The sequence below is a fragment of the Macaca nemestrina genome, chromosome 13 (genome assembly GCF_043159975.1).
Source record: "Macaca nemestrina isolate mMacNem1 chromosome 13, mMacNem.hap1, whole genome shotgun sequence".
Classification (NCBI taxonomy): domain Eukaryota; kingdom Metazoa; phylum Chordata; class Mammalia; order Primates; family Cercopithecidae; genus Macaca; species Macaca nemestrina.
The window spans coordinates 108340461-108860645 of record NC_092137.1 but is presented as its reverse complement, the minus strand read 5'-3'; the positions used below and the strand labels follow the sequence as shown (position 1 = coordinate 108860645).

The 520185-nt window shown below is 48.6% G+C and overlaps 2 protein-coding genes, 1 long non-coding RNA gene and 2 pseudogenes across 4 annotated transcripts; 2 read left to right on the top strand and 3 right to left on the bottom strand.

Moving 5' to 3' along the window:
- Window positions 1-115759: 115759 nt before the first annotated feature.
- LOC105472042 (uncharacterized) lies at window positions 115760-117999 on the bottom strand (annotated as a pseudogene).
- LOC105471836 (SH3 domain containing ring finger 3) lies at window positions 117571-491052 on the top strand. Its single transcript, XM_011724585.3, has 10 exons — window positions 117571-118570; window positions 331907-332182; window positions 356410-356505; window positions 383647-384000; window positions 404478-404581; window positions 417269-417439; window positions 421672-421925; window positions 433470-433789; window positions 475473-475804; window positions 487913-491052. Exons 1-10 carry the CDS (start codon window positions 117998-118000, stop codon window positions 488079-488081), a joined length of 2649 nt encoding a protein of 882 aa, XP_011722887.2. The 5' UTR covers window positions 117571-117997; the 3' UTR covers window positions 488082-491052.
- On the top strand, window positions 236445-245000 carry LOC139357940 (small nuclear ribonucleoprotein G pseudogene; annotated as a pseudogene).
- On the bottom strand, window positions 328070-329889 carry LOC105471835 (uncharacterized). The gene is given in 4 exon segments (XM_024789748.2): window positions 328070-328206; window positions 328209-328562; window positions 328565-328890; window positions 329864-329889. Coding segments are annotated over 4 exon segments (843 nt in total).
- Window positions 373745-379480, bottom strand: LOC139357941 (uncharacterized). Of its 2 annotated transcripts, none has more exons than XR_011612016.1 (3): window positions 379255-379480; window positions 374162-374356; window positions 373745-373894 (listed from the first exon to the last, which is right to left on the bottom strand). It is a non-coding gene; the product is annotated as an uncharacterized lncRNA (long non-coding RNA). The 2 variants fall into 2 exon arrangements; XR_011612015.1 differs by having other exon boundaries at window positions 374166-374356.
- Window positions 491053-520185: the final 29133 nt, after the last annotated feature.

The following is a 520185-nucleotide window of genomic DNA, read 5'->3' as shown; positions in this document are numbered from 1 at the left end:
TGTGTTTATATTGCAAAGTGCAGAGTAATCTCTTTCCAATCTTTTGTTTTTTTTGAGACGGAGTCTCAATCTGGGGTGCAGTGGCATGATCCTGGCTCACTGGAACCTCTGCCTCCTGGGTTCAATCAATTCTCCTGTCTCAACCTTCTAGTAGCTGGGATTACAGGCACGTACCACCATGCCTGGCTAATTTTTGTATTTGTAGTATAGACGGGATTTCACCATGTTAGCCAGGCTGGTCTGGAACTCTTGACCTCATGATCCGCCCACCTCGGCCTCCCAAAGTGCTGTGATTACAGGCATGAACCACCACGCCCGGCCCTTTCTAGTCATTCTTCATGGCTTTTGCCTATCACCATTTCTGGCTTGTTACTAAAGTTGGAGTTTTGAAAGTAAGTTACAGTTATTTTGCTCCTCATTCTTGAGCAACAATGGAGACATTCCAGTTCTGAGCTTGCTAGATAGTGCAATAAGCCAGCTGGAAGTTGAGTATCTTAAGGACAAAATTTGGTATGCACTGTTGTTTACTAACCAGCAAGCCTTTCAGCTGTACAATAAATTGATTTTTAATAAGTCATTGAAATCCATCAAATTCTCTCCTGCTAGACAGTAACAGTCTCTCCGATGTGAAAAGACAGGTTTTCTTTCAGCGGGGCTGCCCAACAGCCATTACTTTAGGAAAATGGAGTTGAGAGGCACAAGGATCCTGGATGGAGATGAGGCAAGACACCCACGCTGTGGTGAAGACCAGGTGGCCAAAACCCAATTTGAAAACCCTGATGTGGATGTGTCCTGGGCCTGTTCTCCTGGAGCAGGACCTCCCTGTAGTTTGGATTCTTCTCTCTCAGCTTGAACCTCTTTCCTCAGCACCTGTGGTTCATATCCATTGAGCAAGGGGGAAGACATTCGTTGTCTGGGTAGTGTTAAAAAACACGACCGTGTTCTTGAGCCAGTTTCTATGTTAAATACAACCAAGGTCTCACTGGTGACCTTGAACAAAACAGAAGTAACCTTTGTTCCTCTGGCCAGTTCCAAGTCCTCAGAACCTACAGTCACAAGTCACTCATTTCTGACCAGGTTTTCCCATGCCTGGAGCCTGTGTGGGCCTTCCCCAGCTTCCTGGCAGAGACCCTGCTGTGGTGTTGCAGGACGCACAGGTGAGAGGCAGGGCGCAGAGCCAGACATGGCTCCAGATCCCAGCCCCAGCATGGGTGTGGTGCAGGCAAGTGACTTAATGTCTTTCTTCCTCATTCTCCTCATTTACAAATAAAAGATAGTAATAGGCTGGGCGCAGTGGCTCACGCCTGTAATCCCAGCACTTTGGGAGGTCAAGGTGGGTAGATCACAAGGTCAGGAGATGGAGACCATCCTGGCAAATATGGTGAAAACCCGTTTCTACTAGAAATACAAAAATTAACCAGGCGTGGTGGTACATGCCTGTAATCCCAGCTACTTGGGAGGCTGAGGCAGGAGAATCATTTGAACCAGGAAGTCAGAGGTTGCAGTGAGCCAAGATCACACCACCGCACTCCAGCCTGGCGACGGAGTGAGACTCCGTCTCAAAAAAAAAAAAAAAAAAAAGATAGTAATAGAACTCAGAGAGTTGTGGTGGGAACAAATGTATTAATACAGTTGACCCTTGAACAACCCAGGTTTGAACTACTGGGTCCACTAACAAGTGGATTTTCTTCCTTCTCTGTGACACAAGACAGAGACAGCAAGACCAACCCCTCCTCCTCTTCCTCCTCAGCCCACTCAATGTGAAGATGGCGAGGATGAAGTCCTTTATGATGACCCACTTCTCCTTAATGAATAGTAATTATATTTTCTCTCCCTTATGCTTTTTCTCAGTAACATGTTCTTTTCTCTAGCTTGCTTTATTGTAAATACAGTATACAGGCTGGGCGCAGTGGCTCATTCCTGTAATCCCAGCACTTTTGGAGGCCAAGGTGGGTGGATCATTTAAGGCCAGGAGTCTGAGACCAGCCTGGCCAACATGGTGAAACCGCACCTTTACTAAAAATACAAAAATTAGCTGGGCGTGGTGGGGAGTGCTGTAGTCCCATCTACTTGGGAGGCTGAGGCAGGAGAATCGCTTAAACTCAGGAGGTGGAGGTTGTAGTGAGCCAAGATCGTGTCGCTTGGGTGACAAGGCAAGACTCTGTCTCCAAAAAAAAAAAAAAAAAAAAAAAAAGGGAATACAGTATATAATGCACGTAACATATAAAATATGTGCTAATCAACTGTTAATGTTATCCGTAAGGCTTCTGGTCAACAGCAGTTTATTAGTAGTTAAGTTTTCGAGGAGTCAAAAGTTATACCTGGATTTTCAGCTATACAGGGGTCGGTGCCCCCACATCATGCTGTTCCAGGGTCAATGGATACATGAAGTGTGTATAGCACACATGGGGCATCTTAAACAGCGTTAGCATTCATATCCCCATTATTTTCTTCGCAGGTGTGGTAGGTGGAATTATTGTTACCAGCCTTCCTCCTTTCCTTCCCATGAGACTTTGAAGTTCTTCCACCAGAGGCGGAATGTGCTTCCTCACCATTTGATTTGAGGTTTGACCATGTGACTTGCTTTGGCCAGTCGTGTGTGATTAAAGGACACATGCCAGTCCCGATCCTAGGCCTCCCGAGGTTAGCGTGTTTCCACATATGCTTGTGAGCTTCAAACCTCATCCACGAAAGCAAGCCCGGGACCTGGCTGGTGCAGGGAGCAGGAGAGACACTGAGGCAGGGAGGCAGGGTTGGCTCAACCTGCTGCCCAGAACCAAGCCCTGCTGGCCAGTGGGCTCAAGGCAAGTGCACGCATGTGAGTGAGAATAAATGATTATGTGAAGCAGTGAGTTTGGGGTGGCGTTTTATTTGGCATAATTGTGGCAGTCGCTGGCAGATACAATAGGAGAGTTAATGGGATGGAAGTTCATGAGCTATTATGGAGGGACACAGGAGGGGAAAGAACGGGATACAATTCCCACTGTCCCCCGTGGAAACTAGGGTGTGAAAGGGTAGGATGACCGGTTTGAGGTCTGTGATTTGGAGTCAGGAAGCCGACCCTGCCTCCCATGCAAAGCATGGCACCAGGGAATATCTAGTTGCTCTGAATGTGCCGAGCGTAGTTTCCTCAATGTTTCTCTATCTTGACTTATTCTCCCATCGTTTCTCTTAGCACAGAAAGGGCTCTCTCCCTTGAGTCACGCCCTGTAGAAACCTTGCCCTTCTCTGCTTGCCAAAGGCTCATACCACGAACGACTGATCAGAGTTCAGATCCTGGAAGTGGTGTGTTTCTTTGTTCATGCCATGAATGTGTCACAACTTTCCCAAAGCTCTGCGGGCAGCTGAATGATTGAACCTCTTTGATACGATCCTGAGGCTCCCTGGAGTCACGGGCTTGGCACGCAGGCAGCCCCTGTCCCTGCTGTCCATCAGCTTCTGAATGAGAGAGAGAGAGAGAAAGAGAGAGAGAGAGAGACAGAGAGAGAGAGAAAGAGAGAGAGAGAGACAGAGAGAGAGAGACAGAGAAAGCGGTGTAAGCAACAAGAGACCTTGGGAATCACAGGATAGCATGGGGTCGCTCCTGCTCTTGGCTGGCCTGGCCTCATCCACTTCTAGCCTCTTTCCTCAGCAGCTCTTGGGCAGACCTCAAGAAAGCCTTATTCGAAATGCAGGAAGACCTCGGAAGTGTTACCTTGTCAAGTTTGGTTAAAGCTTTTTTTTTTTTTTTAATTGCTCTTTTTTCCAATCTCTTTTTTGTAACAATCTATTTATTTTGATGGGCAGAGCTCATGTGTGAGGTCAGTGGATATTTTGGCATATTGTTGTATCACTGTGAGGACATGAGACCCTTGGAATCTTTTATTATTATTATTATTATACTTTATTTATTTATTTATTTTATTATTATTATACTTTAGACCCTTGGAATCTTAATAATAGCATATTAATGATGCATTCAGTCTCTGGGTACCCACACCTGCACTAACCGGTTCTTAGGAGCAGAGACCATGTAGGCTGGGAGGGGTGAAGGCACCTTCTAAATCCCCTGTTGTTAGGCTGAGCATGGCAGTCCTCACTGTTGTGTATCCTACTGTCTTTGCCTTTGAAATAATGCACTGGGTTTTTTTTTTTACCTTAGATGGTGGAAATGGTGGTGGAGATGGAGAGAATTCTAGTTAAATGACAGAGAGATGCAGCCTTGACTTTGCAGTCTCACAGATGTCTCATTAATCGGCACTAATGATGCTTGCACAGAAAAGGGCGTTTGCACTAGGAAGCATTTTCTTAAAATCAGACCATTACCTCAGAAATAGAATTAACAAGGACGGAGTCAGACAGATTAGGTCATCCTATCCATGACGACTTCTGTGAAATGGAGCCACATGTAAGCCTGGTGTAGGGGTTTCTATGACAAGACATGATAAGGAGAAGGTAACTTTCACTGGCAAACAGACCTAGCACTTAAGATCCTCAAAGCAGGATGGAAGAAGCAGGAGCAAAGCTGTCTGCAGAATCACAAAAATGAGGTCTCACTGCCTTGTCCAGTAGACTGTCGGCCACGGTCTGCTAACCAGGCTCCAGCGTGCACTGTGGCCCCCAACCCACACCCTATCCTGCAGCCAGGGGCTCTTTTCCCAGTACAAATAAGATCCTGTTATCCTCTGTCCCCCGCCACCCTCCTGATTAAACCCCTTCAGGGCTCCCTGTTGCCTAAACCAAAGTGTTCCCTCTGCCGGTAGCATGCAGTGTGTGCTGACCCCTGCTCTCCACTCCCCTTCGCTCTGCATGCTTCTGCTAACCTCTTGTTGAGCCATAAGCTCTAGCTATGCTCCCACAGCCACAGGCCCTTAGCACACCCTTTCCCTCTGTCTGGATTACATATCTCCATCCCCTTTCCACTGTAACTTATCCTTCAGGCACTGGCCTTACTTAGAGAAGCCACTCAGACCCTCAGGCCAGGTTCCCTGCTGACAGCACATACAGCACCACTTGTCCTACATGGATTACACATTTGCTGGCTGGATTACGTTTCTTTCCCAGTAAAGTTCTATGAGGAGAGTAAGTGTTTGCTCACCACTGATCGTGTCCCGAGCACCAAGACAGTGGTGACACGTAGCATGCCTTCAGTAAACATCTGCAGAATTAATGGAAAAGGGAGTATAGCCAAAAATGCATTTAGGACCTGTGATTGTAGTCACAGAGACGTATGTTCTAGCTCAGATCAGATCAGTCGCTAGTTATGGCAGCAAAGTGTTTAGTGTAATGGTTTATAGCCAGAGTGGAAGCCCTTGATCAAATTCCTTCTCAGTAAGGTCCTGGCTGCACGCCCTTGGGCAAACTGCACAACCGCCCTGTGCCTCAGTTTCCCCATTTGAAAATGGGAACAGTAGTGCCTGACTCAGGCTTGGTTTGCGTTAGATACTCACTCAGATGCTCAGCCCAGTGCTCATCTGTGTGTGGTGCTGGTGCTGTTGTGTGCCTCGGGTGTGGTGTGCTGAGCTCCAAGGACTCACCAATTTTGAATGAAATAGATCAACTTTGTTGTCACAGAGCAAAGAGGTGTGGGGAGCTGTTTTGGCCCAGAGCCTATGTCTAGACCCTTGAGATGAGTAAAGTGTCACTGAACATTCTGACATTGCTGGTCTTAGGAAGGTGATAAGGAGGGCTGCACCATCACCCCACAGTCTATGGGGTGGCTTCTCCACGATGCCTGACACTGCCAGTGTTTCGCTCCCCAAGGGAAGAACGCCCAACGCAGGTGATCTTAAGCGGGCATTCTCTGTGGTCAGACTCAAGCCACACACCCTTTGGTTTAGTTCAGTTTGGAGAGCAATTTGATGTGCTGGTTTGATTTTTGGCTCACTGAGTTTTGCAAATATGTAATTCCTACTCAGTTCATACTGACTTATAAAGAAAACCTATCATTCTGTCCATCTGTCTATCCGTCCATCTTCCTATCTGGAAAATAAACAAAATGCCTTTGGCTTCTCCTGTCCATAGTACAATAAAAGGACTTGCCCACTCTGGGGTCTGGGGATTTGTTACTGAGTTTTGTCTCCTGTTTCAAGGGGTTTTCTATAATGGAGATAGTTCTGAAATCACCTAAATCAGCACAGCCAGTGTCTGCTTTCCCAGGAACAGAGCTCTCTGTGAACAGAGTTACAGAGCCCAGGGAAAACAGGGGGTGAAAAAGTGGGGGTGAAGTTTCGGGGCAGTGTGTTGAAGGGAACAACTCTGTTTGAACAGGTAGCCATTTGGGACATGTTTTGCACTATTTTTCTTCTGATTGTTCGCTGTCTTTTATAACATCACTGTTAATACTGGAATAGGTGTTCTGATGGGAGGCATGACATGTTAGAAAGACGTGGAAACATATAAAACGCCATTTGCAAAAATAACAGAGAAGCCCTGGAGCAGCGCACACAGGCAGAGTAAACAGCAGAGACAGTTTCCAGCTCTGTTAAAAGACTGGCCATTAAAGGGAGCTCAAAGACAAGCCACCACAGGCACCTTACCATAACCCTTCCCCCCCCCCGTTTACAAAACAGAGATCAAACGAGGGAGGTCAGGGTTAGAATTACGTATAACAGCCTCTCCATTCAGGTTCCAGTAGAGGAAGTCAAGTGATGGTTAAAGGGATTAGAGCTATTTTTAGTGAAAGCAAAGAAGAAAGCCCTTTGGAGTCGCAGACTCCCACCTGAACAATGGTTACTTGGCAGGTGACCTCTGCCCCAGAGGGAAGAGAGAGAATACCACAGTCTGACAACTTTATTGGCTCCAGAGGGGAAGAAGAAACCCCACAATGATATGAACAGTAATCTAACAATGAGGGATTGGTAGATGGGGGCGTGACACCACCAGGCGGTCAGGAAGCCCGCCTGAGTGCAGGCCAAAGGCATGTGATTTTCCATGAGGCTGTGGTTAATAACAGCCACATCAGGGAGCATTTTTAGTTTTACCAGTCAAGGTAATAGTCCAAAACCCATTGCCAGTATAGCTTTGTGAAAAGCTATAGCATTTTACAAAGGAGAAGCTTGGACGTTCCAAGGGCAGATTGTGGGGGGCACCTGGTGGCAGAAATGCTCAGACCAAGGCTGAAGGACCACCATGACCCATCACAGGCAAGGAATCCAGACAGGGCGGGCACACCCAGGCGACTCCCCACCACAGGGGCTGCCTCTGAAGCAGAAACTGTTTCAAACTCATTTTCCAGCAAAAGGGGCAGAACTGGGGGCCGGTGAGAATGCTTCTTGGGCTGGAGCTTTGCAGAGGCTGAGAGTTCCTGGGGGACAGAATGAGGCAGCTGCCTGGGCTGTGGCACATTGGTTAGTGTTTACCAAGTGATAAGCAACGCGGATCAGCATGGGGTCTGTGTGAAAAGTGCTGGCAAAGCCGCCGGTGAAACCCTATCTTTACTAAAAATACAAAAAACTAGCCGGGCGAGGTGGCGGGCGCCTGTAGTCCCAGCTACTCGGGAGGCTGAGGCAGGAGAATGGCGGGAACCCGGGAGGCGGAGCTTGCAGTGAGCTGAGATCCGGCCACTGCCCTCCAGCCTGGGTGACAGAGCGAGACTCTGTCTCAAAAAAAAAAAAAAAAAAAAAAAAACAGGTGCTGGCAAAGAGGGACTTTCCCTGTGAATGAGTTCTGACATGTGCTAGTTCTCCTCCAGAGCTGAGGAGTCTGGGGAGAAGATGGCCGGCAGGTATGGGCAGCGGCAGACGTTGGAGGCGAGGTAAGAGAGCAGAGGAAAGATCACTGGCTTCGCAGGTAGTTTGTGTCCATTACCTGGTCCCCAGGGCCACAGGGTGTGGAGGAAGCTGTGAACTCACCTCGGCATCCCCCGAAGTCCTTGAAAATGAGACAGCAGAAGCAGACAGTTGTCTGGGTGTTAAGAAATCCAAACAAAATCACTTTCAGGATTGTCTTCTAAGAAGAGAATCTGGGAGGCATGAGTTTTCACCTCCCACCAGGAACTGAGAAGTGCCCGGCAGGGTTGAAAGGAACCCTGGAGCCAAGCAGGAGTGAAACTTTTACATGGGCCTTGGCATGTGACTCTTACACAAGAGGCCCTTTGGCCTGCACAGAGTTTACACAATTCGAAGGCTTCTGGAAAACGTGCCCCAGCCGTGTGCCCCGGCTTGCTTGTTATATCTGGCAGGCACCGGGTGCTGTGGGTTCCGCATCTAGGGTGCGCCACACCGTCCCCTACTGCCCTTTAGCCTGGATCCAGGGGCAGTGGCTGGAACTCAGGCAGAGGAGCGGAGGCCCAGGCATGCGAAGGGGGGTGCCTGCAGTTAGGGGTTGGGCTGGGAACGCCAACACGAAACGCCTCAATAACCAGCAACTGTGCTTCCCCCGCCCCACTCAACACATGTGCCACTGCCACAGCACTCCATCTACCTTCCCCAGGGAGAGCACTGTTACTGTCCTCAGGCATCGGGGCAATTATGTGGACAGCGTCGCCTCATTTTGTCCGGTGATCTTGGGGAGCCAGGTGTTCAGAAAGGTGGATTTTCCAGATCATGGACAGTTCCATTTTGCAGTGTAAAATCTTTAAAAATTACTGTTTTTCAGAAAGTCAAGTACTGCATTTCTCACTTATAAAAACAGTGTGTACACATGGACATGAAGAGTGGAATAATAGACATCAGATACTCCAAAAGGTGGGAGGGGGAGAGGGAAGAGGGATGAGAAATTACCTAACGGGTATCATATATGCTATTCGGGTGATGGTCACACTAAAAGCCTAGCCTTCGTCACTACACAATAGATCCAGGTAACAAAACTGCACTTGTACCCACTAAATCTATTTTTTAAAAAATAATTATGGGCTGGGCATGGTGGCTCACACCTGTAATGCCAGCACTTTGAGAGGCCGAGATGGGTGGATCACCTGAGGTCAGGAGTTCGAGACCAGACTGACCAATATGGTGAAACTCAGTCTCTACTAAAAATACAAAAATTAGTTGGGTGTGGTGGCAGGCACCTGTAATCCCAGCTACTCAGCAGGCTGAGGCAGGAGAATCGCTTGAACCTGGGAGGCGGAGGTTGCAGTGAGCCGAGATCATGCCACTGCACTCCAGCCTGGGTGACAGAGCGAGACTCCATCTCAAAAAAGAAAAAAAAAAATTACTCTAGGATTAAGATAATCACTGTTTTGATGAAAACCTTGATAATATGTACAGGATGCTTCTGCACTCTTAAGCAAAACACACATACCGTGGGTCACCTTGTGATGACTGAGCACTGTCATCATGAATGCCTGCAATGGCGCGGGCTGCGTTAACAGAGGTGCCCTGTGGACGCACAGGACATGCAGAACTGCTGTCCCCTGCAGTGAACGATCCCAAACTTCAGTGCCCAAAATACAAATATGACCTAGGAAACAAGAGAACTAGGCAGTTTTAAAAACTCCCCTTTTTCTAATTACAACAGTATTACATGTCCATTGTAGAAAATTTGTATGCACAAAATAATAAAAGAAAAATTAAAATCACTGAGATGAGATTTAAAATAGCCTTTTGCTGCCAGCCATAACTGTCATTACGTTGTTGGCAGCAGTAGGTACAACCATTCAAAGTCTCAGCCTGGGCACAATGGCTCATACTTGCAATCCCAGAGCTTCGGGAGGCGTAGGTGGGAGGATCGCTGGAGGCTAGGAATTTGAGACCAGCCTGGACAACAGAGTGAGACTTTGTCTCTACAAAAACATCAAATAAAAATCTCTAGCTGGGTGCAGTGTGTATACCTATAGCCCTAGCTACTCAGGAGGCTGAAGCAGGAGAATTGCTTGAGCCCAGGAGTTTGGGGCTGCAGTGAGCCTTGTTTGCACTACTGCTCTCCAGCTTGGGCAACGAAGTGAGACCCTATCTCAAAACAAACAAACAAACAAACAAACAAACAAATAATCTTAATTTCTACCTAATAGTCTCTTCTCTCCTTCAAGGTAATGTACCTGCATTTTGTGATCACTGCTTTTATTTTATTTATTTATTTATTTATTTATTTATTTATTTATTTATTTTGAGATGGAGTTTCGCTCTTGTTGCCCAGGCTGGGGTGCAATGGCACCATCTCAGCTCACCACAACCTCCGCCTCCCAGGTTGAAGCAATTCTCCTGCCTCAGCCTCCTGAGTAGCTGGGATTATAGGCACGCGCCACCACGCCCTGCTAATTTTGTATTTTTAGTAGAGATGGGGTTTCTTCATGTTGGTCAGGCTGGTGTCGAACTCCCAACCTCAGGTGATCCACCTACCTCGGCCTCCCAAAGTGCTGGGATTACAGGAGTGAGCCACGGCGTCCAGCCCCCCGCTTTTATTTCTGGGTAAAATGGTGTTGTTGGTTTCAAGAATATAAGCTAGATGTTATTGAGAATGTACAAAAACTTCCTTTATACCCTAATTCTATAAAAAGACAAAATATCAGTTTAAGTCTGTAAGAAGCTGGTGTAAGTTTGCAAAGAATTATCAGTCTCTTTGAATCTTTTCATGGCTACTCTCGAAAATTTCAAAACTTTGCAGGTAGATTCCCGAACAGAAGGTGTTGGGGTGGAAACCCCCTTTGCAAAAATTCTAACAGTGAGAAAATTACAGCAGTGAGGGGATTCTGGTCTAGCCAACTCCCTCTTGCCTTTAGCCTTCAAGCTTCACCTCTGACAACTGATGCCTGAACCTGGAGGTGATGTGGCTGGAGACAGGCATGTCTACCAGCAAAGAGGCACCTCAGGGTGTCCAGTTCATCCTACGTCCTTCCAGGTGACAGGCAGTGGGAGGCTTGGCCCGGCTGGTTAGGACCGTGGGCCCCAGTCTTGGGCATATGCACCCAGGGGCACACCTTCACTGGAAGAGGGGAAGAAAATATTGGAACTTCAACTTATATTCATTGTTTATCTAAAAGTATTTTAAATTGATATATATTTTTAACTTCTTTTATGATTGCTATATGTATATATATAATATAATATAATTGACCTTATTAGCCACTTTTACATATAGAATTCATTGGGATTAATTACATTCACCAGTTGTGCAGCCATTGCCACTCCTTCCAAAATATTTCATCACCCCAGATGGAACCTCTGCCCATTAAGCAAAGACTCCTTAACCGTTCCCTCTATGAATTGGTCTCTATGAATTTGACCATTCTAGATAATTTATAGACATAGAATCATACAATATTTGTATTTGTCCTTTTGTGACTGGCTTGTTTAACTTGGGTTTTCAAGGCTTGCCCATGTTGTATGTAGTGTTTATCAGAATTTCCGTCCTTTTTAAGGCTGAATAATATTCCATTGTGTGGACATACTGCACTTTGTTTAACTGTTAAACTTTTGATAGACTTTCAGTTGATTCTAGCTTTGTGAATAATGCTGTTCTAATCACTGGGGTATCTGTTTTGAGCGCTTGTTTTCAATTCTTTTGGGTATATATTAAGGAGTGGAGTTTCTATTTTTTATGTTTAAAAATATCTGTTTTTGTGTTTATATACAATAGGTTAGCAGAGTAGTAAAGATATGATTTATAACTTGACGTACGTATTTTGGGGAGCACAAAATATTTTCTGCAAAAAGTTCATTATAAAAAAAAAGGACCTAGGCCAGGGGTGGTGGCTCACACCCGTAATCCCAACACTTTGGGAGGCCGAGGCGGGTGGATCACGAGGTCAGGAGATTGAGACTATCCTGGCTAACACAGTGAAACCCTGCCTCTACTAAAAACACACACACACACAAAAACATTAGCCGGGCGTGGAGGTGGGCACCTTTAGTCCCAGCTACTTGGGAGGCTGAGGCAGGAGAATGGCGTGAACCTGGGAGGCAGAGCTTGCAGTGAGCCGAGATCACGCCACTGCACTCCAGCCTGGGCGACAGAGCGAGACTCTGTCTTAAAAAAAAAAAAAAAAAAAATTGCATCATTAGGTTAGAGCTTCAGGTAGATATTCTGGCAGCCATATGGTTAATTCCCAGATTTCTAGTTTTTCATAGAGATGGGGGACGACATGTCCCAGCTGGCCTGGGACAGTCCCAGCTGACGTCCTCATCCTGGTGTAATTGTTGGTTGTCCCCTTCACCCTCACCAAGGCCTGCCTTCCCTGGGGGAGCAGAAACGCTTGCAGTTCAGAGCAGGTGGGAAGAGAGAGCAAGGGGAGTTGGCTCAGCGCCACCACAGAAAAGCAGCTCAGAAAGATCCAGTGCGTGGAAGACAGCACATTTTATATTTAAACTTTTAATTTTGTTTATTCTAGAGAAAGAGTCTCACTCTGTCACCCAGGCTGGAGTGCAGTGGCATGACTGTAGCTCACCTGAGCTCCTGGGCTCAGCGTCTTCCTGCTTCAGCCTCCTGAGTAGCTGGGACTATAGGCACACACCACCATGCCTAGCTATTTTTTTTTTTAAAGAGATGGGGTCTTGCTATGTTGCTCAGACTGGTCCTGAACTCCTAGGCTCAAGCAATCTTCCTGCTTCTGCCTCCCAAAGTGCTGGGACAATAGGTAAGAGCCATCACACCTGGCCAGCGCATTATTTTAATGGCCACTGTTTTTGCTTTTAGAAGAGTATGTCTGAAGTATTGCCTGTCCCTTGGGCCCCTCTTCCCTCCGGAGCAAGGGGACTGAAGGCTGGCTGTGCAGTCATGAGCTCCTGGCTCTAAGGTGAGGAAGCACCCTTAGTGTAGGATACACTGGATATGTCATGTGTTCAAGTGGGGAAAGCAGCAGCTCAGACTGTCCCCCTCACATCCTGATTGATTAGCTCCCTCTAGGTGGGGAAAAAGGTCAAAATGATCTTCTAGAAATAGCTGCTCCTCTGTCATATTTCCACAGTTGCCAGTTCAGAGCTACCAAATACTTTTTAAAAATCATTAAAAGCGGCTGGGCTCGGTGGCTCACGCCTGTAATCCCAGCACTTTGGGAGGACAAGGTGGGTGGATCACGAGGTCAAGAGATCGAGACTGTCCTGGCTAACACAGTGAAACCCCATCTCTATTGAAAATACAAAAAATTAGCTGGGCGTGGTGGCGGGCGCCTATAGTCCCAGCTACTCAGGAGGCTGAGGCAGGAGAATGGCATGAACGCAGGAGACAGAGCTTGCAGTGAGCCGAGATCACACCACTGCACTCCAGCCTGGGCGACAGAGCGAGATCCATCTCAAAAAAAAAAAAAAATTATTAAAAGCAGTTGAACGTCAAGAAAAAAAATAATTACAGCCATAGCTTCATCACCCAATAATATCAAATCATATATATTTCTGTTTCTACATCCATTTTTATCTATATACATGCTTTCCATGGTGGTAATATTTTCACTGAAAATTACTTTTGAATAGTTTATAATGTGTCTGTGTATTTGTCAGCTTAAATGGCTGCGTAACTGTCCACTCAGTTAATATGCCATGCTTTATTTCATCACTGCAGGGTGTTGGATATGAAGAACCTCTGAAGAGGGTTGCAGTGAGCCGAGATCGTGCCACTGCACTGCACTCCAGCCTGGGCGACAGAGCGAGACTCCGTCTCAAAAAAAAGAACCTCTGAAGACATTGGCCGGGTGCAGTGGCTCACACCTGTAATTGCAGCCCTTTGGGAGGCCAAAGCAGGCAGATCACTTGAGGTCAGGAGTTCAAGACCAGCTTAGTGAACATGGTGAAATCCTGTCTCTACTAGAAATACAAAAATTAGTTGAGCATGGTGGTTCGCACCTGTAATAGCAGCTACTTGGGAGGCTGAGACAGGAGAATCACTAGAATCCTGGAGGCGGAGGTTGCAGTGACCCAAGATTTGCACCACTGCCCTCCAGCCTGGGCAACAGAGTGAGTGAGTGAGTCTCTGTCTCAGAATAGAATAGAATAGAATAGAATAGAATAGAATAGAATAGAATAGAATAGAATAGAACCTCTGAAGACATCTTGAAGGAGGGTGGGCTCCCCTGGGGGACTAGCCTCATCTTGGAGGCATTGCAGAGCTCTCCCAGGTCCAGCCAGACCCCAGACATCTTGTTCCTTTGTGGAGGCTTCAAGGGAAGAGCTTTTGAAGCCATAAGGAAAGACTGGATTTTGAAAACAAAAGTAACTTTCCTCTTTTGAAGGCAGCAAGGAGCCAAGGAAGCCTGTGGAGCCTGACATGAAGGCACAGGCTCTGAGCCTGGCACGTCCATCCACCCTCTGCTTATGATACCCCGGGCAGGGCCTAAGCCCTCCTGGGCCTCAGCTCCCCTCCTGTAAGTGGTGAAAAGCCTCACAGGGTTATTGGGCACTGACAATAACCCCGTGAAAAAGTATCTGGAAGGAGGCAGTGCTGTGTAAGCGTCGTTATGACTATGGGGACTCAGCAGGACCTAGGCCAGGAGCAAGACCTAGAGTTGACGAGGGCCTGGGCTCCAGGAGTGGGCGGGAGCTCGGTGGCCTGGCATGCTGGCCTCCCCACCATGCATCTTCCTTCTCCCTGCAGGCTCTGAGTCCCTGCCAGTCCCCTACTTCTGTCTCTCCCAGAGCTGCCACTCACAGACCCATCCTCAGAGGGAGACTGGGCTCTGCCAGTTAATGCATGTGTCCTGCTGAGGCGGGGAAGAGCTCGAGGCTTTCCTGGTACTGTTTAAAAGCATACTGGCAGGGTGCAGTGGCTCATGCCTGTAATTCCAGCACATTGGGAGGCCAAGACAGGCAGACATCTTGAGTCCAGGAGTTTGAGACCGGCCTGGGCAACGTGGTGAAACCCCGTCTCTACAAAAAATGCAAAAAATTAGCTGGGCCTGGTGGTGTACGCCTGTGGTCTCCGCTACTGAGGAGGCTGAGGTGGGTGGATCACCTGAACCCAGGAGGTTGAGGCTGCAGTGAGCCATGATCATGCCACTGCACTCCAGTCTGGGTGACAGAGTGAGACCCTGTCTCAAAAGAAAGAAATACAATAAAAACATATTGTTGGATTTTAAATGATAAATCATAATTGACGCCTGAGCCTCAGGGCTAATGGAAAGCACGAAGTGCATGCTGGGCCACAATAGACAGCATGGCGCTTAGCTCCACTGAAGGAAGAGCGTTGCATCTAGAAGGTGCGCCCTGCTGCTGCGCCCTGGCTTCCCCGTTGCTGGGAGGCCTGTCTCCACATGCCACTCTCAGGCTCTCCTGCAGAGTGGCTCACGGTGGCTGACACGCTGTATTTGAGGGTGACACTCCTTGCATCAACATCTGGACAGTGCCGAATCCCGTTTCAATCACCTCTGCTGCGGCCCAAGCATCTGATCCCAGCGGTCCTCACTTAGAGGATCGCTCTGGTCTATCCCATAGGCCCTCGGGAGGCTGGCAGACATGCACCCAAATGAGTAGCTTAAGTACGCACGCCCGGTTCTTGCCCTTCCCCCACACATATCTTGCCCCTCCAACACCTTGACCCTGGACCGAAAGCAGCAGAACAGACCTTAGAGGTCATCGGGTCTAGCCCCACTCCTGTCTTCCAGAGCAGCCTCACACTCTCAGCATCTGTGTGGCTGTCGGGGACTGTGAGGGCCAACTGAGAATGCATGTGTGAATTTGGCTGTCACGACTTTAGTTGTGATTATTTATTTATCTAGTAGAGACAGGATTTTGCCATATTGCCCAGGCTGGTCTCAAACTCCTGGGCTCAAGCAATCTTCCCACCTCAATCCTAAAGTGCTAGGATTATAGGCGTGAGGCACTGTGCCTGGCCTATGTGATTGTTTCTTTCTTTAGGCCTCACCTCATTCTAAACTACAAAAATAAATCAATAAATAAGGTTTAAGGCAAGATTATTGTTATTACTGTTAACAGGACACCTGGGCCCTTTCCTCCTTCATGTCGACACTGAGTCTATGGAGTCCCTCCTCATCCCGGCCCCCATTCACCCCCATGGCTGCAGCTGCTGGGCCCTGCCTTGGCCACTTCTCCAAGTTCCTTCCATAAAGCTAGCAAAGCATCCAGGAGAGGGATGATGAGGGATGACGTGTAAATGGGAGAAACCTCATCAGGGTAAGGAAGGCATGGGAATCCAGAGGTGGGAAACCATGACGTGGCTGACAGGACGCCTGAAGTTACTGAAGGATGCCTCAGCCCTCCTGGGAAGCAGCAGCTCAGTGTGTGTCTATCCATTTCCAAGGGAAAACCTGGTCCTCTCAACGAGGGGACAGAGGAGATTCTGCAGCATGTGTGTCCCTGCTGGGCTGCCTTTACAGCATCAGGCTCCAAAAGTAGAGCAGGGTGACCCTGGGGAGCCCTCCCTCCTTCCTCGGCCCAGGATGCCTGCCTGCCGCCTGTGCTGTCTCCTCTGTTCCCCTCTCCTTTCCTGGCTGGAACAGCTACAGGACAGGGCACCCCCCGCAGCCATCATCCAGCCTTTCATCTCTATCCTTGTCTCCAGCCTTGCCAGCAAGTTAAGCCTAATCATTGCACATTGAAAGGCTGCTTCTCTCAAATGGACATCCTTAGCCTTCAGGGGCAGCCTCTCATTTTGCTCACAGATAAGGCTGTTTCTTTTAAAGAAATACTAACAACCCTCTTGACTTGACAAGGATCCTGGTTGCTGTCTCTGTATTGATGGACTGATTGATTCATTAATTCAGTAAGAATTTACTGAGTGCCCGTTCGAGTGTGTGGGTGAGTCTTAAATTGGCTGCCTCCTTGACATCATTCTTTAGAAAGAACTTTTTGACTCTAACTTTTGTTTGCTACCTCAGAATGTTCTGCCTATGCAAAGTTTCAAATCAACCTGGATTCGAGGGCTCATGAAACTGATCCTTAGCCTTCATGTTCAGCCTTTTCCTCAATCCTCCCCTGCACAGCCAGCTGGCTCAGCACTCTCCCCAGCAGGCCATGTGCTCAAGTGCTTTACCTCTAACATTTTCCCACTGAAGACCCAGCCTTCTCCTCTAGCCAAATTATGGTATGCTACTGAAAATTCCTTAGATTTCTATTTTAAGTGAATTTCACATAAGTAAAGCCCATTTTTAATGTCATTGGAAAGGTTATTTTGAAATTAAGAGGTGTGCTATACCTTGCCAAATGTGATAATGTGTATAGTAGCACCCAGCACAGTGCCTGGTGCATTGTGGATAAGACAGTAAATATGACCTGAATGAATGAAAGAATGGGCCTCACGGTCTGATGGGATGAGGCTCCCTGAGAAGGAGTGGGGAGTGGTGGCCTCTTTGAGGATGACCAGGCAGGCTGTTGAGCAGATGGCTCCTTCTAGAATTGCACTTTCATGAGTATCTAGGACCAGCTTGGGGCCCCTCAGGCATCTGAAGTTTTGGACCACTCTGGTTTACATAACCCACTTCTTATCCAGGTTCTGCCTCTTGACAGTTTTTTTGTTGTTGTTTGTTTTCCAGGTCTCACTATGTTGCCCAGGCTGGTCTTGAACTCCTGGGCTCAAGGAGTCCTTCTGCCTCGGTCTCCAGAGTAGCTGGGACCACAGGTGCACCACACCCGACTTTGACAGGTTTTAAAACCTCCCAAGTCTGTATTTTCTTTCTAAAATGGTTTAATAATTAGTATATATACTCATAACTAGTACACAGACTAACACAGTGTGCATGTATACCACCATTAGTGACACCTGCACCTTTTGTCTCACTGACTCCTGGTAAGACAGGGAGATGCTGGAGTCTAAGGGTATTGTGACTGGGCAATGGTAAGAACTCGGTGTCCCTTGGTCCATTCCTGCTGCTGTTAACAAAACACCTCAGAGAGTAATTTATAAACTGACATTTCCTTCTCACTGTGCTGGAGGCTGGAAGTCCGCCATCAAGGCGTCATCATCAGCAGTGAGGGGGGGCCTGTTCCTCCCATATGGGGCTTCTTGCTGGGTGCTGACTTACCACAGATGGGGGCTCTGTCCTGGCAGGGGTGGGGTAGAGAGGGGAACGCTCTGCAGAAAGAGTGGAAGGGAGGAAACAGCTCCCTCCAACCCTCTCATAAGGTTATCAGCCCCGTTCCCCCTACTACGGAATCACTTCCCTGGAGGCCCCCTCTTACTACTGGGGACTGGGGACTGGGCTTCAATCAGTAGCAGCAGGGGACGCGCGCTCAGACCTCCAGCTGCACCGAGCCCTCGGGGCAGGCCCAGGCGGGTCTCTAGGGCATGGCCTGGCCCCACGCGCGGCGAGGAGGGCGCAGTAGAGCTCTGCTGTGTGCACCCCCTGCAGCTCGGCCGGGAGGCGCCCGCTGGAGGAACGGAGAGCGACGCTTCAGCGTCGGACACGTGGGCCGGGCTCAGCCGGTGGAAACCTGGACGCGCTGCGGGCGCGGGGAGACCTGCGCCAACGCCCACCTGCGGGCCACAGGCGGGATAAAGCCGCTTCTCTTTGTCCCCAGCAGACAACCCTCCTTCCTCTAAGTATTTTCTTCAGCAACTAAACTTGTATGTTTGTTAAACTTCTTGTACCATGAGCGCTAGCACCCACCCCACGCCACCCCCTTCCCCTCCCCCCACATCCGTTCACTCTCTTTGACCTTTTGCCAAAATTTCTGAACGCTCGCTGTTCTCCCTCCCATTTCCTCACCGCGTTTCAGGCACTGTAAGCTCTCGGTGTTCAAACCCCCTACGGTTACGTAAACAGAACTCTGCATTTATCTTCTTAATTCCCTTTCTTCGGAGCTTTGTTTTCAAGTTCATTAGAGACTTCCTGTGGGTGTAATTACCGCTCTGCAGTGTTGAGCGCTGCCCACCTTCCCCCCGTTTTGTTAAAAATGCCATAGATCTTCGGAGATGTCTTTCACTTTTAAAGTTATTACCTGTCTGCCTGCACATCAATCTTGTTGATTTTATTTCAAGGCATTTTCCGGAGTGAACTTCTGCATAGCGATTTTTTTTGTCCCTCCCCACCCGCCCCCCCTTTCTTTTGCAGGAAGGTGAACTAGGACAGAAGAAAAGGATTAGAACTTTAGAACTCCAGGACCCAACCTCAATCCCTTCAAGCACTGTCTGCAAACAGATGCTATGCTGGCCTCAGCACCCTGTCTGGTGAAACTGCTCCTTGGGGTGACATCAGTCGAGTGTGTGAGAGGCTTCCGCGGATGCCGACTTTTACACCATGGAAGGGCTTTCTCCTCACTCTCCCTTCTTCATCCCACTCCATCCATGCGCTTTCTCCCCTCCCCATGGGGTGGGGGTGGGGGCCTTTCCTCCAGCTGAGAGCAGAGGCCTTGGCCAACTAGATGTGTCTTCTGGGATGTCACAGTTGGGCCGGGCCACTGCTCACCTCTTGCACAGGCTGGTGGCTTAAATAAAACTCCTATAGCAACTCACAGAGTATTTGAACTCACAGGTCAGAATGGAACAATTATTTCCCTCCGGTTGCACTGCCACTACTGAGGAGCAATCGCCTAATTCCACACAGAGTTTGCTGATTCTGTGGGCCTAACGGAGAACTCCAGATGGGCAACTAGGGGCTAAGAAATGATCCTTTGTCACCAGGGGTTAATTTTCCCTGGATCCTCAAAGAGGCTTCCTATTTGACCCATGTCATGGCAAGGTGAAATATAAGTCCTTTCTGAACTCTTGGAAGCTGAACGTTGTGGACGTCAGCCATGGGAAATAAATTTCCTTTAAACTGATCACCAGGCCTCAGTATGATCCATTCCTTGAGTGGACAGAGACCTTCCATGCTTGTCATTACTCAGCCAGACACTTCCCTGAGAGGTGACAACTTTCCTAGGAAGGAATAACAAAGCCCTTTTCAGGCCGTGGATGGGCCCTGTCCACTTTAATTTTGCACTCAGCCTGGCTCATTTCTGTGAGCTGGGATTTTGATCATTCCGATTTCCACGACTCCTCTTGTGAAACAGAGACCCTGAGGTGAATGCACTGGCCCAGTCCCCTCCTTTTTGAGTGTGTCCTGGGAAGCAGAGGCAGATGGTGTTGCCCAAACACCCAGGTTCTGTCTAGGTCCTGCTGCTCCCTGCACAGAAAGCCAATCACAGAGATGACAAGTATTGCCAAGGAAGAAGGCTTTCATCAGGTGCTGCGGCTGAGAAGATGAGAAGATGGGAGCTCAGTCTCAAATCCATCTCCCTATCCACTTAAAACTAGGGGTTTATACACCAGGGAAGAAAGGTAACAATGTGTAAGAAAACAGGAACTAGGGAGGGGCAAGGAAGCAGTCACCATGAAGGACTGGGCAGGCATCTCATTGTCTGGATGTGTTGACCTGGGGAGTTTCTCTTCTTTGATACTTTTTTTTTTTTTTTTTTTTTGAGAGGACTGAGGGTGTTTCCTGAGGAAGGAACTCAGATTTTAAAAATGTCAGGTTCAGCCAGGTGTGTTGGCTCAGCCTGTAATCCCAGCACTTTTGGAGGCCAGGTGGATGCATCACGAGGTCAAGAGATGGAGACCATCTTGGCCAACATGGTGAAACCCTGTCTCTACTAAAAATACAAAAAAATTAGCTGGGTGTGGTGGCGGGCACCTATAGTTCCAGCTACTCGGGAGGCTGAGGCAGGAGAATATCACTTGAACCTGGGAGGCGGAGGTTGCAGTGAGCCGAGATCGTGTCACTGCACTCCAGCCTGGGCAACAAGAGTGAAACTCCGTCTCAAAAAACAAAACAAAACAAAACAACGAAGTAAGGTTCAGGCCAGGCGCAGTGGCTCATGCCTGTCATCCCTTTGGGAGGCCGAGGGGGCAGATCACAAGGTCAAGAGATCAAGAACATCCTGGCCAACATGGTAAAACCCCATCTCTACTAAAAGTACAAAAATCACCTGGGCATGGTGGTGCACACCTGTAGTCCCAGCTACTCAGGAGGCTGAGGCAGGAGAATCTCTTGAACCTGGGAGGCGGAGGTTGCAGTGAGCCAAGATTGCCCTGGCGACAGTGAGACTGAATCTCAAAAAAAAAAAAAAAAAAAAAAGTAAGGTTCAAACTTTAGGACCAGAAGGATTCATTTATATGTTTATCCAAAAACCTATCTATGGGACTGTTGTGTTGGGTTAGTTTCAGTGGGAGGCCCCAGGAATGCCCTAGAGGAGGAAGAGATTGGTGTTTAGGGAGTGAACTAAGCACAGGGAAGTGAGGAATGTGGAGTATTGCAGGGCCAAGGTGAGGGGCTGTGGCAAGAGAGGTGATGAAGAAAGACAAAGCAGCAAGCCAGCAGGCAGAAGGAGGCACAGTGAGGCAAAAGCAAGTTCTGGAGCCACTATGTAAGCAAATTCAGCTCCTTTTATACCTGGCTCAGGACACTTCATGGAGCTAAGGTGGGGCCAGATGCCCCATCTCCATCATCCTGCACTCCTAGATTCACTGCAAATAGTTTGCTCTGAGTTTTAGGGCCTTCTGGGATGAATGATGGGGTGGTACAGGAGCCCATTCTTTGCCCACCATAAGTAGCCGAGAAGGCCTCCTCAGAAACCATGGGGCGTTAGTTTGTAAAACCCCTCTCCTGTACAGAACACACTGTGAGTGGTCAATAACCAGTCATGGTTAGATTATCCAAAAGCCCAGGCAGGAGGAGCAGGTATGAAAAGGGCATGGGAAATATTACAGAGAAGTGAGGGGGCACATTTAAAGAAAAAAGAGAACGAGACAAGAATGAGGCCTAGGTAGGTCTGACACTTGGTGGGGGCTATCAGCCGGAGGACCCAGTGCTGGAGAGCTATCCCTGATTTGTGAGGAGTTATTTGTTAAATAACCTCCCTAGATTGGATTATCCAGAAGGATCAGCATGATACACATATGTTTTTTGTAAGATATTATAAGACATCATTTGTCATGTGTCAGATCAAAAAGTAGTTTGTACCAAGTCAGGGCTCCCAACCTTCTCAAGTGTGGTGGCCGTCTTATCTCTTGCCTGTTAACTCTTTTTAATAGTGAAATATGATAAACAGAGGAAAGTGCATTAAAACCTGAGTGTTGACTGCTGGTTCCCCAAAGATGGAGACTCCCATTCCTCCCATGCACTCCCTCTTACAGGTAAAATATCTGGACATAACACAACAGACAGCAGAAGAAGAGTCTGAAAGCTGGAGAAAGGAAGAAACAAAAGCCTACGGATCTCAGACCTTGAAGAATGACAGATGTGAGTCCTTGGATTTCCTTATCACTCCCCCATACCCTGATTGAGGCACTGCAGAAGCCTCCAACCACCAACAGGCACAGATGAGAAAGTTCTAAGAAAGGCCTGCCCCCCCACCCCCACCCCTGGTCAAAGCACAGGGAAAAGGCTTGCCTGACAACAGAAGGAAACCTTTTTGGCGATACCCACCCTATCCCAGTAAAACTCTAGTGGGCTGAACAGGACCTTCCAGCCTCACCTGAGCTTCTGCTCTGCAGAAGCTGGCTGAGTGCTTGAACTCTCTGGCCTAGTTGGGTGAGCACTCAAGCTGGGAGCTAATCCTCTGTCCCCTTGGCAGAGCAAACCCAAATGGGTAAACACAAAAAAAGCACAATTAAACTTCTTAACATCATAATTAAACACCCAAAACTACAAACAAAGGAGAAAATATTGAAAGAACCAGAGAGAAATGAAGCATTATTCACGGGGAATATTTGTTTGAATGACAGTGGATTTCTCATCTTGAAACCATGGAGGCCAAAAGGAAGAAGCACAACATTTTTCAAGTTGAAGACAGAACTTAGAATCACAAATCCAATAGCCACTGAAAATGCCCTTTGGGAATGAAGGAGAAATCAGACATTCTCAGATGAAAGAAAACTTAAGAGAATTTACTGCCAACCTAGAAGAAATGTGCTAATGCCAAGAAAACTACAAACTACCAAACTCAACTAGGATGATAGAGACAACCTGAATAGTTCCATAGCCACTACAGTAATTAAAGTTATAAGTAAAAGGCTCTCAAAAATTAATCTTCATATGAAAATACTTTAAGGAGTATTAATACCAATTTTACATACTGTATCTCAGAAAGTAAAAGAAAGAACATTTCCCAGCTCATTGTATAAGGCTAGTATTACCCTGATACCAAAATCAGGAAAATGCAGTACAAAAAAGAAAGTTATAGATCACTATCTCTATAAATTTAGACACAAAATTTCTCAACAAAATTTTGTAAATCTAATACAGCATTGTATATAAAAAATTATATACACCATGATGAAGAGGGATTTATTCCAGATATGCAAGGTTGGTTCGATATTCCAGAATCAATCAATGTAATTTACCATGTTAACCTGCTAAAGAATAAAAATGATTATATCATTTGATGCAGAAAAAAAGACCAGCACAATCCTATGCCCATTCACAGTAAAAAGTCTCAGCAGACTGGGAATGGCGGGGATTGGTGTGGAGAATCCTTAAGTTGAGAAAGAGCATCTATTTAAAAATCTAGGCTGGGCACAGTAGCTCATGCCTGTAGTCCCAACACTTTGAGACGCTGAGATGGGCAGATTGCTTGAGCCCAGAAGTTCAAAACTAGCCTGGGCAACATCGTAAAACCCTGTCTCTTCAAAAAATACAAAAATCAGGCTGGGCACGGTGGCTCATGCTTATAATCCCAACACTTTGGGAGGCCGAGGTGGGCAGATCATTTGAGGTCTGGAGTTTCAGACCAGTCTGGCCAACATGGTGAGACCTCACCTCTAACAAACAATACAAAAATTAGCCGGGCATGGTGGTGTGCACCTGTAGTCCCAGCTACTTGGAAGGCTGAGGTGGGTGGGAGAATTGCTTGAACCTGGGAGGTGGAGGTTGCAGTGAGCCGAGATCACGCCGCTGCTCTCCAGCCTGTGTGACAGAGTGAGACCCTGTCTCAAAACAAAACAAAACAAAACAAAATTAGTCAGACAGGGTGGTGTGCCTGTGGTCCCAGCTACTCGGGAGGCTGAGGCAGGAGGATCACCTGATCCTGGGAGTTCAGGGATGCAGTGAGCCATAATTGTGCCACTGCACTCCAGTCTGGGTGACAGAGCAAGAAAGACCACGCCTCCAAAAAAAAAAAAAAAAAAAAAAAGGAACCAAATAATTAATGGAAAAAGATGGAATGCTTTTTCCCTAAGATTGGGAAAGAGACAAGCAATCTGTTCTCACCACTCTAATTCAACATAGTGCTAGAAATTCTGACCACCAAAATAAGACAAGAAAGAGAAATAAAAAGCACAAAGATTGGAAGGAAAGAAAGAAAACTGCCTTTATTTGTCAAAGACCTGGTTGTCTACACAGAAAATACCAAGGAATTTACAAATAACTCCTAGAATTAACATAAAGTCAGCAAGGTAGCAGGATATAATAGCAATACAGAAAAATAAATGGCATTTCTATATATTAACAATGAACATTTCAAAACTAGCATTAATAATACAATACCATTTATGACAGTTCCAAAGAAAATGATATACTTGGGCATGAATATAACAAAATATGTACAACATTTGCACACTAAAATTATGTAATGATTTTGAAAGAAATAACAGAGGATTTAACTAAGTAAATCCAACCAACTTCATGAGTTGGATGACTCAACTTCACAAGGATGTCAATTCTCTCCAGACTGATTAATAAGTTTAATACAATTACTCTTAAAATCCCAGCAAGGTGCTTTGTAGACACAGACAATCTTATCCCAAATTTACATGGAAAGGCACATGTCCTGGAATAGCTTAACCAAACTGGATAAAGAATAAAGTAGGAGGAGCCAGTCTATCTCACTATGTGGCTACAGTAATCAAGGGAGTGTGGTATGGGCAGAGAGACAGACATGTAGACAAATGTGGCAGAACAGAAAACCCAGAAATAGACCCGCACAAACATGCTGGACTGATTTTTATCAAAGGTGAAAAGCAATTCAATAGAGGAATGATAGCCTTTTCAATAAATGGTTCTGGAGAAATTGACATTCATAGGCAAAAATGAACCTTGACCTGTCTCAAACCATATACAAAAATTAGCTCAAAATGGATCACAGACTTAAACGATATATGAATTGAACCTCAGCAAAATTAAAAACTTTTGCCCTGGCCAAGTGTGGTGGCTCACCCTATAATCCCAGTACTTTGGGAGGCTGAGGAGGGTAGATTGCTTAAGCCCAGGGATACAAGACCAAACTTGGCAATATGATAAAACCCCATCCTGTCAAAAATACAAAAACTAGCCAGTGTCATAACCCGGTCTCTAAATAAATAAATATATTAAAATTAAAAATAAATTAAAAACCCCAAAATTTTGCCCTGTGAAAGACCTTATGAAGAAGACCTGAAGGCAAGCTACAGACTGAGAGAAAATATTTGCAAACCATATAGCTGACAAAGGACTGGAATCTAGAATAAAGAACTTTCAAAATTCAAGAACATGTACATGTATTTCTTTTGGGTAAATATGAAGGGTTGGGATTACTGGGTCATAGCTTAAGATAATCCTTAACTGATTTCCAAAGTGGTTGCAGTAACTTTCATATTAACTAGCAGCATATGAAAGTTCCTGTTTCTCCACATTCTAGTAGTTTACATGATTTGTCTTTTTAATTTTAGACATTCTCATGTAAGTGTAGTGCTTTCTCTTTGTAGTTTTAATTTGCATTTTTCCCTTATTAAAGAGGTTGAATGTGATGGTAAACTATGTGTCCAACTGGCTAGGCTATGGTATCTAGTTGTTTGGTCAAACACTAGTCCAGATGTTGCTGTGAAGGTGTTTTTCAGAAGTGATTAACATCGAAATCAGTAGACTTTGAATAAAGTAACTTACCCTCCATTTGGCAAGCAGAATCCAATCCAATCAATGGAAGACTTTAAAAGCAAAGACTGAGATCACTGAAGGAGAAGTATTGTGGGAAGTCAGGGACCCCTAACGGAGGGACTGGCTGAAGTCGCGGCAGAAGAACATCAATTGTGAAGATTTTGTGGACATTTATTAGATCCCCAAATTAATACTTTTATAATTTCTTATGCCTGTCTTTACTGCAATCTCTGAACATAAATTGTGAAGATTTCATGGACACTTATCACTTCCCCAATCAATACCCTTGTGATTTCCTATGTCTATCTTTAATTTCTTAATCCTGTCATCTTCATAAGCTGAGGAGGATGTATGTTGCCTCAGGACCCTGTGATGATTGCATTAACTGCACAAATTGTTGGTAGGGCATGTGTGTTTGAACAATATGAAATCTGGGCACCTTGAAAAAAGAACAGGATAACAGAAATCTTCAGGGAAAAAGAGAGATAACCTTAAACTCTGACTGCTGGTGAGCCAGGTGGAACAGAGCCATATTTCTCTTCTTTCAAAAACAAATAGGAGAAGTATCGCTGAATTCTTTTTTTCAGCAAGGAACATCCCTGAGAAAGAGAATGCGCCCCTGAGGGTAAGCCTATGAATGGCCCCCTTGGGGGCAGCTGTCTTTTATGGTCGAAGCCAAAGGGATGAAATAAGCCCTGTCTCCTGTAGTGCTCCCAGGCTTATTAGGACAAGGAAATTCCCGCCTAATAAATTTTGGTCAGACAGGTTGTCTGCTCTCAAACCCTGTCTCCTGATAAGATGTTATCAATGACAATGTGTGCCCGAAACTTCATTAGCAATTTTAATTTCACCCCATCCTGTGGTCCTGTGATCTCGCCCTGCCTCCATTTGCTTTGTGATATTTTATTACCTTTTGAAGCATGTGATCTCTGTGACCCACACCCTATTTGTGCACTCCCTCCCCTTTTGAAAATCACTAATAAAAACTTGCTGGTTTTACGGCTTGGGGGCATCACGGAACCTGCTGACATCTGATGTCTCCCCCAGACACCCAGCTTTAAAATTTCTCTCTCTTGTACTCTTTCCCTTTATTTCTCAGACCAGCCGATGCTTCGGGAAATAGAAAAGGACCCACGTTGAATATCGGGGGTGGGGTTCCCCGATAGAGAAGGAATTCAGCCTCTGGACTGCCTTTGGACTCAGGCCTGAAACATCAACCCTCCTCTGGGTCTCCAGCGTGCTGGTCTTTCATGTGGATTTCAGACTTTTCAGTTTCCACAAACGTATGAGTCAATTCTAAAATAAATCTCTCTCTCTCACACACACATCCTATTGGTTCTGTTTCTCTAGCAAGCCCTAATACTTCAATGTCTTTTCAGATTTTTTTTTTTTTTTTGAGACAGAGTCTTGCTCTGTCGCCAAGCTGGAGTGCAGTGGCACAGTCTCAGCTCACTGCAACCTCCACCTCCCAGGTTCAAGCAATTCTCGTGCCTCGGCCTCCTGAGTAGCTAGGATTACAGGCACGTGCCACCACGCCCAGCTCATTTTTGTATTTTTAGTAGAAATGGGGTTTCACCATGTTGGCCAGGATGGTCTTGATCTCTTGACATCGTGATCTGCCCACCTTGGCCTCCCAAAGTGCTGGGATTACAGGCGTTAGCCACTGCACCTGGCCATCAGATGTTTTTTGGCCGTATGGATTTCCTCTTTTGTTAAGTACTTATTCCAGTCTTTTCCCTTTTTTCTTTTGAAATTTATTTTTTAATTAAATATTTTTTACTTCAAGCCACAATATGAGCTTTTTTTTCTATTTGTTATATGTATCTTTTTTGTATAACTTGTAGGCATTTAAAATAGTCTGTGTATGATCTTTATGCAGTGATACATTTTACAAATGTATTCCCTTGCAGCTTGCCTTTTCACTCTCCCAATGGTATCATTTAATAAATTAAAGTTCATAATTTTAATGTGGTCTAATTTGTCAATCTTTCCTTAAGTTAGTGCTTTTTGTATTCCTAACCCAGAAACATAAAGTTATTTTTCTATCTATATCACTTTCTAAAGGCTTTACTTTTTTTTTTTTCTATCACAGCTAGCTCTATAATGCATCTGGAATTAATTTTTCTATATGGCATGAAGTGGGAGTCACGTTTCACCTTTTTCCCCATATGGATGTCTAATTGTTCCAGTACAATTTATTGAAAAGAGCATTCTTGCCCCCCTTATTCTACATCTTTTTCATAAATCAAGTGTCTATATATTCACGATGTGTTTCTGGGGTCTCCATTCTGTTCCATTGGTTTTATTTTTCTGTTCTTGGACTAGTAACACACTGATTTCATTACTTTCAGCTTTATATGAAGCCTTGATATCCAATAGAATAAACTCTCCCACCTTGTTCATTTTTCTTTTTTGAAGAGTGCTTGACTCTGCTGGACAATTTGTACTTTTATATAAATTTTAGAATACTTTCGAAACGTATGCACACACAGAAAATCTATTGGAATTTTTTGTTGGAATTGCATTAAATCTAGATCGATTTAAGGAGAATTGACATCTGTGTAATATTAAATTTTCCAATCCACAGAGGTGATATCTCTTTGCTTTGTTTAGGTCTTTAATTTTCTCACTACTGACTTAACTTTCTGTCTGGAAGTCTCACACATTTCTTGTTAGATTCATTCCTATTTTCTTGATGCTATGTCAAAACCTTTCCTATTATACCTCTTAATCTCAAATTTTAATTAAATTTAATTCTTTTAAAAGATTAATGTACTTTTAATCTCAAATTTATTTTTTTGGTTGTTTACTGGTATATACAAATGCAATTGATTTTTAAAATATTGACTTCTGTATATCCAGCAACGTTGCTAAACATAGTTATTCATCTTAATCATTTATCTGTATATTCTTTTGTATTTTCTACTTATACGAGCACAGCATTCATAGATAATGGTCATTTCTTTCCCCTGCTCTCTTATTTATTGTTGCTTTACTGCACTGCCTAAGGCCTCCAGGACAATGTTGAATAGGGACACTGATAGACAACATCCTTGTCCTGATCCTTATTTCAAAAAGAAAACTTTCCACACATTTCACTCTTAAGTGTGATATTCACTAGAGATCTTCTTGTAGTTACCCTTTATTTGATTAGCATGTTCTATTTCTAGGTTGCTAAGAGTTTTAAAAATATATAATTAACAGATGTTAATTTCTTCTTTTTTTTTTGAGACAGAGTCTCACTTTGTCGCCCAGGCTGGAGTGTAGTGGCTCGATCTTGGCTCACTGCAACCTTTGCCTCTGGGTTCAACCAAGTCTCCTGCCTCAGCCTCCCGAGGAGCTGGGACTACAGATGCCCGCCACCACGCCTGGCTATTTTTTGTGTGTGTGTGTGTGGTATTTTTACTAGAGACAGGGTTTCACCATATTGGTCAGCTTGGTCTCGAACTCCAGACCTCAAATGATCTGCCTACCTCGGCCTCCCAAAGTGCTGGATTTACAGGTGTGAGCCACCCCACCTGGCCTGATGGCTGTTAAATTTTATCAAATGTTTTTTCTGCATGCATTGAGTCATTTATATTATATGTTCTCCTTTATTCTGTCAATGTGGTGAATTACAATGTTTGTTTTGTAATGTTAAATAAATTTTGCATTGTTAGACTAAACGTAAATTACTGATGATACATTTTTATCTATAGCTGGATTCAGTTTGATTATAGGTAGTTTGGAGTTTCCACATCTACATTCATGAGAGAAATTAGCTACTTATCTTACTTTCTTATAAGGTCCTTGTCTAGTTTTGGTATCAAGTTTAAGCTTTCTTCATTAAATAATTCACTTCTTTTCCTAGTCTCAGAGCGTTGCACTCACAAAGTCAGTCACTTTGTTCCAGCACACTGAAGATAGCATTTTCCTATATTCCAGATTTCATAATTCTGTTGAGTGGTCTTATTTTAAGTAACTGAATGCAATCTATGTTCTATCTCTGGCTATTTTAAGATATTTATGTTTGACTTTTTTTCCTGCAGTTTTATTACTGATGTATGTATTTGTATTTATCTTGTTTCGGATTTGAATGTGTGGATTGACATCTTTGATCAGTTCTCACTTATCACTAGGTCTCATTCCAAACTCAGGAGGTTTGCCAGGTCCAATCCTTGTAAGGTACTGAGTCCCGGTGCTTTTCTCTCTAACCCTGAGAGGCTGTCAAAAACACCATTAGCCTATCATCCATCCTTTTCATTTCAGCCAGAGCAAGAGCAGTTCTAAAGGCCGAACTCCCTGACTTTGGTATCCTCCTGGATCTTAGCCTTATAATTCTTGTCTAGGTTGTTAGCTCTCCAAGTCCCTCAAGCAGATTTAAAAAATAGTTTATTGAATTTTCTGGATGTCTCAGGAGGGAAGACTGGTTCTAATCATCTAGTCTACATCTAGTCCACATAAATGGAAATCCTAATAACCATTGTGATCATAAGTTTACATTGCCTTTAGAATTCATTGATTGTGAAACTATCCAATGATCATATTCTACTGAATTTTATGAATGTTAAAAATGAATTTCTAATGTATTATTTGTATGTAATAACTACACACGTATTTGAAAAATAGTAGTTTCTATGTAAGTGCTTGAGACACAAAGAGAATCAGGAACTACTCACAATAACTGTCCCGAATTCTGTGGTCCACGTAATAAGTAAATATTTCTTTTTTTTTTTTTTTTTTTTGAGACAGAGTCTCGCTTAGTCGCCCAGGCTGGAGTGCAGTGGCGCGATCTCGGCTCACTGCAAGCTCCACCTCCCGGGTTCACGCCATTCTCCTGCCTCAGCCTCCCGAGTAGCTGGGACTACAGGCGCCCGCCGCCTCGCCCGGCTAATTTTTTGCATTTTTAGTAGAGACGGGGTTTCACAGTGTTAGCCAGGATGGTCTCGATCTCCTGACCTTGTGATCCGCCCGTCTCGGCCTCCCAAAGTGCTGGGATTACAGGCGTGAGCCACCGCGCCCGGCCATAAGTAAATATTTCTGAGTAAAGAAATGAAAGGACCATCATTTTATTTCGATTCAACCAACATTTATGAAGCCCCAGCAAGAACAGCCACCACAAAAGTAAATAAGGTGGTTTTGGCCACAAGCATCTGCAGGAGGCCTGAAACAGGTTATGTTTCAGAAGGGGATAGGGTGAGAAGCCTTCTGAATTAAGGAATAGCCAAAAACGACTTATCATTAGTGTGTCATTTGAATGTAAATTTTGATTTCTTCATTACTTTATGCAATTACCTCTGACTTACAGTAAAATCCCATGTTTGCATAAGAGCTCTTTAGTAGGGTAGATGATTTTATAACATGAGTTTTTTTTTTTTTTTTTTTTGAGATGGAGTCTTGTTCTGTCCCCCAGGCTGGAGTGCAGTGACACCATCTCAGCTCACTGCAACCTCCGCCTCCCAGGATCAAGTGATTCTCCTGCCTCAGCCTCCCGAGTAGCTGGGACTACAGGTGGACGCCATCATGCCGGGCTGATTTTTGTATTTTTCAGGGTTTTACTATGTTGGCCAGGCTGGTCTCGAACTCCTGACCTCAAGTGATCTGCCTGTCTCAGCCTCCCAGAGTGCTGGGATTACAGGCATGAGCCACCGTGCCTGGCCTGAATGTATTTTTAAGCAATCACAAGCATAGTTACTTAAATGTTACCTGAAGCCTGGTAGGGAAGACAGACATCAGGAGACAAAAATGAATGGGTCCTTGATCCAGTTGGAAGACTGTCAAGAGATTGGAACATCACGCTGAATAAGTTGGATTTTATCTTCCAGTTAATATCTACCTGTGTATAAGCTAAGGAATGCTTTAGAAAGGTGGTTGGAAAGATGGAAATAATTTGGGGTAACAGCCTCAGGCTGGCCCCCTGGTTAGGAAGCTGCTCCAGTCGTGCGGTCCAGTGGTAGTGGAGACCTGGGAGGGTACGGCAGCAGGGATGGTGAGGCCAGGCTGGTGTGGATGATGGAGAGGTGTTGCCTGATTAATAAAAGGCATAATCAAAAGGAAGAAATCAAAAGTGGTTTTTAGCTGTAGTAAAGAAAATTCCAACTGTGCTTGGAAGAACTTTATATAATTAAAAACATAGAATTATTCTATCCCTAAAGAAATAATGAAGGGGAGAACCGCCATGACATTTTATCTCATTATTATTTAATTAGAATAGAAATTAAAAAAAAAAAAGTAATGGCCAGGCACGGTGGCTCATGCCTGCAATCCCAGCACTTTGGCAAGCCGAGGCGGGCACATCATGAGGTTAGGAGATCGAGACCATCCTGGCCAACATGGTGAAACCCCGTCTCTACTAAAAAAAAAAATACAAAAAATTAGCCAGGCGTGGTGGCAGCGCCTGTAGTCCCAGCTACTCGGGAGGCTGAGGCAGGAGAATGGCGTGAACCCAGGAGGCGGAGCTTGCAGTGAGCCGAGATCGCACCACTGCACTGCAGCCTGGGCGACAGAGGGAGATTCTGTTTCAAAAATAAATAAATAAATAAATAAATGTAATGAGATAAATACCAATTTCAATAAAAAATATTTGTGGAATTGTCTTTATCTGACTCATTCTGTTAAACTTTTACATCGCCACAAAGCTATAGAGTGGTAGAGTGTAAACTAATAGGGTTTACTGTGCTGTCTTTCTCCGTCCCCACTCCAGCTTTTGAGTATCTGTGTGGAGCTAGGGGAGGGAGACGGGCTGGAGAAAATAAGCATGTTTGACTCCAAGTCTGTTCAACTCATGTTGGGCATTTTTAGTGCAGTGAAGGCACACTCTTTTATCTGAAAAGCAGGCCTTTAATGTTTTAATGACGAGCATCCCCAGAATATTTTTGTCATGTAAAAGAGGTGATTTCTTATGTACAAGTAAGTGATTCTACTAAAGTCTTCATAAGGATTATTACAGGAAAAGGATTTACTGTAACAGGCCTGAGAAAACAATGGGAATAGTTCCAGCAGGAGTTTTTATTCCAAAAGTCTCTCTGTCCTGTGACCACCTTAATCCTCTCAGAAGACCTGAGGGCAGAGGGAGTTGGAGAAATCCTTTGCACGAACCTCTAATTTACAGTCTTGTTCTAAGTGCAGGGACATCTGAGGAGGCTGCAGGGAGGGCACATTGATACCTGCCTGGAAAGAGTTGAAGGTGTTGAAGAAGGACAAAGAGAGTATTCTAGAAGAGGAGGAGGGGGAGGCTGGAGGAGGCAGGTGGAGGGCTGCCTCTTGGTGATGTTCAACATATGCTGTTGAAATACAGATAGCTCACAAAACGCTATTTCATGTTTAACAGGGATTATATCTTGCAAATAATACATGAATTGTTTGTTCTATATTTCGCCGTAACCCTTTTCCCATAAGGGCTGGGCCCAGAGGACTGTCAGCCTGGGGAGGAAGGGCTTTAATGTCACAGAATCAAAGTTTGGTTTTCCACAAGTCACAGTGAAGAGACTGGAGGGTTAGGACAGGGATGGCTCCGTCATGGGGAAAGGGGCTAACAACAATCTGATATAAAGGAGGTGCAAACCAACAGAGACCCTGATAGAAACCCCAGGACCACAAGTAAGGGGACTCAAGACTCAACTCATCTGCCAGGCGTCCTTCCCGAACATAAGGGTGGCGCTTGGCCCGGGGACCCAGTGCTGCCACTTCCCGTGATTGGGGGTCCTGTGTGTATTTACTTTTAACTTTTTATTGCCTTGGCGGAAAGAGGGGAGGAGGAAGAAACACTCCTGAACACACAATTACCTCCGAAGAGAGTGCTCACCTGAAAGAGACTTTTCCACAACAACCATGTGCTGTCTCCGTCTCCAGTGGCAGCTTTGAAGCATCCTCCTCCTGTCTGTGACAGGGGTGTGGGGCTCGGGACAAGAAGAGCACGGTTCTAGGAAATAAAACATTCACGGCCGGGCGCGGTGGCTCAAGCCTGTAATCCCAGCACTCTGGGAGGCCGAGGCGGGCGGATCACGAGGTCAGGAGATCGAGACCATCCTGGCTAACACGGTGAAACCCCGTCTCTACTAAAAAAATACAAAAAAAAACTAGCCGGGCAAGGTGGCGGGCGCCTGTAGTCCCAGCTATTCGGGAGGCTGAGGCAGGAGAATGGCGTAAACCCGGGAGGCGGAGCTTGCAGTGAGCTGAGATCCGGCCACTGCACTCCAGCCTGGGCGACAGAGCGAGACTCCGTCTCAAAAAAAAAAAAAAAAAAAAAAAAAAAAAAAACATTCACACGTTTTGCAAGCCTCAGTCCTTAAATGTGTGTATATTAATTTATATTTTAAAAATCCAACGCCGAGTGCGGTGACTCATGCCTGTAATCCCAACACTTTGGGAGGCCGAGGTGGGTGGATCATGAGGTCAGGAGATCGAGATCATTCTGGTTAGCACGGTGAAACCCCGTCTCTACTAAAAATACAAAAAAATTAGCCGGGCGTGGTGGCGGGCGCTTGTAATCCCAACTACTCGGGAGGCTGAGGCAGGAGAATCGATTGAACCGGAGAGGCGGAGGTTGCCGCGAGCTGAGATTGTGCCACTGCACTCCAGCCTGGCCAACAGCGAGACTCTGTCTCAAAAAACAAAACAAAACAAAACAAAAAAACCCGAAAGGTTTTTGGTTTTGGTGGTGAGGTGAGATCTGGGTAATTGCTTTTTTTTTTTTTAACTTACTTTTTTTCTTTTCTTTTCTTTTTTTCTGAGACAGAGTTTCCCTCTTGTTGCCCAGGCTGGAGTGCAATGGCGCGGTCTCGGCTCACTGCAACCTCTACCTCCCAGGTGCAAGCTATTCTCTTGCCTCAGCCTCCCAAGTAGCTGGGATTAGAGGTGCCCGCCACCACACCCAGCTAATTTTTGTATTTTGGCCAGGCTGGTCTCAAACTCCTGACCTCAAGTGATCCGCCCGCTTTGGCCTCCCAAAGTGCTGGGACTACAGGTGTGAGCCACTTGCCCGGCTCTGTATTGCTTCTTATTGTTCAAAACAAAACTAACTATAAGGCTGTCCACTTGAACAGACTGGAGACAGACACAGCACCAAGTCCTTGGTCCCTTCCTGCCTTCTCTGGGCTCCTGTGGTTATGTCTGGACCATAGGACCTCTTAGGAGCCAAGGTCCTGAGCGGACTGAACAGCTGACAGTGGAGAGGAGAGCAGGAAAAGTAAGGCAGTGCCCCCAACCCCTGCTGGCTGGGGAGAAGGAAGCCTGCCCCACAGTCCTCACCAGTCCTCTTGGTTCTGTCAGCCACCCAGCTCATCCTCCCAGCTGCACCCAGCCTGCCCTGCCCTGCCCTGCAGTGCCAGAGACTGGACGTGGGCGGCAGCCTTATGCACTGCTAGTGGGAAGTCCTCCCACTGAGAACCCAGCTCCTCCTTCAGCTCTCCCTGGTGCTCCTCTGGCAGCAAAATCCTTGCTTCCTTCCCTGTGCCACTCGGCCCAGCCCTGCTACCCTGGGCCTCAACACAGCCCTGCTCCCATTGCTTCCCCCAATTCTTGGTAGAGGTCCTAGTCCCCCACTGCTGTGCAACAGCTAGTGATTAGTCAATGCACAGCCACTCTGTGACCTTCCTAGAGGCCACAGGGGACTTTTGTTTCATGTTAGCAGGGGACTCTTGATGACCCAGTGAGGTACAAGAAAATAACTAGCATGTCTTAAGCCTCTGTGCAGTCTGCATTCAGTTCCCACGCCTGGGGATCTGCCACCATCGCCTCATAGGAAGGGCTTATTGCCCCCGGATTACAAGCAGAGACACTGAGGGCTAAAAAAAAAAAAAAAAAAAAAAAAAAAAGGACCAGGCACAGTGGCTCATGCTTGTAATCCCAGCACTTTGGGAGGCCAAGGTGGGTGAATCACTTGAGGTCAGGAGTTTGAGACCAGCCTGGCCAACATGGTGAAACCCCATCTCTACTAAAAAATACAAAAATTAGCTGAGCCTGGTGGCACGCGCCTGTAATCCCAGCTACTCAGGAGGCTGAGGCACAAGAATTGCTTGAACCCAGGAGGCAGAGGTTATAGTGAGCTGAGATCGCGCCACTGCAAACTCCAGCCTGGGCAACAGAGCGTGACTCCATCTCAAAAACGAAAATACAAAAACCAAACTGAAAACAAAACCTTTACCTCAACTCACATAGTGAGGACGTGGCAGGGCTGGAACTGGATTCCAGTTTTTCTAGGTGCTTCTCCACAGCTGCTCCCTTGCAAGCAAACTAGGCTGTCCCATGGCCCCTCTGCCCACCTTGACTCTAGTGGGTGGGAGTGGAGACAAAGCTAAACGTACCTCTCCTCCTGTCATTACTTCTGAGGACACACATCATCCCAATCAGCTGTTAGTAGCCACTAAAGGGTGACAGAACTTTACAGCTTTCTAAACATTGGATAATTTGCATGGAGAGAAGCTAATTTGATAAGATACTTAGAAATTCTGTGTGATCTAATTTTTCTAAGCACTCAGGCCATTACTTTTGTCTGTAAATGTAATTGCTGCAGCTGAATATTTTTGCTCTTTCTTGCTACATGATTTATTTACTTACTTTTTAGGGTTTAATCATATCTTTGGCATTAAATATTAGGCTCAGAGTCTCTCCCAAACGACATAACTTATAGTACCATGGGGACATTAAAATTAATCATCTTTGGCAATTATTTGATGCTATCCTGGAAAATTAGTTTAGGGCAGCTGCAAACATGTGGAGTCTTGAGTCTTTATCTACGTTATATTGGTGATAAAATGGGAGCTGAGACCCCACCACGCAACCTATTGACCTTCCCTGGGGCACCGTAACAATTCCTCCTGTACTGAGTCTCCATCACAGTAATTGAATTGCAGGGAGCGCACGTGAAGCCTCCAAAATCTATGCTTCAGTATCTGCTCTTTTGAGACCATTCATATTTCTCTTTTAATTATTATAAAAAGTAAAATCAATCATTTTTTTTGGAGTGGGAACCTCTTGAGGCTGCTGTTCTATATTCCATAGACATCCCTACGGCTCCTGACAGCCTCCTCCTAAAAGCCCATACCTTCGCTTTTCATGGGGGTTGGAGATGGAATAAAGAAGTTGACATTTTTAGAGCAGGAGCAAGAGGTCCATCTCATAAATTATATACTTCTGTATCTAGACCAGAAAACACAGCTGAAGAGAGTTAATGAACCTGAAAACTGAGCATTGTATTTTCTCAGTCTTAGAAGAAATCCCATCGCTAGATTGATATGATGTTTCTCATTTCTGAACAGTTCACAATCTTCTCTCTGTCTCCTTTTTAAGGAGTCTTTATGTTTACAACTATTAAATGTGCTCTTTGTGAATAAGATGGGGAAGAAAGAAAACAGTTTTAAAGTATCCGGAAGGCAAGAATTTCAAACGATGATATTTTTCAGTAGAACTATCCTAGGAGACCATGGGGAGGAGGCGGCTGTATTTTCTTGCTGAGCTAATTACAGGAAGGTTCTGGAGTTGATGGAAGAGGGAGTTTACACTTCATCCTCTGCTGGGTCCTGCTGATGCAGGCTGCACAGAGGGCAGCACGTTGAATTAAGAGAAGGCCAAGGGAGATGCTTTCTTTCTCTGTCTTGTCTTCCTTCCCACACTCGCCTCTTCTCTCCCTAGCACTATTTTGCTAAACATGCCCCTGGGAGGCGTGTTAGGTGTATTTTTAGTGTATGTTTTCTTTATAGCAGCCAATTGTCTCAGCTCAGAGCCGTTTACGGCGAGCACTTCTCTGCTTGTCCTGTTCAGAGAAACCTTTCAAAGAGATGGCCCCTCGCCCCTCTGAAGAAGCTCCCCTTGGGGGTAACTGCGCCGAGGAGCAGGCATGGCCAAGCTTATTTCAGTGGATGCTTCTCTTGGTATCCAAGGACAGAGGTGGGCCTGAGGCCCTCTTTCTTCTGAGTTAATAAGCACTATGGGATCTGATTAAATTGCTTTTCACATTTATTTCTATCAATGTCGTTGGACTTTCATTATCCAGGCCCTCACTTTGAAAAATTGCCTCCCTTATCTGTCAAGCTTTTATGAAACATGGGGATTTATGGAGTGTTTCAATAAAACCTTTGGATCATACTAGTGCAAAAATGTTGCCAGAGAAACAGCATCAGAACTTCAGGTTTTCCCCTGTTTGGGGGGCTATTCTTCATTTGCTCAGAATAAACAACCAAACCAAGACCACAGGGCTGACCAACACATCTGGCCAGAGTACATGCTTGTCTCCCCTGGGTTCTGTCAGCTGCTGGCTATGTCCACATCACCGTGTGCGTGTATTTGTGTGTGGAAGTGTGTGTTACACGTTTGAGCAGTCCTATTGGTGGCCACTAGCTTGCCACGGTGTCTCTTGGGCTCTTAAGATACGGTAAGTCTAAATTGAGATGTGCTGTGAATATAAAATACACACTGGATTTCAAAAGATTAAGTATGAAAAAATTGTATAATATCTCAATTGTTTGTATAATTGATTGCATGTTGGAATAATGTCATTTTGGATATAACGGCCTAAATAAAACATATTCTTTGAATTAATTTTACCTGTTTCTTTTTACTTTTTAAAAAAAATTTTAAACAGGGTATTTCTCTGTCACCTGGGCTGGAGTGCAGTGGTGCAATCATAGTTCACTGCAGCCTCAAACTCCTGGGCTCAAGTAATCCTCCCACCTCAGCCTCCCAAATAGCTGGGATCACAGGTGCAAGCCACCACACCAGGAGAATTTTTTAATTTTTGTAGAGATGGGAGTCTCACAAGGTTGCCCAGGCTGGTTTTGAACTCCTGGCCTCAAGTAATCCACCTGTCTCGGCCTCCCATAGTGCTGGGATTACAGGTGTGACACCATGTCCAGTCTTTTTTACTTTTTAATGTGATTACTAGAAAGTTTAAAATTACACATGTGGCTCATATTTCTACTGGACAGCTGGCACACCCACTACCTAAAACCACAATTTTAAGAGTCTGTGCATCTGTACTTTCTCTCCAGGCACCTAACACTTAACTGTAAATATCATTTTGGGTCCAGATGAATCCAGTATGGCTTCTTACAATACTAGAAAATGTGATTTAGACGTTCTTAAATGTTTTTAAAGCGACAAGAAAAGGATTATTATATAATTATTAAATAATTGCACCCACACTACAAAAGGGGACCATGTATAGTGTACTGCATATTTAGGAGATGTGTAATATATCTAAACATATAATTACACAGGAGATGTGGCTTAGTTTTGGTATCAACTTCCCATCCCTCCTCACTAAACATCTGATGATTTAGCCAGGTGGGAGTCAACACAGCTTCCTCTGCCCCAGTTTTCCTGTTATTGGTCTCTCCAGTGCCCACACTGTTTTTACCCCAAACCATTCTGCTCTGAAATGCATGCCTCCTTATATCCGAATTTTGGACACCAATCGCAGAGAGAGCTGTCAGTCTATCTGTCTTACTCAGTTGAAGGATTCAAAATAGAACATCTTCGACAAATTTCTGTAACTATGCTTGCAACAGCATAGGCGCTAAGGAGGTTAACTCTGCCTACCCTGCTGTCTGCAGAAGGTTTTTGTACCTTTCTTGTCTGTTCTGAGTTGCTGTGTCACAAGAAGTCTCACATCTCATCCTGGCTTTTTTGTCTGTGTTTCACTGTGAAGCTTTCACCCCCTGCCCCATGGTCCCAAACACTTGATCAAAATGTTTAGCCAATAAAAACAGTTTTTTTTCCTGGAAGGGAATTTCTCCACTGCCTTATACCGATTTAAGGGGCATCAAACCCCATACTCACATGCAAGCTGCGTAGAGTCGTCCACAATGTGCAGAAGTATGCAAAATGTGTATTTTCAAAGTTTCTGGGGTCAAACCAATAGTTGGCATATCTAAGCCTTAGAAATAACAAACCAAGAGGGAGAGGGGTAGTTCTATTAAAGAGTCTTTTGTTTTTGTTTTTCAAATTTCAAAAGAAAGAAAAGAACGAAAAAGGGCATCTGGCTGGCTAAGACAGCAATGTCTCTCTGCTTTTGTAATAATTGCTCAAGAAACTGTTTAGATTTTTCTAAATTCTTTTTTTTTTTTTTTTTTTTTTTGAGACAGAGTCTCTCTCTGTCGCCCAGGCTGCAGTGCAGTGGCGCGATCTCGGCTCACTGCAATCTCCACCTCCCGGATTCATGCCATTCTCCTACCTCAGCCTCCCCAGTAGCTGGGACTACAGGTGCCCGCCACCATGCCTGGCTAATTTTTTGTATTTTTAGTAGAGACGGGGTTTCACCGTGTTAGCCACGATGGTCTCAATCTCCTGACCTCATGATCTCCCCGCCTCTGCCTCCCAAAGTGCTGGGATTACAGGTGTGAGCCACTGCACCCAGCCTAGCCCACACTACCTTCTAACAGATTATGCAGCCCCTTGCAAATAATTCGTGTTAACAAAAGTATCCAATAGGTAAACAACATAATGAAGGAAGGCATGTATATCCACTTCTTCACTGTTTCACTGTTCAACTGTATTCACTAACAGTAATCCCAGTTTTGAACAATCATCTAGCGTTGGTTTTCTGATGCTCCAAGAATTCTCCAGTCATCCTAAGAAATATGAGAAAGTCCTTCAAATTTAAGCTGCATTCATTTCAATAAAAATAAACGCAGATGGTATAATTTATAGAAAGGGGGGCATATTGCAACATTATGCCTATATATTAATAGTATAGGTGGCTATATCAGTTTCTTAAGCCTAGGCTCAGCATATTACATTTATACTTTTGGGAAATCACCATTTATATTTTTTTGGCGTAAGCTTTGCCTCAACATCGTCTGATTTTCGAAAGCAGCAAACCAATTCTTAATCCTAAATGTCTCCTGGGGCAAATATGGTAAAAGGCAAACATTCCAAAAATTTATTTTAGAGGCATTTCAAAATATGCAATGCCTAGCGTCCTCGTAGTTTCTGCTGCACACGAGCAACAAAGCTGAGGAAGCCCAGCGCTTCCACAGGAGCGACTGTGCTAGCAGGAGGCGGGTGGCAGGGAGTCCCTGGTTGCCAGCCCCACGCGTGAGGCTACCTGGAAAGACTCGCCGTTGTGCATTGTGCATTCGTTGTGCAGTCAGCTAGCGGCCCTGGAGATAAGTCCTGCCAGGTGTTTTCCTGGAGAAGAAGCAAATGGCTCTGGTGAAATGTTTGGTTTTCTGTTTGTTCTAAGTCCTGGAAAGGGAACAGAAACTCGTTTGAGTTTCTCAGTCAGAAGTGCTGATGGAGAGCATTCTGCGCTCCTCCTCTGCCGCCCGGGCCCCGCTGGCCCTGGGGCTCTGGGGACACGCCCTGGCCCTCTGGCACGTCCGGCTGCGCCTGGTTGCTCTGGGCTGGAGCCTGGGTGCCACCTCGCAGCGCTGAGCGCGTTCACGGGGCCCATCCCACGCAGACGCTCAGACGCTGCCATCCTCGCATTAGTGGCTGGATGGAGTGAGAGCGTCTGTGCGGAAGCGATGGGAGTTCCACGGCGCGTCCTCCTATGCAGCACGATCAGCACAGGCCTGCTCCGGCTTCCGAGGGGCGGGTCGGGACTCGGCCTGCGGCTGGGCTGTGAGGGCAGTCCCGGCCCCGCTCTTCTTCCTCCAGCGGTGGCTGCAGACCTGGGCTGGAGCGCAGGAGGGCGCAGGTGTCGGGGCCTCCTGGCAGGGAACGCAGGCGGGGCAGAGGCAGGGTGCGGTGCCCTCCTACAGTCGGCTCCGAACCGCAGGTCCATCCCGGCTTAGAACTCCCAGCTTGTCCAGCCTTGGCTCAGAGCCTTCCAGGGTTACCCATCGCATTCAGCATCCATCTTGGCCTACAGGCCCTAATAACCTGCCCCCTCCACAGACTTCCAGGCTGCATTTTCTCATCCTGTGCTTTCCGCCCCACACCCAGGCAGGGTGCGCTCTCCAGGCTGGTGCTCTCTGCAACCCTTGCCTGGGACGTTAATCCCCAGGGCACCAGGGGGTCTCCTCAGTGTCTGCACAAACATCATCTCAGGAGGATGTCCCTGGCCACCTCTGTAAAATAGACGGTCCCCACCAACCCTGAAACCCACCATTCTCCCTGCTTTTGCCTGGCTTTATTTTCTCCCGTGCCCCTTATCCTCACCTGGCAGTATCGGTGTCTGTTCATCTCTCATCTTCATGTGTAAGATCCAGGAGTGTGGGGATTTTGTCTGTCATGTGTTCTGCTGGATCCCAGCGCACTGTGCAGTGCCTGGCACGTAATAGAGGCTAAGTCTGTCTTAATTACATTTTTTAAAAAATTAATTTTTCGAGACAGAGTCTCGCTCTGTCACCCAGCTGCTCTTGGCTCACTGCAATCTTTGCCTCCCGGGTTCAAGTGATTCTCCTGCTTCAGCCTCCTGAGTAGCTGGGATTACAGGCGCCCGCCACCACGCCCGGCTAATTTTTGTATTTTTAGTAGAGACGGGGTTTCACCATGTAGGCCAGGCTAGTCTCGAACTCCTGACCTCAAGTGATCCTCCTGCCTTGGCCTCCCAAAGTGCTGGGATTACAGGTGTGAGCCACCCGGCCCAACCTGTCTTAATTAAATAACAACTGTGGAATGGGAGAATAAATCCTTGGGAAAGCAGGGCTGTATTGGTCAAGGCTATTACTAGAGGAAATTCTCACATTAACCCCTAGATTCCCTAAGACATTTCTCTGTGTTTGTCTTTAAACCAACCATCATTGCATGTCAGAGCTCACCTCAGATGGGCATGGGGCGTCCCTTCCCCTGCTGAGTCTCCTCACCCACCTCTTCTCCTGGTTCAAACCTCACTCCAGCAGAACCCCGCCAGGGTGAGGCCTTTCTCCAGAGGGTGAGGGTGTTGTGGTCCATCTTTGCTGTGAGGGGACCCAAATACCCTCCAGGTATTGGATCTCCAAGCCTCAGGCTGGTGCACCTCGTCCTTCCGCACAAATCCCCACCAGCAACATCTGCACTTCCAAGGTTTGTTATGTTCAGACTCCCCTGCCCAAGAGAGGGTGTGAGAGGCCGAAACACTGGGGCAAGAGAGACGAAAATGACATTTTGCCAAAGCAGGAGCATGCAGGACAGTTCTCCCTTTTTCTTGCTTGTAGTTCTCACAAATACCTGAAATGTGCCAGGCCTGCAGCATCCTGAGAGAAAGAGGAATGGCCTGGACAGCTGAGGTTCTGCTCCAGTGCCCCATAGAAACAGGATGTCCAGCATATCATGTTCCCCTGGGGTATAAAGGCAGAGCGGGCTGATTTTCAGGGATCCCCAGCTGGAGTGCAAGTGGAGCCCTTTCAGACCAGACTCTCTGCTCCAGCAGCTATCCCGAGCCTTGGGAGACTGGAGACTGGCTGGTGATGAGTCCTAGGCTTTGTTCTCCCTGACTGCTTATCTGTAAGTAATAAACCTGCTTCATGTCACTTCCTGCATGTGAGTGTGCTCTGTCTCACCGGAATCAGACAGGTTGGAAACCAGTGCTCAACGAACCTGCTTCCTAGGCTGCTGCTCTATAAACAGGGGTAAGGACTCCATTCGTCAGGGGCGTGAGCCATTTCTCCGGCTTGAAGTCTGAAAAGCATGTCCCTCTCCCATCTCCCCCATCAAGTCCCCTTTCTGAGCATCATCCATCTGCCTGGCACTGGCTCACAGGCCCCACCACCCCACTGCCAGCGCAGTCCAGAGGGCACCAGGGACATTGTCTGTCCAGGTTCTGGGGCCAGTTCAAGGGAATCCCATCATCATCAAGAGACCAGGTGCTGCATCTTTCAGGGTTATGGGGCCGAGGTGGAGGCCACTGTACTAGGCGTGTTCATGGTGTGGGGTCTCAGCATGCCCAGCCTGGCACATCCATCTGTGTGCCGTGCTCCAAGTCAGTCCCTGCTCCCATCACAGTCTGGGGCAAGAGGCAGGGTTGCCGGGGTAAAAACCCCTTCCCTCGTTAACAGACTTCCCTGGAGCCCCTGCTCTTCACAGAGACAATCTGGCATCAGACATGGTCTATGCAAGTGGAGCTTCAAAAGGAAAGAGGTGCCCATCCCTGCTCTCCCCAGGGCATCCTAGGCTCCTATACAGATTTGCCCACTCCTTGATAACATCTTTGTTTTTTTAAAATTGGATTATAATTTACATAAAACAAGACACACAGGTCTTAAAAGTTCAGTGAGTTGGCTGGGCGCGGTGGCTTACGCCTGTAATCCCAGCACTTTGGGAGGCCGAGGTGGGCAGATCACGAGGTCAAGAGATTGAGACCATCCTAGCCAACATGGTGAAGTCCACTCTAAAAATACAAATATTAGCTGGGCGTGGTGGCACGCACTTGTAGTCCCAGTTCTTTGGGAGGCTGAGGCAGGGGAATTGCTTGAATCAGGAAGGTGGAGGTTGCAGTGAGCCAAGATTGAGCCATTGCACTCCAGCCTGGAGACAGAGTGAGACTCCATCTCAGAAAAAAAAAAAAAAAAAAAGGAGTTTGGTGAGCCAAATTTGGACAAATACATACACCTGTGTCACCTCCACACCAGTCAAGACATAGAGTGTTCCCGTCGCCAGTATGTTCTCTTGTCCCTTCCCTGCCCTGGCCCCCTCTCCAGTTTCTATCACCATAGCTTAGTTTAGCCTATTGTAGAAGTCATGCACATGGGACAGGCGATAGGTTCTCTCAAGATTTCCATGTTGCTCTGTGTCTCAGAAGTCCTTTTTATTGCTAAGTAGGATTCACTGGCATGTACATATCCTGATTTTTTTTTTTCCATTCACCCGTTGATGAAGGTCTGGACTCTTTCCAGTTTTTTGCCCTTATGAATAAAGCTGCTATGAACATTCTTGTATTCTCCCCTGAGTAGGCATGTGGTAGCATTTCTTGAGAGTTTTAACTTGCATTTTCACGATGACTAATGATATTAGCACCTTTTCATGTGCTTATTAGCCATTCATATATATTCTTTTCTGAAGTGTCTGTTCAAATCTTGTGCCCCTTTTAAAGAATTGAGTTTCTTGTTTTACTATTGTTAAAATGAGGGCACTTCTTGGTCAGCTACATGTATCGTTAATAGTCTCTTCCAGTATATTCCAGTATATGTCTTGCCTTTTCTTTCTTTCCTTTTTTTTTTTTTTTTCTGAGATGGAGTCTCACTCTGTCACCTAGGCTGGAGTGCAGTAGTACAAATTCTGCTCACTGCAACTTCCGCCTCCCGGATTCAAGCGATTCTTCTGCCTCAGCCTCTCAAGTAGCGGGACTACAGGTGCGTACCGCTATGCCCGGCTAATTTTTTTGTGTGTGTGCTTTAGTAGAGATGGAGTTTTACCAGATTGGCCAGGCTGGTCTCGAACTCCTGACCTAGTGATCTGCCCACCTTGGCCACCCGAAGTGCTGGGATTACAGACGTGAGCCACCGTGTCCAGTTGCCTTTTCATTTTCTTACACGTCTTCCTGGTATCCGTCATAATGTCTTTTCAGGAACCCTTGTGACAGTTTTAGCATTTTTTTTTTTTTTTTTTGAGATGGAGTCTCACTCTGTCACCCAGGCTGGAGTTCAGTGGCACGATCTTGGCTCACTGCAACCTCTGCCTCCTGGGTTCAAGCAATTCTCTGCCTCAGCCTCCTGAGTAGCTGGGATTATAGGCACCCGCCACCACGCCTGGCTAATTTTCGTATTTTTAGTAGAGACAGGGTTTCACCATCTTGGCCAGGCTGGTCTTGAACTCCTGATCTCATGATCCACCCGCCTCAGCTTCCCAAAGTGCTGGGATTACAGGCGTGAGCCATTGAGCCCAGCCAACAGCTCTAGTATTATCTGTTATGATTATTTTGATGTTGCTCAGAATTTACTCAATGGCCGTTCCTTAAAACAGGGGCTTTGGGTTCTATCCTTTTTTTAGGGGGTGGGGGCAGACAGGATCTTGCCCTGGGTCTTGTTCTCTTCACCTAGGCTGGAATGCAGTGATGCAATGTCATAGCTGACTGTGATCTTGAACTCCTGGGCCTAAGCAATCCTCCTGCCTCAGCCTGTGGAGTAACTAGGTCTAGAGATGCAGGCCACCATCCTTGGCTAACTTTTTTTTTTTTTTTTTGTAGAGATGGGAGTCTCATTATGCTACTTAAGCTAGATTCGAAATCATGGCGTTAAGTGATCCTCCCGTTTTGGCTTCCCAAAGTGCTGGGATTACAGGCGTGAACCACCGCACCTGGCCAGTTTATAGTCTTTAGATCTCTTCTTCCCACCCTACGGGCAGAACTCAAAGCATTCCCCTGATTGATAGCATTTGTTGATTGATGGATTGGCTCTTCTACTAACTCTGCAGCCAAATTAACAGATCTTTCCTCTGTTTCCTATTGGATTATAAGCTGGCTTTTCGAGGATTTAGGATTAAGTACAGTCTTCTAAAGATAATTGGTTCTCAGAAGTTGATGTAAGTTCTTTTGGTAAGTTCTTTGATGTAAGCCCCATAAGAGTGAAGGTGTGGTTCAACACTGGTCTCCTGCACTCTGGCTGTGCTGTGCGCAGTGCCTGACACACAGTAGGTACCTGTTAGATACCTTGGAGGCACTGAGTGAATATGCTGTAGAAGCAGTGGTACATGGTCCTCCCAAGACCAAAGTGAAGGCTCACAGTCAAGCTGTAACATGGTTAACAGAGTTCAATATTCTTGAAGTTACTGGTAGGAGGGAAGTGCCTGGGAGAGAGAGAAAATTGCTATGTTCCTGTTTTTCAGTCTCTTGGGTTTAATCTATCTCTCCTCTTTGATTAGAAATCAAGCATTTCCTCATGTGTCTTTGATATTACCCAGTTATCTTTTGAAATGAGTTTTTGAATACCTAGGGTTTCTGGGGTTTTAGGCAAGTAATTTGCAGATGTTCATTTCTGATCCTGCAGTACTCACTTGAGAATGTCATTATGCATAATAAGATCTAATTAGTCCTCTTAAATCAGTCTTCAATGTCCCCCATAAATCCACAGCTTTCATACTTTAAACTGAAGCCATTTATTTTTCAAGAAAGGGGTCAGAATGTTTATTAAGTTGATCTATGGTCTGTATGAATTATGTAAAGAGAAACTGGATTTTCATATTTCCAGTGATGTAAATGACAATGTGATATCTCAGATTATTTCCAATGGGTCTTAGTGACAGAAGACAGTTCTGTCCTTGACTCTGACATTTACGGCAGGTAGGATAATTGCCATCTAATAAATATGATGTACCTGAGAGCAGTGAGCAGACTGCAGAGTTGAAGGGCAAAGCCATCTTCAGATTTCTATGGTGTCTCTCTGTCTCTCTCAGGGAACTCTGTGGAGAGTCACTTCCAGTGGTGGAGCTCGGGCCATTCGTGGCCAGTAAACTGTGGAAGGAGTAGAGATAACATCACACCTTGGTCTTTCTGAGCTTCCGGTTAGCTGTGTTCCCTTTCTAAGTAGAATGCATCTGACGGTGGGCAGAGGTGCAGGCTGAGGGGCCTGGCTCTGCAGGATGAGCAAAACACTTCACCTCCTTTGCTCCGCCCCGGGCCAAAGAAGAGACACCTGCCTCACGGAGTGCCAGCCTGCGGTGGTTACTCATCTCTGTGTGTTCTGTCCTGCCTGGGTCTGCCTGGCTGGCTCCTGGTTTGGCCCCAGCATGGTTCCACTTTTAACCAGGAGGGAGATGATAACGATCAGCTCAGTAGTTGCTCATTATGCTGATTAAGCGCTTCTGTGGCAAGGAGGGGCCTTTGCAGCTGTGAGAGGGGCAGGAGAAGAATCTATCCCGCCCACCTTTACAGTTTTCAGGTCCCACAGGAGCAGGGGTCATTGGGGGTTGCCACAGCTCGCCTGTGTGCTGGCGGTGGAGGCCACGAGGTCCATCCTGCCGGTGATGCCCGTAGGCTGGCACTGTCCCTGGCAGGTGGGGGCAGTCACAGAAAACCCATCTGCATGCCGGTGGAGCAGCTTTTCTGCTCCAGCCCCTTTTCTTTCTGTGTGACAAATGACCCCAATTATCCTCAGGTCGATCATTTAGCTGCAGTGTGGAGAGGGTTCTGACTTCCCGGCCAGCTACGGCCGGACTGGAGGCATCCAATGGGACTAGGGTTTTAAAAGCCCCACATTCTTATTATAGCTTCTGCCAAGATCCCTGACTGCCAGGCCCTGTCGCAGCGCCGTGAGCTTACCCCTAAAACGATGCGGGCAGCCCTTAGGAAGAGGCTCTCAGCTCTCCTTGCTGAGATATTTATAGGCTCCTTGACTGCAAAGAGATTATGCAGCGGCCTGAGGGATTTGCATAAATGTGGCGCCTGCTTAAACATTTAGTCCCAAGCTCATCCAAGGCCTCACCTCCCCATTTTTGTGATGCAGTTCATTAAACAATGACAGTTCTGCTGCTACTGTGCAGCTGACTTGTCACAAAGGAAACGTCCTGTAAGGAGTTGGGAGCAACCATTTTTACAGACTGGGAATTATGATAAACAGGCCTCTGGAGTCAGAAGAGTGGAATTGATTGGGATGCTGAGAGGAGACGGGCAGAGAGTAGAGTTGGTCTCCAAGGCAGGGCTCTGGGAGGTAGAAGGGGAACCCCACAGGAGGCTAATGGGGGCAGTGAGTTGGGGAGGGAGCCTGGGAAAGCAGGATCTTGTGTGGGGTCCCTTTCGCCTCTGCCGATAGCACAGTTCACATGGACAGCGGGGAGGCAGAAGCCACTCACACAGGTGAAGGGGAGGGGAGACAGGACACAGTGGCCTGTGCACAGCCAGAGATATGGGGCATAGTGGCAGACTGAGAGGAGATGGACAGCTGGGATAGACCGACCTGCCACCTCTGGGCCTTATCGTTCCAAAGCGGGCGTGGGGAAGGGGAGTTAGAGGACCCTCCTCCACAGCTTGGACCTGCTGGCGGGTCCAGTCAGGGTGTAGTTCAGGAAACAGAGGCCCCTCTACTGTGCCAGGGAACCAGGAGCCCGTAACATCACGGGGTGGCCGAGAGAACAGCAACCTAGGCGTCCACCTAAACTCCCAGTGTCAGGGTCACACAGCATGGCCGTTGTCCAGGGCAGGGAGCAGCTGCACTCCTGCTAACTCCAGCCACCACCGCCTCTCCTCTGGCACTGCGGCACTGTGCCAGCCCCGGGACAGGGGCCTCTGCCCACGGAGCCACCGCTCCTGCAGAAGGTAGGCTGACCTCAGCTACACTTAGAGCACTAAACACGGTAGAGCCTGGGATGCAGTCAGGCCCCATGCCCTGCAGTGTAGGGAAGGGGTTTTGGTGGGTGGGGGGGATGTGGCAGACAAGAGCCACTGTGCCCGAGAGGGTAATGGGGTGGGTAGCATTCTGCTGCCTCACAGGCCTGAGAGTGGCTGTCGCATCCTAGCCCTGGCTGTTAGCACTGGCCAGGGCCCTCTGACTTCCCAGATTCTCCTTCCCAGACCTGCTCCTTGACCTCTAGAATACCCTCAGCTCACAAGAACCTGACTGGCAACCTGGACTCAGACATTTTGATAACGTGTCTTTTTGAGGCGTGTGGAGTAAATCCTTAGGATACTTTGCAGTTACAGCTGATTGAAAATGGAGAATTTTGCGGTGAGCCAAGATCGCGCCGCTGCACTCCAGCCTGGGCGACAGAGCAAGACTCTGTCTCAAAAATAAATAAATAAATAAATAAATAAATAATAAAATGGAGAATTTAATAATACACATACTTAGAAACTGAAAGTGCAGAAACATAAAGAACTGAGCTGTTGGTAACTGAATACATGTGTCTCCTGGACTCGATCTCCTGGAGTCCTTTGTCTGCTCCCTGTTGGGCTGGTTACATGTTGCATGAATGCGCCTTTGGAACAAGCAAAACACAGAGCTGAATGTTGATAGAACTTCCATGGCCACACCCAGGTCCCTCGTTTTACTAAACCGGGGAGGGGAGAGAATCGGGACCATCATACTTACCTTTTCTCTCCACTTCCCACCCTTGCTTTTGTCTCTCTATAGCCTTTTAAGAACCTTGTGAATAGATAATACTCAATTTTCTAAATTATGAAGATCTAGTAAAGTTAGCTTTGGTGCTGAAAACCACTGCAGTTAAACTCCTCTCTTGAGTCAAGATGGCTCTCCTGAGGCAGCTCCACTGAGTAGGTGTGTGGAGGCCGAGGGCCGGACACCAGCCCCAGGATGATCCCTTTGCCACCCTAGGCCTCAGTTTCCCATGTGTCTGTAAATGATGGTGTTCCTGTCGGGTCTTTAACCAGCTTCTCACATTTTGTGATTTTCTCTGAGATTATAATTTATTTATAAATGTTATATATGTCATATATATGTGTATGACATATATAACATATATATGTCTTCATGGTTAATTTACATGCTCATTATAGAAAATTTAGAAAAAGTTAAAAAAATTAGGAGATTACTCATAGTCCAGCACCCTAAGGAAGCAGGTATTAATATTTTTAGATTAGAGGACATCCTTCTAGTAAGCTCTTCAAACTTGCTCCATTTCTATGAAGAACTAGGTATGAAGAAACCTATTTGTCCTCTGCTTGAATAATAGTGGTTTCATATATATACAAATGTACACACACATACATATATATATACACACACGCACTTTATTTCAGGGCAGACTTTGTGGCAGTCGTTTCTAACCATCAAGCCCTCGCAGACATCCTGAAGCCTGCTCACCCCCGTGGTCTCCTGGGGTGCTGTTGTTGTTTTGCTGTCTTTGCAGAGATGGAAGACTCAGCAGCCCTCTAAGCTGTTGCCTTGGAACCAAAATCCAAGGGAAGGAGGAGGAAAAGCAGAGCACTGTCAGTTACCATCACATGCTGTGCCTGATCGGGGTCTTACTATTTCTTCCGTGTTTCTCAAATTTCCTTGGAGCTCTAGGTTGGTGCTGAGATTCTATTTGCTTTAAGACAGTGAAAGCAGAGAACCAGAGCTAGTGATCTTAGAGACCGCCATCTGGATGAGGACGCTGAGCCTACCGCGTGGGGGCCCAGGTCCAGGTCTTAGGAATCCAGCCTAGACTCCCCGACAGCAGTCAGCCCTCTGAAGTGTGCACAGCACTGCCTTGCCACCGGGCTGACAGTGAGGCCAGCCTTGAGTTAGGCTTTCCAGGATGCTGGTATTTCCCCTAAAGGACCAGCGGATACCCTTGGTGTCCTCTATTAATAGAAGGTGTATAGGATGTAAAGTTTGTAGGTCAGAGAAGGCTGTCCTTCCCAGCCACTTGCTGTTGTCCAAGGAAAACCCTGGGAGCTGTGCAGTGTTAGCTGATTCTTGGTGAGAGTGTGTGTACTTATGCACACAAACACCTATGCACACAGATTCCCAAGCTGAGGCTGAATGCCCTCTTGAAGCAACATTTCTGGGAAATTGTAGGTAAGTTTGTAAAAATATATGCTAAGGGAAAGCCAAGAGGCTCATTCAGTACAGGGATGGTTTCCTTGACATCATTTGTCATCGCTGATTTTCCTTCCTTTGGGGTCATCTTGCTCATCTCTATTGGGTCTGTGTGTGCTTGTTTGGTGGGTTTGCAAGCAGCCTGTGTGCATGGTAAGCCCTCAGGGCCCCTGGACTTGGAAGGCTTCAGGGAAATAACAGGGAGGCACTGAGGTTTCCTACTGGTCTACCCATTGAAACCATTCATCATGCACACTCACTGTATTTCAAACACTAGTTGATATTGTCATGGGTAATAAATGCAATAATATGTGCAATAATTGAAAAATATTCCTCAGTTCATAGTAGCTTTGGATGTTGTGGATTTTCTACAAAATATTATGGGAGAGTGTACAATTCTGGACATTAAAAAGTAGTCAATCCATATTATCAAAATGTGGGGCACTGACCTCACTTTCAAGCCTTGCATTTAAGGTCTGGTGGGCCCATGGACTTGTTTCCCTTTGGTTGATTCGAACAGAAGTGATGGCCCTCCGGTGTGGGATCAGACTGGAGCCATGCACGCATTCCCAACAGTGGGGGTCAGCTGACCGTGGGGCTGTCAGGGTGGATGTCTTGTCCCTGAGACTACCCCTCCCTCATTAGGGTCCTAAATGTCCAGTCCTCCTGTCATCCTCACAGACCCTCCAGCCCCGAGAGTCTGGTTTTCTGGCTTGTAGGGGAGGGAGGCAGAATGGCTGGGCAGGGCCGGGCAGCCATCTTGTCCCTTCTCAATCCGTTTATCTCCCTCTCCCAGAGGCACAAGCACAGCCTTTCACTCACAGAGCTTGCTTTGGACAAAAGTTATCAGGCAAGGAAAACATATTTTCAGATCTCGTTTTCCACCCCTGACTTCCCTCCTCTGAGACTCCAAGGTGCAGGCGAGATAAGGAAACATGTTACTCTTCCTACCAGTCAGAGACACAGACACAGCCTTAAGCCAAGGGCAGTCATTTGTAATAGTTGAATTTCCTGCATCAGCGACAGAGGGAGTAAGGCTGGAATGGATGTGTCTGAGAAAGAGACATACCCTGGGCCCCTACAACCAGACCGCATTGTAGGGGTCTCTTCCACCTAGTAAAGTGCATGATCTTGTGTGTATAGCCCGGTGGATTTTTCCGTGTGCGTGCACCTGAGTCATCACCACTCAGATCAAGACAGATTTCCACACCCAGGAAAGTCCCCTGGTGCCACCTCCTGTCCCCAAAGCCCCTATTCAGGTGGATGCATTTTTCCCATTTACAGATGAGGGGGCCAAAGCTTGGAGAAGGCAGGACAGCAGGCCTCACACCTCCTCCCCAGCAGCGAATCCTCATGGACAGTGCCCTCTCCCGTGAGACAGAGCATAGTGCAAGCCTGCTCTGGAGTCCTGGGGAAGAAAAATCCATTTGCTTTTGATCCCAGGGATACTAGGATGGGGTGGGGGTGCTGGGATGGTGAGGGGGTGGAGGGATGTGTTGGGGGCCCTGGGAGGGGGTGGAGGTGAAGGGGCTGGCAGGCTGTTGCCTCTGCCTGCCTCAGGGCGACCACCTGTGCAGACAGAACTGGTGCCAACTGCAGGCAGCCCACCCACCCATGCTGCCCCTGTGCCAGAAGAGCCAGGGCCCATGGCCTCAGGACAGGAGGCACCTCCTTGATGTCCCCTTTCTCCTTTCTTGGCAGCACCTTCCTCCCCTTGTCCACCTGCTGGAGTGTGCGCCCCCCACCCCCATGCCAACCTAAGACCCTCTCATGCCGTTCCCCTAGGGCTGTGCAGCCACATCCTTCCCCTCTGGCTTGTGCCTGTTGGGTCCCTGGGCTCTGAGTGAGACCTGGAGGTCTTCCAACTATGCTTGTATATCCCCGGGGGCTGGGAAGACGCTGGAGAGACACCCACTCCTGGGGCTTTTGATCTTGCTTCAAATTACGGTGGAACCTTTGAGCATTTCCTGCTCCCTCCCTCACAGAATGCCCTGTGCCTGGGTTTTCTTTTCTTTCCTTCAGGAGCCCTGGGAGAACTCGACACAGTGGGGTCCACACCAGCAGCACCCGGCTTTGCTGTGGCCTTTCTTTCAGCAGGTATGCAGCTTCAGAAATGAGAGCATGGAGGATGAATGTAGCAGAGGCCCCCACGTGGCAGCAAGTCTGCCAGAAACACCTGCCGTCTGCTGCCCCGCATGCGCGAGAGGGAACAGTCCCGGGGTTTCTTGCTCAATGGCTATAGAACTGGCATTAGAACAAACAGCTTGAACTTCCCTGCAGGCACCTGGGTACACACACACAGGCACATACAAGAGATACAGATACCCATGCATGTGCACTACAAATTCCCAACGGATTTTCTTCCTTAAATGGAGGTGTAATTTCTGACAAATCGTTATCTAGTTAGTGGCTTGAGTTAGGGCAGCCTGGCCAAAAAGGGTAACTGCGAGTAATAGAAAAAAAAAAAAAAAGCAACGTAGTGTCTTTTACAAGGAGATATTTTTCCCCTTCCCACAATACTAAGTTGTGACTTTGGTTTAGGGATTCGGCAATAATTGGTAAGTGTAATTCTTTTGGGCTTATTCTCATGATTGTTGCTTCATGGCTATAAAATGGCTGCCACAGTTCCAGCCATCGTGTCCGTTTCATGTGAGTGGGTTGGATTCTAGGCGTGCTGCACTGAGCTTATACGAGAAGAGAGACTTTGAGTTCTAAAGTGTCAAGCACTGTGTTTATTGGCTGTATCTTTTTTAATCCTATGATAACTCTGTAAGGTATATACTAATGTTATTCCCATTTTAGACATGAGGAGACTGAGTCTTAGAACTGGTAAATGGCAGAGCTTGGATTTGTACCCAGTTCTCTCAATGCAAAGTCTTTACCTTTAGATGTGACCTGAACCTTCACACAGTAGGGTGTGAAATGTGCTGTAAGGGAAAGGCAGAGAAAATGCTATGGAAATTCTTTAAAAAGTGAAAGATTTCTTCCGTTTAAAAAGTGGATTTTTAAACAGATACATCGAGCCAAATGAAACTAATATTCTTTTCTGAGTACAACCTTCTGGTGTGTTAGACATCCCTGTGGGTTGTATTTGATGGGTAAATGCACCCACAGAACTAAGGTTATTGAAACGGGGGCCTCTGTTGATGTGCCTGGGGCTCCGTATTGATCCAGTCCTGTTTGACACTTTTTAATCAATAATTTTAAGAAAGACATAGACAAAATGCTTTAGAAATTATGGAAAGCACAAATCTGGGAGGGATAGCCCATGAGCTGGATATTGAAATAAAAATTTCACAAGATTTTGGCAGGCAGGAGCCTTGGGGTTTAAATAAATAAAATGGAATATCGTAGGGATTCATTTAACGTGTAACACTTAGACTTGAAAAATGAACTTGAGACTTGGGTTCAGGAGTCCTGGCGTCTCATTAAGCCACATGGAAAGGCATAGCTGAGCACAAAGCAAACTAGCAAATACTGTTGGCCCAGCTTCCAACAAAACCAACACTAGGAGGCATTCTAGTTGAAGATTATATTCTTTGTCATGTGTGTTCTCTGAAGTCCCTGGTCCTGTAGCTCGTGGTCAGCTAGATGTTTGACTGAGATTTCCACAAATGCTGTATTTAAGTCATCAGTGCTTTTTTTTTTTTCTTTTCTTGCTCGCTGTAAATCTTTGACTATTTCCCAGAGTTCCACAAAGTTGGTTCTGACGGCTTTTGCTCATCTTTGTGTGCGTGAAGGACAGGTCCTTGGGGCTGCAGCATGCTGTGTAGAATGGAGGAATCAGCCCTCATTCAGCCCAGCCAGGACATTTCTGCTGGATCACATGCAGCCCCAAATGCCTGGGACTGACTGGAGGACAGCAAACTGGCAACTGTGGCACTCAGCCTGGAAAGGAGGAGGTCCAGTGGAGAGAGGTAGCGTAGTGGCTGTTTAAAGATGGTGATGCTCTGACACCTGAGAGCTCCAAAGAGAAAAGTTAAGGACGCACGTGGGAAGTCTCAGAGATTCTAATTTGGGGTCAATGTTAGGAAATCTTGTGCAAAGAGGGAAGAGACTATCAGTGGAGTGCTGGCCTCTGCATCTTACGAGCTGCTTGAGCTTCCTGTCATCTGCCTCCGATGCTGCCCAGCAATTCCTGCAGGCGGAGGCAGCAAAGTGAGGTGATGTAGGCCCTTTCCATCCTAAGACACTATCATTTTTTTCCACTCTAGTCTTCAGCTTCTTGTGGATTTTTTTTTTTTTTTTGACAGTTTCACTCTTGTTGCCCAGGCTGGAGTGCAGTGGCGTGATCTTAGCTCACTGCAACCTCTGTCTCCTGGGTTCAAGCGATTCTCCTGCCTCAACCTCCTAAGTAGCTAGGATTACAGGTGTTTGCCACCATACCTGGCTAATTTTTGTATTTTTAGTAGAGATGGGGTTTCACTATGTTGGCCAGGCTGGTCTTGAACTCCTGACCTTGTGATCTGCCTGCCTTGGCCTCCGAAAGTGCTAGGATTATAAGTGTGAGCCACTGTGCCAGCCGTGGATTCTTTTTTTATAAAGGCATGCCCTCTCCATCCACACCTCGCCACGCAAACAGTGCTAACTGTTCCCACACCAACTTGTCCCTCACCACACTCAGCAGTGTTGAGGGGGGTGCCCTCCAAACTCAAACAGGAGTGAGGGTCCCTCCTACCGAAAGAAAGACAGTTGGTTCCTGCTGCCCACAGGTCAATTCCGATTCCATTTGCAACTGGCCCCAGCTGCCTTTCTAGACCCAGGTCTCTTGTGTCTGTCCCCTCCCGCATTGTCATTCAGTCCCCTAGGGAAGTAATCATGTTGCATGTGACAGATGGCTTCATTGGGGAATGGTGGGGCAGGGGCGGTGGGAGGCTATGCCCAGGATTGCCTGAGTTACAGGAGGAGATTATGTCAGAGCTGAGCGGTAAAGGAAGGAGGGGCCCCAGGGACAAAGGGAGAAGAGCAGCCCCAAAGGTTCTGAGAACTCCCCATGAATAAGACTTCTCTGAGGCCGAGAGTGACCAGGGTGCTCTGACAACAATATTATTTCCTTTCAACACGTTGATACTCCATTTTCTCTAAAGCGCACAAGATGCAGACAGAAAACCTAATGTTTTATCCTATGGCATAGCCTTTGAATTTCTCAGCAGCACACAACATATAGCAGAGAGGTAAAATAAAAAGGAATACAGAAAGAAATTAAAAGAAACAACCTGATGTTGCAAAGAAAGGACATAAAGGTTGGGGGTGAGGCCAGCCTGGGTCGGCTTGTTCAGCGAAGGACGCACAGTGAGGACGCACAGTGAGGACGCAGGCCTCGTGAGGCCTGGTGACTTGAGGGCCCTGCTGTGCTTTCCTGGGGGAAGGCCACTGTGACAAGGATTACAAAAAGTCAGTCGATTTTGTCCTGCTGTGTATAATTACCTCTCCATCTATTTATAAAGCCTTGAGGAATTAAAGCAATTATTCATCCTAAAAACACCGTGGGCAGTGACGCCTCCAAAGATAGCTACTGCATAACCCCTCCGCCACTCTCCTGCAGCCCCGCCTGTGCTGCGCTTTCACCACAGGGGAGGCAGCGCAGGTGCAGGGGCCATGCGACCATCCCAGGGTCTCAAGAGGTCTCCCAGATCCAGGACTCGGGCAAGTCCCTCCACCACTCTGCGTCTTGAAGTCTTCATCTATAAGTGGGGATGTGACTCTGTCTATCTCTCTCGGGTGTTGGGAAGGTTACACACGTCTAGATCTATATGCAGTCACTAAGAATATTTAGTAGATGTTGCCAGTTGACTGAAATCAACCTGGACTCTGCCCCTGCTCCCCAAACCACCCTCTCCTGGCTGCGCAATCCTTCAGCTCCTCAGGCTGATTCCTGGAGTCATCTTGGATTTCTCTCTCCCTCTCACACCTCACATTTAATCCACTAGCTAATGCTGTGGGCTCCAGCTTCAAAACGCATGTGCACGCTGCCCTGCCCCCTCCTCCATCACGACCACCCTATTCTGACCCTGACAGTCCCAGCCCCTTCCTCCCTCAGCCACAGGGCTCCAGCTCCAGCTGCTGGGTGGAGGCTGGGCTCGCGGCTGCTTTGGAGACTCTGCTCTTTGCTGTTCCTTCTCCTGGAATTGCACGTCCCCACACACCTGCCTGCTCACATGCTCTCCCGTAAGCCTTGCTCCAAGGGCACCTCCTCAGTGAAGCTGCCCTGACTACTACCACCCACACCACCCTCTCACGGGCTACCCCGCTTCCCTGGATCATTTTTATCCATAGTGTGTATTCCCCTCTGGCACACCATGTCATTTACTTTTTCATCTTTTCGCTGAACTGTTCTTCTCTCTAGAATGGCGGTTCTCAACCATGGGCCATCTGTCAGTGTCTAGATACATTTGGAGTGATCATAACTAGGGGTGGGGTGTTCCAGGCACCCAGTGGGCACAGGCAGGAGTGCACAGGATTAAGAACACCCACCCAAAGAACCCCCATCCCACATGCCAACACAGAAGAGGTTGAGAAATCCTCATCCAGACTGTAAGCCCTGCGAGGGCAAGGGCCCCGTCCCCTGTTTTGATCACTGCAACATCTCCAGCACCCAGAACAGGGCTTGACATCACAGATGCCCAGTAAATGGGGAACAAACAGAGACTGGTACATACGCAGAACTGGGGAAATGTTGGTCATTATTATCATTATTTCTCATGGGTTTGTATTGTTTCTGTGCCTCAGGTTTTCAGGAAGGTCTCTGCTTTTCCCCTGGGCAGTGCAACAGAGGGAAAGAGTGTTGGACGTGGAATCAGAGACCCCTGTCTGAGCCCCAGCTTGGCCGTTATGAGCTGTGTCGCTCTGGGAAACTCACTTAACCTCTCTGAGGTTTTGTTTCCACATTTGTTGAGTTGGAATACAATTTGTTTTCCTCCTCATCGTGCAAGCTGGTGAGATGAGCAAATATGATGATATGTCAGAATGCTTGTAAGTACTAAATACCTTCCAGTTATTGTCATTATGTGGTCCCTCCTGCAAAATGGAAAAAGCAATTGATTTTACCGTGGCTGACAATCTTACATCGGTTGTGAGGAGCCGATTATTCATAATTTCAGTGTGTTTCCATTTCTTTCCATATGGCACTCCTCCCTTAGACAGGTATCTTGAGGCAAGAGAAGGAGCAGGTGGCCTTTAAAATACATTGCACATAACACATGCATTTCACTAAACAGCTTTTTGCATTTAAAATGCGGACAATATGCTCAAAATAGTACTAATAAATTTTCTATCTTGAGTAATGTATCTCAGACATATTCCAAGGGAAAATAATTAAAGAAAAACTCAATAAAATAGAGATCATAAAAAGGGGGGTTTATAAATCAAGAGAGTGGGCTTCTAGCCGTTCTCAGTATAGCCTTTGAGTGCAAGGATCCCAGATGTTTGATTTGGACACATGGAATCTTGCAATAGGATAGCGTACTTCTTACGAATGAAACATCAAAAGGCATACGGCAGTAGATGCAATCACATTGGCAAACGTGTGTCTTGGAGAGCAGAAATGGCCAGCTGAATGCTTCCTTGCTCACTCGTGAAGTCAGGAGTAAAGCTCCAGGGAGTGCCTTCCGCCCTGTTGGCAATGAATGGCCTCTCCTGACAGATGGCCCAAGGGCCTTTGGCTAAAGATTTGCAACATCAAAGAGTGAGTGGCATGGCCTGGCCAGCCACCTGAGACAACGTACTTTGTTCCAAAACGTGGTTCATAGTTTCACCTTTCTGGCTCAGTGGGGATTAAGATTGAAAGAGGCTTTGGAGACGTTGATAACAGATGAATATAAATATTATTTACCTAGCAACATAACACTTTTTTTTCTTCTTTTTTTGGCTCTTTCACGGAGTCATTACTCTTTCCCTTGAGTTGTCACTTCCTTCATTTAGTCTATTCCTTCAACAATTATTGATCAAATCATTATTTGTGCTGGGCAGTGTTCTAAGTCCCAAGAATTTTGTGTTAAACCAGTACTCTGCCCTCATAACGCTTATAATCTAGAGACATCAAACAGTGAGCACAGGAATAAGCAGTATACTTTCAGAATGTAGTCCGTGTTCTCAAGGGAGGAGATTGTGATGTAACAGAGCTTCTTTTCACCTCAAAGGAGGGCCATTAAGAAGGGCCAGTCAGGACAGGTGATGCTGGCAAGAAGGGAGCCAGCCTGCGACGTGCTGGGAAGACAGGCAGAGAGACTATACGTTCAAAGGGTGTGAGGCAGGCATGAGTTCACAGAAAGTGTGTCAAGGGCCTGGAGCACAGTGAGTGAGGGAGAACAAAGACAGGGAGGTGCTAAAGGGTCAGGAGGGGCCAGACCCTCTGGAGCATTGATGACTATGCTGTGGAATGAATTTGGATGTTGTTTAAGGGGAGTGGGAAGTTACTGAAATATTTTAAGTAGAGAAGTGGGATGCACTGATTTACCTTATGAAAAGCGTTCTCTAGCTGCTTTGAGAGAAAGGACTATAGTGGGATGATATAGTTTGGATGTTTGTCCTCTCCAAATCTTGTGTTGAAATGTGATGGTCAGTGTTGGAGGTGGGGTCTGGTGGGAGATGATTGGGTCATGGAGCAGGTCCTTCATGAATGGCTAGTGACATCCCCTTGGCAGTGAGTGAGTTCTCAGTCTGGTAGTTCACATGAGGTCTGCCTGTTTAAAAGAGTGTGGCGGTCAAGTGCAGTGGCTCATGCCTGTGATCCTAGCACTTTGGGAGGTAAAGGCAGGAGGATCCCTTGAGCTCAGGAGTTCAACACCAGCCTCGGCAACAGGGCGAAACCCATTTCTACTAAAAATAGAAATATTAGCCGGGTGTGATGGCGTGCCACCTATAGTCTCAGCTACCTGGGAGGCTGAGGTGGGAGGATCACTTGAGCCCAGGAGGCAGAGGTTGCAGTGAGCCAAGATTGTGCCAGTGCACTCCAGCCTGGGCAACAAAGCCAGGCCCTATCTCAAAAAAAAAAAAAAAAAATAGAGTGCAGCACCCCTTCCCTCCCACTCTTGCTCCTTCTCTCGCCATGTGAGGCACAGGCTGCTTCTTCGTCTTCCACCATGATTGTGAGCTTCCAGAGGCCTCACCAAGAGCAGATGTGAGCACATTAAACCTCTTTTCTTTATAAATTACCCATATTTAGGTATTTCTTTATAGCTACTACAACGGGGAAAGGGAAAGCAGGGAGATCAGCGGTGTTTTCACACTAGTACAGTAATAGAGCAGCAAGTTGGACCAGGGTGGTGGCTGAGGAGACAGGATCGTGGCTTTGAGATACACTCTGAAGAAGAAAAGTAGGCCTTGCTGATAGAATAGTCACAAACTGTAATGGAAAGGGTAAATTCAAGGATGTCTCCTGGGTTTTTGGCTTAAGCATCTGGATACAGAGATATGGAAGACTGGGAAGTATATGCATATATACTCCAAATGGGTTTGGAGTATATATACATGCAGTCAACAATTCTGTCTTGCATGTGTGAAATTTAGACACCCGTTAGACATCTGCATAGAGGGCCAGGCATAGTGGCTCATTCCTGTAATCCCAACACTTTGGGAGGCCAAGGTGGGTGGATCACTTGAGGTTAGGAGTTTGAGAGCCTGGCCAACATGGTGAAACTCTGTCTTTACTAAAAATACAAAAATTAGCTGGCTGTGGTGGTGTGCACCTGTAATCCCAGCTACTCAGGAGGCTGAGGCACGAGAATCACTTGAACCTGGGAGGTAGAGGTTGCAGCGAGCCAAGATCATACCACTGCACTCTAGCCAGGGTGACAAAGCAAGACTCCATCTCAAAAAAAAGAAAAGAAGACATTTGTGTAGAGATGTTAGGTTGGCAGTTGGATAACGGTCTTGAGTTTCAGGGCAAGGTCAGGACCAGAAATGAAAATTTGGGATTCATTAGCATGTAGATCATATTCAGAGCCACAATAGAAGATAAAATAACTGAGGAAGAGAGTTAGAGAAGAGGGACCAAGAGCAAACACGGGAACATGCCAGCATTTAGAGGACGATGGAGAAGGAGGAGATGGCAGAGATGTCAATAGAAGGAAAAGCAAAAGGGTGTTATCACAGAAGGTGACAACAGAATATGTCACAAAGAGGAGTACGTTTGAATGTGTCAAATGCTGTTATCACAGGCTATAGAAGTAAACACAAAGTTCTCTTGGAATACCGAGGATGAGCTGCCTCTAGTGTGTGTGAAACCCAAATATTTGTTGTGGAACCCCTGTCCATATATGCAATGTTATTTAAAAATATACTACATATTATTGGGCTTATGTGGGATATAGTGATTTATTGATGAAGATTTAGAATAATGGGTAGGAAGAGATGATTTTGGATTTGTTTATGTGCCAGTTAGTGCATCTGAAGCTTCTTTATCCTATGTCTAATGTAAGTGTGTTTTCCTAAATCAGTGCATCAGTGCCATTCTGGAGCCCAAATCACACATGATTCCGTGAAAGAAACTCTGTGCTGGCCAGAAGATGCACTCACTCGCCAGGCTTTCCTGCATGGGCCCTCACCATGGAGTCCTGGACACTTGGGGCATCTGGTTGACCACATGCTTGGGAGAGCACCAAAGAAGGTCCTGGTTCTCAAGCCTCCAGCTTCTCCTCAGAAAGAATTGACTACCTGTCTATCCTCCAACTTTCCTGGCTGCTACCAGAGGGTCTGGCCTATAACCATCTGTGTCAAAGAGCCGACAGGGCCTGACATTCACTTGGACTCTAGGGGTGACAGAGAGCAAAGCAAAAGTTTGAAAGAATATGCAGTCTGAATGAGCATGCAGGCCTTTGCCACAGCTTCCCTTCCCAGCTCAGTGCAGAGCAAGCAGGAGATAAGCTTCTGCTCTTAGCTTCTCTGTGAGGAGAGAAGAAATGGACCACACATCTAGCACCCCAACTTTTCTGACAACTAGTAGAAGGACGGACTCCTGACTCACCTGTCTCAGGGCACGATGGTACTTGGCACACACTAGTCTCCTGGGGCCACCAAGAACAAGAATAGCATTTTGGACGAACACACTGGTTTGAGAGGCATGCAGAATCTCTGACTGGGCTGTGAGGACGCTCATCTGTGAAGATTAAGGGAGGTGGCTATTTTATCAAATGTGCAGAAACCAACACAGTCAAAGACAATGAGCAAACAGGAAATATGTTATAAATAAAAGAACAAGATAAATCTTCAGCAACTGACTCAAACGGAATGGAGATCTGTGATTTACCACTGAGCAAAGATGCTCAGTGAGATCAGGAGAGTAATGCATGAATAAAGCAAGAACTTAAACCAAAAAGGTAGAAAATATTAAAAAGTGCCAAACAGAAATCATGGAGCTGAAGAATATAATAAAAGAACAGAAAAATTTAATAGAGGGGTTCTATAGCAGACTAGGTCAACTGAAAGAAAGGATTAGTGAACTCGACCCATCACTGGCAATCATTCAGTCACAGCATTAAAAAGAAAAAAGAATGAAGGGCTGGGTGCGGTGGCTCACGCCTGTAATCCCAACACTTTGGGAGGCTGAGGTGGGCGGATCACGAGATCAGGAGATCGAGACCATCCTGGCTAACATGGTGAAACCCCGTCTCTACTAAAAATACAAAAAAAATTAGCAGGGTGTGGTGGCACACGCCTATAATCCCAGCTACTCAGGAGGCTGAGGAAGGAAAATCGCTTGAACCGGGGAGGCTGAGATTACAGTGAGCTGAAATTGCACCACTGCACTGTAGCCTGGGCGACAGAGCAAGACTCTGTCTTAAAAAAAAAAAAAAAAAAATGATAGTGAAGATACCTTAAAAAACTTATGAACACCATCCAGCAGACTTATACATGCATTATGAGACACTCAGACCTTATGATATCAGTAACACAGAATGTGGGAGGAGGAGAGGCAAAATTGTAGAGCACTTCCATAGAAGTATTATCAGTTTAACCTGTTATAAATATGTGTTATGTAAGCCCCTGGTAACCACAAAGAAGCTACCCATAGAAATCACACAAAAGGAAGAGAAAAGTAACAAAGCCTATCAATGCAAAACAACAAAACGAAAACAAGCAAACAAAACCCAACAATGAAACATAAAGGAAGACAGCAAGAGAGAAAAAGAGGGACAAAAGAACTACAAGACAAACAGTAAACAATTTTTTTTAAAAAATGGCAATATGGTGGTTCACGCCTGTAATCCCAGCACTTAGGAAGGCCAAGACGGGCAGATCACTCGAGGTCAGGAGTTTGAGACCAACCTGGCCAACATGGTGAAACCTGGTCTCCACTAGAAATACACAAAATTTATCCAGGCGTGGCGGCAAGAGCCTGTAATCCAGCTACTCGGGAGGCTGAAGCACAAGAATCACTTGAACCTGGGAGGTAGAGGTTGCAGTGAGCTGAGATCCGGCCACTGCACTCCAGCCTGGACAACAGAGTGAGACTCTGTCTCAAAAAAAAAAAAAAAAAAAAAAAGGCAGGGCGCGGTGGCTCACGCCTGTAATCCCAGCATTTTGGGAGGCTGAAGCAGGCAGATCATGAGGTCAGGAGATCGAGACCATCCTGGCTAACATAGTGAAACCCTGTCTCTACTAAAAATACAAAAAATTAGCTGGGCATGGTGGCAGGCGCCTGTAGTCCCAGCTACTTGGGAGGCTGAGGCAGGAGAATGGCGTGAGCCTGGGAGGCAGAGCTTGCAGTGAGCCGAGATCGCGTCATTGCACTCCAGCCTGGGCGACAGAGCAAGACTCTGTCTTAAAAAAAAAAAAAAAAAAAAAAAGATAGTGAAGATACCTTAAAAAACTTATGAACACCATCCAGCAGACTTATACATGCATTATGAGACACTCAGACCTTATGATATCAGTAACACAGAATGTGGGAGGAGGAGAGGCAAAATTGTAGAGCACTTCCATAGAAGTATTATCAGTTTAACCTGTTATAAATATGTGTTATGTAAGCCCCTGGTAACCACAAAGAAGCTACCCATAGAAATCACACAAAAGGAAGAGAAAAGTAACAAAGCCTATCAATGCAAAACAACAAAACGAAAACAAGCAAACAAAACCCAACAATGAAACATAAAGGAAGACAGCAAGAGAGAAAAAGAGGGACAAAAGAACTACAAGACAAACAGTAAACAATTTTTTTTAAAAAATGGCAATATGGTGGTTCACGCCTGTAATCCCAGCACTTAGGAAGGCCAAGACGGGCAGATCACTCGAGGTCAGGAGTTTGAGACCAACCTGGCCAACATGGTGAAACCTGGTCTCCACTAGAAATACACAAAATTTATCCAGGCGTGGCGGCAAGAGCCTGTAATCCAGCTACTCGGGAGGCTGAAGCACAAGAATCACTTGAACCTGGGAGGTAGAGGTTGCAGTGAGCTGAGATCCGGCCACTGCACTCCAGCCTGGACAACAGAGTGAGACTCTGTCTCAAAAAAAAAAAAAAAAAAAAAAAAGGCAGGGCGCGGTGGCTCACGCCTGTAATCCCAGCATTTTGGGAGGCTGAAGCAGGCAGATCATGAGGTCAGGAGATCGAGACCATCCTGGCTAACATAGTGAAACCCTGTCTCTACTAAAAATACAAAAAATTAGCTGGGCATGGTGGCAGGCGCCTGTAGTCCCAGCTACTTGGGAGGCTGAGGCAGGAGAATGGCGTGAGCCTGGGAGGCAGAGCTTGCAGTGAGCCGAGATCGCGTCATTGCACTCCAGCCTGGGCGACAGAGCAAGACTCTGTCTTAAAAAAAAAAAAAAAAAAAAAAGATAGTGAAGATACCTTAAAAAACTTATGAACACCATCCAGCAGACTTATACATGCATTATGAGACACTCAGACCTTATGATATCAGTAACACAGAATGTGGGAGGAGGAGAGGCAAAATTGTAGAGCACTTCCATAGAAGTATTATCAGTTTAACCTGTTATAAATATGTGTTATGTAAGCCCCTGGTAACCACAAAGAAGCTACCCATAGAAATCACACAAAAGGAAGAGAAAAGTAACAAAGCCTATCAATGCAAAACAACAAAACGAAAACAAGCAAACAAAACCCAACAATGAAACATAAAGGAAGACAGCAAGAGAGAAAAAGAGGGACAAAAGAACTACAAGACAAACAGTAAACAATTTTTTTTAAAAAATGGCAATATGGTGGTTCACGCCTGTAATCCCAGCACTTAGGAAGGCCAAGACGGGCAGATCACTCGAGGTCAGGAGTTTGAGACCAACCTGGCCAACATGGTGAAACCTGGTCTCCACTAGAAATACACAAAATTTATCCAGGCGTGGCGGCAGGAGCCTGTAATCCAGCTACTCGGGAGGCTGAAGCACAAGAATCACTTGAACCTGGGAGGTAGAGGTTGCAGTGAGCTGAGATCCGGCCACTGCACTCCAGCCTGGACAACAGAGTGAGACTCTGTCTCAAAAAAAAAAAAAAAAAAAAAAAAAAGGCAGGGCGCGGTGGCTCACGCCTGTAATCCCAGCATTTTGGGAGGCTGAAGCAGGCAGATCATGAGGTCAGGAGATCGAGACCATCCTGGCTAACATAGTGAAACCCTGTCTCTACTAAAAATACAAAAAATTAGCTGGGCATGGTGGCAGGCGCCTGTAGTCCCAGCTACTTGGGAGGCTGAGGCAGGAGAATGGCGTGAGCCTGGGAGGCAGAGCTTGCAGTGAGCCGAGATCGCGTCATTGCACTCCAGCCTGGGCGACAGAGCAAGACTCTGTCTTAAAAAAAAAAAAAAAAAAAAAATGATAGTGAAGATACCTTAAAAAACTTATGAACACCATCCAGCAGACTTATACATGCATTATGAGACACTCAGACCTTATGATATCAGTAACACAGAATGTGGGAGGAGGAGAGGCAAAATTGTAGAGCACTTCCATAGAAGTATTATCAGTTTAACCTGTTATAAATATGTGTTATGTAAGCCCCTGGTAACCACAAAGAAGCTACCCATAGAAATCACACAAAAGGAAGAGAAAAGTAACAAAGCCTATCAATGCAAAACAACAAAACGAAAACAAGCAAACAAAACCCAACAATGAAACATAAAGGAAGACAGCAAGAGAGAAAAAGAGGGACAAAAGAACTACAAGACAAACAGTAAACAATTTTTTTTAAAAAATGGCAATATGGTGGTTCACGCCTGTAATCCCAGCACTTAGGAAGGCCAAGACGGGCAGATCACTCGAGGTCAGGAGTTTGAGACCAACCTGGCCAACATGGTGAAACCTGGTCTCCACTAGAAATACACAAAATTTATCCAGGCGTGGCGGCAGGAGCCTGTAATCCAGCTACTCGGGAGGCTGAAGCACAAGAATCACTTGAACCTGGGAGGTAGAGGTTGCAGTGAGCTGAGATCCGGCCACTGCACTCCAGCCTGGACAACAGAGTGAGACTCTGTCTCAAAAAAAAAAAAAAAAAAAAAAAAAGGCAGGGCGCGGTGGCTCACGCCTGTAATCCCAGCATTTTGGGAGGCTGAAGCAGGCAGATCATGAGGTCAGGAGATCGAGACCATCCTGGCTAACATAGTGAAACCCTGTCTCTACTAAAAATACAAAAAATTAGCTGGGCATGGTGGCAGGCGCCTGTAGTCCCAGCTACTTGGGAGGCTGAGGCAGGAGAATGGCGTGAGCCTGGGAGGCAGAGCTTGCAGTGAGCCGAGATCGCGTCATTGCACTCCAGCCTGGGCGACAGAGCAAGACTCTGTCTGAAAAAAAAAAGGCAATAGTAAATCTTGCCCTATCAATAATTACTTAAAATGGCTGAGTGCAGTGGCTTATGCCTATAATCCCAGCACTTTGGGAGGCCAAGGCAGGTAGATCACCAGAGGCCAGGAGTTCAAGACCAGTCTGGCCAACATGACGAAACCCCATCTCTACTAAAAATACAAAAATTAGCTGAGTGTGGTGGCATGTGCCTGTAATCCCAGCTACTCGGGAGGCTGAGGCAGAGAATAGCTTGAATCTGGGAAGCGGAGGCTTCATTGAGCTGAGATCATGCTGCTGCACTCCAGCCTGGGCAACAGAGCAAGACTTCATCTCAAATAATAATAATAATAATAATAATAATAATAATAGTAATAATTACTTAAAATGTAAATGGATTGGCCGGGCTCATGCTTGTAATCTCAGCACTTTGGGAGGCTGAGGCAGGAGGAATATGAGGTCAGGAGTTCAAGACCAGCCTGGTCAACATGGTGAAACCCCGTCTCTACTAAAAATACAAAAATTAGCTGGGCATGGTGACGGGCACCTATAGTCCCAGCAACTAGGGAGGCTGACGCAGGAGAATTGCTTAACCAGCATCTGGGAGGCAAAGGTTGCAGTGAGCCAAGATCACACCACTGCACTCCAGCCTGGGTGACAGAGCGATACTCTGTCTCAAAACAAACAAACAAAAACAACAAAAAACAAAGAAAAAAGAAAGATCTCAAGTAAATGAGATAATGTCACACCGTAAGGAACTAGAAAAAGAACAAACTAAGCCCAAAGTTAGCAGAAGAAAGGAAATTACAAAGATCAGAGCAGAAATAAGTAGGGAATCGAAAAGCAATAGAAAAACCCCAGCAAAATCAGAGGTTTTTCGTTTGTTTGTTTGTTTGTTTTGAGACAAAGTCTTGCTCTTGTCCCCCAGGCTGGAATGCAATGGTGGATCCCGGCTCACTGCACCCTCTGCCTCTCGGGTTCAAGCAATTCTCCTGCCTCAGCCTCCCGAGTAGCTCGGATTATAGGCACCTGCCACCACACCCGGCTAATTTTTGTATTTTTAAGTAGAGACCTGGTTTTGCCATGTTGGCTGGGCTGGTTTCGAACTCCTGATCTCAGGTGATCCGCCCGCCTGGGCCTCCCAAAGTGCTAGGATTACAGGCATGAGCCACCCGCCCTGTCCAGAGTTGTTTTTTAAAAAAAGGTAGATAAAATCAACATGCCCTTAGACCAAAAAAAAAAAAAAAAAAAAGAAGAATGGATTCAAATAAATGAAATAAAAAATGAGAGAAGACATTACAATGGATATCTGAGAAATAAAAAGGATCATAAAAGACCATTATAAACAAATTATATGCCAACATATTGGATAAAGTAAAAGAAATGGATAAATTCCTAGAAGCATGCAACCTACCAAGACTTAATCAAGAAGCAACAGAAAACCTTAACAGATGAGTTACAAATAAGGAGATTGAGGCATTAATCAAAGACCTCCCAAAAAAGAAAAATCGATGGCTTTGTGGTTGAATTCCACCACACATTCAAAGAATAATTAATACTTCTTAAACTCTTTTAAAAATAGAAAAAGAGGAAACACTTCCAAACTCATTTTATGAGGTCAGCATTACCCTGATACCAGAGCCAAAGAAACCACAAGAAAAGAAAACCACATGCCAATATCTCTGATGCACATAGATGCAAAAATCCTCAATAAAATATTAGCAAAATGAATTCAATAGCACACTAAAAATTTTATACATTGTGACTAAAGTGAGATTTATCCCTGGGATGCAGGTTTGGTTCAATATATGCAAATAAGTCAATGTAATATACCACATTAACAGAATGAAAGATAAAAAAAAGACCATCTCAGCCGGGCACGGTGGCTCACACCTGTAATCCTAGCACTTTGGGAGGCTGAGGCAGGTGGATCACAAGGTCAGGAGATCGAGACCATCCTGGCTAACATGGTGAAACCCTGTCTCTACTAAAAATACAAAAAATTAGCCGGATGTGGTGGCGGGCACCTGCAGTCCCAGCTGCTTGGGAGGCTGAGGCAGGAGAATGGTGTGAACCTGGGAGGCGGAGCTTGCAGTGAGCCCAGATCACACCACTGCACTGCAGCCTGGGCGATAGAGTGAGACTCTGTCTCAAAAAAAAAAAAAAAAAAAAAAAAAGACCATCTCAATAGATGCAGAAAGTATTTGAAAAAATTTAATATTCATTTATGACAAAAACTCTAAACAAAATATGTGTGGAAGGAACTTGCCTTAATCCAATAAAGACTAATTAGGAAAAGTCTGTAACTAACATCATAATAATTGAAGAAAGATTAAAAGCTTTTCCTTTTTTGGTCTCACCATGTCTATTCAACACAATACTAGAAGTCCTACACAGAGAAATTAGATAGGAAAAAGAAATAAAAAATATCTAACTTAAAAAGAAACAAGGAAAATTGTCTGTTTGTGGGTGACATGGCCCTACGTGTAGAAAATCCTAATAATTCCATTAAAAAGTCAGAACTGATAAGTATAGTAAATCTGTAGGATGCAAAATCAATATACAAAAATTAATAGCATTTCTTTATACCAACAATGAAATATCTAAAAAGGAAATCAAGGAACAATCTCATTTACAATAGCATAAAAAATATTTAGAAATAAATTTAACCAAGGAGGTGAAAAAAATCTGTACACTGAAACTTATGAAACACTAATGAAAGAAATTGAAGAAGACACAAATAAATGGAATGATATGTCATCTTAATTAATTGGAAGAATATTGTGTAAACACTTACACTGCCCAAAGTGATCTACATATTGAATGCAATCCCTATCAAAATTCTAATGGCATTTTTCTCAGAAATAGGAAAACAATTCTGAAATTTATATGGAACCACAAAAGACCCTGAATAGCTAAGGTAATCTGGAGAAAGAAGAACAAAGTTAGACACATCGCATTCCTTGATTTCAAATGATACTGCAAAACTATACTAATCAAAACTTGATGCTATTGGCATAAAAACAGACACATAAACCAATGGAACAAAATAGCCCCAAAATAAGCTCACAAAAATATGGCTAATTTTCAACAAGGACTCCAAGAATACACAATGGGGAAAGATAGTCTAAATAAATGGTTTTGGAAAAACTGGATATCCACATGCAAAAGAATAAAATTAGTCCTTTATCACACCATATACAAAAATCAACTCAAAATGGATTAAAGACTTAAATGTAAGACCTTAAACCCATAAAACTCCTACAAGGAAACATAGAGAAAAATCTCCTTGAAGATTCAAAGAGGAATGTTTTTTGATAAAGACTTTTATGATGATCTGCTTCCACTTAATGAATAAAGTCCACTTAATGTCTTGGCAATGATTTTTTTGGATGTAACACCAAATGCACAAGCAACATATGCAAAAATAAACAAGTGGGACTAGATTAAACTAGAAGCTTCTGTGCAGGAAAGGAATGAATCAATGAAATGAAAAATCAACTAACAGAATGGGAGAAAATACAACCCATATATCTGATAAGGGCGTTAGTATACAAAATACATAAGGAACACATATAACTCTATAGCAAAAGATGAAAAACCTGATTAAAAAGGGGCAAAGGACTTGAACAGACATTTTTCGAAAGAGGACATACATACAAATGGCCAATAGGTATATGAAAAGATACCCAATATCACTATCATCAGGGAAATGCAAATCAAAACTAGAATGAGATTTCATCTCACATCTGTTAGGATGGCTATTATCAAAAACATGAGTTAGGCCAGGCGCGGTGGCTCACACCTGTAATTCCAGCACTTTGGGAGGCTGAGGCAGGCAGATCACGAGTTCAGGAGATGGAGACCATCCTGGCTAACACGGTGAAACCGCATCTCTACTAAAAAAAAAAAAAAAAAAAAAAAAAAAAAAAAAAAAATTAGCCTGGTGTGGTGGCGGGCGCCTGTAGTCCCAGCTACTCGGGATACTGAGGCAGGAGAATGGCGTGAACCCGGGAGGCGGAGCTTGCAGTGAGTCCAGATGGCGCCATTGCACTCCAGCCTGGGCGACAGACGGAGACTCCGTCTGAAAAAACAAAATCGTTTTGATGGTAAACTTTGTTATGCATATTTTTCCACAATGCAAAACATGGATTAACTGATCACTGATGTGCCCCGTACTATGGAGTGGTGGAGCCCAAAGGCGGGCAGCGCAGCCTCTCAAACGGGAATAGGCTCAGTTCCTTCATAACCAGGCAGGAAACGCTCAAACCCGGTCCTCCTCGGCTTCGTGGAGTCTCTTATTCCTTTGGAGGTCTTACCTGGCCGCCGGGAGGTGGACCCGTGTTGTTCAGCAACAGGGGCGGATGATTCTGTGTCCTGGCAGTGAGAGCAACTGCTCTGTCATTGCCCAAGGTTCACCAGCTCAGGCTCAGGCGTTATCAACAGAGATTCACTCACAATGCTGGACTGTAATTTGCCAAGGCCTGCGGAGGTAAATTCCCTCTGCAGCTACCTTCCCTCCTGCAGGCATCAGTTTCCTCTTGACAGTGCCCTCCACCATTTGAAGTTCATGCTCCTTGATGGAGAAAACAAGCAAAATATGAGTGACGTCCGCAGTGTTCATGCTGTCGTTTCTGCTGACAAGTGGTGGGCCCTGCACGCCTCTCCTCCTGGTCCCCAGGATGAGGAACGCCCTTTGTGTTGTTCTGAACAGCTTCATAGGCCTCAGCTCCTTCCAACCTGGACCCCAGCTGGCACAACCTGGCAGTCTGAGTCACTCCACTCCCCTCACCTCTGAGGAGCAGGGACAAGAGGCTACGTTCTAGAATCCTACAGAGATGGCAGTGTCACTGCCAACGTCAACCTGGTCTTGGGCTAGCCCTGTTGTAGAGACTGCCGGGAATCTGAATGACTACAAGAGGGCTCCTCAGGCCTGTCATGTCACTCCAGTATCATCCAGTGCTTACAGCAACAGCCTGTGTCCTCAAAGAGTCACAGTCAATGCAGGTGCCTTTCTCACTTGAAAATCAGCCTTCTTGGTTCTCCGTCTTCAAATATCCAACACCCTTCTCACCACTGTGAAGATTTTCCTAGATGTCTTTCAGTCTCAACATCCCAGATTAGTTTGGTTGACATTAACTTGAAGTTGGAGAAATAGGCCATGCTGGTACCTAGTTAGTTCAATTTCCACTGGAGATCTTGAATTGTAGGTCTTTCTCCAGAAAAAGAGGGAGGAGCTCTGAAGGCAGCAGAAGGTGTCATGGATGGAGCTGCCTGGGGGGAGGTGAAGCTGTGCCAGGAACCTAACTCCTAAAGTTCCACACAAATTGGCTTTGCAATCAGTTGGTGATGGTTACAGGACATCTGTAGGGGAAGGGGAACACAAAGCATTAAGATCAGGGTAAAATCATGATCTCGCTGGAGACTACTCATGCTGGCAGGCCTCTTGCTACGCAGTTCATTGGCTACTGGACTGGGTGGGGTTTGGGGCGGGAGAGGGGAGAGTATGCAGATAAGAGAGAAGCCTAGGGAAATTGAAAAATGTTTTGGAAAAGCTGCCAAGGAAAATGAGAAAGGGAGGTGATGACACTGGGTAAAGCGGGGTGCCACGCTGTGCACTGCGAGTGGGAATGTAAGAGGGTGCAGCCACTGTGGAAAACAGGATGGCGCTTCTGCAAGAAATTAAATATAGAATCACCATATGATCCAGCAGTCCCACTTCTGAGTATATCCAGAAGAACTGAAAGCAGAGTCTCCGAGAGATATTTGCACATCCATGTTCACAGCAACATTATTCACGACAGAAAAGAGGCAGAAGCAAACCGAGTGTGCATCCCAAGTGTCCATCGGAGGATGAATGGATAAAGAAAGTGTGCTACATCCATACAATGGATATGATTCAGTCTTAAAAAGAAAGGAAATTCTGACATATGCTGCAGCGTGGATGAAGCTGGAGGCCGTGATGCTCTGTGAAATAAGCCAGTCACTAAACGACAAATACTGTGTGGTTTCATTAATATGAGGTACTCAGGGAAGTCAAGTTCACAGAGACAGAAAGTAGAATACCGGGTGCCAGGGACTGTGGTGGGTGGGGAGGATGAGGAGTTAGTGCTTGATGGGAACAGAGTTTCAGTCTGGGAAGGTACAACGAGTTATAGAGATGGATGGTGGTGATGACTGCACAACAATGTGAATGTACTTAATGCCACTGACCTGTATGCTTGAAAATGGTTTAAATGGTAGTTTTCTTTAAGAGATGGGGTCTTAGCTGGGCGTGGTAGTTCACGCCTGTAATCCCAGAACTTTGGGAAGCTGCGGCAGGTGGATCACAAGGTCAGGAGATCGAGACCATCCTGGCTAACACAGTGAAACACCGTCTCTACTGAAAATACAAAAAAATTAACTGGGTGTGGTGGTGGGCGCCTGTAGTCCCGGCTACTCGGGAGGCCGAGGCAGGAGAATAGCATGAACCCAGGAGGCGGAGCTTGCAGTGAGCCGAGATTGCGCCACTGCACTCCAGCCTAGGCGACAGAGCTAGACTCCGTCTCAAAAACAAAACAAAACAAAACAAAAAACAAAAAGAAAAGAGATGGGGTCTTGATATGTTGCCCAGGCTGGAGTGCAGAGATTATTTACAGTTGCCGTCATAGTGCACTGCAGCCTCCAACTTCTAACCTCACAGAATTTTCCTGCCTCAGCCTCTGAAGTACCTGGGACCATAGGCATAGGCCACTGTGCCAGCTCAAAATGGTAAATTTTATGTTGTGTATATTTTACTATGATAAAAACAGTTTAATTTGTTTTAAATAGGGGTGCTAGGCTGGGTGCGGTGGCTCACACCTGTAATCCCAGCACTTTGGGAGGCCTAGGCGGGCAGATCACAAGGTCAGGAGATCGAGACCAGCCTGGCCAACATGGTGAAATCCCATCTCTACTAAAAATACAAAAATTGGCCAGATGTGGTGGCATGTGCCTGTAGTCCCAGCTACTCGGGAGGCTGAGGCAGGAGAATGGTGTGAACGCGAGAGGTGGAGGTTGTAGTGAGCCGAGATAGTACCACTGTACTCTAGCCTGGGCCACAGAGAGAGACTGTCTCAAAAAAATAAATAAAATAAAATAAAATAAAATAAAATAAAATAAAATAAGGTGCTAAGGAATACCAGGAGCTGACTGTGTCCTGGAATCCTAACCTTGGGTCAGAGCTGCTACCTGAGGAGAGGTCTGAAGTCTGGAAGCAGAAGTCCTTACTATCCAAAGACAGAAATGCTAACTATTGATTAGCTGCACACATCTGGTGAGCCCATGTGGGAACGGATTCCGGAGGCAGCTGAAGCATGGGTAGAGCACTTCAGTGTGGTGGTTCCAGCAGCTGAGGTGGACTCCGCCTTTGCATTTGGGTTGACAGATGCTGGAGTCCACAGCAGCATGGCCCACACAAAGCCAGGATGCAGAAATGCAGTGAGTAGTGTGGACGACGAATATGGAGATGAAGAACCAGAGCAGACTTTTCCTATGATAACAGCTCGCCATCCCCCAATGATCTCCCCTACAAGGCCCCAGAAGATGCCTCGTTAGCAAGTGCAACTGAATAGCAAGGATGCTTTTCCGCAGGCCATGTCACTGCTGCCAGGCACTGTGGTTGCAGAGGGCTCCCTGGCAGCGGCAGGACGTGAAGTCCTGGGATGGCGGGGCAGAGAGGGTGCTCAAGTGCCAGAGCAGGGAATGGGGTACCACAGAAGGTGTCAGGATGGGTGAGGCTACCAGGATGCTCTGGCCCCTTGCAGGAGCGGTTCAGAGGTGGAGTTGACCATGGGGTTGGTTCTCCAGGACCACAAGCGACAGGCAGTCCCCAGAGGCCCTTGTGATCTGTCTCATAAACCCTGAGCACGATGGAGGCTTGACCTGATCTGTCATGCGAGAGTCACCCCCACCGCAAGCCCAGTGTTGAGTCAGCTACAGACGCAGAGCCCCATGTGAAAAAACAGGCCAGATGCACTGTTGTTGGGGACCGCAGATGTCTCCAAAAATAGCCTCGGGCAGCTCCCCATCCCTGCATGGGGGGGCTGCACCCATCTGGAGGTGATACATATTTCCTTTCCCCCAAATATCAGAAGTGGCCTTGAGACTCAATTCGATCAAAACAGAGGAAATGATGTGGAGCCAGTTTCCCACAGGTAATGTAAAATTTTCTAGTAACTGCATTTAAAAAGCAAAAAGAAACAGGTGAAATTAATTTCAATATATTTTACTTATACCCAGTGTGTGCAAATATCATTTTAACCTGTAAGTATGAGTGAGATTTTATGTCCTTTCTTCGCATTTAGTCTTCAAAGTCCAGTGAGTATTTTGCACCTGCAGGACATCTCAGTTGGGCCAGGCACATATGAAGTGCCGCATGGCCATGCATGGCTGGTAGCTAGCACAATGGATGGCAGCAGAAGAATCAGTGAGTTTTGAATGTTGTGTCAGTGGCACAGCATCCAGCCTGGCTCTCCAGCCCTCTTGGAGGTTTTGTGAACTATCCAATATCCTCTTAATACATTTCTGTTCCTTTTAAATCATCCAGAGTGAGTGTCTGTTGCTTGTAACAGAGAGCTCTGATGGATACAACCCCCTACTAGTTTAATGATTTCCCAGATGTAGAACAAGGTTACACAAATATATAATTTTACTTGCTAGAATACTGGTTTTTTAATATTAATTAAAATTAATAACACTGGTTTCTCCAGTGTTAACATGGCTTCTATAATGTTCCCTTCATAGATACTAAAAGAAAGAAATGATAAAATATATCCAAAAATAGTATTTGAAAGGTTAGTCACTATCTCCAGAGGAAAAAAAAATGCACCTTATAGCAAATACACATGCACATTTGTAGATGTCCTGTCCAATCCTGGGTGACAGTGAGACAGACGAGAGCTGTCAGAGAGTGCAGCATCTGGGTACCGACTGCATCCCGGTTCCCACTCTCGTTTCTTCAGTTGCTCCCCACTTCTTGGTCTAGGAACAGGCATCAATTTATTCCATCCTTCCGCCCCTCTCCCAAAACTCCACATCCCTTCCAGCACCTTCCAGTCCTTCTGCATCCCATGCTCACGGCGGGCTCCTGATGGAGCAGTCTCCCCTGCTGCCTCCACTTCCCAGCCTCAATCCGAGCCTCTGCTGCCACTCAAACTGCTGCCCTCTCAGCTACAACACGCTCTGGAAACCAGAATCGTGGGAGTGGTTGTCAGCTCCTCTTTCTCCCATTCACCTCTCATTTTTGATTAACAATTAAAATCTTACTGCGTTTCGCCAAGTTTCAAATATTGATGGGCCCCATCTCCTTTTCCCTCCTCCATCAGTGGTCTAGTCCGAAGCCTCCACATTTCCTGCATTGATTCCACAATCATTGGGAGGAGGTGCTTAGAGCCCTATTCCGGGTATCCCATAGTCTGAAGCCCTTTGCTGCCTTTCTGTTGTCCCAGAGATGCATCCTCATGCCTCAGCAGGCACAGGGCCCTTGGTAACTCACTCCCGTGGCCCCGTAGCCCCTTCCTGCCTCCCAGCAGTCTGGGGACAGGGTAGCCTGCAGTGTGTTTCAGGCCTCCCCTCTGCCTGGAGTTCCCACCTGCCTGTGTAGAGAATTCCTACCCCTCCTGGAAGGCTCACATCAGGAATCGCCTTCCCAAGGAGCCTCACTTTTTTTTTTTTTTTGAGATGGAGTTTTGCTCTTGTTGCCCAGGCTGGAGTGTAATGGCACAGTCTTGGCTCACTGCAACCTCCACCTCTCAGGTTCAAGCAATTCTCCTGCCTCAGCCTCCCAAGAAGCTGGGATTACAGGCACCTGCCACCATGCCCAGCTAATTTTTGTATTTTTTTTTTTAGTGGAGACAGGGTTTCACCATGTTGGCCAGGCTGGTCTCGAACTCCTGGCCTCAAGTGATCCACCCACCTCGGCCTCCCAAAGTGCTAGGATTACAGGTGTGAGCCACCGCACCTGACCCATCAGAACCATTTCTAAGTACACAGTTCCATGGCATTAAGTACATTCACGCCATGTACTGCCATCACCACCATCCATCTCTTGAAAGCTCTAGGGAGTTCACATTAGTGGAATCATACCATATTTGTCCTTTGGTGAAGGGTTTATTTCACAAAGCATAACGTCCTCAAGGTTCATCCACGTTGTAGCATGTATCAGAGTTTCCTTCCTTTTCATGGCTGAATAACATTCCATTGCACGGATGTAGCACGTTTTGCTCATCCAGTCATCCATCAGTGGACACTTGGGCTGCTTCCACCTCTGGCTGTTGTCGACAGTGCTGCTAAGCACGCAGGTGCAGGTACCTGTTAGCGTCTGCAGTTGTTGGGGGAGGGGGACGGTCATTGTAAAGGCACTCATTCATTCCTGCCATTGAAGGAGCTCCTGAAACTCCTGGGTGCAGGGCCCTAATATTTCTCTATTGCCATGCACCAAATGCTGTGTGAAGTCCTTGAAGTCCTTTTCTATATATGATCTCACATAATTCTCCAAACAACCCTGGGGGTTGGTAGGGGTCTTGTTTCACTTTACAGATAAGGCTCGGGTTGGAAACTTGCCAAGGCCCTGTGTGGGAAGGAACAGACCCTCATGCCAACCGAGCTGGGCTGAGCCAAGACCAGTCTTGGGTGTGTCAGACTTCCCTGCCCGTTGAGTGAGTCTTCTGCAACCTTTGTAAAGTGCAGGCTCTGTCTCAGCAGGTCCAGGGCCTGAGACTGCATTTCCTAAGTCCCCTGCCAGGTGACACTGACTCTGCTGTGGGACAACACCATGAGCAGCACTGCTCTTGGGACCGTCTTCCCTGTTCACTCAGACTGCAGACTTGCTGGTGTGCAGCCACAGCTTTCCAAGCAACAGAGACCCAGGAAAGGAGTCCTTTGTGTGGCTGAAAACAGTGCCTCCCCAAGCCCACATCGTCTTTACCTGCAACTGCCAAGGCCACATGGAGAGGCTTGCCCTTGGCCCTACAAATCAGCTGTTCACAAGGGGTGATGCTAAGCTCCTGGGCCCACAGCACAGTGATTCTATCAGATAAAGGATGAATTCACATGTGCTTGGTTGAAGGGTTGTTAAGAAGTCTTGAAAGCACCAGGATTTTTAGGTAGCAAGTTGGCACAGGGGACCCCCTGAAGACAAGGCGAATGAACTGAAAACCACAAATTGTCCCTGGGCCAGAAAGAGGCCTCTGTTCCCTTTGGGGTCCTTGGAGATGCTCAGAAGGCTCTGGTCAGGGCCATGGGAGCTGGATGTGGTCATGCAGGACACTCAACAGGATGACCAGGCTGCGCACTAGTCCTGCTGGCGGATGCTGCAGACACTTCGGATGACTCTTGGCAAGGGAGGTGGCCTCTCTCCGCTGTGTTTTCCCCTTCTTTTCCTTGTATTGCCTCACAGAATGCTACCGCAGGGGGTGTTTAGGGATCTCCTGGCCCCCTCCTCTCATTCTCACAGATGCAGCAACAGAGGCGCTGAGGGTGAGATCACCTCTCTGGCAAAACAGACCAGACTTGGATTTGTTCCTGACTCTGAGCTCAGTGCTCTCTCCACTCCATAACCAAGGTGCTTTGGAGGGTCAGCTCCGTTTAAACTGTCAGGCAGCACAGCGTAAGGTCAAGGCCGGGCGACTTGGAGTCAGACAGTTTCGGGTTCAAGTCCTCCCGCTAAAACTGTTACCTAAGGCAAGTTACTGAAACTCTCTGGGCCTTATTGATGCTTAAAATGGGAACGATGGCACCTGGCGTGGGAAACAGTGGGTGGAAGCTGTGAGCCGCAACGGGGAGCTTGGAAGGATGTGGTCAGGCAGTGGGAGGAAGCAGATGCTGCAGGTGCAGCTCTGGAGGGATGGGAGAGCAGGAAGAGGGCAGCCTCCATTAGGAGAGTGGGAGGTTGATTTCATGGCTCAGCTTCTTAAAAATCAGAGCATGGTGGTTCTAGCACCAGCTTGGTGCCAGGCAGACCAGGCTGTGAATTCTGGCTCCCCCATTGTGTGGCCTTGGGCAACTTGTCTAATGCTGTTAAAATTTAGTTCTCTCGGCTGGGCGCGGTGGCTCACACCTGTAATCCCAACACTGTGGGAGGCCGAGGCGGGCGGATCATGAGGTCAGGAGTTCGAGACTAGCCTGGTCAACATGGCGAAACCCCATCTCTACTAAAAATACAAAAATTAGGCCAGGTGCGGTGACTCATGCCTGTAATCCCAGCACTTTGGGAGGCTGAGGCAGGTGGATTACGAGGTCAGGAGATCGAGACCATCCTGGCTAACATGGTGAAACCCGTCTCTACTAAAAATACAAAAAAAAATTAGCAGGGCGTGGTGGTGGGCACCTGTAGTCCCAGCTACTTGGGAAGCTGAGGCAGGAGAATGGTGTGAACCTGGGAGGTAGACATTGCAATGAGCCGAGATTGCACCACTGCACTCCAGCCTGGGCGACAGAGCAAGATTTCATCTAAAATTAAAAAAAAAAAAAAAATTAGCCTGGTGTGGTGGCGGGCACCTGTAATCCCAGCTACTTGGGAGGCTGAGGCAGGAGAATCACTGAACTGGGGAGGCGAATATTGCAGTGAGCCAAGATTGCGCCATTGCACTCCAGCCTGGGCAACAAGAGTGAAAGTTCGTATCAAAAAAAAAAAAAAAAAATTAGTTTCCTCGTTGTTGAGGTGAGGGTACTTAAAATTAATCTTGTTTTTAGGGTTATTGAAGATAAATGGGCTGGATGTGGTGGATCACACCTGTAATCTCAGCACTTTCATATGTCAAAGATGGGAGAATCATTTGAGGCCGGGAGTTCGAGACCAACATGGGCAGCATAGTGAGACCCTATCTCTATAATAAAAAAATAAGGTCGGGCGCGGTGGCTCACGCCTGTAATCCCAGCAGTTTGGGAGGCCGAGGTGGGTGGATCACGAGGTCAGGAGTTTGAGACCATCCTGGCCAGGTCAGGAGTTTGAGACCATCCTGGCCAACATGATGAACACCCATGTCTACTAAAATACAAAAATTAGCCAGGTGCGGTAGCAGGCACCTGTAATCCCAGCTACTCGGGAGGCTGAGGCAGGAGAATCGCTTGAACCCAGGAGGCAGAGGTTGCAGTGGGCTGAGATCACGCCACTGCACCCTAGCCTGGGTGACAGAGCAAGACTCTGTCTCAATAAACAAATAAAAAAATAAATAAATAGTCAGGCGTCGTGGCATGCGCCTGTAGTCCTAGCTACTTGGGAGGCTGAGCCAGGAGGATTGCTTGTGTGCAGGGAGTGAGCTATAATTGTGCCACACTCCAGTCTGGGTGACAGTAAGACCCGATTTCAAAAAGAAAAGACAAAACAAGGCCGAGCACAGTGGCTCAAGCCTGTAATCCCAACACTTTAGGAGGCCAAGGCAGGTGGATCACCTGAGGTCAGGAGTTTAAGACCAGCCTGAACAATATGGTAAAAACCCGTCTCTACTAAAAATACAAAAAAGTTAGCTGCGTGTGATGGCGCGCGCCTGTAGTCCCGGCAACTCGGGAGGCTGAGGCAGGAGAATTGCTTGAACCCAGGAGGCAGAGGTTGCAGTGAGCTGAGATCGCACCACTGCATTCTAGCCTGGGCAACAGAGTGAGACTCCTTCTTGAAAAAAAAAAAAGTAAAGGAAAGAAAAAAGAAATGGAAATGGAATAATACACTTAAAGCAAATCACATGGCATGGTTAGTACTGAAGAAGCATTATTATTGCTGTTGTTATTATTAATGTAATTGTATTATCTTTTTTTGTTGTTGTTGTTTGAGACAGAGTCTCGCTCTGTCACTCAGGCTGGAGTGCAGTGGCACAATCTCAGCTCACTGCAAGCTCCACCTCCCTGGTTCATGCCATTCTCCTGCCTCAGCCCCCTGAGTAGCTGGGATTACAGGTGCCCGCCACCACGCCCCGCTAATTTTTGTGTTTTTAGTAGAGACGGGGTTTCACCGTGTTAGTCAGGATGGTCTCAATCTCCTGACCTCGTGATCTGCCAGCCTTGGCCTCCCAAAGTGCTGGGATTACAGGCGTGAGCCACCGCGCCCAGCCATATTGTCTTCTAAAGCGTCAAAGGTGGAAGCTTCTGGGGAAGGTGGAAACCTTGGTCACCTGCCTGGAGTGAAGGAGTCTGATATGGCTGTAAGAAGAACAGAGGAAGTGGATTCATTTTGGAGACTATATCGGGAAGAAAAGGATCAGGGATGTGAGAAATGCTCAGCAGATTGTTGAGCTTGGACTCCAACCTCAGAACTAGTTGAGATGTAGTCATAGAAGCAGGAAGACGGAGACAAGAGCATCCTCTGATAAAGTGCTGTTAGTGGCGTGGCCTGCCCCCCATCCCCAACCACCACCTTGCCACCTCCTCATGGTGCAGGGAGGAGGGATGGCCCTCTGATTGGGGCTGTTAACAGAGACAGAGAATCTGGACCAGCAGTGTGCCACCCCAACGCCAGGCCAGAGCACACACTTCTCTATTGGGAGTGATAAGGGACAGACAGGGCAAGAGACCGAAAGTGTTTAGGGAAAATTCCTCCCCAGGGACACACCTAGGAATAAATATCCTCACTCCAACACAGATCATGGCTCAAGCCTTATAAATCCTTTTCAAGTGTGCAATAGTGCAATTAGGAAATGATTTTGAAAAGACAGCAAGTAATTAAATTGAAGAAATCGGTTTAGGAGTATAGACTAAAGGATTAAAAAGATGGATTAGAACTATGTCATGAGAAGGGGAGAATTAACCAACTCTAAGTTAAAGTCCAAAAATGAGGCCGGGTAGGGTGACTCACGCCTGTAATCCCAGCACTTTGGGAGGCCGAGGTGGGCAGATCATGAGGTCAAGAGATCGAGACCATCCTGGCCAACATGGTGAAGCCTCATCTCTACTAAAAATACAAAAATTAGCCAGGCAGGGTGGTGCATGCCTATTGTCCCAGCTACTCAGGAGGCTGAGGCAGGAGAATCACTTGAACCCAGGAGGCAGAGGTTGCAGTGAGCCAAGATTACTCCACTGCGCTCCAGCCTGGGTGACAGAGTGAGACTCTATCTCAAAAAAACAAAAAACAAAAAACGAAAACATTAGCAGCGTAAGAGACAAAAACATGGTATAGAGGTAGTTACATTAATCACCTAGGATGTTTTAGGGTAGGGAGCCAGGAAACAATGCTGTCTTTATTATTATTATATGTTTTTTGAGACAAACCTTCATTTTGTCTCCCAGGCTGGAGTGCAGTGGTGTGATCTCGGCTCACTGCAACCTCCTGGGTTCAAGCAATTCTCATGCCTCAGCCTCCCAAGTAGCTGGGACAATAGGCGTGCACCACCATGCCTGGCTAATTTTTGTATTTTTAGAAGAGACGGGGTTTCACCATGTTGGTCAGGCTGGTCTCGAACTCCTGACCTCAGGTAGTCTGCCCACCTCGGCCTCCCAAAGTGCTGGGATTACAGGTGTGAGCCACCGTGCCCGACCAGTGCTGTCTTTAGTAAAAGAAAAAATAAAAGTAATTCTTGTGGTTAAAAAAATAGAAAACAGTGTATCTACGCCAGGTTCCAAGAGGATATTATAATAAAAGGGAGGGAGAGTTGAGCCCCAAACAAAAGATGAAAAGCCATCGCTGAATTGGCGGCATCTCCTTACATGCATGAAGCAGGTCTGCATAGGCAAGAGGGGCTTCGGGAGAAGGGTGGGGAGCAAACTCGAGTCCTGTCAGGGCACGGTGGGGGAAAGTGAAGGAGAACAGGGGAAGTAATGAAGGTGAACAGGAAGCCCCACAGGAGGAAAAGCGAGGAGAAGCAAGCAAGAACGCTTCCTTTGGGAGAGCCAGATGGGTGGGATGGGGAGGGAACCAGCAATTCTAGTGAGGGCAGGAGGAAATAAACCATGAGAAAAAGGTTCAAGGTAAAAGCAGCTGGGATTTTTTTCTGAGAGCAGGAGAGGATGGAATGCGTGAAAATATGTCTGTGTTAAAAACACAAGGGTTGGCTGGGTGCGGTGGCTCATGCCTGTAATCCCAGCACTTTGGGAGGCCGAAGTGGGAGGATAGTTTGAGCCCAGGAATTTCAGATCAGCCTAAGCAACACAGCGAGACCCCCGTCTCTATTTAAAAGAACAATAAAATTAGCCAGGTATGTTGGTACACAGTTGTGGTCTCAGCTACTTGGGAGACTGAGATGCGAGGATTGCTTGAGCCCAGGAGTTCAAGGCTTCAATGAGCTGTGATAGCACTACCGCACTCCAGCCTGGGCAACAGAGCGAGACCTTGTCTCTAAAAGAAAAACAGACCAAAAAACCCTGTGGGGACATGTTCCTTGGTTCAGAATACTTGGCTTTCACAGGCTTGTCCCAGTCAACAAAGAGGCAACTATGTGAAATGGCACTTCCTAATTACCAATAATGATGCTACCATTATTATTATAACATCCTCTTGGAACCTGGAGTAGATACACCGTTTTCTATTTTTTTTAACCATAAGAATAACTTTTATTTTTTCTTTTACTAAAGACAGCACTGGCCTGTGGGTGCCTGTAAGGAGAGATCCACCTTGGACATGTATTCACAAAATATCTTTTCAAACTAAATCAATTACTTAAATATACTTGAATAATCAGATAAAATTCTCTAGGTTGTAATGTCAAACATCTGTCACCTATTTGGAACTTACCAAGTATAACATGGTGCCTAAACACTATGTGTTTCTGAGTCTTTTATGTATTGGGCTGTTTAAAGGTTGAGAATTTTATGATGTATAGAAGTGGCTGACCTCAGAGGAGCCATGTGTACGTGGCAATGAACATCAGGGGCAATCAAATGGCCTTGGCAGCCAAGTGAACCTGCAGAGTGATACAGACAGAGAAACCTCAGCAAGCGTCATCAGCATGGAGGTGTTACTGAAACACCAGGGTTCGGTCTAGGCCCAGAAAGCCCGTCACCGAGATGACGTGTATTGCCAAGGAAGAAGGCTTTAACTGGGTGCTGCAGCCGAGGAGATGGGACCTCAGTCTCAAATCTATTCTCCTGACCGACTAAAATTGGGGTTTATACAGCAGGAAGGAAAAGTAACAATGTGTTGGAAAACAGGAACTCAGAAGGGATAAGAAAACAAAATGAGGGGTTGGGCATCTCATTGTCTGGATGTGATTTGGTTGAGTGTCAGTTCTTTGATATTTTTTGAGAGACCTCTGTGGGTCATTTCCTGAGGAAGGAACTCAGATAAAACAAATGTAAGTTTCAAGCTTCAAGACCAGAAGGGTCAACTTCTATGTTTATCCTAAAGAGCCATCTGTGGCACTACTGGGTCTGATTCAGAAGGGCATCATCACTTGGCAGGCACAGCATTCAATTCATGTCCTGCTGCTAGACCAAGGGCTCCTCCCAGCTGATGCAAATTGGCTGTTCATCCCCATGCTACTGACCATTGCTCCCTATGCCCTCTGTCTTTTAAATACCAGCCAGGCACAGGATTGGATGTCCTAGAGCATCTTTCCATGCCTTCTCCAAACTGTTGCTCTCTTATAACGAGAGAAAAAGGAGCAGCCCAAGCTACCTGGCAGGTGACTGATAGGTGTCCTGGAAAGCGACAACAGAGACCACACAGAAGAGGAAATGTGCAGAGGAGTGAAAGCTTAGAACTTTCAGACCTGGGTTTTGTCCTGAAAGACAACAAGGTGTCCAACTGCTGCCAAGGGTATGTCCTTATGCTCGTCTTGGTGCATGTGGGGGCAGGGAGTGTTCCAGGTTGGTTCCTAAAATCAGAATTATGGGGTTGTAGGACATCTCCATCACACACACACACCATGTCTATGGAATTTTCAGAATATTAAGTGCAAAGAGCCTATGAAAAGTCCCTAGCAAGATAAAAAGCAAAAGTCAGAAATTAAATGAAGTTGGAATAACAAAAATAAGTCCTTTACAAGGGAATGAGAATCAGGCTGGCATCCACCTCCTAATGACCAGCATCGAGACCCTGGGAGACTCTCCAGCTTCTGGAGCAAAATCACTGTTGTTTTCCTCACAGAATCTGATAGGCACGATGGTGGCCTCATTTTAATCCCAGCCTTGTCCAATCTTGGTTTCATTTATTTAATTAATTGCTTTAATTTTTAATATTTTGGGGCTTTATTTTTGTTTATTAGACTTGTTAAAATTGTTTTCTTCAGTGAATTTCTTCAGGGCCCTAATGCTTAGCTAAACATAGAACTATTAAAAATATTTTTCAAATAATTTTTTTAGATAACAGTAATAAGAGCTCACTTCTTAAATTTCCAGCCAAGCTTATATATATCATTGATTTCCATCCTCTACTCAATACAACACACTATTTTTTCATATAATTTTCCCACAACCTATCAGATGTTCCTTCCTCCATGCCACCTCACTCTGATTTTGAGAAAGCGGATCATTTTTATTTAAAGTTTTGATATTTTGTTCATCATGGACCTTTTGCATTAATTCTGAGCTTTAAAATAAATATTGTGAAACCCTGATCTCTACAAAAAATAAAAAAGTAAAATAGTCAGGCATGGTGGTACATGTCCAGTCCCTGCTATTCCAGAGATGAGGCGGGAGAATCGCTTGAGCCTGGGAGTTTGAGGCTACAGTGAGCTGTGATGGCACCACTGCACTCCAGCCTGGGCAACGGAGCAAGATCCCATCTCTTAATAAATAAAATAAAATTTAAAAATAAAAATCAATTAATCTTGTATTAAAATAGGAATCCTCTGAATATTTTTGGTGTCCTCTCCCTTTACATTTTGTGCCTCATCACGGCTCCCCCTGTTTTAGTCCTGCCCCTGATTAGAAGCTTCCAAATTTAATGGATTTTATGTATTTTTCTTACTTAGTTAGTTTTCCTATCATGTTAAAAACATCCTGGAGACTGATTTGAGTAATAATAAAAGTCCAGTCTTCTGCACAGCCACCTCAGTGTGAACTACTCTTTCTCTATTGCAATTCCCCTGTCTTGATAAAATCGACTCTGTCTAGGCAGTGGGCAAGGTGAACCCATTGGGCAGTTACAAATTTGGGGGCTTGTCCAGGATTGCCCCTGTGGCTACCTGCCCATGGTTTGGTAGCCCCCTCTGGCAAGGGATCCAGAGGCCAGCCCAAGTGGCCTCCTAGTTCTCTTGGACTAGGAGCTGGTTGTGGTACTGTTTACTGCTGGGGCACTGCTGACCCAATGTGCATGGATTTAACTGCAGTAGAGAACTAGTCCTGGGAAGATGTCCCTTAACTGTAGCCCTATCACAGGGTATCTGTCTGTAGCCTCATGTTGGGGTGTCTGTAGCCCCATTGTGGGTGTCTGTTTGTAGCTCCACCACAGAGTGTCATCTGTCTCAGTTCGGCTCCTGGGGAGGTCTCAGTTGGCTCTCCTTAACTAGTAGGAGAGTCTTGGTTCAGGAGACTTCTCCTTAATCACTTTGGGAGGCTGAGGTGGGCGGACCACAAGGTCAGGAGATCGAGACCATCCTGGCTAACATGGTGAAACCCTGTCTCTACTAAAAATACAAAAAAATTAGCCATGCTTGGTGGCGGGCGCCTGTAGTCCCAGCTACTTGGGAGGCTGAGGCAGGAGAATGGCGTGAACCTGGAAGGCAGAGCTTGTAGTGAGCTGAGATGGCATCACTGCACTCCAGCCTGGGCAACAGAGTGAAACTCCATATCAAATTTAAAAAAAAGAAAAGAAATAAACTGCTTACCATCACTTTGAGACAGCTTATGTGTCCATGGGTAAGTTATTATATACCTTCATTAAAACTTATTAATTTCGGCCGGGCGCGGTGGCTCAAGCCTGTAATCCCAGCACTTTGGGAGGCTGAGACGGGCGGATCACGAGGTCAGGAGATCGAGACCATCCTGGCTAACACGGTGAAACCCCGTCTCTACTAAAAAATACAAAAAACTAGCCGGGCGAGGTGGCTGGCGCCTGTAGTCCCAGCTACTTGGGAGGCTGAGGCAGGAGAATGGCGTGAACCCGGGAGGTGGAGCTTGCATTGAGCTGAGATCCGGCCACTGCACTCCAGCCTGGGCAACAGAGCGAGACTCCGTCTCAAAAAAAAAAAAAAAAAAAACAACTTATTAATTTCATGTGGGAAGTTACCTTATTACCAGACTCTAGCCAGGACAGCCAAGGTAACTAGAGTCTGGTAATAAGAGATGTAAAAGGATTTTTTTTTTTTTTTTTTAAGAAAAAAGAGCTCTATGCTTAAAATCAGTTTAATTAAAAGCTGATATACAAGCTATATGTATTTAAGAGGCCTTTATATTTTTCCTCTTCTTGAATTGAGTTTTTATGAAAATATTTTTTCTTCTCAGTACACTGAATTATTATTCTCCATTTTGTCTTCTTGCCACTCTTGATGCCCATATGAGAAAACTTAAGATAATTACTAACAGCCTGGGACTCCTGGGGAAAATCAGAGGAGGCACCACAGACCCCATTCTGGGAAAACCTCTGTTATTCTCACAGAAGCCCAGGAATTGAAAGAGAATAGATCTCTCTCAAAATCTAAGGCTCTATTCTGTTTTGCACGGTATTAGCTGACAGTTTTGACTTTTACAGGTATCAGAAATTACTCTGCATTATGAGAGAAACTTGGTGTGTAATAACTAGTTAGGAAATACACTTTTGGGGATGGTTAATGGCAGTTATGGGGGGTTACTCAGCTCTTTGATGTTTCAGTTAGAGAAGCAAGCTCTTGGCCACCTGGAAGAAAATGGAAATATCCACAACCCCCAATGAGAGATGAGACTATCGTGGGGGACAGGCTGATTACATAATGGGCTAATTGGCTTTGGTTTGCCTTGAAACAAAATGCATGATAGAAGCATTGCACTATCTTCTCCCGTGGTATTTCCCTCCTTTTGGGGGATCCGGTATTCAGTATAAAAGGACACCCTTAATTTTGGGGATCTTTCTTCCAGCTGTGCTTGCTTATTAGGCCTTAGAAACTGCATGCTTTCCTGGACCTGTTCCTCCAAGGGCTCCACCCTGAAACCAGTAATCCAATTAAGAAACTGGCAAATGAAAAATCTTACAACTACTGGATTTATATGTGTTGTGTGTGTGATGCTTATCTAAAAAAAGCTGGGCCAGGCGCAGTGGCTCGCACCTGTAATCCCAGAACTTTGGGAGGCTGAAGTGGGCAGATCACCTGAGGTCAGGAGTTCAAGACCAGCCTGCTAACATGACAAAACCCTGTCTCTACTAAAAGTACAAAAATTAGCCGGGCATATTGGCGGGTGCCTGTAATCCCAGCTACTCAGGAGGCTGAGGCAGGAGAATCACTTCAACTCAGGAGGCGGAGGTTGTGGTGAGCTGAGATCATGTCATTACACTCCAGCATGGGTGATAAGAGTGAGGCTCCATCTCAAAAAACAAAAAACAAAAAACAAAAACAACAAAAAACAAACAAACAAAAAAGCTCTGATTAATTGTCTTGGAAAAATAAGTGCTTAAATCAAATATTTTGTCAGAAAAATAGAAATTTAATGTATTTTGTTTATGTGACTTTAGTAATCTTTTGGAAATCCTGTTTTAAAGATTATGGCAAAACAAAATGTCTTCAAAATGTAGACATTTGTTCTCAATTAAGGTCAGATATCAGATTTGCTAAATGCTTTAAGGTCATAAACTACTTCCTTGACTTTTGAAAATTGTTCATTTTACCTACCTGGGAGCATTAGACTCTAGATATGGCCTGGGAACATGTGGAGTTAGCCATGCCCCCGCTAGTTATGCTGGAAACTGTCAGACCTTATCTTCACTTGTCTGATGTACTGGGCTCCACCCCTAGTACATAATTAAAAAGGCTTACTTACCAGGTTTTTCACCAAAAATAAAAGTTGCTAAGAGTTACATTGTAACATATAGTTGAGACTATTGGAGAAACAGTTTTACATACAACATGTAGGGAAAATAGAATGTGTTTTTGGTAAAAGATTACAAGAAGGCATGGGGATATGGCTTTTGTTAAAAGAAATGTAATTTTGTCTAATTCAAAGGGTTTTAAAAGTCATCTTAACCTAAAAGAGTAACGGGACAAAATTGAAGGTTTTTAAGCAAGGTGAAAATGGTTTGTGAAGGGTTGGTCTTGTAAAGAAAGTTCAAGACCAACTTGAGCAAGGGTTGAGCAAGTTGGCTAAGATTTGAAGGGAATTATTTAATTTTGAACATTAAAATGAAAGCACACTAACATGGGGGCCATAATTGGGGCCCATGTGTCCAAACAACAAAGGTTTCTCAGAAAATTAATCTGCTGTTTAACAGAAAATTGTAAAGGGTTCTAAAAGGTTTATGAAAATTTTACTTTATGGTCACACTAATTGAAACTGTATAGATTTATAAAATTTGATTTAAAAACTAGCCTTAGCATTAAAAAGGCACTAATGCAAAAATAAAATTTGGTTTTCTCTTTTGAAAAATATTTTCATGTAATATTAAAAGATAACGAAAGGTTTTATCTGCCCCTTTGGGTAAATGGCAAGGAAAAAAGGGGAGGTGAGAGAAGATACAGATTTGGTTGGCTTCATGCTGCCCTCATTGGGTCTTGTTGTTTGGAAAGCTGAGTCTCCTATCAGAGTAAAGGTTTTTCTTTTTTAAAAGTTTTGAGTTATCATTTTAACTAAATGAATGACTTATGGTGATGTGAGATTCTATTTTGTGATATCTAGTGTTTTACACCTCTGATATTTGATAAACCTTACAGGATCAAATTCTAAATTTAAAAAATAATTAGGTTCCCTAAAGTCCAAAAAGACATTAGGCTTATTTAATGTATTAAAACCACACAGGAAACATTGTCGAATATAAAATGGTGTTTAACTTTCTTTGGGTTATATTCATATAAATACGTTATTAGTATGTGTTACAAAATTGTATAAGATTCCTATAATTCTAATATGGCTTAGTATATATTATCAGTAATAATTATAATTTGTTAAATTATTGTGTGCCACAGAAGTAACAAATTTCCTTGTCAATTGTGTCTTTGACTGGGGCTGCCCTAAAATGTTTTTGTCATCCACAGACAATTGTTGTCTCATTTTGGTCCTTTTGAGAAGATGGTTTTATAATCAGCTATAAAACTTTTGAGAGGTGCTCTTGAATGCAAGTTTTCTGTTAACTCTAGAGATTATGACATCAGAATAAAGGAAAAATCTTTCAGGGCTCTCATGGAGAGCTGAAATGTTCATGAATATCAAGTAGAACAGGAGTTAAATGAATGGACTGAACTAATCGAAAACTGAGTAATGATTCTTGACTTTTTTTTGCTTAAAATATTGCTGATCCTTTTTTCTTTCCCAGAGCCAAGAAAACTTTTCTATTTACAGCTTTTAACAATTGAGTAAGGTATACTCCTATGAACAAAATTTGGAGCATATTTGTTTCTCTTTCTACCTGATTTCTTCGGAATTTGGAAACTATTTGTGAATATTCTCAACTTATGGTAGTATAGTTATTTGCATAAATGCAGTAAGAATCTGTTTTCTTTTTTAATAGGGCACAATTGGAAAAATGGGTCATTTTACCAAGGCTGGAATGGCATGCTTTCTTTTAAAGAATCAAACTTGACTTATAGAGTCAATAAAAACCCCTGGGGAAACCTGGCCTCATACCTTGTTTACACAGTCCCGTTACAAGGTTCTTGACCTGTGGTAAGTAAAGAATGTCACTTTCTAACAGGCCCCAGAGCCTCAAGTTTTCTACCTCAATAGGAGGAGAATTTACCCAACTCATAGGTATTTGAGTTACAAACTCATGGCTGGGCTCAGCTTTAAAAAAGTCTCATCTGAGATTCTTTATGAAACAGAGTTCCATCAAAGTCAATTTAAAAAGCCTATGTGAAAAATAGTTATTTCTGCTGCACTTTATGCAAATAATCAGGCCAAATACAATAAGACTAAAGTTTACTTTGTAAACAAATCAGTTCTATCATGATTTGTTTTTAATAAAAATAGGGACTGGAGAGAGAAAAATATGCTTCAAAAGAAAAACTATAGTACACCTATTGTTAGTTAATGCTTTCAAATGTTTACTTTTAAAACTGGGAATTGCACTCCTTATCCTAGTAGTCATTATTTACTTTATAGTATGCTGTCACTTAAATGAGGTACTAAAACTATGAAACTATAGATGACAATACTAATGCCTTTGCCATGCAAGCCTTGGAACCCCAGCTGGACCTGCATGAGTATATTCAGACAGTTGCAAAGCAGGTCCACTCGTCTTACCTTGGGGTCAACACCTACCCCCCCCATACCCCTGATCAGCAAGAAGAAGTTAGAGTGATCTTTGCCCTTTTTCCATCTTCATTAGCCAAAATCTTAAGGTTAAGATGTTATAAAACCCAAAGGGAGGGATTGGTACTGCCATTGTGAAATTGTAACTGAGACAGTGAAAGAGATTTGAGCTAACCAACTTTATCTTGTTTCTAACCTCCAAGCTGTCCTTGTTCATTCCTGGGCACAGACTGAATTAACTTTGGGAGGAATTTAGTTTATAGTTGAAAACAATGACAGTAACAGCCCTTTCCCAAAACAAACCTTCTTCTTGCCTGAGGACTACACTGCCTTTATGAGACTAAGAAATTAGCCATAATATTAGGAATTATGGTTTAGGAGTCATGCAACTGAAGGCTACAAGATTCTGACTCCCTCTGAACTGCTCCTAAGATATTTTGCAGACCCTACAGTTGATGGATCAGCTGGCACCACCCAGATTGATAAACTTGTTCATATGATCTTGTGGCCCCCATCCAGAAACTGACTCAGCACAAGAAGACAGCTTTGACTCCCTATGATTCTGTCTCAACCCAATCAGCACTCCCAGCTCACTGGCTTCCCCCCACCCACCAAATTGTACATAAAAACTCGGCTGGGCACGGTGGCTCATACCTGTAATCCTAGCACTTTGGGAGGCCAAGGTGGGTGGATCACGAGGTCAAGAGATTGAGACCATCCTGGCTAACATGGTGAAATCCTGTCTCTACTAAAAATACAAAAATTAGCCAGGCATGGTGGCTTGCGCCTGTAGTCCCAGCTACTTGGGAGGCTGAGGCAGGAGAATCGCTTGAACCTGGGAGGTGGAGGTTGCAGTGAGCTGAGATCACGCCACTGCACTCCAGCCTGGTGACAGAGTGAGACTCCATCTCAAAAACAAAACAAAACAAAATGAAACCTCTGATCCCTGAATGTTCAGGGAGACTAACTTGAGTAATAATAAAACTCCAGTCTCCTACAAACAAACAAACAAACAAGACAAAAAAAAAAATTCTGCTTATTCTAAGGTCAAGAAGATAGCAATAAGAAGAAGCCTTATTGCTTGCCTTTCATATTTAGAACTACAATCCATCTGAAATTTATTTTGTGTATAGTGTGACAGTTGAAAATATGTCATTGTGTTGTCTTTTGGCTACCATAGTTTCTTGACAAGAAGTCCATTATAATCTTTTTTTTTTTTCCTATGTGTAATGTGTTTTTTTACTTTGGTTACCTTGGAGGTTTTCTCTTTGTCTTTGATTTTAATATATGTTTAAATATGACATGCTTAGGGTGTGTGTGTGTGTGTATGTGTGTGTGTGTGTGTGCATGCAAACAGGTATTTATCCACTTGGTGTTTCTCAGCTTGTTGGATTTGCGGTTTGGTATCTGTCATTAATTTTGGAAGATGCTTAGCCTTTTCTTTTCTCCAAAATAATTCATCTCCATTCTCTCTCTCCTCTTTTTCTAGAATTTCAGCTATATGTCTATTAGACCATTTGATATTGTTCCACAGCTCTTACATGCTTAGTTTTTTCCCCCTACTTTTTTCACATTGTGCTTTATTTGGGGTAGTTTCTACTGGTCCATCTCCAGGCTCACCGATTCCCGTCTTGGCTGAGTTGAGTTGGTCGATGAACCTGTTGACAGTATTCTTCATATCTGTTACCAAGGCTTTTTGTTTCTATCATTTCCATTTGATTCTAATAGTTTCCAGCTCTCTGCTGAAATTACCCACCTGAGATTGCATATTCCAACTTTTCCACTAGATTTTTTAATATATTAATCATAGTTATTGTAATTATTTGTCTGTTAGTTCCAAAATCTGTGTCATATATGTTGATGGCTTTGTCTCTTGGCAATGTGGATCTTTTCTGTTGCTTTTCTGTATGTATGCCTTGGAGTATGCCCTTGAAAGCCTGACATCTTGTGTGAGCCAGAAGAGATGCAGGTAAATAGATTTTACGCCTGGAAATGGGCCCATCTTTCCTTCTGCTGAAGCTTTGTGTGGGAGTGGGAGTCAATCTAGGCAGGAACTGAGCTGGGCCTGGGGTTTCTTGTTCTGTGGTTACACTCAGTGCACTGAAGCTTTAAATTCCTCTAGGGTTACCTTATGTTCAGGGTAGGCCTGGTTCCTCAGAGGGTTTTTCTCGGTGTTGACCACTCCCTCAGCTTTAGGTCTTTCCTCAGCTGAGTCCCAGAGACAGTTTGTCTTCACACTCCCACCCTGTGCCTGCAGGCCTGCTTGCCTTGAGGTGGTCGGGGGATGGGCATGTTCCATTGTTCTGATTGAGATCTTGGGGATCCTGCCTGCTCCGGTTCTGAGTCCAGCATGTGTTCCTGTCCCACCACGGATGGAGGACTTTTTCCATTCCCTTGACCAGGCTGCAATAGGGCTTTGCCAGTACCATAAAGACACGGACTGTGTTGCCCTTCCCCTGGAAGCCAAAGCTTTTGCTCTGTGGCAGGAACAGGGTGAGGGAGTAGGGTAGGTTCTGTGCATTTCCCTTGGTGGCCGCATCACCAGGATCCCTTCCTCAGGACTCTCTCACAGTTGTGTGAGCACCCCAGTGGAAGGAGGTGGAGAGAGCTTGCAAGTAGGTCCAAATCCTTCCTAAATCTCTCTGCTCTGGCTACATTCAGCCTTGTTGGGTAAAAATTATAGAGGGCCATTGTTTTGAACTAAGCTCATGTACTAGGCCCCAGCAGTCCAGACTGAAAATCAACATGGAGTCACTCTTGCTAAAGCTCCATATCACCAAACCCAAACTAAGAAGAAATCAGGAGAGCGAGATAACAGCCTGTTTTCTGAGTAGGCCAGTCTCAATCTCCAGTGGGTGTGACAATGAGGTTTCCCTTGCATTAATCCTCACACAAAAGAAGCAGAACCTGATGGTCACTGATTAGTTATTTTCCTATTGTTCTGTCTCCCTGTTCTCCTCTTACAAGAAAAGTAGCTTTAAAATGACTGATATACTCTTTGTTCTTTGTTTCTGCTTTCTTCAACCCTTTGTCTGTTTATAAAACCAAACTCAGCTCATTGGAACACATCCTGTTTCATGGAATGGAGTGTTGCCCAATCTTATAGTCATAATAAAGCCAATTGAGACCTTGAAGTTAAATGTACTGTAATTTTTTTCCTTTGCCCACTGTTAGCAATGCATTATGTATGTTAGCAGAATCCTTACCAGTGTCCTGGGACCTCTGCTGCAGGTAAGCAAGTGCCTGTGTCTGTCTTTTCTGGGAGGTGTCTGTCTTTCCTGTGATACCAGGTTATTTAGCTGCTCTCCAATCTCAAATCTCGGATGGGTTCAGGAAAAGTTGTGAAGTTGTAAATTGCTCTGTGTTAGTTTTGTTGTCGTCAACTGAAGAATCATGAGGTTCATAAATCTGGAAAGGAGAGCTTTATTTCTCACGAAGGATTGCAGCCTGCAGACTGGCCGTGCAGTAGGTTTGGAAGCGTGGCCTCCAGCAGAGACCATAATAAGCAGGCACTTTGAGAAAGGAACGAGTGGAACAGCAATGTATACCCAGTGGGTTGGCTAAGTGTACTTATTTAACAGGTTACAACAGAAGCTATGAATAGTCACAAGGTGGGGTGTGTGCATAGTAAGCACACGTGCTTGTTACATACATCCCATGTTCACTTTGGGTGGAGACTTACCACTTCATGCAGTAAACATTAACTTAATGTTTAAATGCAGTAAAATTAGGCTCTATATGTCAACAGGTAAAACAGAGAGGACAGAGGCATCCTATGCTCAGTCTCTGTAAACCAGCCAAATCCAGTCCACTTCGGGTCGGTGGTCTCTTACCAGAGGGTTGTTGTGTAAATCAGCAGTGGAGCAAGTCTTTCCAAAGGGCTGGGTTTGGTTTAACCCTTAGGAAGGGAAGTCTGATCGTAGTTAGCAAGGTGGGGTATAGCGAAGTGTGCTGACCTTCCCTCCTGTCCTGGCTCAGAACTCAGTTTTTAAGATTTCTCTGAGGTCCCCTTGACAAGCGGGGGTCCATTCAGTTAGCTGAGAGGCTTAGGATTTTATTTTTATTTCTCACTGTTTCTGCTGGTGCTCTTATAAGGGGTGGAGGGGAGGGGATGGGGAGTGGGGAAACTGCTCTTTCCAGCCCTCTATATCCCTAGTGGAACCAGGAGTCCACATCCTTTTTGCATAGTTTTTCTTTTCTTTGAGTTTTAACTATCATTTGTGTTTTTAAAATCATATTTATTATTTTATATTCTTTTTCAGTTTGTCATCCTCTTATCTAAATTATTGGGGGTTCTAAACCTGCTGTCTCCACGTGATCACTAAAACACTTGGTGTTCCTGGCGGGTCATCTATAACCACTTTGGTTTTCAGTTTCCACTTTATTTTTCAAATCTGATAGCTTGTTATATTGTATCCAGATTTTCTAGAATTTATACTGAGACAGTATTTCAGTAAAATAGACTATTGTATTGCAGAACCCATAAGTCCCAGAAGATAGTGTTCAATCTGTCAAGTGTGAGGTGAGATTAATTACATTTTCCTGAGCTTAGTTTACATCTCATGCATTCTTTCTTAGGAATTCTTGAGGTTATTCTCTAACCCAGGGGTCCCCAACTCCCGAGGCATGGACAAGTACCAGTCCGTGGCCTGTTAGGAACTGGGCCACACAGCAGGAGGTAAATGGTGGGCAAGTGAGAATTACTGCCTGAGGTCTGCCTCCTGTTAGCTCAGCGGGGCATTAGATTCTCATAGGACTGTGTGAACCCTATTGTGAACTGCACATGCGAGGGATCTAGGTTGCGATCTCCTTATGAGAATCTAATGCCTGATGATCTGGGGTGGAACAGTTTCATCCTGAAACCACTCCTCAACCCCCATCTCAGTCTGTAGAAAAATTATCTTCCACAAAATCAGTCCCCGATGCCAGAAAGGTTAGGGGCCACTGCTCTAACCAGATGAGGGAATAAACCAAGACACAGGAAGGAAAGAGGGGCTCTACCCCAGAAGAGCATTAAGAGGTCCAAAGATGGCCGGGCATGGTGGCTCACGCCTGTAATCCCAGCACTTTGGGAGGCTGAGGCGGGTGGATCACGAGGTTAGGAGATCGAGACCATCCTGGATAACACGGTGAAACCCCATCTCTACTAAAAATACAAAAAATTAGCCAGGCGTGGTGGTGGGTGCCTGTAGTCCCAGCTACTCCGGAGGCTGAGGCAGGAGAATGGCTTGAACCCGGGTGGCGGAGCTTGCAGTGAGCCGAGATGGTGCCACTGCACTCCAGCCTGGGCGACAGAGCAAGACTCTGTCTCAGAAAAAAAAAAAAAAGAAGTCCAAAGATGACAGTAGCAGACCAGCCTGGAGAGAAAGTCGGGCAATCTGAAGTAGGAATGGATGGTCTCCCCAGGGAGGACTCTAGGGGAGAGGAAGGATGCCACAAATAAATTTTATGATATAGTGCTGAAAAAAGAATTAAAGTTATAATAAAGGCAAATAATGCAAGAAAAAGGGAGACAATAAGGACTTCCGGAAAAAAAAAAAAAAAAAAGCCCAGAAATTCATGGTTTAAAGAAAAGGTAAGAACAAAGTAAGGCTGCTAACATCCAGCTCACAAGCCCAAAACTTAACCGTGTTGCCAGGGTAGTTAGGAATGCAAGCAGAGATTTAAGTCAATTATGCAATGTTATCCAGCTAACCAATGGAAGAACTAAAATCCAATGGTGCAATATCACGATGGGAGAAGAGGAGGTAAGGAGTGGTGGGGAGGAGGGTGGGTACTAAATCCTTGTTATACTTTCAGATAACTGCCTGGGTTCAGAGTCAAGAACTAGAGGTGAGTAGAAAGGGAAACAGACACAGTGGGAGTGGCCTGGGGTGGGAGGCTACAGGGAAGCGCAGGCTGCCACTTCCATACTAGCTGCCCTCTTGTAGTTCATGCATTGCCTTGGACGTATATTACTTTCATAAAAATAAAAATGTAGAGAAACCCCATAATGTGCAATCCATCAAAAGTATTCACATAGTTACTGTGAGTAACACAACGATACAAAGATAAAAATAAAGATCCAGAGGCAGAAAGAGTGAAAACAAGAGAAGGAAGGAGAGATTTGTTGTGGAAGTAGGGTTGAGAAGATAAAAGGACAGAGTAACAGGAGGTAACACAAGCTCTACTGGAGACTGCCCGAGAGCACCAAGCAGGGGGTGATGCAGAGGATGGAGTTGCCTCTAATTCAGGGAAACGCTTGGTTGCTTGAGCGTTTTAGGTGCTGGTGAGCCCAGTTCTACATCTGAAAGTGGATTCGATAAGTGCTTTCAGACGCTGGAAGCCTGAGGAATCTGGACGCCCAACCATTCTCTGGCTGGATGCCTGACAGCTCTCAGGTGGATCAGGGTGAAATCTCCATCCTCAGTTTCTAAAGATCATAACAAAAATCCAGAAGGTGTATAAAGTAGCTTGCCCCCACTCCTGCAAAACATTAGGAGTGGCACAATGTATATTTTTAAAAGAATTCCGTGGCTGGGCGCGGTGGCTCACGCCTGTAATCCTGGCACTTTGGAAGGCTGAGGCGGGTGGATCACAAGGTCAGGAGATCGAGACCATCCTGGCTAACACGGTGAAACCCCACCTTTACTAAAAATACAAAAAATTAGCCGGGCGAGGTGGTGGGTGCCTATAGTCCCAGCTACTCGGGAGACTGAGGCAGGAGAATGGCGTGAACCCGGGGGCTTACAGTGAGCTGAGATCGCGCCAGTGCACTCCAGCCTAGGGAACAGAGTGAGACTCTGTTTCAAAAAAAATAAAAAATAAAAAAGGGAAGAAAGAAAAGAAAAAAACTAAAATAAAAGCATCACAAAATGTGTCTTAAAAGGAAAAATTCTGCCAAGTTCTCTTTAACCTTTAATCTCAAAATACTCAGATAATTTAATGAGGCGAGAATAGCACTTAGACATTTTTCTCCCTTGACGCAACTGTTTGGCGGTTAGGAATAATAATACCAACGATCTAGAGCTATTTTTCTCAAAAGCCCATCATCTGTCAAAACGCATCTGGCAGAGCCTTGCGGGAGAAGGAGGATGAGGAAGGGAGAGGAAGGAGAGCCCCAGCCCATCAGCAGCCTAAGTGCAGGGTGTTCTACTCTCTGCTGTAAGAACTTTAAATTTCAGAAGAGGTGGCAAGTAGCAGAGAATAATGGGAGCTACTAAGTACCTGCTGAGAGAACAAATGTATTGCTGTAAATTATTTAATGAATTGCTTTGTTCTAAGAAACTGCTTTGGGAAGTGGGGCGCTGCTGATGGGTGAGAGGAGCGGATTGCAAAGCAGCTGAGAGTCTCATAAAACCCTCAGGTCGCCTTAGTAAAGGGAGGGAGCAAGCAGGGGGCAGAAAACAGTAAGCTGCATGACTAAAGAATAAGGAAAGTAACATTTACTGAGCACCACCTGTGTGCAGCACTGTGCTTGACTTAGGCAAGTGGCTCTCAGCTGTCTGCTCCCTGGCTGACAAGTGCCCTGGTGGGAGAAAGCATTGAAGTGGAAGGAAAGGCAGGCAGCTTGAGTTCAGCCTCAGCTCTGCCCTAACATTATAAAACCATGATGGTGTTGACAAAAGCAGTCAAACTCTGTCAAATATTTATGGAGATTTATTCTGAGCCAAACATGAGGACCATGACTTCTGACACAGCCTAAGGAGGTCGTGAGAACATGTGCCCAACGTATACCTCACATGTATTGATTGATGCCTTATGTCTCCCTAAAATATATAAAGCCAAGCTATAACCCATGGAGACATAAGACTTCAGTCAATCCATGTGAGGTATACATTTGGTCCTGAAAGGTGGGACAACTGGAAGGCAGGTGGAGTTGGGGCTCACAGATGGATTCAAAGATTTTCTGATCAGCAGTTGGTTGAAAGAGTTAAGATATTGAGAGGTGACAATGTGCTGGCAACCCTCACTCTCAGTGCCTCCTCAGCCTCTGGCCTCGAAGTCCACTCTGGTGGTGCTTGAGGAGCCCTTCAGCCCACCATGGCACCGTGGGAGCCCCTCTCTGGGCTGGCTGAGGCTGGAGCCTCCTCCCTCTGCTTGTGGGGAGGTGTGGAGGGAGAGGCGCGGGTGGGAACCAGAGCTGCGCTCACAGACCAGTGTGACTTCTGGCTGGCGCCAGTGTGGGCTCAGCTGGCCCTGCACACGGAGCGGCCAGCCGGCGCTGCTGCCCAGAGCAGTGAGGGGCTTAGCACCCGGGCCAGCAGCTGCAGAGGTTGCGACGGGTCCCCCAGCAGTGCCGGCCCGCGAGTGAGGCACTCAAAATTCTCACCGGGCCTTAGCTGCTTCCTGGCGGGGCAGGCTTGGGACGTGCAGCCTGCGATGTCTGAGCTCCCGCCCTGCGATGGGCTCCCACACGGCCTGAGCCTCCAACCGCCCCTGCTCCATGGACCCCTGTCCCATCCACAGCCCAAGGGCTGAGGAGTGCAGGTGCAACTTGGGACTGGTGGGCAGCTCCGCCTGCAGCCCTGGTGCAGGATCCACTGGGTGAAGCCAGCTGGGCTTCTGAACTGGATGGGGACTTGGAGAACTTTTATACCTAGCTGGAGAATCCTATGTGCACCAATCAGCACTCTGTATCTAGCTAACCTAGTGGAGATGTGGAGGACTAGCACTCTGTGACTCTGTGTCTAGCTCAAGGATTGCAAATGCACCAGTGAGCACTCTGTGTCTTGCTCAAGGTTTGTGAATGCACCAGTTGGTACTCTGTATCTAGCTAACCTAGTGGAGACTTGGAGGACTAGCACTCTGTGACTCTGTGTCTAGCTCAAGGATTGTAAACGCATCAGTCAGCACTCTGTGTCTAGCTCAGGGTTTGTAAATACACCAATTGGTACTCTGTATCTAGCTAACTCGCACTCTGTGACTGTGTCTAGCTCAAGCATTGTAAATACACCAATCAGCACTCTGTCAAAGCAGACCAATCAGCTCTCTATAAAGTGGACCAATCAGCTCTCTATAAAATGGACCAATCAGCAGGATGTGGGTGGGGCCAGATAAGGGAATAAAAGCAGGTTGCCCCAGCCGGAACCCCTTGGCTTCCCTTCCACGGTGTGGAAGCTTTGTGATTTCGTTCTTTGCAATAAATCTTGCTGCTGCTCAGTCTTTGGGTTCACATTGCCTTTATGAGCTGTAACACTCACTGTGAAGGTCTGCAGCTTCACTCCTAAAGCCAGCGAGACCACAAACCCACCAGGAAGAAGGAACAATTCCAGACGTGCTGCCTTTGAGGGCTGTAAGACTTACCACGAAGGTCTGCAGCTTCACTCCTGACAGCGAGAGCACTAACCCACCCCACCAGAAGGAAGAAGCTCCAGACACATCTGAACGTCTGAAAACTCCGGGCACCCCATCTTTAAGAACTGTAACACTCACCGCGAGGGTCCGCGGCTTCATTGTTGAAGTCAGTGAGACCAAAAACCCACCAATTCCAGACACAATATTATCTAAAGAGTTGTAGTCAGCAGAAAGAAATGCTTGGGGTTAAGATAAGCGGGAGGTTATGGAAGCCAAGGTTCTTGTTGCATAGGTGAAATTTTTAGGTGAACTCTTAGAAGCAATAAATAGCAAATGTTTCCTGTTTAGACCTTTAAAAGGTGCTAGGCTCTCAGCTAATCTCTGTAGGATTGGGAGAATCTGGAAGGGAAAAGATCTAGTTACATGAATGCAGTTTTTATTTTTTTTTTTTTAAGTCTCAGTTTGTCACGTAGGCTGGAGTGCAGTGGTGCAATCTCGGCTCACTGCAAGCTCCGCCTCCCAGGTTCACGCCATTCTCCTGCCTCAGCCTCCAGAATAGCTGGGACTACAGGTGCCCGCCACCACGCCCGGCTAATTTTTTTTGTATGTTTTAGTAGAGACGGGGTTTCACCGTGTTAGCCAGGTTGGTCTCTATGATCTGAACTTCTGATCCGCCTGTCTGGGCCTCCCAAAGTGCTGGGATTACAGGCGTGAGCCACTGCACGCAGCCAAAATTAGCCACTTTTTAAGTAAAAAGTAATCCTGGCTGGGCTGGTGGCTCACACCTGTAATCCCAGCACTTTGGGAGGCCGAGGCGGGTGGATCATGAGATCAGGAGATCCAGACCATTCTGGCTAACATGGTGAAACCCTGTCTCTACCAAAAATACAAAAAATTAGCTGGGCGTGGTAGCGGGCACCTGTAGTCCCAGCTACTCGGGAGGATGAGGCAGGAAAATGGTGTGAACCCAGGAGGCGGAGCTTGCAGTGAATCGAGATCGTGCCACTGCACTCCAGCCTGGGCGACAGCGCAAGACACTGTCTCAGGAAAAAAAAAAAAGGGAAGAAAAAAAGAAAAAAGTAATCCTAATCCCTTAGTGTTTTCCCCTCCACTGTTCCTGCTTATAACTAAGGTTTTGCGGACCTTCTCCTTTTTTTTTTTTTTTTTTTAAGACAGAGCCTCTCTCTGTGGCCCAGCCTAGAGTGCAATGCCACAATCTTGGCTCACTGCAACCTCTGCTTCCTGGGTTCAAGTGCTTCTCCTTCCTCAGCCTCCCAAGTAGCTGGGATTACAGGCACCCGCCACCATACCCGGCTAGTTTTTGTAAGTTTTTAGTAGAGATGGGGTTTCACGACCAGCCAGGCTGGTCTTGAACTCCTGACCTCAAGTGATCCACCTGCCTCGGCCTCCAAAAGTGCTGGGATTACAGGTGTGAGCCAATGTGCCCAGCCCTCCCCTCCCCCCCACTTTTTTTTTCCAGCTGCAAAAGACTTCTGGAGTTTAAAAGGATGCTGGAGACCATCAAGGGATAAGCACACGTCCAGATCTAGAGTCTGAAACTGAGGAGAGTTGACAGAGTGGATGGAAAGAGAACAAAGTAGAGCCAGCGAAGTATGCTGACCGAGTATCCCCTGAGGGGTTTCCAAAAGGGTCCAGGAGCAGTACCCAGTCTCTGGTCTTGTTGCTTCCGGCATCTCTGGAAGTGATGACATGTCTCTGCCATATGGGTAGCTTCAGCTGGGATAAATCAAGTCTACTTTCCTCTCTACCTTCATTCAGATATTACTGGCCATGGTTCGTTCTTCTTCATAGGGTTTGCTTTTGAAGTCACGGTCCTCATGGCCCAGTTTCAGGGAGACTGGATCAAAGAAACTCGGCCTCAGTAACAGAAAAGAAATTTCAACATACATTATTGTGTTTTTAGCTTTGTAAACAGGATATTTAATCTGCAGCAACTTTCTTTTCTTCTTTTCTTTTCTTTTTTTTTTTGAGACAGAGTCTCTCTCTGTCACCAGGCTGGAGTACAGTGGCGCAATCTCAGCTCACTGCAACTTCCACCTGCTGGGTTCCAATGGTTCTCCTGCCCCAGCCTCCCCAGTAGCTGGGATTACAGGCGCCTGCCACCATACCTGGCTAATTTTTGTACTTTTAGTAGAGACGGGGTTTCACCATGTTGGCTAGGATGGTCTCTATCTCTTGACCTCGTGACCTGCCTGCCTCAGCCTCCCAAAGTGCTGGGATTACAGGAGTGAGCCACCACGCCCGGCCAGGAACCATTTTTAAAACTCTCCTTTTCTTGTCAATTTATATTTAGGTGAACACATAGTTTATCATTTAAACTAAGAGGAAGCACTAGTGATAATAATATCATTCAGGGCTCTACTGGAGAAGCAAGCCTACCAGGAATGATACAGAGGAAAGAATTTATTGTAGAGCCAACCTCTGCAGTTGTGGGAGCTGATGACCAAGTCCTCACAAGGTTGTTACACACATGGACCGGGGCATGCAGCTGACACACTTCTGCCTTCCAAAGTGTGCTCACGTTTCTCTTGTGCCCACCCTAACCTGGAAACGTACAGGAAAAAGAATTCTGGGAAATAAAGCTCCCACTTAGCAAAATCGACAGGATGCAAAGTCACCAGAACAGAGCACATAGGGCAAGAGTGCCCAGGCAAGCTGGATGGCTGCACCCACCGGTCCCCCAAAGCTCCTGGGGCGCCTTCCTAGGAATTCCTCTCTCAGTTTTTGCCACCTCCATGTCTGGGTTACAAAGCCCAAAGAACTGGTCCGAAAAACCTCGTCTGTGAGGGTGCTGAGGGGCAGACTTGGAACTCTGGGAGACTCAGACGTCAGCAAATTCAGTCCCTCTGTGTTGGGATATGATTGGACAATTCAGGCTGCTGCTGGGCATAAGTGCTGCCTAATTCTTACTGTATGCTTTCACTTTTCCAACTCCCCCTATATTACTTGGTCCATTTACCTAATACATATGCTCTGTGCTAGGCACTGTCTGCTTCCTGCACTAGACAGGAGGGATTCTGTCTCAGTGGAAGCTCTGTCTTCTACTGAGGAGACAATCACTTCTGACAGAGCCACATGGAACCTCTCCTCTCAGATCCTGGAGATCTGAGTCTTAGCACTGCGCTTGGCTGTGTTCAATATGTCTTCTGAATGAATCTGTGAGTGAATGAATGAACCAATAAACACAATTGAAGAGCAGGGCACCTTTCCAAGAAGGTTCATTGTTTTGTCAATGAAAAATGGGGAGAGGCCTGGCGCGGTGGCTCACACCTGTAATCCCAGCACTTTGGGAGACCGAGGCGGGCAGATCACGAGGTCAGGGGATCGAGACCATCCTGGCTAACATGGTGAGACGCTGTCTCTACTAAAAAATACAAAAAATTAGCCGGGCATGGTGGTGGGCGCCTGTAGTCCCAGCTACTCTGGAGGCTGAGGCGGCAGAATGGCGTGAACCAGGGAGGCGTAGCTTGCAGTGAGCCGAGATCGTGCCACTGCACTCCAGCCTGGATGACAGAGCAAGACTCCGTCTCAAAAAAAAAAAAAAAAAAAGTGGGGAGAACTGTTCCGAAACTCTTGCCCCAGGGCACACGATTCAGGCCTATGTCACTTGTGATCCAGGCACACATGGAATGCAGGGCACAGCCGACCTGGGGAGACTCGGACACAGTGAGAGTTCTAGCTACTAATTTCATTCAGGACCTTAATGGCATTTTAAAATGGCTTTTGTATTTAATTATAGATAACATAGGTAAGTATAGGCAAGTGATTACTTAAAGGCATGCAGACACAGGAAATCCAAGAACACTAATAGGTTTTTAATGACCAGTTATTTATTGTATTGCAAGTTTAATTAAATTGCTTCCTTCAAATGCAACACAGTGCTGATTAATAAAAATATGTTTTCTATTTATGTGATATGAATACTTATTATCCCATCATACTTTACAGACAAAATAAGACTTCATAAATGTGGATGCAAATTATATTTAACTTGTACCAATAGATTAGAGATTCAACTACACTAATCTTGATGCAATTAGGTGAATTTAAAAGGACTTTGAACCAATTTTATTTTCATGAAGATAGTAGTCTTGGAATGATTCTCACACTTTTCTATGGCCCTTATGTTCTCATCGTTATAAAAAGAATGCTTGATTTTAAATTCTGCCACCCCCAATATGGAAAATTGAGCATGCAACCCCCCACCCCACAACCCTCCTTTCCTTTGGTTCTGTGCTGAAAGTTGTTTAGAACAGACTCTGAAAATAAGAGACAATCTCAGGGAGTTGTTTAGAACAGACCCTGAAAATAGGAGACAATCACTTCTGACAAGCCACATGGAACCTCTCCTCTCAGATCCTGGAGATCTGAGACCCCTTCACCTCCTCACTTAATCTCCAGATCTTGCTTGAGACAAAATGCTGGAATATAGAGGAGGGAGGCTAGAGTCTAGTACACACAGGGATTTTTGTGCAATGGCATGTAGTAAATTGTAAATGAAATCCTAGTTGCCCAATAATGCCCTGGTGTCTATCCTGCTGGGGTCTTTAGTAAATAGGAGTCATTGTTCGCCTTCCTGGCAAGCAGCGCTTATGCTGTGAGTGGGTGAGACTGCTCTGGGGGCAGCAGAGTTAGGATGTTGGAAATTACAATGAGGCCTGATCGTCTCTGAACCACTAACCCAGGCAGATGGCATCTACCATCATTGGAACTTGGCTGATTTCCAACATATCCGTGTCCTTAATCTTGCGATCACTTAGGCATGGCATTTAGAAAGGGCTGGAAGATTTGCGAGCTCCCTTTCAAGCCATAAGGTAGATCAGTAGCATCACCCATAAAAATAACACCTGGAACTGAGGGAGACATCCTTCCCACCCACTGTCTTGGCAAGATTTAAAATTTAAATATACAGTTGCTATAAGTATAGAATCTTAGAGTTGTAGAAACCTTAAAGATAATTGGCCCAATCTCGCAGCCAATGCAAGAGTTTCATCTGCACTCTGTCTAGGACAGAGGTGGCAGGCCAGTCACATCATGTTTCTGTTCTCTGGTGTGGAGTTGTCTGGGAGACAACTGTCCATGCCTTCTTGGATGCAGGTGAGATCAGGTGGCTAGTTCACACTAGTGGGTGGAGTGGAAGTGACATGTGTCACTCAGGCCTGAGTTGTTGCTGTGCACAGTCCTCTGGCTGGAAGCAGAGGACTCTAAGACCCTACAGTGTGGCAGGGCAGCAGGATGGGGTGTGAGTTCTGCATCATCATTTGCAGGGTAGACATCTACTGACCATGATACTGATCATGTCCATGCTGGACATGATCGGAAACCAACTTTCATTGTGTTAAGGCATGGACATTTTGGGGTTGGGTGTATTACAGTTACTAGCATTACCCTAGCTAGTGCACAGATGATCGTCCAGTTACTTCTTGAATATCGCATGCTGAAAAACTTACTGCTTTACAAGGTAGCCCACTCTATTTCTGGATTAATGGAGCAGCATTCTTTATCATGAATCAAAATTCCCCTTCCCACTACCTACCATGCACTGGCCTCAACTCTGCCACAATTCAAATTCCATTTTTTAGAAGCAGATCTTGTATTTTCAAAGGTTTATATTTACTGATAGTTGAAATACAGCTTTATTGTGGGAATACTGAAGGACTAGGAATGGTGTTATACACCCATTGCACCACTAAGCATTTGAATATCAGGATGTGACTAGATCAAGCTTATGGGTGAAACTGTAAGGAATGAATCATAGCCCTTAAGGATGAAATGCACAGGCTTAGATCTGAACTCTACACCCTGCCACACACACTCTGAGTGTCCCTTCTCGCCTTCAGCATTTTAGCAGAAGCCCATCTCTACAATGGCGTTGCAAACCCACAGCATTTGGGAGCTGGCATTTTTCCAAAAGCAAAGCTACAGTAATATTTTCGATCCTGTGTATTCTTCTTTTTTTTTTTTTTTTTTTTGAGACGGAGTCTCGCTGTGTCTCCCAGGCTGGAGTGCAGTGGCGTGATCTCGGCTCACTGCAAGCTCTGCCTCCCGGGTTCACGCCATTCTCCCGCCTCAGCCTCCCAAGTAGCTGAGACTACAGGCGCCCGCCACCACGCCCGGCTAGTTTTTTGTATTTTTAGTAGAGACGGGGTTTCACCATGTTAGCCAGGATAGTCTCGATCTCCTGACCTCGTGATCCACCCGCCTCGGCCTCCCAAAGTGCTGGGATTACAGGCTTGAGCCACCGCGCCCGGCCAATCCTGTGTATTCTTCTAAAACCTTGTCCACTCTCATCAAAAAGTGGAGTCTATTTCTCTGATCCTTTCTCTGGGTGTGCTTTTGTAACCACCTTGAGGAACAGAATGCAGAGGAAGTGCCACTGCCTGCCCTCTGAGGCAAGATTGTAAAAATGAGACTTGGCTCACTTTCCAAGGTTGTGCCACCCTGGTGCTCAGTTAACATGGAAAGGCCACATAATGGTGTCTGGCGAAGATCAACCAGCACTGACTGCCAGGCACACAGGCCTTCTGTGGACCCCCATATCCAGCCTTTGAGCTGAGTGGGGGAGAGATAAGCTGTTCCTACTGAGTCCTGCCCAAATGGTAGATGCATGAGCAAAATAAATACCACCATCGTTTTCAACTACCATGTTTTTGGGGTAGTTTTTTACGCCACAAAAGACAACTGCAACATTTCACTCTGACATCCTGTGACAAAGCTATACAAATGCTGCTCCTGTTCTTCGGTGTGTGAGAGCAGGCACGACAACACAGCTATCCCAGGCCCACCAGATGATATTCTCGCAAACAGCAAACAAACAAAAAGTTGAGGTATTGCTCGTCACAAGAGGGCATTAGCTGTGGGAGTCTGCCCGCAGACCCTGACCCAAATGACAGATGAATGAAACGTACACTGACACACAGATACACTGTTTTGCCAGTCCTGCTGAGTGTCCAACCGCCTACACACCAAGAGAGGTTTGTCGCTGTGGCTGGCCACTCAACTGGACTGGCAAAACAGAATATCTGTGTGTCAGTGTATGTTTTATTCATCTGTCGTTTGAGTCAGGGTCTGCGGGCAGACCCCTGAAGCTAATGCCCTCTTGTGAGGAACAATACCTCAACTGGTGCCCTCTCTGAGGTGCACAATACCTCAATAAGTCATGATTTCAAATATTTGGAGGGCCATGTGGACAAGGGACCAGATTTCATTCCCAGTTGCTTATAGAAGGAAAAACAGATAAAAGTTCCTGAAAGATGGACACAGGCCTGGTATGTGGAAGGACTTTCTAAGTCGTGGGATCCCGTAATAAACCAGACCGTCATTTGAGGGGGTGAGGCTGGCAGTTCTCCATCACTGGCAATGTCTAGGCAGAGGGGGTGACCACCTGGCTGCAGGGGTGGTAGTGTGAAACCAGGATGGTTGAATGAGGAAGTTTTAAATTTGACTCTGTGATTCTATAACTGACTTGCCTTTGCAACGTCCACCAGGCTTTTCTTAGAAGGCATCATCCTAGGTGCCATGAGGCTCTGACCTGAAGAAATATCTGAGAGCTTGGTAGGAGCTCTGGGGAAATGCTAAGACACTTTCTCAGGTGTGGAGTTCCTGGATAGAATGGCCACTGAGGCACTTGCAAAGTTCAACATGCATTTTATTCTAGAAAGGTCTAGGTATTTAACTACAGAGCAGAATGGACACAACTCTTGGCACATTCGCAATCCATATCTCTCTCATAAGGAGGGGACCGCCATTATCTGGTCCGTGAAACGGTCCCATTGCTCTTCCCCCGAGGTTAGTTATTCCACTTTAGCCCTATATCTTTCATAAAGGATTTCACATTTTTCTAAAATACACATGAGTATTATTTATAATTGACAATCTCCCCTTGGATGATTTAGGATATACTTCTGCCAAGACGAGAATTCAGATGTTAAATATTATTCAATGTCAATTATGCTGTGATTATGCTGGAAGCTTTTTTTATATTCAATTTTCATTCATTCTGCTTATGACTGTAATTTAAATAAGGGATTTTCTTTATTGCATTAAATGTATTATCAATGCAGTGCTATAGCTTAATAACTGTACCATGCATACAAGTTTAAGTATTTTCTAAGATCTTGAGCCAAATTAAAATAAAGTATATTATGTCTCCAAATTGGAGAAGAAAATTTATTATAATTCTTTTGAAGACTGCAAAAGAAAACATAGACAACTGCAGGATTATTTTTAATACTGAAAAAGATTTTGAAATATTTTCGTCACAGTGCTATGGAAACTGCAGTTGGTAACAAGGAGATACCTCATCAGAGTAAAATGTACATTGCTTTAAAGTTGAAAAAATTGCCATTGTTTATTAAGATTTTTATGGACCAAAAGAAACGTAATTGAATGATGTATCCCATCAATTTAAACAATTTCATATTCAAAATGTTCTTAATGTTCCAAGTAATCATTCAGGCCTTCACCTGATCAGATTAAGAGAAGTTCAGATATTTGTCTTTGGTCCTCCCTCTGAATTGTCCAAGAACTATGCAGCCTGAAGGGGCTGGCTCCAAGGCTGTGCAGAGTGGGAACTTGAGGATGTCACCACCCACAGGGCTCCTCATGGCATCCCTGCTCACTGCAGGCTACTTGTAGGGTGGAGTCACCCTGCCCAACTCATTTGTAAGAGGAGGCACTCTGAGGTGTGCCTCACGCTTGATAAGAGACTTTAAGACTGTCGTATTAGGAATAGGCACTGAAACGACAGCCGATCATGTGTGCCAGGCACTGTACGTATGTCATCCTATTTATCCAAAGAAGCAGATAGGGCCAGGCGCGGTGGCTCACACCTGTAATCCCAGCACTTTGGGAGTCCGAGGCGGGTGGTTCATGAGGTCAGGAGATCGAGACCATCCTGGCTAAAATGGTGAAACTTCGTCTCTACTAAAAATACAAAAAATTAGCTGGACATGGTGGCAGGGTACCTGTAGTCCCAGCTACTTGGGAGGCTGAGGCAGGAGAACTGCATGAACTTAGGAGGCGGAGCTTGCGGTGAGCTGAGATCGCACCACTGCACTCCAGCCTGGGCAACAGAGTGAGACTCCGTCTCAAAAAAAAAAAAAAAAAAAAAAAAAAAAAAAAAAAGTGAAGTTCTACCTAACCAGGGACCCAGGTGTCTAAAAATTAAAAAACAAAGTCTTAATTTTTATTCCTTTCCAGGAATAAAAAAACCCGTCACTTGCACTGATGATATTTACATTGCAATTACCTAGAGCAACTGCTTTGAAAGCTTAAATAGGTGCACAGCATCTATTTCTCAAGCTTAAGAACTTTCCTCTGTCACCTTCTCTGTCATGGGAATGGCAACATTTGTGTAGCACTAAATCACATCTGTAAAGCATTTTGCAACCTGCAGATGGAGAGTGTTCTGAGCAGCTCAGTGACTGATGAGACCCCCTGCTGCAAGTTCCCCCTGATCCCCTGTCCTCTGCTTAGCTAGTGGGAAAGGCTCTCCTGCAGTTTCCGGAGTAAAAACCAGGGGTTACTCTTCCTCTTGGAGGCTTCATCTATCACCTCCAGGAAAATGACTCCCAGATTCACACCCCTAGCCCTGACCTCCCTCTGGAGCCCTGTTTGAATCATATCCCTAACTGCCAGATATCTGTACCTCCCTGCCTGCTAGCACCTCTAACTCATGTGTCTAAAATAAAACTTCTCCTCCTGCTACCTCTGGCATTTAATCAGTGGCCGAGGAGGCTATCTTTTTTCATGTGTGTATTCAGCAGGTGTCTACTGAGTACCTGCTGGTGTAAAGCACTGTGCTTGTTAGTGGGGAGGATACAAGCTTGAGTCTGCTACTCAAGGAGCTCAAGTTCAAGAAAGCAAGATAAGGCAACTGTGAGAGAGAGGGATCAAGTCAGGATGAGAAGAACAGATGTGGTTTCAGAAGGGATTCAGGAGGGAACACGCTTTTGTTGAAAGAAATTTATAGGTAGTGAGTGCCCATTGTTTGCTTAGTATTTTCCACACTGCTGTCGTTTCCCAGAAGCAGATCTTAAGAGAAGGATTTGTGGCCAAGTAGTTTATTTGGGAGGGGACCCCCAGGAAACATCAACAGGGATTGGAAAGGGACTTAGAGAGGAAGCACGAGCAAATCAGCAGGTTCACTGTGGGCAAGTTAGCTTGTGTGAGGCTTAACCCTGCTAGGGGACAGTGTAAAGCTATCCCTCCTGAAGGACAGGATAGCTGTCATCTGCCATTGCTGAGGACTGCCCCTGGTGTTTGCAGCCTGTGCATGTGGGCACAAGCCCAGAGATGTTGGGTAGCAGGGATAAGAGGATTCAAGTGTGATTTCACAGCCTCCACTGTATGAGTTTTGTCTTACTAAAGCCCCCATCAACACAGTAATTTAGGCCAGGTGTGGGGGCTCATGCCTGTAATCCTAGTACTTTGGGAGGCCAAGGTGGGAGGACCACTTGAACCCAGGAGTTTGAGACCAGCCTGGGCAACATAGGGAGACCTAGTCTCTACAAAAATTTAAAAAATTAGCCAGACATGGTGGCATGCGCCTGTGGTCCCAGCTACTCAATAGGCAAAGGTGGGAGGATCCCTTTAGCTCAGGAGTTCCAGGCTACAGTGAACCATGATTATGCTACTGCACTCCAACCTGGGTGAAAGAGGGAGACCCTATTTCTTTCACACACACACACACACACACACACACACACACACACACACACACAAAAACAAAACAAAACAAAACAAAACAAAACACCCAAGGCCAAAACCAAACAATAAACAAGGTAATTTAACACTGTGGTGTTTAATTCCTCTCACCTCAAGTTGTGTCTTAAGCAGCCTTGATAACTTGCACAGTGACAGTTAACAGGCTTGAACCCTAACAGGAGAAACAGGCTTGAACCCATGCCTGGTGGACTATGTAGCCCACAGTTGTGCCTGACATCACATAGCTGGGAGATCATGGAAGACTGCAGGGAGGAGGAGGCATCAGAGAAGAGTGGTGAATGCGTGTGGCCATTCTCAAGAGTGCAGGTATCAGCCATGGCTCAGAGTTAGTGACACCCTCATATCCATCTCCCTCTGGGTGTTAACTAGACAGGTGCCCTGAGCTCTCACCACCCTCTTTTGCTCTTTCTCAAGCCCTGTGTCATCCCAACTCAGGCTTCCTCACTGAGGCTTTCCCTCCCTCTCTCCTTCTCTCTCTCTCTCCCCCTCCCTCCCTCCTTCCCTCCCTCCCTCCTTCCTTCCTTCCCCTGAAGCACGGTGCTCTCTGGGGCTCTGCCCCAAGCATGCCTTTCTCTCTTCTCCATGGATGAAAGCATTTGCTCCCCTGGGTCTTCCTACTGCCTATATGCGGATGAATTCAAGTCTGTATTTTTAGCTCTGGTCTTATTCATGAGCTCCAGGGGCTGGGTGGATGTAAAATATAGACTCAAGTTCCCCACTTTGGATGCAAGTCTTGACTATTCCACTCAGCAGCAGTGTGACATTGGGTTGGTTACATAGTGTCTTTTTGCCTCAGTTTCCTCACCTGTGAAATGAAGGTACCACATTAATACTTGCCTCATAGGGCTGCGTGGAGGAAGAATGAGTTCACCAGGACAGAGAGCACGGTGCTGTGGCTGGCTGCCAGTTCTCACCCATGGCTGCACCTGTTTTTGACAGTTCCATCCTGCCCTTCTAGAATGCCAGTGTTTCAAGGGAAGGTCTAAGACCTTGCTGGTATACAGTTGGTGCTCAATTTATAGGTTGTTGAATAAACTCCCATGGACATAACTGAAACCAAGGTTCTTAGCACTGGACTCTTTACTCCTCTGTTATTTTATTTTCAGTTTTATTTATTTTTTATATATATATATCCACACACACACACACACACACACACACACACACATATATATATCTGTATTTTTTTTTTTTTGAGACAGAGTCTCACTCTCTCACCCAGGCTGGAGTGCAGTGGTGCGATCTCAGCTCACTGTAAGCTCCACTTCCCGGGTTCATGCCATTCTCCTGCCTCAGCCTCCCGAGCAGCTGGGACTACAGGCGCGCACCACCATGTCCAGCTAATTTTTGGTATTTTTTATTTTTAGTAGAGACGAGGTTTCACCGTGTTGGCCAGGATGGTCTCATTCTCCTGACCTTGTGATCCGCCCGCCTTGGCCTCCCAAAGTGGTGGGATTACAGGCGTGAGCCACCGCACCTGACCATTTATTTATTATATTTTTGAGACGGTCTAGCTGTGTCGCCCAGGTTAGAGTGTGGTGGTGCACTCTAAACATGCTGCAGCCTCCACCTCCCGGGTTCAAGTGAGTCTCATGCCTTAGTCACCTGGGATTACAGGTGCATGCCACCACATCTAGTTAATTTTTTTTTTTTTTGGAGACAGAGTCTCGCTCTTGTTGCCCAGGCTGGAGTGCAATGGCATGATCTCAGCTCATTGCAACCTCTACCTTCTGGGTTCAAGCGATTCTCCTGCCTCAACCTCCCAAATAGCTGAGGTTACAGGTGCCCACCACCACATCTGGCAAATTTTTGTATTTTAGTAGAGACAGGGTTTCACCATGTTAGTCAGGATGGTCTCGAACTCCTGACCTCATGTGATCTGCCCGCCTCGCCCTCCCAAAGTTCTGGGATTACAGGCGTGAGCCACTGTGCCCGGGCTAATTTTTTTTATTTTTATTTTTAGTAAAGACAGGGTTTCACTATGTTGGCCAGGTTGGTCTCGAACTCCTGACCTCAGGTGATCCGCCCGTCTCAGCTGCCCAAAATGCTGGGATTACAGGCATGAGCCACCTTGCCCGGCTGCAGTTTTATTTTTAAAATTGTGGGAAAATACATAACATAAAAGTGACCATTTTACCCATTTTAAAGTGTATAGTTCAGTGGCATTAAGTGAATTTGCTTTGTTGTCATCCTGTGTTAGTTTTTAACCAGTAACTTCCAATTTTGTGTCTCCCTGCATCAGATTTTTTCTTGCCCCAAATGAGCACATTTAGGGTTGCCTGACTAAACCTGCTTCAACCCCACACGGTGCAATGCCTGGTAGAGATCCTCCAGGGTTCTGCAAATGGAGCTGCTGCTCAGTGCAGTGACGCCTGTCTCATATAGAGGGGCTTTGTTGGTCGTAAATAATGTGTATGAATTTGGTTTCCCAGTTGAAAACAACAAAAATGGACTCTGGTTGATTTAACAAAAAAGAAACTAAGGAAATGAAATTGGGAAATCCATAGGATCAACAGCAAGACCAGGAAAGCAGTGAAGGCTACAGCCCAGGCTTACCAGGCGGTCACGTCCAGGGTTGGCCTGTTGCCAAGGCGTGCCCCCGCTCTGAGATGCTACAGGCCACTCTGCCCACCAGGCGGGCACCAGGTTGCAGGCACTGCTGCTGCTGGCCACCTGCCCCACAGTGGCTGAACTCTCGGTGCTTCCTCTGCTCAGGTCCCTCTACTTCTCAGAGTGTTGTTGGGGAGGGGAAGCTTTTGACTGGCTGAGCCTGTCACATTCCCACACCTTAGCAGAGTGGGGTGGGAGTTAGAATTATCTGACTATCACCACGTGGAGCATCTTCCAAATCTAAAAAGAAGTTCAAATTTTGGGCAGCCAAAAACCTGACATATAGCCGTCCAGTCCTGTTTCCTCTGAGCTTTTTCTCCTCTGGACAGACGCCCTGTGTTCCTTCAACTGAAACTCATGGATGAGGCCTCCGGATCCCTTACCACATTGTCATTAATTTTTGGTACCCAGAATTGGAAGTAATCTCACAAGTCTGAGGGACAATGGGATTATTTTTTTCCAAACCCTGACCACCCCTCACCTTAACTTTCATGAAGGCATCTGAAGATTTCATTACTTCTCTAGTCAGCCGCACTACATAGATGACTCATGTTGGCTCACGGGATGCTTGTGGTCAACTGAAATCCCCAGATCTTTTTAGGAATGGCTGTAAAGCCAGGTCTTCTCAATTATTTACTTATATAATTGGCTTATTGAACATGTGCAAATGTAACCGAGTAACATAAGACCGTATTTGTAATACTTCAACTATTTAGTTCACACCCTTAAATTCCCTCACACTGTAGCGTAGTGTACTTGGCGACTTCAACCAGAAATTGGAGACTGGCGGTCTATGGGCCAATCTGAGCACACATTTATTTTGTTTGGCTAACATGGTGGTTTTTGAGAACTGAATCGGTTGCCAACTGTTGAACATCAGGAGATGTCATGCAAAAAGCAGCACTTCCAACTTCTCTTGAAAGGTATGAAGATCTAGCAACATTTGGTCATCATTTCCCCAGGGCTGGAGCTGGGCAGCAGCTACTTCCTCTGAAAGGTGCAGACGAAGCTCACTGCAGTCCCCACCAGGCCCTACTGCCTGGGGTTCACCCTGCTTCATTAATTTCATGCCCTGCCCAGTCACTGTGGACATCTGGGTGCATAGTCTGTGTGTCCTGTGGGTGCTGGTTATGGCAGGGGCAAAAGGGGTAAAGTGGAGGCAGAAGAAAGCTGGGAAAGGTGGGCTTCAGTAGCCCTCTCTTGCTCTTGTCTTAGGTTGTGCAAGATAAAGATGTACTGAGGGCAGAGATGTGGCGGTGAGCTTCTGGCACGGGCATCTGTTGTTCTGACTGCCCAGCATAGCAATTCTTCTGGAAATTCTTGCTTCTCCTGTGTGACTACAGAGAGTGCTGCCAGGTTGCAGATGATCCTGCTCCTGTGGCCAAGGCACACGGGTCCAAAGAATGACCACTGGTCCATGCTAGTGATAAGAGTTTTAGAACTTCCAGGAGTGGCTCATGTGGTTGGAAGAAAGGCTTATGGAGCTTTGACCATGTTTTTTGTCACGTGGGTTGGGAAGCAGAGGCAGCTGGTGCAAGAAAGTGAAGGGTCGAGTCATCAACTAGAGACAGGGTCAGCAACACACAATGCAGGCTCTCTATCTGTGTTAATCTGGCCCAGCTCTTAGCCTGGGATCCTATGAGATGCCTCTTACTATTAGTGTATATTCTGCTTCCTTTAAAATCTACCTAGAGTTGGTTTCTGTTGCTTGCAACCAAAATCACCCGGGGATGTCATTACAGGCAGTCCTTGCTCTCTGTGAGCCCTCCCAGTGCCTGACGGGTCCCCTCTTTATGCTCCCCCTTGGATGCTGTGTCTACCATCTGCTCTTGGATCAAATATCCTGGGTCCTCTCAAAAATTCCCCTTATTCCTGAGCAAGGGTAAGCGTGAAAGGTGGTTCATGTGAATATGTTTCCATGCACTGCAAGGTGTGTGCCTTTCCTTCAGCCCTCAAGGGAAGCCAGGCAGCTCTGGGATGCCTTCCATCTCACCCTGTTGTTGGCGCTGATGTAAATCATACAGATGGAACTCCACACTGCTGAGAGACATCTGGGTTAGGAAAGCCACCTGCTGCTATCAGAAGCAAAGTTTCCGGGACTAGCATCCTGATATAAGCACAGGGTATGTGTAATTGAGATACTAAGATCTGCCTTCAAATCACGAGAAGGTGGAGAGAGAGAGAGAGAGAGAGAGAGAGAGAGGTGTCCTTTCATTCATTCTCCAAGTATTTGTTGAGCACCTACTATATGCTAGGCACTGCCCTAGGCACTAAGGGTATTATAGTGGAAACGATCTGTAGCTTACAGAGAGCTTACACTGTAATGGCATGTCAGCTTTATGTGTTAGTTCTGGGGATACAAAAATGAAAATTCAGCCCCAATGGCTTTACAAGTATGAATATCACTTTCTTCATCTGTAAAATGAGTTTAAAATAATTATCATAGGTTGGGCATGGTGGCTGGCCCCTGTACTCCCAGCACTTTGTGAGGACGAGGTTGGAGGATCTCTTGAGCCCAGGAGTTTGAGACTAGCCTAGGCAACAAAAGGAGACTCTGAAAATTTAAATTAAAAAAAAAATTAAATTTAAAATTCAGCCAGGCGTAGTGGCGCACCTGTAGTTTCAACTATTCAGGAGGCTGAGGTGAGAGGATGGCTTGAGCCCAAGAGTTCGAGGCTGCAGTGAGCCGTGATCGCACCCTGCGCTCTAGCCTGCCTGATAGAACGAGATCCTGTCTAAAGCTATGTAAGTAAATATAAATAAATAAAATAATTATCTCGCAGAGCTGTTTAGAGGATTAAATAATATATATAGCACACTTTTGGCCTTTCAGCCTCAATAAATACTACTTTTTTCCCGAATAACAGAAAGATCATACAACTTCACAAACCACAAGGACAGGCTGGCCGGTAGGCGGGCCCTCCGCGACTCTTCTGATGTTAGCCGTGGCTGAACCCGCTGTGGAGCGTCCAGCCAGTCCTGGTTTGTGCTGGGCCCCGGACGGGAACCCAGCCGTTCCCGACGGAAACGCAAAGCGGCCACGAGGGGGCAGCGCACGGCAGGGAATCTTCGCCGCCGACCCCAGCCCACCGCCAAACTTCCCTGCTGCTCTCGGTTCTCCTGTACGTACTTCCGTTGCTCTGACGCTCCCAGAAGCCGGGGCGTCGGGAAGGAGAGCGCGAATTTCCCCTCCTCTGCGCCTCCGTAGGAAAAAATTGGAGCGGGGTTCACGAGACTGCGCCACAGCGGGCGGTGGAGCCCCTCGTACAGCACCGCCAAGGGTGCGGCGCGAGGCCGGGCGCCTGGCGCCAGGGTGCTGGTCGGCGGGCAGTGGCGCCAACCTACGACCCGTGACTCCGGAGAGCCAAGGCTGCACCGGGAGGAGTCGGCGCGGGCCCCGGGGTACCCCCTTCAACCGGAGCGCCTTCCCCTCCTGCCTTGAGGGACATCCCCACACCTACACCCGAACGAAGCTTCGGGGCTGTCACTTCTGCACGCCGCTCGGAAAGGAGTCAGCACCGGGAGCGCTCCGGGGAGTCGTTGGGGAGGATGCCCGGGCGTCGGCCGTGTCCCCAAGCTGCTCGCCAGCGCTGGCGAGGAAGGCAGTCGGGATAACGCCGCCCAAACTTTCCTTCGCAGCAGCGTTGGCAGGAAACGTCCCTCTCTGAGGCTCACGAAAAGCCGAAAAAGACTCGGAAGCCTGGAGGAGGCAGGGCCAAGCCTGCGCAGGAGGGGTTCCCTAGAGCCCTGGCAATGTCCTAGGGGACGAGGCTAATCGCCTGCGTGCGCGGCGTGCGCCCAGGCGAAGGGAGGTCCTGCAGGCGCGGCGCCTCCTTCCCTGCGCCCCGCAGTGACCGTGACCTCCGCGCGCACCCCCGCGCACGTGCTCGCGGCCGAGGAAGAGGAACGGTCCGGCTAAACCCTCTGGAGAACAGCGACTTGCGAGCAGGCCAGGGGCGCATGGAGGTGCCGCGGGGGCGGTGCGGCTCGCCAGCTGCGCGGGGGAGCGCGCACGCCGCGCCCCGGCCTCCCCGGGGACCTGGCCGGCCGCTGCCCGCACTTCCTGCCGCTGGTCTCCCAGGCGCGAGCCACCGCTTACAGCACAGAACCCATTGAGCTTCGGGCCCAGCAGCACCCCCGGTCCCCGCGCGGGGCGGACGCGCGGCGGGACAGGTGTAGCCGGCAGCCGCTGGCGCTGCGCGCAGGACTGGGCGGGCTCGGCTGGCAGGGAGTTAGCTCGCTGCGCGCGGAACTCAGGTCCCCGCCACGCAGGCCGGTCGGCGAGCCACTTCACACCGCCACAGCCCTAGCCTCGGGCCACCAGCCGGGGTGAAGAAAGTCACGGCGGAGCCCGGCTCCCCGGTTCTGATGCCGGCTGCCGGTGGCGGGCTCCCCGCCGGCCCTGGGACCTAGGCAGCCGCGCGAGACCGCTGCGGGCGCCTCCCCCATGCTGCTCGGAGCGTCCTGGCTGTGCGCATCCAAGGCGGCCGCCGCTGCTGCGCAGAGCGAGGGCGACGAGGACAGGCCAGGCGAGCGGCGGCGGCGGCGGGCGGCGGCCACCGCCGCGGGGGCGGGCGAGGACATGGACGAGTCGTCGCTGCTGGACTTGCTGGAGTGCTCCGTGTGCCTGGAGCGCCTGGACACCACGGCCAAGGTGCTGCCATGCCAACACACTTTTTGCCGCCGCTGCCTGGAGAGCATCGTGTGCTCGCGCCACGAGCTGCGCTGCCCCGAGTGCCGCATCCTGGTGGGCTGCGGCGTGGACGAGCTCCCCGCCAACATCTTGCTGGTGCGCCTGCTGGACGGCATCCGTCAGCGGCCCCGCGCGGGCACCAGCCCCGGCGGCAGCCCGCCCGCGCGTCCCGTCCCCGGCCAGAGTGCGGCCCCCACGCTCGCGGGCGGCGGGGGCGGCGCGACAGGCAGCGCCCCGGGTTCCCCGATTTTCCTCTCCGCAGCCGCGGGCAGCGCCACCGGCAGTCTGCGGGAGCTGGCGACCAGCAGGAGCGCACCGGTGGCAAAGGTGGGTATCTGTCTCCGCGGAAGTGGCCACGGCACGTGGGAGTGTGTGGGTGCTTCAGCGTGGGGGCAATGATGAGGTGTGGAAGAGACCAAGCGTGGCCTGGTGTTGGCCCACTCCGCTGTTGCTCTTCCTCCAACTTCCCTTGCTCGGTGGCGGCATCCGGTCCCAGGGCACCTCGTCGCTTGTTCACGTGCGTCCCGTCCTCTGCGGTGTGGGCACGCCTTCCTGTCCCGCCGCTCACCCCCGATTCCTTGGCCGGACTTGTTACCCTGCGTCTTCAACTTAGCATCACCCTTGCATCTCTCTAGAAACGGGGACCTTCTTCCTCTGGATCCCCAGGCACTCCCTCTGCACACTCTGGGCCTGCCGGGAGAAAAGTTAGAGCTTAACGTTTGTGACCGGGCTCTGATGGCTGCATTGGGAAGCCGGCGGGCCTCCTGCCTGCGGTCTGGATAAGGAGGGGAGGGCAGAAGGCAGAGTAGGACTGGGGTTTGGAAGAACGCTGATCGCAAACTCCTTCTAGTCTAGAAGGAGTTGATCTGGAGGCTCCAGGAGCCTTTTGACCCAGCCCTTTTTGGACTTGGCAGTGTCTGACCAGAAGCCAAGGTTTTCTCCTGGGCTCCCAGGCAGGGTTGCATTCCCACGGGGGTTATTTATTTTTATTATTATTATTTTTGGTACAGCCGCATTTTAGGGCCTTCACTGCTTCTGTTTAGACGAAGGACCTTCTCTGGATGGCTTCAGTGATTTGGTTTTAAAAGCGTCTTACAGCTTGTCTTTACACACCCTTGCCACCTTGTGAACTGTCATCAGGGAAGAGGGCATGGGATGCTGATTTAAGTGGGAACAAAAGGACCCGGGTTTTGTTAATTTGTTTAAAAGGAGAAAAGCTCTTAAATGTTAAAAGAACAAAACAAAACAAAACAAAACGTCGTCTATTGGAATAATCATTTGCTTTAGAAACACAACTTTATTCCTCTACTTTTGACTATTTAAGGAGTTGGTGATGCCTAGTCCTTCCACCATGTGTAATCCTGAAATGCTGGGAAAATTCTAGCACCTGGTTTAGGCAGTACTGCCAATCTCTAAGGTTAAGGTGGGAATTGGACAATGAGATCACTTGGACACAGGAAGGGGAACATCACCCACCCGGGCCTATTCTGGGGAGAGGACGGGGCGAGGGATAGCATTAGGAGATATGCCTAATGTAAATGACGAGTTAATGGGTACAGCACACCAACATGGCACGTGTCTACGTATGTAACAAACCTGCACATTGTGCACGTGTATCCTAGAACTTAAAAGTATAATAATAAAAAAAAAGGTAAAAAAAAAAAACAAAAAACTTTTGGATGTTGACCTTGAGTTAAATGCCATTCTTTGCTGCAATGGGCTTTTTTTCCTATGGATCAGGAATAATGGCGACAGTCAGGGGTAGTCACTGGGGGTCACCTGGGGGCGCTGCCTGCCGAAGGGGAATTTTTTTTCTTTGGTTTTAATTGTGATTAAATCTAGCTAAATGCTTGCGTTAGAAATTTTCAAACTCTTCCTTCCTGGCCTTGTTGCTGTTTTTGTTCTAAGGTATTTATAATTAAATATCTTTATTTGCTGAATAGGCGGATTACCTTCTTCTGTTCTGATATATGGTATTTGGAGCCCTGCTTCTGGTAAAACGCTGGGACATTCTGATGACCATCTCTTTACAGATGTCCTCCTAGTTTATCTTGGGGGACTTGTGTTTGACCAGGAGGTTAGGAGGTAACCTCTGAAATGTAACAGGCTGAAGCTTTGATGCCACTCTGGGAATTCTGTGGCATTTGTAGTACCTTTTAGAACTTATCAAAGGGGTTGAAGATTGGAACTTTTTAGTAGTAACATTTAGTAGTAGCAGGAAATTGATGTTTTACTTACCATATTTTGAGACCCTTGGTTGACTTTCCTTATGGGTACATAGTCATGTTCATGACTTTTTGTGTTTGGGATGTTTCTGGATGTTGTTTAATAGATGAGCACTTATTTAACTAATAACCAGGAGTCCTGCATGCTGTATTCACACTACACTAGCACTGTACTACCATGTTGGGATAATAGCATTAGGTCCAGCACATGCTTCAGGGGTGGGAAGGATTGTAATACCGTATCGGGCATTGAGCAACCCTATACATTTGGTTGACAAAGATTTCAGCTGAAAATGACTTTAGATACTTTACTGTCCATTGGAATTGCTTGACTCCTCCCAGGAAAGTTGAATGCTGGGTGTTGTTGCATGTTGTTTAATAGGGGGACACTTACTTAACTAATGTGCCATGATAGGTAACCATAAATATGACAGTCCCATCATTTCCCAATTAGAAGCTCCTCACATCTTCTTTTAGATGTCAATTAGGATATGTATACTTTTTTAGGTAAGAAGGTAAGTATTTGTGTAGCTTATTTTATTAATTTTGTTACAGTTAGACCTTGTGACAACATTATTTTCAAAAAAGTTTTAGTTTCTATTTGCTTTTACTGGCAGGGCACGAAACTGTTTTCCTGAACTCTTTACCTGCGTCTTTTTCATTGGCTTTGGTGATCGCCAGAGTACTTGGAGTCCCCTGACGTGGTTAGCAGAACCTCTCAGCTGTGCTTTCACCTGAGCCGTTTGAGATAAAGCACGTTTTTGGAGTCAGTTAACGCTGCTGCCCCGGAAATCATATACCCAGTGACGAGTACCCATAGCCTTAGATCGGGACTTGTTGGTGTTTTTATATGCCTGTTGGCAAATACTGTATGTGTGTTGCTTCTTTGTTACTCCTTAAAATGACCTTTAAACAGTCCTGTTTTAATGGTACTATCCAACCCTTGCAGTTGCTAATGTATGCTAAATTTCTCAGGCCAACTTGTTTGTTTATTGTTTTGTTTTCACTATTTTGCAAGAAAATCCCTTTAACATCCCAAGCTAGCATCAATCAAATTGTTTCAGTGCAGTGAGAATCTTGCTAAAAGGGTTTTGTGGTTCCACATTGACTAATTCAAAGCATGCTTTTTAATGTAAGTGATTTAATAAGGACTGGAATATAAGACAATTCCTTTTTTTTTTTTGAATTTTTAAAAAAAATCCTTGACTTATATTTGAGCCTATACAGAACATCTTCTGCAGTTCACCTGGACTGTACTAGGCACTATTATAGGTGAACAAGACTGGCTTGGGCTTTCTTTTTTTTTTTTTTTTTTGAGATGGAGTCTCGCTCTGTCACCCAGGCTGGAGTGCAGTGGCGCGATCTCCACTCACTGCAAGCTCCGCCTCCCAGGTTCACGCCATTCTCCTGCCTCAGCCTCCCAAGTAGCTGGGACTACAGGCGCCCGCCACCGCGCCAGGCTAATTTTTGTATTTTTAGTAGAGACGGGGTTTCACCGTGTTAGCCAGGATGGTCTCATCTCCTGACCTCGTGATCCGCCCATCTTGGCCTCCCAAAGTGCTGGGATTACAGGAGTGGCTAGTGTCACTCCAGAATTCTGTGAGGGTTATAAGGAAGGACATTGTCACAAATTAAAGAACTCTAGAAAGCTTAAGCAGTGCCTTTGATGATACAAAGGTAGGCATTAGAGCCTAATTAGTTTATCTGCATTTTGTATCTTGAGGTACAGTGGTATATGTTCACATTGGGTCTGTTTGAAAGTCTCTTCCATGTCTCTTTGACAATGTGACTGGGACTTAATGGAAAAAATATTTTAAGTTGGAGAATCATAAAATTATATATGTTAAATATTTTATAAGCACACACATGTGTGATGCTTCCACCATTTTTTGAGTACAGGGCTGAGGACCTTTCTTTCAGTTCCAGATTGTCTTTTTAGCTGAAACCACAGTCACCTTTTATGATTTTCTATTTGTTTCTTTCAAATAGAGTGAAGACTAAGACTTTCAAAGGATTCTGTGTAGAGCAGCTTTTAGATTTTATATAGGTCCTCCCTGATAATGTTTGATGTTCTCATTTACACCTGATTTGACCATTTTATCAGTGTTTGAGTCTTTCCTACATGGTCATCTTGATTTCCCAAGGGGCTTTTTTTTTTTTGCGTTCAAACTTCTTCCCCTGTTACAAACTATTGAATTATGGTGCATATTTAGCATTATAAGTACAAGTTGCATTAGCATAGTTGGGAATAAGGACAACAGATCCCTGATAAGCACAGGCCTCCCCAGGCAGGAGTGGCTGGCCCAGCCTTGCCAGGCTGTAGTCTCCGGTGGGTGTGGGTGACTTTGGCTGTGTTACAGAGGACGTAGAAAGTTGATTAGTCCAGCTGGTCGGCTAGTGGAGGCCAGGATAGAGAGGGTGTCTATGGTATCTGGAAGCTAGTTACCATGTTCTTTGGCTCTCAACAGTTGAACTGCTTATGTACCCGAGATTTTGTGTTGAACGTTTACTAAGTACCTGCTGCATGCTGGGCACTTTGACTTATATCACCTTGTGGAAAGTTGACAATAATCCTGCCAAGTGGCTGGTCTAATTATTATTTTGAGGCCCAGAGAGATATTTGGGCAAGTCAGAGAGCTAGGAAGTGATTGAGTTAGGATTCCGTTCCTCTGCCCTTCTGTCCAGTTTGGCTGGATGGTTGGGGTGTTGTCGTGGTTTGGTCTTGGATGTCATAAGGACTCCAGAGGAAAAGACCAGCACTTGGGGGGCCTCACAGAAAACCAGACAGCTCACAAGAGAGTAGACAAGTGGTTGATATGACAGCTGAGTTACAGCAAAGTCCTTTTCAGAAGGCGCCTGAGCGTGGAAACAGCAGTTTGTAGCCAGCGAGTGGATAATCTAAATTATTATTCATTGAGCACCCACTGGGACCAGGCGTGGATGAAGCCTCTGCTGTGGGCTAAGGGTTGAGCGGTGTTGAAGTGTGGCTTATCTGGCCCTTACTACAACTTGGTGAGGTTGCTAGTTATATAGGTAGGGAAATTAAGGCTCCAGAATTTCATTGCTGAGCGGCACGCAGTTAATAGGGGTGTTTCTTGGAAGATTAACTTTGGCCTTGGTTAGAGGAGTCCTCTTACTCTACCACAGGCTCAGCTTGTTAGTGGCAAGATTCTAAACATAAGCAGTGGCCACCCCTTCCATTCACCACGCCTCAGGGCTGCAGATGCTCTTCTGTGCAAGGCTGCTGTCTTGTAAACCCACAGAGTGTGCAGAGCGGCGTGGCCCACAGGAAACAGCATCAAATCTGTTGTGGCTTTGGCCACAGGTGCCAGGCAGCTCTATTAATATGTAAGTGACATGAACAGGACATTAGCCTGAGTGGCCGAGCTGGCTAACGCAGCAGCTCTGCCCTCTCCCCACTGATCCATACTTGGTGTGTCCTTCTGCTCTGCTCTTGTGTTGGCTTCACTTTCATCCCTACCCTGTAGGTCTCAAAGAGAGGCCGTGGCTTCAGGTGTCACAGTCCCATGACAACACCCAGTAGTGGAGACAGTAGGGTTTCTTCCCCTTGTACTTGGTCTCCCAGTCGGTGAGCAAATGGTACCCAGCCCCAACCCCATGTTTCCTATCACACTCTTGGGGACAATGTTGCCTTCCAGGCTGGTATCTGAAGCCTGCACACAGGACTACCTTTTCTCTTGAGGCAATGTCCTGCCACCTCCCCCAGGACACGTGGAAGGAGGGGAAGGACTGGTGGGAATCCCACTGAAGGTGGTTTTAATCCTGGCTTCCACACTTTCTCACTATGTGCCCTGGGCTAGCTTTCCTGAGACTTCTTATCAGTGAATTAGGAATACTGTCTGCTTCGTATTTTTTTTTTTTTTTTTTGAGATGGAGTCTTGCTCTGTGGCCCAGGCTGGAGTGCAGTGGCGCGATCTTGGCTCACTGCAAGCTCCGCCTCCCGGGTTCACGCCATTCTCCTGCCTCAGCCTCCCAAGTAGCTGGGACTACAGGCATGCGCCACCACACTCGGCTAAATATTTTGTATTTTTAGTAGAGACGGGGTTTCACCGTGTTAGCCAGGATGGTCTCTATCTCCTGACCTCGTGATCCGCCTGCCTGGGCCTCCCAAAGTGCTGGGATTACAGGTGGGAGCCACTGCGCCTGGCCCTATCTGCTTCTTTGGATAAATAGGATGACGTACATACAGTGCCTGGCACACATGATTGGCTGTCGTTTCAGTGCCTATTCCTAATACGACAATCTTAAAGTCTCTTATCAAGCGTGAGGCACACCTCAGAGTGCCTGCCTGGCTGCTGGTGGATTTGTGGTATTTAGTATTCTAAGGATGTGTGTGTGTATATGTGTGGATGTGCATGGGTGTGTGTGTGTGTGTGTGTGTGTGTTGTGAGTCTGATACCACGCTTTGCCTCTAGATTCAGTCAGCCCATGTTGTGCAAACTGGATTGTCAAGCATTACTGGGCATCTATGCTGAGTAGTTGCTTGAATCTGTTGGTTTCCTTTTTTAATTTGCTCCAAGTTTATCTTTATTATCAGAGGCAGTGTTTCTGATTCTTACAAACTTCATTAAAAGGGAAGAAATGTCTAAGCCATAATCTGCTTTAAAAAAAACAGCAGGGGAAAATAATCCTGCTCAGTTGCTGATCCAGCCTGTTGGCAGGCTGTCCTGAAAACGAGCCCACCTCTGTCATCCGCAGGACACAATAGCTTGTCTACAGCTGCCTAGAATCAGGCTGCTTGCTGTGATTGAGCTGAGCAGAATTCTATCCAATTGTTTCTTCCTCCTGGCTTTTGAGAGCCTGCCTGCTTGCTGGAGCATGACAAATTCGGGGCTCAGTTTCGCAATTGTTTCTAGTGTGCATTTCAGTTCAATCTGTATTTAATCTCTATCTTTTACAGTTAACATGATCTTTCTTGAGGTGCATTAAAAAAAAACACACATCAGCAAGCATTTGCTGAGGAAAATGCTCTTGATAGCACCAGTTGAAGAGGCCAAGGTCAATTTTTATCAGATTTGCCTTGCTTGGGAGATCTTCAGATTTGATGAATGTGAAATGCATGCTTGATGGGTATCCTATGGGAATTTTAATTAACTTTGAAAGAACAGGGTGTCAAGCTAAAGGTATTGGCAACAGTGAATGGTTTACAGATCATGCAGGCACCCTGTAATGTGGGCCTCACTTTTCCCATTGAGTGAAATTGGGATGAAAAAGTGTATAAAGTTGCAGCACGATTTGGATTCTGCCTTCTTTAGGCTCCTCTGGCCCTTGATGGCTCTGCACATCCTTGGAGGGCATTTAGAGCTGCAGCTGTCCTTTGGGAGACCTGAAGGAGGCCTGAGAAGAGTCACCGCTCTCTTGGGTAGCACGTGTTTACATTTTTTAACTGATAACAAACATGAAGATAGGATGGTATTTGCATTTCCACTTAATGGAATGTGTGCATAAGGCTCACATGAATTTATGTGAGTTTAAATGAATTAGGATTGACCACAGGAATTCGGGTCAGGAGGAGGCGTGAGAGAATTTAGAAGCCTGCTTGCACCGAGCACCTGTAAATGTGCTGGGGCCGGGCTCACTGAGAGCAAGACCTCACCAGAGAATCGGGGAGTTCGCAGGGAACTGTGTTTACCCTGGTTCAAGGAATGGGACGCTGATGCTTTTCTCTCTGGCTTCACTGCACACATATTTAAGTACCTGCTGTGTACCAGGCACCACAGTGGGCACTGGGGGCTCCAGGGACAGCAGTTGCATTGGTCTCTATAACGAAATGTATTTTTTTTCCCATTTAGTTAGGTGATATGCTGCAGAGGAAAACATGTGTCTATATCTTTGTATTCTCTGTTTATCTGACAGGAATTTCTAATGAGGAAAGTGGCATCGGTGCGATTTGGGGCTTTGTGAGTTTGCAGTGGATTCTCACCTCTTTTCGTTTCTTCTTCCATAGTCTAGATTTGCCAAAGGAGGACTTTGCACTTCCGCTTTCTGAATCTTGCTGACTTTGTGGTGGGGAGTGACGATGGTGAGGTGGGTCCATCCCACAGCTGGAGGCTTTCTGAGAGCAGCTTGGTGTTGCGGGCAGCACCTTTCAGAGGTGTCTCCCGGTTGCTGGCTCTTGAGCAGATGCTCTGGAAGTGCCACATGCTCAGGAAACAAGAGAACTTGCTGCTGTGACTAGAACGATGAAGGTCAGGAGTGTCCAGCACGTTTTCTGAAGCTTCTTTTGATTTTTGTTGGCCATCAAAGCACACCACCTTAGGTGAGAATTATTTGGATTTATCATTTAGGATCTAAGACACATTCATGGGCGACTGCATGCCGTTTGTTGCTTCAGGATGGACCCAGAGATACTGGAGAGAAAGAAGAAAGATGAGGGAGGCTTAGGCACGTTTCAGTAAATAGTTGCAGGTTAACTAATCTCATCAGACACCACCCGTCCTGAGCAGCCGTTGTTTTTGCGTTCAAAGACTAATCGGTTAATCCTCCAAGCTTTGCCTGCCAGTGTTGCTGTTTGATTTGAAGGGTCAAGGAATCCTTCAGATGATTACTGAACACTTGGAGTGCTCACCCATGTGGGTTGAGGAAAGTACTGCTGGGGCTGGGCCAGCTGAATCTCGGGCCAGGCCGTCTTCTGGACGTCTTGCCTGTGTGGAGTGCCTTTGCCCATAAATGCAATGGCAGACACGTACGTTTATTTCTCAGATAGAAATTTCTTTTCTTTTTTTTTGAGATGGAGTCTCGCTCTGTTACCCTAGCTGGAGTGCAGTGGCACGATCTTGGCTCACTGCTACCTCTGCCTCCCGGGTTCAAGCGATTTTTCTGCCTCAGCCTCCCAAGTGGCTGGGACTACAGGCAAGTGCCACCACGCCCGGCTAATGCCCGGCTAATTTTTTTATGTTTTTAGTAGAGACAGGGTTTCACCATATTGGCCAGGCTGGTCTCGAACTCCTGACCTTGTGATCCGCCCACCTTGGCCTCCCAGAGTGCTGGGATTACAGGTATGAGCCACTGTGGCCAGCCTCTCAGATAGAAATTTCTAAAAAATATGTAGGGAGAAAGTAATGGGGCTTCAGTTTTGCTGTGAGAAAAAAAGGCTTGGGAGTTTAACTGTGAAAGAATGGACAGTTGCTGCTGTTGCTGGGACTTCGAGGCTGTTTTAAAAATTAGCTTGGTGCCGCATTTGCTGGCGAGGTGGCAAGCAAATTTTGAGTAATATTCTGGACTTCATGTATTGTATTGAACTGGGTCTTTCAGAGAGGGGTCAGGGCAGCCCCTGGGCAGCCCGCTGCTGGTGGTTCATTCTAGTCTTCCCCTTCATCTGCAGCGGGGAAGTGGGTCACTCTTCCTCTGGGTCTGCACACTCTTCCAGAAGGCTGCAGCTGTAGGGAACACACAGAATGAATGGTGGCCCAGGTGCTGGGGCTGTGGAGCTGTCACCATGGCCCTCTGTGAGTGCTGCTCTTGAAGTCTGGCCCATAATGAGTGATGTTAGGAATTAATTCAGTCCACACATATGTACTGACCATCCACCCTGTTGCAAACACTGTGTTAGGCACTGGGATATACATTGGTCACAAAACCAGAAGTGATCCAGCCTTTCTGCAACTGACCATTCAGAGGATACTGTAAACAAATAGCCAATAGGTATCTCTTGACATGTGGTAATAAGAGACGTGAAGGCAAGGGGTACAGCCTGGTGATGGCAGGGGACGTGGAGTCATGGGTGGTGTTTGTGGATTTAATTATGCAGCTTATTTTATTTATCAAAATGTATCCACGTATTTACTTTTTTATGGATAAGCCACTGAATTCCTTAACTCTTTATAATCATATCCCAAATCTGCATAACTTAAAAATTGCATCCTATTTTCTCTTCCCAAGCACAGCCAAAGGTAATTAAAACCAGATGTGTTTGCATGAGATAATGCGTGCAGAGCATCAAGAATGTAGATGGTGCTAAATTAATGTAACCTCAACAAAGATAGCCAATGAGACTAACCTTTTTTTTAATTAAGTACATGAAGCCGATGGGTTAATTTTGTCACTAACAGTCATTGTCCGGACCAAGTTTGTAGTCTAAACATGTGCAGTGTGAAAGGTGAATGCTCTCACACAGTCACACTCCTAATAGAAAGATAATACTCTTGTATCCTGAGCAGCAGCCCTCTTGTGCCTTCTGTGGCTGAATTTGTGTTGTGGACTACAGCAGGGGGGAGACTTCCAATGCTAGAAATCTGGGTTTTAAAAATTAATTTTAAAAATGTGATCTTTATGGAATTGGGAGTGTGTCTGCTGTCTCGGTTTGACAAACTAAGCTCTGACTTGTGCACAGTAGGAGTTTTCCTGGATTTAAAGTCGTCGTCCCCAGCATACCAAATGAGGTGACGTATGTCAGATTCTGTGGTTGGGCCTCACAGTGCAGAAGGGTGCCTGCTGTGGGTCAGCAGCCCATTGAACAATGGAGTTTAAAACTTGCAGTTTTTGAGCTTTTCAATCACCTGTTTGCCAAAGACCATTGTGTCCATTGCTTGGCAGTTTGACATCTGGAGTTGTGTGGACAGGGGTCTGCATCCGAAGGGCAGCGCCCCTGGGGCTTAATTTGTTCAAATTTGTGTTCCTAGGCAGATGGAGGCTGTTTGTCTCAAATATAGCTGCTTTAAAGAAACAGAATGGTTTATTGATCAGAGGTAGTGACTCATGACATATTGAAACTGTGCCTACATAACTCACATGACAAGGCTGGGGTGAAGAGGACAGGTCTGCAGAAGGCTTTCCGCTTAGTCCTGGGAGGCCCCTTTTTCCTCTATCCACCGTCCCCTCCAGCACCATCACTGTTGCTTCTTTTCTGAAGGCTGCATTGATGCACGTGGTTGGTGCATGTGGTCGATTGATGCGTGTGGTTGCGTGTGGTTGACGCACGTGTTTGGACTTCTCTCTCTCTGTTCCTGAGATCAGCTGCATCCAGCCATGGACCCTCTCTTTCGCTGGTTCTTTGCAAATCATAAATCTGCTTACAATGCCTTTACATACTGATGTTCTTTTTCTATTTTTCCCAGACTTCAGCAATTTCTTGCTTTTTAAATTTATAGGAAATAGAATTTTTTTTCCCCTTCTGCAAAAGGCCTGTGTGCTCTACACGCGGTTAATAGCCAGTCTGTGCAATGTGATTGATGTTAAAGGTAACATCTCCTCTGCGTTCCCAAACTAAATGCCCCATCTTTGAGTATCAACACCTACACAGTCTGGCCCCAGGGGTATCGATTTTCCACTCGGTGCTATCGTTGCCGTAAACATCTTCATGGGCTGAGAAGCCCTTGCTTTCATCACCCCCCACCTTCCGTCTGGGGCTGCTGTGAACTGGACATCCCTGAAGCACCCTGACAACCAGACCCCTGTTGGGTGGTCTCTGGCTGGTGTGAGCCATTTATATCAGCTGTATTGAAGGGATCAGTGCTATGCTGGGATCCACCCTTGGTGACCCCATTTTAGTCAACTTTATCCAGGTGGACAGATGTAACCACACCCCCAGAGCCCAGGTTTCTGCGGATTCCTCTCTTTTGTCTCCCTTCTGCGCAGTTTCTGTCTCTGTTTTTATTTCTTCAGGCTGTTTTCAGTGACTCTTCCTCACTCTTCCCTTCTGTGGACTGTGCGCATTCCTGGCAACCACTGCTCTGTCAGCCTTTGTTGTTGCCACCGGCTGGCTTTCCGGAGGCAGCCTCTCATCTCTGCCTGGGTCCCTCTTCCTCCAACTTGCTCAGTGATGAGTGGGGCTCAGATCCTCAATCACAGGCTGTCCTCGGCACCATGCCAAGCTCATGGGAGGGGCTTGAGACCTCTGCAGTCCCTGGGCACATGCCTGCCTTTCCCAGTGACCAGATCCAGCCCAGAGCTGAGCCCACAGCTGCAGAGATCACCAGTCCCCAGGCTGACCAGTTCTTTACAGGTTTAGGCTGAAGCTCCAACCCACTGCATCTTTCTCTATCATGAAATAGGATGTGAATTTAGGGTGCAGGTCCCAGGAAGAACGATGACGCCTGCGTCTTGACAGAAGAATTAGGACCCAAAGCCAGCATCTCCCAGGAGAAAGCAAAATACTCATTTTCTAGACCCCGGGGAACAAGTCTCCTGACAGTATCAACGGGAGGGGGTACTGGTTGGAGAAGGAGGTCAGGGTGATGGTCGTGTCCAGCTCAGCAAAGCCAGGTCCTCGCCTCCTTTCATGCATGGGACCCCCCCAGGTGTGCCCAGTCTGCTGTCAGCTGCCCACTTCTGCCACCCCCTGCAAGCTCCGCAGGCGGCAGGGCCCTTTCTATACTCACAGAAGTCTCAAGGAAACCTCCTCTGGTGTGTGGCCATCATTTCCCAACCTCCCCAGTCCTCTTCTGGGGTCCTTGAGTCTCTTGGGGGGGTGGGGGTCTCAGGTATGTGCCTAGAATTTTTGCCACAGCCCCTGGCTTGTCCCCTGGGCCCCACCCCAAGCCACCTGCCGGGAGGGGGTCCCTGAGCCCCTGGAAAGCAGCAAGGGAATGCTTCCCACGGTCCAGTCCCCCTGGGCAGACTCTCGTGCCTTTGTGACTGGGCGAGCTGTGCGCTCCCAGTTCTTTGCCAGCTGCCCCACCTCCCTACCCACATTCCTTCCACTGGTGTTCTTAGGAATAGGTGTTTATGGTCTTAATTTTTTCTTAAAAATTCCCGTGCATGTTATATTCTACTCCAAAATGTGCTTCCTCTGATTTTAATAGAACCTCTAAAGCACCCTATGGGGTTAGCTCCACAAACTTGGAATCAAAAATATGTCCCGTGACTTCTTCCCATTCCCTGGCCCCCAGCACCCACACAGACACCCAACTTGCAGGCACAGTGGCTGAGAGTGAGGGAGGGGCTGCCTCTCGGGCTCCCCAGGGACAGCGGGGCACTCTGCTCTTCCCAGTGGCTGAGGGAGGAGGATTCTAGTCTTGTCACCAGAAGCTTCTCTCGGTTCTCTGGGGGCCGAACACCTCTGCTGGGCTGCACCTCGGAGCCCTCCATCCTGGAGTCATCTGTGAGGTCGGCTGAGCGGAGCATGGGCTGTCGGGCCAGGGTTTATTTTCTGATCGTTGGTGTCCTCTGGTTTCACCTGCCAAGGCATGGAGGATTGTTGTTGAGTGACGGAACTGCTATAGGCTCGTCAGCAAATGTGGGGAAAGGTGACTGTCATTGCGGGACGCTTTCACTCTATAAACTTAAGTGGGAAATTTCTGCCAGGTTGAGGAATTGTCAAGGATGTCGACTTTCAAGGTGACAATTGTCCTGCTGACAGATACAGCATGCGGGTGGTAATGGAGTGCCGGGGGCTTGGGGCTGGCGTCCTGGCTGCTGGAGTGTGATTTGACACTAGAGATGAGGAAAGGGAAAGCGCCCCTGGGGTGCTGGCATTCCTGGTGGTGGCCCTGAGCCCAGGGAACCCAGTGTGGGGGACCTGCCATGGTGGCCACAAGGTGACCTCAGGAGGAACCTGGGAAACATGTTTTATATTAAAGTTTCTGTTTAATAGTCCTTTCTATTTATGTCAAGTGGTGCATATAGAAAAACTGTGGTAGTTGCGTGGAATTTCATTTGGAAACAAATTTAAATGAAAAAATGAGTCAATTTGAAGGGACTCATTAAGCTAGTCTTGTGAAAGTGAGGCTTGGAGGACAGTAGTTTGGATAAAAACTGCCTTGAGCTGAAGCGAAATCAGAACCTCAGCATGAGATGTGCACTCTCACGTTCATTGCAGCATTATTCACAGAGCCAGGATCTGAAAGCATCCCAGATGTCCATCAACAGATGAATGGATAAAGAAATTGCAGGCCGGGAGCGGTGGCTCACGCCTGTAATCCCAGCACTTTGGGAGGCCGAGGCTTGTGGATCACGAGGTCAGGAGATCGAGACCATCCTGGCTAACAAGGTGAAACCCCATCTCTACTAAAAAAAAATGTAAAAAATTAGCCAGGCATGGTGGCAGGTGCCTGTAGTCCCAGCTACTCAGGAGGTTGAGGCAGGAGAATGGCGTGAACCCGGGAGGCGGAACTTGCAGTGAGCCGAGATTGTGTCACTGCACTCCAGCCTGGGTGGCAGAGCGAGACTCTGTCTTAAAAAAAAAAAAAAAAAAAAGGAAATTGAGCTCGAGACCAGCCTGGGCAACATAGCAAGTCCCCGTCTCTACAAAGAATAAAAAAGAATTAGCTGGGCATGGTGGTGCACATGCCTGTAGTCCTAAATACTTAAGAGGCTGAGGTGGGAGGATTTCTCAAGCCCAGGAGGTTGAGACTGCAGTGAGCCATGACCGCACCACTGCACTCCAGCCTAGGCAACAGAATGACACCCTGTCTCAAAAAAAAAAAAAAAAAAAAAAAAAGCAGCCTGTGCTGTATACACACACACACACACACACACACACGTATATACACAAATAATGGAATATTATTCAATCTTAAAAAAGAAGGAACTCTTCCCATTTGTGACAACGTGGATGAGCCTAGAGGATATTATGCGAAGTGAAACAAGCCACAGACACAGAAAGGCAAATACTGTGTGATCTCATTCATATCTGGAATCTAAAAACATTGAATTCATAGAAGCAGAGAGTAGAAAGGTGGTTATGAGGCGTTGGAGGTGTAGGAAGAGGAGATACTGGTCAAAGGGTAACACTTTTGGGCCAGGCATGGTGGCTCACACTTGCAATCCCAGCACTTTGGGAGGCTGAGGCGGGCAGATCACGAGGTTGGGAGATCGAGACCATCCTGGCTAACGTGGTGAAACCCTGTCTCTACTGAAAACAAAACAAAACAAAACAAAAAACTACAAAAATTGGCCGGGCATGGTGGCAGGTGCCTGTAGTCCTAGCTACTCGGGAGGATGAGGCAGGAGAATGGCGTGAACCTGGGAGGCGGAGCTTGCAGTGAGCTGAGATTGCGCCACTGCACTCCAGCCTGGGCGACAAAGCGAGACTCTGTCTCAAAAAAAATAAAAATAAAAAAAAATAGGGTAACACTTTCAGTTATAAGATGAATGAATTCTGGAGTTCTACTGTGCAGCATGGTGACCATGGTTAACAATACTCGATTATATACTTGAAATTTGCTAGTAGATTTTAAGTATTTTCAGGACACCACAAAGGCAACTATGTGAGGTGATAGATACGTTAACTGGAATGTATACGTATATCAAATTATCATTTGTATACCTTAAATATATACCATTATTTGTCTATTATACCTCAGTAAAGCTAGGGAAATACAAATTTTACATGATAATGAAAGGTATTTAAAAAAATACATAAAACTGCCTCGAGTAATAGAACAAGCAGACCTAGCTTTCGCCACGGCGTCTCCAGGTTTGTCCTTTCAGCCCTGGTTTCCTGCGTGTCTGAAAGCTGGAGCCCAGCTATGGATGTGCTAAGGGTTTGTATGAGGGGAGAGGTTGAACGAGGTGAATATGAGGAACAGGGCAATTTTACGCTTACAAGCAGCATTGGGAAAATTGCTTTGTTTGATTTCTACTTTTTTTTTGAGATGGAGTCTCACTCTGTCGCCCAGGCTGGAGTGCAGTGGCACGATCTTGGCTCCCTGCAAGCTCTGCCTCCCGGGTTCATGCCATTCTCCTGCCTCAGCCTCCCAAGTAGCTGGGACTACAGGCGCCCGCCACCTCGCCTGGCTAATTTTTTGTATTTTTAGTAAAAATGGGGTTTCACCGTGTTATCCAGGATGGTCTCGATCTCCTGACTTCGTGATCCACCCGCCTTGGCCTCCCAAAGTGCTAGGATTACAGGCGTGAACCACTGCGCCCGGCTGCTTTGTTTGATTTTTAAACCTAAATAGCAAACCCAGCCTTTGGGATTTATTTTGGGCTGAAACTATCAGTGGGGCAAGAAGTGTGACATGCGTTCCCCAAATCCTTGTGCCACTGCACTGGGTCCAGGTTGGGCCCCTCCCAGGCCCACCTGCAGCCAGTGAAGCATGCCTGGCACGGAGCCGCCTCACACCTGTCTGCATCAGTCAGGCACCAGGCTGGAGCCTGAGCCACAGCAGAGCACTGACCCGGGGTTGAGAACCAAGAGATGGGCAGGGGGCAGAAGGCATGGTGGGAGTAGGCCTCGCTCAGCAAGCTTTGTTCCCAGAGCTGGGGTGCTGGGGCAGTGTGGACAGTGCACACTGTGAGGTGAGCATGTTCAGTGCCAATCTCAGGGCAGCAGGCTCACACCCGGCCCCTGGGCTCTAACAGATGTAGCATAAGAAACTCAGGGCTCCGTGTCAGGAAGGGCCCTTTGGAGAAGCTCATAAGCAGAATATTAAGGGCCCTCTTATAGGACCTAGAGTCATCTTTGAGTCTTCTTCCCTCACTGGCTCTGTCTGTGTCTCCAGGTTTGGTCATTTCTTTCTTTCTCTTGAAAAGGGCGGTTCACTCCTGCCTTTCTGCTGCTTCTGAGACAGAGCCGTGTCCTGGCTGGGTGCTTCCTGACCACGGTCTCCCTGGTCCATCTGTGCCCATGGCCCTGGTGATTGTCTTAAAATGCTGTTTGGTGGTTACAAGCCCACTCAGCCCCCTTTTGGCCTGACTTCATGCCAGGCTCGAGGTCCCACGGCCCTGCTCCCCGTGACCCTGGGAGCCCTGCCCCTCTCTTATTCCTGCACTGTGCGTGCATTCCTGCTGTTGGCTGTTTGCTTATGGAAGACCGGTCGCCTTCACCACTGGTCTGTCTGTCCGTGAGGGACTGCCGCCTCCTTTCTCATCTGTGGGAGGCTGCAGAGAAGCCCTCATGAAAGCGGCTGCTTCCTCACACATCCTCTACCCCTAGGCTGTCCTGGGGGCCTCACTGCTCCACGCATGGTCGAGTGACCCTTGGCACTGCTCTCGCCATGCGTTTCTAGATTCTCATGGACTTCTTGGAGCACTGTTCTAGAATTCGTCTTCTGGTTGTTTTACAGGTCTTGGGTGTTCTCACAGGTCAGGACCACACCATCCATTGAGCCTCCCCATCTGTGAAAGGGCGGGAACCCAAGAGCAATATTGGTTTGTTGATTGGCATGGGCTCAGGAGCATAGTGGCCAGTGGCAATGCTTCCACATCACTAGGCTGAAAGGCAGGACGGAGCAGCAGAGCTGGGGAGGCTGCGTAGGGCTGTGGGTGTGCGTGGAGCCCTGGAGCGCGAATGCCTGGGTTCACGTCCCCCTCCCCACACATGTTTGCTGTGTACGCCTGAGCAAGTCAAGGGCCTTGGCAGTGTGACCTCCAGGCTGCAGTGTCCTTGTCTGTGTGGGCTGAGGGAGTCCATGCAGGAAAAGCGCCAAGAGAAGTACCAGCTGAACCGTTAGCTTTGGTAAAGGTGAGGTGTCACCACCATTACTGTTCTTGAGTCTTAAATTTTCATTAGAATACATATTAGAATGCATGGTACAATAATAATGGCCATTATTATTGGAGCTCACACTTGTTGGTCACTTAGTGCTGGCTGCTCTTACAGCCAGATTAAGGGCCAGGCAAAGGGCATCAGTAAAGGTCACTGAAATGTCACTGGGACAAATTGCCAAAGGTGGCCAGGGCCTCAAGTGCAAAACAATAGTAGTGACTAATCCCTCCTCTGTATTGCTGGCCCGTTTCTGTGGAGTCTGTGGAGTCTTCTTGCATTAATTCCATGCCAAGAGGCCTCCAGTGTGGTGGAGAAGCTCATGGGTCCCGTGAACGCCCAATGGCAGGAGGATGGACACTTCCTAGCACTTTCTTGTTTCTGTTTAGGAGCCGAGAAGCCTACCTCTGAAGGCACACTTTCCCCACCGCCACCTTCAGGCCCAGTCCTTCCTCCACCTTGGGTCTGCACCGTGGGTGGCCAACTGACCATCTCCCTCTGCTTGAGGCTGCTTTGGTCCCCAAAGTCAGGCTGGGACCCTGAGAAAGGACCTGGATGGGGGGCCCCATAGAGTCTACATCTGAGTATCTTTTTTACAATCCTTCCTTCGAAAAATTGTGTCTCTCTCCTTTCTTTAGTGTCCCCTTTCCTTCTGTTTTTCCTCCGCCCTCCCCTTCCTTACCCTCCACTCCCCTCCCCTCCCTCTCTTCCCCTCTTCTCTTCTTTTTTCCCTCCCCGACACCCCCCCCCCCACCCCATATCCTATGAAATCCTCAAGATTCCTGATAGAAAACACTTCTGGCAGTAACTGTTCCCATCTTTCCTCCTGGGGCCTTCCCTGGGGCTCATCTCCCAACCTGATGACCTCTCAGGCTTTCTCCTAAGCAGAGGCTCTCCCCTCCCCAACAACTGTCCAAACAAGTTCTCTTCTTCCCTGTCTCGTGTGTATTCGTTTTCCCCCTCTTGGTGACCCTGGAGTGAGTCAGAGAATGGGTTTCTTTTTGTCCAAAATACAGAGGTGTTGACTGGCACTTCCTCAAGGTGCCTGGGAGAAAAGACCAGGATGCCTGGTCTTTCTTGGAATTACAGCTGTCCACTGCTACTGAGAGGTTTGCTCAAAAGACAGACGTAAATACGGGGGTGGGGGCAGGTGGTGCTCCTCTCTCCCTATCAGAGGCACATCGGGGAACCTCAAATGCTTTTGTGGACGAGACTGTCTCTGCGCTGACAAGCACCTTGCTGTTGCTGGGGCCAGAGGAAAGGTAGTTGTCGAGTTGCAGCTTCAGTGTGCTGTTTGTATGTTAGAGAAACATCGTATTTGTGCGTATTTATTATTTTCCATCTACCGCTTGGTCAACAGAGCTGATAAGAAGCCCACACTTGAGGGAATTAGTGCTAAATGGAATGCTAAACATAGTACTGTAAATGGTCCAAAAAGAGGCCTAGTCAATTATTCAAGAGGGGCATATCAAGGTCTCATAGTGCATTATTGATTCCCAGTTCTCTTGAAAATGATTTATTTGTCAATTGCCCATCAAGTGACCTTTCTAGTATATTTTCCTGCTTCTGGGTCTTAGGGCACTTTGGTTTTGTAATTTTAATTTCTCTTGTAAGTATTAAGAAGTTAACAAGCAGTTGCTTTAGCTAAAATGTCCCGAATTGGAGCCTAGCCCTTTCATCTTTCATTCAATAACTCATGCAGATGAGTATGCATATGTATTTCCATATATAATATATACAGTTAGACCTTTTATGAACTCTGCATTTGTAATTATTAATTGATTGGCTGTTCATCTCTTTGAATGAAGAGTTTTGGGGACTAGCTCATTTCTAGTCTGATCTTCACAGGTTTGCTCAAGATCTGTGGGCGCCTCAAAATCCATTGTATCATGGACAAGGTCAGTCGGGTGGTTTGCTGCATGGTGACTGTGGAATTCAAGTTCAGGGAAGGGCCCATCTGGCTGGGCTGCCAGCTGGGTCCTAGACAGCCCCCTTTATGTGGTCTTTTGGTCTCATGCAACCGGTATGCAGTGTGTTCTCACCGACAGTGGAAACCTGCTTCTCCCACCTGCCTGCCCTAGGACTTAGGCAAATTGGGTACCTTCTGCAATATCTGTTTCCTCTTGTGAGATGGGCCCTGATCATGCCACATGAGCAGACCATGGGAGGGGATCCACCGGGACGGTGTGCAGCAGCCAGCCCAGGCCAGAGCGCCATCCGTGGTTCTTCCTGTCACTGTGGCAGAGCTTGTGAGCCAGCCATCATAGGGAGGGCTTCTTAAAGGCGTTCTTTTTTTTCCTTTATGGACAAATTGGTAAGATGCTGTAGCTCAAACTGTGTACAAATTTTTGCACGTGTGGGCTGATACTTGGGAAGAATGAAAGAAGGGTTGAGTAATTGGCTCTGGGGAATATTACTGCTGACTGGTGCCATTTTGATGAGTAATAGACCCCATTAGATCACAGTGAAATACTCGATTATGTATAATTAAAGATGGCATTAGTCAGGCAGAAGCCACAGCGTTTAAAAATGTGAAAGGGATAATTTCTAATGCTGAAAAGTGCATTCATGGCTGAAGAAGCAGAGCATAATGTGTAGTGCATTGAGTTCTGAAGTTACTGGGGCTCGGTCATAGACAGATGCTTGTTTAGCAGGGCAGCTGGTGTTCTTTTATTTTTAGGTCTTAAAAATGTGTAGGGACAGCAATCATGGCAGTGTTTTTTTTTTTTTTTTTTTAAAGTATTTTAGGTGAATTCGTGGCTTGTGGAACAATTCTGATTGGTGGTTTTACCCAAAAAATCAAGTTCTAGACTTTATTCTTTGCGGAGCAGACAGAGCCCAGGCAAGCTTTGGGAATTTTTGTTTCCCTGTTTGTACTTCTGGCTTTCAACTGCAGATCCCTCTTCCTCTTCTCATGTATTCATTTGTTCTTTTCTGCCTTCAGAGGCTTCAATTGAGTGCTTCACGCAGGCCAGACACTGTTCTGGGCTCTAGGAAGGAGCAGGGGGCCAAGCTGAGACTGGCCGAGGGACCTCACATTGATGGAGCAGGCAGGTTCAGGGAAGGACCACATTGCTGTCCTTGGTCCACACCCACCACTCTTATTCGGACTTCTCTAGCAGACACTAAGAAGGTTCTATGGTCCCTCTGGGACCGGTTCTCTAGGAGATCCGTTGGCTTAGAGCTGAGAAGTCTCTGGCTTGACTTGAGCTCCTCCACTCCATTTAATCAAGAGTCAAGTGTCTGGCAGAGACTTCAATTGTTAATAACGTAGCTATTAATATTCACATTGACAGTCATTTGCACTTCTAAACCTCTTTCATCTCAGAGGTTACCACAGCATTTCATGGACCTCAGATGAATGGCTTCAAAGGAAGGCACAGGGCTCTCTATCATGAGGACCCGGGGGAATTTGCTTGTTTGACAGAGCAAGTGCATTAAGGCAGCCGTGCCTGGGTCTTGTAGGACGCGCTGCGCCTGTGACCTGGCATGCAGGGTCCAGCAGGAGGACAGCTGAGCATCTCCCTGCACCTGTCCATTCAGCACCCACATGTCCTTTGGCTCTCTGTGGCAGCAGCAACATTGCAGAGAGCAAGATACAGTCTGGCCTTGTGGTGCTTACATTCTAGTCGGTGCCATGGGGGCTCTGTCAAGATGTTGTGAGTAAAAGACAATTGGAAAACCTTAACTACCATGGAGATGCTTTGTAATGCAGGTATTTTTGTACTCCAGTTGGACTTAATTAAGATTAAAGTATCGGGGGTTCTTTTTCTACTCGTGGATATTTTTTGTCCCAGTGGAACGTTGAAATCACTTTTTAATTGCAGCTGTGTTCTGTTAACCACTATTAAACTAGTGGTTCTTGACTTGGACTGCATGTTGAAGTCCCCTGGGGAACCTCCCCAAACACAGAAGTCTATCTCAGTCCGGGGCCCTGTGATGGGTCTGGGTGCAGCCTGGCATCAGGTTCAAAGGTCCCCAGGTGATGCCAGCGCTGGGGTGAGCAGCACTGATCTAAACTGCGGAAGGCCAGCAAAAGGTGGTGTAGAGGAAGTGGTTGTGAGAGTCAACACCTGGAGAACTCTGCCAGATCTGCACCTGCAAGATGAGTTGGACATGGCCAGGTGAAGAGAGAGGAAGAGTGTTCAGTGGAGGGAATGGCAAGCATGGAAGCCTAGGGTCCTAAGGAGCTTGGAGCAAATGAAAGGAGAGGAAGGGTCAGGGGAGGGAGCATGAGGATAGAGAGGATGGCCGAGGCAGGTGGTGCAAGACCACACTACGGATTTTTGTCCATAACCTGATCGTAGTTGAAGCCATTTTATTTATGAGCCTGTCACTGCTCTGCTCATTATTTCACTTAAAAAACAATTTCTTAGAAAAATAGTTTTTTATGAAAACAAGGAATTCAACTTATTAATTCACTTAGTCTTTTAAACACAACACAGTGGGATAGGTACAGGTAGGTACTGTGATTACCCCCATTGTGCAGATGGGGAAAGTGAGGCCGAGAGAAGTTTAGTAGCTTATCACACAGCTGGTGAATCGTGGAGCTGGGATCTGAGCTCAGGCTGCCTCTGGCTCCAGTCTGGCTCTACGTTTCTGTGGGATTGGCGCGATGAGCCTCATTTCACAGAGCAGGAAGTGGAGGTGTGGGTTGGGGTTAGAATTCTGTTCTGACCTCCTCAAATCTCACACTATTACCTCCTTATCAGGCTGTTCAGACTTGGGGAGAGATTAAAAAAAATTTTGTGCTGTCTTTTACCATTCTATAAATGTGAAAAAAAAATATGGGCATGTAAGTCAGTGGGAGAGCTTCATGGCAGAACATAAGGAGCATACAGATAAAGAAGATAGTTATTTCAAGGTACCGATGGGGAAAGTCAGGTGGTACCTTGCCCATTGCTGAAACGCTGATGAAGGTCGACCCTGCTTATGGAGTGCCATGGAGAGGCTTTTATGGATAATATTGCATCATTGCACAAAAGCCAATAGCCGCACCAATGTATTTGCCCTGCATTTGGTGAGGGGCGGTGGTCCTTGGGCTCTTGCTTATGTTTGATGTGTTCTTGATTCCCACAGTGCAATGAATATATTGAAAATATGTGTCCAGTGGCCCAGGACACTGACGTATCCATGCTATCTTTTTGTCCGAGGCTTTTTCACATAGGTACTTCTCCTTGCCATCTGGGTCTGCTTTCCTCAGGAGCGAGTGTCAAAATCAGCCCCAGTGTTTGTGGGGCTCCATGTTTGTGGCCATGGAAACAGACTGAATACAGAATTTTTTCCTTCCTGGAAATCCGTGCCTACGCGTCTCAAAAACATTTATGAAAAGCTAATGGTTTAACAGGTGTTCAAATAAACCATCCTTTGATGGTTCAAATTCCTAATTTTATGCTCCAAAGCAGCACCGTCCAATACAAATAGAATTTGAGCCACATATGTAATTTAAAAATTTCTAGTAGCCACATCACACATGGTAAAAAGAAATTGGTGAAATTAATTTTAAGAATATATTTAACCCACTGTATCCAAAATATGTCAGCATGTAATTACTATGAAAACTTATTAATGAGCTACTTTGCATCCTTTCATCCATGCCGAGCCTGAAGCCCATGTGTTTTTCACCTCTGCAGCACCTCTGAGGTCACACTCCTTGGTTTCCAGGGCCCAGTAGGCACGTGGTGCCCTTGGGTGGCGGCTGTGTAGAAAGGCTCAGCTCTGACAGATCAGACCACTTCAGATATCATAATAAAGTTGTGGCGCCAATGCACTTTTTATGACTCTAATAGATTTGCACCTGCAAATTGTGGTGGTTTATAGGCAACAATATGACGTTTCCCATGATTTCCGAATTGTCATCATGATAGAATCTGCAGAGGACTGCAGGAATTTTCAGTTTGAAGTTAATATAATAACAGCCTGGAGGGCTTATAAAATACATGCTGAGAAATTGGTCTGAAATCCAGAATGAGCATATTTTTCATACCCAGCTGATTATTTAAATTTCCCAACGGGAAGTTATTACTTCTCTGACAAGTCTCATCAGCAGTCTATTTTCAGTGGTCTTGATGGACACGGAGTCTAATTTTGTTTTTCTCCTAGCGTCTTTTTGGTGGGGATGAAATTTGGTGTCTGGATTTACGTTTCTTCCTAGGAAAAGTGCTCAGCATCTTAAAAATAAATTATCGCGAAACTGTCACCTGTCAGGTGGTTCATTTTCCAAGGTGACAGGCAGTACCTATAATCACGGGTGTGGGCATGTTCCCCTTGTCGTTGTGGTGTGTCTTTATAGTTCTGGGTAATGTGGGTGGGTGGCCTGCACTTTCCCTGGTGCATTTGGCAAATCCCTCGTACGGTGCTTTTGTTAGCTCACGTGTACAGCAAATCAAATAAATAATTCTGGGCTTCGATCTCAAGTTGAGAACGAGAGCATGATAGCCTTGTTCCGGGTGCCTGATGGGCCTACAGTGGTATTACAGCATTCAGAGCGAAAGCTCATTTACTGGAAACAACGAGTGTTTGAAAGTTCACTGCATGGAAATTGGATTTTTGCCTTTTATTATTTACATTGTGTATTATCAGATTTATATTTAAAGCTGTGGGGATTATCATTCTCTTTAAACGGCATTATTTAATAAAGAGTAAGGATTTCATGGTTTCAAGACTGCTGAACCCAGCTCATCATTGGAAATTCAATTAACGGGTTCAGTAGGCATGGGCAGAGGGGCGGGGGGACCCAGTGTCCCCTCCCAGGACTGATGGCGGGGTGCCCATCATTGCCTCCCACATGGGCACTCTCACAGTGAATATCTCCTGTCTTTCAGACTCGAAGAGTAAATCTTAGTACTTGCTCCTCATTCTCGATGGAGTCACCCAGTTGAAAGCTTTAATCTCTGGGATGAACACTTCTGGGAAAGGCAGCACTTTAGCCTGAAGTCATCGCTGTTATAATGCAGCTGAGCTTGAGCCTGTCTTAGAAGCACGTTTTGATGGGCAGAAATGGACCCAATCTGCAGACAAGGGACCATCTGCAAAGACAAGACAGTCATTGTGAAGCTTTTGTCAGAAAACCCATTCCCAATGGGGAGGAAGGAAGCAGTGGGGCAAATATTTCAATGGAACAGAACTAGTGTCTAAACTTACACACTGCAGCGTTCCACTAAACCCTGCTGTGGGTGAGGCTGAATGAGTGCATTCATTTCTAATAAAAGAAATTACATTTATTCTTGAAGGGAATGTAGGTGTTTAAGCTGTCACTGGAAACCCATTTCTGAGAAGAAGCTAAAATTGTGTGTTTTTTTTTTTTTTGGTCTTGCTGCTTCTTAGTGATTTTTAAAAGTTTGTATTTTTGCTGAGGTTTGGAAAGGCAATTATGCTGCTTTTGCCCAAAATTTGGACAGATTAGTTCTGCCGAGAAAGAAGTAACGAAGGTATGAAAGGGCATAAAATAACTGAGACTTGCCAGGAGAAATATTAAGGTCCAAAGCAGAGGAAGCACGGGCTTGGCTGTGTGCAATGCCTGATCCCTGGGTCATCTGCCCCAGGAGGCGTGCGCGACAGATGCCCTCTGTGTGTGGAAGGTGCCGCTGTGGAAGAGTGTGGCATAGTAAAACATGAGATCACCCCAGGTATTTTATTTCTGACACATTGGGAATGAATCTGGATCCAGTCTGCAGGGTGTGTACTTCTCTGCTGTGCATTTTGTGCTGAGCTGGGTTCTTGTGCATTTTGGCTCAAGCCACATTAACCCCCCTCCCCGACGCCACCATCTTGATGGAGCTGGGATTTCCTGCAGACCTGCTTCCTCAGGGCTGGCTCCCGGTCTCCCACTGCTCTGGGACATTAGCAGTCGGAACTTGCTACACCAGTTGCAGGGCCGAGGACAAAATGAAGTGCAATTATAAAATTATGAAGAATTTCATTATGTGACCACAGAGCATTAAGCCAAATTTGGGCGGTAGCCAAGTGACCTGGTCAGTGATTCTGGTTGGTGGACATGGAACTGCAGACGAGAACCTTCTGTGTTGATGCTGTCAAAGTATAAACACTGTCAATATGCTGTGGTTACCAGACTTTTATCTCGTGTGTTTAAAACTGGTTTCCAGAGCTTCGTCTTGGTTAGGGTTGAAAATGTCATCCCTGCATGGGGCTCGGCCGGTGGGTCTAATCAGGCCTAGCATCCGTGTGGTGCTTTCTGTCATTTCTGGCCTCACTTGGGTGACCACATTGGATGGAAGCTGGGAAATGGAGGGACCAAGGAAGGGAGCCCCCGTTTCCCAGCTTGGGAAGATGATTGGGGTTATCGTGGAGTGGTTTTGGGGAAGCTTCTGGGTAGGGACTACAGATACACAGAAGGCCCCCAGCCCTGCTGCCATTGCCTGCCAGTGTTGAAACTGCGGCATCATGGGCATGGCTCCTGGGAAGGGACCACCAGCCTTTTTGAGGGTTTGGGCCTTGAGGCTTCCTTAACTTGCTTGAATTCTTCACTGGCCAAGAAACCAAGGCTCCCTAAATTGGAATTGGCCCTAGCTAATGGCCAGAAGCCCACTGAAGGTCGCCGTGCCCTGGGGTCTGTCTTTCTCTTTGTCCTGGCCCTCCAGGCCTCCAAACGAATACTTTTGGCCTTGCTGTAGTGCTGGCCAGGGTTTGGACAAGGTCAGGTGGTACCAGGGTTTGGACAAGGTCTGTGGGGAGTGGTGGTAGGGGCTTTGGGCCATCCCTTAGAAGTCTCAGAGCGTATGTGTTTTTGGAGACCTGTGGGGACGCCAACCTGCTGCATATAGCCTTCCGAAGCCCCACTTTCTGCTGTGGCCCTGGATTGCCCTAAGGAAATTCTTTGGGAGCAGAGTGAGCTCCAGCTTCCTCAGGTGGCCTTTGGAGAGCATTGGCTTTCCAAATCACGACTTGTCAAAAGAGGCTTTCCAGATATCAGGGCATGTTGGATTGATAACCAGCCTTCGTAGGAGTCGTTTTTCTGTTGGGTTCATAAAATAGAGTCGAGTGTGTTCTGGTGTGCTCATGGAAGCTGGGGCTCTGGCCTCCCTCCGGGCCAGGGCAAGGGTCCCATGAGCCATCTAAAGGCGTTTTGCAACCTGCAACTTGCTATGCTGATGGTCAGTGGTGTTCTCATTCGTGAGCACCTTGCATCTATGCCTATTTTATAGTATATGTGGAATAATTTTCCTATTTTAAGTGATTATAGAGTTTTGAAGTTGGATTTTTTTTTTTTTTTAAAGAGACGAAGTCTTGCTCTGTCACCCAGGCTGGAGTGCAGTGGCGCGATCTCGGCTCACTGCAAGCTCTGCCTCATGGGTTCACCCACCATACTCCTGCCTCAGCCTCTTGAGTAGCTGGGACTACAGGCGCCCACCACGATGCCTGGCTAAATTTTTGTATTTTTAGCAGAGATGGGGTTTCACCATGTTAGCCAGGATGGCCTTGATCTCCTGCCCTCGTGATCCGCCCGCCTGGGCCTCCCGAAGTGCTGGGATTACAGGCGTGAGCCACCGCACCCGGCTGGATCTTTGTTTTGATGACACAATTTTGGCTATTTATGATTTATTTCAAGCAGAGCCTGGCCTGTAACTCCATCCTGAATTATAACATTGTTCCCATGGGAACTTCGATAGGGTTTCTAGCAGTACTTGAGAACAAAAAGGGAGCCCCGCCAATGTGGATCATAGCACACGTGCTGGTGTGTGTGAATAACGTAGAAAGGAAGATATTCCAGAACTAGGTGGTCACCCTTCAAACTGCTGAAGCTTTGTTATGACTATTTTGGTAGCTGTCTTTCTAAGATGGTCATGCGTATTGTAACAAGTACTATATTGAATCGGGCTAACGTTTCCTTGGCAACTCAGGATCATTCTGCATGCTGTCACTGAGCTCTGCAGGGATTATGTGGGGCCCCAGAGCCCCACATTTCCATTGGGGTCATTTTGTCCCTGTCTGAAATCACCCTTACTTTGGGAAGCTGGGTCCTCTCCTCTTTGGCCTTTCAGGATGCTGCCTGCTTGCTAGTCATCCTCCCAGTTTCTGCACTGTCTGATTTGCAGTCCATCTTAGCAGTTTGGAGCTCAGCTTCTTAACTCAGTAAATTAGCGCTGGGGGTTGAGTTGTGGGTGGGGGTGTTGGCAGTGCTGCCTTGGCTCACATGCAGTCCGACCACCGGAGATGGAGTTCCTATCTCATCTTCAGTGTTTTCTCTGTCGCTTGCATCTTCCCCTGTTGGGACTGTGCTTTCTCTCCTAGATGTTGATCTTGCAGGAGAAGGAAGTATCCACTCGCGTGTTTGTTTCTGAACTTTTTTTTTTTTTGAGACGGAGTCTCGCTCTGTCGCCCAGGCTGGAGTGCAGTGGTGTGATCTCAGCTCACTGCAAGCTCCGCCTTCCACGTTCACGCCATTCTCCTGCCTCAGCCTCCCGAGTAGCTGGGACTACAGGTGCCTGCCACCACGCCCTGCTAATTTTTTGTTTTTAAATAGAGACAGGGTTTCACCGTGTTAGCCAGGATGGTCTCGATCTCCTGACCTGGTGATCCGCCCGCCTCGGCCTCCCAAAGTGCTGGGATTACAGGTGTGAGCCACTGCGCCTGGCCGTTTCTGAACTTTTGAGGGATTCAGGGGAGAGAATACACTAAGAGATGAATTTTAAGTGTTTTTTTTTTGAGATGGAGTTTTGCTCTTGTTGCCCAGGCTGGAGTGCAGTGGCTCAAATCTTGACTCACTGTAGCCTTCACCTCCTGAGTTCAAGCGATTCTTCTGCCTCAGTCTCCCGAGTAGCTTAGATTACAGGTGTCCACCACTATACCCGGCTAATTTTTGTATTTGTAGTAGGTATGGGGTTTTACCATGTTGGCCAGGCTGGTCATGAACACCTGACCTCAGGTGATCTGCTCGCCTTTGCCTCCCAAAGTGCTGGGATTACAGGCATAAGCCACTGTGCCCGGCCTGACTTTTAAGTTTTTAAAAAAGGGATGGGAAGTGTTGCTTTAGGAGATAGAAATGTAGGCTCTCTGCTGACCTGATTCCCTGTTTAAAACTAGACCTACTCACAGAGCTGAGGAGTAGAGGAGGCAGCTTGTGATTTATTGCTAATGGCTAATGGAGGCAGTTAATGCTCTTTTTCCAGTTCAAATACTATCTCTTATTTAAAGACTACCAATAAGTTAATAAAGGCTTTTATTTCCCTCTGAAATAACACATAGATTACATATTACTCCAGGTCGTTTTTCCATCAAAGGATTTGCATCATCTGACCCTGGGAAGGGCTCTCTTTGGTAAACACAGGTGGCTCCAGGCTCATAGCACCCCCAGGACCTTCTTAGGTTTTAGGATGAGAGCACTTGAATTTGATGTCCGAGAGTGTTAGAATGTTATCAGAGGGGATCATAGTATTGACTGGGGATATTCACTGTCTCTTCTACTCCTCGGCTCTGCCAGTAGGTCTAGTTTTAAACTTGCAATCAGGCCAGCAGAGAGCCCACATTCCTATCTCCTCCCACAATGACCCTTCACAGCACCTTTTTAAAAACTTAAAATTCAACACTGCATTACAAATATTGCGTTCACTCTATTTTATAGACTCTTACGTGCCATCCATAAAAATCATTTAAAAAGGTGAATATATATAATGTTGCCTTGAATATAAGTGATATTTTCGGTCTGTAAAAATAAAATATCTACATTTCCATACTGTCTGGATATCCTCTGGATCTGAAGCAGGCCTTACAGACAATCTCATTGGGTCTTTTTCCTTCAAGAGGAAAAAGACTTCCTTGGTCTCATCTGACTGTTAAAAGGAGATTGGAACTTGGGCTTCCTGAATCCCAGTCTAATGTGCTTCACAGCCACCTGAAAGGAATGTGAAGATGTGATTCAGTTGGTTACTGAGCTGCCTGTTTTATCACCTACAATTGAATTTAATAGCATGAATCATCCTAGGGTGACATACAAAGTTCTTGATGTCATCAACAGGGACTTTGCCCTCATCATCCGGAGTGTAAAAGGACGCCTTTATCATGACTGAGGATTGTACGGGAGGAGCACTGCAAAGCATGTCCAGGATCAAGGCCACGCAGCTCTCCTAGGAGACCCTCAGGATGGCTTTTCTCTGTGGCAGCTGCTGGTGTTTGATTTATAGGCTGCTAATACAAATCCACTGTTTAGTGACAAGGGAGTACTTGCCTTGCTAGTAAGTGAACCTCCTTGAGCCCGTGGTATGCTCCAGTTCTGGGCTGTGTGCTTCAATTGCATGGTGTCATCTGAGCCTCTTTGGCTCCCAAGCCTGGAACTGGACTCCCATTTTACAGACAAGCAAACAGAAGTGGCAAGAGGGTCCCATAGCTAGTGAGATGCCAAGACAGGACTGTGACCCAGGCGTGTCAGACTTCAGAACACACGACTGCACACTGTGCCGGAAAATGGTCGCTCTGGGGAGGACACTGTCCTCAGGCTCCTGTGGATGACTGACAGGAAGTCCAGGGCCACCTCCAGGCTCCCGGTTGCCACTTGGCTCTTTCTGGTACAGGTGAATCAAGGATGGCTTTGGGGACTCCCTCAACCCTTGGGCGTCCTCTCCTCTCATCCCGAGGAGAATCCACTGTGTATGTGCAGGAGTCTCCATGGCTTGCCTTCGTGGGTCATTGGGCACCAACCTTGGGGGCAGGTTCAGCTGGAGGCAGGTTCAATTCCCCAAGGCTCAGCCACTTCATCCTTCACACTGAAAGATGCCTCGGCTGGGGGACCTGAATGGTGTTATGTCCGGAGGCGCCCAGGGCTGTCTGACTTGCAGACAGAGGGTGTTCACCTCACCACCTGGAATGATGAGGCTTGTGGTTCAGGACTTTGAGGCTTGAGGGATCTTAGTCATGAGAACATCCTTGTTTCTTCTGATCAGAGGTTTGAGGACTTCTGAGAATCAGATGTAATTATTCCACATCGTGGATGAATGTTTTAACGCATATTCTGGAAGTTGCTAAGTGTTCCTTTCAAAGCAAGTAGCAATGGCTGATTCCCGAGTGTGCACTCTGGACCAGCCCTGCTCTACATGCTTTATGTGTGAAAAATTCCGTGTGTCCTTATGACAAGCCAGTCAGCTGTGAGGTCAAGGCGGGTGGATCACCTGAGGTCAGGAGTTCAAGATCAGCTTGGCAAACATGGTGAAACCCCGTTTCTACTAAAAATACTAAAAAATTAGCTGGGTGTGGTGGCATGTGCCTGTAATCCCAGCTACTTGGGAGGCTGAGGCAGGGGAATTGCTTGAACCCAGGAGGCAGAGGTTGCAGTGAACCGAGATCGCACCACTGCACTCCAGCCTGGGCGACAGAGCGAGACTTGGTTTCAAAACAAAGAAACAAACAAAAAGGTGCCCTTACACACTGTTCACCCATGAGAAGGGGACTCAGGTGCAGAGCAGGGTTTGAGCTGTGGTGCCAGACTCTGCTTTGAGCTTGCCTTCCCTGTGCTCTGCTGCTGGCCTTCCTGCATGAGCTGTATCCTGGCTCAGCTGCCAGTCCCTTAGGACCATTGCTGTACCTCGGTTTCCTCGTCCTGCCGAGAGGGTGCTGCCTGCCCTGCCCAGCCCCAGGGCGAGGGTGTATGCATGCAGAAGGGACTTGGGAACCAGGGCGGGCATGAGACGGTGGCATTTCTGTAACGGAGGCCGCCTGTGTTCCTGTGGATTTTAGTGGGGGAAGAATTGGCTTGTTTTACAAGTCAGCTTTCCTTGTTAACACAGGACTCCTGCTCACAGCTTACTGCCCGTGTACTGAGTACAATTGAGAAATCTGGCTGTTATTTATGACAGGGGTCATGATACCAGTCTGTGCCCTGTTAGGAACTGGGTTGCACAGCAGGAGGTGAGTGGTGGGAGAGCAAGGAAAGCTATATCTCTATTTACAGAAGCTCCCATCACTCACGTTACCGCTGATTTCCACATTTTGTCTGATCAGATTCTCACAGGAGCACGAACCCTATTGTGAACTGCACATGTGGGGGATCTAGGTTTCACGCTCCTTATGAGAATCTAATGCCTGATGATCTGTCACTGTCTCCCGTCACCTTCAAATGAGACTGTCTCCTTGCAGAAAAACAAACTAATGGCTCCAACTGATTCTACGTTATGGTGAGTTGTATAATTATTTCATTCTATATTACAATGTAATAGTAATAGAAATAAAATGCACAATAAATGTGATGTGCTTGAATCATCCCAAAACCATCCCCCCACCAGGTCCGTGGAAAAGTCATCTTCCATGAAACCAGTCCTTGGTGCCAAAAAGGTTGGAGACCATTGATTTATGACATTATCAGTCGATTTATGGACCCAGAGTGTCAGACATGGGACAGGATCTGCGTGGGTCAGGTGTCACCAGGAAGTCACATCTCTGCCCTCAGGAAGCTGAGGGTCTTGTGAGATGAACAGCCAGGTCAGTTGGTGGCTGCTGAGCAGGGTGACCCATGTGTGTGACATGGAGTGACACACAGGCATGAGGTTGCTGCCCAAGACAGAGGAGGCCAGAGAGGGCTTTCGTGGGGCGCAGCCCATACTTTGTTGGGTGAGAAGGCAAGAAACACATTTGTGTGCCCAAAGCAGGGCAGGGCTAAAGTTGGAAACGGAAGTAAAGGAGCAGGTAGTCATGCGGCCTTGTGCTTTCAAGCAACAGGGTGGACACTTGGTCCCAAGAGGACACAGCTGAAAGACCCTCTGACAGGGAGAACATCTGAGGACTCTGTGATGGGCTCTGGGCCGTGCCTCTCTGGCTTCATCTTGTCTGATTCTAGCAGTAACGCCAAGATGCAAGGATATTTGTGAGTCCTGTTTTCCAATGGAAAAGCTACATGAGGCCCACCAGGTCCCAGAACTCAACAACGGTGGGGCTAGGGTTCAAAGCCTCTCTGACTGCAGAGGCTATGCTCTCAGTCTGTATCTGCTCCTGCACTGGGAGCTGGTCTGGAAGGGTTTGAGGACTGGCTGAGAAATGTGAACATCCCCAGGGGTTGAGGTGTGATGCTAGAAGAGGTTCATTTGGGGACAGTCATAGCTGCAGGTGGGCCCCTGTGGCAGGAGTTGTTTGAGTGTCTGGAGATTACAGGATTAGAGCCTCAGCCAAGGTTGTGGCTGAGCGGGGGCGGGGCAGGGGCTCAGAGAGGTGGGGGATCGCTGGGAGAACTGAGCCTGGTGCTAGCTTGGATGTGAAGGCTGTGAACTTAGAGAGAAATGGATAGGCAGAAGTAGGCGAGGGTGCTTGTGATCACAAAGCAATCGACTGTTTATTTAGAAGAGAAGCGGTTTGAGGCTTCCTGATGTATCCTTGTTACTAGGCATAAAGCATGGGCAATGCCAGCGAGACTGGTTCTTCCGGAACAATAGTTAAATCCTGGGGGCAGGTGAGAGGTGGGGAATCCCCACCTTGTAAGTGAGGCACGAGTCTGCAGTGATGAGTTGAGTTTAGTTCAGGGTGCAGCAGAGTTAGGAGTGTGTAGGAAGACAAGGTGGGGCTAAGTGTGGTGTGCACAGGTTCCTCTCTCCCACCCACCAGGTGGGTGACTCCAGGAGGAGGGGAAGCCTCCTGAGCCTTCGTTTCCTTTCTGTCCAGTGAAAGTGTGATGCTTCTTGATGGTCTGTTCTTCCTCTGGACACCCTCCCTGGGGCATGGTTGGGTGCCATGCATTGCATATCAAAAGGCGATGTTTCCTGGGGAGGGGAAGGTGTCTTATAGTCCAGCACCTACCTAAATCTGGGGAAGTTATAAAGAAAAAAAGGTTTATTTGTGTCACAATTGTGCTGGCTGGAAGATTGGACAACTGGTGAGGGTCTCAGGCTATTTCCGCTTGTGGAAGGCGAAGGGGAGCTGGTGTGCAGGGATCATACAGTGAGAGAGGAAGTGGGTGGCAGGGCGTGCCAGGCTCTTTGTAATAACCAGCTCTCAGGGGAACTAGTAGAACAAGAGCTCATTCACCACCACCCCCTGGGAGGGCATTAGTCTATTCATAGGGGATGCAAATACCTCCCATCGGGCCCCCTCCAACACTGGAGATCACATTTTAATACAAGGTTTGGGGCACAAATATCCAAACTATAGCCTGTCACCACTCAGTGGTGCCTCCTGGGGAGGGTTGGCGGCTGTGTATCTCATATGTCGCAGGTGTCTAAAGTGTAGATGGTGTCAGAAAGCACCTCCCCTCCTCCAGCCCCCTCCTTGGGATGTGTCCTCAGGATCTAGAGGGAGTTTATGGATGCTGATTTGGGAATTCTGCTGGCTGGCAGAGACAGGAGCTAAGGATGGATACCTGCTTGCTTTCCTTTACAAATGCTTTGGCTCTAACATCGACCTGGAAAGATCGAAGGACGCCAGGACAGATACCATGGACCTCACTTTATGCGTGCCTAGACTTGATCTCCTTAGAAAGTCTTGCTGAAGACAAGTGATGGTGGAACATCTCAGTGGAGCTGTTAAAATTCTTGCTAGGCGCTGGCGTAAATACAGCTACTGCGAGAAGTTGCTCTGACACGTAAGCCGTCAGAGAGCCGGGCCTCTCTCATTTGTTCCCTCTTAGGACTCCTCAGCCTTTTAGCAATGAGAAGAATGTTTAGCCCCTTGACTGGGTCCTTTTCTCACCTTGATATCACAGGGTTAGAGGTACAGATGATTACTAGAAAAGCCACCTCTTCCTTAGCATGGCTTGGTGGTAAGAGTCTCTTGGCTGATGCCTTTCAAGATAGCTGAAATTGTCACCTCTCCAAGGGATTTGCACCCTCTTTGACTGAGGGACTCCTTTGATTTGGAGGGAAAAGTCCCCTAAAGTCTATATAGTGATGGCTAGGGCACGGATCCCGCCAAATAGGAGGCCGAAGTTGAGAATAATAGAGCCTTGTTGACCTTGGCAGCTTTTCCACAGTGGAATTGCAGGACCCAGCAAGGAGATCCCACAGAATCTGAGAACAGAGCTCACCTCCGAGGCAGGAATAGGAACTTGTGGGCAGCTTTGGCACAAGCCCAGAACTATTTTTGGTGTGTGGTGTGTTGACCGTAGGGCTCTGTCATTCATTTCCTCTCTAATGAAACAGGTGATTACCGTGTTGAAAGAAAGGAAATTGCAAGTGCAAGTTTAAGGGCCATCAAAGGGCAGACTGGAGTTCTCAGTAGATTCACCAAGAGAAATATTCTTACGCTTGGAGACTTTACGATTCCACAGTGAGTAACTGGAATCGCCATCCTGTGTGCAGTCGGCAGCTCAGGATAAGAATGAAACTTCTTAATAATGGCCCTGCTTTCTCTCCAAACAATGTGTTTTCCATGATCTCTCTGGTCTATTACCAACTATTTGTGGTTGGACCAAGTATGAATGAAAGAATGCACTTAGAGTTTGATAGATGGGCTAGGACTGATTTCAGTTTTGTGATCTGGATATGTTTTTGCTTCTTAACGTCCTTCCCTTCCCCCTACCTCCTCTCCAGGGCTTTAGTTTGTTTGGTACAATGAGATGCTACATGATTTTTGTATTTATAAATTTGCTTCTAAGGTGAACCCCACTGGCTGTGGGGGATGAGGGGGCCCTACTCTTCTCTTATGTCTGTTAAATCCTTAAGGAATTATTTTTGGTCCAGGAAAACTCTCATGCCTCTCTGTTTTTTTTTTCTTTTACTTTTTTTAAAAAGAGTTATGGCCTTGCTCTGTTGCCCAGGCTGAAGTACAGTAACACAATTGATCATAACTCACTGCTGCCTCGACCTCCTGGGCGCAAGTGATCCTCCCACCTCAGCCTCCTTGAGTAGCTAGGACTACAGCACAGGCTGCAACCCCTGGCTAATTTTTAAAAATTTTGTTAGAGATGGGGTCTTGCTGTGTTGCTCAGGCTGGTTCCAAACTCTTAGCCTCAAGCACTCCTCCTGCCTCAGCTTCCTGAGTAGCTGGGGCTGTAGCTGTGAGCCACAGTACTTGGCCCCTTTTTCTTTCTCCCTTCCTTCCGTCCGTCCTTCCCTCCCTCCCTCCCTCCCTCCCTCCCTCCCTCCCTCCCTCCCTCCCTCCCTCCCTCCTTCCTTCCTTCCTTCCTTCCTTCCTTCCTTCCTTCCTTCCTTCCTTCCTTCCTTTCTTCCTTCCTTTTTCTTTTTTTGAGGTGGAGTCTCGCCCTGTCGCCCAGGCTGGAGTGCAGTGGCACGATCTCTGCTCACTGCAAGCTCCGCCTCCTGGGTTCACGCCATTCTCCTGCCTCAGCCTCCTGAGTAGCTGGGACTACAGGTGCTCGCCACCAGGCCTGGCTAATTTTTTTGTATTTTTAGTAGAGACGGGGTTTCACCGTGTTAGCCAGGATGGTCTCGATCTCCTGACCTTGCGATCTGCCCGCCTCAGCCTCCCAAAGTGCTGGGATTACAGGTGTGAGCCACCGCGCTCAGCTGCCCTTTTTAATTTTATTTTTCTGTAGACTCTTTGGCCTAGCCTGGCTGTTTCCCAGTTTGCAGCTAGTATTTACTCTTCTACCCATTCAAACTTTCACCTTTTCTAGAACTCAGCCAGGCAGCAATGTGATGGTAAAGGTGTAAAAATTGGATCTTTGGGAGGAGGAAAAAAGAGCACTGACTTGTATTATCTGTCAATATCCGAGGTGTAAATACTCCTATCATGATCAATCAAGCTACCAATGTGATATCACCTGGCTTGCAGAACCTCTGCAATGTAATAGTCAGCCCTGGCAAGCTGGCAAAAACTGCCACTGGCACCCTATTGATCCAGGAAGTGAGTTTCTAACTTCCCCTTTTCTTCCTGTTTCTAATCAATGCTGCAGGTTCCTTTAGGGTTTCAAAGGCACCTATGGATGATGGTCACAACACTACAACTGGACCATTGCAAATAAAAATGACAATGGGGACCGGGTGCAGTGGCTCATGCCTATAATCCCAGCACTTTGGGAGGCCAAGGTTGGTGGATCACGAGGTCAGGAAATCGAGACCATCCTGGCTAACATGGTGAAACCCCATCTCTACTAAAAATACAAAACAACAACAACAAAAAACAAAATTAGCTGGATGTGGTGGTGGGTGCCTGTAGTCCCAGCTACTCAGGAGGCTGAGGCAGGAGAATGGCGTGAACCCAGGAGGTGGAGCTTGCAGTGAGCCGAGATCGTGCCACTGCACTCCAGCCTGGGCTACAGAGCAAGATTCTGTTCCCCCTACCAAAAAAAAAAAAAAAAAAAAAAAAAAAAAAAGACAGTGGGGAGGTTGTAATTGTTTTTCTTTTTAAAGCCTCTTCTTAGTCAGTCTTCCTTGGAATATGAATGAGGAAGGCCAGTTTCCTTCACGGAATCGTTTTCCATCTCTGTTAGCAGTGGGCCTGGACAGAATTCTGTGTTCTCATTCCCAGGGTTAGTTGTTCCAGGCTTTCCCCCTCCTTTGGTAAGGACAAATGAACTTAGGTCATCCACTTGCTCCCCAAGCCACATTAAATCATCACCCTCAAAAGCTGAGGGAAGACTGTGGTAATCCTGCAAAGAAGTCTTCACTAGGTGTATCAAGAAGGTTCAGAGTCATTTTGGAGGAAGGAGTAACTGCTGGTGCAACCAGCAGGGCCACTGCTTGTGTTTCCTCATTCCCTCCCTCCTCCTTCCTGCTGCAAACAGGAGATGTTGGCAGATGCTGTCCCTTGACACAGTGGCTGGAGAAATGAGGATGGCGTGCTCAGAGACCCCCACCACTCCTCCTAGAAGGAAAATTATGTTTGGATGGAAGGGGAATAGGGAAAAGCCTTAAGATAAGAGCTGGCAAACGATGACCAGCAGTAGTTGGGACCCAGCTACACATGCTCACAGATGCCTTGTCTGCAGGGGACTGTGTGGCCAGCAAAACCCAGAACATTTTGGCCCTTGACAGACATTGCTAACTCTGCCTTAGAGCAGCATGCCGCACTAACTATAGGAGTGAAAAGGCCATACTTGGAGCCCACATAGCGGGTCCCCCATGGCCTGGTGGTATGGACGGGTGGGGAGGCTTTCTGCTGCCCCTACCCTCCCCACTCAGATCGTTCTTTTTTAGTTACTTAAAAATCATCATATAGCATGAGTGAGTTAAATGAGTTTATTTTAGCACATCTCAGTGCATCTGTGACTCACCCTAGACATTCAGTGCTCTCATGTGTGCCCAGGCCGGGTGCCTGTGCAAGACCATGTTGTTTGTGACATGGATGGTCACTAGTTTTATGTTTTAGTATCTGACTTTAGCTCTGTCTTCCTTTCCTCTTTTTCCTGCTGCTCTTGCACTATTCATTCATTTTTTCCTTTTCCCCTAATTTGCTGCTCATTCTGTAGATACATACCTTGGTGAGCCTCACTGGAGAGCTGTGGCACCTTTCAGAGTGGAGACATGTAGCAGAGAAACATTTATTAAATGTTGAACATAGGATACAAGGTGATCACTCTAAATGTGGCATGGGAGGGAAGTCTGTTCTGTGCAAAGTCTCTGTGGGACTTTCATTTTCAAAAATGAAATCATCCTACAAACCCAATTAAGACAGGGCTTTTATGATGCGTTGAGTGCCTCCTTGTTAGGCTTAAATTATGCGCTTTCAGGGAGCCAAAACAGCAATGAAGACTGTGATTTGCAAACATTTCATCATTGGGTTACAAATTGAGAGCTTTTCTGGAGAGATCAAAACTATACATTTCACCACCTGATGGGGGTCTGGGTGTGACTGTTGGGAAATGACATTCCTGCTCTTGCATTAATTCTGGTCATTTGTTGAGTGATCTCAGAGTGCAGTGCTGCCTTCATTTGGAATCCGGCTATCAGGAGTGAGATGAATGGAAAAATATGATGACTTCAAAAGCCTTGCTAATACTAGCTAGATGCCTGTGCTTGCGAGATGGGCTCTTGGCAGGAGGGAGAGGGCGAGATGGGCTCTTGGCAGGAGGGAGAGGGCTTCCCTGTTCAGACGGGGACCTTTTGCAACAGATCCTTACACTTGACCTTAGTCTCCCCCTACTTCTAATCCTCAGACTGTGATGTTGCCCAGACTGACTGATCTGGCCATAGGTGGTAAGGATCTTACAAATCCATGCCATGAACTGGCAGCTGCTCAAACTGAAAATCTTTCAGTTCAGGAGTTCCCGTCTCTTAGGTCTGTTGTGATGCCTTCTGGCACTGGCTTGTGAGAGGCCATCAGCACTGTTGGCCCTTCTCATTGCCTTCTTCACAGTAGGAATTAGGCCTGAACGGTAGATCTCTGTCTTCCCAGTGGGCAACTGTGTTTTTTTAAGACCTCAGTGAGAGTTGTCTTTGGAAACGAATGGAACATTGCACGCTGGTCTGTTCTTTGCTGTATCTTCAGGACTCCTGAGCCAAACCTGATTTCATCGTCTTCTCGAGGGCTCGGTACGCATTGAGCTGTCACCTGTGGTGTGTGGCCTGGATGAAAGGCAGCTCATGAGTTTGCCTAACAGGACTCTCCATTGGTCACTGAGGGCTGAGAAGTGGCACTAGGAACCACCACCGAGGCAGACTGTGGAGGAGCCAGAATTCTCTGGAGCAGGATTGCTGGTCGATTTGTTAGTTGTAAAGCCCAGATCTCGGCACATGTACTATTTAATAATACTGAATTGTGACTTTATTTGTGGTTAGAAAACGAGCTGTGGGACGAACAGTGCTGGTTTGTCTCTAAGCATTTAAAATCATTTGGAATGTGTTCGTACTTGCTGAGAGGCGGGTATATTATTTTTCCCAAGTTCATAGTACCATCCATTGGTGGTATGAAATTAATTTCTGAGCCCACCGAAGTTTCAGGAAGGGTCCCTTGCTCCGTGCTATGATGGTGATGATGTGGATGATGATGCTGTACTGTTGAAGAACACAGCTCAGCTTCCTGTGGTGGAGGAGGGTGTTGAATTGTCAGGGAGGAAGCTGGAGGGAGTTTCTTATCTCTTGCTCTGTGCTCTCTTGTGCATGGGTCCATTTTCATTTCTGTAGCTTCTAAGGGGTCCAGGCTAAAGGCATAAAATAGCTTTATGCTGAACAAACTGACCTAGCTTTAGCAAGTAGGATAGCTCTCCATAAGTTTAATAGGGTTGGGCAATGTATATGAACATAGCATGTGTTTAATTCTTTTCATTGTTTCATTTTATATATCTATACACACATATATATAACCAAAATACATATGTATAAAAAAACCATATATATATATGACCTCCCAAGATCAAATAGGCTGTTAAATTTTGTAGATTACTCAGAAAAAGATAAGTCACATAGCAAGTGGGCTATATAAAACCAGAACTTCCATGAACGCAGATGCTCCCTCCCACTGGCACCTGGCATGCCTGGCAGGTGCTTTATATTTAAGAGCAAAAGTATATGAGTTTTAAATCTTCAAGAGACTTTAATGTTTTAATGGATAACAAAAGAAGCATCACATCCTATTTTCCTGAATAGTCTTTTATCTTCATATGGCCCATAACTGTTATAGTTTTGATAATCATGGCATTTTGGCTAAAACACTTTGCCAGAAACTATAATTCCCACATCTTTACAAGTTTCCTTAGGCTATGAAGGTGTTTCAGAGGATCATAATTTTACATACACCTAATACCATCATTGACTCTTGTTTCCTTATCTGCAGATGAACGGGATGTTTTCTTTCCCCCTCCCCTCCCCTCCCCTCCCCTCCCCTCCCCTCCCCTCCCCTCCCCTCCCTTCCCTCCCTTCCCCTCCCCTCCCCTCCCTTCCCCCCCTTCCCCTCCCCTCCCCTCCCCTCCCTTTCCCTCCCCTCCCATCTCTTCCCGTCTCCTCGCCCCTCTCCTCTCCTGTCCTCTCGCTCTGTCACCTAGGCTGGAGTGCAATGGCGCAATCTCGGCTCACCACAACCTCTGCCTCCTGGGTTCAAGTGATTCTCCTGCCTCAGCCTCCTGAGTAGCTGGGACTACAGGCACATGCCACCACGCCCGGCTAATTTTTGTATTTTTAGTAGAGACGGGGTTTCACCATGTTGGCCAGGATCATCTTGATCTCCTGACCTCGACCTCCTGATCCACCCGCCTCGGCCTCCCAAAGTACTGGGATCATAGGCGTGAGCCACTGCGCCTAGTCAAACAGGATATTTCCTAAGGGTTCATCCTGCTCCACAGTCTGAGTTTGTTATTTGTTAATTAAACAAATATTTGTTGGGCATCGACCATGTGCCAAGCACTGGGACTCAAGGGGTACGGATGACCCATCTGCTTGTCTCAGGAAGCTGACATCCGGGTGCACAGGGCATAGTTTACCTGTGAACAGAGAGGGTACTTTTCTCCCCTCAGTAAGCTACCTTGCGTCACCTTCCTCTGTTCAAAGAGGACTGATAAATCACCTCACTAAGCAGCTGTTGCCTGCAGGTGGCCCACACCAGGCTGGGTGCTGAGGCACACAGGCACACGGGGCGCTCCTCCCAGGAACCACGCCTGGGAGGCACACCTGCGTGCCAGGTGCTGTGGGCTGGGGGACTCTGTGTCCTGGTTTGGTTCATGGGCATCCTGGTTTTATGTAGCCTACTTGCTGTGTGACTTATCTCTTCCTCAGTAATCTACAGCACCTAGACCATTCAGGTTTTGTTTTGTTTTTTATATATGTGTACATTTTTGGTTTATTTATGTGTATAAAATAAATGCATCACCAAATATAACCATATTATGGCTGTATTTGCTTACATAGATTGTTTTTGGTTGTTTTGGTTATATACGTAGAGTTGAATGTCCTTTTATTTCCTCATATTTATTTCTTATCTATAGCCTGTTAAGAATTCAAAGTTTTTGTCATCTCCATACAAAATGATGGCAATTTGCTGTTAGTTACTATGAATATTCGGAGAAAATTATCTGCATATTGACTTGAAATACTCTTCCTACCAAAAATGCTTCCCTCCTCCTCCAGGCTTGTCCCCCTACCCCGACCCCTTGCTGCTGCTGGGCTCGCGGGCATGGTCAGCGCCCTGGCTTCGCCCGTGGTGGGCCAGAGAAGCACATTAGAACACGGAGCACACGGAGCTATTTCCTTCTCGCCACCCGCGGTCTGTGCAGAGCTGCCTCTGAGACACTTCCTGTGTGGGAATGAATCCAGGGCTCCAGGGCTGTTTAGTCTGGGCCTTTGGGAGTTCGGTGCAGCTAATGCCTTCCAGAGGCCCAGTCCCCGCGCCTGGCGCTGCCCTCCTGGTGCCCGCCCCGGCTGGCTCCCTGCGCGCGTCCGGGCCACGCTCGCTTGCAGCGGAGAGTGGCTGCCTGCCCCGAGCTGGCCTGTCATCCAGGAATGAAGACGTTCTAATTGTGTTTTATATGGATTCACTTTGAAATGATCATTCTGTGTTCCCATAAAGGGCATGCATGTGCCGAGCCCAGCCCCGACTCCCTCCTTTGGCTGCGGTGAGCTTGTTTATTTTCAGCGTGATTCTCAGCTGAGTCGCCCCTGTTTCCCAATAAAAGGCAGCGCCCAGCGCTGTGGGCTCCACGAGGGCCTGCTTGGTTGCTTGGTTTGGAGCACGAGGGAAAACTTGATATGCACGTCATTTCCCAGTTCCAGGCAATGACCCGAGGCAGAGCGGGTGGGGAGCGGGTCTCTCAGAGCCATCTGGAATATGCCGATGAGTGAGCTGTGCATTAGCTCTCAGACCAGGGTCCTCTAGCAGCCAAGCCTCTGAGCACAGCGTCTAGGCGTCAGCTGCCACAGGGATCTGCGGACAACAGCCGCATGTGGCCTGTGCCGTTTCTTTCCTGACAAGGACCTCGCAAATGGCGTGGAAACGAGCGAGCCAGCGGTCAAACCCCTCTTCACCATGCACGGAGCTCAGCCGCCCTCTCCCTGCTCCTGGAGGTCTTCCTTTTTCTGTGACTGTAACCTAAAAACATTAAAATACGTTTATTGAGATAGCAAACTTTTGTTCTCATGGTCTTTGGAGTGAAAATAGTCCTTAATGGTGTAATTTTCCCATCTTCCCTCCCTCCGCTTGTCCCATCCTAGCTCTGTTATTCCAAACAGTGTGGATTACTGGGCTGCACCTGGCCTCCCAGGCTGGTGTTTTTAATCAGCAGCGTCCCCTCTCCGGAGCCCATAGCAGGAAGCAATTGTATGGAATCTGCTACTGCTGGGCTCTCATTTTCCTTGTCTTGGAAATGGGGACACATGTCTGCCCATGTTGAGCTCTGGCAGGGATGCTGGACTTTTTGTCCTAGCTAAGAAACCAAACTGCATGTGGGTCACGGAAGTGGTCTAAGTTTCCCAGTTCCAGCACAAAGCCTCGACTGGTGAGTATTGTAGAAGAGCACTGCCTTAGCTGAGTCCAGTATTTCTCTTCCAAAATAAACGTGCATGATCAAAGCGATTACTTGTCTGTGGGTATAACTGTTGTGTGACTGGCAGCTGTGGGAACATAGCGAGTGTCATGTTTGACCTTGCGCTTGTCTTCACACAGATGCCAGCAAGACTTCCAAAGCCTGTGTTAGTCATCCCTGGGTGGTGGGATTTAAGGGAAAATTTTACTTTCTTCTTCATATTTTCTGGTCTATTTAAGTTTCAATAAATGAACATCTTGTTAACTCAAATTTTATAAATTTGTAACTTCTAGGGCTTTGAAATCTTTTTTTCTTCATGGAAATCGAACACAGACTGAGTCATGGTTCTTAGAATTCTGTAATTATCAAGTTGAAAAGAACCTTAAGAATTGTCTGGCTCACAACCTGTGATTGAGATGAGAGCCGCCTGAGCCTGCACTTGGATATTCTCCTCGGCTCCTTCCTGTGCTCTGTCCGTTATCAATCGAGTCGTCCCTGCCTGGGTTGTCTATCGTGTGACTGTTTCAGATAAAGGCGGGTTGTCTTGGTTTGGAAGACTTTGGATAAGTGACATAGTTCTTCATTGCCTCTCCAGTTAACTGTGCCTTACCCACAGGCAGATTTAAGACCAAGGTTGGCACACTGCCTGCAGGCTATGTATTGTCTGTGGCTGCCTAACAACAGAACTCTTAACAACAGAGCTGGTGGCTGCGGGGAAGACCACACAGACCCCGCGGCCTGCAGTGGTTCCCCTCTGGACCTTTCACGGACCCCTCCTGAGACTCATTAGACAGTGGGATGTGAGCAGGAGACCCACGGCAAAGATGGTGAAGTAAGATGGGAAATCCGCTGTCTGGAGGGGCAATGTCTAGGGGGAGCAGGGACTGCGGTAGCCTGCCTGTGGTGTGTGCCGTGAGCTCAGTGTCGGCCCCTGACCAAAGGCATGCAATGGGGCTGGAACACTGCCGTCGTTCTTGGAATTGGATGTTCAGACTCAGCTCTTTTGCTGTTGCTTCATCTGGAATGTTCTTGTTAGGAATGTGAAATCCGGTATGGGCCAGTTCTTATGCCCTTTAAAGCAGATGTCGGGTTCAGGCTGTGGGCACTGAGTCCTGAGACTGACATTGGTGGCGGAAAGCACTGGGCTCAAGTCCTTGATTCAGAGAACGCACGGCAGTGCGGTCTGGTGGCTGCTCCCACAGTGTCCCCACAGCCTTCCCTGCCTGTGCAGTGGCCTCAGGACAGCGGGGCTATGCCATAGAGCAGAGCCTCCCAGCCAGAGGCTCCAGGATGCTGTGGAGTTCACAAAGGTAGCCATGGATGTCCCTGGCCATTTTACTGTTTCAAAGAGTAAGGTGGACATCATAGTTATCTATGACTGGGAAACACAGGCAGAGAGAAGAACTAAGTTGCTTTAGTTTTGGAAAGAGGGGAGAGGGAACAGACGTGTGGGGATGCTTCCTGTGTGCCAGACTGGGTGCTGGGTTTTTGGCCTCCTTTCGTTTTTTTTTCTTTACCATACCTCATGCAGTTGGCAGCCAATACTCCACAGCTGAGGTGTGGGCGGGGCCAGAGTGGTGCCCTGATCAGAGTAGGCACCAGGCAACACTCACTCGGCTGCTGCCAGGCCCAGCCAGGGTAACAGGCAGTCCTGGAATCAAAGCCTGTGGTCTTTCTACAACAACCTGTGGTGTCTGGAATTCCCTCCATTGTGGCTATGGTGTTCATTTCTAGGTGGCTGAAGCCTTGCTATGTTTGATAAGGAATGGGAAGATAAGTGGTTAATAAATGTAATTTATTTGGAAGATAATCTTTTCAGGATAGGGCACATGCATTGAGGTGGGAGATTTTAACAGCGTCTTTGGAGGAAAAGTTGGAAATGATGCCTTGTGTGGCTCACTTGCTGGAGCCCTGTTGGCAAACCCATGAGGGCAGAGGCTTAGCACACACGTTTCAGAGATAGGATAGCAGGAGCACAGGCAGTTTCTTTCTGCCCTTCTGTCAACATATTTCAGATTCTCTTTTAGGCTTGTCCAGCACTGATGCCATCTAATGGGGAGAGTCTTTGCATTTCCCTTAAATAGGGCATATTTAAAGAGTGATTTATACCTTTTTCCAAAACAATATATTGCTCAGCTGTCTTTCAGCTTCCTTGAGTAGTCTTTATTTGAGTTGCACAGCAAAATCCCATATTTAAATGATTTTGAGATGCTGCTAAGAAGTGCATTCATGCCTGCTAGTAGTCCTCGTCATCATCAGTCTCACTAAAGCCTGGGGCCTAGTCCCGGTCCAGACTAGAAATCGGAGTCCATCATTTCAGAGTCAGTGGTGAGGTCAGTTTGGTACCATGGCCTGTGGTGCTTCCTGTTTTCTTTGCCTGACACTTGTACTTCATCCTTTCCCCTGTTGGCACACTAATCTTTGCATGGTTTTATCTTGATGAGATGTCTGAGGGGTTTGTATTTCATCCTGCAGCACAGAAACAAAGGTTAGCTCATTGAAAAGCAAACACTGGTGAATTCAGGCACGCTTGGAAATAAATGCAGACTGTTTGGCAGTCGTCTGTGTAACCAGGAAGCTTCATGAGTTGGCAGGTGGTTTTGCATCTGTTTGTTCCTTTACTCAACAAGTATTAACTGAGAGCAAACAAGGGTGAGCTTGTAGCTCCCCTGAATGAGACCAGCACTGTGGCTGCTCAGGTGCAGGAGCTGCAAATCTGAAATCTTAGGTTATTGCTTTGGCTTAAAAGTGCAGTCTCAGTGGAAACCTTATTTTTAAGGATCTCCAGAATCAGTAATAGGATACATTTTGGGTTGCCTCAACTAAAGGACTTTTCTAGGTAGAGTGTACATGAAAGTGAAGTGAGTAACTTTGAACAGTGTAATCTACTGGCTTCAAAGACAGTCTAGATAGAGTAAGGAGTAATTCATCTTTTAACAGCTATAAGCTGCCATGCCAGTAATAGATTTTTAAACATGTCTTTTAGTTTTGCATCTTAATTATTTATTGGGTAGGCACTAATTAATTTTTTTCCAGGGAGTTCTTTGAATATTTTATAGTAATACTTTATTTTTCTGGATCGCTTGTGTTGAAGCAAATCAGAGAGCAAGCAGAAAAGATCCACGTGGTCTAAGTGATATTCTGCATGTTATATCCTTGAGACTCTGTCTTCACTGGGGCCTAGCTCCTTTGGGTTTTGGTCAGCACCCTGGAAAGCCTCATTCCGTCCACCTGCCATTTCCTAGGTGTCTGCTCTTTACTTGGCACAGTGCTAAATCTTGAACATTCAAAGGGTGATAACCAACATACAACTCGTGGGGGAAAAGCAGACTTATGCAATGATTATTTTGTGATTCTTGAGTCAAGTAGCAATTGTGGAGTTTCATAAAATAGAAAAGGGTACAGAGGGGGAAGCCAATTAATTGAAAGGTTATTTCATTGAGGGCTGGAAGGAGGTGTTTTGAGAGAAGGCAGCTGAACAGCAATGAGATACTCTGAGAGATCACCATGTGCAAAGGAATGCTTTGTTTTTAGGAGCCCAGTAGTTGCTCACAATTTCTTGATCAAAGGCATAGGGGCCAGCCATGGTGGCTCATGCCTCTAATGCTAACACTTTGTGAGGCCAAGGCGGGAGGATCACTTGAGTCCAGGGGTTCGAGATCAGCCTTGGCAACATAATGAGATTCTATCTCTACAAAAAATTAAAATAAAAAAAATTAGCCAGGTATGGTAGCGCATGCGTGTAGTCCCAGCAACCCAGAAGGTTGAGGCAGGAGAATCACTTGAACCTGGGAGTTTCAGACTTCAGTGAGCTATGATGGCACCACCACACTCTAGCCTGGGTCACAGACCCTGTATAAAAAAAAAGGCATAAGGGCGTGGTCACAGGAATGGAGGCTGTTCCACTGGCAGAAGTTAGGCTCAGCCATGAACCTTATGTTACAGGTGACACAGCACTGTTGAACGTTTTTCAGCCCATGATGTGTATTTAGGGGAGAAAGATCAGTAGCTGAAGGATAAGGATGCATTTGTCAGGGTTAGACTGGTGGAAAAGAGATCGATCACTTAGGAGATTTGATATTTTAGGTGAGGTATGATGGCCTCAGGAGAGCCCTGCACTGGGGTGAGCAGGCTTCTCCCCAGCTTTGTCAGCCACTTGCTGTGTGACCTGGTGGGAGTTACATTTAAATGTTCCAGAATCTGAGACAATAAGCTCTGTTTACTGGAAAAGTCACTTGTGTGGTGCTAAGATTAGCCATCTGCCTTTATCTTTTCTTTACAGACACACTCAGCCCAGAGTCAGGATAAGGGGGACTGTGTTTTCAGATGCAAAACCAGGGACGATGATAGCTCCTGTGCAGGATCGTGAAGCAGGAATATTAAATGCCAAGCCTGGGGCTGGTGTAGAGAAGGAGCCCAATGCATGGTGATTTTCTTTTATATCTACTACGAAAGATACTTAGAGTGGTACAAGGGACTGTAACTAACCAGGCTTTGCCATCATAGCGTGAATAAGTTGGACATGAAGTAGTCTGGGGCAGAGATTTTTTAGATTTGGGGCCTGTGATCTACCAGAGCGTTCATGCATGGACTTGGCAGCTCCATGACTCCTTGGAACTGTATGTGAAGCCGCTGTTTAATCTCTCTGGGGAGTGTGACTGTCACCTGCCCTGGGGTGCACCATTCCCACAAAGTTAGCATCAGTGGTCCAGAGAAAGAACAAGGCCACACAGGGTGTTGAGGTGAGGGTGAGGGTGAGGGGAGAAATGATAGTGTCTGGACCACGCGGAGATCCTGCATGTGTAGTAATCTAAAAACTCTTTGAGTAACTTAGGACATGTAGACTCCCCAGGAAAATACTAAGAACTCCCTTCAACTTGATCATCTAGTAGATTTTCAGATGTAAGAAATATTAAAGCCTGTTAGACAGGGCAATTTGTTTAATTTATTCTGGCCAACTGCCAGATGGCTTGTAGGTCAAGAGCAAGTAAAGTTAGTTGTTTGTTTAATTCACCCTTCTCCTTTGAGGTAGGATTTCTCTATTAAATTGGAAGTTTTTAGCAGGAGTCTCATTTGATTTGCCAACACATCTCCCAAATCATCTAACATAATCAGAAAATTAGACCTAAACAAAAGGCCTAAATCTTTTCTCCCAATAGTTCAAGTATGTTTCTGTGCTAAGGTATAAGCAAACAAACAAGCCTACCCTAAAACTAAAAGTACTTTCTCTTTCTATATCCATATCAATCTGTGCTGCTATACAACAAACCTACCCCTTCTTTGAGTAAGGAAAAAATAAGAGGCACCAATGTACCCAGCAGAATATTTTCCTGTGTATTTCATGCATTGCAGACTCATCTTCTATACATTTTGGGAACATAGTTGTCACTTTTTTATCTGCCTCTTTGCTTTAATTTTTAGAGCTCTTTTTTGAATGTTCTCCATTGCAATTCATTGAGCCCCCATGAATAATACTGCTTCTGCTGGAAAAGATATATGCTCAGTGTGGTGGAGGAATATTGGTGGTCTGCTTTAATTTGCTTTTTTTTATTGTTTTGTGAGCTCTAGAGGGTCTCCTGTAGCAGGTCCTCCAGAGATGTTATACTTGGGTAGTTTATATTCTCTAACTGTATTTGTCAGAGATTATTCCCAACATTGCTATGTATTATTTATGTCAACTCTTTAACCCAAAGCCTTTGGACTCAAATGCGGTGTTTTTCAGAACCAAAAGAGTCTGTAGTGAGACAGCAAGGCAGGGCAGTTGGCTTATTTACGGATCATGCTCCTCTTCCTGTCCTCCCAGGAATTCACTTTGTTAAAGTTCTTGTGTTGTCCACTTAGATCTAATTAACATTTTTGATTGGTGTGTCATGTAGTTCTGGAAACTGCTTATTAAATTTCATAGGTGTCTCTGGCAGCACAAAATGTTTAATGCGCAAAATAATTGTGTTACAGTGAAATGAATATGGACATATTCACTGAATTAATAAATGAATTAAGTGATGACTTCATGGAAACCTCCTGAGAAAGTAGTTAGGGACAATCTTCCCCATGTAAGATATTCAAATTGACTTTTTGTGTTTGTGTGAAGGTGTTGGGGAAAATACTTTTTTTTGTTTTAAAGTATAATAATGTGTGTGTGTGTGTATTTTTAAACCAGAATGACAGTCTGTAAGTAAACTGAGATTCACATTCTTTAATGGAGCCTCATAAGAGTCTGTGAAATGTCATGGCAGCTGAAAGGAAGCGAGTAGGATGTGCAATGTCCCTGACCAGAGAAACACATATCTTGCAGCTGCGTGGAAATGGAGATAATCAAAATTAGGTTCTACTTCCTGTTCTGACATGTGGTCCTTTTTATCCTCTGATTCTGGAGGTGATGGCTAAGGAGTAAGAGGATAAGAGAATGATATAAAGAAAGGCAGTCTGTAGATTTTTGGAGCTGCTGACCGTGAGTCCAGACTCTTCTTGTGTTAGATGAAAAAGCAGAATGTGAGAGGACATGACTTGCTCACAGTTGTGGCTCGGAGCTGGGGGGTAACCCAGAGATCTCCTAACTGCTGCCCAGCCTGGTGTCCTTGTCTTAGTGTGTTTTCTGTTGCTCTAATGTAATACCAAAGACTGGGTAACTTATAAAGAAAACAAGTTTCATGAGCTCACAGTTCTGGAGACTGGGAAGTCCAAGAGCATGGTACTGGTGTCTGACGAGATCCTTTCTGCTGTGTTGTAATATCGTGGAGGGCATCACGTGGTGAGAGGGCAAGAATGTGCTAGCTAAGGTCTCTCTTCCTGTTCTTCTAAAGCCACAAGTCTCATCATGAGGGCTCTACCCTGATGACTTTGTGTAATCCTAATTACCTCCAAAGACCCTACCTCCAGATGCCATCAACATAGGAATTTGGAGATTGTGTTTTCAACACATGAGATCTGGGGGACACATTCAAACCATAGCCCTCTTGGCTAAACCACGCTGTCTGTTACGCCTCAAAGTGTTCCTTATCGCAGGAAAATACAGGGACCAGAAAAGTCACTGATGAAAGAACTAGAGCTATTAAACAAGACAGAGGCTGGATCATTTGGGCCCAAAGGTATTTGCAAGAATCAGACCCACTCAAATTACCTCAAGTAGTGGGATCTTCCTGTAAGGTTTCCCCTCTGTGGGGACCCGGGCACAGCTGAACAACTGGGCCTCAGTGGGGTTAGGAACCACAGGAGAAGTCATTTTTTTTCTAGTCTGCCAGCCACACAGCTGTGCCCTGTTCTCTGTCTGCTTCCCTCTCTACCTGCGCTGCTGCTGAACCACTGCCCTCCACCAGTGTTCCCCACCAGTCAGGGCTTCGGACTCCTTCCTTTGCCCACGATCTCTGCTTCTCTCTGACTCCAGCTCTGCTGCCTTTCTGATTTGGCAGATGCTATTGATGACTTCTTGTCTGTTTCCTGATTCCATTCCCCAAAAGGGACCATCTCATTGGCTCAGGGAATTATTTCACAGCAGGTCCACAGAGCCAATGATTTGGCTCCTCAGGAGTCAGGTGACTTCCCCTGGCTCAGTGATATGGTTTGTGTCCCCACCCAAATTTCATCTTGAATTGTACTCCCATTATTCCCACGTGTTGTGGGAGGGACATGGTGGGAGATAATTGAATCATGGGGGCGGTTTCTCCCATACTGTTCTTGTGGTAGTAAATAAGTCTCATGAGGTCTGATGGTTTTATAAGGGAGAAACCCTTTTTGCTTGGCTCTCTTTGCCTTCTGCCCTCTATGTAAGATGTGACTTGCTCCTCCTTGCTTTCTGCCATTATTGTGAGGCTTCCCCAGCCATGTGGAACTGTAAGTCCATTAAACCTCTTTATTTTGTAAATTGGCTAGTCTTGGGTATGTCTTTATCAGCAGTGTGGAAACAGACTAATATACCCAATCAGCTAAGAGTGTGGTCACAGGGGCTTCTGGGGCTGAGTCCAGGGCAAGCTTAGTTGGAAGGGACCACCTCATGTAGAGAGCTCTACAGTGGGATTTGTCAGCAGATTTCTCCATGCAATATGTTTACCCTGAGCAAGCTTCCTCAGATTGGTAACGTTCCAATCCTGCTTACCAATTTTCCCCTTCTTGACAAAGCCTTCTGAGGGGCCAGCCTGCTGTGCGCACACTGAACTCAGGGCCGCTTGTCAGCATGAGCATGTGGAGGTGGTGAGGAGAAGTGATGGTGCAGCCAGGCTCTTCCAGCTCGTCTGTGTTCAGCGTTGGACTTCTGTGTCACAGGTTTTCAAATAAACCTGTTATTTGGGAATGATTTTAGATTTATGGAAAAGTTGAAAAAACAGCACAAAGGATTCCTACATACCCTTTGCGCAGTCTCCACTAATGTTGACATCTTATGCTACAATGGTACATTTGTCAAAACTAAGAAATTAACGTGGGCACATTGCTGTTCACTAAATTACAGACTTCACAAGGGTTTCAGCAGTCTTGCTACTCATGTCCTTTTTCTGTTCCAGGATCCAGTAGAGAATGGCACATTTCATCTAGCTGTGTAAGGGTTTGTGTGAAGAAAGGATTCCACTGGTTAACACACATACATACACACACATACTAACAACCACAGCAGAAAAGTCCCTAAAAGTTTCTTTATCCTCCAGTCCATACCACACTACTACTTTCACCAGATTCCTCTCTATTAAAAGTTAGGTTTTTACCTTCCCCTCTGGCCTAAGGACCTACAGTAGATGTGTGTTGCTGAACACACCAAAATCCAAATTTCCCTCCCAGCCACAGGGCACTCCTATTCTCTGAGTCCGCTCTCCTGCCTCCTCTTTCTTCTCCAGCCATGGCAGTGGATGCTGGGTTCCATCTGTCTCTCTGACTTTTTGTTGACATCTCTAAGCATGCTTCATCCATGCCATTTTTCCATGACCTACACCTTTTTTTTCCATCCTGGCGGGAATTGGGTTTATGTTGTTAGTATATTCTCTGGTTTTCCTTTTAGGTTTTACTGTAATTATGTTGTCATGGCTGTAAGGACCTTGAATGAGCAACCAAAGGCCAGTTTAACGATGTTTGCCCATTGCTCAGGGGAGGAGGAGCCTGATTTTGAACTTTAAAAAAATTATGTGATAAACATGTATGTTGTAAACCTGAATAATTTTTTAAAAGTGGGTAATTGCTTCACCTGTTGAAGCATGAAGAGGTTTGTCTTAGTTTTCTGCTGCTATAAAAGAATAACACAAACTGGGTAACTTATAAACAATAGAAGTGTATTGGACTCATGATTTTGAAGGCTGGGAAGTCTGAGAGCATGGTGAGAGTCATGCATGGTGAGAGTCATCCCATGGTGAGAGTCATCCCATGGCAGAAGTCATCCCATTTGGTGAGAGTCATCCCACGGCAGAAGGCATCGCATGGCGAGAGAGTATGTGTGCACGTGAGAGAATGGGGCTTAACTCCCTGCTCTTGTAACTAGCCCACTCCCATGTCAACGGCATTAATCCATTTATGAGGGTGAAGCCCTCATGACCTGATCACCTCTTAAAGGTCCAAATCCTCTGCATCCGGGATCAAATTTCCAACACATAAACTTTGGGGTACACACTCAAGCCATAGTGTCCCAGAAAGGTGTCTGCATAGGATAATCTCGCATAGTCAGGTGTTTTTCTTCCTGGATGTGCTTGGGACATAGAAGCCATGTGGAACTTGCAGAAGAGATATTTTGCATTAATTGCAAGAATGAATTGATGTTGCGTGAATTGGTGACTAAAGGAATGAACGAGTGGATAAGTAATGGCTCCAGTTACATTGTAATGCTTTGAGGCTAGGCTGGTATTTCCTTGGTGTCAGCTGTCGCAGTGGTCTACATATAAAGTAATTCTCAATTTAAATGATTTCTTGTTTTTAATTTTCATTTTAAAATTAATGTGTCAGGCCAACTCGAATATTTGAATTTCTAGGAAATAGAATGCTTAACTGCCTGTTTCTAATATTTAGTTTATTTCCATATGCATATTTCCATATAAAATTATATTGGTTTTCACTCTCATATTTCATAAAGTAATTTAAAAATTTCCCACGAATGTTTGACATTGGTGTCTTCCTCATCACAGGACCCCATTTGGGGTCTCCTAACAGGCTTCAGAGCTCATCGTGCTTCCACATGACTGTGTTGTGAGATGTATTTTCTAGTCATTTTTATCCCAAGCCACAATGACTAATTTATTCAGCACTAAAAATTAACTTTTTAAAAGTAATCTTTAGAAGATTGTGTACAAAACTGTCCAGCACTGTCCAAAACTGACCCCGAATTGTGAGTCACTCCTTTTGGGTTAATTACGGAGTCTGTGTTAACTTGCCTTCTTGTATACTGATTCTCAAAAAGCACGTCCTGAGATGACTACCAGTTGAGTCAGTTTCAGGCTTGTGTATTTTCTCCGTATACTACTTTGGTGTTCTTAATAAAGTATCTGGTAGAGTGCTTTGCAAGGTGAGAGTCTACGCAGGGAACCAAAGAGATGGTGACCTCTCCCTTGCTGCTGGGGATTTTGGAAACAAAGCTCTACCTTATATCTAGATGCATATAGTAGTTCAACTCCCACACAGTAAAGATCTGGAAATTGAAGCCTGGAGAGGGAGAGGTTTCAGTGGCCTTTTGAAGGTAGTGCCTTTTGTGTATAAACCAGGACTGGAACATTTGAGTCTTACCCCAGCTCTTCACAATTCAGCCTTAACTTTTATTTTTTAAATCAAAAAATGAGAAATTAACTTCTTTTATCCTGCCTGTCCACTCACTCTTTGATTCTGAAAATGTACAGTTCGTTCCTGAAAGCAAAAACAAAACTAATGAGTCTCTCAGCACTTTCCTACTTGGAGCATTTGATCCTACCAGCAACTCGGTCGGGTCAGGAATTATTTATACTATTTACATATAAGGAGGTAAGGCCAAGAGGGTTAAGTTACCTGTCCAGGGGCCCATACCAGGCCACTGTGTTGTCCCTGGGCCATTCTCTCTAGGGCATTGTCCCAAGGAAAGTGGGCTCTGGAATCCCAGACACCGGTGCCCCTGCACCTACCAGTTGCTCCTCAAAGCCTCAGTTGTTCTCTTCTGTAGAGTGGAGCCCTGCGGTCCTCAGTGGGGTTGAGTGACATGGTGTGTGTTGAGTGCTGGGTGCTGTCCAGCGTATCACGATCTCTCTGTGGATGTGGGGTGTTGAGCCCACGCAATGGTTCCATGTGCTTGCAAGTCTCCTGCATGTGCTTCAAGGTGCTGTCCCAGTTGCCTTGGCTGGCCCTGTGATGTTTGGGTAGATCCATCTCTCCTTCCAGGTGGTCTGAATTTCTACACTCTCCCCTGGGAGTTCTGGGGGCTTGTATAGGTGACTGGTTAAAGCAGTGTTCAACTCTGTTCCTTCTGCCTTACTTCAAATGATCAAGTTCATATCCTCGTTCATAAAAATAAGATGTTTATCGCACAAAGGCCAGGAGTTTCCTAGCAGGATGAAATAAAGGCAGCTTTTCAGGTGATGAAAGCAGATATATCAGATGTGGTCTTTGCTACTGTTATGGCGGGGCCCTGGGAGAGCTCTGGTCCCCCTCCTGTCCTAGCCATGGGTCTGCTCAGAGTCCTGTGGGGATAGAGCTGCGCTTGGAGGCTGAACTGTTGCTCAGCTTTGAGTCCCTTTGATCCAGGTTGTTGGCTTCCCCCATCCAGTGCTAGGGTGCTCCTGTGCCTGTATGGGCTTCCCAGAGAGAGTGAGCTGATCCCCCCAGAGGCCCCACCCCACACTGGGCTGCCTGCTTCCCCTGCCACCAGGAAGCAGCCTCTCCAGGTTCCTCCTGTGAATGTGCAGCCTCCTGTTCTACCAGAACTTTCTGGTTGGGTTTGCAGAGTTCAGAGAGTTGTGCCACGTTCAAGAAAGTATTTGCCAAGCCCAATGAGGCAGTTACGTGGTTGTCCAGAAAACTGGGCAATGATGGTCATTGAAGCTGGTCCCTCAGCGACAAAGGCCTCTTCAAACAACAAAGAGTGTAAGAAAATACATACATTTTCCATTTATTTCCACCTGAAAAATAGGAAAAGAATTGTAGGTGTCTGTGAATGTGCCCATATTGTAGCACCACCCACCTGATTAAAATATGGAATCTGCTTATCTGTTTGTGTATTTCGATTTCTTTTGTTGGGGCTGTTATACCATGGAGATAGTAAAATGTGATTAGAGTGGGATATATTCATTCGTAGACAGTTCGAATTGCATCTGAGATATTTTCCTGATTGTTAGAATTTCTCTCCCATTGGGATTTAAAGGGTGGTTATTTTCTCATATATTGATCAGGTGGAAGAATAATTTGACAGGGACATATTATCAGATAAGGCATCTTTCCTAATTGTTGTGAATAAAATCCCATGTAAGAGAAGCTCAGTGTGTTTGCATATTTTTTTAAACAGTAAAAGATTGGATTGTTAGAACATCTGAGAAGAGTGAAGACAGCTGTGCTTTTTATTGCAGGAAGCCTAAAGAAAAATTCTTACTTTAAATCCCTGATCCAAAGAGGCGAATTAATTTAACAAAGTAAACTCCGGACACATCACATTTACTTGAGTCACAGAGCATGTTGAAAGGTGCAGACATCACAAGGCATCAAAGGATTTCACAGAATGCTGGGGGTGGAGTCTCTGTGTCTTTGGCCAGGCGTTGGTTTTCCTGCCCCTGAGGATGGCAGAGAAGCCGGAGCCAAGTCCCTGGACAGGACAGCCCTCAGACACCGCTGGTTCACCTTAGTTCACTAGGCACATGGCTCTTGGTGGAAAAGACGATTTCTGGAGAGGAAGTGGGAGACTTGAGACAGACAAAACTTATCCAGGAATTTATATTGTGATTTCAAATTAACTTGGCACACTAATACTTCAGTTATTAATCTTCTATAGCATGGTAGGAGAAGTGAGGCGACAGTGTCTTGTAATTAGGGACATTCTTGTGCCTGTCAAAGGGGCCAAGTCGGGTGGTGTGGATGCATCTTCCCCTGGCTCCTGAGACGGCTGGCCCTGTGGCCCGTGCCCCGTGCCCCATGCTTGGCCAGCACAGGCCTGGCTTTGGCTGTCACGAGCCCATTTCGTACTGTTCTCTGAACCGTTTTTATTCCCTTAGTCACTGGGATCCTGTTTTGTACCTAACCTAGTGTCTTCACTTGTGTTGTACATTCCCAGGGTGATTTTAACTTCAGGAGAGAGCAGGCCCTGTCTCTGCGTCCTTGAAATGCTTGTTTTATTAATTTTCCCAGCGTTTGAAAACGTCATTACTGAGACTTCTGTTTTTGCCTCACTGAAAAGAAGATGAAGAGAACTGAAGTGCTTCCCGTGTACGAGATGCTCGCCTTCGCATTTGCCCAGATGAATTCCTATAATGCTGGCTGCAGCCCTAGCGGCAGGTACTGCGATTATCCCCATCCTGCAGATGAGAATGCTGAGGCACAGAGAAGTTGAGTATCTTGTGTGAGATCACATAGCATTAAGAGGCAGAGCCTGGATATGAACCTGGGGAGTGAGGCTTTCGAGTGCAAACACTTCACCGCCGTGCTGGACCTCCCGTGGGAGTCCAGTAAGGTGTGTGTAAAATAAAAGCATGTAGGGCCAATTACCCAGACCTTGATTTAGAAAGTTACTTCTGTTTTTGACATTTCCAGCAACCAGTAAAGCAAACAAATACCCTCCTGCCCCCAGTTTATTAAAAGACAGATCCTATTGGAATGGGGTTTGAGGTTGGGATAGAGCATCCTAGGAAGACTCTGCCGGAAATGCGTCTTACTAGCTTTTCTCAAAGGAGCCACACACACAGCTTTGAGGTGACCATTTTTCTTGGGGTACTCTGAAGACTGGGCAGCATGTGGGAATGCAGAGGCTTCAGTGAATATCGCTGCCATAGGTTCCACCTACAGCGCCAGCACCGGTCTCACCTCCCCAGCTGTGGGGTCAGAGTTCAGTTTCATTTTCAGTAAATGTGTGATTCTGTGGGTCCACATATTCACCCAGTTTATAGCAAAAAAGCGTGGTGGAACTAACTGGAGACGTAGAAGCCACGATGCTGCCTCCCCAGCCTGTGCCCCTAGGAAGTTTGCTTGTCTCCCAGAGGCAGAGCTGGGCCCAGCCCTGGCACCTGACCCCGTAAGTGCTGGCCCCACCTGTCACGGATCATTTAAGCATATTTCTCTAGCATCATGGCCACACTCTGTGCTGCCTCCGGAGCCACAAGGTGAGGGACAAGGACTCTCTCCCCAAGGTGCCGACCACTTATTTGTCATTACAAGAAATTATTCCCAAAGGCATCAGTTTACTTGTTGTTATCTTAGGTTGAGTTTTCAAATCTACTTGAATTCCTGTAATTGTGCAATTTAAAAAACCTTTGATCTGACATGACCTGTTTAGTCTTTTCTGTTTAGTCTGAATTAGGAAAGCTGTTTTCTCCAGAGTACAAAAGACAACCAAAGACGACGACTTCTTCTTCTTCTTCTTTTTTTAAGGCATTGTTTAGAAAAAGCTAAGATGGTGCTTAAGGCCACACACACGTAAATACGGTCATGTACTGCATGAAGACGTTGCTGTTGTTGACAGCTGCATATATCGTGTGATAAGATTATATCTTTACTGTACCTTTCTTGTGTTTAGATACAAACATTTACCATTGTGTTCCAACGCCTGAGGTGTTCAGTACAGTCCATGTTGCACAGCCTTGTAGGCTAGGAGCATAGGCTGGGCCACATAGCCTAGGTATGTCTTAGGCTGTGCCATCTGGAGTTGTGTATGTACACTCTGATGTTCACACAATGATGTCACCTAAGGACTCACGTTTCAGAATGTATTCCCATTGTTAAGTGGTACATGACGGTGTATATACGTCTGTATGTCCACACATAGGCACACAGGTGGTCTTGCTTCAGACTTCCCTCTGACACCATCTTCTGCCATTGTGACCAGGACCCCATTCTCAGCTCATCAGCACGGACTGGGTGCTCTTTTCCTGCTGCCCTCACCGTGGGTGTTCAGCCTGCCTGTGTTGTGCCTGTCAGGACTCTCAGGACCCTCTCAGAGCAGCCTGTCTTTGGAGGGCAGTAGGGATTGTAAGGAAGGGGTGCACAGCAGGGGCTGCCTCTGCACCATCTCACCTGCTTGGGTGGAGTCTGCACCGGCTTGCGGCCCACCCCGTGAGTGCAGTGAGTGGTTCCCAACTGCAGATGTGTGCTCTGTGCGGTGCTCTCGGACATCTAATGAGCCTGGGAAACAGGACATGACTGACAGCGGTGTATTAACTTCCCGAGAACCAGACCTTGCTCCCTGGGCCCGAAGGGCTTCCCTGCTGCAGCTTTGCCATGTAGCAGGGGTGCCTCTGAACACCCCACTGCCACCCCAGCAGACAACTGTGCCAATCTTTCTGTGGGATCTGGGATACAGAAAATGGAAGCTGTCTGGCCTGGAGCCTGGTCTCTTGGTCCTGTCTTCCTCACAGTGATCACCACCTCCAGGGTTCCATGTGGGGGGTGCTGCTGCTCAGCGGGGGCTGGGACCCCGTGGGCCCAGCCATCCACACAGCAGGTGTGGATGAAGCATGCACATTGGTTCCCCCTGGGGTTTGTGCTGTCCCTGGGTTTGGCTCTTGGTCTGAATGAAAGAGACCACGTGCAGAGAAGCGACATCCCCAGTCAATGTGACTGCATCCCTATGGAGGGGCAGGGGTCCCGTCCCCTCTCTGGCAGCAGTTTGCCTATGGTGAGGGTGCAGTCATCCACCTGGGCCGGGTGCTGAGGTCTGGAATGCAAAGTGCTTGGGTTTGCTCCTGACTTTGCAAGACCACCTCCCACCTGATGGTGCTTGCTGTCAGTGTGTGCTTTGAGACTCTGAGAGACACCATTGCAGAAGGCAAGCATTACAGTTTGGTTATTGACATCCACGAACAGATTAAAAACTGTTCCTGCTTTCTAGGGTGCTTCTCTCTGTGCAGTTGCCAGGGGGAACGTGTTCACTTTGCTGGGGCATTGTGTAGCAGCTGGCATTTAGTCTCACACCTTTTTCTTTGTTTAATTAAAAAAAAAAACTGAAAATGTTTGTGAAGTGCTCTTTTCATCTTGTGAAATGGAAGCTGCTTCTGAGGGAAGCAGACAGCCTCTGTCTTCACCAGCCCCTTCCATCCTCCCATAGGAGTCCCTCCAGTGGAAACCAGCTCATCCCCCCTTGAAGCCACTCTCTGAGAGAGATGCCCCCACTGCCCTGCCAGCAGAGGCGTCCCCAGGCTGTGACCTCGCTGACAGTGTCGTGTTTCTTCGGGGATGGAAAATGCTGCTTCTGATACCCCCGAGATAGAGGAGGCTCTGGTGTGTTAAGAAGGAGGTGGCGTGAGGTCTGGCCAAGCTTGATCTGGAGTTACCCGGCCTTGGCATTCTGATCGTCAGGCTCCACCTGACACCCCTCCATCTACCAGGCAGACAGGAAGGGTATTTATGTGTTCAGTCCTTTGACTTTTTTTTTTTTTTTTTTTTTTTTTTTTTGAGACGGAGTCTCCCTCTGTCACCCAGGCTGGAGTGCAGTGGCGCTATCTCGGCTCGCTGCAACCTCTGCCTCCCGGGTTCAAGCAATTCTTCTGCCTCAGCCTCCCGAGTAGCTGAGACTACAGGCACACACCACCACACCCAGCTAATTTTTGTATTTTTAGTAGAGACAGGGTTTCACTGTGTTGGAAAGGCTGGTCTCGAACTCCTGACCTCATGATCTGCCCACCTTGGCCTCCCAAAGTGAGTCCATATTCTCTACTTTAAAAATTTACTCCCTATCAATTTAATCGATTGTGTAATAATCAAAGTTGAATGTAAAAGCCCAGTAAAGATAGCTTTTAGGTTTGCATCATTATCTGCACTGTCTGGAGCTTCAAGCAGATCTTTTAGAAATTCCCCAACAGTGAGACCCACTTCTCAACACTGGTCAGAGTTCTCAAGCTGACAGTGGCCAGAGATCATGGTCTTAGGCACATCTAGTGGTTGGCGTAAGGTTGGAGCGATGTTACTTTCTGCACTTGATTGCATAATGGATGCCTCCATGAGGTTGGATGCAAACTCTGTTTGTGTGGGATGTTCCCTTGGTGTTTCTCTAACAGATCTGTTCGTGGTTTATCATGGAAGAAGTCGACAGAACTAAAAAGAAGAGGAAACTTCCAGGTGCTCTTTGATGTTGTAATTGTCGTTGCTTTCAACTTTGCCTGTAATCGTGTGGGATGATTCTGTGTAGGTGAATTTTAATAAACACTGTGATAAGAATCTTTCCCTCTATTACAATCACCTTGACATCCTATTTTTTTTTTTTTTTGAGACGGAGTCTCGCTCTTGTTGCCCAGGCTGGAGTGCAGTGGCGTCATCTTGGCCCACTGCAACCTCCACCTCGTGGGTTCAAGCGATTCTCCTGCCTCAGCCTCCTGAGTAGCTGGGATTACAGGCACCCACTACCATGCCTGGCTAAGTTTTGTACTTGTAGTAGATGTGGAGTGTCGCCATGTTGGCCAGCCTGGTCTCGAACTCCTGACCTCTGGTGATCCACCCGCGTTGGCCTCCCAAAGTGCTGGGATTATAGGCGTGAGCCACCGCACCTGGTCGACATCCTATTTTTATAGATTGTTTCTGATGCGTTGTAATCTTCCAAAATGTTGATTGTGTTTCCTGTGGAATTGTGTAACACCTGAGTGAACAGATTGTTAATGGAGATGGGTAAATTACCAAACTCCCATTTCACCTAATTATGTTGCAGCGACTTGGTGAAAATCTTTCTTATTGTTTCATTTCTACGTCTATGTGCATTTAAAATCACCTGCAAATTGTCTTTAAAAAAATTCGCTAGGTGTTGGGTGTCTCCCTTCTTTTTCCAGTCATGTGACTCACACCCTTAGAATGGGATCACCCATAGGTGTTGCATAGACCTAGGCTCAAATTAATCATCTTAAGGGACTGTTCAATTCAGAAAACATCTGGTTAAGCACTTACTGTATGTAAAGCACTATGCTGTACCTAATCAGAAAATATGAAGAGTATTGTGATACTTTGCCCGCTAGATGCCAATATTTTTGTGGGGGAGATAATTCTTTTTTTTTTTTTTTGAGACGGAGTCTCGCTCTGTCGCCCAGGCTGGAGTGCAGTGGCCGGATCTCAGCTCACTGCAAGCTCCGCCTCCCGGGTTTACGCCATTCTCCTGCCTCAGCCTCCCGAGTAGCTGGGATTACAGGCGCCCGCCAACTCACCCGGCTAGTTTTTTGTATTTTTTAGTAGAGACGGGGTTTCACCGTGTTAGCCAGGATGGTCTCGATCTCCTGACCTCATGATCCACCCATCTTGGCCTCCCAAAGTGCTGGGATTACAGGCTTGAGCCACCGCGCCCGGCCGGGGGAGATAATTCTAATTCATTTTAATAATTGCGTCAGGCGAGGAGTTAGCACATCCTTTCTGTAAAGGGCCAGAGAGTAAATATTTCAGGCTTCTTGGGCCACATAGAGTCTAACCTCTTCAGTTGTATTGGGAGAGTAGCTGTAGACAACATATAAATGAATGGAGAGAGATCCAGAGGGAGAGATTGCCAGTGAGAGTAGAGGGTTCCCACGTGCTATCAACCGGGTAGGAGGAAGGATGCAGTGATGCCAATGGGATGGGTGTTGCGTAGGACACGTGCTTAAAAAAGTGGACAGGAAGGTTGTTTCTGACACCGAGAGGAAAGGGAGCTGTTGCAAATGGAAAGGAAGTGTGCAATGCCCTGGAGAATCACTGGGGTCTCCGTGAGGACGCTGGAGGGGCCTTGCAGTCCCAGCGGAAGTGCTGGTCAGCTTACTCTCTTGCATACCTATTATGAATGCTATTTAGCAGAAAGTGGGGTGAGTTACAAATCAATGTGTTTGGATGTGGCCAGGCCGTATTGTTGAGTGATTCATCTCCCATCCTCATTCTCACAGCCTGGGAGAGGGGTAGGGTGCCACTCCTGAGGGTCTGCTCAGGCTTGACGCTGCCTCCCGCATTATGTGACTTGGGCAGGCATTTCCCACCCTTTCACATGAAGAAAGTGGAGTTACGGCAAGGGCAGTCCCAATAATTGGAGCCACTTGCCTGTGGTCGTGTAGCTGGGTGGTGTGACAGTGAGGACCAGCGCGTTTCTCCTCGAGGTACTGATGCGAGGGGAAGCCCTGAGCCAGGCTCCAGCAGTCACAGGGATCGCAGTCACAGTCACCTGTTAGGCAAAGTCCCCAGGTTGGGACCGAGGATTCCTCTTCTCTGTGGTTATAAAAACAATAACCCGTTAAGGTCACTGAGACCAGCGTTTTTGAAACCTTTACTATTATTATTTTCAACAAAAGACCCTTCTGCTTAACAAAAACAGTTGAAAGTGGTACTTCTCGGATTGATAAAAAGGGCCTCATACTCCAGCCCCTACAAACCCTCCCCCTCCCCCTTAACCCCCACAGTCATTTTGGCAAACACAGTTTGAAAAGCATTGAGTTTGTCTACCTGCGCCTTCACTTTGCAAACCGAGCGACAGAAGTCAACACTGGTTAATTTTGGACTCAGAGTTCTTCACGGTGCCCAATATTGGTTCTTTGAGAGTGACTCGACACATGGCACTGACTCGTCCACTCCACAGGCTACTTCACCTCTTTATGATTCTGTCTGTATCTAAAGAGGGAGCCTGTCCCTGGCACTGCATCTCATGGGATGTTTGGAGAAATCATGGCTTATTGGAAAGTGATTTGAGATGCTTCGATACGAAAAGCAGAAAATGAGTTTTAAAAAATCTCTTCTTTGAGCAGGCCTCATTCTGAAAATGTAGAGTATTTATAGCATATGTTACTCATAGGAGACATTAACTTCCCAATTATTAAGAGGAAATGCACTTTTATTATTAGAAATTTAACTTGTATTAGCCTAGTATACATTTGTGTTGGATCAGAGTAAGCCTTTCATATAAAGATTTGGTAATTTATATGCCTGTGCCAGCATGGTCCTCGTGTGGAATTTCTGTCTTGAAACGGCATGGAATAGTCTGTGAGATGAAGACAGAAGCTGGAAGTAAATATACAGAAGGTAATGAAAATAGGCCTTCCACCTGCAGAGGAAGACTCTTATAGAGGACTGCGTTTTTCAAGGACTTTAATTTTAAAATCTGGAAACTTATTTCAGTCCCTGGAGCCTCCAGTGCAGCCACCCATGGAGGTCACAGCAATGACAGACAAGTTCAGACTTTGACAAATATGAATGGTCACTGGGATGGCTTTGATTCACCGTATAGTTCTCCAGCACCCGTTTCTGTGCCCTGATTTTATGAGTTTTCAATTTATGACATTCCAGTAAGATGCCAGTTGCTACCATCATAGCTGTGGTTAAATTAAGGGCGTTTTGCAAAAAGGAGAGGTATTGTGATGAACCTTTTGTGACTTGGAAACCTGCAGGTTGGAAAAGTTATAATACAGATCCATCAACAGATGTCAACGTGCAAAGAAATCACTTAGTGTGGTTCAAAGGTGAGTACATAGAAGTCAAAATTGTGAGGGAACATTCTTAACTCATAGCAGTTGGATTTTGGATCCCAGAGGAAATGCCAGAGGTCTCACATTTTAAGAGAACTGGAATCAGGGCAGATTGTCTGCCCTTCCTGGGAAGATGAGCTGAGTGAGTGAGAGAGAAATAGGTTCCTGTCATTTAGCCACTATTTACATTTTTTTCTTTTAAGGCTTTTTGAGACAGAATTCACATACTGTGAATTCATCCATTCAAAGTGTACAGTTCAGTGGTTGTTTTAGTACATTCAACAGATACGTGTAGCCATTGCCACAGTCAATCATAGAACATTTTTATCACCTCTAAAGAAACTGTTCTCCTTACTGTTACCTGAGCCCTGGGCAACTCTGTGGGTCTCCCTATTCTGGACTTTTCGTATGAATGGAATCATACAGTTTGTGGCCTTTTTATATCTGGCTTCTTTCATACGCCATGATGTTTCCGAAGCTCACCTGCGTAGTATGTGCCATTCGTTTTTTTAATGCTGCGTAATATTCTGTTGTATGGATGCACCACATTTCTTTCTCCATTCATCAGCTGATGGACATTTGAGTTGTTTCTACCTCTATGTTGAATGATGGTCTAGAAAGATCAGTATATAGTAAACATTCTGACCCAAAGCATTATTTTTCTTGCAATTAAAGGGAAAAGAACATTTGTGTAGCGCTTAGTGCCTTAGAAAGGTGTTTCCTACCCAGCACCTGATTTAAGTCTTCATCTAGCCCCGGGGATGGGTTTTCTGATAATCTCAGTTTACAGGGTTTGGCAGTCTGCGAACCTTGCCCCAGGTCTCCTGGCAGGGAAAGAGTGAGATCAGTTGGAGTCCAGCTGCCATGCTCCTTCTGGGGCACCAGAGTGAGCGACTGACTGCTGAAAATAAACTTTTGAAAGTTTTAGAACAGTCTGTTCTGCCTGTGTGTGTACACAGTGTGCCAAATCTCCAGGTCAGGATATTCTGATAAAAACTCCCCAAGACGCTGGATGCATGGGCAGTTGGCTGTTGATGGACTCACTGCCTCACATGTGTCCACACCCTTCCCAGCACTGGTAGGAATCCTTGAAACAGGCGCAGGCACTTCCCCTTCAGACCACGTTTCAGGAACTTAGCATCCGTCAGCCTCGTAACACAGGTGGATTCATAACACAGATGCCGGTCTTGTGTTTCTCACCTGCGGGAGACTTTCAGAAGCTTGTGCTGCGATGTCCCCAGCTGTGCCCTGTTTCCCTGATCTGTGTGTCTCTGCTACCACCGCTGCTTCCCAGTGGGCTGGGCCTCAACCCCTGCCGTCCACAGTCTTTAGCCACGCTCTCAGCTGCCTGATGGCAGCCGTGTTGGGGCTCTGTAGAGTGGAGAAGTCCTCTGACAGGTGGGTGGTGCACATCTGAGGAGGAGGGGCATTTGCTCCAGCAGCACTGAAGGGCGAGGAGCACCCCCACTTTCAGGGCCCGGCAGGTGGGCTGGGTAGGGAGGGCAGGCACACATGCACACACGAGCACTCTGTATCTTCTGCATATACAGGAAGAGACGGGTTTGGTGATCATCAGAACTTAGGTTTCATCAGGGCAGGTGCTGAGCTTCATTTCCTCCACCCTAAACACTGCCCTGCAGGCCGGGGATGCTTCCAATCCTGAATGCTCCAGCTCTGCCCAGAATGTGGTTGTCAGGGCAACCAAAATTCACAGGACGAAAAGATCCAGAAGCTTACAGTGCTTGACATGCCACATAGAGAACCCCTAGCTTGCTACAAACTCAGTTTTTTAAAAATGCTCCTTGAAAAAGAAAAAAGAAAAAGAAAAAATCCAAGGAAGGGAGAAAGTAGAAGAGCTGGGAAGGGAACCTCAACTCTAGGATCCTCGTTTGTGGATTTTGAGAACACACTCCTTTTTTGAAGCGAGGGAAACAAAAATGGAAAGGGAAGATGGTTTTTAAAAGGAATCCTAATACCTTGGTTCTTTGAAAAGAAGAGCATTTTGCAAATATATTTGTAGCTGGCAGATGGATAAAAACTAATAGGAAAAAAAAGGACAATTTGGTTCTCTCTGAAGTAATAAGCTCATGGGAGACGGGGCTAGGAGAGTGATAGGACTAGGACTAGGACTGCCCACACGAGGACTGCAGTCCATGGGAACAGGGAGGTGACAGGAGGGTCCCATAGCTGGGGTCATGTGGCAGGCAATTCCTGGGAGGAAGGAGGGGTTACGGCCAGGACAAGGGGCAAGTGAGGAGCTGCTGCCAAGCTTCCTTGCCCTCCGGGAGCAGGCAGGCCCTGGCCTGTGGACACCAGCACCTGCCACTCAGGCCTGAGTGTCAGCTGTCAAGTATCCCCACCCCTTCTTGGCTTTGCCACATAAAGAGCTGTGTGCTTTATTTTGGAAACCCACGTTCTTTAGAGGCCTGCTTAATTAAGTTTCCCATTTGCACCTAACCCTGGCATGCTTGATGGGCTTCCCTTGTTGGAGCTATTTTTGCATCGCTTTCTGGAAGGATGCCTCTTTCCCCGCAGGCAGCCTCTGACCGTGTGCCAGAGAGCTCCGCGTTTGCATCTTATTTTTCTGAGCACTTGCTATTTTTATTTTTTTGGTACTCATTTGACCTGGGCTTCTGATAAGGCGTTTAAAAATAGCCTTTGGACTTCCTGTGGGTAATTGGACTTCTGAAAATCTCCCCTCTACTTTTAAATACCTGCTGATTTGTGTCGCCTGATCCCGGCATGGAGTCTGGCTGTGCGTTTAGAAGGTCTCTCGAATTTCCCTTCCACCTCTCAGGGTTGCATTGCCTCATTACTGAGCGCCCCGCCCTGCGGTGAGAAGGGCCGGGTACCTTGTCCATCTTGCGGGCCTTCTGGAGACACCACCAGAAACTCCCATTTGCTGTAGCAAATCTGTACGCACACCTGTTTTTCCAAAGTGGGAACCCAGGTGATGTTGAAGGGCCCCAGAGGGAACGCAGACCACCTGGCTCTAAGCCGCCTTTGATGGGACGAGGGACAGAGGCCGACAGGCATACGTCCCACGCAGGGTCACATGGCTGGTTCGCCATGGCAGAGCTGCAGCCTGGAGGCCTTGTCCACCCTTGAGGCCATGTCGGGGGTGTTTGGGGTGGCAGAGACTTTGCACTCTCCTGTACCCGCTGCTCTCCTGGGTCCCTGGGCTGCTCGAGGCCAGTAGCCCTGGATCAGTGCAGCTCTCCTGGCCCCAAGGCCTGGCCTTAGGCTGTGGCTTTCAGGCCTGGCTCGGTCCTGCCACTGGTCCTTACTATCATTTAATCCCGTGGCGGGCAGCCTTCTGCTGTGACATGGCTCCCACAGCCCTTCCTCCATCCTGGGCAGCCCTGCAAGGGAGAAAGACACAGGTGACTCCCCTCCAGTCTGTTTGTAGAGTGTCTGGGACCAGCTACTTAGCACCTACGCTGAGAAGTCTGTGGTTTATCCTCCTGCAAGAGTGGCCCCACATCGTGTGGCTGGATGTGGAGTTGGCCTTGAAACTCCGAATGCTGCTGCGCTGTGGTTGCAGCTGTACCTGGCCTGGCTGGCTGAGGTCTGCTTGCAGTGAGGGGCTGGCCGTGTGAATCCTGGTATGAAGTGTGCCTCCTCCAGTAGGAGGGAGCTGCACCACCTGCCCTGCGGCTTTCTGGGTCTACTTGTGGCCAAATGAGATCAGGCGCCAACAGCATACAGTGTGACTGCTGATCTTTGGCGCACAACTCACGGGGAGATGCTGTCGAGAGGCAGAGGTGGGCCTCGATGGACTTCCTTTGAGGACCCCGGCACATCATAGAGGCTGGCACTACTTGCTGAGTAGTGCGAAGGCTCCCCCTACACAGTGCTCCCCTGTGCTGGGCACTGGGAACAGGTGCTTAGTTTGATTTCCCTTAGCCCTCACCATAGCCCTGTGAGTGGGTGCCACTGTTTTCCCTTTTCTGCACGAGAGTACACTGAGGCACAGAGAGGTGGAAGAACTGGCCCAAGGCCACACAGCTAGTAGAGGCAGAGGTTGGGTTTGAACCTATGCAGATGGCCCCTGAGCTCCTGCTGCAGCCCTGCGGCCCAGGAAGGCAGTAGTCTTGTTGCCCTTCCTGCCAGCCCACTGCAGAATCTCAGGGACCACCAGGTCGAGGGGCTGCCAGGGTAACTCATTGGTCGTTAGGGATGCCGGGATGCCCTTGGCCTCATTCCGGGAGGGCTGCTGTTCTGCCTGACACAGGAGGGGTTAAGAAGGGAAGGGAAGAGCCAGACCCACTTGGACTTCAGTCGTTCCTCTGCCACTTGTAAGCTGTTTGTCCTCGGACGGGTGGCTTGATTTCTCTCCTCTTGTTTCTTCATCAGTAAATGGGGATGAGGCTCTCCCCAGCCCCAGCAAACGAGACCCTGTTTGTGAAGGCTACTCAGGACTCGGATGCCCATATTCCCACAGGCATCCTTGATGCTGGTGGCCGGGGAGGGGTGGGAGGCCCTTTTAGGGGGACCTGTGCTTGGGGTTTAATGCTCTGCAGTTGCTATCTTGAGATTCTTGGTTATTTACCTTTGCGTTTGTGTTTTGTGAGGTGTGTTGGGACAGTAAGCCTGCCGGGGCCCAGTAGGGCTGGGTGTGTGCCCTGCTGGAGTAGAAGGGTGGCCCTGGCCCCTATGAGGCTGTGTGCTGGCCCTGCCTGAGGAAGCCTGGCATGAAATAGCAAATTAAAAAACGCTATGGTGGGTCGGGGAGGGACTCTAGGAGAAAGGAAACAGCCTTACTCTTACTTTTTGCACAGAAGACTTCCCACTTGCCTTTTGCATCAAATCCCACAGAGTATGTAGCCTGCCCCGTGGGCAGCCTTGGTTATTTGTCATCTGGGAGAGGCCCAAGAGGTCGGAGGGGTTGAGGTTTTTCACGGAGTTGGACCTGTAGTTAAGTAATGGGCAGGTTTCCAGCAGAGTTGTGGCTAAGCGCAGTCCCCATGCCGTGTGTCAGTCGGGGGTGCTTGGGAGTGTGGAGCCTGCTGTGATGCTCGAAGTCTCTCGGTGCCCTGTGCAGAACACATAGAAGTCCTAGTCCTGCCCAGTGCAGGGATGGCCACAGCAGGGACCTTCTGGACCCCGCAAGACATGGCCTGCGTAGGTTGTAAATGGAAGCAAACCAGCCAACCAGCCTGTGATCTAAGCCCTGTGAGATCGCAGCTGCAGTGTCGTCTCTAAATGGCAGAAATTTATGACCCTGAGGAATAAATTATCAACAGTGCAAGACAGGATCACTTCAGACACCCCTGTGGCAACTTAAACATAAAACTCAGTGACCAAGGGGTGTGTGCAAGAGGCGGAGGGGCACAGTGGGCTACCTCTCGGGTACCCTGCCCAGCGCAGACTGGAGGATGCCAGCTGTCTGAGTTTCTCAGGCTGCTATAACAAAATACCATACACTGCATGGCTTAAACAACAGACATCGATTTCTGTGAGATGTTTGTTTCTCACAGTCCTGGAGGTGGGAAGTTCAAGGTCAAGCTGCCAGCAGGCCTCATTCCCAGTGCAGGCTCTCACCCTGGTTTGTAGACAGCCAGTGTCTTGCTCCTCACATGGTGGAGACAGAAAATTTTTCGTGTCTCTTAAAAGGGGACTAATCCTATTCATGAAGGCTCCACCCTCATGACCTAATCGCCTTCCAGAGGCCTCGCCTCCTGACACCAAACCTAGGAAGTACAGCCTTTGACACTCCTAGGCTACCTGGCACAGCCTGTGTTCCCTGGCTACAGACCAGTGCAGTATGTGACTGTGCTGAACACCGTAGGCCGTTGAGACATAGTGGCAAATGTTTGTGTAGCTAAATGCAGAAAAGGTACAGTAAAAATACAATCTTATGGGGCCCCATGGTGTATGCAGTCATCATGGACCACAGGTCTTCACATGGTGCGTGACTGTATTTACATGGTGGCCTTAAGTACTGTCTTGAGTTTTTCTACACAGTGCCATTTAAAAAATTGTCTTGGGGGACCAGGCGTGGTGGTTGATACCTGTAATCTCGGCACTTTGGGAGGCTGAGGCGGGTGGATCACGAGGTCAGGAGATCGGGACCATCCTGGCTAACACGGTGAAACCCTGTCTCTACTAAAAATACAAAAAAAACCCCAGCTGGGCGCGGTGGCAGGAGTCTGTAGTCCCAGCTATGGGAGGCTGAGGCAGGAGAATGGCATGAACCCGGCAGACAGAGCTTGCAGTGAGCCGAGATGGCGCCACTGCACTCCAGCCTAGGTAACAGAGTGACACTCCATCTCAAAAAATAAAAATAAAAATAAAACAAAATTGTCTTGGGGATTGGGGCTTAGATGTAGAAAGCTGAAGCGTACAGAACCTTCAGTCCATAGCACCAGCTGTACAGCACGTGTCTCCAGGGACGTTTGCAGTGTCTGGGGACAGTTTTGGTTGTCACAACTAAGGTGGGGTGGATGCTGCTGAGCATGCCGTGATGCATGGGACAGCCTCCCACAGAGAAATGTCACCAGTGGCCAGGACAAGAAACCGACATTTTCCTTCCAAGCCCTCGTGATGTGGAGGAAATGTTGCAGATGTGCCCCACGTGCTCCTAGGGTGACTCTGTTGGTACGGAACATTTCTAGTTTACAAGAGAACATAGTAAGAAACTCCAGAACGCCCCATCCGCAGAGTTGCCAGAGGGACCCTATCCTGCACCTGTAGTTGGGGCTTTCAGCAAGGTGTTCTCAGTGGGTGTCTGTCTGCTCAGAGGCCTTCCCAGACCCAGACCCTTCCCAGACCCTGCCGCAGAACTCCCCAGCGTCCTCCTTTCCATAGGCTCCTTCGTGGGGTTGCCTGTAGTTTTCCCAACTTGCCTTTCTTTCTTCCCTCCATCTCTGATGTCTCCTGTGTCCTGCCTGGTCCCCGAGTGTGGCTGTGACCTTCATTTCCTTTGTAGTCCCCTGTGTCCTGCTCAGTTGGGGGATCCAAGCCTCCCACTCTGCCCTGTGTGCAGAGCCTCCAGGCTCCCAGCCTCCAGCCTTGCTCTTCTAGGCACCCCCGACCTTTTCCACCTGGAGCTGCCACAGCCTCTTCAAGGGAGCTTGTCCCAGGTGCCTGCCCTACCCCCACCTGGCCAAGCTGGAGGCCTCTTTTCTCCTGGTGTCCCCACACTCCGGTTGGTTCACCGGTTCACAGGTTCTATTTCTTGCTGCCCCTCCTCACCCCTCATGCCCACTCCATGACCAGGTCCTTTAGGGCCGGCCGAGCACAGAAGGAGAACACAGGGCCCTGAGTTCACAGGACAAGAGAAAAGCCTTTCCCCTAGGTGCGGCCTCTCAGCCTGTAATGGGGTTTCCTGTGCGCTGTTTCATGTCACTCCTCCTTGGGCTCTGGGTGCTGTTGGGAGAGTGCAGACCTCACAGTGGCCTCGGACCCACCCACACTGGCATCCGGGATGCTGCTGGGGACAGTGGGGCGACAGCAGCAGCTAAGTGGCTGTGGGGACCTGGGTGGGAACCTGTGAGCTGGAGCTCCAGACCGAAGCAGCCATGCTCAGGGACTCTCAGTTCTCTCCCCTGTCCCTCAGCGCAGCCCTTATTTTATACCAGATACGGCACTGGCTTCACACGTCTTCCTTCCAGCCCGTCCTCTGCATGGCTGCAAGATGCACGGTCCTGAAATGATGCTTTAGTTTTGCCTCTTCTGCATTTAAAAACTCATTTTGCAAAATGAAAATTTTGCTGGCCTTGGGTTTGAAGCCTTTCACAGGCAGACCCCAGCCCTGCTCTCCCACAGGCCTCTCTGATCTGCAACCTGGAACCCACAGGGACATGGCCTGGGCTTTGGGCCTCGACCCCTTGCCTGTGTACAAGCTGTTTCTCGGCTCTCTCTGTCTCCAGGCACGCATCCAGGTATCTCAACCGCCACAGGCCAGCAGTCCCACCTCTCTCTCTCTTATCTCTCTCTCCCCCTGGCCACCCCAGGCCACCCTTGCTGTCTCCTGCTAGAGTCTCCCCTCCCTGGTTTGGAAGTTGCTTTCCTCCTCTTTCAGTTTTGAGGTCTCCAGCCCATCCAGCAGCATGGGAAGCGCTGCACCTTGCACAGGGAGCCGTGCACAGCCCAGGGACACAGCCAAGCAGTGAAAGGAGCATTGGTAGGAACATGGGACATGGGAGTAAATACTGCTCAGCTGATCTCTTGGGTTCTTTAAGTGGGACATAGTGCCCTCCCTCCAGGGAGAATTACATCCTGTGTTGCTCAGCCTCCTACCAATGTGTCTGACACATCTGAAATCAATACAAGGACCCGTGGCAACATAAAAAAACTGGTTGAGAAGCAGATGTTTTAATTAAAGTGACCTATAATATGTTCAAAGGAAACGGGACACAGGTACAGAACGCAGGCCACATTGTATTTGCCTTGGAGCCTGGCTGGGTCTGGTGACAGCACAGCAGGGAGGAGGCACACAGCCTCCCCTCGAGGCGATCTCGGCCACTTTCTCACCTTGACAGATCAGCAAATGGACGCACTTAAACAGCTTGTAGATGAACACAGGGAAGAAAACAGCCCTCCTCCTCCCTCCCTTGTTTTCCGAGCCGCCTGCAGACTGCAGAGCGAGGACGTGGCCCCCACCTTGCCTCCGGTGCTGCCTCCCAGGTCCATCTCGGCAGCGTCCGGACCCCTTCGGAGGGAGCGATGGATGATGAAACTCCCTAGGAGTGTGTCTCAGCTGCTCTGGGCTTTCCACTCTCTGTTTGAGATTTTGTAAAGGGACATCTTAATTGCCTGAACTTAATTATACTTTGTAGCACAATTACTAAATGTAGTACAATTACAATTGCACGGTACTTTTTTTCTTTGTTCCTGGGGTGCATTCCTGTTCCTCACATGTCTGGGTAGCTGGTGGCTGGTCAGCATGGCTGCTTTCCCCTCCCCCTCCCAGCAGTCAGCAGTGATTCTTCTTTAAAAATGGAGAATTCCTTTTTCAGAGCATAGAGGGTGAAGCATCGGCCTGGCCCCAGGAACCTGGTTCCTGGGCAAACAGCCAGCGCACAGCCTTGGGTGAGCACCTTCTATCCCTGAGCCTCAGTTTCCCTATCTGGAAACGCCACGGCCCTTCCCCTGGGGCCGTCGACAGCCTTTCCCATACTATGGAGCTCTTGGGATCATACACACATTTAAGTGAAGGGGGTTGAGAGCACCATTCCCAGGAATGGGCCCAACTTTAAGTGTTGCAGAATTTATGGACTGAACAACTGCTTGGCTGATGAGCGCAGTTGTATCAGAGTGTAGGTGTCAAGGAAGGAATGCAAACACAATGGGAGCTGGTCTTGTGCTAACACTTGTCCCTGAGGATAGTGGCCTGGCCATGGTCCTGCAGTGATTGGAGGGGAAGAGGCTCCCAGGGCTGCAGAAGCTCTGTCGAGCCTGGGACACTGTGGTGGCCCTGCATGGTGCCCTGGGCCTATCCTCGTCCTCAGTAGTCAAGGAGCACTGCCCACTCATTGAGGATGCCTTGCCCACAAGAAGGACCCCGCAGAGAGCCGGGAGCCCCTTCAGAGAGCCCCAGGGCAGCAATGGGATGAGGCAGGCTGTGTGGCTGTCATTAAGAGGCTACAAGTGGCTCTGTCAGGTGGATGCAGCAGACAGTGGTGCAGATGCAGAGGAGCTTGCTAGTCCTTATACTGCCCTGTTGTGAGACGGATGGCCTTGGGAGGGTGTTTCCGCGTCCCTGCGAGCGCATCAGCTGTGGTCAGGTGATCTCTGTATCCCCGGCCATGACATGTTCTTTAAGTCGCATCTTGGTTCCGAAGTCCCACAGCTCCCCATTGCCTCCTGAATGCAGTTACTGTGGTCCCAGGGCCTACATCTGGAGCCCTCTGGGACTGCTCTGTGTGGTTCACCCAGCCCTCTGGAACACTGTTCTCCACTTTCCCTTTGCATGACAAGTATCCTGGCCCCGTGTCTCTGTGCACCCTGCACTTCCACCCCTGGGCCTGGAGCCCCATCTTCTCTCCATGGGTGTGCTCTGCCCAGCCCACAGAACCCACATACCCGCCACACCCTCGGTCCATCCATTCCTGCCCTTGGTCTCGTGCACGCCTCGACTCTGAAGCGTTCGCTCTCTTGTGTGGGTGCCTCGCTACCTACCCCGGGGCCCTTCTTGTTCCCTGTGCGTCCTGTCAGCGCTCGATGGCAGGGCTGGGGTGTGTGCTGTTGTGGCCCCAAGGCCTCCCAGCAGAGCTTCCGCACGGGGCTCCAGTGTGACGTGTTCGCGGGCTTGAAGGGGCTCTGAGTGCAAAAACCCGAGCAGTCTACACCTGTGAAACGTCAGGAGGCCATTCGAAAAGTGCCTGGATTTGCACCTCCTGCCCACTGGCCGTCATGAACAGTCTCAGACAAGACGAAGAGGGGAAGGAGGATCCAGCGAAGGCCTGTCTCTTCTCCATTTAGATTCAGCCAGTAACTCTGCCACATCTGGTCTTTCCTTTTATCTGTCTATATGTCTGTCTGTCTGTCTGGGGCGAACCATGAAACTTACTTTGCTTATGCCCTGTTGCTTCATTCCTAGATAATTTAGCAGACACCTCTGCAGAATAAGGGCACTCTTCTGTGATCCTGTTGACTCACCTAAGAGAGTTAGCAGGAATTTCCTTATCTTATCTCTTAAATCAATGTCAATACCAGTTCACATTCAGGTTTCCTGATTGTCCCTAAAAAATCTTCTGTCGTTTTTGTTAAAACTGGGTTCACTTGCGGCTTTTGTTATGCCCCTTCAGTCTCCCTTATTCTAGATCAGTTTCTCAACATTGTACATACATTTGTGTATAATGTACAATGTACACATAAATGTGTATGTTCAGCAGCGTCCCCGGCCTCCATCCTCCAGGTGCCAGCAGCACCACCTACCCCACCACCAGGTGTAACAACCCACACATTGCCAGGGCCCTGCTGGATGCCCCATTGGAGAACTGTTCTAGCAGTCTCCTACTTTGCTTTTCAAGGTATTGACCCTTTGAAGAGACCAAGCCGATTACTTTGTCAAATGTCCTGCATTGTGGATTTATTGGGTCATTCAATGGGTGGTGCCATTGAACTTGTTTTTATTGGGTCATTCAATGGGTGGTGCCATTGAACTTGTTGCTTGATTCCCTGTTATTTTCTGTAGCGTGGAAGTGGGGGCTAAACTAAAGGCTTTCTTATGTTCCAGGGAAATAATTTGAGAAGTCTGACTTTTAAAGTAGAGCAGCTGCGTGGGCAGGGTGGCTTACCCGTAATCCTTGTGCTCCAGGAGGCTGAGGCAGGAGGATCACTTGAGGCCACGAGGCTGAGCCCAGCCTGGTCAATATAGTGATACCCTGTCTCTACAAAACTAAAAATATTAACTGGGCGTAGAAGTACATGCCTGTAGTCTCAGCTACTTGGGAGGCCGAGGCAGGAGGATGGCTTGAGTACAAGAGATTGAGGCTGCAGTGAGCTGTGTTTATGCCACCGCACTCCAGCCTGGGCAACAGAATGAGACTTTGTCTCTAAAAATAAATAAATAATAAAATAAGATAAAAAAAATTACGGCTACTTATGTGACTTTTTTTTTTTTTTGAGTCTGAGTCTTGCTCTGTCGTCCAGGTTGGAGTGCAGTGGCTCAGTCTCAGCTCAAGTGATTCTCCTGCCTCAGCCTCCTGAGTAGCTGGGACTACAGGCATGCGCCACCATGCCCGGATAATTTTTTGTTTTTGTTTTTTGTATTTCTAGTAGAGACAGGGTTTCACCATGTTGGCCAGGCTGGTCTCGAACTCCTGACCTCAAGTGATCCACCTGCCTCTGCCTCCCAAAGTGCTGGGATTACAGGTGTGAGCCACTGTGCTCCACCTAACTTATGGGACTCTTTATGCTCACACAGAAAGTACATACTAGGGGTGGAGAAGGGTATATTCATCAGATGGGAGAAGGCCTCGGTGAGAATCACATGCCTCAGTCTGCTGGTGTCAGGCCCCTCCACCCTGTCTGCCCCAGAGCTCTGGGCGAAGGTATTGTTTCGGGGCAGTGCACCTCGCTCGCTAGCAGGAAGGCAGCCCCGCTCTGTGTAGCCTTCCTCAGCAGCCTCCCTGAAGCAGCGGGGGGATCAGAGACAGGGAAGCACGCTGTGTGTGTAAAATACTCCTGAGCCTAAAGTTGGAGTTTTCTCCTTTCTGCTTCCTGTTTTTTCATAGAAACCAACTGAAGGGTTATGAGTTATTTGTTGGCTGAAAAAAGTAGGTGTGTGTTTTTCTGAGCTCCGTGTCACATTGAGATGTACCATGTTTACTCCAAAAATGTTTCAAGGCCAAGTAGTAGTTGGAGACTAACTTGGTGAACTGTCACTTGTAGCCTGAGATGCCATTCCAGCCACTGTGCTGGGCATTGTATGACCTGAACGTGCATGGATGGGTGACCCAAGCCAGCCCTCTCTCCCTGGAGGTTTTGCTTGGTGTAGAATGTTATTCTGGGGACATGGCACCGTATGTTTAACTATGGTCAAGATTAAAGGAGGCTGGGCCAGGCATGGTGGCTCATGCCTGTAATCCCAGCACTTTGAGAGGCCGAAGTGGATGGAATATGGTCAGGAGACTGAGACCATCCTGGCTAACGCGGTGAAACCCCGTCTCTACTAAAAAATACCAAAAATTAGCCGGGCATGTTGGCGGGTGCCTGTAGTCCCAGCTACTCGGGAGGCTGAGGCAGAAGAATGGCGTGAACCTGGGAGGTGGAGCTTGCAGTGAACCACACTCCATCCTGGGCGACAGAGCAAGACTCCGTCTCAAAACAAACAAACAAAGAATTAGAGGAGGCTGGGTGTGGTAGCTCACACCTGTAATCCCAGCACTTTGGGAGGTCAAGGAGGGAGGATAGCTTGAGGCTGGAGTTCAAGACCAGCCTGGGAAATGTAAGCAAGACCCTGTCTCTACCAAAAAATAATTTCTAAAAATTAGCTGGGCATGTTAGCGTATGCTTATAATTCCAGCTACACAGGAGACTGAGGCCAAAGAATTGCTTAAGCCCAGGGGTTCAACGCTATGATTGTGCCACTGCACTCCAGCCTGGGTGACAGAGAGAGACACTATTAGTTACTCAACTCTGGCATTTGCTATTTCTGCACTAGTTGTCAAAGTTAACTCAGCATTCTCAGTGCCCCTTCTGCCCAGTCATGGGCCACAAGCTTGTGTTTGGGTTAGCATGTCCCTGTGTCATGTGTGGCTTGTTACGGTTGCCTGGAATGAACTTAGACGCACCTCTGTTTGGCTGAGCGCTGTGTTTGCCGGAGGTGAGAACTGTGAATGACCACTCAGGGCCTGAGGCAGAACCGGACTATGCTTATTTGGGGGAGAGGGCCTGGGGAACTGAGTGGACTCAAGAAGAAGGCAGATAGGGCCCTGTGTGCTATCGAGGATGATAAACTGGGGGTGAGTGTGCAATGACGACACAGTGCCACATTTTAGAACTGTGCTGTCATCGTGTGCAAACAGGTCTGTTTACAGCAGTTCATTTTTATGAGTTACAATGATTATTTCTGGATAATTTTGGTGTATGGTAATCATTAGAGTAAACCATGTGTCTGATTCAATAAAGAATTTGTCTCTAATTTATGCCAATTTAAAGATGTCTTCTGTATTCTGTTTGTCTCTGGGGGAGGGAAGCAGGTTGCTATGGAGACAACATAAGAAAAAGTGACAGGCAAGAAGGCTTAGCAGTTTCGATTTTGAAAATATTTTGTGATGTAGGTAATTATATATGTAATAATGTTATGCTGCAGAACCGTCTACCTTTGGAGAGATGTGTGTCCTGGAATTTCACGGTAAAATAGTGTTTCTCTTAGGAACAAAATGTTCTTTGTGTGCTATTAAGATATTTAAATTGTGGACAATAAAGATGCGATGGAGCCCTAAGATTGTTTCCAGGGGTGCAATTGCTGTATGATGTAATGCGCCACCTATAGAATTTGGAAAGCTATTTTCACATGGAAACAAAACATTTGTATAGGAAGACTTAGCTGAGACTGAATTATTTTATGTTGTAAATTGCTAAAATCAACTGCATTCAGGTTAATAACTGATTTTGATCAGTTTAAGTGGCACCGTTTTCTGTTTTTTAAAAAAATTAAACTATACCTCATATTGTTTGGGGACCAATTTAACAAATTGGCCTATGGCAGTTTCCCTGTATCATCATTTTCCCAGGGATCTTGGCTTAATTTTGCTCTAATCTGGAATTCTTTCTTTTACTGTTATGCAGTTGAGCATTCCCTCTCCCCCATTTTTAAATTCTGGTGAGATTTAAAAGAAGAAACTTTAGCATGCGACTTGTTAAATTTAACAATTCTGCAAATATTTATGGAATGCCTGTGCTGGGCAGTGCTGAGCCCTCAGACACACATGCTCCTGTCCCCATGGGCTCCGAGTCTGAGCTCGAGCTCTGTGGAGACAGCATGCAACTGCCCTGTGGCACCTACGTGGCTCTGCTGGCAGAGCAGAGCTGAGGTTTTAGTTCACATCTTCATGTGATGGATTTGATATGGTTGCAAAATTGCGGATCCACAGACACTCCTGCCACCTGCAGGTGGGGCATATCCCTTTCCTTAAACCTGGGCTCCATGGCTGCTTTGACCAATCAAATACAGCAGAAGTTTCCCACGCTGGGTCTTCAGGGATGGGCAGCTTATGCCTTCTGTATCTGGTAACACTCGCTCTCTAGGAGCCCAGCCATCATGCGAGGAAGCCCAAGCAGCCCTGTGGAGAAGGGCAAAGGCTCCCAGTAACATTTACAGCTAAGCTCTATGTGATTGAAATTTCTTGGAAGTAGAACCACCAGCACCAGCCGACCCACCTGCAGCAGAGATGAGCTGTTCCCACCAAGCTCTGTTCAGGTTGCATGTTTGTAAGCAGTCACTTGACTGTTACTGTTTTAATACACTAAGTTTGGAGCAAGTTTGTTATGTAGCAATAGATAACCAGAATACTCAGTTTTTTTTTCTGTAATCCTGTACTGTTGCAGCGGGAATATGCCAGTGTCTAATTTCCTTGTCAGAGGAAGTGAGGTCAAGGGAATCCTGCCCTAGAAATGCATATGTTGAGCAGGTATCTCAAGCATGAGATACATAAGCATCTCCAGGAAAAGGCAAATTCAGGATCGTTTTGTCTTACAGGCCTGCTAGAGAAGATCCTTAAAAAGGGACAGTGTGGGCGTCTGGAGAAGGGCTGTAGGATCCAGGCCATCAGACAGAGGTGCCTTTGACCATGGGCAGGCAGGGTTCATGTTCACACAGAAGCCCAACATAACAGGGACATACGGACCCAGAGTGAGCAGTCCTGGCCCCAGCACCTGTAGATCAACACCAGCTTTCCATGGCAGTCGGTACCTTCAATAAATCCCACAAATATCGCCCAACTTTTTCTACTGCTGCAGCTGGGGAGTGGGTCCAAACCCTCTGTGCTGTGGTCTGCCTGGGCATCATAGTTGTGTACCTGAGGCTGGTGGTCTCATATGCTGCAGCGTCATCACCTGTTTCTGGGCAGTAGGAAAACCGAGAGGTCATCAGATTCAGAGATCCCCCTGTGCCAGGTCCTGTGCGGGTGATTTTAGTGACCATGACTGAGTTTTCTTGGCTCCAGCGCTGTGCTGGCAAATGTTTAACAGTTGGATTTCTGGGAAGATGCTCCGAATGATAGTGTTCGTCCATTTCCAGGGTGTAAACACTCCCCCCTGGCCAATTCCAAGCTGCTTATGTGATGCCATGGGTTGGGAGAGCTGCAAACACTCCTGAGCTGGGAGAGCAGGCCCCGGATATAGCAAGGGAGGCGAGAACTGTGCAGTGTGTTATCTGAGGAAAGTTCCCAGCTCTCATGGGGAAGATTTTCCTTCCTTTTGAGTTTTCTGTCCACTTCCTGCTGTGTAGGTGGGGAGGAAAGGGAGAAACGCTGTGAATCAGTCGGCTGCTCCTCTGGCAAGCAGGACCCATTTCTAAAGCATGAGTCACTGCAAAATGTAGCTTTTTAAATGGAAAAATCTATTTACAAACCCTAGGTGAGAGTAGATGGTTTGTTCAGCTCCTGTGCTTACTTGGTAGAATGACAAATTGGACACTGCGGTATTCCAAGATTTATTATTGTGACAAAACATACATCACATAAATTTTACCATTTTTAAGTCTATAGTTCAGTGGCATTAAGTACGTCCACACTGTTTTGTACCCACTGTCACTATTTCCGAGCAACACCTTTCCAAACTGTGTCCCCATTAAACACGAACTTCTCCACCCTCAGCCCCCCAGTAACCTCTGTTCTATGTTCTGTCTCTGTGAATGACTGTTCTAGGGACCTTATATAAGTGGAGTCAAACAGTATTTGTCCTTTTGTGTCTGGCTTATTTCACTGAGCACAGGATCCTCAAGGTTCCTCCACATAGCTGCATGCGTCACAATCTTCTTCCTCTTTCATGCTGAATAATATTCCATTGTATGGATAGATCACATTTTGTGTATTCATTTATCTGTTCACAGACATTTGGGTGTTTCTGTCTTTTGACTATTGTGAATAACGTCACTATGCACGTAGGTGTACAAACATCTGTTTGAGTCCTTGCTTTGCGTTTTTTTGAGTATAGACCTAGCAGTGATATTTCAGGATTTTTAATGTAGACAGTCTGTGAAGTCCAAAGCAGGAAAAGCTGGTCTTTTCTGCACCCCCTCGTTTTGTCTGTAGGCATGGAGCACAGTGAGGCTATGTGGTGTGTTCAGAGTTGCCCAGCTAGTGGGTGGCTGGGGACTGCTGGAGCTGCATGCCAGGGAGACACCAACCAGACCATCAGATGGGACATCTGGGGCTTTAAAGAGTTCGGGGCAAATGGCCTAAGCAGGTGGCCCTGCAGGTGTGGGTTGTGTCCAGCTCAGGGAAGTGTCCGGGCCTGGCAGGGCCTGGAGAAAGGGGAGAGGTGGGGTCTGAGGAGCTTACTGCAGGTGGGAGGCCAAGGAAGGACGCTGGGTTTTCCTCCCGGGGTTCTCTCCGGGTGTAGGCAGGGAGGAAAGGGAGAAACACTGTGAATTAGTCAACTGCTTCTCTGGCAAGCACGACCTGTTTCTAAAGCATGAGTCACTACAAAATGTAGCTTTTTAAATTTAAAAATCTATTGACAACCTAGGTGAGAAATCTTTATTTTAATTGTGAAGGAAAACACAACCCCACTTGACACATGGTGGAATTGCTGCTGTCCTTTCCCGTCAGAGCCTCCCAGTGGGCTGGGTTTGGGAAGGAGTGGGGTGCGTGCCCGCGCTGCTCAGTTCCTCCTTCCTGCTGGCACACAGGGGTTGATGACAGCCCTTGAGTTGAGTCTGTTTTGCTCTGTCTGGTAGGGAGCACACCTATTTGGTTAATACACCCGTTTATGCATGTCTGTGGGGCCTCTGGAGAAAACGTTACTTGCAGAATAACCTCAATTAAAGGAGAGGCGAACCCTGCTGACCTGAAAGCAGGTGGGGGCTGCTCCTTGGCTGGGATAAAAGGCAAGGAGACGACCCTGATAAATGGCAGCTGGCTAGGTGGGGAGGTGATGTCCTGCCATTTGCAGCAAGGTATTGGTTACAAGCCTGGGTTCTGTTTAACATCTTTATTAATAATGCTGGAGGCAACAGTAAACAGCAATGTAATGAAATTCACAGAAGATGCTAAATCAGAAGGTGTTATAAACAGCAGGGAAGCCCTGGCGAGGTGGGAAGCATGGAGAGGAAGGAGCAGGGGCCTTGTCTGAGAAGAATGTAGATGGGCGCAGCTGTGGGTGGAGGGGGAGCCCAGTCCGCCAGGTATCTGGGAGGAGCGGATCAGCAAGCTCCAGGGCTGTCACAGAACAGGCGGCTACACGCTGAAAAGCACAGCACTGGGGAGTGTTAGACCAACTGATGCACATGAGCCCTTTGGCCCTTCCCGCATTTCTTTTCTTTTCTTTTTTTTTTTTTTTTTTTTTTGAGATGGAGTCTCGCTCTGTTGCCCAAGCTGGAGTGCAGTAACACGATCTTGGCTCACTTCAACCTCCGTCTCCTGGGTTTAAGCAGTTCTCCTGCCTCAGCCTCCTGAGTAGCTGGGATTACAGGCGTTCACCATGCCCAGCTAATTTTTGTCTTTTTAGGAGAGACGGGGTTTTGCCATGTTGGCCAGGCTGGTTTCAAACTCTGGACCGCTGGCGATCCGCCCTCCTCAGCCTCCCAAAGTGCTGGGATTACAGGTGTGAGTCACCGCGCCCGGCCCCTTCCCACATTTCTGTTACCTCTTTCTAGAAACCTGAATGTGAATGCCACTGAATTCAATCAATGACCGAGCACCTGCGTTGGTGCAGCGGGTGGGCTTTGCGGAATTCCAGGGAGATACTGAAACTTGGAGCAAGAGCTGGTGAATGGGTGGTTGGTGCGGCTTGCCAGGCAGTGGTCCGAATCGAGCCTCTGGGTGGCTGGCTGTGGTTTTGTTTGGCTTCTGGATGACTTGTCAGGGTACCAGCCACTGGTGTCTGGTCTGGGATTTTCTTCCTCTTCTTGTCGACTCCTCACTTCCCTCCAACTTCATGAAATGAGGCTGCCCAGACAAGGCTGAAGGAAGTCAGTTGGCTCGCTATGTAGGAGGGGCAGTTTTCAATTAGAGTCTGATCACGTTGTTGGAAAAGTAGGGGACTGCTTTGGCTGGTTATATGTGATGACAAATCCCAACTTGGACAGTATTTCATTTAGAATCCTGACAAGGAAAAACAATACAAAAGTCTCAAAATGAAATGGTTAGTAGCCATCCGGACTGCACTGTGAGGCTTCCCGACAGCTCCAGGGAGGTTGGCTTGAGGTAGCTTTGCCCAGGTGGCCGGAGAAATGAGATCAGGTGGAGTGGCTTGAGGAGAAGTCGGCTGACCGCACATTTTACAGATCTTTTGGGTTCATTGATCTTTGTCAATGTTTCTTCTCCAGATAGCAACCTCCCTTTTCTTGTCTTAAATCGACTCACCTGATTTTAATCACAAACCAATTGTTGTATATAATAAAGACCCATTCTCTCTTTGCCCGTGGCCCAAAGCGGCCTTCTCCCCCACCCGTCAGTTCCCTCTGCCCCTACTGTCTCCCCGCTGGAGGAGTTAGACCTGCTGGTGAGCTGGTGTGAGGTAGGTGCCATACCAGGCTGGGCACTGGAAGAACAAGGGTGGATCAGACACAGTCTTGGCCTTTAGGGAGCTTCTGTTGGGTCTAGGAGAAAGATGATTGGAATATAATGGATGATGAGAAGACAGACTCTGCCCACACATCGCGGGGAAGCCCCGTGCTGAGCGGTATGCAGGTGTCAGCAGCGGGGTAGGAGTGCACTCTGAGCAGGTGGAGGATGCAGTCCTGGGAAGGCTTGGAGGAATCTGAAAGCACTGTCAAGCAGATGTGTCACTTTGGGTGCTCTTGGCTGCAAGTCATGAACACCCAGCTGAAAGTGGTTTAAACCACACGGGCGCGGTTGCTCATTATCTTCCTTGGCAAGAACTCTGGGAGTAGGTGGTCTCAGGGCTGCTTCTGAGCTCAGTGATGTATTCAGGACACGGCTCTTCCTCTCTTTCTGCCCTTCCACACCCTGGTATGTTCATAGCATAGGGCTATGTGTATGCCACACGCAGCCCGGGCATCTTGTCCTTCAGTGATAACTGCTGGGTGACAGGAGGGACGGGCCAGGGCTCCTTATACCTCCCTCATTTTATTAGGGAAGAAAGTGTTCCCAAAAGCAGCCAGGACACTTCCCCTAATATCTCATTGGTGAGGACGTGGCCGCAGGATCTGCAGGGAGCCTGGAGAAGGGCGTATCTGCCATCTGCAGCCTCCATCACCTAACAGGGGGCTGGCCTCTTAGAGCAAGGAAGATGGGGGGCATTGCGTGGACATCAGCTGTGTCCAACACAGCAGGCACCTTTGAGCCATGTCAGGGTGGCAGACTGTGTGTCTACATAGGCATGCAAAGGTCAGGTCAAGGTGGCTTCATCTGTCACGTGTCAGAGCCTAGCCTTTATCCTTTACCTTGAGTGGGGAACATGGGGATGGTTTTAAATAGGAACGTGACATGGTCTGTCTGTGGTGTGGTGTAGTGGATGGGCTGGAAGGGCAGGGTATAGCCCGTGGGTTGTTCTGAGGTCACTGAAGTAACCCAGGCCCGTGAGGCAAAGCCTCCCAGGACCCTGGTGGCAGAGTGTGGAGGAAGCTGACTCAGTGACTGCCCTTAGAGGCCGGGAGCAGTCCCTGCAAAGGACCTGTGGACTGGGGCGCCATGGAGAGCAGGGGAGGGAGAAGCTCTGAGAGCAGCCCTGCAGTTCTGGTTGGAGGAAATGGAGGGCAGGCAGTGGTCATTGGACAGCGAGGAGGAAGAGTTCTGGTTGGAGGACGTGGAGGGCAGGCAGTGGTCATTGGACAGTGAGGAGGAAGAGTTCTGGTTGGAGGAAGTGGAGGGCAGGCAGTGGTCATTGGACAGCGAGGAGGAAGAGTTCTGGTTGGAGGACGTGGAGGGCAGGCAGTGGTCATTGGACAGTGAGGAGGAAGAGTTCTGGTTGGAGGAAGTGGAGGGCAGGCAGTGGTCATTGGACAGCGAGGAGGAAGAGTTCTGGTTGGAGGAAGTGGAGGGCAGGCAGTGGTCATTGGACAGTAAGGAGGAAGAGTTCTGGTTGAAGTGGAGGGCAGGCAGTGGTCATTGGACAGCGAGGAGGGGTATTTCTGCCAGTTGTCTTGGCTGTGCCAGGTGCCTCCATGCTGTGTCTATGTAGGGGCCTCAGCAGGCTGTTGGAGGTGAGGCTATGACGCAGACTGGAAATGACTGGAAATAAAGCTGTCAGCATGCGGTTTATGGGTAAAACCACAAGAGATAAGATCACCCAAAGGGAGTGGCTCCAGGAGCTGGGGCAGAAGGACTTGCCTCATTCTCCCAGGAGCATTGCTGCCCTGGCCGAGGAGGGGCCTTGGGGCTGTGGGGGCAGCAGTGGGCCAGGGCCACGTGTGCTGAGTAGAGACTCCTAGAAAGGAGTGAAGCCCAGGCCGGCCAGGCCCCGCAGAGAAGATCTGTGAGACAAGGACTAATAAATTTCATTGACATGAAACAAAACGGGGCTAATTGAAAGACAGCCAAACAGGAATCCTTTTTGAGGAGGACATCTGAACAGCCCTGGAAGAACGTCTCTGCCGGATACTCTTGCTGGCATCTGCGGTCTCTCTCCGTCCCATGGAGAGGACAGTCAGAAGACGGGCTCTGCTCCAGCTGCAGCTCTGGTGATGATTAGCTGTGTGGCCTTGAGCCCGTGGCTTCACCCCTCTGGGCTTGTGTCCTCACCCCTAAAAGGGAGCAAGATCTATGCACATCAGAGACTGAGCTCCAAGCACTGCTGGGGGTGACGCGGACAACAGTGTTTTGGGAGATCTGATACTTGGAGGGCGGTAGGCACTGACACCACTGCCCAGGAGCTCTGTACCAGATGCAGTGAGCTGAGGAGAGAAGGGGCACGTCACTGAGCTCGCACATCTTGGTGGAGGCAGAGTGAGATCTCAAATAATCTGGGAAAACAGCTTTTGTACTTCTAACCAGTAAAGCTGTCCTTGGAAAAAATGAGCAGTGTTAAACCTTCAGTGGGACAATTAACCTCCACACACATCACAATTGACCATGTTAAGCATCTATGTGTCTTTCTGTGTTTCTGTCTCTCTCTCTGAGCATTGCTCGATTCTAGAATAAGACGTCTGTAACCTTCCCTCATGGTCTCTGCCCCCTTGATAATGTCAGGAGCAGAGGAAGCTGGAGGGTAGGGGAGAAGGCCACGTTGGGCCATGGGCAAAGAGAGAATGAGTCTTCATTATACAATTGTTTTGTGATTAAAATTAGGAGAGTCGATTTAACACCCGAGAAGGGAGGTTGCAATCTGGAGAAGGTATGTAGATAAAGATCAGTGAACCCAGATGCTTTGTAAAATACTCAGCTGACCCCTCCTCAAGCCACTTTCCACGATCAGAACAGCGGTGGGAGGCAGCCGGGCCCCGATTTCAGCAGCGTGTACTCGGAGTGCACTCCTGCTTCTGTGTGGTTTCCTCTCGGGAGAGACCCTGTCTAATGTAGTTCTTTGCCTGTGATGTGCCTCTCTGGGTAGAATTCTTCCTCAGTGATTCCGGATGCCAGGAAGGGTGCTGGGCTCTCACCTATGATTTTACTGAGAAGCTGCTAGGACATCTAACAGGGGACATCGCTGCACAGTTGTGCATCTAAGGATGGAGGGGTGAGCTGGGATTTGCCCTGTGTTCAGGTTGCACGAGTTTGTTCCTTTTCTTTCTTCTGACATGGAAGCAGATGTTAGGAGTGCCGAGGAACCAGCGCACAGAGGGGTCCACACAGAGCTGCGAATGTGGAACTGGGCTTCTACCGTGCCAGCAGCCACGTGAGCTTGGTGCCCACGTCCCATGGCTTACTAACTTCCGAGTCTCGAATTTTCCCTTGGCCATGACTACACCCATTCGTGGGGGAGCTGGGGCAGGAACAGGTAAGAAACCAAGCAGTGAATCTGAAGAACGGAGTCTGTCAGCTGCTGGAGGAGGGAACCCGGGGGGCATCGTGGGGTCTGGTTCCCAGCTCAGCATCAGTGGGGAGTGAGTTGGGAGAGAGAGTGAACTGGGATTCACTAGGCACCTGCCCATCATTGCATCCACTGCTGGTTCCCTGCCTGCTTCCAGGTCCTGACTACTTTCTCTCTGACCAGCTCTAGCCCTGACTTAAAGGGAGGGGAATTTAAGGAAATAGCATTCCCAGCTTAGTGATCCCAACTTGAGGACGGTGTTTCCACACCTCACAGCGTATCATTTATTTAGCTCCAAAACCACCTTCTGTGTTAAAATGGTGAGTTCCACTTTGTAGAGGAGGAACCTGAGTCTGGGGGAGTTGGTCACTTGAGGGTGGTGCAGGGCTTGTCCGTGGAGAAGTGGCAGTGCACGCCCACCTGGATGCAAAGCTTAAGTGCCTCGCTTCTGTGATACAGAAAGTCATCAGAGAACACACAGCCTGAAGCTGGAGGTAGGGCAGAGCGTTTCCTGAAGGAGAGATGGCCAGCCGTGCTCTATAGGCTGATGGGTGCCCTGGGGCTGGCACCATGCCACCAAAACCCACCCTGCATGCTCGCTGGGACCTCCTGCCCGCTCTAGCCAGTGCCCAAGGCAGGGTGAAACTGTGGGGTCACATGCTTGTCTGATCATCTGCTAGGACCTGATTTAAATTGGCATACAAATATATTTTTTAAATTGTGGAAAAATATACATAACATTAAAATTTACCATTTTAGCCATTTGTAAGCGAACAGTTCAGTGGCGTTAAGCACATTCTCATTGTTGTGAAACCATCACCACCATCCATCTTCAGAACTCTTTCCGCCGTCCCAAACTGAAACTCTGTCCCCATAAACACTAACTCCCCATTCCTCCACCCTCCAGACCCTGGCACCCACTCTTCTACTTTGTTGCTATGAATTTGGCTGGATTTAAGTGGAGTCACACAGTATTTATCTTTCTATGTTGGCTTCTTTCACTCAGCACAGTGTCCTCCAGGCTCATCCATGCTGCAGTGTGTGTCAGAATCTCGTTCCTCTTTAAGGTTGAATCCTTTTCCATCGAACGGTCATCCACATCTTGTTTGTCCATTCATCTGCTCATGGACACTTGGGGTTGTTTTCTGTAGACAATATTTGGGAACAATCACTCTTTTAATACAATTCTGTCTTCCATTGAACCTTTCGGGTATCTTTTATTACGGTTTTTGAAATACAGAGTCCTTGGAGAACCTTGGTGGTTCTCTTTGCAGATACATAGTTGGAACTGCAGTTACCATATCGTGAATGAGGCTACAGGTCAAATTCCCACCTGAACATTACCTGTTGATGTCTCTTAGTTTCCTCTTCTGGGGTCCCCCACGTCCCCTGGGCCTAGTTGCAGCCGTCACCCCGGTCTTGACCTTAGTCTGCTCACCAGATTGTTTCTCCCAGCTCCAGGTTTATGGCCACAATTGGTAAATAGACTCACCCCACATCTTAGTAATAGGAAGAAGTCATCCCGGGCTTCCCCAGACCTCAAGTATCTTTAGAATGTTGAGCGTCCGGCAGATTTTTCTCTACCAGGACCTACCACATCCTGCATGTGTTATAAACAAAATCAGTCCACCAGAATGAGAACAACCTGCCAGTGATGGGAATGAGGTGAGGAAGCTGTCTTACTGACTAGGAGACCAGATGTCCCAAGACCTTTTTGGGGGAAGTGGCGTGTTGCCTAACACCAAATAACTATGGTCACTCAACTAACAGATCATTCTTCTCCCGCCTGCGTCTGATTGCTGGCCTGGCTGTGGTGCTGGGCAGGCTGCACACCACCAGCTTCCCCCAGGCAAGGGACCCCCTGTCTCCCCCATACAGGGGGATCTCTGTTGTGGCCTGGCACAAGGGAGCCGGCCTGGCTGTGGGATGCCTTGCAAGACACCTCAGCCAGGACCTTTCCCTCGAGGGCTCTGCCTTGCTGCTTCTGGTTGCCTTCCCACAGTTGTGCAGACTCTTGAGCGTGCTTGGATGGAACCAGGTGCCACAAGTGAAGCGGGCTGCAGACAGCTGCGGGGAGGGTTGCTGTGTGGTGGTGAGAGTAGTCAATAGAGGTTTTTGGAAACTGAGTAGAGACAGAAAACCATTTTCCTCTCCTTTTCTGTTCTATTAAAAACAAATCCTGGCTGGCCTCACCAGTTTCTGAGGCATGTGACAAAGTTTAGTTTTCATCAGGGTCCTTCATGTGGCATGGCACAAAAAAGGACATTTCAGTATTTATTTGAAACTTTCTTGGCTCTCTTGCCCTTGTTTTTGTGGCTTACAGGAAGGTGTGGATTTCTTCTCCTTCACCAGAATTGTCCTTTTAATTCAAAATATGGGCTTCTGAGTTGCTGGATGAAATGTTCTAGAAACAGTCTTTGAGTGAAAATGTTATGCTTAACGAAACGAGCTTCAGTTTCCACTTCCTTTCTGCTCTACAAACCTATGTGGTGCTGCTTATTAGGCAGAAATAGAAGAGCAGATGGAAGGGTGTGTGGTACGGACGCCTTCTGACCACAAAATCAAACAATAGACCTTTTCATCTCTCGGTCAAAATACAGCCTCATCACCGCTCCTCTCAGCCAAAAAGCAACACAGAAATGCACAGTTTGGGCATAGGAGCAGGTCCTGCCGGCCAGCGGGAGTGAGGGGGCTGGTGTTTTCTTGCCCTTTCATCATGGCTGGACTTTGGCACTTTGTTCTCTAAGTGAAAACAAAAATAGCCGCTGACTTGGGCTCTGGCTATATTTGCTATTTATTTACTGCTTCTCTTCCTTGATAAAAATAAATTCGAGGTGATAAATCAGGCACACACACAAACACACAATCAATGCAATTAAAAATATATAGGTGGAGAAAAACAAGAACCAAGTGAGAGCCCTGCCTTCCCTGCAGGGACCAGGCTTGTAGAGTGGTGTGTGTCTCTTCCTCACTGTTTCTGTTCTGGGATAATGCCTGTTTTGGGCACTGACCTCTCTTTCTTGGCTGCAGTGCCGTTTGGGGCTCCGTCCTCATTTAGCTGACCTTAATTTGGATTGTTCCCAACTTTCCCTCAACTGGCATTGCACATGACTGACTTCGTGGAGTTCCACCTCTCTCGCTCACACCCCATTCACAATGGGGATAGAGGGGCCACCGCCTGGAGCATGAGAGGATCCTGAACTTGGGAGCTTCCATGAGGGCATGTATTTGAGTTGTTCTCAGACTGCTGTTTTTGCTCAACACTTTTTTGGGGGGCTTAGTATTGTTTCCAAAACATTTTGTGTAACTACATAAGGTTTTTACTTCTTTAATTTGCCAAGTAAAACGTTACAGTTTTTTCACCATCAGTTAATAAAATAAGGAACATTTTAGTATTGCAGAAGTAGGAAGGACAGCTATTTTTATCCAACATAGAATTGGAAGCTCTGGACAGAGAAATTAGGCAAGGAAAAGAAATTATTGGCTGACACGATCTTATGCATAGAAAACTCTAAGGAGTTCTCAAAGTTTTCAGAGCTAACAAATGAATTAGGCAAAGTTGCAAAATATAAAATTAAAGCTCACAGTTCAGTTGTATTTCTATAGACTCGAAATGAACAATCTGAAAAGGAAATAAAAAATTCAATTTACATTCTCATCAAAAAGAATAAAAGACTTGGGAATAAACTTAACCAAAGAGGCGAAAGATCAGTACACTGAAAACTACAAAGTGTTTTTGATACGAATAAATGGAAGTGCATCTTTTGTTCATGGATTGGAAGACTTAATATTGTTGAGATGACACTGCTACTCGAAGTGATCTACAGATTCGGATTGGAAGACTTAATATTGTTGAGATGACACTGCTACTCGAAGTGATCTACAGATTCAGCGCAGTCTCCATCAGAACCCCAGTGGCGTTTTTTAGAGAAATAGAAAAAAAGCACTCTAAAATTTACATGGAATCTCAAGGGACCCCAAATAACCAAAACAATCTTGAAAAGGAGGAGCAAAATTGGAAGACTCACACTTCCTGATTTCAAAATGTACTGTAAGCAATATTAAATCAAAACAGTATGTTATTAGCGTAAGGGGGAGATCTATAAACCAATGGAATAGAACAGAGATCCCGTAAACGAACTGTCACATGTATGGTCCACTGATTTTTCAACAAAGAAGCCAAGATCAGTCAATGAGGAATGGGCAGCCTTTTTAACAAATGGTGCTGGGAAAACTGGATATTCCTATGCAAAACAATGAAGTCAAACCTTTAACACGGCCTGGAAAATTAACTCAAAATGAGTTAAAGATCCCAACATAAGAGCTAAAATTATAAAACTATTATAACAATACACAGGTAAAAACCTTCATGGCCTGGAATTAGGCAGTGATTTCTTGAGTGTGACACCAAAAGCACAGGCAATACAAGAAAAAAATAGATAATTTGGATTTCATCAGAATTCAGAAGTTTTGTGCTTCAAAGGATACTATCAAGAGAGTGAAAAGATAACCTAAAGAATGGGAGAAAATATTTGCAAATCATTGTTTGGTAAATGATCAATATCTGGAATGTATAAAGAATTTCTATAACTCAATAATAAAAAAAACCCAATTCAAAAATGGGTCAAGGTTTTGAGTAAACACTTTCCCAAAGATATGCAAGTGGCCAGTAAGCACATGGAAAGATGCTCCACGTCATTAGTTACTAGAGGAATGCAAATCAGAACCACAATGAGAAACCATTCCCACCTGTTAGAAGGGGCATTTTCCAAAAAGTAGAAAATAACAAGGGTTAGGATGTGGAGAAATTGTAATCCTAGTGCATTACCAGTGGGCATATAAAATGGTGCAGCTGCGGTGCAAAACAGTGTGAAAGGAATTTGAACATACAATTACTGTATAATTTGAACACAGAATTACTATATAATCCAGCAGTTCTATTCCTAGGCTTACACCCAGATGAATTGTAAACCGGGACTGAAACAGACATGTGTACACCAATGTTCATAATTGCGTTATTCATAATAGCCAAATGTCCACTGACAGATGATGGGATGAACAAAATGTGGTATGTACACACAGTGGAGGAGTATTCAGCCGTAGAAAGAAATGAAGTTCTGGCACATGCTGCATAGATGAACTTTGAAGTCATTATGCTAAGTGAAATAAGTGAGGTGCACACAAGTCAGGCACAGAGGAACCATGGACCTGGAATAAAAAGTCAGTCTTCCACATCCTAGTCAGCCTCTCTTAATTTTTTTCTTTTCAACAACAGCCATTCTAACTGGGTGGAGGTGATATTTTATTGTGGTTTTAATGTGCATCTTCCTGGCTGAGTGAGGTGACTCACGGCTGTAATCCCAGCAGTTTGGGAGGCTGAGACAGGCAGATCACTTGAGCTCGGGAGTTCGAGACCAGCCTAGCCAACATGGCAAAACCCTGTCTCTACTACAAATACAAAAATTAGCCAAGTGTGGTGGTGCACGCCTGTAATCCCAGCTACTCGGGAGGCTGAGGCAGAGAATTGCTTAAACCTGGGAAGCAGAGACTGCAGTGAGCTGCAATCGTGCCAGTGCACTCCAGCCTGGGTGACAGGGTGAGACTTGATCTCAAAAAAAAAAAAAAAAAAAAAAGTATACATCTTCCTGATGGTTAGTAATGTTGAGCATTTTTTCATAAATCTGTTGGCCATTCCTGTGTCTTTTGAGAAATGTCTCTTCTTGTCCTTCCCCATTATTTAATGGGATTAAGGACGTGGAGAAAAGGAAACTCGCGTATAGACTATTGGTGGGAACATAAGTAAGGCAGCCACTATGGAAACCGGTAGGAAGGTTTCTCAGAAAACTAAAACTAGAACTACCATATGATCCAATAGTCCCACTGCTGGGTATTTATCCAAAGGAAAAGAAATCACTATATCAAAGGGATATCTGCACCCCTGCATTTATTGCAGCACTGGTCACAATAGCAAAGATGTGAATCAGCCAATGTGTCCATCAACTGATGAGTGTATTAAAAAAAAACAGGGGATACTATTCAGCCTTTCAAAAGAATGAAATCATGTCATTTGCAGCAACATGGATGAAACTGCAGGTTGTTATGGTAAGTGAAACAAGCCAGGCACAGAAAGGCAAATATTGCACAATCTAACTCATATGTGGAGTCTGAAAAAGGTGCTCGCATGAAGGTAGAGAGTAGAGTGCCAGATCCCACTGTCTGGGAAGGATGCGTTGGAGGTAGGGAGATGAAAAAAGGTTGGTTAAGGGTATAAACATACAGTCAGAAGGAATGAATTCTCATGTTCCATAGTACAGCAGGGTGACTAGTTAACAATAATTTATTGTATATTTTAGAATAACTAAAAGAGATTTGAATATGTTCCCAACACAAATTATAAAGATTTGAGGTGATGGATATGCTAATTATCCTGATTTGATCATTACTCATTGTATCAAAATATTATATGTACCCCATACATATGTACAATTATTATCTATCAATAAAAGTTCCTCCAAAAAAAAAAAAAAAAAGAGTCCAACAAGAGGGAGTGCATTGTTGGAAAGGCAAGGGTGAGAGTCGGGAGAGCAGGCCCTGGGCTTGGCCTCCAGCATCCACAGCACACATGTGCCCTGGACTGGGCCTGGGAAGGGGGGTGCCCTGGTGGCCTATGCTAGCCCTGCGGAACCTGGCCAGGGCCTCCCTGCACCTCCTCCCTAAAACCCTGAGATGGCGTGGGTTCCTTTCTTCTACCACTGACATCCAGTGTTTCTGTTAAATTAGGTGGTCTGCCTAAGGACTTTTTGGTTTGCTAAAAGACAAAACAAAACACAGGAAATAAAGCACATTTTCTAGTTGTCAGCCAGCAGCTCAGGTCCTCTGTGACCACATGGCATCCCCACAGGCATCTGTGTGTATCCCACATGGGGACTTGGCCAGCTGTGAGAGGGATGGACCTGCCCTTGCCTGGGGCTGGGGTCCCCATGCTCTTCTGTCAACAGGTCTGCGCTCACTGCACCCCTCAGTGTGAAGAGGGCGGGCACTGTCCTCCCCTGTGGCCATCAGATGGCATGATCCCACCTCTTGGCAGAGGCTGGCACCACACCCTGATGCTTCTCCATCCCAGACGGGGAAGCAGGTGGTTGGAGAGAGGTGGGAAGATGAGGTTGCCACCTTCTCCTAAAACCAGTGTGGGTGCTGCTGCCACAGATCATGAACGCTTTGTCCCCCTTTGCTGCCATCCCATGCAGTCAAGTGCCCTTATAACCAGGACCTGCCTGTCTCCAGATCCAGATCCCTCAAGGGCCGCGTGATCAGCCTACCTGGTGTGTTTCCCAGAGCTGACAGAGCTGAGAGGGACGCTCTGAAGCCTGGAGAAGCAAGAGTGGCCACTGGAGCTGCCGTGGACTCGCTGTGATAGAGTTGCTGAATTGCTTTAATTCCTCAGTTGTTTCAGGCGTTGTCTCCCTTTGGGAGTAGGCATGACCTGCCCATGTCAGTCCTAGGTCAGTGGCTGGAAATGAGCAGAATGGAGCCGCAGGAAGGGCTGAGGGGTGTGAGCACGTGCTTCAGCTGCGGGCTCCATTCAAGTGTCAGTGGCGGGCAGTAGCATCATGCAGACACCTGGAGCTCCTCAGTGCCCCCTGGGCGGCCCCATACCTTTCCATGGCTCTGCCCTGAACTCTGCCCCCCGCGTGATGCTGCCCTGACGTGGAGATCCGGGATGTGTCATTGTCTTTCCTGGCAGAGCCCTGGAGGACAGCGTCTGAGCCGCCCCTGCTAGTCTCTGCTCCTGGCACATGAAAGTGTTCAATACATGTTTGTGCAGAAAGTGAAATGAAAATCTGTCCACTTGGTAGCTGAATGTGGTGGCACACATCTGTTGTTCCAGCTATTCAGGAGGCTGAGGTAGGAGGATCAGATCACTGGAGCCTGGGAGATGTGGGTTGCAGTGAGCCATGATTGTGCCACTGCACTCCAGCCTAGGTGACGGAGTAAGACTCTGTCTCAAAAAAAAAAAAATTCAGTCAATAAAATCTGTCCACATGGCTCATAAACAGATAGAATGTTAGAGCTGGAATAGCCTCAGAGTTTACCTAGCCTAACCCCTAGTTTTACACAAAAAGAAACTGAGGCCTGGTCTCCCACTTCTGTGCCTGCTTGGCAGACCTAGAAAGTGTGGGTGCATGTGCAAATGGAGGGGGTGTGGGCATTGGGAGTTTAAACTTGGCTTGAATAGCTAATCAAATCTATCAAAATTAGGTTTTTACCAAGCATAGCAAAATAAGACTTGTTTGGTATTATTAGTGATGCTAAAACTATATGTCACATATTGGACAAATAAGCACATATTCAGATACGCATGTGGGATTTTGATTGCATGCTGGGTTTAGTCCAAGATTAAATCTGCATTTTGTTCTGATGTAAAAGGGACTTGAAGCAGTTTTTGAGGTCATGTGCATAGCAAAAGTGGTGGATATGTCCTGTGTCTGCTCTGTTCAGTACGGTAGTGACCAGCCACAGGTGACTACTGAGCTCATGAATGTGGCCAGCGTGGCTCAGGAACCGGCTTTTTAAATTTCATTTTGCCGGGTGCAGTGGCTCACACCTGTAATTGCGGCACTTTGGGAGGCCGAGGTGGGCAGATCACTTGAGATCAGGAGTTCGTGACCAACCTGGCTAACATGGTGAAACTCTGTCTCTACTAAAATATAAAAATTAGCCAGGCATGGTGGTGGGCACCTGTAATCTCAGCTACTTGGGAGACTGAGGCAGGAGAATTGCTTGAAACCAGGAGAGGGAGGTTGCAGTGGGCTGAGATCATGCCACTGCACTCCAGCCTGGGTGACAGAGCAAGACTGTCTCAAAATTTTTTTTTTCATTTAATTCTAGTCAATTAAAGCTGAAATTTAAATAATTACCTGTGGCTACTGGCTACTCTAATGGACAGCTAGAGAACTGCAGCATAACCTTATCTTTTTAAAAATCTTATTTTAAAAATAATTTTGTGGGTTCGAATGAAAGATTATCTGGAAGAAGGAAGTGACTGAGACATGACTTTTTGACACCTGGCCTGGAGCGTTTTCCTTTAGACCAACCGACTAAGCTGGATTACACCAGCATAGTCCCTTAAATTCCCTAGCCTCAGTTTCCTCTCGTGTAAAATGAGGTTCTATGGTTTCTGCTAGTTCTAAGATTCTGTCTTGCCCCATTCTGGGCAATTGGGTTTTGAAGAACTGTTTTAATAATAATAATAATAAAGAAGGCTTATTAAACAGTGGGGGTCCGGCTGAATAGTCCTCAAACCATTGTACTCAGCTGAGTGGAGAGACCTGAAAGTAACCAAGGACAGTTTCAAAATGTGGGTTTCTGTGCTCCACTTAGACCCATTGCAGGGACTGGAAATCTGCATGTCAACAGGTTTCACAGCGATTCTTACACCAACATCTCCCTTTAAAGATATAGGCCAGGCCGACTCCCCACTGGGGACTGGGTGGGCTGACCCACCTGGCCCGCTCACACTCACCATGTGGAGTTAGGCCAGGGAATGATTTCTAATGCGGGATGCTCCACGTTCTCCTCTGGGGCTTGCCAGTTGCAATGGCTTAAGTCACTTTCATGTTTGAATTTAGAAAATCGAAAGATGACCCTCTTCTTTCCTGTAAATATCATGAACAGAGAGAAGAGCAGGTGGGTATTTGTCCTAGACTTAATTTTAATATTTATTTTTATAAGTTAGTTTCAAGTTTGCTTTCTTTCGTTCTTAAAATTGAGATAGGGTCTCGATGTGTTGCCCAGGCTGCAGTGCAGAGGTGCGATCCCGGCTCACTGTAGCCTTGACCTCCAGGGATCAAGTGATCCTCCCCCCTCAGCCTCCCAAGTGGCTGGAACTCTATAGTCGCGTGCCACCATGCCAGTTAAAAGTTTGCTTTCAAAGAGTCCCTATTCTAATCTGTTGTTGGAGCTCTCCACAATGAATCACCAAAATACCATTTTAATATTAGAGTAGTATTTTGTCAGGAAAAAATAGGCCTGACCCTGAACAACTTATCTGCATAGCTGTAATATTGTCATTTTTAACTCAGGCTAAATCACTTGTTAATTTTAGGAGGAAATGTCAGAGGAGGTTGTTCCCAAATAGCAGTTATTTTCTGTTTCCCAGGTTTATGAACGCAATACACAGCTCTGCTTGTTAACATCTGAAGAAGGAACTTAGAGAAAGCCTAGCTCCTTGTACATTTTTTTTGTTATAATAGTTAATATAAGAGCAGTTGCGTAAACAGATCATTAAGCTCATTTTGAACATGACCCTGCCAACTGTTTCAAAGCTAAAGTCACATTGACTCAGGAACATCAGCTGTTTCATCTGCAGTGTCTGTGGTCCATGGAGGAACTGGAGTCATGTGAGGTCGAATGACACATGTGGCCCATGTGCAGTCCCCATCATTAAGTAAGTACCCTACTGACCTCTTAAGATGTAAACCAAAAACAAACTGTAGCAACCACCTCTTTTTAAGTCCCTTTAAAGTTTTAGATTTTTACTGTTCTTAGGGTGACTCTTAGCTTTTTCTCATTGCTTCTTGAATCACTCCCCTTTCCTGAGTGCTTCTTGGTCGGCCATCTTGACTCCTCCCGGGGCCATGTATCTGCTCCCTTTGTGGCTCGGTTCGCTCCTAGGTTTTTGCAGGACCTCCATGCAGAAGGCGTGGTGCTGGATCTTTGGGGGACATTCAGATGTAGACATGCTTTGTGCCATTAAGGAGCTTGTGGCTTAGCAAGAACAGCTGGTTACAGAAATGAACCAGGACCCCTTTAGCTGCAGGAGAGGAACTAACCGGAGTCAGCCAAAACACAGAGAGAAGGAAAGCTGTGTGGTGGCCCAGATAACCAAGGATCCTGAGGTAGATGCATCCACCATGGCTGGGTTCATGACTCAGATGATGCCATCAGGACTTGGCCTCTTTCTAGCTCTGAGTCCCACCAAGCCTTTCTGTGGTGGCCTAGCAGCTCCACTGTCCTCTTGACAGGTGCAAGAGGGCTGTAGGGGTCTTTGTCATGTTTCTGGGGTCTTTGCTGGAACATCTGCAGAACTCACGAGATTCATTCTGGCTGAGTGAACTGATGGCAATGGCAGCAGTTGACTCAGACCTAGGGTGTGTGTTTTCTCCTGAAATTGAAAGGATCCCACCCAGGCCCTAGGGGCTGAAAGCTGGGGGAGGGGGCTAAGAGAAAACTGATGCCTGTAGCTAGAAGAAGATCTGTGAATGTCAGGTACACAGTGCTATACATCCATGCCAGAAAGTCGCAATACTAAAGGACTTCACGAGAGTCACAGGCAAGTAAAAACTAAATGTGATTGGAGTTCTGAGGATGGCGACATTGGAGCTATTGGGGACTGCTTCATGTTGGGTTCTTTGTATGGGCTCCTGGGTCTGCCTGGGCCCTGCCCTTCATCCCTGTCTGCTTCTATGGGGGATCCCTGGCTCTTGGGATTGTCTGTGTATGGGAGATTCCCCTGGATCTGGCCTGGCCATGCCCACTGGCTTTATGGGATACACGGCAGCTCCCCTCCAGGTCACAGGGTCCACTTCTCTGCGCGTGCCAGAGTCTTGCACAGTCCTTTCAGGTCCAACGCAAGTTCTTTTTCTGGGTAGGTAACCCCCTAGCCAGCTGGAGTCAACACTTCCTTCCCTGAATTCCCGCTCGCTCTGGCAATCTCCCTTGGCCCTTCGGTCGCTCTGTCTTTCATCGGTTTGTCTGCAACCCCAGTTCCCTGTAGGCTCCATGATGGTGACCGTCATTCCTGATGTTTCCCAAATGAACGTGCATTGGTGCTTTTCTGGCTCAAGGGCGTGGGATTTACATTTGCTGTGGGTAGGAAAGAGTGGGGAACAGCTCAGTGTTTTCCTTTATTTGTAAGAAAGTGATGCCCAGACACAGGTACGAGTGTCTGGTTTGATACTTTTGCTCTCTCCTGACACATAGGTGGTCTCTAATGGCTGCGTTTTCATGCTACAAATGATGTACTTGCAATGTTTGGCAAACATTGCGCCACTTGCTTATAATATTGTCAGAAATTCAATCAGCGGCCCTCCTAGTCCCCAGGAATGTGCTTGGTGGCAGGTGTTAGCTGTGCGTGTCTATCCCCCAAAGCCTTTTATTGTCTCATTAATGAGCAGGTGCAATAAATGTGTTGTAGATAGCATCTTTGTTAGTCTGAAGATGTTTGGGATGTGTGTTCTATCTCCACATGTCACCCTGTACAGGAAAAGCAACTGTTTTCCTCAATACTCACACTGTGCCCAGAACACTTCTGATACCAGATGTGTGTGTGGGGTTCTCCCACCCCAAGCAATTCTCCAGTTGTTTGCAGATGCCAACTGGGTATTTGGTTCAGTTCTGACCCCTTCCACATGGAGCTAGTATGGACCCTGCAGGTTACGGGCTGAGTCTCACTAGGCTGCCCTCACTTCAGAGGCCAGTAGCGAGAGGTGTCTCCAGGTTACCTGGAACTGCTGTGTGGCGTGGCTGCAAATCTGGTTTATTATATTAATGGAGGGCGTGATAAAAGATACAGGCAAGCAGCCAGATGGAGAAGTACGTGGGGCGAGGTCTGGAAGGATCCTGAACACAGGGGTTTCTGTCTCTGTGGAGTTAGGTGTACCCTCTCCAGGTGCGTGGATGCATTCACCAACCAGAATCTCCCCAAACCCCAACCTGTAGGGATTTTTATGGAGGCTTCGTCACATGGGCATGATTGGTTATCGACACAGTCTCCAGCTCCTCTGCCTTCTTTGGAGGATGGGGTATGGGGCTGAAAACTCCAATTTCTGGTCATGGCTAGGTCTTTCTGGTGACCAGCCTTCATCCAGGAGCCACCAGAGTCACCTCATCAGCCCACAAAAAAGGCTTTCATCACCCAGCAAATTCCAAGGGATTAGGAGCTCTATGTTAGGAACCCCAGTCAAAGACTAAATATCAGAACAAAAGATACTCCTAGCCCCACTGTCACTAAGAAAATTACCAGGGGTTTAGGAGCTCCATGCCAGGAACCAGGGACAGAGACCAAATATGTATTTTTATTATGTCACACAGCCGTTCCCTTCCCTCCTTTTAGTATACTTGTTATTTAGAGCAGTGGTGAATAGAGTATGAGGAATTCTCACATTCACACATCCCACTTCCTCTGTTGTTAACATCTGTCATTAGCATGGTACTTTTCATACGTTAACAGTGACAATTCTCCATTTGGAAAGCTGTACTTTTTCCCTACCGTCCTTTGTCCCAGGATCCCACACTGCATCACAGTTGTCATGTCTCCATGGGCTCCTCTGGCTATGACAGCTTCTCAGACTGGCCCTGGGGGTGCCATGGCAGGTGGATAGTGACCTGGAGCTTGAGAGCCCGATATGGGAGCTCTTTGGGATGTGGGCTCTGAATTGGTTGGTTTGCATTAAAAAGGCACACTCATGGGCAAGCTGCTCGCTGTCTCTAGGAATTGGCAGCCCTCCAGGGTCAGGAAGGCCCCAGATGTGAAAGCATCAGCATACAGAAAATAAGACACGGTGACTACATCTAGGTACCTCGTATAACTGGAATCATAGAATATTTGTCCTTTGTGTCTGGCATATTTCACTTAACATCATCCAGGCTCATCCATGTTTTGGTATGTGTTTAGATTTTTTTTTTTTTTGAGATGGAGTCTCGCTCTGTTGCTCAGGCTGGAGTGCAGTGGCACAGTCTTGGCTCACTGCAAGCTCCACCTCCCAGGTTCACACCATTCTCCTGCCTCAGCCTCCTGAGTAGTTGGGACTACAGGCACCTACCACCACGCCCGTCTAATTTTTTGTATATTTAGTAGAGACGGGGTTTCACCATGTTAGCCAGGATGGTCTCCATCTCCGGACTTTGTGATCTTCCTGCCTCAGCCTCCCAAAGTGCTGGGATTACAGGCGTGAGCCACTGCGCCCAGCCGATTTTTTTTCTTTTTAAGGCTGACTAATATTCCATTGTATGGATATACTATATGTTATTTATCCATTCAAATACGGACATTCCTCAACTTGGGATGGTTTGACTTAAGAGTTTTTGACTTTATGATGGTGCAAAAGCCATGTACTTCTAGTAGAAATCCGTAACCCTGGCCAGGCATAGTGCCTCACGCCTGTAAACCCAGCACTTTGGGAGGCCAAGGTGGGGGACTCTCTTGAGGCCAGGAGTTTGAGACCAGCCTGGCCAACATGGTGAAACCCCATCTTTACTAAAAAAATACAAAACTTAGCTGGGCATGGTGGTGCATGCCTGTAATCCCAGCTATTCGGGGAGGGTGGCGGGGGTGCTGAGGCAGGAGAATTGCTTGAACCTTGTAGGTGGAAGTTGAAGTGAGCTGAGATAGTACCACTGCATTCCAGCCTGGGCAACAGAGACAGACCATCTAAAAAATAAAAAATTAAAAAAAAAAAAAAGGAAAGAAAAGAAACTGTAACCCCATTGTAAGTCAGTCTTCCACTTATGGTGGGGTTATGTCCTGATAAACCCATTGTAATGTCAGAAATTCGTAAGTCAGGGATTATCTGCTATGTCACCAGCATTAAGTACATATTTTGACTTAGGATATGGTTGACTTACAATGGGTTTGTCTGGACATGACCCCATCATAAGTGCTGGAGCATCTGTATTTGTTTCTAGAGAAGACAAAAAATTCCACTTCATTTCTAAATCCCCTAGGAGTTCACTGGCCAGTAGAACTCCTTTTGGGGGCTTTGGGGGCTTCTCCCATCTCGGCTAAGGGACAGCTGAAACAGGAAGGCAGGATAGGTCAAACTCGTTTGCAGTAGGAGTTGGGTGGATTGTGTAAGACAAAAGTGTACTTTGTTACGTGTGATTAATTGTCACAGTTCCCGAATGTCAGCATGGATAGAGCAGCAGAGTTGGCTTCTGGGACACAATTTCCATCTGCTGTCCCTGCCTGGAAGGAGGCTTAGGTGGCTTGCCTAGCGTGGGCTTAGTGACCCCACCTCCTCCCCTCCCGGAGCCAGGCCAGAGTGGCTTTGCCGAAGTCTCGGATGAACTGTCAGGCTGGAGCAGTTCTTCATCCAGGGGCTGTTTCCTGCTCTAATTACTGCTCTTTCTTCTACAGCTGAGAGGAATTGGTGGGCGGATGTGGGAGAGGCGAGCTAATGTGATGACATTTTGACAAGTGTGTTACAATAAAAAATAACTCCCCTGGGAGAAGGTTAATGCAGTTATTACCACGTTCATGTTGGCAGCCTTAGATCTGTGCCTGGTTGGGGCAGGATGCTTTGCTTTTCTTGTGCAGACCAAGTCTTACCCACATTCTAATGGATAGTGCTTAAATTTTTTTTTTCCAGAAACATCTATGAAGAGCGAAGATTGTGCTCTGCTCATAGATTTTTCCATTTGGGCTTTTCCTATATTTCTTTACTGCATGATAAGCTACTTCTTTCCACCTACTAGTTAAGTAGGCTGCTTCCCTCTGCTCTCAGATGACATGTGGCTGAGAACTTCATACTAATTCTAACATTAGCCTAAGTAAAAATATAATTAATATTTTTAGTCTGCTTCCAAATTAAATCTTACCGTGCATGCTAAAGGCGGCTACAGAGCATTTGGGATTTATTTGTTGTGTTGAATCTTCTATTCCTTGTTCTCCTCTTATTCATTTTTAGTAATGTAGAATTTACTCTAGCTGGATTAGGTATTTGCCATTAAAAAAACCAGCTTTATTGAGATGTAATTCACATGCCATATAATTTGCCCTTTTAAAGTGTTCAATCTGGTGGCTTGCAGTGTATTCACAGAGTTGTATCCATCACCACAATACATTGTAGAATATTTTATCCTTTTTAGTACTGATGTGTATGAATCTGCCATATTTTATTTACCCATTCATTAGATGATGGACATTTGGGTTGTTTTCACTTTGGGGCTATTATGAACAATGCCGCTACAAGTATTTATGTGTAAGTGTCTGTTTGGACTTACGTTTACATTTCTCTGGTAGTGGAATGGCCAGATCATGTGGTAACTCTGTTTAACCATTTAAGGAACTTCCAGACTATTTACTAAAGTGGCTGCATCACTACCACCCAACAACATAGGAGAATTACAGTTCTCCATATCCTTGTCAACACATGTTTATGAACTGTCTTGTTGACTGTAGCCATCCTAGAAGGATCATTTTTTCAGAGTTGGAAAATGGGAGAGAGTAGTTGCTGAAAGTATAAATGTGGTTCAGGTTAGTACTTATCACTTACTAACTGTGTTACCTGGCTGAGTTGCTTAATTTCTCTGAGCCCTGGTCTGCCTATCTATCTGTAAACAGGAGATGGTTACACCTGTCCCGTAGGGTGCTTGTGAGCACTGACTGAGGGCGAAATGAAACAGCACAGCATCTCCCATCCATAATGTTCAGTAAGTGTGGACCTTTCTCATCATGCCTGAGAGGAGACCAACTGTGAGTCTCTGCCCCTCCTTCTACCCTGTCCATCCCTTTTCTGGAAAGGGGTGATTAACTAACAATATGTTTTAGAGAAGTGTGGGATCATCCAAAGCAAAGATGAGTGGATAGGAAGCATCATGGTGACGGAACCAGGAGTTCTATGAGCTGTTTCTGGATATTCCCTGATGATACTTAAAGGGTCCCCTAAACACAGCTGAGACTTCCATTGTATACTTGAAAACTAAATTTTAATGCAAAATTTTATTGAGGTTCAATTTATATACAGTAGAATTCATACTTTTTGGTTTACAGTTCTGTGCATTTTGACAAACAGCTGCAGTTGAGTGAGTGCCACTGAGACAGGAGAGTTCCCTTACCCCTTTGCAAGACTTGCAGTAGGGGTGTGGCTTGCTTACTTGGCCACCACGGTGCTCAAACTCCTTGCAGGATGGGAAGCACGCAGGCGACCGGGTGCTAGGGCTGGAGCTAGTGGTTTTGGGCTCCATCCCCACAGCAGTGTCTAGGGGTGTGTTACAATTAGTGCTCCATTAGCAGTTGCCGTCCGCGGATGGCAGTGTTTAGGGGTGTGTTGCAATTAATGCTCCTTTAGCAGTTGCTGTCCATGGATGGCTAACTGTTAACTGGCTCAGTGGAGAGTCAGGGTGACAGCTTTTTACACCTTATCCTCTTGGTACCCAGGTTCTTGTCCAGCATCCTGGAAGAATCAGGTCTCAGGGACTTGAAGAATGGTGAATGCAGAGGTTGTATTGAGTGATGGAGGTGGCTCCCAGTGGGATGGGGAGCTGGAAAGGGGAGAGAGTGGGAAGATAATCTTCCCCTGGAGTTCAGCTGTCGCCAGCTGAACTCCTCTCTGACCATCCCCAGCTGAATTCCTCTGAATGTTCAGACACCTCCTCTCTTCCCTCCTCTGCTCTACTGCTCTACTACTTCTCTGCCAGTAGAGTTTGGGGTTTTTATAGGTACAAGATGAGGGTGTGGTGGGCCAGGGTGGTTTTGGAAAAAGCAACATTTGATTGGGAAAACGGGGATAACTGTTATCATTTAGGGCCATGGTGTCCAGGTTTGAGGGTGAGGCCTTTGCCGGGGAACCACCCTCTTCTACCCAGTACTTCCCTGCCTCCTGTTCATATCACCACCACAGTCAAGATGCAGAGCTCCATCCTTTTGGCTCAGAACATTCATCAGCTGTGGCCACCCTTGCAGTCCCACATCAGCTTTCTGTTCCTGCAGTTTTGCATTTCGAGAATGCCATATAAATAGGATCATGGAGTATGTAGCTCTTGAGTCTGGCTTCTCTCACTTATGTAGCACATTTGTGATTGGTCTGCATTGTTTTGTCTATCAGTAGTGTGTTCCTTTTTATTGCTGCATAATATTCCATCATATGGAGGTACCACAGTTTGCATATCCATTTAACACTGAAGGATATTTGGATTGTTTCCAGTTTTTGGCAGTCATTGATAAAGCCATACTAAACATTCACTTGAAGGTTTTTGTGTTACTATGTTTCCATTTCTCTTGGATAAATATTAACATTTAGGAGTAGAATTGCTGGATCATATGGTGAATGTGCATTTAATTTCCTTATAAGAAATTGCCAGATTGTTTTTCAAAAGAGCTATACCATGAAATTAATAATATTTTAACCAATAATAGGCCATCGGAATCTCTGAATTTGTTATTAATCACTTAGTTAAGAATATGCCTGTATCTTGATATTCATGTATACTTTTCTGAATGGACTAGATTCTGCAACTGTTAGTAAGGATGCCAGTAAATGCACCTTCCATGGACAGTTCATGTAGGAAAACTTTAGGTAAGACAAAGTGAAACGATTTCTTTATTGCAGGATACTTCATGCCTAAAATATACAACCCTTAAGGGGATAAATGAAACAGGCAATTTCTCTAAATTTTTTTGACCATGAATGTCTCATGGAGCTAGTGTTCTTTGGAACCAATTTTGGAGGACATTGGGCTAGAGAACACACATTCTTCTCAGCAAGTAGCTTGTATTTTATCTGAAACATCTCTGTATTGGTCAGGATAGGCTCTGTTGTGCTGCAGTAACAGGCTGCCCTCATTGACAGCTGTTTAAAACAATAAATGTTTGTTTCTCATTCGCACTGTTAGATTATCTCAGCAGGCAAAGAGCTCTGCTTCTTGTTGATCTCACAGGGGTGCGGGCTGATGAGGTGAGAATGAGGCTGATAGCACATAGGCTCTTGGAGTCTTCTGTGTGGGAGCAGCACACTCCATGTTTATTTGCTGAAACAAGTTGCATCTTCACACCTGACTTCCTGGGGAAATTCAACCATGATACGTTCCTGAGAAAAAGAGTAATGGAATGTTGAACAGTTCTAGTTACCACCTCAGATTCTAAAGGACTCAGGGCAAAGTAGTTTTTTCCATTTTGTGTTTCTGTGTATCTGACTTGTTATTTGAGTGTCCTAACCTCAGCACCTGTTGTCACCAGATCCCAAAGTTTGACTATCACATATCTTTATCTGACGTCTTTAAAAGCTGCTCTGGTCCCTTCAGCCCAGTAGGCCATCATGTTCTTGTTTATGGTGAGGCAGAGCTTTAGAACCAGACCACAGAGCAATAAGCAATATGGTTTTAGAGTTAGGAGGGGGGCCCTGGGAGACTGTCTGGCCCATGGTTTCTAAACACTTCAGAGCGGGAGGAACCTGTCTTCTAATGAAGGTTTACAAGGACAGTGAGCATGTAAAATAGATAACTCTGAATGGTTCTGAGAGAACTGGTTGGTAGGTCAAGAATTCTCACTGCAGGGTCTTTCTTCTCCCTCTCTCCCTTCCTGCCTCCTCCTCATCCACCCCAGGGATCTCTGAGGGCCACCAAAGAGACCAGTTTGAGAGACCCTAATCTTTTCAAAGCCTTTGTGTGTGTTAGCAGAGGAGGGTGACTAGGTACCATACAAATCAGGTTACTTTTGAGAGCAAGGGGCCCTATTAACCCTCATACCAGGACAACAGGTGTGGTGGCACATGGGGCCATCTGGTCACCTGGACAGCAAGAAGCAGGTGCTGCTAGAAGTGACTGGTAAGATGGCCCTGCTGGGTTTGAGAGATGCCATGGCATGGGCCTTGAAGGCTGTTGTTTGTTTGTTTTGCTTTTGCTGTTTTTTGGTGTCATTAGAGGGAGAGAGGGAGAGTGGGAGAGTGTACATGTCTACCAACACAAAGACTGACGGTGTGCAGTCGAGGCATCCCTGAGGGAAGTGTGAGCTCTGATGACAACACTTGTTAGACTCTCTACTGAGCCCCTCTCTGCCTGTTGTTGTTTCATCTTCACATGCACTCGGCACCGAGTGGGCCTCCTGTCCTATGTGCTTGACCGATAAAACCGCTTAACCCTGCTAAGCCATATTGCACAGGAGAGGGTCTTCTAAGCTCACTGCCCTTACTGTAAGAGGCTGTGGGGTTGGTTTCACCTTGACCTATTGTAATATGCATTAAGTTATTCACACTTGGAACCTCTCCAAGATAAATAGTTTATTTCTGGGGGACATTTTTAGAGCTCTTAATCACTGCCAAAAGAAAGAAAACTTTCCGGAAGTGAAAACTGCCTACCAACAACAGTGTAATATACTTGCCTTTGGACCTCTTATTAATGACCAAGGTCGAAGAAAGGAAATCCCAGGTGACACTGCCCCTTGCTTTATTCTTACAGCCTGACATGCATGGACTGTTTCCTGTTTGCAAACTGGAGCTGTCCTGAAATGAGGGGTGAGCCTCCTTAGCCAGGAAACAGTCTGTACATTTAAGAGGACTCTCCTCAGAGATCAGAATTGCAGGTACAGTCCCAGGCCGTGAAACGCTGAGGTGACCTGTGCTTACAGCTCAGGGGACAAGGCATAAATATAGTTATAGGACAGGGAGAGGCAGTCCCTAGAGAAATTTCAACTGCCCTAAGGGTTTAATATTAAATACCCCGGACACAGAAAGATCAGGGGAAGCTAAACTTAGGAGGTAGAGAAGCCAACACAAATGAAAGCAGTGACATCATCTCACTGCAAACAATGTTAAAATAAGAAATAAACAATACTGTCAGGCCCAAAGACAAAATACACATGGAGGAAAGATATTCACGGAATAGATTTTAAAGAGTTAATATTTGTAATATATGAACACTCTGTTAAAAGTGTTTGTTTAAAAGTTCTAAAACCAGACCACCAGCAAAGAACGTAAAGAAAGAAGTCATAATAAAGGAACTGACAGTAATTAATGTTGGAAGACATTTATCTTTATCTGAAAACATGGAGAAATGTTTGATCTTGGTAATCAAAGAGGTACACATTGAATAAAAATGTTAGTTCTCAGCTTTCAAATTAACAAAGAGTATAAAAAAGTGCACAGTCTTAACAAGTCTATGGAGAAAGTTGGTGGAAGGCTGGTCAGATAATGCTTTTGGGAACCAGCATGATGGATTAGAAGTCTTTAAGACAAGCTTGTCCAGCCCACGGTCTGCAGGCTGCATGTGGCCCAGGGCATGTCTTTGAATGTGACCCAACACAAATTTGCAAACGTTCTTAAAACATTATGAGATTTTTTGTGTGTGAATTTTTTTAAAGCTCATCAGCTGTTGTTAGTGTTAGTGTATTGTATGTGAGGCTCAAGACAATTTTTCCAGTGTGGCCCAGGGAAGCCAAAAGATTGGACACTCCTGCTTTAAAATGCCCATGTCTTTGATTTAGCGATGACATCTGGGGATCTTCCAAAAGAAAATCATCCTCAAAACAAACACAAAAAACAAATACTTTCTATACAAAGTTTTCATTTTAAATAAAGCAAAAAATGAAGAACGACTTGGATATATTAATAGTGTGGAGATTGCTAAATAAGCTATGGTGTATAAATTAGCTTAGGGTTATGCAGCCAAATTAAAATGGTTTTTATGATCATGTGGTGGCTCATGCTTATAATCCTAGCACTTTGGGAGACCAAGGAGGGAGGATTGCTTGAGGTCAGGAGTTCAAGACCAGCCTGGGAAACATGATGAGGCCCCATCTCTACAAAATATTAAAAAATTAGCCAAGCATGGTGTATCTGCCTGTAATCCCAGGTGGGGCTGAAGCAGGAGCATTGCTTGAGCCTCAGAGTTGGAGGCTGCTGTGAACCGTGATCATGCGGGTGCACTGTAGCTTGGGTGACAGAGTGAAGCCTGCCTCTTAAAAAAAAATAAAATAAAAAGGTTTTTATGAAGACTAATTTAATAGAAAAGTGTTGGCTCTTAAAATGAAGCAGGATACCAGATGGCGTGAACACTAATATCACTGTATTTTTAAAAACCTTGTAAATCTATGCACAGAGACGAGGCTGGAAGACAACTACCAGAGCATGACAGCTAGATTGTGAGTGCTTGAAAAAAATTTTCTCTTTCTCTTTAATTTATACATTTCTTGTTTGTTATGTATACTTTTGTGTGTGTGTGTGAGACAGAGCCTCACCCTGTTGCCCAGGCTGGAGTGCAGTGGCGCGATCTCGGCTGGAAACTGGAAACTTTGGAGGGGACATTTTTTCAGGAATTCTTTTTAGCGTTATGGATGCTACTGTTTCAGAGTTTCTTAAACCCAGAGTGTGATGGATGGAGGAGGAGAGCGCTCACAGGATGGCCTCACTCCACAGAAGATGCCCTTGTTGCTCAAGCCTTCCTTCCCCCAGGCAGCTGCTACGTGCTTGTGTCCTCCGTGGCTCTTGCGATACAGAGGGGAGGCCCCAGATGAAACCCAGCAAGGGATGGTCTGTCCTGGAGGACAGCAGCCAGTGTGGGGGGCAGTCCCTTCTCTCTGTCCCAAGGGAGGACACAGCTCCACGGTGGTCACTGGCTCTATGCGAGTAGGTGCATCCATCGAGAGACAACAGATGAGAGGGCCCTTCAGTTGACTTTTCTGCCTCCAGTTCTTTCTATTCATGAGAGGAAAAGCTAGTGGTAGATAGAACAATGCTAAATGTAATAAAAATAAGCAAGTTCCCTGGGTTTATGCAGTGCCAGATGTCATGATGGTTGTATACAGGAGAAGATGTCCAAGACACGTCTCCTCCAAGTGTCCCAGAGCTCAGAACTGTGTGAGCACTTTGAGGTTCTCCCAGACCTCTTTCTTCCCTGGGTGTGAGCCCTGCACAGTGCTCCGCAGAGAGCTGGGGTCCGTAAATACGGATGGCAAACAGCTCACCTGGGTTTCTCATGTGGATTTCTTTCCTTGGGGGCCTCTGTAAGGAAGCTTTTACCCACTCCTAGGGGTCTATAAGAGTATTGTTGTTAAGATTCAATGGGTCATTTCCAAAGTAGTCATTTCTTTCTCCTCACACAAAAATGAACGAATAAGGATACAGTTTTCTAGTGGAAATTGTGGCCTTCCCTGCTCCCAGCCTCCAATCAAGTAAAAGTTTTAGAACAAATGGACTACACTATTCTGAAGTAATTTTGAATTTGGCCTTGTATTTGACTCTGTAGTCTGATGAGGGAAACAGGGTTCGTGGGCAGACACCCTTGTTTGCACACACGAGACTGGGTACGGAGCCAGGCATGATCATCCTGGAAAACAAGGAGGAAATAGAGGCCGATGAAGGCACTGATTTTTAAGAGCTTTCTTGCTGGAGTAATAGATTTTAGGAGGGGGCTGCTCTGCCAAGTGCTTCAGCTTAAATGGAGCCAACTGTGGAGAGGAGCTGGCGGCACTGCTCTGGGAGTCCCTTGTCTTTGGGAGGGGGTGTTTCACGGCCACCTGCCTTTCATCCCCACAGCTCACAGCAACTTACCGAATTTCCGACACTCTCCTTGGAGACTTGGAGAAATGTGTGCTGAAGGTGAGGAGTCACTCAATCACTGGCAGCCAGGCGGAGGTGACTGATGGGCAAAATGTGCTCTAGTTGCAGTGGGGCTTGCAGGCGGGTATCCTCTGTGGAGGGCTTGCTGGCTCATGATAGATGAGTCACTTGTCTGTAGTGGTGGCCAGGGCTGTGGCCCAGATCCTTCTCTGTTTTCTTATGTGAGTGAAGGCTGTTGCATTGCATAGTGGGTGAACCACACCTGGGGATTCTAGACTTGGCCCTGCCCTCTCTTCTTGTGGAACCATGGGTCACCCATTTACCATCTCCGGGCCTCAGTTTTCTCACATGCAAAATCAGGATTGAAGCCAGGCACGGTGGCTCATGCCTGTAATTTCAGCCCTTTGGGAGGCCCAGGAGTGCAGATCACTTGAGGTCAGGAATCCAACATGGTTGAAACTTCATCTCTACTAAAAATACAAAAAAATTAGTCAGGTGTGGTGGCTCATGCCTGTAATCCCAGCTACTTGGGAGGCTGAGGCAGGAGAATTGCTTAAACTGGGAGGCGGAGCTTGCAGAGACCCAGATCGCACCACTGCACTCCAGCCTGGGCGACAGAGTGAGACTCCGTCTCAAAACAAACAAACAACAACAACTAAAACCAGAGTCAGGGTTGAGCTTGATGGTCCCTATCAGTAGCAGAGTCCCCTGGTGTGGCACTTTGACTTGTGGATAAATAGGTTTTTCATTGCTGCAGTTTCAAACCTTCAGCTTCTCTATATCCCCTGCCACTGACGATTATTTCACACGAACCAGAGAGGCCATTAGGTGAGAATGCCTTCATCTTCCCTCCCTCCCACTTCTGAGCGCCCTTTTGTTTCCTTCTGAGCTTCTTCCTATTTCCTCCTGTCGTCCTTCTCTCTAGACCCTGAAGGGTTTCTCTTCTCTTCTAAGACTACTTCTTCCTACTGGACTCCTGACACCCCCACCCCCACCCCTACCCTTGGGAACTTGATTCCATCTCTCTCTCTCTCTCTTTCTCTCTATTTCTCTCTCTCTCTCTGTCTTGCTCCCCGCTTCTTTTCTCATGTTCCATCTTCTTTCTCCCTCACCTCCTTATAATCCACATCCAGACAAGTCCACGTCTCCCCAAAAACCCCATGCCTCCCTTTTGGCCAAAAAGAACTCTATAGAGCATCAGAAGAATAATTACTAAAAATATATGTTTAAAATAAGTGGCCTTAGTAGTAAGCTCTGAGAATGAGAAGACTCGCTGTCTAATAAGTTAATACAAATTAGTTGAAGTCAATGTGACAAGAAGAGAGCGAGACAAGTTTGTACTTCTATGCCTCAAAACAAAAACTCTGAAAAAGCAGTTTGTCTCTTGAACTAACACTTTCAGCCTAAGAATATAACAACAACAACAACAACAACAACAACAACAACAACAACAACAACAGAAAAGACAAATGCATTTGTAATAATGGCCATTATAAAAGATGGAAGGATATTGGAGCATTTGAAGTGGAAAAAAAGGATACGAAATTCATCTTGTGGTGGGACCCTCTTTCCTTTTCCAGGGTCATATGGGTATAGATGCATTGGGGAAAAAAATGCCTGGAAGGAATACTTTAGGAATGTCCTTTTTTTTTTCTTTGTATCTTTTGAAATTTCCTACATGAGCTCGTATTACATTTTGTTGGCAGAAAATAAGATTTATAACCATCCTTCTTCCCTCCCACGCAACCTTCTTCCCTCCCACTTGGCCTCAGGCATTGACCTTTGGCTTTGTTCGGTCAGGTCTGCTGGGAGGGCCTCTGGGACCCTCTGTCTCCTGGTCTCGCCACGGTGAGGGTTCGGCAGTTCTCTCCCCCAGCCCCTGCAGTCCCTCTTCTCTGGCTTCTGTATCGGCCAGTTTTCTGTTCCCACCCTTCGTGTTTCCCTAGTCTCTTGAAGAATTTTTTTACTCTGCTTGGACCTGAGACACGATGTTCCCCAGAGTGCTGCGCTTGTGGTGCTTTTCCTGGCCTGACACCTGTGAGTATCAGACTGGGAAAGAGGATTCCATTTCCCTGTCCTTCCTCCTGCAAGTGACTAGCTCTGGTGTAGACGGGGCTGTCATAGGTAGCCTGCCACACAGGTTGGCTCCTTCTCCGTTCCCCTCCTGTTTTCCCTGGTCATGGCAGGGTCCCTGAGGAATCACTTCTCCTCTCGTCTGTGTTGGTGTCCTAGCTTAGGTGGCCCCTTTTCCTGCTGTTCTCAACTTTGGTAGCACCTTGGCACCATCTGGGGAGCTTCGTAGTCCTGAGGCATGGGTTGCCCCTAGCAGTTTTAAGGTCATCGATTGGGTGGAAGCCAGGCCTGGGAGTCTGGAAGCTCCCTGCTGAGTCTGCCGGCAGCCACACTGAGGACCTTGTCTCCTGTCTGTGTCATGCCTCGTTGTAGATGGTCACACACATAGAGCAGCCCGTGCCTAGAGTCCTGGGCCTTGGGGCTCAGGAATGGGGCCAGGCCTACCTGCTGAGCGACCCCAGTGCCACAGGCACTGATTGGCCGCTGGAGAAGCGGGAGTGAATGGCAACAAGGCCAAGTGAGAAGCCTGTGTCTGCGCTGACCACCGTGCCCCAGGCCGGTCTAGTCCAAAGAGACCTCCTGCTTTGACTTTCTGTACTCGGCTATGCCTACCTTGTGAAAACCCCAGTAAAATTAATCCAGTGGCTGCTTGGCCAGACAGTTTGGACATGTTTCCCGAGTCCTGGTCTGGGATCAGAGGTTTGGAGGCCGCAGCTGGACCTTGATCTTCTTTCCCCAGTGGCATCCTTAGGCTGGGGTGTGGCAAGCTCGGAGAGGATGGGGACCCTTACTGTGTGTCCCAAATAGAGCAACAGGGCCTTTTTCTTCTGCTTCAGAATATCTATTCTCACAAAGGGAACAAGCATCCAAAAACCTCACAGAGTAGCATTAGGAAATCAGGGATTGCAGCCAAAGGGACTCTTGTCCTCTGTGTGAGGCTGAGTCGGACTTCCATGACTCATGGTTCTGTTATTCTGAGAGTTTGAGACTATTAAGGAAATTGAATTTAGAGGGTCGTGATTTGTGAGAACAATGAAATAGGCCATTCATATTCCTGTAGCATCAGCAGCGGATGAGATGGGAGGTGTTGTCTTTCGGGCAGACAATTGGGAGCATTTTGCATATTGCCTTGCACAGATGTCTTGTAAGGGCTGAGGAAAGCTTCTTGAGGTCTGGGCAGTAGTCGAGAGGCCTGCACACCCCCCTTGGGAGAGGGACCCATCAGCAACTGCCATTCCTGGGCCAGACATGGTGTCAGCTGTACGCCGCATGAATCCTGAGACCCCTGTGTGCTTTCACAGCCCTGAGACTCCGTGTGCTTAGTCTCCTTCTGTTCACCCCTTACCAGATATTCCCAGGACACATGCTGGGGTGCCTGTCCTTTCTTCTTGCATCGAATGTGTGGTGGCAAATGAGGAAGGGATTTTCATATTCTCCTAGTGTGCGTTCCAGCCAGGGAGGCCAATGAACAGGAAATGCTCATGAAAAAAGTCAGATGGGGCAGGTGACATACAGGTAATTAACACCATGGGATCGTATAATGGAGAATGACAGAGAATGACTTTTATGTTTGGTGGCTGGAGAACATTTTTAAAGAGATGTTGTCTAAGCTGAGAGCTGAGATGTGAGTAGTGAGATGGGGCCGGGGAGGCAAAGGTCGGGGAGGACCGCCTGGTGCAGGGAGACTAAGGAAAGATTGAGTGTGGTGTTTTCAGAGAACCCTGGCGTGGCCCAAATGGTTTTGCAATCCAGGAAAGGAGTTTGGTACCTGTTCTCTGTGCATTGGGAAGCCATTGAAAGGCTGTAATCAGGACAATACGGGATCTGGTTTGCTTTAGAAAGATCTTGAGTGAGTAAATAAATGAGTGAGTGGTGAGTGAGAGAGGCTTAGACACCAGAACAGCTGGTGCCACCCCACATGCAGCACGACAGTCACGGGCACTTGGTGGTTCTGTTTGCCCCGCCCAGCTCATGTGCTCATAGGTGAAGTTTTTGCTGTCAGCAGTGATCATTAAACAGTGAGATGGGTAATTGTAGCGAGGGTATTTTTTTGTTGGTCCTAGACTGCCTAGAATCCTGATAGAAAGAATAGTTTTCCTTGAACTTAAAATTCAGCAAATCCTCTGTAGCTATTTTTTTGTACTGTTTGAAGGATGTACTATTTATGGACTGCAAAACAATAGATTCTAATCTGAGTTGGAGATGAAACATGACGGGGGCATAAAACATTTAAGAAGCACACATGAGGCACAACAAAGCATTATGCAACAGCTTCTTCAGGAAAATGTGCACATTTTGCATCTGGGAGCAGCTGAGAAAAGTGACACAGAGCAGAATTGTCCTAATATATAAACCTCAGGTAGTATTATGAAAGTAAATACTATATTCAGTCTTTAGGCACAGCCATCAGTGCTGGTTTCCACCCATGAATGCAATTCTGTCTTGCCGATATGTTGGAACTGCCCCCAAACAAATGCCAAATGTGAGATTGAAAATTAAATGTACAGGGCCCTAAGCTGTTTGGAACTGTTTTTAAGATGAGAGCTGTTCCACCTAATAGTTGCTATAGGAATAAGCTGGCAGGATGAGGAAAACCCAAGAATGCCAGTTAGCAGGAGAAGATACCGGAGTTTCTGTTAGGCAAACACAGGGAGGAAATATGGAGATTGTATTGTCTGCGGCACTGAGAATCACAGCCTCCAGAGACAGGAGTCAGAGTCACTCAAAACCTCAATACCCAGGCCCTTCAGGCAGCCTGTGGCCCAGGGCAGGTGCCCCTTCTGCTGCTGGCCTTGGAGGGGTGGCCTGAGAACAGCCCTCCCTGCCTACACCAAGGGAGATTTTACACACCTTTCCCACTGCAGCCTGCACCATCGTCGTATTCTGCAGGGTGTGGACACAAGTTAGAAGCAAGACAAAAGTGGCTGGCCCGGAGCTTGCCCTTGGGTTTCAGACCTGATCCAGTGCCAGTATCTCTATGGAGGGCTGTGAGTACAGTTCTTGCTGTCTTTGCTGTTGGATGGCATCCCCTTTAAATGTTCAGTCCTGTTGTCTGGGCAACCTCGTGCTGAGGGACCCATTGCTGAGCACAGTCTGCCCAGCTCTCAGCAGATGGAATGAGAGCCCCTGCACCATCTCATGGGAAGCTCCCCTGCCGGGGCCCAGTGGGTTCTTGCCATGTGGCCTCCATGCTCCTGGTGAATGTATAGCTTCTGTCTCTCTAGGGTCATCTTACTGGCTGCTCTGAGGTTTTCAGACCACAGAGACAGGAGAAAAGCTGTCTACTGCCATGGTCAAGGTGAGGCCGATGCCTGTGGTCATTCCTTCGGTCCCCAACCTGGGGACAGTGTCAACCTCTGCTGTAACTGGACTTCCCTCTTGGTGCTTTCATGTAATTTTTGTTTCTTTGTGGTTTTCCTCTGGATATTCAGACCCTCAGAGTCTGGCAGAATAATTTGCACATTAGTTCTTCCTATGCAGGGTGATTATTTTCCTTTCTAAGAGTCAACTAGAAATAAAAAGTAAATTAATTTTTTATTTTCATTGGACAAACTGCACCTCTAGCCTGACATGTTATTGTAGGAACTTGGGCTTTGAGGAGACAAATTTAAATCTGTATATAAAATAACTTTATGAGTTTTCATATTTGCTTCCTATCCCTTGAACTGAGACCATATTTGTTAAGATTTCTCTCTGACGTTGGCCACAATAAATATCTTAACAAATTCAGGAAATTCATTCTAAGTCATCATTTTTGCTATAATTCCTGGACCTTCAAGTTTTTCTGCTTAAAGTTGCCTCAGGGGACCCTCAGATCTCTTATAGAGTTTGTAAATCCATTATGAGAGATTGAATCTAGAGTACTTAACATTTGAAATCAAGAGTACTTAACACAATCCTGGGCATCATTTACTGGTCTCAGGAAATCCTTTGAGGGAACAAAAATATTACTGCTATAATGAAAGTCTCTAAGCTGGCTTATTCACAAAAATCCAGTGTGGTGAAGCAAAAAAGAGCGTGAATTTTTGAAATCAGGACACCTGGATTCATACTTCAGTTTTACACCTAGGACTGTGGTAACATTGGGCAAATTACTTAGCTTCTTTGACTTCCATTTCTTCATTTGTGAAGTGGGAGGATGCCTGCTTGGCAGGGTGGTTGTGAGGTTGACAGAGGCTGTCTTAGGCTCTTCAGGCTACTGTAACAAAATACCATAAACGCAGTGACTTATGAGCAGCAGTAATTTATTTCCCACAGTTCTAGAGGCTGGAAGTCCAAGATCAAGGCACTGGCAGATTCGATGTCTGGTGGAGACTGGCCTCCTGGTTCACAGATGGTGCCTTCTCACTGTGTCCTCCTGTGGTGGAGGGGGCAAGGCAACTCTCCGAGGCCTCTGTAGTGAGACACTAATCCCATTCACGAGGGCTCCATCCTCAGGACCCAGTCACCTCCCCAAAGGCCTCAGCTCCTAATAGCATTGCCTTGGAGGTTAGGATTTAACATATGACTTTTGGGATGACACATACATTCAGTCCATTGCATACTCCAAGGAATATCATGCCTAACAGGATGGCTGGAAAGTGTAGATGTTCCACCACTGTAGTCCCCTCCAGCCTTCCCTTCCACACACAGCCAGAGTATCTCCCTGCAAGTGTCTCATTTGACCTGTGGAGTTAACGTGCCTGGTGGAATTGCCCTGGCTCATCCTAAGGCTGGATGTCTCAGCTCAGATGGACTGGGAGGCAGTGGGGATGCAGGGGTAGAGATGATACCTGAGCCTGGAGAACCTCGCTTGCTCTGAGTTGAACTGCAGTCACACGCCCTGGCTCGTCCATGTGCTTCTGATCTGACAGCGATGCTGGGGGTGTCTTCCTTCCATTCCGTGAGTGTATTTGACACAGACTGAATGCCAGGGTCCCTCTGACTTAGGGCTCCAGGCCAGTGCTGCAGCTCGGCCTTGAGGAAGAGTTCCCAGAGCATGAGGAGGACTCATGTTGGAGGATGCTGGTTAGTTTCTTTCTGGTCAGACCTTCACTTTTTGAGTTGATGTGGCATCTTTCCTGTAATCACAACTACATTCAACTGTAAAACCATTTTAATTTTTCATTTTCCCATGTTTGGGGGACTATAATCCCATGGGTGTATGGATATTGTCCAGAGACATGAAACATGGAGTTTGGATTTGCAGAGGACAAGGAAGCTATGAGATATGGGAGAGCAGAATGAAGTCACACCCCACACAGATGCCCACAGATTTTGTGCTGCAGTGAGTTCTTAAGTCCTGCAATCAGTGACACATCAAGGATGGCTTTCAAGAGCTTTCTTGAGCCATTTCTCCAAATCTCCGCAGTCTCCTCCCTGAACTCCCGTTAGTCTCCAGATCAGTTTACTTCCTAAGTAACTTAGCAAACTTGCAAGACCAGCTGAGCTTCCCAGACGAGGCCCGCACATCACAGCTCCTGACCCTTCCTCTGAGGACACTTCCTGGGAGTTTTTGTGCAAAACCATTCTTCTTCCCACCTTAGACAGGCATGGGTGGCCACGTGTCAGTCCAGCCCGCTGTGCTCTTTCTGTGCAGAAACTCTTGCCTGGTTACACTTGGTAGCTTCTCTTTATAAACAAAGGTGTGAGTGTCCTTAATACCTTTGGCTGCGTTAGCTCTTCCTTTGTTAGTTTCTGATGGCCAGTGAAGGAGAATCCTATATCAATCAGGATTTGCTGTATAACAGACAACCCAAAACTTAGAGGCTTAAAACAATACCCGTTTACGTAGCTCACAGTTCTGTGTGTTGGCTGGGATTACTGGGGCAGCAAGGATGGCCTGGGTTCCTTTCCACATGGTCTCATCCCCCAAAGGCTAGCCTGGGCGTCTTCATGTGGTGGACTGAGGGTCCCAGTAAGCAACAAGAAAAGGCAGACTCCAATGTGCAAGCACTTTTTAAACCTCCATCTGCATCGTAATTGTTGTTGTCTCATTAGCCAAAGGAAGTCACAGGGCTGTCAAATCTAGAGGCAACCTTGGATGGAATATTCCAAGGGCCTGGATCCGGGGAACATGAATCAATTGGAGGCTGTTACTGTACGATCCACCACAATGTCCATTGCCTGTTTTCTTTTGATTGTTAATCTTTTATATTAGGAGGAGTTTTTTATATATTCTGGATACTAATTATTTCATTGCTATATATGTTGGTTTCAGATGAATAGGAGTTCTTAATTTTAATAAACAAGGTCACTTCTCTCAATCTTTTTCTTTTCTGATGTGCTCATTTTGGTTATTGTTTTAAAAATCTTCCCCAACCTTGAAGCCATACAGATATTCTTCTATATTGTTTCCTGAAAGTTTTATGGTTTTGCCTCTTGTGGTGATGTGTTCTCTCTCTCATTCTTTTCCTTTTGGTAGGATAATTGAGAAGTGTTTTTATTAGGTAAGCTCCATTTTCTCACCGCATCCAAGTCGTTTATGCAGGCCTGCTCTGCAAATGGCATTTTCCACGTGGAATTAAATGGATGTTACTACCCTGTAGTTAATTCCAGTCTAAGACAATTGCAATGCAGACAGAAACCTTGAGACATTAATCGACCAAACATGTATTTTAAATAGGTTTGAATATTCAAGTGCAAGCAAATAATTAGTACATTTTGTGAGTGAAGAGAAAAATGAAGTACTGCACTTCTTTCCTTTCTTTCTTCCTTTCCTTCTTTTCCTTCTTTCCTTCCTTCTCTCTTTCCTTCTTTCTCTCTTTCTCTTTCTTTCTCTCTTTCTCTCTCTTTCTCTTTCCTTTCTTTTCCTTTTTCTCTTTCTCTCCCCTCCCTCCCTCCCTCCCTCCCTCCCTCCCTCCCTCCCTCCCTCCCTCCCTTCCTCCCTCCCTCCCTCCCTTCCTTCCTTCGTTCCTTCTTTCCTTCCTTCCTTGTCTTGCTGTGTCACCCAGGCTGAGATGCAGCCTCTAACTCCTGGGCTTAAGTGATCCTCCCAGCTCAGCCTCCTGAGTAGCTGGGACTATAGGTGCATGCCACCATGCCTGGCTAATTTTTAATTTTTTGTGGAGACCACAGCTCACTATGTTGCCTAGCCTGGTCTTAAACTCCTGGCTTCAAGCAATTTCCCTGTCTTGGCCTCTCAAAAGGATTGATTACAGGTGTGGGCCATGGCGCCTGGCCAAGAACTACATTCGTTAACTTCAGCTAAGCAAACCCCCCACTCCTATCCGGTACTTTCTTCAGGTTTCTGTTGAAAAGTTACTTGGTAAAAGAAGAGGGCCTGAGCAGTGATTTTTAAGATAGAGGGAAGGAAACCTAATACATAATCTTCGCAAAAATCCCCGAGCAAGTTGGTATTATTGCCATGGCTCCATAAGAAAACCAGAGCTCACAGGAGGCTGCCAGAGACTTGTCTGAGGGGATTGGGTGGTCGGTGTTCCAGCCAGATCAGACTGAGCTTCTGTGGTATCCGCCTGTTTTCGTTGGGTATCTGGAGAATCGTTGAGTAAGGAACCGTTCCCTCCTGCATGAGATCTTTCTTCCTTTATTCCTTCTTTTCCCTTTCCTTTCCTTTCCTTTCCTTTCCTTTCCTTTCCTTTCCTTTCCTTTCCTTTCCTTTCCTTTCCTTTCCTTTCCTTTCTCTTTCCTTTCTCTTTCCTTTCTCTTTCCTTTCTCTTTCCTTTCTCTTTCCTTTCTCTTTCCTTTCTCTTTCCTTTCTCTTTCCTTTCTCTTTCCTTTCTCTTTCCTTTCCTTTCTCTTTCCTTTCTCTTTCCTTTCTCTTTCCTTCTTTCCTGTCTTTCTTTCTGTCTTTCTGTCTGACAGAAGTTTGCTCTGTTGCCCGGGCTACAGTGCAGTGGCGCCATCTCGGCTCACTGCAAGCTCCACCTCCCAGGTTCACGCTATTCTCCTGCCTCAGCCTCCGGAGTAGCTGGGACTACAGGCACCTGCCACCATGCCTGGCTAATTTTTTGTATTTTTTTTTTTTTTAAAGTAGAGATGGGGTTTCACCGTGTTAGCCAGGATGGTCTTGATCTCCTGACCTTGTCATCCACCCGCTTCGGCCTCCCAAAGTGCTGGGATACAGGTGTGAACCACTGTGCCCGGCCTGCACCAGATCTCTTTCTACAAAATTTTAAGTCAGTGAAATATAAATGAAAACTTAGTATATTTACCATGACTGACATCAGTGTTTTTGAGGGTAAAACAGTGTTTCTTTTTTTTCTTTTTTGTCTAATTAGAATTCTTGTTTTTTTCTGTCCTTAAGGTTTTTCTCCACTCCTAGGAATGTTCCCTAAGGTTTTGATATAATTCAGGAATTTGTATTTAGGGAAAGGCACCTGAACCAAGTTACAAGAATTTTTAGAACATTGGAAGCCCTGGGGAAGACGTCTCACCCATTGCCGGTCGGACAGAGCCAACATGGGGGCTTCTAAACATGCATGAACTAACAGTCTCCATCAGCTCTGAATTCACCTCTGAGCTTAGCAATGTAAGCTTGTATTATATACGACTTCGTTTCTTCATGAAACGATCATTGTAATTTTGATGTACTCGGAAAACTTAGCAGGCTTAAATATTTATTAATATTAATAAAATAAATGGAGTAATAATGGACTGGATTTTAAAGGATCTAGAATTTGTTTTTCAAAACATGATAAATACAGAAAAACCTTTAACAAAATAATAACAGTAGTAATAATAATAATAATAATAATAATAATGATGATGGTATGTTTCCTGGGCTAAATTTAGAAAACTTTTGAATATGAGCAAATATGGAAAACATATTTATATCAAAGGAGGACCTAGAAGCACACTACTAAAACTTGCCAAATTCAACTTCTATGTTTGTTGTAGTTTAGTAATTAGCTATTTTAGAAAAAAAAAAAAAAGTGCTTCAATAGGGAATTAAGATTTTCAGGATTTTGAAGCCCTGGGAAATAATTATATCCAGTGCTATTTAGGTAGAACAAAAAAGTCAAATCACTTACCTGGAGTAAATCCAAAAAAGTGAAACCATGTTAAAAATTACCTTTTTAAAATTTCTAAATTAACGTTATTTAGGCATATACATTGTATTCTGCATAGCTTTTTTTTTCAAATTTTTATTATTTTTGGTTTTTTTTGAGATTGAGTCTCACTCTGTCGCCCAGACTGGAGTGCAGTGGCGTGATCTTGGCTCATGGCAACCTCTGCCTCCCAAGTTCACGTGATTCCCCTGCCTCAGCCTCCCAAGTAGCTGGGATTACGGGCATCTGCCACCATGCCTGGCTAATTTTTTTATTTTTAGTAGAGACGGGGGTTTCACCATGTTGGCCAGGCTGGTCTCGAACTCCTTACCTTGGGTTATCCACCCGCCTCAGCCTCCCAAAGTGCTGGGATTAATTACAGGCGTGAGCCACCATGCCCTGCCCAAATTATCTTTAATAAAGAATTAGAGAGACACAAGACACCGGGCCTACTGTGGGAGCATGAGGGAGGCCGTGCATTATGTTCCAAGGCATCTGTGAACCCATGGAGTAGACACCATGAGCAAAGCTCACCCTCCCGAGTTGAAAAAGTTTATGGACAAGAAGTTGTCATTGAAATTAAATGGTGGCAGGCATGTCCAAGGAATATTGCAGACATTTGATCCCTTTATGAGTCTTGTGGTGGATGAATGCATGGAGATGGCGACTGGTGAGCAACAGAACAATATTGGAATGGTGGTAATATGAGGAAATAGTATCATCATGTTAGAAGCATTGGAACGAGTATAAATAATGGCTGTTTTGCAGAGAAACCCATGTCGTCTCTTCATAGGGTCTATTTTACTATGATGTAAAAATTAGGTCATGTACATTTTCATATGATACTTTTTGTTAAACTTTTGTAATAGTAAAAAAAAATTAGATATACTAAAAAATACCAAATATTTAATATTTTTAATACCAGTTTTCTAATCCCTTTAAAATACATAGTGAGTTTTAAGAGAATGGGTTCCAGGGTTCTAGACTTTGAGTTCTCAACCTTATGTTCTTAAATTGGCAAAAAGTACCCCCCAAATAAAACAAGATAAAACTTTGACCGAACACAATGGATCTTGCCTATAGTCCCACCACTTTGGGAGGCCAAGGCAGGAGGATCACTTGAGCCAAAGAGTTAGAGATCAGCCCTGGGCAACATAGTGAGATGCCATCTCTACAAAAAATACAAAAATTAGCTGGGTGAGGTGTCACAGGCCTGTATTCTGAGCTATTCAGGAGGCTGAGGTTGGAGGATGGATTGCTTAAGCCTGGGAGGCAGAGGTTGCAGTGAACCAATATTGCACCACTGCACTTCAGCCCGGGTGACAGAGTGAGACAGACCCTGTCTCAGAGGAGGAAAAAAAACCCCAAACTTTCAACATTATAATTTAAAAAGATGTTTTAGGCTTAATTTAGAAGTTTACATCGTTCAACAGAAGCAGAGTTTATTTTCAGAGGAATATTTGGGTGCAAACTGTCAAAATTTTCTGAACTTAATGTTTACTTCTGAAACTGCTTCCTCAGGTTCGTTTTATAAGCTTTGTTTTTTTACAGGCCTTCAGTTTTAGCTTTGTCATGGGTTGATCAGCTGTCCTGGTGTTCCTGGGACTGAGGAGTTTCTTGGGATGTGGGACTCTCAGTGCTAAAACTAGGGATATTTCAGGCAAACTAGAATGAAAGAATGAGTTAAGATGGGTCATGTCCCGATAAACCCATCAGTCGTTGGAAGTATCATAAGTTGAAAATGCATGTAATACACCAAACCTACAGAACCTCATCGCTCAGCCTAGCCTACTTGAAATGTACTCAGAACAATATACATTAGGCTGGCTAATGTAATCAGCCTACAGTTGGGCTGAATCATCTAACACAAAGCCTGTTGTATAATGAAGTGTTGAATATCTGTGTCATTTACCAAATACTGTCTTGAAAGTGAAAAACAGTGGCTATGTAGCTATGTGAAGTATGGTTTGTGTATTGTATTGTACCATAATAAAGTGGAAAAGTCCTAAGTCAGCCCATCGTAAGTAGGGGACTGAAGTAGAGGACTGACTGTAGTCAATCACCCTAGTCTTCTTGAACCTCAAAAAGCAAAATCCATCAGTTTGAATTTAGACCCACATGTCTAGCCTTTAATTTCTTTTCTTTCTTTCTTTCTTTTCTTTCTTTTTTTTTTTTTTTGGAGCTGAAGTCTTGCTCTGTTGCCCAGGCTGGAGTGCAGTGGTGCAATCTCAGCTCACTGCAACCTCCACCTCCTGGGTTCAAGTGATTCTCCTGCCTCAGGCTTCCGAGTAGTTGGGACTACAGCCTTGCGCCACCACGTCTGGCTAGTTTTTGTATTTTTAGTAGAGGTGGGGTTTCACAAGGCTGGTCTTGAACTCCTGACCTGAAGTGATCCGCCTGCCTCAGCCTTCCAAAGTGCTGGGATTGCAGGCATGAGCCACCTTGCCCGGCCTACCCTTTAAATTTGATTAAGGTGCTTTGATTAGTTCATTTCCTTGGGAGGCAGAAGTGTTTACAAAGAAAGGGGCCCCAGGATAGGCTGTGTCCATGTGGTTTCAGGACGTGGGCACCGCTCTCTGGGTGGGCTGGCGAGGGCATTTTTTGCTGCCCAGCTCTCAGGTTTCCCAGGCTTGCTACTTGTTTTCTAATCCAGGCAGCAGAAACACCACTTGTGTCCATGATTTTCATGCTGGATCTAAGATGTTGAGGCAGCAAATTCTTATTCTGACTAACAGTCTTTCGGTTTAGCCTGTGCTTGGGGCTGTGCTTAGAATTTTGATAAAAATGATTGTATCTGGGTCATTTGGAAAGGAATTAGGCTGTCTGGAAAATAGACCATATAATAGAACAGGTGGTTATTAAACCACCAGGCCAAGTGGAGACCATGACTTCTCTTTGATTTAGATGCAAAGACTACTATAGAGGTTGACACACAAAGATTTGTAATTTGTAATTTAAGAAAATAATTGTTCAGGGAGCAGAAACCAGAAAGTAATATATGAGTATTTTGTCTTGAACTGCATTTTCTTCTTTCTAAAAGCATGGAACTCTTTAATTCCCCTCCCACAGCTCTTAAGGCTGTCAGATGTAGTGGGAATGGTGCCTGGGCCCTGAGATGCGTAGGTTATACACCATACAACTCAGGGGCCAGGCACCATTCACGTCACATTTATCCTAGATTTGTCTTGAAGGGGTGCTTTTCCTAACCCACATGAGAATTTCCCTGGGCTAGTGGCAGCCAGCATGACTGCCTCGCCAACCCCTCTAGCAAGGACACTTAGAGGAAAACATGAAGGAAATCACATTTTTCTTCTCCTAACATTTTCTAGACTTCTTCATATCAGACCTTTGGATGTCTGACCTGAGGACAATCAATACGTTTTTCTAGAGTTTTTAACATGCAGCAGCATAGTGGCTTAGAGTGCAGACTGAGGAGTCAGTACTATAATTTTCTAGCTGTATAATCCTGGGCAAGTTGCCGCTCTGTGCCTCAGTTTCCCCATCTGTAAAGTGGGGGCAGCACCTTCCTCGTTGGGCTGTTGGGGAGGTTAAATGGGTTAATACTGTAAAGTACTTAGAATGGGGCCTGACGCATTGTATGTAAATGTTACCAGCCTCCTTCAGCTTTGCCTCTGACACTGGGCTGATGCTCCCTTGGGTCTGGCAACACGGCATCGGAGATGCTGATTAAAACTTGAGACACATGAAGAAACCATGACTATTCCCATGACCCTGGGAGAAGAAGACTGGGCAGATAATTTCATTGTCTTCTGCCGGGTTTCACTTCCTGCTGTCTCAACTGCACCCCTTAACGTTGGTGTGCGGTTGTCTCTTTCTGTGCCAGCCGCTCCCATGAGAGGAGCCCCTCATTGCTGGGACTTTAGTGGCTCAGGGCGGTGCCCCATGAGCGCTCCAGTTAAGCCAACAGATGGGTACTTCGAGGCTGGAGGCACTGCCTCTCCAGGGCAGTATCTGCCCTCTGTGGATGTCCGAATTCTTGCGGGTGGGCTCAGCGAGGCAGTGCTCTCCACGTGCCCCGCTCTGGTCTCAAAAGCTAGAGAAATGCTCTGGAAGGATATTGAACACCTGTGTGGGGCTCTGTGGTTCAGGTTAGGTTACTCCTTTAGGTCATTTCTCTCTGGAAAGAGCAGAGATGGCTCCAACACTGTACAAGCCTGCAGGTCCTCCTAAGGCTAAAAGACACAAGGTGGTACCCGTGTCATGGTGGTGGCAGTCTAAAGATTAGTGTTTGTGTGTGTGTGTGTCTGTGTGTACATGTGCAGGTGTGCAACGCTTGCTTTGTGTGTGTGGCATTTCTCTTTCCCAATCAAATTTAGGCAACCTGTTGGGGCTTCAGAATAGTGTATCTAGGTTGGGAGTATCTCACAGGGAGTGGGTCACACTGGGCTTGCAGCAGACCCCATACCACCCACTGGTGAAACTTGAGCCAAGCTCTAAGAATACAGAGCGTAGGAGCAGTGCTTTATTCAGTTAACTTCACCACCACCAGTGAATGTCTGAGTTGTTCTCATTTTAAGGATCAGTATGAAGGTTTGTGGGGTTGTGGACACATTCAGGGTTGGACGGGGGTTCATATTAGTGAGCCAACTGGGTATCTTTATTCACAGAAGAGGCCAAATTAGCAAATAACCCCATCAAAATCATCCTGACAGTTGTTCTCACCAAGGTTGCTATCACCTCTATAATTATGAAAATGTGGTATGAGGTAGGCTTGGGAATCTGGACACCTTTTAAGAACTGTTGGAACAACCTTCTCAGTTAAGTAAAGAAACTACTTACCAGAAAACATGTGGAGGACACTGGGGTGATAACTCATGGTCATTTCCGATAAGCTACTTCTGGGGCCAGAATCTCTGCTGAATCTCAGCTTCCTGATTTAATGAAGACAAGGAAATGAAACCATCCTGCCGACTGTTTGTGCTTTGAATAGGCAGAGTTTTCAGAAAGAGAAGACAGTTAAATTGGTTTTCGTTTTTGCCCCTTTCATTTTTGCTGCTTCCGTCCTGCAGATTGAGGCCTTTGAAAGGAAGGGGAAGAGGAAATGTTTTCTTGCTTAGTGAGTAGGATGCACCTTTCCCCTGAGGAAGATTCCCTGTGTGTGCTTGTATGTAAATGTACATACTCTCTTACTGTCCTCTTTTTCCTCCTCACAAATGTAAACCTGTGTGTGCTTCGTATTAATACCTGGCCTTTCCATGAGACTGCGAAGTCTGGAGGGAGAGGCCAGGCCCGTGCTCCTGGCCGCTGTGACTGAGGACCTGGTGGAGGCCCCTCACTGAGCCCTGTCCCCTGAGTGGAGGTGAAAGGTAGACAAGGAAGACCCCTCAGTTGGAGAGCCTGCCATGGACAGGTCGCCCATTGTTTCACCTGGGTCTGGTTCAGCGTTTTCCTGGGAGGTGGGGGAAGTTGATGCTGTGACGTAGTCCTGGGGCAAGCTTGGAAGGTGCTCTGGGCTTGTCAGTTGACAGTGTGTCCTTAGGGATATGGGCGGCAATGCGATGTCCTGCTTGCAAGGAAGGAGATGTTTCAGACTTACCGTTGACTGAAACAGGGAGACAAGTGCTCTCTCCTGGAAACAGGGCAGATTCGGGATCAGTCACTAACACCAAGGCCCAGGTTCAGTCCACTCCTGGACCTTTGAGGGTCTAGTGTGTAAAGGGTACAGGAGCCCCTTTGCTAGGTGCACTGGCCTGAGAGCTTCAAGGGGATTTGCCAATGGGATTGGGCCACAATCTTTATTACTTTTTCCCTAGTCCTCATGGTCTAAGTTTTGTTTTCATCTTTCTTTTCTCATCTTTGTGTGGAGTTAACTTTTAATCAGGGAAAGGGAATACATCAAGCTATTGATGAATGAATCACTGGAGAAAACAGTGAAGTGGGATTTTTATTTCAGGGTGTCTTAGGTGGCAGTGCCGGGTGGGCAACAGGTGGGGGTGTCCCTTGTCTTCCATTGTCCCAGAGACTGACATCAGCCTCTGCCTAATCAAACAGCATTTTTATGTGTTTTTCATGAACAGTGGTGGATGGAGATGGGTGGGGAACTAGCAGCTCTTCATGCTGGAGGGAGTTATTCCACCTCTGCCCTCAGACAGCCTATGACCAGGCACGGGTCACATTGCTGCCCAGGACTTGCCCTCTATGGTATTTGAATGTCATGTAGCAGCGCTGTGTATTTCAGTGGCTGTGTCTAGGCAGCCCAAAAGCCACCGAATCCCTCTTGTCTACTCTGCAGCCGACATTCACTCAGCATCCTGGAAAAGTGCCCATTGGGGCAGGAGCTTCTCTTGCTCATGTGGACATGAAGGTAAGTCCTTCTTGGACAGGCAGCATCAAATCATGCTGTTCGTTCTGTGGCCAGGAGGTATTGAGTCAGCTGTTCCTGCTTTTAAATGATGTGGGCTTAAGGAAGAGGGAGGGAGGAATGATGGAAAGAAAGGAAGTGAGGAGGGAATGAAAGAAGGAGAGGGAGGGAGAAGGGAGGGAGAGAAATGGAAGAAGGGAGAGGAAGGGAAGGAGGGAGAGGAAGGGAAAGAGGGAGAGAAAGGGAAGGAGGGAGAGGAAGGGAAGGAGGGAGGAAGAGAGGGAGAGAAAAGGAAGGGAGAGGAAGGGAAGGAGGGAGAGGAAGGGAAGGAGGGAGGAAGAGAGGGAGAGAAAGGGAAGAAGGGAGAGGAAGGGAAGGCGGGAGAGGAAGGGAAAGAGGGAGAGGAAGGGAAGAAGGGAGAGAAAGGGAAGGCGGGAGAGGAAGGGAAAGAGGGAGAGGAAGGGAAGGAGGGAGAGGAAGGGAAGGAGGGAGGAAGAGAGGGAGAGAAAGGGAAGAAGGGAGAGGAAGGGAAGGAGAGAGAAGAAGGGAGGGAGAGAAAGGGAAGAAGGGAGAGGAAGGGAAGGAGGGAGAGGAAGGGAAGGAGGGAGAGGAAGGGAAGGAGGGAGGAAGAGAGGGAGAGAAAGGGAAGAAGGGAGAGGAAGGGAAGGGAGGAGGGAGGAAGAGAGGGAGAGAAAGGGAAGAAGGGAGAGGAAGGGAAGGAGGGAGAGGAAGGGAAGAAGGGAGGAAGGGAAGGAGGGAGAGGAAGGGGAGGGAGGGAGGAGGAAGCCCCATGGCTTTCCTGTAAATGGCAGCTGCCCTGATGTCTGTGAAGGGCACACCAAGAGTCTGGCTGGAAAGTTGTCAGCCCGGAAACTGTGGCCCAAGTTCGTGGTGAGTGAGGAGTTACTTTCTCTCCTTGACCACTGGAGCAGGACGGACTCTGCCTGCCACGCGTCCCAGGAAGAAGACTTTCCTTCTCAGTGCCTTGGTTTGCGCTTCAGGGAAGCCACTGACACCTTCATTGCCTGTTTTCCTGAATTACACAGCTAGAGCTCCCTGTCTCAGTGTCCGAGAAAACCAAGGGTCCCCAAATGCAGAAACCAGGGCTAAGAATGTGTGTTTTACAGACAGGAGACAGCCAGCCTGTTTGAGTGGAGGCTTTTTTGGAAATCCCACTTTCCCAGTGAGTCACAGTAAACACAGACAGCACACTGCTTCCCTGTCACCAGGGCCAGGGCTGTCCTGGGCTCAGAGTGAATTAGACCAGCTTGGCTTTTGTGTTCGCCATTCTAGCGTTTCTTTCCCTGCTTGGTTGGCACCACATGTGCACACACATATCCACATGCCTTTGCACACATGTACACTTTCTTATTTGCTGACCCTGGCAGCCCTGCCATCCCTGGGCTGCCAGGCAGATTTTCTGATCTGGAGCTTATCCGGCCCAGACATTGGAAACACCAAGCAACTGGCGGCCGGTAAGACTTACCCCATCAACCGAGGCTTACGAAGTAATAGACTTACCTTAATAATGCCTAGTGGCAAGGTTTCCAGGAGTGGGGGACAGCCTGGGGCTGTTTGTAGGGGCTGAAGGAAATGTTTACTGAGGGGTTCCTGATGCAGTGGCCACTGTGACAGCCAGTCAGGGGGTCTTGTCCCCATTTTAAAGAGCAATAAACTGCAGAGCTGAGAGGACCACAAACCCTTGTGCAGCCGGGGTTTCTGCAGGGGTCTCTGTAGCTCAGAGCCTCTAGGCCTTATCACCTCCTGTGTATTGGAGCCTTCCTTGGGCCCTCAGCACAGCCCACACCTGCCAGGGCCAATCCAACCATGTAGGCTGGCCAGGGCGGTGAGCCTCTGAACAATGTGTGGGTGGTGCCACCAGTCCTTGTCCTCACCAGGAATCCAATCGGTCATTCCGCAATTCCCCAGGCTAGGCCACAGCTGGCTGTGCTCCTAACATCCCTGCACTGACCAGCAGGTCACCAGTACCTCTGGGAGCCTGACTGCGGCAGCCGTGTCTGAGTGATGACTGCCAGAAAGTTCTGGTTTGTAATTCAGACATGCAAGACGTGCTGCTTTGAGGACAGTGGGCTGCACTGCTGTTGTCCTTTCTAATAGTGAAAGGTCAGAGCAGGACCCATCCAGGGGCAGTGACCTGTGCCGAGCTCCTTGGCTGTGCTGGATTTGACCAGAACGCTCTGCGGTCAGGGGTTTTGCCTTTCAGCTCGAGCTGTTTCCCCAGATTCTGCCCACAGAGCATCCCCATGTGCTCTCTACCTGGGTGACCTGCCTCGGGAAGGAGGGAGAGCCTTGTGCTGGCGGGGCACTCGTTTCTGTTTGGCTTCATCAGAGACTTTCTGACACGTACCTACTGCCAGATCCTGTGTAATAGCCGTAACACGCTGCGCGGCTTGCGGCTGAAGTTCCTTACAAAAGCCAGGTTGGGGAATCCATAAAGTGTAGGCTTCTCTGGCCTTCCTGGGTCTGATGAAGGGGTTTCCTGGCCGTGAGGAGCACCAAGACCTGCAGCTGCTGCTGGCTCCTGAGCAGCTGGCTCTTAAGTGTGCAGAGGGCTGGCTCTGACAGCTGAGCCTACCCAAGGCCCCCTGAGACTAACATCCAGAGCTGGGGCATCCTACATACCTGCCTGCAAGGGGAGGCTGGAACTCCAGGCTACTCTGTTGTGATTTCTCCTGGGTTGTGTGACAGTGAGGCATGGGCTGTCGTGGGCCTATTGGTGGACTAGAGTCCTTGATTTTCCTTCTGTGCAAAGTCAGGGCTCTCCGGGGCCCTTCATGCCTTAACATCCCAAGGAGCTTGTTTTGTTATTTTCTTCCACAATGTCCTGCAGTTACCATGTTTGGGTGGTGTGTTATTTATGGAGACGTTGGTGACAGGGAGACCGCGATGTAACTTGAATTGTGATAATGTCTATACTTGCTCTCACGTCCTACGGAGGAAGAATTTGTTTTTCTTGATTTGGTTCCTTTCACTACTTTTGCTTCATGGAGGCTTAACATAGATGCGTGTGGAATGAGCTTTATTCAGACAAGTTTCCTTGACGTCTCTGGGAGGTCTCTGTTTGCCCGGCTTCAAGAGCGTCTGGTGTTTGGACAGCCTCTGGGCCAGGCACTGTGGGGATGGCTCTAGAAACTGTCAGTCATGCGTGTGCTACGCCGTGCACAACAGGGGCTCTGCAGACGACGTCCATGTCCTCAGGTGCCCAGGGGCTTTCTCTGCTTAGGTTCTCTTTTCTCCCCTGGCCAGAGAGATCTTTTCCAAGTAGTAATTGTAATTTTTCTTGGTGGAGGGCTATTTGTGATATTTATCTCAACCCTGGGAATACCTTTTTGAGAGCAGAGAGGCTCTCTGGGATCTTTTCATTTTCTAAATTCTCAGTGCATTTAGGGAATAAATGCATTCCTGAGACTTTCCTGGCGGTTGTTGATAAGCCTGCAGTGTGCTAGTGACCTTTGGCAGCCCTGTGATTTACTTTCCTCTCCCTAGTGGAAAACCATGCAAACTGACGCCTAAACCCAAGGTGCCATGCACAGTCACTGCTGACCTCAAGTGCTAGGCAAGGCCCAGGTGAGGTGAGTGAGGGGTACCTGTGACCCAGGGTCAGGGAGCTGCATGTGCCCTACCTGGAACCACCAAAGCGGGAGAGTAGCTGCAGTTGGCTTGAGTGGGTTCTGGGCCAGAGAAAGGTGGAGAAAGCATCTAGAAAGCATCTGCCTCCCAGTGGCTGTATCTGGGTTTTAATTCCAGCTCCATACTTACCCTCTGTGGAACTTGGCACTTTTGCTTGTAGGGTGGGCACAGGGACACCTTGGTCATAGGCAAGAGGGCTCCCGATCTTGTATGTGGAGTGCCTGATGCAGGATCTGACTGGGCAGGTGGCCCATGGCTGAGAACTGAGAGGCTGTCCAGGGCCAACAGATGCCCATGGGAGAAGCGGCCTGCAGAGGGTGAAGAGAAGACTTGCAATCTTATGGCCTGATACTGTGCACGGGCAATCCAGGGACAGAACGCACCGAAGCTTCCGGTGACCCTAGCGTGTGTCTGAACCAAGTTCCTAAGTGCATGTTTCCAGGGGAGGGACTTCTTCCTCCCCTGTAGAGAGGAATGGAAGGTAAATGGACCAAGCCAGGCAGGCAGGTGACTTCGGAACCCCATCCTGCCTCTGCTGTGAGAGGAAGGCCACTTTGTTTACAAGCCAGTGAGGCTGGTCTGTTTGAGGTGTTCTCAGCCCCGTGTGCCCTTCTCTGGATGGAGAGCCTTTCCCTCCCTTTAGAGGAGGCTGTGTCTGCAGGAAGGAGGTCAGTAGCATGAAGACTTGACCTGAAGTGGCTTACATGGGTCCCTTTCTACCAAGATGCCCAGTGGGGGCCCAACAGCGGGGGCCGTGAGCTAGCCTTCTGTTGTGTGGACACATCAACATTTCTGGCTCTGTCACACATATATGGTCAGGGCCCTTTGTAGTTGCATAGGTGTAAAGTGAGAGCCCTGGTTGATGGCTCTTCCGGTCATGCAGAACAAAGCAATGATGTGGAGGTGATTGTCCTCTCCCCAGGGCTCCAGGAAGCCTTGATCCTCACACTGTGCTGAATGGCACACAGCAGGAGCTCTAGTTAATCACGAAGACTGCATTTTGTTTGTTTTCATTGTAATTACAGCAGAGCAGTAAAATGTGCAGTCTGTGAAGCTGGACAGGCAGAGGTCAAGAATGTTTGCGTCTTGGTTTCGGAGGTGTCAGACGTGTGTGAAATATGCTCAGCTGACCCATGCACACATACGTGCATGCCTCCCACCTGTGTGTGCAGCAGCCAGGCACCTCCCATCTCCCAGGGACAAACACAAACAAGTGCATTTGAAGGGAAGGGTGTGCCCAGAAAGAAGTGGCATGGGGCTGCAGGTGGTGGTCAGGGTTCATTGAGACTCTGATGGCTGTGTGCCGGCCAGGCCCCCCGTGATGACAGGTAAAGCTTAGGACTCTTGTTGAATTGGCTCTTGTTGAATTGGGTGTGTATTTAAAATTTGGCTCATTGAGAATCAGTGTCATCGGCGGGCATTTCAGGCCTTTATCATGGATTTATACAGTGTTTGGGAGGTGGGTCACCCTACTGGTCAGCCTCCCCACCCCTTCACTTACAGTAGGGAAACTGAGGCTTGCCTTTGTATTTTATTAATTGGGCTGTCTGCTGATACGAGACATTTTGATGCATTAAGTGTGGTGTGTATTAAGATCTTTACTGGATGTGTAGCATTCCACTTCATTACATCAGAGGAAGGGCCACAGAGCTCTTTAAAACCAGGTGCCCAAGAGTGGCCAGAGCAGGAGACAGGTCGGTGGCCCAGCTGCTGATGCATGAGCCCCGACGGTGCCAGCAAGCATGAGCAAGCCCACAGGTGCCCCTCGGCCTCGGGGCAGGAAAGCCCTGGGAAATGCTTATTATGACAGTGCTGGGGTCTTTCCTGTTATGGTTACAGTTGTGTTTGTCTAACAGTCTTATTTAAAGAAGACCAGCGTCATGATTCTGCATATAGCCATCTGAGGCTTGAAAGCTCAGAGAGAAACCAGTTGTCTAAGTGGTTTTGTAAATGGGAGAGAGAAATGTTTCGAGTAACCACAATGGAAAACACCAGAAGGGTGGTGCTTTCACTGTACCCGGGGGCGGCCATGCTGACTGCAGGAGCTTTGGGGTTACTGCCTTCAAACCCTGCTTTTGATGCCCTGGGAGCCTCTCATGGCACCTGTGGGGTACCCGAGAGCCCATAGGACAGTGTCTGGAGGCCCCACTCTCTACAGCCAGGTAAACCTACCCAGACCCTTTCCTTGCGGCCTCATCCTTCAAAGGTTTTCTTGTTTTATTATTTTATGTAACTGTGTTTCCTTTAAAGAAGCTGAGAAATGAAAGAGCAATTATATGTCTTCAGTTTTTGTGATATTAACCTTATTTTGAATTTCTGGTTTTCCTCATTTGTGTTGGTGTATTCAAGTCATTATCAGGAGATAATTCTTTACCCCCAAACAGCTTTGTTCTCACTCACCTCCTTGGTTCCATTATTTGAAAATATATTACATTTATGTATGTATTGGGCCCAATGATACAATTATATTTACATTTGTATACAGTACTTTCTTATTTATTTATTTATTTTTGTGAGACAGAGTCTCACTCAGTCGCCCAGGCTGGAGTGCAGTAGCATCATCTTGGCTCACTGCAACCTCCGCCTCCCGGGTTCCAGCAATTCTTCTGTCTCAGCCTCCCATGTAGCTGGGATTACAGGTGCCCACCACCACATCCGGCTCGTTTTTTGTATTTTTAGTGGAGACGGGGTTTCACCATGTTGGCCAGGCTGGTCTTGAACTCCTGACCTTAGGTAATTCACCCACCTCGGCCTCCCAAAGGGCTGGGGTTGTAGGCGTGAGCCACAGCGCCCAGCCGCAATCACTTTGTTAAATGAGTTAAGAGACGCTGAGACGGCCGGGTGTGGTGGCTCACACCTGTAACCCCAGCCCTTTGGGAGGCCGAGGTGGGCAGATCATGAGATCAGAAGATCGAGACAATCCTGGCTAACACCTGGCTAACGCGGTGAAACCCCGTCTCTACTAAAAATACAAAAAAATTAGCCGAGCGTGGTGGCGGGTGCCTGTAGTCCCAGCTACACGGGAGGCTGAGGCAGGAGACTGACGTGAACCCGGGAGGCGGAGCTTGCAGTGAGCCGAGATTGCACCACTGCACTCCAGCCTGGGCGACAGAGACTCGTCTCCAAAAAAAAAAAAGAGGGAGTCAGAGACATGTGCATTCGTACTATCTTTTATAATGACCCAGTTACCTTTACCAGTGCTCTTTGTCATTTTATGTTGATTTAAATTATTATCTGTGTTCACTTGATTTCAGCCCAAAAAAGCTTTCTTTGATACTTTCTATAAGGTGGATAGATCAGTAGCATCAAATTTTCCCAGTTTTTGTATATCTGGAATGTGTTTATTTTGTCTTTGTTTTTGATAGCTAGCTTTCCTGGTTGTAAAATTCTTGGTTGACAGCCTTGAACCAAATAAGTCATGAAGTAGTAGCTAGAATATGGAGACTTTAAAATGCCCTCTGTGGATTAGGGGGCTGATGCATAGCAAGATTGATTCTCTCAGTTTTATTCCTAGGGAGCCAGGTAGAGAATTTGCTTCTAGGAGGTGGATTTTCATTCCTTGAGCAAAGCCAATAGATGAACTTAGCGTATTCTGCCAGGACAGCCCATCAGTGGAGAGACTGTGCTATTAATAGAAAGGAATGTGAGCTGGACATGTCAGTCCCTGGTCAGGACACTCCAGAAGCCCTACATGGTTTGCAAAGCCATCTGGGATGTTTCAGCTCCTCCCTGTCTTTAAGCTGCAGATCTCAGTCTGTGGGTGTTACCTGTCCACCTCCCCAGGATCCACCTCGAGTCTGTGGGTGCCCCCCATCCACGTCCACAGGATCCACCTCGAGTCTGTGGGTGCCCCCCATCCACGTCCACAGGATCCACCCCAAGTCTGTGTGTGCTCCCTGTCCACCTCCCTGTATGTCCTGCTAGGTTTCTTACCCTTAGAGGTGCTCGGTAGATAGAAGGTGGCAGAATGAATCAAGTCTCAGGGCCAAAACCACACTTTTTGTAAGATCTCAAGGCACGATTTAAAACCATGTGCATGAGCTGACAGTTGGAAGTCGGGAGGTAAGGAGTCTAGGTGGAAGTGAATTTTACAACAGAGATAATAACAGCCCCTCCCACTGAGCCCAGTAGATGCCAGATGTTTCCGTAAAGGCTTTCTCTGTATCCTTAGCCAGTGCCATTCCCAGGCCCACCAGGTGGGCATCTCATTCTCCTGAGGGCCGCAGAGCCTGGGCATCGCCTACCGTGCATGCCGGACCCTCCTGAGGCTTTCTGGAGTGTGCTATTTTCCACTTGCTGTTGGACAGACATCTTAAACATCCTCATGTTTTCCAGACATCTCAATCTGCCTTCCTAGCACAATTGTTCTTGTAAGAAATGTAGGATTTTGTGGTGGGGGGGGGGACTAGAGAACATGCATCAGGGATAGCCCCATGCTCTGTCTTAGAGGCATCATCTGCCTGGGGAACCTGGCGGGCTCTTGTGGACCGCAGTCTAATTGACCTGCTCCCTGCAGAGTGAGTGGGCTGCTTAGACTCTGCCCCCTGAGGCTTTGCCAAATTGGATGGTGTTTTATTTTGTTGTTGTTGTTTTCCTTGTTATTTAAGAAGGAACATTGAAGAGAGCCAGGAGGGTTCCTAGTGGAAAGGAAGGCAGGGAGAAGAACAGCTACCCATTAGGATTAAAGGGCCAAGGCAGGACAAGGCCAAGGGAGCTTGGAGGGCAGCTCGTGGGCTGTGTTCGCCAATGCTGGAGATGGGTGAGATGCGGAAAACAAGCAACATACTGCAAAATGGAAGAAAAACTGACCTTTCCTGTTACCCTTTCTCCTCACAGTTTATCAGATGGTGGAAGGAAACACTATAATTCTAGAAATAAGCCCCATCCTGACAGTGAGCCCCCACCTCCCAGTGTGGAAATAAGCCACTCAGGGCAGTGGCACCCTGCTGCCCACACTTAGGCTGCTGTAGGCCAGTGTAGGCTGGGGTCCCTGCAAGCCCAGGTCTCCTTCAGGGCAGGTGTGGCTCTTCCTCTCCCCGATGACTCAGAAAGCCCCCCAGGGGCCTGCATGGGTCCTGCCAGGTGGCCAATGCTGAAACAGAATGTGTCTTTGATTTGGGTTGAAGTTACAGCCACAGGTCATCTGATTATAGTCAGAATCTCTGAAGGGAAGTTACAGGGTTTTTAGCAATAAAAAATGTTTAATGTAAAAAAAGTGATTGGCACATAAAAGCTTTTAGTATGCAGGGTTGCAAGGACAGAGAGAAATAATGAGAGGTCCCGGGTGGGTCAAGGGGTGCACACCACTGACCTGGGGCGTTGAGACCCTGCCAGCACCAGCTGTGCCCAGTCTGAAGTTTCAGAGATTGAAGGAAACTTCAAATTACCCACCGAATCCTGGAGAAATCCTTAAGAGCCCAGATGTTTGCTTATGTGTGCATGTGTGTCATATGTGCATGTGTGTGTATTATGTGTATATGTGTATTTGGTGTGTTGTATGTGCATGTGTGCTGTGTATGGTATGTGTTGTGCATGTGTGTGTTGTGTACATGTGTGTGTTGTGTGTATGTGTATTCAGTGTGTTGTGTGTGCATGTGTGTGCTGTGTATGGTATGTGTTTGCTTTGTGTATGGTATGTGTGCATGCATGTGTGTGTTGTGTGCATGTGTGTGTTGTGTGTATGTGTATCCAGTGTGTTGTGTGTGCATGTGTGCTGTGTGTGTTGTGTATGGTATATGTGTTTGCTTTGTGTGTGGTGTGTGTGTTGTGCACGTGTGTGTTGTGTATGTGTATTCAGTGTGTTGTATGTGCATGTGTGCTGTGTGTGTTGTGTATGGTATGTGTGTTGTGCATGCATATGTGTGTTGTATGTTTCACACATGTGTGTATTTGCATGTATTCAGTGTGTTTTGTGTGCACATATGCTGTGTGTTGTGTGGTATGTGTGTTGTGCGTGCATGTGTGTGTTGTGCACGTGTCTGTTGTGTGCATGCGTGGTGTTTGCATGTTTGTGTTGTTGTATGTGTTGTGTGTGTGTTGTATGGTGTGTGTGTTGTATGTGTGTATATACACAGGATCCACTCTGCATCTGATAAGAGGCTGCCCCAAGCAGGAGCATCCTCCGATACAACAAGACTCGCAGGAGTAAGTCTGAGGACTTGACGAGGGACACCTACGTTTGGGAGTGTCCCAACAGCATCCTTCATCTGCCTCTTCAATGCCTTCAACTCTCACTGTTCAAATACAGCGAAATCCTTAAACCACTGGGGACACCAGGGACGTTTTGTGCCTGACACCTATCACTGAGACTCGGAGTGCAGAGCAGGGCTCAGCTCAGCAGAGTCCTCAGCACAAAGGGCAGCTCAGGAGCCAGTGCTCAGCCACGGATTGGGAAGGCTTCCAAGCCATGGTCAGTGGGCAGTGACATGGCCCACACTTCTTCATTAACAGTCTAACGAGACAGGGGTGAGCGTGTGCCCGCTCGCACGTGCATGTGAGAGTCAGGGAGAAAGTCACCTCATGTTATTTAATCACCCTCCAACTATTCAGAGCTGGAGACCACTGCTGCAGACCGCCTCCCACTAAGGACAAGCTGACGTATGTCCCTGAGCAGGAGAGGATGTCAGCGAGCTGGCTTATTCACAAATTCGTGTAAGTGGCAGTTCTTAATTTGCAAATCTACGTCTTTATAAGACTTGAAGAAGAAACAATAATATCTGCAGACAGAGGTGGATAAAAGCATTGCTCAGTACTGAGATATATTATCAGTGAAGGCACCCTGAATGCCTCTGGTCTCTGTTGGGGATCGCTCAGTAATCAGCCGGGGAGGTGGTCAAACAGGATGGGAGTTGCTTCCGATCGGTGATTTCCCCATGTGTGCTTAGGTTGCGTAATATTTTTTAGGAATCTCCCTTCCTCTGAATAGGAAGTACATGTCAAGGCAAACAATGGAACCAGACAGAGCTTCCTGTTAGGTCTGTGGGAGGTCATGGCTGGCGAAAGGGCAGGATCCAAACACAAGCACGACCAGGGGAAGAAAACCCAAACAGACCCCGAAGATGATCCCTGTGTGCTCTGTACAAGTGCTGAGCTTGCCCAAAGAAAGAAAGAAACGCAAAAGAGAAGCAACACCGAGGAAGCCTGGCTCCCGGGCTGCTTTTCATAAAGACAGAGGCAGTGTTTCTGAGACACAGGTGGAAAGTCTTTGTGCTTACTTCTTTGATCAGACCTGCTCCCTTCCAACAGAGCCTATCCTAATGAGGGCCCCTGAGTGCCGGCTGTGATGGGTGGACCAGGCTGAGGGAGGGCCAGGAGCCAGGGGAGCCTCTCCCAGCTGCCACCCCTGAGGTCTGGGAGGCAGGAGCCCCATGCATAATCCCCTTTCCCTTCTTTTACTCTCCCTTCCCTGTTTCTCAGTGCATGTCAGGGAAGCATCAGACAGAACACAGTCCCTGGAGCGAGACCGAGTCAGGCCCTGTTGGGAGGAGAGTCAGGCCCTGTGGTCAGGCAATGGGGCCAGGCTCCTGCTGGACAGAGGTTGCTTGGGAGGCCACTGAGGGGAGAACAGAGCTGCTGCAGCCACACTCCTGGGCCCCTGGACAGGACGAGATGGGAGAGAACAGAGCGCCCCAGCTCTCAGCCCTGCTGCAGTTGTGTGGGGGAACCGGACATCCCCACTAAGGGTCCTTGGGCTCTGTCTCCAGTCCTTGTGGGTGAGGGGGTCTTCCGGCCTGTCCCGCAATCCCACCTGGAGCCCAGAGAAAGGGCCGATGAGGAGGAAGGGGCTGGGTGGCTCCACTCACCTCCTTTGGTTGTCACTTTTGCTGATGTTTATGATGTTAAAAGAGATGGGAGGAGACGGGCAGGTTGGAATAGGTTTATCTCCCCCAGTGGTTTCTGTGTGGAATTGAAAACCCTGAGCCCTGCCTGCTGAAGTGAGGTGCAGGTGGTCCCCCACTTACCGTGGTTCCACTTAACGATTTTTAACTTCAAGATGGTGCAGAAGTGATACACATTCAATAGCATCTGTACTTTTGAGTTCCCACACAACCACTCTGTTTTTCACTTTCAGGGCAGTGTTCAATAAACTGCATAAGTTATTTAATACTTTATTATAAAATAAGGCTTTGAGTCCGATGATGTCGCCTACTGTAGGCTAATGTGTGTGTTCTGAGCATGTTTACGGTGAGCCAGGCTATGCTGTGAGGTTTGGCAGGTTGGGTGTATTCAATGAATTTTAGACCTAATGATATTTCCAATTTATATTGGATTTATCAAAATGTAACCCCATTATAAGTCAGGAAGCATCAGTATCTTTTTCCCTTTTCTGGGCGACACAAATGTCCGAGGAGGACTTTCCGAGCCCTAAGACATGCCCAGGTGATGAGACTTGAGGACAGCTCCTCCCAGGCACAGCCCTTTCTCTTGGCCCACACTGTGCATGGAGCCACGAGGCACAAGGGCCGCATGTGGATTTTGTGCTGAGTGGCGTTGGAAGCATGGCATCATAGGCAGGCTCCTTGGGAGAGGGACCAGAGGCTGAGGTTCCTCTCCAACCTTCGCCCTGGGAGTGGCTACTGTGATAGAGCCAGATTCCCAAGTTTTCGTTCATGGTATTTTGAAATGACATAAAGGGACTGACACCAAACAAGGCAGGATAGCCGCAGCCAAGATGGGAAAGCCTTACCTTCCCCCCGGAGAACAGAGGAAGCCTCCCCATACACCGTGTAATTTCCGGAAAACACCAGTGCTTCTCCATGGCTCTGCCGGCCGACCACGTCCTCCTAACCCTTTAAGAATCCAGCCCCTCTTTCTTCTGACTTTAAGCACCAGGTCGTGCTTAAAAGATAGTTGCCAAGCCAGGCGTGGTGGCTCACGCCTGTAATCCCAGCACTTTGGGAGGCCAAGGCTGGTGGATCACTTGAGCGCAGGAGTTGGAGACCAGCCTGGCCAACACGGTGAAACCCCATCTCTATTAAAAATAAATAAATTAGCTGGGCATGGTGGCATGTGCCTATAGTCCCAGCTACTCAGGAGGCTGAGGCAGGAGATTCACTTGAACCAAGGAGGTGGTGGGGATTGCAGTGAGGTGAGATCGTGCCACTGCACTCCAGCCTGGGTGACAGCGGCGGGGAGGGGTGAGGGGTACTGAAGATAGTTGCCAAGATACTGTGCATTTTAGGAATTGGGACCAAGACTGCAGAATGCTCATGTGCTTAGGCATTTGTTAATTACATCAGCCTCAGTCCCAGCATCCCCTCATCCCCTCCCAGGAAAGCAAAATGTAACTACTACTAATAAGCTGGTTGTACAGAGAATTCCTGGCTGTACAAAAATTAATGAAGCCCTAGGAAAGAGAATGTGATGAAATACTTAATAGATTACGGATTGAAGCCACTGTCTGAAGCTGAAGGAAGAAGGAGCTCGGCTGCCACGGGGCAGGGGCACCAGTCCCTCTTCTCTACCCTACCACCCTCCTCCCAGCAGTCTCAGCCCTCACCTGGGGGTGTTGGAGGAGGGTTTGGATTGATGATCAGCAAATTGGGGCAGCATGTGGCCTGTCACAAGGAAGATCTGGGGAGCGGAGGTGCTGGTTAGGCTGGGAAACCTGAAGCGCAACCTCCTTGAGGCAAGCCTGTGGTCGCCTGAGGTGACAAGCGGCCCTGTTGGAATGCCGGGCATGGGGAGGATTGCCATTCAGAGGCAGAAAGCTGCCTAGCGGGACAGGCAAGCTCACAGAGTGGTCGTAAATCCTGCTGTAGGACCGGCTGAGGGTGCCTGCAGCTGCCACAGGGAAGGACACGTTTCTTCTTGTTTCCACTGCCTGAGCCGGGGCTCTGAGCCACTGGACTTAGCTGGACAGGAGGGTGAGTAGAATCCATCCATTCCTCTGTGATCAGCAGTGACAGCCTGGGGCAGTGAAAAGCAGTCAAAGCGGACATCATCCCAGGAGGCCATGGGTGCAGGGCATGACCCAGAGATATTGGGTGCTAAGCAGAGGTACGACGTAGGTGTCTTGGCCCCGTATCTGGACCATGCAGGTGGTGTCTGGAGCATCCTTCGGAGACCATTCCTGGACTGTTACTCCTCTTACATAGATTGACCTTTCTCTAGCTGGGGATGCTGGGCCAGGCATACCTGCCCATGGAAAACCAAAACCATTACAGACAGAAGTCACAGAGACAGAGCGTTGGTAGGACGGAGTGGTCAGGGAACCTGTGAGAGGAGCCTGTACTGACACTGCCCACCTCGCACAGCATCAGGAGGGAGACACCGGCTGGGCCCTCTGTGGCTAAGTGGCTTCTGCTTCTGGATTGCAATTTCTTCTATATGTTTATTCCATTTCCTGGGTCACGCCTCATTGAACATTTACTTTGTGCCTGGCGATGTCCTGAGTATACATTAATCTAAGGCAGAGTCAATGTTGATCCATTCCTCCCCAGCTCAAGCACCCAGCCAGCGAACGGGGCGAAGTGCAGGCAGAGAGCCAGAAGCAATGAGGGCATGCGCTCGGCTTCCTGGAGCGTCTGCTAATGAGCAAAACAAGGTTTGCCAGCTCGAAATGGAAAAGCAACAGGAAACCAGGAATGAACTGCTCCAGAAAAGCCCTGGCTCTGCCCCCAGGAGTCTCCTACCTTGTTTGGTGTGAAATCTGTAGACATCTCCTTCCTCAGAGACACAGCTCCTCCCGGGAGGAACCTAGAGGGATGTGCAAAGAAAATCTTAACTCAAAAGCTCAAAATACATGTAGAGTAAAAACATTTAGCATTTGACTTTTGGAGTAAGAGTTTTAAACAGTGGATGCAGACCATATTGCTATTCACTTTCCCATAAATCAACGTGAGACTTTGCTGTCAGCCAACATGACAGCAGTGAACAGAGCCCAGGGGACCCTCAGACTCAAGATCGTCAAGTTGTAACTATGGCATCCCAGCCAGGACCTTCTGGAGTGGGGACCAACAATGGGGTGAGGCCACACGTGGTTCCCAGAATGCCGGAAGCCCCGTGTCGAGATACGTGGTGGGTGCTGCATTGTCGTTTAGGACCAAGAGCCTCCCTCTGCCAATTCACTGCCTGTTTGCACAGCAAGTCATGTATCCTCAATATTGGACTTCTGTGGTATCAGTATTGAGGCCCACAATGTATCTGACCACCTTTAAAGTGCTGTACAAATCTGAATTGAATATGAGTATCCTGTAACTTGAGTATTGACTGTGGCCAGATCATCCCGAGGCGGAATTGAGATTCTAACCACTACGCACACACATTCACAGCCCTGGATCCTCCTTTGTGTGTGTTCTTTCAGCATGGTGATGGATAATTTTCAGATCATGGGGTCTTTGGGTGCATCTGGCATGGGTAAGCCCTGTCTTGACACTGAGTGACATTGGGGTGCTGCCCTGTCCCATCCCTGTGTCATCACCGGGCCTCCTGCCCCCACCACTCAGCGCAGCCCCTCTGTCTTTGGCCAGCTGTCAGGGCTGGACTTACCTCTCCCTGGTCTGAAGAATAAGATGTACCCTTGGGTCAGAATCTCCCACAGCCCTCTGCAATGACTGTCTGACAGCCTTTTTCCTAGTAAGCTGCTGCCTGCTTGTCTAGGTGAAATCTCTAGCAATTGCTCAACCAAAAACTGGGACTTAGAGCTGATGGCTACGCATCCCCTGAGGGTACCTCTGAAAAGCAAGACCTTTTCAAGGCTGGAACCCTGAAGAGCCGGTGTGGAAGCAGAACTGTGCAGGCACCATGAGGGCAAGCATGAAGCCAGCCATCTGCACAGACGCATCAGCATCCCGCAGCTCCACACCGCTTTCCTGGTGTGCGGGACGCAGGGAGCCCCCTTCGCCTCTAACTGTGCTGCACTCACAGGGGCCGAGTAGTGCCTGTTTCTTTTGGTGAGGATGTCTACTTGGGCTGAAGGCTCAGAGTGCTCGTTCCTTTGGACACCCCTCAGCGGGCGAATGGTGAGCACGTGCTTTGCACAGACACAGCTGCCAACAGTCCTCCTCCAGACCAGCGCTGAGCTGTCGTGGAGACGATACAGGCTGGGCTGTGTGTGGTCAGCAGAGGGGCACTGGCCCAGCTGGATGGGTGTGCGAGAGGATTGTGAACCAGCATCAACGCATCTCAGTTAAACAGCCCCCAGTGCTGCCGCGCACACAGGACGTCAGGCTTGGTGTGTCTGGGTGCCTGGCCTGGGGTTCTGTCGGCACACACTCTCTAACATCCCGACTCGTCTCCCTAGTAATGCCAAGACAGTTTCCTAGCAGCCTTAATCATGAAAGGAATCACAAAGGACCCATGTTTTTTCCCTGTTAAGCTACTGTAAGAAATTAAAACAGGGAAAGAAAATGGTTACCTTTAAAAGTTGGCTTTAATTTTACCAGTGGGAGAGAGACCAGTAGTCAAATAGAAGTTGTTTACTGAGTATTTTGGGTTGAAGAGATACTGGTTCTTGATGACCATCTGGATGATTTAGGATGCATTTTAAAATCTGCTGTATAAGAAATTAAGGCAGTGCTCATTAACTAGGAAGATCCTAGGCCTGTCCTGAGAATGATTGCACAGTCGTCTGTTCAGTGCTGCCTGCCAGGCTGGGAAGGCACACGTGTTTCTGTGGATGTATCTGTGGGGCGCTGAGGGCCCTGGAGGCAGAGTATTCCTGAATCTGTCTGGGAGGAGTGCTTCCCTTGGGCATCCCAAGCTCCACTGAGCCTTAACCCATGGATGAGGGGAGGCAGGTCTCCAAGGGGACCCTGAGACCCATTCCTACCCCCAGGAGGTATACAGGGGTGGATGGAGATGGGGAGAAGGGAGAACTGAGAGCCTGAAGGATGTGCCAGTGGAGGACCAGGTGAATGCAGACCCCACTCACTGGGCACGTGTTTAGTGAATGCATGTAAAGTGCCAGGTGTCATGCACAGGTGGGGAGTTTTGTGGTGGGACAGACTCAGAGCCCTCCTCTGCTAGAGCTTATGTTATGGCTTCATCTGACGACAGGCGTTAAACATGCGCAACTGCTGATGGGGACACAGGTTGTCAGGGACACATGAGATCTATCACATTGCAGGGTAGGAATCACATTTAGAAGGTCATAGATGTCCCTTTTATATGGTGACAGGGTATGCAAGTTGTGACTGAAGTCCAGATACGCTGCTTGAGACTAGGCTCAGCGTAAATACTGGTTGCTTATAAACGGGCTGCTTGATGTGAAGGGAAACAAGTAGGCTAGCAGATGAAGAGTGTGGGCTCTGGTGTGATAGGACTGGGTTTGGTGCTTGCTTTAGGGCTATGTGATTTTCTCCATGGAAAATGGAATATTAATTATGCTGGCAAGGATAATACCATAGTTCTGGGCTTATAAGAGAATGTCAGTCATATTACCTTCTCTGTGTGATTATTATTAACATTACTGCCATTTTATTATCTTTATTGTCATGGCAAGGAAAATCATTTGTGGTAATATGTCAAAGGCAACTTGTAGTTTTGGAAATCTTCTAGGATCTGGATTTCTTAGAAAGTTAAAAAGTCATTATTCCTTGGAACACACATTATGGAGATTTGAGATTTCAAGTTCATTGGTCCTAAATATATTACCATTTCTTTTTTGTATATCAAAAGTGAATTATAGTAATTTCACTCCCAGGTGTGTGCCCAAAAGAATTGAAAAACAGGTGGTCAAACAAGTATACAAATGTTCATAGTAGCCCTATTTACACAGTAGCCAAAAGGTGGAACCAGCCCAAGTGTCTATCAATGGATGAGTGGATAAACAAAATGTGGCCTGTGCCTACAGTGGACTTTTATTCAGCCATCAAAGGAAATGAAATTGTCATATATGCTGCAACTTGTGTGAACCTGGAAAACATTATGCTCAAAAAAAAGCCAGCCACAAAAGGTCACATATTGTATGATTTCATTGGTATGAAGTATCCAGAATAGGTAAATCCATGGAAACAGAAAGCAGATTGGTGGTTGCCATGGGCTGAGAGGAGGCGGCTATGGAGTAGAATTGCTTCACGGGGGTAGGGCTTTATTTTGGGGTGATAAAAATGTTCCGATAGATGTGGTGGCTGCACAACATTGTGAATGTAGTAAATGCCACTGAATTGTTCACTTTAAAATGGTTAATTTCATGTTATATGAATTTTGCATCAATAAAAAAGCTAGTTGTAAGCACTATTTATACTGTAATATTTGTAGATTACCATAATGTAAAATTGTCCCCTTAGAACATCTCACTTAGAACAGCTTCCACCTTTAAAAAAAGAAAATGTGTTCCATGCTTGTCTGCCTTATCACCACCACAGCAAGAGCCTGAGATTGACCTTTCACGAAGCTTTGCACAATCATCGTGAAAAGTGGTTTCTCGTACTTTGCTGCATACGGTGAGGCCCACAGTCTCATACGTGAGACTGATATTCACCCTACCCTCTCTCGTGATCCAGAGAAGTAGGAGAGCCTAGAGGCACGCCAGGGGAAATCAGATCACCAGGCTTCACTTTACGTTTGTGATAATGTTGGTAAGTTGCTCAGAGCCATGCCTGTTGGTGAGTGCGATGTGGCCTGAGCAGGGTCCCGTGACCCTCCATTCAGTAGGACAGACACCGGAAGTCTGCTGTAGGCCAAGGCAGCAGCTGAATCAGGGCCTTATTTGTTTATTCTGGGTTGTAGGCTGTTCCCGATGACCTAGCTGACTAGAAAGCATCACAGGAAATGTGCAAGTCGGTTGACGAGCACTCAAAGAGCGCCCTGCACCCACCGTGCTTCTGCCTTTTTCCTGCTTTTCCTGCCCTGCCTGGGGGACGGTTGCACTTTCAAGTTCAAGGATTAGCCGAGGTTGTCTGGATGCTTGATTAGCGCGTCCTTTTAAAAGGTTCATTCCCCATCTCGCTGTTTGCCGGTGTACCCTTCCTCTCCCGGACAGCCGCACCTGCTTCCCTGTGCTAATGACAGTTTATGAAGCGAGGCACAGTGAGAATGATCTGAAGGGTTCGCGGGGAGCTGGTAATAGGATCTAGGCTTTTTCCTTCAAGGTCGGTTGGTTTTTTGAGTCCGCTCTAAGTTTATGGAGAGGAAAATTCATTATAATCTGACATTATTTGGCTATGAACATGGAATGGATTTATAGCCGACATCATGTGCAACGGGGTGAGGGGAGATGAACATGCCCCCATTTGGCCTCCCATCCCAGAGAGGATTTCATGGTTTAGTTGGCAGAGAGGAACCCAGCAACCCTTCATTCAGGGGGCAGTGCTCTTCCCAGGAAGGGGGATTCAGACCCAGAGATGGTAGAAGGCATTCTTTGGCTGAACCCACAAGGGTTCGAGTTAGGAGTGGGCATTCGACTTAAGACCTGAGAAAACACCAGCGTTCTCCCACATCACCATATGTGTGAGTTTGAACATCCCTGGAGGTGGCATACGCTCATGTCTTAGAAGAAGAAAAAGTTATTTGCTCTAGAAAAGGATCATGATTAGATGGATATGGGATTTGTCCTTTGAGCTAGGAATGCCACTGATGGCAAATACGTGTCCCGTAGTAGATGTAGCAGCTGTCACTGGGTGATGGTCTGAGACTGACTGTCAGAGTCCAGGCCCATCTGAAGGCTGTGACTGTCCTCCAGGACCTAGGGAGGGCAAGAAGCCTTAGCCCAGGTGTTGCTGCATGGAAGGCCTTGTTCAAGCCACTTAGTGATGTATTTTCTCACCTGGAAAGTAGACGTAATAGTAACTGGAGAAAACTTGTGTTTCAGTTGTATATTGTGAAACTAAATGGCATGGTTGTTATTGTTTTGCCATGGTGCTTTGGGCTGAGGCACTGGACAAATCTGAACTCTTACCGGACAAATATTCTAAGTTGGATGGAGACCTTTTTTGGCTTGTTGTAAATTACATTATTCCAGCTTTTGTGATACCTCAGCCTTCTCTGTTGTTCCGCTTCTAGAGAAATCAGTTTTGATTTACATACATATATACTACCTTTTTCCTAAAAGGATCTAAGGGGCCTTATACAAACAATATAGTTAAGCAAGATAAAATAACCTAAATTCACATGGAAAAAAGTGAGGTGAAGAGAGTAGAGATGACCAAGGTTCATGTTTGGGGGAGGATGTAAGAGGGGGAGTCCTGAGCTGGAGGACTCAGCTTCTCCCTGAAAGGAGTGGTGGGCAAATGGACAAAAGTCAACAGACTTCCCTTGAGCACCTGTCAAATGGTGGGCACCGTGCCCTGTGCTAGGATAAAGCTGAAGAACGCCGGTGGTCCCGCAACTGTCCAGAGCCCGCAGGGCTGGAGGAGGGGGCATAGGGTGGCAGGTCAACCTTCTGTGTCTTCAGTATGTAGTTAGAAATAGTTCCTAGAATTTCAGCCACATCTGTGCCAGGTGTGCCCTGCATTTCGGGTGTGTCACGCTCGGCCCCTCCCTCACTGTACAGGAACCTGGATGTGACTCTGGAATCAGGATCACTGAGGTTTGCAGATGATGGTTTGACTGGATTTTGAAATGATTACAGTGTCATTTCATTTACGGCTCTTTACGTGACCCTGGCCTTGGTGATGGAAATCAACTTGGTGTTCTCAATTACTACGACTGTATAATTTAATAAGATTTAGTATCTCCCGTGAAGAGTCCTACTTCTGCTAGGACATCAGGCAGCTGCCGCATCTCCGAGCAGTCGGTGGAATACCAAGTGACAGGCGCGGGTCTGTTGAAAGTGCCTCCCTGAGACCGATGTGTACATTGTCGTTATGCATCACCCTGCACTCCTCCGCGTGCGTAGCTCAGAACTGACTCTGAATTAAACAGGCAGTGCTTGGGTTTGGATGGCCTCTCCCACTCAGCGTGCCTCCCATTCATGAGGAGCCCCAAGTGTATTGTGTGACAACAAGATCATTACCACAAGCGTGGCTGTGGGTGGATGTGTAGGTTTTGGGAAATGATCACTTGGAAAATTACATTCTTATACCTGGCAGTCTCACCTCTTAAAAGTGGAGAAACAGTGGCCAGGTAGACCTTGCTGTGAATTACAAGGGCATTTCTTCTGCTGAAAAAATTTCAGGCCAGGTGTGGTGGTTCATGCCTGTAATCCCAACATGTTGGGAGGCTGAGGCGAGAGGATCAGTTGAGGCCAGGAGTTAGAGACCAGCCTGGGCAACAAGGAGACCCTGTCTCTAAAAAAAAAAAAAAAAAAAAAAAAAAAAAGGCCAGGCATAGCGGCATGCACCTATAGTCCCAGCTACTCAGAAGGCTGAGGTGGGAGGATGGCTTGAGCCCAGGAGGTCAAGGCTGCAGTGAGCCATAATCATGCCACTGCAGTTCAGCTTGACTAATAGAGCAAGACCCTGTCTTTAAAAAAAATCCATTTCAGTAAATTCACTGGGACTGTTTTCTCTGCACTCCTCTGTGGAGGATGTTTCCCGGAGCCCACGGTGGGCACTTTATTGGCAGGGCCCTGTGCTTCAGCCACCCAGGTGCACACGTAGCAGCAGGCTGGTGCCCGTAATGGGGGTGGGCCCAGGGGCGTCCCAGTGGGGCTTGCTAGTCTTCAGTGGTGATGACACTTCTGAAGGAATGGGAGAATTTCATCTAACTTGGTGTTCAGTGCTCTCTGTTCAACTAAAATAAACGTGCCTGATGAAAAAAGACTCATGGCTGATGATGAGGCACAAGGATTCAATAGAAGGGACGGCCAACCCTGGGGTTACTGGAATGTCAGGCACTCTGTGTGGCAGCCAGGGCCCCAATGTCACTGCATAGCGATATATCCCAGGAGTCAGCGGCATATAGGATAAGCACCTACTGTTCACAGTCACTTGTGAACATCTGCTTGGCTTGGCTTCGAGCTTTGATTAGGTCCAGGTCTGTTGCATTTTACCTTCTTTGGACCAGCAGCTTCCAGAGCCGTGTTTTCATGGTGAAAGGCAGGTCCCCAGGGATGCAAGCCCATCTGTACCCAACTGAAACCCATGTTATCCTTCTCCTGTATCTTGTTGGTGGGTATTGCATCGGCCAAGGCAAATCTTGTGACTGAGCCCAGGGTCAAGGGTGGGGATGTGCACTGTGCAGAAGTGGAGGGTGGGGATGAGTGTTTGCTGGGCAGTAGTATACCCGAGGCTCTGTGAGAATGTCTACTTTCGGTAGCCAAGAGAAGACACAGATTTTAGGCTTGCAGGTTTCCTCATTCCAAAGTTGGTGTGCTTGTGCTTGACTTTGAAGTGATCTTTCTTCCAGGGTGAGGGGAGAGCATGAAAGTAAGAGGATCTTGAGAACTGCTGTGCCCATTAATTTTATGGCAAATCCATGTATCACCTGGAAAACCATCCATGGGGTATTGAGTAGCGGACCAAGAGCTGTGGTCCGGATTCCATGCATACATTTTGGGAAGAGGCTGACCTGAAGTGTGCTGTTAGCTTGTTGAGAGCCCTGCTCACTTCTGAATGTGGCTTAGCTCCAGCCATGTCCTTTGTTCTTCCAAGGCTAACCACTGCAAAGGGATTTCAGTGGCCATTGGAGGGCTAGTGAAGATTCAAGCACACCGACAATTAGGCTAAATCGGCAGTGGTAGGTTCTTGCATGGAAGTTGCATCAACCTGCTGGAGTGACTGTCCCTTGATCTCCTCCTGTCTACGGGGTCTTCCTCCACCTCTCTTTAATGCTGCTGTGCTGCTAATGAGAACTCAGGCTTTAACTGGGAAAGTCGCCACTGCCTCCTCCATCACCCATGTCCTGCAGGTCAAGCTGGAACGAGGAGCACTTGTGGTTGCCTAGTGGATGGGATTTCAAGGAAACGGGATACCTTCCTTCCCCACCCCTTCACCTTTTCCCAGAAATGCTCTCATCACTGTTTCCTTTTGGAATTCTGTCGCTGGAATTTCCTGCTTTTGCAGCTCTTGTCAGCTTGCGTTTCTTTTGAAATTCAGTACCCTTGGGAGCAGTGACGCGAAACTGTCACAGACGCTGACCTTGCTGACAGAGCCAGGCCGGGCAAGAAGATGTCCGGGAGGATCTATCAGGCGTGTGGGGTGCTGGTGGTGCCTGCCCTGTAGCAAGACTTAGGGTGCGGGCCCCTGGGGGGTGAGGGAAGACAAGGGATGAGAGTTGGGAGGTAATGGGGGGGTGGTAAGAGGTGGAGGGTGAGGGGTGAGAGGGCCCCCAAAACACACCCCCTGGGCCATGGTTTATCTTAGGCTGCACTGCCCCAGGGTGGGAATAGAGAAGATTCGGGACTTCAGAATGCCAGCCAGGTTCCCCTCTTATTTTTTTTCTATCCCAGAAACAACAGAGTTCTTTTTTCTGCGTGTTTTTTGGGGACTCCTCCTTTCTTGCTGCAATGCTATCAGAATCATAAAGAGCTGACATCTATAATTAATTTCAGTGGTCTGCACTCGTGCGTGCCTGTGGCACACAGAATACCTGGCTGTGGAGAAGCAGCAGCAGGACCTAGCGTGTTGGCACTGGAAGGAAACACAGAGGCCCCTTGGTTTAATCTCCTCATTTTACATGCAAGGAAACTGAGGCCCAGAGAGGGGGCCCCACAGCCAGCCAGTGACAGTGGGCTCTGGGGGGCTCTGGACAGCAGCACCCCACCTGAGTACGCTCTTGGTTGGGCAGGCTGATGGGGGCCCAGTCTGGTGGATGCTCAGCAATAGGAAGGGGAGCAGTGGCGAATCCCTTCCTGTTCCCGGGTGCTGGTCTACCAGACTGGGGCTCCACTGCAGCCATGGTCCAATCCAGTCCTAGCAGTCATCGAAATAGGGGGCTTCAGTCTCCCAATCCTTAAAAACCCTGCGTAAGGAGTCTCTAAGCTAAAAGCAATCTACACTGATAGCTCTGCTCATCAAAAGATTGTTTTGAGACCATTCAGGTGATGTAAACGACCCTCCTGCATCGTAGCACCCAGCAGTGAGAATCTGGAGAAGTTGGAAATTGCGCTCACCCGATGAGGGCTGTGAGCGTGAGCCTCGAGGGTGCTGCAGGGTTCATTTCATTTCTCTCTCCATGTATCGAGCACCTGTTGGATAACAGTGGTCAGCTGTTTTATGTCCATTGCACATTATTGCATACCGTGTCTAATAAGCCTGTAGAAGTGGGTGCATTATCCTCACTGCAAGTGTGGAAACTAAAGTTCTGTGCTAGGAACTTGCATCGGGTTCCCCAGGTGGCAATGGTGATGTAGAACACACACAAATCTGCAGACCTCAAAGCCTCACACTCCTGACAACTGAGCCGTGCTGTCCCCAGAGCCGTCCTTGTATGCCATGACAGGGCTAGAGAGAGGACTGGTTACTTACTGCACACCCTAAGAGACAGGAATGGGCACAGTTGTCACCTATGCCATAGGAAATGGAGTGCCACCTGCACAATGCAGTGAGTCATGGTTCTCCCTGTTCCTCCTGCAACCCCAGCTTCTGCCCTGGGCTGCTGCCTGGGCTGCTGGAGGGCACACTTTGGGGCATGAACACACCTGGCAACAGATTGTGAATTTTGTTGGGGTGGAGCACCCTCAGACCCCTCTTGCCTTTTCCTTGCCCTGGCCCCCTCCATTCTCCATCAGGAATTCTACTCCTGGGACTTGGAAAGTGAGGAGAGGGAAGGACTAGCTCTCCTGATGTGACAGTCTCAGAACAGGACGTCCCTCTGGTGTCCTGCATCCAGCACACGTACAGCACGTAGACTGGAGGCAGCTCTTCTGGTTCTGACTCTGGGGGTGCCTTTTACCTGCTGGGCCTCAGCAGAGCATGCAAGGGGATGAGGGAGGGTGATTCATTGTGGGGGAGTTAAAGACGGGAGCCTCTGAGATCAAGCTCCAGGTCTGCTGGCTGGGAAAGTGCTTTACTTAATTTGAGTGTAAGCGTTTAGAGTGAGCAGCTTCCGAATTTCCCACAGCTCTTTAGATTCAGGGTAGAGGAAATCAGAAGAGTCCGTCTCTGATTTCCATGATGGTGGAGTGAGTGCCGGCCCAGAGAGCAAGAGCAAGCCTGTGCAGAAGTTCTGTGCCAATGGGCACACTGACTGTAGGGGGCACACTGACCACGGGAGGGTGCTGGGGAGCACACAGACCCCCGGGGTCTAGAGCTGACGGTTCCCACTGGGAGGGAGGCAGAATGTAGAGATGGCCACGTGGCAGGGCTGAAAGGCCTGCCTGGCTCTGTGGTTTGTGGACTAGGAGCCCCGTGGCCGAGCCCTGGGCCAGGCCTTCGGGATGCTTCAGGGCGCAGGTTCAAGATGCTACATCTCTGCTTGGTGTCAGAGGGGATGCTGGTGGGAAATGAGTGGGGGCTGCATGGCGGAGCCTGTCTCTAGTTGCATTCTGGCTCAGGGAAGGTGGGCTTGCTTCCTTCCTAAGGAGCAGTTTCTGATTGGTGATGAATAGCAGCTATTTTTCTTTTTATCTTATTGCCATGAGTGTTTATTGGGGTTAAACCTGCATCTTTCCTTTACACATTAATGTAGGGAGATATTGGCTTTGACAAATGGGTGTAGATTAGATTGATTATTTAGTCTAACATGTTCATAATTGGTGCAAGTTGTCTGCATTTTCTTAACCAAAAGAATGTACCCCAGGGAAAAAGTGGACTCCGGTTTTGCTGAGATACCAAAACATGGGTGTGAAATATGTAGGAGAGCTCTAGGAATCTTCTGGTCCTGCTCTGCCACCTGCCAAGTCATGAGCATGGCAGGAAGTCCTGAGGGTCACCGAGATGCTGGCCTGCCCTGCGGTGGGAGGACAGGGGAGGGGTGGTACTGCCCTGGGCCTCAGCTGGCTGCAGGGCCTGGGGACACTGGCCAGGAGAACGGTGCAGGGAGCCACTGCACGCACTCCACCTCTCGCCTCCATGGTGGGAGACGTCTGGGCACCTTCATTTGCTTGGAGTACTTCACTTAAAGTGGGTCTGGCTGGTCATCTTCTTGTACTTCCCAGCTTTGTGTCTTTGTTTCATAGTTTAGTCCTCGGAACGGCCAAAGGAGAAAGCCGCGGAAGAGCTCACCAGGAGGTAGAACCGTGTCTGCATCCTCCACGGCTGGCAGGCAGGAGGAGGCAGAGGGGTAATGGTCCTCCTGTGAGGAGAGGAGCCATGGCTGGGGAGTCTGATGGCCCCTGTGGACTCAGGTGACAGTGAGGAGGAGAAACTCAGTGTAGCAATGGTGGCATTGGGGCTGGCTCATTACTCTCCCGGGGTCCTCCTCCCTCACGTGGAGGAACGGGTGACTGCTTGGCGTGGGTGGACGAGGACTGCATGAACTGTGTATGCAGACAGAAGGTAAGTCCGGGCTTGGCCAGGGCCAGAGTCGTGGGCTGCAGCGGTGATGATGGCAGATGATAAGTCCTGAAAGATAATAAAAATGCCCAGGGTACAGCCCAGAAATGGCTGTGACAGTCCCAAACGTGCCTGGAGCATGCCTCTGTTCGCTGCCTCCAGGCCCCAGCCTGGCGGTCTCCATGCCTGGGTGCTTGGGCCGTGGCCACAGCCTTCCTTCTACTGAAGGCCTCTGTTCCCACTCCCTGCTTGTGGGCTTGCTGGACACCTGCTCCCCTGCTCCTTCCTTGCCGCCCCATTGCCAGTCTCCGCCAGGCCTCACCTCAGTGCGTTGAAATGGTGGAGTGTTCTGGTGGCCAGCATTGAGTTCACAGAGGGAGTGGAGCTTTGCTCCCCTGTGGAGGAGCACTCAGAAATGCTGGTGACCAGAGACCCCTGGTGTTGTCCACAGAGGTCTCCAGAAGAGAGTAGGGGAGGGGTGGGCCATCCAGAGCTGAGGCAGAACCCTGGTGAGGAGGATGGGGGCACACTTCCGCCCTTCCTAAAAGCTGGGGCTGAGGGAGTGCGCTGCAGGGAGCTGTGCTGCACTGTGATCCAGTGTGTGTGGGGACCTGGAAGCAGGGGACAGTAGCCCCCTTTTGTGGTCAGGAAATTTGAGAAGTGGGGATGCTAAATGGCTGGCCTGAGCCACAGAGGTGCTACGTGGTGGATTTGGGACTTGAACTTGGCCATGCCTGGCTCCTAAGCTTGTGTTTGTTCTCTCCGCTCCTTGGGAGGATCAGCCAGCCTTGCTGCTAAGCCACCGGGGGTGCTGGGGAGCGAGCATTCTGTGTGCATCAGCTGGTAAAGCGCTTGTCAAATAACCCCCGTTTCCATCTCACCTGGGGAGGCCGTGTTTCCGGCTCCCTCCTGTCCCCACACCTCTGCCTGTGGGTGCTTTTCCAGGAGAACTTTCCCTGGGTAGGAAAGCCAGCGGGGGAGGGTGGCATTGGGCTGCCTTCTTACTTGCTGTCACCTCCCTTGTCCTGCTCCCTGGGCCTTCCCAGATCCACTGTAATGAAGGACCTTGAAAGAACACGATCCCTCAGGCGCTGAGCCCAGGGTCTTACCGAGGGGCGGCCCCAGGGGAAGGGGGTTGGGGCCTGCAGTTTTCTCACGTGTGGTGTGCCCCTCAGGGATTTCTTTTTGGTGATCTTGTCATTTTGGTGGGTGTTAGTTTCCTTGAACATCGTCCTTATATTAGTAGCCATGAGTATTACTGAAAGGCATTTTTATTCTTAAAGCATTCAGGGACTGATAGCAACCAAAATTATAAGAGAAGCTGCAGGAGATGAAATCAGTGGAATTTGGGGATTGTGGGACAGGACCTTATTCTCAAAGGCGGCTGGTCTAGGGCGTGTGGACCGGGAGGTGGGCATGAGGAAGGGGACATACCGCTCCCATCACTCTCCTCTCATCCAGCCTTGGAAGCCACTGGAGTCACATCTGCTGCAGGAAACCCTGTGTTTGAGTGATGTGAGGAGCAGTCACAGGGTGGTTTTGGCTGGACGAAGGGCATAGAGTGGCATCTAGAAATGAGTGGGAGGCCACTGCCAATGTCATGGGAAACCATGTTTTTGAGGCTTTGGTGATTTTTTTGAGACCCTTCCCAGTCTAGGCCAGGCAGATCATCTTCTGGGCACACCTCTGAGGGTGAAGTCCCTGCATGGCTAAGCACATGTGTGTGGAGTGTGTGTGTTTTAGGATGTGTGGCCTCATGTCGGGTGATGCTTTTGAATGTGCTGACTTTAAAAAATCCACACTGGGCTCGTCTGCTTCCCTGATGACAGAGTTTGGGGAACTAATGAAAGACATTCTGGCCTTGTGCCATCAGAATTGAAGTCAGTGTGGGGAACAGCTGCCTCTGGGAGGACGCTGTCTGTGCACTGTGCCACGGGGCCTCTGCTCCATGGCCGGCCACACAGCCCTGTCCTGGAAGAGTCCCAGGCAGCTGTCACCCCTTCACCCGGTTTGGAAAGAGCCCAGGGTCTGGAGTAGGGGTGACAGTGACGCTTTCTATGGAAGCTACTTTAAAGAAAGAACAAATTGAACTTGGCACTGGCCCTGTTGGTTTTGGAGACTGAGTTGCCCTGCCCTGTGCTTGCAGATCCACTCAGTGTGAAGGGAAGGACAGGTTCCCCTTTCCACATCACCCCATCACCTCCTGGGAAGTTGCTGAAATACAGGTGTTCATGGCGGGGTTAAGCCAGCTTGTGAATCATTAGCATGCCTTTCCACAGCCAACGCACTAAAACTTTTGTCTTAATTAGACTTGAGGCGCAAACCGCTGATTCTCCAGTGCAGTGTGCCCGCTGTGCAGTGCTTTTTTGTTAGCGTGTCTGGACGTGGTAATCATATATTAACAGTGCATGCTGGGGCACTTGGACTGCAGGGCAATCGCTTGCCTCGCGGTGGGAGCCCAGAGGCTGGGGGGGTGCATCCTGTTCTGGCCACGGTCAAGCCACGGAGTGTGTGTGCGCTCTGAGGGGAGCCTAATCTATCATCTGTGTCAGTCCTCTCTGAGAGTCCTGTGGGGAAAAGGTTCACTTGGGGCTCATGAAAGCTTGCTTTTGCATCTGTCCATAAGCCTGGTCCAGTGTGAGCAAGCTGACGCCTTGTGGAGCCTGGATCCGGACCCAGCAGGGTGTGAGTCTGCGCCTCGGAGAGCATCCTCCTTCCAGTCCTGGCCTTGTTGGCTTCACTGCCTCTGCGTGGCGCCAAGCCTGACCGCTTCCTTCCCCCCGTGCCCCCAGAGTGCCTCCTTCTACTGCATTCAGATTTTTGTCCACTCACCCAGTTTTCCTCTTTTCTGCCCTGGGTTCTGAGGGTCCATGGCCTGCAGGACAGTTTGCCTAGGATAAGCCATTACACATCAGGGGCTGGTGGAAGCCTGATCTCCTGCTTAGTATCAAATAGTATTTCTGACATGGAGAGGTGGCCATTCAGGCGCCTGTCGTTACATGGCAGTAGGAAGGTGCTTGGACCCTACAGGGTCCTGGTGCTTTGTACCTGTGGGTTTTCCAAGTCACTTTATTCAAGGATTTCATTTCACTTCCAGTTCTTTAAGTAAGGGCCTGGCAAAGGGATAGGCAGCATTCTGTGTTTCTCTGAGGGAGGTGATGCTCTGCCGTCCGCAGATTTCCTTGTGATGATGGAAAAGTGTGGTCGAGGGATGTGTTTGACCCTCCTGTAAGAAACATGAAGGCGTGCTGCCCATGCAGTGGTCACTCCAGGGGGCCCTTGGTTGCAATTCGAAGGCAAGCAGGAACCTGGAGGCCCAGAGGGGCAAAGAGTGCAGGGCTCAGGTCCTGTGGTCACTCAGCACGTGTTCTCTCAGCTGCACCACAGTCCCGCACAAGGCCATCTATGCTTATCACCTGGGTGCAGAAGACCAAGTCACTAAAACCCCAGAGTCAGGGGTTTGCTCCAGGTGGGCCTGGACTCTCAGCTCAGCCCCCAACAGGCCATCAAGGCACCATGCTGAGCTGATGGCTGGCCCACTGCTGTGACCAAGGCCCATTCTGGATTGGCACATGGTGAGGGGAGCTTCCACGCCCATGATTCTAAATCCCAGGAGCTCTGAAGCAAGAATCTTTTCCCCCTGTTTGGCACAGCTCATCTGATAGCAAAACCTGCTTTGAGCTACCAGGAGCCCCAGTGCCTTTGGGAGGGTTGGGTTTCCCTGCAGAGACGCGGTGCAGAGCAGACGCTGCCCCATACATCCTGGGAGGAGTGACATCTCACAGGGCCCATAGCCATTCTACCTTTCCCAAATCCAGACTTCTCCAACTCCAAATTACTCAGCTGGTCCATCCCCAGAGGTAGCGGTCAGTGCTGTGAGTCTGCATCTGAAAAGACAGTGAGCATTTGTGGACCCTGCCCAGGTGGTTCCGCCATCTTCCACAGACTGGCAGCACTGAAATGGGACGTGCAACTGTCCCCGTGCTCAGCTCTGCGCTGCTCAGCAGCCTCCTGATTTTGCATCCATGCTTGCTCTCCGTGTTTCTGTGATCTCATCTGTGACATGCAGATGACAGCCATGGTATTGGCCTCATGGGGGGTTGTCCAGAGATAAAAAAGACCCAGTGATTACATGCCACAGAATTTTGATCTAAAATTTGCATTTTAAATTATTCCAAGGGACTTTTTCCTGCTTGCGTCCAGCGAATGGCCCCTTGGTCTCTCCTGTGTGGTGTTTCGTGATCACAGTCACCCTGGATTCCCGACGCCCTGGTGGAGAGGTGATACCACTGTCCGCAGACCATGAGAAACTGCATCTTGACTCCGAACCACAGCTGTAAATAAATTGACATGTTTATTTGTGGGCTTACAGAGACATAAAAAATCTTTTCTGGAGGTGCTTTAGGTTATCTCCAGGCTGCCCAAGAGACCTAAGAGAGATACCTGTCTTCTGAGAGCACCAGGTTGGGACACCATGCTCAGGTGACTTCCATGCACCCTGCAGAGTCACCCTCCCCCTTGACCCTGTTCGTGCTGCGGGCTGCACCATCTCCACCATATACTCAGGCGCAGGTGGTTGGTTTTGTCCAATGCGAGGCAAGAGGGGAACTGTGAGATCAGGGTGTTCCCCTTCTGGGCCCTCCCTCGGGTCCTATCAGAGGCCTCAGATCCTCCCATCAGAGGCCCTCTGCACAGAGCTTTTCTCTGTAGCCTCTGCAGGGCTTTTTGGCCCTTCCCTTTCAGGCCTCAGATATTAAAGCTGCGCCCTGTTGCCAGTTGTAGGGTGCTTCACTCTCCTGTGTGCAATTTCTTAATCTCACTCATAGTCCCATAGTTTTTCTTTTGCCAACTCCTACCCTTAGTGACCGGATTAAGTGTGCCACCTCTCTACATCCAGGACCTGCCTGTTCAAATCAGCAAGCCAGAGAAAGGTTCAAGTTCTTATTTGAAAGGCAGATTGAGCCCTGGCATGACTGCCACCAGCAGGGTTGAGCTGTCCCATTGTCACATCACTGGCCTTAATATAGTCACACCAGTCTCATGCCCTGAAGTTGTCTTGTTTGCCCAAAAGATGAGGCTACCAGGAAAATGCTGTGAACCTTGGTTTCCAAGAAGAACTCAGAAACCTAGATGCATTGTGCTTGCAGCCATTCAGAATAGGTGCAAGGATCCAAATCCCTGGGCCTCATGAACAAAGAAAGTTAAAAATCAGGATGACTGTCATTAACTGTAATTGCTTTTGCATAACTCCTTTCAGAGTTATTGCAGGCATGGAGTCCGGGGAGTTGCCCATAGTTTTTAATGTATTAGGGAACAAGAACACTCAGAGGTATTCTAATCTAAAGACCAGTTCACAAAGGAGGCATTTGAATGTGAATATGCCAGCTTTAAAACCGGATAAAGCCAGAAAGTATGAGAGCCCGCAGAGATGTCATTAAGGAAATTATTTCCTCCCAAAATAGAGGCACCCCAGGTGACCTCCCAAAACAGAATTTTTGTCATGTCGGTCTGGAGTCACCTCCATTCCCTTTCTGTTGAGGATTGTTCTGTTTCCTGACAGCACACTGGGAGTTTTGCAAGGCAAGGCATCGTCACCCAAGGAGACTGACTTCTTTTCACTCCATTACGTTTTTTTCTCCTTGCCAGGAGCCTGGGAGATTGCTATACCTGACCCCCGCCTTTGGAACATGGGTGAAAGTTGTCATGGTGGAGGACACATGGCTGGGACAGCAGATGGCTAGAAAGCTACTACAGGAGGACTCAAATCACTTTCTTATTTAGTAGCTTCTGGAAATCTTTATGCCCATGTGGTAGAAAAACAGATGGGCGTTCCGTAAAGAAAGCGGTACCAGTGTCTGCAGAGCATGAGAGATTGCATCTTGACTCCAACCCATAGCTATGAATAAATTGACAAATTTATTTGTGGGCTTATCAAGGACATAAAAAAATCATTCTGGCTGGCAAATGAAAATGGCATTGTGTTGCTCACTAACATTCGTTTGTCAACTGTTCTTGGAATAGGTGTTAAATTATAACTGAGGAGCTGGCGTTATAAAGCTGAACTGGGATTTTCCAAGCTGTCATATGAAAAGAAAATTATTAACTATCTCCTCCTCCATCCCCCCTCTCTCTCTCTCTACAGAAAAAGGCCCCTTTCTCTGCTGTCATATGACTTGGACTGCACGCTCTATGTGCACACGGTGTAATGAATGCCACATTATCACCCACTGGCTGGGGTGAGCCTTCTTGTTTTTTATTTCCAACGGGAACAGGATTTCACCTCCCATGCTCCCATACAAAGGAATCTTAGAAACAACCATTTCAGATAATTCCTTGCATCAGAGTTTTAGGTACTCTTCTGCAGACAACCTGTTGTTGGAACATGAGCTTGGATTTCTTGATGCTACATGTCACAGATTGGCAAGAAATGACCTGGGTGGTGCTGCCGGGTGCACAGTAGGTGCACATTAAATGATGAGCTGACTGCCTGGAGTAGCACTGAGTCATACATTCTCATGTGCTGGGGTAATGCATATCACAACAAATAATCCCATAGCTTCCTTGACCCCAGAGGTGTCCAGAACCAGTCACTGAACAGCTGTGCACTCTTGGTCAGACATTATGTGTGATGGAAATCTGTGTAAGGATCTCAGTAATTATGGGGACCATGGTGTAGCGCTGGGATGTCTTACTTTGCACTTAGATGTCTCTGCTTTTGGTTTTGAGACATCACGTGGAAAGCTATGTTGGTTTTCATCCTGTTCCACGGCTCTCTGGTGTTGGGAGGCTGCACTTCATAGCATGGAAGATGAAACATGATATGACTTCAGGAATGCGTGCTGAGGGAAGATGTATGGTCATGAAAATACACTTTTTTTTTTTTTTGGCCGGAAACTGGGTGAAATCTTAAAAACTGGGGAAATTGGGAAATCAGCTAACTTTCTCAGATCTTGGTTTCCTCATATTGTGTATTGCATCGTGGGCTTGAACCAGAGGATTGCTGAGGTTCCTTCCAGCTCTGCTTCTAGTTCTTAAATCCAAAGCCTATAGGGCTCTTGGAGTAGCTCAAGGCTTCTAATCTTTAAGTTTCAAACAGACCACTGGGGGGACCTTGTTAAAATGCAGATTCTGATTCTATGGGTACAGGGGGATGCCTGGAATTCAGGACTAACTAAGGAAATTCTCTTGTGCTGCCAGTGCTGCTGGTCCAGGGACCACACTTTGATTACCACAGATATAGATGGCCCAAGTTGCATGGTCCTGGATGAGCCAGATCCCTTCTTTGTCCAGGTGGCTTAGGTCTGGGTGGCTCCTTCACATCTTCAGACACATCACATCATTCCATCTGTTTTTCAATAAAGACAGACAAGGAGAATGAAGTGAGAACTTCTCATTCCAGTAGTATAACACATTGCTCCCAGGCACACAGTACATACCTATTACAGTAAATGAGTGATAAGAGAAATTAGTGTGATCAGGGACTATACCATACATAGTCAGAGTCCCTCCAACCTGCCACACACGAACACACACATACATGCATGCACTAGATTTCATTACCTGGAATCCTCATGTTCGTATTCTATAGCACCCAACTTCTATTTTCCTCACTGTCTCCTACACATATTATGCCTAGATACACTATGTCCTCTGACTATCCTTTGGCGCACCCAATGCCTGTCATTTTTTAGATCAGTGCAAGTCCTAAGTGTTCCTTGAAGCCTCTGGATTCCTCCAACCTGAATGCCCTCCCTCCCTGTTGTATCCATGGTCTTCCAGAGCAAGGATGCAGACCCAGACCTGACCGCTGCACCTGCCCAGCTGCACTCAAGGGAGGCACTGCTGTTGCACACATACCTTTCCTGGGCTTAGGTCTGTTTCAGATTCTTTACAACACAGTACTCTTGATGGCTTCTAACAACTGCCTGAAACATCTTTTCCATCCCTAATTTAAGGCTTAAATACGATTTTATTCTTCATGTATATATTCTCTTCCTGTTTTGCCAGATGGTAAATTCGTTGAGAATAGCTACTTTTTACTGTTTTCCTGGGGTGCCCGGCAATATGCCGGGTGTGCATAGTAGGTGCACATTAAATGATGAGCTGACTGCTTGGAGCAGCACTGAGTCATACATTCTCATGTGCTGGGGTAATGCCTATCACGACAAATAATCCCATAGCTTCCTTGACCCCAGAGGTGTCCAGAACCAGTCACTGAACAGCTCAAATGGACCCTGATTTGGGGCACTTGTCTCACAAACATGGGGAGAGTGGGAGAGCACCATCTCACATGATTCCTTTGAAAATGCTGTCAGGATATTATGGAGAAATGCCAGAAAGCAACAACAGAAGGCTGTTGGGAGAAAAAGAAACAGAGTAATCTCTTTTTTTTTTTTTTTTTTTTTTGCGTTATGCTTGAAGGGGAGGGAGGTTGTTTGCGCTTCAGTGTTCTAGATGCAGCTGCCTCTATTGCTTTTGGTTGGACCAGGCCCATCTGCCCAAAAAGTGAGTGGGGATTATGTGTCTCAGTTCCTGCAGTCTCGCCTGGCTGCCGTGCAGGAGTCAGATGGTAGGGCCGGGAGGACCGGGCTCGGGGCCAGGGGCCTTCGGGCACGTGCTGTGGAGAGGCGCTTGTGAGATGCACACGCCATGTCTGCACCCGGCGATGCCCTTGGAAGAAGCTTCTGCTACTGTCCCTGTGATCTGCTGAGCCCAGGCAGCCCCTCGTGGTGGGGAAATGTGTGGAGGAATTTTGGAAGACTGGATATTGTTCCAGTGGGATGTGAGGTCCTCTGGCCTTAAATTGCTCCTCTTTGCTCCTCGTTGTCTCCCAGGCCGGGCTTATTCGCAGGTTTCAAAGTGGGGAACCTGAACTTAGTAAGGTCTCCAGTTTCAGGTGACTGTTGTGTCTCAGCTCTGTCAGGGAACAGCTCCAAACTGAGCCATATTTCATGCCTCCTCAGTGAAAGATTATATATATACACTTTTTTTTTTTTTTTTTTTGAGACGGAGTCTCACTCTGTTGCCAGGCTGGAGTGCAGTGGCACAATCTCGGCTCACTGCAAGCTCCGCCTCCCGGGTTCACGCCATTCTCCTGCCTCAGCCTCTCGAGTAGCTGGGACTACAGGTGCCCGCCACCACACCTGGCTAATTTTTTATATTTTTAGTAGAGATGGGGTTTCACCGTGTTGGCCAGGATGGTCTCCATCTCCAGACTTTGTGATCTGCCTGCCTCAGCCTCCCAAAGTGCTGGGATTATAGGCGTGAGCTACCACGCCTGGCCCCAATATGTATTTTTAAATGTTTCCTTCTAATTAAAAGCATCATTTATGTTCTCTACAGAAAAATTGTAATGTATAAATGTATAAACATAATATTTTTAAACAGGAAAGAAGACTTGCCCTTTTCAGAAGCCAGAGAGTCCCCTTGTTGGTGTATTGGGGTTCCACATATGTGTTTGTTTTCCAAACATGACTGGGATCATGTAAACATGAAGTTTTGTATCCTGGTCTTTTCACTTAATGCTATATTTAATTGGAATATTTTTACTACACTAAAATGTTCTCAAAATAGCATATTTCATAGCTGTGGAAGAAATCATTGCACATATTTCCCATAATTTCTGTAACTGTTCACCTATCCGATGTTTAGCTTGTTCCAGTTTTTCTCTACTTTAAATGACGTCATCCCCTAGTTTCACATTGCATTCCCTGATTTCTATTTTGGGCATTTTTCTTTCCTTTTTTGCCAGTTTTCTATCTATAGACTCTTCCTGGAAAAGCGTCTTGTCGGGATGGTGCTGAGAGGAGCACGAACCTGCCTGGTCCATGTAACAGCAATTTGACATTTATTTATTCATTTTTTATTGAGATGGAGTTTCACTCTTGTTGCCCAGGCTGGAGTGCAGTGGCATGATCTTGGCTCACTGCAACCTCTGCCTCCCAGGTTAAAGCGATTCTCTTGCCTCAGCCTCCCCAGTAGCTGAGATTACAGGCATGCGCCACCATGCCCAGCTAATTTTGTATTTTTAGTAGAGACAGGGTTTCACCATGTTGGTCAGACTTGTCTCAAACTCCTAACCTCAGGTGATCCACCCATTTCAGCCTCCCAAAGTTCTGGGATTACAGGTGTGAGGCACCACACCCCAATTTGACATTTAAGTGGCAGCTGTGGTCTGCAGTTCAGGGAGGGTCCCTGCACAAGCAGAAAGGACTGTCTCATCATGACACTGCAGGGGACACACTAGGAGGAATGGGACGCCGGGGCAGAGCTCCACAGGCAGTGCCCTGGGTCTCGGATGGTGCCCTGTGGGGCCCTGCAGACAGACTCACCTGTCTTAGGGCAACCGCAGGAGGGAGGACACAGGAACGGTGGAGGGAAAGCCTTCTGCTAAAAATACCCAGCACTGCACTGCAAACAAGCAGGGCCACACAGCTAACCGGGGGTCTCCTCCTTCCCGTGGGGTTTAGGTTACAACTTGTAGGACACAGAAGTATCCATTTGTGCGTCATCACAGGCCAGCAAAATCTGGGAAAGGGGGCTGCCTGTTCTCTTGTCTGGACTGATCTGGACCCTGAGCCCCTGATGGCCCAGGCTACCCCAAAGGTAACCGGGCTGCCTGCCGTATCCTGCCCCCCTCTCTTTCCACTGCCAGTGGTGGGTCCGCCCCCGTGTCAGGCAGTCATCCTCTGTCCCCTGCGTGCACTGACCACTAGAAAACAAAGGGTGCGAAGCCCACACCAACCTGAGAAGCCGCTTCCTGAAAGTAAGTCAAGTTTCCGACTCCTTCATTTGTCTTTGGGCAGGGCCCTCTCAAAGCGGGGATGAGTTATATCAGAAAGTGAGTGTCCTGTCCTAGCAACGTCCATGTTGGCTGTCAGCCTTCCCTGAATCACCTGCTCAAAGCCGTGTGAACAGGGTACACCCTCTCCCAGCTGTGGGTGAACGCTGGAGCTTTGTTACAGATCAGGAGTCAGGAGTGCTGGGAGCCACAGCCTAGGCGCCTTGCTCCTCTACCTCACATTTCCCTCCTGTGAAACAGCCTGAGGCTTGTTGCCGAGTAGCCCTGACTCTTTACCAACGGCCGGCGCCCTCCTCTATGTTCTCCACGAGCTTCCCTGGGTGGGGGGTCTAGCATCCGGGGGGCAGTGCTTGGCCAGGCAGCTGGTTGTGTTGCATCCCTTCCTGGAATGGTCTTTTCTCTGCCTGAAAAGTGACCTGGATTCTTCCTTCTGACTTGTGGGACGGAGCTCTGTTGTGGTTTCTCATTGCTCCTTGGGCCGCTCCATGTGATCAGTTTACTTTGCCCAGAAGTCTTTCTTCCACTGTTTCAAAGGAGGAATCTGTGTGTCACATACAGCTCCTTGGTGGGGGATTTTGCTCAAGGCATGGGGAGCTACTCTGAAGATAGTGTCCTGGCGGTATAAAGAATCATTTTGCCGGGTGTGGTGGCTCATGCCTGTAATTCCAGCACTTTGGGCGGCCAAGGTGGGTGGATTGCTTGAGGCCAGGAGCTTGAGACCAGCTTGGTCAACATGGTGAAACTTCGTCTCTACTAAAAATACAAAAATTAGCTGGGCATGGTTGTGGGTGCCTATAGTCCCAGCTACTCGGGAGGCTGAGGCACAAGAATCACCTGAACCCAGGAGGTGGAGGTTGCAGTGAGCCAAGATCACACCACTGCACTCCAGCTTGTGTGATAGAGGGAGACTCAATCTCAAAAAAAAAAAAAAAAAAAAAAAATTTCTGTGAGAGCCATCCTTGCATTCTTCCATCTGATCATCACAAGCTTGAGCACCCTGCTGCGTGATGTGGTGACGGGGCCAGGCTCAGCTTGGAGGAAGACAGACACAGCCCCAGAGCGGGGGCTAGGGCCACACCCAAGAACGGGGCAGTCACGACCCGAGTGGGAGGATGGTTCCAAGCGAGGAGGCACCAATTCAGCCCAGGCTTAGCCAAGCCTCTGCCCCAGAGCCAGGCACCTTGAGGTGCAGAGGAGGCGCTGCATGAGTGAGAAAGACTTAGTGAGAAGAGAAGCAGGGAGGGAAGGAAGTGTATGGCAGTGGAAAGAGCACTTTCCCAGTTGTTCTTTCAGCCATTGTTCATTCAGGACTCATGGCAGCCAGGCCTTTTCCAAGCTATTCCATGGATTAGCCATCCCTATGAATTCTCAGGATCCCTGCGAGAAATACCACTGTTGTCCATGTCACAGATGAGAAAATTAAGATGCAGACTTAGAGTATCTTGCCCAGTGGCACGCAGGTGGTGTGGTACGGAGCGTCTTCCACGCCTGGCCTGCAGGTGCCTGTCCTTCCCCACCCCTGTCCAGTGATGAACGAGCTCATGGCTGGCATGCAGGCACCCTGGGCTCCTCTGCACACACTCCCTCGCTCAGGCCTGCAGTGGCTCCAGGAAGCAGGTGCTCTTGTCATCCCCGATTTGTAGATGAAACCACAGCTCAGAGAGGTTAAACAATTGCCCAAGTCACACAGCTGGTGAGCACCAGCCAGGCTGTACCCCAGGCCGCCTGGCTCTGAAGTCCTCCGAGTCTAAAGAACCCAGGGCGGAAGCCAAGGGGCATGCAGAGCAAGGAGAGGACCCAGGCAGGTGAGGCTGGGAAGGGAAGCAGGGCTGGACCCTAACAGCTTTGTCCTTCTTTTGAAGAAGGGAGCTTCATATTGAGAGAAAGTCTCACTGTAGAAGGCCAGGTTGTGATCCCAGCCACACGCTGGCAGCCACCTGCAGGTGCCCAGGCACGCTGGAGAATCACTGCAGCCCCCCAGGACAGGGGCCTGCTGCCTGGTTGGTGTCGGGAGGCCGGCATTTGGGGACATGAAGATCAGGGAAGGGGAGGTTTACCTGGGGAGGCTCACCTGAATCTCCCGTGGTCGTGAGATCTTGTGGGCATGTCTGTGGTGGACTCTGGCCGGCTTTACGGATGGCTGCAATCGGCGCTCCCTGCACAGGCATCTCTGTGTGGCTTGAAGCTGGACTCTCTCTCAGGTGTAAGTGGGAGCTCCTTAGAAGTGGGGCTTGGGGATAGAACCCAGCCTCCTGCCTGTCCCAACACTGCTCCCTCCGTGACTGTGAGAGACACTGCAGCCCTTCACTGTAGCTTGGCTGGAGACTGACACATCGGTAAAGGGTTGATGGGAGGCTCTGAAGGTGCTGTAATGAAGTTTCCTCCCCAAGATCCCTTTCCTGCCCCAGCCAGGTTGGCCCCCTGGGAGGCTGCCGGGTCCATTCACTGTTCTCTATATCCGTGCACAGCCCCCAACCCCGCCCATGTCAGCATTATCCCCCAGGGCCCAGAGCCTCCTCCCATCTCCTGGTTTCCACTCTAAACAGAATGACCTTTTATTATTATTATTATTATTATTATTATTATTATTATTATTTGAGATGGAGTTTCACTCTTGTTGCCTAGGCTGGAGTGCAGTGGCATGATCTTGGTTCACTGCAACCCCTGCCTCCCAGGTTCAAGTGATTCTCCTGCCTCAGCCTCCCAAGTAGTTGGGATTACAGGTGTGCACCACCACGCCCAGCTTTTTTTTTTTTTTTTTTTTTTTTTTCGTATTGCTAGTAGGGACAAGGTTTCACCATGTTGGTCAGGCTGGTCTCAAACTCCTGATCTCAACTGATCCACCCGCCTCAGTTTCCCAAAGTGCTGGGATTACAGGTGTGAGCCTCTGCTCCCGGCCTTCAGAATGACCTTTTAAAGGTCATCAGGGCACGATTCCTGCCCCTCCTTAACACCCACCTGTGGCTTCTCAGGGACTCAGGGACTCAGGGTAAGTGAGCTGGGCCCTGCACCATCCGCTCTTGCTCCCTTTGCTCCTGTGGGTGGAGGCAGGTGTCATGGGTAGCAGAGGTTCTGCAGAGTCCCCTTTGAGGTGGGGGGAGTGCCGAGGGTTCCAGTGGCCCAGGACTTGCCATGGCATGTGGGAACAGGCAAGGGTCAGCTGGGGACACTGGCCACACCAGCAGAGCTGCTGCCAATGGCCCCAAGGCATCTCACCTCCTGACAGCACTGCTATAGCATTGCCAGATCTTATTTTGAGTTTTAAACCCAGGAGTGTGGATTGGGCTACAGTGTGGATTAACTAGGCTTGGGACCTACCCCGAGGAGCTCGTGATTTACCTATTTCCTCCATTCCTGTAGCATTCTCTTACTGAGAACCTGCTGTGTGCTTGGCCCTGGATAGTTGGTGGGGCCAAATAGACCGCAGCTGTTGGTCCAGGTGGGAGGTGATCAGAATGGGAAGTCCAATACAGCTCCGCAGAGAGTAAGAAAGCTGCGGGGGGATAGGGGGCGGCAGTGAGCCAGGAAGGACAGCAGAGGGAGCGGGGCCTCTGCACGGGGGCGAGTTCCCCAGGAAGACCCTGCGATTCAGTCATCTGTTTTTCATTGACATCATCATCATCATCACTTTTAATACAAATGCTGTACCTAACAGAGAAGACTGACTTCTGCTTCCATCTTTCATGAGACCGTTTGCCCAGTTGAGAGAAAACCCACCAAAGAGGGGAAGGGAAGGAGGAGAGGTTCTGCCCCCCAGGGGAGCAGCCCACATAGCCGCCTGTGAGAGGCCTGTGTACCCACCCCGGGCATACCTCCTCCAGAGCCAGAGGGGTGCCTGGTGTGGGTCAGTGCTCCCCACCAGACCATGCCCCCAACCCAAGTCAATGCCTTCCACCCACGCCGGTGCCTCCAACCAACCTGGGTCAGTACCCTCTACCCAGGCCAGCCCCACCCCACCAGGTCAGTGTCCCCCACTCTGGTCAGTGCCTTCCACTGGGCCAATGCCCCCCATTCTGCCAGTGCCCCCCTCCTGGGTCCGTGCCTCCCACCAGGACAGTGTCCCCTATCCAGTCAGTGCCTCCCACCCAGTCATTGCTCCCAACTAGGTCAGCTGTCCCCACTAGGTCAGTGCTCCTCACCAGGACAGGGCCCCGGACGTGGGCCAGTTCCTCCCACCCAAGCCAATACTCCGCACATGGGTCAGTGCCCACAGTCATGTCACTGCTCCCCGCCCACCAGACTAGTGCCCCTCAACCAGACCAGTGCCCCAGGCAGCCTTGGGTTTGCGCCTGAGCTGGTGCCAGCTGAGAGTGGTGTGTGGTACGGTGTGGGAATGTACCCTGTGGGATGTTGTGCACTGGAGGCGGGGATCTGTCTTGCCCAGACCTGCTTCTCAGGGGGATGCAGAGGTGGACAGGGCTTTGGGGCAGCAGCCAAGGGCGGGTGGACGGCCCAGCTGGTGGAAGTAGCTGGGGGTAGAGAAGTCACCAAATAGATGGAGAGAAGAGAAGGAGAGGCACGGAAAGCAGGCAGGACACAATCTCAGCTATGTCCCCGAGGAGCAGAGAGAACTCCGTGGCTGGCTAGACAGGCGGGAAGGGAAGCGCGTCTGTGTCTGTCATCCTTGTCCATGCAGTTCTGGAACCTGGTTCAGTTTCTGCCAGGGTAGAAGTACCTCAGAGCAGAGCGATGGCTGCCCTAGTTCCCATGGTCTGTGAGTCGTTGAAGGAGGGTCTCCCACAGCTCAGGGAAAAACCATTTCTGAGCCCAGGCTGGGTGGGGGATGATTTAGGTCACTTTTCTCCAGGTGGTGAGCCCCACCCTGACCTTGACTTTGGCCAACTGTGCTCTGCCAGCCCTGCGGGAGGACCAGCCCCGGGGTCCTCAAGGAGTCCCAGCTAAAAGGGGTGTCAGTCAAATGCTCCTTGGAGCACACCCATTCCGTGCTCCCTCTGGCCAGGCCTTCCCTGGTTCCTGTGGGTCCCTTGCCCCCCATTCACATACCCCGTCAGCTCACCCTGCGAAATATCCCTGATCTAACCTCCCACCCCTGGTCTGGTCCCTCTGTGTCTCGCCCCAGGATGACGGAGCTGCCACCAGAGGGTCCTGTTTCTGCCCTTGTCCTGGCATCTATTGTCAAACAGCGGCCAGAGTGATCCTGTTGAAAGGGAAGGCAGATCATGCCAGTCCTCAGCTCAGAATCCCCCAGTGCCTCCCATCACTGTCAGAGAAAAAGCCAGGCGCTATGACACGGCCCATGTGGGCCTGCACCAACCCCCACCCACTGCCTCCCTGGTGATGTGTCCCTGCGGTGCCCTCTGGGTCACCTGCTCCAGCCACACCAGCCCTGCCTTCCCCACAAGCCACTGGGCAGGCTCCCCCAGGGCATTTGCGCTCCCCCTTGGGTGTTGCCTCCATGCCACCTGCTCGCGGGGCCTTTTCTGACCACTCCACTTAAAACTGCAACCCTGCCTCCCCAAGGACTGCCTGCTGCTTTCTCCAAAGGACTTCTCACTCTTTAGCCTTCTTGGGATTTTATTTATAGATTTTATTTTGTTATTTCAGATGAGAATTTGAAGCTCGCGGGGGCAGGGATATTTTCCCATTTGGGCACTGCGGTGACCACATATTCCAGAGAGTGCTTGGCACGTCAGAGTCCTTGACACATCCTTGAGTGGCCATCCTTAAGATCACCCTTAGGACAGTCTGCCAGCCACCAGGGCCTTTTGAAGCAGGGAGACCTCCCATGATGTACCCCCAGGCTTTATCCTTGAGCCCCAGGACGGGGACTGCATTCCGAGGGGAGTCGCCAAGCATCATCATGGGGTGACATTTCCTTCCATTTCCTAAAGTTTCCTCGCACGAGCTCACAGGAAACCTTGAATTGTAAGGCCGTTCTTTTGCCCTATATTTGCTGAACCTAAAAGCCGGTTCTGCCCAGAATATTCGAAATAATCAGGGGGATAAAGAAAGAGAATCCACAAGCAAGGCTTTTCTTTCACACTCTGCTCAGTTGGCAGCACCAGATGGTGGATGTGGCCGTGGTGTGGGCTCATTTATTTATTGATTAAAATGCTTACAAAACCCAGCATGTACAGCCAGGCTGAACATTCAATTAAAAAGCCCAAAATGAAAATTCAGAACTCCTGAATGACAAGTAGGATGTGCAGAGCCAGCTCTCAGCAAAGGAATAAGATGATAAAGCTTTAAGCAGGGAAGGATTTGTTCTATTTATTTATTTCGCTCTTTCTTCTAGAATTTGGAAACTGGAAGGCACTGCACTCCACAGTGCGCAGTCATTGCGTGGGTGAGTGAATGAACGAAGCTTGCACAGTGTTGGGTGAGCAGCAAGGATAAGAGAGGTGGACATTTGGTGATAGCTAGGTGCATGTGTCGCTGCCCACAGAGGGATGGGGAGAATAATGGCCCCGAGATATGCTCTCGAGAGGGCATCCTGAGATGTTTTTTTTTTTTTTGAGATGGAGTCTCACTGTGTCGCCCAGGCTGCAGTGCAGTGAACCTTCACCTCCAGGGTTCAAGCAGTTCTCCTGTCTCAGCCTCCTGAGTAGCTGGGACTATATATAGTCACACGCCACCATGTCTGGCTAATTATTGTATTTTTAGTAGAGACAGGGTTTCACCATGTTGGTCAGGCTGGTCTCCAACTCCTGACTTCAAGTGATCCACCCATCTCGGCATCCCAAAGTGCTGGGATTATAGGTGTGAGCCACCGTGCCTACCGCACCCTGAGTTTTTATACCAGGTAAGCCTTTGAGTGAGGAAAAGACATGAATCCATGCTCCAGAGATAACAGTCATCCTTTTCCACAGGGGATGGTTAGGGGTATGATTAGCAAATATGTACTGGGACTTCAAGTTCTTCCTGGTGGTAAAAAACCACTCCTCCTCCATCCATCTTCTTCTTCCTCCTCCATCAATCCACCTTCCTCTTCCTCCGTCACCACCTTCCAACATCAGACTGAGCACACTCTTCAGCGCCCACCAGCTGGAACAGACTTCATGTGGGTTGGGCTCCAGCTCCTTTCTCAGAAGTGAGTGTCATCACCTAGAGCGTTATTACGATAGTCCTTGGCTCCCAAGGCTCCTGCTAAATCAGAACAACTTACAAAGCAAACAGAGTGCCCTCTGTGCTGCCTTGGAGGCAGCTGGACCCTGGTTAGAGGGTGAGGGCCACAGCACTGCCGTTGGCTACCAGCTGCAGAATCTGGTGCCAACTAGCCTTGCCTGAGTCTGGCTTCCTCATCTGCAGAGGGGCAGGGTGTCTCACGTTAAAGCTGGGAGACTTCAATCCAGTTGTGTATGAAGTGCCCAGTACAGTAAATTCTGAATAAATAATCATTACTATTTTAATACTGTGGGAATAGAAGGCCAGCTCACTTGCTGCAAGCTTTAGATTTGTCCAAATACAGCAGAGACGAGAGGGGAATTGCCCTGGTTGCTCGGTGCAGGCTGATGTCAGGGGTTTGCTGATCTCTGTGCACCAGGACTCAGACTTTCTCCCGCGTGACCACACTTGCTGTGTGTGGTGTCTGTCTGTGTGTGTGTGGCGGGGGGCGGGCAGTGTATCTGTGTGATACATGCGTGTGTGTGTGTGTTTTGTGTGTGGTGCGGGGGACCTTGTGTCTCTGTCTGGGTATGAGCTCGTGTAGTCTCCCCTGCATTCCTTTCTTCTGGGGGTTGCTGGCCCCTGCGCTCTTTGATAGCAGGTGTCTGAGGATGGAGAGGGCAGTGTCGCAGAGTGACGGCACAGGGCATGCCAGGACACTGGGGTGCCCAGAGCCCGTAAACCACAGCCTAGTGTCTATGCTACCACCATCCTCAGGGCCCGTGTGGGCTCAGAGCATTCTCCCCACCTCAGGCCATGCCAAGACCACTAGGCTCCTTTGCCTAGAAATTTGAGCTGCATTTTGTTGTTTTGAGGAGACAAGTGATATCTCAAAGGCCTTTGATTTACATGTATTTGCTAAGCTGGCCTTGCACTTTGCTACCCATCCTTTTCAGGTGGGTGACCCACAAGTACCATCCTTCTTGTCTTGATCCTGGCCCTGTCTTGCCTCTTTAGAATGTTTGAGAAGTTCGGACAAATGGAGAGAAGTCTGCTCTCAAGGGCGTTGGCCTAAGTAGCTCCCCTTGTGCGGGACGGGGTCCATTTCCTGCCCTCCTTCCCGCAGCCTCTTCTGCATGTCTTCCTGGAGCTGCACTGATTTCACCGTCTTCGTTGTGTGACTCAGTGCTCCTCAGGAAGCCATGGAGGTGCGGCATCGTGTGTTTTTCTTTCTAGAGCTTTCAGCATTTGAAGAATTCCGCCCACTGTGTCTTCTCTCCTCCCACCCCAATCAATACCAGAGAATGGAGAGGCTGGTCATTTTTTCAGACGACTCCCTTGAGCACGGTTCTGCAAAGTTGGCCCTGGTGCTCCTACAGCCAGTGCTGGGACGCATGCAATTGATGGTGTGTGACGCTTTTGGGTTGCTCTAAGTGTCCGTTTGACATACCTGAACCCTGGGGCATTTTTCTGTGACTGTAATCATCAATAACAGTTTATCTGTGATGGCTCAGTCAGGGTGGGAAAGGTTTGGCTGCAGGAACAGGGAGGAGAAATGCTTGCCGCTTCTGTTCATGCTGACTATACCCAAACACAAAACTGGGGGCAATCCTGCCATGCCGTGGAGGCAGAGAGCCAGGAATAACCAGAGACAGCGTGTGCCTCCTCTTAGGGCCCCCACAGTGGGGGCAAAGATGCTCCACGACCGTCTAGGAGCTTGGAGACCAGGCCAGAGACCCTGTGCTGTGCTGCTGACGGTATTAAATCTTGACAGTGCTAAATTTCATTGCTGCGTAGGGGATCAGCCAGTGTGGCGTGCCACGGCTGGCTCAGGATGGCGTGGCCTCTGGAGTTCCCCACATTCCTGCCGTTAGAAGTGGTCCCGGGAGACAAGGCACCACAGTGCTCCTACGTTCTTCCTATTTTCAGACATGACATTTCACTTGCCCCTCAGAGGCTGAAATCAGTTAAATAGGGGTGTGCTGGAGGAAAGGGCGATCTCTGCATCTGAACATGAAACCAGATTATCTGATCTCCTTAGATTTTCTTTGTTTGTTTGTTTGTTTGTTTGTTTGTTGAGGCAGAGTGTTGCTCTGTCGCCCAGGCTGGAGTGCAGTGGCACGATCTTAGCTCACTGCAACCTCCGCCTCCTGGATTCATCTCCTGCCCCGTTTTGTTATTAACATTGTTATTAACATTCTCCTGCTTCAGCCTCCCTAGTAGCTGGGAATCCAGGCGCGTACCACCATGCCCAGCTAATTTTGTATTTTTAGTAGAGGCTGGGTTTCATCATGTTGGCCAGGCTGGTCTCCAACTCCCAACCTCAGGTGATCCATTCGCCTCAGCCTCCCAAAGTGCCGGGATTACAGGCATGAGCCACTGTGCCCAGCCGATTTCCTTAGTTTTTAAACTCCATCGTAGCCAAGGAACTTTGGGAAAGATTGACTTGGCCCCAACAGGGTCTGAGAACCATCTCCCTCACATGTGCTTCCCAGTGAATTTGGAACGTCCATCCGTGTGAGGAAAGAGTTTGCCTCTGGCAGGGTTAAGACAAGGCGTGTACTCAGATGAATGAGGGTGGGCACTCCCCACTTTGAGGACCAGACTCTTCTCCTTCTGTCACACTGTATTTTTAATATAGGATGATCTTTGTGTAGAGTGGTATATGGCAGAACACTGAGAAGATGAGACTTTTTTAAGTGAAAATATTTCCAGGCCTAGGTAGCCAGTAAGGGTGGTGACCCTTCAGTGGTCTGTTTCCTTCTGGGCCTTGAGGAAAGAAACCCGCCCAATGATGCCCGAGGGACAGGAGAGGGCCACTACACAGGCTGGCGAGACAAAGTCAGGGAGGCGACAGAGCCAGCTGGCAGGTGCAGGAGACTGCCCATGTTCGGGTTTTGTTTTGCTTGGTTTTTTAGTTTTTTAAAAACCACTTTATTGAGGCCTGGTTGGCATATAAAAAGCTGGGCATATTTTACATATTTAATTTCTATGTCTCAATGAGTCTGGGGGTGAATCTGTGAAGCCATCACCACCATCAAGACCATGAACAAGTTCGTCACCTCTGAGTTGTACGTCACCTCCTGCCCCCTTAGTTATTAACATTGTTATTATTTTTGGAAAGAATCCTTACTATAAGATCTAACCCTGTCTCTACTAAAAATACAAAATTAGCCAGGCATGGTGGCACATGCCTGTAATCCCAGCTACACTTGGGAGGCTGAGGCAGGAGAATTGCTTGAACTTGGAAAGCAGAAGTTGCAGTGAGCCGAGATTGTGCCATTGCACTCCAGCCTGGGCACCAAGAGTGAAATTCCGTCTCAAAAAAAAAAAAAAAGATCTACCCTGCTAGCAGTTTTAAGGAGACAGTACAGTATTGTTAGCTGGAGTCACACTGCTGTACAATAGATCTCCAAAACTTACTCATCTTGCAGAACTAAACTATAGTCTTGGACCAACACCTCCCCATTCCAACTCCAGCCCCTGGTAACCACCATTCTACTCCGTGCTTCTAGGAGTTTGACTGTTTAGTTCCAACATATAAGTGAGATCATGTGATGCTTGTTTTTCTGTGACTGGCTTATTTCATTTAACATACTGTCCTCCAAGTTCACCCATGTTGTCACAAGTGACAGGACTTCCTTCTTTTCTAAGGCTGAATTGCCCCATGTTGTCTGCTAGGTGTTCCTTGTTCCCTGTCTCTGGACCTGCTTCCTGAGTCTCCTGTCTCCAACCCCAGGGTGTCAGTGTGATGTTGGTTCTGACTGCATAAGAGTGATTAACTCCGCTGCACCCACTGGCACTGCCCTCACCCTCTATCTTTGAGTTCAGATTATTTAGATCTATTGGAGTTTGAATTTAAATGAATTAAAATTAGAGAAAAATAAACATTTGATTTCTCAGTCTCACTAGCCACTGCTCAGTGCTTGGTGCTAGTGACCATAGCATATGGGAGCTAAGCTAAGGAGAGGTATGGCCCATGGAGGAAGGGAGCAGGGGCCAGGCTCAGCCCTGCTGGGGACAGCTGTGAATTGCTAGATTAGATCTCGTGAGAGCCACTTCAGGGGGAAGTAGGAGTTCAGAGAACCACCTTAGAAGACATGGGGTGACACTGCTGAGGTCAAGAACCAGAGTGAAAACCGCTCAGCTGGTTTCTGTCCTGTCTGTAAAATCAGTGTCAGCTTTGAGTAGGAATGTTTAATATGTGTTGAGTGCCTGATTTGTCTGGATATCTGGTTTCACTGGTACTTCCCCAGCCTGGGTTTGGTGCGGTTCCCCGAATGTTATTTGGGTCCATGCTGTAAGATTGCCTTGTAAGAGACTTCTGATTATTCTGATAATATTAATCTCTTAGAAAGGGGTCCACAGCGGGGGGAGGTATGTTGATCTTCTGGATTAGTTGCCAGGGTTGTGATGTTCTAATATATCTTTTTCTCAGCTGGCTTTAACCTGCTGACGGTTTCCTCCTGGGAAACTCAGTGATTCATTCCAGACTGGAGGCTTTTTGACTGAGGACTGTCATGAACTCCCCTGAGAGGATAAAGTACCTCTTCTGTGGTTACCTTTAATGGCAGGTGTGGCCATGGAGGCCCGTACAGGTGTCTCGGGGCAATCCAAGGCCCCTTCTTAGGGGATCATTGTGCTTCCTATTTTCCCTGTCCCCAGCCCGGTTCTGGCCCCTGGAGGCTCAAGGAGCACCTGCTAGTTTCCCTCTGGTCTCCCCACCTTATTTCGCACTCTGGGTACCGAAGTATTGTGTGAAAATTATGCACCAGGGAGCTCCGTACAAGCAGTAGACAGTCTCAGCTAAGCTAAGGGAGACGAGAATGCAAAGCTCTGGCAGGTCCTCTTGACTGTGGGCCTCATCTGCATGCAGCATTCGCTCAGTCCCAGTGCATGCCTGTCACTGTACACTCCATGTGCGGTGTGTGGCCACAATGTGGGAGGACGCACGTTCCAGGCAGCACTGTCTGCGGCTCCCTAAGACGGACGGATGCCACAAAACTTGCTGGAGGTCGTCTCAGAGGCTGGGGCTACTCGGCATCTCTCACTGAGAAAGAGCAGGTGACAGAGAAGAAAGCAATCCACGCAGAGCCCTTTCCCACACTGGGAGTTCCCTTGAGCTCTGCCCTTCGGGCTGCTCCTCCGGCTGCCTGTTCCTTGCTCATTCAGCCCAGTATTTAGTGAGGTCAGTAGATCTGGGCATTACAGAGTTAAAGGTGACTTCCGGAGTGGTTTGCTGCCTTCTGGTAGGCTCTTACTGGCAGCGACAGTTGGATGTGCTTGGGATACTGCTTTTTTCCTACCTCACGCCATGGTTGCTTCATTCAACATCAGCAGGAAACAGATATCATATTGTCAACACATCACTTATAGAGAAAATCCACTAAAATGATCAGAGCAGACCGTCTTTCAGGAGAGATGCAGAGTCTGCCAGATGCAGACCCCAGGAAGTGTCAGTGGTGGGGCCTGGACCAGGGGCAGATAGAGGGGTGCCACGTGTGCATTTGCAGTCCACCCTGCAACGTTGTTCTGACCCGGCCTCCAAACCCTGCACGTACTCCAGCAGCACCTGCCAAGTGCTTGGAGATTCTTCCTGGAGGCTTCCCAGGGCTTCCGATTCCATCCTGCTGCTGCCCTTGCAGGCAGGCTGCACATATCACAGAAGGTGTGAGAGCTGAGCAGGTGCCATGGAGGGGCAGGGCAGGGCAGGGCCTCTCTGTCCGTATATCTCCAACCTGCCCTTGTGGATGCTGTTTCTCTGACTGTACAGTGGCTGGTGGTGTTCTCCAGGCAGGAAGCGACATGCCGTGACTGCAACCCACTGTTATGCAAGTATCAGAATGATTTAATGCTGTTGGCTGTTGGTGGACTCTAAATGCCCTGTGACCTAGCATGTTACTTAATACAACTCCATCCTGGGTGGCAGAATCACATTTCCTGTTGCTTGGTGATTCCACTAGGGCATGCTGCAGGAAGAAACTAAAAACTACAGGGCCCTGGCCGGGCGCGGTGGCTCAAGCCTGTAATCCCAGCACTTTGGGAGGCCAAGACGGGCAGATCACGAGGTCAGGAGATAGAGACCATCCTGGCTAACACAGTGAAACCCCGTCTCTACTAAAAAATTCAAAAAATTAGCCGGGTGTGGTGGTGGGCGCCTGTGGTCCCAGCTACTCGGGAGGCTGAGGCATGAACCTGGGAGGTGGAGCTTGCAGTGAGCTCAGATCGTGCCACCGCACTCCAGCCTGGGCGACAGAGTGAAACTCCGTCTCAAAAAAAACAAAAAACAAAACAAACAAAGAAAAAAAAAACTACAGGGCCGTTTGATAGACTGGTTGATTACGTATTTTCTAGGTTGCTGTGGTTGATGTATATGTTGAGTAAGCCACAGGAGAGCCGAAGCTTGGTTCAACAGGTGTGCGGTGCACGGCAGGGCCGCGGCATGCAGGCCCGTGTGGATGGCTGACGGTGTGCTGTGGAGGTCTTTTTGCTCAGTTGCTTGCCACTTGGCATGAACAACACAGGTAACATAATTGAGGGCACGTGCTGTTATTGCAGTGCAGTTTCAGCTTATAAATGTGAGGCTTTTGTGTCTTTGTTGATTCTTTGTGTAATCAACAGACATTCTTTATTTCTCTCTTACAGTGGCTTGAAATTTAAAAGAGAAAATGTGCCTGTTGTACTCTTCATCAGGTAACATTCACATTGAGTTTCCATTGCTGGGAGGTGCACATTTGAAAATTGAATATTCATAATTACCTTTTTGCAGATTGGACTTGTGGGTAGCCACATTGATTTAATTCTGAAATTTGCATTGTAATATATGATATTGAAGATGTTCTGATAGGGTGCTTGCAGGAGCACTCGGCCAGAGTTAGGAAGGGGACAGTTTGTGGGCAAGCAGGAAGCTGTGTCCATGCTCTGGGCTGCAGCTTGGAACAGATAAGATGCGCTTTTATTCCAGCTTCCTAAAAGCAGTGGCCCTTGATGGCAAGACTGAAGGACTGCTGAGCACATGAGAGGAGACCCAGTCTGTGGACATGCCCTTCTGACTGATGTATCCTGGAGGTGGTTTTGTTTTCCCTTGTCTGACTTCACTCTGAAAACGGCAGTAATTTCAAGCGATGGGCGAGTCATATCGAGGCTACCTACGTGGCACAGTCAGCAGACTTTACTAAAATGGTGATTTGTCCCTTTCTTTCTTGTGATTTTTTTAATTACAGCTTTGAAGTTGTTTTCTCATTTTCTCAGGCCCACATTTTCTTCCGTGCCCTGCCAGTGGATGGGATGGGGTTACACACGTTTTGGAGCTGGTGTCTTCTATGAGTCGCAGCTGTTTGGTGGTGAGGTCGGCTGCTGCTGGTGCTGTCCAGTTTTGAACTGACTTGAGCATTGTGGTGGCTGGTCCAGCTGTCAGACGTAGACTAGGGGAACCTTGGTATATGTGTTTTTATGGTTTCTTTTAGCATTGTTAGTTCAAATATATGTCACCCATTCAGAACTGGTTATTTGGTTATTTCGGAACTCCAAATCTTACAAAGTCTAATAAAAATCTTACACAGTCTTACACAGTTTAGTAAGCAAAACACAAAAGGCCAGAGGGACAAATGTACCTCAGAACTGGGGCTCTGAGTCCTGCCCACTTTTCTTGTGAATGAGTTTCCCACGCGAGGTTGGCTTGCGCCTCTTTCTAATAATTCTAACAAGTTTAGTGGGTTCTTTATTGTGGTGCAGTGCCCATAACCTGAAAGTCATTATAAAGTGTACCAGTGGCATTTATCTCATTCATGGTGTGTTGTGACCATCAGCACTGTCTGAAGTTTTCATCTCCCCAAAGGGAAACTCTCTACCCCGTCAGCAGCCACCCCCCTGGGCCCCTTCTTCCTGGCCCCAGGCCACCACAACCTGCTTTCTTTCTCTATGAATTTGCCTACTCTGGAGATATGATATAAATGGAATCATCCAATACATGGCCCTTTGGTCTAGCTTCTTTGACTTCGTATTTTTGAAGTTCATCCAGGATCATAGTGTGTATCAGAATTCCATTCCCCTTTCTAGCTGAAGAATATCCCACTGTATGGTGTTTCCACATTTTGTTTATCCATTCATCTGCTGATGGACTGGGCTGTTTCCACCTTTTGACTCTTGTGAGTAGAGCTGCACTTAACATTTGGGTACAAGCATTTGTTTGAACACCTGTCTTAGATTTTGGGTATATACCTAGGAATGGACTTGCTGGGTCACGTGGTCATGCTCGGTGTATGTTACTGAAGAGCTGCCCGATGTTTTCCACAGCAGCCCTTGGATTGCACTTTTATCGACAGTAAAGTGGAAGAAGGGGGCCAGTTTGTGACAGGTGGGCAAATCTGCAGTGTTAAGAAGAGGCAGGAGGCAAGGAACGCCATGCAATCCACACACCTTCAGAGGCAGGTGGTGCTCCTGGCTCACACTGTAGGTAATGTTTGCCCTCTGCCTGTCAGCCTCATCCGTGTGCATGGGCTGAGCTGGAAAGAACCAGGGGACCTGGAAAGGGGTTAGGGATCTTGTCCATGCCAGCATCACTGGCATGATACCAGGATCCTTATTCTTCTTCATGAGGCCCAGGCCTTACCCCAAACCTGCTGCACGTCCATCCCAAGGGCGGAGGCTGGCATCTCTGTTTCTTGCTGCTTTTATTTAAATGTAGTTCAGCCCTAGTGCACAGCCCGGGATGAGACTGCAGGTGAAGTGTCAGATTTTAACATGTGCTTGTAAGAGGCATGGATACAAGGCCAGGCCTCTGTGGCTGACATTTGGGTGCTTGCCATGCTCCAGGCCCTGCCGTCCTTGCTTGGTGGGTGCTGTACCAGTTGGTCATCGCAGTGGTCTGAAGCGTCACTGTCATCACCCTGTGGTAGAGGAGGACATTGAGGCCCAGATAGGGACTGTCCTTGGCCAAGGCCTCCTAGCCTTGAGTAGGGGTTGTGGCCAGTAGTGGGGCTCACTGCCTCTCAGGTTCAACATCCCCGGGGGGATGGGAAGAAAATATTCTGGGAGATGATTGGAGAGAGACTGATTCTCTGTAGGTGATGGCGTGTGCCTTGAGCTGAAAGGTGCTTCCGGTTTCTTTGTAGCAGTGGGGTCAGCTGCTCCAGGCACCTGTGGCATCATGAGTGAGGCAGAGGGGCTTATTCCAGTGCATGTGGGGGAGAGGAGAGAGGTGGGCTCAGCCAGAGCAGAGGGGTTTGAAGAGTGACAGTGGAGGAGATATTTGGAAAGGTGTGTTGGGACCTGTATGCAGGGTGCCATGTTTGGACTTTGTTTTGTAGGGCACAAGACAGTTGAAGGCTTTGGAACTGGGAGGAAAGTGACAAGAAGGAGTGCCAGGCCATGGGACACTGGACATTGAGAAAGGGAAGAGGCTATGGGGGAAAAGAGGGGCCATGAGACCTGGGGCAAGTGTGGACTTGGGGGGCACAGTAGTGAAAAGCAGCAGGCATGGGCAGTCACCTAACTGCTGGTGCCAAGATAGTGGTCTGTGTCCCAGGAGACCAGGGGGTGGGTGTCCAGAGATACGGGCACCACAGCCATGTGGGTCCTGTGTATTTAATGCTGCCGGTTTGAGAAAGCAGGTGCTTGGCATATGTTTTTGAAGAAAGTTTTATTTCTTGAAATGGTTGAACTCATAAATCCTCAGTTATCCCAAAGGCTCAGGATTCCAGAAAATGGCTCAGTTGAAGGGTAAATCGCGTAGATCTTAGAAGAGTGATTGTAACCCTGCCTTGGTATAGCCAGGGAGCAGAGATGGAGGGTAGGAACCAGATTCCCCTAGGGGAAAGCGGGTCAGCCTGAAACGGCATGACCTTTGATGTCACCTCCCTGCGGGAATGAATTTCTTTACCATATGAGTAACACCATCAACTAATACATTTTTATTATTCCTGCCACTTCATAAATAGTGTCTCCATCTTAATTTGCATGTGTCTGTCACTCTCCATGGTCTTTAAAGGTTTGTATAAATCTGTAAATTAGTCCTCCTTTACATGCATAAGGCAAACCAGCTCCTTGATGAAACCCTTGTTGATGAATCTTTTTACAAGTGCATAATATCCACCAGCCAGTTTCTTATTCTATAAATTATTTTGCCATTTTGATTTTGTTTAATTTGGGGTGTGACAGTGCTGGCATCAAATTTCTGTCTAGTGGATAGGAGAATCAGACCACCAAAATATTAGAGGAGACCCTCTGAGTTGGTAGAGATTGAAGCAGAGCTAAGCCCTCGCTGATGACCATAAGAAACTTAGTCTCCCCATGTGAATCTCATTCTTGGCGAAGCCCGCAGTTTGAGAACCCCTAGCAGGCATTCCAGAGCTGCACTGTCCCATAAGGTAGCCACTGACCACACTCAGTGAACAGCTACCACATTGAAGAGCCCAAATACGACACGTTTCCGTCAGTGAATGAAGTTCCACTGGATAGCACTGCTCCAGAATAAGGAAGAAAAAGGAGACCTGTTTTACTTCACTAAGTATAATTAGCAGAAGGTCTTATTTGTTGACTTTTCTCTGGGGCCCCCTTGTCACGTGTGAGTCCTCTGAGTGGAGAGGGCGATAGTCTGTCCATAATAAGGCAGAATGAAGTGCCTACTGGGCAACACCCAGCAATTTAATAGGGCCCTGGGTCCAACACCAACTTGGGGCTCTTAACTAATACCAAGCCAGGCAAAATGCTTTGTTCATTGAGTCTTGCAACTCCATTAATGATTCAAAACAAAGCAAAGTAAACCTCTGTCCCTTTTTCTGTAGGATAGTTGCAGGGAAACAATAGTTTATGTCTGTAGAATGCACTTGCTTTTACTAAGAGGCAGTAAGGAACTATCTCAGTATGAAAATGTGCATATACAGAATGACCATCGGTTTTTGGTGTAAGCAAAGGGGACCATGTGTGCCTGTTGTGCACTGTCTGTGCAGAACTGTCAGAAACTGTCGGTGATGCACCAGGACGTGTGTGTCCAGAGAAGAGAGGCCTGTGCAGGCTTTCCTGGCAGCCTGTAAAGGGGTGAGCTCTGTCTCAGTCCAGACTTTCCCAACCAGAGTTCCTCTGGGGTTCTTTCATCTCATTATGTCTGGTTCTTGTGACATTTAGAGCATTCAGGTGATTGCTGGTTGCTGCCTTGGTGTGGAAGGGACATTGTCACTTTTCCACCCTGGAATGACCTTTGGATCTTACCTGTCAGGACGTGATCTAGGCATCAAAGCCACCAGTTCCCAGAACATCACCTGTGACCAGAGTAGGTCTCTGTCTCTGTGTTGTTTTGGAGAATAGGGAGCCTTTTGAGATGTATTAGCAGAAGTCTTTGTGGTCTGACTGTGTGAGATTACATATGCACGTATCAGGGGCTTTTTTCACCCAAATTGCAAAGATTCCTAGTATTTAGGGATTTGATGTGGTTAGGAAAGTGAATTTCCAGTATGCAATTGTAAAGCAGGAAAAACTTAAAGCTTTCAAAAAGAGAGGGCAAGGCAGGCTGGAGGAAGTGTTCAGAGCTGGTTTTGTTGAACTTTTGGGCCTGGGGAGGGTTCCACCGGTGTCCTGGCTCTTCGGCTCCATCTGCACAGATCTGCATAGCTCCAACTGGGCTATCAGTGCTGTGGGCCTTGGTCCAGGAGGCTGGGTGGTTGCTGGGAAGGGGATGGAGGGAAGGTATGTTGCCAGGTGATGGTGGCTGGCTCTGCACGCCCCTGTCCCTAGAGAGGCCCCGGGTGTCATGTTTCTCCCTAGCTCTGGCTTCCTGTCTATCACAGGAGGAACACAGATGTGATGTCAGTGTGATCCTCACTACACACAGCCTTTAACAAGGTGGCCCATGACATGAAGAGAACTTGTCACTCCTCTTAGAGATTTCCTCTACTTTTCTGTTTTAAATAGACTTTCTGTTTTAGAGCAGTTTTAGGTTCCCAGTAAGGTGGAGCAGAACGTACAGAGAATTCCCACAGACCTCCTGCCCGCCCATGTGCAGCCTTTCCATCAGCATCCGCCACCAGAGTGGTGTCACATTAGGGTTTACTCTTGGTGTTGGACGTTCCATGGGTTTGGACACATCTATAATGCCATGTATCCACCATTAGAGTTTCACAACTCAGTACTTTCCCTGCCCTGAACAATCCATGTGCTCTACCTGGTCATCCCTCCCTGCCCCACCCTCTGGCTGCCGTGGGTCTTTGTACTGTCTCCATAGTTCTGCGTTCTCCAGAACATCTTACAGTTGGAAGCACACAGTATGTAGCCTTTTCAGACTGGCTTCTCTCATTTAGTAATTCATGTTTGAGCTTCCTCCATGTCTTTTCATGGCTTCATAGTTGATTTCTTTTTATCGCTGAATAACACTCCGTTGTCTGGGTGGACCCATTTGGTTGTCCACTCACCTCCTGAAGCTATCTTGGTGGCTTCCGCATTCAGGCAGTTACGAATAAAGCTGCTCTAAACTTTCACGAGTGGGTTTCTGTGTGGATGTAAGTTTTCATCCTCTGTTTTCATGGTGTTGGGGTTTTCGGGACCCCAGCTCACCTCCCACCCAGATGGAGTCTCCTAGTGTAGCATTTCCTGCTTATGCACAGACAGTGTCAAGTCTTGCCCATGGCGACAGGGCGACAGCAATTCCTGTCCCTGAGGGGGCGTCTGTGGGCAGGTGGGCAGGTGCCGCCCCAGCCCCGGGGAGTGGAGGAGAGTCCAGAGGTGTGGGACTCTTTTTCCCCTGTTAGCCCTCAGAAGGGACACTGTCTACTCCATGCCGGGGAGGCCCAACCCCCTACCCTGCCCTTCCCCTGGGTCTGGGAGGCATAGTTTTGGTAGCAGCCCCGCTCATAGCAGGGACTTGGTTCTAGGTCTCGTTCTGCCAGGCCTGTCTCATCTCTCTCCCTGCTCCTTCTGAGGTATAGAACAGTTAAAATCCACCTTGGTTTCTGTGACTTGCTGGGTCTGGAAAAAGAGAACTGGCTTGAGTTTAAAATGACTTCAGGTACATAAATATTAGTTGCTGTGGTTTCTCTACCACGGTATCACAGTGAGGTCGGTGCAGAGTGCGAGGGTGCCTCCCTGTGAACAGGCTTCTGCTCGTGAGTGCCTTTGTGGTATCCTGGTGCTCACTGGGGGTGTATCCTAGGACTTTAAGAACTAGCGCATCCGTCTTGGGTCAGGTTTCTCAGGAAGGCGCATAACTGGAGGCCCAGCCAAGAGGAAAGATGTATGTGGTCAGGAGTAGCTCGCTGGCTGCACCACTGAGGGGACTCAGACAACTCTGCCGTCTGTCCTGATGGATTCTGTGGCAAAGGCCGGGGACAGCCTGCATCTGAACGGAAGGCCAGGCATGAAAAAGCAGAGGGCGTGGAGAATCATCGTGATCCTTTCTCTCCTCTGTTTTTCTAAGCCGTGAGCAGGCTGAATTTCAGTAGGCGGAAAAAGCCCCCTTTAAGCAGAAAAACCATTCTAGAGATATTGAGAGACTAGAAATCCTTGCCTAATTTCAGATTAAGCAAAACATAAGCATTTGGCAGATGCCGAGATTGTAAAGTTGTGCAAGCAGAAGAATCACTTTGAAATCTGAAGCATAGCCCCAGATGTTCGGGAGCGTTTCCATGCGGCTGCTCCTCCTAGCGTGACTGGCTGGTGCCTCCCGGCCCCCAGCCCGGTCCCCAGTGCTTGTCCTCTGCCCACTCGCTGCAAGGGCCTGGGGTGAGGAAGAAACGCCGCCGAGTGCCAGAAGATTAGGAGGGAATTGTGTGAGGCCTGCTCTCAAAGCCAGGATGGCTCTCAGAATACGCATTTATCTCAGTGACTGAATCATAGCACAATCATTTTGGCGACCATGGGATAAACTGTGTGAGAGAACTGTGGTTTGCCCTTGTGGGTGTGTTGGTTCAAAGTCATGTGAGTAGAGCCAACTCCTGAGGGGATTGTCTCATGCTCCCACTGGGGGCAGGATTTGTGACTTGTCGGCTGTGAGATCAGGGTCCTAGGGAAGCCAGAATGGTCTCTCAGGTCACGCTCTGGCCAGAAGCTAGGGCTGCCCTGGCCAGCTGCCAGACACTGACCCTTCTGTTGGTATCCAATCTAAAGACAAAGCATGAAAGCCCAGCCCTGATGAGCTCTGGCCTGAGGCCACCCCTCCACTCAGAGGCAGACATTGGCTTGGAGAAGAAAAGAGGGATGAACTTCTGGATCCAAAGCCAACTGGAATTCCTTGCCTCTGGTAGGTGAGCCAAGTGGATTCAATATGCAATGAAACTGTACTTCATAACTTCCCTGAGAACATCCGTATTTCAAGTGTCTGTCCCGGAACAGATCAAAGCCCTCTGCTAACTGGGATTACAGATGGGAAAGGAGTGTCTCTCCATCGATCCTGGTGTTTGTATCCTGACTGGAACAGCTCACTTTAGGGACTGCAACTGCTTGTAGGTGTCTGCAGAAGAGGCACTCCCATCTCTGCCTAGATGTGGGCATGGCTTGGTACCTCTCCAGTATCCAGTTTTTGGCTGTCACCCTATATATGCTAGATAGTGACAATGGCATGGTTTTGCAGGACCAAGTGTTGAGCTTGCTGCATTTTTTGGAGTTGAGAAAGAGTCGGTTCCTGGCATTGTGATATGAACTCTACATTGATTTCCCCTCTTCCTAAGCCAGTGCAGGTCAGTTGGCTGCAAAGAGACAATGTCCTGTGCACACTATGTCTGCCTGTGGGCTCAGTGGGGTCCCGGGGATCACCCAGGGCATCCTTTTCAGCCTCTGGGCTGAAAGTTTGGATTTATAAGTGATTTGTTTTCTCACTCTTGCACTTTTGCTGGGGTGGTGATGGTCAAGAGAAACACATATTAGTACAGATGTGTATTCTGAGTGAGACAGGGCTCACAGGGCAGAAAACAAGCCCAGGAGGGCTCGTTCCAGAGCAGAAAGGCCCACACTCCCCCATCTTCTCTTATCACCCCTGTTGTTTTTAAACATTCCCCTTATCATCTCCTTCTCTCTTTTTAAAGTGTGCGATCTTGAAGAGTGCCGTGCCGGAGCCAAATGGTGTGGGCAGGTGCCCCCAGCCTGTCCAGGCCATGTGTGGCTGTTTCCCTTCACTGCCCAGTCCAATCTGGAGCTTTTTTCCAGCCAAAGGCACCTGTGTCTGCTTACAGGAGAGAGAGCCAATAGGAATATCATCCCATTTGCCCTTCATTTGGGATCTAGAAATCCCCTCATGGTTACATCTGGAGTCCCTCCTTGCAGGGGCAAGGTGAACGACTTGCTGTGAGAAGTAGGAGAGGTCAGAGTGGATGATGGGGAGTTGGGGGTGCTATTCTGGAGGTTCCCAGCTGGAGCTGTTTCCATTCTAGGTCTTTACGGAGCTTCTTCCTTGAAGCTGGGAGTGGCCTTTTATGGTCCCTTCCTTAGGTCTGGAGCCAAGTCCTACTAGTGCTCCTGTAAAGCCTGTAGAAGCAACACAACTCTTCCCTCAGCCCAGTTCTCATGGCCACCACAGCCCTGGGCTTGCCTCTGCTTGGCTCGTTGACTCTAATTCCATTTTCAAGGGCTGCTTTCCAGGCAGAGGAGGGTGGTGGGAATGAGAGCAGAGGTTTCCTTCCTGTTCTCCGCACAGTGGCCAGTGGCCACCTGGACTAGAGAGGGAAGTACAGGCTCTCACCCTTTCCCAAGCCCACCTGAGCAGCAGGTACAACGTTTGTTCTCACCACAGTGAGCGCAAAGCCATCTTTCTAATAAAGATGGAACCACCGCAGGCACACGTCCTCAGCAGTGAACCACGACTTCCTCCTCGCGTCTTATCCAAGGCCAGTTATACCCTTTCATGCTCAAAGGGAGGCTGTCCTACCTGCTGGATACATGTTTGTTATCTGGGAGAAGTTTAAGCTTCTCCCCCACCTAATCAGAATGTCTAAATCCTCTGCTTACTGGGTCACCAAAATCGGTGCTGGATTCCAGCTCTATAACACTCAATATGCACCACTGTTGTTCTTGTAAAATTACTGGCATTCGTCTTCTGTAAAGATATCAGCCCAGCAGATGAACAGACCAGTAAACAACGTCAGGCAGATGAACTTCTTCTTGCTGGGAGAAAATAAAACTCGAGACACATTGCTTTGCTTGCTGTACATGGACAGGCAGAGTAGTCAGATGGAATAGAGGGAATGGCCATGGACTCGGGCACCAGACCAAGATTCAAATCCCTGCCCTACAATACTCATCACCTGGGTTAACCTTCTGAACCACAAACACTTCATCTGTAAAGTAATGGTAATATCGCCACCTTGCAGGGTTTTAGGATATGGATTAGAGTGTATGTAAGGCATCTAAGATTATTCCATGGAAGCTCAAAAATGGCTGCTCTTACTGATAACTTACAGACATGTAAGTAATGATTACTACTGATAATGATTAGTGATAAGTAGTATTCATGGAAGAAAGACTCACGGACGCACAAGACGCCATGTGCATGGATGCATCTCTCAAACACTTCTTTGCAGCTCTTCACATTCTTTGAGGTGTGTAGGCAGTAATAGAACTCAAACCTTATATCCTCGGATTCACTTTTAATTAGATTGTTCTCATCAAAACGCCATTCCTTTATTATCTCACCACTTAATTTAGTAAATTGGTAGAGCAAATGTGGCATGCAAATTGCCTCTTCCATACCGGCACGTCATCATTCATTGCCAAAGCCTGTGTGGATTAGGAGCATTTGAAGTGGAAATTAGTTGAGTTCAGGGCATACAGCTGTTGAATTTTGATTATCAGCTTATAGTATTTTAAAAATTAGATTATGCTTTGTTTCCATTTAACAAAGAAGATAAATGTTGTAGTCGATGTTTTTATTAAAATAGAAATTTAACAAACATTCTCCAATAACTGGATGGATTACAGATGAGACAATCCATAGGGGATTACATTTTATAAAGCCAATTTAGGAGCCTTGTCTAGATAAAACCCTCTTGTGGCAGAAGGGATCTGGCAAATATCAATAAAATTATAATAGGTGTCAACCCTGGCCCCCTCCCGTGCAACTCAAGGATAGACTGATTTTTGGAGGGGAGATCTACTTCCAACTACTGTCATTCTGCTGGAGAGATGTGTTCACAAGGGATTGGTCACATATGGACATCAGAGGCTGGCCATGAAAATCCCAAGGTTCTGCCAAATTCCAGTGGATTCCCACTGTTTGCTTCAAGTCCCAGTGTGGTCAGGACTTCAGGACTTCTCTGAAGGGGAGATGGAGCCCTTTTGTGGAGGATCAGAGCTCTGAAGATGATTGGTCCTGGTAATTCAGTACAAAAGCAAATACCACATTTCAGGAAGTGGATGGCTCTTTTTAAAATAAGTCACCTTGACAACTGGAAGGCACAGCAAGGAATGAGAAAGGGTAAGGGAGAGAAGCGGGGAGAGGGAAAGAATGAGGAAAGGGAAATAGAAGGGTAAGGAGTAAGGGGGAGGAAGAGAGAGACAAGAGACGGATAGACAGGAGACTCAGCGTCCCTTCAAACATCCTGGAATCCCCCAAATAATCACCACTCCTTCTCCCTTTTTGCTGGAACTTTGTGTATTTTGCATTTCCTGTTGAAGTCATAAATCCAGATCCTGCTCTGTAAACCCATGGAGTCTGAGGGCAGCCAGGGCCGGCAGAGGCAAAACATTTCAACATGTGCCGAAATGTTCCCACAGGCAGACTAGGCAGTTGGGGTGGCAGGAATCCAGGATCCTGAACTAGGAGGCGGGTGAGTTGTCTTTGCCTGAGAGTTGAGCTTAAATCAGTCAATAAAATTGTCAGTCTTAAGGAAGCTGAAATTTCTAAATAAGCCTATAAATAATTTCACAAATAGGGCCTGTGCTGTGTAATAGTGCGCACTGATTTTGAGAGTTACTGCAAGAATAAATTTGCTGAGTGAATAAATCTGCAATAGTCACCAGTCAAATGTCAAAGGCTGGTCTCCAGCAGAAATAACCTTTTAAAAAGGACTCATTAGCTGAGCACACAGGGCATCCATATAAGTGATTTCTACTTCATTAAGAGGTAGGTGATCGGTTCATATTTTGCTTTTCCAGCAGATAAGAATTCAAGTAAGAACCCTTCTCCAACTCAGGAATCAGGCTTCTGGTGCCTGCAAATCTCCCCACGTCAGGATATGGGCAGACAGCTTTATTGCTATCAATTAAAGTTCCATGCACAAACCTTGTAATGTTAAGATGAGGCCAAGAGGTGGATGTTCCCTGGCTAGATTGGAATTTAATGAGAGTGGGCAGACAATATAAAGAGGCCAAGTCTGGCTGTGGGCAAGGCTGCCGAGCTGTGTTGCAGAGGGATTTTCTTATACCCCTAGGTGGTCTCACTGAAATGTTATATCAGAGACAGGAGGGAGCTCGCAGACTTTGTGGGGCTTCTGCTTTTGCCACTGTGCCTGGGCTCCCAGCATATGCTCCAGAGAGAGGCCTTGGCTTCCAGAGACAATGCAATGGGTTGGAAGGGGAGGTGTGTATTTCTGGAGTGGGAAGGAGGGCTGGGGCCATCCGGACCCTCTGGCTCATCAGGTCTTGGGCTGGGAGTCATCGGGTGTATAGCAGGCACTGACTGGCACAGGGGCAGGTGTCTGTGAAGCAGGTGACACAGAGGAAGACCAGCTGAAGAAGAGACCTGTATGACTCCAGCTATAGGATCCACATTTTCACCACAGTGGGTATTTGTGTAAATGAAGTATCCCAAACACACATATGCACATACTATCCCAAAGAATATTCAGTGAGATTATAAAAAACAACCAACCCAAGTGTATTCTCTATTAGTGATTGGTAACGTGCTGTCTGTCTCCAGGAAGAACACTGTAGGTGGTGGTAGATAGGGCATAAGTCTAAGCCCCCAGCGAAGCTTGACCTGAACTGAATGTGCATCTATGCTAGGGCTGGAGACTCCTGGTGTGCATGGGGTTTTGGTGAGGTTGAGCTGTGTGTCCTCCAAGCTCCCTGAGCCTGTGCCCAGAGGAGATAAGGTGAAGGTGGCCTGCTCTTCCACCCTCCTGCAAGAGTGGGCATGAAGACGCTGCTCTAAGCTGTCGACATGTTTTATAGATGTTAATTATTTTTGTTATTTTAGGTCTCCATATATCTCAGAGTGCTAATCTTTTAGCTTTTGTTGTGTTTTTATCTTTTTAAAAGTGATTTGTAGTATACTGACAGCTGTGCAACCACCACCACTGTCTAATTTCACAAACTTTCCGTCACCGTAAAAAGAAACACCATACCCATCAGTAGTCACTCTCTGTGCCCCTTCCCCTAGCCCCTGGAAAACACTAATGTAATTTCTGTCCCTGTGGATCTTTCTTTCTGGACATTTCTATGAATGGAAGCAGATAGTATGTGGCCTTTTGTGTCTTACTTCTTTCACTTAGCATATTTTCAAGGTTCGTCTTGGTTGTAGCATGTATCACTGCTTTGTGTTTTTACAGCTGAATAATAATCCATTGTGTGGCTAGACCACGTTTTGCTTATACCATGAATCAGTGGATGGACATCTGGGGTGTTCTCACTTTTTCACCATCACAGGTAGTGCCCTGTGACTATTCACGTACAAGATTTTTTGTGGACAGGTTTCCATTGCTCCAGGAGTGGGGGTACTGGGTCACATGGTACTCTTTAACCTTCTGAGGGGCTGCCAGGCAGTTGTTCCAAGTGGCTGCACCATCTTCCATTCCCACCAGCAATGTATGATGTTCCAGTTTCTCCACATCTTTGTCAACACTTATTATTGCCAGTCTTTGTGATTGTAGCCGTCCTAGTGGATGTGAAGTGATTTTGATTAATCTTTTAGATTTTAAAATAATAATGAAAGTTACAGTTGTCATCTCAATGGGAGGAAAACCAGGTTGATGATCTGTTGACTAATATTTGCAAAGTGCTAATAAGCCCTTTGAAGACAGTGTTTGAAGAAGGCAAAGTTGATACTTTCTCCTGGAACTCCTTTCTCCTGGATCCAGAAGCTGTGGATCCCTGCTGGTAGTAAAGTAGATGAAATTAGAATTGCTGCATAAACACTAAATGACTTGAAGGAGAGTGTAAATGTCCAAACGGGGATAGAGACCAACTATAAATCTGCCTCAGTCTCCAAGGACAGTACTCTCTGCCCCTCACTGTGCAGAGCATTTGAGTCTCCTTGAGGTGTGTGCAAGCACGCACATTGGCACACTGTCTCCTGGAAGGAACAGGAGAGCTGTCGCTTCCCCAAACCCTCTCCTCTTCCCATTCCTATACAGTAATGACTAGTATCAACAAATGTAATCACACAGTTTTGGCAAGGAAAGGTCTGTTCTGGGACAGGCCTTTGGCTTGCATAAGAGATGTTTTTAAAATGTGTGTGGTTTTTGTGTCTTGTTTTTCCTAGAGGCTAGAAGGGAGGATGCCATGGCTCTGACAAGGCCCAAGAGGTCAGGGAGGGGTCCCTTGGCCACATTTCCTCTGCAGTGCTCGGAAACAACTCACTGGTCTTTAATTTTCTAGGAAGATCAGTGTCTTACTTCATCCCTCCAGCTGGCATGGCTGGAGTCAAGGTGAGTCGGTTTACACAGAGCAAGCCAAGAAATCGTAGAATCCCAGGAGTGCAGTGGATTTCAGAGACTGCCATTTAATTTCTTTTTTCTTTTTCTTCTTTTCTTTTTTGAGACCAAGTCTTGCTTTGTCACTCAGGCTGGAGTTCAGTGGTGTGATCATGGCTTACTGTAACCTCAAACTCCTGGGCTCTAGCAGTCCTCCCACTTCAGCCTCCTGAGTAGCTGGGACTACAGGCATGTGCCACCATGCGCAGCATATCATTTCATTTCTTGGTTTTCCACTTCCCTCAGTGCAATCAGCCCCTTTACAGCATTCCTCAGTATGGCTTCTCTGAGTCTACTTTAATCCAAAACAGTTACAGAACTCACCACCTTCCCAAAGCAGCCTGTTCCATTCTCAGCACTGATCACTAGAAGGTTCTTTTCTATATGCCCACTCATCTCTTGGTTTCCAAACCAGGCATCCCTACATGTTTCTTGGAATGTCCTGCAGACTCTGCCAGCCTGGAGTAGTGTGTAGGGGTTCAGGTGCCTGCTGCACCCTCCTTGTTTTACTGCAGGGCAAAGATGCTGGCCAGAGTAGGGACTACACCTCCCTTTGTTCCAAATCACTCCTGGGAAAAAGTTCAGAGAGGGTTGAAAGTATACCTGGTGTTTCCATTAAAAATGAATAGTCTTTCTGCTTCATTTTTAATGATATTTTCACTGTGAACCGTAAAGTGTATGCCATGTTTAAAGAAGAACAAATACAACAAACATTAGTATATCTACCATCAGCCTAACACATATGGAGACCTAGAGGCCCTCCAGGTGGTATCTTGAGCGTACGCCACCTTTTCTCCACAGTGGTAAAACATTTAAGGACACATACATAATGTGTCTCTACATTGTTTATTTGATTTTACCTACCTGTGCTTGGTGCTGAATATTACAGATTTAGCCTCAGAATGTGTCTTTCTGTAACTTGCTTCTTCCACCCAACAAGGAATCAGCCATGTTGATGTCCATAGATGTCACTCATTTGTTTTTTTATATAATGTACAGTTTTTCATGATCTGAGTATATCACACACTATCTACTTCACAGTTAATGGGTATTTCAGTTCTTCTTTTTTTTTAATGTTCATGTAGAAGTACATCCTTACCCTGGAGAATACTATGTTCTTTGGAACAGGATAGCTTGGCGATCAGGCAGCACTTTGCACTCCTACCAGCAGTGGTGAGAGACGTTTCCTTCTGCACCCTTGCCGACACTTGCTCTTGCCAGACTTTTAAAATTTTGCCAATCTGGTGGGTGTGAAATGGCATCTCATTGTGGTTTAATTTGCAGTTCTCTGATTACCAATGCTGTTGAGTCACTTTTCAGGTCTTTGGGGACCATTTGTGTTCATAGCCTTTTCTACAATGCCTGTTTGAGTTAACTTATCTTTTTCTTGAAAGATCTATGTGTTCTTGAAGATAGATGGGTAGTACTTACCTGGTGTTTACTGTCACTGTTCTAAGTGGTTCTGGATATAGTAACTGTTTCAGTCCTTCCCAATAAAGTAGGTTTTCTTAGGGGGATGCGGATGCCTGTCTCACGGGTGAGTATCCGTAAGTGCACGCAGCCACTGGCCCCATGTTCCCCAGCAGGTGAGGGCAGAGCAGAGGCTCACACCTGAGCACGCTGGCTCTACCATTCGGTTCCAATTCAACTGCTGGGTTATTGACCTATTTTGGATGCTAATACCTTGTTTCTGAAATGTGTTGTTAATATCTTCTGTTTATGGATTGTCTTTTTCCTTTGTATTTAATGTCCTATGATAAATAGAAGGTTTAAAAAACATTTAAATGTTGTTCAACTGAACAAATTTTCTTTTATGGTCAGTGTTTTGTGTCTTATTTAAAAATCATTTCCTGCCCTGGAGCTTTTTATTAACTTCTAAAAGTTTTACAGTTTTGCTTTTCACATTTAAGACATTAATTCAGCTAGAAATAATATTGTATATAGGATGAGGTGGAGGACAATTTCTTTTTCCAGGTACATAACGTAACTTGCCAACACCATTGATTCAACAGCCAGCCTTTCCCTGCTGCTGGTGAATCACATCGTATGCACGTGTTTTTGTGTCTGGATCCTCCCTTCAGTTCCGTCGGTCTATTTGTCTATTCTTGATTCAGCTATACTTTTGTAATTACTGTACTTTATTTAAAGCCTTGATATCTAGCAGGGCAAGGACTTTCACTCTTCCACATACATTTTAAATCAATTTGTCAGGTACTTTGTCAAGTACTTCAAAATCCCGTCGAGATTTAAATTGGAAATGCATTTGAACTATACATCAAGTTGGGAGAAAATTACAGCTTTTCTGAATCCTCTTACTCAAGAACATCATACTTCTTGCAATGTATTTAGGCCATCTTTAATGTCTCTTAGTAAAATTGCATAATATCCTCCATAAAGGGAATGTACATGTTTGGTTAAATTTCTATCTAGTACCACTTAAAATAGCAACAAAAATATAAAGTATTTTTAATTATATATTTTAACTACTTGTGCATGGTAGATAGAAAAGCAGTTGACTTTTACATATACCATTTCTCAGTGTTCCTGTTTTCATGTTTGCCCTTTGCATAAACCTTCCTTTGGTGTCAGTTTAGCAATTCATTTCTTTTTCTTGTTATTATGGATACCTTCAAACTTACACAATCATAGAGGGTCTAGGACAATGACCCTGTGTTGGGCGATAGCCAGCATCAGCAGCTGTCAACATGGTGCCAAGCTTATTCCATATGTCCCTCCACTTTTTTTGTTTTTTGGGGACTCTTTCAAAGAAAATCCCAGACATCATATTATTTTATCCTTAAATATTTCAGTATGTATTACCAACAGATGTAGTCTTAAAACAAAAAAAACCCATCCAAACCATTGTCACATTGTCAGAATTAACAGTAGTTACCTAATATTAGTCCATGTGTGGATTTCCCTCATAGTCTCTAAAATGTCTTTTTATGGTGGTTTTGTTCAAACCTGGATTCAAATAAGGTCCACCCATGGCATAGGATTCCATCTCTCTTACTTCTTTCTATTTCTGGTAGTTCCTACTCTTTTCCACCTATTTTCTTCATTCCATTAATTTGTTGAAGAACCTAGTCCCTTGCCCTGCAGAGCTGCCCCACCCTGGACTGTGTGGGCTGCATTCTCGTGGTGCTGTCTCACCTGTTCCTCCATTCCCTGTATTTCCTGTAGACTGGTAGTTACCTCTGAGGACTTGGCTAGATTCATTCGTTTACAAGTATGTTTGTTTTTCCAAGAACACTTTCTAGGTGGGGCTGTGAGCCTCTGATTTCAGCAGTGCATTCAGAATCATCTTTGTACTTTGTAATCTAGCGTTTCAGGTGATCCAGGATGCCTAGGTCATGGTACTGATATAGGAAGGGAATTCCAGAAGCAGTGTGGGATGATGCCATTCACCATTGTAGGCTCCTGGTCATCACCATGTCCTGTGATCTGTCAGTATGGTCCTCCTCACCCCCAAATATGTGTGTGTGAACCATAGCAGTTCATGACCACTTTGGTGGCAGGGACATGACAATATTTCACCTGAACACAGTGTTATCCAGAGGTGGAATGACTGAGTGTCAAATGTGTCCCTGGACTCCTGGTTCCCTTCTCCAGGCTCTGAGCAGGGCTGAGAGCTGAGGCTTCCCTGGGGTTGTTAACGGGGTAGTCATGACAAGCTTGGCCACGTCCTTCCTCCCACGTCCTGGTGGCTGCTCTGTGGTCTTCTTGAGGAATTGGCCATGTGTCCACAGAGGCAGTCATCTTAGTCCAGTGGCCTGGAATCCTCTCACATTTCTTCTCAGAATACCTATCTCTTCCTTTTCTTACTCTTTCATGTCTAAATGTCCTCCTGTCTCCTACAGTGGTTTCTCTAACGTGGTTTCTCTGCGCATTTGTTTGGTGTTCCCTCTACGCTCAGTCTTCTCCTGGTTTTCCCAGTTACCAGGCCTGGTCTCTGACCAGACCCCATGAGGCCTGGTTGATTGCTTCTAAATCTCTCCATCTGAGAAACGTCCTGGAGATTTGGAAAAAAACACAACTCATGAGAGGAAAGGACTTTTGCATTGAGAGCAAATCCACATGAGGAATACCTCAGGCCCCAAAGAATCAAATGGACCTGCACGTGGGGTTATTCACCAAGACTTTTTCAATGAGATGTAAATCAGTGGCTTCAAATGGTTCCAGAGGCCATGGCTGGAGCGGTGCCTTTCCCTCTGTGCTGGCTGGAGAACAATTGAACACATCCCCCTGTTCTCCCTTCCCTGCCTTGGGGTGCAGCCTTCCTGCAGCAAGTTTCAGAGGTGGAAGGCTGATGATAAGTCTGGAGCAGACAGGCCTCCCTCAGGGGAGGACACTTTAGCAGAGAGATTTGCACAGTTCCAGAGGCTGCAAGAGGGCAGTGCTCAGCCTGATTTAGAGCCAAGAAGTAAGAAAGCAGGCGGAAGGTGAAATGAATTGCAGGAGTGTGACACAAACGAGGCTGGAGATGCCTTTTCTTACAGAGGCCCAGCCTCACCTTCAGCCCACCTTCAACCCAGCTACAGCCAGTTTTGTAAGGTTTGGAACTGCACAGGAGAGAAATAAAAGTTATGTGAATGTGAATGGTTTCCAAAAGTCTCTCTGCAGAACCTCTTAACTTTAGGTGCAGAAACTGCAACTTTCTTCAATGGGTTCTTGGACCACTAGTCATGGTGACAGTTTGACTAGCATTGAGAGAATGTTGAGCAGAAAAAGTCAACGTTCCTGGCCCTTAAAAAACACTGAATTTCATCTAAGTGGAGCAAATGGTTTAAAAGTTTGAAACGTGTAATGAAATATATGTAGCACAGGCATACATTCCGTTTGCTCCCACTCTGGGGCAGCTGGGAGATACTCGGAGGGAACGTGCTGGAAGGAATGTCTTCTGCCCAGTGTCTGTCCCACTGGAATGTGTGGTAAGTCTCCCCAACTCTGTGGGTTGCAGAAAGAAGAATGTTGCCTTTTCCTCAATTTTGGTTTGCATTTCAGATGTTATTGCGAAACTAAAGAAAAATGGCAAAATTCTCTTGTGCCTATCTGTCTCTGTCTCTTCTTCTTCTTTTTTTTTTTTTTTTCTCTCTTCTTGGCATATCTCAGAATTATCCAAGACTTTTATCCTGTTGATTATTCTTTAGTCATGTATATTCTATATATTATGACTCTAAATAAACATCCCATCTTCCTTACGAACTTTGTGAGGAAGGTGTTGTCCCTTCTTGTATTGTTAGATCTCTGGTACCTCACACAGGCCTGGCACAGACAAGATAGTCACTGTTTGCATGAGTGGATGGATGGATGCATAGTGGATCAATAGAGGTGTGGTGGATGGATGGAGGGAGAGTCGGAAGGGAGACATGATAGATTGAGGGGTGATGGATGGATGGATGGATGGATGAATAAACAAATAAATGGAGAGATGGGTAGATAAATATTCTTCAGATACATACACAGATACACAACTGGACACCATCATTCCCCACACTGTCCTAAAGAGGCGTGTGTCCTCTCACCCTGGGTTTCTTCAATAAGCAGGATCCCTCTTAAGGGACTGATTCCTCTGGTAAGGGTCTACGAGTCACTCATCTGTGTCTGGCACCTTGCACAGTGTGTGCAGTGGAGGTCCCCAGGAAGTGTGTGTTGAATAAAGGTTGTGTCATGCATTAGTTCATGGTCTAAGTCCATATGAAAAGCCAGGTGTTTGGAGTTATTGTAGTATCTGTTGACTTTCGCCCAAAATCTAAAAAGGACTTCTCAGCTTTTCCTTCCGGCATAGCAGAAGTTCTTTCCAAGATGGCCAGGAGATAAACTCAAAGGCAGTTTCATTCTTCCCCATCCTTCACTTTTGGATCTGTTTCCTGGAGCGTGGGGAATGCTGGGTGTCTTATTTCTTGAAGCTGAAATTTCCTGATTATTGTGTACAGACCCCCACCCGCCTGTCCCGCAGGGCTGGGTGCCAGAGCAAGATTCAGGAATTGGCCATCAAATGAGTTCCTCATTTGCAATCAATTAACAGCCACCTGGCCTGTTTTCCTGTCTCCCTCCTCTCCGCTTCTCTCCCTCCCCTTGTTCTGCATCATGAACTGATTGGAGTGTGAGAACTGGGGCCTTAACCAGGTTTGCAACTTCTCTATGCCAGGAGCACTTTCTCCCAAAACCTCAGGGCTCCCCATTCTCCTCCTTCAGGCTCTTTCTCACCCTCCTGAATTTAAAGTTGCAACCACCACCCCACTTCCAGTCCCCTTCTGGATGTATTTTCTCTGGAGTACTTACGGTCTTCACTATACTGCGTATTTTTAATAGTTTGTGTATGTCTCTGTCCCCTTCTAAAGTGTATGCTCCCTTAAGGTGGAGATGTTTTTATCTATTTTGTTTCTGTTTTCTTTATCTATTTTATTAGTTCCTAGAACCATGTCTGGCACATATTAGGTGGCCAATAAATACTTGGTGACTGATTGAATGAATATAATATGAATATCATTTTTTAAAAGGCTCGTGTTCAGATCTTTGCCGGGGGCACCGTGTAATGCCCCTGGGGTCTCCCCTGAGGAGAGACCCCTGCCTCTCTGGAGGAGTTTGCCTGCACCCTCAGCTCCTGACGGATCCTCTGGTGCATCTTCCTGGTGCTGTGACTGTGACTAGTCGTGGATGCCCGCTGAGCCCGGGAGCAGCGGTTACCGGAAATCTGTGCCTTTCTGCTTTAGCTAAAGAGAAAAGACTGCATGTATTTGCCAGTCTTTTGGGTGCTTCTCTTTAGCATAGACACTGGCCAAGGCTACTGGTAAACAGCAGCAGAGAGGTGCTTTACCCATGAGAGGGAAGCGTCTGCGGCCTGGAGCCCTCTGCAAGCTGCCCCGTGGGACCCCTAACAGACCGTCTTGCCTCTCTGAGTTCAGGGTAGAAGCAACCTACTGATCCGCCTGTTTCCCTCTGGCACCCCAACTCTCCTGGCAGGAGAGCTCCTCCTCCTGATTCTGTGTTCTGAGAATTGCACCCAGGGGTGCTGCACTTGCTCCTTCCTTCTCAACCTGTAGCTCAGCTCTGACGCTCCCGCGACTCCTCCAGCACCCCGAGCTGGGCGCAGGTCTTCCTGGATGAGCTTGAGGCTGAGTGCAGCAGGAGCAGCACAAGGCTCCTTTTCTGCCTCTGCCCCTAAGGGGTCCCAGGATGTGTAAGGAACAGAGCTTACTCCTGTCCCGAGCTCCCCGCAGTTCAGCCTTCCCTGGACTAGACAGTTCTGCCTTTCTTAGCTCACCGTGCTGTGCTAAGGAAGCCGGGGCTGCCCCGTGGGTGGAACATCCTCTAATTTGCCAGGCGGGAAAGGATGGGGCGATGAGTCACCCTTCTGAGCGATTCCTACAGAGCATATCCAGGAGCAGCCACCCTACCTCCAGGGTTAGTGTGTAGAGAGGCACAGGTGCTAGTGTGGGTGGTGAGAAATAAGACTCGGAATCACCCTTTTTAATGTGCACGGCATGTCAATTGTGTCCTCACCAAAGTGTTGAAGTGTTTAATGCCTTATAGAATGAATGATCAGAAACCAATGGATTCCTTTGAGCTGTTTTGACGGGAGGAAATAAACTGTGACAGTGAGACCTTGGTGGTCCCGACATCAGCAGGATGCAGAAGACAGCCTAGCCTGCTGGGTCATGCATTCCTCTCCAGCAGCCTGGGATGGAGAATGTGCGTGAGTGCAGAGCTGCTCACTGCCTGGTGCTCTGCAGCTCCAGTGCTGCCTCAGTGCGTTCCAGGAGAGACCTCAGTTTCCAGCCCTAGTTCAAGTCCCAGGGTTGATATTGCTCGTGACAGCACCAGGCCTGCACCTTGGAAAGGAATGATGGACTTATCTGTATCTGTCAGGTTCAGGCATTCTCCTGCCTGCGGTTGAGAATTCAAGTTCAGGGTGATGAGTTTCACCTTTTAAAGAAGCCCTAGCCTATCCTTGCTGGATACATTCATTGCTGCAATGCACGAGAAACTGAAGGTGATCAATGTGATGTATTGGTTTCAGCATCAGATGTTAAGAAAGTGAATCTATTGAGATTCTTGCTTTTAAAAACACACAATAGAACAAGCCTAACCTTGGTCAGTCATCCTGGACTTGAGATCACATTTTACAGTATACAAAGTGAGGTTTCACACATAGCATCCCCCAACCTGTTTTTGTAAGTAAAGTTCTATTGGAACACAATCGCACCCACTAATTTACATGGAATCTATGGAGCTCTGGCTGCTACAGTGGCAGAGCTGAATAGTTACAGCTAACAGTGACGGCGTGCAAAGCCGCCTCGCTCCACTAGAGACAAAGTTTGCTGACTGCTGGCATAGAAGATAAGGGCACAAACTCTGAAACCAAACTGCCAGGGTTTAAATCCCAGCTCTGCCACGTATTGGCAGCATGACTTTGAGCACGTTAATTAACCGCTCTGTGACTTAGTTTCCTCCACTGTAAAATGGAGATAATATGGAGATAATGTCTCCATTATAATAATGTTAATAATTATAATTATGATGATATAACAATGATATCACCAAAAATAATACTTGCCTCCTAAGGTTGCTGTGAAGTTCAGAAGAATTAATAATGGGGACATGTTCAGAGTACTTGCTGACAAGTGGTAATGTGTTACATTTTTAAGGTGGCAGGCAGGTTTCTAAGACTTTAGGAAAGTCCAGTTGCTTCCTCAAATCACAGACAATTCTGCATTTAAAGACCATCTCAAAACCAGGTTCAGTGGCTCATGCCTGTAATTCCAGCATTTTGGGAGGCCAAGGTGGGAGGATTGCTTGAGCCCAGAAGTTCAGCCTGGGCTATAACATAGTGAGATCCCATCCCTACAAAAAAATAGAAAAAATTAGCCAGGTGTGGTGGCATGCACCTGCAGTCTCAGCTACTTGAGGGACTGAAGTGGGAGGATTGCTTGAGCCCAGGAAGTCGAGGCTGAGTGAGCCATGATCACACCACTGCACTTCAGCCTGGGTGACAGAGTGGGACCTTGTCTCAAAAAATATATATATATTTAAAAAAAATAAAGACCGCCTCATCATCAGGGTACCTCCCATAGGAAACAAAGCCATGTGGGTGCCTTGGCTTCCTGTTGGTCCAGAGCCCTGCTGACTTTTCTGGCAATAAGCGCACAGAGTGGGCTGGCTAAAGGAAGGGTGCCAGTGGTGCCAGCCAGCAGGGGAACCCCCACCCACTCCGAGGATGCCAGGGATGCAGTGAGGCAGCCACGGTGTCCCCTGCGCTGATTCCAATGGGGGATGGTGGCATGGTGACAGGAAGTCACACTTCGTAATAATGCAGATGTGAGGGAAAAGTGACACATAGGGAGAAAAAGCTGCAAAATGTGCCTCTTCAACTTGTGAGAACAGGAGGTGACGGGTCGCGGAGGCTGCTGAAAGAGTTTGTTCCTGCCTCTGTTTCTCTCTCCTTCTCCAACTAGAATGTTATGTGCCACTTGCTCCCCTCAATAGCACTTCCGAGACAGGTGGACTGCATATTTGCGGAACCCAGTGTTTTTATTGAGAAGCCCCTGAGTCCCTTTCTCTTTGCTTTTTAGGCTGACCTTCCTGGAAAGGTTCTGCTTTTAACTCTTTGCGTGCCTTCCCAGGCCATGCGTCCCGGTGCGAGGCTCTGAGAACACGATTTACATCACCGCATTGGTGACTCACACGTCCTCCCTGATCACTGAAGACACGGTTTGGTTTCTGCCTAGGATCATCGTGGTAATACCACTCCCTGCTTCAAAACCGAACATTTCCTGTTCTTGGAGCAGATTCGTCAGGACGTTTTGCAGCATCCTTGGGTGTTACCCATTCCTTGCTCCTGATCTAGAGTTCCCAGGCCTACACACCTCAGAGGAGCAGTTGGGGGGACTGTGGGGCACAGCCCATCACCCATCCCACACGAGGATGGCTCTTTTTAGCATGTTTTCTCAGGTGTTTCTTTATCCTCTCCCCATGCCTCAGTTTCCACATTGAAAACTCTCAATGACAATTATTTCCTTCTGAGTCTCTGCTGGGCTGTTCCAGCCCTTCCACAGCGCCAACCCTGGGAAGCCCGTGCCTCCTCCACACGCCGCCTCCTCTCTGCTCCTCTAGTGCCCCCCGTGCCCTTCAGGGCTGGGACATGCTCATCCACTAGCCCTCGCTCGTCCACGTGTCGCTGAGTTACCTTCTTGGTGACGACGTTCTAAGATTTCACCCTATCCCCATCCCAGCGTTCATGTCCCCTCCTCTGGTTTATGTGTCCCCTTAACACTTAACCACTTTCTGATATTCTCTAGATTTTACTTATTTCTATGTTTTGTTGCTGCCCCCTGACTAGAACATAAACTCCACCCGGGTGGGGACCTCTGAGCGTTTTGTTCACTCCCAAACCCCATGCCAGAACCACACTCCGCAAGTAACGGGCACTCATTCCGATTTGCTGACTAACTGCATAAATGTCCCAAAACCACTTCCCACCTTACGCGGCTGTAGAGAGGATAAGAGTGAAAGTTAAATAAAGCCTATGAAAATGCTTAGAAAACCTGAAAGCATAAAAGGAATGTGAAAGATGTATTTATGAATGAAGCAACTCAACATAAAAAGGCACTTGGGGGCTGGGAGTGGGATATGTGGGTGAGACTCAGAGCACAATGTTGTTAAGACATTCGGGTTGATTTAAGTGACTGGCAACATCTGGAACCCATCAGGAAAAACTTTAGCGTAGAAGATATTCCTCTCCCTACGTTTTGAAAATTCAGGCAGGCCTAGTAAGCTCTTTAATATTTTAGGAAGTTCAAAAATATTTAATATCTTAAGAAGGTCAGAAATACTTACTACTTTAGGAAGTTCAAAAATCACCACTTGCCCAGAAGCTGGCCTGCAGGAGAAGGATTCTCCCTCACTGGGGAAGAAGTGCCCTGCTGGGAAGGCCGTCTTGTTCTCTAGACTAGGTAAAACAACAACCAAAGACCCATTTTTACTTTAAAATGAGTTTACATAGTCACATTAAAGTGTGAAGTCTTCAAGAACAAATTTCTCACAGATAGAACAGAAAATAACCGGATTGACTCACTAGCATGCAAAATACATTTGGAAGGGATGCTGCTACCAGTAAGATTCTCCCTTGAGTACAAACAAATGTCCTGGCGTGCCCACGGCTAGCACGTGCTGAGAGCTCACTGTGAGGCCTCGTGTACCCTGCAGGCTGCTCTCGAAGGAACCAATTTCCAAGGGAGGATGATGATTCCAGCACGTTGAGGCACATGCTCTTTGCAGCGACTTGGGAGAGCGTTTGTTTGTTTCTCTGCATTAAGACTATTTGCATTAATAACTTATTTATGAAGTTCACCTTAAGTCTATAAAAGCAACTGCAACATCCAATTTTGTGGAGATTTCCATTACAAAGTTGACAGAGCGTTTTGTAACTAAATATCTGGAGTTAAGGATTTCTATAAATCAACATGGAAATGGGATGCTAAGGGACCCTCTCCTGCTCCAACTGTATCCATCAGCGCCTGGTGCAGTGAAGAATTCTGCTGAGTTCCTCCTGTCCCAGGGCCAAGGGCAGTCTGCATCCCTGACAGCCGGACCTCATCCTCTGTGGGCAGCAAATTACAGAATCAGTGTAAAGCAGGCAAATGCAGTGTCTATGTGAAATAAGCCCAAACCATTAGGTATGCTTTGATTCAGGCTTAACATTTTTTAACATGATAGCAAATCCTATTGAGTATCCTAAATGTAAATTCAGGACTTATAGTTTTCACATTTTTATGTTATGTATCTTAAATGCCTTCCTAGAGAGGGAGGTACGAACTGACTCATTGGGTGATTTTTTTCCTGAGATTGGCCACATGATTTAAAGATTTGTAAAAGCCTCTGGACCTATCTGTATTGAGAGGTAAGAGCTTGGGCTCCCTTGGTCCTGGGACCCTCTCCTCTCTCCCCACAGCAGGGCTTCCAGGAGCCCTGGGTGCAGGGCGCTTGGGGCTGCTGGCCCCATTGTGGCCCTGCTCCCATCTGTCATATAACTTCTCTGCACCCAAGGCTAGGTCCTCCTGTGTGTGGTGTCCCCAGCGCCTTGCACCGTGGCCATCCCCTCACATATGGCAAAATGTTTTCCTCAGATGGTGATAAGGGACTGTACAGGCAAGGGCGGGTGTCCTGGAGGCACCCCTGGTCACGGGATCACCCTCAGCGTTTCCACCCTGCCCAAGAGGTCTGTGGAGCTTCCCTGAGCCTTTAGCACGTTTGCTAGGAAAGTCCGTCATCTGTTGGTGGAAGAACCGTCCTTCTTAGGACCTTCTTGAATGGCTGTGCCATATGCTATCAGCATATGCCGTATGCTACCAGCTGGGTTATCTTGGTGGTCAAGTTTGTTTTGCTAAGGCCTCCTTTTTTTGGGGGGGGGGGGACAGGGTCTCACTCTGTCACCCAAACTGGAGTGCAGTGGCATAATCATAGCTTGCTCACTGCAGCCTCAACCTGCTGGGCTCAAGTGATCCTCCCACCTCAGCCTCCTGAGTAGCTGGGACTACCGGCATGCACCACCACGCCTGTCTATTTTTTTTTTTTTTGTAGCGATGGGATTTTGCCATGTTACCCTGGCTGGTCTGGAACTCCTGAGTTCAAGTGATCTGCCTGCCGCGGCCTCCCAAAGTGTTGGGATTACGGGCATGAGCGACCGACCGCACCTGGCCTCCTTCTGTTTTTGATGGAGCTTGCCAGTCTGTGTGTCATGTGATGTGGAGAACTTCAGTAAACACGCTGTGTGCTGCCGTCTCGTGGCTTCCCCAGTTGCAAGTTATTTGCTACTAACAGGACACCATCCTTTGGTACTTACGGTGTGCCAGTCTCTGTTACGAGTAACTCATCTGTATTAACTCATTTGATCTCACATTTAGGATACCTGTGAGACAGATAATTAGCACGCTTTTTTTGGAGGTACGGAAACTGACCCACAGAGCAGGCAGGATGTGGCAGAATTGAGCTCTTCAGCAAGAAGCTTCATGGCCACCCTCAAAACTCCTCGAGCGCTGGGGACCCAGTTCTAACACAGGTCTCCTTCCTTTGTCATTCGAGCCAGATTCTTAGGGAAACTTATTTTTTTACACAGATGCTCACAGATACTTTATTTTTTCTTACCTTTTTGTATTACACTTGACCCTTGAACAATGCGGGAGTTAGGGCAACAACCCCCAGCACAGTCAAAAACCTGTGTATAACTTTTTTTTTTTTTTTTGAGACAGCCTCACTCTGTCGCCCAGGCTGGAGTGCAGTGGTACAATCTTGGCTCACTGCATCCTCTGTCTCCCGGGTTCAGGCAATTCTCCTGCTTCAGCCTCGAAAGTAGCTGGGATTATGGGCATGTGCCATCATGCCCAACTAATTTTTGTATTTTTAGTAGAGATGGAGTTTCACCATGTTGGCCAGGCTGGTCTCGAACTCCTGACCTCACGTGATCCACCCGCCTCGGGCCCAAAGTGCCTGAGCCTCCGCGCCCAGTCTTGCATGTAACTTTTGACTCCCCCAAACTCAACCCCTAAGAGTTTACTGTTGACCAGAAGCCTTACTGATAACACACACAGTTGATAGACACATATCTTGGAAGAACTATACATTATATACTGTGTTCTTATAATAAAGCGAGCTAGAGAAAAGAAATTGTTATTTAAAAAACTGTAAGGAAGAGAAAATATATTTACTATTCATTAAGTGGAAGTGAATCATCATAAAGGTCTTCATTTTCATCATCTTCACATTGTGTAGGCTGAGGAGGAGGAGGGGTTGGCTTTGCTGTCTCAGGCAGAGAAAAGGTAGAGGAGGTGGACGGGGAGGCAGAGGACGGGGGCACACTCAGTATAACTTATTGAAAAAAATCCACATATAAGTAGACCCTTGCAGTTTAAACCCATGTTGGTTCAAGGGTCAACTTTTTTTTGGGGGGGGTGAGGGGTAACATGAAAATAATGATGTGAAAAATGTGTATATATTAAGATGATGTGGTGGTTGGTTTGGGTTGAAATAAGGACCTACAAGGAATCCTCTGCCTTTAGTCCCCTCTTTCGTTTCCCTCCTGTCCTCTTGGTCTTCTGAGGTGGCTGGAGATCCAGGTCCCCAGTGCAAGGCCCCGCTGACCCGAGGCCACCCATGAAGGAGGCCCTGGTGAGTGTGCTGCCCAAAGGGCCAGTTGAAAGGTGAGAGATGGGGCCGGCCAGGAATCAGCTGGATGCAGGTCCTGGAGGGCCTGGGTGGGGCTGCAGGGGTTGCAGGTAGCGAGGCCTTTGTTCCCTGGGAGGGATCACAGGAGCACTTTTCAAGGTGCCTGGTGGTTGCTGGGGACTTGCTCAAGTGCTCCTGTAAGTACACATTATCAGAACATGCCTAGAACGCTGCAAATACCAGCTCACAGCATGGGAGCTGTCTTCCCAGAAAGTGAGGAAGTGAGCAGTGCATCTCCGAACTGGGTAAATGTAAACAGATCTGGACCCTCCTGGCCTAATGGATGACCGACCCACAGCTGCCCTTTTCCTTCCATAATTAAACAATTATCAGGGCTCCACAGAGGCCTCCCTCGCCTTCTGGGGGAGGGAGGAGGAGGCAGGTGGTTGGAAGCTGGTTGCCCGATTACATGCTCTGTGATGCTTAGGAATTTGCCCACCTTGCTGCGTTTTTTCTCACTTATAAAAGGACCATAATTCCTATTTCACAGGAGTCCTGTGAGCAGTAATCAGCTATCAGGGGTGTCTGGTGGGGAGCAGCAGCTAAATAATGGCTGTGTTACTTTGAGGAGGTGATGTGTGTAGCCAGCAGTGCACAGGCTGAGAGGTCAGACCACCTGGGTCCAGTCCTGCCTCTTGGACCTTGGGCAAGTTACTGGACCTCACTGTGTCCCAATTTCCTATCTGTAAAGTGCAGATAATATAAGGCCAAGCTCACAGGGTTGCTGTAAGGATCCTGTGGGTCTCACAGGTAGAGGTAGGAGCAGCGGGCACACAGGAGGTGCTCAGGACAGGAAGGGGCGAGGTCGGGATGAGAGCCCCAGTACTGCTGGAACCCAGAGAAGCACATACCTCAACCCTGAGGGCAAGAGAGGGTCTACACCCAAGGACTGTGCATCGGTTCTTTGCTGAATTCACTTATTCAGCAAATGTGTGCAGATGCTGGAGGGGTGGTCCTCAGTTCTCCCATCTGACTTCTGCTGCAGTGCATGGGGAGGGATCACCACTGGCCACTTTCTACACTTTGAAGCATCTGCCTTTCCTGGCCCGGGCACCCATGTCCTGGAACATCTGTTTCCCTCAGCAAGTAGTCAGTGATCATTTTTCTTTATAACTCCTTCTTCATTAGGAGACACAAAGTTCTTTACGTATCATCAGTTTTGTTCTCGACATACTAAGAAGCATGGAAGGGCAGATTTGAGTATCTCCGGTTTATGGGAAAACTAAGCCCAAGGTACTCTGTCAAAAGGTGCTGCCTAAGGCCACCGCAGATGACCTAACCGCTGCTTTGATGCAACAGGGAAACAGGCCACAACAAAGTCTGGGAAAAGTAAAAAAAGGAAGAAAAAAAGAAAAGTAAATTTGCTTTTAAATCCTCTCTAATCTGGCTGCAACATGAAACTGCTACAGGCAGCTAGCTCTTGGCTGTAGACAATTTATGTCTTCACAGTTGCATCCCACACAGCAGCTTAGCAGTGGCCTCGTCACCCTGTATGTGAAGGGCAAGTTGTGTTTTCCTCCTTTGTCTTATTTCATCAATTCTTCATCAATTCTTGGACGAATGAGTGTGCAAATACGGGAAAAGAAGAAACTGTCAGAAGAAAAGAGAGGACGAAAGAAAAAGGACCCAACAAGCAGCTTTGAATGAGAAAAAGGGACAAAGGAACTCGAAATCTAATTATCTGTAAAACGAAAACCTGGGAACCTCTGGTTGCAGTGTGATACAGTAACAAACTTCTTCATCGCAGATTAAATCTATGAACTGAAAGATGGGGTACACTCTGGTAAATACATTATTTAAAATAAGGTAAGGCCAAGAGTCGTGCCTTTTCTAAATCTGAGAGTCTCTGAGTTGAAAGTGCTATTTAAAGATGACAGCACATAAATGATAACCCTCAGCAGTGCTATGAAAGTCAATGCCTTGGCTTGAAAAATGCTTACGAGCTGAAGAAATTGTAAATACACCTGAGACTTCCTGAATGAGTCAGAATATAGGCTAAGCTGTGAATAAGATCCCAAAACGTGATGGCTCAGATAAGATCGAGTTTCCTTTTTCTTACTTCATGGTCCGGGGGTATGTTCTGCAAGGTCACCCCAAGACCCAGGTTTCTTCCCCCTTTGCTCTGAGCATAATGTTTGATGGAAAAACTGGCCCACCCTACCATATCTACCATGCAGCCCGTGGGAAGACAGATTTCCTTATGCGAGTCATTATAAAACATGCTCCAGAATGTGCAGGAATCACTTTGACTTGCATTCCGTGGACAGAAACGTGGACACCTACCCACGGCTGCCTGCAGGCAAGGCTGGAAAATGAAGGCTTCTGCTGGAAGCTTGACCTCAGTTGAAATTTGGAGTATTCTCCCAGACAAAAGAAGCAGAGAGTGGGTATCAGGGGGTCATTAACTGTCTCTGCCGCATTATCAGATCTTGCAGTGCTTGGTGTGTGTACGATTAGGGTCTCACCCTTCAGGGCCTGTGGACGAACGTGTTCATCTTCCTGACACTTTTCGGCTGGCCACATGCTGTGCTATACAGGTCTGGAGACTGCCCGTGGGCAGGCCCTGTGTCCATCTGTAACTCCGGGCCTTTGCATGGGCTGAACCTCTGGCTGGAATGCCCCACTCCCCATCAGCCATCCCTGGGATTTTCCCCATTCCTCCAGGCCCAGCTGCTGTTAGCAACAGGATCTTGGGTCACCTGGACCGTGAATCTCATATTTTGGGAAAAATAATGGGCCAGATAGAAGCTGTGAGCCAAGGCCCCCGTCCCAGGGGACTGGTTTGCTAGTCTGTGTGTTAATTCGTTCCGAAGATATATCGAGCGTGTGATCTGTGTCAGGCCAGCAGCGGGGGATCCACCAGTGAGCAAAACAGGCGGGAATCTGTCCTGATGGGCTAACCGTGGAGGGGGCCCTCCATTGAAAGCAGGTAGCGAGAGCCGTGGCAAGTGCTCTCCTGGAAAGATTGCATCCTTAGGGTCTTAAACACAGGGAGCCGGTGCTCCACGCTCTCCACCTCAGCTTGCCGGGAGGTCTGGAATAGGCCAGTCGGGGTCGTGCCCTCCCCACGCTGCAGGCCGGCTTTGGCACCCGCCCTTGCTCAGGGGTATGGCTTGCCTGAGAGTCCCACCCAGGGCTGTCAGGAGCACATTCATTAGAGCCTGCTGCCACGTGCCTGATTCCAGTAGAAGCCAGAGATGGCGCCATCGTGCCCACGTGAGCGCCGTCTCCACGGGTAGGACATTAAGCCCAGAGGAAGATGTGTGTGCCACATTTGAGTAATGAGCCATGAAATTGACATTATAAGTTTTAATTATTATTAATGCCTTGCAGGGGTGGCTGGTGTTAATTGTCCTGTAGGCATCCCAGATGGGTTTTCCCTTTTCCTTTTATTTCTTTTTCTTAATGTCTTGAGCCCAAATAATGGCGGCTTAGTGACAATGTTTGAATGAAATTCCTCTAAAGGGGAGCACGCCACAGTGTGAGAAGTTCTTGCAAACGCGTCTGTGGGCAGAAAGCAAACAGGCTCTGGAGCAGCTGGCCACCCTCCTGGGTGGGTGTGGAGGCTGGGACATAGAGGCCTCCGGGTTGCTGCTGCGAAATCTGCAGAAATCTTTTCTCCCCTATAATAGCATCTGCCTGCCCTAGGCCCCTTCCATGCACTAATTAGTTAATTTTATAAAGAGCTTTGAAGATGAAAGACTCTGGAGGTGCCGGGTGTCACCCATATGAGTATTTCCTGATGAGATCCAGTTTCTGGCTGCTGCTGCTCCTCCAAGTAAACTGCCTCTCGGCACCTTCCTTAACTCTTTTTTTTTTCTTTCCCTCAGAAATGTGTCCTGCATCTTAAAAAGATTCATTCCCCCTCTTGGTTTTGCTCTGTCAAATCTGAGTCTGGCAGTCTGAGATGGGGATACAGGGGGCTCTCTTGCCTTCTCTCTTCTGCCTTCTCTCTCCCCTACGCTTCTCCACTTCTCCTGGCTCACCAGCCAGCAAGGCAAACAGGCCCCACCTGCAGCCCGCATGCTCTCACAGCTTGCTTGCTCCGAGAGTCATGCTCTCAGTCCCAGCCTCGAGGCCAGCAGGCGGGTTGGGGCCAGCAGGTGGGTCACCGCCTGTGGAGTGGTGGCCAGGAGTACAGTCTCTAGTCTGTCCCTGCTTCTGCCCTACTCCTGCCCTGGTTTCCTTTTTTTTTCCTTAGACACAGGGTCTTGCTCTGTCACCCAGGCTGGAGTGCAGTGGTTCGATCGTTGCTCACTGCAACCTCGAACTCCCAGGCTCACTCAGTCATCTTGCCTCAGCCTCCCAATAGCTGAGACTACAAGTACTTGCCACAATGTCTGGCTATTTAAAAAAAAAAAATTCTTTCTTTTTTTTTTTTTTAGCGATAGGGTCTCAGTATGTTGCCCAGGCTAGCCTTAAACCCCTGGCCTCAAGTGATTTTCCATCCTCAGCCTTCCAGAGTGCTAAGATGATAGGTGTGAGCCACCATACCCGGTCCCAGATACTTCTTTTCTAACTTTACCTTCTGCATCCCCATCCAGGCCTGACTCAGGACTAACCTGAGTGCCTTTGAATTAACAGCACATAGAGGGGACCTGCTATGCAGGGAGAACACTCCTGGGGCCTGAGGTCATCAGGGTGAACAGCACAGCCTCGTCCTGGGGGCCTTGGTGGCATAGAAGCGAAGGAATTAGGAAGGTGGCTGATAGAGTTAGGATGGCTGGTGAGTGGCTGATGGAATTAGGAGGGCACAGTTGGTAACGGGGGAGCAGTATGGGTTTCAGAGGGAGTGAGAAGGGCAGAGGAAGTAGCATGGAGCTCTGTCTGCAAAACCCTGCAGGTTCTAGGTTCCAGAAGCACAGACTTCTTGTGACTGAGGACGCTGTCTGCTGTGGCTGGGCAGGTGTGCTGAGGCCAGCTTAGGGGACCTCGGCTGCTGTGCCGAGGAGCTCGGATCCCCTGAGGTCAGCAGGCAGCCATTGAAGCTCATAAGTAGCAGTTGTGTGAGCTTGGCCCTGCATTTGGGCGTCCAGCCCATGACAGACTGATGAGCCAGGAGACCACTGGAGGAGGTTTGCACTGGGCGCAGGATAGATGGCAGGCAAGGCAGCGGGAGGGGGAGGGTGCACGGCCCTCTGGGTGAGAGCTCAGAAGTGGAGTTGGCAGGAGGAGTGCCCAGGCCAAGGGAAAGGGTGGGCACAGGGGTGACTGAAGGTCCCTGCCCAGCAGCTGAGTGGGGATTCCATGGCCACAGGAGGCAGGGCTGGAGGGACAGACGACGGCCTCTAGGAGCTTGTGGATGTCCAGCAGAGCCGTCAGGCAGGCATCTGGGTTCACATCAAGTCCGCTAATCAGAAGGGACGTCACAGGCACAGGTTGATTTGAGGGCCACTGGCACAGAGGCAGGTCAAGCTGGGGTCTGCGACAGTGAAGGGGGGGCATCAAGGAGACCTGCAGGCCACAGTGCTGATGCCAGTGAGGCCATGGTCCCTCCGGAGAATTCATGAAAGGCAGAATCCCCCTGTGATTCAGGAGTGTGTGCCTCACAGAGTGCCTCTGTCCTGGGCGGTGGCCTACAGCCCCAGGCTGCCTGGTGGAAGGTGCCTCAGTTTCTCTGGCCCTACACCCCAGCTTTCCCTGCCACACTACCTAAGTCGGGGCCGCAGTTACACAGTGTGGGTGTGAGTGGTGTCTTCAGGGGGCCTTTATGTCAACCAGTCTAGAGAAGGCCGATGGTGGGGAGGCCGGGGAGGAAACACAGTGTCCCCTTCTCACAGGGGCATTGCAGGGAGGTGTGTGTGCTCAGATAGCACGAGCTGGCTGCAGAAGGGAGTGCCGCATGGAGGCAGGTGCAAAGCTGGCCCTTCCTGCCCGCAGTTGTTACCAATGGTAGCAAAAGTCACCAAACAGCCACCGAGTCTATAGCTCTTATAACACGGCTTTTAAGCCTTACCCCTGTGATTTGAGAATGAAAGGAAATGGAGTCATTCCCTGACAAAGCAAAGCTTTTTTTGTGTGCATCTTGTTGAGGCTGGTTTTTCAACTTCACAGCATGTTTTTTTTTCTTTTTTTTTTTTTTTTTTGAGACGGAGTCTCACGCTGTTGCCCAGGCTGGAGTGCAGTGGCGCGATCTCGGCTCACTGCAAGCTCCGCCTCCCGGGTTCCCGCCATTCTCCTGCCTCAGCCTCCTGAGTAGCTGGGACTACAGGCGCCCGCCACCGCGCCCGGCTAATTTTTTGTATTTTTAGTAGAGACGGGGTTTCACTGTGGTCTCGATCTCCTGACCTTGTGATCCGCCCGCCTCGGCCTCCCAAAGTGCTGGGATTACAGGCTTGAGCCACGGCGCCCGGCCTGCATGTTTTTTTTCTTACCATCCCTTTAAAACCGCTTACCTTGATGGATATCTAAGTGTCTCCATGTAGCCAATAGTGAAAATACTCCCATCATGAAAATACATGTTATATTTAACTTTTAAAGTGTTCGTAGACTAAGTTCTATTAGAACAAGGAACCTTACTCTGTCTTTTTTTGTAAACTTAACCAAACAGGCTGGACCAGGGTTTCTTAACCTGCTGATGCTCTGGGCCGGGTCTTTCTTTGTAGCAGGGACTGTCCTGGGCATTGTGGGATGTTTGGCAATGTCCCTGGCTTTTACTTGTTACATGTTGGTAGCACCCCACCTTCTGGTTGTGATAGCCAAAAATATCTTCAGACAGAATTGTCCCAAATTGAGATTCCCTGGCTGGCGGCTGAGTGGCCCCTGTGTGGCAGTGGAATTATTCTGATGGCTTGCAGCCAACTGCCCCTTCCAGTTTTTTTCTGATCACAGTGCTTGTCTTGCAAATTACCCCTTGCCTCCACTCTCTAAAATTGGGGCTCGTTACACACTATTGTGCTCGCACTACAAAGCTATCCAGAATGAGTATTATTGGAAGCAAACGGATTTTTTTTTTCTCTTCGAGTTCTGCAATGAAAAATCCTCTGGTGTTACTGTTTAATTGGTCAGTGGTGGCTGTTTGTCAATTTGCCAGCAGGCTCTCTCTTAACTGCTGTCGTTTGACGTTGCTGAAACATAAATGTAGAATGATTGAGTTGCCAACATGCTATTAAGTCCTCCACAAAGAGTTTTTCGATGTACTACTGCTTCAGGCTTTTGTGCTTCTATTGATTGATTCGAATACTGAAGAACTCCTTGGCATAGGCAGCCCTGGTGAGAAAATGCGGTTTCTGGTAGGAAAATCGTTGGGTATTGACACTCGGACAATGCAAGGCTTTCCTTTGGTTTTCCTCTGGCACAGGATTGACCTCTGACAAAGCTCCCACAGTTGAGTGGGTATTGGCCACCCATAAAGGAAAGGGAGAGAGGCCCGTGTGGCCAGATGGTCATGATGAGACAGGGCCAGTTAAGAGAAGCCCAGGAAGTGGACGAAGACATCACATCAGTTTCGGGATTCTTTGACAGGCTCCTTATCGCTGACAAGCAGAAGCAGCCTAGAATCTTGTTTGGATTTCAGAGCTAGTCATGGTTTGAGACCGAGGATGACAGAACAGGTGCAGACAGATTGGTTTTCCTCCAACGGATACAAGAACGTCGCTCGTGTTAGGAGGATACAGTCTTATGCCCTTGAAAATGTACTTCTGGAACAGACTGCTACAGGTACACGCAGCAGAAAGTTGTGTGTCATGGTTGGGGGTCTGTGATGGCCGGGGACTGCTTGTTAGGACCCCTGTGCCTGGGCACAGCTCTCGTGCTCTACACAGGCTGTTTGTCATCGTCCTCGTGTGTGTGCTGCTGGCCATGAGTCTGCTGAGTGGGACGCTTAGCACGACGGATGCCATGCATGCCTGCTGCTCAGCTTCAACCCCTGGAGCATGCTCTGAGTTGCTGTGACTATTACGTAGAAGAAGTAAAGAAAAAAAAATTGTTGGATACTTGCTAGAAATCTGGCAGCTTCTTAGACTAAAATGCCTGAGAAATAGGAACCAATGGAAAGTGATTCAGCAGAGTATTGGGTAAGAAATTCTGAGCCCAGACCCCCTGGGTTCAGATTCCACCTACTGCTCCTAGGTGTGCGCCTTGGGAAAGTCACCTTCCCTCTGTGTGCCTCAGTGTCCCCATCTGTACATGAAGATCAGCCAGCACCTACTTCAGAGTCCTTTCTGCACAGAATGAGGTGGTCTGTGTGGAAGGCCCCAGACAGTATCCTATTTAGGAGAAATGGCTATGATGGGGACCCTCTTATCTCGGTGGGGCCTCGGTATGTGCGCGTTCCTGTGACAGGCTGTTTCTTTAAAATATTTTCCACTTGTGGGGCACTTTGTATGCACCCCCAGGACACAGAAAGCCCCCGGGAAGCCCCAGCCTGCCCCGGCAGATCCACTCTGGGCACTGGGAAGGAGCCTGCCCGTTGACCACATGCTGTCTCTTGCTTGCAGAATCCCTGCCTGCTTCCCTATGGCAAGGCCCTCTACAGCTACGAGGGGAAGGAACCCGGCGACCTCAAGTTCAATAAGGGGGACATCATCGTCCTACGGCGCAAAGTGGATGAACAGTGGTACCATGGCGAGCTGCACGGCACACAGGGCTTCCTCCCAGCCAGCTATATCCAGTGCATCCAGCCCTTGCCACACGCCCCGCCCCAGGGAAAAGCACTTTATGATTTCGAGATGAAGGACAAAGACCAAGACAAGGACTGTCTGACCTTCACCAAGGTAAGGTGGGCTCTGGGGTGGGCCCCGCCAGCCCGTGCAGCCTCTGTGCCACTCAGGGCTCTTCCCAGCCACAGGCCTGCAGCCAGACAGTGCCTTTCCTCAGATTCTGAATCCTGGCTCCTCCCAGAACCCTGAGCAAATGACCCAGCCTCCCTCCCTGTGCCTCCCTGAATGGGGTGGTAGTTTTTTTGGTTGAATGCTAGGGAGGGCAGCAGCCTGACACACAGCTCCAGCTCAGAGCTACATGAGAGCTTGAGATAATATGAGCCTCCATCAGCATCAAGAGCAGAACCCGCAGTTAACCTGAGTCATGGGTCTAAGCGCTGACGCAGGTGTGGCGGAATGACGCCTCTCCAGGACTCTTGAGGTCCCGCGAGAGGGGCTTATCAGGGGAAGCTGCTACAGAGACCCTGGTCAGCTCACGGGGGGTGACAGCTGGGGCCTCACATCCGTGCATCACAGCCCTGTCCTGTAGGGCACCTGAGGCAGGGCCAACCAGGTGCATAGGGAGCCCTGTGAAGCAAACATTTGGGAGCAAATGAAATAGTACTGACAGGTGAAGTTGAGTACGAGGGCTGGGTGAGGTGCAGAAGAGACTGTTTCTGGCTGTCCTGGCAGTTGCTGTTGAATAATTATCTGCACCAAGTGCTCAACGAACAAGCTCACACTTGGTCTTTACAGCTGTCCCAGGTTCCAGGGGAAATAGTTGGAACCTTGTTTTCTCCATGTGCAAACCAAAGCTCTGAGAGGCTTTGTAACTTATCCAGGCTGGTTGCTAGGTCCTCTCTCCCTCCTGCTTCCCCTTCCTCCTTTTCATCTTCATGTCCTGTCTCCTGTGTCTCCTCCATCCCCTGCCCCTCCTACACCTGCTCCCTGCGGCCCCCAGATGTAAATGACAAAGCCAGAATCCTAATGCAGATCTCTAATGTTAACACTCAACATTCTTCCCACCTCCCTACACAGGCAATTCTTCCCTTATGTCAGCCTCACGGTATTTTAGATGCCAAGAAGTCATTGTGTTCTCTCTCCTCACTCGTTCTGTCTTGCCTGTGTCTCTCTGTGTCAGTGTTTCTTTTTCTCTCTCTCTCTTTTTTCTCTCTGACACACACACACACACACACATACACACAGAGTTGTAAATAACAGAACTAGAATTCTAACTCAAATCTCTGCTTCTAAAGCCCACGTCCTTCCTGCCTCCGAGAGGCCACTGCTCTCTCCCCCATCTGCTCAGTGCAGAGCTCGGCGGTGGCACGCTCTGGAGGGCGGTAGGAGAGCCATGCACGCTGTTTTTGAGCAAAATTGGCATGTCCTGCGCGTGGCTGCTATTTATGTCTTGTTCTATTGTTCAGCCTGACAGTGAATAATCTATTTTTCATTCAGGGATTCAACTCCTTCTCCCTTCCTTTTATCAAGGTGTTCTGATGCTAATTCCGATTGTCATCTGGCTGCACAGCTTCCCAGGAAACTGCACCGGTGCCTCCCTCCCTCCCAGCTCAGTCGGAGGGCAAGAGGAGCAGCTTCCTTGGGCTATTTTTAGGCACACAGAAACCCACCTTGCTTCTCTGCCCAGTGGACTCTTCTTCCCCAAGAGAAGACCTGGGGCCACTGGTGGCCCAGATGGTCACTCATGATCAAGAGCAGGGACCTCTGAACTCTCAGGGTCCGGTCACGGCCTTGCTAAGGAGACAGACCCCGTAATGGCTCCAGGCTCCTCCAGGCTTGGCAGGCTCCAGCTGCAGAGCCCAGGCCCTCCTCCAGGGGCCTCACAGGAGAGCCCGCTGTGAAGGGGCTGTCGCAGGGCCCTGGAGCCTGTGGGCAGGCCCAGCTTCTCTGGGCGGGAGCAACTGCCTGCCTTTCCTGTCATCACCATATAACGTGCTGCATTCCACGGGCCTCTGCCCCGGATGTGCAACCCCAGGCTGAAGGCTAGAGCCCACTGGACAAGAGGACAAAGGGCACCTGCCCATTATTTCACAGAAACATACTGGGCCCTGACTCCGTGTCGGGTACTAGAGCTGCTGTGCTGCCCTCTGGGGCCCAGAGTCAGGTGCGGGAGACAGGCCAGTGGAGAATGTGCAGAAGACAGGCCAGAGGCTCATGAGCTGCATCGGATCACCAGGGGTAGGCCAGGCATTTAGTGTGGGCTCCTGAGTAGTCAGTGATGGAATTCCATGTTCCATAATTCGCAAGAAACAGTGAAATTAGAGCCGTCAGGCTTAGACTCATTCTGTGGTTGGCATGTGGAGTGGGGGTAGCCGAGCAGGGGTCCGTGTGTTCCCAGGTGGCCAATGTCACCATCAAGGTGGGCGTGGCTGCCCAGGCTCTCTGGAAGGTGACCTCTGGGTTGAACTGAGGGCAGAGGCACCAGCCACGGGAGGCCCAGCGTCTCCTGTTACAGGATCTGTGACGGCTCCCACAGGAGGCGAGGGGAAAGTGTCAGATCACGGATTCTTTGTTCAAGGACTTTCTTTACTTGAATCCTGTGGGTTAATGGGGAGAATTAGAGGCCTTTGGGTGTGATCCCCAGAGGGACCTGTGCTGTGACACAACCTTCCTGCCACGCCCCGTGCCCACTTTCACCCTCTGACCTCCACGGGGCGAGGTCGGGTAGCAAATGGCCACCCCTGCTACCTGTCCTGTCCTGTTGCATCTCTCACTCCCCAGTGTCCGCAAATAAAGGCTCCAAGAGACATGGGCAACTCCACATGACTCTCTGCTCAGTTCCTGTTTTCCCCCACGGTGGGTCTGACCCACCTCACTTTCCCCGTGCCTGGCATGCGGCCGAGGTGACACACTGGCTCTGACAGTCTCCCTGTGAATCAGACCTCCAGGAACCAAATGGTTCCTGTGCTGCAGTGTAGGTGCTGGTTCAAGCCAGCTTGGTCTCCCCTCTGGGAAATGTTTTTATTCTTTGGATATGTTCTGTCCCAGAGTCAGGGAGGAAAGAAGGGTCTCTGAAAGCTACGATGGTGTAACCTGCCTTTATACAGCATCACTGTGGCAGACTGATGGAGTTTAAAGTAGGTGGATCAAAGCAAGATTTTTACCTTTGGTGTGTGCTTTTGAATAGTCCTGTTAAAGGGGCATTAATTAAAGTCCTTCTAAAATCTAGTCTTTGCTTTATTTCAGAAGAGAATGAATAATCAGTTTTTGTAAAGCAGCTTTAAAAAATGACATTTTATTACTTCTTAGTAGTCCCACTCCAGAAAGCTGGGCATATGCAAATAAAAAGATGACAGGTAGGAAGAGCTGTGTGCCCAGCTCTGCCAGCTGGTTTCTGAGGAGCCTCCACACGTGCTGGGCCAGTCACCCGGGAGGGGCTGGCCTTGGCAGGGCCTTGCAGTGAGGGCCCCATGCCAGCTCTGTGACTTAGGGTGACATATAACCTTGCTGGGCCAGGAGCACCTTGTCTTCCCAGTCAGGATGCCAGTGTGCACTCTGGGGTGATACAAATAAATTGCTGAGCCTAGGGCTTGGAGCACAGGAGGGGAATGTGAACTACTCTTTTCTTTGAGTGGCTAATTCTATATTGTCTTACTCAGTTCACCTGCCAGATTTGGCAAGGGTTTATTGAGCCTCTACTCTGTAGCTTTCAGTTAATGGGAACATTGTGGTCGCCTTGCCAAGCAGCTGCGTTTGCTGTGCGGGGCCTGTGCTGCTTTTCGTGAGTTCCAGCTGGGATGCTCAGGCATCCTCAGAGGCCGTGCGTTTTCTTAGAGAGTGCCCGCTGATCATGGAATCACTTTTGCGCATGACTGCAGCGGGGCCCCCAGGCTTGCCATGTCTGCCCTAATCCCCACCAGGTGTGCCATGTGAAGGAGCCACAGGGCTTGGTGGCTGCAGCCACTGCGCTGTCCTAACCCTCATCTCACCCTCAATTTGTCCTGATCTGGTCAGACCTTAAGACTCTTCCATGTGACCTTCATATGCTACTGAACATTTAATCATTTCTCAAAAGTATGGGAAGTCTTACCTTTGTGAATTAACCTAGCATTAATTCCAAACTCTGCTCTTCTGATCCTAGGGACAGACGTAGATGGATAAAAATCAAATATAGATAGAGTTCGGGCTCTAACATGAAGTAGACACAGATGCAGATCATGGCACTTTTCTTGAGTAATGCATGGTGACTCGAACATTTACTTAGTCTTTGAGTTGCTTTTTTTAACTACAAATGGAGTTGATATTAGGATTACATGAGCAAAGGCATTTTAAAACCCAAGCTCAAAATAGGCATTCCAATAAATATTTGCTGTCTGCCCTCTGCTTTCTTCCTGTCTCAGGAAAAGTTGCACTTCTGTCAGATGGTACGTATCACTTTTTATGTTCGCCCAGAATATTTGCAGGAAAGTAAGCCTCCCTCCTAAAGACAGACTGCATGGAGAATGAGAACTTGCAGGACTGGTCTGCTATGCTTTTACTTTCCTGGTGGCTGAATTTCAGAGCGGATTGCCTGGGGGTAGTGGGGCTCAGCCCTTTTGTGTCGAGGCCATATTCCCAGCAGAGCCAGGCGATGGGCAAGCTTCCAAATTTGCAGTGTCATCTCTGCTTCTTCCTGCCTGAGAATTGACATTGCTTTGGGGGTTGAGAAGATGAGGAAACTTTAGCTTTACATCTTTTCATATCATGAGATAAGCTGGTGCAGAGCTGGGGGCTCCACGTCATTCTCTGCCTTCCTGGGCACCCTCTTGGGCTACTTTCCCCTGAAGTCATCCAGGAAACTCAGGGAACCAGTTCTCCTTTTGACTCCTTGCTTCATGGATTTCTCCTCCCAGGCTCAGTGCACCTGCAGCCACCTCTGTGCACAATGATAACTCCTATGAAGGAGGCTCAACTCTCAGGGCATGGGGCAGAGGGGAGCAGAGCACCCTCGCAGCCCCTGCAGACCACCCGCACCCAAGCCTCTTCTGACAGCAAAGGGAGTTTGGAGAAACTGCACAGATAACAGTTTTGATTTGCAGGCAAAGCTTGGGCTGTATCTGAAGCTTTGCCAGAAATTTTCAGAACCTACACAGAACGTGGGCTCCTCTCCATGGACACGCCTGGCTCCTGGGAGCGGTCCTGGCCCTGGCCACTGCAGCTGCCTCGCCTGCTGTCCACTGGGTGCCAGACCCACCCCTCGTATCTGCGCCACATGGAGCCTCTGCTCAGAGTCCTCAATGGCTACCCACCTGTCCCGGAGTCATGGAAAAGTTGGTGCTGCCCACAAGACCCCACCTTACCCAGTCCTTGCTCCCTCAAGGGCCCGATCCACTTCCGGCCCCTGGCTCGTTGCCTGCCCAGCTGCACTGGCCTCCTGGCGGGTTCTCCCTGTAGCCAAGCCCACCACCTCCCTCATCCTGTGTGGTTGCCTCCCCTAGCCTGGGTGCCCCCACTCATTTATAGCTCGACCCTCCTCGGCAAATTTCTGCTGGAGATGGGGGCTACCCTCTCCCACTGTGGGAGGGAGCACCCCACACCCAGACTCCCTGTCCACACGCCTTCTCCTGTGAGGCAGGTGTTCATAGTCACGTGACACCACCTGCCTGAGGGTGGGTTGAGACCCCTCCACTGCCTGGCCCCAACATAGAGCAGCAAGGGGCACCTGGAGGGACGTGGAAGGAAGCCCTAACAGTGGAGTGGGGTGCCCTGTGTCCCCTGGCCAGGGCTGGCAGGCCTACTGGTGAGAGTGCCTCTGTCTCCTCACCCAGCCTGCTTGGTCACTTTTCAGACGTTTATCAACCCTGGACTGTGTGCCCAATGCCAGGGATACTGAGGAGGGCACTACCCTTAGGCACTTACAACCCAAAGACGTGGAGACAAGACGAGAGAGTCTCCCCTGCCAGTGTGTGCATGCATGTGTCCATGCACAGTGGGGGCTGCCAGCAGTGAGAGGGTGTGACCTCTGACGTCTCCTCTTCCACCTGTGGCTGCAGGTTACCCGCAGCCCTGAGACCCCGTGAGGGGTCTGCCCCTACCTCCCTCTGGAGTTCAGATACATGAACACGATGGGAACACCAGAGGAAGACCCTAGATGCTCTGGAAAGTCAGAACCCCCTGAAGTCTCAGTGACAGCAGGACAAGGATGCAGGGCCAGCCTGCTAGGTGGGGGAGCTGATGGTGGCTCACAGTTCCATAAGTGCCCCACCATAGATGGCAGTCAGCTGTCGGAGGCACAGTTGTGGGTTATTTCTGCACCAAAAGGCTGAGGGAGTTTCTGAACTATTCCGTTTTTAATTTGCCCTTCTCCCTGTGACACAGAGCGGGTTGGGCCCTCTGTGTGTGGCTGGCCTGTGTGCTGCCAATGGACTCTGTCTGTGTCAGGCTGGGTCACTGCCGTGGGGTGGCCTTGTGGAGCAGGCAGCCCACGCCCCTGCAGGCCCAGAGGCTGAGGGGGTCCCGACAGGGTCAGGGGGCTTCTCTGGGCTCCAGCTTGTTACTGCTTCTAGGAAACCACTCAACTGCACGTGAGCGGGAAAAGTGGGGGCGTTCCTGTGGCCTCCAGGAGAGCAGGGCTGTGGCCACTCATGGCCATTCAGGGATTGCTTCTGGCATTTACATGTGATTATTTCACACAGTTTACTTAGGAGAGGGAAATCTTAGGTGCTGGATGTGGGTTTATCCAGAGCTGCTGAGGGAACTCTCCAGGGTTTTCAGTGATCATGGTATTTCATGCTGAGCTCCCAAATGCCTGATATGTGAGCTGCGATATTTGCCAAGATGTGCCTTTAAAGTGGTGTCAAAGGGCAGTGTGCTCCGCCAGCCACCTCCAGTGGCATCCTCGAGGGACAGGGAAGGCGAGCGCTGGCACCCTGCCCCGCGGCCTCTGTTCTTCACAAAGGCCCATCTGTGTCCGTGGCTTTCCTTCTCCCCAGGTGGAAGTGAAAACAGACTTTGGAAGAGGCTGGTAAATGAGTTTAAAATGCACTTTAAAGACCCCTTGTAGATGGCAGGTCCTACCATGTCACCTGAATCCTTTGCGAATGTATTATTTACCAAGCCTTAGGAAGAAAGGCAATACCGGTTTTTAATAACCACTTTATGTTCATAGCTCAGACTTACAATCATTTAGGACCACCCTGAGACCACCTGGATACAAAGGAGAGCCACTGCTGTATGGTAACAGCATTTGGTGTATTTTCAAAAGTTGGAAATACCAGGGAATAGGGAAAACAGCATATGGAAGTCTACGGGCCCACAGTGAGTAATGAGCACTTGGCATGAAACCTGTAAATGAAATTGAGCTTTGTATCTGAAAGAGAAACCATGTCGTGGAAACAAGTTTCATTCATAAAATTCTTGAATGCTGCCATATTGGCCCAGAAACTTGTCTGCCTCATCTGACTCTCGGTGATGCCCGTGGTTTCCGGTTTGGTTTAGTTCACTCATCTGCATCAAGCAAGGGTTGGTGGACTAGGACTCTCTGGCCAAATCCTGCCTGCCAACTGTTTTTGTAAATAAAGTTTTATTGCTACACAGCCATAATTCATGTATGTGTTGTCTGTAACTGCTGTCATGCTACAAAGGAGGGTTGAGTAATTGACCTACAACTCCTGAAATAGTCTCTGGCTCTTTGTAGAAAACGTTCCTGACCTGTGACAGAGCACAGTACTATCAGGGCCAAGGACAACAGGTGTTGTCCCTGTGTGCTCCCTTCAGCGTGGCTTTCCTCTTTGGACATTGGGAGCCTCTGGTATTCAGTGTGCATCTGTTGGGAGACAGTGAGTGGAGACCCTGGGGACACCATCCTCTGTGAAGCAGCAACTTAATACTCAGGTCCAGCCCATGCGGATCAGTCTTGCCATCTTCATATATAAAGCCCATTTGGTGTTTTGAGGAGGGATATTTCTCCATATACTAATGAGTCTGTGAAGCAGGTATTTCCTCCTTCCTTGTCCTTCCGAAAGCAATGGCTCCAGGTTTTTGTAACATGAGGACAAATCAGAGAGCTGTTGTGATCTAGCCATGAAAAGTTGCCATTGGTTCCCTGGTCCTGCATTGGGGGTGGAGAATCATCATTGTTTCCAGAACACACCAGATTTATGCTGGCAGCCCGAACATGCTACAGTGAATGTTTTCATTGCCCGGCACTCAACCATTCCTCTTTGGGGGTTGTAATTATTGTGGAAGTTTGGGTTAGAGGCAAAGCTGGGGAAACCTTCCTTGACATTGTTAATTAAGGATTTTTAGGTACAGGGAGTGGCTGACTCCCTGCACCCCAGTATTCTCCCAGCCCAGCCTCTACACCGTAATGAGTGCCAACTAAATAGGGACATTCTGGATCCCATCGCCCTCCTGAGGTCCCAGACAGCCACAGAAACCAGAATTTCCCCCATTGATATTTGAGCCAGAACGGACACCTGCTGCCAGGTGCCACCATACTGCAGCTAGGTCTATGTTGGACTTGTCTTTCTAGCCAGATGAAGCCGTGGCAGGGGCCATTGCTCATTCACTAATCTCACAGTAGCACAACACTTGACATGCTTGGGTTTTAGACGCCACATGTTACAGCCTGGTGGGGTTTTCATGTGCTTTCGCAATACCAGATGCTGACCTTCTCTTTACCAGCAGGACCCCTCCTCCTCCTTGGGAGAGGATAGTTTCTTCCTCAGCCAAAGACCCCTCCCAGGGCTTGGCACTTAGGAGATGCTCGAATATATTGGTGGCGTGATGAGGAGCAACCTGACCCTGCTGAACACTAGGAGTGATGGCCATCTCCTGGCCTGTGAAGCACACCCATCTTTGGACAGCCCTGCCTCACAGGGAGCCTGCCCACATCGCAGTAACATGGGGTCCTTGGTGCAAATCCCACCCTCCTGGGTGACTGAAAATAAGCCTGGTTCTTCAGCATGGTAATGATGTCAGAGCTTAAAGACTGATCATGGCCCCCACAGCACTGTCGCTTCCCAGGCTGAGCCATCCCACCTCCTTCCCTGGCTTGCCATGACTCGGTTCTGGACTGTTCCCGCGATGGTCCACTTCTGCAGCACAGATGTCCTGTAGAGACATGCTAGCACTGGATGCAACATTCAAGGCATGCTGTTACTTGTCCATACCGGATAGACTGTTACCTTTAAAAAAAATTTTTTTTAATTATGTTATATATAATATATATTTAATAATTATATATAACATACCAGAAAGTTCACTAATCATAATTATGCAGCTTGATGATTGTCACAAACAGAATATATTCTTACCTAGTGATGAAATGATGGATTCTGGGGCTCCTGTGCCTCTGACAGTTACCAGCCCACCCTCACCACATGTCTACCAACATTGCAGATGAGTTGTGTTTGCTCTTGAACTTCAGATCAAGGAATCATGCAGGATTTATTTTTGTGTCCAACTTTGCTTTCTCTCAGTTTTATATTTGTGAGCTATACCCATGTTGTTGTAGGGCACTGTAGTTTGCTCATTTTCATTGCTGTATGGTGCTATTTTAGGTTTTTTAAAAAATAGGTGTTACATTTTTAGAGCAGTTTTAAGTTCACAGCAAAATTGAGCAGAAGATACAGAGATTTCCCATAAACCCCTGCCCCCACATGCACAGCCTCCCCCATTGTCAACATCACCCAGCAGAGTGGTGCATTTATTACAATCAATGAGCCTATATTGACACATCGTTATTACTCTAAGCCTATAATCACTCTTGGTGCAGGGTCTACTGATGTGGACAAATGCACAATGTCATGTATCTGCCGTTATAGGCTCAAAGTAGGTTCACTGCCCTGAAAATCCTCTGACCTGCCTATCCATCCCTCCCTCCTCCACCACCCCTGGCAACCACTGACCTTTGTACTGCCTTCATATTTGTTCCTTTCCCAGAATGTCATACGGTTGAAATCATACAATACATAGCCTTTTCATAACGGTTGCCTTCACTTAGCAATTTGCATTTAAGGTCCTTCCATGTCTTTTCATAGCTTAATAGCTCATTTCCTTTTTTATCATTGAGTAATATGTCATTATCTGGATGTACCACAGTTGGTTTATCCCTTCACCTACTAAACGACATCTTGGTTACTTCCATGTTTGGGTAATTACTAATAAAGCCACTCTAAACATCCATATGCAGGTTTTTGTGTGGACATAAGCTTTCAGCTCCTTTGGATAAATACCAAGGAGTGTGATTACTAGTTTGCATAGTAAAAGCATGCCTAGTTTTGTAAGAAATTTCCAAACCGTGTTCCAAAATTGCTGTGCCATTTTGCATTTCTGCCAGCCGTGAATGAGCGTTCCTGTTGCTCCACATCCTCATCAACACGCTACACACTATACTCTCTGTATATCTCACTGTGTATCTCATTGTAGTTTTAATTTGCGTTTCCCTGATGACATATGATGTGCAGCATATTTTCACATTCCTGTTTACTACTTGTATATCTTCTTTGGTGAAGTGTCTTCTTTGGTGAAAGTCTTTGACTCACCATTCAATCAGACTGTTTTCTTATTGTTGAGCTTTAAGAGTTTTTTGTGTATTTTACATAATAATCCTTTATCGTAGTTGTCTTTTGATAATATTTTCTCCCAGTCTGTAGCTTGTCTTCTCATAATCTTGACAATATCTTTTGCAGAGTTCAAATTACTAATTTTAATGAAGTATAACTTACCAATTATTTCTTTTGTGGATCATGCTTTTGGTGGTATATCCAAAAAGTCATTGCCAAACCCAAGGTCATCTAGATTTTCTCCTACATTATAGTCTAGGAGTTTTGTAGTTTTATATTTTACATTTAGGTCTGTGATCTATTTTGAGTTCATTTTTATGAGGGGTGGAATGTTTATTTCTAGATTTTTTTGCATGTGGTTGTCTAGTTTTCCTGCCACGGTTTATTTTAAAAACTATCTTTTCTCCATTGTATTGTCTTTGTTCCCTTGTCAAAGATCAGCTGACTGTATTTATGTGGGTCTATTTATGGGGTGCTCTCTTCCATTCCATTGATCTAGTTGTCTATTGTATTGCCAATAACTGTCTTCATTACTGTAACTTTATTTTCAATCTTGAAGTCATGTAATGTTGGCCCTCGTTCTTTTCCTTCAGTATTTGTTGGCTATTCTAGGTCTCTTGCCTCTCCATATAAACTTTAGAATCAGTTTGTCAATATTCACAAAAGAACTTGCTGGTATTTTGATTGAGATTGTGTTAAATCTATACAACAAGTTGAAAAGAACTGACATCTTGACAGTATTGAGACTTCCAATCCATGAACATGAAATAGCTATTTGTTTAGTTCTCCTTTGATTTCTTCCATCTGAGATTTTTAGTTTTCCCTATATACATCTTGCACATGTTTTGTTACATTTATACTTAAGTATTTCATTTGTACCTAAGTATTTCATGATACCGTTTACATTTGTGTCTAATGTAAATTGTATCATGTTTTAACTTTTAAATTTCATTTGTCCATTCGTGGTACAGGTTGAGCATCACTAATCTGGAAATTTGAAATCCAGGATGCTCCACAATCCAAAATTTTTTGAGCACCAACATGATGCTGCAAGTGGAATATTCCACACCTGACCTTATGTAATGGGTTGTAGTCAAAATGAAGGCACACAACACACAGTTTCTTCAGCATCCTCAAGGGAAAAAAGACCCTCCCAGGCCCCTTCAGCTGTGATATTTATTTTCCACACATGCCCGGATTCCCCCATGCAAGCACAACCATCAAGGGTCATAAAATGACACATGTGTAGCTACACATGCCAATGGCAGGTTCTCCACGTGCAAGGAGAGATTTCTATGACCATTGTTGATGAGGCAGATGATTCTGGAAAAAAATATTTTTAAAAGCCATCCAGCAGAATGTCTCCCCATCCACAGAGGACCCACTTCCTGGTCCCTTAACCACTTCTGATGTTTCCTTGCATCAAAAAAAATAAATAAATAAAATAAAATAAAGTATACTTTTAATCAAAGTACAGCATCATAGGTAGAGATGAAAGCCTGCCATTGTTTGTTGTTGCATTGTTTAACAGCTGATACAGGTATTCTGGAGGGGCTACTGTGCTGCTTAGTTACTCTGAACATGTAATTTTTTTACTGTATTAATATGTCATATTTTTTTACTGCTAAATATGTATGTGTGAATAATTGTAAGAATGTGATTGCTTATTGGTAGCATATAAATCCAGAGTCAGAAGTGAGGCTGATGCCACAACCACCACAGATGGTCCACATGGGTGACACCCTTTGCTTTCTGTAGGCTCAATGTACACAAACTTTGTTTCATGCACAAAATTATTAAAATGTTATATAAAATTACCTTCAGGTTATGTGTATAAGGTATATATAAAACACAAATGAATTTTGTGTTTAGACTTGGGTCCCATACCCAAGATATCTCATTATATATATGCAAATATTCCAAAATCTGAAAACATCTGAAGTCCAAAACACATTTGTATCTCAAGCATTTCAAATAAAAGATACTCAGCCTGTATATAGGAAAGCAATTGACTTTTGCATATTAACCTTGTATCCTGCAACCTTGCTATAATCAAGTATTAGTTCTAGAAGTTCTTCAGTTGGTTCTTCCAGATTTTCTAAATAGATGATCATGTCATCAGTAAACAAAGGCAGTTGTATTTCTTCCCCTCCAATCTGTACACTTTTTATTTCCTTTTCTTGTCTTATTGTATTATGAAGTATTTTTAGTATGATGTTAAAAAGCAGGGGCAGAGAGTACATTCTTGCCTCGTTCTTGATCTTAGTGGGAAAGTTTAAAGTTTCTCACCATTAAGCTTCTCATAATTAAGGTGAACTGTAGGTTATTTGTAGATATTCCTTATCAAATTGAAGAAGTTCCTCTCTATTTCTAGTTTACTGAGAGTTTTTATTATGAAAGTGTATTGGATTTTGTTAAAGCTTTTTCTTTATTTATTAATATGAGCATGTGATTTTTCTTCTTTAGCCTGTGGATATGATAGATTACATTTATTGATTTTTAAATGTTGAGCCAGCGGCCGGGCGCAGTGGCTCACACCTGTAATCCCAGCACTTTGGGAGGCCGAGGTGGGTGGATCACGAGGTCAGGAGATCGAGACCATCCTGGCTAATACAGTGAATCCCCGTCTCTACTAAAGAATACAAAAAATTAGCTGGGCATAGTGGCGAGCGCCTATAGTCCCAGATACTCGGGAGGCTGAGGCAGGAGAATGGCGTGAACCCAGGAGGCGGAGGTTGCAGTGAGCTGAGATTGTGCCACTGCACTCCAGCCTAGGCAATAAAGCAAGACTCCGTCTCGAAAAAAAAATGTTGAGCCAGCCTTGCATACCGGGGATAAATTCTACTTGGCTGTGGTATGTAATTTGTCTTATACCTTGTTGGATTAAATTTTCTAATATTTTGTTGAGGATATTTGCATTTATGTTTATGAGATATATAGGTTTGTAATTTTATTTTCTTGCAATGGCTTTGTCTGCTTTGGTATTAGGGTAACGTTAATCTCATAGAAGTTAGGAAGTATTCTTTCTGTGAAGTATTCTTTTCATTTCTTTCAGAAGTGAAAGAGATTGTAGAGAATTGGTATAATTTCTTCATTTATATGTTTGGTAGAACTCACTAGTGAACTTATCTGGGCCTGGTGCTTTCTGTTTTGAAAGTTTATTAGTTATTTATTCAGTTTCTTTTTTTAAAATAGAGTCTCGCTCTGTTGCCCAGGCGGGAGTGCAGTGCCATGATCTCAGCTCACTGCAACCTCTGCCTGCCTGGTTCAAGTGATTCTCCTGCCTCAGCCTCCCAAGTCGCTGGGTCTGCAGGCATGCACCACCATGCCTGGCTAATTTTTTTTTATTTTTAGCAGAGATGGGGTTTCACCATGTTGGTCAGGCTGGTCTTGATCTCCTGACTTCAAATGATCCGCCCACCTAAGCTTCCCAAAGTGTTACTCAGTTTCTTTAATAGATAAAAGCCTATTGAATTATCTGTTTCTTCTTGTATGAATTTTAGCAGATTGTCGTTTAAGGAATTGTTCCATTTCATCTGGTGCTGAGACCAGCTTGGTCGGGGAGACCTTAACCCAGCAGCGCTAGAGGATTTAAAGACACACACACAGAAATATAGAGATGTGAAGTGGGAAATCAGAGGTCTCACAGCCTTCAGAGCTGAGAACTCTGATCAGACATTTACCCACATATTTTTTAACAGCAAACCCGTCATTAGCATTGTTTCTATAGATATTAGATTAACTAAAAGTATCCCTTATGGGAAATGAAGGGATGGGCCAAATTAAAGGAATAGGTTGGGCTAGTTAACTGCAGCAGGAACATGCTCAGGCACGGATCGCTCGTGCCATTGTTTGTGGCTTAGGAATGCCTTTAAGCAGTTTTCCGCCCTGGGCGGGCCAGATGTTCCTTGCCCTCATTCCCGCAAACCGACAACTTTCCAGTGCGGGCGTTAGGGCCATTATGAACATGTCACAGTGCTGCAGAGATTTTGTTTATATCCAGTCTTGGGGCCAGTTTATGGCCAGATTTGGGGGGACCTGCTCCCAACAATCTGGGTTATCAAATCTGTGGGCATAGCATTATTATTCATAATATTCCTTTTTTTTTTTTTTTTAACATCCATGGGACATAGAGGGATGCCCCCTCTTTTATTTCTGATATTAGTAATTTGTGTCCTCTGTGTTTTGTAGTTTGCTGGCTAGAAGCATATGATTTTTATTGATCTTTTTTGTTTCATTGATTTTTCTCTATTGCTTATCTGTTTTTAATTTCATTGATTTCTTCTTTTATTTCTTCTTTTTATTCAGTTTGCTCTTTTTTTTCCTAGTATCCTAAAGTGGAGATTTGGATTATTTATTTTAGATCTTCTTTTCTAATCAGCGCATTCAGTGCTATAAATTTCCCTCTAAGCACTACTTTTGCAGCATCTCACAAATGTTGGTAAATTACATCTTCATTTTTATTCAGTTCAAAATATTTTTTTAAATTTCTCTTGAGAGTTTTTCTAAGACCCAAGTGTTATTTGGAAGTATGTTGTTAAATCTCCAAGTATTTTGGGATTTACAGCTGCTCTCTATTATGGATTTCTAATTTAAAGCCATTGTGGTCTGAGAGTAGACATTGTATGATTTCTATTTGTTTAAATTTGTTAAGGTGTGTTTTGTGGACCAGAATATGGTCTGTCTTGGTGGATGTTCCCTGTGGGCTTGAGAAGAATGTGTAATCTCCTGTTGTTGGATGAAATAGTCTGTGGATGTCAATTGTATCCAGTAGGTTGATGGTGCCATTAAGTGCTATTAAGTTCAGTTATATCCTTACTGATTTTCTGCTTGCTGTCTCTGTCCATTTCTGATTGTTAAAGTCTCCAGCTGTAGTATTGGATTCAACTACTTCTCCTTTTGTCAGTTTTTGCATCATGTATTTTGACACTGTTGTTAGGTGCATGTAATGTAAGGATTATTATGTCTTCTTGGAGAATTGACCCCTTTGTCATTATGTAATGCCCCTATTTATTCTGATAACTTTTCTCACTCTGAAGTCTGTTTTGTCTGAAATTAATATGAATATATTTTGATTAGTGTTAGCATGTTACCTCTTTCTTCATTTGCTATTAATCTACTTGTGTGTGTATATTTAAAGTGGGTTTCTTAAACAACATATAGTTGTGTCTTATTTTATCAACTTACAATTTTTAATTTGTATATTTAATTTGTGTATTTTCAAAGTGATGTGTGATAGAGTCAGGTTAAATTCTACCATATTTGCATTATTTTATTATATTTGTTGCCCTTGTTTTTTGTTACATTTCCTATCTTTCACTCTTTTTCTGTCTTTTGTGGTTTTTATTGAGCATTTTTAATTTTCTATTTTCTCTCTTTTCTTAGCCTATCAGTTGTACCTTTTTTTTTACTTTTTTAAATGGTTGCATTGGAGTCTGCAATATTCATTTGCAATGAATTCAAGCCCACTTTCAAATAACTCTGTGCTGCTTCGCAAGCAGTATGAGTACTTGTAATAACAAAATAATATTTATTTCTCTCTCCTGTTCCTTGTATCATTGCTGTCATTCATTTCTGTTGTACATGAGCATTGTAAGTATATGTAACACACACACACACACACACACACAAGCATAAAATGATCAAATACATTGTTTTTATTTTAAATAGTTATTTGTTAAATCAATTAAGAATAGCAAAAATAATAGTTTTAAGTTTACTGCCATTCCTTCTCTGATGCATTGCCTTTCTTTCTGTAGACTGAATTTCTGATCTATATTATTTTCCTTCTCTCCAAAGAACTTTTTAAAAACATTTCTTGCAAGGCACATCTACTGGCAACACATTCACTCAATTCTTGTTTGTTTTAGAAATCTTTATTTATGCTTCACTTTTGAAGGATAATTTCACAGGGTACAGAATTCTAGGTTGGTAGATTTTTTCTTCTGTCAACACCTTAAATATTTCACTTCACTCTCTTGCTTGCGTTTTCTTTTGAAAATTCAAATGTAACTCTTTTCCTTTGCTCCTTTATAGGTAACGTGTTTTTTCCCCTTTGGCTTCTTTCGGGATTTTTTCTTTATCTTTTATTTTATGTAGTTTGAAAGTGCTATACCTCAGTGTCATTTTTCTGGCATCTATCCTGCTTGTTGTTCTCTGAGCTTCCTGCATCTGTGGTTTGGTGTCTGAGAATAATTTGGAGAAATTCTCAGTTATTATTGTTTCAAATATTCCTTCTGTTCCTTTCTTTCTTCTCCTTCTAGTATTCCTATTACATATGTATCATCGCCCCACAATTCTTGCTTTGAAGTTGTCCTACAGTTCATGGATGTTCCATTATGGTTTTTTTTTTTTGTTTTTTTTTTTCCTGTTTGCTTTTCCATGGTGGAGGTTTCTATTGAGACATCCTCAAGCTCAGAGACTGTCTTTCCTCAGCTGTGGCCAGTCTCCTAGTAAGAACATCAAAGGCATTCTTCATTTCTGCTACAGTGTTTTTGATTGCTAACATTTCTCTTCTGGCTCTTTATCTTTGCTTACATCGCCCATCTGTTCTTACATGCTGTCTAGTTCATACATTGAAGCCCTTAGCATGTGGATCATGGTTGTTTTGTATCCCTGGTCTTACAAATCTAACATCAGTTGCCACAGCTCAATCTGGTTCTGATGCTTGCTCTGTCTCTTCAAAGTGTGGCGTTTTTTTGACTTTCAGTATGTCCTGTGATATTTTCAGACATGAAGGACTGATGGACTGGTAAACAGAACTGCTGTAAATAGGCCTTTGGTGCTGTGGGGGCCTTTGATGCTGTGGGGGCCATGCGGCCACAAATACTCTATAGTCCTGGGATCAGGTCTCAGTCTTTCATCTAGGCTGTGCCCCTGGCCTGTGAACTTCCCCAGTGCTTCTCAGTTTCACCCACTCCTCTGTAGGTGAGACAGGATGGCTACAGTGGGCTGAAGTTGGGTATTTCCCTTGCCCCAGTAGGTAAGGCTCTCATAAAACCCCAATGGGGGCCAGATGTGGTGGCTCATGCCTGTAATCTCAGCACTTTGGGAGGCCAAGGCAGGCAGATGACTTGAGGTCAGGAACTCAAGACCAGCCTGGCCAACATGGTGGAACCTTGTCTCTACTAAAAATGCAAAAATGAACTGGGTGTAGTGGCACACACTTGTAATCTCAGCTACTTAGGAGGCTGAGGCAGAAGGATCGTGAGACTCTGTCTCAAAACACACACACACACACACACACACACAACACCCCAATGGGTGAGGCTCTGGTTAACTGGTTTATCCTGTATGTGGAGCTTATTGAGCACAGAATGCTCTGGCATGTTTCACAGTGGTTCCTCTTCCCCTCCCCCTGCCAGAAGCATGAGTGGATTTTTCTCTGATACTCACTATGAAGACTTAGTGGAGCTGCTCCTTGAGGCACAATTCACAAAGGTGTGGGGCCCCCCAGTGACTGGGCCCCTGCAGTTCTTACCTGTCAGGCTGTCCACACTGAACCTCCAGCACGCATCATTTACAGTTCAGGCTCTCCTAACCCAGCACTGCTTCCCACGGAGGCTGCTGCTCGGGGATTTCTGGTATTTCCCTATTGATCTCTTCAATTTGGGGGGCAGCAGTTTGCCCTGTGACCTCAGTTCTCTCTTACAGATCGAAGAAGAGGAGTTGCTTTTTCAGTTTGTTCAGCTTTTTTACTCGTTGTTAAGATGGAGTGGTGACTTTCAGCTTCTTACATTCTAGACTGGGAGCTGGACTAAATGACAGTTACTGTGGCGGTTGTATTTAACTAAAAAGCCCCAGACACTGTTTTATTTCATTCGTCTTCGTATCAAGGAACATTTATGTTATTTAATTTTTTTAGCCTAAATGTAGAAATTTACAATTTGCATGTATCCATGGTCCCGGCTGTCGACTGTACTTGTAAACTATGATCCTGCCATCGCAGGTATCCGTCCCTTTCACTGTTGCATTGCCTGGAAATCAACTTTCTTTACAAAAGAAAAGTATATTGATATTTGATTTTTTTGATATTTGGTTTTTCAACATTTAAAAAAATTTCAGAGTGGAAATATACGTGTCGTTTAGAAGCACAAGAAAATTGCATGCTCATAAGACAGTTCTCTTATGAAACTATTAAATACTTGGTATTCACTGAGATTATTTGAAAAATAGGAAAGAAAAAAATAAATATAAAAGTATTCTACCTCTTCTATCTCCTAGAATTATCCATTCTTTAAATTTTGGCATATATATTTTCAGACTTTTTCTAGGTGTGTGTGTATATATATATATATATATATATATATTTATATATATATATTTAAAATATTTTAACCAAAAATAGTAAAATTAATGATGACATTCCACTTTATGGACACCGTGCAAATGGGTTTGTATCTTACTTTGCTTTTTTCATTTAAAAATAACTATTAAGTCCGCTAAGTAAATTACGGTACATTCATATAATGGAATTTCACTGTGTAGTTAGTGAGGGAGATCTGTATGTACTGTCACTAAATGACCTTTAGACTAAATTAAGTGGAAAAAGGCAAGATACAGAAAAGTGTGGTGAGTTCGCTACCATTTATATCTTTCTAAAAGATATGTATGTTTGTGCATGTATATATATACGTACTTGAGGAGAATATCTCTGTACTTCTGGAAGGCTCTACAAGAAACTTTCTGGCTGGGCATGGTGGTTCATGCCTGTAATCCCAGCACTTTAGGAGGCTGAGGTGGGAGGATCACTTGAGCCCAGGAGTTTGAGACCAGCTTGAGCAGCATAGTGAGACCTTGTCTCTACAAATAATAATAAACAAAATTAGCTGTGTGTGGTGGCACACGCCTGTGGTCCCAGCTACTCAGGAGGCTGAGTGGCGAGGATCACTTGAGCCTGGAAGGTCAAAGCTGCAGTGAGCTGTGATCATTCTACTGCACTCCAGCCTGGGCAACAGAGCAAGACCTCATCTCAAAAATATATAAATAAGTAAACAAAAGAAACTTATTAATGATTGCTTTGTGGAAGGTAAGCTTAAATACCAGAGATCAGGACTGGGATTCGTTTTTAAAATTTATTTTATTTTATTTTATTTTATTTTATTTTATTTTTTGGGACAGTGTCTCACTCTCACCCAAGCTGGAGTGGAGTGGCACGATCTTGGTTCACTGCAACCTTTGTCTCCCGGTTCAAGAGATTCTCATGCCTCACCCTCTAGAGCAGCTGGGATTACAGGCACATGCCACTGTGCCCTGCTATTTTTTTTTTTTTTTTAATAGAGACAGGGTTTTGCCATGTTGGCCAGACTGATCTCGAACTCCTGGCCCCAAGTGATCTGCCTAACCTGGCCTACCAAAGTACTGGAATTGCAGGTCTGAGCTACTGTGCCCATCCTGCTTTTTGGATTTTTTATTTATTATTATTATTATTATTTTTTGAGATGGAGTCTTGCTCTTGTCACCCAAGCTGGAGTGCAGTGGTAAAATCTCAGCTCACTGCAACCTCTGCCTCCCGGATTCAAGCAATTCTCCTGTCTCAGCCTCCCAAGTAGCTGGGACTACAGGCACGTGGCACCATGCCTGGCTAATTTTTGTATTTTTAGTAGAAACGGGGTTTCACCATATCGGCCAGGCTGGTCTTGAACTCCTGACCTCAGGTGATCCACCCACCTCGGCCTCCCGAAGTACTGGGATTACAGGCATGAGCCACCGTGCCTGGCCTGTTTTTTGAATTTAATATTAACGTTTCTCTTTTAATTTCCATTATTTCTCTCCTATATCATTTTTAATGACTGAGTGTATTCCATCAAATGCACAATACTGTAATTTATTTAACCTGTCCCTTTTTGCTTTGCATTTGTCTTTAGTTTTTCTCTAGTTTAACAAACACTATAATGAATGTCTTCAGTGACAAATCTTTCTGCACACTTGATTTTTCTTAGAATACAGTTCCTAGAAGTGGTATTGTTAGCTCAGAGGTTGCACAGGCTTCCAAGGCTTTGATATTTGATAGGAATCACCAAAGTGCCTGCCCTACATTTATATCCCCACCAAAAATGGGAAAATGCCTGTTCCGTGCATACTGGCCAACACTGTGAGTTGGCTTTATGTTTCTCATTGCTAATTTGACAGGCAAAAGGAACAAAAGGGGACTCTTCCTGTTTAAAACTGTGTTTCTTTGATTAATGGCCAGGTATGCCATTTTAAAATATGTTGAATGGAAATTTGTTTTTCTTTTTTCAAGAGTTCCCTGATTTTTGGCCTTGGCCTGTTTTTCGCCTGAGGTATTTGTCTGCCTTTCCACTGCTTTTTTAAGTCTTTATATAGTAAAGACGTTAAGCCTTTGTCTCTCATGTATCCTGCAAGTACTTTTCTAGTTTATTTGCCTTTTTGCTTTGTTTCTGCTATTTTTAACATCAAGTATTTAGTTTTGCTATAGCCAAATCTTTGTTATCATACCTTGAAATACATTCCCCCGTTCAAGATTAAACATCTATTCATATTTTCTTCTTGGACATTCAAGTTTAAATCTTATGGAATGAATTTTGGCATATACAGTGGATTAGAGAACTAATTGTATTTTTTTAATGATTAGCCAATTTTAGTCACATTTTCTAACTGATTATTACTGGTATATGAAAAAGTCAATGGTTTTTATGTATTTATCCTAAAATTGGCAGCCTTTCTTAAATTCTTATTCTAATATTCACTTGCTTCTGTATTTTTCTAGGTCGAATTATATACCCTTCTTTCTAATATGTATACTTCTTGTCTTATTTTTCTATTTATTTGGCTCTAATTTCTAGACCAGTGTTAGATACCAGTGTGGATAGCATGGTATTTTCTTTAAAAAAAAAAAAAAAAAAGAAAGAAAGAAAGAAACAAAATTAATCTGGTATTTTCTTCTTTTTGTTTTTAACTTCTATAAAATTAAATTTCTATCTCATGATATTTTGCTGTTCTGACTGCTCTGACATGTGGGAAGCCTTTGGTTACCTCTCCCTTTATGTGATCAGCGAAGCCTCAGGCTCTTAGGCTGATCTGAGCTGGGCCAATCATGTCTTGGGCCTCTGCTGGTGGTGAACTTGAGAGGCAGGTCAGTCACAAGAGTTCTGGAGCATTCTGTGGGTGCCTCCCCCAAGCCAGGGCTCCATTCTAGTGCCCTCGTGGTGATTAGAAAAGCCCCCCCGCCACACTCTGCCGGGCGCGGTGGCTCACGCCTGTAATCCCAGCACTTTGGGAGGCCGAGGTGGGCAGATCATGAGGTCAGGAGATCGAGACCATCCTGGCCAACATGGTGAAACCCCGTCTCTACTATAATACAAAAAAAAAAAAAAATTAGCCGGGCGTGTTGGTGCACACCTGTAGTCCCAGCTACTCGGGAGGCTGAGACAGGGGGATCGCTTGAACTCAGGAGGCGGAGGTTGCAGTGAGCCGAGATTGGGCCATTGCACTCCAGTCTGGCGACAGAGCGAGACTCCATCTAAAAAACAAAAAAAAAAAAGAAAAGAAAACAAAGAAAAGCGCCCCCACACTCACAGCTGAGCGTTGCTGGAGGGATGCTCTGCTAAATGCCCCCAGACGTGAGGCTGACTTTTGGGCCATGTGAAGTGATATGATGCTCTTAGAATGCTTTTTACGTTTTCTGGCCTATAATGTCAGTTGGAAAAAGTGGCATTGTAAAGCCATAAATCTTTTTGGTTTGGGTGTTTTTGAAGCTGGGGTTTGGGGGAGAGGATGGGGTAAGTGAAAGCAGTGACTGCCTCTGGTGGCCTCCATGCTCTACTTGTTCTCCTGGGAGAGAGCGGTTTGGAAGAGGCATGGGAGGAGCTTCCCAGCACAGAGCCAGGCCTGCCCTCTTTCTGTGTGATCCCAGATGGGCTGTCCAGCTCTGTTAGATCAATGCTGCCTCACCTCGAATGGACACCAAACCCTATGGCCCCCTCGGCTCCCGGTGAAGCAGTTTTCTCTGATGATTTCATGGACCCCACCAGCCTAAAACATCTCTTCCTCTGACCCCAAAAGAGGCCTGTAAGTCCCGAATTGCTGCTTTGCATTAGAGCATTAGAGGCTCCTTGAAAAGGCAGGTGGTACACTCAGCTCTGACGGGCTTCTCCATGAGGCCACTCTTGGCCATCTCCTCCTTAGCCTGTTAAAGTCACACATGGGCCAGCTGGTCTAGCAGAGAACAAATAACGGGGGCAGTGTAGCTGACAGGCCTTGGGGCGTTCCATGATGCACCTGGCTGCCGAAGGAAGGATGGTTCTGGAGGAGGGAACAGAGGTTTACCAAAGGCTCTTGGAGTGACACCCATCTTGCCCAGGCCATTGCTGTGGTGGTCTCTCTCTCTTTCTCTTTTTTTTTTTTTTTTTTTTAAGATGGAGTCTCGCTCTGTCACCCTGGCTGGAGTGCAAAGGTGCGATCTTGGCTCACTGCAACCTCTGCCTCCGGGGTTCAAGAGATTCTCCTGCCTCAGCCTCGCAAGTAGCTGGGACTATAGGCGCGCACCACCATGCCCGGCTTATTTTTGTGTTTTTAGTAGAGACTGAGTTTCACCATATTGGTCAGGCTGGTCTCAAACTGCTGATCTCAGGTGATCCACCCACCTTGGCCTCCCAAAGTGCTGTGATTACAGGCGTGAGCCACCATGCCCGTGGCCTCCCAAAGTGCTGTGATTACAGGCGTGAGCCACCACACCTGCCCGTCTGTTTCTCATGACACTTGCTGCAGCTGTTATCTCCCTCCCCCAGGGCTCCTCTCTGGTCACATCCCCCTGTGAGTCCCCATCTCTCCTCTGTCCTTTTCCTCTCCCTCCCTCCTTCCTTCCCACACTGCCCTGCCCTTTGTCTCTGTGTCTCCTGGCACCTGTGACAGTGTCCTGAGTATTTCCTTCCTCGATGACTTCCCATCTCCCAGTCTCAACTCCCCAGAAAGCCTGCCTTTCCTCCTTGCTCCCTGCCTCTCCTCCTTGCTCCCTGCCTCTTCCTTTCTCCTTCCATCTGTTTCCACTTTGTGCATTTGTACTTGGTATTGTTTAATATTCCAAAGAATTTAAGAGGGTTATTGAAAGCTTTATGTGCCCACGACTCTAAATAAATGCAGTTGGATTGGGGTTTTTTTTTGTTCTTGGATGGAGCCAGAATCTTAAAGCCTTTTCTGTTTAGCTGAATTTATTTTTATTCCAAATATTTTTTTTTCATTAAATAAATAATAGAAGTTCCATTTTAAAGTCCTAACTGTATGGTACATTGCCAGGCTTTCCCATTTGGGGCTTTTTGCAGCTATTATCAGTAGTGTCAGAAAGAGAGGGTTCTGGCCGGGTGCAATGGCTCACACCTGTAATCCCAGCACTTTGGGAGGCCAAGGCGGGCAGATTGCCTGAGCTCAGGAGTTCAAAATCAGCCTGGGCAACATGGCGAAACACCGTTTCCACCAAAAAATACAAAAATTAGCTGGGTTTGGTGGCACATGCCTGTAATCCCAGCTAATCGGGAGGCTGAGACAGGAGAATTGCTTGAACCCGGGAGGCGGAGGCTTCAGTGAGCTGAGATTGTGCCAGTGCACTCCAGCCTGGGTAGCAGAGCGAGACTCCGCCCCTCCCTCCAAAAAAAAAAAGAAAGAAAGAGAGGGTGCTGCTGGGTGAAGATGTCAGATACCTGCATGAATGATGCACTCTTCTTGGACACATTCCTCAGAATCTCTTCCGAGCCTCCACAGTACTAACCAGTGTCTTGTTTCCTTTCGCATTGTGTGTATGTCCATGTGCTTGTGTCCACGTTGGACCCGGAACTGCAGGACGAGATTCTGACGGTGCTCAGGAGAGTGGATGAGAACTGGGCGGAAGGCATGCTGGGAGACAAGGTCGGGATCTTCCCGCTCCTGTACGTGGAGGTAAGACTGTGCCGTCCGCCTGCGTTTGGCTCCTTCTTGCCCACCCTTGTTTCACTACAGTGGGGTCACCTGACGTTGAAACCCGTTTTCTGAGAGAGAAAGAGGATCCTCCACAATAGCCTGTAGCCAGAGAGCTGCTGGGTGTGGGCTTTGATTCACCTCACGGGGTCGGTGCTGTGAGCACTGCCTTGGCCAGTTTTCAGTGGTCTGTCCCAGGACCGGCTGCAAATCGTCTCACCATGTGGGCAGTGACAGCAGGGCCCCCTTGTGCGCCTTCCCCGTTTTCTCAAGGGACCCATGCGCCTGGCACCCATGTTTCTGAAACCCCCACAAGTGCAGCTGCTCTTTTCTCATGAGCTCCAGAGGGGAAGAACCTGCCCCAAGGCAGCATTTTCCCTTCCCACTGCACACGGATTGGAAGGAACCGTTGCTGGCCGTCTGCAAAGTCCTCCTTGGACTCTGGGTTATTGGGTAACTTCCCTGCCTAAGAGGCACCACAGCAAAGGTGCTTTGAGGCTAATTCCGGACCTACTAATTTCTTTTCCCTTTTCTGTAACTAAAGCACCAGGTTTCTAGTGAGTATGTTTAGAGTAGCTGCTTCGCGGGGAGCATCTTAGCACATGTGTCTTTAAAACACCTGCTAGCGTCGGTCTGTGTGTGTGTGTGTGTGTGTGTAGGAGTATTTGCCTATGGCGTGTATGCCTGCCATTTGTCAGTGCAAGGCCACACGTACACATTGGTGAGCTGACCGCACGCTTTCATTCCTGTAACCACCAGTGTCATCCCATAAGAGGGGCTTCAGTGGATGCTTCCTGAGTGCTTGTTGTGTGCCAGACACTTGTAAGTACTAGGTCATTTAACCTTCTCAGCGACAATGGCATATGAAAACCGTGAATGGCCCTGCTTTACAGATGAGCAGAGGTGCAGGAAGGTTATGTAGCATTCTCAAGGTCCTACAGCCGAGGAGTGGCAGAACCAGGGTTGGACCGTAGGCTTCTTGGCCCTAGACTCAGCCGGCCCTTCGCTCTCCTGCCCTCACACCATCTCCTGCCTCTCCACTGTCTCTGGCTGATGAACTGCAGTTTACTCAGCTCAGTGCTGGGCTCCATGTGTCCCCCCTGCCTAACACACTTAAGGGCTTCAGAGTTGGCACCGAAAGCCCACAGGTGACACGGCCAACTTTGCCATACCTACCAAGCAGTGTGCAGATACTTAAAGATGTTCGTTTAAAACATCTGTCAATTCCCCGTTGCCTGCAGGATAAAGTCCAAGTGCTTTAGGGTGGCATTCAAAGCCCTTTGCAGTTAGGCCGTAGTCTATTTTGCAGCCTTGTCTCTCTCATTTCTTACCCTCTTCCCCAAATATTCGGGACCAGTAGTTCTTGCACATTTAGTTTGAATGTGCTGCCCAAGCCATCTGAGGCCCTCCCACAGCCATGGCAGATGATTCACACACACACACTGTCCTGTAAGATTCACATCTGCCCTCAACACTTTGTGAGTTTCCATGTATTTGCACATTTGCTTCAGCTTTTCTGTCCTGGTGCTTAAGACCAAAGAACGTAATGCCTGAATACCACTTACAGTGCTGTCCAGAAGTCAGAAATTTGAGTTCTTGGGCATTTTTTATCTGGCGAAACTTTTTTCTCCAGGCAAAATCTTACTGGGATGCCCATCATATACATGAATGTTCACAGAAACTTCATTACGATGGCCCCAAACAGCACACCACTCAAGTGTCCATCAACAGTGGGATGGCTGAGGAAAATGCAGTATATCCATACAATGCAATGCTAGCTCACCGTGGGTGTGAATGAAAGAGCATTTAAGGGCATAAACAAATCTCCAAGACAAATTTTTGAAAGAAGTTAGACATAGAAGTATATGCCGTATGGGTTTTTCAGGAGGTTCAAAAGCAGGCAGAGCTCCTCTGTTGTGACAGAAGTCAGAGCAGTGGTGACCTTGGGGATTCTGACCGGAAGACGTAAGGAGGTTCTGGGCTGCAGAAGGGTTTCATGTCCCGATCTCGGGACGGCTGCACAGATTATGCAGCTGTGAAATGGTGTCCCGTTAAGGTTTGTGCACTTCTAACTGCAATTTCAAAAGCTAACAGCAAATCTTACAGGGCAGGTAAGATCTTGCCAAGGCAGCTGACAGCAGCAGAGGTGGCTGAAGCCTGCGTTGGGCCCCTCAGCCCCTCCTCTGGAAGAAGCTGTCAGGCGCCACTGGGAGTCCACAAGCGGGTTCAGGCCTGAGACTCAGTCCAGCAGGCTGTCATCTCTTCCTGGTTCCACAGGCACACTCAGAGACAAACGGAGGAGTCAGTTGCATCTGTGCCTGCCTGCGGCATGACTGCCTGTGGGTCTGAAAGCCACCTTAAAGCCCTCCTCCCTGGCCGGGCGCGGTGGCTCAAGCCTGTAATCCCAGCACTTTGGGAGGCCGAGACGGGTGGATCACGAGGTCAGGAGATCGAGACCATCCTGGCTAACACGGTGAAACCCTGTCTCTACTAAAAAATACAAAAAACTAGCCGGGCGAGGTGGCGGGCGCCTGTAGTCCCAGCTACTTGGGAGGCTGAGGCAGGAGAATGGCGTGAACCCGGGAGGCGGAGCTTGCAGTGAGCTGAGATCCGGCCACTGCACTCCAGCCTGGGTGACACAGCGAGACTCCGTCTCAAAAAAAAAAAAAAAAAGCCCTCCTCCCTCAGGGCCGTGAGGAGGGCTCCACAGCCCCATCTGTGCCCGCACCCACTCACAGCTTCTGCCTCCACTCTTGAGCACAGCCCGTTCCACCCACCTGGATAGGAAGCCCTGGACTGTCCTTGAGGATCAGAGACGCAGACCTCTCCCTGAGCATCCGTGGGCAGGGGCCCTACTGCCCCTCCTGCCCCTTCCTGAGATGGCTGCCCATGCAGTGCTGGCCCCACGTCACACACCCATAACCTGGCGGCCTCGGCTCTGACACAGGCCCTGGGGCTCTCAGCAGCCACTGAAGACCAGCCTGAACAGCTGTTTCCTGGGACTTTTCATTCCTTTTGTAGTTACTGCATGCACCCCACACACCGTATGGATCCTGATGGATCGGAAAGTCCTGGTTCGGCCCAAACTGCTTCCCTCTGGGAGGCCGCACAGGCATTTGAGGTGGGAGCTTGGGGGTTTGACAGGGTTCCTGAGAGAGTCAGACCCACCTGCCAGGAGGGAGCCTGGAGCCTCTGTTCTGGGCTACTGCGCAGGCAGCTGGCACCGTCCCAGTGATGCTTGTCCCCTGGTGCATGAAGGAATGCAGCAGACCCGTCGCCTCACACTAGAGGGTATCTTCTTTCATGCTCACTAAGCTTGGATTGCACCAAGGTCCCCTCCACAGCCGCTCCAGCTGGGATCCGCGGGCACCCGGCAGGGTTCTGCCCAGCACACAGCTGCCTTGTGGGCTTCACCGAGGGACTCCCACCTCGCCTGGCCTCACCTGGCCTCAGCCTGCCGTCAGCGCGGTGCAGGCCATGATGCTAAGCCCACGGTGGATCTTACAAAGTAAATGTGAGTGTGCCCTGCACAGTGCTCTCCCTCCGTGGCTGTGTCTCCGCCTGGACCTGCCAGTGGCACCGTGAGCTGAAGGGCACACACCTGGCCTGGAGCCAGCCTGGCCTTGCACTGCTGCGGCTGCTTTTGGAGGAGGTGGACCCCGCCCTGGACATACCTACATTTCCCTCTGCTGTTCTGTAGAAATAATCCTGTCTCCACATCCCCTGGCGCCCACCTGCCACCGGCATTCATTCACCCATGAACTGGGCCTGCTGCCCCTGGGCACTGACCCCATTTGTGCTGTGCTCACCAGAGATGCCTCACTCCCTGCCCAGCTCTTCTGCCCGCGGCTGCAGCCACCGTCCCATGCCCTGGAACCTGCCTTCTTGTCCTTTTTCTCCCATTGTTTTGCAAAAGGATGTGAGAAACTCTCCTGTGGCTGTCCCCACGCCATGATCCAGGACACATCTCCCTGACACCTGTTCATCAGATGCCAGCTGGGCAGCACCCCTTGCCAGGAGCCTAGGCTGACCCTGCCCCGGTGTCCACTCGGGCACAGAGAGGAGCGGGCCGGGCCTCTCACCCTCTGGAACTCTAGTCCAGCGGATGGGGACAAGAATTAAATCCAGACACTCCACAGGGCCTTTCTTCTGGGTCTTTAGTCCTTGAGGTTTTTCAGAATTTCAGAAGGCGCTTGTTCTAAGGGGAATGAGGATGAGCCAACCCAAGGAATTCCTCCTCCCCAGTGGGCCAGAGTGGGGTGAACTCGCAGGAGGATGGCAGGCGAGGGACTCTGTCGTCCAGAGTTCTGCCCTCTCTGTAGCATGAGTGCCGGGGCTGAGTACCCTTACAGCCCCCCTCTCTTTTTGCACAGGGTCCAAGCCGACCTGCCTGGGGTCAGGCCTCAGCCCAGCCCTCGGCTGTTCCCTGAGAACAGGGCCCATTCCTCATAGGCCCTGATGACAGGACCATGAGCAGTTCAGGGTGATGTAGGCTTCAGAGCAGACCTGACTAGGCCCAGCTTGTCCTACATCACCTGCACATTGGGGGCATGGCCTGTGGTCAGCCCCTTAACCTCCTGAGCCTCAGTTTCCCCCCTCAAACAAGGGCAGTGGCAGATGTCTTGGGCTAGCCATGAGGCGTAGAGAAGATAAGAACACATAGGCCGGGCTGGCCGGGGCAGGCGGAGAGCACTGTTGTGTGCCGGTGGTGGTGGTGGTATAAATGTTTGTGGAGTGAAAGCTGCTCCTCAGTCCATACTTGTATTGGTTGAAGATCTCCGTGTCATTCCTGAGCACTGAACACATTTGGCCTGATGTAGCTGAATGGGTTTGAAGGCAGGGCAGTTTCCTGCCTGAGTGAGGTTTGCAGCTGGATAATGTCAACAAAACCAGGACACAGGTCCAGGGTGTGGACGCTTAGGAGAGGCAGCCCTCTTGGAAGCTGTCGTTAAGGAGCGTTGTCAGAAATCAGCTTGGGTTGGAGAGACTTGGGGGCGGGACATAGGCTGCCTCTGGCTGCTCACACAGAGCCTGGGTGGGCGGCTTGCGTGGAGACTTAGAAGGCATGTTAGCAAATACACCAGTGACTTCGTGTCTGCAGGGAAAACCTCCCCGTGGGGCCAGAATCCTGATCCAAAGGTAGTTCAAAAAATGATGAAAGGCAGCAGACACAAGTGTCAAGCTCTGCCTCCACGTTGACAACATCAGTTGTCCAGGTAGAGTAATGGGGAGACCCGGATCTCAAGGAACCAACTGAAGAAGACCCCCCAGAAGTAGTGCTTTATTTATCCTGAATACGATATTCAGAAATTGGCTGCTCCAAGCGTTGCTGGTGTATGTGTGAGTGGTCACCTAGATAGACCTTCATGCCCCCACCCCACACACGCACATGGTGGCATCCCAAGGATCCTTAGAGACGGCCAGCATCTCGGCATCTCTGACAGTAAACGGGGGAGGAGGGACCCCTTCCTATGTTCCTCCAAGTTTCCGTGGTGAACAGTGACCATCCTGTGCCTAGACAGACCCGAGTCTGCAACGTGAGGACAGACACAGGGTGGGTGCGGAGCACCTGTCCCAGCAGCCGGCACACATCCCAGACAGGTCTGCTCCGGAAGGAACAGAGAACCGCTCAGTGTCCCGGCTATTTTACGGCCTTTGGATTTGGCTTAGGATGAAAAAGTAGGTGCCTTTCCCCGGGGGAAGGTCTAGAATTTGATTAGAGCTGTAACTGTTTATTCTTGGCATTTTCCATTGATTGTCTGCTTCTATTTGAGCAGATTTTCAGGAGCATGTGATGGGTGCATACTCCTCTCCACTTGGCTAATAAGAAGTGTGAAGCCTGGGGGTGTTGGACCTCTGTGGACCAGCAGGGAGTTGGTCTATGTCGGGAGATGCTGGAGCACGTGGTGAGCAATGGGTCACAGATGAGAGGTGGCGGTGGGGCCCAGCTGATGATGATGAGCCTCCTGGCCGTCCCAGTGTCTGCTAACCCAGATAAAGGCCATGGCAGCAGTGGCTGTGGTAAGATAACCCCAGGATCTGGGGAAGAAGCAGAGCTGCAGGGGGCAGAAGGTTCAGATTCTGTGACGCCAGACCCACGCCTTGGTCTGATGTCAGCATGCTTGTGCCTTAGTTGGGTGTTGAATGAATATGGTGTGGTGTTCGAGAAAATTGTGGATGGAATGCTATTCATAGATCCTGGAAAAAATAATGGCAGCCAAAATGAAAATCCTTATTTAGCGAAATAATATAATACCCAGAAAAACAGCAGGAGTTCCCGCTGATGGCCGTTTCCCATTTGAGAGTGCTTATCTTCAGCACAGTGATGATAGCATGCATCATCAGACCACTGGGTTCTAAGCCTCGGTGGATGCAGCAACATCAAGCTCAGTTCCTCCTGCTCCTGTAGCACAGGTGCCTCCTTGTCACTTTATCTTTTACAAAGAGAGGCTATTATTTTGAACCTCTGCCTCTTAAGTATGCTGTTGAGACGTGTGGTGATGACTCAAAGGCACGACAGCTCTCATTGGGAGCGGATAGCTCTGGCATTGTTGTTAATTGTGCACACTCTGCGTTCTGCACCACCTCAAAGTAGTGAGCAGCTCTGCCGTGGTTGGATTTGCCATTTCACCTTGGTCTTGAAGGTTTTCAGCCCTTGCCTGGGCCAGGCGGGATGTGTTCAGAGAGAAAGAGAGGAAGGATGTGACTTCTAATGAGAGCCGCGAGGGAAGTATTTCAGGTGCTGAACTGAGTCTCCTCTCTCCTCCTCAGCGCCTCCAGACCTATCTGATCCTGTGGTCTGGGTGGGTTCACCCACCAGCTTGCACTCTGGGTCAGGGAGCTGGCTCATATTCACTGTCCTGGTCTCTGCCTTCCCCACTCCTTTCAAAGACCCCCTCAGCTTCTCAAAGAGAAACCCAGCATGCCAAGAACCACACAGGCAGTGGGAGAGGGATGGAGGGATGGGGGCTCTAGTTCTCAGCTCCCAGTTGACCTTATGCATCCCCACCTGAGATGGGATTGGAACGCCTCCGACTCTTGGTCTTGCCTGTGAACTGGAGGCCGCGTAGGCTTATGGAGCTGTGTGATGCTTCTGAGGCACCCTCCTGGTTCTTTGCATGCCTGGTAATTTTCAGCTGGTTACTGACTTTGTGAATTTTACTGTTTGGTGTACTGGACATCCTGGCATTCCTACAAATGTTCTTGAGCTTTGTTTTTTGTTGAGTTGCTTAGATTCAGTTTGGTGCTTTTGAGGCTCGCTTTGAGGCTTTGTTAGGCAGGGCCAGGAAAGCCTTTCATATGGGGCTAATTTCTCTACTTCTGAGGCTATAACCTTCTCTACTCCATGCCCCGTGATTTATGAGGCTTCCACTCTGGAAGCTGGGAATGAAAACTATTCCTGGCTTTATATGAGCCCAGAGATTGCTCTGCCTTTTCCTCATGGGCGGTTCTTTCCCCAGTGCTGGATAGTTCCCTCAAATGAATGCCCTGATCAGCTGTCAGCTGAAGACTCCGGGGGACTTTCTACAGATCTCCAGGACTGTCTCTCTCTGCCGCTCCCTCCTCTCCAGAACTCTAGCCTGCATCCTGTAGCCACTGTGGCTCCCCAGACCCAGAACTCTGTCTTCTCAATGCAGGGAGAGGCTGGAGAACCCAGAGACAGTAACAGAGCCCATGTCATGGGCTCCTCCACTCTTGGCGATTGCTGTCCTGTGCGTTCTGCTGTCCCATGTCTGCAAATCTTGTTTCATAGATTTGTTTCAGTGTCTGGAGCAGGAGGGTAAAAATGATTCCCATCATTTCATCTTGGCTAAGCAGATGTTAGCCAGTGATGCTTTAGGAATTTTGAAATAAGGGTCAGAGGTTCCCCAGGGCTGAATCTCCCCAGTTTCAGTGCGAAAGTAATAATCCAGGACTTTTCCTTAGATGAGGAACTGGCAAATGCCTTTGAAGTCGTCGTTTACCATGGAGATGGGTTACAACCAAGCTCCAAAGCCCGTCCCAGGGTCCCACTCTCCAGGCGACCCCCTTGCATGTTTTCTCACTGCTGGTGTTCCCTACACTTCTTCTGACAGATGTGGCTGCTGCTTCTAACAGTCAGGACACCCTGATGATGTCACAGAAAGTATGAAGGAAAAATACTCAGGAATGTCTTCCGAAGAAGGTTGGGGAAGGTGCAATTTTGTTTGAAGTTTCATTTTATTTTTCTTGCTTTTTGTCATCCTCTGTTTTTACAAGCTCCTGCAGCAGCGACAGCCTGTGGAAGGGATCCCCCAGCCTTAGTGTGGATGCCAGTCCTGCTTGCATTTCTGTGTCAGTGTGGACTGTGCCTCCAGGAATACTTTGTAAAGACCTCCCGCAGGTGAAGCCCAGTCACTGCCAAGAACACTGGGCAGGAAAGCCAGAGGCGGGGACCAGAAGGCAGGGACTAGGCAAGCACCAAGTTGGGTGTCTGCTGGAGAGTGATGTTGTATCTGTGTCTGAACAGAGTGGTCCAGGAGGCAAATCCTTAGACCTATCAGGGAGAATAAGCAGTGGTCTTGCCTTCACCAGCAACCCACTGGTTCCCCTTACCCTTCAATCGGATTAACGACATAAAGAAGTAAAAGAGTGTAAAGAAATGAGACAAGACTACATAAGAGGGAGACTCCACTTGCATTCATGGTTGGGGTCTGTACATTTTCTTGCTGTTATCTGACCCCCAAGGTGTGATCCACACATACATGGCTGTTAATTGTAGTTTGGCTTTGTTTATCTCCAGCAAAAATAGGTGGGTGCCTAGGTACCAGCTTGCCCTGATTTCTCTCTTCTTAAGTCTTTTTGAGCTTTTTGTGAAATTAACATCTTAGAATATCTCACATTCCATAGCTATTCCATAGCTGCTGGGAGTCTTGTTGCTGTGTTTGTTTTGTCTCCCTAAGCCCCTTTGAGGCCAGACCTGTAACGCACAATTGTTTCCCTTCTAGGTCCTAGCACAGTGTGGAGCCCAGGTGCTATCCTGTGCACCTGTGCAGTGTTGTTGGGTTGTGGTTCAGTGTTTTACAGAGCTCATGAAACATGAGGAATGCCCCACTGACCATCTCTAAACGGGTCTAAGCTGGGAAGCTTGCAGCAATTCTTGTACATCCATGGCAAGACAGCTTAGTAAGTTTTCGTGAAGCCCCTTGTCCTCACTGCCAGCCTCCCTGGGAGCTTCTTTGGGGACAGTGAGTAGCCCTGACTGCAGCCTGAGTGGCTCAGTCACCACTGGGACCGCAGCCCACCTTAAATGTTGTCACGGCCTGGCCAAGGGGCAAATGGAGCCTCGTGCCATAGTTCCTGAGGTTTGATCTCACGCTACCCACCTTAGCCAGGCAATCCCTGCTCACCGGATGCTCCCCACCACCTGCATAGGCAGACATCATACCTTTTAGGTTTCTCCCAAGACGTTGATGCTGGAGAGCCAGACACTAATTCAGGGCCTTTGGAGGCCCCAGCAGGGCATGCAGTGGTCCTCAGCACCTGTGCACTCAGCCTTGCCGGAAAGAAGCTGCATGCATGTTGACCAGCAGGAGTCGTTGCTGATTGCTGACTGTTTTGGTCACTAAAGTGGACTACCTGTGTTGGCTTTAAGCAGTAGTTGTGAAATTGTGTGTTAGGAAGAGGGCTTCCTCCATGAGTCTACCAAGCGGTCTACCACTTGCTGAGTTCAGAGCCTTGTCCTGATCTGGAAGTGATGATAGAAGGCTTAAGTGAGTCACCTTCTCAAGGGACTGCTCAGGACTGGAAGTGTGTCAGCTTAGGGGCAGCTGAACACCCAGGTGGCCCTGGGGCAGCTGCTGGAGCGTCTGGCCTGCGGCCGGTGGAAGTAACCGAGCTCCAACCTTGTGTCCAGACTGCTTTTCCCTCAGGCTCCAGCTGTCTTTCTGCTTCTCCTGTCACTCATGTGGGCAGTACACTTCCCACTGAGCAGGTCAATGGCAGGGTTACTTTTACACTTAACTTTAGCTCCTCGCCGGGCCCTGCTGGCCTCAGCATGCGCACCCACCCAATCCTAAGGAGACGGAGTTCTCACACTTGCCCTCTGCAGGGCATCTTGGGCTGTCCACATCCACCTGCCCTCCCTTCAGCGTGGCCATCACGGTGCCCTGACTCAGCTTCCCCCACCTCCCAGGCTTCCATGTTCTTGTCTTCCCTTTCATGTCTACCTTTCCCGCCTGAGTAAGTTAGGCTGTGGCTCGCAAACTTCAGTGAGCATTCGAGTGTTGTCAGAAAGGCCCCCAGGATGGCTAAATAGTAGAAAGGACAGCTTAACTGGTGACATCAGTTTGCAAACCAGGAATAGATAGTCTCTGACATGGAACGAAGCTGCTCTCCCTTCACAGAAGGGAAGGGCAGTTGGGTTTCATGGCTTGCAGGGTCTGTGTTACACAGTAGAATCATACATATTTAGCAGGTTTGTGGGAAAGCTATGCATATTTATAAGGGGAGCTGAGCGCGTGTGGAATGGGCAAACATGTACGTAACACACATCTCACATCACTTTAGGGTAGGGTTTCAGCATTGAAATGAGGTGGAATTTGGCTCTTTCCATCAACAGGTGAACTATAGGACACACACAGCCTGTGCGCAGCCTCCATAAGCTGCTGAAACTGGCTTGAGGTCTGCAGTTGTTTATCAGAAAGGGTGTTTGTAAGGTCTGTCCTCTGTCCCATCAGAGCTGCAGTGGTCTGGGTAGTACCTATTGTTAGGGAGTTTAGCAAGAGTGTGGCTTTCCTTGTAGCCCAGGAATTTAGGAAGTTGCCATGCCAACCCATAGGTAACTTTGTTTCCTTAACCATAGGGTCTATCTTGGTTGCTGAAGGGACATCTGTTTTGGTTGCCGATCACACAAGTCATTGGGAAAGCTGCAGGCCCAGCCCCGGGGAGAGCCTGCTGCAGTGGGACTGACTCAGAGCCTGGGGCGGAGGCTGCCTGCACCAGGCCCACCTGCGCCCAGCCCACTGGCCAGCCCACCTCCCTCAGCAGCCCACCTCCCTCAGCAGCCCACCTCCTGACCCCCAACATGGTTGGCCTTTCCTCAGTCCTCATCTGCATGAACTCTCTACACTCAGCACATGCCCTTCCGTCTTGCAGCTGTGTCCCCAGGCCTCAGCAATCTTAAAACAGCCGCTCTGTCACCCCACACACAGCACCCCAATCGTCTCCAGGACCTTCCTTTGGAACACCCAGCCCTGTCACATCCTCACATCCTTTTGGTGCTTTCTAACATCCATCTGCCGTTGAATCTTCAGAACAGCCTTAGGGGAAGAGGAAGGCTGCATTCTCCTGGCGAGATAGACCAGCCAAGCCCCATCCAGGGCCTGCAGCCGATGAGCAGTTCCATGCCAGAATTTGAAGTTAGCACCCCCAACGTTCTCTGCTCTCAGGATTGCTAGTGCAGAAACAGTTGGCTGTTGGGTTATGAACCCTGCCCCAGTCTGACCTGCAGCTTCTCCTCCCACCATCTCGTTCTGTGGATTAATGTGTGGACCACACTCTTCCAGGCCCATGCTCACTTCTTTCCTGAGTGTTCTGATCACAACACTCAGGACTGGAGAGTGTGTCTGAACCTGGAGATGGGCCTCATGAAGTACCACCCACATTTAAAGAAGTTGGGAGGAAACCGGTGTCAGATTCCATGCAGTCCTGAGGTTGGGCCCTGGCTCCGAGGCACTTGTCCCTAGGCAGACCTTGTGAGTGGTTGCAGTTTTTCAGGTGACAGCATACTTAGCTGTGGAGAGATTTGGCACTGGGTGCCTATAGGATGACAGCAGCACTTCTTGGCTGAGATCCAGGGCTATGTTTGGTGCAGAAGAAACCACGTCTGATTTTTCAGCTGGAACCAAGCACACCCGTGTGGAGTCACTGGGAGGTCCTGGGGGACCCCAAACATCTCTATTCCAGACCAGCCCATCTTTGCAGGGAGCTCTAGCCTGCAGGTCTCGGTTGTTGCCTCACCCTTAGTTCTAGGACTTGGCAATGAATTATGACCAAGCTTGACACTTCGGGCCAGTTGGAAACGTTCTTCTTTTGTCTTCATGCTTCTCCTCCATGGTACCTTTTGTCAATACTTTCTGTTTCCAATGGAGAGGGTGCAGGGTGCTGCGGACTGAGGCATATTTAAGATTCAGTTCCGGGGAAATGCTCGAACTGTGTGTGTGCCCTATGGGGGGGACTTTCTGTAACCACCTGAATTCCACCTGTGATGCAGAATGAGAAACAGCAGTGACTCCAGCTTCATCTCGTTTCTGCTCAGCCGCCTCAGAGGAGCTCGGAGCTACTCTGTTGATTTTACAAACACCTCCCAAATCCTTGAAAGTGAGAGCAATTAAGAGTCTTAGTTTGAAGCTCTTGGGACATCAGCCTCATTTTCCAGGTGTCCTGCTTTCAGTGATCAGTCTGTCCTTGTACCCTTTAAGTAATTTCTCATCCCTCAGCCCCTTCCATCCTACCACCCTGCTGAGTCTCCAGTGTTTGTTAGGGAGAAGGTTCTGATGAGAGTCGAGAGGCTTCCTGGCTGCCACAAACAGTTCCTTCAGGGCCCTTACAAATGAAGGCAGCCCGTCCTTTCCAACTCTGCCTCCATCAGAGGGATCAGCTTTCTGGGACATTTGTGCTTTGGACTTCATCATAAATCAGAGATACATCAGGGCCATCGTCACCTGCCAGGTGTGAGCAGCCACTTGTTCCTTCCACCTTAGGTTTCTGTTGGTGGCTTAGCCTTTGGTGGAAAGAGCAGGTCCCACTGCTGGGCAGTGCCCTCCCCACAGTTCCTTCCAGGCCACCTGGGGTCCCACGTTCATCCAGTCCTTAAGCACCAGCTGTGGGCCAGGCCCTGGGGATGAAAACTGAATGAAGCAGAAGAGAACCCTGGCGACCACATCCACCAGGGAGGACACAACAGTGAAGAAAAGCAAGTCTGGAGGGGTTTCTACTCTCCACGGAGAAAGTAACACCAGGAGAGGAGGAAGGGCCTGGGAGGAGGGAACTGCAGTCTTCATGTCAGCGTTCTGGAACGTGGCTGGGGAAGCAGCCTTCGGGGAGGGGCAGGGAAAGAGCAGGTCCAGGGGTGGCCTGAGCTGGCCGAGGGACTCTAAGCCAGGGTGACCAAGCAGGCAGGTGGGAGGAGAGGGGTTGGGGCCAGAGCGGGAGTGGGAAACGGGCTTCGGGGGTTCCGCAGGTCACTCTGAGGACATTGGCATCTGCTCAGCGTTTGAGTCTGGGGTCTCTCTTCAAGGCCCCTTCTCTGCCCAGTGCTCGAGACCTTGTGCCTGTGTCCATAGGCTCCTCCTGACCACGTCCTTTTCATTCCTAAGCCCACTCCTGCTTTGCTGAGGTGAACTTTGATAGTGTAAAATGCATGTGGAGAGAGCCTTCTAGACTAAAGGTTTTGAGCTCTGGTCGTAGGGAACCCACAGGGTCTTGGGCCCCTGGGGATGTGGGCAGAAGGCCTCAGGACAGCTCCAGGCCCATGGTTCCTATGTGGCTTCTGAGAGTCCCACCTACCCCACAGTTCATTCTCACACAGCAATGGAACCAGGCACCATTTCTGCAAAGTTAAGGAGGGTACTTCACTGTTGCTTAAAGCCACCAGTGGGGCCCATTGCTCTTAGAATAAATCCAGACTCCTCATTGCAGTCCACCCTGTGGGTCCACCCAACCTCACACCCTCCCTGCATGCCTGGCCTTGATCACGGTCCCGGCATGCTGGCCTTCCTCTGTCCCTTCTGTCCCTCTGACAGGCCAGGCCCCTGCCCACGTTGGCATCAGACAGTCAAGAAGAGGCTCTGGCACAGCTCTGTCACTCCCTGTGCCTCAGGTTCCTCATCTGTGTAATGGGGGTAATAACTTCACCTACCTCCAAAGGTTCTTAGGAGGATTAAATTAGAGACATAGTGAAGTGCACAAAACAGTACACAAAGGGAGAACTATGTGTTAGAAATGATTGTTACCTTAATTGTAGTTTGGGGGCCCTGCACAACCCCAGTGTCACCTCCCATGTCACTGCAGAGAGCAGGAAGAAGCCCCCATGTCCTGTTGCAAAATTGCATTTGTTGTTTTTGAGGCTGCAATATGAATATCCAGTCCTCTTGAAAATACAGTTTGGAATAGTCTTAGGTTTCATTCAATGAAAGGAAACAATCACTTAGAGAATGAGTTTCCTTGAACCATCGGGGGCAAAGGAACCTGTCTGAAATAATCAGTGCTTTTGGGAAAGGGACAGCCAGTGTATTGTAGGCAGAGCCTGAGGTCAGCTGCTTGAGCATCAGAGGCAGGGAGCAGCCCACACAAGCACTCAGACCTCAAGGGGCTGGCCAGGCCGAAGCCCCTGTGCCCCAGCCAGCCAGGGAGGACTGTGTTATGGCTGCGGATTTATCCTGAAGCCACTGGACTGAGGTAGGGCCTGGCACCAGAAACAGAAAAATAAACGCAGGAGGCCAAATTTACACCTCCGTAAAGTCTTTTGATGAACGTTTGCTTGAAACTCTGCTCTTCTTCATATTTGTTACTGGTAAATTTGCAACACGGTTCATCTGTTCACCTGTTATTAAACATGTTCCTTTGGGTTGAGTTGGGGTTTTAGTTGTGGCAATTTTGCATACCTTGTTCTTGGATCCAGCTGAGGGTGAGCTGGAATGGAAGTGCTAGCTTTAGGACTGGAAAATCTCAGAAGAATGTAGATTGGATCTGGAAGCTAAGGAACGTGCATAGACCTCGGAAGAGAGGATCAAGGCTGCAAAGCCGACCGCCTTGCCTAGAATTGCTCCTTTGAACAGAGCTAGGGATGGAAGGAGGAAGTGACCCAGGCTTCCAGCCTTCTCCCCAGTCCCTGAGGATGGCCTAGCCCCTGTGGATCTCCCTATCCATTGGAGATGCATATTAGGTGTACAGGTACACCTAATATGAGCATGTACAGGTGACATTGTGTGTCGTCTGCAATTTGCTGGAAGCAGCAGGGAAGGGCAGGCCACACATGAAGCCAAAAGGACCAAACACCAGGGGGCCGCTATGACTGTTACAAGAAGTTTAAAAAAACAAAACAAAACTGTGGCGACTTGTGTGGCGAGTGCAGTCAAAAACAGTAGCTCAGCAGACGGGCTGTGCCTCAAACAACGTTATTTACAAAAACCGGCATCAGCTGGATCTTGGGCCTTGGTTTGCGGCCCTTGAGTGTGAGTCCTCTGCCCACCTCTCTGGCTTTCTGCTTCCCTTCCGTGTGGGCCTGGCTAATCCCTACCACTTCCTGAGCTCTTAGAGCTTCTCCTAGGGGCAGCCCCAGGATCCTGGCATCTCCCTCAGGAGTCAGTCCAGGTCTGTGTCCCCCTCAGCTGGTGGCTGTCACCTAGGGCTGGAAACCAAACTGCCCAAGGAAGAGGAAACTTTTGCTACACCTTGCCTGAAACGTCATGCTCTTAAAAAATGACTGCGTTCTCACAAAACCGAAGACACCAAAGGCTCTTTAGGGCACCTCGCACTTTGTACAAAATCAAAGAAAATCTGTCACTGCCACAGCTCAGGAGGTCTCCCCATAGGTCGATGGAGACTCCAGCCTAATCTGCTCTTTTGTTTTTAATGACTTTTTCTGATTATAAAAATCATTCCTGGCTATTGCTCAAAATAGGAAAATTCAGAAAAGTGTAAAGAAGAAAATTAAAATCACCCGTAATCCTACCAGCAAATATGAATATACGTTTAGGGAAAGAACGAAGTGTTAGCATAGTATTCTGTTTCCTTTATTCTTTTCTATGTATAAATTTACATATATTTTGGACAAATTTGAGATTGTGTTGTATCAGTATTTCTGCCTGGCTTTTCTCATTAAATTGTGAGAATATTCTCATAACATTATTGTAGTAGCTTCCAGGCGCCTCATCTCTGCAGCCTTTTCTCAGCGCCATGGCCAGGGGATCCTGTTGTGTCCCTGTGCTGCTGTAGAGCCCTCCAGTCCCCCATCTCACTCAGGGGAGAGCCAGGACCTCCCCGGGGCCCAGAAGCTCCAGCACTAGTTGGCCCCATCACCCCACCTCATTTCTGCCCACATGTCTGCTCCAGCCACACTGGCCTTCTTGCTCTTCCTCAGACACTCCAGCCAGCTGCTGCCACAGAGCCTTTGCACATGCTATTCCCACCTGCCCAACACCCTTCCCCAGATGCGATGGGGCCAGCTCCTTCCCACATCTCAACGTCTTGGCTCACAGGTCAGTTTCCATTCAACGTCCTCTATGTAATGAAATATTCACTTATTCCTTGTCTGGGTGTCTGTGAGAGTGGGGGTTTTGTCTGTATTCATTTCACAGTGCCAAGCAGAGCCCCTGGCCTGCAGTAGGTGCCCAATTCCACCTTCTCCTTTCAAACCACCAGCCCCAGATGGTTGGGGGGTCTCCTCCCCCTGGCCCATCTACCTGCACACGGCACTTCCTGACTCATTCCACTGCTCCCACGCCGGCCCAGACTTCCAACCACCCTGGGGCTCCCCACACCAATTCCGGGGACTCCTCGATCCCTGTTCAGGAGTCGACAGAGGCTTTGTGTCCATCCTGACTCCTGTTCAGCCCTCACAACCTGAGCCCCTTTAGACAGCTGTAGACCCCTGTGCACATGCATGCGCACACACATGCACCGTCCTACTCCTGCCCACGCCTGTCCACGACCTTGAAATACTTAGGTCACTTATGTCACTTTTGGTTGAAATACTTTGTCACTTTCTATGGTTATGTCCTGTTTGTAACCATAGAAACTGAGTTGCCTTCCCCCCTCAGACCAGCCTTTCTCTAGTAGCGCTTTCATCCCATTTATCATTGATGAGTTAGTTGCAGCATGCCATATTCTTAAGCTCCTTTGTGAACGTGGAACACATCCTAAAGAAAAGTTCTTGCTGTGAAAAAGCTCCACCTGCCACAGATTGCCTGGCAGAGCTCACAACCAGCAGCAGGTACTCAGTGAGAGCTGAGTGAGGCTCAGACTCATGCAAGATCCACCACCCTCCCCAGCCAGGTCCCCCAAGTGCTCTCAACTGCTGACCCTGTGTGTGAAGTGCGATGTGAGTTACAGCTCTGTAGATGGGTGAGAAGTGCTGAGCAGTGCTTAGAGTATACTCAACAAACAGACATTGCTGCATGCACATGCAAATGTTAGCTGCAGTCATTCAAACACCTATGCATGGAATAGGTGTTTATCAAGCATGTACTTTGCCTCTAGCGCTAAAATTTGAAGCATCTGTGAAATGAGACTCCTGCAAGAGGATGAAGTAGGCTCTGATCCTCAGAACTCCCAGGATCAGCTGTGACATCTTGATCTGATCGCTTTGGCTTTGTTGCTCCTGGGGTTGCTCTGGGATGTCAGAGAGAGACTAGAGGAGAGAAGGGGGTATAGAGACAGGGGGAGGGAAGGAGGAAATGCTTGCCACCTGGAGGCTCTCTAGGCAATAGAGATTAGTGTTGAGGAGGTAGCAGGTGAGAACATGAGGGCTGCAGTGCACAGCCACCATGATAGTCTGGCTGGTGTCCTGTAAACCACAGCCCAGTGCACCATCCCTCCAGCTACACCAGGAGCCCACCGCATGCAGCATCATAGGTCCAAGGCCACACAGGCCGGGATAAGTTCAGGTGTCACTCACCAACCTTGGAAGCTGGTTTCCTGTCCCAGAGAAGCTGCACATAGAACACAGGTGGGCGCACCTGCAGACACACGGACATCCGGTCCCAGCCTCAGGTGCCTGCAGGTTTTGAGTCAGCTGCTGGGCCCCTCCTGGTCCTCAGCAAGAGCGCCAAGCACGGGCCAGGCCCCCCTCCTTGAGCATCAGGTTCACACCCTGTGCCAACAGAGAGAAGAGGGCCTTTTATGTCTGCTGGAGGAAATGTCTGTCATCTCCCCTGGGTGCCAACGGCTTTCTGTCTTTGTGGGTGTGACCCACAGTGACACTGCATTTGACATCTTGACTGAGGGCACACTGCATGAGTGTGTGAGCCTAGAGAAATGGTCTGTGAAGCTACTTCCATACCACATGGACACATGCCAATATGTATTCTGTTCCGTTTCTTAAAAAGGCTGGTCAGGACCCAATCAGTGGATCGTTTGAAAACCACTGCTCTAAGCCAAAGATCTCCAAGGTGGGGTGCGCGCCACTCTGTGCAAAGAAAACGTGAGAACTACTATTCAAACTTGTTGCAAACTTGAACTTGTTAGCTTTAATTTCTATTGTGTATATGCTTATTTTATATATTTTTGGTAATCAAATATATTATTTGGTCCACTAGATAAAGACACCAAAAGATACACATTACATACGTATAATGCGAACGAGTCTTGGTGCATTAGAATATAAATGTGCAGAAAAGCTTCCCTGATGGGGGTGCACTGTCAGAGAACAGGTCAGAGCCCACCTGCCTGGGCTGTGGCTGGCCCAGCCCTAGGAGCCCTTTGGGTGGAGCAGCCATCTGCCTTCTCCTGAATCTGTGCCAGCCACACCTCTTGCTCCCCTTGTTCCTCCTCACCCACCTGAGATCTGTGACTTCTAAGGCAGAAGGGCCCTGGAAAATTAATCACTTTGGTCCTCAGGTTAAAAATGGCCAGAAATCCATGTGTAGCACACACCCCACTGGAGGTGCTCACCCAGGATTTAAGTGTCTACCAGAGGCCATGTGGGTCGCCACCTGCTGCTAGGGGTCTAGGTCTCTTCACTGTCCCAACAGAGAGACTTTCATTGCAGCAGTTCTTGGAGAAAGTGGAGAATAAATGGTGCCCTTCACACACTTCTTTGCCCATAAACTACCAGTTTATCTCCTTTTAAGTTCATCTTGAGGTAAAATTATCACAGGGTCCTTATCCCAGTCTGGAAACTTCTAATCAGCGGTCCCTCTGCTCACAGGGCACCCCTGCTGAGGGGCTCATCAGGTTGTTCTGCTGCTCCTGGGCCTCTTATGGATTTTCACACATTCCTAGCAAATGCATGAAGTTTTCTGTTTTCTTACTTAGTCCTGGAATCTTCCTTCTGGCAGGTCTTAATACTGAAATGACAGTGTGGTTGCCAGTGCAGGAGGGATACGTCACCCAATATCAAGAGGTTAGACTCAAAGCAGGTGGAGCCTCATTTCCCTGTGAGGACTGGGGGGGGATCCAGGGAGGGTGACGTAACTATGACAGAGGTGCAAGTAGGGGTGCGGTCAGCATTTCTGGTTGTGCTGGAGAGGCCCATGGACTCTCGGATGAGGAAGGAGGCACTGACTGTTAGCCGCAGGGCCGCTGAAGATTCTTTGGCAGACCTTGGTTTTGAGGGCCTGCTTGGGGGACCACAGGGGTGGTTGCTTCCTGGGCGCCCCATTATGAGATGAGCCTGGCCCAGGGTATGCAGATTCACGTGCCGTGTCATAGGGTGCTGGCAGAGGGCGGCCGCTGAATTCTCTGGAGGGTCCCGACATGAATGCCACTGTGGGCTGCGTGACAGCTGGGGTAGGCGGACAGGCTCCACAAACCGGTCTGCAGCTTGGCCAACTACCCCCCAAGTAGCTAGCACCCCAAGGCAGATGAGGTGGATGGGTGCCACCTGCCTCTCATGGGACCACTCTGACAGGGACAGGGCTTTGTCCAGTCCATGATAAGAGGGGGCTGAAATGAAAATCATTCGCTCTGACTCCCTCCTCAAGCTTTTTAGACATCAGCTCTTCCAAAAGCCTTGCCTGTACTCAGGCTTTACATGTAAAACTAGGCAGCCATTTGTGCAGTGCAGGTCTGCCTGCACCTGCGTTTTAAACTTCAGTTATCCAAATAGTCACCTCAACTTGCCGGCCCATTGGGCAGCCTGACAGCAGCCTGACCTGTATGCTTCAGCCATCACAGGACGAGGACCAGGGCTAGAATGCAAACACTAAGAGGACAGGATGGGAAAGGCACATCTGCCGTGTGCTGGAGAGATGCGGGTCACCCACGGGCTCGGGGCCTCGCTCTGACGGGACTGGCGGCCTCACGCAGGCCTCCAGCACACTCCTGCAGTGCTCTAGTGTTGCTCAGCCTCCGTCCAACTGTAATTCCAAGGAGGGAATCTCCTCCAGGGTAGAAGCTTCTCCCATAGCAGGTGCGTGGCCATGGCTTGTGGCTGGGCAGGGAGCATCAGTCCAGAGTGCTGGCACCAGCATTCTACAGATGCCTGGGGTTCAATGTCCCCAGGAAATAAGAGTTTGGCATTGTCCACAGGCCTCTGAGGCCACTACTTCTGTGAACAAAGGGAAAGGAACAGAACAGCTACCCACCCTTGGTAACTATAGCTGGCATCTGTCCCATATGAGAATTGGCCTGACCTACTTCTCATGTCATCTTTAACCTCCCAAAAAATGGTCTGATTTTTGTTTTAATTAAGACAGGGTCTTGCTCTGTCACCCAGGCTGAAGTGCAGTGGCGTGATCTCTCAGGCTCAAGCGATCCTCCCACCTCAGCCTCCTGAGTCGCCAGGACCACAGGCGCATGCTACCATGCCCAGCTAATTTTTATTTTTTACAGAGACTGGGTCTGACTATGTTACCCAGTCTGGTCTCGATCTCCTGGACTCAAGCAGTCTGCCTGCCTCGGGCTCCCAAAGTGCTGAGTTTACAAACATGAGCCACTGTACCCAGCCCAAAAAGGCCTGATTTTTAAAGACCCACATTTGAATCTCTAAAACGTACCCAACCCATTCCAATAGTCAAGGGCATAGGTATACCTCAGTGAATATATTCTGTTTTTTACATCAAGATGTAGCGAGAGGGGAGGGGCCTCCTCATGCTATGCAGTGACGAGGGGATGGCAGCAGAGTCAATGAGACATCTCAGAAAAGGAGTGAGCAGTGGCAATGGTGCTGCTTGTTCACCGTGTGACTTGGAACAGGTCACTTAACCTCTCTGAGCCTCAGTTTCCTCATCTGTGAAATGGCCACATTGCTGCACCTCAGATGGTTGATATGAGGGTCTGATGGGCACATGTGGGGATGAAGGTCAAGTCGGTTTGGCCAGGGGTGGTCACCAGGCCCCTTGCTTCTTCCTTTTTTTTTTTTTTTTTTTTTTTGAGACGGACTCTCGCTCTGTCGCCCAGGCTGAGTGCGGTGGCGTGATCTCGGCTCCCTGCAAGCTCTGCCTCCCGGGTTCACGCCAGCTATTCTCCTGCCTCAGCCTCCCAAGTAGCTGGGACTACAGGTGCCCGCCACCACGCCTGGCTAATTTTGTTTTGTTTTGTTTTGTTTTGTTTTTTGTTTTTTTAGTAGAGATGACGTTTCATCATGTTAACCAGGATGGTCTCGATCTCCTGACCTCACAATCCGCCCACTCGGCCTCTCAAAGTGCTGGGATTACAGGCGTGAGCCACTGCACCCGGCTCCCTAGCTTCTTACCAGCTTAGTCACTGGCCAAGAGTCCCCAGTTTTGGCAGCCTTTCTCCTTAAAGGCTCTGGGAGTGTTCCACACACAACCCTTCAGGATGAGGGGTGCCTATGAGGAGGGTGAAGGAACCTAGTGTTAAAGGGAATCCTTCCCTCTCCACCGCTCCTGCTTAGTCTCCTGAAGAATGACGTGTTTTACAACTGGCAAGTGCTGATCGAAGCCCAGCCCAACCATCTTGCCTGCCCGTCTCAGTGAGGGGAAGCTCCCGAGATGTCTCCCAACAAAAGCATCAGGCAGGCAAAGGCCATTTTTCATCTGCTGCTGAGTTTGTGAAGCTCTCAGGCCAGCAGCCAGCCGTGGTGGCCTCTGCCACACTCAGCCATGAGAGTGGAAGCTTCAGAGGAAGGCAAATGCCCCACAGGAGTCTCTGAAACACGAGAGTCTGATCCATAGAGGGTTCTCAGGGAGGGTGCTGCCATTGGGAACCTGAGCTTGCAAACAGCGTTCTAGAAGCTTGCTACTGCGATGGCATCTGCAAAGAACAGCAGCGTCGTCTCTTGGGAGCTAGAAGAAATGCACAAACTTGGCACGAGCCCACACCTATTGAGCCAGAGTTGGCCTCTGCGAAGGATCCCCAGGTTGTTCAGTGTGCACTGAAATAGAAACTCTTTTAGAGCAGGCCTTTGAGCAGAGCCCAGGACATGGTGAGTGCTCAGTCCGTTTTGTTTTCTGAATAGCACATCCATGAAAAGAGTCATGTGTTGCCTTCTTGTTAAACTGTGAGCACTTGCCCTCCTGCTTGCACCCTTGGCTTCCTGGATTTCCACCAAGACATGGGTTTCGGGACACGTTCCCTCCCTTGTATTGCGCTCACAAGCCCCGTCGATCGGTGCTAAGGTTGCTCTTCCTCCACTCTGGGTCAGGGCAGGGGCCCGAGGGGACACAGCTATTTTGCGCCGGTTTTCTTATGTAGCTGGGCGCCTCCCACACCACCGCTCTTCTTTTGATGTTACAGCTGCTGCCCTCCCTCATGACTGGCTTGCCAATCTTACTCCTTTATAAGAAAAAAAAAAAAAAATCCCCCTGCATACATTCAGTTTAAAGTCTCCTCAACCAGACCCAGGGATTTGGGGTTACTATACTCTGGCGCTGTCATGGACCCAGTGCTGAAATCCGCGGGTTGGCCACACCTCCCCACCGGAGTTAGGAGACCCATGGCTCCAGGAGCTGCGGGGAGAGAGTCTTCTCATTCAACCCAGCCCCACCCTCGGATGCAGCCACAAGGCTACAGCACACTCTAAACCAAGAGCCCATTCTGTAGAACTGTTTAAAGGATGGATGGAAGAAACTCTTCAGCTTTTCTTACCTTTCTAGACAGTTCTGTGGTTAGAAAGTGGTTGTGGAAGAAAATCACATCTAACCTAAGAAAGCTGGGGAGACAAAGTGTTCGGAGGGGCTTTGCTGAGCCAGGAGGCAGCCACTCGATGTCACAGAGGCCATAGGGTGATGAGCGGGGTCCCCTGTGGGATGGTGATCCCTGGCCCAGTCTTTACTGTCCCATGGACAAGACTGCACCGCTCACTTGAGCTAATCTCCCACCCCATCCAGTTTCATGTTCCCAGGAGTATCAGCCCCTGCAGAGGGGCCCCAGAACGGGGGCAGGCCCTGGGATGGGCAAACTCCTGCCCAGGTACCAGCAGCAGTCCTCATGATGAATGGATAAAGTTGCCAAGACGTTTAAAATATTGAGTTATCATTTTGTTTCCATTTTGTATGGAAGATGAAAATGTGTTCTCTTTCCATTAAAAAACGTGAAAAGTGTAGTTATTGGGTGCATTGGTTATGTGTGTGCACATCCATGTAGGAGGGCGGTGTCCACCTGATGAACAAACAAGGTGACCCCACATGCAGATAGAGCCACTGGAGTCCTTTCCTTTCCAGATGGCACCTTGCTGGGAAGGGGTGCACCCTCGGGCCAAATCCATACCACACGGGAGGGCAGAGCCGCCGGGCTTCCCTGCAGCATGGAGGCCTGTGTGCGAGACGAGTCTGCACCAACTTGCATAGTGAGGAGCTGGGAAAGCGCGGCTGCTCCTAATGGGTGCACGAGAGCTGCCGTCCCGCACAGGTACAGGCAGGCGAGGGCGTCCTGTGACCATGGGCCCACAAGGATGTGTGTGGCTGGTGAGGGGCCTTCTGATTGGGATGGCACTGGTGCCAAATCTAGGCCCAGCTTTATGACGTGACTAATTGGAGCTTGTTATGCAGACAATGAAAACTTCCCCAGATGGTGAGTTTTGTCCCAGGATCAAGTCACAGATCTGTAGTGCCTGGGACTCCATGGCCTGTGTGAGTCTGGCAAACCTGGTCCCCAGTGGTGGGTGGAAAATGACACCTCAGTCCCATGCATGTAGAGATGCATCAGCGTGTTGAGGCCCTCCGGGTTAGTCCACTCTGTACTTCCAGAACGAAGACTGCACAGGGCAGAAGGAAACGGGCCCATGGAGAAGCCCCTTGGCTCAGAAGCAGAGATGAGTCAACAGGATACAGCCTAACCACTCCTCTTCCTAGGAGACCCCTTGGCAGCGGTTTGCCTGCCTGGTTGCTGCAGGGTTGCTGGGGATGCTGAAGCTTTGGATGAAGCATTGAGGACTTTCTTCTTTGAGTCAGGAGTTCTTACATCTCCTGCCATCTGTTGAAGCTGCCTATCTTGATGGAAGCTTTTTGCCTTCACTTTCAGCACCGGCCTTGGGCTGGGGTTGCTAAGGCATGAGGGATGCATGCTGCCTCCCCACCCTCAGTCTCCGTCTCGGCCATGAAGGGGGCATGGTGCGGTCACTTGTGAGCAGCCTCTCAGGGACACATGCTGGTGGCTGCCCAGTGCTCAGTGACATGTGGCACTGCTGAGGGGCCAGGCACCATGCTCCTGGCTGCTGTGGCCCCTGATGAGAATAGGGATCCTGGAAATCTACGCTGACATTCAGATCAGGGCCCCATCTCTTCTGGACGTGTGTACAACAACCTGTTGGTGCTTGGATTTCCTGATTTTGAAAACAGTTTTCAGTACCAACTCAACAGTCACAGGGGGACTAAGTGAAACACTCCAGGCCTGTTCCTTTGGGGAAAAGGGAATCATTTGAGCCTGGCCTCAGCATTATTGCTGCCATGATTGCTGTGTAATGATGTCCCAAATGCAGGCGCGTGGCAGGTGTGTTTAGAACGTGCTCCCATGCCAGTGAGTGAGATGAATGGAGGACCGCGCTCACTGTGCCCTGCTGTTCTGTCTTCCTCTAGACCCTGTCAAGTGGGCAGAGAACACTGGGGTCCAGGAAGCTGGCTCTCAGGTATTTGGAGAGCCCCACGGAGGGCTGTGGGAGGGAACAGGCACTGGTTTGTTCTCTGAGTAGCGCTTAGGAGGAAGCAAATGAATACAGCCATAAAATTGAGCAAAACAGCTGAGCCTGGTTGGAGGAAACATTTCAAAGGAAATAATCCTGGATTTAGATCACACATGTTGGAGCCCGGAGTGAGGTTTTTCGTAACCTTCCTCTGAAAGGCAGATATTTGTAGTGGAAACGCTGACAGCCATGTGCCTGGGCCGGGTCTGAAGGCAGCTGGAACCTGCAGCCGTCCTGCTCCCCTGCTCCCCTGCTCCTGTGATCTGCTCCTGTGATCTGCTCGGCCTGCCCAGAGCAGCCCTGTGATGGAGCCGCCCTTTCTCATGCCACTTAAACTCAGCAAGGCTTCTGGGTTTTTTGTTTTTGTTTTTTTAACTCATCAAGGTGCTACCAGCTGCAAATGCTAGCTCTGTATCTGGGTGAGACCTGGCGTCTCCCTTCACTGGTTCACAGCATTGAGGGGAGTCTCCTAGATGAGGCTGACGTCAGACTCAACTCCTGGTAGGTGTAGGGGACAGGCCCCTCCTGGCACCTGCTGGCCTCCCATGCCAGGGCTTAGCCTATATCCTTAGCCTATGCCAAGTGTACACCCATGGCTGGCCACAGAGCGGACGTGACTGCCCCAGGTAGCCTGCACGTCCACAGCGGCTCACGTGGTCCTTCACTTGCCTGCTATGCTCTTCCCACCTTCATGGATTTCACTGACTCACTGCCTCTCTCCTCTTCCTTTCTGAATCCTGTAACTACTTTCCGACAACTGCCGAGTCCCGTTTTTCCCATGAAGGCTTCAAACTGCCCCCCAGTGGCCTACCTGCAGCTTTTGGAAAGCCCTTTGGCCACTGGCCTAGGTGCCTCTGTGGTGCCCTACAGCACACAGCCCAGTCATGCTGCTGCAGAGACCCTGTGGGCCCCAAACCCAAAACAGTACCCTGGCAGACAGAATGTGCCAGCCCCTGCACAGTTTCTGCTTGGTGAGGAGAAAACTCAGAGACGGCTCCCGCTTCCTCCTGCCCCGAGCTCTGTGCTCCTCCAGGAAGCTCTGCCCAGAGGGCAGCTGGCATTTACTCAGTTCCTTCTGCTACTTCTGGAAAGGTGAGGGAGAAAGAGTGGAAGCTCACAGGCATTTACCCAGCCTGATGGCATTTGCTTAACCCAGCTTGTAGCAATCATCCCATGCTGATTCTAGTATCATATTTTCTTCTCAGCCACCTCTGTGTACACAGTAAAGAGTTCCCTCTGCTTTATTCTTTCAAATCACTGCCAGCTCCCCATATAGGTATGCACTTAGGTTGAGCCGAGTACAGCCTAAGGAGGAAGGTGCTCCATTGGGCAACCGAGTGGGAAACTTCCTCCAGGTGTAGGGTCAGGGGACGCTGTCACTCACAGGTGGTGAACTGACCTACCAGGCCCCAAGCACCAGCCCAGGGAGCCTTTTCTCACAGCTGGTACCTCCCCAGGCTGTGTAATTCACCGACCTTCCCCCAGTGGGTGTGCCTGGGCTGCCCCTCCCAGCCCCTCCAGGCGATGCTGCAGCCCTGAGAGGAAGGATGTGGCTTAGTCGGCCAGGAGGGTTTCTTCCCCAGTTGCTCATGGACTTGAATCTTCATGTCACCTTTCCTGATAAGCACCACCCAGGATCAGAGTTTCGTCAAACTCTTCGCTGCACAAAATGCCTGCTGTCTTGTAGAACAGGTGGGAGATGTGGGAAGGATTCATGTCCTGAGACTCGCCAAATCACTCAAGATGACAGATGATTGACACTTCTGGGGTGCACTCAAGGCCAGCTTCTGGGGCTTGACTGCCTGAGGGGAGGCGGTTACTGAAAAGAGCTTCCCTGGTTCATGCTGACCAGAGCAGACTCCCCTGCCACAGCTGGTCACCAGCCATTAGAAAGTACATTCCATTCACATGCTTTGAAATCTCCTCCGGGGACCTGCAGTGCTCAGGGCAGGCCGGGAACCTGCTGTTGTGGAGCATGCAGGGCCAGCCCATGTCTTCTCATGCGGGGCTTCCTTCCCGTCTTGTCCCTGGTCCCTGACTGTCTACAGGGCTGCACCGTGCATGCCAGAAATGGCCAACAGTTGAAAAGATTGGGGAGACAAGGTGGCCCTTGGAAAACACTTCCCTCTCTCTGAGTCCCCTCTCTCCGTCATGGCTCCTGGGGTTTTTGAGCTGCTCCAAAAACCTTGTCAATAAAACCTATGCCACCCCACCAGCCTCTGCTGTGTTTTCCCTGCTGTCTGACTGATTTGAACACATTGCCAGGTTGTGAATGGGAACGTGGCCTGGAGAGTGCAGAGGGCTGGTGTGGCACGTGACCATGATTTAATGAAGCCCCCGCTCTCCCCTTTCTCACTCAGCTCAACGACTCCGCCAAGCAGCTCATTGAGATGGACAAGCCGTGCCCAGCCGCTGCATCCAGCTGCAATGCCTCCCTGCCCTCTGACTCCGGCGCTGTGGCCAGCATGGCCCCAAGTCCCACTTTAAGCAGCTCAGGGGCGGTCAGTGCCTTTCAGCGGCGTGTCGATGGCAAGAAGAACACCAAGAAACGCCACTCCTTCACCGCGCTCAGTGTGACACACAGATCCTCCCAGGCTGCCAGCCACAGGCATTCCATGGAAATTAGCGCTCCAGTGTTGATCAGCTCCAGCGATCCCCGAGCCGCGGCCAGGATTGGAGACCTTGCTCATCTGTCATGCGCTGCTCCCACCCAGGTAACATCCCGCGGGCCAGGGCAGGCATCCCTGGGTTCTCTGGGGTTCTATCCTCAGCTCCACGTTCAGTGCTCCCTGTTCCTCAACTAGCATGGAGGCCAGCCAGAACTGCCCTTTGGGGTTGAGCGGGGTTTGCCCCTTGCTACCTGGCACTGGGTCCCGCCCCCCATCAGAAGCGTAGAGAATGATGAGTGTGCCCTACCTGGTTCAGAAGATGGCCTAGTGGTGTGTGAGCTGATTCTCAGTGGTCCAGGGAATGTCTGAGTAATACCCACCCACCTCATGACAAGGTTTTTCTTTCCCATGTCATTTGGCTTCTGAATGTCTGATTATGTCCTGGAAGAGTGCTAGCTTAGTGCTAGCATATTTTTAGCATCTCTGCAATGTTTGCTAATTTCCCTTTCAAGAGAAAGAAAGAGCCAGAGCTCAGAACCAGAATAAACTATTGTTGAGTACTTTCATTACTATTGTTTCTACAGATACCTTCTATTTCTAGACTCCATTTCCACTAGTTTTTTTTTGTAAATTGAAGTAACCAAAGCAAAGCATTTAAAGGCTGGGCACAGTGGCTCATGCCTGTAATCCTGGTGCTTTGGGAGGCCAAGGCAGGAGGATTGCTTGAGGCCAAGAGTTCAAGATCAGCTTGGGCAAGACTCTGTCTCTACAATCAACCAGTCAATAAAATAAATTGATTTTAAAAATTTAAAAATAATGAACAATATTTAGTAAGTACTTGCCTGTAACTCTGACAAGACCCTTCACAGTGCCATGCACAGGGCAGGAACTGGGCAAGTTTCCCTTTTATGAATGCAGAGACTGCAGCCGGAGATGGAAGGGGCTCTCCAAGTGCCCGACAGGGCGACCCTGCAGTCACACTCCTGTGCCATTGTCCTCAGACCTCCTCTGGACTGTGGCAGGTGTGCATGGGTGAGCCCAAGGTGCCCACACGATGGTACCCACACCATTTCTCCCTGCGCTGCTGCTTCCCACCCCGTGGCCCACCCACCACCACACTCCACATTCCCTCCAGAGTCCCTCTGGCTGCCCTGGACACGCCTCAGAGCAAGGGCACTGATGTGCGGGGAATCCTGGGGCAGACACCCATAAGCAACTGGTTGAGAAGAACTGTCTTGTTCAAAATCACAGTGAACTCAGACAACTTTACACAGAGAATTGTCTTAAAAATTGCTGAGCTTCTGGAGAAGAGCCGTGTGATCTAGATGTGCCACATCAGCCTACACACACATGCACACATGTGCGCACATATGCACTCCCATGCACATGTGCACTCACACATACACATGGCACACACGTATACCTGCACACACACACACGTGCACTTACATACACCACCATCCACATGCACACCTACACATACACACACGTATACACATATACACCTGTGCACACATGTGCACTTATATGCACCCCCTCCACATGCATACACGTGCATTTACACACACACCGCTCCAGGTGCACACCTGCACATACACATGCACACACACATACATATACACATATGCACCTGTGCACACATGCACACACTTGTGAACTTATATGCTTCCCTTCCACATAAACACCCACACATAACACCCGTGCACACATGTAGACATTTATACATGCACACACATATTGGTGGATACACACTCACCTGCACGCATAGGTGTGCACACACACACAGATGCTAGCTCTCATCGGCGGCTGAGACTGTGGTCTGGAATGGGTGCTGTAGTATCTGGAGCCGTAACCGTGCAGTCATCTGCCCCCATGGTTACCCCACTGCCTGGAAGCTTCCACAGCCTGTGCCTGGGAACGTTCCCCAAGGAACAGCCACTGGGGCTGCTGGTGCATTTTCCTTATGGGGAAAAGCACAACCTTGGTCTCAACCCTAACTCCACTCCTGACCTGGGCTAAATTCTTCTTGAGCACCTCCTATTTGGAAATGCCTGGGAGGGGCATGGTAACTCAGTGTCGGGCCAGCATGGCTGTGCTCCATGCGTGTGTGCACATCTTGGGGGTAAAGCCACAAGCAGTGGCTCTTGGAAGAGTCTTGCTTATTCTTTGCTCAAACATCCTGGACACCAGGCAGGTTGTCATGGTGGTGCTAAGACTCGGGGAGCTCACCGTGTTTGTCACCAACGACAAATTGTGGTAACTCTGGCCCAGAGCTGGGGTCCCTCCTTGGCAACCTGAGCAGCTACTGGCGATGTGAACAGTCGAAAGTTGTGTTGTGAAACAAATTTGGCTCAAAGGGAAGTTGCGGCAGGTTTGAGGGGTGCCCCTAAGGAGAGGACTGAGGAGCAGCGGCCTGGCCCTCCTTGTGTACCACTTGGGTAGGTCTTTTGTCTCCTTCCTCCTAGAAGAGCAAAGGCCACTCTCACTGTAGTCGGGGACCCCCATCAACCAGAGGGAGGGCCCTTCTTCCTGATCACCAGCCAGAGGTGGCCCTGGAACTGCCAGGCCAGCACCTACCCCCACAAGGGTCTGGCCTGTGTCCTGTAGTTTGTGGGTAATATGTCCAAAGCTGCCCTTGGTGTTCCTTGGAGTTCTAAAAAAAAGGAGCCCACAGGGCCCATGAGCTTTGCAAAGCTGCTGCTGTGTCCCAAGAGGGCCTGGGGCATCTTCTCCACCACTTTCCCGCAGGCCCCTGAGATGTGGGCTCAGCACACACAGGTGCAGGATCTGGTTTCCTCTCCTTCCCGCATCCTCACCTGCACCAGCGTCTCATGTTGCCATGGCCTCTGTGTTAAAACAAGCAGAGGGAACCTTTCTAAGCCGTCTGCAGTCTGATGTCTACTGGGGCAGGAAGGGAACAGATGTTTCTATTAATTTGCATACTACCTGGCTCCACAGGGATTGGAATTAGGGATTAGTGGGACTGGGATCCTGGGATCCATTTACCAGCAGTTCGGCTTGAAGTGAAAGTCATGGCCAGGCTCCTGACTTTAGTTTGGGTCACCTCAAAGGGCAAGAGGTCAAATAAAGCAGATGCCGCCTGTCTCCTTGTCCTGATTTAATTGAGCTGCTGGGAGACAGAAGGGGCACCTGGTGCAGGCGTGAGCTGTGCGTGCTGCCCTTGCGGGCTCCAGTGTCCTGCTATGGTCTGGATGTGCCCAGAGACCAAGCCCTCCCGGTCTGCCCCTGCTCTGCACTGCCTTCCTGGTTCCTACCACCTTGCTGGCCATGTGTGTCTGACCAGGAAGTGCCTGGCCTGAGGACTGGCCCGTGGCAGCCAAGGCGAGCCAGACTCAGGTCCTTCTGTGACCACAGTGCTGCAGGGACTCTCTTCCCCACCATGCTGGCCACACCCCGGGAGAGGGAGCCCAGACCCAGGATTCTGTGGTTAGTGGGTGGCGTGGCACGTCGGCTTTGATCATTGGCCTGGAGAAATTCAGCATTGCTATGTGCATGCGCTCATCCACAAACAGAGGCCTCTCGCGTGCCAGCACTGCCATCTTGGGAAACGTGGAGTGGACAGAGCAGGAAGGCCTGCAACCCCAGGCTCCTTGGTGCCCACAGCATGGGGCAATGTTGGCCCCAGCAAGGGCCACTGCAGCAGCCAGTCCCCTGCCTCTCATAGTCCCCTCAGGACCCAGCGTGTCCATTCAGGCTGTGATAAAGAATATCTTGACTGACAGGATGAATTCTTGGCACCTGGCGACTGGGGCCGTAGGGGAAGACCGGCTGGTGAAGTGTGCGAGGCTGGTCATCTGGACCAGGACTTTTGGGCCATGGGGAGCAGAGGATTTCAGATCGTGTGTTGTGTGTCCCAGTGCGTTTACTTTTGGGGTGAGCATGGTATGGTCCCCGACAGTTACTGAATCCTCATTGAACACTGCACTGGGTTCTGTAGAAAGGTCCAAACAGCAGGTGTCTGCCCTGGAAACGCAGCCAGCTGGAGTAGAGATGAGCCATTTACTGGGCACTGTGCTGTCCAATGCATCGACTGCAGTTGATCCACAGTCAGGGTTGGTGGGGGGATGTGGATGAGGAAGCCCCTCAGCTGGCCGAATTAAGGGGCTCTCGCTGTAATGGACTGGTTTTGCTCTTTCTTTGGTGTTGTCTTAAAATAGAAAGGAAGAATGCTTCAGAAATGAGTCTGAAGCATAGAGGACACTTCCCTGCTTTTCAAAGTGCCTGAGCACCGTGAAGCCTGGGCGCACAGCCTGAGAGCCCCGTGCTGGCCGAGGCTGGCCTCCTCCCTGCGGCTGTCGGGGATGCATCTGTGGTTTGCCTGTCCCCATCTCTCCTTTGGCTTCCTCTGCTGATCTCACTTTCTCTGTCCTGGCTTGCATCACTTCTCAGCTTCCCCGGTTGTATGGCCCACCTCACCCCACAGTGAGCCAGTCGTTCATTATTTCTACTTCAGAGATGAGGAAGCTGAGGCCCCCCCGGGTGGAGGTGACGCCTCAGGGCCGTGCTTCCGTGCCAGCCCTCCCTGGCCTTCCAGGGCCCCACCCTGGCTGTTAGGAGTGCTGTCAGGACACGGATATCACTTAACTTTCCAGTTTGCTCTGTAAAATGCACAGGGCTGACCTCAAGCCAAAGGAGACGCGCAGGAGAATGCCAGCAGGTCCCTGCAGTGTTCCGTAAAGTGCCCCTGCTTTGCTTTTCTTGTAGGCTGAGGCCAGGCTCAGTGCAGCGCACAGGACAGGGTGCTGGGGTGGAGGTGCGGGCTCCCTCTCTCTAACTGTGTCACCCCAGGAGAGTTGCTGAACCTCTTGGAGCCCTGCAGTTAAGAGCCAGCCTCCAGAGCCAGACGGCCAGGTTGAGCACTTATCCCTGTACCTGCAACCGTGGGAAAGCTGCCTGACTTCCCAGAAACTCCGCTTCCTGTCTGTTAAATAGAGCCAAGCTGTGCCCCCCCACACCCTCATGGTCGTTGCGAGGGTGGAGTGAGGGGGTGCGTGCGGGCCGCCCTCCTCGGTAGGTGTACCTTGAGCGTTGGCTGTGGTGGCTGTTGTGGCTGTTTCTGCTGCTCAGGGAATCGGGGAATGAATCACCAGCCCAAGACGCCAGACACCAGACACATCATCTCTAGTCACTGTTGTCTGCTCCAAGAGCCCGTCTCTGGCTTGGTGCTGTGCTGGGTCTTGGAGGTTTTGGAAGGCTGGCGGTGGGTAAGGAGTGGGTGTGGCCGAGACCACTGCAGGATGGGAAGGAGGGGAAGAAGTAAAGGAAGGAGAAGAAAAAGCGTCAGAGACTCTGACACCCACACAGCCTGAAATATCCACTGTCCAGCTCTTTGCCGGAAAGGGCTTTAGGCTGAGGCTTTGTTGATGAGAATGCTGAAAAAGAAGAGCTGTGAAACAGAGGAGAGAGCTGGGAGCTGTGTAAGGTGAGCTCGAGACCCGGCGGGGAGGGAGGTGCCGATGCAGAACAGGCCAGCGCCTGGGTTCGGAGTAGCCATGTGGGAAATGCTACAGGCTGGAGACTGGGAGTCTCAGCGGCTACTCTGCAGGGGCAGGGACGGGGGACAGAAGGATGCGGGAGTGGGGCCTAGAAGGAAGCTTTGCCAGGCCTAGGCCGGCCACAGGCACAGTCACGGTGGCCAAGGAGCTGCTGGGGCTGCCGCTGGGCGCCTCCCAGAAGCTGCCACGGGAACACGGGGCCTGCGCAGGTGGGGTGCAGCCCAGGCTGGTGGCCAAGCAGAGCTGACCTTTCTCCCACTGGGTGCCCTCCCAGCACCTCTGTGGAAGGCCCAGTCCCATTCTTCTCTCACTGACCTACTGCTTCCTCTTTCCCCTGGATGTGCTCGACTCTCTGCAGTCTGATCTTGTCCACCACCCCTGCTGCTGAAGCTGACCCAGCCACAGTTACCAGTGCCCTGCCCAGTGTCCTCCTTCCTCATCCACCATCTTGACCTCTTGACAGCAGTCGACGCTGTGGACAGCACCCCTTCCTGAGCCTGTCCCCTTTGATCTGTGACTCTTCTTTCCAGTGCAGCCCTGTCCCGGCCCCTCTTGCCAGACCTTCTTTCTAGCTCCTACATCTACACAGATACCAGTGCCCCCCACCTTCTCTTCCCATCCTGGGCACACTCACCCATGGGGGCTCACCCTCTCCAGAACCCCAGCCAACGTCCCTAAACTCTGCCTGCCGGCACCTCTTTCAAACTACAGATTCTCTTCTCCAACTACCTGCTGGCTTCCTGGAGAGACGCCTCGACTTCAGTGCATGCCAGGAGCAACCGATGACACCCCTCTTTCCGCAAACCTGCTTCCCCTTCTGTGTTCCATCTGCTCTTCAAGGAGTCACCACTGTCCTTAGGTGCCCTGAGCTAACACTCTTCGTCTTCCCCAACGCTGACTCCCTGCCCCTGAGTTCCCTGCTGAGTCCCTTGGAAGGTTCTGGGGAGCCTTCAGACTGGCCCTTGGTTGCCTCTCCAGCTTCCGGCAGCACTCTCCACTCCCGAGAGCCCGTGCCAATCTGCGGCCTGCGACCCACACTGCTCTGGCCTTGGCTCGTTTCTCCCCGAGACTGCCGCAGCTAATCCCTTCCCACCTGCCCATGTCCCTTTTGCTGCCCCTCAGCATGGCATTCTACCCACCAGGCAACCACAGACACATACCTGTGCAGAAAGGCGCCTGCCCACTCTTCAGGCCATCTGACATGTTCACCTCCTTTGGCAGCTTTCTGTGGCCCCATGTCACCTTTCCACCGCCAAATCAATTCCCCCACTATCTCTTTGCCTGCAGGACTTCCCATGTGCCCATGATGGAACATTATTTGTGTGTATGGCTGTCCCCGCTTCCTCCCTGGGCTTTTAGGTCCTTGAAGGCAGGAGCTAGGTGCCAGTGGCCCACAGGTGGGGCTCTCACACGCTAGCTTCCTTCTTGGGTGGGCCACAAAACAGCACCAGCAGCATTCCTCATTGAATGGTCTTGTACGTAAAGCAGCATGGTAGCTAAGAGGCTGTGTGACCTTCCTCAACCCTCACAGGCCTGGCTGCACGTCGATGGCTGGGGAGAGGACACAGCTGTGGGGCCCTGGCTGAAGGTGTCCAGGGCATACAGCTGGCTGAGCCTCAGCTGGCCCGTCCTGCTCATGTTTGCACCCCTAGGGATTCTTCCTTTGCGATTGGGAGAGGTCAGAGGCTCAGCTGGTGCTTCGGGCGTAATGGAGTATCATTCACATGTCGGCGCTCTGGTGGAGGAGGAAGGATAATCAGAGGAGGGGGAAAGAAGCCATTCAGGCCACCTCTACTATGACACATTTGCTTTTAAGTTATTGGATCAAATTGGGAAATGATTGATTACATTTTAGAAAAATTTCCTCATAAACCAAGTATGAAATCAAGCAGGTGCCCGAGGACCCTCTATGGGCAGTCAGCTCTGGAGTGCCTGCGTCCATCACTGAGAGTAGCCACATCACGTGATAAGCAGCCCACGTTCTCCAGGGCACCAAGCTGCGGACGCTTGCTTCTCACTCATACTGTGAATCACCGGCAGAAGAGGGCTTGGCTCTACCATCCTCACCCGGGACACCAGCAAACAGCCACAGGCTGAGTCCAGCCACTGCTTCTTTTGGTAAATGAAAGCTTTGCTGGAACAGGGTCACACACGCCCATTTGTGTATCATCCGCAGCTGTTTTTAGGCCATAATAGAGATATTGAGGAGTTGTGGCAGAGATTCGTAAGACCCACACAGCCTGAGATGTTTATTACGGAGCCCATTACAGAAAACGCCTGCTGACTCCTGGTGTAGAATGTCTCCAGGACCGTAGCAGGGGCAGAAATGAGGCAACTAGAAATGAGGTTTCCACAAGGAAGCCTCTGCTCATGCTCTTTTCAGTGGCCAAAACCAATCCTACAGCCCCGCCCTGTTGAGGGGGTGGGCACATGGAGTCCAGCAGGGCCTTGAGGAGAACCGTCTCCAGGCGTCACTTCCCTGCAACTCAGCAAGTTTGCATTTCTGAGCACAGAGGTTGAGAAGCTTCAAAGGAAGAGCCGACACCTTTCCAAAGTAAGGCCGGTGTGGCTCTGACGTTATGCTTGCACTGCCGTGGCACCCACTAATACTGCCCATGAGTGTCCTGCCTCTGGGCAGGGGCTCTTGGTGGCTCCAGAGTGTGGTCAGATGCAGGCTGACTCGCCATCCAGCCAGGACCAGCACCTTCACTGGCTCTTGCCAACTTCCCTGCTCTGGAGAGCACCATGACTTACAAATTACCTCCAAATAAGCAACCCTTGGAGATTAGGAACATACCCTTTAAAATCAATGGAAGGGGAAGTGTTTGAAATTCAGCCGGGAGAACATCAAAAGAGAACATTTGTCAAGTCTCTTCGTGTCTGAGAAGTAAATGAGGAGAGTTCCTTATGGAAGCTTCTGGGCAACTTTAAAATGCATCACCAGCTGCTATTTGTCTCCTATGCAGCTTCCTGTGTTGGCTGGGTCTTATCTTTGCCACAGGACAGACAGACAGATGCTTCAAGCAGGAGGAAGTGCTGGGGAAAAGCTGAAGGAGCTGAAGCAGGACCTTCCTGCCTCAGGCCTGGCAGCCCCCAGACTTACTGCTTATAACCTATGCAGCCTCTGGCTCTGGCTCTGGCTCTCACCTGCAGAGCACGAACTGCCTGCATAGCGGAGCACCTGGGCTTATTTTTAGCATTTTCAGAAAGTTATGAATTTAATTACGTACCTTATAAGGAGGCAAAACAAAAAGTAAGGGAGCCTGGGATGAATTTTTTTAAAATCCCATTGTGAGAATCTTACACAAGAAAACTTTCTTCTACAAATCTGGAAATAGCTGTACCTCCGTGACTTACCAATCCTGGTCTTTAAGTGGGAACAGAGGACACCGTGGCTGCCTGTGACCTGGCGTCCTGATGATTTTTGTCAATTGCAAAGCTTGCCAAACACGGTGCAGGGTGCCGGCAGCGTTTCTTTTGCTGCTATGACAAGCTAGGAACCGGATCCACGGGTTTCTGCCTGTGCCTCCAGGCCATCCTTGGACAGTGTCAGGAAAGATCCTTGGGTCTTCTTGGCATTTGGAGAGCATCCGGGAGCTCTGGGTGGGCACTTATTGGCTGGCAGCATAGGAGAGCCACTCCCTTGTCCTAGCAGCTGTTGAAGCCATATCCTGCAGGGATCTACAGAAGGTTTTTCATGAATGGCCACCTGTAGGCCCCATGGAGCCCACCAGGAGACTAGCATACAGTCCATGCCTCAGAGGGTGGAAAGAAGGAAGGGCCTCTATCAGCACAGGTAAAGCAGGAGGAAACCAGGCCACTGAGGTCGGTGTCCTCAGGGCTATAATGTGAAGGCCCATGATGGCCCTAGACGGGAGGACTGTGAGGAGCTAAGAACCTTCTCCACCCAGTTCTCCTGACTGCCTCGGCCTCCCTCTGCCAGAGCTCATCTGCCCTCTCGCTCCAGGCTAAACCGCCTGCCTATCCACAGGCATTATCTGGATGCAGTGTGGGTTTGGGGGGCGAGAAAAACGGGGTCCCACATGCCCTCACGCCCAGGCAGGGTTTGCTCTCAGGACCTCGTCCCCCCATCACTGTCCCCTCTACCAGCCCGTGAGCTTTGCTGTGGTAGAGAGTGCTTTCCCTCTCTGTATAGGCAGTGCCTGGCACTGGCACTCTCAGAAGGACGGATAGACGGACACAGTGAATTAGAGTTGAACAAAAGGATATTTCAAAGTCCACCCCTCCTGCAGCCACTGCCTGTAAAGGAGGCACTTTCTGTTTGAAGGCAGAATGGATGCACAGTTGGATGTGGATGAATATTGTGCCTTTTATGCAAAGCAGGACGGAGATGCCTCTGGCCTGATGGGTGTGCACAGGGAGGAGGGTCCAGGGCCTTGCTACCATCAGAGGCAACAGGCAAGCGAGATCTGTGAGGAAGGCCATGAGCGGAGGCCATCCACGTCTCTTCCTGATAGAAGAAAGGCTCTAGGGCAAGATAGGTTGCTTCTTAGCTGAGGCTTGGGAAGCCCCGGGTAGGTGAGAAAGGGGTCCTATAACTTCCTTGACAGACCTCCCCTTTCCTCTTAGTGTTTTGAGATTTCATTCCCCAGACTGGAGTCGGGTTGTGGATGTGCTCCTCCTGTATTCCACTGTTTTAATCCATTCTCCTTAGTGATATTGTGGGAATTTCTTGTTAACCTTTTGATCACAACTTTCACTTTTTGGTTCCAGTTATTGGCCCAGTAAGACAAGGGCAGAAAGGGGAGGAGGTTCATCTTCTCATCATAGACACCTAGAGCAGGGGCACAAACTTTCTAAAGGAAACAGCCAGATAGTGAATAATCTAGACTTTGCAGCCAGGTGGTGTCTGCCGCAGTGACTCAGCTCCACCCTGCAGTGTCAGAGCAGCTGGAGACCGCAGCGAATGGTGGGCGTGGCTGGCTGCCAATAAAACTTTATTCACAAAAGCAGAATGCTGGGCCGGATCCAACCTGTGGGTGAGGATCAAATATCCAGCAGCAAATTTGGAACTCCTGCGGGGGCAGGTGGCCTGTGGGCAGCAGCGGAGGTGAGTTCTGGCCTCCATCTTCAGCGGCGAGCAAGCAGTTCCCCTCACCAGCTGAGAGTGCTGAAGTTATGTGGGCAGAAGGCATGGCCGCTGCCTCTCCCAGGACAGACCCCCCTCGCTGGGGCTTCCTGGCCGCTGCCCTCCCCGAGAGGGAGATCGAGAGGCACGCGGGGCCTCTGGCTGCACAAGCTGCTTGCTCCTCTTTGCAGAACCAGGCAGAAGAATCAGGCCATAAATGTTTTATTCTAGAGTTTTCTTTGGGAAGCAAGTTCATGAGGGTCTGATTTACACCCCGTGTAATGGAGTGGGAGCAAGTGATGAATAATGCATGCCCGTTTCACTGCTCCTTGGGGGTGATAACAGTGTTTTCTGGACTCATATTAAAAGTTTAAACGAGATGTTTCTTCTCGGGGTCTTCGTCTGTTCCATAGTGTCACTGAAAGAGACTCAGAGCCCCCGTACAGCCTGCCAACCCCCAGACCCCCTTTTTTCCCTTTTAGTAATCCCAGTAGGAAACTACTATGGCCTGGTTCCCAGCCACTGCTTAGGGGCCCCATTACAACGCAGCAGAGGAGTCTCTAGTGTCTGGTTACAACCGGGCGGTTTAGAATCAGGGAACAGTGGCCACAGCACTGCCGCCAGAGCAGACACCAGGCTTCCAACCAGGGGAAGGCTGGAATTTGATGAAACATATTGCCGTCACAAATGACAGCCCAGTCTTTACTGACTAGCAGCTCCAGGGCTGTGTGCCATTCACCTGTGAGCTCTGTGATAGGGAGAGAGATGCAGGAGCAGTGGAGCTTGCCTGGATCCAGGGCACTGCACAGTCAGGCTGAGCTCCAGCCCTGACCTCGGTGTGGAGGGCCCCCACAGCTCCACGCATCATCAGCGCACACGCTGTCACTTTACTGTTTGCTTGTGCTAAGTTCCATCAGACGAGGCCAACCTCTCCTACCTATAGCCCTGTCAGCTGACCCTGCACTACTGCGCTCGTGTGAAATGCTCACAGGCTGTGTTGTTGAGCATCCTGCCCGAGGGAGGGAATGCTGGAGTGTTCTGTAGGGTCAGTGCGTCAGAGAACTGGGCCGCTGCATGGTCGGCCAGCTCCTTCGGAACACGTGTGTCCACTTGCCCAGGCCAAATCCTGGCGGATATCCATTATGGAGCCATTTAAAAAAACCATGGTGCAAACCTACTTTATTCTAGTCAGAGCCTTTTCCTGGGCATGGGCTGCTGGGCGCGACTTCGTGGCAGACAGGGCTGCACTTAGCTTTGAAGTCGGAGCAGAGATTTCCATCGGGTGATCTTGGAGATAGGATGAACATCTGTCTGAGGGCCGTGTCCCCAGTTCTTTTTACTCAAAGGCACCTGGAACTCCTTCTCTTTTCTTGTTTTTATCACGGGCTGACTCCCTCACTCCTGCCAAGTCTTTACTTATCCCTTAAGGCCTGGAATCGTTTAAAAATCAAGCCATTAAAAATCAAAGCAGCATCAGAAAGGTGGCTCGTGGTTAGGAGGAAGCCAGGCCTGCGTCCAGGGCCAAGTGCCACGGTTGGAGCTGGAGGCAAGGAGCCCTCAAGTCCCCAGTGTCACAGTCAGCAACTCTCAGCCTCGTTGTGAGTACTTCAGGGGAGAGGAGCCATTGGTTGGGGGCTGGAAACGCATCCAGCGCAGGCTTTGCAGGGTGCTGGCCATGGGGAAGCCCGTGCCTTTACTCAGGAGTTCCTGGTTACAGTCATTTAAAGGAGAGGTGCCTTGCCCTGCAGTTGGTTCCTGCCAGGGTTAGCAGTGGCTGCTCATCTCTGCCCCCCAGCAGGCCTCGTGTTCTTGGGAGTCACATTGTGTACAGCTGGGCCTGTGGCCCCCAGTGTGGTGCTGCTGAGCCCGTCAGTGGGAGGACCGCTGACCCCCTCCCGCTGTGGCCACCAGGAAGCTGCTGCTTGTTTGCATCCGTAGCAACAGAGACCAGATTCAGAGGACAGACTGACCCCGTCAGCATCAGGAAGCCACGACCAGTGTGCCCGCCACTTCTTTGTACTTTTAGTTTCTATATCCCTGAGGGCAGAGCCCAACCCAGCGTTGCCTCCTACACAACAGGATGTCCTATGGCACCTCTCGCTCTGGGCACCACACCAGACATCCATGCTAGGAGGGCCGGCCACACGAGAGCCACGCTCAGCCATGTCAGTTTTAGGCATTCTTCATCTTGACCTTTGGGAAAAAGCATTTCCACACATCTGACCTCTCTCTCCGCTCCTCGTTCCAGCTCTAAGTAATAGCTTATTGTTAAATCCCACATATTTGCTAGGAGCTTTCGCTGTATCAAGTGTCAGCTGAAGGCCAGGATTCCAGTGAAGCCGCCGGAATGTCTCCCTCCTGCTGTCTTTAGGGACAGCCTGTGTCAGGGTAGCCAAGGCCCCAGCCCCCCGAATGGGCCCTGTGGCAGCTCCCACTGTCCATGCCCCAGGCTCCTTGGCTGAGCCCTCCCGAGCCTCCTGACACCCAGCCCTGTGGGTTGCTTTACGCTGGACTCACACAGGGCAGTCGGTGGAGGCCGGCACAGATGGGATGGTGAGCCTTCGGCCGCCGTGGTGCACGTGCATGTGCTCTGCACGGTGTGCACTCTCAGCCCAGCCTTCAGCCTCTGCCCAGCAGACAAAACACAGTCTCCTCGGTCTCTCCCGGCCAGACACATTGCCCCCCTTTCACTGGAGTATGGCTTGAGCAGCTCCAGGACATTGGGAGGTGGAGATCCATGTGCTGGGGCAGGCTCCAGGCAGGCCACCCTCCCAGTGTGGCCCCACCGTGGCTCTGGCTGCACTTTGCTTGTGCTGTGCTGGTTTGGGACAGCTTGGCTGCTTGTGGAGCATTTATCGGAACAGGACAGCAGGCATGGTAACAAGAGCAGGACCAGTGCGTGCCTATCATCTTACATACCCACTCTTCCCGCTGCTACAGAGCTGAGTGCCCAGTGCCTGGGAGCACAGAACTGCCGGCCCAGCCCCTGCTGGTGCTACAGGGTCACCCCTGCCCTTTGTCAGCTCCCAGGATCCCCTGACAAAGATGGCACATGGGGGATTGAGACAGACACAGGTTTACCATCAGCCAGACCTCAAGTGTTAACTCTGTTATTCTTCTCATACCACTGTGGAAATGTTTCAGGAAACCATTGTCACTTGATATTAAAGTGTAGATTAAAAAACAATGCAATTATCCCAAAAGGCAGCTCCCCAGGGGAGCAAAGTTGTGGTTTGGTATGTAAGTTTCCTGACTTTTTGCCATGAAAATACATGTATCACTGTCAAAAATTAGATAAGCCTTCATATGCAAGGCTCTCACCTCCATTTCCACTCTGCATACCTTACATGGCCCTTCAGGCCTGGCCATGGAGACCACGGCACAGGCAGCAGTGGGACGTTCTCTTTCCTCATCAGCCTGCCAGCCCAATACCATGGGACATTTTAGCTTGCATCAGGAGTGCAGGTTTTTCATATCATAAACAGTGCTGCTGCGAAATCCTTACTTGTACCTCCATTCTGACTTGTCTGATTATCATTATTTTATGTATGTATGTATGTATGTATGTATGTGTGTGTGTGTATATATATATATGTACTTTTGAGACAGAGTCTTGCTCTGTCGCCCAGGCTGGAGTGCAGTGGCATGATCTCGGCTCACTGCAACCTCCACCTCCTAGGTTCAAGCAATTCTCCTGCCTCAGCCTCCCAATAACTGGGATTACAGGTGCCCACCATCATGCCCAGCTACATTTTGTATTTTTAGTAGAGACAAGGTTTCACCATGCTGGCTAGGCTGGTCTCAAACTCCAGCCCTCAAGTGATCTGCCTGCCTTGGCCTCCCAAAGTGCTGGGATTACAGGCGTGAGCCACCATGCCTGGCCTGTCTGATTATTTTAGGATTCATTCTTAACAGGAAACTGCTGGGGCTACAGGCTTTTTTTCCTTCTCTGTCTCTGTCTGTCTGTCTCTTTCTATTTCTGTCTGTCTACCTCTGTTTCTCTCCGGGTCTCTGTGTCTTCCTGTCTGTCTCTCCCCCTCTAGAATGGAGAACAGCTTTGTCTACAAGCCCAAATCACCAAGACGTGGGGCTGACTGTGTGAGAACTTCTCCGGCCCCCCATTCGCCTCCCTATTCTGTGCACTGGGGCCCTGCCCCCACCAGCCCTCCACACAGCACGGGCATGTCACGAGGGCCATGCCCTGCGGGACCTGAGTTTTCAGGCTTCTCTGGTACTAACTATGGCAGAACGGGACAGAAACCAGGGGACTGTGGGTCCACTAGCCCAAGCCAGGAGTGAGGGCTTTCCCTGCACGAAGCACACTGGGGTCCTCCGTGTCCTGTGAGTGGGATCAAGAGGTGTAACTCCCCTCCAGTGGTCCCGTAGGGGTAGTCACCTGCCCCAGGAATCACCCGTGCATGTCAGCAAAGCCAAGACGGCTGGGTCCGTCTAGGTCCTCGGCTTCCTTGGCCATTCCACAGCGTGCAGCTCAATGAACAATGACATCCCCTCTGAAGCACCGTCTCCCCTGGACTGCGGGTCTCCTTCTGTTTCTCAGGCTGCCCCATCTTGGCCTCCGTCAGGGCCCTCTTCTGGGTGGCGTCCCGCAGGCGGGGCCAGGGCGTCCTCCCTCCTCACTGTCTCCCAGGCCACTGCACCATCTACCCTGTTGGCTTCAGGACCATTATCACGAGCTTTGTTGAGGGCCTATTCTGTGGACTTAGAGTGACTGCTTTATAGACTATGGATTGTCTTACTTGGTACCACAGCTCTGTAGACCATACGAGCCTCCACCACCCCATCTTCTCATGTCTTGGGGGCTCTGTCCTCCACTGCTTCATTTCTATAGTCTTGGGAGCTTTGATTCAGGTTTCATCTGGTTTTTTCAGTTTTTTAGGCAGGAGGGTAAACCTGGCCTGTTACCATTACGGTCAGAGCAGAAGTTCATGACCCTCAATGGACACGATGATAGATCGGAGGCTCACAGGTGCCATCTTGGCTATGGTCACAAACACAGGTCACGCACCTGGGAGCTAAGGGCTTTCCCACGAGACTGCATTGCCTCGTAGATCAGCTATACATACATGACCCCAGATCTGCTGCCCAGGCCAATCCCCTCTGAGTTCCTGGTTGGCGGCACCAGCACCCTCATCATCCACACTGAGACATTTCCAGGCACACCAAATACTGCGTGTCCAGCAGCGAGCTCATGGCCTCTCTGGTCTCTTGCTCCTGTCTCTCCAACAGCATCTCCATCTGGCCAAGGCTGCAAACTCAGCCCATGCTCCTCCCTCAATGTCCTTCAGACCTAATCTTGTTGGTGGAGAAGGGAATGATGGCCCCCACACATATCCAAGTGCTGATCCCGGAACCTGAGAATGTGTCATCTGACGTGGCAAACGGGAAAAGACCCTGAGATGGAGATGCTCCTGGATCACCTGGGCCACCTCAGCCACAAAGGCCCTCCCGAGAGGGAAGCAGAGGCCAGAGTCAGGGAAGGGGATGGGGTGGTGGAAGCAGAGGCGAGAGAGAGGAAGATGCACCACTGCTGGCCTTAACGTGGAGGGGGCCAAGGAACGTTGGAAGCCTCTAGAAGCTACAAAGGCAGGGAATGGAGTCTCCTCTAGACTCCCAGAGGGAACACAGCCATGCCACACCTTGATTTTAGAACTTCTGACTTAAAGACCTTCTGTGTGATTGTAAGCCCCTGAGTCTCTGTTCGTTTCAGCAGCTGTGAGGAACTTACACCACGGTGTGGTGGCTAAGCACGTGGCCTCTGCATGGGCTGAGTTCGAAATACCCATCGCAGGCTTGCGAAGGTTGAAAGCATTGTTCCGGGGAAGTGCCCAGAGCTGGGCCCAGCCATGGTAGGCTCTGCACAGGGCGAGTGCTTCAGTCACAGGTGCTACAGTCGCGGCTGCTATTCCTACTAACAGCCCCCTGAGCGCGTCCAGGTCCCCTCCTGGCTCCCTTGCCGTCTGCCGGTGCAGGCTGGGCTCCCTCGCACTTCCTGATGGGTTCCCTGCAAAGCTGGCAGGTCCTGGCGTGTGGCTGCCTTCTCCCTGCCCGTCTTGCAGGGATTCCGTGCCCTCCGAGTGAAGGCCCTCTCCGGAGGCCCCGCACAGCCTGTCCTCATCCCATGGGGATACTGCCCCCTTTGCCTCCAAACCCTCACTTCATCTGGCCTCCCACATGAGCTGGCCCGGGCTCCTCTAGGCCCACCACCCACCCTCACCACCTCCCTGCCGTGGCTTGAGTGTCCCCTCTGAAATTCATGTTGAAATTTAATCCCCCAGACGCAGCGCTGAGAGGTGGAGCCTTTAAAAGGCAGTTAGGTCATGAGGGCAAGGCTGAATCATCACTCGTGGATCCCTAGACTCATGGGAGCGGGGCCGGTGGCTTTCTAAGAAGAAGGAGCAGGACCTGAGCCAGCACGCTCAGCTCCCTCGTCATGCAATGCTCTGCGGAGTCCCCACCAGCAAGAAGGCTGTCACCAGAAGTGGCCGTACGGCACTGCACTTTTCAAGTCTCCAGAACTATAAGAAATAAATTCCTTTTCGTTATAAATTACCCAGTTTTAAGTATTCTATCGTGAGCAACACTAAACAGACTAAGACATTCCCTGACAGGCCTGCCTCATGCCTTTCGAAGCCCTCCCAGCCACGCCCAGCCCAGGTTGGGTACCTGTGTAAGGGGCCTGTGCACGCTGAACTTCCCGGGGCTCCTGCATGCTTAGAATTACATGTCCAATCCAGGCACAGTGGCTCACGCCTGTAATCCCAGCACTTTGGGAGGCTAATGAGGGCAGATCACCTGAGGTCAGGAGTTCAAGACTAGCCTGGCCAAAATGGTGAAACCCTTTTTCTATTAAAAATACAAAATAGCTCAGCTCACTGCAACCTCCGTCTCCTGGGTTCAAGCAATTTTCCTGCCTCAGCCTCCCCAGTAGCTGGGATTACAGGCATGCGCCATCACGCCTGGCTAATTGTTGTATTTTTAGTAGAGATGGGGTTTCACCATATTGGCCAGGCTGGTCTCGAACTCCTGACCTCATGATCTTCCCGCCTCAGCCTCCCAAAATGCTGTGATTACAGGTCTGAGCCACTGCACTCGATATTGTGCCATTGCACTCCAGCCTGGGTGACAGAGCAAGACTCTTGTCTCAAAACAACAACAGCAAACAAAATAATAGCCGGGCGTGGTAGTGTGCACCTGTAATCCCAGCTACTCAGGAGGCTGAGGCAGGAGAATCGCTTGAGCCCGGAAGCAGAGGTTCCAGTGAGGCGAGATCTCGCCACTGCACTCCAGCCTGGGCGACAGAGTGAGACTTCATCTCAAAGAAAAATATGTCCAGTGTTTGGCCACCTGGATTGCAAGTCCCACACAGTCACAGGCCATGGTGTTCCCCATGGGGGAGGGAACACCAGGTTCCTCGAGTGTCCGCGTGTAGCCTGTTGTCCCTGTGCTGGACCTGCTTGGTAACTATTTGAGTGGGTGAGTGAATGACCCTAAGATCCTTCCCACACGTTTCTTCAGTGGACACTGGAGAAAGCAGCACGGGGACACCCTCTCCTCTGCACAGATGCCTGTGGCAGGGAGGGCCTGGTGGAGAGTGAGGTGGCAGCTTCTCCTTCTCCCTCCCTTGGGGTGTCTCTGCCCTCATACTCGCTCTCCAGCCCCCACCTATACCTCCATGGATGGTGACCCATGATCTGGACCGGCTCTGGGGAGTTTTCTAGAAGGAAAGTGATCCTGGCATTGTTGGGACCTCCTGGTCCCTGTCTCCCTTCATGGAGAGGGCAGGTGTCCCGGGCAGACAGAAGACCCTGGAATCCATCCGTGGGAAGGAATGCCCCCTTCCAGCCCTGTTCCCACATGGTGCTCAGCCTTTCCTGCTTCTTCATGTAGCCGAGGGATGAGGTCCGTGAGGGGCTGCCCTCTGGACACCTGGCTCTCTCAGGAGCCTTTGAAAATCAAAGGTTTCTCTCACAGTGTCTGCATTGCAATGGAAGTCATTTGAGACTTGGAGTTACCCTAGAGACACAAGGGGAGTCTCTCAGTTGCACCTGCTCATTCTGCCAGGCGCACTGGGTTTAAACAGGAGGAAGAAATCGTTTCTGACTTTGTAGACGCTGCCCGCGTGGCATGGTTTTAGGCTCTGCTCATGATCACTGGTCAGGGAGGGCTGTGACCAGCCAGGGAGGGGCAGGTAGGTGGCCGGCAGCATGCAGAGGTTATCAGTTAAGCAAGGCCAGACCTGGTCAGTGAGTGATGAGAAAGCTGAGAAGCTTCTTGCTCCTAAGCTAAGAAGGTGGTGTGAGGCCAGTCAGGGTACAGGGCTGGCTGCCTGCCTGGGGCAACTTCCAGGTGGCTCTCCCTCCATCTGTATGGTCTCTGCTTCTAGTGCCTTTCACTCACCTGAGGACACACACTGGGGACACAGGCACCTTCCCCATTCAGAGCCAGGCAGCCCCCGCACCCCGCCAAACCTGTCTTTGTCCAAGGTACCTGCAACCTGGCCGCATCCTCTGCTCCAGTTTCTGCCGGGACTGCTATTCTGCCCCATCCTCTGCTCCAGTTTCTGCCGGGACTGCTATTCTGCCCCTTGTCAGGCCTAAATGGGATCCTCGAGGAAGGGAGGAGACCCATGGCTCTCTCCTTGAAGGGAGATGGACCCCTTCCTCCTCCAGGCTCCCCGACAGCCCCTCTGATGGGGTATCCTGGGGCTTCCAGAACAGTACCACAAACTTAGGTGGCTAAAAGCAACAGAAAGTTGTTCTCTCACAGCTCTGGAGGTCGGAAGCCCCAAGTCAAGGTGTGGGCAGGTCTAGTTCCTCCCGAGGCTGAGGGGAGTCTGTTCCGGGGCTCCCTCCTGGCTTTGGTGGCTGCTGGCATCCTCAGCACCCCTTGGCTTGTGGATGCATCACTCCCATCTCTGCTCCGTCCTCGTATGGGCTTCCTTCCCCTCCACATCCCGCTCCTCCTCCTCTGTCTTGTAAGGATACTCATCACTGGATTTGGGGCCCACTCTAATCAAGGATGATCTATTCTCAGGCTCCTTACCTCATATCTGCAAAGACCCCTATTCCAGATAAGACCACAAGCACTGGTGCCAGGGCTGGGACTCGGACAGATGTTTGAGAGGGACACAGGTCAGACCCCTCTGCCATCAAATGCCTCTGAACAGGAAGACAGGACACTGTCCTAGGGAAGGCCGGGGCAGGGCGAGCAAGCTGGGTGGTAGGGGGACCTGGGGGCAGCTCTGCCCTACACGGGCTGGGGCTGAGGATTCTCCATGTAGGAATTCCCTTGGCAAGACCATGGTGCCACCCAGATTCCTCCCTCAGCCCCTCCACTGCCCCTGGAGAGCACAGCGCACCACTGATGCTGACCATTCCTCGGGTCATCTCCTCGCTTAAAAAACCCTTGAAGCTTGGAACACTTTGGGGTCTTGGGGGGAGGGGGGCGCCCTGTGACTCCCGGTCCTCTTGGCCTGCTGCTCTGTCTGCTGTCATGGGACTAATTTTCTTTAAGGATTAATCTCCAGTTCCTGGGGATGCTCTTTTTAAATAAGCTCTGTTTCCTAGCATGAAAGATTTCGTGTGGATTTTTTTAAACAAACACAATAATAATTAATTCAAGGTCTAAGAACAAAGCGAGGTCTGGAACACGGCCTCTCCGCGTCCTGACTATAGCGTGACGCTGACCAGCCTGGACGCAGGCCGTAGAAGGCTCCCTGAGCTGCTGGGAAGGGGCTCTCGAAAACCACCTCAGGGCAGGGGTCCTGGGCTGCCAGGCTCCCTCCCATGATTGGAGAACCATTTTGACAGTCCAGGTAGGCACGGCACTTTGGAGGCCAAACAGCCCGACAGCTGGGGAAGCACAGGCACCTGTGGATGCAGCCTCACCTTGCATTTCTCTTTCCCTTGGATGGGGTCTCTGTCTCCTCACTCCTGTCCCCTCTTGTCTGTTTCCAGGATGCCTCCTCCTCGGCAGGATCTACCCCCACAGCTGTCCCGCGAGCTGCCTCGGTGTCTGGAGAGCAGGGCACGCCTCCCAAGGTCCAGCTGCCCCTCAACGTGTGAGCTGCCCTTTGTGTCTGTCGGGGTCCCGTGCCTGCAGCCCTCCCTCCTGCCTGGGCTGGCCTGTCCACGTGTGGTTTCCGCGGGGTTTTCCCATGTGTTACTGGTTGACCAGTATAGTTATGTGCATCTAATAACACCACTGAAAGGAGAGTGTGGAAGACAAAAGTCTAGCAGTTCCTTTTGATGTTGATGTTTCTAGGACGTTTCTTCTAAGCAGGGAGGATATTCAGAGTATTCACAATGCAGGTCCCAGTCAACAGGAGAGGAGCCAGCCGTAGTGTGGAGCAGGCTCTCCATAGCATGGAAAGTCCGAGATTGGCGGGGAGAGGCAGGAGGGAAGCAGGTGCGCAGAGCAGCGGGTAGTCTAGGAGCTTGGGCAGCCAGTAGTCACCAACTGCTTGGAAGTGGTTCTGTGTTTCAGCCTCCATCCCAGGGCCACACCAGCGCATGCCAGCTGCATCTCATCCCCAAATATAACCAGATGAATCAGTGCTAGGAAGTGAGATACTTATCTTGTTTAGAACATCTGCCCAGTTAAATTACAGCTCTTAACAGATAAGTGCAATTTTAAAATTCCCCATTTAAATCATGCTCTGAAGATTTAGACTCCCTTTTGCTCTTGTGTTTGGCAGAGTTCAGTCACTGGAATGACTGTGTTAAGGTGAAGTCTATGAACTTGGCAAACAATATGACAAATACAGAAAGCTCTGTCAATGCAGGCTGGGTCAGAGGTCAGAGGGACACTCAGAACCTGTGTTGTTGCAGAACAGGATGTATTTCTTTTTTTTTTTTTTTTTTTTTTTTGAGATGGAGTCTTGCTCTGTCTCCCAGGCTGGAGTGCAGTGGTGCAATCTCGGCTCACTGCAAGCTCCGTACCCCAGGTTCACACCATTGTCCTCCCTTAGCCTCCCAAGTAGCTGGGACTACAGGCGCCTGCCACCACGCCTGGCTAATTTTTTGTATTTTTAGTAGAGACAGGGTTTCACCATATTAGCCAGGATGGTCTCGATCTCCTGATCTCGTGATCCGCCTGACTCGGCCTCCCAAAATTCTGGGATTACAGGCGTGAGGCACTGCGCCCGGCCGAACAGGATGTATTTCAAGCAAAAAAGTACTTTGAAGAGCAACTTGCCAAGCTTCAAAAGGTCTAGAAGTAGCTCAGCTGCTGGCACACGCTCAGCCACCTCTAAGCCCAGTGGAAACGCCAGCCTTTCTCCAGTGGTCGGCAAGAAAGCTTCCAGTATCCTCCCACTGTGATTAAGCAATGTAATGAAAGGAATTTGAAAGGTGCCTATTTTTTACCTAGCTTCCTGAGCAGGCTACTTCCGGATGCCTTGAGACTAATATTCAAGTTTTCACCAGCACTGGACAAAATAAAACACTCCCTCCATCTCCTGCCATGCTCCTAGCTCAGTTCTGGCAGCTTCAGGCAAAGCTGGTGCCAAGGAGGCACATGGGAGGGTGGGGGGTGATGGGTTCGCTCCTCTTGAAGAATTGGATGCAGAATGCTATCTGAGGAAAGAAACCTGCGCCCACAGGGGATGGCCCTGATGGAGTTTCCCAAACGAGAGGCAAGACACACGTCAGGTTGCTGAGGCCATGAGTGCTTCAAGGCCAAAGCCCAGATGGGTTTGTTTTGGAGTCCCCATGACCAGCTGAATGCCTGTACACAGGCTCTCAGCAGCTGCCACTTGTTCTATGAGAGCAAAGGCCTCCCCTTCCTGGGTGCAGAGGGCTCCCCAGCGTGAGGCGAGCTCAAGGATTAGCCATCCGAGAAGGCTGCTCTGTCCCAGAGACCCAAAAGGTAACAGTTCCAGGCATGTCGCCCCTCAAGAGTTGTGAATATTCTGGAGGCCTCAACCGTGGACAAACCTCCAGGTCCCGGATGGCTTCTGAATTTGGTGCAGGTGTGGAGGGACCTCTTCTTCACCCAGTTCCCCTGCCCTGGGGGACAAGGTTGCTGTGACCTCTAGCCCTCCACCGTCTCCCTCTGGGCTTCTCCCCCAGGGAAGGGTACCTTCCACTCAACTTGAGATTTGGGTAAGAGGGAAGGGAAACTTACGTGTCGGACAACATCCTTCTAAGGATGACAAGGATTTAGGTAGGAATGTGTCTGCAGGTGACACAGCGGCCCTCCATGCAGCAGCTGGATCATGGGCAGCATGACCTGTGACTGGTGATGGTCCGTTCCATGTGTGTTCGTGGCTGTTACACTGAGATACTGAGTAGCAGTCACACGCCAGGTAACATAACATATGTTACAGCAGCATGCACGATGCATTCTGCAAACATGACATCCTTTATTTTATCCCCAGAGAGGAAAAGATCAGACTGACCACATCAGTTTATGAGGGAGGGGAATTAGCCTGACTGCTCACCTGTCCTCTTCCGCTGTAAGACGCTGGTATTCCCACACGCACCTTACCTGTGGCAGGTACCTGGGGTGGGGGTCTGATCTAACCATTGTTCCCAAAATAGTATCTGTAAGTCACGTTCAGAAGTCTGAAATTGAACATGAGATGTGCTGTCGTTGCAAAAACAACCACAGCAAACAACAGTGCGCTGCTGCCCGGAGAATGATGGCTTGGGGACTCCAGCCAGGGCCCGGATGGGGCTGATGTGAAAGTCAGCCATGCAATGACTTCAGGAGACCTCGTTCCTGATCTTCGTAATTGCATAGCTTTGACCTCTCCAGGCCACATCATGTGCGCTGAAACATGAGCCCTTGAGATTAAGAGGCCTGATCCCGCACGGTTAGTATGTTGATGGCTGGATGATGTTCTTGCCCCTTCTTCCAGCATGTGAAAGGCTTCCACGGCATGGATTCCCTAAGGGCTCAGTTGCCTGGAAACACAAGAAGGGTCTCAGTTTGCTCACCCAGTGCATGGAGGCGACTGTGAGTCTGCAGAGACATCTCCCATTCCTGCACCCCCTTTCCACCCCCTACTGTGTTGAGAATTCCACTGTCTGGCCCTGGGACTTGTCCGCTATTCCTCTGACAGACCTGCTGTGATTTGGGGAAGCAGAAATCTGAGTGTCTGCTCCTAGAGGCCATGCTCCTGGGCACGGCCAACCCACCCAGAGGGTCTCAAGGTTGATGAAACGCTGTGAGTAGGTTGCCCCTGATTCGGAAGGGTTGATTCTCACCTCCACTTCTTCATGGGCATCTTAGAGCCACTGCCTGATGTGAAGAACCAGAGGAGGCAGGGAGAGGGCATAGGGCTACCCTGCAGGAGCCATCCAAGATGTCCCGTCATCACCTACAGCAATGGAGGAGGTGGAGGAGGAGGAAGAAACATGCATCAGACAGACATGCCTGGGTCTGGCTTGATCTGCGTGCCTGCAATCCGAGAGCAACGTAACTCTTGGCACAGAGCCTTGGTCTAGGACTGCATGTCAGCCTGCCATCAGAGAAGGAAACTTCCACAGTCGATGGGTGCAGTTCATCACCTGCAGGGAAAACCAGGTGCCCTGTGAGGTGCATGACCACCCAGATGGCACCTGAGGGGCCTGGGAGTCCTATCCAGGAGCCCAGAGGAAGACTTAGGGAGAGGAGGGGGTTGGCCTGCAAGAGGGAAAGGGAAGCCCAGGGGAATGGCAGCCAGCAGTTTTCATCCTCCCCTGCTAGGGTGCAGACCAGGGTCCCTGGATCTGGTGGTTGACATTGGTCATGTGAGACATGCTCTCTGTCATGGCAGGGATGACCTCGCAGGCCTTGATGTGATCCGGAGTGGCCTCCTCATGACCTCCCACTGCCATTTGTGCATGTGGTCAAAAGGCCACCAAACCAGCCTCAATAACAACAGTCCCCACATTCTAGGACACAGGAAAAGGACTGCTGACCAAACCATGCCAACACAAGACAGGGGCACCTTCCACTGCCAGTTCAGAGAACAGGCTGGTGCTGCACTCAGCCTGCAATGGACTGGATCAGCGTGAGTTCAAGACAACAGACTCGGTAAAATAAGTCCCTGCCAGGCTTGGAACGAAGGCCTGGAGCAGCAAAATCACTGGGTACTGCTCCCAAGAGGTGTCTTAGAGGTCAGCCATCTAGCCTCCTCTGACAGTGCCCAGCCTTGTGGTCAGCCTGGCCCCATGGTCAGCCCTTCCAGGCATTGGCGGCACCATCCTCAGGATATTACAGATAGATGCGACCAAGAATATGAGAGTGAGCCTGAGAACCACTGGAGGGGTGAGTGCTCTTCATCCACACCCCTGCCGCCTGCACCTCTAGAGAGAGGGCAGAGCTGGGACCCCAAGCAGGTGGAGAAGTGGAGGAGATGCAAGTGGGAAGAGCAGAGATTTTTATTGAGAGAGTCTCTGGATGACATAGAGCCTGGCGAGCAAAGGTCGGAGATGTCTGGGGCCGCTGCAGGGCCAGTTGCAGTGGAAGGAAGGAGATGCAGGCCCAGGTGGTAGCAGCACATCCCCAGCGATACCAGCATTGTCTACCTCCAGGTTGGGTTTCCTGGAGGCAGACCCTGAGATGGGGAGGTTTTTGGGGAGTGCTCTCAGGACACACCTGAGCTGTGGCTGAAGGGAAGCCTCGTTGATCCTCAGGGCTCTGGAGCCGAGACAGCCCTGCGGAGTTTCCCCATTGGAAGTGAGCCAGTGCTGGCTTCAGGCTGCCCTTTGAAGAGGTAGTCATGGGTGATGATGCACTCTGAGGGAAATTCCCAGCACAGCCACCACAGTGAGTGATCAGCCACTCATCGCCCTTCAGAGGCCCGAGGCTGGGCATCCCTGGGCCCTGTCCAGTGGTGGGGCTTCAGCCTCAGAATGCATCTGAAACACAGGCAAACCTCATTTCATTGCACTTCATTTTGTTGTGCCTCACAGAGACTACTTTTTTTTTTTTTTTTTTACAAATGTAAGCGTTGGGGCAACCCAACATCCACCAAGTCTAGTGGTGCCATTTTTCCAACAGCATGTGCTCACTTCGAGGCTCTGTGTCCCATTTTGCTAATTCTCATAATATTTCAGACTTTTTCATTATATCTTTATGGTGACATGATCAGTGATTTTTGGTGTTACTGTTGGAATTGTTTGGGGCACCATGGACCATGCCCATATAAGACAGCGAACTTGCTCAATAAGTGATGTGTGTGTTCTGACGGCTGCACGGACCCACTGTTCCCCCATCTCTCTTTCTCTCCTCAGGCCTACCTTTTCCCTGAGATACAACGACATTGAAATAAGGCCATTTAGTAACCCTACATGACCTCTAAGTGGTCAAGCAAAAGCTAGAGTTGAACATCTCTCACTTTCGGTCAAAAGTTAGAAATGATTAAGCTTGGCGAGGAAGTCATGTCAAAAGCTGAGATAGGCTGAAACTTGTGCCAAACAGTTATCTAAGTTGTCAATGAAAAGAGAAGTTATTGAAGGAAATTAAAAGTGCTGCTCCAGGGAACACATGAATTATAAGAAAGTGAAACAGCCTGATTGCTGATATGGAGAATGTTTGAGTGACCTGGATAGAAGATCAGACCAACTGCAACATTCCCTTGAGTCAAAGCCTAATCCAGAGCAAGCCCTAACAAGCCCATGGAGTTGAAGCCCTAACTCTCTTCAACTCCATGAATCCTGAGAGAGGTGAGGAAGCTAAAGGAGAAAAGTTTGAAGCTAGCAGAGGTTGGTTCATGAGGTTTAAAGAAAGAAGCCATCTCTGTAACATAAAAGTACAAGGTAAAGCAGCAAGTGCTGATGGAAAAGCTGAAGCAAGTTATCCAGAGGATGTAGCTAAAATCACTGATGAAGGTGGTGACACTAAACAACAGATTTTCAGTGTAGACAAAACAGCTGTATATTGGACAATGATGCCATCTAGGACTTTCATAGCTAGAGAGGAGACACCAAGGCCTGGCTTCAAAGCTTTAGAGGACAGGCTGACTCTCTTTTTAGGGGCTAATGCAGCTGGTGACTTTAAGTGAAGCCAGTGTTCATTTACCATTCCGAGAACCCTAGGGCTCTTAAGAATTATGCTAAATCTACTCTGCCTGTACTCTGTAAATGGGACAACCAAGCCTGGATGATAGCACACGTGTTTACAGCATGGTTTCCTGAATATTTTAAGTCCATTGTCAAGACCTACTGCTCAGAAAAAAAGATTCCTTTTAAAATATTACTGCTCATTGACAGTGTACTTGGTTATCCGAGAGCTCTGATGGAGATGTACAAGGAGATGAATGTTGTTTTCATGTCTGCTGACACAGCATTCATTCCTCAGCTCATGCATCAAGGAATAGTTTAGATTGTCAAGTGTTCTTATTTAAAAAGTACATTTTTTAAATTTTTTTTTTTTGAGATGGAGTTTCACTCTGTTGTCCAGGCTGCAGTGCAGTGGCATGATCTCAGCTCACTGCAACCCCCGCCTCCTAGGTTCAAGCCATTCTCCTGCCTCAGCCTTCCAAGTAGCTGGAATTACAGGCGCGTGCCACCACGCCTGGCCAATTTTTTTTTTTTTTTTTTTTTTTTTTTACTAGAGACAGGTTTTCGCCATGTTGGACAGGCTGGTCTCTAACTCCTGGCCTCAAGTGATCCGCCTGCCTTGGCCTCCCAAAGTGCTGGGATTACAATCGTGAGCCAGCGTGCCCGGCCAAGAAGTACCTTTCATAGGCTATAGCTGCCATAGATGGTGATTTCTCTCATGGATCTGGGCAAAGTAAATTGAAAACCTTTTGGAAAGGATTCAGCATTCTAGGATGAACATTTGTGATTCATGGGGAGGTCAAAATATCAACATTAATAGGAGTTTTGAAGAAGGTTCTTCCAATCCTCATGGATGACTTTGAGTGGTTGGTTCAAGACTTCAGTGGAGGAGGTCACTGCAGATGTGGAGAAACAGCAAGAGAACTAGAATTAGAAATTGAACCTGAAGACATAACTGAATTGCTGCAATCTCATGAGAAAACCTGAACAGAGGAGGAGTTGCTCCTCATGGATGGGCAAGAAAGTGGTTTCTTGAGATAAAATCTACTCCTGGTGAAAATGGCGGGCACATCATTGAAATGACAACAAAGGGTTTAGAATAGCTCATAAACAGTTGATAAAGCAGTAGTAGGGTTTAAGAGGATTGACTCCAATTTTGAAAGAAATTCTACTGTGGGTAAAATGCTGTCAGACAGCATCAAATGCTATAGAGAAATCTATCATGAAAGGAAGAGTCAATGTAGCAAACCTCATTGCTGTCTTATTTTAAGAAATTGCCACAGCCATCCCTGCCTTCAGCCACCACCATCCTGATTAGTCAGCAGCTGTTCACATCAAGACAAGACCCTCCACCAGCAAATAAATTATAACTCCCTGAAGGCTCAGATGATCATTAACATTTTGGGGCAATAAAGTATTTCTTTCTCTTTTTTTTCTTTTTATTTTTTACGAGTCTCGCTCTGTCGCCTAGGCTGGAGTGCAGTGGCTTGATCTCAGCTCACTGGAACCTCTGCCTCCTGGGTTCAAGTGATTCTCCAGCCCCAGCCTCCCTAGTAGCTGGGATTGCAGGTACTCGCCACCACACTAGGCTAATTTTCGTCTTTTTAGTAGAGACAGGGTTTCACCATTTTGGCCTGGCTGGTCTCAAACTCGTGACCTCAGGTGAACCACCTGCCTCAGGCTACCAAAGTGCTGGGATTACAGGCGCGAGTCACTGTGCTGGACAAATAAATTTTTTTGTTTTTTTGAGACGGAGTCTCGCTCTGTCACCCAGGCTGGAGCGCAGTGGCACAATCTCAGCTCACTGCAAGCTTCACCCGGTTCATGCCATTCTCCTGCCTCAGCCTCCCGAGTAGCTGGGACTACAGGCACCTGCCACCACGCCTGGCTACGTTTTTGTATTTTTAGTAGAGACGCGGTTTCACTGTGTTAGCCAGGATGGTCTTGATCTCCTGACCTCATGATCTACCCACCTCGGCCTCCCAAAGTGCTGGGATTACAGGCATGAGCCACCGCGCCCGGCCAAATAAAATATTTGTTAATTAAGGTATTTACATTTTTTTAGACATAATGCTATCGCATAGTATGTTTATACTATACAGTAGCCTATTGTATACAAATAGGTGTCCCGCACGCTCCTCTGAGCATCTGCACTCATCCTCGCCCTGCCTGCAGCTCCTGGTCGTCTCTGAGCTCCTGAGCCTGCTTCAGCCCTTCCGCAGGACTTACCCAGCCCTCCCCAGCCTCCTGGCCTCCAGTGCAGCCCCTGACAGCACTCCTGCTGTGGGTCTTCCCTGCAGAGTGGGTGCTGCACCTGGATGGAAGAGGTGAGGAGGAAGCACACACCTCCCTAACTCGAGCCAGCATGGCCCTGGGAGAAGAGCAGAAGTGGGACTTCTGGTAGGAGAACTGGGAATTGTTTACTTATTTTAGAAGAAGCATGAGCAAGCCACCATCTAGAGGAGAAAGGGGATGAAATTAGCGGAGGCACTAAAATACTTCGGTTTACTCTGATTAGAGCAGAAGAGAAATCTGCAGACAATTAGCAGCAAGTGAAGATCTTGCTATAGAAATAAGGAAGTGGTATGGGTAAGCGAAGGCTGTGCTGTTAGTTTCAACAGGCTGCACGTGAAAGCAGACACATGCCATGCCCAGCTGGGTCAGCCGAGTCGGCCCAGCCGCCAGCCTATCCTGTCTGTGCACTGTCCCAGGTGCAGTGAGCCCCTAGCCCCCGTGCCTGACTGCACACCATGCCTGGAGGAGGCTGTACTTGTCCTCAGCAACCTGCCCTCAAGAGGTGCTTTTTCTAATTGGCGTGAAAGCCCTATATACGCTACCAGGCAGTGGTGAGGAAGGCTCTCTGATCCTAAAATCCCATGATTGCCTTAAATAAGTACTTGAAGTACCAACCTGTGAGAATCTGCAGAGGTGATGTCTGAGCATGCGGGGTGGTCTTGAGTGTTAATGAGATGCCCTGAGCACTCCGCAGGGCCTGTGTTGAGCTGCCAAGGTGTTTTGAAGCAAATGGAAGGTGAGAGTTGGGCCCAGGAGCTAGGATGATGTGAGCCCTGCTACCTACAGGTGCCGCCCGGTTCTCCCTGCATGCCAGGCGCAGGTGCTTGTGTCTGTGAGGACTGGCTCGCCACTGAGTGCAGGGGACGCTGTCCAGCTCAGCCAGGAGACTCTGGACTGGCAGTCCTGACAGGACACAACTCACAGACGTTGGTGGGAAACAGGGTAACAGGCGATGCCACTGTGGCTGCAGGGGACAGCGGCAGAGACCCTGAGAGGTGGGAGGGAGGCAGGTTGGGAAGGGCCGGTCTCAGCACAAATTGCTCTTCAGTGTGGCCCTTCCAAGGCCTCCTCTTGAGTACCTCAGGGAGGACAGCAGATGCAGGTGACCCCCGCCTGGGCCAGGGCCCCCCCAACGCGAGCCGCATGCCAGAAAACGGAGCCAGCACATCCATCTGCTTTTGGTGTCCCCTACGAGGTGCCCAGAGGGAAAAAAAAGTAGGCCAAGAAGAGATTTTCCAAAGTGAAGCCAGGCTTATTTACATTCCGCTTCCCCCAGCAACCTGCACCTAGAGGCCGAACTTTAAATAGAGACCAGAGTGAAGGATTACTCATCGACAGAACAAACTTAAAATAAGACAAAGAGGCCCAGTGCACTAGTGCCGTGGTGCACGTCAGGGCAGCATCTCCCTACGGGTGGGCCACACAGGGCCTGTGCTTGGAGCGAGGGGTCAGCATACCCCATTCAGGACCCCAGCCTCCCCGAGTCACACCTCAGTGCGACTGCCGCTCTCACCTTGCCCAAGCCCTGCCCCAGCTGTGCCCCAGGCCGCACCGACAGCTCCAGCAGCCCAGCCCTGGCCCTACCCCTGAACATGCGTGACCATGGACAGAAGCTCCATCCCCTCGAACTTTTGTGTCCGCAGCCTTTTGTGTCCGCAGCCGTGAAACCTCTGCAAGAAGGCCACAGACAGCCCTGGGGAGGAAGCATGTTGCACGGGGCCTCCTGAGCAGGGATAGCCCTGCGAGGGGTTCCATGCTCCCAGGTCACCGAGCTCCATGTTGTGCGGGAGCAGTGGTCTGGAGGGAGAAGTGGGCCAGCCCCAGTCGGCGTGTAGCCACAGCCAATCCGTGGAATAAGGCCTCCACGGAGCACAGGCCACTGAGCCCCCAGCTCTGCACCTTGCCTACCAGCCCAGCCCAGGAGCAGGAGGGAGAGGAGTCCATAAGCTGTGGTCAGCAGCTTGGGCGTGTTCTGAGCCTGCCTTGGCAGCTGATGAAGTCCACACTCCAGAGCAAAGGCAGCCCCGGACCCCAGAACCAACTAAAAGGAGTTGTTGGTGCGGCCTGAGTCGCATACCACCCGCCCCTGGCCAGGAGCCAGCCCGGCTGCATATTCTGCGTGTGGCCACTGAAGCAAACTGTTCTGACATCATAAAGCAACAGATGGGGCTAACTTAAGCAGGATTTACACTCAACTGTATTTCTTTGAGAGCGGCACATCACTTTGTGCATCATTGTTACTGATTCACAAGCCTTCCAGGGATCCAAACCATCTCTGCACTCTTCCTCTCCTCGTCTGCCTTCCTTTGCCTCAGCCCAGGCTGTGTGGAAGCCACTGTCCCCTCCGCTCCCCTTCTCTTTCCTCCTCCCCCCTCCCCTTCTCTTTCCTCCTCTATCCTCTCCCCATCCTCTCCCATCCCCTCCCCATCTCCTCCTCCTTCCTCCCCCTCCTCCTACCTCCCCCTCACTCCATCTCTCTCATCCCCTCTCCTTCTCCATCCCTCCCCGTTCTCCTCCCCTCCCCTCCAGCTTCTCTGCACAGTACATAGGCACATGTTGGCTGCAGTTGTTTATCATTTTCACTGCACTTTTCCCTTAGTGTATTTTCTCTATGGTGATCAGAACAGAATCACACCCTGGGTTCTCTCCATTTGTCACCTGGACATAGCATTGAAACTGTGAACACAGTTGGGGGGCAGGTGGAGTTCCTCTCCTGATGGCTTTGTGTATCCTCCTGAAGCCGAGAGTTGGTCCTGACTTCACTGTCAGTGTTCACCATTTCAAACAGGGAAAGAAAGATGCCAGCCACAGTTGAAGCCCACAGGATGTCCCTAGGGGGAGGGCATGAGGGACACCTGTAAACAAAGGAAATAGCCAAGGTCATCGAATGAGGGCAGAGGGACTTGCTATGTAGGATTAGGATGTTCAAAAAGGGTGGCAGATTTCATGTTAAGGCCAAGAAACTTTTAATCTCTACAGGGTTCTCATGCTGTTCCAGAATATTCCACACTGGTCCTCCTTTTTTCCTTCTTGAGCCCTCGTGAGCTGCATTCTGTTTCTGTTTTCACTGTAGAAGCTTCCTCCAGCATCAGGAGGGTGCAGTGGGGGATCTGTGAGCTTCCCTCACATCCCCAGAGACATACTGTGTACACAAGCCACTGGAGAGGGTCAACATCCCCACCCAGCAGCCTACACTGGTGTGAGATCCACCAGATGACTCTTCATTAACATTCATCTTTGGTCTCTTATTGAACTGAGGCCTCCACCAGCTTCCGTGGCTGAATCTTGTGAGCAAATAAAAATAATCTGATTGATTCTCTCCATCCATTCAAAACCAACCTTCCCCAAATCCCAAAAGTAGCAGAGCACTTTTGTAAGTATTATCAGTCCTTATAAGGAAAAGATAGAGGGTATAGTTAAGTATTTTATGAGAGTAGCTTGGCCCGTGGGCTGAGTTGGAGGCACAGCATCTAAACCCTAAACTAGGATTTTCACCACTAAATTTAATCTTTTCTTGTTTGCAAATAAGACTTAAAATTAAGGCCGGGGTAATCCCAGCATTTTGGGGAGGCTGAAATGGGAGGATTGCTTGAGACTAGGAGCTCAAGACCAGTCTGGGCAACATAGGGGGACCCCATCTTTACAAAAAATAAAAAACTTAGCCAGCACGGTGGCACACACCTGTGGTCCCAGCTACTTGGGAGGCTGAGGTGGGAGGATCACTGGAGCCCAGGCGGTTGAGGCTGCAGTGAGCTATGTTTGCACCACTGCACTCCAGCCTAGGTGACGGGGTGAGATGCTGTCTTGAAAATAAAAAAAGGTCAAATAATTAATCATGGCACAATTACTGCAAAGAAGTGTGCAACCACAGTTTTCTAACTTAACCACCTTTCCCTTGAAAAGGGCCTCTGGGGTCTCTTCCAGCTCTGCTTGATTGGATAAGCCAGGCAGGAAAACCAGTCCAGGTTAGATCAAGTGAGGAAAACCCAGCCCAAGACTAGCTTAGCTCACCCTCAGTTTTCCCTAAGGTTTCCCTTGCTCAGAGCATCAGACTTGAGACAGTGTGAAGAAGAGGAAACCACCGGAAAGTCCAAAGACCTGGCCCTGGGATGCAGTTCAGAGGTCCTCGAGGGCTTTGGGGTCACTGTGCCTTACTGAGCTGCCTTCCCACCTTGTCAGATGGACAGGTGGAATCCTCCTAAGGCTGTGGGTGACAGGCACACCCCTCCCCTGCAGGCAGCTCCCTGCAGGCCCCCTCCCTCCCCTGCCTCGTGGGTTCGTTGTGAGGAGTGAGCCGGGGAGGGTGTGTGGGGCCTCTGTAAACTGCAGAGCCCCCATAGAGACTTGTGGGTCTTTTTAGGTTGGGTTCCTCCAAAGACAACCTCCCCCCAGGAATGCCGGCCAGTCCCCTGTTCCCCAGGAGGGCTCCCACTGACACTGGCCCCATGCTTTGCCCGCAGGTACCTGGCGCTCTATGCCTACAAGCCCCAGAAGAGTGACGAGCTGGAGCTGCACAAGGGAGAAATGTACCGGGTCCTCGAGAAGTGTCAGGATGGCTGGTTCAAGGGGGCGTCCCTGAGGACCGGGGTCTCTGGGGTGTTCCCCGGAAACTACGTGACACCCGTTTCCAGGTGAGGGCATGGTGGTGGCAGCCTGGGCAAGGAGAGGGCAAGGACCTACATGCCTTACTGCTGTTGTTACTGATGGAGGCTACTCTGTGAGCCGGGCCCAGAAGGTAGCAAGGCCTCCAGTGCCCAGGGTTCAGCCCCCGCTGGTGTCCCCAGACCCGCATTTCACCTTCTGAGCTGGGTTTGCACTCAACTCCTTGACTGTCCTCAGCAGACATTGGCCACCAAGGGGAGAAGAACGGGAACAGGAGGAGCAGGAACAGGAAAGTCACCAGAGTGAGGTCTCAAGTGTGAGTGTGTGTTTATGTGAGGACAGTGTGTGCACATATATACAGTAATATTCAGTGTGTATGCATGTGCAGAGTGTGTGCACGCTTCTGTGTGCTTGCGTGTATGGTATTTGTACATGTGTGCAGTGTATGTGCAGTGTGCATGCCTGTGCGTATGCATACTGTAAGCACAATTTATGTGCACGTGTGCATAATGTAGGTACAGCATGTGTGTACGCAGTATGTATGCTTGTGTGTGCAGTATGTATGCTTGTGTGTCATCACATACAGATGTGTGATATGTAAAACACTATATACATATATGCAAAGGAAAAATGATATATTCCCAAAGGTTAACAGTCGTTGAGTGGTCGCATCGTGGTAATAGATTGTTTTTTCTTTGTGTTGTCAGTGTTTAATAAGTTCTTTGTTCTACTGCTTTTATAAAATAGAATATGTAATTTTAGCGTCACTGACAAGACAAGGGGGTTGTCTGGGAATTTTTCACTGAGATGAGGGTCCACAGCTTGGTGACATCAGTCAGCCTCACTGGGCATTGCCCTGTGTTGACACTGCAGCACACACACACAAGTGAAAGACGTGGCCTTGGGTTTCTCCTGTCTTTGGAACAGGGCTACAGTGGAAACAATTAAATAACCCGTAGACCCTGCACTGATTGCTGGGCTGATTCCTACTTGCAGAGTGTTCTCGGGACACATGTGGTGTTGATATGAGCAGCTCTAGTTCCTAAGGCAATCTTCAGCCAGGGCCTCTCTCGAGGTGCCCAGAAAGGGCCTAGGGATTGATGGAGTTGCCCAAAGCCTGAAAGGTCTGCAGGCACAGGGCTAAAGGGGCAGTTAGAAATCCTTTGCTCAGGTGATGCTCAGCAGGGAAAAGCTTGAGAAGCAAACTGCAGCGAGCCTTCAGGAAATGCACCCCCTCAAACCCAGCCACCTGGTCAGAGGGGTGGCTGCTTAGGGGGTGAGCTGCCCACAGCCTTCTGGGGCTTCATCAGTGGTGTGGGGCGACTTGCCCAGCGTGCGCAGCCCCGAAGGTCTCTGGTCTGGATTTCCCACGCCAGTAGCTATGGGTTGTGTCTCTCAGCCGGCAACCGGCCTGTGCTTGAAGCGCTTGACCTGGAGTTGGGCTCACCTGTCGTGTCATCAGATAGCCCTTGCAGGAAAGCACAGGTCACCCCTCTAGATTAGGGGACTCACTGACCAGCTGGCACCCTCCAGGAAGGCACAGCCTGAGATGGTACGTGTCCACACCTCCGGGCTCGCCCGCCCTGCTGGGGGGCATCACTCTGTCACACGCCCTACTCTTGTATGAGGAGGCGGTTCTTCCTCCACACAGCAGGTTACAGCGGCAGCTTCTGAGGGAGGCCATCGGCTTCCCAGTTTCCAGTTTCTCTCCTCTGATTCTTCCTTTATCTTTACCTGAGAACTTCCACAGACCTTCAGAGATGTAAAGCCTGCGGTTTAAGTCCAGCTTCTTTGCGTGGCACTGGGGCCCTCCACCACCTGGCCGGGCAACTCCTGACGTGCATCAGTCAGCGTCACCACGGGGAGCTCTCTTAGGCGGCCCTCACCCCCACAATACTGGAATGCCTTCCACCCTCTTCCTGCTTCTGAATTAAATCACTGAATATCCTTCAAGAGCTGGGTCCTAAGTCCACTTGCTATATGAAGCCTTGCCTGGAGGCCTTCATCCTTGCCTGTGCCATAGTCAGGATGGACAGCTCTACCCACCTTGTCATCCCAAGCAGCCCACTGACAAGTTCTGCCTGTTAGGGTCATCTACAGGCATGCAGGATCCCCCCTCACAGGCCAGCCCCTGCGCCACAGTAGCCATCTCCAGCTTTGTTTCCCTGGCTTCTTGCATACCATGTTCATATACGAGGTGCTCAATAAATGCTGATCGAATCAATACATGAAATCTAGTTGTTCTGATCAAAATGTCTCCTCAAGAACTGTCTTCTCCTGCTGCCAGGGAGTTTGTTATGGGAAGATCCTCCATCTCCTGACACTGGAGCTCGTATCGGGGCCCGGGCCCCTCCCTCCACCTCTGCTGTGCACCTCATGGTTGCTCACTCTCCTCAAGCCCTTTTGGTGTGTGTTTTCCAAAGAATGGCAGAGCCAGGAATAAACATTAAGCAAAAGCCATTCCAGATCGAGCCCCGGTAACTGCAGTGTTGGGAGGTCATTGAGTGTCCTCTCTGGTTCCTTACAGAACGAACCGCCCCCGGGTGGGCTGCCCCCAGGTCAGTATGTTAGAGGCCATGGGTCCCTCACTGCAATCCATAGCTCAGCACAAAACAGGAAATCTGGCCTTGGTCTTTATCCCCGGAAATGGAAGACAGCTGTCCCCCTCCAAGGCTGTGCCCCCAGGACTTATAACTTTCATGATCCCTACTGGGTTCAGGACAATTGCCAAAGCCACCCAGCAGAAGGCGATGCCTTATCTGGCAGTGATTGGAGGGCGGGCGAAGGCCTACCCCTTCCTGCATAGACCTGGATTCACCAGCTGTGCTTGCCCTCATCGTGCTGGGAGGCCCTGGAGTGCTGGTGGGCTCTCAGGGCTGCGAGTATAGTGCCCAGAGTTGAGCATTCTGAGTTCATTTAAAAACCTGGTGCGGGAGCCGGTGTGTGGCTCTTTCCGTGACGGCACGCACTAAGGAAGTAGGACTAGCCCAGGGTATCTCTGCCATCCTGCCATGAGGGCAGAGGGAGAGGGTTTTCTGCTGTCGTGAGAGGCAGATGTGTGTCCGTGTCTATTGTGTTCAGACTTGTCAATATCACCTTGCAAATTAGTGACTCATTTGTGAGCTCACTTTATTTAGTTTTTAAAAATGATTTCCTCGGGGAAAAGTGAGCTCAACGGATAGCAAATGGGATTTTTAAATTCATGGTTTTGGCTGACCTGCTAACAAGCTTGATTGCTGGGGTGAAGTTCAGCACAGCTCTGAGGGCTGGGGAAGGAGGACACCACCAGGTTCCCTTAGCAGGTGAGTCCTTTTCCAAGAGGCCCGTCTCCTCTCAGCTGCTGTGCGAAAAGCCCTCACTCTGTGTTGCCGGGAGCTTCCCTGCTAGAGGTCATGCCCAGTGGTACCAGCCACAGGGAGATGGCTGGACCAGGCCCAGTAGACAGGGGCAGGCAGCCTGTTCTCCCACCTGTGGCTTTTGGTGTGTCTTGGAATAAGATCCTGAAGGGACGGAAACGGGAATTTACCCAGCTCTTGGACAAATGGAAGACATTTAAGTCCCCTGAAACTGAATCCACAGAAGCTTCCAAGCCCCTAACTCTGCCATATTTCACATCGCTACCTCCAGGACATGGGTTAAGTACAAATACACAGAGGGAAAGCGTGAAAAGCCCAATTTCCAGAGTGGCTGTGTTCGTCTTGTGGAAGCTGATTTCATCTGGAAACTTCGGAGTGAAAGGCCATCTATTTCTGGTATGGAACTGCAAGCTCCCAGACATTCAGAAGGACGTCGTGCTGTGTGTGCCCTTTCCCAGCAGCCAGCAGGTGCGAGGTGGCAGTCGTGCCCAGAGGGGGCCAGCATCCTTGCCATCCTTTCCCCAACGTGCTGGATGCGTCAAGGCCTCACGGGACATGACTGAGTCATCTGTTCTTTCTGGGTGTATCTGGAGACACACAGCTGTTTGTAAGAACAAACTGAGGCAGTAGCTCTGGTATAAAAGATTTGATTCGGCTCATTCCTCTGTTTCTCAGGGTGGCGTTGCTGTTTGTTAAATATTTCACACTGACAGTTTGCAGCCCATGAAGTTCTTGTAAAGGGGGCCCTTGTGCCAGTGATGAGCACTGTTTTAGGACTTTGTCCCCAGAAGAGTTGGCCTTCATGTCTCAGAGCCAGCAGGTCAGAGCGAGGCTCTGCCAGAGGCCCACGTGGCGCCATTACCTCTGAGCCTCTCATCAGAATTCCTTCTGCTTTCTCTCCACAGGGTGCCTGCAGGAGGGGCAGGGCCGCCCCGGAATAATGTGGTCGGAGGGTCTCCACTGGCCAAAGGAATAACCCCAACCATGCACCCAGGCAGTGGGAGTCTGAGCAGCCTGGCCACCGCCACCAGGCCTTCCCTGCCCATCACCACTCCCCAGGCCCATGCCCAGCACCCCACAGCCTCGCCCCCAACAGGCAGCTGTCTGCGGCACTCAGCCCAGCCAGTGGCCAGCCAAGCCCGGAGCACCATTTCAACAGGTACGTTCCCAGACTCACAGGGGCCTCACCCTGCAGGGCATCAACAGTGGGGCTTCCTGGGACATGCTTGTGAGACACATCATGGCCCAAGGCTCCAGCAGTGCGTGTGCGGCTGGTGGTATGTGCTTGTCATGCTCGTGAACGTCTGATCTCTGGGAAGTTCACTTGCCTTTCATGTTACCCATCCTGGCAGCTGAAGTTAATTTACAAATATTTACACATTTCATTGTGACAAGAGGGCCTCATGGGCTAATAAGATTAACACCGGCACTTTCAGATGCCTCCCCCGTGAATGACTGCGAGCCAGCCACATGGGTCCTCCATCTGCCGCCTTGCAGGGCTTCCCAGCTAGGCGGCATCTCACAGGACAGGGCTGGGGTACACTCGGGTCCAGACTCTTCCCTTTCTGAAGTGCTCTGAGGCAGGAGGAATGACAGCTGTTGATCCTTCGCCTTCATGGCAGCTGGAGAAAGTTAAGGAAAACCAGTTTGGCCCTGGGATGTTGTGAGATGAAAAGAAATTACGGGGTGGACCTTAAGGGCATAAAGAAGGTAAGCACATCTTGGTTGGTGGCTTAGTGTTGAGCTAGTAAGAACAGCTGATGCCGGATTCGCAGGCTGATCTGGGAGCCCATGCCACGGCATCTTCCACCACGGTGGAGCCAGTGACGCTGGCATGATGCCGAGTACCCTGGGACAGGAGGGCGTAACCCAGAATCTCTCTTCCCACCCCAACTCTGTCCTCAGAAATCATCTCTTTTTCTCACAGTGAGGCTTAAAGGGCAAAAATAATGTAAATTCATGGAAGCAATAAAATGTACTATTTCTTCAACCAACCAACACAATGACCCATTCGAAGTGTCCAGAAAGAAGCAGCTTCTCAAGTGTGGAAAGAGGAGACAACACTTAGCACAGCAGAGGCCATATTTCCTTCTTTGGCTTAGCTGATGGGACAAGGGGTAAATGTCTGTCATCTACTTGCCCACCCAAGTGGGTGCAGGGCGGACTTCAGGTACCCAGTGCCCAGCGTCATCACTGGGTTCAGGTGGACTTTGGATGCCTGGTGTCTGGCACCATCAGTGGGTGCAGGGAGACTTCAGGTGCCCAGTGCTGGTGGTGTACCTGTCAAGCAGTGGGTAATTTAGCACCAGGAAAGATTCATGGGTGGCCTGAGCACTACCCTGGTGTCAGAGCCTTCAAGAGCTACTCTGCCATCGCGGAGAATCTGTAAGTCTCTACTAGTATCTTTTTTACTTAAATTAGCCAAGAATGATGCTTTGTTTTCGCAACCCTGGCTCCAGGGCCCTGGGAAAGAATCTGCAGCAATATTACCGGGTGCCCGAGCGCACCCTGCAACCCGTGACCTTCTGATCAGCCATCCTTCAGCATGGGTTACGTGGATCTGTGTTTTCTGGTAGCCTCTAGCTGGGGATACAGTCATTGCAGTTGGCAAGTGATCTGGTGATCTGAAGTCGTGCTCCCTGACTGGTCAGAGGCAGCCAATATGCTTATCTGTTTGGCCCCTGGAGCACCCAGGCAGGACCAGGGGAGCAAAAGTCCCAGGCCAGGTCCCTTCTGGTTTTAAACATCTCATCCAATCAGCCCGGCGTGCTGTACAAATGTTTCCACATGCACCAGCACTAGAAAGGGTGAGTGGCCTTACTCATCACGGTGAGTCACCATCCCAGTGCAGTGACCCTGAGTTGTCTGCCCAGAATAGCCAGTATAATGGTCTTTCCACACCAAGCCTTGCTAGAAACGTTCCCAATTCAAAGAAGAAATGGAGCCCTGCCAGTCACTTCTCCCTCTGTGGAATAACAAGCAGTATCAAAAGAAATTGGCAAGGCTGTGGGGCCGTGCAACATTGTGTCTCAGTCCTCCATCACCATAGTAACCACAAGGGTGCCATGAGCATTCTCTTCCATCAGTTTAATGTTACACACGGGGAGAGCAAGGCACGGGATGGTTAAACGGCTCCCCCATGCATCCCAGCCCAGCACTTGTCCCCACGCGCTATTGCTGTCACAGCCAGGTTAAAGAATGGCTCCTACCGAGCCATATCAGTAAATTAAATGCCACTGAGTTCCCGCGGCATTTTCCACTTCATTCTGCATTTAGAGAGAGAAAAAACACTGTTGACAGTCCAAGTAATGGATTGTTCCCCGCAGTAATTGCCCATTTCAGCAGACCCCAACCCTGGCGGGTGGGAGGCATTTCATCAATGTTCTCATCTCGAGCCAAAGTCAGGCAGTTTGACAAAGGCTTAATTGCATTGGCCATAGCATCCAATATGATTTGTTCTCCTTGATTAATGTAACTCCTTTCCCAAGGGCAGAACACCCCCTGTAAAGTGCCAGTGTTCCTTGCACACTCCTGTCTATGCTTAGTAGGAGCAAGAGCCCAGCAGAGCCATGAATTCATCAGCAAAGAAGCACTGAGAAGGAGCTAGATACAGGCAAGGCACCCTGCAGGGGTCTGGAAATGGAGGAGAACCGGACAAGCCCCATTTCCACCCCAGTTAGAGAGAATGACTGGAAAACAAAGTTCTGTGGTGGGTTTGGTAAAGCGCAGCAAAGGAGGCCTGCTTAGGTATTAGGAGAGCGTGAAGGAGGGAATTCATTCCAACTGGGGAGGAAAATAGGAGGAGGATTAGGGGTAAGGCATATGGAAAGTTTTCAAGAGGAGGTGATAATGACTTGAATCTTAAAGGACAAATAGGAAGTGTCTGAGACAAAACAGAAAAGAGATTCTGAGCAGAGGAACCAGCATGAGCAACGGCCTGGCAATGAGGAAGAGCATAACTCTTTGTTTTGGGAAACTTTATTTAGCTGTGACATGACTAAAGCAAAGGTATGGAAGAAGGAGAAGTCCAGTGTGTAGATGACAGTTCCCTGCAGAGGCACGCTGTCCTTTAAATCTGAAAGGTGGGTAGAGCTCAGCATGCAACAGTAGGAGAGTGTGGGAAGCACTCAGGAAGGGGAAGCATGGGGAGCTCCTGGCCTGCCGAAGCCGGGGGCCCCTGGACACTGGAATATGGGTAGGGTGCAGGAGCAAAGAAAGACCCGCAGTGAAGCTGAAAAGCTAAGCAGGACAGAGCATGGAGGTTCTTCTAGACCATGTCAGGAATTTAGATGTTTATCCTAAGGGCAGTGGGGCCCATTAAAGGGTGTTGAATAATAGACATAGTCATATTTTTGTGTTTAAAAGATTGAGCTAGACTTCTGCTTATGGCCAATCTGAAGTGATGAGGACGGGAGTTACCCTCCCACATGAAACAAATTTAAAAAGCCAAATATATAAAACAACAGTTTTCAAGATACCAGACAACCAAGGACTGATTCACGAGAGACGTTGTAGGCACTGGCAAAGGGAAGCAGGTAACCAGGTGGAGGAGCCCCACAGGCTCTCTGCAGTGAGGACCTGGAGATTAGAGTCTGTGACAGAGAGGTCTGGAGCTTCCAGGGCAGTGATCAGAGAGGAGAGAGCAGCACAGAGAGGCTGCAGAGCATGCCCTCAGATCTTCAGCTGACAACTAATCTGCATATGAACATGAGAAACATGCCCAAAGCCAGGAAAAGAATCAAAGAAAGAAAGGATTAGTGCTCACAGTGCCCAGAATACACACCAGCTGGAAATAGTGCCTGTTTCCACCAGCCAGACTGGAAAAATTGCAGAAATCACCAAGCATTGAGTAATCTACACAGGACCTTGCCTCTGTAGTGGGGAATGTTCTCTTCAGACTGAGCGCTGTTCCAGTTTCACCCAACAGCTCAAAAGCAACACTCAAGAGTCAAGCTATTTCTGATTAATTTAACTTTGTCCCAGAACAAAGCTTAAGAATATTTATAGGAATACAAAAAAAAAAAAAAAATCCAGCTCTCAACAACATAAAAATCACAATGTCTCATGTTCAATAAAAAATTATGAGGCATGCAAAGGAGCAAGAAAATATGACTTATATGAAGGGATCCGTCAATCAATCAAAACTGACCCCAAATTGACGTAGATGTTGCAAAGACATTTAAAAATGATATTACAGTTGCCTTTCACATACTCAGAAAGTTAAGTAGAGACATAAGACACCCAAATCAAACTTCTAGAAGTAAAAACTACAGTATGTGAGATCAAGAATATACTAGATGGAATTAATGGCAAATTAAACATTGCTGAAGAAAAAATATTAGTAAACTTGAAGACATAATAATAGAAGCCATGGAAAGTGAAACACAGAGATAAAAGACAATTTTGAAAAATGAACAGAATCAGTGAGCAATGGGACAACTTTAAGTGGCCTAATATATGTGTAATTGGAGCCTCCAATGTAGAGGAGAGAGGTAGGACAGAAAAATGATTTGAAGAAATAATGACCAAAATTGTTCCAAATTTGATGAAAACCACAAACACAGTTCAAAGACAGTTGGTGAACACCAAGCACAAGAAACATGAAGAAAATTATAACAAAGCAAATCACAACCAAATTGTTCAAAATCTCTGACAAAACACTGAAAATAGCTGGAAGAAAAAAGATACATTACATGAAATAGAAAAAATGATAAGGATAAGGATGATGTCAAGAACAGTTCAAGTGAGACGACAGAATAACCAAAAAAAGTACTGAAAATAATATACCTGTCAATCTACTCCAAGCAAAAATATCTTTCAAAAAAAGCAAAATAAAAAATTATTCAGAAATAGTAGAACTATAAGATTTTGTCACTAATAAATCCACACTATTAGAAATGTAAAACTAAAATTATTTAGAAAGAAGGCAAATGATACTAGGTAAAAATGAAGATCTATACAAAGGAATGAAAAGCATTGGAAATGGTAACTACGTAGATAAATATATGAGATGTTTTCTTATTATTTGAATATCGTTAAAATATAATTGACTGTTTAAACAAAAGTCAAAACAATCTAGTTTGGGATTTAAAACTCAAAAGTAAAATGTACAATAAACAAAAACAAAGTTTGGGAAGGGAGAAGTGGAAGTTTGGTATACTACTGTAAGAATCTTTATGTTATAAAATTATTTGTAAATGTCTATAATAAAGTAAAGATGTAAGCAGTCACTAAATATGAAACAAAGAGTTACAGCAAATAAGCTAAAAGGGAATAAAAAGGAATCATGAAAACATCCTATCAATCCAAAAGAAAGCATTAACAGAAGGGAAAAGAAACAATGAATACATGGGTCAAAGAGAAAACATATAGTAGGATGGTAGGTTTAAACATAAATCATGTAAGTAATCACACTAAATGTAAATGGTCTAAATAACCCTAAATATAATGCAGAGATTTTCACATATTACTAGAAAGAAACAAAAAACCAATGGTATGCTGTGAATAGGAAACATACTTTAATACTTCAAGTCTAAAGACACAAATAAGCTAAAAGTGAAGGGATGGAACAAGTTATACACATTATTCACAGTAGTTACATTCTATAAAATTATCATGAACACTGAATTTGTGAATACTTAACTATTGTTTCTAGGTGAAATTGTGTGTGGCGTGCGTGCATGGGTGTGTATACATATCTCACATAAATTATCATCTTGTTCTAGTAGATTCTATTTTATTTATTTGACAAAAGAGAAAATGAGGTTCAGAAGGATTAAGTGGCTGACCTGCGGCTGCTCTATTAACAGGTGCCAGAGCTGGGATTCAAATACTGTCCAACTGGCCTCAGAGCCAAAACTTCCTGCACTGTACTGTGTTGCCACCTATCGGATCTATCCTCCTGTCACCTCTGTGTGATGCTGAAACAAAAAGACAGAATGTCGCCTTGTTCAACCTCAGCTGGGAATATGGGTGTCAGGCAACTCAAATTTTTTGCCATTCCATGAATGTCTGAAAATAACTGAAAGCACCACAGATAATGACTTGGGGGTTACAAATCATTTTTCACTAGTAGAAGAATTTGCAAATACAGAATCTGCCAATAATGAGAATAGATTATACCACACTAATATTAATCAAAAGAAAGCTGGAGTGGTTATCTTAATCAAAGCAGAATGTATAAGAATTATATTATTAGAGATAAAAAGGCAATTTCGTAACAATAAAGGGGTCAGTTCATTAAAAGGACATAACAGTTCTAAATATTTATACACCAAGTAACAGAACCTCAAAATACATAAGCAATTATGGATAAAGGTACAAGGAGAAATAAACAAATCTACAATTATGGTCAGAGACTTTCATCTCTCTCTCAATATTTGATAGAACAGTTAGACATAAAATGGTAAAAATTTAAAACATTAGAACAACAGTATAATCAACTTGACTTAGTTGACATTTGTGGAACATTCTACCCAACAACAGCAAAATGCATCTTCTTTTCAAGTGCACAAGGAACATTTACTGAGATAGATTATGGGCCATGATATTTTTAAGTTTCAGCACATTTAAAGGGATTCAAGTCATGGAAACTACATTCCATGACCACAGTGGCATTGAATTAGAAATCAGTAATACAAATAATAACATATTTGATATGCTCAAATATTTGAAAACTAAATAACATACTTCAAAATAACCCATATATTAAAGAACAAATCAAAAGGGGTGTTATAAAGCATTTTGAGCTGAATGAAATGAAAAAGAACAGTGAACGTGGGAGGGCTAACACTGATTTAGAGACTTCTTATAAAACTACTATAATTAAGTTTATGTGATTTTATTGTAAAGATGTTTGTTTTTAATATTTAAAAAGTCAACTCTATGATCTATGTAAAATGGAACACACAATAGCCAAGTGTTGAAGCACTGACCTACTGGCTCTAGGATAAAAAGCAGGCCTTGTTGGCTGACTTTCAACTCCTGCAGGAGAATATGGACAGGAAGGCCCTGTGAGAATCAGGGGACCAGAGCCAGGTGTGCCAGTTCTAACAGCTCCATCATTTTCCAGGGGATGGGCCATACTAAGCCTCCACCTGGGGTGTGAAAGAGAGAAGAGAGAGCCCCAACACTGGTCATGGTGCTGAAGATGGCTCTGGCCTGAGGACTAGGACTAGCTCAGCACCCTCCCTGCAGGACCGGAACTCCCAGAAGCCCATTAAACCTAGTTCTGAGGGAGGGTCCCAGAGGCCAAGCAGCACTAACAACAGAACTGCCAGGCCCAGAAAAGTAGACAAAAAGCTGCAAGCTCAGGGTGAGCTGGCACACTAAGATTTCAAAGCACAAAAGGGAAACTCACACATAAGTTAGCCAATAAACTCAAGAGATGGGAGGAAAATACGGGAGAAATCTGAGAGCATCTTTGCAATCAGTATGTTTAAGATCTAAGAGGAAAAGAAGGAATAACATACACAAAAAAATAAAAACAGGAAGCTATGAAAAAATAGGTGGATGGCTATGAATCAGAAACAACTGGATGTGAAAAAGAACCAATTTGAAATTTTGGAGAGGAAAAATATATGTTTAAATACAAAACCTCTGTAGGTAGCATAAACTGTAGACACAATTGAAAGTAGAATTAGTGAAATTGAAAAACCATACAAAGGAATTTATCCAGAATACAGAGCAGAGACGAAAAATATGAAAGAGATGTATAAACATGGAGGATATATTGAGGAGCTCCAAACTACTTCTAACAGGATTTTCATAACTAGAAAACAGAAGAGGTGTGACAGAGAGAAGATTTAAAGGAGTAGTCCCTGAGAATTCTCCAAAATTGAAGAGGGGCTCAGGTTCTCACACAGAAAGCACAAAGAGTGCTGAGTAGGAAAAATAACCAAAAATCCAAGTCTAAACATACTGAACTTAAACTTCAGGCATCAAAGGATAAAGAAAATACTATAAAAGCTGCCAGAGGGCAGATACAGATTACTTACATAGAAATGAATAAAAATATAAGAAAGAGCCAGTGTACGCACTATTTCAAAAATATTAAATGTAAAGAAAAATGGGAAAAGGAGGTACTAGCTAAAAGAGGACAAAGTATAGAAGGAATATTATTTATTAAATGGGAGAGACAACTGGTTAATAAATTATGGGGGAAAAGCTAATAAAGAGGCTAAATATAGGAGAGAAGGGATGAGCCAGCGAAGGTATCAAGGATGTGGGTGAAGGTGTTGACCTGGTGGGACCCAGAGTCCTTGTGACTGGAAGGGAGGGGTGTGGGGAAGTGGAGAGGGGGGTTGGCCTGGAGTTGTGGGAGTTCCATTTCATCCCTGAAGTGGGAAGCAATACCCCTGAAAATAAGGAAAGGACAAAGCTGGTGATGCAGTAGGTCATTTATTCATTCCCCTATCATTTATAAAGCACCTACAGATACTAGGGACATACAGTGAACTGAGTGAGGACTCAGTCCTTGGGGCAGCTGTAATGGGACTGAAACACACCAAAGGTTTAAAGAGGAGAGGAAAGGGAAAAGCAGGGAGCATGGTTGGTGCTTTCGTAAACAGCCTTCATCTGTCAGCCTGACTTCAAAGAAGGTGTGGGCTACTTTGGCATCACTAACGAGTAGTCCCAGCCAGCTCAGGGTGGGAGCACCCGGGGTGGGTGAAAATAAGGGTAAATCCTACCAGAGATGAGCACACTCTTCACCAGCCAGTATCGTGACCTGAGCTTTGCCTTGCTTTCTCACACTACAGTTTTTCTTCTCCAGTGGTTCCATTCTGTGAAATCGGAAGTGACGTGGCTGGGGTTCTTTTTTCTCAGAGACTCACTCTTTTATTCAAAAAATGTACAGAGCACCTTCTACATGCCAGGCACCATTGCGGGGGTTATCCGTGAATTAAGCAGCCATGTCCCTACCTCATGGAGCTCCATTGCAGTGGGGACAGGCAATGAACAATCAGCCTCCAGTGAACATGTGAATTACACAACTGTGAGGAGCTAAGCACCTTGCGGGCAAAAGTAAGCTGGAGCTAGAGCAGGAGCAGGGGAGGCTGAGGCTGCAGAGGGCAGGCAGCACCGTGAAGGCAGTAGGCAGGTCTCTAGAAGGTGGTATCTGAGCCTTCCAGGCACCTGAGGGTCCCGCCTTGCAGCTCTGAGGGAGGTGAGGTCTGTGGGCAGGGGTGCTGGCACTGTGCCTCTGAAGTGACCAGGAGCCAGTCGTACTGGCAGTGGCCAGGAGGCCAGTGTGGCTGAGGGGAGGGTATTAGGAGGTGAGGTTGGAGGTTGCTGGAACACACTCTGTCTCTTCTTTGGTGCCTGGATGAGCAAAGTAGTGTGGCAGGCAAGGGGAAGCCAGCCAGGAGGTAGAGGTCAGCCATGCACAGCCCAGGGGCGCAGACCCTGGTGCAGTCCCAAGGCCAAGGGCCACAGCGCTTCCCTGGCAGGCTGTCACCCCATTCCAGGGACTCTGGGCCGAGGGAAGGGGAGTCAGCCAGTTGAGGGGAGAGATGAATAAATCTCCAGGAGTGGCCTCCGAGTCAGTGTTTTCAGGGTGATTAAATGACCTGAGGCCCCTGGATCTGTGTGATTGCCTGACCTGCTCTCCTTGTAAATATGGAGCTGTGTTGGGTGAGGATCAAATATTTCAAGTTTCCAACCCAGCTGAAGCCCTGAATATTAAAAAAAAAGAAAAAAGAAAAAAAGGAAAGAAAAAAAAAGGGAAAAAAAAAACCACACATAAATCAGCCCTTCTGTATTTCATCTCGTAGAAGCAGCAAGCTGCTCAAGTCCCGGAGAATCCGGGATCACATAATTAGATCTCACCAGCGCTTCACACACGGCTGTGTCAGAAGAAGGCCCGACTCCCAGATGGAGAGCTTTGTACGCCTCGCAGTGCTACTTCCCGTGGCCTCCAAACGCTGTTAGGATTAACGAGTGCATAGTTGGGGGCTGAGAAGATTGTTTTTATTGCATGGATTTTCTTTCATGCTCTGAAGCCATGCATGCCACAAAGTCTGCTGGTAGAAAATGATTACAGTATGACATAATTTTTCTCTGCCTTAAGAATGCACAGCAGCTGGGTGTGAGCTGCGTGGTGCTGCCTGGGCCACTTGGTATAAAGCAGTGTCTGATGCTCAGCCCAGGTCTCCACTTGGGCCAGAACAACCCAGGACAAAAGTCACCATTCCCCCGGGGACGTTCATTCTCTCCCAACATTTGTTTCATCCATATTTATTAAGGAGACGATTCCCTGAAATTACTAACACACATAGTAGCAGAATTACTATGAATGTGGTGCTGCGTGTAAAGGGAGCTGTATCTTTTCATATGGGAGGTTTTTACAAATGTTACCACTTTCAATCCCTAACATCTTTAAGAATTGTTTTTGCTGGCAGCAAGGTGGTGGATCCACAGTTGTAAGGTTCCAGTTTTGTAAACCTGGAAGCCCGGGACTTCGACATGCAGGCACAGCAGCAGATACAGACAGATGGCAGCAGGATGGTGGGCGGCTTCTCCTCCAGGCTGCTGCTGGGAGAAATGTCCGCTGCTTTCTTCCTGCGGTTGTCTCCGGCCAAGGCAGCTCTCGTAGGCTCAGCCCTCACTCAGCAAGATCACATACCCAGTGTGGAAACCGAGGACCAGCCGGGCCGGTTCAGGGGTCAAGAGTAACTGGAGTCAAGCTTGATCGGTTTACATGCAGTGGTGCTTAATAATTCAGGGGACATCTTGAGGCCTCACTGAGATGCTTTCACAGGCTTTACTTTTATGAGCATTTTTACAAGCATATTTCAAAACCGTATTTTCAAAATTTTTCTGAGTGCTTTAGCTCATCACAGCAGAGAAAATTAGTTAGAGCAGGAGTCCACAACCTCCAAGCCACAGACCAGTTCCGGTCCATGGCCTGTTAGGAACTGGGCCGCACAGCAGGTTGTGAGTGGTGGGTGAGCAAGTAAAGCTTCATCTGTATTTACAGCCCCTCCTCAATGCTTGCATTACCACCTGAGCTCCACCACCTGTCAGATTAGCAGCAGCATTAGATGCTCACAGGAGTGCAAACCCTGCCGCACATATGCGGTATCTAGGTTGCACGCTCCTTATGAGAATCTAATGCCTGATGATCTGTCACTGTCTCCCATCATCTCTAGATGGGGCTGTCTAGTTGCAGGAAAACAAGCGCAGGGGTCCCACTGATTCTATGTTATGGTGAGCTGTATAATTATTTCACTATGTATTACAATGTAGTAATAATAGAAATAAAGTACATAATAAATGTAATGCACTTGAATCATCCCAAAACCCTCTCCTGCCCCAGTCTGTGGAAAAATTGACTTCCACGAGACGGGTCCTTGGTGCCAAAATGGTTGGGGATCGCTGAGTTAAAGGACTTCATAGAACTGGGAACGTGCCCATATTCATGGCAACCTTGGCAAAGCTGTTTTAGCTCCACCTGAGGAAAGGGGTGTTTTGAGCCATGGCAGGGCCCCCTGATCCCTTGGGCTTTGGAAGATAGGAATGAATTTTCAGGGTTTCTTGGCGTATTTTTCCATCTGTGAAGTGGCCAGGTCTGGAGAAACGTGAGAGAGAGGCTGTGAGGGCTCGAGGAGGGAGCCTGAGAAGAGTGTGCACTGCAGCTGCCTGGCAGGCCTGGCAGGTTGCAAACTAACCTTTCATCCTGCTCTCTCTCCAACCACGTCTCCAGCTGCCCACTCTGCAGCCCAGGCTCAGGACCGGCCAACTGCCACCGTGTCACCCCTGCGCACTCAGAACTCTCCATCCCGCCTGCCTGCCACCAGCCTCAGGCCCCACTCGGTGGTGTCCCCGCAGCACAGCCACCAGCCCCCAGTGCAGATGTGCCCACGGCCGGCCATCCCCCTCACATCAGCAGCATCAGCCATCACACCTCCCAACGTCAGTGCCGCCAACCTCAACGGGGAGGCTGGAGGGGGGCCCATCGGTGTTCTGTCCACATCCAGCCCCACCAACACAGGATGCAAACTAGACGAGAAGAAAAGTGAAAAGGTAAGAGGCCCGTCCTGGACGAGCCCTGAGCTCGAGGCCAGCTGCTTACTGTAACTCTTTGGCACTAGATGGCAGTGGCATTTGTGCAATGGAAGCTTGAATGTGGGCACCAAATGCCTGCCCCTAGATGAACCAGGCGTGTGACAGAGAGGGAGCCGAACCACCACAGCAGCTGGTTGGAGAGGAATCAGGCAGGCCTTGGGTGCTGGCAGGGCCAATGCAAGTCCAGCTACATTTCTCATGCAAATTGGAAAAAGGTGTCCCCTCTTGAAAATGCCTTAGTTCCATCTGTTGTAAAATCATTGTAATATACTCATTTTGTTAGAACGAGATACCTATTGCCACGTGCTGGGATATTGTAATGATAAATATATAAATCTACATGTGCAGTGTGAACAGCACCCACTCCCTTTAATATGTCATCCTTGTGCAGTCCACAACCTGTTAAACCATATGGGACAGGCCTATTTCCTGAGTAGCAATGAGAAGGAACAAGAGAATGCTGACCTGATAGCTGGTGTGTTTTTTAGCTATTGTTTTAGCCATGAAGTGCTGATTTCATAAAAGAAAATCTGGGCCAGGCACGGTGGCTGAAGCCTTTAATCCCAGCACTTTGAGAGGCTGAGGCAGGCGGATCACCTGAGGTCAGGAGTTTGAGACCAGCCTGGCCAACATGGCAAAACCCCATCTCTACTAAAAATATAAAAATTAACCAGGCATGGTGGCATGTGCCTGTAATCCCAGCTACCCAGGAGGCTGAGGCAGGAGAATCACTGGAAACTGGGGGACAGAGACTGCAGTGAGCTGAGATTGTGCCACTGCACTCCAACCTGGACAACAGAGCAAGACTGCATCTCAAAAAAAAGAAAAAAGAAAGAAAAAGAAAGAAAATCTGAGTCCAAGAAACTTGTTCCAGTTGCCACCGACCTAGACATTAGATTAACCAGGATGAGAATCCAGACTTCCAAATCAGTGCTGTCCAGCAGAAACATAATGCAAGCCACAAATTGAATTTTAAATGTTCAAGTAGCCACATTTTTAAAAAGTAAAATTAATTTAAAAATAAATTTAAGGGCCGGGCGCGGTGGCTCAAGCCTGTAATCCCAGCACTTTGGGAGGCCGAGACGGGCGGATCACGAGGTCAGGAGATCGAGACCATCCTGGCTAACACAGTGAAACCCCGTCTCTACTAAAAATACAAAAAAAACTTAGCCGGGCGAGGTGGCAGGCGCCTGTAGTCCCAGCTACTCGGGAGGCTGAGGCAGGAGAATGGCGTAAACCCGGGAGGCGGAGCTTGCAGTGAGCTGAGATCCGGCCACTGCACTCCAGCCTGGGTGACAGAGCGAGACTCCGTCTCAAAAATAAATAAATAAAAAAAAATAAATTTAAAAGGTGAAATTCATTTTAATAGCCTATTCCGTTAAACCCAATATCCACAATATTACTGTTTCAACATGTAACCTGTATTTTAAAATTGTTGATGAGATATTTTGCTGTTTTTTTTACATGAAGTTTTTGGACGCCCATGTGAGATCCAGTAAGCAATTCTCCAGGGCTCAGGGCCCACGCACTGCCTGAGACTGTATCCCTAGGGCGTTGGACTGGGTCCTGGGCAGGGAGCCACTCTGTGTATTGGCCTTGCTGCCTGAACGGTTTAGGGATTGTTCTCTCTTGGCTTGACTGATTCTGTGGGTCTTTTGACATCTTTCCATGTAAAATCAGTCTTTGGATCAGGATGTCTTAGCCAGGGCTTAGATGGGCATCCTGGACACTAGATGGTGAGTTCCATGCAGGGACAGCCTCTCTCTCTTTCTCGAGGCCATTGCCAAACACAGCACTGACTTGACGGGCTCTCTGCCCATCACTCTGGAGGCAGGCCCTGCTCCCCTGTCCTCTGCATGAGCCGGGAACACGGCAGATGTGGGCCATACCAAGTTCCGCAGGGCCTTAGCACCTCCTGTGTTATTCAGTCCAGAGTGATGGTTGTTCCTGTGCTGACTGGTGTGGCAGAGGCATGCAGCTAGCAAAGCTCAGGTCTGCTCCAGCCTGACAGGGCACCTGACTTGAAGGGCCACAGCCGCTCTATGTTTTGTGTCTGTCTATTTGAAGAACAGTTCAGTCTTGAATCTGTTTACTTCTGCCCTGCTGCTCTTGTTATGTGGCTGGGTCTCATCAGGAGGGAGAGGTGGGATTCACAGTCCTACCCTCTCACTTAAACATTCTTCCTTCTTCCCAGCTGCTCAGGAACAACCGGGGCAGACTTGGAAAGTGGGGGCCGTAATAGTTCCTTCAGCATTTCTGGTTCTTTGCACAAGAATTCCCTCTCTCTAGTTTGTGAAGCAAATGGGACCGGCTTCAATATGACCATTGCTGAGTGGGTTTCTATGACATTGAGTCCTGTAGGAATCTACATGAGGATAATGCTCTTCCCCGTCACCCACCTAAGTGTGAAGCTAATGAACACCAGCTGGGTCTGTTCCTAGCCTGCCTGTTAGACACTTTGCAACTATTTCGCTTTCACGTACGGTTTACGCCCTCTAACAGTTGTCCTATATCAGCAAAGAGCAGTTGAGTCCAGAGGACACCCCAACATCCCTCTTGATGAAAGGCACCATGCAGGGACGCCCTGCCATGCAGGGAAAGCTGCACATACAGTGGCTCAGCCTCCTCCTCCCCTGGCAGCTCCTGAGCTTCTGTGGGCAGCAGAAGTGCGCAGGCCACGCTTGGGGCTGGGCACATGCTGTGGGCACACAGGAAGCAGTCCACGCTGCACTCCAGGCAGGAGGCGAAGTGGTTTTTGGTTTTTGTGAGGCCGTGTGAGCTCGTGCCCAGAGGTTCAGTAAACCCCAGCGGAGAAGCGCATCGCCCTCGCACACATTGTGTGTACTTTTCATTCCCACCTCTCGTAACCAACAAAGACAAGCACTGTCTATAAAACCACCTGTGAACATTTTTCCCGTCTGTGTTCCCACTTGAATTTCTCCCAATTTGCAGCAACGCCCAAGGCATCTACAGCTGCCGTTTGTAGCAGAAGAGCAGAGATGATGGTCATTTTAGTCCACTGCTCAGAAGCAAGTGAGCCTGTGTGACCTGCACCAGCAGGCTGGGCTGGGCTAGGGGGCTGGGGCCAGCACACTCCCTGCAGGCCGCTTCCTGCGCCCCAGCCCGCCATGACTACGCTGAACAGGCTTCCTAACTTTGGGCAACTTGATCATAGATGTACACATGTCTAATTATGGCAAAGGTTTTTTTAAAGCATTCGGCGGTATTCTCCAGTCTGTTTCTGTTAAATTTTCTTTGGGAAAAGACAGTGAGCTCCTCACTCCCATGTCCACTGAGACACACACCTCAGTGTGGCACAGTTTCCTAGCACCAGTGCTGCTAAATTCTACCCACGCCCTTCGACGCATATACCACAGAGAAGTCAGGGTTGATGCAGCTCCTGGGCACCGTAGAGTAGGGAGTAATTTTCTCCTAGGAGCATGGGAGATTTATGCACCATATCCCTGAGTGTGGAGAAGGAAGAGGCCCCAAAACCAGCTCTTTGTTGTATGGTGTCAGTGGCTATGGTTGAGGTCCCAGGAGGCTGGTCCCCAGGAGGCTGGTGCTGGGAGGCTGGTCCCCGGAAGGCTGGTCCCCGGAGGCTGTTGACAGGAGGCTGGTGCCAGGAGGCTGGTCCCGCGAGGCTGGTGACAGGAGGCTGTTCCCAGGAGGCTGGTCCTTGGGAGACTGGTGCCGGGAGGCTGGTCCCGGGAGGCCAATGACAGGAGGCTGGTGCCAGGAGGCTGATGCCCAGGAGGCTGATCCCAGGAGGCTGGTCCCCGGGAAACTGGTCCCCAGGAGGCTGGTGCTCTGCTGCTATATCCAGGGGGATTCGGCCTTTGAACTCTGCTCCCTGCATGGCCCAATGTGGTGTGGAGGCCTCTAGGGATAATACAAGTGCAGACAGAGTGGCAGTTCTTTCTACAGACCCAGTCCTGAACCAGAGCTCCTCTCTGGGCCCAGGCATCTGCCAGCCTATGCAGGGACCTCTCCAGCCTACCCGCCCAGGTCTCTTCCCGCCCACCTGCCTGATCATATTGCTCCCTGCAGGGGCTGCCCTGTGGCCAGGTCCCCAACACCCACAAATTACACAGTAGAGCTCAAATCTGGTTTTAAAAGGTGATCTTCAGGATTTAAGTTATCCTTTTGCACTTAAAAATGAATTTTATGCTTGAAACAACCATGGAACACTGCCTATTGTATCCATCCGTGACAGTTTTCTGGTTTTGAAACTGTGTGAGCACATCAGCACCAGGTGATATGAACCCTCAGGGTACCTAAGTCCAGGGGAGAGTCACCCAGAGGAGAAGGGTGCCAGTGCCTGCCAATGGGCTGCGTGCGGTCGGCATCCCTAACCACCCGGCCGGCCATCACTCATTCTCTTATTTGTGCCCCAATCCCTGACTCATCTGTATATTGCAAGGAGCATGAGGATGTACCTGGCAGAGCGCAGGCACGTGGTTCATAGTGATGGAAAGATCAACCCTGGCCTGGAGGAGCCAGAGTGTAGTACAGGTCGCTGTACAGGTACACAGGTGATTGATTGCAGGAGAGGGCGGGTGACGGACCTGCGTGTGGGAACAGAGGGTCACCGAAAAAGGCGCCTGGCCAGCCCAGGTCAAGGGAGGCTTCCTGGGGCACAGGTGGGAGGATCCTCGGTTGAGGGTCACCCCGAGCAGAAGCCAGAGGACATGGCCCGAAGGTGAGGGCCAGGGATGGGAGAGGTAGCAGGCAGCCCTAAGATGACTCATTGCCAGCCTCTCAGCACTGCAAAATCTGCCAGGCACTGGGCAGGAGGGTGCCATGGGTGCCATGAGGCCATGAGTGGTGCCCCTTGCTTCCTCGGGGTTCTGAGCCCCTTGCTGCCCTTGTGCAGTTGACCAAGTCCACACGGTGAGAGCGCTCCTGCCAGCCGCCTGACTTCTGTGGAGCCCTCTCCTTGGTGCTGAGGTTCCCCGAGGCTCTGGCCCGGCCATGGACTCCACAGCAGCATTCTTCAAATGATCAGTCCAGTGGATTGGGACCACATTTTTATTTAGATTGGACGGGATAAACAGAATGGAACAGGGTAGCATAGATCTTCATGCTGAGCGTACAGTAGGGACGGTACACTGGGGAGCTTCTGTGTTGTTGTGTGCGAGTCCTGACATAAAACTTAATTCAAAAACATCTCGAAGCCTTGGGCCGACAGCCCCTGCCCATAGAAGGCACCTGGTGATGACTGTAGACTAAAGAGAATTGGAAAAACTGCTGCCAGTTAAGTTTTCACTCTCACAACTTATGGGAAATTCTTCGTGGGCCAGAAAAAAAAAAAAAAAAGGTAACTTTCCTTTTATGGGTGTGGTAGTTTTAGTTTCAGTGAGTAATAGAATATTGAAACTTGAAAGGGCCTCTAAAGATGTTTTCTATTAAATTCCCCATTTTCCATGTGTTCCTGAGGCTCAGAGACCTTGAGAGATTTGCCTGGGGCCACACAGCATCGGCAGGGGAGCTGGCACAGGAATGCTGGCCTCTCGCCTCCTGTGTTTGGGTCCAAGTGCTGACTGTGGTGACCTCCCAGTCCCTGGGAGACCATGGCCTGTCCAGGAGTCCCACAGTGAGACAGTGGGCCTGGACAGTCCCACGTCTGTCCAGGGTGGTGGCTGGCAGGAGACCATGAGATTGGCCTTGGGGGGAGAATGGGCCCTAGGTGTCTGCCTTCTGGGTCCACATTGGACCCAACCACAGCCAGAACCCGTGCAACAATGAATCACTGACCAAGTCCGTGTGGACGGCATGATCTATGTCATCAAGACTCTGCAAACCCAATTTGGTGTGAAAGGAACAGAGGACCTGACAGAGTGACCCATAATGGTGGCAGCGAGGCCTGGTCTGGAGCATGGAAGCTGTGGGACACATATGTGCATCCACCCATTCAATATATGTATAATCTCATATATATATGTGTTTCATATGTCATATACACTTACGATATTACATAGGAATGTGATTATATTTTTAATGAAAACCAAGGAACATCCAATCCAAAGAAACCTTGAGGATGAAGCTCTTTTGAGTAGCCAGGCAGCTCTCCCTAAAGTGAAGAAGCGCTGGCTTATAAATGTATTTCCTCTCGAGTAGAGGCACCCTGCAATAGGTAGACGCTTACTCGTCTATCCTACTTCTGCTGACAGGCAGCATGGGAAGCCAGCCGCTGCCAGCTTTCATGCCAGCTTCTCCAGAGTTACTAGCCCTATTCACTTCCAAAGTGACAGCGACACTCTGCCGGCACAGGCTGGCCACACGCTCCCACCAGCCAGAGTGGGGAGGGACCTGCTGTCACCTGCAGACACTGGCATCAGAGATAGAAGGGGCTGGATCTGACCTCACCCAGAACTGAGCTCACCCACGTGGGAACCATCATGTGGATCTTAGGGGAGACCTGCCCCCCAGCTTGCTCACGGAGCCCCTCAGCCCATGCTCTGGCGTCAGGTGCAGCTACAGCCTGATGCATCCCTGGGCTCCCAGGTCCATGGGGGGCTTGGGAACCTTGGGTCTGCCCCACAGCAAAGTCACTGAGGAGTCTGACGGTCAGCCATGGGCCATGGAAACCACCTCCGCCCTGGCCACTCATGCCCGGCAGCTCTGCTGGCCAGTGGCACTGGCGTTGGCTGGGCAGAAGGGCTCACAGAGTCAGCCCCATGTGGCTGGGAGCGCCGGTGACTCCAGGTCCTCTTCCTGTTCCCCCATTGTCAGCCTGTCTTCCGAGGGATAAGGGGAGCCAGCGTGCGCAGCTGAAAATGAACCCATCCTGAAAGCATTAATCCCAGCCACCAAAGAACATTCTGAAGTTTTCCAGACAGCCTTTTTTGGAAGGTGTAAACTGCTGGAGCATCACTTACCTGATGACAAGAGTGGCAATCTCTTTCTCTAAGTTAGGAATGTCCTGTCAGAGCACAGGCCCTGAGTGGGGCAGGGCAGTGGCCCAACCTGGTCTGAGCAGAGGTCAGTGGTGGCCTGGAGGCTTCTCTTGTTATCTGCGCCCTCCCAGGACAGCAAGTGAAGCTGGCTGTCCCCAGTTCTCCTGTAGAAACTCCATGGCCTCTGCATTGGGATGAGGCTTCTGGATCTCAGCGTGGTTGTGAGTGCTGGTGACCCTTTCAGGGTACAAATGTGGACATGAGGTCCAGAGAGGCAAGGTGACCTGCCCAAGGCCACATGACAAGTAGGGCACTGGGAATGAAACCAGGCTCCATAGTACCCACAAGTGCCCACTCCCCATTCTCTGCTTCTGCTGGTTAGCTTCTCCTCTGGTCCTGCTGCTGAGCCTTGAGGAAGTGGCAGGGACGAGGGAAGGAGCAGGAGCCACAGTCATCTCAACAGCCAGTGAAGCTTGAATTTGGAGAAGGAAGACACAGTGGATTAATCAGCACGGAGGGTGGACCTGGGGTCAGCTGCCTAGTGTGAATCAGGTCTCCTGATTACTAACTGTGTGACTTCAAGCAAGCTCCTCCACCTTCCATGCCTCAGTTTCCACATCTGTGAAATGGGGATGATAACACCTACCACCGTGAGTTGTTGGGAAGAGTAAATTTAGTTAGTCTGATGAATGCATAGCATAGTATTCCAGACAAAAGTATTAGAAATTATTATTAAGAATTTGATAGTTAATCGAAGTCTGGATCCCAGAAGAATTATATGATCCATGCAGATATAAAACTTATATCCCTGAGGCTTCTCTAAAAGATCAAAGGGGGGTTTAATTTTTTTTACATATATATATAAAAATATATATACTTATAAGTAGGTGTATACATAAATATATATACTTATAAGTATGTGTATATATAAATATATATACTTATAAGGATGTATATACATATAAAAATATATATACTTGTGTGTGTGTATATATGTATATACATATATACATACACACACACACACACACTCCTATCCATCAACAAATGGAGAGATGTAGGCTACTCAGAAGGGAGCCCTAATTGGTTGGTGCAAGCTGTGTGTGAAATGTCATTTATTTATCTCCTCAATCCCTGGAGATTCCATTTCCTGGTTCACTTATCCTATGTCCGCCAAGAAACACAAATAGAAAAAGATGTTTAAGATTGCAGTTTTGTACCTGACCTATAGCCTGAACAATGAAGGGAACTCAAGAAAACTATTATTCAGAAGTAGGGTTTCAACTGCAAAGCATTAAATCAAAATCCATCTTTAAAATAGTAATACACTTTAGAAAAAGAAAAGGATTTGTGAGTCACGTGTAATCGTTGTGAGGGTTCTGCCACCTTCCCCAAAGGGCACTCACTAGTAACAAATCACTGATCAGGATTACTGTGAAATCCTACACTCTAGTGCCACATGAGCTGGACAAGCAAGCGATGCGTGTGACAATGTGGCTGGGGCAGGCGATGCACACACTTCATGGCCAGGAGCCCCTGGCACAACTCGATTCCCATGTCAAGTCTAGATTCTGTTCTGCAAAAGTCTACTGCTGTGACTGCCTTCTTTTTCAACTGATATATTCTCACAGTGCTTTCAAAGACATAGGATTTTTTTCCAGCCATCCGTGCCCAGAAAAACTCAGTGATGGCATCAGTTCAAAAGAAAAACAAGCACACGTCCCATAAACTACATCAGAAGGTCATGCCCACACATCGGACCCAGCCGTCTGTCCCTCCCAGAAGGCAACAAAGTCAGCAAGGCAGGGCATCTCTGAACATTCCACAGCACTTGCCAGTGCTCTCCATTTTGGTCCCATAACTGAGGGCAATGCCGAGAAAGAACACAGAGTGCTGCGTTTGGCGTTCTGTTTACTGTGGTTTTATTTTATTTTATTTTTTTCAGGCACTCAGGCCATGTGGTAGGGAGCTGGGGAGGGCACTCTGTCACCTCATGGGAATAAGACAGCTTCATACCATCATCTCCTTCTAGAAGAAGTCACTCATGGGACAGTTTGGTTTTTATTCACCTGATAAGTTATGTGCTTGCTTGGTAATTCCTTCCAGGCCGCATCTTAATAAATTACGAAACACATTTGTATATAGCGTAAGAATGAAACTCATTAATCTTTTCAGAGGATTCACACTCTATCTGGATCTCAGATAGAACCAATAGGTCAACTTCATGAAAGTGTTATTCCTATAGGATTTCTTTGTAAGACCAGCAGAAATGGCTACATTTATGGCTTCATCAACTGCTTGCTTGCTTGCTTGCTTGCTTTCCTTTCTTTCTTTCTTTCCTTCCTTCCTTTCTTTCTTTCCCTCCTTCCTTCCTTCCTTCCTTCCTTCCTTCCTTCCTTCCTTCCTTCCATCCTTCCTTCTTTCTTTCTTTCTTTCTTTCTTTCTTTCTTTCTTTCTTTCTTTCTTTCTTTCTTTCTTTCTTTCTTTCTTTCTTTCTTTCTCTCTTATTATACCTTAAGTTCTAGGGTACATGTGCACAACGTGCAGGTTTGTTACATATGTGTACATGTGCCATGTTGGTGTGCTGCACCCATTAACTCGTCATTTACATTAGGTATATCTCCTAATGCTATCCCTCCTCCCTCCCTCCCCCTCCCCACAACAAGCCCCGGTGTGTGATGTTCCCCTTCCTGTGTCCAAGTGTTCTCATTGTTCAATTTCCACCTATGAATGAGAACATGCGGTGTTTGGTTTTCTGTTCTTGCGATAGTTTGCTGAGAATGATGGTTTCCAGCTGCATCCATGTCTCTACAAAGGACATGAACTCATCCTTTTTTATGGCTGCATAGTATTCCATGGTATATATGTGCCACATTTGCTTAATAGAGTCTGTCATTGATGGACATTTGGGTTGGTTCCAAGTCTTTGCTATTGTGAATAGTGCTGCAATAAACATACACATCATCTGTCTTCTAACTCTTATTTATTCTCTCCTTCACTTTAAAGTCACCTTACAACTCCCCTAGACTTCAGTTTGTGTAGTGTTAAGATGGGAATAATGTCTTTTTCTACTAATGGAAATACTATGAAAATTAGTTATTGGTTTGTATCAGTCAGGGGTCTCCAGAGAAACAGAACCAGCAGGAGAGAGAGAGAGAAAGAGAGAGAGAGAGAGATATTAAGAGAGAGATAATGTATTTATTTTAAGGAATTATGTGATTGTGGAGGCTGGCAAGTCTGAAATCTGTGGGGCAGCCCAGCAGGCTGGACCCTCAGTCAGGAGTTGCTGTGCAGTCTTGAGGCAGAAAATCATTGTCCACAGGATGCCTCTGATTGCTTTTAAGGCATTCAGCTGATTGGGTGAGGCCCACCCACATTATCAAGGTATGTACTTTCAGTAATCTCCTTTACTTAAGGTAAACTGACTGTAGATATTAACACATTTGCAAAATGCCTTCATAGCAACATCTAGATTAGTGTTTGCTCAAACAACTGGGTACCTGCCTAGCTACACTGACATAAAACTCACCATCACTGTCCACCCTTTGTCAACTTGACATCTCCCTAAACTATACTTAGTTTCTACATAAAGACAAAAGCAAAGTCTTACTTTTGCCTAACATGATAATACAACAAGCCTGAGTACACCAAGATTGCACACGCCCTTCCCAGAAGAGGATTCAGAGTCTTTGAATGATGCTTCCTCTTCTCCTTGATACCCTGTAACTTAAATACTATCATATAATAATCATATCATATAAAAGTCAGTGCAACTTATATTACATGGTGAGATAGAAGAAAACAAAGGTACTGCTTCATGTACACATTCACACAGACATATTCATAACAAAATAGGAGGAAACACTTACAACAATTACAATCCTCATTTCTGTAACTGTTCACATGGTCATGGCTGGTATTTATAATTACTTTGTCTCCTATCCAATCTGTATTCCCCTTCCCTTCAGAAAGCGCCTCAGCTAGGCATGGACCCTTACCTGATGGGGTGACCCAAACCTTCACTCCCGAAGGGTCTGGGCCATTTGTAATCCTGTCTGGATTGGGTGGTTACAGTTTTCCATTGACCTCAGTCATGGGGCATTGTGATTGAGAGCGCACTAGGAGACACCCCAAGGGATCCCCTGTATCCCAGACGTGCTCTTGCCCACATCCACTATGGAAGGCTGTCCAGTTTCCCGCAGTGGTCAGGATCAGTCACCCCAGCCAGCACAGCAGTTCCCGTTTTTGCCTTTGATTCTAAAGCACATGGATCCCAAAGCGGCTGGGTGGCAGTCTTGACTTCCAGCTCAGTGGAATCATTGTGGTGTTTCCTGGTGGCAGCATTCATCCCCCTGGAACCAAGACCTCTAGACTAGTAGAGCATAATGTTGTGAGAACAAGAAGCAGACATTTTGCTAGTGGGTCCCTGGGGATCATAGTGAGTGGTGCCACTCCCCTTTCTGCCCCATGATTCCTGGGCCCATGAGTCCTGGCTATAGGAGAAATAGCACCATATATTGGATGCTGATTCAGAGCATACAGAGCCTTCTGGAGAATATTGCCCCAGCCCTGCAAGGGACTGTCACCCAGCTGGTGCTGTAACTGAATCTTCAAAAGGTCATTCCACCATTCTGTCAAGCCAGCTGCCAGCACGATGGGGAGCATGGTAGAGCCAGTGAGTTCCATGCGCACGAGTCCATCGCTGCACTTCATTTGCTATGGAGTGAGCTCCTCAGTCAGAAGCAGTGCTGTGCAGAATACCGTGATGGTGGCTAAGGCATTCTGAAGTTCATGGATATTCACTTCCATAGGAGAAGACAAATCCATATCTAGAGTGAATAGTGTCTATTCCAGTGAGGACAAAACACCACTACCCCTTCCTTGATGGAGGTGGTCCAAGGTAGTCACCTTGCCCCCAGGTGGATGCTGACCATCCCAGGAAATGGTGCCATGCTGAGGACTCACTTGCTCTCTGCTGCTGGTGGATTGGATCCAGTGGTGGCCGTAGCCAGGTTGGCCTTGGTGAGAGGAAATCCATGATGCTGAGCCCATGTGTCACCTCCATCCACAGTGGCCACTCTATTCATGGGTCCACTGGGCAATGACAGGAATGGCTGAGGAAAGAAGCTCAGTCATTGACTGCACTCCCCAGAATCCCATCTGCGGAATTACTAAAGTCCTCTTCTGCTGAGGTCACCCTTTGGTGAGCATTTAAGTGGGACACAAATTTCACCACATGTTTTCCCATTCAGAGAGGTCTTTTCACATGCACTTTTCTAATTTCCTTGTCACCAGTTTTCCAATTACGTTTCTTGCAAATCCCTGAACAACCAGCCAAACCATCGGCCACAGCCTGCGAATCATTAAACAATCACACTTCTAGCCACTTCTCCTTCCAAGCAAAGTGCACAACCAGGTGCACTCCTCCAAGTTCTGCCCACTGAGAGGCTTTCCCTTCACCGCTGTCCCTCAGGGATGTCCCAGAGAGGGACTGCAGTGCTGCAGCTGTCCACTTGCAGGTGGTGCCTGCCTATGGTGCAGAAACATCTGTGAACCAGGCTCAAGTCTTATCTTCCTGTGTGATCCAATGGAACTGCCCTGGAGGCCACAGGTGCAGGCTGGATGAGGGAAGGCAGCATAGCCGGAGTGGGGACCATGGGCATTTTAGGCTGCTTCCCCATGTAACTTACTGGTGCCTTCAGGACCTGCTCTAGCCCAATCATGTATCCACCCTTCCATTTGGCCATGGAATGCTGCTGCGCACACCCAGCTGTATGCTTGGTGGGTCAGATAACACCAGTTCACAGTGGGCAGCTCTGGTTGCATGGTAATTGGTGGCTCATGGTCAAGCATTTAGTCTCCACCAAGGCCCAGTGGCGGACCAAGAACTATCTCTCAGAAAGAGCGTAGTTGTCCTTGGAAGACAAGAAAGGCTTGCTCCAAAATCCTAAAGACCTGCGCTGTGATTCACCTGCCAAAGGCCTCACATAGCATCCCTGTCTGCCACAGTAGTGCCTCAGGCACCATTGGGGCTGCTGGGTCATGTGGCCCAAGGGGTAGAGCATCTTGCACAACAGCCTGGACCTGTTTCAGAGCCTTTTTTTTGTTCTGGGTTCCACTCAAAACTATGAATTTTGGGAGTCATTTAATAAATGGGCCAAATTAGTATACCCATCTGAGGAGGATATTGTCTCTAAAAATTCCAAGAGCCCCACTCAGTTTTTTTACTCTGGCTACAGGAAGGGCTAGATGCAACCACTTTTTCTCATCCCTTACAAGGGATGTCTCAGTGTGCCCCCACACCACCAAACCCCTACAAACTTCACTGAGGTAGAAGGCCATTGAATTTTAATTCGATCGATTTCCCATCCTCTGACATGCAGGCGTCTTACCAGCAAATCTAGAGTAGTTGCTACTTCTTGCTCACTAGGTCCAGTCAGCACAAGGCCATCAATGTCTTGGGCCATTATGACATCTTGAGGAAGGCAAAGGCGATCACCATCCCTGCACACTATTTTGTGACACAGAGTTGGAGAATTGATCTATCCCTGTGGTGCTTTGCTGGCCTTGCCTGCTGAAAGCAAACTGCTTCAGTCTTTACTAACAAAAAAAAGCATTTGCCAGATTAATCACTGCATACCAGATACCAAGAGGTGTGGTGGGTTCATTTGCTTAAACAATGAAATATTGTTTGGCATCTGCAATTGGAGTCACCACCTGGTTAAGTTTATGATAATCCTGTCATTCTCCATGATCCGTCTGTCTTTTGCACAGGCCAAACAGGAGAGCTGAACAGGGATGTGATGAGAATCACCATCCCTGTATCCTTCAAGTCTTTGATGGTGGCACTATTCTCTGCAGTACCTCTAGGAATGCGTATTGCTTTTGTTTTACCGTTTTCTGAAATAGAGACAGGTTAGTGGTTTCCACTGGCCTTTCTTGCATAACAGCCCTCGCTCCACAGATCAGGAAACCAATGTGAGGATTCTGCCTGCTGCTGAGTACGTATAGGCTGATGATGCATTTCAGAACTGGAGAAAACCCGCAGGATAGGTTCAGGGCCACACTTGAACCATTGTGAGAAGGACATGAGATAAAACTCCACTGATCACCTGTGCTCCATAAGCCCATCCCTGACTGGCAGACCATAGTGACGTTTGGCTCACATGAACTTAGGGTCAGTTCAGATCCAGTGTCCAGCAGTCCCTGAAAAGTCTGATTATTTTCTTTTCCCTCATGCGCAGTCACCCTGTTAGGGTAGATCCCTTTGGGGAAGCCTGGGAGAAAGATTAACAGTGTAAGTTTTTGGTATGGCGCTAGGGTCTCTCCTCAAAGAGACCTAACCTGTAAATTCAAGGGATTCTGGGTCTGAAAAGTAGCTGAAGTCTGGGGATTGATTGAAGGGCTGCAACTCTGTTTTGTGATTCAAGTTATACTTCTGTTCACTAGACCTAGAACTCTTCTGTTTATACAGCTCAAGTAAGAATGTAGTAGACAGCCCATCTATTTCTCTTCCAGGAAAATAATGGACTGCCAGTTGCCAGTTGATTACTGCCTTGACTGTGCTGTCTGTTTTGGTAACTTGTCTTGTGGTATTACCGCCTGGTCGGCCTTGTCTTTGGTAATTATGTGCCTCTATGTGGGCCCTGCCCCCTCCCTCTGGGGCCCGGTCACTTCCAGGTTTCCCAGCTCCATGGCCGTAGTTCCCACTGCAAGGTCTGGCTTATGGAGAAGTGTGACCCCAGAACTTTTCAAGGGCGCGAGGACTCCCCTTACACATCTGTTTCTCATGGTCATGGTGAAAGGCGTGTCCTCTGGACCCTCCTGGGATGGGAGGAAATAATAGTTACTTCCAATTTCTGAGTATTGTGCAACTTGGTAACAAACAGAGACTCTGGAAGCAATGCGGAAGAAGCCATCAGTCCCCCAGGCTCACAAAAGAGGAGATGTTCATGTTCGTTTCCACTGCAGTCAAGCTACCTGAAGCTTTTAACACCTTGAAGAGACCTGGCTGCAAATGTTTGTATTAGGAACATGCTAAGATCATGGAGAAGGATGCCCCTGTGACATGGAGAGTTGCAAGGGAATTGTCCCTCAGTGGAGGCCCCGTTCTCCCTGTCACAACGGATTCCCTGAGCTGGGCTTTCAGGACTCTTGATTGCCAGAGGGTGGTGTAGACAGGGCAGGGGTGAACATTCAGAGTCTTCTCTTAGGAAGAGGCACCTGTACAAAGTGTGCCTGGCAAGAGGTCACCAGAAGAGGAAGGAGAGACCCTCGCTCAGGAGGGTCCCCAGTTCACAGAACATAGCTCTAGAAAGGAGAGCAGATGGCATCTGTGCTGGTAGACCCGGCAGTCCCCACCCTGCCGGCAGGCCAGGCTGCAGCATTTTTACAGGGGATCATTCAGGTTCTTCTAAAATACCTCCAGGGACAAGAGCTCACCACTTAATGAGGGGGTTTGTTTTATGGCTGGACTGACCTATTGAAAGATTCATCCTCTTGTTGGGCAAAATCTACAGAGTCTACACACATAGATACACATCCACACACAGATACACACACATGCCTACATACATATACACATATACACGTGAACACATACAAATAACATTCACGTGCAATAAGCATATTCATGTACATACCTCTACATGAATACACAACATACATACACATACAAACATGTCTACATGTGCACAGACATATTCACCTGCATGTAAAATACATGTGCACACATGTAAACGTGTACACATATACAGATGCATACACAAACATGCATGCATGCATAGCCTCACATATATACACATCCTGCAGAGTTGATCCACTTCTGCCAGCTCTACTCCCTCACAATCAATTTCCTCTTCTAAAAATAGCCCTTCTGATATTGGAAGTCATCCTTCCAAGACTTTTTTTGAAGAGACTTTATTTTTAGAGCAAATTTAGATTCACAGAAAAATTGAGCAAAAAATGCAGAAAGTCCTCATATACTCCCTGCTCCCACACACACACAACCTCTTCCACTATCAGTGGCCTGCACCAAAGTGGTCCGTGTGTCAGGATTAATGAACCTACCTTGACACATCATTACCCAATGTCCATAGTTTACATTACGGTTCACTCTTGGTGTTATTCAATCTATGGGTTTTGACAAATGTATAATGACATGTGTCCCCCATTATAGTATCATACAGAATAGTTTGACTGCCCTAAAAATCCTCTGTGCTGTGCCTGTTGATCACTCTTTCCCATCTAACTCCTGGCAGCCACTGACCTTTTTACTGTCTTCAGAGATTGGCCTTTTACAGATTGTTATACAACTGGAATCATACACAATGTTGTAGCCTTTTTGCATTGGCTTATTTTATTTAGTGATAAGCATTTACGTTTCCTCCGTGTCTTCTCATAGATTAGTAGCTCAATTCTTTTTAGCACTGAATAATACTCCATTGTCCAGATGTACCACAGTTTATTTATCAATTTACCTACCAAAGGACATCTTAGTTGCTTCCCAGTTTTGGCAGTTATGAATCCAGCCGCTGTAAACATCTTGTGTGGATTTTTATGTAGACATAAATTTGGATAAATACCAAGAAGGGAGATTGCTAAAAGTATGTAAGAGTATGTGCTGAGATTGGTAAAAGTACGTTTAGTTTTGAAAGAAACTGCCAACTCTCTTCCAAAGTGGCTGCATCATTTTGCTTTCCTACCCGCAGTGAATGAGAGTTCTCATTGCTTCATGTCCTCACCAGCATTCAGTGTTGTCAATGTTTTGGATTTTTGCCATCCTAATAGTTATGTAGTGGTCTCTCATTGTTATTATACTTTGCAATTCCCTAATGACATCTGTATTAGGCCATTCTTGTACCACTATAAAGAAATACCTGAGACCGGGTAGTTTATAAAGAAAAGAGGTTTAATTGGCTATGGTTCTGCAGGCTGTACAGGAAGCATAGCAGCTTTTGCTTCTGGGGAGACCTCAGGAAGCTTCCAACCATGGCAGAAGACAAAGGGGGAGCAAGGAGTCTCACATGGCAGGAGCAGGAGCAAGAGAGAGGGAGGAGGTGCCATACACCTTTAAACAATCAGATCTCATGAGAACTCACTCACTGTCACGAGGAGAGCACCAAGGGGATGGTGCTAAATCATTGGTGAGAAATCTACTTCCATGATCCAATCACCTCCCACCAGACCCCACCTCCAACACTGGGGATTACAATTCAACATGAGATATGGTGGGGACATAGATCTGAACCATATCAATATATAATGCTGAGCATCTTCTCATATACATATTTGCTACCTGTACTTTTTTTTTTTTTTTTTTTGAGACAGAGTCTCGCTCTGTCGCTGAGGCTGGCGTGCAGTGTCATGATCTTGGCTGACTGCCACCTCTACCTCCGAGGTTCAAGCAGTTCTCCTGCCTCAGCCTCCCAAGTAGCTGGGACTACAGGCCCCCACCACTATGCCCAGCTAATTTTTTGTATATTTAGTAGAGACGGAGTTTCACCATCTTCACCAGAATGGTCTTGATCTCCTGACCTCGTGATCTGCCTGCCTCGGCCTCCCAAAGTGCTGGGATTACAGGCATGAGTCCTGCGCCCGGCCTGTACATCTTTTTTAATGAGATGTCTGTTTAGATCTTTGCTGAGTTTGTAATTGGGTTGTTTCTTTTCTTATGAAGTTTTAAGAATTCTTTGTATATTTTAGATATACCATAGTTTTCTTTTGCAAATATTTTCTCTCAGTCTGTGACTTGTTTTCTCATTCTCTTGACAGTATCTTTTTCAGAGCACAAGTTAGTAATTTTCATGGAGTCCAGTTTATTAACTATTTCACGATTGTGTCTTTGGCATTTTATCTTAAAAGGCACCACTAAGCCTAAGGTCCTCTAGATTTTCCCGTATGTTATCTTCTAGGAGTTCTGTAGTTTTGCATTTTACGTTTAGGTCCACAATTCATTTTGAGTGTGTGTGTGTGTATATGTGTGTGCATGTCTATACGTGTGCATGTGTGTTTATGTATTTATGTCTATATCTGTGTATATATGTATGTGTGTATCTGTATATGTGCATGTCTATACTTATGCATGTGTGTATCTATATGTATGTATGTCTATGTGTGTGTGTATCTATATGTGTGTGCATGTCTGTACATGTGCATCTGTGTATCTATGTGTGTATACATGTCTATATGTGTATATATGCATGTGTGTGTGTGTCTATATGTGTGAGTGTGTGTGTGTGTGTATGTCTCCATACTCTGTGAAAGAGAGGAAAAGGCTGCATATTTAAAGGATTAGGCTGAGAACCCTCCTGCTCTGCTGGTGGAAATGTAAAATGGCACAACTATTTGAGAAAATAGTTCAGCGATTTTTTAAGAAGTTAAACATGCCACCTATCACTTAGCCATTCCACTCTTAGGAGAAGCAGACACACAGGCCTACACAAAGGCTCCTGCATGAGGGATCCGTAGCAGCTTTATTTGTGACAACCTCAGACTGGAAATGGCCCAGATGTCAATCAGCCGATGAATGCATGCACAGACAGTGGCTCAACCCTGCAAAGGGGCACCACCCAGCAAGAAAAAGAAACCAGCTGCTGATACACACAGCAATGGAAGGGAGGCGCAAAATCAGTCAAGAACCAGACAGAAAGCAGAATAGCCACTGGAGGGCCCCATGTCTATAAAACTTTGGAAAATGCACACCCATGTTTAGTGACAGAAAGCAGCTCAGGGGTTTCCTGGGGGCTGGAAGAGGCCCTGGAAGGATGGCAGGACTGAGGGGCCTGGGCCCACGGTGAGAGCGGCGGGAATGCACATCGCCCAGATAGTGGGGCTGCTGCAGGGGGGTCTGCTATGTCAAAACTTGTCAAATACATATTTTTAAAAGTTAAGACAGCACTTTATTTTTAAAAAGAACATAATGTATTTTTGTGAGTATATAGATTTTAGAGCCAGAAGAAAGGACGAGCATGATTTCCATATCTATTTGAGAATGCGCATTTGAAGCAGCTCCCCTCTGATTTAATCCCACTGGGCACCTTTCTCCTGATCTGACCGTTCTACAGTCCCCTGGCAGCAGTCAGCACAGGCTGCACACACGGAGGAACGGAGCCAGGCTGAGCACCCTCTGCCCTCATTCACATCCCTCGCAGACCTCAGTGCCCATAGCCAGCCACACCAGCGCCCCAGGGCGCACATGCTTCACCTTTGTGCGTGCTGCTGGGGCAGGGGCAGAGGCAGAGAGACCCTGGAGGACCCTCTCAGAGCAGGAAACATTTCAGCCCAGAAGTGACATACATCACATTTGCCCACAAAGGTTCCCACAACTCATTCATCAAAACTAGCTAGGTACAGTCGTGTGTCGTTTAACAAAGGGGATATGTTCTGAGAAATGCGTCGTTTGGTGATTTTGTCTTGTGAACATCACAGAGTGGACTCATGCAAACCTAGGTGGCACAGCCTACGACACACCTAGCTGTGTGGTGGAGCCTCTGGCTCCTGGGCTAAAACCTGCACAGCATGTGACTGTGTTGAATACCATAGGCAACTGTAACACAGCGGCAAGTACCGTGTGTCTAAACACAGCGGCAAGTACTATGTGTCTAAACACAGCGGCAAGTACCATGTGTCTAAACATAGCTAAACATAGGACTGGGAATGTGTTGCACTGTGATGTTACGACAGCTGCGACATCAACAGGCAACAGGAATTTTTCAGTTTCACTGTCATCTTATGAGACCCCCATTGTGGTCTGTCATTGACCAAAACGTCCTTATGTAACACATCATGTTACTTGGTCCCACTGGATCTCAGAGGGGGCCGGAAGCAAAATGTTTACATGTGCCTGGCAAGAAACGAGCACAAACAATGACCAGTCAGGATAAGAAAGAGGTTAGGCCTGGCGTGGTGGCTCATGCCTGTAATCCTAGCACTTTGGGAGGCCAAGGCGGGTGGATCATTTGAGGTCAGGAGTTCAAAACCAGCCTGGCCAACATGGTGAAACGCTATCTCTACTAAAAATAAAAAAATTAGCCAGGCGTGGTGGCGGGCACCTGTAATCCCAGCTACTCAAGAGGCTGAGGCAGGTTAATCGCTTGAGCCTGGGAGGCGGAGTTTGCAGTGAGCCAAGATCGCGCCAATGCACTCCAGCCTGGGCAACAAAGCAAGACTATCTCAAAAAAAAAAAAAAAAAAAGTTAAATTCAGAGCTACTTCTCATGGTGACGTTTTAAATCCTCTATGGCTTTGATACTGGAACTGCCTTCCCAGTTAGTGGTGGTCTCCTGAGTCTACCAGATGCATGTCAACCTCAAGGTCTTTTAAAGGGCCCCAGCCACTGGTCTTGGCTCAGGAGGCTATGGGAGCAGGGCCAGGCGTGTAAGCTGAGAATACAGGCCGTGCAGGGCCTGAAGTGTGGCTTTGCACCTTGCAGCCCAAGCCATGCCTTTCTTTTCCACCCCAAGAATCCAGGCCCCTGCAGCATTCCACAGCACGTGCTTACACAGCATATTCCTTCTGTGCATTGGGCATTATCCCAGAATATTCCTGGATGAGTGAGAATTTATCAGGAGAGAAGGGCCTAGATCTAACTAATCCCTAAAGACACCACCTTACTGTGTCCTCCACTCTGCATCCTGGGGTGTGTGGCATAGGGGTGGGCCCCTGCGGCCCTTTACTAGCCCCAGTGCTTTGCTTTGGGGCTGGAACTGCCCGCCTGGTCTGCTGCTTTTCCAGGCATGGATCTGCTGCTCTGTTGAGGAAGGGTTTGACAATAACGCCTGTTGTGCAGGGGCCACACTAATGTGTGCAGTGGGATGGTCTTCTGTGGCCTAATTTCATCAAAGCACAAAACTTAGGCTGCCTAGAAAATAACAGTTAATGTGTCCTCTGTGTGTGACTTCTCCTAGGAGGGCTGGCAGTGGGAGCTGGGCCCCAGTCGCTCAGAGTGACATCACCGCACTGGTCTTGTGTACTTCTGATTGAGGACAAATCCATAAGCTCCAGAAACCCAACAAGCAAATAGTAATAAGGTTGGCGGAACTCTGAAAAGCTTAACTATTATGTTTTTGCTGAGCAAAAGAATCCCCCAGATCTCATGAAGAAAAGCCAGAAAACTGTGCTTTTCCTCAGAAGGTAGATCTGAATTTTTTCAGCCACTGGTTATGTGTGCAGTTTGGGGCCAGGTGTTTGTCCACTGTAACCACAACCTCAGACTTTCTTCTGTGGGGGTCTCAGAGCACTTTCCAGGACATGCGCGCTGTAAGATAAACCCATGAGCAGATATGCTTGGTCCTGCAAGCTGGAGTTACTTAGTGTTGATCATTTCATTCTTCGTGCATCCTGTTTGAGGGTTAGCTGAGCCCGTTCTGGTGGTGGGCAAGCACAGAGCCGTCTTCTGGCTAATGAAAACAAATCCACCTTCTCAACCACGAGGATTCCTTGTCCCCTCTGGGGTGGCAGGGCCCTGTCTCCTCACCAAAGGCTCCGCGACCTCACCACAGAGATGAGATTACTTTGGAATGATTTGTTTCCTCATCAATAAGTCATAGGAGTTAGAAGGATGACCCACAGCACCCTGCAGCTCTAGCCACATGTGAATCCATGCTTGCCTTTCGCGTAGACTCCCGTGCCATCTGTAAGATCATCTTTTCCAGAGTTTTGCTGGATCTCAACAAGACCCTGGAAGCACCTTGTCGATCTTTGGTTCTCAGAATTTGCCCTTCCTTATTGCCCATCTGGGGAGACACCACCCACTTGAGTATAGTTGCCCTCTGGTCATTCATTTATTTTTCATCTATTGACTTAAAATATTTGTGGAGCACCCACTTTGGGACACGCCCTGGCTCAGTTCTCTGGGTCCAGAGCTGAACAAGGCGGTCTGGAGGAGGACAGGCAGTTACACCACGCTCCCTGGACTGGCTCTGACAGTGCCATGCATGGGGTGCCTGGAAACTGCTGCATCCCGGGCTGGTGGAGGATGGGTCATCACAGAAGTAGCAGAGCCAGAGGTGCAGATGTGTAGGAAGTAGAGGCCTCGACTCAGCCACCCCTGTTCCATAGGCCACAACTTGGAGAGACCTTTTACAGGGAAGTCAGCTCACAGCAAAGAAAGGGTGCTGACATTTCATTCCTTCTTCCTCTTGATAAGAAATCTCTTCTGTTGCCTGAGGCAGAGTCAGTGTACTAGTCAATTTTCACACTGCTGTAAAGAAATACCAGAGACTAGGCTGGGTGCGGTGGCTCATGCCTGTAATCCCAGCACTTTGAGAGGCCAAGGAGGGCAGATCACTTGAGGTCAGGAGTTCGAGACCAGCCTAGCCAACATGGTGAAACCCCATCTCCACTAAAAACACAAAAATTAGTTGGGTATGGTGGTGGGTGCCTCTAATCCCAGGTATTCGGGAGGCTAAGGCAGGAGAATCGCTTGAACCCAGGGGGTGGAGTTTGCAGCGAGCTGAGATTGTGCCATTGCACTCCAGCCTAGGCAACAGTCTCTGTCTCAGAAAAAAAAAAAAAAAAAGGAAGAAAGAAATACCTGAGACTGGGTAATGTATAAAGGAAAGAAGTTTGATAGACTCTCAGTTTCAGCTGGGGGTGCCACAGGAAACTTACAATCATGGTGGAACGCAAAGGGGAAGCAAGCACCTTCTTCACAAGGCGGCAGGAGAGAGAAGAGAAAGTGAAGGGGGAAGAACCCCTCATAAAACCATCGGATCTCATGAGAACTCACTCATTATCACAGGAACAGCATGGGAGAAACTGACCCCATGATCCAGTCCCCTCCCTCCAGGTCCCTCCTTGACACATGGGGATTACAATTCTAGATGAGATTTGGGTGGGAACACAGAGCCAAACCGTATCAGTCAGTGGCAAAATTCATCATTGGAACAGCTCATGCAGGCCCAGACACTGTTGTATTTCATGGGTGAGGAGGTTGACAAGCCACCTGCTCCAGAACACATGCTCTTTCTTTTCCACTCACCCCCTTGCTGTCTCAGCCTCACACACCCAGTAAGACGGTCCCAAGAGCTTAGCCATAGGAGATAGACTAATGCACAGCCCTGGATAGCTTGTCCTGCCTTTTAGCATGGAGCACGTCTTGTTAAACTTCTTCCACACTCTCTTTGCTGAGACTGTGCAGGCACAGGGAGAGCAGACACCTGGCAGTTCTCTAGAAGGCAGGGGCTGTGTGGACAGCAGTTCATGTAACTTGGTCTGAAGCAGGCCATTTTCCTCCGTGGTTATATCGGCAATTCAGGGAGAAGCAGAGTCCTGGGCCCCCTGCACTCTGTGGTCCTGTAGCAGAGTGTGCACCTGGATTCTGACATCTCAGCTTCTTTTAAATTCCCATCCTTTTCTAATTATTATTAATTGGATTGTTAATTATTAATTAGTTGTTAATGTGATTAACAACCATCCGTGACCTCATGGTGGCAGCTCCCTAGAGAAATGTAGGAGCAGTCCCCAGTTAAAAATCAGATAGGGATGAAAGCCCAAATCGGGACACTTATTCAGGGAGGTGCCACCTGGCCAGGGTCTGGGCTGCTCCAGCAAGACGGTGGCAGAAGAGGACCCGGCCAGGGGCCTCCCGGGCCCCCCTCACCTGCACTGTCGGGTGGTCTCGGGCCAGTGTGCACGCAGGGTGTCCTGGAAGCAGTCTTCCTTAAGAAGCACAGAAAGAGGAAATCCAAACCGTGCCGCAGAGCTTGCAGGGCTTCCCAACAGGGCTTGGTCAGCCGGCAGCCAGCAGGAAGGGCTTGTGGAAAGAAGAGCTTTGATTTATGGCTGCTGCCTCAGAAACCCCGATCCAATGGATGAACCGGCCTGCGGCTGCCTTCTGGTTGGACGAAGCGATTTCCATCCATCTGTTTCATTTTAAAAAAAAATTCAGGAAGTACGTGAGCTTGCCATACCTGACTAAATAATAGTGTGTTTAATTTTTCCTGTTTCATTCCAGGCATCCTTCAGAAGGAGGCCAGATTTCACAGAGATTTCATCTGAATGCATTCCATTTGATCTAATAATTTATGGCTGTGTTGTATTTGTCCTGCAGAAAGCCAGCCAGAGGCCTGTTGGAAATCCAGCACAAGGCAAACTTATCCTAATGGACAGGGCCGTGACACACCCAGACATATCCCAGGGCAGGCAGCGCTGCTCCAGCCTCTTATTTCTGTCCGTCCTACCTTTGGCCTAATCTCCTTTAAGGCAATTTTAAATGAATGAACGTGATGCTATAAATTCTACCCGACTCGTGGGGCCTTTCCTACCTGAGTGAAAAGATAATGTGTTGGCTGAGATGGCCAGGAGACAGGGTCACATGGTGTTGCAGCCTCTCAGATGCTGAGTCCCAAAGAATCTGAAGAGAACTGAGAGCCTAGCATTTAATCCTCCCTCATTTAACAGCATTAACCCAAGTTAACTCCTGCAAAGCTCTGTGATGGGTTTTCCCAGGGAAGCGGCTTCCTGCCTGGACATACAAGCGCCTCACACAGGCCTGGGCTGGCCCCATTCTATGCCTGGGCACCACTGGGAGCCTGGAGCTGGGGCTGGGCCCTGAGGAGCCAGAGCCTCTTGGCCATGGGCAACTGTGCCCGGGCTTGTGGCCATTTACCAAGCACATGTTGACATCACGTTCAGCATAGGGCGTGCTCTGGGGGCCCCCATCAGCACTTGACACCAAATCGGGACAAATACAATGAGGTCTGAGCCCCTATTGTATTTGGGGAGGCTGTGGGAGAAGTAAAATAGCAGATATGGCGATAAAGAAGGCCTGAGCAACAGAGCCATGCCAGGGTTAGAGCGACAGAGAGGAGAGAGAAATAAACCCTCCCTAACTGCTCATCCAGGATTCAGAGAAGGTGCTTTCTGAATGGGACCTAAAGCACAAACAAGGTTCAAGGGGGAGGGATGAGGGAGGACATGTGTCCCGGGTGGAGGGAGGAGGCAGCGTGCCATGTCCTGCTGCCCTGCCTGGCTCACTCAGCCACACACCCCACCTGCTCCTGCCTGCCCCAGGGTACCTCCTTCCCTGTAACACTGAGCCTGAGAGGCCTCTGAGCCCCCCATGCACAGCCACCACCTTAGCCGTGGGCTGTGTCTTCCTTGGGGTGTCCCTGAACCGCTCTCCTTGTGCCGCTCGATCATCAGCAGTGCTGTGGTTACCGCTAGGGTAATGCTGCCCTCCCACAGGGGCAGAAAGGCTTCACAGGCTCTGTCCTGGAAGGTGCTGGAGGCCAGTGAGGTAATGACATGGGCCTTGGTGCTGGAGACTTTCTGTGCCTCTGTGTGGCCTCCTCACCTTTGGTTTTGGGGTTCGTAGCTTCCATCTGATGCACAGACTGGGCCGGGCTGAGGGAGGTGGCAGGTGTTCGGAAGACGCAGGTGGCCAGGGAAGCTCGGCTGCACCTGCACAAGAGCACACACCTGTGTGTGAGCAGGTGTAAGCCATGCCGTGGCTCTCTGGGGAGGTGGGTGAGGGCACATTTGTCTGTGGCAGTGCTTTTGCAGTGGGAGAAAGAGCTGAAGTTTTGAGCCAGACAGTTAGTTATGTGTCAGGCTGTTTGAGAAGAGAAACCCCTGTGGGTTTCTGTGAGCCATTTGGGCTGTAAGTGTGAGCTAGCCGCGTCTAACAGTGCTCTTCCTCTAACAGAGGGAGGAGCTGTTTCCACTATGGATGCAGCTCGCTACTGATGGGAACCTAGGCGGTCCAGAGCAGGCCATGATCCCTGGGGACAGGTGGCAGCAGTGCGAGGCCCTCGGTTGGCCTGAGGCTGGGATTACAGTCCAAACCGAACGGGGCTTATAGCCATGGGCACAGTGTCCCTGCTTCAGACCTACCCAGCTCGGGCAGGGGAGGAGAACACAGGTGAAATTCCAGAAGCTTCCCGCTGGCCTGCCCTGGTCAGCATCGGGCCAGCCCCTAGCTTTTCTTCAAAGCATCACAGATACTTCACCACCGTCACAGGAAACAGTGGGGCAGGGCTGGATGGCTCCAGTGACCCAAGGCCCTGCACACCCTGGGACAGGAAGCACAGCAGGACTGACAACAAGTGCCCAGGGCCAGCACCCTGAGTGCGCCAAACTCTACACTCACTCATAGTCCAGCAACCCTCCAGAGCCGGCAGGGAAGGGCAGCACCCCTCCCTGAATCACAGACATTAAAATAGGACCTTTCGGTGTTACTTTGTTTTTTGTTTTGTGTTTTTTTTGAGACGGAGTCTTGCTCTGTCACCAGGCTGGAGTGCAGTGGTGCAATCTCTGCTCACTGCATCTGCTACCTCCCAGGTTCGAGCGATCCTTCTGCCTCAGCCTCTCCAGTAGCTAGGACTACAGGTGCACACCACCACGCCCAGCTAATTTTTTGTGTTTTTAGTAGAGATGGGATTTCACCATGTTGGCCAGGCTGGTCTCGATCTCTTGACCTCGTGATCCACCCGCCTCGGTCTCCCAAAGTGCTGGGATTACAGGCGTGAGCCACTGAGCCCGGCCTCAGTGTTATTTTAAATCTCCAAGGGCTATAGGACCATTGTGTCTGCCAAATTGACTCTTCGTTTCTCCACCACCTCATGCTCCAAAGCAAACCCACGCAAAGTGGCTACCAGTCCGCCTGCCTCCCAGGAACTGTTCAGAATTTGGTACCTGCAGGTTCTTGGGTCTTAAAGCAAAAGCTGGGAGAGGAATGGGCCTAGAGGCAGCCTGGGGCGCTGAAGCCACCCGCCTACTGTAGCCAGGGCTTCTCAACCTTGGCACTGTCAGAGCCAGATAATCCTCTGTTTTGAGGACTGTGCTCTGCATTGTAGGATGTCGAGCAGCACCCCGATTTCTACCTTGTGGATGCCAGTAGCAGGCTGCTGCACCCCAGCTATGACAGCTGAAAATATCTCCAAATGTTGCCAGATGGTTCCTCGGGGGCAGAATCTACCTGGTTGAATTCCTGGTTCCTCTGAAACAGTGACTGAGGGTCAGCACCCTGGGGCCCGGCTGGCTCTGCCCTGGGCTATGCTGGTATCGATTACCTTAAGCAACTCATTTCTCTTTCCAAATCTTCAGAAGCTTCACCTTCATCAACAAAAGGGCCAAGGCCGCACTTTCTGCGGTGAAATTAAGCTTATTGGAGCTGGCTCTTCTTGCTTAGCTGCAACTGCGTGTCTGCGGATCAGTAAGTCCTGGAGATTGGCTGTGCCCAGAGTTAGCGATACGGTACTGTATGCTTAGAAACTTGTAAGAGGGCAGATCTCAGGTTAAGTGTTCTTATCAAAATAAGATGAGATTATTTAAAATTTGCTTATTAGCATAGCAAAGGCTGGAGAAGGCTGTACAAGAGATAAGCCATTACCTGAGTCCTCCACTCAGCCCTGCCCCCACCAGGCCTGCTAGCACCCTGCAGCACAGCGTTCTCCAGACATAGTGGGGTTGTGGGCGCAGTGCCCATGGGGCTCAAGTGAAGACCAGATGAGATCACGTATGTGTCAGTCCTTTGATAACAGTGCCTAACCCAAGGTGAGGCACTGGGTAGCCCCTGGGTGAGGTACTGGGTGGCCCCTAGGGGAGGTGGTAGTACTCAAATCCCATCAGACTCTTCGGACAATGTTCATATGATGAGGTCTAGAACACAAGATATTTGGACCTTCAGGTGAAGCCTGGCTCTACCATGTCAAAAGCTAAAGGATACTGGACTTTCCTCTAAAGCTCTCGGGCTCTCCATGAGCCTCAAGCTCATGGTTATGAAGTGATTGTGTTACAGGAAAGGGGTCCTGATCCAGATCCCAAGAGAGGGTTTTGGATCTCCCGCAAGAAATAATTCAGGGCGAGTCTGTAAACTGAAAGCAGATTTGTTGGGAAAGTAAAGGAATAAAAGAATGGCTGTTCCATAGACAGCAGCCCTGAGGGCTACTGGTTGCCCATTTTTATGGTTGTTTCTTGATGATAAGCTAAACAGGGGGTGGATTATTCACGCCTCCCCTTATTAAATCATATCGGGTAACTTCGTGACATTGCCATGGCATCAGTAGACTGTCATGGCTCTAATGGGAGTGTAGCAGTGAGGACAACCAGAGGTCACCCTCATCACCACCTTGGTTTTGGTGGGACTTAGCCAGCTTCTTTACTCCAAACTGTTTTATCAGCAGGGTCTTTATGACCTGTACCTTGTGCTGACTTTCTGTGACTTAGAATGCCTCAACTGTCTGGGAATGCAGCCCAGTAGGTCTCAGCCTCATTTTACCTAGCCCCTACTCAAGATGGAGTTGCTATGGTTCAGACGCCTCTGACAATTGGCCTGAATGACTGTGGGCCTAGAACTGGAAATCCTTGAAGCTTACTGCACCCCCCCGGGTTGCACACCCTCATATGGTGACTGTCAGGAACTGGCCCAGAGCCGGGGGAAGTCACTCCCCATTCCTGCACAGGCGTAACGTTCACGCCCAAAGACCATGCCGCTCTCTCCCCTCCATGAAAGAAGTGACAGGCATATGGGCCCACCATACTCATTCATTCCCCGCAGCCACTGTCCTTGGAGGCTCCTCCATTCTTATCTCCCCAACCCAACCTCCAAGTCTGGAAAAGGGCATAGAGTTCTCCCAGCTGTGGGCTGAGAGGCCCCCTCTAGCCAGACACATGCTGGGGTGAGACCAGGAGAGTCTCCCGACAGGAAGAGGGCAGTTAAAGGGACTGGGGTCACAGCGCCTGTGGTAGTCCATTGAGCTGCTGTAACCAAATGCCACAGATGGGTGTGTGTGTGTGTGTCTGTGTGCGTGTGTGTTGGTGAGGGATGTCAGCAACAGGAAGTCATTTCCCACAGTTTTGCGGGCTGGAAGTCTGAGATCCAGACACCGCAGATTCGGTGTCTGGTGAGGACTGGCTTCCTGGTTCATAGACAGCGCCTTCTCACCGTGTCCTCACATGGTCAATAGGGCAAGGGAGCTCTAATAACCCAATCGTCTGCCAGAGACCCCACCTCCTAAGGCTGTCACACCGGGGGTTGGGGTTGACATGACTTTGGGGAACACGTGCATTCAAGTGCACCAGCCCCACACCCTTGGCGTGGACCTGCAGGAAAGAGCCTGCCCTGCCTCTGCTGGAGGGTTCCTGCAAGGGCCTCCTCCTCACCTCTCCCCTCTGCTCATGAAGTATTACTGGAATGATTAGAAAGCTGAGAGAGTCCCTGGGGAGAAGGTCCCTGAGTGTCCCATCCACCGCAGAGAAGAAGGGGCCCTGCCAAGGGCTTTGAGCTCTGCAGTGGGAGAGGAGCTGCCTGATTGGAGGCAGCCTTTGGGGCAGGCGATTCTAGCGTGTTTTATGACCTGACAGCCTTGTTAAGTTTCACACATCAGCTTTGGCTCCCACTGTATTTTTCATTCCTTCTCTCTCTCAGTTCCCATAAAGCCGTCTAGCTGTCTCTATGATACATTCAAACATGCACAGTTTGGATTCCCCGGGCTGTCTGAAAATGTGTCCTCTGAGTAAAATCCTTCTCCCTCAATCCCCAGTTACGCCTTTAAATCAAGATGGGCATTCCAGTTTCTAAACGCCCCATCAGTGTGAGATGGTACCTTGTTGGCTTTTAAGACCCTGTGATTCGGTTTGATTGTATTCGGTTATCTAGATGTCTTCATGCTTTCCGTGAAAATAGACTGAGGTTCAGTCCTTGGCATTTCTCCTTGCAGAATTCTTCCCCTCTGTTATTTGGATGTCTGGTATCCCTACAATTATACATGCTTCAATATTTCTGTCAACTTTTCCTAAGAAGTTTGTTGGAATGTGCTTTCATTTTTCCATCCCACACTTGTTTATCAAAAATACAGTGTGGTGGAGAAGGGAGAGAGGGGGAGAGTCTGAGCTAGTAGGTGAGATCGTCATACTCAGAGGCCATGTGACGGGCTTATCCCGTATGATAAATACAGGTTGGGTCTAGCCCTGGGAAGCTCATGACGGGTCAGAATGAAACCCACTCCGGTTACTTTTGCTGCATAACAAATCATCTCAAAACTCAGTGGCTTAAGACAACAGTTTCTTTGTGAAACTCAGGGATCCTGTGGGTTGGGAATTGGGGCGGGACGTGACAAGAAGGCTGTCTCTTCACCTCGTTTAGGCCTTAGCTGAGAGGACCTGCAGGCTTCGAGGTTTGCTGGCGGGAGCTGCAGCCTTCTGGAGGTGGGCTGGCTTGTGTGTCTGGCGCGTGGTGTTGGCTGCCGGCTGGAACCTTGGCTGGGCTGCAGGTCAGAGCACCGGGCACACGCTTCTCGCGTGGACCGCATGAGCTTCCTCACAACATGGCGACTGGGTTCCGAGAGTGAGTGCATGGCCTGCCCTTGACCTTGCCTCGCGGTCACGCAGTGGCATCTCCCCTGAGCCCCTGCTTGTGGAGGATGTCACAAGAGATCTGAGCACACAGGATGGCGACATGGTCCTGTGACTTAGTTAGGGAAATGCCAAAGTCTTTTTGTAGAGGGGGGCTGGTGAGTGGAGAGAGTGTTGTGACTGTATTTAGAAAATACAATTTGCCACATGATCTAAGATTCCCTTTTCGCGCTGTGACCTGTCATTCTTTCCTTGAGTTCAGTAGGAACATTTCTTGTCTGGCACAGCTGCCTCGGTTTGGTACTTTTTAGTTAAGTGCGAAAATAAGTTCCACCATGTCCGTTCTCCCTGGGGAGTCAGGATGTCCAGCTCCCACTGGCCTCATGGGCAGAGGAAGCAGCGGTCGGGGCAGGGCCAGGTGTGCCCATACAAGACTCTGCAGCCCAAGGCCGGGGTTCAGGGCTCTGCTCTCACAGGCACCCTTGTCTCCTCATTTTTCAAAAATTAATTAAATGATCATTTTCTTAGTGTTAGGAAGGAGGGAATGAATCCCCTTGTGAACCTACTAAAAGCCAATTATCCACACTGCTCTCAACTTCGCAATTCTACAGGTTTCGCAGACCCCCAGAACCATCCACAGGCCACTGATGAAGACCCTGGGACTCACTACCTCAGAGCCTTCATGCGGCAGCACCTAACCCACCTGCAGCCGTGAGACACGAGGATCTCCCTGGAGCTGTTGCTCCAGCCCAGCCCCGTTTTGCTGACAGCCCCTCTGCAGCCCAGTGGTATGCAGGTGACACAGCCCCGGAGGCCACGTGTCATCGCAGCCTGAGGGAAGCAGTGGTTTCAGCACTGCTGTGGGTTGAGGACAGTTGTCTAGAGGAAAAGACCCTATCCCTGGCACTTCTCCTTTAGCTGAGAGGTGATACTTTCTATTCCAACATAGTGAGAAAGTAATACTTTCTTATCACCCACATTAAGACATCTGCTTTCAGAAAAGAAGGTATTGTGTCCAACATCTGCCTGGCACCAAACGTCTGTACTGTAGCCTTGTTGATGACCAGAGCAGGCAAGGTGGCATCTCCCAGGTGCCTGGCACTTGAGCCCCACATTTGATCCCCACAGCCACCCTCTGTGGCAGGTGCTGCCACTCTCCCCAGTTTACAGATGGGGGCACTGAACAGAAGACGTAAGGCATTTGTTCGAGGGTACACAGCTGGTGAGTAGTGAAGCCAGCTAAGATGGCCAGGAGGCTGAGAAAAAGAGAGTAACAAGGAGAGGAGTCCAGATGCTAGCCCCTGTTAGTCCTGAGGGTGCCAAGGTCATGGGGAGGTGACATCAGACCAGCTGAATTAGCATCTCAGGGGGCAGCCAACACTTGTCACTCAGGAAGTCTCGCAGGGCAAAGGTCATCCCAAGCAGCCATGGGGTGCTCTCTGCTGCCCTCTGGGAGGAGGAGGAGGAGGAGGATGGAGATGAACAGCACTGTACTGGCATGTGGAGGGGTGGAGCACACTGGGCACAGGCTCTTAGCCGCTGTCTTGGTCTCACTCCCCTCCTCTCCTCCTCGATTCCTGGGCTCACCTGGCTGCTTGCCTGGGCACATTGACCTGGGACATTATGACCTCCGGCTCTCTCTAGGTGGGACCTCGTGGAGGGTGGTTCCCTGTTCTCTAGCTTGGAGCTTGGGGCATCTGTGAATGGTTTGATTTGTGTGGTTTCTGTCTTAAAAGAATGTCTAGGTCTTAAAAGAATGTCTAGAAGAAGCGGCAGGTAAAAGGCCTGGAGCTCACTGGACAGTTGGGTTAGAGATACTTCAGCCACAGAAGGGAGAACTGAAGAGGCAAGCTGTGTCATCACTTCAGGCAAGAGGACACTGATAGGGAAACAGGGACAGGCAGCCTGAGGGGCATTTCTCAACTGCCGCTGCCAAAAAATCCGACAGCTGTTGAGAAAGGCAGGAGAAGAAACCCTAAGACATGTCAAGAAACCCGTGAGAGGGGAACGTCTCGATGGGGAGGTGAGGGGAAGGCCAGGGCCCTGCAGACGTCAGGTTGGGTGGCGAGGAGCCTCCCAGGCAGGTCTCTCTGTGCTCAAGCTCCAGTCGCCATGCTCTCACCACAGCTGCTGTGTCTGCTGGCAGCTGGAGGGTGCATCTGTGCTTTCCACTCAGCAAACTGAGTTTGAGCAAAATACGGAAAAACACGTGTATTGCGGCTATGCTTCTGGCGTTCCTGCCCACAGGCCAGAGACTGGTGTGTTTCCTCCAGTTTAGAGCTTCTGAGGTGTTCTCAGTGACTGGTCAAGGCTAGGCTGTTTCAGGACTTGGAGAACCTCCTCGGCCTGTTATTGCTCGGGAAGTTTCCAGAAGGCTATAGATGTGTAGCTGGCTGTCCAGTCCCATTGCGTCTTCCCTCTTGAGCAGATAGCTAAACGTGCGCTCATCCCTCCACTCAGGCTGTGCTAATAGGAAACCAAAGCGGCCAAGGGGCTGGACACGTGGATGGCGGGCCCTGCCTCGCAGCACCTCCAAAACAGTTGCCACTTACAGAGAGCACAGTAAGTGCAGACACTCTGCTGTGTGCTCTGCAGATGTCACTCCTCAGCCTCCCCTCCGGACTGAGACGCCTGCTACCATGAGAATTCTGTCTTGAGGAAACCCAGAGAAGCAAGGTGCCTGCCCAGGTCACAAGGTTGATGAGCAATTGGCCAAGTCACTGTTTCATCATCACAGAATCACTGCTGGAGTTTGGTAATGGCCACTGTAATGTAAATGCCTCTGTGCTCACCTACAAAATGACTGAAACAGATGCAGATCTCAACAGTGCATTCTAGGGATGCCTTCCAGTTACTGAATGGCATACCAGGGTTTTGTGCCTTGCTTAATTTTCATGATGAGGCAGTAGAGCCACAGTTAACATTTGGCCTCAGCAAGTCCCAGGTTCGAAGGCGGCTTGTGCAGCTTTTGAGTTGATTACCCTGTGTCTCTTGTTTAGCATCTCAGAGCTTGTTTTTTCTTCAGGGCTGCTTTGAGAATTCAGTGAACGAATGTATGGACAAGACTTAGACAGTGCCTGGCTCATAGTGAGCTGTCAAGAAATAGATCCCAGCATAGTAATAATTATCATTATATTTAGATAATTATGTAGTCCATTTTACACATGAGGGAAGTGGGGCTAAGAGCCGTTCAGGAACTTGTTCAAGATCAGCCAACTAATAAATGCCAGGGACACCTAGCTCCATCTGTCGCCAAAGCTGTCGCCGCGTCACGCACTTCCCTCAGAACACCGTGCCATGACTGTTCTTCTTGAAGTTCCTCAGGCAGTCAGTCTCTTTTGTTTCAGGAGCTCCTTCGCACCGTGGTGAACTTGGCTGGTCATCCAAACCCACTCCCGTGCCCAGCCCAGGGCCATGATCCTGAAGAGCGGGAGAGGAGCGTTCGTTCTGCTCTTCGCCATGGTTTTGAGTGCTGTAAATTTTAATAATCCTGATGCCCAGGGCTCAGCTTCCAGGAACAAGGATGCCCTCAGCTCCCTGTCCCTGCTGGTCCCCCGGCTCCTTCCTCCCCTGCAGGAGGAAGGGCAGGGAACAACTGCTTCACCACTGATAACAGCAAGAGAGCAACACGATGCGGCGGTCACGTCTTCCTGCAAAAACAAGCTAGAGAAGCACAATAGCTCAGCACTTCACTGACTGCTGCCTCCCGTTCCCTGCTATTTTCATGAACCAATTTTCTTTATCTTCCGTCTTTGGCGAGGGCAGCATTTTTGAAGATACATGTTAATGTTTAAAATACCCAATAGCTGGTGCACAATTTTTCCGTTTCTTTTAATTAACTCGTTCACCTCTTCCTCTTTATTCATTGTAGATCTTCTATTCCTCTGCCCTCTCTAATTGCATGTTTATACTGTTATAAACCCTCCTGTGCTCTTCCAGTAACTGTTTTCAGCATAACCAGAGAGGTGCCCTTTCCCCACTAAAATGTTAACAGAGCACAGCTTTTAGTTACCTTTTCCCTGTCTCTGACAGGAAAATTTCCAAACATAAAATAATAATCAAAAAGCTTCCAAGTATAACTTGCAGCCGAGAGCCAGACTCAACAAAGATAAGTCCCTGTTTCTTTCTTCTGAATGTCTAAAGTTTCCTGCAAGCCCCAGCAGTGCCTCTCACATGTCCCAGGCCTCTGGCCAGGTTCCAGCCTCGCCCACTGCTCATTAGATGTCCCGCTGGAGCTTATGCTACCGGTGCCCAGGAAGAAAAGGAGCTCCCTTCTGTGGGCCAGGCCTCCCTGCAGGACCTTGGCACCTGACGCCTGTTTTGCTGACTGCCTATGGGTTGAGGTGCATATGAGAACCATTTGACCATCTTTTAAAACTCATTTTGCTTCCTTTGACTTCCTAACTGCTGTGTCGGCCAAAATACTGGTGTTATTCAACAGATTGCTGGAGGGTGGGAATTCGCATAGAGTTTGGTACAAAGTCAAGGCTGGACACACAAAGGAGTCCCCGCCCATGCAGGCACAGAGCACTTTTTTGTGGCTGTCACCCAGCTGTGCCACATGAGGTCACAGTCCCGCAACTTGCTGTCTCCATGCCTGTCCCCTCCCCAGGCTGCAGGCACTGGGGTTGCCTTCCCTGTAAACTCCTCCTGTGACTGTCCCCATCAGCAGCCCCGCCATCCCTTGCTCAGCTGGCTCAGCTCCTCAGAAGCACCTCTGCAGCCAGGGCCACATCCTGCTGACTGCATGGCCTTTAAGTCCCCCCCAACCCCCGCCATCCCCGTGCCTCCACCTCCATCTCAGCTCCTTGGATGCTCCCAGCATCCACCAGACAACCCCAGGCTCCTCAGTTGGCCCTAGAGGCACCAAGGTGTGCCATCCTCTGGCCTTTTTTTTTTTTGTTTTTTTTTTTGTTTTGTTTTGTTTTGTTTTTTGAGATGGAGTCTTGCTCTTGTCTCCCAGGCTGGAGTGCAGTGGCGTGATCTTGGCTCACTGCAACCTCTGCCTTCTGGGTTCAAGCGATTCTCCTGCCGCAGCCTCCTGAGTAGCTGGGGATTACAGGCGCCTGCCACCACGCCCAGCTAATTGTCGTATTTTTAGTAGAGACAGGGTTTCACTATGTTGGCCAGGCTGGTCTCGAACTGCTGACCTCAGGTGATCCGTCCACCTTGGCCTCCCAAAGTGCTGAGATTACAGGCGTGGGCCACCGCACCTGGCCATTCTCCGGCCTTTCTTACCTCACCAGGCACCTTGACCCTCGGCCCATCCACACTCTGGCCTGCACCTGCTTTTTGCTAGATCTGCCTGTTCCACCCTCTGACCACTCCCTTGGGCCACACCACCCACCAGCCCCAGCCTTTTCATTATCCCTGTATCAGCCCAGCTCTTGAGGCCCGCCCCTCCTGTGGACTTGCCTCCTGCCCTATCAGCTAATCAACAGCAAAGCTTCCCTGGTCCATCCTACCTAGTACCATTGTTTCAGAACAACGGTGCAACTTTCTCCTTTTTATTTTTCCCCTCTTAAAAAGAAACTCACATGTGATGCAATCAGTCAAGTAACGAAAAAGGGTATAACAAACCTGAAGACGGCCCTGTCTCCCTCTGACCCTGCCTGCCCTGGGACCCGGTATCAACAGTCCAGGCCCTGTTTATTTCTGTGCTTTCCTGGGACTGTCTGCAGGTGCTCCCAGGACACAGCGGATCCAGTTGTGTCTGAACATCCCTACCCAGTGACCACTATCTCCCAAGTCTCAGCTCACAAAAACATCTTTGAGTGCACCTGGTGGAGTTAAAGTGTGTGATTGTGTTCAATTCTTTATCCCCAAAGCTGGCGAGTTTTTAGCTCCCCTTCTGGTGCTGAAAATAGTACGTAACCCGTCAGCGTGTGCAGTGCAGTGTGTGCAAGGTTCTGCAGATTGAGGTTCTCATGGGTTATCATGGCTAACTTTGCAAATTAAGCCCCTTTCTACCCGCTTCCCATGGTACCTGACCCAGCGTTTGGTGTGTGCCCAACCAACGCAAACTGATTTTAAATATTGCCTGAGGCAAAGAGATTGACGGTGAGAATCTGTTTGAAGGAAGTGGTGGGACAGCCACCCCTCTCTCCACATGGCTTAATCAAGAAGGCAGCTGGATAAATGTGCACTTACGGGTCACGTGTACAGGTTTACTTCATTTTAATGCAACGACTTGTATCTCTGTTTAATGTTGCTTTTTGCAAATCAAATTGGATTCCCTTTGGCTCCTTAACATTTCAGAGACAATTTTCATAACTTGTAATTGACCTTTAACTGGCACTGAATCTTAATTTAAGCTTTCAATTGCTTTTGCCAAGATTTTATACTAATGTTCTGTTAAACAGTTAAGGTCCCTAGAGGAGCCCCCATCTTAATCATAACAAAAAAATCTATTACTTTACCATTTGTATAATGTTTTATAGTTTTCCTGTATAGAGTGTAGTATGAAAATTCTCCTTTATAAATATCAGATTTCTAGATGATTCTTTAAAGTGAAGTACAACTGGATTTTAGGCTGTGTGTGTGAGTGTGTAAGCACACACACACATACGGCTTTTTCTGGATATAACTCACAAGCTCTCCCTTGTCTAACATGACAGTATTCTGTGTCTGGACATAGGGATGCTTTCACACCTAGATCTTGAGAGCCAGGGCTGCAGCACAGCCTCGTGGCAGGACTCCAGTCCTTGGCCCTCCCTGGCCCTTGATCTCCTACACACCTACCAGCTCCTGGCTTCTCACCTTGTGTCTGGGAAGGGGGGCTCACCTGGAGCCAGACAGACAGTTCAGGTCCACAGAATCAGTGTGTGCGCTCCAGCTGGAAGTCCAGCACCGTGGGGCCCTGCTTTCAACCCATGTGCGTACCTGGCTGGGGCACTGAGTAGGTGTCAGAAACCCTCAGTAACCTTCTTTCATCTCTTTCCCAAGGAGCTGGCCGCTTCTCTGTGTCTTGACATTACTCTTTGTCATCTGGAAATCACTTACTGAGTTGCACGACGACCACTGGCTTCTAATTGATCACTTCCTATGTTCTGTATCAGAATCATTTTTTGGTCCTCATTTCAGACCCACGGAAGCAGAATCTTTGGGGGTGGGGCCCACATTTTGCATTTTGTGGAACTCCCTGACAATCTTTGTATACAGAGTTAGAGAGCTGAGAGACCCCCAGTGGTTCGGGTGCTCTCCCAAGGCGAGGCATGTGGAGGTCTTGGGTAGGAATCTCATTTTATTTATTTGACAAAAATATATTGGGAACTAACTAGGTCCTAGGTATTTCGTAAACTATTTAATATTCAGAGATGAGTAAACACATAAAAACAGCAACCTAATCACCAGATATTGATGAGATGCATTAATCCTTTAAAAGTGCTCCTATATCTGTCATCTCAGCAGCTCAGCAAGGCAGCTGGTACCCTTCCAAAGGTGCAGAAACAAAACGCAAGTGGAGAGGACGCGGAGCCGGGCCTTCGCCACACCCGCAGAGTCTGCACCCAGCAGTGTGGTTGGCACAGGATGTGATAGAAGAAGGGGAGGGGGGAGGTGGGCAGACTGAGGGCACTGGGTGGTGGGGAGAGCCTTCCAGAAGAGGGACATCCCAGCAGGGCGACAGCAGCCCATCACTTCCGTGGAGGAAAGACCAGTGCATGTTTCTCAGCAGATCTGTCTCCCACCCAGGCCAGGACGTTTCAGAGCAAACGAGGCATTTTGTTCCTAACAGATCAGTCTGTTTGGTTTTCTCCCTGAGAGGCTGAACTGATTAGAGCCTGACCATCCAGAAGGGTCATTGGAATGGAAAGTGATCCTCCCAACGGAGAGGAGTGCAGGCCACAGATGGAAACAGCAGAGTGCTAGAGGGAACGTCTGCAGAAGAAAGCAGTCAGGAAAACGTAACAGGGATGCCAAATCCCCATCCTACTGGGCTCATGAACTTTGCTCACTTACTCCCAGTCCCAGGAGAAACCCAGCAAATCCCTCTTTCCTTAACATAATCTTTCAGCCCAGATCAGTCCTAAATTGTGTCCTCTAAAACCTCATCTCCTCCCACAGTGTTGTCCCCAAAGTCAATCTATGAGCCTCTCCCCACCACGTGCAAACTATCCATTGGCTATTCTTTCCTGCCGCACACGAGACGACCACCAGGGAAGTGCCTGGATCGTCTACCTCCATATTCCATGGATTCCGTGAGCATGACGATTGTTAGTGCTGGGGAATTCCACAGTGATTGGTAATAGCTGATGCTTAAGGCATTAGCAGAATTCTGTCCTGGAAGGCGGACATTTTGGAGAGGGTTTTCTAGCCATGACATCAGCGTTTTTCCAAGTTAATTAAGTGTTCAGTTTGTTTAATCCTGGAGAATTGAGACAGGAAAATTATCCATCACATTTACGCACCCCACCCTTTCCAAAGCAGACAGCTAAGGCTGGGCCTGACTGCAGATACTCTCAGTGGCTGGGTGGTGAGGCAGCAGGGCCTCAGCCTCTCCAGCTCCACCGTACCCCATGTCGAGGCCCACAGGGCCCACGGTGCCCTGGGAGCAAGGATCTGTCCACCGAGTCCCTCTCAGTGGCCAGAAGGGCTCTCCCCGAGGGGCCCGTGAGCCCTCAGCTGGACTCAGTCCATTCAGCAAACAAGAGTTGAATGCCTCTTGTGCCCTCAGCACTGTGCTAGGCGCTGGTGGGGATACTGCAGTGACCAAAACGAACACGACCCCTGTACTTCCAAAGCTTTGATTCTAGAGGGGAGCCTGGGAGGGGATGAACAGCCACCAGGCCCCTTCACGGGGGAGAGGAAACAGAGGTGGGCAGAGAAAGGCTAATTCCTTTTCCTTTGGGCAACGCAAGGCCACCCAGGTCTCCTGCGTGCCAGGAGGGGAGGAGCGGCCAGCAGCCCCAGAGCCTGCAGAGTGGGCCCCAACAGGACACATGGGGCAGGCCTGGCTTCTGTCCCTGCATCCTGGACTGCTGTCCTTGTGACCTAGGGATCCCAGCCTTAGCACTGATGACATTTGAGGCCGGATAACCCTGCCGTGGGGGTTTCCCTCACATTGGAGAGTGTTTACCAACATCCCTGGGCTCTGCCCACCAGATGCCAGTGGCGCCCCTGAGTTGTGACAGCCCAGATGTCTTCAGACATTGCCACCTGTCCCCTGGGGGCAAGGTCACCCTCCCATCAAGAACTCTTGCTGTGGGTGCAGGCCCCCTGGGAAGCCAGTTCCCACCCCAGGCACTGCAGTTCTTTCCATCCTGGCCTGCGGAGGGGCTGACGGGCCCAGCTGCTGGGTCTGCCATCCCCAGGCCGTATGCCCTGCCTGCATCGTGGCCTGAACAAGCTTCCTCACTCCCTGCCCCCAGGCACCCCACTCAGATCCCAGGGTTCTGCCCCCAACGCCTCACTGTTTCTTCTTTTCCTTTCTAGTTCTACCCAAGCAGTTCCCAATGTGTGTTCCTGGGAACACTCTCTCAAGCTGTGCCGCCAACAAGGGTTCTCTGAGAACTAGACTAGGGAAACACTGCCCTTTGAGATGCCAGCACGTGAAGGGCTGCAACGAAATCTATGTCTAACTGATTGCTCCAGGCCGTTTCCTATTGCCCACAACCTCCAGGGCCTGGCACGATGCACAAGACCTTCAGGAAGTTATTGGAGGGAGAGAGAGGCAGGGGGAGCTAGGCCAGGGGCCTGCAAGCCCAGTAGCAGAGTCAGGTATCTGGATCCCCATGCTGCATGGCTCGGAGCTGGGCTGCCTCTTCCTCCTGAAATCACCTAGAATTCCCCATGGACTATCAGGACAGAGCCTGAAAGCAGAAACAGCTGACCTCCAAAATGAATCCAGCCTTGGAGGAAACACATTGAGAAAAGCGGGGAGCGAAGGCCGAGACTCAGGCAGTGGAGTCCGGGGCTGGGTTTTCACTCTGAAACCTATGAGAGGAGATCCATCCACACTTGCCCAGGGCACACCCTTGTTATATCTCCTTCCCTCCCTATTGCATAGGCAGCAGTGGCCTGGGGCACAGGCTCTAAATGCAACGGGATTAATGAATACGGTGGAACAGATGCTGGTCACCAAGGATGATAGGGACGGTCCCTTTAGACACCTTACCCAGTGGAGACCCTTCACCAGGCACTAAGCAGTATCCCACAGCCACAGCCCCCAGACTCTGGCGCCGCTGCAACAATAGTCCAGGCGTGTGGCTTGGGGGGACTTGGCTGGGGCGGGAGCAGTTGTGCTCTTAGACACCCAGACCCAGACCCAGACCCCAGCGTGACTTGGGCCTCACCGGAGGTCCCATCAGGAACCATGTCACCTGTCCTACAAAGTCCACTTAGAAGGGTTGGGGGAGGAAAAAACAGGTGACGTTGACTGCTGGTTCCTCTACACAGACAATGACGTTGCCAGGCTTGGCCAGGGTCCCGTGACAGAGAGGGCTGTGTTGTCAGGGATGGCCTGTCAGCAGCTTCCTCCTCTGAGAATGGCATCGCCAGCCTGCCCCAGGGGCCTTGGGACCTATTTTGGACATTTCTGCTAGATTTTGGAAGAGAAAGGAAAACAAGCGTTGGACGAGTTTTTTTGTGGGGGCAGGGTGTGGGGCACAGAGTCTCGGACTATCACCCAGCCTGGAGTACAGTGGCGCCATCTCAGCTCATGCAACCTCCACCTCCTGGGTTCAAGTGATTCTCCCACCTCAGGCTCCTGAGTAGCTAGGATTACAGGCAAGTGCCACCACGCTCAGCTAATTTTTGTATTTTTAGTAGAGACGGGGTTTCACCATGTTGGCCAGGCTGGTCTCGAACTCCTGACCTCAAGTGATCTGCCCGCCTTGGCCTCCCAAAGTGCTGAGATTACAGGCATGAGCCTCCGTTCCCAGCCTGGATGAGCTTTTGGGCTTAGCTTTGTTTTCCTCCTCTGAGCCACTTTACAAGGTTATCTTTAAAGTTTCCCAATGGAACCATTCTCCACGGGTCTCTCACCCTTCTGCCCATCTTACAACTGAGATGCCATCTGCTGGCCTGTCTTTTCAAGATATCTGTGTAGGCACCAGCTTTGGAAAATAGAAATAATGTCAAAGCAAAGAGCAGGCATGCTTACTGCCTGACTCCAGCGCAGAGGGCCAGCATCCTCACAGTCCAGTAGAGAGGATTTGGTCTCCCGAAGCTCCGGGCCCTCTGCTTTAACACAGCCCGGTGTGCCTGCGAGCGTCACCTGGCCCTCACTGGTTCACCATGTGGGAACTGGAGTTCAGGGAACTGGTGGAAGAAAATGCTGGTACTCTGGCTACTGCTGTTGCTGTGAATGGTAAAGTCTTTTGTCTCTGAAAAAATAAGAAATAAAAAAATAAAGTTCCACATAGGAAGATGCATTTCCCTCTCTCTGACAGCAAGGGCATTGGGAAACATTTACCTGTTTGGTTTCCATCTTGTGTGTCTCCCCAGAAAGAGAAGAAGAGTGGGCTCCTGAAGCTTCTAGCCGGAGCATCCACCAAGAAGAAGTCACGCTCCCCGCCATCTGTGTCTCCAACCCACGACCCCCAGGTGGCCATGGACGCCCTGCTCCAAGGTGCAGTGGGCCCCGAAGTGTCCTCACTGTCTACCCACGGCAGGGCAGGGTCCTGCCCCATAGAGAGCGAGATGCAGGGTGCCATGGGGATGGAGCCTCTGCACAGGAAGGCGGGCTCCTTGGATCTGAACTTTGCATCTCCTTCCCGGCAAGCACCTCTGTCCATGGCTGCCATCCGCCCCGAGCCCAAGCCGTTGCCCAGAGAGAGGTAAGTGGAGAGGCTTGCCTGCTCTGTGGCATGCTGTGGTTTGGCCTCTGAGGTCTGGAGCCGCCTTCAGGGAGCAGGGACACTGTGGCCTTGCTGGGATTAGGTTTACCACATGTCCCTCAACACCCAGATCCACGTGGTCCTGAGCTTCGGTGGTGAGCGCTGGATGAAACGAGTCTGGGAACTGGAGTGTTATTTCATGTTCTGCATCCGTCTGGTTCCTGAGTTTGGGATTGCAAAGGCGCCACCAGGAAATGCGTCAGGACCGAGTGGTTCTGAGTGTAAATAGTGGGAGACTAGGCAGTGAGTGGTCTGTTCCCCCTCAACCCTGGGGGACCCTGGAGCGGTCCCCTGGACTGAGTCCCCTGTGGGCCTATGTGTCCCGCTCAGGGAGCAGCTCTTCCCTTGTGAGCCTCAATCCACTGGGCATCTTAGAATTATGATGTTACTCAAGACGGCTTCAAGTCTATAGATACCCTTGAATTATGATGGCTTTGGGGGTATAGAGTCCGTCAGTTTGAACCCTTTGAAATTGCCCATATTCATTCATTTCTATGCTTAATAGCAACTTCACATGGTTCCGCCTAGGCTTTTACCAGTCTGGAAACTGAGTCTGGTTGAGGCAACATGGCCCACTAAGGCTGTGGGCCGTGGGGCTGCAGGTTCGTGGGTTTCACCTGGGGCTAGAGGCGTACCTGGCTTGGATCCCCCTGTGTGAGTTATCCATCCTAAAAGGGCTCTCAGATAAAAGCTGAAGGCATCACGGAGAGATACAATGGCTGTCAAGTTAGGATGGCAGGAAGATGTGATCCTTACTGAGTGCCTACACATTGTCACATTGCTGAAATAATAAAACACAAACAACCTCCCAAAAAGACAGTCCTGGTGTTTCCACCAGAACCTTTCCTCCCTTGGCTGTTCGGGTGCCTGCAACCTGAGAAGGCAGCCTCTGCCCTGAACACCTCTGCCTCCCAGACACCATTCCCAGTGCCACGTGGGGAATGAGACGGGCCCTATCTAGATCAGAGTCTAGTTTTCTAGCCTCACAAGTTCTTCTGTATCGTTTTCTAGCTTCTCCAGTTCTTCGTCAAGAGCCAGATGGTAAATACTGCAGATGTTGCAGTCCTGCTGGGTCTGTGGTGACCACTCCCTCTGCCTTCACGGTGGGAGAATGGCCACGCACCTTATGTAGATGAATGGGCCAGTGTCCCAGTAAACTCCTACTTGTGAACACTGAAATTTAAGTTTCATGTAATTTCCGTAGGGCATGAACTAGTCTTCTGATTTCTTTTTCAACCATTTCAAAATGTGACAACATTCATAGCTCTAAGACTACACATATTAGCCGCAGGCACAGTTTGCCAGCCGTGACAGAGATGATGCCCAGTGCCAAGCCTATGGGGCTAGGGCTCCAGAATGGACAGGGCTGTCTACAGGACCCACAGCTACTGACTTCTGCTAACCAGTTACAACGGAAGTCACATGTACACCTGCTGTTCGTTTCACAAGAGCTGGGTGTTCTGCACACGGGCAACGTTCAGAACACTCAGCAGTGGGCATGGATTCCGGCTATGCGTGCCCAGGACAGCCAGGCGCTGCCTGCAGTGTTCCCCAAGCGCTACATGTGTGTGGTATCAGTGAACACTCCCAAGAACCCTATGAAATCAGTTATCCTCGTTTTACTGATGAGGAGACCAAGGTTTTGTGACAGGCTAGGTAACTGGCCCAAGATCACATAGCTAGTTAGTAGCCAAGCCAGAGATTCAGCTGAGGGCTTTCTGACCTCAGAGCCCAGGCCCTGAGCTACCTGACTGTAGGGTGTGCAGTCAGCAGCACCCCCAGTCCTGTGTAGTCACAGGGCCTATCATCAGCTTGTGGACAGTGTGGGACGTCACAGCCCTGCCAGGGGTCAGCACCAGTGTTGGGTCCTGCAGATCCATCAGCACTGCCATGCCAGTCCCAACCCAACAGCCACACTCACAGGGAGAACTGCCTTCCCCTCCACGGAGCCCCAGGCCCTTGGGGGACTGGGTTCACACTGCACACCACACTATACAAACACACACACACCAGACATACACCATACAAACACACATACCCCACATACATCATACAAACACACCCCACACATACACCATACAAACACACACACCCCACATACATCATACAAACACACACACCACACTATACAAACATACACACACCACACATACACCATACAAACACACACACCACACTATACAAACATACACACACCAGACATACACCATACAAACACACACACCACACTATACAAACATACACACACCATACATACACCATACAAACACACACACCACACTATACAAACATACACACACCAGACATACACCATACAAACACACACACCACACTATACAAACATACACACACCAGACATACACCATACGAACACACACATACCCTACATACATCAAACACACACCAGACATACACCATACAAACACACACACCACACTATACAAACATACACACACCACACATACACCATACAAACACACACACCACACTATACAAACATACACACACCACACATACACCATACAAACACACACACCCCACATACATCATACAAACACACACCACACATACACCATACAAACACACACCACACTATACAAACACACACACACCAGACATACACCATACAGACACACACCTCACATACATCATACAAACACACACCACACATACACCATACAAACACACACACCGCACATACATCATACAAGCACACACACCCCACATACATCATACACACACACCCCACATACACCATACAAACACACACACCCCACATACATCATACAAACACACACCACACATACACCATACAAACACACACACCCCACATACATCATACAAACACCACCACACATACACCATACAAACACACACACCCCACATACATCATACAAACACACACCACACATACACCATACAAACACACACACCCCACATACATCATACACACACCACACATACACCATACACACACACCCCACATACATCAAACACACACCACACATACACCATACAAACACACACCACACACACATCATACAAACACACACACCACACATACATCATACAAACACACCCCACACATACACCATACAAACACACACACGACACATACATCATACACACACCAGACATACACCATACAAACACACACACCACACTATACAAACATACACACACCAGACATACACCATACAAACACACACACCACACTATACAAACATACACACACTAGACATACACCATACAAACACACACACCCCACATACATCATACAAACACACCCCACACATACACCATACAAACACACACACCACACATACATCATACACACACCAGACATACACCATACAGACACACACCTCACATACATCATACAAACACACACCACACATACACCATACAAACACACACACCGCACATACATCATACAAGCACACACACCCCACATACATCATACACACACACCCCACATACACCATACAAACACACACACCCCACATACATCATACAAACACACACACCCCACATACATCATACAAACACACACCACACATACACCATACAAACACACACACCTCACATACATCATACACCACACATACACCATACAAACACACACACCCCACATACATCATACAAACACACACCACACATACACCATACAAACACACACATACCCTACATACATCATACAAACACACACCACAATACACCATACAAACACACACACCACAGATACACCATACAAACACCACACACACTGTAAACACACACCCCACATACACCATACACACACCACACACTGCACTCACCCCGCACACACTGCAAACACACACACACCACACATGCTGCAAACATACACCATACACATACACACTGTGCAAACACATCACACACCATACATACACACCACATACACACACCATGTAAATTGTGCAGACACACACACTGCACACCACACAAACATGCACTGCACACACCACACCAGGCAAACACACATAACACACAGATACACATACTATACACAAATTGCACATCAAGCAAACACTCACACAAACACACATTCAGACACACAACACACACCCATCTTCTCTTTCCTTCTCACCTCCTCCTCCTCCACTTCGTCCACCTCCCATCCCCTCCTAAGGAGTCTCCTCCGCATCAGAACCTCCCTTCATGGGACCAACACCTGCTGCCTGTGTTTTCCGAATGGGTCCCGGCCCTTGTCTGGAGTCACGGAGTTGGTCTGCCAGCCCATGAGAATGACAGACTTTGGGATATGTCAAAGCTGTTCTCATGTCTGCCCTAGGATTCTTCTTCCCCGGACCCTCAACTTTATCTTCAAAGACATGACTTCCCGACTCCTCCATAAAAGATCTTGAAAGACTCTGTTCTACAAAGCCGTGGGCATCTCTGATGAATTAGAAAATTCAGACTCACTCCAGTTCTCCGAGTGTTCCATCTAATTAGGGGTCATTGTACCCGGAGACTCTTGGTGGCCTCCTTGCACCAAAGCGCTCTGTAGCACTCGTTAAAGAGAAGTGTTTCCAACATAGAGCCTGAAACCAAACTGCTCATGAGCCCCAGAAATGCCCCCTCCCCTCAACATGGTAGCCACAGACTGCCTGGTTTCCTGGGGAGCCCTGGCAGGGCGGAGCTGAGGGCATGACTGGGAAAATGCTGACTCCTCAGGCTGGGACAGCAGCAGAGAGCACTTGGACTTGGGCCCTGCAGACTTGTGAGTAAAACTTACTTCCAGGCTTACTTGGGAGGAGGAGCAGCTGGGCTGCGCCCTGTGCAGAAGTGAGAGTCTCTGCAATGGGGCCAGAACACTTGGCTGCCAAGCACTCCTGGAGGGCCTGAGGTGTGCAAGGCCCACCTATGGTCATGAAAGTGGGAATGCAGGCAGCAGGGCAGTATGGGCTGTCAGAGTCAAGGTTTCCACCCTGAAATGCCAAGGAGGAACGGACAGTGTTGCTGCCTGCATTTCTTGGGCCTCTCCGATGCCCAGACTCCTTCAGATCTCAACCATTTCTCTCTTGAGACTCTGGAAAGAGAGCGGGCACTGCTCCCCTCTCCAATCTCAGAGGAAGGACATTCAGGTAGAAGGTGCTGCAAAGGGAGTTCCTCTGAGAAAGGACTAGGGGAGTGTACTGTGGGCAGTTCCCTGGGGCCGAGTCAGCCAGGCCTGCAGGCTCAGCAGCCCAGCCCCAGCAGCTGGCAGGCAGCAGGCCAGTCTCACAAGTAGACTTATGAGCCAAACCCACAAGCCTGGGGTATAAGTAAATCAGAGGGCCATGCCCCATTGCTTCCAAGGGGACCTCATCTTTACGTGTCTGGTATATTCTTGTCCTGCGGACTATGTGCAGAAGGAGCTGAATTTCCAGAAGTTGCTTGTGGAACTCATAATACGGGTGTGGTCATGGGAAATGCAGGCAGCAAATGCACATGGCATCAGGTTAGAACTGTCTAATGCCCCGGTTCCCAGCAGGGCTACACCAGCCCTAGGCTGTTCTGGTGCAGGGCCAGGCAAGCTGAGTTCTGGGACCAGCCCCTCCTGCCCACTGGATGCCTGCCTGCTGGCTCTTCTGAACCTTGGCAGTATCAAGTATTGTAGAGAGGCTTTGAGTAGACAAACACACCGGCCACCTACCAGCCATTTCATCCATCTTCCGTTCGTTCTTTTTTTTTTTTTTTTTTTTTTTTTTTTTTTTTTTTTTTGAGACGGAGTCTCGCTGTGTCGCCCAGGGTGGAGTGCAGTGGCCGGATCTCAGCTCACTGCAAGCTCCGCCTCCCGGGTTTTTACTCCATTCTCCTGCCTCAGCCTCCCGAGTAGCCGGGACTACAGGCGCCCACCACCTCGCCCGGCTAGTTTTTTGTATTTTTTAGTAGAGACGGGGTTTCACCGTGTTAGCCAGGATGGTCTCGAACTCCTGACCTCGTGATCCGCCCGTCTCGGCCTCCCAAAGTGCTAGGATTACAGGCTTGAGCCACCACGCCCGGCCTCGTTCTTTCATTTCTTTCTTTCTTTCTTTTCTTTTTCTTTCTTTTTTTTTTTTTTTTTTTTTTTTTTGAGACAAAGTCTCACTCTGTCACCGAGGCTGGAGTGCAGTGGTGCAATCTCGGCCCACTGCAACCTCCACCTCCCAGATTCAAGCAATTCTTGTGCCTCAGCTTCCCAGGTAGCTGGGATTACAGGCATCCACCAACATGCCTGGCTGATTTTTGTGTTTTTAGTAGAGACAGGGTTTTGCCATGTTAGCCAGGCTGGTCTCAAACTCATGGCCACAAGTGATCCGCCCACCTCGGCCTCCCAGAGTGCTAGGATTACAAGCATGAGCCACTGCACCTGGCCCCCTTTCTTCATTTTTATAGTCCTAGTTTCCACATACATAAAATGGGGATAATAATACATGTCTGGGTATAATACTTGTAAATCACCTAGATTAACACCAGAACAAGTATGAGTGCACACTAAGCAACACAACAATAATAATATATGCTATTGTGTCCAGAGTTGGTTCCTGGTGGGTTCGTGGTCTCGCTGACTTCAAGAATGGAGCTATGGACCTTCGTGGTGAAGAACGAAAGGATAAAGCTTCCACAGCATGGAAGGGGACCCAGCAGGTTGCCCTGGGGTGGCCAGCTTTTATTCCCTTATTTTTCCCCTCCCGTGTTCCATTTTTGTCCTATCAGAATGCCCTTTTTTCTGTCATCCTTGTGATTGGCTACTTTTAGGATCCTGCTGACTGGTGCATTTTACAGAGCACTGATTGGTGCATTTTATAGTCCTCTTGCTAGCTACAGAGTGCTGATTGGTGCATTTTACAGAGTACTGATTGGTGCATTTTACAATCCCCTTGCTAGCTGCAGAGTGCTGATTGGTGAATTTTACTCTCCTAGCTACTGAGTGCTGATTGGTGCGTTTTACAATCCTCTTGTAAGAAAGAAAAGTTCTCCAAGTCCCCACTCGACCCAGGAAGTCCAGCTGGCTTCACCTTTCACTATGACCTCTCTAATAATAATATATGCTGTGACATCTATGATAATAGTAAAATGGTGATGGTGAGGGCACCTGCAGCACTGCCTGGCCCACTGCCACCACTTTGACCTGCACAGGCTTCTCCCCAGATGTTCACGTTGGATCAGCTCATCCTCAGCTCTTGATGGCCTGTTAGGATTTGTTAGGATTTCAACGTTCCTTGCTCTGATCCATTATGTGTGTGGTGACCGGAATAATGACCCCCAAAGACGTCTGTGCCCTGAACCCTAAAAACTCATGACTATGTTACCATACATGGGAAAGAGGAAGTCAGGTTGCAGATGGAAATAAAGTTGGTAACCAGCTAACTTTAAAATAAAGAACTTACCTGGGATTATCCAGGTGGGCCCTGTGTAATCACAAAGGGTCCTTATGAGTAGAAGAGAGAGGCAGAGGAGAAGGTCGGAGTGGCATAATGTGAGCACTCCCCTTTGAAGACGGAGGAAGAAGCCTCCAGAGAAGGGATGAAGGCAGCTTCTAGCCACTGGAAAAAGCAAGGAAACAGCTTCCACCCTAGAGCCTACAGGAGGAACCAGCCTTGCAGACACCTTGATTTTGGCCCAGTGAGACCGTGTTGGAGTTCTGACAGACAGAACTGTAATAAATTTGTATAGTGTGATGCCACTACATTTATGGTCATTCGTTACAGCCATAAACAACTAATATGTGTGTTGATAGTTTAGTGTCCAGGGTATAGAAGTATTCTTATCCCCAAGTTCCTAGCAGACACCACTCTGTTACCAGCACATTCCATGGACTCAGGGGCTCATTCGTCTTCGTGTTTTGAAGCAGGTGCTCTGAAAAGGCTACCACGTGGAGGGCTGCTTTGCAGTCCCCCTTGTAAGGGAGGGAAACAGGCGACCCCCAAGGAAAGTAGAACATCCAAACCTCGCACACAGAGCTATGGTAATAATAATGGAATGAGAATTCGTTCTGATATTGCCCATTTGGATTCCATGAGCCCCGTGTCTGAAAATTAGCTGTGGTTGCCATAACCGTAATTATACTCAGCAGGGCAGAGTTGCTTGCTGATTTATGACGCACAGTTGTGACCTGGGAGTAGCTGTCATCCTCAGCTGCTCACACGGACACGACAACGGCCCTCTGTGTCTATAACGGGGAGTATCAATTACTTTCCTGCAGCAGGAAGAACAGCTCAGAGTCTTGGAATGATCTGGACAGAAACGTTAAACGCTTGTCTCGTATAAATTCAGCCCACATCCATCTGGGCTCATTAAATCATTGAATTGCTCAGAAGCACCAAATTACATCTTTCTAACAAATTATATTTTTAAAGCTGCTTGTTTATTTCACATCTGGAAGTTGAGGCAAAAGCCAAAACTTGCATTCAGAGTCTGAGAAATCATCTCGCCCTTTGCCTTCCTTTCTTTCCTTGGGGAAGAGAGAGGAGGAACAGGTGTTCGGAAGAGGTAGAGGATAGCAGAAGGCCACAGGTAGGATGGCGCTGGTCCTGTGGGCCCTCGCAGCCTCAGTTTGTGTGCATGCGGTCTGATCTCACAGACTGCTGGCTGCATCTCGGCAGCCATCTGTCCTCCTTCAAGGAGGGCCAGCAGGAAGCCCTCACAGAGACGCTGGGCTGGGAGGAAGGAGGTGCCTCCGCCCGCCCTCCTTCCTCCCGGCCTGCACGTCCCTGAGAGCAGCGTCTGGTTCACCAGCAGACAGCCCATGGGAACCAGTCCAACCCTCGTGCACCTGCAGACACTCCGAGACACTTAGAGTTGGCTGGTACTCAGGGCTGGGACCCAGAACCTGGCCTGTTCTTCTTCCCCAGGATTAGGAATACTGCACCCCTAAGTCAGCCTCAGGAACCCCTCCTCCATGCCACCTCCTCTCACCAGCCTGACGCAAGCTGGACCCATGTGCCCATGGGCTGTGCGCTCCATAGGGCTGGACCTTTGTCTCCTGTCTGCACATCTTTCCTGAGCCTGGCACCAAGCCAAACTGCCCCAAAGCCATGGCTTCTGCGCCCCAGTCTCTATGAGTATGTGGGGTGGGGGAGGGCAAAGGCTTCCTCCCTGAGCATGCACTCAGCTCGATTTTCAGACACCAGTGTGCGCGCATTCCCTCCCAGAGTTGCTGAAAATCCGCATTCCCTAGTCCATTCCCCATAAGTCATATCAAGTAGGTCCAGGATGGGCCCAGGGAACTGTAGGGGGTCCTGAAGTATGTGAGCCACACTTGGAGCACGTGTGCAGTAATCCCTGTGGCGATGGGGCTTGCAGGCTGGTGCAGGAGGCAGGATGAGTTGGGTAAACAGGTTAGTGGTCGGGCAGTAGAAGGTGGTGAGAGCTGGGAAAGGGCAGGCCCCGCATGGCCACACAGGGAAGGGCGTTCTGGGCAGAGAGAGCAGCATACGCAGGAGCCCTGAGGTGGGTGCACCTGGGGCCACCAGGGCACGGCGGAGCAGAGCTGGAGGAGTGGGAGGGGCGCAGCATGGAGGGCCTGGAAATGCTGGGATGTTTAGACTGTGGCCCCTCCTCTAAGAGGGATGGGGACTGCTGGAGCCTTCTGAGCCTCTGCCCAAAAGGAGCCTCAGCTGTGAGGCAACTGAGTCGGAGCAGGGTGAAAGCAGGAGGCCCAGAGCGGGCAGCTGCCAGGACCAGGAGCCACCCACAGAAGCGCCGCACAGAGGCCACCAGGGAAGGCATCCAGAGCCACAGGGGCCATGTCTCCTATCTCCTAGACAGCCTCAGCGTCTGTGGAGATGGGTACCCGGGCAGTCCAGTGCTGGTTATTGAGTGTCTTTGCCCTGCCAGGCCCATCTCAGTGCTACTCAGCAAAGTGGGTGTCGGAGGAACCGTCAGCCGGGGAGTTTTTAGGCAGAGAGAACAGCTGCACCCTGCCTGCATGTGGGATCTGGGCTTTAGACCGGAGGCCCAATACCCTGGTGCCCCAGGGGCGTCTCCTCTCAGGCCTTACTGCACATTCCTCACCCACACAAGGGCTGGGGGCATGCAGAGGACCAGCCAGGCATCGGGCAAGCATGCCGCTGTGGAGTTTCCCCAGGGCAGAGGGAGACCCAGCTGGTGGGAGTGAGTACGGGGCCCTGCCTGTCCGGCCGCAAGCATGAGGGCCGAGGGCACAAGGCCCAGCGGGTTTGTCTTTGGCAGTGTTTCAGAGGAAGGCTCTCCTGGGGCCACCACAGCTGCTTCTCAGCCTTGTTCCTCCTCCTCTGCAGCTTGCAGGATGAGTGTGGGACAGAGCAGGGCTGTGTGTGTGTGTGTGTGTGTGTGTGTGTGTGTGTGTGTGTGTGTGTGTGTGTCCTGTCAAACACAAACACAGCCGGACACTAGTGAAAGCAGTCAGACAGGTTTTAATCAGCAACATAGTGGACATTTGCAAGGGGAATAGGGTCCAGGGTGAGCTGAGCTCAGGTTCAACTGGCTCAAAATGACTGGGGGTTTCCAAGAGAGAATGAGGAGCAGGGAGGCAGTGAGTGGGGGCTCAGGAGAGTGAGGGAAGTGAAAAGTTACAGATGGTGGAAGCGGGTGGTCTGTGCGAACACATCTGGACACGCTGACGTGCTCACTGAAGTCAGGAGACAGGCCCTGTCCTCAGGTGTGGCTGGAACTCACAGTCGATTCTTTTGGCTGCCGTGAGGTTTCTCAGGCAGGCATTTTAAGGGGGGCTGGGGTCAGCCTAGGGATGCCACCTTGAGCTGTTGGAAGCTATGTTAGTGGTTGTTCAAGTTGTTATAGGCAGAGGTGAGGCCCAGCCAAGAAGAGGGTTCAGAGGAGCCAGGCTGGAGTGTGGTCCAGGAGAGAACTCTTGGTCAGTGTCACAGCTAAGTGTTGTCAGGAGCACCTGCCACAGCCCAGAGAGCCCCTGGAGTGCACTCAGAGCTCCAGCACCTGCCATGCAGCACACCTCATGCCCCTGGGCCCCTGCAGGCGGAGGCCATGCAGGGAAGGCCCCAGGGAAGGCTCCTGTCTCTGCTTCTACACTACGGCATATTGGTCTGAAAACAGGGACTCCAGAGAGGCCTCAGAGGCTGCAGGGGGCACAAGTGTTGTGGAAATGAGAAAGTGGGGAAAGTTGGGCCTTATTGATGATAATGTGGCCTCAGCCAGTTCCAATGCTAAGGCACTGGGAAAAAATCTTACGATTTTTGGAGCACATCTAAAAGTAAGGACAGGTTGGGCACGGTGGCCCATGCTTGTAATCCCAGCCCTTGGAGAGCCTGAGGCCAGTGGATCACTTGCACTTAGGAGTTCAAGACCAGCCTGGGCAACATAGCAAGACCCCATCTCTACAAAAAAAATTTAAAAATTGGCTGGGCATGGTGGTGTGTGCCTTGGTCCCAGCTACTCAGGAGGCTGAGGTGGGAGGGTCACTTGAACCTGGGAGCTCAAGGCTGCAGTGAGCTAGGATCATACCACGGCACTCCAGCCTGGGTGGAAGAGCAAGACCCTGTCTGGAAAAAACAAGGACCACTTACCAAAACAATGTTCCAAGAACCTTTCACACATCACATGGTGCACCAGCCTGTGGGGTGGTGCTACAGTTGAGGGGCTCCGCTTCTCAGAGGAACCGACAGAGGGAGAGATGAGGACCGGATCCCAGAGTCTTGATGTTGGGATGGGGCATATCGGAACACAGTTTGTCCTGACCCTCCCCGGCCCCTGCCCCTGCCCCTGGCAGGCTGCAGTCTGGGTGGGTGGACCAGGGCAGGAGCACAGATGTGAGATGGGGGGCTATGCTTGGGTGGAGAATCTTCGGGGGGGGGTGGAACAGTCCAGCTTCTGCATAGATCAATGTCTAAAAGGACAGCAGGGGGAAATGTCTTTTAAACTTTTTTTACAAAAAAAATGAAAAATTTCAAAAGAGTTTTGAAAAACTTAAAAATAAAGATAAATTGTATAAAGTGGGAAAATAGCAGCAAACGACAATAATTCACACCGAGGAAAGAGAGAGAGAAAGCACGACCCGGCAGACGGAGACTCTCTGGGCAGGGCTCACCCTCTGTGCTGTTTCCCCAGGTACCGCGTGGTGGTCTCATACCCACCCCAGAGCGAGGCGGAGATCGAGCTGAAGGAAGGCGACATCGTCTTCGTGCACAAGAAGCGTGAGGACGGCTGGTACAAGGGAACCCTGCAGCGGAACGGCCGCACGGGCCTCTTCCCGGGCAGCTTCGTCGAGAGCTTCTGAGGACTGGTGCTCCCTGCACCCGGCTCACAGAGCGGGAGGCTGCCTGGGAAGTCCCACGGCACACAGAGAGGGAGCCACGGCGCTCCAAGGGTTCCAGGTCGTCTCCAAGGCACCTGGCGGGGGTCGCCCTGGCCCAGGGTGGGGGCCAGGGACTGTGGAGGTCGTGCCTTCTCCCAAAACCCCCAACGGAGAGCACACCTGGGATGTTCTTCAAGGAAATGTCCACTCCCTCTGTGGAAACTGCAAAGAAAGCACTTTGAGGAAGAGAGGCAGGTGCTGGCGCAGGCAGGCCTGTGGCTGTGGTTTGCAGCCACGGCAGCGTTCATATTTACCACCTAAGCAGGGTTGGAGGTTGCAGGAGGTCTGCAGGCGAGGTGGGTGGCATGGGGGCCAAGAGCGCTGGAGATCATCTTTCTGCGCTGCCCTGGGCTTCCCGAGGGGCTTAGGTTGCTCTGTCACCATTCTATATACCTCAGTCACCTGCCGCCCGGCTGCTCAGCAGGGGTGTTCGTGGTCCTGGGGGGCCTCACGTGAGGCCCTGGGGATCCCCCGGAAAGCCACCCCACCGCCCCTGTGGGAACCGGAGCAGAATCTGTGGGCTTGTCTCCTGCCAGTAGTATAAGCAACACTTTCTGTTCACCACCACTGTCCCTTGCGTTACTTCTTTCTTACGGCATATTTTTAACGTAAAGCTGTTAGACTTTATATATTTCTAATAGGTCAGACATTGCCTATTTTTCATACATCTGGTGCTGCCTTTTTGTAAAACTAGTAATGACTTGGTTGAGCTTGAAAGAAAGGATGTCTGAGGCGACATCAAAGGGGCAGAATTTTTATATTTCCCATATGGGTTTGGGAGAGCGCCGAGAAGCCCCCATCCCGCACCTCAGTGCCGGCCAGTACTCCGGGAGCTGGCGGGGTGGATCCATTGAGGGGGTTGGAGGGAGCTTGGAAGCAGCCAGTTTCTTTAAACTCTTACCAAAACCCCGTGCTCTGTCTAGACGGTGATGATTATTATTCAAGACCTGGAAACATTTCGAGGAAGGACCACTATAATTGTCCTTTTGTGTGGCGGTAGAAGGAGCACGCAGGTCAACCCCAGCCGGGAAGGCAACATCTTCCCTTTACTGCCTCAGAGAGAACTGCCATTAGCATTCTCAGAAGATGATTTCTTGGTATCAAAATGTGCAGTTTCTACAACAGTTCAGATCACCACCACCATTTTTCTTCTTTTTTAAAAATAAATAACTGCTCCCGTTTCAGGCAGTGCAAACCTTCATCTGCTGGAGACCAGACGTATGAGGAGATCAGGGGATTGCGGCACCATTGGAGGCTTGCAAGATTGGGGAGCTGGGAGGGCGAGAGAGGAGGAGGTGCAGCTTTGAGGCTGGGAACTCCCTGAGTGGGGCTGATGAATGTACATTCATTAGCACCACGGCTCACCTCCTAGGAAGACTGATGAGGAGTCCTTTGGGAGACAGTTTTGTTCTCAAGATTCACACCTTAGGAACACATTTTTATCACCTCCGAATTTTGATCCATCACCCCTCTCTCCACCTATATTTTTACAAAAACCATTCAGACTTAAATTAAGCTGAATAAACTAGCCTTTGGCAACATAGGGTGACACTGGTTTTCAGGGATGTAACCAACTCCAGAAATACATTCTCTTGCCTGGCATGAAGCCTTTGAAACACGGGCTGCTTATTTTCAGAGTTCCTGTTTTGGGACGTGTCTTGGCTACTTGTTACTTCCAGGTGGCTGCCACACGACAGGGGTCATGCCTTTCCCTCCCTCCAGATGATAATGGATTTAATAGACTTAGGAAGGTTGTTTAGAATCAAAGAAGAAAAAGTCTGGCTTAAACATAGGAACTTCTCTGTGCCAGTTTGATGACAACCAAAAGCTGTCTATTTACCATTATTGCCAAACTATCAGTTGCCCATCCAGCACCAAAATCCTGTGCGTGTTTAGATTCATGTTGTCACCAAAGAGGTGCACAGATCCAACAACCTGGATGACGCAGATGTTCTCCAGGGAAACCAGATGAAGTCAAGTCTCCAGGTTAATTTTTTTAAGTCTTTTTTTTAAGGCATGCAGCTACCAAGCAACAGAATAGAGTAACCTGAACGTTCTTTCTCTCCCAGGCATGGCCCACATGGTGCTTCCGGTTGAAATGTGTTTCGCCCTCCTGATGGGGGGCGAGGCCACAGCCCACTACATGCAACACGGTAGAGAGCTGGGGCGAGTGTCGCCATGTCCTTGGAAGATGTCAGCTGGCCCCTTCCAGGGCAGAGTCGGGTGGGCATTGGTGCCACCTTAGGAAGGAGAGCGATGCGTGGGTCTGGCCAGGGCTCTGGAGCCAATGCCAGGCTGCCTGAGGGCAGAGGAAGTGCATGGCCCATGTGCATTTCTGAGTATTTTAAACTCGTCCAGCCCCTGCAGCCTTCGTGATGATGTAGCTTGCAGACAAGAGCAGGAGCAGAATTAGCCCTTTCTTCAGGCCATCTTGCCTCAAAGGGCACACATGTTTTGGCGGTTAAGATGAAAGTAACCCTTATGTTTCATCCTAGTCCCATGATGTACACATCTTAGCCATGCAGTGGCCTTGGGTGGCCACAGAGATTGGCTTTGAGGAGCTTGGTAGAGTCCACAGCCATGACTGAAGTCAGTGGACACCAAGGGGACAGGACTGCAGGCCACCAGGGGCCTCTGCCCAGAGGGAGGCAGAGAGGATGGTGGCCACAGGCGCTCTCCTGGCATTCTCATGGGGTGATGCCAGGCCAGGCACCTCAAAACAAGCTCAGCTGACTGGGAGATCCTTTGTACTTTGCACAGTTCACACACACACCCCACCCCAAGTGTTTTTGTTAGACACAAATGTCAGCGTGTGATCTTGGAAGACTTGTCAGTGATGACGAACCATGATGCCTGTGTTTCTGAGTCTTTAAATAAAAATGAACATGGAGAAGCCTTGTGTCTGCATGTTGGGAGCAGCAGCGTCCAGCAGAGGCCGAGAGGGACCTGGGTAGGAGCAGAACCTGAAGGCATGGCCCACATGCCTGCTGACCAGCCCAGCTGGCTCATGCACCTGCCCCTCAGTGCTCTTGGTGGGGCGGGGGCGGGCAGCGAGTCTGTATCAGGATGGTGTTGGTCAAGGAGATGAGAAAGTCGTGACATCAGCTGTCTGTACCCAGCACACGCCAGAGACCCAGGAGCTGGGCAGTAAGAGCCAAGCCACAGAAGCCATCAGTGGGCTGGGCAGGAAGGGTCTCCAGTTCCCCTTTACTGGCTCGTGTGCCTGGAAAGGCAATGTGGCTTGCTGTAGATGACTCGCCTCCTTTTCTTGTCATTATTCAAGTCCCACTCAACCAGAAGTGCCTGGTATTGACCTCTGAGAGCAGCACTCTCCTGGTCCTACCCTTGTCTCTGTGGTCCTTGGGGTGCCTGAGCCATGGCAGCCATTCTCTGGAGCACAGGATGGGGGTGCAGGGAATCCCACCAACAGAAGGGCCCAGAAGGCCACTGATCTCTAGAAAGGTGCGTCTGTCTCCAGTCAGCCAGCCTGACCCCTGGCAGAGAGCTGGCCCACCAGCCTGATCCATGCCTGGAACCACATGTTTCTTGAAACAGGCTTTCACTGCTCTTAGCTGAGACACACATCCATGTATACATTTGAGCTGGAAGAACACTTAGCAAACAGCCATTTTACTCTACTGTAAAAATTAAATGGGCCGGGCATGGCGGCTCACACCTATAATCCCAGCACTTTGGGAGGCCAAGGCGGGTGGATCACGAGGTCAGGAGATCAAGACCATCCTGGCTAACACGGTGAAACCCTGTCTACTAAAAATACAAAAAATATTAGCCAGGCATTGTGGCAGGTGCCTGTAGTCCCAGCTACTCAGGAGGCTGAGGCAGGAGAATGGCGAGAACCTGGGAGGCAGAGCTTGCAGTGAGCCGAGATCACGCCACTGCACTCCAGCCTGGGCGACAGAGCGAGACTCCATCTCAAAAAAAAAAAAAAGTGAGCTTGCCAGGCACAGTGGTGCATGCCTGTAGTCCTAGCTACTCCGGAGGCTAAGGCAGGAGGATTGCTTGAGCCCAGGAGTTCAAGTCCAGCCTGGGCAATAGAGAGAGATCCTTGTATGAGCAAATAAAATAATTTTTTGAACTTGTTTGTACAAGTTCACTTTAAATGAACACAGCATGGACAGTCATTGGGAGGTTGGTGCAGGCCTGTGGCACTGTGGGAAGGAGATCTGCTGTGTGCTCACTCACTCTCCAGACAAGGCTGTGCGGACACCACTCTTGCCTCCATTTGCTACGTGAGCAATCAAGTTTGTAAAAGGTTAAATGAATTGCCCCAGGTCACATAGCTCAGTGGACAGCCATGACTCAAACTCAAGTCTACTTATCCAATGTCAAGTCTACCCTCACAACTCAAAAGCTGGGTGCCAAACCTGTACTCCTTAGTAGAATTGATATCTCAAGCACAAGAGTGTAGGAGCACCACTAGCTCTCGGCAGAGCTGCGAAGACAACACACAGGTGGCCATGGCACGAGACATTTAATCTTGAAGAGGCACCGAAACAACCTTGTGAGGACCCTGGGGAGAGGGAGCCACGCTCCTGGAGACCTCCCCTGGGGCCTTGCAGAGGGTGGGACAGGACTGGGTGGGGGCTTCTCAGATGGAGGGAAGGGAGACCATTCACAGCCTTTTATCTGCATAGAGTTGTCACATATGTTATGTCACTGGGTCCTTACAACAGCCCCCAAAGTGTGGTTCGTATCATCCCTGTTTTACAGGTAAAGAAACTTGATTCCAAGTTCTGTTGTTAGCTCTGAATTAAATCAGAGGCAGAGCCAGGACTTCTGACTTTCAATCTCTGGCTTTTCTTGAATGCAGCAGAAATACTAAAATGATGGTTCTGACAAGGGGCTCTGCTGGTAGCACTAACCACCTAATAAGGTGGGGCTGCTATCGTATTATTCCAAAGATGGGGAAACTGAGGCACCACAGTCCAATGCTTGGTATGAGGCCACGTGCCAGGTCAAGCTGTGGTTCAGCCCCAGTGCTCAGTCGCCCCACACAGAGCAGTGGGAGAAGAGGAACAGGCTCGGGCAGGCCTTGACAGCTGGGCGGAGTCCATGCCAGTCCCACAGTCTCGGGGGCTGGAGGCTGCAGGTGGAGACTGGCCAGGAGTGGTCGGCTCTGAGCTCTACCTAGGGGAGAATGGCCTGTGCAAAACGTGAGCAGGGAGGAAGGTCTAAATGCCTTTGCCAGTGTTGAGGCCCTAAATGCCAAGGCAGAGCACAGCGCCCGCCCACCGCCATGAAGCCTGTGCTGCCCCAAGACTCCAGCTGAGGCTCGAGATGCACCCCACTCCCGAGCCGGCCCCACCCCTGGCCGGGCCTCACAGACCAGGGACCGTCTTGGAATCGGTCAGGACCCTTCTAGCGTTGAGCAACCTGTCAGAGTTCTTTTCTCCCTTCTGTTTCATGTCACCCTTCCAGGGGGTTCCCTTCACTTCTCAAAGAAGATCACATTCAACTGACCACATGGGACACATCCGGGGCCTGTGAGCTGTTGAAACCCTGCTTCTGGTCCACCTGTGGCCCCCGAATCTGAGGCTGGCTGTGTTCTGCTGACTGTCCCGTCTGTGCTCTCCTCCAGCACAGAAGCAGTGGTCTCCATCTTCCCACAGTGATAGGAGCCTGTACTGCCCACCTTGTGGTTCCAGACCTTGACCCCTCCCTCAGTGAAAATCCTGGGCTTGGCCCAATCCCTCACCAGGGCCAGCTGGTGTTTCACATGGTAACAAGGGTTAAATCCCAGACACCCAAGAAAGTGGCAGCAGCGTGTGTGTCCGGGGCCCATCATTTGAACATGCCCCAAAAACCAACTGGAATAAATCAAAAGAGGACTTCTTGACTCAACTGAAAGCCAAGGGCAGTCAATCAGACGTGTGCAAATGATGGGGCTGGTGCTCCATGAGGACACTTGGCATTCTGCTGGACCTGGGGATGTGGGACATCTTGCAATGTGTACAATAGTCCCACATGGCAAAGCCTGTCCTGTCCCAAATGCCAAGAGTGGGTTCACTAAGAGACACCGGTTTAGGTGAGTTTGCTTCAGGCATAGCTGGGTCCAGGTGCTCACATGACGTTCGAGGGTATTGCTGGGCTCTGCTGCCCACCCTGTGACTCCTTCCTCAGCAGGATTTCCCCACCTTACAGCACAATGAGGACCAGCAGGTTCAGGATGCCATCTGACACCTTCCCCATCCCCGCAGAAACAGGCCTGCTCCTTCTCCATGGGCCCAGCCAAAACCCTGGCATTGACTCTCACTGGCTCCATTTGGGCCCGTGCTGCCCTCCCTGACTCAGTCATTTTGGACAGGGGATAAGAATATGCTGATTGACAGCACGTGAGGTGTCAGCCCTGCCCAGACTTCATGGATTGGGAGTGGGGGTGAGAAGATGCATGTAGAGCTATTGGCAAAAATAAAAGGAGCTTGTGACTGGGCAGACAAAAACTACAGATGCACACTCCCCAGGGCCGCTCCCCTAGGACACTGCCCCAGAACCCCACGGCAGTGTGCAAGAGCATCCGAGGGCCACCATACCATATTTAGGAAAATGAGATATAAAAACTGGATCTAAAAGAAGTCCCAGAGGAAACATCAACAGACGTGGACATCATTACAAATGTGAAAAAAGAACTCTTTATTTGGAAGAACTCACGTTCTGTAATGTTCTAAAAAAAATGGAACCAGATGAAAGCCTGGAGACAGCCAGGAAGTGTCACATGGGACACCCACTTACCACACCCCTCGATGGCCTGGCTCCACCCAGTCACTCATCAGATCAGTGAGCAGTCACAGATGAATGTAAGTGCTCAGACAGGGCACCCCAGACAAGGCATGAAAGGACAGACACAGCTGCCCATCTCAGCCAGAGTTCACATCTGGAGAGGAAGGCAAGCTGCATGGGTAGTCATGGACTCGGTGGTCTGTGCCTGAGGAGCAAAGGTTCTACAAGCCTGAGACAAGGGAATGCAGTCCACTCCATGATGGATCCCAGAGTGCTTCCTGCCTGGATGTTCTCGGCAAGAATGCACAACACCAGCACATGAGGCAAGGAGCTCACTACCAGCTCACCCATTCCTGCCAGGAGAAATGGAAGGAAGTGCCCATCCACCAGGGTCATACAGGACTTGCCTGTACTCATTCATTCAACAGCTACTTCCACTCTGGGCCCAGCACCAGCGTCATGGAGATGAATCCAGGCAAGAGGATCCACTCCAGGTATTCAGGCCTTCCTGGAGGTCTGCCTGGTGGGGCCCAGCCGCCTGTCAGATTATGCTGTGTTTGGTGCTATGGAAAGAAGTGTGCAAACCCACAGTGCCTGTATCAGTCGCTTGGGCTGCCATATCAAAATACCATGCACTGGGTGGCTGAAACAACAGAAATATATTCTCTCGCAGTGCTGGAGGCTGGAAGTCCAAGGTTGAAGTTGCAGCAGGGTTGGTTTCCTCTGAGGCCTCTCTCCTCAACTCACACACCGCAGTCTCCTCACTCTGTCAAGCAGCTGTGGCGGGTCGTCTTACCTGGATTCATCTCTGTGTGTCTGTACCCAATGTTCCTCTTCTTTTTAAAATGAATTTGTTTAAATTTATGGGGTGCAATTTTGTTACATGCCATAGTGGTCAAGTCAAGACCTGTAGTGTATTCATCACCCGAATAACATACATTGTCCCCTTTAAGCAATTTCTCATCATCCACCCCCTCCACCCTCACCCTTCTCACAAGGACACCAGTCAGGCCGGATTAGGCCCACCCAATGGCCTCATTTTAACTTTTAACTTAATCTCCAAGCAGAGACACACGCTGAGGCACTGGGGACTAGGACTTCAACCTATGAATTTTCAGGGAACATAATTCAGCCCATAACAGTGCCTGTGCTTGTGGAGACCAGGTCATAATGAAGTCGGAAGTTAAATTAATCAAAATAACTAGGCAATGGCTACTAGGCAAATACTCTAGGGCAAAGTACTAAGGAATCACAGGAAACTCTCATCTAGTTGGAGAGGTGGGGGGCATGGAGGGCCACTTAGAGGGTGTCCCGGTCTTATCTGGACCTTCACACTGCAGTCTTGTGTAGAAATTCACAAGGAAGGGAGAGGGGAAAGAATATTCGGTTGGAGGGAACAGTGTGCGTGCACATACCTGAGGCTGGGGAGAGCTTGGCAGGATCAAGAAACTGAGGGAGCCAGAAGCAGGTGTGGAGGAGAGGTCTGAGGTGAGAATGGCCAGGAGTGGTCTCCGAGCCTTCCAGGCCAGAAGCAGGAGGCAGCGTTTCCTGGGCTCTCAGCGGGTGTTTAGAAGCAAACTGTGTTGGGAGCTCCCTCTGTTGGTGGCACAGGGAATGACTCATATGAATGTGGGAAGCTGGCACGGCAGATGCCAGGCAGAAGGCAAGGCATCTCTGCCAAGGGGGCGGCGAAGGCATGTGGGGGAGCAAACAGCCCTGAGGGTCCTCCGACGAGCCGGGCCAATGTGGAGGCCAAGGGGAAGCCTTCCACATGTCCTAGAGGGAAACCCCGAAGTAGGTCTTCTCACATTTGTGCAGTGACTACAAGAATTAAGGAACCCCAGTTCCATCCTCACCCTCTGCAGGCCAGAGGGCTGGCGGGGTCCAGGGCTTCATTTCTGTTCCTAGCTGGGACCAGGGGCTCCAAGCAGCCACAGTCCCTTCTCAACAAAACAGCCACTTGTGTGTGCCATGGGGTGACCCCTCCTCCACGCCCAGCCTGGGCTGGGGAAGGGCCCCGTCTGACAAGGAACCGGCCTCCTCCAGCTAAAGCCAGGGTGAGCAGAGTGGGGGCCATGCTGCGTGGCTGCAGCCAAAGCAAGAGAGGCTCTCCCGCAGGGGAAGCGGCAGAGAGCAAAGGTGGGACGGGTGACCAGAGCCATGGGGAGTGGGACCCCCAGGAGCTCCTGGCCTCCTCGTGGGCACTGAGGATGGCAAGTGCATGTTAAGCATGTACTAAGCCCATGCTCTGTGTCTGCCCCGTGTTTAGCACTCTACATCCATTGCCTCGTTTTTGCCCTCACATCAGGCTTATGAAGTAGGAATTACAACCATGCAATTTCACAGATGGGGAAAGTGAGGCAGAGAGCAGTTAACCAACTCGCCTCAGGAAGGGGCAAAGAGGTGTGGCAGCTGGGATTCCAACACAGGCAGTCCGGCGCCAAAGGCCACCCTCCTAACCCCTCAGCCTGTTCTTGGCCTCGGGAGGCCTGGTGGATGTCAGGGCCATTGACACTTGTCCCTGTCTGACTTGCTGTGACAGTGCTCCCTGAAGCCTGACTCAGGACTGGAGAATGAGGTCCCACAGCCACAGCAAGTTCTCAGTTGTAGTCTGTGGCCTCTGAGGATGGCACCAGGAGGCCCAGTATACCACATGCCCCCACCTGGTGACAACATACTCTTTGATCAAAAAGAACAAAACGTTCCCCCCTCCCCCGATCCAGTGTGCCTCTGCTTGGGCCTGCAGGCTGGTGATTGGTGGCCTGAGGGGTGGTGTCCTTGCAGTCAGACTGGGAGAACCTGCCCACCTGAAGGTGCCTGGACCACATGGCAATCAGCTAAGGCCAACCACTGCTGGGCAAGGCTCAGATCACCTGCAGAGGGTGGGAGCCTGCAGGGAGGGATAGGGAGAGGCACAAGCCCTGGGGTCAGGGACAGGTTCTAGCCCTGCTTCTGTGACCCAAGGTGAGATCAGGGCCAGGGCTGTCTCATCTACTGTAAGTCTTTTCTATGGAATTGGAATTGCCCCACAAGGTCTTCGTCCACATCCTCCCTCCATTTTCATGGCTGCTGCCTCACACCCCCAAATAAGGAATTGGGGTGGCCAAAGAGAGAGGTGAGGTCCTGCGTCCTGGGAGGGCACAGCCAGGAGGTGGGGGTGGCCCCCAGTGTGGTGCTGCCCACAGCAGGTGCCGATGCACAGTGCTGCAGAGTCGCCCTAGGTGGCGTTGCTACCCAGAAGTCTCTAGGCCTCCCAGATGGGAGTTGAGCTGGGTGCCAGACGCATCTCCAGGGCACATAGGAGTCCCGTCATGTGTGATTATAAACTTTCACTACAACTCTAGTGGAGGCTGTGATATCTGTCTCAACATCCAAACACTTTTAGGGGACTTCTCCGCCCTCCTCAGCCTGCTGGAAACTTTCCTCCTGGCTCTGGCCTGGGACCCTGGCCCTCCTCCTGCTGGGCCCTGGCCCCACTGTCCTTTGCTGCGTGCGTGCCTCAGTGACTGACGTGTGGGCCCATGTGCCCCGGCTCCTCCGCCAGCCCCTGTGCGCAGCCCGTCCCCCCGCCCTGCATCCCTGCTGCTCCCAGGGTGCCCTCAGCATGTCCTTCCTCCTTCTGATGCCCAGCAAACTGCCTGATGTGCTGCAGCTGATTTCACCTCTCACTGTGGCCTCCGCACCCTCCTGCCCCGTCCTGAGTCAGGCTCCAAGTATGCCCAGGGATGGTCCCCGGCTGCCTGGGGTCTGAATACCGCACTGGGCACCCAGGGATTTTAACATCACAAGTCCTCCCCACTACCCTCCCTGAGCTACTGCAGCTGCCCCCTGGTCTCCTGGTCTTCACTGTGTCTCTCTTTCTACACTCCAGGTTTTTCTGGGACATTCTTGACTAGAGCCGGCTTGCTGGGCCTCGTGGGAGGCAAGTCAGCCGCAGAGGCTGAGCAAGAAAGAGAAGCCGGGAGGCTGGGCACCCTGGAGAGTCCTTGGGTATCATCTTTGACTTTCCCCTCCCAGGTGCTCCTGTGTCTCCCAGGGCCTCACCATGGGTGCCCCAAGACCCAAGACCCCTCACGTGACTCTGACCCTGACCCTTCCCCACCCCCTCCTGGGCCAACAGGGGAGCAGCTGCCTGCTGTTCACCTCCAGTTCTTCAGGTCCACCATGACCTTGGCCATTGCCATGGTAACCATCTTCCACATGAGGGGCCTGGCAGCCTCTTCCTGTCCTGGGGTGGCTTCTCAGTCACCTGAGGGAGGGAAGCCTGCAGGAGCCCACACAGCCCTTTCCCCTGCACAGCGCTGAAGGTGCAAGGCCCAAAGGAGCCAGTGGACCGATGTGCTGTCCTTCCTGGGGCAGTTCTGAGGCACCCCATGCCGTGCTGCCCCAGCTCCTTCCCTGGCACAATGCCCTGACCTTCCACTCCCATGCCCTGGGATTTCTTCCCAAAAGAAAGCATCTGCACAGTAGACCTGTCTCAGCACCCAGGCCCCATGGATTCACACCTGACGCACCACACACACCTCATGTGCATGCACACACATCCCACATGCACACACCCCACACATGTACACATGCATGCACACACATCCCACATGCACACACCCCACACATGTACACATGCATGCACACACATCCCACATGCACACACCCCACACATGTACACATGCATGCACACACATCCCACATGCACACACCCCACACATGTACACATGCATGCACACACATCCCACATGCACACACCCCACACATGTACACATGCATGCACACACATCCCACATGCACACATCCCACATGCACACACCCCACACATGTACACATGCATGCACACACATCCCACATGCACACATCCCACATGCACACACCCCACACATGTACACATGCATGCACATACTCCACATGCATACACACTATATGCACACCACACACATCACACACATGTGCACATATAGACGCTCCACACACACACCACGTGTACACACACCATACACACATGCACACACTATATGCACATACACACTGCATGCACATACCACACAAGCCATATGCATGTGCAAACACACATGCACACACTATATGCACATGCACACACACCACCAGCACACACCACACATGCACACACACCACTTGCACATTTGTACACACACCCTTCTCCCAGTTCTAGGACACCTGCATAGATGAGGCTTTGCAGGAGGAGCACCACAAGGGAGGGAGGGAGGAGGGCGCCCATGGAGACTGTAGTCTGTGCCGCCTCACCTCTCCAGAGCCAGCCTGTGGCCATGGAGGATGTGGCCAGGGATGTAGGGGATTGGGTATCACCAGCAAACCAAACCCTCACCCACAGCCACGTTCTAACCTCAGCATCCAACAAAGCACCTCAGCCACCCCAGGGGGCCCACCGTGATGGTGGCCCATGAGCACATCCTAGAAGAGGAAGCAGCCGCTGTGGAGCCCGGGCAGCCTCCGGGGCCTGGGGCCTTCTGGTCCCCAGCGAGTCTGCGGCCCCATGTCAGAGTTCTCCTCACCACTCAAAGCTAGAACGGAGAAGGGCCTTAATGTGAGCATGTTCCCACGCCCCTTAGAAAGGTGGTAAGCCTGGTTTGTGTCGCTCCATCAAGTGCTCTTGCAGCACTGAGATTTGGTTGAAACTTAAACTCAGCAACCAGCTAGCCGGGCCAGATTCCGAGGTTATGTAACGCCCTGGAAACTCCCATGTGCTGGACTGGCTGTTTCTGGAATCTTATGATTCATAACTTGGTTATGGCTCTGAGCTGGTAAATAAGGAGTTTCTGCTGTGGACTCAGAAAACCGCGTTATAAAACACAGACCAGGGCTGTTAGGAAAACTCAGCCCCAGGTGTGCGAGTGCCCACAGCTGTGGCCCATCCGCCCGCCTCCCCCAGGGCTAGTGAATTACGACTGTGCACAGCTCAGACCTCCATGGATGAAAGGCAGACTCGCAGGCCCTGTACGAGTTCAGTGTGGGGCACTCGGCTGCGTGTTGGAACCAGCCTGTGTGCAGGCCAGGCGGGATGCTGCAGGGGAGCCCTGCTGTGGGACCAGGGCTGTCCCTAGAGTTGGGCTATTTCCCCTGTGTACAGACCCTCACGCAGGGGCCTCGAGCCTGTAGCGCTCTGCCAGAGTGGCCTCGGGTGTGGCCACAGCCTGGACTGGAGTATTCCTTCCCTTCATATTTCACTTTCAGTTGCTGTGGGACCGACTGGTCTCTGGACTCTTCTTGCAGCTTTATTCCATGGTTTGAGGTCCACAGCTTGACTCCCTTGGGGGTTTGGGCACCAGGGGAGAGGGTTAACCCCCAGGCCCTGGGCATGGTGGTCACTTTCTCACTGCCTCCTCCTTCCCCTGGTCTGGTGGTACTTCCCACCCTCCCTGCCTCTCATCTTTCCCCGTGCCCCTCACACACTCCCCTCTCCTCAAGCCCCTGACTTCCATTAGCCAGAGATGCCCGGGATGGGGAGCCAACCACCCCTGCCAACGCTCATGCCCAGAGCCCTGCCCTGGGGCCTGAATGCAAGTCCAGGGACGGCCTTTGCCTTGGAAATCACTCGTGGCCTCTGCCCGCTGGGCACAGGGTTCACTGCACATGCTGGATGTGGGTCCAGGTCCGCACTCAGCCTGGATGACCAATGGCGGCCAGGGCCAGGAGGGTTCTCCAGGCATCGGGAACAGACTAAATGGAAACTCAGCGGCACCCAGAACTCCACGATGGCAAGCTTGGCACGCCCCGTGACTCCAAACAGTGTGCCCCAGATGATTCAATGGAAGTTGAGGAGGGAGGGCCTACAGGCAGTGGCTGAGAGACGGGGGCCTGCGGGCTGGGGCAGAGCGGCCACGTGGGGGATGTGGAATGTCCTGCCTGTTGCTAACTCGCTTAATCTTGGGGGTGGCCAGGCTCTAGGACGAAGCCCTGATGGAGCGGAGGACAAGAGCCATTGGCAGTGCAGGCCCTTCCTGCCCTTCCCAGGCCCCAGATCTCAAACCTACCTCCCCACTGAGGACCTCAGGAGAGCGCCTCATCCCATCAGCCAGATCTCCAGCACCCCAAACTCGGCCATGGCTGCAGAGACGCTTCTTCCCAGGGTAGGAGGATTAGTCTGTTTTGCGTTGCTATCAAGGAATACCTGAGGCTGGATAATTTATCAAGAAAAAAGGTTTATTTGGCTCACGATTCTGCAGGCTGTACAGGAAGCATGACACCAGCATTTGCATCTGGTGAGGCCTCGGGAGGCGAAGGGGGAATAGGAGGGGTGGGGGCCATGGCGGACTCTTTCAAGCAATCAGATCTTGTGTGAACTAACAGAGCAAGAGCTCACTCATTACCGCCAGGAGCGCACCAAGCCATTCCTGAGGGATCCACCCCACGACCCAAACACTGCCTGCCAGGCCCCACCTCCAGCACGAGGGATCACATTTCCACCGGGGATTTGGAAGGGTCAAACAAGCAAATATCCAGACAATATCAGCGGGGATTCTCTGTGCTAACCACCTGCTTAATGCTTAGCACTCAGCTCCAAGCTCTCCAGCTGAGTGGAATGGTTATGATTCAGGGCTCTTCCCTGGGCCAAGGGGCATGGCAGCAGCCTATGAGTCCTGGAGCCCCCAGTCACCCTGGAGTGGGCTGCTGAGCCCACCAGGCCTCCTGGCGCTCTACAACACATGGGCCCGAGCAGGTAATGTGTGGACCGTGCTGGGCCTGAAGGGCCTAAGTTCCAACACCAGCGTCACTGATGGTGCCGTCTTAGGCCAGAGTCTCCTCACCTGGAAAATGTGGCCATGACCGGACATGTTCTGAGGCTTAAGGGTTTGTAAATGCCTGGTGCAGGAGAGGTTCCACCGGCACAGACAGCACGGGCCCACAGCTGGGGCTGAGCACTTAGGCCTGGCCTGATATGTGGACACTCAGTCTCCCAGGCTGTGGCCACCGGCTCACAAAGAGCCCGCCCCTCCGCAGGCAGGGCACAGGCAAGGCAGCTGTGAGGGCCGCCACTGGAGGGCGTGCTGGTCCCACTCCAGCCACCCCAAGGCCTGGCCACAGATAGCTCTGCAAGGCAGGCTTTCCTTACTGAAGAAGTGGGAAGGAGGTGAGGCCGTGTCTGGTCTCTCACAGGAGCCCCCAGCCCCCAAGCAGGGTTGGCGTGTGAGGCACAGGTAACTGCAGTGCAAGCGGGATCCCCTCGACAGAACAATTCAAATTAAGGGCAACTTCCTATCTCTTGCCTTCAGATGAAATCTGCTAAACAATGACTGCATTTTCCAAAACTGATAGATCAGTTGCTGTCCCACAATGTTTTTAATGCGAAAAATGGTTACACACTGCTCCTCATCAGTCTCAATGGATCTCGATGCCAGAGGTAGGGTGGGCAGCATGGCCCCCAGAATTCCTTAGCAAAATGAGCCGGAGCCCAGCCCTCAAGTGTGCAGTTCGGGTAAGGGTGATCGCAGTACCCACTGGGAACATGCGACTGAGCTTTTCTCCCCTGCAAACTGCCTTCCAGGAACACTGGCCACCCCTCACCCCACAGGCCTAGAACCGGCCAGAAACACTGAGTTCTGGGGGACTGGTGTCCCTGTCCGAGCCTTAGAAAGGGTCACCCGGAATGTACAAAGGGACACAGAGGCCCTGCCCCGCCTCTGGAAGCTGCTGTCCTCCCCTGCCGCCAGCATTGCCCACCTCCTCCCATGCCACCGCCCGTGCCTTCAGTGCCCCTTTATCTCCACACCAGCCACCCTCTTTATCCCCGGACTGTGCGGTGCCTGGGACTTGGTCCATGCTCAATAAAGCCTGACAGGTTCATTGATCATTCATGTGTCAACCTAAGACTTACAGGAGTCTCTGCTGGAATCTTCTGGAAGGTCGGGTGAGTGGACAGAGTCCAAACACCGCAGGTTCGGACCTGCTAACCCCGCCTGGCCGTGTGCTTGCTTCAGCCCCGTGCAGGGAATGGCACTAGAGCAATGGCTGCGCTCTGACATCCGGGATCCTGCCCAGGCCCTCCTCCCATGGCCCCTCCGCAGCTCAGCAGAGGTGTGAGCTCCACGCCTGCGGACACCACGCCTGTCCGACTCTGCCTGGGTTCTTTACTGCTCCGTCCTGGGCTGGGTTCTGGCTGGAGGTTCTGATCCCACGGGGCTGGTTGGGTCTCCCAAGTGCCCATTGTGCAGTGCAGGCTGACACCCAATGCTGTCGAGAGCCTGGAGCACACCCACAAACATGGGACCCGGCGTTCCACAAGGACAATGCCATCCCCAGGAGACTGGGAAGCCTACATAACGACGCCCAACGTCTTTACAGCTTCGTGTGGCCCGCAGGGTCCCAGAAAGTGCAGCTGCAAAGGATATAACCCCCAAGGGGAGCTCGAGTCCCATTTGAGAACTTCAGAGGAGCAGACTGGGATGAAAATAAGTGGGCTAAGCCAAGGGACTGAGGCCCTGCAGGCACGAGCCGCAACTCGCTTACCTGGTGTGCAGCCGTGAAGCCACAAGCTACACGGTCCGCTTCTCTAATTGGCGGCATTTGAATCCTTGCGCACATCTTGCAACAATAACTCACAGGGTAAAATATAAATAAGTGTGGGCAATTGTTTCTTTTCTGGTTTCCTTCTATTCAGCATGAATCTGTTTCTAAGCCTTCCAAAAGGGCTGTACCTACATACCTCTTGTTTCTCCTCCTACACAGGCCGGCACTCCAGAGAGAGGGCATTAGCTGTGTTAACTGAGCAGGGTGCTGGGCCCTTTACTCCATCATCTCACTTTACAAGCACCCTGTGAGGTCTCTCATCATGGTCATTTTACAAATGGGATAGCAGGGGTTCAGGGAGGTTAGGTAGCTTCCCCCAGGGCTTACAGCCAGCTAGCAGCTTAACTCAGCGTCTGCAGACCCCAGAGCCTATGGCCCAGTTCCACAAATACCCGCGGCTTCAAGTCTCTAACTCCAACAGGGGGCGTCTGCTCTAAGAACCATCGCCTTGTTGCTTCTGATGGACATCCCCGCCATTAGCAGCAGTAGATTGTATGTAAAGCAAATATGTGTGTACTGAATCAAAATTTCCAACTGAACTTTGCTGTAATTTGTTTAATGCATGAGTCCATTCTTGCACTGCTGTAAAGAAATACCCAAGACTGGGTAATTTATAAAGAAAAGAGGTTTATTTGGCTCACAGTTCCACAGGCTGTACAGGAAGCATCTGCTCAACTTCTGGGGAGGCCTCAAGAAACTTACAACCATGGCAGAAGCAGGCATATCTTACATGGCCCCAGCAGGAGGAAGAGAGAGATGGGGAAGGTGCTACATACCTTATTTGTATTTTTATTTTTTTGAGGGAGTCTTGCTCTGTTGCCCAGTCTGGAGTGCAGTGATGCAATCTTGGCTCACTGCATCCTCAGCCTCCTGGGTTCAAGTGATTCTCCTGCCTCAGCCTCCCAAGTAGCTGGGATTACAGGTGCCTGCAACCATGCCTGGCTAATTTTTGTATTTTTAGTAGAGATGGGGTTTCACCATGATGGTCAGGCTGGTCTTGAACTCCTGACCTCAGGTGATCTGCCTGCCTCAGCCTCCCGAAGTGCTGGGATTACAGGCATGAGCCACCAAACCCAGCCTGGTGCTACCCACTTTTAAACAACCAGATCTCTCCTGAGAACTTTATCACAAGAACAGCACTAGGGGGGTGGTGCTAAACTGTTAGAAACTGCCCCCATGATCCAATCACCTCCCACCAGGCCCCACCTCCAGCATTGCGGATTACATTTCAACATGAGATTTGGGTGGGGACACAGATCCAAACCCTATCAAGTTTAATGCATATTTGCTACTGTGCGATTTACCCAAACTTGTATTTCTAGGAACATTGACCTGTATGTCATCCTACTGTTAAAAGAACTGCACCTCGAGAGAGAAGTCTCACAAGCTGAGCCCCGGCCGGGCACCAACTATGTCCCTACAGTTGCTGGGGAGATCACACTGGTCTCCAGGGTCAGTTGTGACTTGAAAATTCTGTTTACACCCTTTTAAAAGAAGAGCAGACAGTCATTAAAAATAAAGATAACCACATATGTCACTCAGCTAGTTAGCATTTCACTGAGATGCCCAGACCCTGGGTAAAAATAAAGACACAGGACATCCAGCACACTTTTGTCAAGGGCATGTGAGGGCATTGCTTTCTATTGCCTGCTCTTGTTGCTGTTCCATTTATGTAGCATCCCTGAAATTACAAAATGATAGAGATGGGGAACAGATAAGTGATTGCCAGGAGCTGGGGGTGGAGTAAGAATGGAAGTGAAAATGATAGCTGTGGCTGCAAAAGGGTGGAGCGAGGCGTCTGTGTGAGGACGGGCTATTCTTTGTCCTGACTGAGGAGGTGGCTGCATGCATCTATACATGAGATGAAATTACCTGGAATTAAATACTGGTGTGCATGCACACACATGCTTGTTAACATATCTGAGCAAGGTCAATGGATCGTACAAGGCTAATTTCCTGTGATACGGTACTACGTGTAGTTTTGCTAGATGTTGCCATTGGGGAAAACTTAGTGAAGGGTATGTGGGATCTCTGAATTTATTTCTTAAAACTGCATGTGGGCCAGGGGCTGTGGCTCATGCTTATAATCCCAGCACTTTGGGAGGCTGAGGCAGGTGAATCATGAGGTCAGGAGATCGAGATCTTCCTGGCTAACACAGTGAAACCCCGTCTCTACTAGAAATACAAAAAATTAGCTGGGCGTGGTGGCAGGAGCCTGTAGTCCCAGCTACTCAGGAGGCTGAGGCAGGAGAATGGTGTGAACCCAGGAGGCAGAGCTTGCAGTGAGTTGAGATTGTGCCACTGCACTCCAGCCTGGGCAATAGAGCGAGACTCTGTCTCAAAAAAAAAACAAACAAAAAAAAAACCGCATGTGAATCCACAATTGTTTCTAAAAGGAAGGAGGAGTTAGAGCTGAATTCAGAGCAGAAAGATAATAAAGGTGGGTGGGAATAAGAGCTCTGCTTAAGAATTATGATGTTGGCCAGGCACGGTGGCTCATGCCTGTAATCCCAGCACTTTGGGAAGCCAAGGTGGGCAGATCATGAGGTCAGGAGATCGAGACCATCCTGGCCAACATGGTGAAACTCCGTCTCTACTAAAAATACAAAAATTAGCCGGGCGTGGTGGCATGTGCCTGTAGTCCCAGCTACTTGGGAGGTTGAGGCAGAAGAATCGCTGGAACTCGGGAGACGGATCTTGCAGTGAGCCAAGATGGCGCCACTGTACTCCAGCCTGTGGACAGAGCAAGACTCCATCTCAAAAAAAAAAAAAAAAGAATTATGATGTTGAGGCCAGGAACGGTGGCTCACACCTATAATCCCAGCACTTTGGGAGGCCAAGGCGGGTGGATCACCTGAAGTCAGAAGTTCAACACCAGCCTGGCCAATATGGTAAAACCCTGTTTCTACTAAAAATACAAAAATTAGCCAGGCGTGGTGGTGGGTGCCTGTAATCCCAGCTACTCAAGGAGGCTGAGGCAGGAGAATCACTTGAACCCGGAAGGCAGACGTCACAGTGAGCCGAGATCACGCCACTGCATTCTAGTCTAGGTGACAGAGCGAGACTCCATCTACAAAAAAAAAAAAAAGAATTATGACGGTGAAAATGCTGAAGAGAAGACAGGTGGAGGAGAATGACCTTCGGATGAAGCCAAGAGGGGCAGGGACAGCAGGGCTGGCAACAGTGTCCCAGGCTGTGCAGGGCATGGTGGCCAAGTCACCACGAGTGATGATCAGGCTCCCCAGGGTGCTGAGACACAGTCTGGAATCCAGGATTTCCTCACCACTTCAGTAGAACCGCCGAGCCGGGGCGTGGGCTGCCTTGTAGGGCAGGAAACCCACACCCTTGGAAGTGTCCGAGTGGAGCTAGGACAGCCACGTGCCAGAACGGATGATCACATGGAGCTGGCACTCAGTGCGTGCTCACTGTCCCGAGATTTCACTCTTTTCACTGAAGTCTATTCTGTTCTACACTGTTCTATTTATTTCCACCCCTTTTATTTGACACTTGATGTTTTTGATGATCAAAAGAAATTGCTGGCTGGACGTGTCACCTGGAAGCCTGCTTTCCAACAGAAAGATGGCGTGTATCCAAGAAAGCGGGGTGGAGTCCCCTGAGCAGACCCTGGCAGCAGCTGATCTCCTTGGGAGTTGTGCTTTTGACACTTTAATTACAGATTTAATCAGCTCATTACCTAAGTACCTCTCATTAGGACCTGTTACAGTCGGTGTTAATTGAAGCTGAGTCTTTGAAGATGAGTTTTCTGCAGGGATGAGGAGGGAGGGGGTCGCAGCTGCTGCCCTGCCCGCTGATCAGCCAGGCTCCCAGACCCACCGAGGGTCCAGGACAGCCACGGCTTACATGGGACAGCTGTCACTCCACAACGGCAGCATTTTACTTTGCAATGTTTTAAGTTTTGATAAAACTGTTTTTCAAATTTTAATTAAAAAAAAAACAACCTGCTGAATGAACATATGCACATTGAGCCTCCTACCAGTTGAGATCAGTCCAAAGTTTCAAACTTCGGACTTTGAGTGGGGTATTTTGTTTTTCCGGTGATCTGTGTCAATCCCAGCTGCACGTTAGCATCTGAGAAGAAAATACCAGTGTCCTGCCCCACCCCAAAGGTTCTCTTTTCTTTTCTTTTTTTTTTTTTTTTTTTTTTTTTGGAGACCAAGTCTTGCTCTTGTTCCCCAGCCTGGAGTGTAATAGTGCAATCTTGGCTCACTGCAACCTCTGCCTCCCAGTTTCAAGCGATTCTCCTGCCTCAGCACCTCCCCGCTCCCGAGTATCTGGGATTATAGGCACCTGCCACCACGCCCGGCTAATTTTTGTACTTTTAGTAGAGACGGGGTTTCACCATGTTGGCCAGGCTGGTCTAGAACTCCTCCTGACCTCAGGTGATCCACCCACCTCGGCCTCCCAAAGTGCTAAGTGCTGGGATAACAGGCATGAGCCACTGTGCCTGGCCTTTTTTTTTTTCTAAGATGGTCTCAAACTCCTGAGCTCAAGCAATCCTCCCGCCTTGGCCTCCCAAAGTGTTCAGTCCCATCGCGAAGGATCAGTGCATCGGGCCCAGGATCAGGCCCTGGCATCAGCATCTCCCACAAGCTTCCCAGTGACACTAATATGCTCCTGGGATTAGGAACCATCACTATCTTCATTTCAAGAAAACACAGCACGCAGTCAGCAGTGCCTACCCAGGGTGGAAGCACGTGGCGGCCAGACTTAACTAGTGAGGATGACCGGGAGAGAGAAGCAGTGCTTCAAAATACTCGTGTGTTTAGACACAGCTGTGCAGATTCAAATTCCACTTATGAATTGCAGATGGCCCCATTAAGAGTAAGTGCAAAAAGGCACAAATCTGTGAGTCCGTGTCAGGCACTGTCACTCCATTTCCTGCTGTGATCGGTCTACCCCTCGGAGTCTTTGCTTGCTCCATTGACAGGCAGCGCTCTGTGGTCCTGGAGAGGTCGCCTGGGGTTAGTCAGAGCAGATGTGGCTGATGACAGGCTCTTCCTGCAGGGCCCCAAGACTCACAGTGCCCTTGAATCTCTGGGGGCTGCTCTTCCTCCAGGACCACCATGTCACAGTTTTTGCATATCATGTGGCGGAGAGGCTGCAGATGCCGCCAGTGGCTGAGGCCACACCTAGGGAAAGCGACCCGCTCATGGGTTGCTGGAAGGTCTTGGAGAGCTGTCCAGGCTAGAAGACCCCAGTGGCCATGCTGTGCCATCCTCACTTGGCAAGGATGCTCAGGGTCTGCATGGAAATGTCAGGTCGCCCAGGTAACTAGGTGATGCTGCACCTGCTTTCCCCGGTCCCACAGGGACTTGGGCTGTGCACAGGTGGTCACCCAAGGTGTGCTGTGATACACACGCTCTTTCACTGATTGATCTCATGTGTAGAATGGGTAGGTGCCCCTGCTCCAGCCACACCCCTTTCAACCATGACTCATTAGCTCTTTAGAAGGACCTGAGAGGTGGAATTCCCACTGGACACATGAGCCGCTGAGAAGTAGCTGCTGGCACCTCGCCCAGCCCTCATACCCAAGCCCTATCTGCCCACCCCCAGCCCCAGCCCACCCCTGTCCCCCATCTCCCTGAACTGCCTGGGTACAGTCCCAGCAAAGCTGGGGAGCATCCCTGACATCCATTGCGGCTAATGCCTCAGAGACTGGGACATGGACCACCATGCAGCCTGGGATGGTCCCCCTCTCAGATTTTCCTATTTGCATCTCAGGGCCATGCTTGTCTGCTCTGACGCATGGTTCCTATTGAGCCAGCGCCTGTAAGGGGCTGTGGTACACAGCCTTGCCCCATGTAGCTGTCTGCATCACAGCCGCCCACCTGCATCCTTCGGAGTCCTGAGCCAGCTCCTGCTTTCCCCAAGGGACAGGAGCAGGGGCTGTTCCATGCACGCCTGCCTGGTCTCGCCTCCACAGACTCGCTAGGACTCTGTGGGCCTCCGTTTCGCACATCATGCATCAGGTCAGGGCCTGGTGACCCAAGAGTAGGACACTCCCTCCACTGCACAAACAAAAACTGAGGCTCAGAGAAGCCACACAGCTTGTCCAAAGGCTCTAGCTGGTAGGGAGGACCTGGGGCTCAGAGGGCAGTTCTCCATCCACCATAAGGACGGCTCAGTGGTCACACGCTGCCCACTGTCACCTTCTCATGACATGGGGATTTGAATGAGATCATGTGTGTGAAAGCCGGAGCACAGCAGCCATGACACGCTCTATGAATATCAGCTCTTGCTAGGGATCTTGTTTTGGACTGAGTGGGACCCTGTCTCAAAAAAAAAAAAAAAAAAAAAAAAGCCTGGGTGCAATGGGTCACGCCTGCAATCCCAGCACTTTGGGAGGCCAAGGAAGGCAGATTACTTGAGGCTAGGAGTTCGAGACCAGCCTGGCCAACATGGTGAAACCCTGTCTCTACTAAAAATACAGAAATTATCCAGGCGTGGTGGTGCACGCCTGTAATCCCAGCTGAGGCAAGGAGAATCTCTTGAACCTGGGAGGTGGAGGTTGCAGTGAGCTGAGATCGCACCACTGCACTCCAGCCTGGGTGACAAAGCAAGACTCTGTCTCAAAAAAATTAATTAATTAATAAAAATAAAAACACAACAATTTAAAAAGGCCTTCTACTTTTAAAATTTTTAAGGGTTTCTAAATGAGAAGGTCCTAATTGTAGAATATATAGAAAAGAAGGGAAAAGAATCAAGAAGGAAACGACTGGCACATGGAATCCCCAAGCCCCGGGTTCCTCCTCGGCGCAGATCTTCGGTTATGTTCCTCTCTGCCGGGTCAGGATTCACCCTGCCCTCTGCATCTTCACCCAGTGCTTCTGCAGCTACCTGGTGTCCCCACATCACAGACTAGTTCGACACTTCCCCATGGTGGGCATTCAGGCTCCTTACCATTTTTACCATTTTTTGTGGTTATGGATGAGGCTTCAGCAAATATCCCTTGACATCATTTTTGTTTTTGTTTTTTTGTTTGTTTGGTTTTTGAGACAGAGTCTCCCTCTGTTGCCCAGGATGGAGTGCAGTGACGCGGTCTCGGCTCACTGCAACCTCTGCCTCCCGGGTTCAAGAGATTCGCCTGCCTCAGCCTCCTGAGTAGCTGGGACTACAGGCATGCACCACCACGCCCAGCTAATTTTTTTGAATTTTTATGAGAAATAGAGACAGGGTTTCACCATCTTGGCCAGGCTGGTCTCGAACTCCTGACCTTAAATGATCTGCCCACCTTGGCCTCCCAAAGTGCTGGGATTACAGGCATGAGCCACCATGTCTGAGGGCTGAAAGTGCTAGTTACTTGCACCCTTACCAGCCACAGCCCCACAGGCCTGCACTCCCCGAGCTGACGCCAGCCACAAAGTGATGGGTTGGTGACGTGAACCCCAGGGAGCTGCAGCCATGAGGAGGTCCAGCACCCGGCACTCAGGACAGGATGGAAACGTTCCTGGACAACACCTTGGTCACCATCAGGTAGCTCAGGACAACCTGCTCGGTGCCCATCTGTCATAAGATGCCAGAGAGGAGGCTCTCGGTGGCCGTCTGGCCACTGTCCTTACTAGGAAAAGCAACCTCCTCTCTAAATCATCGATGTGTGTCCTACTTGCACTTCCCACCTGCTGGAGGCCCGTCCTGGATGTGGCTCCGAGTTCCCTCCTCTGTTCGGGTTTTGGGATCTCGCTGGTCCTACCATTGTCATTGGAAGCAGATGGAGCGTAATTTCCTTTGTGCTGCTATTGCCAATTTCCTCAGCTCAGAAGCCTCAGTGTTAACAGTCTCTGCAGCCCACTGTGGCCTGGTGAGTGGGAAGATAGGTGGTGTCACTCAGGTTCTGGAGCTGCTCACGATCCCGAGTGCCAGAGCCACCACAACCAGTCACCATCAGGGCCCCTGACACATACCCACAGGTGACCAGGAATCAGGTCACTGCAACCTCCACCTCTGGGGTTCAAGTGATTCTTGTGCCTCAGCCTCCTGAGTAGTTAGCTGGGACTACAGGCGTGCACCACTATGCCTTGCTAATTTTTGTGATTTTAGTAGAGGCCGGGTTTTGCCATGTTGGCCAGGCTGGTGTCGAACTCCTGACCTCAGGTGATCCACCTGCCTTGGTCTCCCAAAGTGCTGGGATTACAGGTGTGAGCCACCATGCCTGGCTCACCTCCTCTTTAAATGACATCAGAAAGCCGACTTTCTGGAGGCACAGGGTGGGAGGAAGTGCGTGGATGCATCTGCCACGCACCCTGGCACGGGGTCTCACCAATGACAACTGCAATTGGTATTCTCCCTGGCTCTCGGGTCCCCAGATGCACCCTCTCTCCACCCTTGCCTGGGACCACCTCAGCCTGGTGAATTCCTATTCAACCCTCTGGTGGGCTGCTTCCTCTAGGAGGCCCACTCTCAGAGACGTGGTGTCTGCCTCAGCCAGCACGTGTTCAGCTCCAGCATGAGGCCCGAGCCTTCCCGGGGTGGGGGCTGTGTCTGCACCAGGACTTGGTGTAGTGTCTAATCAGGATAGTGCTTGCCACAAAGCTGACGCTTGACAAATTGTGCTTGAACAATTAAATGTCTTAATTTAGCTTATAGAAATAATGGATTTTTATAACAGCTACCAGATGACCCTACACACACGTGTGCACAAACACACAAACCTACAAATGTTTACATGTGCAACACCTCGCACAAACCCACACAAAGCCGACGTGTGTGCCTGAACCCAGCTCAGCCGAAGTTCATCCATCAGCTGCCGCACGCCTTTGCTGTGCTAGTCCTGGAGACTAAGCAGAGAGGCCTGGGCCCCAGGCAGCCCATCTCTAGAAAACCAGTTGCTCGCCTAGGAAGCTGACACAGGCAGAACATGGTATGTTTGGACAAGGATGGTGTTTGCGTCCTTCCCCTGCAGTGGGAAAGGAGTTTGAGTAAGATAAAGAAACAGACGTGCTGGAGGCACTTCCCCACACCTGTGACGTGTCCCACAGGTCCTACACTCCAGAGACTGGGGGGCCGCCATGGACTGGAGGAGCCCCAAGAGGCACAACGCAGGCCCTGTGGGACCCGGGGCATGAGAACGGATGTCACTGGACCCACAGCAACATTAGGATGAATCCCATAGGTGAGTCGATAGTATCGAATCATGTGAATTTTCTAGGGTAGATCATTTCGTCAGTCAGGCGTTAATGTCACGGGGAGTGGTGGGGAAGGCATATGAGATTTCTGTACTAACTTTGCAACTGTTTTGTAGGTCTAAAATTATTTCAAAATAAAAGATTGTTAAAAATAAATAGATGTGGCCGACAGGTCGCCAGTCTTAGCAAGTTTGCTTTGCAGCTGATTCCCTTTGAAGGCCCTCGAGCCGTCGTCAGAGTCACCAGGGAAAGAAGGAAATAATGACCGAGGAGCCAGGCAGGGCAGAGCAGGAGAAGCCAGGCAAGGGCTGGAGGGTGAGGAGGATGTGCCAGTGGAGACCCCTGCAGCCAGGCGGCAGGACGGGTGGGCGGTCTGTGGGCTGTGCCCATGAGCAGTTTCCAGAGTGACTGAGCGTGGGCTCTTCCAGGAATGCAGCTGAGGCATCCCAGCAGCTGAAGGGAGGTCATCAGGGTCAGCTCGAGGCCCAGATGAATCACAGCATCCTGGGAGGAGGACTGGGCCCAGCAGGGCTTCAACCAGGGCAGATTCGATGCCCCATGTCACCAGGTAAAGTTTCAGCTAAGTGGCATGCAGGAGGGATACCCTGTGCCCCCCCACCCCCATGCCCTGCCCTGAGCACACGCTCCATCCTGACCACCCCACAGACCCCAGCCCAGGGCAAGGCCCAGCAGAGCAAGGGGGTCTGCTCTTCCAATTGCCCGCAATAAACATGAGTGCCAAGTCTACAGGTTTGCCATTTTAAAGCTATGCCAACATGGCCCCTGGGAAAAGTATCAGAGCCCAATCCTTCCGTGCCCAATCAACCCTGGGAAGGCTGAAGCCAAATGGCACAAGACCAGGATGCCTACCATGGCCAGTCCCAGGACCCGGCCGGAAGGGATGGGAGGGGTCTGCGGCTTAGAAGAGTAATTCTGACAACTCTGAGGAGGTGGGAAAAGAAAGGGAAGGAATCAGGCCCAGGAGGCTGTGGTGCTGCAGCTACAGGCAGAGCCCAGAGAACAGGAGGGAAAGCAGCGGGGCTGTGGGACAGGAGGGATAGGCACAAAGGCGTCTTGCAGACAGAACCACAGTCCCCGAAGCGTCCTACTCCCTCCCCAGACCCTGTGGTCACACCACATGACGAAGGGGGTTAAGGTTGCCAACCAGCCCATCTTGAGATGGAGACACCATCCTGGATTATTGGGGGTGGGTGATGTGGTCACAGGGTCCTTGGAAGTGACCATGGGTGCAGAAGGGTCGGTGTAGGCTGACGCGACCTGAGGAGGACTCCACCAAGGAGGGGCTGAGCTGATGACCGCTGTGGCCTGCCCATGCCTTGACCTCAGCGCTCAGACCCATTCTGGGCCTCCGACTTCCTCCACTGGAGGATAAGCCTGTGTCATGGGCACTGAGTTGGTGGAGATTTTTCACAGCAGCCACAGGAAACAAGCCCAGAGGCCACGGCTGCGGCTCCATCCAGGGCCCCGGTGGCTATGGGCTGCCGGGACCCTGCAGGTGAGCCCCGCCACTTCCTTGATGGTGGTGGGTCCTGGATGGGCTCAGGGATTGGAGATACCTGCAGGGCCTGGCACATGGGGTACCCAGTCTGGTCCTGGGCCTCTGAAGGGATGGGGTGGGTTTGTTTGAACGTAGACAAGGTGGGGGTAGCCAGGCCAATGTGGACAGCCAGCCAGGAGTGCGGAGGAGGAGGAAGGGCTACAGTGTGGAGTGACGGGTGGTGTCCTGAAAAGGTGATGGAAGCTGCGGGACCAGATGGGACCTCGAGGGAGAGCCTGAGAGGCCGGAGGGTGGGGGCAGGGGAGAAGCTGGGAGCCCAGCCCCTGCATGGGGAAGCAGGTAGCAGAGCCCGGGCCACAGAGGGAGGTGTTTCAGGAGAGCAGAGCAATAGGGTGCTGAGGAGGTCCCGAGGTGCCAAGGACATGTGGTAAGAGCTGCAGAGAGCAGTGGTGTTTGGGTTTCATTTGCTTTGCTTTGCTTAGGGCAAAGGAAAGCTGTGCGTGTCTACAGGTCACCAGGAAGGGGGAGCTGTGGAAGGCGTTGAGGGGTGGCTGGGCAGGAAGGGAATCTCAGAAGGAGGGACAGACCCTGAAGGTCATAAGAAGTCACCTCACCTGTCATAACCCTGGGGCTCAACCTGAGGGGGATGATGGGTGTGGAGCCCCTTCCCAGGGCCCTGCCTCTAGCCCTCACTTCCCCACTGGGCTGAGCCTTCTTGCCCTTTGAGGCATGGAAACTTGTCTGAAATCATCCCACGTTCTCCCCACACTGCTGTTTCTAGAATGAGTCTCATGTGCTAGGTCCCTTGGGCCAAAAGCCGCTTAGCAATCATAACAACTGTTTTCTTTAAAAAAAAAAAAAAGAAAAATAAACAGCTGTTGCCTGACTTTTAAGATGGATGTTTCTGCTTTGGGTCTGATAAGTCTAATGAACAGACAGTTCTTAAAAAAGGAAATACGAATGTCCCTCTCCCTCATAGAAGATGCTCAGCCTCACTCATCAGCAGATGCAGTTCACACAACACCAGACACTGCGTTCGCCCTCAGAGTGGCCAGAACCCGTGGGTGTGGCAACGTGGTGGGAACCCAGAAAGCATGGCCCAGGGAGGGGAGCTGAGCCACAGATTGCCTGTGCACAAAGGAGCGTTCATGTGGCCAGGCTGTCACGGCAACACTGCTGTGACATCAAGCAACTGACAGCCACGTGTCCACTGATCGGGGCCACGTGAGCAGGCTGTGGCGCTTCCACTCCATGGTGTCCAAGCAGCTGCAGACAAATACAGAAGTGAGGACGGATTTGCGAAGTTCACTGTGTAGATTACTAAATGAAGAAAGCAAGGCGTAGAACAATAAAATAGTGTACGCTCTTTTGTAAGAAAGTGGTGCAATAAGAAAACGTGTGTCTATATCTATCTATCTTGGCATTGGCTTTGCATAAGAAATACCGGAATGATATGCAAGGTTCTAATAAAAATGGCTAAGGGATGGGAAGAAACCAGCTGAGAGAGCCAAGGAGACATGTGCTGTCTCTGGGTGTACCTTTCCAAGTGCTGTTCACTTTTTTTTTTTTTTTTGACTTTTTAAAAATAACTACTTTATTGAGACTAAATTCACACAACATAGAATTCATCCTCTTAAAGTGTACAATTCACTGGTTTTTAGTGTGTTCACAGAGTTGTGCAACCATCACCACTATTTAATTTTAGATCATTTTCAGCATCCCAAAAGAAGCCCATACCCAGTAGTAGTTACTCCCCATTACTCCTCCCCATAAACTCTTGACAACCACTAATTTATTTTTTGTCTGTATGGATTTGCCTATTCTGGACATTTCATGTAAATAGAATCATATAATATGTGGCCTTTTGTGTATGACTCATCCATGTTGCATCACTTCATTCCTTTTTACACCTGAACCCATGGTATGGCTATGCCGTATTTGCTTATTCATTTATCAGTTGATGGACATCTGAGTGGTGTCTACTTTTTGGCAGTTATGAATGATACTGTTATGAACATTTGTGTGCAAGTTTTCACCTGGGTATATGTTTTCAATACTCTTGAGTATATACACCTAGGAGTGGAATTTCTGGGTCATATGGAACTCTATGTTTAACTTTTGAGGAAATGCCAAACTTTCTCCAAAGCAGCTGCACCATTTGACATTCCAACCAGGAATGCACAAGGGTTCCAGTGTCTCCATGTCCTAGTCAGTTCACTTTCTAACCATCTAATATCTTACACACTCACAGTGGAATTATTTTGGAAGTCAAAGCTGACCACTGATAGCCCGCTCTCTCTCTCTCTTTGGTATTTACTGAGGATCACTAAACCGAGTATTTGTCTTGCCCCACCCCAGACATTCAAGAGGAAGGGTCAGGCCAGGGCAGTTCCTGGGCAGCTCCTGGAGTGGCCACTGCACATCTACGGAGAGGGGGACAGGGAAGGGAGAACCGACCCTCAAGACAAGGAGCTTCTTGGGAAATGAAATAGAGACTCTGGAAGAGGGAAAGAGGGAAAGAGCATCAGAGGCTCCCGAGGAGGTTGGGCTTGATGTCCTTCCCGCATCTCTCTAGCCCATACCCAGGCCTTGTGGGTCCCTGTCTCCCATCCAGCAGGGAGGTGTGGACAGAGCAGGAGAGTAGAGCACAGAGCCAGGCTAGCCCTTCAGCCAGGATCTTTGAGAATTTAGCACAAGCGCCCCTCTCTTTGGTCTCAGAGCCTGTCCCTGAATATCAGAGCATCTCTTTCTTGAAGTTCAAAGGCACAATTCTGACACTTGGTTTCTGATGTGAAAATATCCCACTCTACAGACCAGCTCTGCATTTGATGTCAGCCCTTGCAGGGGTCAGGACGTGGTCTGTGCGACTGCAGAGGTGCCAGCTGTAAAGTCTCACCCTTGGCCACTTCTCTCTTCTCTGATGACAGCCATCTGGCACTGCACACTTACAAAGGGAAGGACAGGGCTGACCCACAAGGCTCCTGAGTTGCTGAAATCATGGCGAATCCATCCTCCATCCTGAACTCAGCCCTTTCATCTGTCTCTTGGATATGCATCATGGCCCTAATCAATGTAAATCAGTCTGGGCATGACTTTTTGGTTGCTCATTGGAATCGTGATTGATTATATTTTTTCAATAACTCATCAAAGGACCTTAGGTTTTAATCAAAGACTTCAGGATCTTCTATGGGGCCAAGTTAAATCATTGCCAGCCTGGAGGGAAGTCTCCAGTGGCATACCATAGGGCTCTGTCATGTCAAATATTTCTATAATTTAGATAAAGACATCAATGCATAAATATCGCATCTACTGATTACCCAAAGCTGAGCAGAACAGGTAGATACAACAGGTGGCAGAATTGAGGTCATGGTCACCTCAAGGGGAGGGATTAGTGCACCAACATCAGTGAGCTCTGGCTTAACCCAAGTAACTGTAAAACCTCATGTATAGAAACCAAAAATCGATTGCACTTGGCCAAAGATCATTTTCAAGGTGACGGGTTCTTCCAGAAGTATGGTGTGGCTGTGACAAAAATGAATACACAGTTGCCTACATGGGTGGACACACGGGACCCCACAGCACCAGCCCAGAGAGAGTCCAGATGAAGTGGCTGGCACATCTTGGGAGCATGTGGGAGCCACCAAAGGACACAGAGCCATGAATCCTGGAGAAGGCTTGGGAGGACGTAGCACGCTTTTGGGACTCAGGGGCTAGAATTGCTTCTGGGCCCTCCCAGGAGATGTGGGCAGAAGCATCCCCTGCAAGGGAGGAAGGGCTCTCTTCAATTACAGACTTGGTCACTACCAGACTTGGGAATTATCCATCAGTAAAAACATTAACATTGCATCAACCAAGTAAATTACAAAAGAGCTGCGTTTTAGGCTTTATATTTCCAAAGCCCTAGAACTTTTTGTTCAAATTAAATCATATCTAGAAGCCAGGTAAGGTTTATAAACCAGATAAGAGTGGAGTTATTCTTCTTGAAACAGCAGTGGGGGCCTAGAAGCCCAGTGCGTGGGTGCCCCCACCTGTGACTTCCCTAAGGCCTCATGGGGAGCACAGCCTGAAAGCCACTGTGACAGAAGGGCCCTGATCCCGGTGTGGGCTTGCTCCTTATTTCTCTCAGGTGAACTCAATGTGTCTATAATCTAAAGCTGCTGTGCATGATGGGACACATCAGATGACACCCAAAGGCCTTGGGAGAGAGAGCCGACCTGGGAGGAGACCAGGATAGCACAAAGGAGCTCTTACCAAGCCCTGGGGAGAGCCCACGATGCTCTAATAAGCTCCTGACGGATCTTGTAAGGAAGTTTAGACTTAAATATATGATGCAGAATTGCTGTCATTCCGCCCCGTGACGCCCCCTCTACCCTGTGGGCAGTGGTCACCTCACACAGGCGCTCTCAACACCTTTGGCCCCAACTGCCTAAAATCTCCTGCTTCCTTCTGTTTCGTTCTGTTAATTCATTCAATAAACACTCACTGACCAGGTGCGTGCTTGGCCCTGCGATACAGCAGCGAACGAGGCAGAGGAGGTCCTGCTGTCCTGGGGCTCATACTCTAGAGACCACCCTCACAGACACAAATAGACAGGTCAGGTGATGAGCAAAGGCCTCAGGACAGAGAGCTGACCTGAGAGGGAGGCCAGGATAGCACAAAGGAGCTCTGAAACAGAAAGAAAGGAAGGAAGAGCAGGAAGGGAGGAAGTGAGGAAGAGAGGAAGGGAAGGAGGAAGTAGGGAGGGAGGGTAAGCAAGCATTTGAAAAATCCTTATACCAATGTATGCCCACACATGAGCTACTGCCAACACAGACCTTGGAGGGCACTTGCCCTGCTGCTGGACGGAGGGGCAGGCTGCCCTCACTGCTGACCTGGGGACCCCATGAGGAACAGCAGGACATCTGCTAATCTTTTTTGTTAGTGTGCTCTTCTATGTATCTTTAAAAGAAGTACCAGACACATGTTGTTTCTGTTAGAAAACATGGTTACGTTTCATTTCTCTCTGCTAGTCAAGAACAAAAGAACATCTATCTTCTGGCAGAAACGTTGGTGCGGAATGCCCCGGGCCATATTGACAGAACCACGGGCC

Excerpts from the sequence above, each read along its gene's own strand:
- LOC105471836 (XM_011724585.3), top strand. The coding sequence starts at position 117,998 with ATGCTGCTCGGAGCGTCCTGGCTGTGCGCATCCAAGGCGGCCGCCGCT. Across the intron at positions 384,001-404,477 it reads CATGCGCTGCTCCCACCCAG|GATGCCTCCTCCTCGGCAGG; the intron begins GTAACATCCCGC and ends GTCTGTTTCCAG. Across the intron at positions 417,440-421,671 it reads TACGTGACACCCGTTTCCAG|GGTGCCTGCAGGAGGGGCAG; the intron begins GTGAGGGCATGG and ends TTCTCTCCACAG.